Source organism: Chelonia mydas, chromosome 1 (genome assembly GCF_015237465.2).
Source record: "Chelonia mydas isolate rCheMyd1 chromosome 1, rCheMyd1.pri.v2, whole genome shotgun sequence".
NCBI lineage: Eukaryota > Metazoa > Chordata > Testudines > Cheloniidae > Chelonia > Chelonia mydas.
This window is the reverse complement of record NC_057849.1, coordinates 205,560,782-206,134,927: the sequence shown is the minus strand read 5'-3', so window position 1 is coordinate 206,134,927 and position 574,146 is coordinate 205,560,782. Positions and strand designations below refer to the sequence as shown.

At 46.5% G+C, this 574,146-nt stretch overlaps 11 protein-coding genes, 5 long non-coding RNA genes and 2 other non-coding genes across 62 annotated transcripts; 9 read left to right on the top strand and 9 right to left on the bottom strand.

Moving 5' to 3' along the window:
- Nucleotides 1-8,993: 8,993 nt before the first annotated feature.
- Nucleotides 8,994-33,524, top strand: CHD4 (chromodomain helicase DNA binding protein 4). 3 transcript variants are annotated; one of them, XM_043537889.1, is made up of 40 exons: nucleotides 8,994-9,098; nucleotides 10,465-10,616; nucleotides 13,691-13,818; nucleotides 14,030-14,221; nucleotides 14,541-14,659; nucleotides 15,053-15,294; nucleotides 15,369-15,496; nucleotides 15,672-15,807; nucleotides 16,339-16,520; nucleotides 16,685-16,924; nucleotides 18,090-18,293; nucleotides 18,394-18,599; nucleotides 19,035-19,166; nucleotides 19,440-19,536; nucleotides 20,044-20,235; nucleotides 20,338-20,538; nucleotides 21,800-21,937; nucleotides 23,704-23,825; nucleotides 23,955-24,128; nucleotides 24,420-24,561; nucleotides 24,895-25,026; nucleotides 25,128-25,245; nucleotides 25,488-25,612; nucleotides 25,951-26,188; nucleotides 27,057-27,229; nucleotides 27,410-27,590; nucleotides 27,693-27,779; nucleotides 27,946-28,034; nucleotides 28,119-28,252; nucleotides 28,566-28,710; nucleotides 28,954-29,119; nucleotides 29,513-29,622; nucleotides 29,991-30,105; nucleotides 30,341-30,418; nucleotides 30,531-30,668; nucleotides 30,760-30,868; nucleotides 31,167-31,299; nucleotides 32,340-32,535; nucleotides 32,657-32,832; nucleotides 33,002-33,524. In XM_043537889.1, the coding sequence occupies exons 2-40, from the start codon at nucleotides 10,520-10,522 to the stop codon at nucleotides 33,017-33,019; spliced, it is 5,733 nt and encodes a 1,910-aa protein (XP_043393824.1). In that variant the 5' UTR covers nucleotides 8,994-9,098; nucleotides 10,465-10,519; the 3' UTR covers nucleotides 33,020-33,524. The 3 variants fall into 3 exon arrangements, with proteins under 3 accessions (XP_043393824.1, XP_043393787.1, XP_037766605.1); XM_043537852.1 differs by having other exon boundaries at nucleotides 29,982-30,105; XM_037910677.2 differs by having other exon boundaries at nucleotides 29,979-30,105.
- Nucleotides 29,147-29,289, top strand: LOC114019844. Its single transcript, XR_003564833.2, has one exon.
- Nucleotides 33,525-34,958: 1,434 nt separating the features above from the next.
- NOP2 (NOP2 nucleolar protein) lies at nucleotides 34,959-45,204 on the top strand. 6 transcript variants are annotated; one of them, XM_043538044.1, is made up of 17 exons: nucleotides 34,959-35,155; nucleotides 35,744-35,862; nucleotides 36,022-36,067; nucleotides 36,232-36,335; nucleotides 37,928-38,202; nucleotides 38,531-38,574; nucleotides 39,255-39,409; nucleotides 39,799-39,998; nucleotides 42,032-42,121; nucleotides 42,201-42,288; nucleotides 42,390-42,530; nucleotides 42,789-42,928; nucleotides 43,158-43,247; nucleotides 43,961-44,083; nucleotides 44,185-44,282; nucleotides 44,392-44,522; nucleotides 44,672-45,204. In XM_043538044.1, the coding sequence occupies exons 2-17, from the start codon at nucleotides 35,757-35,759 to the stop codon at nucleotides 44,905-44,907; spliced, it is 2,067 nt and encodes a 688-aa protein (XP_043393979.1). In that variant the 5' UTR covers nucleotides 34,959-35,155; nucleotides 35,744-35,756; the 3' UTR covers nucleotides 44,908-45,204. The 6 variants fall into 6 exon arrangements, with proteins under 6 accessions (XP_043393979.1, XP_007061461.1, XP_043394108.1 ...); XM_007061399.4 differs by having other exon boundaries at nucleotides 35,050-35,168; XM_043538173.1 differs by having other exon boundaries at nucleotides 35,116-35,243.
- A 5,482-nt stretch (nucleotides 45,205-50,686) lies between these two features.
- IFFO1 (intermediate filament family orphan 1) lies at nucleotides 50,687-66,813 on the top strand. 7 transcript variants are annotated; one of them, XM_007061389.4, is made up of 10 exons: nucleotides 50,687-51,642; nucleotides 58,849-58,909; nucleotides 58,995-59,090; nucleotides 59,455-59,595; nucleotides 60,078-60,086; nucleotides 60,528-60,688; nucleotides 61,755-61,875; nucleotides 62,826-62,918; nucleotides 63,181-63,311; nucleotides 66,025-66,813. In XM_007061389.4, the coding sequence occupies exons 1-10, from the start codon at nucleotides 50,912-50,914 to the stop codon at nucleotides 66,125-66,127; spliced, it is 1,647 nt and encodes a 548-aa protein (XP_007061451.1). In that variant the 5' UTR covers nucleotides 50,687-50,911; the 3' UTR covers nucleotides 66,128-66,813. The 7 variants fall into 7 exon arrangements, with proteins under 7 accessions (XP_007061451.1, XP_027679619.1, XP_007061449.1 ...); XM_027823818.3 differs by having other exon boundaries at nucleotides 60,504-60,688; XM_007061387.4 differs by having other exon boundaries at nucleotides 50,691-51,642; nucleotides 60,504-60,688; nucleotides 62,823-62,918.
- A 39,017-nt stretch (nucleotides 66,814-105,830) lies between these two features.
- Nucleotides 105,831-111,138, bottom strand: GAPDH (glyceraldehyde-3-phosphate dehydrogenase). The gene is made up of 12 exons (XM_037910599.2): nucleotides 110,931-111,138; nucleotides 110,077-110,120; nucleotides 109,222-109,321; nucleotides 108,746-108,852; nucleotides 108,564-108,654; nucleotides 108,234-108,349; nucleotides 107,984-108,065; nucleotides 107,532-107,683; nucleotides 107,292-107,370; nucleotides 106,881-106,964; nucleotides 106,539-106,636; nucleotides 105,831-106,154 (listed from the first exon to the last, which is right to left on the bottom strand). Exons 2-12 carry the CDS (start codon nucleotides 110,097-110,099, stop codon nucleotides 106,085-106,087), a joined length of 1,002 nt encoding a protein of 333 aa, XP_037766527.1. The 5' UTR covers nucleotides 110,100-110,120; nucleotides 110,931-111,138; the 3' UTR covers nucleotides 105,831-106,084.
- LOC122463745 lies at nucleotides 109,223-127,007 on the top strand. The gene is made up of 3 exons (XR_006287382.1): nucleotides 109,223-109,341; nucleotides 114,692-114,699; nucleotides 126,997-127,007. It is a non-coding gene; the product is annotated as an uncharacterized LOC122463745 (long non-coding RNA).
- Nucleotides 127,008-153,141: 26,134 nt separating this feature from the next.
- NCAPD2 (non-SMC condensin I complex subunit D2) lies at nucleotides 153,142-209,979 on the bottom strand. Of its 11 annotated transcripts, none has more exons than XM_037910523.1 (31): nucleotides 209,769-209,979; nucleotides 207,273-207,348; nucleotides 205,577-205,698; nucleotides 204,941-205,122; nucleotides 204,256-204,395; nucleotides 203,271-203,398; nucleotides 203,066-203,189; nucleotides 202,847-202,994; nucleotides 201,163-201,360; nucleotides 200,827-200,961; nucleotides 200,165-200,249; nucleotides 198,263-198,440; nucleotides 197,825-197,952; nucleotides 197,297-197,497; nucleotides 195,817-195,991; nucleotides 194,108-194,192; nucleotides 193,164-193,297; nucleotides 191,886-192,018; nucleotides 183,033-183,117; nucleotides 182,786-182,947; nucleotides 182,311-182,528; nucleotides 179,925-180,036; nucleotides 179,451-179,574; nucleotides 178,803-178,958; nucleotides 178,374-178,551; nucleotides 173,167-173,261; nucleotides 163,100-163,180; nucleotides 155,338-155,524; nucleotides 154,920-155,061; nucleotides 154,625-154,789; nucleotides 153,142-153,283 (listed from the first exon to the last, which is right to left on the bottom strand). In XM_037910523.1, exons 1-31 carry the CDS (start codon nucleotides 209,977-209,979, stop codon nucleotides 153,201-153,203), a joined length of 4,371 nt encoding a protein of 1,456 aa, XP_037766451.1. In that variant the 3' UTR covers nucleotides 153,142-153,200. The 11 variants fall into 11 exon arrangements, 10 of the variants coding, with proteins under 10 accessions (XP_037766451.1, XP_027679607.2, XP_037766479.1 ...); XM_027823806.2 differs by having other exon boundaries at nucleotides 205,577-205,635; XM_037910551.2 differs by having other exon boundaries at nucleotides 205,577-205,635; nucleotides 209,735-209,777.
- Nucleotides 205,202-205,513, bottom strand: LOC114019845. Its single transcript, XR_003564834.2, has one exon. It is a non-coding gene; the product is annotated as a small nucleolar RNA U85 (small nucleolar RNA).
- MRPL51 (mitochondrial ribosomal protein L51) lies at nucleotides 209,800-211,790 on the top strand. Of its 5 annotated transcripts, none has more exons than XM_007061384.4 (4): nucleotides 209,800-209,934; nucleotides 210,289-210,381; nucleotides 210,498-210,605; nucleotides 210,834-211,157. In XM_007061384.4, exons 2-4 carry the CDS (start codon nucleotides 210,297-210,299, stop codon nucleotides 211,028-211,030), a joined length of 390 nt encoding a protein of 129 aa, XP_007061446.1. In that variant the 5' UTR covers nucleotides 209,800-209,934; nucleotides 210,289-210,296; the 3' UTR covers nucleotides 211,031-211,157. The 5 variants fall into 5 exon arrangements, 4 of the variants coding, with proteins under 4 accessions (XP_007061446.1, XP_043389692.1, XP_043390292.1 ...); XM_043533757.1 differs by having other exon boundaries at nucleotides 209,884-209,921; XM_043534357.1 differs by lacking the exon at nucleotides 209,800-209,934 and adding an exon at nucleotides 209,989-210,104 and having other exon boundaries at nucleotides 210,288-210,381.
- Nucleotides 211,791-217,670: 5,880 nt separating this feature from the next.
- Nucleotides 217,671-220,662, top strand: LOC122462830. Its single transcript, XR_006285696.1, has 2 exons — nucleotides 217,671-218,043; nucleotides 220,147-220,662. It is a non-coding gene; the product is annotated as an uncharacterized LOC122462830 (long non-coding RNA).
- A 4,071-nt stretch (nucleotides 220,663-224,733) lies between these two features.
- Nucleotides 224,734-328,875, top strand: VAMP1 (vesicle associated membrane protein 1). 8 transcript variants are annotated; one of them, XR_006284970.1, is made up of 6 exons: nucleotides 224,734-224,869; nucleotides 227,609-227,738; nucleotides 227,890-228,048; nucleotides 228,977-229,028; nucleotides 237,266-237,410; nucleotides 241,228-241,307. XR_006284970.1 is itself a non-coding variant. In XM_043524814.1 (5 exons), coding segments are annotated over exons 1-5 (423 nt in total). In that variant the 5' UTR covers nucleotides 224,734-224,867; the 3' UTR covers nucleotides 328,835-328,875. The 8 variants fall into 8 exon arrangements, 7 of the variants coding, with proteins under 7 accessions (XP_043380749.1, XP_037766411.1, XP_037766428.1 ...); XM_043524814.1 differs by lacking the exons at nucleotides 237,266-237,410; nucleotides 241,228-241,307 and adding an exon at nucleotides 328,755-328,875; XM_037910483.2 differs by lacking the exon at nucleotides 237,266-237,410 and having other exon boundaries at nucleotides 241,228-242,043.
- On the bottom strand, nucleotides 261,329-270,712 carry SCNN1A (sodium channel epithelial 1 subunit alpha). The gene is made up of 13 exons (XM_007061383.4): nucleotides 270,115-270,712; nucleotides 269,115-269,512; nucleotides 268,521-268,776; nucleotides 267,282-267,469; nucleotides 266,249-266,349; nucleotides 265,633-265,796; nucleotides 264,902-265,000; nucleotides 264,617-264,734; nucleotides 264,258-264,336; nucleotides 263,747-263,804; nucleotides 263,553-263,608; nucleotides 262,330-262,405; nucleotides 261,329-262,115 (listed from the first exon to the last, which is right to left on the bottom strand). The coding sequence occupies exons 1-13, from the start codon at nucleotides 270,121-270,123 to the stop codon at nucleotides 261,789-261,791; spliced, it is 1,929 nt and encodes a 642-aa protein (XP_007061445.2). The 5' UTR covers nucleotides 270,124-270,712; the 3' UTR covers nucleotides 261,329-261,788.
- LOC122462718 lies at nucleotides 286,051-294,097 on the bottom strand. The gene is made up of 3 exons (XR_006285496.1): nucleotides 293,941-294,097; nucleotides 292,501-292,617; nucleotides 286,051-286,070 (listed from the first exon to the last, which is right to left on the bottom strand). It is a non-coding gene; the product is annotated as an uncharacterized LOC122462718 (long non-coding RNA).
- FBXO40 (F-box protein 40) lies at nucleotides 308,914-318,320 on the bottom strand. Its single transcript, XM_037892643.2, has 4 exons — nucleotides 318,309-318,320; nucleotides 317,508-317,537; nucleotides 314,530-316,416; nucleotides 308,914-311,155 (listed from the first exon to the last, which is right to left on the bottom strand). Exons 1-4 carry the CDS (start codon nucleotides 318,318-318,320, stop codon nucleotides 310,958-310,960), a joined length of 2,127 nt encoding a protein of 708 aa, XP_037748571.1. The 3' UTR covers nucleotides 308,914-310,957.
- Nucleotides 328,876-337,785: 8,910 nt separating the features above from the next.
- Nucleotides 337,786-343,248, bottom strand: LOC119565239. The gene is made up of 4 exons (XR_005223874.1): nucleotides 343,139-343,248; nucleotides 338,127-338,234; nucleotides 337,954-338,046; nucleotides 337,786-337,866 (listed from the first exon to the last, which is right to left on the bottom strand). It is a non-coding gene; the product is annotated as an uncharacterized LOC119565239 (long non-coding RNA).
- Nucleotides 343,249-362,618: 19,370 nt separating this feature from the next.
- Nucleotides 362,619-514,804, top strand: KPNA1 (karyopherin subunit alpha 1). 9 transcript variants are annotated; one of them, XM_043521226.1, is made up of 17 exons: nucleotides 362,626-362,746; nucleotides 381,635-381,764; nucleotides 382,830-382,880; nucleotides 384,721-384,862; nucleotides 394,785-394,892; nucleotides 398,201-398,300; nucleotides 407,393-407,487; nucleotides 417,837-417,968; nucleotides 430,921-431,009; nucleotides 448,507-448,644; nucleotides 454,758-454,857; nucleotides 459,339-459,502; nucleotides 463,166-463,244; nucleotides 465,308-465,433; nucleotides 486,334-486,461; nucleotides 498,730-498,908; nucleotides 512,531-514,804. In XM_043521226.1, the coding sequence occupies exons 2-17, from the start codon at nucleotides 381,721-381,723 to the stop codon at nucleotides 512,716-512,718; spliced, it is 1,863 nt and encodes a 620-aa protein (XP_043377161.1). In that variant the 5' UTR covers nucleotides 362,626-362,746; nucleotides 381,635-381,720; the 3' UTR covers nucleotides 512,719-514,804. The 9 variants fall into 9 exon arrangements, 6 of the variants coding, with proteins under 6 accessions (XP_043377887.1, XP_037766380.1, XP_043377161.1 ...); XR_006284144.1 differs by lacking the exons at nucleotides 448,507-448,644; nucleotides 512,531-514,804 and adding exons at nucleotides 500,998-501,190; nucleotides 502,551-503,210 and having other exon boundaries at nucleotides 362,627-362,746; XM_043522704.1 differs by lacking the exon at nucleotides 448,507-448,644 and having other exon boundaries at nucleotides 362,629-362,746.
- On the bottom strand, nucleotides 478,565-480,786 carry LOC122462651. Its single transcript, XR_006285374.1, has 2 exons — nucleotides 480,043-480,786; nucleotides 478,565-479,297 (listed from the first exon to the last, which is right to left on the bottom strand). It is a non-coding gene; the product is annotated as an uncharacterized LOC122462651 (long non-coding RNA).
- A 23,431-nt stretch (nucleotides 514,805-538,235) lies between the features above and the next one.
- On the bottom strand, nucleotides 538,236-571,516 carry FAM162A (family with sequence similarity 162 member A). Of its 3 annotated transcripts, none has more exons than XM_037910430.2 (5): nucleotides 571,300-571,516; nucleotides 562,637-562,768; nucleotides 556,087-556,195; nucleotides 545,643-545,751; nucleotides 538,236-538,491 (listed from the first exon to the last, which is right to left on the bottom strand). In XM_037910430.2, the coding sequence occupies exons 1-5, from the start codon at nucleotides 571,316-571,318 to the stop codon at nucleotides 538,396-538,398; spliced, it is 465 nt and encodes a 154-aa protein (XP_037766358.1). In that variant the 5' UTR covers nucleotides 571,319-571,516; the 3' UTR covers nucleotides 538,236-538,395. The 3 variants fall into 3 exon arrangements, with proteins under 3 accessions (XP_037766358.1, XP_043408175.1, XP_037766365.1); XM_037910437.2 differs by having other exon boundaries at nucleotides 538,451-540,769; nucleotides 571,300-571,503; XM_043552240.1 differs by lacking the exon at nucleotides 571,300-571,516 and having other exon boundaries at nucleotides 562,637-562,787.
- Nucleotides 571,517-574,146: the final 2,630 nt, after the last annotated feature.

Genomic DNA, 574,146 nt, shown 5'->3' with positions numbered 1-574,146 from the left:
AGAAGCACAATAATAAAGATGTGAGCAGATAGTAAACTTCTAGTAAAGCTATAGTGACCCAGCAAACAGTACTTTCAACTATGCTGATGTGAGAAGACAAAATACTACAAGTAATAGCTAAATATAAGGGTTGCAGACCTTTTGTAAGAGGGCAGGGGTGCTGAGCAAGTTATCGATGTATTGCAGTCAGAACAAAGTGCACCCATTTATCAGTGGTAAGAAATGGGGTCTGTGTCACACCTATGCAGGAGGAATGTATGGAATTTATAGAAGATAAGCATATGATAAAGTGCTAGTAAGTCTAAACTATAACTTAGAGCTATCTAGAGCTTTTTTTGTGAAGAACATCACAATAAATTGAAATAAATTAATTAATCTATCCCAAAATCTAAGTGCCTTATAGAACGGATAAGGTTGAAATGTTATGGAGAAGGTGTGTATCAAATAAGCCATATCCCATCACTAAAAGAACAGAACCAAAAGGAAAGTCAGAGAGAAAGAAAAGGAGACAGAGAGCACAGAAAAAGAGAGACAAAGAGTGTGAAAGGGAGAGAGAGAGAGGACAGGCAGAAAGAAAAGATATGAAGACAGAGGGAAAAGGGGATATAAACGGATGATGAACAGTGATGTAGCCTGGCCAGTATCGGAGGGTTTAGTGCTTGGAGTCAGACTCAGCCACTTAGGAAATATCTGAGCTAAGCTGACAAGGGTTCGGCCCACGGGGTCAGGCCTCTGCTGCTGTTATTATGGGATAGCAAGACCTTCTGGGGGGAGGGGAAGGAGAGAAGTATTATGGGATGGTGAGGCCTTCTGTGATGGGGGGAGGGACAGCAATAACTATTATGGGATAGCAAGGCCTTATGTGACCAGACGGGGGCAGGTGGGTGGCAGGGAGTATTATGGGATGGCAAGTCCTTCTACAGCGGGGAGAGTATTATGGGATAATGATGCCCCGTAAGAAGGGGAAGTATTATGGGATGGCAAGGCCTTCTGCAGCTAGTGAGGTATATGTGTGCGAGAGGGAGTAATATTATGGGATGGCACAATTCTCAATGCATGTGACACATGGGAGATTATTATGGGATGTCTCTCTGTACCTACTGCGGGTTGCCTCCCTTTGAAATATTATGGGATGTTGTGGACCGGAGGAGGGAAAGAATTATTATGGGATGTCAATGCAGATGGGCAGGCTATAGCCAGAGCCATGCTCCCTGGCTGTGCGTGTTGGGACCCTCTCTGAGCTGCTGCTGCCTGTCTCTCTCTTCCTGGTTTCATCCTTTCCCTGCCTCACCACTGTCCCTTTATTACGGCTGCCTGCTCCCATCCACCACAGGGCCCCTCTCCCCTGCTCTCCCTCCCGTTTCTCAACAGTCATAACCAATACAGCAGGCATGATATTACGGGATGGCTGCTCCACAGTGTGGGGGTGGGGGTGGTTGCTAAGGAACGTTTCCTGTGGGTGGCTATTATGGGATGGACTTGCCTTTGTGGACTATTATGGGATGTGCCTGGCTCTGCAGGGTGGAACTGCCCAGGAGAGTTGTTCAGGGACCTTAACAGTGCTTCTGGTAAGGGGGAGGGGAGAGAAATGGGAAAGAGAGGGAGACATACATGCAAACACACTGACATATATCTGAGACACACACAGACAAGCAGATAGGCATAGAGAAAGAGACAGACAGTGTTGCCAGCTCAACTGTTCAAAAATCATGGGTCAGGCCCCCAAAAGTCAGGAAACTAAAAAAAAAAGATAATTTTTGAGAGGGGAGACAGGTATTTGTCTTTTGTTTTTGAGGCTTTAAGATGCACTGGGGTTATGTTTTCAAGCTTTTCTCCACAACCATGAAGGCTAGAAACTTACCTAACCAAAAAAACCCCAAACAAACAAAAAACTGAGATTCTCACAATTTGTACCTATTTAGATTATTCCAGAAGCTGAGGCCTTAAGAAAAATGTCAAATATCACAAGACTTGCAATAAAATTGAGAGATCTGGAAACACTGAAAGGCAGATTTCTCTGTGTGTGCGTGTGTGTGTGTGTGTATATATACAAAGAGAGAGAGAAATATACACCCAAGGAGACACACAGGAAGGCTGTCTTTCCCCAAGTCTCATTTAGCAGCAGGACATGTTCAGTTGCTTCAGTTTATGCCATGGAGCATGAGAGCTTTTTGATAGTAGCCAGTTCCTTATGTTTCAGTGAAGGGTGTTACCCCGCCATGCACCTGGTTTGTTATCACCAAAGGTGGGGCATGAGAAAACACCCTCCAGACACCACTGTCTGTTGGAAGCACTTACAAAACTCTGGCAGTTAGTGCCCTGACCTGTGAGCTGGGGCTGGCTCATCAGGAACAGCAGAAATCACTCAAAGTGGGAATGTGTAACCAGCATCCTGGGATTAACCAAAATGACAGGGGACCTTTAGTGCCCATGAGAGGTCAGGACTTCAGATTTACATCTCATCTAACAGACAGCACAGAGAAGTACTGAGGTCTGCAGCTCTGACTCCAATGGGAGCACACCCCCTACTGAGTCATCCATACCACTCCCTGCAACAAACTGTCCCTATAGTTCAAGCTGGATGTAGATTTCTTCATTTCTTGTCTTAATTTGTTGTGTATTGTTATCGATTATTTGTATTATTGTAGCACCTAGTAGATCCAGTAATGAACCGGGATCCTATTGTGCTAGGCGCTGTACAACCACAAACTAAAAGACAGTGTCACTGTTAATCAGCTGTAAGAGGGGCTGCATTTCAATGTATGTCCTCAGTTTAGTATAGGACACAGAGGCAGGTAACACAGAGGCACCATCCTAGTGGTTCAGACAAACAGCCAGCCTCTCTGACTCTGAGGTCACACTGCTTATACCACAAACAGATCCAACTGGTTCACGTCCTGGTGTGCATAACTGCTAGGTCTGCTAATGACATATTTCACTATTTGGAAATAGGACCTTATAATGGAAAGTGTTAAACAACCTTCACTATTGGTCTTGCTGGCAGCTTTGCTGATGATTACATACAATAAATTATGATAAAAGACTGTTAAGGTTGCAAAGTCGAGCATTTGAAAGTTAGGAAAAAACAGAATTAAGCTTGCCTGTACAACTTTAATTCAGCCCCCTTGTGTATATACATTATGATGTAGTCTTAATTACATGATCAGGTACTATTTTTTCCACAGGACCCCCAGCCTCATTCAATGCAGAATGGATAATGCTCACTGAACGGGTAGCTATTTGACATATCCATATCATTCAATATATGGCCTCTGCGTTATTTATTGCCTACCATCCAAAACCTGCACTAAATACAGAATTAATTTCCTCAGTGGCTTTTTTATGGTGCTTATCACCGTAGTTTGAGAGTTCTTTACAAAATTAATGAATTTCTCTTCATAGCACCCATGTGAGGTAAAGTAGTAGTATAATTTCCATTTTACAGCTGAGGGAACAGGTACAGAGAGATTAAGGCCAAAATGATCAAAAGTTTCTGTCAATGTTGGGTGTGCGAAATAAGATATAGGGCTACATATTTGTTTGGATTTTCACAAGGATGGCAAAAGATACCTCTGTGACCCCAAGGCAAGCCCCTTGCCAAATTTCAAATCTCTGGTTGCTAAAGCTTCTCAATGAAATGGTTGTAAGAATTTTTTAACATTGGCAAAAAAACCATACTTTTCCTTAATCACATTTTCTGAAATGGCTGCATGGTGTTTGCTGAACTTTTCATATATACAAAAAGCTTAGCCTGAGGTAGACACCAGGCATACAAAATTTCAGCCCACATGGTCAAAGTTTGGCAGTTATAAGCAAATGAAAAGAGTCTTATAAAGGAAAGTGTCTACCAATCTTAACTACAGGAGTTGCTGCCAGCCATGCCTGTAATATATTTTATAATGATCAGTTAAACATATAACTCAACAAATAATGCATATGGAGTCAGAGGTTACCACTTCATTACCCAACAATGGGGTACAGTCTTTACCACTGTCCTTTTACTGCATATTAGACCCATAGTCGTGCTGGCAAATAGTTTCACAGGGGACATTGTTTGAGTCACAGGATTCTCTGCCTCAACTAGCACATTTTTCCCAGCAATCTCTCCCTCCAAGGCACTCTCTGGTCCACAAGGTGGTTCTTGATTGCACCCTTCTATATTATAAAAAGAAAAGGAGTACTAGTGGCACCTTAGAGACTAACCAATGTATTTGGTTAGTCTCTAAGGTGCCACTAGTACTCCTTTTCTTTTTGCGAATACAGACTAACACGGCTACTACTCTGAAACCTTCTATATTATGTACATGCCTCACTAGAGGTCTTCAAGTATCTCTTGTTCTAGTGGCATCTGTGTCCTGCAGGAATAACCACTTGATATGACCTGAGGTGTTCACATCTTTTCTCCACAAGAGTAGGCAACTGTATTAGTTGCCTCCATGCCCAATGCAAAACAAGGACATTACATAATGTCAGAAATGCCTCCCTGAGAAAAGAAAGGGGGAGGGAGGAGAAGGGACAGGAAGACAGCAACAGAGAAACAAAGAAAATGGGTAATTTCAAATCCCTAGAACCCCTAGCCTAAGGTGGAAACACTGCAGAAAAATAGAAGTGGTGGTAGTAACACTTCAAACTCTACTCGGCAGCATCTGGAGCAGAGGCAAAGCCCCAGAAAAAGCAAGTAGCTATCCTTTTGCATAGTATTAGAGAAGGTGCCTTTGAGATATTTGGTATTTTTGTTTTCACTAGTGGTGAGGCCTTAGAGAGCATAGCAAAGTTTATAGAATACTGTAAAAATGTAGCAATGTTGTGTTCAAGAGACCTAAATTCTGGGATTATAAACAAACAAAGGGAAAATTATAGAACATTTTCTTATTGGTTTTAAAGTAAAAGCAAGTATCTGTGAGTTTGGCCCATAATGAGTTAAATGATCTAGGACAAAATTATCTTCTGTGTTACAAATGAAAGATGAAAAAAGACTCTGACCTCACATTTCAAAAAGAGGTGCTGCACAGTAGAAGCAACAAGAGTTTAACTCTAGGTCATGACAAGAGCCAGTACAATAGAGAAGGAATTGCATGGTTACTGAGAAAATGCTCTGCAAAGGATCAGCACAAGAAAGTTAGAAATCAAAACAGGCTTAGAGAGATTAAATGGGCTTGTGCAAATTTGTTCTATGGTGTGTCTGAGTGGACATCCCAGGAAGCTGCCCGGCATATTAAAAGGTTTTTCACAAGCATGGTGCTAAAAACCACTATGCCAGATTAAGTGTAGGTTGAACCCAGGTGCTAACAAAGGGGACAGAAAATTCCTAGCATGTGAACTGGATATGAGCAGTTTATTCACAGGGATGGAGACCTGTTCCAACTCCAAGCAGGCCTGAACCTACCATGATGGATGATTTGTTAACTAATAATAAAGGATCTTCCTCTCAAGTCAAAATGGACACAGGAGCACAGGCCAATTAGTCCATTTAAGGAAATACCAGGGAACAAATAATTTGCTAAACCAAAGTATGGGTTTTGCATGGTGTCACTACAGGCCAGAGTTAAGGTTTCTGCTGAATGAGAAACTTTGATTTATGAAGAATAATGGGGGGAGAGAGAGAGGATTACCATTAATCATGAAAAATATATTCAAACAATGTCTGTGACAGAGCCTCCCTATCTGTTGCATAACTGTTTGGCCTGTGTTATACCATGGCGGTATATAGCCCTCCCGAGATCATAATCCTAAATGGGAAAGTAGTATACGGTACACAGAGACAGAACTTTGGTAATTGGCCTTCTAGAGATTCTGCCTGTGTTACCTTTAATCACTTGACCACATCTGTAAAGATAAGATTTTTATGGGATATATCTAGAATTTATACAGTAATAACAAACTGTATGTACGGTTTCAGAGTAGCAGCTGTGTTAGTCTGTATCCACAAAAAGAACAGGAGTACTTGTGGCACCTTAGAGACTAACTGTATGTAGACAGTTGACCTGTCTGTTTACCATAGAGCTTCACAGTTCTCCCCAACCAACCACAACCCTAACAGCATTATGGGATGTCAGTGTGTGAAGAGGGAATGGAAAACTTTCTGGGATGTTTACATGTATAGTGTGTGGGAGAGGGAGATTGGATGTACATGTCTAGAATGGGTGATAGAGAGTATTACAGTATATTCATGGATAGAATGGGGGCTGGATAGTATTAGTAGTAATACTAAACATCACTTATTTCTTATGCAGCATTTTTAATCTATAAATCTCAGATAAAGGAAAGACAGTATCATAAGCCCCACTTTACAGAGGGGAAACTGAAGCAATGAGGTGAAGAGATATATTGTGAGTGTGTGTATAGGTGGGTGGAAAGTTATGGTGAGTAGTAAAATAGTATTTTAGGGTGGACAGTCTGGTTTGTATAGTAACGTAAATATTTGCATTGAATGTGGAGTATGGATAGTGTGTGTCGTGTAGATGGATAGTATTTTGGGATGCTGATGTGTACAATGAGAGCGTGAGTAGTATTATGGGATGTCCTCTCATATAGTGGAGCGCAATGGATAGCATTATGGGATGACTGTATTTAACAGGAGGAGGGGGAGTAGTCAGTATTATAGGATGACTGTATAACAAAGACAAGATCATATTATGGGGTGGCTGTGTGTAATAAAGAGGCCCCAGTAGTATCATGAGATATCTGTTTGTAACAAGGGATGGATACTGTTGTGGGACGTTTGTGTATGTAATGAGAGGGGATGGATAACATTATAGAATGTCTATATATAATGGAAAATTGGTAGTATTATGTGATGTCCATGTGTCTACTGGGAGGGATGGACAGTGTAGGATGTCTGTCTTTATAACAGCGTGTTATAAAGTGATAGCGTTATGGAATGTCATGGTAAATTGGGATAGATGATATTATGAGCTGTCAATTAGTATGAGGATTGGAATATGTTATGGGATGTCACTATGTATAATGTGAGACTAAGTATTATTGGATGTGCGTATTATAATTGTGAATATGTATAATTGGGGTGTTTGTATTTTTATGAAATGCCCATGGTCAGTATAAAGTGATGATGAGTATCACGACATGCGTGTGGTCATAATGAGGGATGTATAGTGCTATAAGATGACGATGTCTATAATGAAAAGAATGGATAGTAAGATGGGGAGTCTGTGTATAATTGGGGTATGGATAGTTTTATGGGTGCCTGTAATGGAAGGGTGGATTCTGTTATGGTCTGTGTTTGCATATATAGGGATAGATACTATTTTGGGATTTACATGTTTATAGTAAGGGATTATTAGTTATTGTATTATGGGATGTCTGTATGTACAACAAAGGGGAAGGACAATACTATGGGATGTCCATGTGTATAAAGGGAGGGTTAGATACTATACTAATGTGTGTAATGGGATAGTACGGATATTATTATGGCATGCCCCTGTGCATAATAGAGGAGGAAGGATTGTAATATGGGATGTCTGTATATATAATGGTGTGAATAGTATTATGGGATGTCCACATATACATACACACACAATGAGAAGGACATAATTATAGAATATCTGTGTGTATAAGGAAGGATAAATACTATTGAGGGAAGTCCATGCATATAATGGAGGGGAAATAGATACTATTAAATTTATATCATGAAGATGTATAGCATTAAGGGATGGTCACGTCTATGATCTAGGTGAGGGGGTGGATAATATGTTTGACCTTGATAGGGAGTATCAGAGTTGTTCACATTGATTGCTCTTCTGTATTGTAGGATGCCATTCCTTAATGGGGTGTATCTGTATTATTGGATGCTTGATTCTCTTTTAAAAGCGGGGTGAGCATGGTTATTATGGGATGTCTGTCTAGAGGTAGATTCTAGTGAATATTATGGGCTAACTGCCCGAGTGTGTGTTTGGGGGTGTGTTGATTTTTATGGGATACGTTGAATCTGTATCATCTGGAGGAACAAAGAATCCTGGCAGTCTGTGCCAGAGTATTATGGGATGTGTCGCTGGCCCTGTGCCCCCAGTGATTATTATGGTCTGTGTAGATGGGATGTGGGGGTGGGGTGAATGGTGAGTGTGGCTCATGAGTATTATTATGAGATTTTCTTAGGAGTGATTGGTAGGTAGTACTACAGGATGCTTGTCTCCATGCTTCAGTATTGTGGGCTATTCAGATGGCACCCTGTTCCTTCTGGTCTGTCTGGGTGGAGGGGGGGAAATACATGAATGTGATTATTATGGGCTGCCTGGCTGGAGTGGGGGAGCAGGCAGTCAGTGCAAGTATTGTGGGTTGTGGCTAAGAATTGCTGAGAGTATTATGGGATGCCTGACTGGACAGTGGCTCCTGGCAACTATTATGGGATGCCTGGCTGAAAGGGGAGGATGAGAAGGGTGACTATTATTATGGGATATATGTCTGGGGTATGACTATTATGGGATATTATGGGGGCTGTTATGGAATGTCTCAGTGGGGGAGTTGAAGAGGGAGTAGTGCTTATTATGGGATACCAGATTGGGCAGTGAGTGTGTGGTATTATGGGATATTTTAACAAGGAAGGGGGATTATTGTAGGATGTCTGGGTGAGGGAGGGGGAATGGGGTGGGGAGGAGGGAGTATTATGGGATGCCTGGGGCTGAGAGTGGATGTCAGTGTGTGTGGGAGAATGCAATTATGGGATGTCTCAGTGAGGGAGGGTGATGGTGAGGGACTATTATGGCATGTTTTAGCAAAGGATTAGTATTATGGGATGTTTGAGTGAGGGGTGAGTGTGTGGGGAATATTATGGGATGTTTCTCAGAGGGAAGATTGTATTATGGGATGTTCCTGATGGGAGGGGTGATTATTATGGGATGCTGGGCCGGCCAGTGAGTAGGGAGTTCTGAAGGGAGGGCAAGTATTATGGGATGTCTCAGTTGGGGGGTTGCCAGGGTGATGGGGGCGGACCCATTGCCGAGGTGTCGGGCATATTATGGGCTGGAAGCGGGAGTGGGGAGGGGCCTGGCCGGGCTTTTTCCCCTTTAAGAGGTGGTGCCGGAGCCGGGGCCATTTTCCCTTCAGCGGCAGCAGCGAGAGCGAGGAGCCGGGGGGCGAGCTGGGTGAGGAGAGGGGCAGGGACCGGACACGACCCGCAAATTGCTTCAAAGGGCAGGACGCGGGGGCTGCAACCACTCATGGGGCCGACTCCCGCCCCCGTCCTGTCGCCGCCGCCGCCGAGCCGCCCCCGACCCCGGGAGCTGTCCTGTCCCGGGGGCGCCGACCTCGGCCTGGGCGCCGTGTGTCCCCGCTGGGCACGGGGCAGCCGCGGTGCTCGGGACCCTCCTGACTTGGGGCTGCCTCGCACCAGCGAGCGAGGGGCTCGCGTCCCCTCCTCCCCCCCCCGCCGCCGCCACCACCACCACCACCACCGCCCCCAGGGAACGGCCCCGCTCATGGGGCCGCCCCGCCCGCCGGGACTGGCCGCGCGCCCCAAGCCGCAGCTGCGCCCGCCCCCAGCGAGGGGCACGGGTGGCCGCGTGCTGCTGCTTGGCTCCCCCCGCGCGCGCGCGCGTGTGTGTGTGTGCGGGGGGGGCAGGCTCGCCGGGAGCCCGCGCGGTGCCTGCCACGGGCTCGCCGTGCCTTTGTTTTCTCTGCGTGAAATCGGGGGGCCTCTGTCAGCCTCCCGGGGGCGTGGTGGGGCTCCTTGAACGGGCATCTCTGTACATTGTCCCGTCCTGCCCTGCTGGCTCCGTGAGGGGGGTGGGACGTGAATCCCCCGGGTACTGAAAATGCTTTTTTTTGTGGTGGTGGTGGTGGTGGTCCTAAAAGCACGTCTTGACGATGGGAAATGTTGGGGGGGCTGCGATGCGGGTCCCTCGCACCGCTAGGGGCTTGTCTTCGCTGGAGTTTTTACCTCATGAATTGATCGGCAGCTCAAGGCAGCGAACACTTTCTTTGTAAAGGCGAGTTTGGCTGTTCCCCAAACACTTGTTCCATGCTGCACCCGCTTGTCGCTCAGCCGCGGCTGGCTCCCGAGAGATGTAAACCACCAAAGTCTGGGGACCATCAAGAGTAGCTTTGGCAAGAGTGTTAACTATCTCGAATTAAATTGCGACCAATTGGCTAAAAGTCACAAAACTCCACTTAGCCTTACCCTACAGCACTGGTACCAGTCTGGCATCATATTGCAAGGGTTTGGACACTGTTACCATCAGACTGCCATTTGGTGGCCCTTTGCAGGAAATGAATTCATGGTACAGTTTAATTCCCAGTAGCTACAAAACCACCTTCATCAGGACCCTGAACTAGTGCTCAGTCTCAGCGTTTCCACGCTTCCCTACTCAGCCCTTATGTTGTGGGCTGCACATTTCCAAGTTCACTACAGATGTACATTGGGCAGGATTATTGCATGGGGATGTGGGTTCATGCTGATTATCATAGCTAACTTTTTTTGCGTTTTTATTAACCTACTGGCCTGACTGGCAGGAAGGAGACAAGGTTGCAGAAGCTGTCTGAGCCCAAGTACCCTAATTCGGAGGACATGGCATCGGGCATTGGATCCCCATCACCTTGTTCTGCTGGCAGTGATGATGAGGAGATGGAAATCCTGCTGAATAACAGCATCCCTCAGCACCCAGGTATAGATGGCATTATAGGATGTAAAAGGGAGTGGTAGTGGGTCTGTTCTATCTATTTTATTGAATGGGTGATGCATGTAAAATATGATGTGCAGGGAGTTTTGTTTAGGAGCACAGGTGATTAGAATATTTGGGTCTCTTTACTGTTTCCTTTTTAAAAGCTGTGGTCTGCACACTATAGTGAGGTAGAACTTGTTTTATTCCAAGCTAGTGCAGGCTGTTGGAGGTCCCTAGGGCAGGGAGTCTGGTTTTAATGGGGCATCTGAGTGCCTGCAAGGTATATGTACCATGGCTGGGAGTAGGAAAAGTATGTGAGAGGGCAAGGTGTCTGGCTTCCTCTCATCCATCTGGGAGCTCAGACCTGCTGACAGTCCAGAGGAAACTGCCTTGGGCTATTGCATGACCCACTTTCTGTCTTCACCACACCCTACTCTCCAGGCTTCCCATGGATCATTCTACACTGTTCACCTTAGTCCTATTCTTAACCAGGAGTCTGAAGCCCCTGGGGCCTGTGAGCAGGTTTCAGGGGGTCTGCCAAGCAAGGCTGGCATTAGACTTGCCAGGGCAGAAAGTCCTAGCCCTGCTGTGAGGGGCAGAAGCCCTGGGGCGCTCAGCCCCACCATCCATGGCTGAAGCCAAAGCCTGACTAACTTAACTTTGCGGGGCCCCTTGTGGCATGGGGCCCCAGAAATTGCCCTGCTTGCTACCCCCATAGTGCTGGCCCTGACTTTTATATGCAGACAAATGGTGGTTGTGGCATGGGTGGGCCATGGAGTTTTTACAGCATGTTCGGGGGGGGCTCAGAAGGAAAAAGGTTGAGAATCCCTGCCTTAGTATTTGCCTCTTCAGGCCGCATACCTGGTTTTCACTATAACTGCAGTCTCTGTATGGAGAATGGGGATGAAGTTACAGCTCTGGTGACTAAGCCCTGGGCTACACTGGTGAGGGGGGGGGAGAGGGAGAGAGTCGATGTAAGGTACGCAACTTCAGCTATGAATATAGCGTAGCTGAAGTTGATGTACCTAGACTGACTTACTGCAGTGTCTTCACCGCAGTGAGTCGACTCCGCTTGCGCCTCTCGCGGCACTGGAGTTCTGGAGTTGATGGGAGAGTGCTCAGGGATCGATTTATCGCATCTAGACTAGACACGATAAAACTACCCCCAATATATCGATCGCTACCCGCCGATCCAGTGGGTAGTGTAGACCTACCCTGAGAGTCAGCTCTCAGGTTCTATTCCCAGTTCTATTGCTGACTTGTATGGATGTACAACTCATATTACCACTCTGTAAAATAGGAGTTCTAGAAAGGAGCTCTAGAATCATCCCCCCACACTTAGCCATTTGTGAGTCTGGGGCAGGGAGTCTTTCCAAGGGAAGTCACTTAAGTCAGTGGTTCTCACCCCATGGAAGACCTCTGTGTACCCCAGGGGTACGCATACCCATGATTATGTCAGCTCACCTAGATATTTGCCTAGTTTTACAGCAGGCTACATAAAAATCAGTTATGAACTAAAATTTCATACAGACAAAGACTTGTTTGTGCTGCTGTATATACTATACACTGAAATGTAAGTACAATATTTATATGTCAGCTGATTTATTTTATAGGTATGTGGTAAAATGAGAGAGTCAGGAATTTTTCAGTACTAGTGTGCTATGACACTTTTGTATGTTCATGTCTGATTTTGTAAGCATGTAGTTTTTCAAGTGAGGTGAAACTTAGGGGTCTGATTTGTCTTGTGTACCCCTGAAAGGAGTACAGTAGTCTGGAAAGGTTGAGAGCCACTTACTTAAGTCACTGGGAATTTAAGAGGTTCAGGGAATGTACTGGGTGAAATCGGGGGGGGGGGGGGGGGGGCTGACAAAGCCCTAAATCAGAACTGGTTGGAAGGGAAGGATAGGGGGCCTGTCCTGGTAGATAAGATACAGGCAAATATTGCTTGAAGGGGATATATTTGTGTCCATTGTGAATATGGACCCCATCCTGAGCACATTCCTCTGTGCCCCTTATTCTCCGGGGGCTGCATCTGCTGTGAACTGTGGCTTCTCCCATCCTGCCTTGCTTCTGTGGTCAGGAGGCCATTTTCCCTTGGAGGGAGAATGAGTAACTTTCACTCTGTAATGGGTGGGGTGGCTGGGAGGGAGAGAGGGTGAGTGGTTGGGCTGCTGTGGATCCGGTCACAAAGGAAAGGACTGTCTGGCTGTCCATTCCTCTCTGGGCTTTGTGTGGGAAGGAGGGGGAGAGAACACAGATGGGAGTGTGTTTTTGTGGGTGGGGGAGAGTTGGCATGCATTACAACAGTGAAGGACTGAGCGTGCTGGCTGTGGTGCTGGGAAAGCGATGCTTGTGGGCTGGCTGCTGAGGCAGGGATCTGGTGAGTGAGTTGCCCTGAACAGAAGCTGCTCAGGTGGGAGGGGAAGAACCAGTTGCAGCTGACTGTTTTGTTCCTTGCTTGCCATTGTAGGGCCCCTGTGCTGTAGGGGTTTCTTCTGGGGACTCTGGGATAGAGCCCATGCCCTCATCCCTGATCAGCTGGTTCTCTTGAGCTTTCTGCTACACTCATGCTGCCTATCCCAAAGATCAGCTGGGGGCTTCCTGTCTTCCTTTTTTCCTCCCTTACCAATTGGGGCTGCTCACGTCTGACTGCTGAGTCCTCTGCATGTGGCCAGTATCTCCTAACTCCATTTTTGCTATGCTTGCTGGGCTAAGGAAATTCCTAACCTGTTAAATAACATGTGTGGCTTTGCTTGGAGAAGGAGCAGTGGGCTAACTGGGGTAAATGATGATGTGGGCACTATGAGGGTCTAAAGGCTTTTGATTTCGCCTGCTTCAGTACGGTATGATCAGTCTGTTACTGGACACTGTTAGACAGGGCTAAGACAAATGTGTGGATTTGCACGTGTGCACCAAGGAGTTGAAGAAGCAGTTGAGCTGTATGGGGAGAGGGGTATGCTGTGTAGCAGCACTCTTGGATTGTGTAGTGTGGCCCAAAGGGCATGATGGTGGGGCTTGGATATATATCCATGCTTCCTAATTTTTCTGCTCTCCCCTACCTACACATCCCCCTCCAGAGCCTGAAGAAGAGCCAGAGGAAGAGCTGCTATCAGAGGCTGAAACTCCCAAAATCAAGAAGAAAAAGAAGCCCAAGAAGCTGAAGGAACCAAAAGTGCCCAAACTTAGCAAGCGCCAGAAAAAGGAGGTGAGGAATGGAGGGCTGAGTGTGAGGGAAGATTCTCCCATGGAACAGGCCGTGAAGACTGGGCACATAGGCAGTCATTCCTGTTGCTGCACAGCCTGAGGCAGTGACCCCTGGTTTGAACCCCCTGGAGTGTGCGGGAGGGTGTAGTGAGTACTCCTCTTGGATCTCTTCTCACAGCTGCCTGATCTTCTGTCTTCCCAATTTCCCCCAGCTAGGGGACAGCTCTGGTGAGGGGAATGAGTTTGTGGAGGAAGAAGAGGAGGTGCTGCACTCAGACAGTGAGGGCAGTGACTACACCCCTGGGAGGAAGAAAAAGAAGAAATTAGGGCCCAAGAAGGAAAAGAAAAACAAAGCCAAGCGCAAGGAGGAGGAGGAGGAAGAAGAGGAAGATGATGACTCAAAGGTGAGAGAGTGGGGCGATAGGGCAGCCTATCTCCTAGATCTGACCTGGCGAGACAATCACATTGCCCCCTTACAATGGCACACGGGGGCTGTCCTGCTTGGTCTTCCCTCAGTCCTCTAGACTTGGCCCATATGAGCCATATTCCCAAATTACTTTCCCCTCACCCTTAGACCTTGAGGGGGAATCCCCTGACCCAGAGTTGTCATTTCTCCCCCACACGCCCCCAGACTGATGGGCTTGCCTGCAGTATATAGAGGCTAAACCCCTTTCCATTGTATCTGGTCACCCTGGGACTTGCTGCCCGTCACCTTTTGCACAGGAACCCAAATCATCTGCTCAGCTCCTGGAAGACTGGGGTATGGAGGACATTGATCATATCTTCACAGAGGAGGATTACCGTACTCTCACCAACTACAAGGCTTTCAGCCAGTTTGTCAGGTAAGCTTTGAGCCGATGGGGCTTTTGGGCCTCTGGAACAGAAGGGAAACAGGACAAAATATCCTTGTTCCCAGGACCTCAAAGCATTTTAGACATTAAATGCCCACCTTTTGGTGACAGTTACCACCAGGGAAGGGGGAATGTAGACAGCAGTAAAGTGATTGGTCCCATGGTTTTGCTGTCAGTTGTAAAGCAGGGACACAAGTCCATATTTTCAGGCCCCCTTCTGCTCTAATGTAGACATCATTCTTCTCCTAGAGCTAGAAATATTTCCTCCTCAGGAGGGTGGCAGCAGCTAGTATCCTTGGGGTTAGGCTGGATTGTAGTTCCTGTGATGGGGGGGATCCAGTATCCATGTCCGTTCGGTAACACTCCCTCTTTGCCCCCATACAGGCCACTCATAGCTGCCAAGAACCCTAAGATAGCTGTCTCAAAGATGATGATGGTGCTGGGGGCCAAGTGGCGGGAGTTCAGCACTAACAACCCCTTCAAAGGCAGTTCAGGGGCCTCTGTGGCAGCTGCAGCGGCTGCAGCTGTGGCTGTGGTAGAGAGCATGGTGGCCAATGTGGATGCTGTCCTGCCCCAGCCCCCTGCTGATGTGCCACTACGTAAGGCCAAGACCAAGGAGGGCAAAGGTGAGATGAAAAACCAGGATGAGAGGTGGAATTTGGTAGCTAGAAATCTGTCTCACAATCTCTCTCACTCATAGGGCCTAATGCCCGGCGGAAGCCCAAGGCCAGTCCTCGTGTTCCTGACATCAAGAAACCCAAAACCAAGAAGGTGGCTCCTCTGAAAATCAAACTGGGAGGATTTAGCTCCAAGCGTAAGAGATCATCAGTAAGTGACTCTTCTTCCCTTTTCTCCCCATTATGGGGTACTGATGATGGCAGGAACTTGCAGTTGACCAGCTCCACGCTTCCCAACATGCAATGCATGAGGATGATCCAAGGATGTAGGAGGCTGATAAACCATAGCTGCTTGACTCACCATTCTTTCTTCCTGCATTCCCCAGAGTGAAGATGAGGATCTGGATGTGGAATCAGACTTTGATGATGCTAGCATCAATAGCTACTCTGTTTCAGATGGATCCACTAGCCGCAGCAGCCGCAGCCGCAAGAAACTCAAGGCTGGGAAAAGGAAAAAGAAAGGTATCCAAGTACAGTGCTCCTCTGGGGATGGAGCACAACTAAGGAGATGAGGGGGGAGATGCGAGAATTGTCTGCTGTTAGTGTCTAAGGACTCTAAAGCCCTGGACAGGAGAATTGTTTAGAGAGCTCGGGGTGGATGAACTACTGGAATGGGGTAAGACTGCTGAAAGGGAAGGGAACTTGAGTCTCCCCCACAGTTAGCACTGAAGAGTTTAATTCCTGAGGAAGGGACTGTGAGAAGCAATCCTGCCTTGGGTCCCAAAGGTAGAATAAGACATGAAGGGACCTATGCAATTATTGCAGTTGGCAACAGCTGCTTTGCTGCCCTATCCTGGGTTTCTGTTTCCACTCACCTTGGCTATTGTGGAGCAAGAGCTGCCTGCCCCTGCCTTTTTTCTCTGGATCTGGAGCAATGTGTCTCTCCCTATGTAGCCTTCTGGTGTGGTGGGGTATCCCCACTGCTGCAGGAAGGAATTCTGCCAGTGCCAATGACTTCCAATGATGTGTAACTGTCACCACCACCCTCTCCAGGTGAGGATGACTCCACAGTTCCTGTGGATGGCTATGAGACAGATCACCAGGACTATTGTGAGGTGTGTCAGCAGGGAGGAGAAATCATCCTATGTGACACCTGTCCCCGTGCCTACCACATGGTCTGCCTGGACCCAGACATGGAGAAAGCCCCAGAGGGTAAATGGAGCTGCCCACACTGTGTGAGTACCAGATTTTATATACCCAAGGGAAGAACCATGGAGGAAGGGGGTTCTGTACTTCCTGTTTCTGCAGAAGGCTAAGTTGAAGAGATGGTGGGAGGCTGGAGGCACCAGGAGGGTGGGGGGTTTTCTATGCCCTGGGCTAATTTTCTTCTCTGCTGTAGGAGAAGGAGGGGATCCAGTGGGAGGCAAAGGAGGATAACTCTGAAGGCGAGGAGATCCTGGAGGATGTTGTGGGAGACCCTGAGGAGGAGGATGATCACCACATGGAGTTCTGCCGGGTCTGCAAGGATGGAGGGGAGCTGCTCTGCTGTGATGCCTGTCCCTCTTCCTACCACATTCACTGTCTAAATCCCCCACTGCCAGAGATTCCTAATGGGGAGTGGCTGTGCCCTCGCTGCACTGTGAGTCTCTGCTACCCCCATTTGCCCCACCTCCACAGGGTGTGGTATCCCTCTCCGTCTCAGGGCTGTGTAGTTCCCTCAGGGATGTAACTGCTCTTCTAGCTTGCCCATTTCTTTCTGTCTTTATTTGTTTGGGGCCTCTCTCCTCCAGCCTTACAGTGCCTCATAGCTTATTTAGACTTCAGAAAGGGGCTCTATGGTCATGGATCCCAGTGCTGGGCAGACTTGTGCTACCATGTGCAAAATGGTTCCATCGACATGGCTCCAGGGACCTGAGGCTCCAACTTTCCTGGACCCCTGAACATGTCTGAGAACAAAGGCCATGGTTAAAACTATTCAATCCTAAAGTGTTGTTCATTTAGCTGAGTTCATTATCAATAGGGCACAGGTACTGGAACTAGGGGTGCTACAGCACCCCCAGGCTTGAAGTAGTTTCCATTATATACAGGGTTTACAGTTTGGTTCAATGGTTCTCAGCACCCCCACTATACAAATTGTTCCAGCATCCCTGCAGGGGGGTGTGAATTGGTATCATATGCAGAGGCCTCACATCCCAGAACAGAGCGGGCATAGATGCTTACTGCACAAGATATCACTAAGAAAAGAATTTAAAATGGTGTTGAATGTATATGTGGCTATTGAGGAGATCCACAGTGAGAAGTATACAAGTTCTCCTGCTTCAGTGCATATTCCAACCTCTGACCAATTAGGAAGAAATTTCCTTTATGGGTAGGTTTTTCCATAATTGTCCTCTATCCATCAAGCAGGATACTGGACTAAGTGGACCCTGGGCTGATCCAGTCTAGTAGCTTCTTTTCCGTATAGAATCTATATGGGTTTACATGGCTCTAAGACATCTCCTGCAAGGATCAGCAGGAGGGCCAGACCTGTCCCCTGTCACCTGCCCCAGGAACATTGCACTCTGTTAAGGGCTCCTCCATCCTGGAAGAATGACTAACTAGCAAAAGTTCAGAGACAAGCCACAGATACTCAAGCACCAGAGGCTTTGAGGAGTTTGAGAGCAAAATCCATCTGGCTCGGTGAAGCCATGACTTAGGGGGATGTGTAAATTATTGGTATGTGTCTCAAGGGCACAAATGCTGGTGGGGAGTGGGGGTTGTTTGTATTAAATTCTGACATAACCACCTCTGTCTCCCTTCTCCAGTGCCCATCGCTGAAGGGGAAGGTGCAGAAGATCTTGATCTGGAAGTGGGGCCAGCCCCCGCTGCCCACACCAGTACCCCGACCAACTGATGCAGACCCTAACACTCCCTCCCCCAAGCCCCTGGAGGGCCGGCCTGAGCGGCAGTTCTTCGTCAAATGGCAGGGCATGTCCTATTGGCACTGTTCGTGGGTGTCTGAGCTGCAGGTTAGTGGGCTCTTGGCTTGCCTAAGGGGTGGACTGCTATCTTTGTGTGGTGGGAGGGATGCGTGATGCCACTCTAACCATATGTCTGTCCTGGCTCCAGCTGGAGCTGCACTGCCAAGTGATGTTCCGAAATTACCAACGCAAGAATGATATGGACGAGCCACCCTCAGGGGACTTTGGGGGTGAGGAGGAGAAGAGCCGCAAGCGAAAGAACAAGGACCCCAAGTTTGCTGAGATGGAGGAGCGCTTCTATCGCTATGGGATCAAGCCTGAGTGGATGATGATCCACCGGATCCTCAACCACAGGTGAGGGAGGGAGCAAGGATTTGTCACAGCAAGATCCAGTGGATTCCAGCCTACAGAGATAGTGGGGGGGGCTTTCTCAAGAGTGTCAAGCATGACTAAGGGAATGGAATAGGATCCACTGAATTCTCAGTCATGGGAGGGGAAGACCCATTGTGATAAGATCCATTGAGACCCTAACCACAGTTATCAGTCACAATTGGCAGAAAGAAGGTTGATCATGCACTACAGGTAAAGACAGGGGTTCCTATTATGGTAGGATCAACTGGATCCCCTTCTGTGGGGAAGGGGATTTGATTCCAATTATGCTGGAGGTTATGGACATGGCTGCTTTCTTACTCCATCCCCTTCTGTTTCCCACCTTCCTTCCCCTCTGTGCAAGGGGTGGGCTGGCTGAAGCCTGGTTCCCACACTTGAGATTTATTGTTCTCTCTGCAGTGTGGATAAGAAGGGGAATGTCCACTATCTGATTAAATGGAGGGACCTTCCCTATGACCAGGCTTCCTGGGAGAGTGAGGATGTGGAGGTGCAGGACTATGACCTCTACAAACAGGCCTACTGGAATCACAGGTAAGAGGGTGGTGGGGGGGATCTACCTGAACTTCAGGATTGGTAGGATGAAGGGGATCAAGGAATCATTCTGCCCCTACTGACTCCTTTTTCCATAAAGCAGAGGCCCTGTGCCTGCCTTGCAGTGTGTTTCGGGGTTGGCTCATGTCTTGGCCACTTTGGATGATTTCCTTGTCCTCCTTGCTATTTGCAGCCCCTCCCCATTCGGGGTCTCCTGCAAATTCCATTAAACTCACATAGCCCCACCCACACCCAGAGAATATTTTTGTACAGGGAGCTGATGAGAGGTGAAGAAGGTCGGCCTGGCAAGAAGATAAAGAAGGTGAAGATGCGGAAGCTGGAAAGGCCCCCAGACACACCCACAGTGGATGTAAGTTACTACTCCCTGTTAGGGGGGCAGGTGGGTTCTGGGATGTGTGGGATACCTGCATCTTAAGGGGTAGAGTGTGAAGCATGTTTCTTTCACTCCCACTAGTGATGCCAGCTGGTGCATCTGACTTGTACACATCAGTAAATTACTAAGCTGAAGGCAGAAGGATATTGTCTCCAGAGAGCCCCCCTATTGGGTTAAAGAGGATACAGAACCTTTAAACTCAGTTTTACCTTGCCATTTGGGGAGGGGACTAGCTGGCTTGTCATAGGAAGGGTTCGGTTTCCAAAGTTGAGCTCTTGAGATGGGATCTCATTCAGGCACAGTTGAGACACATGGCATGAGGGATTGAAAGCTTGTTCAGGCACAGTTGAGACAGTGGCAGGACTATAGAGGCACAAGCTGGAGTCTGATGCATAGGAAACAGAAGTCTTGGTGGCTGTGTGGTTTCGTTTTTGTTTTTGTTTTGGTGCAAAGGGACTCAACGTTTTTCTCCTCCTACTATAGCCAACGGTGAAGTATGACCGGCAGCCAGAGTACCTTGATGTAACAGGAGGGACACTGCACCCCTATCAGCTGGAGGGGCTGAACTGGTTGCGCTTCTCCTGGGCCCAGGGCACAGACACGATCTTGGCTGATGAAATGGGGCTGGGCAAGACAGTGCAGACAGCTGTGTTCCTGTACTCTCTGTACAAAGAGGTGAGGAGCAAAAGTGGCTGAGGATACCCACATATCTATGGGAATGCTCTCCTGCGCTGGTGGGATGCAGTTCTGTAACGCTCCTCATGACTCTGTCCCCAGGGCCACTCAAAGGGACCCTTTCTGGTGAGTGCCCCACTCTCCACAATTATCAACTGGGAGCGGGAGTTTGAGATGTGGGCTCCAGACATGTATGTGGTGACCTACGTTGGGGACAAGGACAGCCGGGCCATCATCCGGGAGAATGAGTTCTCCTTTGAGGACAATGCCATACGTGGGGGAAAGAAGGCATCCAGGATGAAGGTAAAGAGCCTTAAATTGATTCCAATTAAGCCCCGGTTACAGCACATTGGCTCACTTCTAAGAGTTGAGAATTCAGGACTTCAGTCTCTAGAAACCTGGTTCTGATCTGGGCCTTACTAAGTGAAAGTGGTTGCTAATTAAGGGCTGGTGGGCAATCCTCTGTGAAATAAATTCTATGTCAGATTCCTGGTAGGACAGGTGCAGCTCATGTTGTAGACGTTTCCACTCCAAGTTCAGTAATAAATAAGGGAGGCTGCGACTAGGGCTTCCTGGATCTGTCACTGGCTTACTGTGTGACGTTAAGCAAGTCCCTTCTCTTTGCTTCCATTTCCCCATCTGTAAAGTGGATGACACTGACCTTACTTTGTAAAGGAATTTGAGATCTATAGCACTAGATAAGAGCAAAGTAGTAAACTCTCACAGAGACTGCAGCTCTGATTCCATGTAGAGCCTTGAAAGGGCCAGTTCCTCATAGTTCCTCTTGATATTTGTGCCACCTGACTAGGGGGCTGAAAATTTCCCCCCTCCCCCCACTTGCTTCCTTTCACTGATAGATAAATAACCTTCCTTACCACAGCTGTTAGTTTCTGTAGCATTCCAGCTTTCCCAGTAAATAACTTTTTGAACATTCTAATTGAAAAGAGCCTTTAAACCGACTGCTTGCTTTGCCAAACCTACAGACAGGCAGCCTGGTCGGGGTGATGTTGCTGCTCAAAGCTTCCACGGCAGTATAGGGAAGCTCGGATTCCTCTGCTTTCACGGAGTGGCAGTGAAATGGGAACCATGTTGACAACTCCTTCTACTCCTTGAAGCTCCGGGCAGCACTAAAACAGTTTCAACTAACTAGAGTTGTATGGCGTGGATTTAGTTCTCTGGCCGTACCATTCTCACCCCTGCCCCGCCAAGTTGTTCTTCAGTAATTGTCCATTTCCCTAGCATTCTCCTTCCCTCTCTTCATCCATTTCTAAACAGTAGACTCTTCTAGAATGAGGTTTGGCAAGTATTCAGCAGCCTCCTTAAACAGTAACTTGTGGAATCCTATGTCTAACTGAACATGGTTGCTAAGGAGGTAAAATCTGTTTGTCCAAGTTGGAACTACCTCAGTGCCTGATATTAACACCTTGACTCTTGAAGCCTTGAATGATAGTGAATGGTCAGGGCAGCCTGATGCAAGGGCAGGACCTGTCCTTGCTGCTTAGGCCTGGGTCTGTACCTATACTTCCCTGTTCCCTTATGACTAATCTCTCATTTTTCCTTGCAGAAGGAAGCATCTGTGAAGTTCCATGTGCTGCTCACCTCCTATGAACTGATCACAATTGACATGGCCATTCTGGGTTCCATTGACTGGGCCTGTCTTATTGTGGATGAAGCTCACCGGCTCAAGAACAATCAATCTAAGGTACAGAAGGAGTTCTGGAGTGATGGCAGGAGGTTGAAGGTGGTGCAATTTATAGGGGTTTTTTAAAGGCCAGACCAGTGTTTTAGCCTAATCTGCATAATACAAGCCAGAGACTGTCAACCAGTAATTCCTGATCATGCCCATAATTCTCAGATGAGCTCCATAATGTCTTAAAAATCCAATCTTGATTTTAAGGACTTCATGTGATAAAAGAATCTGACACTGGGTGGGCAAACTATGGCCTGTGGGCCAAGCAGTTTTAAGCCAGCTCTCAAGCTGCATCACGTGACTCAGCCCCGCTCTGGTCGGGGCTGCACCACGTGAGTCTGCCCCCCTCCAGCCAGGGCACTGGGTCAGGGCCGCACCAGGTGGCTCAGTCCTGCCGAAGTCATAGCATGGCCCCGCTCTGGCTCCTACGCGCTCCAATGGGAGCTGCAGGGGCAGTGCCTGCGGATGGGGCAGCATGCAGAACTGCCTGGCCATGCTTTCTTGTAGAAGCCGGAGAAGGGACATGCCACTGCTTCCGGGAGCCGCTTCAAGTAAGCGCCGCTCAGAGCCTGCACCCCCAGCCTGCACCCCAGCCCTGATCCCCCTCCTGCCCTCCAAACCCCTTGGTTCCAGCCCAGAGCCCACACCCCAACCCCAATTTTGTGAGCATTCATGGCCTGCCATACAATTTCTATTCTCCGATGTGGCCCTTGAGCCAAAAAGTTTGCCCACCCTTGATCTAACACATCCCTTGTAAGTGTTCTTATGGGCTCATTGTTTAAAAACAAGCAAGCCAGGTTGTTCTGTATGAATGATGTTCCCATGATTTCCACCCCACCAAACTCATCTACAAACTTAATCAGCAATTTCATGTTTTCTCCCAGATAATAAAGCTATTAAATAATTCAAAAGAAATTCCCATCAGAGTGACACCCTACTAACTACATTTAGAGATCTATTTTAGACCATTTCTGATCCATTTCAGGTGGACTACATTGACTTGTTATACTTCTAACATTTTAATCAGTGCTATGTAGTACTAAGTGAAAGTATGTTGTGTCAACAGTAACCTTTGTCAGCTAAACTTAATTTCAAAGTATCAAGTCTGTCTGACAACTTTATTTTTCATAGAACCATGTTGACTGGCATAAATACTTGCTTAATTTGAAGTACCATATCAGAATTCCTATGTTTTTTGCCTGGGACTGCTTGTTGGGTTAACCAGTCTCGTTTACTGCTTATACATACTGGCACAACCTTGACTTTTTTCCCCCAGTTCTCTGGAACTTCCCTAGTATTCACAATTCATTAAAAATTGCCAGTAATAGTTAGATCTACTTGGCCAGGGTCTCTTAAACTCTTTGAGAGGGAGGGAGCCCGAAGGAATGTAGGACTCCAGTTCAGGAGGAGGTAGAGCGGACAATATGTCAGTCTGGAGAAGGCTGGTTGGCTGGAAGAGTCTGCAGTTCAGATGCTGCACGTTTCCTTTATGCCTCTTGATTTGTGGGAATTTGCTCAGCAGAGTCTCACCCGGGCGGGTCTGAGGAGTGAGTATTGGGCAATGTGTGAATGAGATCAGCTTCTGTAAAGACACTAGCCAGGAGGTGCAGTATGTAGGACTCTTTCACAAACTGTCCCTGTAATCTAAGATGAACCCTGGCTTGAAGGGTTGATTCTGGAAGGAATATTCGTCTATGGCACAGTATCTTGTGTTGGAAAGGGGGACCTGCAGACTACCTGGATGAGTCCATTGACTCCCTTCCTTTCTTTCTTCCCAGTTTTTCCGGGTGCTGAATGGATATTCCCTCCAGCACAAGCTACTGCTCACAGGAACCCCTCTGCAGAACAACCTGGAGGAACTGTTCCACCTGCTCAACTTCCTGACACCTGAGAGATTCCAGTATGTCTTGTAATGCAGGCCCAGACTGAGTCTGCTTCCTTGTCCCCCTCCCCCACCCTATTTGTCTCCCCATGGACCTGCATCTCCTTCCCTTGTGGCTCCTGCCCTGAGTGCTTGTTTTTCCTGCAGTAACTTGGAAGGCTTCCTGGAAGAGTTTGCAGACATTGCCAAGGAGGATCAGATCAAGAAGCTGCATGACATGTTGGGCCCACATATGCTGAGGCGCCTCAAGGCTGATGTTTTCAAGAACATGCCCTCCAAGACTGAACTCATTGTCCGGGTGGAGCTGAGCCCCATGCAGAAGTGAGCATGGGAGGGTGGAGGAGCTACTTGAGACCAGCTTATGCCTTATCTAGGTCCATATGCTTTGGACATACTGGGTGGGATCAAGAATTCTTGCTGCCGCTGCCAGGGAGGAATAATCTTACATACTCACGTAATAATGACTGACTGTTGGCAGAGTATAGGTAGCGCTAGCAGGGAAGAATTGCCTAGGTAGTGCCAGGAGCTGGACTGATGCTAGCTGGGTGTGCGTGTAGGTGTTATCAGCCCTTTTGTGATGGGGGCTTAGTGACTCAGATTCTCTCTTCACAGGAAATACTATAAATACATTTTGACAAGGAACTTCGAGGCACTGAATGCACGAGGTGGTGGCAACCAGGTCTCCCTGCTCAATGTGGTCATGGATCTGAAGAAATGTTGTAACCACCCCTACCTCTTTCCCGTTGCTGCTATGGTATGTTCTAGCCCTTCAGTCTTCCTCTGAGCAAGGCCCCTTACCATTCACATGGGGTGAGCCTGAACTTCCTGCCCCTTAATTTGGGCTTGAGATGTTTGTAGGCCCTTCCTTTATTTCCCTCTGCAGCCCCTGCCAAGTGACAAGCAGAGGGAGTCTCTCTGAAGGGGCCACAAGAGGTAGGGAGGGGAAGATAGAGAGAAATGGAATGGGAGTGTAGGAGCCAAACTGCAAGATACCAGTTGAACAAAGGATGATAGTGCTGAGCACCATCGTGGTGCGAGAGTCAGAAATTTAAGAGAAAATGTACCTCCTCTTCAATTCCTCCCCCAGGAAGCTCCAAAGATGCCAAATGGGATGTATGATGGTAGTGCCCTGATCCGGGCATCTGGGAAACTGCTGCTGCTCCAGAAGATGTTGAAGAACCTCAAGGAAGGAGGCCACAGGGTGCTCATCTTCTCACAGGTAATGGGGCAGTGCCTCCCAGAGGCTGGGGACCCTGTGTGTGAGAGGGGCAGCAATCCAGTTTGGTATCTTCCTGCTCAGCTTTATCTCCTTGTTCCCAGATGACTAAAATGTTGGATCTTTTGGAGGATTTTCTGGAACATGAAGGGTACAAATATGAGCGGATTGATGGTGGGATCACAGGGAACATGCGCCAGGAGGCCATTGATCGCTTCAATGGTATGGAACCCTATACACCCCACAGAAAATGAGAACCCTCCCTCACCTCACAAATGCTTGAGGCCCCACATCTGCTGCTAACCCTTAGTGCTGATCTGCAGCACATCCTCTCTGCCATTTTTAGGCCTCTGGGTTGACACTGCCTCCATGCATAAGGGGCTGGATGTGATGAGTCTGTGGAGTTGAATCTAATGCGCATGCTCTCCCCCATCCCCTTCGCTCTCCTCCCTCTCCCCCTGAAGCTCCTGGTGCTCAGCAGTTCTGCTTCCTGCTTTCCACTCGAGCTGGGGGGCTCGGTATCAACCTGGCCACAGCAGACACAGTGATTATCTATGATTCAGACTGGAACCCACACAATGACATCCAGGTAAGGCTGTAGGATGGTACTAGAGTCACTAATGGTAATAGGTGACCCTTAAGAATGAGAGGTTGTGAAAGAGAAAGTGGAGGGAGGGGAGAGAAGGAAGTATATATGTAGTCAGGCAGGGGAGGGGGAGACTCCACTGTGAAGAAACAAAGCACTAAGTGGGGAGGGGGCGGCTGGAAGGGATTTGGCAGGGAAGGCTGCTCCCAAAGGGTAACCTGCAGGAAATGGAAGGGGAGAGTGAGAGCCCAGGAAGGTCAGGGTTATGTAAACAAGGTCAGATGGGTGAAGCAGTGTAGTATTTGGTTTTGGGGTTGATTTGAACACATCTTCCCCCTCAGGCTTTCAGCCGTGCACACAGGATCGGACAGAACAAGAAAGTGATGATTTACCGTTTTGTGACACGGGCTTCAGTAGAAGAGCGTATCACTCAGGTGGCCAAGAAGAAGATGATGCTAACACATCTGGTGGTGAGGCCAGGGTTGGGCTCCAAGACAGGCTCCATGTCCAAGCAGGAGCTTGATGACATCTTGAAGTTCGGTACTGAGGAGCTCTTCAAGGATGAGGCCACTGAGGGTGGTGAGTGCCTGGGTGTTGTCTAGGGCAGTGGTTTTCAAACTTTTTTTTTCCCCCCAGGGACCCAGTTGGAGAAAATTGTTGATGCGTAACTGGGGATGAGTGGTTTGGGGTGTGGGAGGTGCTCAGGGGTGGGGCCAGGAATGAGGGGTTCAGGAGGTGGGAGGGGGCTCTGGGCTGGGGCAGGGGGCTGGGGGTGCAGGCTCTGGGCTGGGGCCAGGGATGAGGATGAGGGGTTTGGGGTGCAGGAAGGACTCTGGGTTTTGGGGGGGCTCAGGGCTGGGGCAGGGGGTTGGGGTGTGGACTTACCTCTGGTGGTTCCCAGTCAGCAGTGCAGCCACCAGAAGCGGCCAGCAGCAGGTCCAGCTCCTAGGCAGAGGCACCCAAGCAGCTCCATGCGGCTCTTGCCTACAGGCACCACACTCCCTCCTCCTCCCCTCCAGCTCCCATTGGCTGGTGCTTGGGGCTAGGGCAGTGTGCAGCACCTCGTGGCCTCCTTGCCTAGAAGGTGGACCTGCTGCTGCCCGCTTCCAGGGCACAGTGCAGTGTCAGAACAGGTAGGCACTAGCCTGCCTTAGCTGGGCAGCACCGCTGACACGACTTTTAACATGCTGGTGCTGACCAGAGCTGCTAGGGTCCCTGGATGCTGAGCAAGGTGACCCAGTGCCTTACATGCTGCAACACAATACTGGGTCGCGACCCGAACTTTGATAAACGCTGGTCATGGGGATGCTGCCCAACGGGTGGGGATGCTTTGTCCTCCACTGAATGGCAAGAGGGCTGAATGCTGCCTCATGGAGAGGCCTTCTGTGGCACACTCCCAAAAGGCCCTTGAGTCTCAACACCAACTGACTGTGCTCCTCTCCTTCAGGTGATAGCAAAGAGGGTGAGGACAGCAGTGTCATCCACTACGATGACAAGGCAATCGAGCGACTACTGGACCGAAATCAGGATGAGACTGAAGACACAGAGCTGCAGGGCATGAATGAGTATCTCAGCTCCTTCAAGGTGGCCCAGTACGTGGTACGGGAAGAAGAGATGGGGGTGAGTGTCTTGCTCCTCCTGTTCCAGGGTGCAGGAGTTAAACAGGAACAGATGTGACTAGGATGCGGACATGCATAGGGTTCCGCTGGAAAGTGGTGGGGAGGGGTGAGCAGCAGGTATCTGCTCCGGTGGGGGTTTTGAATGCATGGCTATTATCATATCCCTCTCTCCCTGGAGCAGGAGGAGGAGGAGGTGGAGCGGGAGATCATTAAGCAAGAAGAGTCAGTGGACCCCGATTACTGGGAGAAGTTGCTGCGTCACCACTATGAACAGCAGCAGGAGGACCTGGCTAGGAACCTGGGCAAGGGTAAACGTATCCGCAAGCAGGTCAACTACAATGATGGCTCCCAGGAGGACAGAGGTACAAGAGGGACACCCACAGGGATTTTTTTTTTGTGGGGCTGGGGAGAACAGGACCTGCAAGGATAGGGTCTGTCAGGCTCTCACTTTTTTTCTCCTCCAGATTGGCAGGATGACCAGTCAGATAACCAGTCGGATTATTCAGTGGCTTCTGAGGAAGGAGATGAGGATTTTGATGAGAGATCTGAAGGTAGGTGCCCTAGGAGCCTGGGCAGTATGTCTGGGAGGTGGCAATCGGGACACCTTGGCTTGGGAGCTTGGTGCTCCAGTCCATCTCCATGTAGCATAGGATGCCATGAGTGAACGTTCTCACTGTGGTAGGTTGTAGACCTCTTACCTGCTTGTCTGTCTTCCAGCTGCTCGCCGGCCCAGTCGCAAAGGCCTGAGAAACGACAAAGACAAGCCCCTGCCTCCCCTTCTTGCCCGTGTGGGAGGGAACATTGAAGTAAGTGGTACCCTGGAAAGGGCCTTTCAGTCCATGTGTTTGTGTGCCTGGGGCTCTCACTATACCTGTCCTTCCTTTTTCCAGGTGCTGGGCTTCAATGCCCGCCAGCGCAAGGCCTTCCTTAATGCCATCATGCGCTATGGGATGCCACCCCAGGATGCCTTCACCACCCAGTGGCTTGTCCGGGACCTGCGTGGCAAGTCTGAGAAGGAGTTCAAGTGAGTCTCTGCATTGGGCGAGGGAAGGGAGGAGGCAGCATCTGTGAACCCACTGGGAAAGGGTGAGAATGGTAGCAGAGGGCTCGAGGGGTAAAGGGGGCTGCATGCTGCAGTGGCAAGAAGCCTGTTTGGGGAGGCTGAGGAGGAATAACCAAAGGGGAAACTGAACCAAGGGAAGGGAGCTCAGGAACTGTCTTGGAGTACTTACAGGTCTGAGCCAGGAGCCTGTTGCTTGGGTCACTGGGGACTAGGAGCCGCAGGGCAACTTTTCCCATATATGTTGGACCTTCAGGCTGATCTAATACTGCTACAGGGCCTATGTCTCGCTGTTCATGCGTCACCTATGTGAGCCAGGAGCAGATGGTGCGGAGACCTTCGCAGATGGGGTTCCACGGGAGGGGCTGTCCCGCCAGCATGTCCTCACCCGCATTGGGGTCATGTCACTCATACGCAAAAAGGTGGGTGCTTAGTGGAGCAATGCTGAACTCTCCCTCCACCCCACATCATCCCTTTCTCCTCTTATCACAGAAGCCCTGAGCTCTTGTATGCAGTGGACAAACAAGTGGCTGCTCTCTTCCTCTCCTACCCATCTTTGGGGACTCCCCAGCCTGTGGTGTCTTGAGCGATCCCCATCTACCCTGCTTAGAGAGGCAGCTTAGTGTGATCTCTCCCATGATGTCTTTCTCTGCTTCCCCCACCAGGTGCAGGAATTCGAGCATGTGAATGGGCGCTGGAGTATGCCAGAACTGGCAGAGATAGAGGAGAACAAGAAGCTTTTGCAGCCGGGCTCGCCCTCCCCCAAAACCCCCACACCCTCCACGCCAGGGGACACACAGCCTAACACACCTGCCCCTGCCCTTCCACCTGGTGAGACCCTTCCCCTTGCATAGCCCCGCGTCCTACCCCTGTCAGTGCTGTTCCCCTCACCTGAGCTGTGGTGAGGAGGACCTTAGGGTGGACGCAGATCAACCTGCCTCTCAGGTTAGGAGGGCTGCCCCCAAGAGATGCGCATGCCCTTAAAGGCACGAGAGAACATTGCCTTTCCCTGGGTGGGCTGTGGCCAACAGGCAACTCCTGCATCTGTCCTGTGGGGTCTGAGGGCTTTGGTCCCATTGTGGTTCAAGTTAGGGTGGAGGTCCATTTTGTGGGAGCTAAGGGAAAGGTGCACCAAGTTGCAATGAGGGTCAGCTTACTGATGGTCTCTTTTTTTTTTTTTTTTTTTTCATAAAAATATGCTGGTCTTGGGTGGGGGAGGCACAGAAGAGGGTGTGAAGGTGGAAGAAGGAGCCAGTACTAGGGAGCAAGGGGAGCCCATGGAGTCTGAGAAGGAATCCAACCTAGCTGCTGCTGAAGCAGAGGTCCCAATGGAGGTGAGTTAGTAGCTGTTTTTGTTATACTTTTATAGGTATCTCTTCTTCTGTTGTGCCCATGTTGTTGCCCTGTCCCCTTCTCCTCTCCTTTCTCCACACCCCCACCCTACCCCCCGTGCCTGGGACAGAGCTAGACTCTGGGGATTCCTAGGAAGAATGCATCTTCTTGTTAACACTCTGTAGAAGTATGAAGCAGCCCTATTTTGTTCTCTCCAGCACTCTGTTCTCCCACAGCTACCCTCTGTGGCGCACTCAGATGTCTTTCACCCTGCCTTCAGCTTCCGGTGATGGGTGGGGTTTCATAGGTTTTGTCCATACACTGCTCCTCCTTGAGTGAACAGGCTTTCTCTCATCAGCAGTGTGCCCAGCCTGTGGAGACACCCCCACAAGAGGCGAAGTCCCCAGTGAACCCCCCAGAAGCAGAGGAGAAAAAGCCAGAGGAACCAGAGGTGAAGGAGGAGCCAATGGAAATGGAAAGCAAAGGTATTAGTTGCAGGTTGTTAGAAGCCCAGAACTATGTGCAGGACCCCAGTTGTCTGTACAGCTCTGGAAACATGCTACTATCCTCTTTTGGTCAGGGTGAGGCTTGAAACATAAATGTGAATGGGGATCACATGGCTGTGATTGCGGAAACAGACCATGTTTTAGACTGAACAGTTAAACCCTCTGTAGCTACCAGACTTGATCTCATGGCTTCTATTACTCTTTTCTCATGCAGCTGATGTGGAGAAGATTGAAGATAGAGTGTCTGCTGAGCCCTCTGCTGAACCTCCGACCATCAACCTGGATGAGAAGGGTGAGTGTGGCAGGGTACTGCCAGCCCTCTTAATTCTCCACCTTCTAGAGGGGTACCTCGTGAGTGCACTGTGGTACTCTGTTTTCTCTCTAATGGGTCCTTGTTTCTGCAGAGGAGAAGAAGGAGGATGACAAGAGAGATGTGGTGATGCTGCAGAATGGGGAGATGCTGAAGGACTCTCTTGATGAGAGGCACAAGAAGGCAGTGAAGCAGCGCTTCATGTTCAACATAGCTGATGGTGGCTTCACTGGTATGAGGGGCCTGAGTGCAGCTACACTTATTCTGCCTCCGCTCATCTTAGTGAAATCCCTTTTGACTCTTTCTTTTTTTCCCATTCTCAGAGTTGCATTCTCTATGGCAAAATGAAGAACGAGCAGCAACTGTCACCAAGAAAACCTACGAGATCTGGCACCGGCGCCATGACTACTGGCTCCTGGCTGGGATCATCAAGTATCCTTCCTCTGACAAAACACCCTTTTTTCCTTTCTGGGAATCTGACCCATCCCCATAAAGGGATCTTATCAAGTGGTGGCTGGAATATAGTTAATGGGATAGCCTCATATTTACCCACCCCAACCAAGATCACAGCTCCATTTGGGGATCTTAACAGGAGTTGCTACAATATAGTGAGCAAGATAGTCTCGTCTCTTGTATCACATTGGGTGTGAGGAAGATGGAATCCTCTTTGCTTGGAATATGTGTTCCCTTGTTTTCATTACCTTTGTTTGCCTGAGCTCCTCTATCTCAGTCATGGCTATGCCCGCTGGCAGGACATTCAGAATGATCCACGTTATGCCATCCTCAATGAACCCTTCAAGGGTGAGATGAACAGGGGCAACTTCCTGGAGATCAAGAATAAGTTCCTGGCCAGGAGGTTCAAGGTAGGAGCTGCAGAAAGAAAATTGAAGGCGTCTGCCTATCTGAGACTATTTCTGATGGATAAAGAGAGCATTGCTGTCTTTCATGCTTGCCCACTGTTAGGTTCTCCTGCAATCAGGCAATATATGAAGTGGATTGGGAGTGCTTTGGCATCAAAGGGGTGGGGTTCAGTTTTTTTGTTTGGTTTTTTCCCCTCTTCTTTCTCCACCCTCAAGCTCCTTGGTGTTACAGCCCTCTTAAGGTATGTCTAGGCTAGGTTAAAATAATTTTAAAACATGTTTGACATATTATAGAATCCTAGCGTAGATAGTGCATGCTGTATTCACACTGCTACAGTAGGGTTCTAAAACAAGTTAACCCATGCTTCAATAAAACCATTTTTCTTCTAGTCTAGCCATGCCCTTGAAGACTACACAAGAACTGTTTTTTTTTTTTGTTTTTATTTTGGTTTTGTTAGCATGTTTTGTTTTTCTGATTGAATTACTATGAAAATTGTCCCAGACTGCTCTGCCTACTGAAAAGAGAATAGTGGCCATTTGCCTGCTTAAGAGCACTTGTTCCTGGGGTTTAGGGGGGAAGAGGGAAGGAAGAAATGGCCTGAAGGTCCTTCAAGGAACACCTACTGTGAATGTGTTTGTGTGGTCTGTTTGCTCCTTCAAGGGATAAAGAGGATAAAACCATGAAGGTACCTGAGGGAACAGTCCCTGAAAAAGTGAGCTATAGTTGCATGGAGAAGAGGATGCTTAGGAGATGATTTTGTTCTGGGACAGGACTAGTTCTTTTGTGCATAGTGTCTAGCACAGTGGGCACCTGATCCTTGACTGGCATTTCTAGGCACTACCCCAATATAAATAAGAGCCTGGGAAATGGAGCTAAGGGAAGGAGCTGCAGTAGCTCAAGCCTGAGAAGATGGGGTGGGGATGTTGGCAGAAGGTAAGTCTTAGAATCTGGGGGAGTAGGAAGGTGTGTTTGATAGGCTGCTCTGCAGGAAATAACTGGAGATGGTGTGGCAAGGCTCTCATACATATCCTTTCTCTCTCAGCTGCTGGAGCAGGCACTGGTGATTGAGGAGCAGCTGCGGCGAGCTGCCTATCTGAACATGTCAGAAGATCCATCGCACCCGTCTATGGCCCTCAATACACGTTTTGCTGAGGTGGAGTGTCTGGCAGAGAGCCACCAGCATCTGTCCAAGGAGTCAATGGCTGGGAACAAGCCAGCCAATGCTGTTCTTCACAAAGGTGAGGCAGTAGATCATGCTGAGCAAAGGTGGACTTCTCATGCTGCTATTCCCCCCCCCCGCAATTTCCCCCTGCGCAGGTGCCCCTTCCCCTTCTAAATACACACTCCTTTCTCTTCCAGTTTTGAAGCAGCTGGAGGAGCTTCTGAGTGACATGAAGGCAGATGTGACTCGGCTGCCTGCCACTATTGCCCGCATCCCACCTGTGGCTGTGCGCCTCCAGATGTCTGAGCGTAACATCCTCAGTCGATTGGCCAATCGTAGCAGTGAACCTCCTCCCCCACCACCTCCCCAACAGGTAAGCATCCTCCCCTCCCCTGGCCAGTAGAGATCCCCATCCCTCTTGGAGCTTAATCCACCCCACTCCAATCCAGTCGTTTATCGGAAGGGAGTGGGACCCATGGGGAGTGTCCCAGCTGGACGGGTGCTGTCAGTAAGAGCTCCTAATGCATATTTTCACCCCACAGGTGGCCCAGCAGCAATGAGTCCTCGGCTTGGTACTGCTGACTTTTCGACCAAGCTGAAATGATCCTTCTTCACACGCTACCCTTCCTCTGCCTGACGTTCCTGATCAGGTGCTGTTCCCCTTGTTGGATGTTGCTGCACGGGCCTCCCTGGGGGCGAGGAGACTCCTCCCTCTGCCGCCAGCCTGCACAAGCAAGGAGTGTGCCAGGGCTAGAGGGGGACATGATGGACTCTGTACATAGTGACTGGAGGCCACAGCGCCATGTCCTGTTACACAGAATCCAGGCTGCACTGCTCGCTGCCTCAGCCTGGAGTTCCACGTTTTTTGTTTTAATCTTATTTTGAGTTTGTTTACTGAGACGAGTGTACAGATGAGACCAAGCAAAAGCCAGGACAGAGACACAGCTACCTCCATCAAGATCGTTTTTAATACAAAAACTGACTGGACTTGTCCACTAATAAACAGCTAAAAAAGATGAAAAAAATCTTGATAAAACTGAAAAATAAAGGTTTCCTTGTATTTTATTCTGCTGTCTTTCGTAGCTGTGCCGAGAAGCTGTAGGGAGGAAAGAGCGGGAGCTAAACAAGCAATCTCTGGTGGAGTGCTGCTGCTGCTGCTTTGCCCTTCTAGGGCATGGCGCAGGGTGGGTCCATGGTATCCTGTAGCATGAGCTGCCTTCTGTGCTCCACAAAGACAGAAATATTGTCAGATCCTCATTTGCATGCTGAGATGCTGCTTCCTCCTTTCCAGCCCAATCTGTGATCAGTGCAGATCTGTGTCATTTATATTACTGCTCAGGTAATGAGCTGTCAAAGGCTTGTTACTGGCTTGGGGCCCTTATGTCCCTGATTTCTGTACCTTTACAAACGCTGAGTAGCCAGCGTATGTCTACACTACAATTAAAAACCTGCAGCTGTCCTGTGTCAGCTGACTCAGGTTAAGGGGCTGTTGACTTCCCAACCAAGCTCAAATGATCCTTCTTCACACTCGACCCTTCCTCTGCCTGACATTCCTGATTGGGTGCTGTTCCCCTTGTAGATGATTTGGGCTCTAGGGCACCCCTTGAGCCCCAGGAGCCTGAGTCAGGTGTCTTGTCTTATAGTGTAGACATACCCAAGGTGCTAGTAAGCTATGCCCAGTTTCTGATCTCTGTGGCTAACTGAGTCAGTGCTGCTAGGGCTGCTGCTATCCGCACACGCCTGGCCAGAGCTGCCTGCTTGCTTCTGCTTTTAGCAGGGCCAGACTTTTGGGCTTGATAGCTCCCCACCTTGCCATTTTTGGAGCAGAGGGTGGTAATTACTCTGATCTGGCAAATACATAAGTGCACATTTACCCCCTTCTCCCCCAAAATTCTGGAGCAGCTGTTGAGACAAATCCAGTGTTGCTATCTCTAACTCTGTGTTGTTAATTTCATTGTATGTGATGTTTGGACAGAAGTGAATTCAGCATAATCTCTGCTGTCTAATATTAAACATTTTAGTTCTATAGCCTGTGAAGAAAAATCTGAGATGTACCCCTTAAAGTTTCAGAAGGCAAATAAGTTCCTTTACATTTACAATTTGATACAGTCTCCTGCAGTAGCAGCCTAAGGCATGTTTGAACAAACACAGGGTAAATCTATGCTATAGAACCTCTGCCAGCATAGCTAGAGTATTTTAGCTGTGTCATGTAACTGTAGCTTATGCTGCCATAACTCTGTCGATATAAGCACATCACCTCCCCAAACACGTGGCTAGGTCAATAAACCCTCTGCCCTTGACAGGGCTGGGGTTAGCCTAGCTAGGTCAGCAGTAGGGGTTCTCTAGAGCCCTACCTGACACCTTAACTGCAGGGTAGACCAAGCCTGCAGCTTTTACGGCTGTCTGGCTCGATGCATTATTCTGGAATCGCTGTTGCACTCTAGATTCACACCTACTTTACTCCGAAACAGCCCCCACTGCGCCGAGGGGCTTTGCTCGAGCCTCCCTCCTCGGCTGGGAGAAGAAGAGGGGAGGGGGAATCTTCCCAATCATTGGGTAGGGGAGACAAATCTAGCCAATGGCGGGGTAGCAGGAGGAGAAGCTTCTGGCCAATCCCAGGGCGAGGGAGGAGCCAGGCTGAGCCTGCGTAGAGAGACAGCTTCGCAGGGACCTCCCCAGGAAGTAGCGCTGCGCACGTGGGTCTGGGAGGTAAGTGGTGGGGTTGGGGCTGCTGCACTCGCCCGGGCCTGGTGCTCTGCCTGTGTCCACACTCCTGGAGCCGGGATTCGTGCAGGCCTCCCGGGCGTGGTAACTTGGGGTGAAAGCTCTAACAGAGCTGGGGCCTTTCGGGGGTGAAGTGGGGGAGCCAGCCACAGGCTCCTTGTGCCTGAACTGGGAAAAACTCTGAGGCTGGTCGGGAGGGGTGAGGGTTTGGGGAAGACCCTGAGTTAAGTGGTTTCTGGAAAGGGAGATTTGAGATCCCAGAAACGGGGGACAGGGGGATGGGGTTTAACCAGAGACACCTTAGAACGGGGAGTGTGTTAGATCAGTGGTTCTCAACTTTCACAGACTACCCTGTCAGGAGGCTGATTTGTCTTGCATACCCCCAAGTTTCACCCCTGGTTGAGAACCACCGTGTTAGAGAGACAGAGACCAGCAGCTGGAATAACTGCTGTCCTAAAAGAATCACCCCTGAGGTTGCCATGCCATATGACTAAATGTGTGTGCGTGGGGTCTGTTCTGTTTTCTTTCATCTCATTCTCCTTCCTTCTCTTACCCTACAGGGTGAACAGTACTATGGGGCGCAAACTTGATGTACTTAGGAAGGAGAAACGTGGCCCAGGGCGCAAAGCCCGCAAACAGAAGGGAGCAGAGGTAGAATTAGCCAAATTTCTTCCCCCAGGTAAGCATCTTTGTTTCTGTATCCTTTTCTACGTTTTCTGCACACCCTCCCCACACACAATCGTATCTGTAAGGGCTTCTAAATAAGGACATCATCCTGTTGTTTGTCCTCCTTCTGTTACCAGTTTCTTAATTTTCTGTCATCTTTGTTTGTTTCTAGCTACCGATAACAGTGGAAATAAATTATCCAGCCATGCACGAAAAAGGTGAGTGTACAAATACACAGATTAATTTCTCCTCTAGAGAGGGTAGAATCCAAGGCACTAGTTGCAATCTGGCACACCCAAGTCAGAGTGAGTTGTTATAAACCCTCTTACATCAGAGGGCCTATGTTCATTCATTCTTTGTTCACTTTTCCATGTGTTTTCAGAGCTGCAAAGAGGCGAATGGGGTCAGGAAAAACCCAAGCTAGGAAAAATCTGCTTCAGCTAAAGAAGCAAACAGATGAGGGGAGGATGGATGGCACCAGCGCAGGTATGTGTTTAATGAGTTGACTTCAATCATTTAAAAGCGTTTTCCTAATGAAGAGTTCCGGATGTAAGTTCTTAGCTCGGATTCTTCCCAGTATGTTTTAATGCCATTCTCCTCACTTTCATCCCCAGCTGTGAGCAGAGTAGAGTTTGGCATAGCTTAAGTCCTTTCAAGGAGTGGACATCTCTTTCTGCTGCCCCCAGCTGACCTCCAGGGCGTTGTGGGCATCTTTAGTAGCTAGGGTTTTAAACACATGAATTACACAGGACTAAGAAGCGCCTTGTAATCACCTCAACTTAATTTTGGCTCAAATTAAATTTTGTAAAACCTGGATTTTTAAAACTGCATCTCCTCAGTAACACTGGGAGCACATCAGACTTGTTTTCTGCTTTCTATGCTGGTTCCCCGTAAAATACAGCTTCAAATGCAAAGGTCTCAGTCCTTGACCTCAGGGTGCACTATAACCTGGGATATGCTGAAGGATTTGGGAATTTTTGGGGACTAATCCAAAAGCGTAGAGAGAGATTTTCACAGAATCCAAGAACCACGTAATAATGAGGAGAATGAAGAATTTGTATTTACGGCAGTGCCTAAGAGTATGTCTACGCTGCGGGTGAGCCTCCCAACCCAGGCAGACAGAGTAGTGCTAGCTCTGCTCACTCTTGCTTGCTAAAAATAGCAGTGTAAACATTGCAGCACAGGTGGTGGCTCAGGTTAGCCCCCCAAGTCGGAGCCTGCCCACCCTCCTGGGTCGGAGCTTGGGCGGTGGGTCTGAGTCATTCTCCGTGCTGCAGTGTGTACACTGCTGTTTTCACTTGGGCCTAGGCTGGCAGGCATGCTCCCAACTGAAGTGTAGATATACCCTAAAGGTTCCAACCAAGATCACAACCTCATGGTGCTAAACGCTGTGCAAACATAGAGAAAGGCACTCCCTGATTCAGAGATTACAACCTAAACAGATGAGATGAACAAAAAAATACTGTGACCCCCATTTTACATCTTGGAAATTGAGACAGGTTAAGAGACAGACGGTCTATGGTGATGTCAGGAACTGAACCCAGACCTGCAGAGTCCCAGTTCAGAGCTGCCTTCTACAAGACCATCCTTTCTTTAACCACTGTAAACCTCCCTATTTTTCACTACAAGTATAGGACCCGCTTCTGTGACCTTCCTTCCCTAATACAAACTCATACCACAACATACATTTAAAAAAAAAAAAAATTTTTTTTCCCCTTGGAGAAAGGAAGGAAGAGTTACTACATGTAACCAATGTTAGCTGCTCCACATAATGCATTGTGAAAGGTGCTCTGGTGTTATGCTGGGAGGTGTAGCATAAGAATCTAACTTGGAAATAAGCAAGAGAAATATTGTAACAAATAGAATTTTTAAAAAATTCTGTATTAGACCTGCGAAAAAGGAGTGGGTATCATAAATCCCCATTGACTGTATGTGAGGAAACTGAAGTACAGAGAATTAACTGGCCCTTCTAGCTAGAAGTTAGAATGCAGAATTCCCAGCCCTCTTATTTTGCATTGAACAGGACAAGATGGTTTTGGGGGTTTTTACAAATCATTAACCTTTTCTTCTGCCTATAGCTGCAGAGCAGCCGTCACTACAGAAGGGAGGAAAACACAGGGGGCCAGGGGAAGGAGCCTCTCGGCACTCTCAGCTTGGGTGCAGTAATAGCCGCTCAGTTTCACTAACTCCAGCCAAGAGATCGCAGCCTGCTGGGGATAATGAAGAGGAGCGTTTGGAGTCCAGTGAAAGTGAGGGAGATGGGGATGAACATGCCTGGGAGAGCATGGAGGATGACGAGAGCAATGAGGAGATGATGGATGATTATGGAGCCTCGTCTTCTGAGGAAGAGGAGGTAGGAACTCCTGATTTTCATGTCACAATAAACACTTGAGACTTCCCCAGCTGTGGGTATTGTGGGGCTCAGACACCAGGACCATATCCCTGCAGATGGAGGAGGCCTGGGGTGGGTGGGGGGAGTTGAAAGGCTTTATCCCCATGGGAGAGAAACCTCAAGAGTGGAGATGGGTCCAGGCATAGAATACTTTCTCCTGCCTTCACCTGCTGCTGGTCTGTATGTGCTCTTGTATACAGTGAGTGGGTTTTACAGGGTCAGGAATGGGGGTGGCAGGGAGTTGCCATCTGATGCCATAGTCTCATTAACTCTCCCATGACTCTCTTAGCTGCTGCCCATCGAACAAGCCGCCCGGAAGCAGAAGTCTGGCAGGTGAGGGTTTCAGGAGCTGGAAGCCAGCAGGTTCTCTCCTGGGCTGGGGTGAGGCTGTGCCTTCTATCCCCCCACATTTCTAGCATGCCTAGATTCCAAAGCCAGAAGGGACCACTGTGATCATCTAGTCTGACCCCCCTGAGTTAACACAAGCCATAAAACTTCTCCAAAATAATTCCGAGTGCATGTTCCTTAGACAAACATCCAATCTTAATTTAAAAATTGCAAGTGGTGGAGAATCCACCATAACCCTTACTAAATTGTTCCAGTGACTAATTATTCTCACCATTAAAATGTACTCCTTATTTCCAATCTAGATTTGTCTAGCTTCAACTTCTGGCCATTGGATTGTGTTGTGCCTTTCTCTGCTAGGTTGAAGAGCCCATTATTACATATTTGTTCCCCCTGTAGGTATTTATAGACTGTAATCAAGTCACCCCTTAACTGTCTCTTTGAGTCTATGTATTTAGCTTTAACAGTCACTAGAAGGTAGGTTTTCTAATCCTTGCATCATCCTCATGGCTCTTCTCTGAACCCTCTCCAATTTATCACCATCCTTCTGGAAACGTGGGCACCAGAACTGGACACTTCTCTGTGGCACTTCTCAGCTTACGTGGAGGGAGGGAGAGAATGGGAGGTTCCCATGCTTAAATGCAAGCCCTTCCCTCTCTTGTGCTCAGGGAGGGTCTCAGTGAGGATGACAGTGAAGAAGAAGAGGAGCGGGTGAGTGGCCGAAGCAAGGAGCAGGAGGACAAGGAGGACACAGACCTGCAGCTCAATATGGAGATAGATGAGCAATTTGTGTTACCCAGTGGTGAGGAGATCGAGAGAGAGAATATCCTTCCCTCTGACGTGTGTGTGGCGCACATAAGCTGTATACACGGCACAGATGAGCATCCACACTCTTGCACAGAACCATGTTGGGTTGTACATGTGTGTTGCATAGCAGAGGTGTATTGGTTATGATAGGCTGCACTAGTGTATCATGGGAGCCATACCACCTGCATGTGTTAGATCATGCTTGTGTGTTATTTGCGGGAGGGGGGAATCTAGCACACTCCAGCATAACAGCAGAGGCATTTGTGACACCATATGTGTAGCCTAAAACTCATGCACTAGAGGCACCTGTGCATTGCATGTCATCGTATGCACACAATATTCACATTTGAGCAATGCCCAGGGTCATGTGACTCTCTTTTCTTGATTCCTTAACTGCCTCATTACCTGCTGAGCCACCTGACCTGCACCTCATTCATCAGCGTATCAAGGACAACGTGGAGGTGCTGCAGGACTTCAGGGTGAAGCGGGAGGCGGGGCGCGCCAGGCAGGAGTACCTCGCATTGCTACGCCAGGACCTTGCTGCCTACTATTCCTACAGTGACTTCTTGCTTAAGAAGCTCATGGAGCTCTTCCCTCTCCCTGAGGTATGAACCCCGCCCAGGTCCAGGTATGCTTCTGGATTCACCCAGCCTACATCCACACTGACTGGTGGTCATCCGTCTGCCCACCCCCTTCCCAGATATGGGCCTGAGTTCCTTGCCGCCTTCCCCTGTTCTTTCTCATTTTCTTTCTCTCCTTCCTCCCCTGGAGAATAGCTGTGATACCTGTATTTAAGAAAGGGGGAAGAAAGTGACCTGTGCGATTACAGACCTTGTAGTCTGACCTCAGAAGCATGCAGGGCTTTAGAGCAAATTGTGAAGAAAAGAATAATTAAACTTATGGTGGTAAATCGTCAAAAGTATATAATGCAACATGGGTTTAGCAAAGGCCAGACTAACCCGATTTTTCTCCTTTGAAAAGGTAACTGCTTGCTTCCTTTTTTAAGATAAGGAAAGTGCAGTAGATCTAATATACCTGGGCTTCAGTAACGCATTTGACATGGGACGTTGTTAATTAAATTAGGAAAGATGGGGATCAGTCCAAGCATTGTCAGGCGGATAAGGAACTGGCTAAAGCAGAGAAGGCAACAAGTTGTGCTGAAAGGTGAACTATCAGACTGAAGGAGGGTTTCTGGTGGAGTTCCTCAAGGATTGGTTTTGGGACCTCTCATATATAATATTTTTATTAATGACTTTGACGCAAAAAATAGAGTAATGAAATTTGCTTTTGATAAAGTTGGGAGACGTGGTCAATACGGAGGCGGTTCAGAATATTATACAGGAACAGGATGATCTTAAAAACCGGAGCAACAGAAATGGGATGAAATTTAATAGTACAAAGTGTAAGTTCATGCACTTAGGGTCCAATAAGAATTTCTGCTATAAACTGGGTGCTCATGAGTTGGAAGCAACAGAGGAGAGAGACTGGGTGTGTGGGTCGATCACAGGTGACTGAGCCACCAACATGATGTGGCTGTGAAAAAGGCTAGGATGTGAGGCGAGGCATTTCCTGTAAAGATAGAGAAGTATTAATGCCATTATACAAGGCACTAGTGAGACCTCATTTGGAATGTTGTGTACAGTTCTGGTCACCCATGTTCAAAAAAGATGAATTTAAACAGGGAATGGAGGGCCTGTCTTATGAGAGGAAACTGGAAGAGTTTGGCCTGTTAGCAAAACAAAGGCTGAGGGGATGTGATTGTGCTATACACATACATAGAGGGTAGACACCAGGGAGGGTGAAGAGCTATTTAAGTTAAAGGACAATGTTGGAACAAAAACAAGTGAATATAAACTGGCTATGAACAAATTCAAGCTGGAAATTAGAAGGAGGTTTCTAACTATCAACGGAGTGAGGTTCTGAAACAGATTCTAGAAGTTATGGGGGAAAACGAGTTTGACAAATTTATCAATGGAATTATATAGGTCTCAGCAGTCCTGGGGGTTCCTTCTGGTTCATGTCAGATGTTTCTAAAATCTCATGCTTCAGGATTTGAGCTGGTCACCTGCAGGGGTCAGGAAGCGACACCCTCCCTGGCAACGTATTCTGTTTGTTTTTTTTTCCTCCTTCCTCTGAAGCATCAGAGATGGCCACAGCTGGAGAAGGGGCAGTGGACAGGGTGGGCCAAGGCTCAGAAGTGGCATTGATCATTGTCTCTCTGGTGCTTGGCTGACTGGTTCTTGCTACATGCTTAGGGTCTAACTGATCACCTTATGTGAGTTTGGGAAGGAATTTTCCCCCAGCTCAGATTAGCAGTGACTTAGGGAGAGGGAGGGTGGGTTTGTCTTCCTCTGCAGCATGTGAATGCGGGTCATTTGCCAGGATTATCTGGGTATATCTCCTTTAATTGCTTCTCTGCCGCTGCACAGGCCTCAGGCAGTGGTGCATCTTGGTTCCTCCTGTTCTCTGCCTGTAGCACACAACAGTCTAGTCTCCTGACAGTTGTGATACTTCGCTCTAATTTTGGTTGTTGGGCGTAGCATGCAAGTACTGGGAGGGATTGGCCTGTGATGTACAGAAAGACAGACTAGGTGATCTGGTGGTGCCTTCTGGCCCTAAACTCTGACTCTATCTCCAGCTGGTCAACTTCTTAGAATCTAATGAGGTTCCTCGCCCCATGACGCTTCGTACCAATACACTGAAAACACGGCGACGAGACCTGGCACAGGTGAGCAAAGCATCATGGTCCCTCAACTTCTGTCTCAGTTATGGAGCAAAGATCTCACCTCTCTGTCTTCTTCCTTCAGGCTCTAATTAATCGTGGTGTGAATCTAGACCCCCTGGGGAAGTGGTCGAAAACTGGGCTTGTTGTCTACGACTCCTCTGTGCCCATCGGTGAGAAACTGACCCTCCCTTCACAGGGCTGAGCTGACTGACTCGTTTTTTTGGCTGCTTTTCCTATTCTCATGTCTCTGTTCTCCAACCCCCACCCCAAGGTGCCACCCCTGAGTACCTGGCTGGACACTACATGCTACAAGGAGCTTCCAGCCTTCTCCCTGTCATGGCTCTGGCCCCCCAAGAGAACGAACGTATCCTGGACATGTGCTGTGCCCCAGGAGGCAAGACGAGCTACATAGGTACCTGACTGGAGGGGTGTGGGGGATAAAGGAGAGACCAAGGCTGTGGAGTTTGGGAGGAGAGCCTGGGGGAAAGAGGTCTGTGGGGACACCTGGGGGTAGGGAAATAGGGGGAGCTGGGGGTGGGTTGCCTGGTAGGAGGGAGAGGCAATGAGGGATCCACTGGAGAAGGAGCGGATTTTATTCCTGCTGCTGATTGGGAGGGGCAGGGGCTGCACATTGGGTCTGGGTCTTGATGTAACCTTCATCCCCTGGCAGCTCAGCTGATGAAGAACACAGGCGTGATCCTGGCCAATGACAGCAGTGCTGAGCGGCTGCGCAGTGTGGTGGGGAACCTGCACCGTCTGGGAGTCACCAATGCTGTCTTGAGCCACTGCGATGGACGCCAGTTCCCCAAGGTATGTAGCTGCTGCGTAGTTTCATGCTTGCTGTGTCCATCACAAGGCTTCATGGAATCCAGCTGTGCTCTCCTTGACTGTGTGCAGCGGGTGGGTGACTCACAAGAAAGGAATGCACATGGGGTGGGGGAGAAGGCAATGGGGCATCTCTCTGCCCCCCTTTTCTGTTGTCTTGTTGTCCTGTCAATGGAATTGAGGCCAAGACCTCTGTCTCTCCACCCACCTCTAGGTGCTGGGTGGGTTTGACCGTGTCCTCCTTGATGCTCCCTGCAGTGGCACAGGTGTCATCTCCAAGGACCCTGCTGTCAAAACCAACAAGGTGAGAAGCCTGGGCAGGGGCAGCTCAGGAAAAGGTGGGAAGGAGCTTGGGTGATTTGTGGTGCAGTGCAGGGGTTCTTAACCTTTTTCCTTCTGAGGCCCCCCGCAACATGCTATAAAAACTCCATTGCCCACCTGTGCCACAACAATTCTGTCAGTAGATTAAAAGCCAGAACCAGGCTGGGGTTAGGGGGTAGCAAGGAGAGCGATTGCCCAGAGCCCCACGCCACAAGGGATCCCCCACCAAACTAAGTTGGTTGGGCTTTTGCTTCTGCCCGGGGAGGAAGGGCTCAGGCTTCGGCTTTCTGCCCTGGGCCCCAGTGAATTTAACACTGGCCCTGATCTCTGGTTTATTTTGGCGGACCCCCTGAAACCTGCTTGTGCCCCTGCCCGAGAACTGCTGGTTTAGGGTACAGAGTGAGATGTGAACTTGCCTGCAAGCCATGGAAGAGCAGGGCTTCTGGACTCTTGTCCTTGCACCAAGATGTCTGGACCAGAGAAACCTGAAGAAATTGACCTGTCTCCCTCACACACACTGTCCTGGGACCAAATTTAGGGGTAAAAGCCGAGCTGAGTCCTGCTACCTCACAGCCGGTGGCTCTTGCTCTCATCACATCTCCATTCACAGCAGGCACAGAGGGTGCAGTGTGCTAGACCAGGGGAAGGAGTGGATCAGCATAGCTCAAGTGTTCTAACCCCCTCTGTGTCTCTCAGGATGAGAGGGATGTCCTGCGTTGTGCTCATCTGCAGAAGGAGCTGATTCTCAGTGCTATTGACTCAGTCAATGCTGCCTCAGAGACGGGGGGCTACATAGTGTACTGTACGTGCTCCATCATGGTGAGTTCCCTTTGGGTGCCGGGCAGCTGGCCCATGTGCTGGGGGAGCTCTCATTTGAAGAGTCTCCAGAGAGTCTGTCTCTAATGCTTGGTCTCTGGCAGGTGGAAGAGAATGAGTGGGTTGTGGATTATGCCCTGAAGAAACGCAATGTTCGCTTGGTGCCCACAGGGCTGGACTTTGGCAAGGAAGGATTCACCAGGTGTGTGTTAAGTCTCTGGGGGCTGTGGGGAGGAGGGAAGCTTGCTCTGTTTTTAACCCTCAGACTTCAATAGGGAAACTAATATTTCCTCTCTTCTCTCTCCCCTCAGATTCAAGGACCGTCGCTTCCACCCATCCCTCAAATCCACGCGGCGTTTCTACCCTCACACCCACAACATGGATGGGTTCTTCATCGCCAAGCTCAAGAAATTTTCCAATGCCATCCCCAAAATGCAGAAAGGTAACTGAACTCTAGAGCTGCACTATGCTGCCTTGCTCATGTACCGTGCTGGCTGGTTTGGAGCAGCAGAGAGCTCACCATCCAGGCAGCACTGTTTGCTCACCACAGCATCTTCTGCGCTTTCCTCTCTGACTCATTTCCTCTTCTAGATGAGGAGTCTGCTGTGGAAACAGCAAGTCCAGTGTCTGCTCCAGAAGTAGCTGCAGAGCCACAGCTTAAAAGGAAGAAACTTGAGAGGTTGAAAGTCACCACAGGGCAGAAGAAGCAGCAGCAGCCCCCTTCAAAGGGAGGTTCTGTGCAAAGGCATAAGAGGCCCTCTCCCCAGCGTCTAGGAGCTCGGCCACCTGCCAGGAAGCAGCACAGAGTGCACCGGAATGGACAATAAGAGGGACTGCCTCTCTGGGCTTTGGTGTCTGATTCCATGAGAGTTGCAGGGATGAGGCCTTCTCCTTGAAGGCTGAAGGTCAGGGACTCTCCAGATTCCACCCATGTAGGGTTGTTTTCGTCATCTTGTGCAGATGATTGCTTTAGCAGTGAGTGTCTGGGACAACTATTGCCCCTATAGAAGGAGCATTTTTTGGACTGTCTTCCCTTTATTCTTGAAGTCCAGTGTACTTCCCCCAGCATGGGGTTGGGGTGCTGGATTGATAGATCCTGATTCATTAAAGATTTTATACTTTGATCAAATTCTCTCTCTCTCCCCCTACATGTCTAAGGCAGGAATTTATTTTAGTGCAGTGTAACTGGACCCTGCAGTAAATGTTTAGCTGTAGCCACTTGTTCTTGTGCTGCACTGTGGCCTCTCCCTCTGAACTTGGCTTCCATTGTTCTGTCCTCCCATCACTCTTCCTCACTGCCTCTTTGCTTTCTGTCCTGCCCTTATTCTGACCTTCCCGTTTCCCAATCTTCTGTTGCCCACTCCAGTCACTTCACCCCTCCTTCCCAAACCCTTTCCTTGTGCCCCTTTCTTTCTCTCCTGGGCTAGTGATGGGAACTGCCGTACAGCTTGGTTCATTTGCCTCTTCGCCCATCCTCTGGCTGTTGCGGCTCAGTAAGTGGGGCTAGTAAAGGATGGAAGGGAATTGCTTCTGCTGAAAGGCTACTAACCTTCGTACAAACCCCGGCAACTGCCCTATGCCTAGTACATGTCAGCCCAGCTCCCTGTGCTCTGGAAGCCCTTTCTGCGAGTAGCCCTGCAAATGAGCTCATGCCTGAAAAGGGGAAAGTAGCTAGTTTTTCCCAGTCACAGCAGTGAGCAGGCCTCGTGTTGGAGGCAGTTTTACTAGTAAACTTTCTTCCTCTGCATAGATAAGGCTGCCCAGCCCCCTCTCCTAGATATCTGATGTAAAGTCTTCTTCCTGCATGAGCCTGGTGTACAGGAGCCCTAAGCTTAATTCTCATTGCCGCTGTTGCCTTGCTGTACAGCTTTCGGTGAGTTCCTGCCCTGATTCTCCTTCTCTAACCTTTGGACAGTCCCTCCACTAGCCTAACAGTGGGTGATGAAATCAAATTGATCCATGTCTGAAGTGTCCCCCTCCCATTCTCCACATACTGAGCTTTAAACAAATCAGTCTTCCTTTAGTGCCCTGTGGGATCATCCTCTAGGGCTCCTAGTCCCTAGCGCCTTAAGCGGGGGGGGGGGGGGGGGGGGGGGGGGGGGGGGTTCCAGGACCTTCCTGTGGGGAGATGACCCATTCCCCAACATAATACACCCCCATCAACACTGGTAATTGGGTTATGAGTTCCAGCTTGAGCTCTCCTGGGTTAGGTCCTAGCTGCAGTCAGGCCTGTGTGGATGGCAGGTTTCTGCTGAAGTAGAACAAGATTTTTAGCTCAAACCTTGGCTCTCACCTTTGGTTCCTGAATCTCTTTCTAAATCATAGAGTTGCCCTGGGGGATTCAATCCCACTGCAGTGAGGAATTCAGCTTAAATGTCTAAATCCTGGTCTACACTACACACTCACGTTGGTATAACTGTCACTGAGGGGAGGTGAAAAATCCACATCCCTGAGTGATGCGGTTACACCCTCCTGGCGTAGGGGACCTAACTCCCAGTTTCTCCTATCAACATAGGTACTGCCTCTTTGGGAGGTGGAGTCCTGTGCCAAAGGGAGAAGCTCTCCCTCCCATGTGGGTAGCGTCTTCACTAAGCACTACACTTGTGCCCCTGCAGTGCTGTATGTGTAGACAAGTCCGCAGCACCAGGGCCTGTGAATCTTCTGCACCTAGACCAGGTGAGGCATCTCCTCCAGGATGCTCTTTATCCTTCAGGTGGCATTTCCCTCCCCCCACCCCCATAAAGGTCTGAGACCTCCTGGTTACAGGTGATTCTAAGCCTTTGCCTGCTTGTGTCCTTTTCATGTGTGAGGCTCCTAAAGAATCTTCTGTGCACTGATGGAGCCTCAGACTCTCCTGGCAAGATTAGAGAGAGGGGGATGGTCTTGCCCAGGGTCACAGTTCAGTATAGGATCCAACATTTCTAAGGCCCAGCCTGCTCTGAATTAACCCAGTAGAACTCTATTCCCTTAAAGAGCTGGGAATAAAATGCAGATGTCCTGACTCCACCATGTAACTGAGCTTCTTCCTGCCCAGCTAATTACTGAATTATCTCCCCTCCCAGACTCAAATGTGTACGTGCATTTGCCAGCAGTTCCTGTGCTATTGTCACACATATGATTAAACCTGACAGTTACGAATCCCTTGGTTGTGACTCCAGTTCCTCTTAGAATGCTGAACAACGGAATGAGGTGAGACTGAGCGAAGGGAAAAGGAGCTGAGGAGACCAAAATAGCCACTAAATCTAGTAGAGGATGACTTCCAGATCTCTTGTATAAACTGCTCAAAGGCCAAGATTGGTTTAGAGAAGCAATTTCTTGACACCTTAATTATTTCTTGGAACAGCTAGTGCTCGAACATTGAAGGGACGAGGCAGTTAAAATTTAAGTGACATATAGGGGTTTGTTCAAGGAGTAGCTGTAGTTGAACCATTAAGTAATAGTGACCGCATTATCAATGAGATTTAACATCCCCAGGGGAGGAAAGATCCCAAAGTGAGGGATGGTGATATGGCACTGTAGAAAGGGAGATATTAATAAAATGAAGCTAGTCAAAAAGGCTCTACCATCAAATGTACAAATTAAATTCTTAGGTTAATCAGGGAGGCTATCTAAGCAGCTACCATAAATAGCAGGGTAACCCCTAAATAAGGCAGGATGGCTAAAGGGCAAGGGTCAAAGGTTTATTGAGCCAACCAGGCATCCTTCCAAAAATGGAAATCCAAGCCCTGGAAACCAGCAGAAAGGAGCTGGAACTGCAGCAGGTAGAAGGAAAATACAAATAGCCCAACCCCTCACCAGTGGAGAACATTTTTCAGTGTACGTTAAGCAGGGAGGCAGCCAGGGAATGGGGGGATATGCTGACCTATCAAGAAATACACAGATTAAGGAATGTCAGGATGGCCCTGCCTGGAGTGCCCTCCTGCAGTAGGCCACAGCACTCTGTTTGCTTCCTTCAGAGTCCCCAGGAATAGTCCAAACATTCTTTCTGCGTACAAATAGCCTTGAGGAGTTATTACAACAGCCACCCCCACGCATGTAAACCATAGCCCAAGTCTCATAGCTGTAGTTCAGAGAGCACATTGCATAGAGTCTCAGCATGCCCCAGTTCTCTAGTGCAGCTTGTGTCCCTCCTACACCTCAGCCCCAGGGTTCAGCCCTCTTTGGCTCAAATAGCCTGCAAGCAGTCCCTCTGCTGCTCTTCACCTTTAGCCATCTCGCACATTCTCTGGCCATGATTCTCTAGCTGAGGAAGGCCAGCCAGCCCTTTCACTAGCTTCCTAAGCTTCAGCCCTTTTCAGCCTCCCGCCACTGACTTTCACTCTTGAAAGTCAGCAGGCTAGCCCCTCTCCTGGCTTTCTGAGAAATCCCCCCTTTCCCCAGGAGGGCTTGTAGAGAACTCTGCAGCTTTCCACAGAGACTGCCAGCCCTAGTTCACCAGGTCTCCCTGCTCCTAGGTTCTCCCTGGTCCTTTATTGCCCTGCTCTTTTAATTGTACCTGTTCTGCCTGGCACAGGAGTGGTGGACCTGCGTAATTTACAGGGGCCAGCCATGCTGTGATGAGGACATTGTGGAGATGCATATCATTTCTTTGGCTCAGTCTTTACCGCAGAGGATGTTGCGAGATACCTGCTGTTTTGTGGTAATAACGCTGAGGCTCTGTCAAAAATTAAAGCTGCAAAAGAAAAGATGCTGGAGCAAACTGAAGAATTAACAAGCAACTAGTTAATGAGAGAGGATGGTAGGTTAAAAGAATATTGTTCAGGCTGCAAAGTCAGGAATACATAAGTTAGGAAGTGCCATAATTAAGGTTGCCTGCTTGACTTTAATTCGCATGCCCCCTCCTGACGCGTGTGCGCCTCCCCCCCCCCCCCGCCCCGCCCCGCACTTAGGCAAATGCATTATGGTGCATTAATTATGTGATCACATACTATTATTTCTATAGGATCCCTGGCCTCATTCAGTGCACACGATGGACCTGTTCTGTGTGGTGAAGGAGACTGCTGTTTGTAGGACCCCATGTCTTATTTGTTGCAGAAATTAGGTGTGTGAAGAAGGCAAAGGATTGCAGGAAGAGAAAGGATGGTCTCATGGCAGCTGAATACTGCTCTGCAGAATTCTGTTCTTGCCTTTGTGTGATGCTGGGCAAGTCACAGCAACCAGACTTTTCATAGCTGGTTACTAATTGTGTGCTCCTCACTTTCTGGGTCTCATTTGCAGAAGTGCTGGACTTTGAGCAGTGTAGCTCTAAGTACTCTGAAAAATCAGGTCCTAGGTGTCTCAAATGGGGTACCTAAAATTAGTGGGCATTTCTGATCTTAAACTCTGTGCCTTAGTCTCCTGTCTGTAAAAGGGGGATAAAACCCCTTCATCTCACAGGGCTGTTATAAAGTTTGTGAAGCATTTGGATATATAGTGATGAGAGCTGCAGAAAAGCCCAAGAGGAAATAAATAATTTTTGTCTTCAGAGCAGGGTTTGAACAGCGTGCAGTGAATGAGGCCTGGACCTGTACACGGAGTAAATAAAATATATAATAGCTGCTCATTTAGTGAGCACCCTCCATGCTATGCACTGAATGAGACGGGGGTCCTGTGGGGGGGGGGGAAGCATGTGATCATGTCATTGAAGACTGACTCTCCAGTTTGCAGGTGGAAACTGAGGCACAGGGATTAAGTGACTTGCCCAAGGTCACCCAGCAAGTCAGTGGCAGAGCTGGGTATAGACCCCCCCACTGCCCCCCGGTTCCTCTGAATCCCAGTATAGTAAAGGTAATACTCAAAGAGCATAGTCATGAAGGCAAGACTCAACAGGTGAGTTATAACAGCCATTTTGGGGTGGGAGGTGAAAAGCTGCAGTAACAGCACATCTGATGAAGTGGGCTTCGAACCCATGAAAGCTTATGCCTAAATAAATGTTAGTCTCTAAGGTGCCACAAGGACTCCTCGTTGGTTTTGCTAATACAGACTAACACAGCTGCCACTCTGAAACCCAGCACCGGCATGTCATCCCATAGACAAAATCTCAGCTAATCATCTGCCTAGCCAGCATCAGCTGGCGACTCTCTCTAGGCACCATGGGGGTGGTCTAGATGGAGCTGAAAATGGATAAGCTTGGAGAGGGAGGTTCCCCTAGATTTCAGGGGCAGCAGAGGAGAAAGCATCCAGGGCTTGTAGGAGAATCAGAGCTTTTGTTGGCGAGAAGGCAGGGGCTGGATGTCTCAAAAATTCATAGGACAGCAAGGTAGGGCGGGACTAAACTGTGGAGAGCCTTGGAGGTAAAGGCAGATTATCTAGCTCATCGCTGCCTCCTGCAGGGCCTCTTGCATCTGCTGCTGGCCACTGCCAGGGACAGGATACGAGGCTGGATGGACGAGCGCTAGGCTGCCCCAGTCTGAAAACCAGGGAGTGCCCATGATTCCGCCCCGAGCCCCGCGCGGGCGGTGGAACCCCTCGCCCCAGGGAAAAGCCTGGACCGCTCGCAGGTGGGGCACGTGAATCCCGCGCTCCTGCTCCGGGCCTTGCTCCGACACTCTCCCCCTCCCCTTCCCCTACGCGCAGGCCCCCGCCTACCCCATCCGCGCTTCTGCTGCATTCCCGGACCCCTCCCTCTGCAGCGGAAGCTGCCGCCCTGTCGCCTCCCCGCCTCGGCAGCCGGCTCCCTCCGTCTCTCCTCCCTCGCTCTGCCTGGGATTGCTCCTCGCGCAGCCCCCTCCCCCTAGCCCGCCTCTGCCTGACAGCGGCCCCGCAGCAGCCAGGGTCCTGATTGGCCCCTCGGCCCCCCTCTCCCCTCCCTCGCCCCGCTCCCCTCGCCGCCCGCTCGGACCAGCCGCAGCCATGAACCCGTTATTCGGCCCCAACCTCTTCCTCCTGCAGCAAGAGCAGCAGGGCCTGGCTGAGCCAGAGCCGCTTCCACCAGCGCCCCTGGGGGACTTTTTCGGCGGAGAGCTGGGCCCCGCGTCAGCAGTGCCCCCTTTCCCGGCCCCCCCTGCTGCCATGGCCCTCCGCAATGACCTGGGCTCCAACATCAACGTGCTGAAGACCCTGAACCTGCGGTTCCGCTGCTTCCTGGCCAAGGTGCACGAGCTGGAGCGCAGGAACCGGCAGCTGGAAAAACAGCTGCAGCAGGCGCTGGAGGAGGGGGGCAGCCGTCTGCGGGCTGTCCAGCGCCGGGATCAGGCTGTGCAGACCAGCTTCAGCAGCCCCATTCGCCCACTGGGGCTTGCCCTGGGCAGCCCCCGGCCAGCTGGGCTCTGTGCCCCCTCTAGGGTTTTGGGCTCTCCTAGCTGCCACCTTGGGGTGCCATTCACGTCTTCTTCCCAGCCTCCTCCCTTGTCTGGCAGCCCCTTTTCATCCTCATCCTGCTTCATGCCAGGCACCATCTGGTCCTTCTCGCAGGCCCGTCGGCTGGGCCCAGGACCTGAGACCACCCTGGTTCAGGGGCCGGGGGTCTCGTGGGTTCACCCTGACGGGGTTGGCGTGCAGATCGACACCATCACCCCTGAGATCCGGGCCCTCTACAATGTGTTGGCCAAGGTGAAGAGGGAGCGCGACGAGTACAAACGCAGGTGAGAAAGGGAGCAGGGTGAGTCCAGCACAGGCAGGAGACTAAAGGGAGAATGGGGGCAGGGAGTGAGTGGCAGCCCCAGGGCAACTGGGAGATGTGTCAGTGCAGGCAAGAGAAGGGGGCAGAGAATGGAGTGGTAGGGAGCAGTGGGGTAAATACAGCTAAATGTGAAAAAGTGGAGGGGCTGCAGGGGAGTGTAAGGTAGGGAGGAGGGTGGTGAGTAGGTGACTGCTAGCACAGGTGAGAGATCAGAGGCAGAGGGGTGGGGCAAAGGGACATGGGTGAATGCAGACTGCAAACTCCAAGCACTCAAAATCATGACTCGTTCCAAAAAATCACGAGATCAGGATACAAATCACAAAAACTTTAAAAATGATAAATGCTAGGCTCTTTTCATGTATCTTAAAAAGAAAAGGAGTACTAGTGGCACCTTAGAGACTAACCAATTTATTTGAGCATAAGCTTTCGTGAGCTACAGCTCACTTCATCGGATGCATTCAGTGGAAAATACAGTGAGGAGATTTATATACACACAGAACATGAAAAAATAGGTGTTCTCATACACACTGTTAAGAGAGTGATCACTTAAGATGAGCTATTACCAGCAGGAGAGCGGGAGAGCGGGGGGGAAGAAAACCTTTTGTAGTGATAATCATTTATTTATCTTCTGGTTTTTGAGCATTCATGGTGCATTTAGGTCACATTCTCCAGGTTTTCACCCCAACCATGAGGGCCTGAAACTTTTTTAATGAAAGGTGAGATTCTTCTGAACTAACATGACTCCAGGAGCTAGGACTTTAAGAAAAAAATTGAGTTAGCAACAGTGAGTGAGATGATACAGCATGTAAGGAGATTGGGCTTGCAAGGGAAATAGGGACCAGGGAGGGGGGTTGAGTTGGAGTCAGGGAGTAGATGAAGTTTGGAGGTGAGGGCAAAGAGAGAGAGTCTCCAAGACTGTGGTAGTTCAGTGTCAAAGACCAAGGGACCTTGCTGTGTAGTGGGAATGCTCTGGAGAAATTCTTGATAGGACTATCTGTTGGCCACCCTTTCTCCCTGTCCTTCCTCTCCAAACCTCATATAAGAACATAGTCCTGTAGCATATCTAGTCCAGTATCCTAGCACCAGCTGTTTCAGAGGCAGGTGCAGGAAACCCTGTAGGGGGCAGTGATGGGATAACCTGTCCCAGAGAGAGTTTCCTCGTGACCCCCAAGAGCTAGTGGTTGGCTTGTGCCGAAAGTTCTTGGGTAGTCTTTCGATATCACTGGGAAGTCCTTATTTTACTATAGTTAAGAGGACAACCACACTTCTGTTTAATGTCAAGTTTTAAACTGCTCTAAAATTCACATGTTTAATAAGATCAGCCTGAAAACAAGCAGGTCCCAGTTCAGGGCCTAGGATGGAGTTGGGTGCAAATTTGGGGTAACTTGGCTAAGGGATCCTGGAAACATTAAGTTCTTTCCCCACCTCTCCCACAGCCAAATGACATGTAAATTTTAAAAAAACCAACGTTCTTGTGTTGCTTTTGGAGGATGTTTTAAGCAATGAAAGGGGCAAAACTATGGGCAGTATCCACATAAAACATATAGTTCTGTTAACCCCTAGCTGTCAGGTGCCAAGATCCAAATAATTCAAAAATAATCAGGCTTTCTTTTTGTCTCTGTGGAGGGGGAAGCTGAAGTGCTGTGAGCTACATATGGAACAGGAAGGGGTTGGGGGGACCAGACCGTTCTATGAAATACCTGATACTCAGAGGAAGGTGCTCTTGACTAGGAAACAGAAGCTCAAGAGTTCACGTCTTCTCTTCTATGGACTGCTAATGTTACTCTTCTGTGTGCGTCATACGTGTTATTATTATTATTATGAAGTGTACGCTTAGAGCCCTTTCCTAGGGGCAGGCAGCCACCATTACCCCTTTTTTGCAGATCAATGTCACTGCTATCGGAGCTAGGAATAGAACCCACGTCTCTAATATGGAAAACTCAAGTATCATCCATTCAGCCCTTTGCCTTTTGAAATTAGTATGCTAAAACTGAATTGCCCGGGGCTGTAGTCACACAAGCTGGAATGTCAGTGTAATAGGTGTGGTAATGAAGGGCAGATTGTAGGAAGAAACAAGATGGTCTTGTGGTTAAGGCAATGAAGAGTAGGACCCAGGAGAACGGGTTTCTGTTCTTGAAGCCCCTCCACAGACTGGCTATGTGGTGGTTAGCAGTCACTTAAATTGTGCATCTGGAGCTGGCCATCCTTCTGAGGTATTTTGGAGAACTAGCCACCCCTGAGGCACTAATGGGGACTCAGGAGACCCAGTGTTCAATTCTGAACTTTGCTACAGACTTCCTGAGTTTCCCTAGCCAAGTCACTTTGGCCCAGATCCTCAAAGATACGTAGGGGCCAGTGATTTCAATAGGCGTTAGGTGTATCAAAACCTTTGAGGATCTGGGCTTTAATCTCTGTCTGGTGGTTTCCAAATCTGTAAACTATTTGGGCTCTTCAGGAGTCAGACCAGCCCGTTTTGGCTTGTTCACGGTTCAAGAGTTCGTTTTAGCTGGTTTGATGCTGAAAAACTTCAAAGGCTTTGGAGGGGTCCCATATTCACCCCAGCACTGGGAGGGGCATTGTGTAGGTGATTCTCCGGATACATTGGGAGGACACAGGGGGGTGGTTAGAGATGCTGCAGGTCTGGGGGCCAGTGATGTGCTTGGTGTAACATATTTTTACATTGTTTTGCCAGGAATACCAGGATCGGGAGAAAGAGAAGCCCCACAACCCCTTCCCCACATCGAGAACCTTCTGAGATGCGCAGCTGCAGCTGTGAACCTCCTGTGGTCCTGACTGGGAGTAGGAGGCTGTGGGGCTCCCCTTTTCCCACATCAATGGAAGGGCTTCTGAGATTCCCCATCTCCCATTCCTGGGGGCAAGGGGAGTGCAGAGACCCTTCCCGCTACATGGGCCACAGTCTAAGCCCTGGATACTGGGGATCCCCATCCCCCATGCAGTCTCTAGTTTTCTCAAGGTATCTCCACTACCCGCTTCCTTCCTCTCACTGGGCTTCTAACCCTGCTGGAGGCTAGGAGGAGGTGGGAGCTAATGCCTGAGAGGTGACAACATGTGCCCAAGAAACCTTCCTCATTCCCTGCTGCAAAATTTCCCTTCAGTCATGGCCCCTCACTTTCTCAAAAACAGGGGAAGTTCATATGCAAAAATGTAATGCCATGGAATTAATGTTGCAGGAGCTCAACACGGCCCTGGGCTCCTCATGTCCTCCTGCGATAAGAGTTGAATTCCCTAAACTTCAGTGCTGCAGACCCAGGAAATTCCTGGTTCCCATTGCCATCCCAATAGGGACACAACTACGGTTGTGTTTTGTAGGAAGAGTCACATTAACTTAGTATTTCCTGGTTTTTGAATAGTTTGAGTTTTGGGAATTAAACTCTTGCATTCTGGAGGGGCATAGGGCAGTGCTGAGTATCTGCACCTTGGCCAAAGGAGCCCCAAAGACTGCTGATCCCCCAACAGTGTGATGAGGAAAGTTTCTCTTCAAATGTACAGGACTTTGGAGCAGACCACAGCTTGCAGGGGATCAGGAATATGAAGGGAGGAGAAGAAGCAGCGAAAAGAGACTGGGTGGGGAAAAAACCTGTGTACAGACTGCCAAGGATCATGCAGCTGGGAGCCCAGTCATGTCTGCTCTCTCCCTTTCTCCCACATACATATACGTATTCCCAGACACAAATGATAAGATGTGGTTAAGATGGAGACTCCATATCAGTAATTCAGGATAAACTACATCGCAGCGATGGCGTGATTATCCCCAAATCTTTGTATTACAAACCCAGGAAATCCACAGTTAAGGTTAAACATGTGTCACCCAAACATGTTAAAGTTGGAAATATACAATTTAAAGCATCCAAACAACCTTAACTATGCCCACTAGTGGGCATACAATAACCACATGATGATAATTAAGGCATTTTAGTGTTCGTGGTCCCAGATTGGCTGATATTGATTTTTAAAGACAGATTTTATTTTTTTATGCTGTTTTCCTCATGGTGTCATGAGGCTTGGATGGGGAGGGCTGGGTGTTGTCCTTGGCCTGGGAGGGGATGGGCTGGAAATGCTGGCCTAGTGTTGCCTGATGGGTGGCCAGGCCTATATGGGGCAGAGGATCTCTCAGGTTTTCTGTCTTCCTTCCCTCACATTTTCTGGTCCTCGAGTAGGTTACTGGGATATTGCAGTGCTGGAGTGATGTGTGTGTTACATTGGATACAAGGGAAGGATCTGTGGCTCCCCGTGGGGACTTGGGATGATGAGAAGGGGTTACAGGAGGGAGCTTTGCTCACAGTCCGCAGGAACATCCAGGATGCTGGCTGGAGCCTCTTGGCTGGTCTGGGCTGTGTGGGGGAAGTGGTTCAGGGAGGTTATTATTAGGAATGGTGCATTGCAGATGGGAATGATAGAGTATCTGAGAGGAGGAGAGAAAGAGAGAGAGCCAGGGAAAGAGTAAGCAGGGGGTGAAGGATGGAGAGGGCATACAGAAGTGTTGCTTCCACAAAGTATCACTGTCATTTTCTGACCCAGTGTTGAAATCCCTGTCTGTTCTACACCATAATTATTCAGGGGAGTCACTACTTAAAAGCAGTTTCAGTAATGGGTCACTTTCCTAGTGTAGACAGGGCTAGAGAGACAGGTTGAGTGATGGGAAGAGAGGCAGAAAGCACTGCAAGCCAGATCTGGAGAGAGAAGGAGGGAGAGGAAGAGACACTGAAGTATTTTGTGACAGAGAAACACATTTTCTCCTCAGAGATGGAAACCTTGTTTGATCAGTTCCCATGGAAGGTACATCCTGCCTGTATCTCTGTCCTTCCCTCTGTTGTGTATCTCTTTCTTCTTCCCTCTTTCCTCTTCTTTCCTATCAAGGTAAGAGGAACCCGCATGGACTGTTTTCCTGCAGATGGAGGATGGGCTGCCTGCTTGTTCAGGGCAGTGGTCTGGGGTATATAAAAAAGGCCAGCATGCAACTTTAGGGTGGGATATTTTCTAAGAGTGAGCAATATTGCCAATCCCAGGTATTCCAAAGTCATGAGCCAGATGCCAGAAATCAGGAGACTGGCTTAAAAATCATGAGATAATAAACGTGGGGTTCTTTCTATTTGCCTTTTGGTTTCTGAGCTAGAAATGTGCTATGATAAAAATGAAAGCTGAGACTTTCATGTTATTATACAACTCCAGGGGCTGGGGCTTTAAGAAAAACACCAACTGTTGCAAGAATCATGATAAAATTGCAAGAGTTGGCAACTCATAATGAGTGCCCAGCCCAGTGAGAAAATTCCACTCGCCCAAAGGAAATGGAAGTGGAATAGCAACAACCTCGTACTGCACTGTTCAACACAATAGAGCAGGGGCCAATACAGTGCACCACCAACCAATATGAACTAAACAAGGGAGAGGATACAGTTAATTAGCAAAGTGAAATACAACCCAGCACAACATAACCAAACATGGATCAACACATTGCAATACAGCACAATGTAAAACTGTACCACACAAGCTAATATAGCACAGAATGGCACAACACATGGTGATGAAATATAGCTTAGAGTATTGTAGCCCATTGCAGCACAACGCAACCAGCATAAAACTGCCAGTCATCTTGCAATAATTGCAGCATAGCCAGCGTGCTGCAGAGAAATATAGCTTAATATAGCAGTCTTTTGCAACATAATACAGCCTAAGTATAGTGCAACCAATCGAAACCCAACATAACCAGGGCAGAACAGCTCTTTGCAGCCCAGCTGCAGTGCAGTACAATCCGGTGTAACATAATCCCTGAATAACCAATACAACCTAACATAAAATAGGCCAGTTCAGCACAGCCTATCGCAGTGCAATACACGGGATGATAGCATAGCCCAGGGGTGGGCAAAGTTTTTGGCGCAAGGGCCATGAATGATCATGAAATTGGGGGTTGGACGGCGGGAGGGCTCCCACTGGGGGTGCGGGCTCTGGGGTGGGGCTGGCGAGGGGTTGGAGGTGTTGGAGGGTGCTCCAGGCTGGGACCGAGGGGTTCGGAGGGCAGGAGGGGGATCAGGGTTGGGGCAGGGGGTTGAGGTGTGGGAAGGGTTCAGGGAGGCAGGCTCAGGGCAGTGCTTACCTCATGCAGCTCCCAGAAACAGCAGCATGTCCCCCCTCTGGCTTCTACGCGAAGGTGTGGCCAGATGGTTCTGCACGCTGTCCTGTCCACAGGCGCTGCCCCTGCAGCTCCCATTATTTGCGGTTCCCGGCCAATGGGAGCTGCGAGGGCAGCACTTGGGGCGGGGGCAGCAGGTGGAGCCCTCTGGCTGCCCCTACATGTAGGAGCCGGAGAGGGGACATGCTGCTGCTTCCAGGAGACATGCAGAATGGGGCAAGACCTCGACCCTGCTCCCCAGCTGGAGCACCACAGCAGGGCAAGCCCCGGACCCCACTTCCTGGCAGGAGCTCAAGGGCCAGATTAAAACATCTGGAGGGCCAGATGTGGCCCCCGGGCTGTAGTTTGCCCACCACTGGCATAGCCAGTTATACCACACAGCATAGCCCATCACAACACAGTACAGCCCTGTATAGTGGAGCCCTTTGCAGAGCTCTACTATCCACTGTCCCAGTACAGCCCCATTTAATAACACAGCATATCTCTATATAAATATAACACAAGCACAGCACCTCAGTGCCCAATACAGCCCAACGCCTGTTACTGCCTGTACAGCAAAACCCAGTATAGCCCAGGCTGGAGGCCACTCGCCTGAACTGGCATGGTGGGGAGGGGCAGAGAGGACAATGGGCTAGATCTGCCAATTGATCTAATCTGGTCCTGGGGAGTGTGTTTCAGCTGCTAAATACAGCTTGTGGTTGGTGTCCTGAGGGCCCCGCACTGTGACGTGAAAGACAGTTGGTGAATTCTGAGTGAGATCAGTAGAGTCTGTGGCAGGGACCAGCTCATGGTTGGAAGGCGTGACATGCATCCAACAGCTGTAGCTGTTTGGAAAGGAAGGGCAGCAAATTCCAGAGCAAATTCTCTCCCCCACTCCCAATACTCCTTGTATGACAAGAGTGGATCCCGTAGTGTGCAGTTCAGCAGTGAGGAAGGCAACCTGCAGCTGCCAGTTCTGCCCTCCCCAGCAGAGGGTGCTGTGCAGTAGGCAGGGTGTAATTGGCACATTTGTCTCACTAGGTGGGAAGAGGAGTATACTGTGCGTGTCCAGCTGCAGGACCAAGTGACTGAGCTGCATGAGGTGAGGGGCCCATCCCCACTCCCCCTGCACCCTAGCCTCATTTCCCTGGCACTGATTCCAGTGTTTCCCTTTCCCCCCTGAGCAGGAGGCCCAGGAGGCTGAAGCATGCCAGGAGGAGCTAGCCCTGAAGGTGGAGCAGCTCAAGGCAGAGTTGGTTGTCTTCAAGGGACTGATGAGCAATGTGAGTGCCCCTGTCCACCCAGCATACACACTCAGCCATTAGCCAAGACATTGTGGACCCATCCCATGGCTCGGCAGGCTGATGTGCGTTTTCTCATAGTAATGCCAAACAAGGAATGTCTGTAGAGTGACACAGCAGTGCCCAACCTGAGTGCATGGGGAAAGCCTCCAGCGTGAGCTCCCTCAGCAATGCCCTGACAGTGCCTGGCCCTGATTATAATGCCTCCAGCATGATGATCTCCCTCACCATGCCCAGGAGAATTCTCTGTCAGGACTCTGTGTTAGAGGGTTCCGTGTGCCTTATCTAACTATCCTTTTCCTCTGTCCCCTTGCACCATGTGCTGGGCTGGTTGTCACTGGGTCAGAACCTCACAGAGCTGGATACCAAGATCCAAGAGAAGGCCATGAAAGTGGACATGGATATCTGTCGGCGCATTGACATCACAGCCAAGCTGTGTGACGTGGCACAGCAGCGTAACTGTGAGGACATGATCAAAATGTTTCAGGTGAGATGCACCTGCTGCTGTCCCAAGCGAAACAGCTACCACTGGGGGAAGGAGCTTCCAGCCAAGGGGGAGAGACAAAAGCACTTACATGCCTCTTGCAGAGGAGGGGATCAGTCACTATAAGCCTTGTTCCATGAGTTCACCTGCTCTCCATATTGGGTTACATGTGTTGGGGTGGGGAGCAACAGGCAGAGAGGCAAGAGGAGGAGGCTGAGAGCTGCAGACTTTACTCGAGGCATTAGGAGTACTCACCCAACTCATTATTCAGAGATACTGGGCACTGGGACTCCTGAGTAATAGGGGAGCAGCTGCAGAAGAGGGAGACATGGTGCGAAGTGTCTGTCTCTAACCCCTTCTCTCTCCACCCCCTCTTCTCTCTGTCTCTGCCTTTCTCTCTGTCCCTGTCCCTGTCTCTCTCTCTTTCTCTCTTTCTCGCTCGCTTGCTCTGTCCCTGTCTCACTCTCTCTCCCTTCCCCCTACAGAAGCAGCTGGTTAGTTTCATTCAGTTAAGAATATGTACAATTTAGACACTTTCTGTAAACTAAGGTTTGACTGTAAATATTGACATATTTCACTTAGACTGTCTCTTCTTCCTCTCTCTGCCTTTCCCTTTCCCTCTGTCTCTGGATCTGGGGGTGGGGAGAGTTGAGTTCTTCAATTAAACCACATTCTTCTCATCAGGTTCACAGATTCCATCTTTAGTTGCATAATTTTTAATTTTAAAATATTCTAAAATCACATTTTAGCCATTGCACCATCTTTAACCTGATCATAATAAGCCCCTCTCTCTCGCTCTCTCTTCTTCCTTCTTTCTTTCTTACTTTCCCTATCTTCCTATCCCTATGCCATTCCTTTCCCCTCCATCTCCTCTCAACAACCCGACCTTGGACCCGGCCTTGTTTCTGTAGTCTCTGCACTTGTCTCCCATTAAGGTCCCAGCCACGGCGGGGCGGAAGCGGGAGCGGAAGCTGATCAGTGACGAGGACACTTCACTGTCTGAGAACGATGCCTCCAAAAAGCCTGAAGAGGAGGAAGATGAAGAGACCACAGCCATGAGCATCAATGAGGAGATGCAGAGGATGCTGAACCAGCTGTGAGTGTAACCCAGCCTTTATTTCTGCCCCACACCTGCTGCTGAGACAGGCTGGGACTGGAGTCGCTGTGAGTTCTGTCATAGCCAGCTCTCCTGCCCTGTTCCCTACAGCTCTTTGCCATGCTGGGAGAGGCTGGGACTGGTGTAGCTGAAAACTTCCCCACAGCCAATGGCTCTTCCGTATTCATTACAGCAGTGGTTTTCAAACTTTTTTTCTGGCGACCCAGTTGAAGAAAATTGTTGATGTCCATGACCCAACGGAACTGGGGATGAGTGGTTTAGGGTGTGGGAGGGGCTCTGGGCTGGGGCAGAGGGTTGGGGTGCAGGAGGGGGTCAGGGCTTTGGGCTGGGGGTGCAGGCTCTGGGATGAGGCCAGGAATGAGGGGTTTGGAGTGTAGGAGGGGGTCCGGGTTTGGGGGTAGGGGGAGGCTCAGGGCTGGGGCAGGGAGTTGGGGCACCTGCTTACCTCTGGCGATTCCCAGTCAGCGGCTCAGCCAGGGTACAGAGGCAGGCTTCCCGCCTACCCTGGCACCGCGTACTGCGCTGTGCCCCAGAAGTGGCCAGCAGCAGGTCTGGCTCCTAGGCGGAGGCACACAAGCGGCTCCACAGAGCTCTCACCCTCAGGCACACACTCCCCCATCTCCCATTGGCCGGGAACTGGCCAATGGTAGTGCAGAACTGGTGCTTGAGGTGGGGGCAGCGTGCAGAGTCCTGTGGTCCCCCCACCTAGAAGCCGGACCTGCTTCTGGCCACTTCCAGGGCGCAGCGCCGTGTCAGAACAGGTAGGAATTAGCCTGCCTTAGCCAGGCAACACCGCCGATGGGACTTTTAATGGCCCAGTCGGCGATGCTGACCAGAGCTGCCGTGACCCAGTACCTTCTATTCCGCAGCCCAGTACTGGGTCACAACCCACAGTTTCAAAACCACTGCATTACAGCACCTTCCTGCGGGGAAAGGCCAGGATTGGGAATTCCCCCACAATTAGTATTGAAGCCTCACACTTTGTAGCTCTTCCTACTGGGAGAGTTCCCCTCTCTTTGCTGACATGCGGTTTCCTTGTCCCCAGGAGAGAGTATGATTTTGAGGATGACTGTGACAGTCTCACATGGGAGGAGACAGAGGAAACGCTGCTGCTCTGGGAGGATTTCTCCGGATACGCCATAGCAGCTGCGGAGGTGCAGGGGGAGGTAACACCAGCTTCATGCTCCAGTCATACCCCATCTCCAGCTACCCTTCTCTCTCTGGTACAGTGTGGATCCCTCATTCCTGTTTATGCTAATTCCTACACAAATACTCGCCCATTTCTAATGGATTGGATAGTTCTCCGCTGCTGTGCAGTCTTGAATGTTTGTTACCCCGAAGCTCTCATTCAAACGCCCCTGTCTAGGCCCTACATGGCCTTCCCTCCACCAGTTATCTACACCACCCTGCCCCTGTAAAATGTGCCCAGATCTCTTTTTCAGACTGGCCTAAGGCCTCTTGTCAGAGGTGCTTGCCAAAACCAGCAAGCATAGAAAAATCCTACCCAGCTGGGAAGGTGCCATCTTTAGCTGCTTTCATTCTGTCCCTTAAACCCGCCATTGAGACTATCAGCCCCTTGAGTGAGAAGAAAACTTATTCTGCACCGCCTAAGATGAGGCCTGAAAGTCCAATTGGCCAAGGCCCCTGCATAGCCAGCACTCCAGCTGCTCCCCTTGACCCTAGTGGGTTAACAGTTGTGGGGTCTCGGGGGGGGCTGTTGGCGTTGTGGGGCTGTCTCTTTGCCACAATCCTCAATGTCTCAGGGCAATGCTGTGCTTTTTCAGGACAAAACTTCCCACTGCCAATGGTCCCAGGCTGTCTGTCCCATCCCTGCTGCTAGATGGGAGAGCCCTGGCTGATCAAGTGTCTACAGATGTAGCTGTACTAGTGAATGCAAACATGGAGTCAGGCTGTAGTTGTGGCCTGTTAAATGTGATTTGTGTGAACTGGGAACACACCCACCCTTGTCCTGTGTCACTGTCTGTCTCTGTTCTCTACCCTTTCCTTGCTCCCTCTGGTGCTGCCCGATCTTTCTCTGATCTCTCACGCTGTGCTTTCTGACGTCTGGCAACTGCCCTGTCTCCAAACGTCATGGCACCCTCTTCTCCCCCAGCAGCAGGATGACTGTCTGGAGAAGGTGATTAAGGACACAGAGTCGCTCTTCAAGAGCCGCGAAAAGGAATATCAGGAAACCATCGACCAAATAGAGGTAGGAGAAGGACATAGTGGGGAAGATGGGGGTGGGCAAGGAGATGGGAGATGTAGGGATAGACCCCAGGAGGGACAAGAAAGTTGGTAATTGTGGATGTCGCCCTATGACTGGCTGGTGAAGCTGGGCAGTGTCCCCTGATTGGAGGAGAAGGTAGGCAGTGTCCTCTGGCGGGCTGGCTGGGACAGTATGCAGTGTTCCCATGTGGCACGGATAGTGCCACACCGGCAGGTTCAGCTCCTCATTGCTCCCCCTTGTGCAGCTGGAGCTTGCAACAGCAAAGAATGACATGAATCGGCACCTGCATGAATACATGGAAATGTGCAGCATGAAGCGTGGGCTGGATGTGCAGATGGAGACCTGCCGCCGGCTCATCACCCAGTCTGGAGACAGGTGAGCTCCAGGATAGGGAGGGCCAGGATTTCTGGGTTCCAATCCCAGCTCTGGGAGGGGCATTGGATCTAGTGGCTCAGAGTCAGGGGATGGAGTTAGGACTCTTGGGTTCAATTCAGTTCTGTGCTTTATAGATTTGTTACTGCACTCCTCGCTGTAGTATCTGAATGCCTTCCAGATTAAGCATCATGACCACGTGTTTGTCACGTGTTGTTTGTTCACTCATCCTCTCCCCAGGGAGCAAAGTGTGCACAGTGCAGTGCTTTGGGGGAGGAGGGGGCGGCATTGTTTGTTTTGAATTTACATGTTGCTCTATATCTTATGTTAGAGAAGGTAAAGTCAAAGAAATGCGCCTTGTACTTGGAGAGGAAGGCACTGAGGTTTGTTCCATCTCCCACACAGACAAGGTTCTACTCCCAGCGCTGGGAGAAGAGTGGGAGCTACTAGGGGAACTGGGAACTGAGGCTCCTGGGGTCTGTTCCCAGTTCTCACAGGGGAAATGGGAGCTAGTGCATTGATGGGTGAGGGGCCGGGCTGACTGTCACAACTGGATTGGACTCTGAATGATCAGCTGTAACCGCCTTGCAGACTCCTCACAGGAGTTGAATTTGGTGCCAGGTGCCTATGGCAGATGAATCATGTTCAGCTGTCAGCTTTGACAGATGATGTCACTGTCTAAAGAGAACCTGGAATAGAGCATCACTGATCTGCTGGGACATTCTGCTGGCCTGTGGGAGTATGAAGTCAGTGCAGCTCTGGGCTGAGTCCTGCTGGAATGAGTTCACAGTGTCACGTCCCTCCTCCATATCCCCCTTCGCTGGGTACTGCCAGGATATTGTTCTGAGCAAAGCTCCCCATCATTGGCACCAGCGTTTATTTAGGCTCCATATAACCCCCTTGCCCTCTCAGTGGTGCTCTACAGGACCCATCTAATGTCACGTGTTTACTTCCCAGTGTTAACTGCACCCCTTCTACTACCTGAGGAATCCATCTGGTTATACAGCACCCCCTAGGTATCAGTTATAATTAGGGCTGTCAAGCAATTAAAAAAATTAATCGCAATTAATTGCACTGTTAAACAATAACAGAATACCATTTATTTAAATATTTTTGGATGTTTTCTAGCTTTTCAAATATACTGATTTCAATTACAACACACAATACAGAGTGTACAGTGCTCATTTTATTTTTTATTACAATTATTTGCACTATAAAAAACCAAAAGAAATAGTATTTTTCAATTCACCTAATACAAGTACTGTGCTGCAATCTCTTATCATGCAAGTTGAACTTACAAATGTAGATTTTTTTTTACATAACCACTCAAAAATAAAACAATTTAAAACTTTAGAGCCTACAAGTCCACTCAGTCTTACTTCTTGTTCAGCCAATGCTGAACAAGATAATGCTGTCCGCTTCTTGTTTACAATGTCACCTGAAAGTGAGAACAGGCATTCTCATGGTACTGTTGTAGCAGGCGTTGCAAGATATTTACGTGCCAGATGCGCTAAAGATTCATATGTCCCTTCATGCTTCAACCACCATTCCAGGTGACATGCGTCCATGCTGATGACGGGTTCTGCTCGATAACAATCCAAAGCAGTGTGGACCGACACATGTTCATTTTCATTATCTGTCAGATGCCACCAGCAGAAGGTTGATTTTCTTTTTTGGTGGTTCGGGTTCTGTACTTTTCGCATCAGAGTGTTGCTCTTTTAAGACTTCTGAAAACATGCTCCACACCTCATCCCTCTCAGATTTTGGAAGACACTTCAGATTCTTAAACCTTGGGTTGAGTGCTGTAGCTATCTTTAGAAATCTCACATTGATACCTTCTTTGCCTTTTGTGAATTCTGCGGTGAAAGTGTTCTTAAAATGAACAACGTGCTGGGTCATCATCCGAGACTGCTATAATGTGAAATATATGGCAGAATGCAGGTAAAACAGAGCAGGAAACATACAATGCTCCCCCAAGGAGTTCGGTCACAAATTTAATTAACGCATTTTTTTTTTTTTACGAGCGTCATCAGCATGGAAGCATGTCCTCTGGAGTGGTGGCCGAAGCATGAAGGGGCATATAAATGTTTAGCATATCTGGCATGTAAATACCTTGCAATGCCGGCTACAAAAGTCCCATGCGAATGCCTGTTCTCACTTTCTGGTGACGTTGTAAATAAGAAGAGGGCAGCATTTTCTCCCATAAATGTAAACAAACTTGTTTGTCTTAGCAACTGGCTGAACAAGAAGTAAGACTGAGTGGACTTGCATGCTCTGAAGATTTACGTTGTTTTGTTTTTGAGTGCAGTTATGTGACAAAAAAAAATCTACATTTGTAAGTTGCATTTTCACAACAAAGAGATTGCACTATGGTATTTGTATGAGGTGAATTGAAATACTATTTATTTTATCATTTTTACAGTGCAAATATTTGTAATAAATAATATACACTTTGATTTCAGTTACAACACGGAGTACAAAATATATATGAAAATATAGAAAAAAATCCAAAATGTTTAATACATTTTAATTGGTATTCTATTGTTTAACAGTACAATTAAAACTGCGATTAATCGAGATTAATTTTTTTAGTTAATCACATGAGTTAACTGTGATTAATCGACAGCCCTAGTTATAATAGCTCTGCTTCTCTCCCTCCTCCTTCCTCCCCCAAATCTGGTTGCCCACGTGACCCCTGCCCTTTGTTCTCTTTCAGAAAGTCTCCTGCTTTCACACCACTCTCTAACAGTGAACCGGCCCTGAATGAGGATACCGAGGAGTCCAATCACGACCTCCCAACGGATGCCTCTATCAGATAATTTGAGAGGCCCTGCCCCCTCCTGGCAAGGCAGAGAGAAGGGGTGTCTGAACTGTGGCTGGGAGAGACTGACAGGGACAGGGAGCCACCATCAGAACTCTGTTATCAAATCTCTCCTCATTTGGGGCAGGGGTGGGGAATTTACCCAAAAAGGACATGTTGTAAATGAGAACAGCTAGCTGGAGCTGAGGGCCCTCACACAGGGTCCCCTTCCCTCTCCCCACCTCTGTCTTCCCCTCCCCCACGTGGATCTTACTGGGGTTCAGACAGGGGGGAGCCAACTTTATTATAGCAGCATCCCCTGGGACCTGTCTCCTGGGGACCTCCCAGACCCACCGCATCCGTCCGCTGTCCTGGTATACTTGACCTGTCTCCCTCTGCACCCCCTGTGCTGCTCAGAAGTAGAACTGGAGCTGTGCCCGTCTGCAAACATTGGTGCCAACTGGGCCGAGTGCTGGGCTCTCTCTGTCCTCTGTGCTCAGTGAACACTCACGTGGTCCCTGTGCCACAGCACACAAGGTACCGAGAGCCTGTTCTCTCCTTGGGGATGGGGAAAGGGCCGTTGGCTCCTACCCCCTGCCACCTCCATGCACTTTGCTTTGCTGCGCATCTCTGGTGTGATGACACGTGTATGTGTTTGTGATGGAAATGAGGACTCATTAAATGGGACAATAATGCCCTTTTCTACAGCTGTGTGGGGTTTTATTTATCTGGTGTGGGAGTTGGAGGGCACTGCTGAGAGGAAGCTTCCTGTAGGCAGTCCAGATTGGGCACTGCTGCAGGGAAGAGTCTGTTGTTGCAGCTTCTGCTAGAACATGGTGGGGAAGAGAAGAGGTCTCCATTGTTGGGGTCACACTGCCCTCCAGGGACTGCACTTAGTATTTTGATTGTGGTAGCACTCAAATGTGCTAGGCTCTGTTTTAAAAACAACCAAAAACTAGACATGGTCCCTGCTCTGCTGAGCTTCCATTCTAAGCAAGGACAGGGCTTATGCTGCTCTGACCCTTGCTCAAGGACCTTACTGGAACCTGCGTTACCCTCCCATTTGTCACCCTTCCCCACACTCTCAGCACGTACTGATCCACTGTTGGCAAAGGGAGTTCCTGTAACACTACGCACAGGGACGCTGTCTGCTCTCATCACATACCTGGAATTAACCTGTATGTCCAGTACACTTTAACTGAGAATTCATTCCCTATCTCCTTGCCAACAAACACAAAGTGACATTTGACAGTCAGCAGGACTGACAACTGGCTACAGGATAATGGAAAATACTCTCTCTCTCTCTCACCTGTCATGGGATGGGATGGGATGGGATGGTAGGACTCTTCCAGAGGAAGTAAGACTGGTCTCTCAAGTTCACTGTATGTTGCAGAACATTCTCATTTTGGCTGAATCAGGCTGCACTGAATGATTCACCAATTCAAATCATGATTTAAATTGGCAAGCAGGAAACCTTCATTTCAATCATCCATTTTAATCTTGTTTGTTGTTTAGTTATTTTCCTAAAAAAAGATTGATTCTCATTGATTGGTAACCATTAAAACATTGATTTGCAACTAATTATAGCCTTTACACTAAATTTGGTGCTTCTGTTTGCTAACCAGGAGGACACACTATATCTATATTTATTTAAGCAATTATATGGATTAACAAATTATAAAAATTAAGAATCTGAATAACTATATGTTATGCTAGAAAATGGTGAATGACTTATTTCTTGTTTACTAGAAGATAGTTAATTTTATTACTCATGATTGGAATTCAAAAAAATACACAAAAAATAGCATTTTTTATTAGTCTGATTTTTTACATTTAAAAAAAGAATTGATTCTTCCCCCACCCTCTTTTTAGAAAATGGAACTGGGTGAGGTTGTACGTTTGGTCCATTTGTTTGTCTCTGTGAGGACCATGTGACTGGGAACTTGGGTTTTTGTTCAGCCCCAATGTTTGAAATCTCCAAGTGGTTAATCCCTCCCTATCAGTGAAGGGTAGAGCTGAGTATAACAGGTATGTCAATTTCCTGCAGTATCCTGGATAAACCTTATTGAATTATTTTTAAGCATTTTAGGAGTTAATTATATTAAAAATTATTTGTGTTATTGTGGATTGTGTATAGGGGGCAAACATGCCTAATATAAACCTTGGGAAGTGTTATGCGTGTCAGAGGACTATCTGAAACTATGTCCTTCCTTTCCCAGGAAGTCTGTAGCAGGAGATGTTTGCAGATGTGTACCCCCTCCAGTTATGCAAGAACTCAGCCTTCTGAAGCTTTGCCTTTGTCTGCTGATCACCTGTTACATGAGGACAAGATCAGAGGCTTAGCTGTCTAAAGGAGTGTCTCTCAGATTCATGGAGGTGCTTGTTCTGAGCCAAGGGGGTTATGAACTTGTAACCACACAGAAAAACCCTTGTGGGGTTTGAAGGGCTCTTCACATGCCCTTGCTGGAATGATTTCTGGTAAGCTCATCAGTATGCGTGTATGTTCATTTATTGTTTTTAATATGTTTCTTCTGTAATGCTTTCACCTTAAGACTAAATATGCTTGCTTAGGAAACGCTGTGTGGTACCTTATAACTTGGCAATTACCCTGTTTATAGCCATAAAGAAGAAAAGCTAAGCAGGCCAACAGAGACAATCTGCCTGGCTAGGGAATTCGCAGTGTAGGCAGTGAACTGTGCAGCCTGGAAAATCCCTGGTCAGGAGGGAGAGAGATGTTTCTCTAAATCCAAGAGAGGTGATGGCTGACAGCCAGAATCTTAAGAGACTTTGCTGGACCATAGAGGGGGGAATACAGGTCCAGTTGTCCTGAACAGTGACGCTGAGCAGCAAGACTTTGTATATAAATCAATTGTCAAGGGAGCCTTTGATCAGGAGTGGCAAATGGGAGTTTCAGAGGCACTGTGGGTCCTTCTGTTTAGTTATAGTGCTGCACCCACCTGCTGTGACTTGCCCTTTTATGTGCTATGTTTTCCTTTCTGCTGGAAGGTAGAAGAGAGATCTAGGGTATGACATGCCAGTTGGTAGCCATGTTGGAAGAGAGGATATGTTGTCTGGAAGTGCGAGTTTCAATGGTGCATAGCAGCTGAGAAAATGGAGATCTCTTGGACAATCAGATTCAGAAATCATTGCCATGGACACCACAAGGGAAAGGATCACAGTAAGAAACTGAAGAGAGTATAAAAACTGAGAAGTAGAATGGTGATTTGTGACTAAGAAAGGAAACAGACTGAGAAGCCATTCAACCTGGCTAGAAGGATCCAATTACTCGCAGATACTCAGTGAGTAAACTACTGAGAAACCTGTTTCTGGAGGACCAAAATGGGACACACTTAAAGGGTGTCCTTATGGTATGAAGTAAGCAGCTACCAAGAGAGGTTCTTCAACCATCCTGCGAAAGCAAGCATTGGTGACTCCGTATTAAGAAGGCAATGGACAGAGAATTCAGCCAGGACACAAGGACATCAAGACAGAGTTCTGTCTCCCTGGATACAAGGTGTAACTGCAAGATTAGATGTATCATGAGGTTCTCTGCATGATTATAGCCACAGTTCAGGGCAACTGCATCTGCATTCCCCTTCTATGGTCCACCAAGGGCACCCATGATTAGGCTTTAGGCTCCCCAACCATAACATCTCATGGGCAGAGACACATGTCCCTCTCTCTCTCCTGATTGGGGTATTTCCAGGCTGCACAGCTCTCTGCCTCCACCATGATTTTCCCAGCAAGGTCAGACTTTCTAAGCAGGTCTGCTTTACTTTTCTCCTCCAGTATGGTAAACTGTAATTGACACAGTCAAGTTACCACACTACTCCTTCTAAGCAAGCACATTTATTAATTGGGTAAAAGTATTACAGAGAAAACATATTAAAACAATGAAAGAACTTACACACATGCTAACAAGCTAACTAGAGACCACCCCCTAACTCCAGCAAGGGCTCTGGTCAGTAAACAGCCCTTCAAATCCCACCAAGGGATTTTTTAGTGACTACCATCCATAACTGTTTTGGTTCAGAACCACTACACCCATGAGTCTGTGAGTTGTTATTTGGGCCTTTTAATTCTGGGACTAAGGAATACATAGATAAAGGTTCCCCCCTGACCCCCCCCAAAGGAAGCTTCAAAAGATCAGGTGTGGAGGTGGGCATTTGTATTCCCCTCTTCACAGGTATTTCCTAGGAAACCTCAACTAACCATTCTTGTCTTCACCCATTGTTTAAGAGTCCTTTGAATCTCATAACACTTCCCAACATTTACATTAGTCATTTCTCCTAGACAAGTTACCTACAATCCCACAAGAGTGCATAAACCTTTGCATTTTTAATACAATGAGCACCTAAGATACTTCAACTTAATTCAGTAAGGTTTGTCCAGGATAATGCCTGTCACAATTATAACATTTATAAACAATTATAATCAATGATATGGCATCACATGGAACTACACAGATTATAGAAGACATCAGAGATCTTGGAAGGGAACTGAAGAAGAGAAAAGATGAAGTGGAGATCCTTTCAGTCCCGTGAGTGAGAGAAGGCAGAAACTATTGGAGGTGAACCACTGGCTGAACAACAGGTGTGAATCTGAAGATTTTGGTTGGGTAGAGCATTGGTCAATGCTCCAATGGGAAAGGAGGCTGTACTAATGGCACAACCTGCATCTCATGGGTAGGGGAGACTTGCTGGAGTAGCCAGGAAAATGTTAAACTAGAAATGCAAGAGAAAGGTACTAAGAAGGCAAATACAATTCAAACGCACACTCCGTGTGTCATGAACAAATTGAACCAAAGTAGCAAAGAATGTGAAGAGAAGACATTTTTTCAATTGCTTGTATACCAATGCTACGAGTCTGTGTAAAAAGCAAGAGGACTTGGAAATTTTCATGGATAAAAGGAAATGTGATATATAATTGGCATTACTGAAACCTGGGAGATGATTTGCATGATTAGAATGTTAAAAATGTTGGTTGCAAACTATTTAGGAAGGACAGAGAGGGGGAAAGGTAGTGGGATGGAGGTTGAACTCTATATAAAAGTTTTAGTTTTCGAGTTATTGATAATTCAGAACCACAGGATCTTGAATACATGTGGATCAATGTTCTAACAAACAAACCACAAGAAAAGGATACTGGTGGATACAAACCACCAACTCAAACCAGAGAACAAGATGAGTTTATCTCCAAGCACCTGTCTGTAGTGTGGGAGGGGGGAGTGTGTTATAGGGGACTTCAATTTGTGACACACATGCTGGAGTTCTCATGCAACCAGTAGTAAAACATCCATTAGAGTTTCTAAAAACTATAGATGATACTTTTCTAATGCAAAATTTTATTATGCACACAACACAGGATCCACCTCATTTTAGACCTCATTATGACAACTAAAGATGAATTAATCACTGGACTGAAAGTTGATGGTTGCCTAGGGTGCAGTGATCATAACATGATTAATTCAATATGAACAAAGGACAGTCCTAACCAATAATATATATTCTTGGTGCTTCAAAAGGGCTAATTTCTCAAAGATGAAGAAAATTATGAGAGATATTATGGAGATAAAATACTGGGTATTAAAAAGCCCTGCAATCTAACAGAAAAAGGCATAACAAAAACCAATGGATGGGAAGCTGAAACCAGATAAATTCAAACTAGAAATAAAACAAAAAATACTAGCCATTGGAACAAAGTACCAAGGGCAGAGGTGGCTTCTCCATCTTCAATTCAAGACTGGATCCTTTGCTGTAAGATTTGGTTTAGTCAGACATGAGTATTGGGTTCAATACAGGGATAAGAATAAAATGTAATGGCCTCTGATGTGCAGGTCAGACTAGATAATCTAATTGTCCCTTCTGTCCCTTAAACTGTATGAATCAACACATGTTGTCCATTCAATCTTATTATACATACAGCCTAGAAACAACAACAGTCACCAAGGTAACAGCCAAATGCTCTTAACCCTCCCCTCCATTGAATGTTAATGTTCCTGAGGAATTAATCTTTGTTTTCCACTGTTTGTGATCTTAATCCTGGGCAAAACAATGAAATGGCTGATGCAAGATTTGATTAATAAAGAATTAAAGGAGGGTAATATAAGTAATACCAATTAACATGGGTTGATAGAAAATAGATCCTGTCAAACTAAATATCTTTTTTGATGAGATTACAAGTTTAGTTAATAAAAGTAATACTGCTGATGTAATATCCTTACACTTCTGTAAGGCGTTTGACATGGTACAGCATAATATTTTGATTAAGAAACTAGAATGATACAAAATTAACATAATACAAGTATCAGAGTAGCAGCCTTGTTAGTCTGTATTCGCAAAAAGAAAAGGAGGACTTGTGGCACCTTAGAGACTAACAAATTTATTTGAGCATAAGCTTTCGTGAGCTACAGCTCACTTCATCGGATGCATTCAGTGGAAAATACAGTGGGGAGATTTATATACATAGAGAACATGAAACAATGTGTGTTACCATACGCACTGTAACGAGAGTACAAGTAAATGCACTAAAAACTGACTAACTCATAGGTCTCATGGGGAAAGCATCATCAAATAGGTTTGTGTGGGACCCAAGAACTCATTAATGCCAACTGGCAAGGGAGTTATACATTCTGGTATGTCCAGGCGAGGGAGTCCTGATTCTGGTATGTCCATTCTGATTCATCAAAGAATGTCATGTGAGGTAGTAAATGAAAGTTGGGATCACACTCGTCATTAATATTATTATGAAATATATGTACAAATACTACGTAAGGAGTTTTTAAAATATATATTAGGGCTGTCAAGCGATTAAAAAATAATTAAAATTAATTGTTAAACAACAATAGAATACCATTTATTTTAAATATTTTTTGATGTTTACTACATTTTCAAATATATTAATTTCAGTTACAACACAGAATACAAAGTGTATAGTGTTCACTTAATATTTATTTTTTATTACAAATGTTTGCACTGTAAAAAACAAAACGTATTTTTCAATTCACCTCATACAAGTACTGTAGTACAATCTCTTTATCATTAAAGTAAAATTTACAAATGTAGAATTATGTACAAAAAATAACTGCACTCAAAAATAAAACAATGTCAAACTTTAGAACCTACAAGTCCACTCAGTCCTACTTCAGCCAATCACTCAGACAAACAAGTTTGATTACAATTTGCAGGAGATAATGCTGCCTTCGTCTTGTTTACAATGTCACCTGAAAGTGAGAACAGGCATTCACATGGCACTGTTGTAGTTGGTGTTGCAAGATATTTATGTGCCAGACGCACTAAAGATTCATATGTCCCTTCATGCTTCAACCACCATTCCAGAGGACATGCGTCCATGCTGATGACAGGTTCTGCTCAATAACGATACAAAGCAGTGCAGACTGACGCATGTTCATTTTCATCATCTGAGTCAGCTGCCACCAGCAGAAGGTTGATTTTCTTTTTTGGTGGTTTGGGTTCTGTAGTTTCCACATCAGAGTGTTGCTCTTTAAAACTTCTAAAAGCATGCTCCACACCTCGTCCCTCTCAGATTTTGGAAGGCACTTCAGGTTCTTAAACCTTGGGTCGAGTGAGGTAGCTATTTTTTTAAATCTCACATCGGCATCTTCTTTGCGTTTTGTCAAATCTGCTGTGAAAGTGTTCTTAAAATGAACATGTGCTGAGTAATCATCCAAGACTGCTATAACATGAAATAGATGCAGAATGCAGGTAAAACAGAGCAGGAGACATACCATTCTCCCCCCAAGGATTACAGTCACAAATTTAATTGATGCATTATTTTTTTAACGAGCATCATCAGCATGGACGCATGTCCTCTGGAATGGTGGCCGAAACATGAAGGGGCATACGAATGTTTAGCATATCTGGCGAGCAAAAGGGCCATGCGAATACCTGTTCTCACTTTCAGGTGACACTGTGAATAAGAAGCAGGCAGCGGTATCTCCTGCAATTTGTAACCAACCTTGTTTGTCTGAGTGATTGGCTGACCAAAAAGTAGGACTCAGTGGACTTGTAGGCTCTAAAGTTTTACACCATTTTGTTTTTGAGTGCAGTTATGTAACCAAAAAAATCTGCATTTGTAAGTTACACTTTCACAATAAAGAGATTGCACCACAGTACTTATATGAGGTGAATTGAAAAATGCTATTTCTTTTGTTTATCATTTTTACAGTACATATATTTGAAATAAAATAATAATATAAAGTGAGCACTGTTCACTTTGTATTCTGTGTTATAATTTAAATCAATATTGAAAATGTAGGAAAACATCCAAAAATATTTAATAAATTTCAATTGGTAGTCTATTGTTATAAGTGTGATTAATTGCGATACTTTTTTTTAATCATGATTCATTTTTTTTAGTTAATCGCATGAATTAACTGCGATTAATTGACAGCTCTAATATATATATATATATATATATATATATATATATATATAAAAATATTTTTTAAAGTCTATACCAAGGTTAGGCTGAAAAGCAGGTTTTCCTCCCAACAGGAGGTAAGAAATGTATCTCTGTCAGATATCAATTAAGCATTGTAAGCTAACACAGTGGATGCCCATTTACATACAAAATCAGAAGTTAGCAAAGAGATGTGAAGTTAACAGGGAAGGAGCACCAAGGAAAAATAAACCACAGGTGGTTACCTGGCTCTATGCAAAGACAATTAACTTTGGGGAGTACACGAAGAAAGCAAAGACGACATCCCCTTATCCTGCACCAAGAAAGTAAACGGACAGCACCTTTATTGATGAAAATGGGATCACAGCTAGCCATTGTTGAAACACTACAGAGGGCTTTGGGGGTGAGATTAACCTGTTGGCTTAGTCTCCAGAAAGCATGTTATGATTTTGTTTTATATGTAGCAATGTGTTTCCCTTCTTACTGACTATCTCTTGTGTTTTCGAAAATAAACTTATCCTTGTTTTCACTATAAATATAGCTAAGTGCTGTGATATTAAGCAAGGTGCTGATCCTTGTGTTGAATCAGACAAGCTGGTGAGTACACTCTCTTTGTGAACAGCAGACCTGGTGTATCTGAGTGTTCAGTGGATAAGGGACTGGACACTATGGGGGAATGCTTCATAGGGACCCGGGGACTGGAGTGCACCTATTGTTAACCTGCAAGGCAATGTAAGGGCTGGCATAGTCCAGAGGGGAGTGCTTGGGTGGCTAACAGGCTGGTGGTGTCATAGAAGATTAGGGTTGGAAGAGATCTCAGGAGGTCATGTAGTCCAACCCCCTGCTCAAAACAGGACCAACACCAACTAAATCATCCCAGCCAGGGCTTTGTCAAGCCAGGCCTTAAAAACCTCTAAGGATAGAGATTCCACCACATCCCTAGGTAACCCATTCCAGTGCTTCACCACCCTCTTTGTGAAGTAGTTTTTCCCAATATCCAACCTAGACCTCCCCCACTGCAACTTGAGACCATTGCTCCTTGTTCTGTCATCTGCCACCACTGAGAACAGCCGAGTTCCATCTTCTTTGGAACCCCCTTCAGGTAGTTGAAGGCTGCTATCAAATTCCCCCTCACTCTTCTCTTCTACAGACTACATAAGCCCAGTTCCCTCAGCCTCTCTTCATAAGTCATGAGCCCCAGCCCTCTGATCGTTTTTGTTGCCCTCCGTTGGACTCTCTCCAATTTGTCCACATCCTTTCTGTAGTGGGGGGGCCCAAAACTGGATGCAATACTCCAGATGTGGCCTCACCAGTGCCGAATAGAGGGGAATAATCACTTCTCCTTCTTCGCTTTTTTAAAGATGGGCACTATATTTGCCTTTTTCCAATCATCTGGAACCTCCGTCAATCACCACGAGTTTTCAAAGATAATGGCCAGTGGCTCAGTAATCACATCAGCCAACTCCCACAGCACCCTCGGATGCATTGCATCTGGCCCCATGGACTTGTGCATGTCCAACTTTTCTAAATAGTCTTAACCTGTTATTTGAGGGCTGCTCACCAGTGCAGCAGTCTGGGAACTGACCTTGTCTTTGAAGACCGAGCCAAAAAAAGCATTGAGTACTTCACCTTTTTCCATGTCATTTGTCACTAGGTTGCCTCCGCCATACAGTAAGGATCCCACACTCCCTGACTTCCTTCTTGTTGCTAACATACCTGTAGAAACCCTTCTTGTTACCCTTCACATCCCTTGCTAGCTGCAACTCCAATTGTGCTTTGGCCTCCCTGATTACACCCCCGCATGCTCAAGCAATATCTTTATACTCCTCCCTACTCATCTGTCCAAGTTTCCACTTCTTGTAAACTTCCTTTTTGTGTTTAAGCTCACCAAAGATTTCTCTGTTAAGCCAAGCTGGTCGCCTACCATATTTACTGTTCTTTCTGCATATTGGGATAGTTTGTTCCTGCACACTGAATAAGGCTTCTTTAAAATACAGCCAGCTCTCCTGGACTCCTTTCCCTCTCATTTTAGCCTCCCAGGGGATCCTGCCCATCAGTTCCCTGAGGTTGTCAAAGTCTGCTTTTCTGAAATCCAGTGTCCGTATTCTGCTGCTCTCCTTTCTTCCTTTTGTCGGGATCCTTAACTCAACCATCTCATGGTCACTGCTGCCCAGGTTGCCACCCACTTCTGCTTCCCCTACCAATTCTTTCCTGTTTGTGAGAAGCAGGTCAAGAGAGCATGGCCCCTAGTTGGTTCCTCCAGCACTTGCACCAGGAAGTTGCCCCAACACTCTCCAAAAACTTCCTGGATTGTCTGTACACTGCTGTATTGCTCTCCCAGTAGATATCAGGGTGATTGAAGTCCCCCATGAGCACTAGGGCCTGTAATCTGGAAACTTCTGTTAGTTGTCAGAAGAAAGCCTTATCTATCTCATCCTCCTGGCCTGGTGGTCTATACAGACGTCCACCATGACATTACCCATGTCAGAGTAATGTTACCCAGTTAAGTATAAGCAAGTCTCCATCACAATGGAGACATGGGGGTAACAAGGTGACTCCCAGTCCTGGGTACCCTGAGAACCATCAGAGTGTGTTGCTAATGGGGTCTGGCAGGGATCAGTCCTTGACCCTGCACTATTAACTTGCTTATCAATGACCTGGAAGAAAACATACAACCATCACTGATAAAGTTTGCAGATGACAAAAATAGGGGGATTGTTAAATACTGAAGAGAACTGGTTACTTATGCAAAGTGATCTGGATGGCTTGGTAACCAGGGGGAAAGCAAACAATAAGTGTTTTTAAAAGGGTAAATCTATACATCTAGGAGCAAAGAATGTAGGCCGTACTTACAGGATGGGGGACTCTATCTTGAGAAGCAGATATGCTAAAAAAAAATTTGAGGGTCATGGTGGATAATCAGCTGAACACGAGCTCCCATTTTGATTCTGTGGCCAAAAAGGCTAAGGCAGTGATATGCAGGCTATGTACACAGTACAGCTTATGTCGGTATAAATTGTGTCACTCATAAGTCTCCCCCCTGAGCAACATAAGTTACACTAACCTAAGTGCCGATATAGCTAGTGCCATTGAGAGGGGCTGGCGTAATTAAGCGGACGGGAGAATTCTCTCCCATCAGCTTAGAGCGTCTGCCCTAGCAGACTAACAGCGGTGCCGCTGTAAGCTCCATAGTTAGGGCCCTACCGAATTCATGGCCATGAAAAACACATCACGGACCATGAAGTCTGGTCTCCTCCCATGACATCTGGTCTTTTGTGTGCTTTTTACCCTATACTATACAGATTTCACAGGGAAGACCACCGTTTCTCAAATTGGGGGTCCTGCTCAAAAAGGAGTTGCGGGAGGGTCACGGTTATTTTGGGGGGTGGGGGGTTACAGTACTGCTACCTTTACTTCTGCGCTGCCTTCAGAACTGTCCGGCTGGAGGGTGGCGGTTGCTGACTGAGGGCCCAGCTCTGCAGGCAGGAACGCAGAAGTAAATGTGACTACATTATACCATGCCAGCCTTACTTCTGCACTGCCGCTGGTGATGGCTCTGCCTTCAGAGCTGGGCTCCTGGCCAGCAGCCGCTGCTCTCGAGCTGCCCAAGTCTGAAGGCAGCACCACTGCCAGCAGAAGCAAGGGCAGCAGTACCGCAACCCCCCCTACAATAACCTTGCGACCCCCTCATGACTCCTTTTTGGGTCAGGACCCCTACAATTACAACTCTGTGAAATTTCAGATTTAAATAGCTGAAATCATGAAATTTATTATTTTAAAAATCCTATGACCATGAAATTGGCCAAAATGGACCATGAATTTGATAGGGCCCTATCCATATGTAGCCAGAGCCTCAGACTGAGGCTCCTTTAATGTGTTTCCTGATACTCTTTGCAGCACATGACAGTAAAACACTGTGATTTAATTATTAACCAATCAGGATGCTTTTACTAGGTTATTAACCAATTGTAGTTAACTGTAGTAATAGCAGCCGATGAAGTGAGCTGTAGCTCACGAAAGCTCATGCTCAAATAAATTGGTTAGTCTCTAAGGTGCCACAAGTCCTCCTTTTCTTTTTGTAGTAATAGAATAATACTGGCTCAGTCCTTTTGCTGTGAGAATTTTATATATATATATATATATATAATAAAATTGTAAATGAAACAATGAAGTCACACTACTGTGGCTCTTTTAATGTTGAGGGCTAATTTAGCTCCTGAACCACTGAGGTCTGAGTGTCTCTGGGCTAATGCAAAGCTTGGAGGCATAAAAAGGGGAATCTCAAGTAGGAATATTTGGCACTAGTGCAACTTCTCACTGAGTCCACAGTTCATTAAGCCTATTGATAAATTGGACACGGTTCATAGAATCATAGACTATCAGAGTTGGAAGGGACCTCAGGAGGTCATCTAGTCCAATCCCCTTCTCAAAGCAGGACCAATCCCCAATTTTTGCCCCAGATCCCCAAATGGCCCCCTCAAGGATTGAACTCACAATCCTGCGTTTAGTAGGCCAATGCTCAAACCACTGAGCTATCCCTCCCTGAGACGTTCAGCGAAAAGCCACAAGAATGAATAAAGGATTAGAAAACCTGTCTTAGAGTGATAGACTGCAGGAGTTCAATCTCTGTATTTTAAGGAAGAGACAGTTACAGGGTGGCTTGATTACAAACATTAAGTAGCTACCTGGGGAACAAATATTTAATAATGGGCTCTTTAGTCTAGCAAAGACAGGTGTAATAAGATCCAGTGGCTGGAAGTTGAACTAGACAAAATTCAGACTAGAAAAAAAGGTACAAATGTTTAACAGTGAGGTTAATTAACCACTGGAACAATTTCCAAGGGTCATGCTGGATTTTCCATCACGGGAAATTTTTAAATCAAGACTGGATATTTTTCTAAAAGATCTGCTCTAGTTAAAACAAAATAGTTCAGCGAAGTCCTATGGCCTGTGTTATACAGGAGGTTAGAATATATGATCATAGTGGTTCCTTCTGGTCCTATACTTTTGTGATGCGGCAGGGAGGGGGGAGTGTTGATCTGGGAATGTGGCAGGGGAGTTTCACTGGGAATGGGAGACCTGAGAGCCTGTAACCTGAGCCAGGAGGGGGAGGGGGAAGGTAACACTTCTGCCTGGGAATGTGGACAAAGGCTGCAGGAGAGAGCCTGCTGTGGGGGCGGGGGTTAGTTTCAGTTTGGTGCTGGGTGGTGGAATGCAGGGAACCCCAGGGCTGGGGTCTAAGCTCCCTGCTCTCCCAGAAGGACTTGACTGAGGGGTCCTGGTTGTACCCACAAGCTCTGTTTTAGACTGTGTTCCTGTTGTCCAATAAACCTTCTGTTTTACTGGCTGGCTGAGAGTCTCAGTGAATCCCAGGAAGAGGGGTGCAGGGCCTGGACTCCCCCACACTCCGTGACAACTGGTGTCAGCGGTGGGATCTACTGCACCCCGTGGACGGTGCTTCCTGCAGTAAGTGACTGGGGAGCAGTAAAACGAAGGGGGATTGACGGGGACTAGGCATGCTGAAGATTCAGAGAGAGACGGTTTCAGGGGGCGGTTAACCCCTGGGAGTGTGTGACCAGAGAGAAGGCCTTTTGCAGCAACAGGGTCCCCCGGCGAATTGCAGCGAGTGGTCCCAGGGGTGGAGGAGTCTGCAGCTCGACCCTGGCAAAGAGGTGGTAACCTCAAGAAGGACTGGCACCCTAGGGGTTCTTCCTGGAAACCGTGGAAAGCTGCCCAGGCCTGCGAGGGGCCAGCAGTGAGATGTATGCTAAACGCCTTAAGAGCGACCTGGTGGAGCTGTGCAGGCAGAGGGGGCTGCGCATTGGGAGGTCCACCAAGGAACAGCTGATTGTCCACTTGGAGGAGAGAGATCGCTTGGATGACCCGATCCCTGTCCCTGAGGGAAGCCGCCCGGTGGACGCACTGTGGGCTCTGGTGCCTGACCGGGCTGGGAGGGGACAGACTGCTGCCGAGGACATTCTGAGACCCTTCCTACCTATGCCTAGGGAAGGGGTTGGGGGAAGCCCAGCGAATACCAAGGGCACCCTGACCCCGGCAGCCAGCAGGGGATCCTCCCGGCGGAGCTCCCCGTCCCTGGAGCGGAGGCAGCTGGAATGGGAGAGGGAGATGAAAATGATGGAGCTGGAGGATCATGAAAAGCAACGTCAGCATGAGTGGGAGGAGAAGGAGAGGCAACGTCAACATGAACGGGAGCTGGCCAGGCTGAGGAGCAGTGGGGCCCCGGCTGCGGTGAGTGAGGGGGGACCCAAGGCTGCAAGGAGCTTTGATAAGTGCTTCCTGGCCCAGCGTAAGGAGGGAGAGGACATAGATAGCTTCCTGACTGCCTTTGAGAATACCTGCAAGATGCACAGGGTTGACCCTGCAGACAGGCTCCAGTTTCTCACCCCCTTACTGGACGCCAAAGCCGTGGAGGTGTACAGCCGAATGATGGGGGTGGAGGCAGGGGACTACGAACTGTTCAAACAGGCCCTGCTCCGTGAGTTTGGGCTGGCCCCCGAGATGTACCGGAAAAGGTTCCAGAGTCAGCGTAAAACGCCTGAGGTCACATACCTACAACTGGTCAACCAAATGCAGGGATATGCCCGCAAGTGGACAGCTGGGGCCCAAGCTAAAGAGGACCTGCTTGACATAATTGTACTGGAGCAACTGTATGAACAGTGCCCATCCGACCTTAGGCTATGGTTGGTGGACAAAAAGCTAGAGAACCCACAGCACGCAGGGCAGCTGGCCAACGAGTTTGTGAACAGTCGGTCAGGGGGTAGCAGGGAGGAGTCCCAAAAGAACAGGCCCCCCACGATGCAGAGAGAGAGTCACCATGGGACCTCCCAGCGGGGAAATATGGAGAACCCCCTCCCAAGGGGAACGCCTGGTGTTGGGACCCTCCAACCTGCTCGAGGGGACCAATGTGACCTGAGCTGCTATCACTGTGGCCAGAGAGGCCAATTACGGACCCTGTGCCCCAGGCTCAGGGACAGACTGAGCAGACCCAATCTACCCAGGGTTAACTGGGTAGGGACCCAGCTGGACGAGGGGCAGACTACCCAGGCAAGGGGGGCTGCCAGCTTACCAGCTGTTCAGGAGGGAAGAGTACCCCAGGGCAGCTGCTCCGGAGTGCTGGATGCTCTGGACTCAGGGTTCTCGGTTTACAGGGTGGGCGCTGGGCTGTCCCTGCGGAGCAAGTGCCTTGTTCCCCTGGAGGTGGACGGGAGGAAGGTCAATGGATACTGGGATATGGGCGCGGAGGTGATGCTGGCCCGGCCCGAGGTGGAGGCCCCAGATCGGCTGGTGCCCAACACCTACCTGACCCTGATGGGGGTGGGCGGGACCCTATTCAAGGTGCCCGAGGCAAGGGTACACCTGAAATGGGGGGCCAAGGAGGGCCCCAAGGATGTGGGGGTGCACCACCATTTGACCACTGAGGTTTTGATGGGGGACCCTAAAGGACTGGCCAAGCAACCCCCAGACTGCCCTGGTTGTGACCCGTAGCCAGAACCGGTGAGGGGCACTGCGCCCTGACCTTGGGGAGGGTGCCCCACCGGAGGTGCAGGACCCTACCCTGGTGGGAAGGGAGCACCGAGGGGCATGGCTCAGAGAGGCTGTGGCCTCAGACCCGGTCAATGGGAGGGAACCAGTCCCCATCCCTTCCCCAGCTGCTGAGTTCCAGTCCGAGTTGCAGAAAGATCCCTCCTTGCGGAAGCTCAGGGACCTGGCCGACCTCAGTGTGGTACGGACCATGAGGAGAGGCTGCCAGGAGAGGTTCCTGTGGGAGAAGAGGTTCCTGTACCGAGAATGGGCTCCCCCAAGGGAAGTGGAGTCCTGTGGGATCAGGAGGCAGCTGGTGGTCCCCCAGAAGTATCGCCGCAAGCTACTATACCTGGCCTATGACATCCCCCTCTCAGGGCACCAGGGAATCCGGCGCACCCGGCAGAGGCTGCTACAGAACTTTTACTGACCCGGGGTCTTTACCACTGTCCAGCAGTATTGCCGATCCTGTGACCCCTGTCAGAGGGTGAGGAAGGCCCGGGACAAGGGGAAAGCAGCTTTGAAACTTTTGCCCATCATAGAGGAACCTTTCCAGAAGGTGGCCATGGACATAGTGGGACCTCTCAGCAAGACGACCCGGTCGGGGAAGAAATACATTCTGGTGGTGGTAGATTTTGCCACCCGCTACCCCTAGGCAGTGCCCTTAGCTTCCATTGAAGCAGACACCGTGGCAGATGCGCTCCTGACCATTTACAGCCAAGTGGGGTTCCCCAAGGAAGTCTTGACAGACCAACGATCCAACTTCATGTCGGCCCTGCTCCGGTGCTTATGGGAGAAATGTAGGGTCCGGCACAACTGGGCCTCAGCTTATCACCCCCAGTCCAATGGGCTGGTGGAGAGGTTCAATGGGACGCTAAAGATGATGCTGAAAACCTTTATGAACCAGCACCCGCAGGATTGGGATAAGTACATACCTCATCTGTTGTTCGCGTACAGGGAGGTACCCCAGGAGTCTACCGGGTTCTCGCCTTTCGAACTGTTATATGGAAGGAGGATAAGGGGCCCCCTGGACCTGATAAGAGATGAATGGGAGGGGAAGGCCACTCCCAATGGAGAGTCAGTGGTGCAGTATGTCCTGATCTTCTGAGAGAGACTTGCTGAACTCATGGGCCTGGCCAGGGAGAATCTGGCCAGAGCCCAGAAGAAGCAGAAGGTCTGGTATGACCGAACGGCGCGGTCCCGTGCCTACGCCGCTGGGGATCAGGTGATGGTTCTCATCCCCATGAGAACGAACAAACTACAGGCTGCCGGGGAAGGCCCTTTCAAGGTTGTCAAGCAGCTAAATGAGGTAAACTATGTGGTGGAGCTGTCGAACCAGGTGCACCACCGTCGGGTGTACCATGTGAATATGATGAAGCCATATTATGCCAGGGGGAATGTGGTGTTGGCCGTGTGTGGACATTGGGAGGAGCAGGGAGATGACCCTTTAGTAGATCTATTCCCTGGGACCAGAGCTGGTTTACCCCTGGAAACAATTCCCCTCTCAGATCAGCTAACCCCTACCCAGCAAGCTGAGATCAGGGGGGTGCTACATCCATACCGACAGCTGTTTTCCAACCAGCCTGGACGCAATAATCTGACTGTCCACCGGGTGCAGACAGGGTCGCACCCGCCGATAAGATGCTCCCCCTTCCGAGTCACTGCTCAGTGCCTGGAAAGAGAGGTCCGGAACATGCTGGCTTTGGGGGTGATCCAGCCATCTGCCAGCCCTTGGGCCTCGCCGGTGGTGCTGGTCCCCAAAAAGGACGGGTCGATCCGGTTCCGTGTGGACTATCGGAAGCTCAACGCCATCACTGTATCTGATGCCTACCCCATGCCCAGGCCTGATGAGCTCCTAGACAAGCTGGGAGGAGCTCGATACCTTACCACCATGGACCTTACAAAGGGCTACAGCCAAGTAATCGGCCTTTATCACCCCTCTGGGGCTCTATGAGTTCCTGACCCTGCCTTTCGGCCTCAAGGGACCGCCGGCCACCTTCCAGCTCCTGGTGGATCAGCTACTGAAGGGGATGGAGAGTTTTGCCGTGGCGTATATTGATGACATCTGTGTTTTTAGCCAGACCTGGGAGGACCATGTGTCCCAGGTTAAACAAGTGCTGGACTGACTCCAGGGGGCTGGGCTGACTGTAAAAGCTGAGAAATGCAAGGTGGGGATGGCTGAAGTATCTTGCCTGGGCCATCGGGTGGGGAGCGGCCGCCTAACACTGGAACAAGCTAAGGTGGAGGTGATCAGAGACTGGCCTGCTCCCCACACCAAAAAGCAGGTCCAAGCCTTTATTGGGTTGGCAGGATACTATCGAAGGTTTGTGCCCCGCTTTAGCACCATAGCCACCCCCATCACTGAGCTTGCAAGAAGGGGAAGCCAGACAAGGTGGTCTGGACCGAGCAGTGCCAGGAGGCTTTCCGGGGGCTGAAGGAGGCTTTGGTCAGTGGCCCAGTTCTGGCAAACCAGACTTTGACAAGCCCTTTATGGTGTTCACCAATGCCTCAGGCATGGGACTGGGGGTGGTGTTAATGCAGGAGGATGAAAAGGGGGAGAGACACCCCATCGTGTACCTGAGCAAGAAGTTGCTACCCCGGGAGCAGAACTACGCTACCATCGAGAAGGAATGCCTAGCCATGGTGAGAAACTCACTCAAGAAACTAGAGCCATATCTCTTTGGGCGACACTTCACCGTGTACACCGACCACTCTCCCCTGACCTGGCTGCACCAGATGAAAGGAGCCAACACCAGACGCCTGAGGTGGAGCCTGCTCCTGCAGGATTACGACATGGACGTGGTCCACGTGAAGGGAAGTGCCAACCAGATAGCGGATGCGTTGTCCCGGAGAAGGGGCCCTGAACTTCCCTAGGCCACTGGTCAGAATGACCCCGCTCAGTTCAGTCTCGAAGGGGGGAGAGATGTGACGCAGCAGGGAGGGGGGAGTATTGACCTGGGAATGTGGCAGGGGAGTTTCACTGGGAATGGGAGACCTGAGAGCCTGTAACCTGAGCCAGGAGGGGGAGGGGGAAGGTAACACTTCTGCCTGGGAATGTGGACAAAGGCTGCAGGAGAGAGCCTGCTGGGGGGGCAGGGGTTAGTTTCAGTTTGGTGCTGGGTGGTGGAACGCAGGGAACCCCAGGGCTGGGGTCTAAGCTCCCTCCTCTCCCAGAAAGACTTGACTGAGGGGTCCTGGTTGTATCCACAAGCTCTGTTTTAGACTGTGTTCCTGTTGTCCAATAAACCTTCTGTTTTACTGGCTGGCTGAGAGTCACGGTGAATCCCAAGAAGAGGGGTGCAGGGCCTGGACTTCCCCACACTCCGTGACAACTCTATCTATTATTCCTGCTTAGGAACCTTCACCAGCTACAACAAATGTGTTTGTAATATTAATATTTCTTTCTGACAGCTGTGATGTATAACAAGCTCATTATAAACAATTATTTTTATGTGTGCAGTAAAAGTGTAAGATGAAGAAACTGTGTACAATAAGATTACATGTGGAAATACATTAACTGTGAATGTTATGCTATTTTTGGAGACATTGTTATATTAAGACAGTATGTATATATCCAGCTCACAAATGTAGGCTACAAGCTCATTTTAATTTTCTAGTTTATGGTGTATATATAATTCCGTAGTGTATTCATGTGAGGTGGGTTTATTTTTGGCATTTTTTTTTATGAGTTCTGCATGTTCTCTAAAAATTGCACAAATACTAATGTTTGCATACTATGACTCTGTAAATGATGGCAGGTCATGAACACTGTGCACTGTACACACTGTCTGTTATACAGAACTATTTTGATGTATAAAGGTTAGTTTTAGACAAATACCACTGAGGCTCATTTATCTGAGCAGCATTAACAGAATAGCTGTGTTGATCTCTTGAGTGTCTGTTACTTTGAGTTTTTTTCTATCTGAAAGACACATACATTCTTTCTTACATCATTTCATGGGGAACAGAGTGTGACATTGCACCCCCATATTCATCATAGTGGTATGCTTATGACATGATTATGACATAATTATGATGCATTTTGTACAAGATGTATCATGTGAGGTCTCATTGGAAAAGTTATGATCTGCTGTATATGATTATCCTTTTTGTGTGCATGTATCATTTTTGTATCTGAAGTTATGAACATTGACTATATATCTGTATTTCAAATGTGCTTACTCTGGGTAACACCCACAACCAGACTTTCAGGTACAACAGTGAAGAAGCTAGACAGTGCTAATGGACAGTGGAGCATGAAAGAGCTTAGCCTTCCTGTGAATATTTCAGCCAGCCTATGAGTAATGGCTGCTATGACCCAGCAAGGCATGCAAGGGCATGTGACCAGACCACATGACACTAAACTCCATTTTAGTATCTGTATTTTTACACAAACTGGACTGGGAACTTAGCTTGGAACAAAGGGTTCCCACCATATGGAAAAGCTATATAAGGTGGGGAGTGACATCATCTCTGGGGCTCACTCCCCACACAAGAGAACTCCTGGAAACACCTGAGGAACAAAGACTGAACTGGAGGAAGTGCTGGTCCCAGGCTAAAAGGATTTCTAGCCTCTGTATCATCAGTCAGGGTAATAAATTGCTAATTCAAATCCTATCTATCTAGTATGTTAGGCTTAGTTTGCGTTTTTGTTTATTTGCTATATAATCTGCTTTGATCTGTTTGTTATCACTTATAATCACTTAAAATCTATCTTTCTATAGTTAATAAATTTGTTTTTTGTTTTATCTTAACCAGTGTGTTTTGAGTGAAGTGTCTGGGAAAATCTCAGCTCTGTAAACAAAGGCTGTTGCATATCTTTCCAACATCAAGGGGAAAGCTTACTATATTAATGAGCTTGCATTGTAAGCTGTGTAGTGCAAGACAGTATAATACTGGGTTTATACTCCAACAAGTGTGCAAGGCTGGAAAGCTGGGAAATTGGCCGTTGCCTTTTGTCTGTCCTTGAGTGGCTTAGGTAAAGCACTCAGCAAGCTCAGTTGGATGTGTGGCACCACCTGCTGTCAGTTTGCGTGATAACAGGGCCTTGAGAGGCTGGCTGAATCACCAGCAGAGCAGTGTGAGAGAGACTAACCCAGCTGTATGGTTAGGGGGCAAAGTGGTTCCCACGGCTCCCAGATTGCTCCCCAGGGGTGACAACCTGTCATAGAGAGTTCAGGTTGTCTGGGTGTGAACTTTGTGGTTAAGAAAGGTAGATTTGTTATGGCAATGGAAAGTGACTATTGTCTAGAGCTAGGCAGAACATTTTTGACTAAATGAACTTCTGTGAAGCAGAAACATTTAACAGCCAGATACTTTGTTGGGAAGGAGTTTTGGGTCCAGAGATTGGTGGTCACTTCTGACATACATAGGAGAGAGAGTTGATGCCAATGTAGAACAAAACCTAGAAATTTGTCACAAAATGGAGTTATCATCTGCCAGCCTGTTTCACACAAAATTGTGATTTATTTGAGTTTCCCTGATTAAAATAAATAAAAACTATAGTTTCAATAGGGTTCACACATCATCTCCATATTGGTGCACATAACAAAATTCCTTCCGCATATGGGTGGGAAAAATTAGAGGGAACACTGATCACAGGCCATTACATTTCACCCAGAGACCCATGTATCAAGCTCAAAGATTTTGATTAGGCCAAAGAATTACAGACCTCAGAAGACTAAACTGTTGTGTGCCACAGGCACTGAACTAGAGAGCCTGAATGGCAGGGAATTGACTGGATGAGATATGCCCAGATGAGCCCAGTAAGGAAACCACACCCCATACAGGAAGGCAAAAACTCCCCAAGGTCCCTACCAGTTTGATTCCTTCCTGACCCCCAAAAGAGACAGGACACTGATAGTTTACCTCAGGGATACATTCTTGGTTTACCTGATTCTATCCCTCATATATAGGGGAGGTCCTCTGTGGTCACTTTGCACCAGCTATGCCATGTGACTGGTTGTAAAGGCACCTAGAGTCTTTCCTCTGGTGAGTTGTCCCCACACAACAGCCTCCGATAAGCGCAGGGCTGACAGGGCCAGGCATCTCTACAGCATTCCCTGTCACAGGCTCTGCTCAGGCAAAAAGAAGCATGGAAGAGGCAGAGCCAAGGCAGTGCTGCACGTTAGTGGTGTCCCATTGCTATCACAGCCCTGGGGTGATGGCAGCAGGGAGCACACATTGAGGCAGCAGCCTTCAGCTTGTTGTCATCTGCTCTTGGGACCAGTCAGCAGCCCCCACAGAGCACAGGCACAAATCCTGATCAATTCCTGGACTAATTTAGGAAGGCTGAAGTACTGTTCTCTGCTTTAGCATTCCCATTACTTTTCTCTGCACATAGTCACTAGAACAAAACCAGCGCTTCATGACTTTGGAAAAAGATCTGAAGGCCGGGAAGAGCAGGCGACGCAGCAAAGCTCACAGCTCTTCTCCAATGTCATCTCCAGCACTAGGGCTGGTTCTATGACAAACATGTTATTTTTGACAGAGCACTGGAGCTAAGCTGAAACTGCTTTGCCCTTTGTTGACGTGCCTCTGGTCCCTCAGCTCTGCTCCAGTGCCATCTACAGGAACAACGCTGTCTCCATTTAAACCATGACAAAGGCTGTAAGACAGTAGCCAGTGTTTTGGTTCAGATGTTGAGGTCGTAGTTTGTTAAAGTTGGGATTTTAGTGTGATTGGTTCAAATTTGCATGGGTGCCCCCTTGCGCCAGGTCACAATGTCACTCACTGATATTTGGCCTGGCTGCCCTTCTGTGATTTTCTTACAGCCTTAAACATAATGGTCTAATGACAAAGCTGCATCTGCAGGTGCTTCAGTGACAACAAGTTGAGCCAGCCAGTCCCTCTGTCTAAGGGCTTCATATGATTCTTCTTGTCATTCAGTCCTCTTAATCGCTCTCAGTTTTAGCTCTGTGCTAAACTAATGTCTTTTGGTTTGAGTTACTAGTTTGGTTAGCACAGGTGTTGTATCATTTTCAAGGACTTGCAGGCGGAGAGTAAACTGCTTGAAACATTGTGTCATATCGCTTGTGAAGAAAACTCTGTCACAGTAATGCCTGGTCCTGAAACATTGCGGAATAGTAATTCCATGCTCAAAACCCACAGTCTGTCATCACACAGTGATGCTAACTGAGTCGTTCCCTCGTGTCCCTCCCCCCGTCCCATTTTGTGTTGTTGCAATAGGCAATAGTTTTATTAACCAATGTGAATTCTTTCCTATGTATACATTTTCAGGGGGTCTTCTTGCCATGGTCTTTAAAAGATTTTTTTTTTTTTGAGACTCCTTGTCTGAAAAAAGTGACTTATAAAACACTAATTTAAAAACAACATAATTTTTGCCAAAAGGGCCTTCAAAAATTCAAAATGATAAAGTGTCTAATGCCAAGTACTTTAAAAAAATAGTTAAGACTAGGGCTGTCAAATGATTTAAAAAAATGAAACATCATTAATTGTGCAATTAATCTCATTGTTAATAATAGAATACCATTTATTTAAATATTTTTAGATGTTTTCTACATTTTCAAATATATTGATTTCAATTACAATACAGAATACGTGTGCAGTGTTCACTTTATATTTATTTTTATTACAAATATTTGCACTGTAAAAAAACAAAAAAATAGTATATTTCAATTCACCTCATACAAGTACTGTAGTACAATCTCTTTATCATGAAAGATGAATTACAAATGTAGAATTATGTACAAAAAATAACTGCATTCAAAAATAAAACAATGTCAAACTTTAGAACCTACAAATCCACTCAGTCCTACAAGTCCACTCAGTCCTACTTCAGCCAATCACTCAGACAAACAAGTTTGGTTACAATTTGCAGGAGATACTGCTGCCCGCTTCTTGTTTACAATGTCACCTGAAAGTGAGAACAGGCATTCACATGGCACTGTTGTAGCCGACATCGCATGATATTTACATGCCAGATGCGCTAAAGATTCATATGTCCCTTCATGCTTCAACCACTATTCCAGAGGACATGTGTCCATGCTGATGATGGGTTCTGCTCAATAACGATCCAAAGCAGAGAGGACTGACACATATTCATTTTCATCATCTGAGTCAGCTGCCACCAGCAGAAGGTTGATTTTCTTTTTTGGTGGTTCGGGTTCTGTAGTTTCCACATCAGAGTGTTGCTCTTTTAAGACATCTGAAAGCATGTTCCACACCTCCACCTTCTCAGATTTTGGAAGGCACTTCAGATTCTTAAATCTTGGGTCACGTGCTGTAACTATTGTTAGAAATCTAACATTGGTACCTTCTTTGCGTTTTGTCAAATCTGCTGTGAAAGTGTTCTTAAAATGCACATGTGTTGGGTCATCATCTGAGACTGCTATAACATTAAATATATGGCAGAATGTGGGTAAAACAGAACAGGAGACATACAATTCTTCCTCAAGGAGTTCAGTCACAAATTTAAGTAATGCAATATTTTTTTAAAGAGCATCATCAGCATGGAAGCATGTCCTCTGGAATGGTGGCTGAAGCATGAAGGGGCATATGAATGTTTAGCATATCCGGCACGTAAATACCTTGTAATGCCTGTTACAAGAGTGGCATGTGAACTCCTATTCTGACTTTCAGGTGACATTGTAAACAAGAAGTTGGCAGCATTATCTCCCATAAATGTAAACGAACTTGTTTGTCTGAGCAATTGGCTGAACAAGAACTAGGACGGAGTGGACTTGTAGGCTCTAAAGTTTTACATTGTTTTATTTTTGAGTGCAGTTATGTAAAAAAAAAATCTACATTTGTAAGTTACGCTTTCATGACAAAGAGATTGCATTACAGTACTTTTATGAAGTGAATTGAAAAATACTGGTTCTTTTGTTTATCATTTTTACAGTGCAAATATGTGTTATAAAAAATAATAATATGAAGTGAGCACAGTTCACTTTGTATTCTGTGTTGTAATAGAAATCAATATATTTGAAAATGTAGAAAAACCATCCAAAAATAGTGAATAAATGCCAGTTGATATTCTAGTGTTTAACAGTGCAATAAATCGCAATTAATTTTTTTAATCGCAGTTATTATTTTTTTTAGTTAATCATGTGAGTTAACTGCAATTAATCAGCAGCCCTAGTTAAGACAGAACTAGAAGATTGCAAATGTCTCATTAAAAGGAAAATCCTGGTGCAATCTTCCCTATGGAGGCACCTCTATACTACTGACAAGTTGAAGGCACTCAGAGAAGAGCCACACAAACATTCAGGAGGCAAAGTACAGCAAAGCTGTTAAAAAATCCAAAATATGCCCAGCTCAGCAGGGGGAGGGGAACATCATGGAACTCATCTGCCAAAGGCTATGGGGCATGGGCTTGATCTGTGGGTTGTAGGCCAACCAGCCCTGCTGGCTTCTGAGAATCCCTTTCTTAGGTTCCCAACTCTCCCCATGCACTGTATGGGGAGCTTGGTGCCTAACGCCTCAGCACCCTGTTGCCTTATGGAAGGCTTAGGCCTGAGTCAGGCGCATGGGGTGAGTTGGGCACATAAGGGAGTCTCAGATGCCAGCTAGCTGAGCAGGGAGCCACCTAAATGAGCCAACAGAAAGTGCCCAGGAGTGGGGCAGAGATAGGGCTCAAATTCACAAAGGTAATGAAGCACCTAGGTCCCATTGATCTGGGCCTCGAGGCACCTGGCTCCACTTTGGATGCTCAGCCATGAGCCTTCTCATGGAGTTGGGCACTTAAGCCAGGTCAGAGCGAGAAAGCAGTTAGGACACGCACCTGGGAGGTGGGAGCCCCAGATTCAGCTCCCTGTTCTGCCTAATTTGGGGCGGGGACTTGACCTACCAGCTCACAGGAGAATGCCCTGACCACCAGACTATTGGGTTGAATCAGTTCGACTTATATAAATAATTAAATATTCACTGGAGCAGGGATTTGAATCTGGGTCTTCCATGTTTGTGTGTGTGTGAGGCAAACCACACGCCGGGAGGTGTTCGCAGTGCACACCTGGGGAGCTAGGTAGGGAAATGCCTAGTTTGAAAATCCTGCCAGGGTTTAGCCTTGAGCAAGGGCTCCAATCAGCCAATGAGCTGTGGGGTTGTATCAGGACACATACGGCTTTGTGCATACCAACCAGCAAACATTTAAGTGCCTACAAGGTTACGTGGCAGCTGAGCAGTGGTTTGGCGAACGGCAGTGGTGCCTAAATGCTGGCCTTAGTCCTGGTCCACACAACAAGTTTAGGTCAATGTAAGTCACCCTGCTTCGACCTACTTGTGCTTGTGTCTACACACAAATTTGTCTCCAGCTGCCATAAGTGTTCCATTATGGTGATACAGTAAAATCATCTCCCCAAATGGCCCAGAGCCAAGATTAACCTATTGAGGCCAACCAGTGCACGTGTAGGCACTGCAGCAGCTATCCCACAATGCCCCATTCTCTGCAACAGTGAATGCAGAATTGTGACCTCCACTAGCCAGGAGTCATGGAAACTGGAAGTCAAACCCACCCCCTCCTCCCCTGACATCTGTATATTTTAGAAATGTCTTTTCCTAACCGCCCAGCTTGGTGAGCACACCTAGCAAGCTCTCTCTTGTCATGTGCAACTGAACATGCTGGCTCCATGCACTTGACATATCTTGTCTGGAGTAGCAGGAATCATAGAATAACAGAGTTGGAAGGGACCTCTGGAGGCCATCTAGTCCAACCCCCTGCCCAGAGCAGGACCAGTCCCAACTAAATCATCCCAGCCAGGGCTTTGTCAAACCTGACCTTAAAAACTTCTAAGGAAGAGGATTCCACCACCTCCCTAGGTAACGCACTCCAGTGTTTCACGACCCTCTTAGTGAAAAAGTTTTTCCTAATAGCCAACCTAAACCTCCGCCACTGCAACTTGAGACCATTACTCCTTGTCCTGTCATCTGCTATCACTGAGAATAGTCTAGATCCATCCTCTTTGGATCCACCTTTCAGGAGGGATTAGATCTTATGGGCATGTGGGGAGAAGAGCTGTGCAAGCTCAGTTATGGACCTGCTGAAAAAAGGGTGGCCATCTATGACTAGCTTGCACAAGGAATGCAGGAAAAGGGATATGACGGGGCTCAGCTGTAATGCCATGTGAATATGAAGGGACTGCCCCAGGCATACCACAAGCCAGGAGGCCAACAATCAATCTGGTGCTGCGCCACTGACCTGGCGCTTTTACAATGAGCTGAATGCCTTGCTTAGCAGCAACCCCTCCCCCCCATTCCCCTCCCAGCACACTGCCAACAATTGTGGATGCCTCGGAGGTGCCCAAGACAGAAATCCTGCTGTGAATAGTGAGGTCGGGGGAGAGAAGCAGCATGGAGGCTCCAGCCAGGGCACAAGCCAGGACCTGTTCAAGACCTCGCTATAATCTAGCTAGTCCTGCCAGCCAAGCACAGGTGAGCCTGATGAAGCAGAAGGCACCTCAGGCATGTGTGTGCATGAGTCTTTCCTTATAACATTTAAATGTAAAGATGGCACCCAACCCATCCCCTGGTTAACAAGACACAGGTATCGACTTCTCTTTTCTGTGTTTTACTCCTACAATAAGAGGTTATAACAAACAGAGGCAGAGGTGTTATTGGCTTTTAGTAAATCAGACTATCTGTGTAATCTATTTTCAGTGGCTTATAAATTTGCCAGACTTTAACTGTTCAGACTGAAGTTGTCCATGCCTGAGGTTGAAGAATTTTGAACCACTCCAGCAAAAACAATTCTAACATTTTCAAGAACAAGTGTAGGGAAAAAGAGATCATTTTTCCCATGGTAAAAAAAAATGTGGCTGCTTCTTTTTATTTAAAGACATAAAAGTCCTGGGTTGCCGAAGAGTGCTTTGCGCTAGCTGCATGCAAATCCACAAAAAAAAGTGGCCAACATACAAATATACACAGAAAAAAAAAGTCACCATTTACACCTGGTATCAGTAGAACTTGTTTCACTTGGTCCTTAATTTTCTGACCATTAAAAATATACTGCACATACCTGCAAGCCAGCCACCATCAAATTATCCTTGCAGAGACAGAAGTAGAATCCAGGAATCTTGCTATCTCACCTGCCACTGCTGTTTAGAAAGCAGTTCTGTAACCCATTGGCAATGTGTGTCACAGCTCCACAGAGACAAACTCTGTACTACTATTAGTTAATAGATTCATAACTGCCAAAGCCAGAAGGGACCGCTGTGATCATCTAGGCAGACTGCCTATATAACACAAACCATACACCTCCCCCACAATAATTCCTTTTGAGCTAAAACTTTTTTTTTTAATCTAACCTTGATTTAAAAATTGCCACATCCCTTGGTAAATTGTTCCAATGCTTAATTACTGTTAAACATGTACACCTTATTTCTAGTCAGAATTTGTCTAGCTTCAACTGTCAGCCATTGAATCCTGTTATACCTTTGCTAGATTGAAGAGCCATTATCAAATATTTGTTCCCCATGTAGCTACTTACAGCCTGTGATCAAGTCACCCCCCAGCCTTCTTTTTGTTAAGCTAAATAGATTGAGCTCCTTCAGTCTATCACTATATGGCATGTTTTCTAACCCATTAATCATTCTCTCCAATTTATCAACATCCTTCTTGAATTGTGGGCACCAGAACTGGATACAATATTCCAGCAGCAATTGCACCAGTGCCAAATTTAGAAGTAAAATAACCTCTCTACTCCTACCTGCGATTCCCTTGTTCATGCATTAGTCCTTTTGGCTACAATGTTGTATGGGGACCTCATGCTCAGCTGATTATCCTCTCACTCACAACTCTTTCAGAGTCACTGCTTCCCAGGGTAGTGTCCTCTCTTTTAAGTATGTTCCAGTTGTTCCTTTAGTTTAAGGGATAGAGGTCTGTGCTGTGTATACTGCATAGTGCTGGCTGTACTTGACTGACACTTCCCATTATAATAATCTGTTTTCAGTTGTTCATTAACCATTCAGACTGAAACTTCCTATGCCAGCAATCAGGCACCAGCTGAATTTTTTCTGGAAAGTTTCAAGAAAAATGATTCAGTCATTTCCAAGAACAAAATTAGGGAAAACATGTTTTTGCCCACATTAAAATCATTTCTTCGTTAAAGCCTCTGTGCTTTAGAGTAATGGTGTGAAACTGGAGTTGGAAGCAGTGGGGTCTTTAAGGTTCAGGGTTTTGTTTTTCCGATGAAAAATCACTTGTGTTTGACCAAGTTCTAAGCTGCTGAAAAATCTGTTTGCACATGCTCAGAAGAGACTTATTTGACAGCTAAATTTAAGCAAAGATGCTCTCTGCTTTGGGCATGCTCCATCCCAGGGGACAAGCAGGACTTTCCCTGCAATTGCTCACCCAGTCTCCCAGGGCAGGCAGTTTTCTGAGCCTACACTGCTCCTCCTACATTGGCACTCAGACATCCTGGAGAACAAAGGTAAGCCTTGGGACAAGGCGCCCAGAAGGTTGGGGTAGAGAGAATAGGGAAACTAGCTGGGTAAAGAGCAGGGGTAGAGAGTAAGGTGGGATAAGAAGCCGGAGGGGTTCGGGATAAAGATTGGGAGGAAGACCAAGGCTCAGGCAGGAAGCAGAGACTAACTAGCCAAGGAAAATGGGGCAGGGTAAAGGAGCTGGGGGTTACAATCATAGAAAATTAGGGTTGGAAGAGATCTCAGGAGGTCATCTAGTCCAATCCCCTGCTCAAAGCAGGACCAACACCCACTAAATCATCCCAGCCCGGGCTTTGTCAAGCCGGGCCTTAAAAACCTGTAAGGATGGAGATTCCACCACCTCCCTAGGTAACCCATTCCAGTGCTTCACCACCCTCTTTGTGAAGTAGTTTTTCCTAATATCCAACCTAGACCTCCCCCACTGCTACTTGAGACCATTGCTTCTTGTTCTGTCAAATCCCCCCTCACTCTTCTCTTCTGCAGACGAAATAAGCCCAGTTCCCTCAGCCTCTCCTCGTAAGCCATGTGCCCCAGCCCCCTAATCATTTTTGTTGCCCTCTGCTGGACTCTCTCCAATTTGTCCACATCCCTTCTGTAGTGGGGGGGACCAAAACTGAACATAATACTCCAGATGTGGCCTCACCAGTGCTGAATAGAGGGGAATAATCACTTCCCTCGATCTTCAAAATGGATTCCTTGAGCACCTACTCCATGATTGTGCCAGGGACTGAAGTGAGGCTGATCGGTCTGTAGGTCCCCGGGTTCTCTTTCTTCTTTTTTATAAACATGGGCACTATATTTGCCTTTTTCCAATCATCCAGGACCTCCCCCAGTCACCACGGATTTTCAAAGATAATGGCCAATGGCTCTGCAATCACATCAGCCAACTCCCTCAGCACCCTTGGATGCATTAGATCTGGACCCCTGGACTTGTGCATGTCCAGCTTTTCTAAATAGTCCTTAACCTGTTCTTTCACCACAGAGGGCTGCTCACCTTCTCCCCATGCTGTGTTGCCCAGCGCAGCAGTCTGGGAGCTGACCTTGTCTGTGAAGTCCAAGGCAAAAAAAAACATTGAGTACTTCAGCTTTTTCCACATCATCTGTCACTATGTTGCCTCCCCGATTCAGTAAGGGGCCCACACTTTCCCTGACCACCTTCTTGTTGCTAAACTACCTGTAGAAACCCTTCTTGTTACCCTTCACATCCCTTGCTAGCAGCAACTCTGATTGTGCCTAGGCCTTTCTGATTACACCCCTGCATGCTCTAGCAATATTGTTATACTCCTCTCTAGTCATCTGTCCAAATTTCCACTTCTTGTAAGCTTCCTTTTTGAGTTTAAGCTCACCGAAGATTTCACTGTTAAGCCAAGTTGGTCGCCTGCCATATTTGCTATTCTTTCTGCACTTCAGGCTGGTTTGTTCCTGTGCCTTCAATAAGGCTTCTTTAAAAGACAGTTGTAGGGAAGGAGTAGGACAAGCTAGAAGAAATGAGCAAAAGGGACAATGACTGTTAGAGCATTCTCTCTTCCAAACATCTGGAGGGGAATCTAATATTCCAGAGTCTCTTTATTCCTCCACTGCCACAAACAGCTGTGAAACTTGCTGGCAAACTGTCTTATCCCCCTCCACTGCCAGATAACGGCTTGTTACTGGTATCACTTACCTCACTACCTCAAGTGAAATAATTTTACAAACCACTCCACTGACCCTAATCCTGTTAATGAACCACATGGATAGTAATAAGAAAAGGAGTACTAGTGGCACCTTAGGGTATGTCTACACTATGAAATTAGGTCGAATTTATAGAAGTCGGTTTTGTAGAAAGCGGTTTTATACAGTTGATTGTGTGTGTCCCCACACAAATGCTCTAAATGCATGTAGTCGGCAGAGTGTGTCCACAGTACCGAGGCAACCGTCGACTTCCGGAGCGTTGGCTATCCCACAGTTCCCGCAGTCTCCGCCGTCCATTTGAATTCTGGGTAGAAATCCCAGTGGCTGATGGGGCTAAAACATTGTCGCGGGTGGTTCTGGGTACATATCGTCAGGCCCCGTTCCCTCCCTCCCTCCGTGAAAGCAAGGTCAGACAATTGTTTTGCGCCTTTTTTCTTGAGTTACCTGTGCAGATGCCATACCATGGCACGCATGGAGCCCTCACAGCTAACCATCACCGTATGTCTCCTGGGTGCTGGCAGACGTGGTACTGCATTGCTACACAGCAGCAGTTTATTGCCTTTTGGCAGCAGACAGTGCAGTATGACTGGTAGCCGTCATCGACGTAGTCCTGGGTGCTCTTTTAACTGACCTCGATGAGGTCAGGGGTGCCTGGGCAAACATGGGAGTGACTCAGCCAGGTCATTTACCTTGTTTCGTCTCATGGCGATTCAGTCTCGCACTGTTTTTTAATCTGCAGCTAGCAGAAGATGATGGCTAGTCGTCATACTGCACCGTCTTCTGCAGAGCACCCAGGTGTTGACGATGGCTAGCGGTCGTATTGCACAGTCTGCTGCCAGCAAGATGTATAAAGATAGATGAAGTGGCTCAAAACAAGAAATAGACCAGATTTGTTTTGTATTCATTTTCTCCTCCCTCCCTCCCTCTGTGAAATCAACGGCCTGCTAAACCCAGTTTTGAGTTCTATCCTTGAGGTTTTGAGTTCTATCCTTGAGGGGGCCACTCAGTTTCTCGCAAAACCACCCCCTTTGTTGATTTTAATTCCCTGTAAGCCAACCCTGTAAGCCATGTTGTCAGTCGCCTCTTCCTCCATCAGGGCAATGGCAGACAATCATTCCGTGCCTTTTTTCTGTTCAGATACCATACCATGGCAAGCATGGAGCCCACTCAGATCACTTTGGCAATTAGGAGCACATTAAACACCACACGCATTATCCAACAGTATATGCAGCACCAGAACCTGGCAAAGCGATACCGGGCGAGTAGGCGACGTCAGCGCGGTGACGTGAGTGATGAGGACATGGACACAGACTTCTCTCAAAGCACCGGCCCTGGCAATGTGGGCATCATGTGCTAATGGGGCAGGTTCATGCAGTGGAACGCCGATTCTGGGCTCGGGAAAAAAGCACAGACTGGTGGGACCACATAGTATTGCAGGTCTGGGACTATTCCCAGTGGTTGCGAAACTTTCGCATGCGTAAGGGCACTTTCATGGAACTTTGTGACTTGCTTTCCCCTGCCCTGAGGCGCAAGAATACCAAGATGAGAGCAGCCCTCACAGTTGAGAAGCGAGTGGCAATAGCCCTGTGGAAGCTTGCAATGCCAGACAGCTACCAGTCAGTCGGGAATCAATTTGGAGTGGGCAAATCTACTGTGGGGGCTGCTGTGATGCAAGTAGCCCACGCAATCAAAGATCTGCTGATATCAAGGGTAGTGACCCTGGGAAATGTGCAGGTCATAGTGGATGGCTTTGCTGCAATGGGATTCCCTAACTGTGGTGGGGCCATAGACGGAACCCATATCCCTATCTTGGCACCGGAGCACCAAGCCGGCGAGTACATAAACCGCAAGGGGTACTTTTCAATAGTGCTGCAAGCACTGGTGGATCACAAGGGAAGTTTCACCAACATCAACGTGGGATGGTCGGGAAAGGTACATGACGCTCGCATCTTCAGGAACTCTGGTCTGTTTGAACACCTGCAGGAAGGGACTTTATTCCCAGACCAGAAAATAACCTTTGAGGATGTTGAAATGCCTATAGTTATCCTTGGGGACCCAGCCTACCCCTTAATGCCATGGCTCATGAAGCCATACACAGGCAGCCTGGACAGTAGTCAGGAGCTGTTCAACTACAGGCTGAGCAAGTGCGGAATGGTAGTAGAATGTGCATTTGGATGTTTAAAAGCGCGCTGGCACAGTTTACTGACTTGGTTAGACCTCAGCGAAACCAATATTCCCACTGTTATTACTGCTTGCTGTGCGCTCCACAATATCTGTGAGAGCAAGGGGGAGATGTTTATGGCGGGGTGGGAGGTTGAGGCAAATCGCCTGGCTGCTGGTTACGCACAGCCAGACACCAGGGCGGTTAGAAGAGCACAGAAGGGTACGGTGCGCATCAGAGAAGCTTTGAAAACCAGTTTCATGACTGGACAGGCTACGGTGTGAAAGTTCTGGTTGTTTCTCCTTGATGAAACCCCCCGCCCCTTGGTTCACTCTACTTCCCTGTAAGCTAACCACCCTCCCCTCCTCCCTTCGATCACCAGTTGCAGAGGCAATAAAGTCATTGTTGCTTCATATTCATGCATTCTTTATTCATTCATCTCACAAATAGGGGGATAACTACCAAGGTAGCCCAGGAGGGGTGGTGGAGGAGAGAAGCACCAGGAGGGGTGATGGAGGAGGGAAGGACAAGGCCACACAGCACTTTAAAAGTTTAAAACTTTAAAACTTATTGAATGCCAGCCTTCTGTTGCTTGGGCAATCCTCTGGGGTGGAGTGGCTGGGTGGCCGGAGGCCCCCCCACCACATTCTTGGGCGTCTGGGTGAGGAGGCTATGGAACTTGGGGAGGGGGGGGCAGTTGGTTACACAGGAGCTGTAGCGGTGGTCTGTGCTCCTGCTGCCTTTCCTGCAGCTCAACCATATGCTGGAGCATATTGGTTTGATCCTCCAGCAGCCTCAGCATTGAATCCTGCCTCCTCTCATCATGCTGCCTCCACCTTTCAGCTTCAGCCCTCTCTTCAGCCCACCACTTACTCTCTTCAGCCCACCACCTCTCCTCCTGGTCATTTTGTGCTTTCCTGCACTCTGACATTGTCTGCCTCCACGCATTTGTCTGTGCTCTGTCAGTGTGGGAGGACAGCATGAGATCAGAGAACATTTCATCACGAGTGCGTTTTTTCGCCTTCTAATCTTCGCTAGCCTCTGGGAAGGAGAAGATCCTGTGATCATTGAAACACATGCAGCTGGTGGAGAGAAAAAAAGGGACAATGGTATTTAAAAAGACACATTTTCTAGAACAATGGGTACACTCTTTCACGGTAAACCTTGCTGTTAACATTACATACATAGCACATGTGCTTTCGTTACAAGGTCACATTTTGTCTCCCCCCAGCATGTGGCTAGCCCCGCCCGCCTCCCCGTGGCTAACAGCGGGGAACATTTCTGTTCAGCAACAGGCAAACAGCCCAGCAGGAACGGGCACCTCTGAGTGTCCCCTTAAGAAAAGCACCCTATTTCAACCAGGTGACCATGAATGATATCACTCTCCTGAGGATAACACAGAGAGATAAAGAACGGATGTTGTTTGAACGCCAGCAAACATACACTGCAATGCTTTGCTGTACAATGATTCCTGAGTACGCGCTACTGGCCTGGAGTGGTAAAGTGTCCTACCATGGTGGATGGAATAAGGCTGCCCTCCCCAGAAACCTTTTGCAAAGGCTTTGGGAGTATATCCAGGAGAGCCACGAATGCCAGGGCAAATTAATCATTAAACATGCTTGCTTTTAAACCATGTATAGTATTTTAAAAGGTATACTCACCAGAGGTCCCTTCTCCACCTGGCGGGTCCAGGAGGCAGCCTTGGGTGGGTTCGGGGGGTACTGGCTCCAGGTCCAGGGTGAGAAACAGTTCCTGGCTGTTGGGGAAAATGGTTTCTCCGCTTGCTTGCTGTGAGCTATCTACAACCTCATCATCATCATCTTCCTCATCCCCAAAACCTGCTTCCATGTTGCCTCCATCTCCATTGAAGGAATCAAACAACACGGCTGGGGTAGTGGTGGCTGAACCCCCTAAAATGGCATGCAGCTCATCATAGAAGCAGCATTTTTGGGGCTCGGACCCAGAGCGGCTGTTCACCTCTCTGGTTTTCTGGTAGGCTTGCCTCAGCTCCTTAAGTTTCACGCGGCACTGCTTCTGGTCCCTGTTATGGCCTCTGTCCTTCATGCCCTGGGAGATTTTGACAAATGTTTTGGCATTTCAAAAACTGGAACGGAGTTCTGATAGCACAGATTCCTCTCCCCATACAGCAATCAGATCCCGTACCTCCCGTTCGGTCCATGCTGGAGCTCTTTTGCGGTTCTGGGACTCCATCATGGTCACCTCTGCTGATGAGCTCTGCATGGTCACCTGCAGCTTGCCACGTTGGCCAAACAGGAAACTGAAATTCAAAAGTTCGCGGGCCGTTTCCTGTCTACCTGGCCAGTGCATCTGAGTTGAGAGTCCTATCCAGAGCAGTCACAGTGGAACACTGTGGGATAGCTCCCGGAGGCCAATACTGTCTAATTGCGTCCACAGTACCCCAAATTCGACCCAGCAAGGCTGATTTCAGTGCTAATCCCCTTGTTGGGGGTAGAGTAAGGAAATCGATTTTAAGACCCCTTTAAGTCAAAAAAAAAAGGGCTTCGTCATGTGGACGGGTGCAGGGTTAAATCGATTTAACGCTGCTAAATTCGACCTCAACTCCTAGTGTAGACCAGGGCTTAGAAACTAACCAATTTATTTGAGCATAAGGTTTTGTGAGCTACAGCTCAATTCATCAGATGCATTCAGTGGAAAATACAGTGAGGAGATTTATATACACAAAGAACAAGAAAAAATGGGTGTTATCTGTAAGGAGAGTGATCACTTAAGATGAGCTATTACCAGCAGGAGAGCTGGGGGGAAGAAAACCTTTTGTAGTGATAATCAAGGTGGGCCATTTCCAGCAGTTAACAGTGATCACTCTCCTTACAGTGTGTATGATAACACCCATTTTTTCATGTTCTGTGTGTATATAAATCTCCTCACTGTATTTTTCACTGAATGCATCCGATGAAGTGAGCTGTAGCTCACGAAAGCTTATGTTCAAATAAAGTGGTTAGTCTCTAAGGTGCTACTAGTACTCCTTTTCTTTTTGCGAATACAGATTAACATGGCTGCTACTCTGAAACCATGGATAATAATACTATATCACACAATGAAAGTTTTGTTTCCCTTCTCGCAAGCCTAGGAGAATTGCAACCCCACTTTTCAGTATAGCTGAGTGTGTATCGTTATGCACTCAGATGGTAGGAAATTCCAGAATTGAAGTTACACGTGACCCCCACCCCCACCCACAGCATCAAATCTTTAATTACATGATTAGATACTAATTTTTCCACAGGACCCCAGCCTCAGTCAGTCAGACAATCATGGATGTGTGATGAATTAGACTAGGCTGTAGAACACCTTCCTTTCACAGGGCAGGCAGTTCTTCCCCTCATACGCTTAATTTGAGATCTTGGGCTCTGATCTGCAGAAGTGCTGAGCACTCATTTCTGAGGTCAATAGGCACTGTGCTGGGCACATAGAAAGTGAAAGATAATGTTAAGTACTCTGAAGATTCAAGACTCAGGTGAATGAAATCAGATACTCAAAATTAGTGGATATATTTTGCCTTAAGCTATGCCTCACTAGCCCTTCTTTGCAACATGAGCATAGTAATATACCTCTTAGCTCACATGTGAGCTGTGAAAATAAGTTATGTTTTCAGGGCATGGTTTGGATGGTGGATAGTAAATGAGGCCAGGAGCTACTTGTGTAACTAAGATAAGAGAAATACTATCTAACAGCTCTATATCTAGGTGATCATACAAATTTTAAACTACACTAATACATATGAACAACAGGACCAAATATTACAAAGGCAACTTTTTCTAGTTGGGATGATTGACTTTGCAACATTATAACCAAATAAAGCGACAATACCTAGTTACATGATATACTGTACTCTCCTCCCACCTCACGTCTTACACAGAATGGACAGTGATCGGTGACTGAGCATGAAATATTTAATAGCTGCTTGTTTCCCTTACAGAGGTAGTGCCACATCCTTAATCATACACCATCCAAACCTTACACTGAACATCTTTTATTTTCATGACACCCACAATAGCCAAGTGTGACATTGCACTCTATATGATTTTATAAAAATATGCTAATGAGTGTGAATATAATGTAACTGGAATATGCTTCATGCAAAAAGTCTCTTGTAAGATATCATTACAAAGCTTATAATCTACTGAGTGTAGTCATCCTATCTGTATAAATGTATCACTCTTGTATCTGAAACTAGAAATATGAAGCATAACTCTGAGGTCCTATTGTAGTTATACAAAGTGCGGGCCATTGATGGTGGTTTGGAATCTTAATGGCTTCCATTAACCAGGACAACTGACTGTAGATGGCTGTTTTACTTGTAAATCTTCCTGTATACCTGTGGGCTGGTAAGTGGGTAATGAAGTCTTACAGTGACATGTGACTATGTCACCTGAACTGGAATCCATCTTTAACCTGGTGCTTTTCCATTGAGGAGGGGTGGGAACCCAGAGGGACAAAGGATTCCTGCCTTATGCAAAAGATATATAAGTGGGTGGAACAGAACAAAGGGGCAGCCATCATGAGAAATCCCCTAGCTACCACCTGAGCTGGAACAAGGGCTGTACCAGGGGAAAGGATTGTGCCCAAACTCGGTAGGCATCCAGTCTGTGAAAGAAACTTATTGAAACATCTGAGGATGAGATATTATCTGTATTCAGTTTTATTACTGTACTAGACTTAGACTTGTGTGTTTTATTTTGCTTTGCTTGGTTATTCACTTTGTTTTGTCTGTTATTACTTAGAACCACTTAAATCCTACTTTGTTTTTAATAAAATCACTTTTTACTTATTAACACAGAGTATGTATTAATACCTAGGGGGGTGCAAACAGCTGTGCATCTCTCTCAATCAGTGTTTCAGAGAGCGAACAATTTATGAGTTTACCCTGCATAAGCTTTATACAGGGTAAAACAGATTTGGGGTTTGGCTCCCATTGGGAGTTTAGCATCTGAGTGTTAAAGACAGGATCACTTCTTAAGCTGCTTTCAATTAAGTCTGCAGCTTTGGGGCATGTGGTTCAGACCCTGGATCTGTGTTGGAGCAGACTGGGGTGCCTGGCTCAACCAGACAGGATGCTGGAGTCCCAAGCTGGAAGGGAAAGCAGGGGCAGAAGTAGTCTTGGCACATCAGCTGGCAACCCCAAGGGGGTTTCTGTGATCAAACCTGTCACACAAAGTACTTCACCCCATTAATGAATTTACTTCCCTGCTTTCTAGCAGTATTAAGGCAAGTATTTTAGAAGGCAACTGAGGAAAAAGATGAAGGCTAAATATTTGCATAAGTGCCCAACTTGGCAGACCTAGGGTGATATTTCCCAGAACTGCTAAGTACCCGCCCCTCTGACTTCAGTTAGTTGTTCAATCAACACTTCTGAAAGTCAGGCTTTCGTTGTCAATTGAGATACTGACAAGAACACAATTAGCAGCCACCCCTGAAAGTTAAGGCCCAGCATCACACAAGAACTGTAGTAAAACTTCATTCATATAACCCCACCTCATCTATTGTTCATGTATTCATTCAAGAATGAATGAAGCATAGGGCTTATGGATTAAAAAAGGTACTGTATATGATCATGTAGCTTGAATATCATTAAAAGGCAGATTTAAGGTTCCCTGCATAGTAGGAAGAAAGCCTGAAACATAAACCCTTGTATCAGAGGCCTGGTAGGAGGCAGGGCCTGCTCACAGAATCTGGCAAGAACCGGGCTTATATCGCAAAAATACACATTCCTAAGAAGTGCTAGTCACAAAGTACTCTCAAACACATCCTGATATTAAGGGGTACCAAAACATCCTGATATCAAGGATGGTACAGAAACATTCCTCAAGAATAGCAGGAACACACTCACCTCTCCTAAAAGATAAGGTCAGGCGGACAGTATGTAATAGAAATGTTTTAATTAAACCAACACATTCAAGGTAATGGGTAATAACTAGCTACATCAGGGGCAGTAACTACAGTAGAGGGGGAGTACTAACTTGTTTGCATCTGGATATAAAAATGTATCTCAGAGGGAGTATCTTTGTCTGGCCTAGGGAGGAACGGAAAGTCCCACCATTCACTGAGCTGGTCCATTGTTACAGGCATACATGCATTAGTGGTCTAGTAGTCTGTAGGACACTAGTACTGTGCTTCATTGACAAAACTGGCTGGGTGCTTTCATTGCTTAATGGATCTTGTGATCATTGGGCAGTTTGCTCGAAGTCTACCATGCCAGCTATGTGTACAGGGCTGGGGCAGCCCACAGAGGGAACATCACCCCACCTCCCAAAAAAAAAAATCTAACCACACTCTGCACAACCTTTCTTCTGCCATTTCCCAAGTTTTGACTGCTTGGATTAAACCTTAGTTTTAGTCTTGTATGAAATATTCTTAGTTTACAACAGCTGTATTTCCTGGCCAGTAGCTACCATTTGGGGCGGTGGAAAAGTCCCAGGCTATATCAGTGGCCACAGCAACACATGCTATGAGCCCTTTGTGGTCTCTCCTGACAGACAGAGACAGGAATATTTTAGGATAGCTATTACTTTATTTAAGAAAATGTGGTATAGAAACAGGTGAGCTTCTGTTAGCCTCTCCACCTCCCCCAAGCTTCAGAGACAAAAGTAGAGGAATGGGGAAGACAGATGGAACAGAACTGGCTTCTCACTGCAGGCTGCAGAGCTGAGTGGTGGTGAGGAGTGGATGGGAAGAACAAGGGCCTCCAGTGATCCTTTTCCCCCACACCTCATTCCCCAGGCACAGGCTGATCCATGCACCTGGTTTACTCCTTAGATGCCATGTGAACTAACAAGTCCACAACACGGTTGCTGTATCCAAACTCATTGTCGTACCTGGTGACAGAAGCAGAGAAGGAGCAGTTAGGGGTGGGCAGACCCCTTATGCATTCCCACAAGGAGTCCCCGTCCCTCCGCACCAAGCCCCAGAACAACCTCCCTTCCCCCAGCTGGGAAAGATTGGAGACTGCTGTTGTTCATATAGAGTGAAGTTGACCCCCTAGTATCTGAGGTCTTCCTAGGCAGATACTGCCTCTTTGCCAACCAAATTCTGCTGCCAGCCGCAAAGTGTTCTCCACCTAAAATTCTATCTGGAGGCAATAGAGGGAGAGAATGCAAAGCTTGCCCTTAAGTGCCCCCAAAGTCTCCCATGGACTCCCAACCTATCCCAGAGAAACCACCCTCCAAATCTGGCATCCCCACAGCCTCTCTTCTCCATACCAGGAGACCAGTTTGACAAAGTGATCATTGAGAGCGATGCCAGCAGCCGCATCAAAGATGGATGAGTTGGTCTCGCCATTGAAGTCAGAGGAGACAACCTACAAGTGGGGAGGGAAGAGGGAAAGACTGACAAACACCCCTTTTGTCCTCAACTCCATCCCCCCATCCCACAACGATGTTATTGACACCCTGATCCATGAACACTCCCGGGGGAGGAAAGATTAATGAATATTTGATGTCCCAAAGGGTTGCTTCTCTTTTCCCATCATGTGAGGAGGTATTCACTCCATTTCCCCTCCCCTCCCACCCCCATCATCTGATGAAACAATGGTGAGAGTTTACCTGGTCCTCTGTGTATCCCAGGATGCCCTTCATAGGCCCCTCAGAGGCACTTTTCACCACCTTCTTAATGTCATCATACTTGGCCTGAGAGAGTAACAAACAGAAGTCAGAACATCCCAGGCCCCATGGAGTGGCAGCTGCTTCCCAGGGAAGGTTGCAGCCAGTTTTGAGACTGCACAGCAGAGATGCATAGCTAGGGCCTAGTTATGCCAGGTACTACACCAGACAGGGGCAGCCCCTTGCATAATCTCTTAGAGCCACAACAAGCAAGCAACAAGGGGCTAGTTCCAAATAGGATGGAGACTGCAAAGCAGCTGCTCCCTGCCCCATAGGTTGAGGATCTGACAGAAGCGTTGGGGGTACAGGGAAGTTGCTCCAGGGCCTGCCTGGTCCCCTTCCTGCAATACTCACTGGTTTTTCCAGGCGACAGGTAAGGTCCACGACAGAGACATTGGGAGTTGGAACACGGAAAGCCATTCCGGTGAGCTTCCTGAGAGAGAGAGAGAAATGGATCAGAACAGGCTCCTGCCCCCAATCAGGGCTTCCGCATATCCTACTGGGGAGAGAGCAAAGTGGGCCAGCTGCAGGTTCCTTGCCCCTTCTGATGTCCCTGTGCCCCCAAAGCAAGGGATGCACAGAACTGACACTCACCCATTCAGCTCTGGAATGACCTTGCCCACAGCCTTAGCAGCCCCAGTAGATGCTGGGATGATGTTCTGGGCAGCACCTCTGCCATCACGCCACAGCTTTCCAGAGGGGCCATCCACAGTCTTCTGTGTGGCTGTGATGGCATGGACAGTGGTCTGGAAGTTAAAAGGGGGTGTGGGGGGTTAGAACAGAATCAACATCCACACAGAGCCTCATCGCACTGAACTAAAGTATTCTTCCCCCCAACCCTCCCTTTTCCTCTATTCCAGGCAGCATAGGGAGGCTGTCTCTCCTGCTCTGTGGTTCACAGCCACCATCCCTCTCCACCCAAACCTGTGGACTGGGGAAAGTCTTGGGAGAGAGGCACCCTTCAGAGGTCTGTGGTTTGCCCCGCAAACAGAGCTGGTGTGGGGGGTTTTCAGGAATAAGGGGTTCTGTGCCTCCAGATCACCTACCATGAGACCTTCCACTATGCCATAGTTGTCATTGATGACCTTGGCCAAAGGAGCCAGGCAGTTGGTGGTGCAGGAAGCATTGCTGGAAGAAAAAGAGACAAGAGGCACAGTCAGCCAGAGGCAGTCAGGGCCCACCCCACAGAAGGCAGTCCCTCTGCAGGATCACTCAGCTCCCCCACACAGGCTCACAGGAGAAGGTAATAGTCAGCTCCTGCACCTCAGGTTCAACCCTAATCCCCCCCATCCTCACCTGACAATTTTCAGAGACTTGTCATACTTCTCATGGTTGACACCCATCACAAACATAGGTGCATCGGCTGAGGGGGCAGAGATGACGACACGCTTAGCGCCACCCTTCAGGTGAGCCTGAGGGAGACAGACCAACATTAACAGAGTCCTCTACAGCGCCAGTAAAGCAGCACATTTGGGACACCTTGCCCTCCCCGCCCCCCCAAATCCTACTGCAATACATCTTCAGGCAGGGATAAGTCTGTATATACCCACTTGCACCTGCAGGGGAGGGAGTGATCCCTACACCTTTTTCCTCCCACACCCAAGCCAGATGTGACCCATCACTCACGCCCGCCTTCTCCATGGTGGTGAAGACTCCAGTGGATTCTACAACATACTCTGCTCCGGCATCTCCCCACTTGATGTTAGCAGGATCACGCCTAAAAGGAGACAGACAGTTTAGGGACTGCAGGGTTGTCAAATGCCCTCTCCCATAGCTCCAAAGGAAAGGGGAGGAAGAGTCATACTCACTCCTGGAAAATGGTAATTTGGTTTCCATTTATCACAAGTTTTCCATGTTCAGCCTTGACAGTGCCATGAAAACGACCATGAGTGGAGTCGTATTTGAACATGTAAGCCTAGGGGTAAAAACAGATGGAAGTTGAGTGCTGGCTGCATTCTCAAAGCTCCTCTATTTCAATCCTCAAAACCCACCCATAGCTCTGTTCATGCCCCACAATCCTGATTTATAGCCACGGGACCCAGTGGGTGTAGTTTGCTGCAGCCTATAGTGACCTTGCTCATCTGAGCTTGGCTCAATTGAGAATTCCCTGTCCTATTAATCTGCTCTCTCATCCCCTGGGTTGTTCTTTGGCTTTCACCAGGAAACGATATAATCCATAAGTCAGATAACTTGCATTCCTTCCCCACCCTTGGGGTACTGTGGTAGAGGACCAGCACAGGCCACGCACAGCAAGCTCAAAGTTAGAGATCAGGGTCCCACTCACCATGTAGTTGAGGTCAATGAACGGGTCATTGATTGCTACAATCTGGATTTTGCCAGAGATGAAGGCAGCTCTGGTGACCAGGCGGCCGATACGGCCAAATCTAGGAGAGGAACAGAAGAGGTTGGTGCACACCCCCGCTCAGGAAGGGAACCCCTGTTCTGATGGGGAGCTCAGACTTGGCTTCATTCCAGCGGCTGCCCCAGATTCAGACCCCTGGGATACAAAGGAGACCCCGACGCTCTGCTGCTTCCCAGCCCGGAGGCGCAAAGGCCATGAGGTAGGAGGGGTCCCCAGGGCGCTGCAGCCCTGCAAGGGGCGAGCAGAGATTAACACAGAACCGCAGCCCCCCCGCCACTTGCTCCAGCCCGCGCCCCCAAAGGTCGGGCGCTAAATTTACCCCGGGCCCTGGATCCCGTTACTCCGCGGCGCGGCAGGAAAAGGTCACATTCCCCGGGCCCGGCGGGGACACGCGATACCCTGGCGCCCTTCCCGGGCGGAGACTGGAGCCCGGCGTGCAGCGGCGCTTCCTGCTCGAGGTGACTCACAGCCCCCCTCCCCCCAGCAGCCGCAGGGAGACGTGAATCACCCGGGCTAGGACCGCCCCGCCAAGGGCCCACAGCCACTGTCCAGCCCGGGGGTCAGGCCGCTGCAGGGTGGGGCCGGGCAGGATAGCCGCGGCCCAGGTGACCTTGCCACGCCCTTGGCGCAAGGGGGCAGGGGGTGGCCACGGCGGCTGCCGCCCACGGGCCCCCAGCGCTGGCGGCGCTGCCACAGAAAGAGACCCGTGCCCCTCCCCTCCCCGCCCACACCCTGGGGCCTTACACTGCCCCTAGGGGCAGCCCCGCCGAGACTCACCCGTTAATTCCGACCTTCACCATCGTGTCTCTGCCGCGATGCTCCTGCGGAGAGGGCGGGGGTGAGACACCCTCGAAGGACAGCGGGACCCGCACCCCCCAGCCACGCGCCCGGCCCCAGCCTGTGCCTCCCCCCGCCGGGAGGTGGAGGTCTCCAGCAAACTGGCCCTTAAGCCGCGGCGCCGGGCCGGAGAGCCCCTCCAGGCGGGGACTGGGTGTGCGGGGGTCAGAGCACCGGAGCCCCACGCGTGCGTGCGGGGCGGGACCCAGGCGCCCTGCTGGGGCCTCCAAACCCACTTCCCGCAGAGAGCAACTCGGTCACAGGGCGACTTCCTCCTGCCTTGGCCAGCACCAGCTCCCGCCACGCTCCACTCCCGGCTCCGTTTGCAGCGCATGTCGGGCAGTTACCCTCCCCCCCCCCCCCCCCCCCGCCGCCATCGGGTTTTGTCGCCTGGGCCCCCGTCCCACAGCCCCCCTTGGGACACCAAGTACCGGTAACATAGCTGCTCCCCCCCCCCCCCAGGCCCCTGCTGCGCCTCCATTTTGCTTGCCCCGCCTGAGCACAAAGGAGACTCCGGATTCAGCCAGAGCCTCACGTGCACCTGCCCCTGTAACGTCTCAGCGCCCTCCGACCTAACGCCGGCCCCAGCCCCCTTCCCAGCAGGGCAGCGAGATGCTGCCTGTCCCCAGAATCCAGCCGCCCCAGCTCTTGGCCAGCACGTTCTTTATTCCTCCAGCAGCCCGAGACCCGCACTCCGTCCTCCGCCACCCCAGAGCGGCCAGCCTTGCTGCCCAGGAGCGCAGCGGGAGGCCTCCCCAGTTGCCGGCTCCACATCGTGGTGAGCCCTTTCTTACCTGGGGGCTGCCTCTGACCCGCACGCCTGCAGTAGGGGGAAGGTAAAGGGAGGAAGGCTTGCTGCCCTGGCCTTTATAGATCCCCGTATGGTAATTGCTGGGCCCAGCCTTTTGAGAAAGCGTCAAATCAGAGGCGGAGGGCAGCACAGAGCAGTGTACGTGCAGCCCTAATGCTGCTGGGTTGCGCGCCTCCCTCCTCCCACACCCATTTTTGGCTGTTCTCTTGCACTCCCTATCCTACAAAGGAAAGGCAGGGGGTGGGGGCTCCCCCTCTCTCGCCTCTCGCAAGCCCCACACAGCCAATCACTCACAGATCTCTCCTGTGTCCCCCACTTGCTGTGCAAGGCGGAGGCAGAGGGGGACTCCAGCCCGTGAATCCCGCGCAAGTTTGTGAGACGAGACACAGGCAGTTGGATTCACCAGCTACACTGAGAGGTTTCAGAGTAGCAGCTGTGTTAGTCTGTATCCGCAAAAAGAACAGGAGGACTTGTGGCACCTTAGAGACTAACCCGTTTATTTGAGCATCCTATGAAGTGAGCTCTAGCTCACGAAAGCTTATGCTCAAATTAATGGGTTAGTCTCTAAGGTGCCACAAATCCTCCTGTTCTTTTTACCAGCTACACTGTAACCGCAAACACAGGTACTGCAACGCACCCAGGGCACAGGCCCAGCCATCATGGCTGAGGGGTACTAGGAGAGCTATAGAGGCAGGGGCTGACTGGAATAGAAAGAGGATTGTCGCTATGTTCAGTGCCCAGCACAATGGACCCATGGTCCTGGCTGGGCCCTCTAGGTGCTACTGTAATACAAATAATAATAAGTAGCATGCCCTATGTGTCTGGGAATGGGGGACGCTGGGGCGTGAAATCGCCCGAGGGTTGCAGATTACCCCTAATAGGCATAGTTAGAGCTGTATGTGAGGAGCTGTATTCTATGAATGTAATAGTTGAGTATTATAAACCAGGATTGAAGGGCTATGGCAGGGAGGGGGTTCATCACATTTCTCAATGGGGTTTATTCTGTACCTGCTTGTTTGGCTCCTGTGAACCCCCGCATGAGCCCCTCTGCTGTACAGTGGGCCGGAAAAGGTCAACAGCATGAGGACAGAATCCCACAGGAAGTTGGAGACACAGTGGGGAGAAGAACGTGGGGAGGGGAAGCACACAGGTGTCTGAGGGGATCCCTCTAGGGGGGGAACCTGTTTTCAGGGGCTCTGACATTTTCAAGCAGGGAGAGGGCAAGGGTTCTGGAAGCCCCTCCCGGTCCCCCTCAAAGGCCCTGCATGGGGGATGGGCCCCCTGGGTCTCTCAGTGATGTGAGCCAGGGGTTTGTCTCCACTCAGGCTGAGTTACACCTGGTGCTCCCTTCTATCCCGCTCACCGAAGACTGGCAGGAAAGTAAGTGTATGCACCTCTATCACAAACACTATGGTAATATGGCAAGTGGCCAAGCCCAGCCGCTTCGCTCTGAGTTGGGGGCTGGGTTGGAGTTGCACAACCACCTACCGCCTTTGCCCCCGCCGCTGGAAAGAATAGGGAACAATTGTCACGTGGACTGAGCAATGAAGGGGCTCAGACAAGCTACCAGCTGGAATCAGAGAAATAAATCCCCCAAATCAGCTCCAACCCTCACAGGAGCTTGCCAGGATACTACTATAGGGAGGATCCTACCACCGCGGGCACCTTTCCCTCAGCTCAGCGCTGCTGCAAGGAAGCTGACAGTGCTGCTGGCCCCGAGCCCTCCTGAGCTAAAATTGCCCTGGACTTTCATTGGCTCTGTTCCCCCTGAATTGCTCTAGCCAGACATGCTTAGAATGGGACTGTGTTTCCCAGACGCTGGCTGGCCTGGCATCCCCCACCCTCGGGCCAGGTTCCCATCAGGCTGCGCTCAGCAGCGTGAGTAACATTTTAATAAGGCACTGGGAGGCTCCTACCCGCGGGACGTGACTGCGGACATCCTGCCTACCACCTGACTAGCCTGCTCACATCAGTGGTGTCAGGGCATTTTCATTGGCTGGAGAACAGGCCAGGGCCTGGTAATGACACAATTGTGTGTGTGCGGGGGGGGGGGAGAGCGCCCACAGCACGAACAACTGGTCTTTGGTGGTGCCCTGCCTGGATACAATGCCTGCTGCACATCAGTTCACTGCACCTGCCTAGCCCAAGTTGGGATCCTGCAGCATGAGCTTTCCCACAGCAGCGCCCTGGCTATGCCCAGCCCAAGTTGGGATGCCCGCTATACAGGCTTCATCTCAGCAATGCCCAGCATGGGACAAGAAGCCTGCAGAATAGGCATCCCATTTTAGGATTTAGAGGTGGAGGGTATTTGAAACTACATTTGAAATCCCTTTCATGAGAATGTGTGGGTTATGGAGATGCATATGGCTAGTAAATGAGGAGCAAAATCTTCCCCAGCCCTCATATCAGAACTCAGTCTTCCAGGACTGTGTGGGTCAGCAGAGCAGGATCTGTAGGACGCAGCAGTGGAAAGCACAGATGGGAATGGGTAGCAGAGCAGATACGGGGTGGGGGGTGGGGGGCAGAGACAGGTCACCTGGCTGAGGAGTAATCCAACTCCCCTTATCCAGCTGCTATTCCCAGTGCTAGGAAAGTGGGAGGGAGCTAAGTTTAGCTCCAATTTAAGTTATGACCTTTAATTAAAGGCCACAGGGATGGTTTATACCAGTGCTTCTCAAGCTAACTGATGTGGGGGACTGGCAATTTTTTTTCCCAATGTGCGCGCAGACTGGCAGCCAATGGTGCCGGTCCGCGGACCACCACTTTGAGTAGCACTGGTTTATAGCACAACAGTGAAGAGGAACCAGGGAAGTGGGAACAATTTGGCACTTCTGCCTCACCAGGAGATAGGCTAGATCCTGGGCAAAACTTTATAGAGGAGTGAGGAAGAAGAGGGAACAGAGGACCTTTCTGGGACTACTTGAGCATTTGCACAATCACAAGACCCTGTGTTTGCTGAGTAAACACAAACATTGGGAGGACTCTGTGCAGAAGGGAGAGGGCAAGTAAGACCAACCACCACAACAGCTGCAAACCGCTACACCCCCAAGCCTGCACGCCAGTGGCCAATGAACACTCTCCCCACAGCCAATACTTCTGCCTTGCTCTTCATAGTGTCTCCTGTTGGGGGAAACCAGAATTAGAGTAACTGAGAGATAACCCCCCTTGCCAACACTCCTGCTCCCCTCTACAGCACCTAGTCCTGGTCTTTCCAAACAGGAGGATATACAGGAGGTACATGTGGTTTGGAATATGCCATCTGCTTGTCTCTGTCAAGGCCTCTGGGACTGGAAAGCAGTTTCCTCTGAGGCTGCCAGGAGGGAAGGGTTGAACGTGAAGCTAGTAGACGGGCACAGGGAGATGGAGGGATTTGTTCCCAGTCATCTCCTAATTAGGCTGCCAAGGACCTGCGTATGAGAGTCTAACAAGGGGAATGCACGATCAGCAGCCAGTTCATTAGGAACCTCTCTGGAAGGCTCTGGCTTTTCTGTGACTTTGCTGCTATTGGGAAAGGAAAGGAGGGAAGGCAGATTGATATGTGGGGTTTGGCAAAGGCAAGACAAGGGAATGAGACTTGAATGGCTGTTACATAAGTGTCAGGTCAGGCTGGGACAGCCAGTAGGGTGAACACAACAGAACAGTGTCTACCTGAGGCTAAGAGCGAGAGACAAGAGAGAAAAGGAGTACTTGTGGCACCTTAGAGACTAACCAATTTATTTGAGCATAAGCTTTCGTGAGCTACAGCTCACTTCGTTGGATGAAGTGAGCTGTAGCTCATGAAAGCTTATGCTCAAATAAATTGGTTAGTCTCTAAGGTGCCACAGGTACGCCTTTTCTTTTTGTGAATACAGACTAACATGGCTGTTACTCTGAAACCAGACAAGAGAGAGTGAGAGAGAAAGATTTTATGAGGCTATACAGGGCTGAGAAGTCTTTCCCCAGCAAATAATGTGTCTGGATTCAGCCATTCTTTTAAACTCGTGGTGAGATGGGGAATAATCATGATTAGTACACTGGAAACATTGGAGCCCCTTGACTGAAAAGGGAAACTGGAGCATGAAAGAACATGTCAGTAAACTGACACCAGAAGGTTGCACCATGCCTAGGATGCTGCTGCCACCTGCTGGCAAAGAAACACCAACCAACCCAAATGAAGATTCATGGGGCAGGAGAATAAAAATGGACGTGGGAGGCTCCAAGGGGTTCAGGGGCTTTTTACTTTTAGGTTAGTGGTTCCAGTTGACTCCAGGGCAGGGCACTGGCTGTCTCAGGGGCTTGAGGAGCAGAATACAGGGGTCTTTCACCTCTATAAAAAGAAAAGGAGTACTTGTGGCACCTTAGAGACTAACAAATTTATTTGAGCATGAGCTTTCGTGAGCTACAGCTCACTTCATCGGATGCATTCAGTGGAAAATACAGTGGGGAGATTTATATACACAGAGAACATGAAACAATGGGTGTTACCATACGCACTGTAACAAGAGTGATCACTTAAAGTGAGCTATTACCAGCAGGAGAACGGGGGGGGGGGGAGGGAACCTTTTGCAGTGATAATCAAGGTGGGCCATTTCTAGCAGTTGACAAGAATGTCTCAGGAACAGGGGGGGGAAGGGGGATAAACAAGGGGAAATAGTTTTACTTTGTGTAATGACACATCCACTCCCAGTCTCTATTCAAGCCTAAGTTAATTGTATCCAATTTGCAAATTAATTCCAATTCAGCAGTCTCTCGTTGGAGTCTGTTTTTGAAGTTTTTTTGTTGAAGAATTGCAACTTTTAGGTCTGTAATCGAGTGACCAAAGAGATTGAAGTGTTCTCCAACTGGTTTTTGAATGTTATAATTGTTGACATCTGATTTGTGTCCATTTATTCTTTTACGTAGAGACTGTCCAGTCTGACCAATGTACATGACAGAGGGGCATTGCTGGCACATGATGGCATATATCACAGTGGTAGATGTGCAGGTGAACGAGCTTCTGATAGTGTGGCTGATGTGATTAGGCCCTATGATGGTGTCCCCTGAATAGATATGTGAACACAGTTGGCAAAGGGCTTTGTTGCAAGGATAGGTTCCTGGGTTAGTGGTTCTGTTGTGTGGTGTGTGGTTGCTGGTGAGTATTTGCTTCAGGTTGGGGGGCTGTCTGTAAGCAAGGACTGGCCTGTCTCCCAAGATCTGTGAGAGTGATGGGTCGTCCTTCAGGATAGGTTGTAGATCCTTGATGATGCATTGGAGAGGTTTTAGTTGTGGGCTGAAGGTGATGGCTAGTGGCGTTCTGTTATTTTCTTTGTTGGGCCTGTCCTGTAGTAGGTGACTTCTGGGTACCCTTCTGGCTCTGTCAATTTGTTTCTTCAATACCCACCTGCTGAAGTGTAGTTGTAAGAATGCTTGATAGAGCTCTTGTAGGTGTTTGTCCCTGTCTGAGGGTTGGAGCAAATGCGATTGTATCGTAGAGCTTGGCTGTAGACAATGGATCGTGTGTTGTGGTCAGGATGAAAGCTGGAGGCATGTAGGTAAGCATAGTCGTCAGTAGGTTTCCGGTATAGGGTGGTGTTTATGTGACCATCGCTTATTAGCACAGTAGTGTCCAGGAAATGGATCTCTTGTGTGGACTGGTCCAGGCTGAGGTTGATGGTGGGATGGAAATTGTTGAAATCATGGTGGAATTCCTCAAGAGCTTCTTTTCCATGGGTCCAGATGATGAAGATGTCATCAATGTAGTGCAAGTAGAGTAAGGGCATTAGGGGACGAGAGCTGAGGAAGCGTTGTTCTAAGTCAGCGATAAAAATGTTGGCATACTGTGGGGCCATGCGGGTACCCATAGCAGTGCCGCTGATCTGAAGGTATACATTGTCCCCAAATGTGAAATAGTTATGGGTGAGGACAAAGTCACAAAGTTCAGCGATCAGGTTTGCCGTGACATTATCGGGGATACTGTTCCTGACGGCTTGTAGTCCATCTTTGTGTGGAATGTTGGTGTAGAGGGCTTCTACATCCATAGTGGTCAGGATGGTGTTTTTAGGAAGATCACCGATGGATTGTAGTTTCCTCAGGAAGTCAGTGGTGTCTCGAAGATAGCTGGGAGTGCTGGTAGTATAGGGCCTGAGGAGGGAGTCTACATAGCCAGACAATCCTGCTGTCAGGGTGCCAATGTCTGAGATGATGGGGCGTCCAGGATTGCCAGGTTTATGGATCTTGGGTAGCAGATAGAATACCCCAGGTCGAGGTTCCAGGGGTGTGTCTGTGCGGATTTGTTCTTGTGCTTTTTCAGGGAGTTTCTTGAGCAAATGGTGTAGTTTCTTTTGGTAACCCGCAGTGGGATCAGAGGGTAATGGCTTGTAGAAAGTGGTGTTGGAGAGCTGCCTAGCAGTCTCTTGTTCATATTCCAACCTATTCATGATGACAACAGCACCTCCTTTGTCAGCCTTTTTGATTATGATGTCAGAGTTGTTTCTGAGGCTGTGGATGCCATTGTGTTCTGCACGGCTGAGGTTATGGGGCAAGTGATGCTGCTTTTCCACAATTTCAGCCCGTGCACGTCAGCGGAAGCACTCTATGTAGAAGTCCAGTCTGTTGTTTCGACCTTCAGGAGGAGTCCACCCAGATGAAAGTCACTTCCGATGAAGTGAGCTGTAGCTCACGAAAGCTTAAGCTCAAATAAATTTGTTAGTCTCTAAGGTGCCACAAGTACTCCTTTTCTTTTTGCGAATACAGACTAACATGGCTGCTACTCTGAGCTCTTCAGCCTCTATGGTTCCTCTCACCCTCATTTCTCAACATACCTCTTTTTCACAAATAATATCAGTCAAAAAAGGTCTTTTGCAGAGAAGGTTTTACTACTACTGATGTTGGGCTAATTTAACTCTACAAGACAAATCAATTACACATCTTTTTAATTACCAAATGTGTCCTTAAACACAGAAACTACTACAGAAACTAAAACTTTGTTCATACAGATAAGAGAACAACTGGGGCACGAGGATTTCTGTAAGGTCAGACTTGAGGAGCATGGGCAGAGCTGTAGAGCAGCAGGTGAGGATTGAGGGGTATTGACAGAGGTGCAGGATCGCAGAAGAAGGGGGCACTTTTGGACCAGACTGGGAGGCAATGGCACAATTGTGGGGTTGTTCTGTTCAACCATCTTCACAAGTTACAGCCCCCTTGTCCCAGTTTCCAGTTTGGAGCACAAGACAAAAGGAGTTGAAGGGTTTCAAGTGCATATATACTGGGCACTTTGTTTTGAGTTGTCCCAAATGACAGGCTGAGTGTCTGTAACTCCTGTGCCTAGGGAAAAACAATATATGTCAGCCACACAGCAATCTGGAGCCATCCTGCCATCTGTGCACCACCCCCTCTACTATGATCATACAAATAATAAATAAAAAAAAGACCCACCTCCACAAGGCTCAGCCTCACCACATCTCTCACCCCCATGTCCCATGAAGAGAGAAAGTTAGCTCCACAACCCCTTGTTCCTCTGCTCCCATACCCCACCCCAGCACTCATATGTCCTCAACTCTGGCTCCCACCACATCCTTCATGACCCACTGCCCTTTGGTCCCACCCACCTCCATGCCCCCCATCTCCCATCACTCCTGGTACCCCGTCCCCCCGCAAGACTCCCCTCACCTACCTGTTCCCCTCATTTCAATGCTCGCTCCTTTGTCCCTCTCCAGAGCTAGCATTCAAGGCCACTGACTGTTCCAATCAGATCCAACTTCAGCCCAAAACAGCCTGTGGGTATTGCCTAGTGTGACCTCTCTCCAGATGATGCCCACTTGCGATTGGCCAGGGTCCGATGCCAAAGGGCTACCAAGACAGCATGTGCTCTGGATAGAAGGAGTGGTGGGGCTGAGGGGAGCAACTGAGGTCCAAAAGTGGATCCCTCCCTCATGTTATCTTCAGCCAGCATGGCTTCAGAGTCCAAGAGCAGCAGCTGGGAAAGGAACCTCTAAGAAAAGGAGACAGGAACAGACAGAGACACAGAAAGGAGACAGGGTGAGATCCAGAGTGTCCTATTCCACCCTGATTCACCTCCCTGTCTTCCCTGCTCCCTCCCTTCAGTTCATCCAGGTGATTACCCTGCTTCCTCCCATCAAGCGCTGGAGTGTCACTCCCCATCCACACTAACCCACCCAGCTTCCAGCAGAGCCAGGCTTGAGAAGAATCTGGAGAAAGGGAGAAGAGGAACTAGTACCTCCAATCCAGGAAGATGGCATCTCTCAGGGAACAAGACCTTTGCCCTCTGCCCTTGCACTGACCCAGTGCAAAAACAACAGGATTACAAATAAGGCATTTTAGTGTATGTGGATCCAGATTAGATTAAACTGAGTTTTAAAACACATTAGATTATTTTTCACTTTTCCCCTCCCCTTCTGGCAGCACTATAGGACAAAGGTTGTTCGTGTGACCTGAAATTGCTTGTTTGGCTTTCTTTGAAATTAAGGCTCCCTTAACCTGTTAACTCTTAATTTCCTGAGTTTAACATTTAGTTTTGATAATATTGCAACATCCCTCTCTACCCTAAATTACTGATATATACTCTCAATTTTAACTTCATTTTAATGTGTTTTGTCTCAGATTTCCCTTGTTGGTTGTTAAACTTCATTCATAAACAGTAAAAAACCTCAAAGAATGTTAGCATGCAAATTTCAAATGATCTAAAGATATGAATGACTTTAATTTTAACGGTTAACGCCAGATTCTCCCACACTTTCTAACTGCTTTACCTTACTATTGAGCAGCACAATGCAACTGGAAAATACTGGTCAGCTAAAGTGAGTGTATAGGTGCTTTGTTTTGCCAGAGCCGCGCAAAATATCTGGAGCACATATCCTATTTTCCCCACCTCCGTCCTCCAAAATCCTCATTTCTTGAACCTCCCTACACCTCCTTATGTTACCATGTATGCACTCATGCCCCTCCCAATGTGTCCCCTCTGCTCCTGGCCTACCTGTTCATTGGTTCTCAGGCAATGAGTGGCTTTTGAAAAGATATTTAAGATAATATATGCAGTGTAGTTGTAGGTGTGTCGGTCCAATCAAAGATCTTACCTCTTACCCACTTTGTCTCTCTAATTTAAGACAATGCCTATGGTCATTTTTTGCTATTATTTTTCATACTGAAAGTTTAGCTGTCATGAACCATATCCCATTGTTCTCAGCTGGGCTGAAGTTACAGCTGCCCTGAGTGAAAAGGGTAACCCCACCCCCTGTTTTGTGAGGAGATGGAAACACTCCATTCCACTGTGGAAAAATAAGAAAGGGGGAAGGGGAAAGAGATTTCTCAAAATGGCCACCAACTGAGGGCTCCAGTGGCTTCAGTCTCAGTGAGAAGAATGGGAGACTGGCAGCCATTTTGAAAGAGGGCAGTTCTTCATACTATTCTCTATAGCAAGGGTGGGCAAACTTTTTGGCCTGAGAGCCACATCAGGGAATAGAAATTGTATGACAGGCCATGAATGCTCACAAAATTGGGGTTGGGGGTGTGGGCTCTGGGGTGGGGCTGGGGATGAGGAGTTTGGGGTGTAAGAGAGTGCTCTGGGCTGGGACCGAGGGGTTCAGAGGGCAGGAGGGGAATCAGGGCTGGGGTAGGGGTGCAGGAAGGGGTGCAGGTTCCAGCTGGGAGTGCAGGCTCTGGGGTGGGGCTGGGGATTGAGGGGTTTGGAGAGCAGGCGGGGGGATCAGGTCGGAGGAGGGAGTTGGGGCATAGGGAGAGGCTCAGAGGTGCAGGCTCCGAGTGGTGCTTACCTCAGGTGGCTCCCGGAAGCAGTGGCATGTTCCTTCTCCAGCTCCTATGCTTGGAGCAGCCCCTGACCCTGCTAGAGAGCCGGAGTGGGGCCATGCAGCTGCTTCCAGGAGCTGCGTGGTGTGGCCCCTGACCCTGTGCCCCGGAGTGGGGGCGCCCCGGCTGAAGTGCCGGAGCAGGGCCGAGCAACGTGGTGCAGCCCCAGACCTGGCACCCCTGGCTGGGCTGGAGCGGGGCAAGCCCCAGACCTGCTCCCTGGAGGGAGCTCGCGGGCCTGTGAGGGTCCCATACCAATGCTGCCTGGGCTACGCTGGGGCAATCAGGAGGACCCAGGCCTTGTCCGTCTTTATCTTTTCCGGGATCCTGCTGATTAGAGGGAACAGGGAAGGTGTAGAGAAGCCGGCCTGACCAGGACAGGATAAAGGCATTGGAGATAGCACCCCTCCCCGGAGCCCCCCGGAGCAGAACCGGGGGCATCGCCGGTTCTGCTGAGTCATGAATAGGTCCACCTGGGGAGTTCTGCATCTTCGGAAGAGCCGGCGGGCCACCTCCAGGTGGAGGGACCACTCGTGCTGAGAGGAAAAGTCCCTGTTCAAGCGATCCACCCTCTCGTTCCGGGCGCCCAGTAGGTAGAGGGCTTTCAGGTGGATGTCGTGGGTTATACAGAAGTCCCACAGACTGAGGGCTTCGTGGCACAGGGCAGAGGATCGGGCCCCGCCTTGCCTCTTGATATAGAACATTGAGGCCGTGTTGTCCGTGTGAAAGTAGAATGAATTATATTGAAATTATAATTCATTAAAGAAATGCTACTTGAAGGGTTTGTTGAAATATAGTTGTCAGGAAGAGAAACATTAAGGAGTGTGAGACAATGGGTCCTCAAACTAATTAACTTAGAGCTCCTACTGAGCTAGGAGATTGGTAAACGTTGCAAATAAGATATGTATGTATATTTGTCAGTTTCTGCTTTCTTTTGTCTCTTATGTTAAATTGGCTTTGGCTTATAAATAAGTTATCTTGGGCCTCAGAGAGGGGCTCACATATGGGTGCATTAGCAAGGCGCTTTGCTAATAAACAGAGTGGTCTGACAAATTATGTGAGTCCTGAATCTGACTTTGACATCCATGAGGACCCTGACTACCTTGCCCTCCAGGTGCGAGCAGAAGGCCATACACGCCAGCTGCACCACCCTGAGCTCCTTGATGTTTATATGTAGGGTCAGGACTTGAGCCAGCCACAGGCCTTGGGCCTGAAAGTTCCCCACATGGGCCCCCTAAACCAGGCCCAACGCATTGGACACCAGCTCCAAGGATGGGGCCCTGTCCCTGAACGGAACCCCTTGGAGCGTGTTGTTTGGGGCGGACCACGACCGGTAGGGAGGTGATCACAGAGTCCAGCACGGTGAGGAACTTGTCCATCCTGTCCGTGGCCTGGGAGAACTTCGAGACCAGCCAGAGCTGGAGGGGCCTCATCCTAAGTCTGGCGTGATGGACCACGTACGTGCACGCCGACATGTGACCCAAGAACTGCAGGCAAACCCTGGATGTTGTCATCGGCAACCTTGTGACCAAGTCAATGAGACCTTTCAGGGTCTTGAATCTGTCTGGCGGGAGAGAGGCCCTGGCCAACACTGTGTCCAGGAGCGCCCCGATAAACTCTATGCGTTGGACCAGGACTAACGTGGACTTGGTGTTGTTTGCCAACAGGCCCAAGGTGGTGCACGTGGACAGGAGGAGTGCCACGTGATCCCTCACCTGCGACCGGGAGGTGCCCTTGACAAGCCAATCAGCCAGATAGGGAAATATCTGGACCCCCCGCCTTCTGAGGTAGGCCGCTACCACCAACATTCATTTTGTAAACATCCTGGGGGCAGTGGACAGACCAAATGGGAGGACCGTGAATTGATAATGATTCTGTCCCACTACAAAACGGAGGAAGTGCCTGTGCCCCTCAAACGTGTGGATGTGGAAGTACACATCCAGTAGACCGAGGGCAGCGTACCAGTCCCCGGGATCCAGGGAGGGGATGATGGAGGCCAGGGAAACCATGTGGAACTTGAGTTTCACCATGTACTGGTTCAGACCTCGCAAGTCCAGGATGGGCCTGAGCCCCGCTTTGGCCTTTGGGATAAGGAAATAACGGGAGTAATACCCCTTGCCCACGAACTCCACGGGCACCGCCTCTATCGCTCCTAGTCCTAGGAACTACCCCACCTCCTGCTCTCGCAGAGCTTCGTGCGAGGGGTCCCCCAAGAGGGACAGGGCGGGGAGTGGTTGGGCGGGGAGGAAGTAAACTGGAGGGTGTAACCCCGGGAGATGGTGTTGAGGACCCATCGGTCCAAGGTTAGCCGCGACCAATCCGGGAGGAAAGCACACAACCGGTTGGAGAAGGGGAGCTTCATTGGGGGTGGATCCCTGATGAGGACTGGCAGGGTGCCCCCAAGCATCCCGTCAAAAGCGCCTTTTCCCTGCCTGCTTGCCCTTGGAGGACCCAGGCTGGGGGCAGGCCAAGACTGCCTCTGAGGGCGTCTCTTATAGTCCCGCTGCTGCTTATGGGCGGCCTCATATGCAGGAGGGCGGCCTGGGCAGAAGTCTGCTGCAGCTTGAATTTAGGTTTTGCCAGAGCCTGGACATAGAGGCCCAGAGTCTGGAGGGTCGTGCGGGAGTCTTTCATGCCATGCAACCTTGTATCTGTTTCCGCCGCAAACAGAGCTTTCCCATCAAATGGGAGATCCTGCATGGAAGACTGCGCCTCGCTGGACAGCCCAGAGAGCAGGAACCACGACGCCTGTCTCATGGATACCGCGGAGGTCATGGATCGTGCGGCCATGTCCGCAGTATCTGAGGTTGCCTGCAGGGACACCCTAGCAGCCGCTGCCCCTTCCTCCACTAGCGCCTTGAACTCCTTCCTATCTTGCCCCTGGAGGGAGTCCTCAAAATTGGGCAGGGAGCCCCACAGATTGAATTCGTTCTGGCCCAGGAAAGCCTAATGGTTTGCCACTCATAACGGGAAGCTCGAAGATGAATAAATTTTCCTTCCGAAAGAGTCCCGTCTCCAAGAGTCTTGTTCTTTGGGGTCGGGGCTGGCTGACCCTGCCGTTCCCTGTGGTTGACCGACTCGACCACCAGGAAGTTGGGCGCCGGGTGGGTATACAAGTACTTATGCCCCTTAGTGGGTACAAAGTACTTGCGTTCCGCCTTCTTAGAGATGGGGGGCCAACAAGGCCAGTTGGAAATCTTAGCCACCCCTTCATGGAGAGGCAAGGCCACCCTACCGGTGTCAATGGGGACAGCACGTTAAACAGGGAATCTGAGGGCTCCTCCATCTCCTCTGCCTGGAGGTGGAGGCTTTCTGCCATCCTCTTTAAGAGTTCTTGATGGGCCCTGAAGTCCTCATGCGGGGCGGAGTGGGGCGGGGCCGCAATCGCGTCCTCCAGGCAGGGCGAGGAGGCTGGTGCAGTGCTCTGGGTATTGGCTGGCACCGGAGGGTCCACCACCTGGTCAGACTCCGGGCATTGTGCCGAGGACGTACGTCCCACCGACTCCTTTCTTGGGGGTCTGGGGAGGGAGGCCGACGGTGCTTCCGAAGCTCCGGCCACCAAGCGAGCTCCCACTGGGGCCTGCGCTAGAGGCCATGGTGCCCACTGGTACCATTGGGCTGGCCACGATGCTCAGTGCCACTGCATCTGCTGTGGCACCGGCTGGGTTGGCTGTTCAGGTTGGCTGGCCTGTCCCATCGAAGGATGGCTACAAATGGAGGCCGGGCTGGTGTAATATCTGCTGCTGTTTCTGGACCGGGAGGAGCGGTGGTGCCAGGATCTACGTTGGCCACTGGACCGCAATCTCAACGTGGAGGACTGGTACTGACAGTAACTGCTGCTCTGCGAATGGCCTCAACGGGCAGGCCTGCGACAGCGAGATGCCGGCGATCGACGCCCGGATTTGCGATGTCTTGGCGGAAACTTGGAGCGGGAGTCCGAGCGGGAACGGCGTCGACGACCGTGCCGTGACTGACTGCAGTACCTGCTCCAAGATGAGGACCGTTGGCAATGCCTGCCGCAGTCCCATTGCTATTCGGTCCTTGAGGATGAGCAGTGCCGAGAATCCCGGCTGGACGGAACCCAGCCAGACAGTCTGGTCGGCATCGAGGGCGATCCACATGGACTCTGCCCTGAATGGTCGCTGGGCAGTGAACAGTGTCAGAAACGTTCCCTCAACCAAGACCGGTACCAGGCTGGAGGTGACTGCGGAGATCCCACTTGCCTCTGGAGTGTGGGGCCGACATCGGCAGCGCTCCGGGCACCGGCATGGATATAACGTCCCGGGCCGCCTGGAGGGCTTCAGGCATGGATGGCATCCGGACATCCAGAGAGGCCTGTTCTGAAGGGACCTGGCTACTCCGCTCAACTTGAGTCGGAAGCCTGGGGCCCGGTGTGGATTGAGGACTGCCCGACATGGGCCTAGCCTCTGTCCAAGACTTCCCTCGGTGCCGCTGTGAAGAGGGAGTCTTCCTGGCCCTCTTGGTGTGCCCCGTGGATGGGGAGTGGTGGTGACTGGTAGATGGCACTGGAGGGTCGCCACATACCGACGCTGCGGTGCCGGGTACCGGTTCGGAGCGGCGTGCTGGAGTCGGGGTCAGCACTGACTCCATCAGGATGGCCCGGAGCCTAATGTCCCTTTCTCTTTTGGTCCAAGGCTTAAAAGACTTGCAAATCTTGCACCTTTTGTTGATATGGGTTTCTCCCAAACAGCGCAGTCTGTATGCAGGTCACTTCTTGGCATAGAACGCCTACAAGAGCCACATGACTTAAACCCTGGGGCGTGGGGCATGCCCCGGCCCGGGCTCACTGACTAACTAAACTAACTAAACAGCTAACTAACTACAGGTACTAACACTGAACAAATGAACGTTTCTGGGGACGAGCTACAGCAAAGCTGGAGCAGAGTAGTTCTGACGCACTTTCACTGGTGGCTAGAAGGAACCGAGGGTGGGGGGAGTGCACAGCTCCCCTTATACCGCGCCAGGCAGGTGCCGCTCCAGGGGCCTCGGGGGGCACTCCCCCCCCTTAGGGTACTGCTAGGGGAAAAACTTCTGGCACTGATGCACGTGGCGAGCACACACACCTATTGTGGAATACACATGAGCAATCACTCGAAGAAGAACGAATGGGCTTGTACCACTAGGAGGATCCCATATGGTAATTTCTACATTCCTGGATCCTGTTGTGAACTGAACTGAGACCACGCTCCACAAAGCTTGCTTCACACATAGGACACCAAATGGCTGACCCTTTTCTTTATTACTGACATGGGACTGGATTGAAACCAGTGTCCTAGAGGTGAAAGGCTCTGTGTGTGATGCCCTAACACCCTTCAGCCAGCCAGTCCCCACTCACTGTCTTCCACATAGAGATCCTGGTCCTCCTCTTCTTGGACAGAAGATCTGGGTATCTCAAAGCTGGTAGGCTGGAAGGGTAAGATAATGCCTGAAAGGTATGAAGGAGGGGAATAGCATCTTCCACACATACCTGGCAGGAGTAAAGGGTGGTTTAGTTTCTGGCAGCTGGGATTCTGCGCCTTTCCCATTACCCCCATTTAGAGCCCAGACATGATCTCCATGAGTTGTTCTTGCCACTTTCAAAGCCTCCCTCAGCTCTACCCTGACAGCTCCTAGCTGTAGCTGCCATCCTGGTAAGAACACAGCTTGGACACTGGCAGAGAGAAGAACCAAGAGGAGAAAGAGAGAGTAGGGCCAACACTGGAGCTTCAGCATCTTCAGCTTCTCCCAGGATTTGTGGGAGGTGAAGTAGGGTGGGATATTTAGCATCTGTACTAGCTGCAATCTCTCTCGCTCTCTGGCCATTCCCTTGATAGCCTTAGCTCTGGCTGTCACTTGGCCCCCAATTTCCCACTCAACTACCTCCTGGAGCTCATTAACCTTCCAGCCACTTTGTACATGATGATATAGATCAGGGTGAGCACAGCAACCCCTTCCTCCAAAGAAAAGGGACGAAGATGTTTATTCAGTGTCAGGAAAGACAAATGAGACCACAGCGGCAGCTGGCCAGAAGCTGGTGGTATTTAGATGCTGGCCAGAGTCATGAGCAAGGTGGGCTGGTGTAGCACAGAGTCAGAACTGGAGTCACTTCCTAAGGAGGTAGCAAAAGCGTCAACATGTAACAAAGCTTTTCGGTGTCAGGATGCAGTTAAAGTTATACCATGTGTCAACTCTGGCGGTGGTGGGAGTGTGACTCAAATTCTTCTACTGCCAGTGGCTGTAGCTGCCACTGAGTTCACGGGGTGATAAAGTGAACTTCAGTACTAGTATTTGAAGGTGCAGATTTTGCTGAACTTGTGGGGCTGGGATCATAAATACCAGTTAATGTCCCACAACACATATTTCACTACTGGATGTATAAATTCCAGTGATATTGCTCTGGGGCATAGATCCTGCCGGACTAGAGGGGGCATGGTGGAACAGGAAGCCCAGTGCTAGTGCCCCAAGGGCCATATAGCTGCAGACATTAAACATTTCTAAATCACCAGCACCAGATAACTTGCAGCCATGAGTTTTAAAAGAACTGCCTGATGAGCTCACTGGACAGTTAATGTTGATTAGGAAAGTTCCAGAAGACTGGAAGAAAGCTAATGTTGCATCAATTTTTAAAAAAGATTAAATGAGATGACACAGGTAATTATAAGCGTGTCAGTCTGACATCGATCCCAGACAAGATAATGGAGTGGCTCATATGGGACTAGATTAATAAAGAATTAAAGGAAGTTAATAAAATTAAATAAAAATTAAATTAAAAAATACATAAAAAGTGGAAGTACTCAATGCTTTTTTTGCCTTGGTCTTCACAGACAAGGTCAGCTCCCAGACTGCTGCACTGGGCAGCACAGTATGGAGAGGAGGTGAGCAGCCCTCAGTGGTGAAAGAACAGGTTAAGGACTATTTAGAAAAGCTGGACATGCACAAGTCCATGGGTCCAGATCTAATGCATGCAAGGATGCTGAGGGAGTTGGCTGATGTGATTGCAGAGCCATTGGCCATTATCTTTGAAAACTCATGGTGACCAGGGGAGGTCCCAGATGATTGGAAAAAGGCAAATACAGTGCCCATTTTAAAAAAGGGAAGAAGGAGAATCTGGGGAACTACAGACCAGTTAGCCTCACGTCAGTCCCTGGAAAAATCATGGAGCAGGTCCTCAAGGAATCCATTTTGAAGCACTTGGAGGAGAGGAAGGTGATCAGGAACAGTCAACATGGATTCACCTAGGGCAAGTCATGCCTGACCAGCCTGATTGCCTTCTATGATGAGATAACTGGCTTTGTGGATATGGGGAAAGTGGTGGATGTGATATATCTTGACTTCAGCAAAGCTTTTGATACGGTCTCCCACAATATTCTTCCCAGCAAGTTAAAGAAGTATGAATGGACTATAAGGTGGATAGAAAGCTGGCTAGATCGTCGTGCTAGAAGTAGTGATCAATGGCTCAATGTCTAGTTGGCAGCGGAGTGCCTCGTGGTTGGTCTGGGGCCAGTTTTGTTCAACATCTTCATTAATGAACTGGATGATGAGATGGATTGCACCCTCAGCAAGTTTGTGGATGACACTAAACTGGGGGGAGAGGTAGATATGCTGGAGGAGGGATAGTGTCCAGAGTGACCTCGACAAATTGGAGGATTGAGCCAAAAGAAATCTGATGAGGGTCCAACAAGGACTAGTGCAGAGTCCTACACTTAGGACAGAAGAATCCCATGCACTGCTACAGGCTGGGGACTGAATGGCTAAGCAGAAGTTCTGCAGAAAAGGACCTGGGGATTACAGTGGACAAGAAGCTGGATATGAGTCAACAGTGTGCCCTTGTTGCTAAGAAGGCTAACGGCATATTGGGCTGCATTAGTAGGAGCATTGCCAACAGATTGGGGGAAATGATTATTCCCCTCTATTCAGCACTGGTGAGGCCACATCTGGAGTACTGCATCCAGTTTTGGGGCCCCCCACTACAGAAGGGATGTGAACAAATTGGAGAGAGTCCAGCAGAGAGGAACGAAAATGATTAGGGGCCTGGGGTACATGACTTATGAGGAGAGGCTGAGGGAACTGGTATTATTTCGTCTGCAGAAGAGAAGGGGGGCAGGGATTTGATGGCAGCCTTCAACTACTGAAGGGGGTTCCAAAGAGGATGGAGCTTGGCTGTTCTCAGGGGTGGCAGATGACAGAACAAGGAGCATTGGTCTCAAGTTGCAATGTGGGAGGTCTAGGTTGGATATTAGGAAACACTATTTCACTAGGAGGGTGGTGAAGCACTGGAATGGGTTACCTAGGGAGGTGGTGGAATCTCCTTCCTTAGAGGTTTTTAAGGCCCGGCTTGACAAAGTCCTGGCTGGGATGATTTAGTTGGTGTTGGTCCTGCTTTGAGGAGGGGGTTGGATTAGATGACCTCCTGAGGTCTCTTGCAACCCTAATATTCTATGATTCTATGATTCTTCTAATGCCAATCAACATAGTTTATGGAAAATAGATCCTGTCAAACAACTTGATGTATTTTTTGATGGGATTACAAGTTTGATTGGTAAAGATAAGTGTTGATGTAATATACGTGGCCCAGATCCACAAAGGTACTTAGGTTCCTAAGTCTCAATTTAAGCTCCACTGCAATCCACAAAACTCCTGCTGAACCCGTAGGTGGCTAAATTCAGCCAGTGCCTAAATTTCTGCCTCTGGGCATGTGCACTATTAGGTCCCAGGAAGCCTATCTCCCATGTAAGGCCCAGAGCAATTCATGAACCCGGGACACATTTGGCTGCCTATCTCACGCATGGGATCCAAGCCAGCAAGCGTGCTCAGAGGCTGCCTACCAGCTCGGGTCCCTTTCAGAATCTAGCAGGAGGAGAAGTGGTGGTGGTACCTTGTAACTTTTAGCCCAGTTGTTAGAGTACTCACCTGGGACTCATTCTCTCCCTCTGGCCCATGTTCAAAGATAGAATGTGACTCTGAAGTCGAGTGGTTAGGCACCCACTGACACAGGATCCAGTCCCTCTTCAATTATTTATCCACAGTGCCACAGCTTTGACAGGAGAGACAAAGGGAGCCCTACATCAGGCTATCCCATAGCTCAGATATTAGTGCACATGCCTGAGAGGGGTAGGAGACTCTTGTTCAAATACTTTCTCTACCTGAGGAGGAAACTGAACTGAGGTCTGACCCATCCCAGGTGCGTGCTCTGATCACTGGACTAAGAGTTATAAGGTGGCCACTATCTCCTCTCCCCACTTTTGTGTGAAGCAAGGCCGGCACCTAATTCATTTCACAAGAAACAGCTTAGGCTCCTAAGTTGTCTGACTCCAGGTAGTGGGTTCCCTTGTATAGATTGCTATGCAAAGATATGGCACTTAAGCCCAGGCTGCAGGGAGGTGCCTACCACTGTGAGAGGGGGAGGGCTGAGCAGACACCCCTGGCATTTGCATCTGCCATTGGATAGTTTAGGCAGCTCCTCATTCATCATGCTAGCTTTTGTGGATCACATTTTAAGGCCCCTCTGTCCTCCCATTCATTGTATAGGAGTCTAGATGCCTAACTCAGGCTTTACAGATTACACTGTTGTTCCTGTGATTTTCTTGGCCTCTAAAAGTTATGCACCACAATGCTCAGCATTGCAGTGGCTAAGTCCCTTTGTGGCTATGGGCTTTAAACTTCTGTAAGGCATGTGACTTGGTACTGCATGATATTTTGACTAAAAAACTAGAATACAAAATTAATAGGACACACATTAAATTGATTAAAACCTGGCTAAATGATAGGTCTCAACATTTAATGGTAAATGGGGAATCATCACTGAGTATGTGTTTCTAATGACGTCCTGCAGGGGGCAATTCTTGGCCCTACAAAAAACGGTTACCTACCTTTTCATAACTCTTGTTCTTCAAGATACATTGCTCATGTCCATTCCATTCTAGGTGTGCGCATGCCCACATGCGTGGTCAGAGATTTATGCCTTAGCGACAGCCATGGGGTTGGCAGTGGAGCGCTCTGGAGTGCCACACTCATGTGTTGGTATATTAGGCACCGCCAGCACTATGCCCTCTCAGTTTCTTCTTGCCAGCAACTCCAACAGAGGGGCAGGAGGGCAGGTAATGAAATACCTCAAAGAACAACAGTTACCAAAAGGTAGTGTAAGCAGGGTCTGAATGAATGCTTCCCTGGCAGCTAGCTGGGAAGGGAAGGGACTTTGGATTTGTTTATGTAAATATAGTTTGCTCCTGCTCTGCTTAGATATTCAGCACACAGAGCAGTGTCAAAGTAATCAATTTTGGCTGGTATTGTGCACAAATCACTTTAGTACTGAATACAGGGGTAGTGAAATGCTGTTACCAAAATGTTGTAATTATTGTAGGAATACAGGAAGCAGGACTGTGCTTAACCTGTCCCAAATGAGGGGGTCACTTTCAGCTGAAAGGACCTTGAAAGGACCAGGGGCTCGAATGCTAGAGCCCTGTGAAAGTAAGAGGTGGGTGGACAGATGTCCCAGCCAGGAGGTGTTGACGCTCCCTAGAAGTCCCCACACTGATTTGACTTGTTCCTCCCCACTGTTCAAAGAAAGAACTAAATAGGCTTCATTAGGAGCCTCTTAGTTATTTTAAATGCTCAATCAGAGCTAAAAATCAGTTATGGTGGGACTGTTTCTGCCCTGCCTGCCAAGAGCTAAAAATCACTAAGAGACTGATGTGCAGAGGTCACAGCAGAGGGGCAGGTGGCAGCAGAAGATGACTGACAGTTGGCTGGAGAATGAGAGGTGGCGAGACGCAGCGAACAGCCAGCAGGGCGGCTGGCGGAGAGCTGCAGTGAGCAGCCAGCAGACGGCTGGCAGAGAGGCATGGCGGACGAGTGCCCAGGCAGTGGAGCGAGTAAGGTACCTCCTTACCTCCACCCAGCGTAGGAGGTGAACTTTGCAGATGTACCTGGATCTGCACTGACCAAGGACAGCAACTGTGAGTGGGGTGCAGAACAGGGATGGGTATCCTAAAGGGAATTTTGGGTTGCAGGACTTAAGAACCTGAGGGGGAAAAGGACACTGCCCAACTTACATGAGTAGTGGGTCTTCTGCTGATGGTTTAGGTTTATGAACCCTGTTTGTGGTGTTTTCCCAAATTAATGCCCAGTTACTTCCCTCCTTTTATTAAAAGTTTTTCTGCTACACTCAGACTCTGTGCTTGTGAGTGGGGACGTATTGTCTCTCAGAGGCACCCCGGGGTGGTGTGTAATTTTCCCAGGTTACTGGGTGGGGGCTCAAGCCAGTTCTATGTTGTATCGATGGAAAGGAACCCCTAGATTTTGAACCCGGTCCTAGTTGCTGCTGGCTTTGCCTGGCAGAAAGGTTACACATTAACCGTTTTTTCTTCTTTGAGCAGCGTGCCGAACCGGTGCTGGCAAGGCCACACAGGGGCTATTAGGGTAACCTTTGCCCTGTCCTGTTTGATCTTCACTAGGACTGGCGGGAAGGCATACATCAGAGCCCTTGACGATGGAAGGAGAAATGCATTTGACAGGGAATCCTTGTCTGTCCCCCAGATTGAACAGAACATGTGGCATTTCCTGGTCTGTCTGGATGCGAACAGGGTCCACCTGGGGAGTCCCCCACTTCCGGAAGATTGCACTGACAGGCTCTGAGTGGAGCGACTGCTCGTGGCGAGATCAGAAGGTCCTGCTGAGGCAATCTGCTAATATGTTCCTGGTCCCTGGCAGGTGCGCAGCTACCAGATGAATGGCATGCCACACACAAAAGTCCCAAAGGCAGAAAGCTTCTTGGCAAAGGGCCGATGACCTGGCTCTGCCCTGCCTGTTCATGTAATACAGTGCAGTGGTATTGTTCATCAGGACCTACAACCAAGGAGTCCCTGCCCTTCAGGTTGGGAAAGAAAGCCTGGCAGGCCAGGTGAACCCTCTGAGCTCCCTGACGTTGACATGGAGAACCAGATCATCCCGCAACCAGCGGCCATGGGTACTGAGCTCGCCCAGGTGGGCTCCCCAGCCCAAGTCCAAAGCATCGGAGACCAGGTCAATGATGGGGCCAGGGCCATGAAAGGAACTCCCTCCAACAATGACCTGGGGTCCAACCACCAATCCAATGATGACCGGATGTGATCCGGCACCCTGACTACCCGGTCTAGGTCATCCCTGTTGGGGACGTAGACTGATGCCAGCTACACTTGCAGTGGCCGGAGAAGGAGCCTGGCATGACTGACTACATATGTACATGCGGCCATGTGGTCCAACAACCACAGGCAGGTGTGAGCCACAGTGAGAGGGTGGTTCTTCACATGGGAGATCAGGTCTGACATGGCCTGAAAACGCGCTACCAGAAGGAAGGTTCTGGCTCGTGTGGAGTCGAGAATCGCCCCAATAAACTCTATTCACTGGACCAGACTTAAGGTGGATTTTTTCTCGTTTATTAAGAAACCCAGGTCGTGGCAGATGGAACGCACCAGATCGAGGCTCTCTCTGCACTTGTTCCCGAGACCTGCCCTTGATGAGCCAGTCGGCAAGACACGGGAAGACCTGGACCCCTCAACATCTCAAGTAAGCACCCCCTGGCACCATACATTTTGTTAATACCTTTGGGGCCACTGAGAGGCCAAGGGCAGTGCTGTGAATTGAAAATGGTGTCCGCCCACTATGAAACAGAGGAAACGTCTGTGACCTTGGAATATGGAAATTAGCATCCTTCAAGTCGAGGGCAGAGTATCAGTCCCCCGGATCCAGGAAAGGGATGATGGAGGCCAGGGAGACCATGCAAAACTTCAACTTCCTGAGAGACTTGGTGAGGCGGCACAGGTCCTTACTTTTGCTTTCGGGATTAGGAATTATCAGGAATAGACCCATTTCCCTCCATATCCTGAGGGACTTCCTCCACTGCCTTCAGGTGCAGGAGGTTCTCAACGTCTTGAACAAGGAGTTGCTCGTGAGAAGGGTCCCTGAAGAGGGATGGGGAAGAGGGTGTGTGGGAGGGAGCGGCGGACAAGAATTGCAGAATATAGCCCCAAGATACTATATCCAGCACCCAGCGATCCGACGTGACCCACTCTCAGGCCGAATGGTAGGGAGGCAGACGGTCAAGGAAAGAACCAGGTGGATCCGGGGAGTTGACTGGGGTGTCAATCTCAAGCGCACCTTCAGAATTAGCACTTGTGGCCCCCAGACTGCTTTGCCAGGCCGGGCTGCGCGGGTGAGCAGGAGGAGAAAGGGCGGCGACGACTAAAGCTCGTGTCTCTATCCCTTCTCCTGGCCTGATGAGGCTGCCAAGGCCTTGGTGGCAGGGACGGCTGGAACTGCTTCCGTGCAGGCTGCGGCGTATGCATACCCAGCGAGTGAAGGGTGGCCCGCGTGTCCTTTAACCCACACAGCCTCGCATCCATCTGCTCCGCAAAGTATTCATTCCCATTGAATGGAAGGTCCTGGATTGAGGTCTGCATTTCTTGGGACAGGCCAGTGGTTTGAAGCCAGGTGCTGTGCCTCATGACCACCATTGATGTGACCACCCTAGCCTCCGAGTCTGCCAAATCCCATGCCATTTGGAGAGAGCACCTCACTGCCGTGGTACCCTCCTTCACCAGGGTGCCACATTCCTGGGCCAACCCTTGAGGGAGGGACTCCTTAATTTACGGGACTCTTTCCATAAGTTCAAAATTGTACCTGCCCAAGAGGGCCTGGTGGTTTGCCACCCAGAATTGCAGGCTGGCAGTTGAATAAATTTTCTTCCCGAAAATGTCCAGTCTTTTGGCATCTTTATTTTTGGGAGTTGAACTGGTGAGTCCCTGCTTGTCCTTCACATTGGCCACAGAGACGACCAGCGAGCCTGGAGATGGGTGGGTATAAAGGTATTCGAACCCTTTGGCTGGGATGAAGTACTTCTTTTGGCCCTTTTGGAGGTGGGAGGGATGGACAACAGGGTTTGCCAGAGGGCCTTGGCTATTTTCAGGACCCCGTCATGCACTGGTAGTGCAACACGGGCAGGGGTAGAACCCGAGAGTACATTGAACAAGGTGTCTGCCTGCTCGGCCATCTCCTCCACCTCTAGGCCCAAGTTCTCGGCCACCCCTTGAAGCAGGGCCAGGTGTTCCTTAAAATTGTTCGGCGTGCTGGCCCTCAAGGGTCCTGCTACCACCTTGTCCAGGGATGAGGACGACGATTGTACCGCCGGGGGCAGGCCCCAGGACATCATCTCCCGTGGGGGAAGGAGAGTTTGGGGTGGGCACTGTCTTCTCTCCCCCGACCTCCAAGTGAATTTCATGCACCAAGCTTGGTGCCGCTGGTGCCGTCAACTGTTGCTCTGAGGTGGTGGCAGCTGAGCGGTGTGAAGGGGACATCAGCATCACCGGCATGCCTCATGCACTCCAATAGGGCCACTGCGCTGGCCACTGGCCATGCTGCCAAGGCGGTGCCATTGACATTGATGTGGTCTCTGGTGCCCAGTCATGCCGGTGGAGTCTCAGTGAGGGGCTGAACTGCCCTTCTGTGCCGGAGAAATCCCCTTCAGGTGACCACAAAATCATAGAACATCAGGGTTGGAAGGGACCTCAGGAGATCATTTAGTACAACCCCCTGCTCAAAGCAGGACCAATCCTCAATTTTTGCCTCAGATCCCTAAATGGCCCCCTCAAGGATTGAACTCACAACCCTGGGTCTAGCAGGCCAATGCTCAAACCACTGAGCTATCCCTCCCCCCCATGGCGAGGCTCTCAACGCCTGTGTTTGCCTGCTGACTGTCGCTGCTGGAGACAGGTGCTTGAGTGGGAAGACAAGTGCTGGTGTCGGGGGTACTGGTATCGCGACAGGGAGCACTCCCACGGGGCAGGTGACAGAGATCTGCGCCGGGAGGATAACCGACGGGAGGGCGAACGGTGCTGTTAGGTAACTGGCACCTTCCCCTAGGCGATTCGCACTGAGATGGCAGGGACCGTGAATGCAGTGCCGGTGACCAAGGGCGAGGCCCAGAGGATCTGGGCTGCGATACCACAGATCTGCAATGTGGAGATGGGGAACGCTGCCTAGGCTCCGGGGGATCAGCAGTGCTCCACTGTCCTCTGGGGGGTCTTGGCAGCTGGCTTGCCCTCATACGGAGCCTTTGCTGCTTCCTGCAGCACACATGGTGCCGTCGGCAGTGGTGGAGGCCTCTGCTCTCTCGGCGCTGGCGGAGCTTGGGAAGGCGTCAGTGTCACCACAAGTTTGGGTCCCCTACTGCTCCCGGGAATCGGTGGTGGATCCTTTAAGGGGCTAAGGGCCCTGACTGGGGAGGCACATCCGCGTGGCTCTGACATGGGTCCTTTGCCTAATGGCCTTTCTTACCCGGTGCTGGGGAGCCATGCTTCTTAGTTTTCTTCCTGGGCACCGGTGCCGCGGAGTGGTGCTGGGCAAAGCCCAGTGCCGGGGGTGTGCTATGCAATGGGGTACTAGGAGTTGAGTCCGGCCGGGACGGCTCAGAAGTCAGTTGGAGGGCAGCCTCCACGAGGAGAGTCCTTAAATGAATATCACACTCTTTGTGAGTCCTGGGTTGAAAGTTTTTACAAATATGACACTTGTCCTTCACATGCAATTCCCCCCAGGCACTTGAGGCAGCTGCTGTGGGGGGTCACTTACAGGCATAGGCCTGTTACAGTCTGTGCAGGGCTTAAACCCCGGAGAACGGGGCATGCCCCGCCTGGGGCAAAGTCCCCGATGGGACTCTAACTACACTTAACACTAATTACTATAAACCACTAATTTACAAGGCTCTAAAGCTCAAAGTTAGAAGAGACGAAACTGCTAGCCCAGGGGTGGCCAACCTGTGGCTCTGGAGCTGCATGCAGCTCTTCAGAGGTTAATATGTGGTTCCTTGCATAGGCGCTGACTCCGGGGCTGGAGCTACAGATGCTAGCTTTCCAATGTGCCGGGGGGTGCTCACTGCTCAACCCCCTGCTCTGCCCCAGGCCCTGACCCTACTCCACCCCTTCCCCCAAGGCCCCTGCCCCTTCCCCCAAGCCTGCCATGCCCTTGTTCCTCCCCCTCCCCCACAGAGCCTCCTGTGCATGCAAAACAGCTGATTGTGGCAGGTGCTGATTGGCGGGGCTGCTGGCAGGCAGGAGGCACTGGGGGCTGGAGCTGATTGGGGGCAGCTGACGTATTACTGTGGCTCTTTGGCACTGTACATTGGTAAATTCTGGCTCCTTCTCAGGCTCAGGCTGGCCACCCCTGGGCTAGCCCTTGCTGTGCAAGGAAAGGCATGCCAACTAATCACCATGGGCAGTAAGAAGGAACTGAGAGGGCGTAGGGCTGGCACCACCTGATATACCAACGCATGAGCGTGGCACTCAAGGGGGCGCCACAGCAAACCCTACGGGTACCGCTAAGGCAAAAATCTCCAACGCCCAGGCACATGGGCATGTGCACACCTAGAATGTAATCAACATGAGCAAGCACTCGAAGAAAAACATTTAATGTTTTTATCAATGCCCTGGAAGAAAACATAAAATCATCACTGATAAAGGCTGCAGGTGACACAGAAACTGGGGCAGTGGTAAATAATGAAGAGGACAGGTCAATGCTATAGAGCAAACTTGATCCTTGGTAAGCTGGGTGCAAAGCAAACAATGAGTTTTGATACAGCTAAATGTAAATGTAGGAACAAAGAATGTAGGCCCTACTTATATGCTGAGGGACTCTCTGCTGGGACTGAAAAAGATTTGGGGGCCATGGTGGATAGTCAGCTGAACAAGTGCTCCCAGTGTGATGCTGTGGCCAAAAGGGCTAATGCAATCCTTGAATGCGTAAACAGCGGAATCTTGAGGAATAGAGAGGTTACTTTACCTTTGTATTTGTGGAATACTACTGGAATACCGTGTCTAGTTCTGGTGTACACAATTCAAGGATGTTAATAAATTGGACAGGGTTTAAAGAAGAGCTATGAGAATATGATTAAAGGATTGGAAAACGTGGCTTATAGCGATAAACTCAAGGAGCTTAGCCTAGTTAGCTTACTAAAGAGGTTAAGGGGTGACTTGATTATAGTCTACAAGGGCAACAAATATTTGATAATGGGCTCATCAATCTAGCAAAGGTATAACAAGATCCAATGCCTGAAAAAGTTGATAGACAAAATTCAGACTGGAAATAAGGCATAACAGTGAGGGTAATTAACCATTGGAACATCAAGGGTGGTGGTAGATTCTCCATCACAGGCCATTTTAAAATCCAGATTGGATGTTTTTCTAAAAGCTATGCATTAGGAATTGTTTTGGGGAAGTTCTAAGGCTTGTGTTATATGGGAGAATGGACTAGATTATCACAACATTCCTTCTGGCCTTGGAATCTATGAATGTTCCTTTGAGCTAGTGTTCAGCATGCAACATCTGCAGGAACCAGGCTGTTTCCAGAGGAACAAGCATAGCAAGAGTCTCAACTAGGAAAGCACTAGGTCAAGCTGTCACTTTCTCAAGCTCAGACACACAATGCAGGAGACAGCAAGAGGTAGATTCCTATCTCCTAAATCAGCAGCCTCACTCTCCCCTCATTTGTTTATTTTCCCCCATTTTATTATAGTTTCTCACCATCTGAATGTGGCAATGAGATCATTGTTTGGAGACCAGGGCGCAGAAGTCAGCCAGGGGGCGGGTGGGCATGCGTGCGTGAAGACAGAAACTAATCAGCAGAGCCAGTATGGAAAAATGAGACCCAGTACAAGAACAGCAGCCACACTGTGAAACAGTACTGAAGGGCAGCATAGAGCTGTGTGAGGTTAATAGTACCTCTGTCTTGCCTTAATCTAATTGCTCAATGCTGAAATAATTGACACAGAAGTTGAAAGAAACAATCCATTCTAACATCCGCTATTTGCTTCTTTTGTTGAGGACATCAGTGAAATAATACCTGGAGACTTGTGCTGCAGCTATTAGCCCTAGTTCAAATATTTGCCCTGCACTGCCTCAGATTGTCTTCCCTTCTCACAATTATACCTCAATGGTTGATACAGCTTCTAGGGCTCCTTCTCAGCCCAAAGAGCCAGGAAATGCCTATCCACTTCATTGCATCCATTCTTCCCCATACACATTCCATGAAAAATTATCATGGGGGCTTTTGTCCGCAGCACTGAAGTGAGGTTTTTTTTGGGCAGGTTGTGTGAGTGACTGAGTGAGTGAAGTGCAGTAGGAATTTTGTCCTGGGAGCAGCTTACTTTGTCACTCAGCACCAGAGACTTTGCCAAGCCACAACTGATTTAATTTAATTTTTCTACAATGCAAAAGTACCACCTGAAGGCACAAGACACAGCACCAGGTTGCAGGGATCCAGCTGAAGAGGGAAACATTCAGAACATGGGGCATTACTGTAAGTAATGCAGCTGGGGAAATGTTTGATTTGAGTCATAGTAAAGCTTTAGAAAAGGCCCAGATGTTTTGGTGATTGAGCATCTGAAAATAGATGCAGCCACATTTTCAGAAGGGGCCACCATTTCTTGGGTACTTAACTTGGAACTTTCAGGGCTCTCACAATAGGATCCAAATATTGAGGTAGTCAAGGATAGTGAACACTTGAAAGTATTAAGCTAAGCACCTTGTGAAAGCCTAAACCAAGATGGCCAGCACCAGGCCAGACCACAAGAACGCCCCAGGATCCTAGGTGAGAACCATTGGTGCTGACTCCGTGGGTGCTCCACATACTCAGAGAACCTGCTTGAATACAAGGGAAAAAACCCCTCCAGCTGCACCCCCTTAGTTGTCACCTACCACCCTACATTGGAAACTGTACAGGATATAGTAATGGGTTGGATCACAGAAAACCCCTTGGGAACTGCCAACTGATGTGCTGGGTCTACCTCTAAAACTGTTTTCCCTGGTAGTTTGGGACTTCAGAACCCTGCCTTATCTAAGCCAGATACACTAGCCTGCTACTAAACACAGACCCAGGTCTGAACCATGTCCCCCAACAACTGCAGGCTTAACTGAAAACAGCTTAAGAAGTGCTCCTGTATCCAACACTCAGATGCCCAGCACCCAATGGGGTCCAAACCCCAAATAAATCAGTTTTATCCTGTATAAAGTGTATACAGGATGATCTCAAATTGTTCGCCCTCTATAACACTGATAGAGAGATATGCACAGCTGTTTGCTCCCCCAGGTATTAATATATACTCTGGGTTAATTAATAAGTAAAAAGTGATTTTATTAAATACAAAAAGTAGGATTTAAGTGGTTCCAAATAATAACAGACAGAACAAAGTGAATTACCAAGCAAAATAAAACAAAACACGCAAGTTTAAACCTAATACAGTAAGAAAGTGATTACAGATGAAATTCACCCTCAGAGATGTTCCAGTAAGTTTCTTTTACAGACTAGCTTCGTTCTAGTCTGGGTCCAGCAATCACTCACACCCCTGTGGTTACTGTCCTTTGTTCCAGTTTCTTTCAGGTATCCTTTGGGGTAGAGAGGCTCTCTTGAGCCAGCTGAAGACCAAATGGAGGGGTTTCCAGGGGCTTAAATAGACTTCCTCTTGTGGGTGGACACCCCTCCTTCCCACTGTGTAGAATCCCACCTCCACGATGGAGTTTTGGAGTCACATGGGCAAGTCACATGTCCATGCACGACTCAGTTCCTTACAAGTGGCAGCCATTGTTTACATGCTCCCTTGAACATCCTCAGGCAGACTTCTTATGTGGATTGGAGTTTTCCACAATCCATTGTCCGTTAAGTGCCCAATCCAGAAACACTTAACTTGCAAATCTCTTTCTAAAGAAGCTGACCAAATGCCTTACTAAGGCTACTTAAAATCAAACAAGTACACAGTCAATATTCATAATTTTGAATACAAAAATGATACATGCAAACAAATAGGATGAATAGATACAGTAGATCATAACCTTTGCAGAGATATGTTACATGGCATATGTAGCATAAAACGTATTTAGTTATGTCATATATACATTCATAAGCATATTTCCATAAAACATTACGGGGTGCAACGTCCCAGTATGATGTGGAATTGAGAGGTGGTGCCATAAGCCTGTAGGCGAGGTGAAACAATTGTACAGTACACAAAACGAGCAAGTGTACTTTTTTGCACAGTTCCTGAAACACTATAACATGACTACAGTTCTTACTAGAAGATAAAATGTGTAAGATATCTTTTATTGGATCAACTTCTCTCGGAAAGAGAGACAAGCTTTTGAGCTATACAGAGCTCTTCCTCAGGTCTGAGAAAGGCACTCAGTGTCACAGCTAAATACAAGGTCTAACCTAGCGGTTCTCAAACTTCACTGCACTGTGACCCCCTTCTGACAACAAAAATTACTACATGACCTCAGGAGGGGGACTGAAGCCTGAGCCCACCTGAGCCCTACTGCCCTGGGTGGGGGGCCAATTCCAAATCCTGGTGGGGCCAAAACTGAAGCTCAAGGGCTTCTACCCCAGACGGGAGCTTGTAACCTGAACCCCACCACCCAGGGCTGAAGCCCTCAGGCTTTGGCCCTGTGCCCGAGCAAGTCTAATGCTAGCCCTGGTGACCCTATTAAAACGGGGTCCCAACCCACAGTTTGAGAACTGCTGGTCTAACAGCTAGTTTAGCATAAGTAGTTAGCACATATTCTAATGGGACCATTCAAGGCGAAGTGGCCCCTTAACACCCCTGTAGTAAAAAAAGGGGCTTAGTGGGTTACTGATTGTTGTGATTGGGCTGTCAAGCTATTAAAAAAAATAACTGATTAATCACAGTTTTAATCACACTGTTAAACAAGAATAGAATACCATTTAAATATTTTGGATTTTTTCTACATTTTCAAATATATTGATTTCAATTACAAAACAAAATACACACTGCTCACTTTATATTATTTATTACAAATATTTGCATTGTAAAAAACAAACAAAAGAAATAGCATTTCAATTCATCTCACACAAGTACTGTAAAGGCTGGTGCAGGGAGGCTGACCTCGCCAGGCCCCTGTTCTCTATGCCTCCTGGAACAAGTGGCCAGCCGGAGGCAATAGGGCATGACGCAGGGGTGGTCCCTAGATCGAGGGGCCGGCTGGAGGCAATGGGCTGCAGCAGGGTCAGGATCCCCACCTCTTTGCCAGAGCCAGGAGCCACTTCCTCTTCTCTCCTCTCCCTCCGGTGGAGGATTGGGTTACAGCACCTGACTGGACAGTCCACAGCCAATGCCTCCCTCCCCATCCAGAGGTATGCAATTTAGAGTTAAAATTAACACTTTTTTTTATTTTCAGTTGATTGCAGCTGTTAACTGCAATTAAATGACAGCCCTAGTCTAAATTATCTGAAACAAAGATCCTGGAGTCATTGTGGATAGTTCTCTGAAAACATCCACTCAATGTGCAGCGGCAGACAAAAAAGCTAACAATGTTGGGAATCATGAGGAAAGACAACAAAACAGAATATCATATTGCTTCTATATAAATCCATGGTGCGCCCACACCTTCAATACAGCGTGCAGTTCTAGTCACCCCATCTCAAAAAAGATTAGAATTGGAAAAGATACAGAGAAGAGCAACAAAAATGACGAGGGTATTGAACAGGTTCTGTATGAGGAGAGATTAAAATGACTGGGACTTTTCATGATAAACCTGTATAAAATCTTGACTGGTGTGGAGAAAGTGAAGGAGGAAATATTTACCCTTCCACATAACACAATTAGCAGGGGTCACCTAATCAGATTAATAGCAACAGGTTTAAAACCAACAAAAAAGGAAGTACTTCACACAAAAGTCAACCTGTGGAACTCATTGCCACAGGATGTTGTGAATGGCAAAACTGTAACAGGGTTCAAAAAAGAACCAGATAAATTCATGAAGAATAGATTTGGCTATTAGCCAAGGTCAGGGATACAACCCCGTACTCTGAGTGTTCCTAGCCTATGTTTGTCAGAAGCTGGGAGTGGACGACAGCATGGATCACTTGATGCTTGCCTGTTCTGTTCGTGCCCTCTGAAACACCTGGCATTGGACACTGTCAGAAGACAGGATACTGGGGTAGGTGGACCATTGGTCTGATCCATTATGGATGTTACGTTCTTAAGTACACAATGTAATGTGGCCTAGTAGAGAAAGGCAGAACTTGACGGTGGTTTGTGGTCTGAAAGTGACCTGTCTTATTAAATTGTTCATGGTCTTGAATCTTTCCATAGGGAGGTAGGCCCTAGCCGAGATCAAATCTATGATTGCTTCTATAAAAATCGTTAGATCTTGCAAGAGTCAAAATGCAATTTTCTTTGTTGATGCAGATTCTCAAGGTTGTAATTTGATGGAACAAGAACAATCGCCAACTGCACCTCCTGACAGGAGTCATTCATCCACATATGGAAAGACTGTGTAGCCTGGATGTGATGGGCTAGGTCACAGAAACCCTTTTGGGACTGCCACCTGATGTGCCTAGACTACCTCTGAGCCGGTTTTCCCTGCCAGCTTGGGACTTCAGTTCCTTGCCTGATTGAGCCAGACACACTTGCCTGCTGCAAAAACAGATCCAAGACTGAACCATGTCCCCCACAAGTTGCAGGCTTAACTGAAAACAGCTTAAGAAGTGCTCCTGTCTCCAGCACTCAGATACCCAACGCCCAATGGGGTCCAATCCCCAAATAAATCCGTTTTACTCTGCATAAAGCTTATCCAGGGTAAACTCATAAATTGTTCGCTCTCTATAACACAGAGAGAGCTATGCACAGCTGTTTGCTCCCCCAGGAATTAATACTTACTCTGGGTTAATTAGTAAGTAAAAAGTGATTTTATTAAATACAAAAAGGAGGATTTAAGTGGTTCCAAGTAATAACAGACAGAACAAAGTGAATTACCAAGCAAAACAAAATAAAACACGCAAGTCTAAGCCTAATACAGTAAGAAAACGGAATACAGATAAAATCTCACCCTCAGAGATGTTTCAATAAGCTTCTTTCACAGACTGGATGCCTTCTTAGTCTGGACACAATCCTTTCCCGTGGTACAATCCGTGTTCCAGCTCAGGTGGTAGCTAGAGGATTTCTCATGACTGCCACCCCCATAATCTCTTTTGCATAAGGCAGGAATCCTTTTTCCCCTCTCTCAGTTCCCACCCCTCCTTCTAAATGGAAAAGCACCGGGTTAAAGATGGATTCCAGTTCAGATGACATGATCACATGTCACTGTAAGGCTTCATTACCCGCTTGCCAGCACACACATATACAGGAAGACTTACAAGTAAACAGAGACATCTAGAGTCAATTGTCCTAGTTGACTAGAGCCATCAAGATTCCAAACCACCATTAATGGCCCACACTTTGCATTATTACAATAGGACCTCAGAGTTATGCTTCATATTTCTAGTTTCAGATAAAAGAGTGATACATTTATACAAATAGGATGACCACACTCAGTAGAGTTACATTATATTCACTTATTAGCATATTTTCATAAATTCATATGGAGTGCAATGTCATGCTGGACATCTCATTTAGGCTGCCACCACTAAGAAAGCTCTGGGTGCCGTCGCTAACCCAAATGGGAGTACTTTTAACTGGTAGTGTTCTTGTCCTACCAGAAACAGAACTTTTTGTGGGATGGATGAACATCGACATTAGAATAAGCATCTTTTATGTCAAGAGCTGCAAACCACATTCCCTCATGGAGGGAGGGGATTATTGATGCCAGCATAACCATATGGAATTTTGATTTGCAAGTAAAAATGTTCAGTTGCTCAAGGTCAAGAGTTTCCATCCTCCAGTTTTCTTGGGACTAAAATACGGGGAGTAGAACCCTTTTCCTTGGTGCTGATGTGGCAATCATTCTATGGGTTGTTTTAACAATTGGGCCTACAAATTTATCCTAGTTGTGAGCTCAACTGTGGAAAGTGCATGAAAATTAATAACATGTCACAATAATCTATAACAAGTGTTGATTGGAAAAGGTATAAAACAGAGACAAATACTGAATTAGCCCAAACACTAAAGCCTACGGATATAATTCAAGGGCTGTGTTATGATCAGGAACCCTAGAAATCCACTTGCTGCAGAAAAAATGGAATTTGTGTTTTTACAGAGAATCTTTAATTTTTACATTTTGTGGAAAAAAAAAAAACCCATTCACTACATTTTATTGAAAGTACCAGTGTCACTTATTCAATGTGCGCACCACCCTCTTGTGGTTGATTTTTGAATGCTTTAAATTTACAGTGGAACCCCCTTTTGCCAATCTAATTGGGACCGGAGCCACATAGAATAATTAAAAACAAGGAGAATGGGCAAAGAGCTTTCTATGACTTATTTTAAGATTGTGGGAGGGGGGCCCTGACTGACAGTTTGGTTAATACAGAAAGCTGGAAAAATGGAGGCTCGGGGGTCTGATGAGATCCCCAAGGTGCAGCCTGGGACCACTGTGCCCCCTTAACTCTCCACCTCCACCTCCGCCTTAACTCTCCACCCTGGGCTGTCTCTCACAATGCTTTGCTAGTGGCAAGCAGCAAGCCCCTCCATGCACTGTTATCACTCAGCACAACCGCATGCAGAGCCCCACGCCCAGCTAGACCGCATGAATGCTCCCAAAGTTACTCATGAATCACACAGAGTAAGGTATCAGCCAAATTCCCCCAGCTCCCAACCTTGTACTTCAGGAATATACCATCTTGCACTGCTCAAGACGAGCAGTGCAAGTTAATTAGTTCACCACTTCATCAATGGAAAGTGGATATACACCAGCCTTTGCAAACCTGAGCCAATTTACCAAAACTTCAGGCAAACTCACTGGTAAAGATAAACAGTTAAACAAATTTATTGACTACAAAAGATAGATTTTAAGTGATTATAAGTGGTAGGCAAAAAGTCAGTTACCAAAAATAAAATATAAGCACGCAGTCTAAACTCTCAACCCTATTAGACTGGGCAACATCTAGATTAAGCAGTTTCTCTCACCCCACTGGATATTGCAGCCCTTAATATACAGGTTTGTTCCTTAAATCTGGGCCAGTCTCCTTTGTTGGAGTCTTCTGAGTATCTTTGTTGCTTGCAGCATGGGTGGGGGCAGGCCTGGCCTGTGTTCTATGCCAGTGCTTCTCAAACTATCTGATGTGGAGGACCAGCAATTTTCCCCCCCAACGTGTGTGCAGATCACCAGCTGATGGCTCGCAGATGGGCACCGGTCCGCAGACCACCACTTTGAGTAGCACTGTTCTATGTTATATCCTAAGTCCATGTGCTTGGAGAACACAAGTCCAGGCATATCTGGTGGGCATTGCTGAGTCCCCAAGCAAGGTTGAGCAATTCCCTGGGTGTGGCCTTATGCAGGTGAGTCAATGAATTGTAGCTACCTTGCTGGACAATCATATAATCATAGGACTGGAAGGGACCCTGAGAGGTCATCTAGTCCAGTTCCCTGCACTCAAGGTAGGACTAAGTATTTCTAGACCATCCAACCTGCTTTTAAAAATCCCCAATGATGGAGATTCCACAACCTCCCTAAGCAATGTATTCCAGGGCTTAACCACCCTGACAGTTGGGAAGTTTTTTCCTAATGTCCAACCTAAACCTCCCTTGCTGCAATTTAAGCCCATTGTGTCCTGTCCTATCCTCAGAGGTTAACAATAATTTTTCTCCCTCCTCCTTATAACAACCTTTTATGTACTTGAAAACTGTTATGTCCCCTCTCAGTCTTCTCTTCTCCACACTAAACAAACCCAATTGTTTCAGTCTTCCCTCATAGGTCACGTTTTCTAGACCTTTAATCATTTTAGTTGCTCTTCTCTGGACTTTCTCCAATTTGTCCATGACTTTCCTGAAATGTGGCGCCCGGAACTGGACACAATACTCCAGTTGAGGCCTAATCAGCACAGAGTAGAGCAGAATAATTACTTCTCATGTCTTGCTTACAATACTCCTGCTAATACATCCCAGAATGATGTTTGCTTTTTTTTTTTTTTGGGCAACAGGGTACACTGTTGACTCATATTTAGCTTGTGGTCCACTATGACCCCAGATCCTTTCTGCAGTACTCCTTCCTAGGCAGCCATTCCCATTTTGTATGTGTGCAATTGATTGTTCCTTCCTAAGTGGAGTACTTTGCATTTGTCCTTATTGAATTTCATCCTATTTACTTCAGACTATTTCTCCAGTTTGTCCAGCTCATTTTGAATTTTAATCCTATCCTCCAAAGCACTTGCAACCCCTCCCAGCTTGGTATCATCCGCAAACTTTATGTGTACTCTCTATGCCATTATCTAAATCATTGATGAAGATTTTGAACAGAACCGGACTCAGAACCAATCCCTGAGGGACCCCACTCGTTATGCCCTTCCAGCTTGGCTGTGAACCACTGATAACTACTCTCTGGGAATGATTTTCCAACCAGTTATACACCCACCTTATAGTAGCTCCATCTAGGTTGTATTTCCCTAGTTTGTTTATGAGAAGGTCACGTGAGACAATATCAAAACCCTTACTAAAGTCAAGACATACCACATCTATCTCTTCCCCCCTATCCACAAGGCTTGTTACCCTATCAAAGAAAGCTATCAGGTTAGTTTGACACGATTTGTTCTTGACAAATGGCTGTTGATGGGTTGTTTGACACCCGACCGGGCATTAGTTACTTTCCTTGACATTGTTTCTGGAGAACTAGTATCCAGGCGCTTCCCAAACCCACAGCACATTTTAATGACTATCATACAGCACATTCTCATAACCTTATATGTATGGATTATATACATATTTAGATGGAACCTTTCCCATGATACCTCACATGGTATGCTTTATATGCAAGGTCACAATTATATATCAATGAGGAATATGGGGGTTACATGGCGTTCCCCCATGGTATAGAATGTCACAGGGGGTATCAATAAAACATTGTGTTCAACTGATACCTATATATATTGTGGCTAGGGAAACTTCAGCATTTTATTTTATTTGCAGAAAATCATGGATTTTTTTTTAAATCAGAATTTTTTTTTTAAATCACAGAAAATAGGATCCCTGGTTATGATCATACTTGCTAAATAAAAATATTGGATCAAAAATTAATAAGCCAAAATTGGTGTTGGACATTAGGCCTAATTAGTGGACAAACTAATGAGGGGATGGGCTATTCCACCCACCATTCCCAGGTCCTTAAAGAAAGACATGGGTGTGTGTGTGTGTGGGGGAAATTGGCTACTAAAGCAAGCTTCACCATCATGGTTGCCACCCCCACTGTATCCTGGGACCACAGGCCTTGATCATTTGAGAGATTTTCTGACCAGGCAGGGCCAGAGAATTGGATTCAGGTGACATTGCCACTTCTACTGGCTCCAGCTGAATCCTAAACACTACCTGGGATGAAATATTAACAGCAGCTCCAGCCCATTTCAACTAACTACTCTTCTCCCCAAAAGGCCAGTTGTTACCATCTAAGACTGTCAAACGTGCAGGGTGTGTGTGTGTGTGTGTGTGTGTGATTTCCTTCTAAAACTCCCTCCAGCTATAGGGAAAGGGAACAAGGGATGTTGTTAAAACGAAAGCTGTATTTAATACTTTACATTTCAAATACATCAACTGTTTTTCCTTTTCTTTTAAATAAAAAGTTAAAAGGATTTTTAATGGTGTGCATGCCATGGTACTAAGCAGATGAAGGTCTCTGTATACAAAACCCTGAATTTTGTTTAACGGTGTTTAGTAGTCAACAGTAACTGGGTTATATTAACACCTGTATTAATTTAGATGGAATAAGGTGAGCCAAAACAGGCCCCTCGGAGGAGAGGCTCTCCATGTAAGAATAGTCCTTGAAGAGGGACTGTGACAGGGGGCACTCACCTCTTGAGCATCTCCTGCTGCTGCATCTGTTACTGCAGGCCTTTTCTTGCCCCAGGTGTCCCCTTGTAGGTTGTCAACATCGCCTGGCAGGTCTTCAGTGGCTCAGCCCTCCAGCCAAGTCACAGTCAGAATAAACCCCTTCCAAGGTAGAAAAAATCCAACAAAAAACTATCTGACCTCACAGGTCTTGAGACCTGTCTCTGGACCCTTTAAATTCAAGCCTTGTCCCCTTTGTGGGGCTTAGACCACTTTGCCAGAGGCGGGGACCCTGACCCACTCACTACTCCAGCCTCCAACCCAGGGACCTTATAAACAGCAGTTATTTACTGCTGCCTTCAACTAGCAGCTGCTACTTCCCTAGGCCTCTTCCCACATGACCCTTTTATCTTTATCCCTTATCTTGAGCTTCAAGCTCTCAGGTCCCCTTTCTCCCAGCTTAAATAAACGCAGACAGTCAAGCTCCTATGTCCAGAGAGGAACACCCTTCCTTCCCCCTCTGGTCCAAGCCTAGAGCTGACCTGCTCAGGCACTGCAGCTCCTTTTATCTGAGCCTGCTTGGGCTCCGATTGGCTTCTTCCACGAGGCCTCTGCTGCTCCTTCCTGGGGAAGGGTGTAGTAGGACCACAAGGCCTCTAGCAGGGGGCCACAAAGTGCCAGGTTTACCCCATTACAGGGGCCAAGAAGGGTTTGAGGTGGCCAGGGGAGGAAAAGGACTCTACAGAGTAGCTGCAGTGGATAATCTCTAGTACCCATTTGCCTAAGCAATTTCCCCCAATTGTGGATGAAGAGGGTAGGGTGGCCACTAAAGATTGGAGGGGGTGGGAAGCAAGGCAGTAGTGGATGGTATCAATAGGTGAAGGCAATTCTTGATCGGCCTGTCAAAAATAACCCATGGATGATGGATGAGGCTGAGTAGTTGCAGCAGAGAGAATTGCATATCTAGGTCTTCGTACCTTCTGGCATTTTTTGAATGAGCACTAGTGGTAGAATGGTTGGGGAGACCGTCTTGGCCTGTACACCCGTGTATGGTATTCTCTGTTTGGGGTGTAAAATACCCACAGCGTGGACTGCTGTTCTTTTAATGGAGTATAGAGATTATTCAGTCCTCATTAAATAAATTAGACTCACTGAAAGACAAGTCTTTATGATATCTCGCACCTCCTGGAGAACCCCAAGGAGTGCAGCCACCTCATGACTATTTCTGTGGCTATCCTTCTAGTTGCAGTGTCAAACTACAACCACTGCAGCTTGAAGGGACATTTTAGCTTCCAGGTTGCTTTCCTCAATGAGGGCCTGGAATTACACTGTTTTCTGAAGGGAGTTTGTCCTTGAAGTCCAAAGTCTTCAAGTAATTGTTGAAATCATTTTGCGAAAAAAGCTCGGTAGTTACCAATGTGGGACTGAAGACTTGCAGAAGAAACCGCCCCAATTCTGTTTCATTTCAAAACAAATTGAATTTTTTTCAGCCTCATCTGGTGAGGAAGATGGAACACCCATCCTCTCTTCCACAGACTCTGATGGAGCCAGTAGGTGTTCCCTGGGAAAGATATGGTGGGACTCATGGACAGCTCCGGGATGTCTACCGTAGAGATCCCTTGGGCCACAATAGGGCCACTGAAGAGTCAACCACTTGAGGGGAACTGCATGGCATCAGATGGTGGACAGATCCCAAATCTGGATTGTCTGGAGGGTGAAGGATTGTCTGGAGCCTCCGAGTTCTGTTAAGGCTGGCTCTTTTTTGACCGGCAGAGCTGTTGGTGCCTGTGGGTGAAGACTCCTGCCTAAAAACTGAAGGAGGGGAATGCTCCTTTCCCCTGGAGGTAGCTTCCTCCTCTGGTGTCTCAATCTCGCTCAGGAGGGTTGGACCTGAAGGAAAAGGAGACTGGAGGATAAGAAAGCGTGAAGATATCCTTTGGTTAGGTGCAAAATTTGGTTCACGTGGGAGTCAGACATTCCAGTAGTCAGGACCAACGGATCCAGCACATTCATGGCCATAGTGGACATCAAGTCTTTACGGTGATGGCTTGGTACCATCAAAGAGTCTACTAAGGAGCTCATACATGGTGTCACTGAGTGACTCTCCTACAGTTTAGGAATCAGTGCAGATGTTGAAAATGGCAGCTCCTCGCTCCTTCACCCCTTGCCCTCATGACAGGAAGCTTTAAGTGAACTTAAGTTTTTAGGACCCATGTGCAAGGACATACCGGACTTGGACAGAGTCAGGGAGGGATCCCTTTTCATAGATATTTAGAGCAGACGGGATCATTATGATCATCTAGTCTGACCTCCTGCACAACGCAGGCCACAGAATTTCACCCACCACTCCTGCAAAAAAACCTTTCACCTATGTCTGAGCTATTGAAGTCCTCAAATCATGGTTTAAAGACTTCAAGGAGCAGAGAATCCTCCAGCAAGCGACCCGTGCCCCATGCTACAGAGGAAGGCGAAAAACCTCCAGGGCCTCTTCCAATCTGCCCTGGAGGAAAATTCCTTCCCAACTCCAAATATGGCAATCAGCTAAACCCTGAGCATATTGGCAAGATTCACCAGCCAGATACTACAGAAAATTCTTTCCTGGGTAACTCAGATCCCACCCCATCTAATATCCCATCATAGGCCATTGGGCCTATTTACCATGAATATTTAATTACCAAAACCATGTTATCCCATCATACCATCTCCTCCATAAACTTATTGAGTTTAATCTTAAAGCCAGATAGATCTTTTGCCCCCACTGCTTCCCTTGCAAGGCTATTCCAAAACTTCACTCCTCTGATGGTTAGAAACCTTCGTCTAATTTCAAGTCTAAACCTCCTGGTGGCCAGTTTATATCCATTTGTTCTTGTGTCCACATTGGTACTGAGCTTAAATAATTCCTCTCCCTCTCCGGTATTTATCCCTCTGATATATTTATAGAGAGGGATCATATCTCCCCTCAACCTTCTTTTAGTTAGGCTAAACAAGCCAAGCTCCTTGAGTCTCCTTTCATAAGACAAGTTTTCCATTCCTCGGATCATCCTAGTAGCCCTTCTCTGTATCTGTTCCAGTTTGAATTCATCCTTCTTAAACATGGGAGAGCAGGACTGCACACAGTATTCCAGGTGAGGTCTCACCAGTGCCTTGTATAACGGTACTAAAACCTCCTTATCCCTACTGGAAATACCTCTCCTGATGCATCCCAAGACCACATTAGCTTTTTTCACAGCCATATCACATTGGCAGCTCATAGTCAACCTGTGATCAACCAATACTCCAAGGTCCTTCTCCTCCTGTACTAATTTTACTACTAAATTTACTCTACTAAAGTTACTTCTAATTGATGCATCCCCAGCTTATAACTAAAATTCTTGTTATTAATCCCTAAATGCATGACCTTACACTTCTCACTATTAAATTTCATCCTATTACTATTACTCCAGTTTACAAGGTCATCCAGATCCTCCTGTAGGATATCCCTGTCCTTCTCTAAATTGGCAATACCTCCCAGCTTTGTATCATCCGCAAACTTTATTAGCACACTCCCACTTTTTGTGCCGAGGTCAGTAATAAAAAGATTAAATAAGATTGGTCCCAAAACCGATCCTTGAGGAACTCCACTGGTAACCTCCCTCCAGCCTGACAGTTCACCTTTCAGTAGGACCCGTTGTCCCCCCTTTAACCAATTCCTTATCCACCTTTCAATTTTCCTACTGATCCTCATCTTATCCAATTTAACTAATAATTCCCCATGTGGCACGGTATCAAACGCCTTACTAAAATCTAGGTAAAATTAGATCCACTGCGTTTCCTTTCTTTGGAAACAGACGTGGAAGGAGATCTGTCCTCCTGCTTGTGTGTGCCCCTTATCCAGGGCTTCTGATGAGAGTAATTCCTTGGGTTTAGCAGCTCTAGCTTCTATTCCTGAGTTTTGGCTTGAAGGAGCACAGCTTATCAGTTGAGGTTGATGTACCATGGTGTGGAAGAGGGAGTCTCACTGGCCCGGTTCTGACTGAGGTCTCAGCCTTCTCCATATGTTTTCTTAGCTGGAATTCTTGAGCCTTGCAGGTTCGTGGGGGAAACAAATGGCAAATGCTGCACTTAGCTGAGATATGCGCCTGTCTCAGACTATAGAGACTGCACTAGTGCTCATTGCTCACACAGAAGGAGCGGGGACAGGAGACAGTTCTTAAGCCCTGGAACTCTGGGCATAGTCTTTGTCCACAGGGAGGGAAAGACAAATTTAGTTATACTAATTATACTATACTAAAATACTAAAAGCTATTTACATGTTTGCAGGTTTGTTAAGACAAAAAGAAACGCAGAGAAATCAGGCCATGCAGTGGTAAAAAGGAACTGGAGAGACATCAGTCCACACCACCTGTTATACTCTTGGATTTAGAGCACAGGGAGAACAACTGCACAGGCAGAGACCAACAAACACAGCTTGCTAGAATCTCTGATCTCAGGCATATAGTACACATGCATTCCCACATCTGGAATACAGATAGGGACCGCACTCTGAGAAGAGCTGTATGTTCTAAAAGTTTATGACAAGGGAGATGCAGCATGCCATCTGCAATGCGATGTATGACCCTGCAAACTGAGCTCCTGTAAATCTCAGCTCTGCCATTTCCTCATTTACATGGTCAAAAGGCTACATGGTTGGTTTAACACAGAAGACAGCAGAGGAAATAAAACCAGTTTTATTTCTTATTAATAACTAAGACACATTTGTGAGATATTTTGTCACAGAGCATGGCAAGCAGAAGTTCGGGAAATGGGAGTCACTTTGCTTGGGGTTTCATCCTCTATCAATTCGGCACAGAGTTCAAAGAGGAAGGAAGCAGAGTATCAGTCACTAAGGAGACAGTATACCCAGAGTATCAGAGGACATAAGCAAGGGGCCAAGGCTACTGATAACCCATAATATAATCTGCAGCCCCCTGCAGCGAGGGGGCGTGGCCTCCTTCCCAGATGGACAACTGCCACTGCCCCCTGGTGGGCAGAGCCAGGATACCCATGCCTGCCTCACCGGAAGCAGAGGGCAGGGGAGGAGGGGGACAGGAACCCAAAGTATAAAAGGCAGGCCCCTCCAGCTCAGTTGGAGGAGCAACTGCAGGAGGATGTCACTCATCCGTTGCTAGAGGTCAGTCCCGACAGCAACCGCTGCAGCTCCCAAGATCTAGAGGGAATGCCAGAGCTGTGTTGCTGACTGACAGCCGTCCAGAGTGTTGCGGCCAGATTTCCCTGCTGACCCAGTGGCAGGGCCCTGGGCTTGGATGCAGTGGAGTCAGTGGGTGGGCCCGTGTCCCCCTACCCCAGCCACCTCACCCGTGGCGGCAGCCTCCCCACCATAGGCCAAGAGGCCTGCATTTTTCAGCGGTCCGCCCTGTTTGAAGGCCTGGGCCTATAGACTTTGCTGCCCAGTCCTGTCTGAGGGCTTGGGCATAGAGACTCATTGTTCTGCCCTGACCCCAGACCAGAGACTCCTGACTTTTCTGCCCTGCCCAAGGGCTGGGGCTTATAGACATTACTGCTCTACCCCGCTGAGTGACAGAGACCCCAGTGCTAATTCCGCCCTGAACTGTGCCTGCTCTGAGGCCTTGTAGCAAAAGGTCATGGCCTCCCTTCCAGACGGACAGCTGTGAATGCCTTACACCCCCAAGAGATGATGGGACTATTTGGGACTGGGAACCTAGGAGGAACATGCAAAGAATGCCTGAGAAGAACTTTATTATTAGAGCTGAGTGAATAATTGATTTTTCAGTTCGATGGTCTTAATGGAAAAACCCATAAAAAATTCAGTTTGTATTGAACTGAACAGAATTTTTGTTTTTCTTGATGAAACAAAAATTTTAAAAAATGGCCAGGATGAAGAGAGTGTTGACATTTTCAAAGCGAAATATTTTGAAAGTGTCAATTCAAAGTATGCCAACATTTGACATTTCCACTTCCCCCCCTCAGCTGAAACTATTTGCCAAATTTGGCCCAAATTCGAAAAATAATTTGAGGTTCCAAAAAAAAAAAAAAAAAAAAAAAAAAAAAAAGCCAGCTCTCATTACAACATGGGCCTTAGCAGCGGCAGCAACAACCCGCAAGATTCTGTTAAAGGGCAGTCCAGGCTTCTTCCCCCACACCTCATAGCCTTCTAGCATGCGCAGAGTCCTTACCATCCTCAGGGCTGTTCTCCTCATCACTAGAGAAGATGATAGCAGGTTTCTGAGATGAATGGCGCTGTGTGGCACCCTGGCAACGCCTGGGCACATGGGGTTGAGGTGTGATGAAAGAAGAGTCTGCATCTCCGTTGGCTATGCTCATGGGACGGCGGCAGGAGCCTGCAAGAGAAGCAGAGAGATGAGGGGCCAGGCTTCCTGAAAGGGGTGAGAAACCCACAGCTGCTCTGCCTGGATTGTAGGATAGGAGGGACAAAGAGGCCAGGACTGTGCTGCCTTAGGAAGAACATACCAGCTACTTGTCTCTTCTTTCCTGGTTTTAGCAGGGGAGTCTTGCCTCCCTCCTGGCATAGAAGCTCCTTGGGAACCTCTGTAGAATCCATACCATGGTTGTGGCAGGCATGGAGTTTCTGCTCCATCTCCTCAATCAGAGCCTAATACAGTGAGACAGAAGCTGATAAGTGGGGAGGGGGGTAGGGATTCCATGCTGCAGCCCAGATTCCCCCCGAACCCCTCAGCAAGCTCAGGAAACCCACCTTGGGAATTCCCTACATCTTAAGCTTTGTGATCCTTCATCATGGCCTAGAAGCAGCTATCTAGTCTTCCAGCTCATCCTGACTTTGGCCATTCCCATACCTACAGTACTAGTCTGGGATAGCTTGGAAGGAGAAGTACTCTTCCAATCTCGGAATTAGTTATCAGATTCTCACCTTGATCTCCGGTTTGGTGACCGACCTGCGGAGTCGGCCCAGTGCAGCTAGGAAACAGTTATAGACAGCCAGGTCATGGAGCTTGTCAGCAAAACAATCAAAATTATCTTGCATCTTGCGGAGGCCTCGTTCAGAGAGAGGAAGCAAAGTGAGACAGTGAGAAAGGTCTCGATACTGACGCTCTGTTCTGGGGAAAACAAAGATTGTCTTCAGCTTCAGAGCGAAAGAGCACCTACTAAGCAGAGTTGCTCTATAACAGGTGTAATCTTATAAAAATCAGTTAAATTCTATGAATCCTATACATTCAGTTAAAGGGCAGAAGGAACCATTAGATCACCTCGCCCAGTGGTTTTCAACCTGTGGTCTGTGCACCCCTGGGAGTCCACAGGCTTTGACTAAGATTTCCAAAGTAGTCTGCTCCTCCATTTGAAATTTTTTTAAGGGTCCGCAAATGAAAAAAGGTTGAAAACCACTGATTTTGTCTGACCTCCTGTACATCACAGCCTATTACGTTTCACCTAGTTATTCATGTTGAGCCCAATAGCTTGCTTGACTAAAGACATCCAGTCTTGATCTGAAGGTATCAGGAAATGCAGAACAGAAAGATTACTTATCTTACAGTAACTGTGGTTTGAGATGTTGTAGTCCGTGTGGATACCTCATGCACCCGAGCTCAGAATCTTTTTTAAGTAGTAGTGTCAGTCAGAGCTCTGGATACAGCCAAAGCAGGTAGCTTCTTCCCTTGTGTAAAGTGTCATTTTGGGAAGAACGCAGATAAGCTGATTGAGTTTCACTTAAATCAAACTACTTTGGGAATTAATCTCATAGGAGGTTTGAGTACTATCTTGTCCTTGTAAAACTAGGTATATATAGGCGTTTAGATCCGAGTGCCTGAGAGCACATTCACTTTTGGCCAAGGTGATGGCCACCAAAAAGATCAGTGTGGGTGATATGGTGGATGCAGCACTGAGCGGAGCTCAAAAGATAAAACTTTCATACAGTGCCCTAGGAAGATGATATTGAGATCATGAATTTCAACAGGAGTTTGAATTTGTGGGTGATTCTTCCCCAGACAATAATGTGGTTGTTACTTCAGCTTCATCCCCCTCTGATAATGCTATCAAATTCCACTACAAACTTTGAAATTGCTTTCACTAGCTTTGGAAAAAGCCACTCATCGGATTTTCAACATTTTAGAATGTTAGAGACAAGATTGGAGAGGTAATATTTTATTGGAACAACTTCTTTTTTGATAGTTGTTTCGGGTTTCTTGATGATCTCCAGGTAGGTTTTCCTTTCAGGGCGTGGGAGCATCTGATTTCTTTTTTGAGGTGGTTCCTTCTGGAATATCTTAGAAAATTGTTGGTTTCCCGCTGGCTTCTCTGAGTAAGAGTGGCCAATTATCAAGCAGCAATGTTGAGAGATCAATTTCACCTTTTGGAGAAGATTTCATTTTTCACCAGAAATCTTTCAGAGGATTGATGGAAATTAATGTCCTCAATAGAAAAAGTCAGAATGTTGAAATACATGCACTTAGAGTGCCTTCTGATATTTCAGACACTGCTTCCAGATTGATTGCTTCCTCAATACCGCTCTATAGGTGTGCATGGTTAAGATCTTTGTTGTTACCTATAGAGACCGTCTAGAATACAAGACTTTCCTTTTGAAGGGGATGGTCTCTTCAGTGCTAAACCTTATGAAGTTTTAGAAAAAAATGGAAGACAGTCTTCCACTAATCTCAGTCTGCTACAATCTTTTAGAAGGAAATCTGCTCCTATGTTCAGATACCATGTTCACTGGACTTCAACACTCTTCTGACAACAAAAATTATTACACGATCCCAGGAGGGGAGACTGAAGCCTGAACCCGCCCAAACTCTGCCTCCCTGGGTGGGGGTGCAAAGTCAAAGCCCAAGCGCTTCAGCCCCAGGCAGGGGGCCTGTAACTTGAGCCCCACCACCCAGGGCTAAAGCCCTCAGACTTTGGCTGCGGCCCCAGGTGGTGGGGCTCAGGCTTCGGCCTTGGGCCCCAGCAAGTCTAAGCCAGCCCTGGCAACCCTATTAAAATGGGGTCCCGACCCAGTTTGAGAACCACTGCCATAGGCAGTACTGTCCACCCTCTTCTTCCTCTTCCTGTTATGACCAAAAAAACAAATACCAGTAGTAGCAACAATCCTCTCCTCAGTCGAGGAAGAGAGCCTTCAAACCTCAGATCAGAACAAAGAGTTCTTCAGCTAAGTCTTCATTGCCTAATATCCCACCACAGGTTTGACAGGAAAATTGAGGGCTGCAAAACAATCAGAGGTCTACCCACATATTTGGAGACTGCCTGTCATTTCTACAATGTATGGAAGACTATCACCTTGGACAGATGGGTCTTAGACACAATAAAGATTTGAACTGGATAGTTAAACCTTCCCTTCCTCCACACAACCCCCCACTCCTCAACTCCCTTTTTCACAAGAGGGTACTTAGGACATAAATACAGACTATTACAAGCAACAGCAATAGAGGAAGTTCCATTAAGTTTCAGAAACATGGGATTTTCCTCATTTTCTTATGCCAAAGGACATGTATCTTAGACTGATTGTAGATCTCAGGAATCCAAACAGATACATCTGAAAGTTCTAATTCGGATTGCTAATTCTTGTATCACTTATCCCCTCCCTTTCTACTTTGGATGGATTCACTGCTCTCGATCTCAAGGATGCTTACTCCCGTATTTCTACAATACCATCTCAATGCAAATATCTTCATTTCACTCTTGGTCAGGACTATTTTCAATGTAAGTCTTTCCCACTGTGCTCAGAATTTTTACCAAATGCCTTTCTGTGGTAGCAACATATCTGAGCAGATTTTGTTTTGTTTTCTTCTTCCCATATTTAGATGATTGGCTCCTAAAAGCTTCTTCTGAAGAGGAAATGAGAAACACCATTCAGTTCACTTGTTCCCTGTTCAAGAATTTGAGCCTTCTAATAAACAAGAAGTCTATTGTCACCATCTCAGAGAATCTCCTTCACTGGTGAAATCTCTGAGAAATGTTTATGAAGTTGCACTCCAGCATTCAGAGATTACTTCCAAAACCCTCTCAAAGTGGGTCATGACCCCATTTTAATGAGGCCTAGTAAAGTCCCCCCAACATATGTGACTAAGAATGAGGCCACTTCAAACACTGGGTATCAATGAATTCCAAACTCAGTATGGGTGGTGTGTTCAAAATATTCAAATACTGGAGTGAGGATTCTCTAACATGGTGGCTGAGATCAGAGAATGTTCTCAAAAGGAGGTTCTATCCTCCTACTGTAATAGTTACATCAGATGTGTCCTCCAACCAACTTTGGAACCATCACAGCAATTTATTAATTTGAGGCCTTTGGAATCACCAAGAATCCCATTTGCACATAAATGTGTTAAAACAACTGAGGGCCATCTGTCTAGCTCTCAAGTTGTTCCTCCTACAAGTAAAGAATTCAGTTGTTCAAGTTGCCATGGATAATATGTCAGCAATGTATTATGTGACGGAGCTTATTTTAACTTTGCAAGGAGGCAATAAAGCTATGGGACTGGTGTATTCTACACAGCATTTATTAGTGGGAGATCACAACAAGATTGTGGATTGGCTGAGCAGAGATTCCATGCAGCTGTATGAGTGGTCACTGAAGGATTCAGTGATTCAGGTTATTTTCAGCTTTTTGGGCTGCTGAAATATCAGTCTTTTTGTCACCAGATTAGATACCAAATATCCTTGTCTTTGTTCAAGAGAGGGCTCAGACAGTCAGTTTGTATCTGAGTTGTTGTAGCAACCTTGTTGGTCCCAAGATATTAGAAAGAAGGTGGATGAGGTATTATCTTTTATTGGACCAACTTCTAAAGACAAGGTGGTTCTTAGACCTCACCCCAGATTTCTTTCTAAAGTAATTTCTGACTTTCATGTTAATATTGTGACAGGGTCAGGCCAGATGGCTACAGGAGAGTGATAGAAGGTAGATATATTAGCCCCAGATTAAGCAGATCCCTGTTCCAGATCAATCAGGAAGTTGCTGGAACCAATTAAGGAAGGTTAATTAGGACACCTGGAACCAATTAAGAAGTTACCAGAATCAATTAGGACTAATCAGGGCACCTGGTTTTAAAAAAGGACTTCACTTCAGTAGGTGAGGTGTGTGTGTGTGGAGCTGGAAGCAAGAGGCACGCAAGAAGCTGAGAGTGAGGTGGTGTACTGCTGGAGGATTGAGGAGTACAAGCGTTATCAGCCATCAGGAGGAAGGTCCTGTGGTGAGGATAAAGAAGGAGTTGGGAGGAGGCCATGGGGAAGTAGCCCAGGGAGTTGCAGCTGTCATGCAGCTGTTACAAGAGACACTATAGACAGCTGCAATCCACAGGGCCCTGGGCTGGAACCTGGAGTATATTGTGATCTAGCAGGCAAAGCTGGTCACTGACCTCAGAATCAGAGGATGATGTGGAGTAGTCCTCCAGAAAGGGAGGTGCTCTCCAGTAGATGTAGAAGATACTGGACAATTTGGTACCAGAACACTGGCACTAAAGAGAGTTGGTCCCAACAATCTTGAAGGAATGAGCAGTGAAATCTGTACTGAGGATATGGAGATCTCTTTATTGGCTAGGTATGCTTCCCCCGTCAATAGTGCTGGAGAGGCTGCTGGTACCAGGGGGTTTGAAGCATGGATAGTTAATACTATGATATTACAAGTAGAATCTGACGCCATAGAAGACATCGCTGAAACAGATTGCTGTAGTAACACAATCTACAAAGTTGTCGATACAGCTAGTGGCTGTCTGGATGAGCTCAGTACCAATGAAGTCAATATCACTGATTTTGTGCTGGGAGAGACCTGGGGTAAGCCTTTTCCCACAGGGCCATGACCAGAAATCAATATTGAAGCTCAGGGACCTCTTGCAAAATTTTGATGTCAGAAGGCCTGGAATTTTTACAAGCCTGAACAGCAGGACTGGAGGCGGTGATCTGCACCGCTAGTCCATGTGATGTTTAAGCTCCCATATGAGGTCTGACCTAAGGCTTGACAATAAAGAGGATGAAGCTGCAGGGACTGACCTTGAGGCTCCTCGATCTTTAGAAGCATCCAATGGTGAGAAGCCAGGATCAGAGTCAGTATGAATGGATTATTCAATTAGAGGTGCCATGAGGCAGGACTCCCTAGCCCACTGCGTCTTTTTTGAAAATGACCAACAGGTGTCAATCTAGGTAACCCTCCCCTAGGCAAAATAAACACCAGGTGTACCCATCTTTTAACATAATAGAACTTTTTTTTTTTAAAAATGTTTCCCGATTTGTGATCTGTCATTATTACAGGATAAGCACCGACGTACCCCCCCAAAATTATCCAAACTAGGAAGAAAATTAACAGAAATACTAACACTACATTAAACAGCACTGCTAACTATCACTAACCACTTTAAAATATTTTACAAATAATGCACAGTGAGGAACAAGAGTGAGAATGCGCTGACTCTTAGCAATGGGCAGCGAGAAGGAACTGGGGCACAATTGGGGCAGCTCTGCCCTTTGTGATGTGCCCCCACCAACAGTGGAATATTTTTCTAGATGATCACTTGAAGAACCATTGTGGCCAGAGTTGGGGTTAATGTGTCCTTCTGGTCAAGACGGAGGAGTGCCTCCAGAACTCTCTTCATGCTCACACGGCTCTTCCTTGGGTTCAGGCATGAGAGACCTGGCCACTGATGTTACTGGCAATAGAGACCAATTACTTTTTCCTCCACATTTACAATATGGATCTGCTTCTAAACATATGGAAGCGTGGACCCTAGTAAAGTTAGCAGGGCCAAGAAAATGAGTTATAAGGTTACTGACCAGGTTGTAGTAGACCAACCTATTATCAGTTGTGCAGATGCTTGGTACAGGGCGCTTCCAGAATTTGAGAGTCCCACTCCTGACCTGAGAGGAGAGGGATCCCTACTTGATGTAAGAGAAGAGTTGAAGCTAGGAGATGGTGATTAAGGACACACCTCCTGGAACAGTCATGCTGATGCAGAGATCGTGTCAAGGATCCTGGTGCTGGTTCTGGATAAGTGTTTTAATGTTCTCTTCTCCCCACTCAAATCTTGGTGCCTACTTGCTAGGGTACTGCTAGATGGCCTTCTTGGCTCCTGCCGCCTCAGGATTAGGCACAACTTTCACAGACTGCTCAAGTAAATGTAATAGAACCTTACATCTCCGGATTTTTAGGTGCAGAAGGCAGATCAAACATGTACTGGGGATATGTCCTTTCCCAAGGCAGAAAAGGCATCTGCTATGCCCATCATTCAAGGGCATAAGACCATTGCATGGTGGACAGTATTCTTGTCAGCAAGTTAAAGAAGTATGGGCTGGATGAATGCACTATAAGGTGGGTAGAAAGTTGGCTAGACTGTCGGGCTCAACGGGTAGTGATCAATGGCTCCATGTCTAGTTGGCAGCCGGTGTCAAGTGGAGTACCCAAGGGGTCGGTCCTGGGGCAGGTTTTGTTTAATATCTTAATAATGATCTGGAAGATGGTGTGGATTGCACTCTCAGCAAATTTGCAGATGATACTAAACTGGGAGGAGTGGTAGATACGCTGGAGGGCAGGGATAGGATACAGAGGGACCTAGACAAATTGGAGGATTGGGCCAAAAGAAATCTAATGAGGTTCAACAAGGACAAGTGCAGGGTCCTGCACTTAGGACGGAAGAACCCAATGCACAGCTACAGACTAGGGACCGAATGGCTAGGCAGCAGTTCTGCGGAAAAGGACCTTGGGGTTACAGTGGATGAGAAGCTGGATATGAGTCAGCAGTGTGCCCTTGTTGCCAAGAAGGCCAATGGCATTTTGGGATGTATAACGAGGGGCATAGCGAGCAGATCGAGGGATGTGATCGTTCCCCTCTATTCGACATTGGTGAGGTCTCATCTGGAGTACTGTGTCCAGTTTTGGGCCCCACACTACAAGAAGGACGTGGATAAATTGGAGAGAGTCCAGCGAAGGGCAACAAAAATGATTAGGGGTCTGGAACACATGACTTATGAGGAGAGGCTGAGGGAACTGGGATTGTTTAGTCTGCGGAAGAGAAGAATGAGGGGGGATTTGATAGCTGCTTTCAACTACCTGAGAGGTGGTTCCAGAGAGGATGGTTCTAGACTATTCTCAGTGGTAGAAGAGGACAGGACAAGGAGTAATGGTCTCAAGTTGCAGTGCGGGAGGTTTAGGTTGGATATTAGGAAAAACTTTTTCACTAAGAGGGTGGTGAAACACTGGAATGCGTTACCTAGGGAGGTGGTAGAATCTCCTTCCTTGGAAGTTTTTAAGGTCAGGCTTGACAAAGCCTTGGCTGGGATGATTTGATTGGGGATTGGTCCTGCTTTGACCAGGGGGTTGGACTAGATGACCTCCTGAGGTCCCTTCCAACCCTGATATTCTATGATTCTATGACAGGATTTAAATTTTGACAGTTTGGAATCTGCTATGGCCTTCTGCAGTCAGGCCCTGCTGAAGTCATGTACCTTCCCCACCAATGACAGAGTGATAACAGCAAACAGCTTTATAAGTCTCAACTGTCCTTAATTTTTTTTGTTTTAAAAGGAGGTGGGGAAAGGAAGATCCCAACCTAGAACAGGGTCTGCAGAACTATCATGCCATATGGGCAGCACAATGGGAGCCTGATGCCATCCTCATGGGAGCAGGCTCACTCTCTGGTAATCAGGGAACTTGCACTATTCTCCTTGTCCTAGAAAGTTAGAGTGCAACCCACCTGGCAGTCCGGAATCGCTGGCACAGCTTTTCCACCAGGCTCTCTGTCTGCTTGTCCTTTGTGATATAAGAGAAAAGCTGTCTGTAGGGAAAAAAGGATTAGGGAGGATGAGCGCAAAGAGAATTCCCACTTCTCCACACAGAGCTGCAAAATGGGGTCTTTTGGGATATTGCAGAGCTGAGTGAAGGAGGAAAAGAAGCTGCAAGCACAGCTCAGTACTAATCATATTTTCCTAGGCAGTAGCACTGTGAATTTGGGTAACTGTCATAGCTTCCATTGCAATAAGAATTCAGACAAAACTTTGTTATAATTAAGATTGTGGCCCATAACACTGGTCTGTGTACCCTGTACCCCTCCTGAGTGAATTTAAGAACTCAAACCAGAAGTGCAGAGTTAAGGATACATGCCAAAAACCTGCAAACAGACCCCATTTTATGGCAATTCCTGCAGCACTGCATCCCATATATTGTAAGAGCATTACATTAAAAAACCAGTTAAAAAAAGCACCAAATTTAAAGGTAAAGCTTTCTAAGAAGATTAACTCTAACACCATTGGGGCACCAGCAACTCCTTGTTCTTTTGGTTGTGGGGAATATTTGCTTTCTGATCTGTGTGAATGACAGGAAAATAATTTGAAGAAAATCCCAAATGAATATGGCAGCTGGAAGCAAAGCATCAGCTCATCATTGCTAAATTAATCCATTAGCCAGCAGCAGTTACTCTCTGGATCAGTATTGCTTCACAGACCATACAGAGATCCAAATGGAGCATATGAAGAGGAGTCCTCATTACGAGTTGTGCTGGACATATGGAAAGAGGCAGGTAATGTTGAGGATCAAGATGTTGAGAGTTTCGTTGTTCTTCTCTTTTGAGGAAAGTACTGCCTTCAACTCTGCTATTCTCTGTTTTCCAAAGTTTACTGGTTTTTATTGTAACCAATGTTGTGATATTGGGAACCAATTCAACCTTACTGTAAATTAGTCTTTACATAAAAGGGAGTGATGGGGTGGACTAGGCCCAGAGACCCCCTTATGGAGGTCCCAGGGTCTTTCCACACCTCTACTACTCCTTTCCTGGGACAGGAGTCTCCAAGCAGCCTACAGTGACTGAAAGTGAAGCAGCCAATCAGGGACAAATAAAGAGGAGCTGCAGAGCCAGAGACATTCAGTTCCTTGCTGGAGCCAGAGGAGTGGAGTTGGTGCTCCTGGCTGGCCAAAGGGAACCGCAGCACTGTGGACAGCTCAAAGAGCTCCTGACTGTCTGGTGGGCCTGAACATAAAAGAGCCCTGAGATAAGGGTGAAGCTTTGGTGAAGGCTAGGGCCACAGAGAAGTGGTACAGGGAACTGAAAGCAGTTTTGTTAAAGGGACACAGCGGTGCATGGCTGCTATTCTTAGGGTCCCTGTACCTGGAGTAGTGGGTGGGCCTCGGTCCCCCTCCCCCATAAGTAGGGCCCTACCAAATTCATGGTCCCTTTTGGTCAATTTCAGTCATGGGATTTTAAAATTTTCATGATTTCAGCCTGTTTAAATCTGAAATTTCATGGTGTTATTATAGGGGCTTGACCCAAAAAGAAGGGGGGGGGGGTTGCAAGGTCAGCAATTGCAGTACAGCTACTCTTACTTCTGTGCTGCTGATGGCAGCAGCGTTGCCTTCAGAACTGGGCAGCTGAAGAGCAGCAGCGGCTAGCCAGGAGTCCAACTCTGAAGGCAGAGCCACCGTCAGCAGCAGCGCAGAAGGAAGGATGGCATGGTATTGCCACCCTTACTCTGCAGAGCTGGGCCCTCAGTCAGCAGCTGCAATTCTCCAGCTGTCCAGCTCTGAACGCAGCAGAAGTCAGGGAGGCATGGTATGGTATTGCCACCCTGACTTCTGCACTGCTGCTGGTGAGGTGCTGCCTTCAGAGCTGAGCTCCCGGCCAGCAGCTGCCACTCTCCAGCTGCCCAGTTCCGAAGGCAGTGCAGAAGTACGGGTGGCAATACTGTGACTCCCCACAAAAATAACCTTGTGATCCCCCTGCAACTCCTTTTTGGGTCAGGACCCCCAATTTGAGAAATGCTGTCTCCCCCATGAAATCTGTATAGTATATGGTAAAAGCATGCAGAAGGTCAGATTTCACGATCAATGATGTGTTTTTCATGGACATGAATTTAGTAGGGCCCTACCCATAAGCCACTGGGGAAGTGGCCTACAGTCAGACAGCAATAAACCCCCAGAAAGGAAACTGAACTGTTAATGGACCCAACTGGCAATCAGGGGCGAGAACAGACCAAGAGGGCAAAACCATTGGGGAGGAAGCCTGGGGGTACAGCCCGATAACAGGGCCGGGACTGTTTAAAGACTGCAAATGCACCTGACCAGAAGGGCCTGTAGCCTTTCTCCACAGCTTAGAGCAGAGCTGCACAGAAAAAACTTCTCACTGTGGTACAGAGGCAGCAAGACTAGGTCTGAAACATATACAGGGAGCAATTTGGGTGCCACCAATTGATCAGCTGTGTGTGATCTTGTAGGCATAGCTAACAGCCAGGATCTCCACCCCAGCCCCAGCACAGGTGTAGTGTGTGTGGTGGGTCAGCTGGGAGTAGGGAACAGAGGGGCTGCATTGAGGAGAAAGAGCAGTCTGGGAGCCACTGAACAAAGCTCTCTGGTATCTTGGCTGCTTCACTCAGCCCATTGTCCACCTCAGCTACTATAGACCTGCCAAGTGCTACTCATCTCACATTTACTTTTGATGTCACACTCTCCCTTACACATAGGTGAAGGGAGAGCAAAATATAGGAGCGGGGTGCCGATGGCTGCTCCTTACCCCACTGCCAGCCTTGAACAGTTTTATCCTCCACCCTTCCCACCAAAAAGGTGGAAGGAAAGACGGGAGCAGCCACTCCACAGCTCAGCTCTGGTAAGCCCAGGCCACAGGGAGAGGAACTTCAGAATCAATAACCCCCTGAACCTTCAAAGTTGGCTGCTGCTAAGGGCTCAACTATGCCCATCCCAGTTTCCTCAACTCATACACTGTTCCTAGCTTCCCCAACTATTGCTATAGCCACCCTAGCTGTATCCACCCCCCTGTATCTCTGCCTCCCCCCTAACTCTCCAGTCCTGTTCCCTCCATAACTGCAGTCACCTTATGCATGAGCCTTTGGCTGGTGGGGGGAGGGGGAGAGACTGGTTCCAAGTGACTGCCCTCTCTGGGATGAGTTTGTATTTTGAGCTCTCAGGAAGGAAGACCGTTAGAAGTGTCTGGACCTTTTTAAATACACAGAAATGGTAGCATCACCTACAGTGAAGGTTGCTCAAGACTTCCAATTATAAAGAACTTGTTTTCAGTCACTTATTTGCCAAGCTGTTCAAGCTGAAGTTTCCATGACGACTGTGTCTCAGGTGGTTTGGGGGAATTTTTCCAGCCAAATGCATTTCCCCACCATGTTTAAAAAAATAAAATAAAATAAAAATAAATGTTACAACTGCATGAGAGCACTCCAGCAAAGATGATCCCCCTCTAGTGGCTGCTTCCTCTAGAAAGTGACTACCTAATATTGTTATCAGTTACTCAGTTAGCTCAAGCGATTGAGGTCTGTACAGTGGATCTAAAGCTTCCAATACTGCTTGTGTCCCATGTAGGTATCAATATGATGCCACATAACGACATTTGTTTCTTCAATTTGCTTTTTTAAAAGCCTAAAAGATATCAAAAAATGACATTAAAAGAAAATTAAAGTTACAAAGTCAAGCACTCAAAAGTTAAGAAATGCCACATTGAAGGTTTTCTATACAATATAAATCTGGGCCCCTTGTGCATATGCATGATACAGTCTTTAATTACATGTGCATATACTATACTATAATTACATGACTAGACACTTATCCACAGGACCCCTGCCTCATTCAGTGGACAGTGACCAGAGAATGAATCATGGATGTGTGATGAATGAGACTTGGCTGTAGAACTCCTTCCTTTCACAGGGCAAACAGTTCCTTTTTTTCAGGTGCCTAATTTGAGATGCTGAGGTCTGATTTGCAGCAGTGCTGAGCATTCACAACTGAAAATGAAGTCAATGAGAACACAGAAAATGCTATATGGTAACTCCTCGCTTAACATTGTAGTTATGTTCCTGGAAAATGCTACTTTACATGAAATGATGTTAAGCAAATCCAATTTTCCCATAAGAATAAATGCAAATGGGGGGTGGGGTGGGGTTAGGTTCAGGTTCCAGGGAAATTTTTTTCAGCAGACAAGACAATTTTATATTCACACACACGCACAGTCTTAAACAATTTAATACTGTACACAGCAATGATGATTGTGAAGCTTGGTTGAGGTGGTGGAGTCCAAGGGTGGAAGAGGGTAGGATATTTTCCAGGGAATGCCTTACTACTAAATGATGAACTAGCACTTGGCTGAGCCCTCAAGGGTTAAGATGTTGTTAATGTAGCCTCACACTCTACAAGGCAGCACGAATAGAGGGAGAAGAGACAGCATGGCAGAGAGAGAGAGAGAGAGTGTGTGTGTGTGGGGGGGGGGGGTGCATTGCCCTTTTAAGTACGCTGACCCCACTAAGTACACTGCCTTTTTAAGTAGATTAGCAAGTTGAAACAGCAGCTGCTGACCGCAAGCTCCCTCCGTCCTGAGCCCTGTCATGTCCCCCTCCCCACACTCTGAAAATGGGGTACGGGGGGGACACACCCTGACATTAGTACCCCTCTTTCCCCCACACACAGCAAGCAGGAGGCTCCCAGGAGCAGCTCCAAGGCAGAGAGCAGGAGCTGTGCACAGCAGTGCGGGGGGAGGGACAGCTGAACTGTCCATCAATTGATAGCCTGCTAGGCAGCTGCCGCAAAGGGAATTTAGGGGAGCTGATGAGGGGCTGCCAGTCCACCCTGGCTCCAAGCCCTGACCAGCTAGATCCAATGGGCTGCTCTTTCTGCAAGCAGTGGACAAAGCAGCTAGCTGCCAAACAACGTTATAAGGGAGCATTGCGCAACTTTAAACGACCATGTTCTCTAATTGATCAGCAACGTAACAATGTTAACCGGGTTGACGGTAAGTGAGGAGTTACTGTATAATACTATGTATTCTGAAAAGAATCAGGTCATAAGCACCTCAAAAGCAGGCCTACAAAATTGGGATATTTGACCTTACTCTATGCACGTGTTTCTCATTTTCAAAACAGAAGTAATACCACCTCACCTCAGAGGAGTTTTGTGAAGCTCATTCAGTGAGCACTATCCACCCTGAATACTGAATGAAGCAGGGGAATCTGTAGAAAAAAATAGTATGATTGTAATTAAAAAGACTATCATAATACTTCAACATAAGGGGGCCAAATTAATGTTGCACAGGGAACCTTATTTCTAGCACTTCTTAACTTCTGCAGGTTTGACTTTGTAACCTTAATGTTCTTTTTAACATAGTATTTTTGACATCTGTATACTGGCCGAGAAAGATTAGGACTCCTGCCATGCTCTAATCTCTCCCAAGCTTAGAGAAAGCAGACAATTTACAGCATAGTTCCAAATGGAGAGTTTACAGCTTTGGTATTTCACTTTTCACAACTAGATCATTCCAGTTAAGCAGATTATATGAAAAAACAAAAGGCAGGAAGGAGACAAAGTGGCAAAAAAGTTAAATTTTGGGAACAGTGGAAAACATCCATTTTTAGGGTGCTGTAACAGCTTGCATTTTTGCAGGGGTTAGGGTTAAGAGAACTAGACCCATCAGTTATTAGGAGAGCACCCAGTCATCTAAAATACCCACCAGCAGAGAACTATTACAGATAAAATAATTTCGTTCTACTTTCCTAAAGTCAGAAAGTATGTTGTCTTCAAAATATAGTTAATTTCTTGTTCAGAGCATGAGGATAGATTTCCCCTTTAAAAAAACCTGAACGCTAATTTTGCTTTCATCCCAGATGTTCCTTTTGTTTCCAGGATGGGGCATATTTGTGGCCCTTATTATAGATAAATTTTTCCATTCTTAGGCTAAGATTATCACAGAAAATCTTCAAGTAAAGGCTTCCCTGTGTTAATAATGCAAAATAATTATTGCAAAAAGTGAGAGCTAGCATGATGCCCCTCTAAGACTCAAATGGTGAATATTATTCATCTATAAATAGATTACTTTGGATACCTTACTGCACTTTCCAGTGTCCACTGTGTGTGAAGCCCTTCGTCCACAAGGTGGGGTATTTGGGGAACTCCCCAAAAAGCAAATGCAGCTCTGGGGCATGATTGGGATTCAGTAGCCATAAGTCAAATACGAACTGAAAAACTTTAGAGTTTTCCTCAAACATGGTCTGCAGTAGGTAAGCCTGCTCAAGACTGCCTGCTGCTATGAACACCCATCATATCTGGCTATGGCACTCTTACAGAAGAAATATTAGGACTCAGAAACCATCCTCAAGCCACTTTCACACAAAAGGCCCAGCTTCCTGCAAGACAAAACCAGCTTCCTCCAGAAACTCTGGAACATTAACAACCTTCCTCAGAATTCAATCCTTGCCACTATGGATGTCATCTCCCTCTACACCAGAGGTGGGCAAACTACGGCCCGTGGGACCGTCCTGCCCGGCCCTTGAGCTCCTGGCCAGGGAGGCTAGCCCCCAGCTTTTCTTCTGCTGTCCCCTCTCTCAGCTCACCGTGCCGCCAGCACTCTGGCCCACCGCTCCTGGTGGGTGGTGCGACTGGCTCCGGCTGGGCTGCGAGCTCCTGCTGCTCTGAGTGGCATGGTAAGGGGTCGGGTGCGGGGGTGGGGTGGATAAGAGGCTGGGAGTCCCAGGGGGCAGTCAGGAGACAGGGGTGGTTGGATGGGACAGAGGAGGAGCACAGTCAGGGGACAGGGGGAAGTTGGATAGGGGGTGGGGTCCTGGGAGGAGGCGGTCAGAGGACAAGGAGCAAGGGGGGTTGGAAGTGGGGTGGGGCAGATGGGGGGGGTGGGCCAGGCTGTTTGGGGAGGCACAACCTTCCCTACCCAGCCCTCCATACAGTTTCGCAACCCCAATGTGGCCCTTGGGCCAAAAAGTTTGCCCACCCCTGCTCTACACCAACACCCCTCATTGCTGCCTGCCTCAAATATCTACAGGACAATAGACAACACTCAGATCTAACTCATTCATTTCATTCTCACCCATAACAATTTTATGCTCAAACATTTTGTCCAAAACAGGGGCACAGCTAAGGGTACTAGGATGGCTCCCCAGCGTGCCAACTCGTCACAGGCCATCATGAGGAAGAATTTCTGGACAAATGCTTCATGAAACCAATGATATATCTTAAGTGTATCAATGATATTTTCATCCTCTGGACAGACAACCTAATCTCCTTCAGATTTCCACCATAACTTCAACAACCACCACCTGTCCATTATATTCTCTGGAACTAGCATCAACTTCCTAGACACCATTAGCAGCTTCAACAATGGAACCTTACAGACAAGAAACCCACACCTACCTTCATAGATCCAGTAACCACTCCAAGAATTCTTACACAGCCAGGTACTCAGACCACAGAATATGCTCCGAGGAGAAAGTCCAGGATACACACCTTAACACAATTAAAACCACCTTCACCAAACAAGGACATGCCACCAGAGAAGTAGACTGCATCACAGACCGTGCCACCCAAATACTCTGAGAGAACCTGCTTGAATACAAGGGAAAAAGCCTCCAGCTGCACCTCCTTAGTTGTCACCAGCACCCTACACTGGAAACTGTACAGGGTATAGTGACGGGTTGGATCACAGAAGACCCCTTGGGAACTGCCAACTGATGTGCTGGGACTACCTCTAAGCCTGCTTTCCCTGGCAGCCCAGGACTTCAGAACCCTGCCTTGTTTGAGCCAGACACACTAGCCTGCTACAAACAGACCCAGGTCTGAACCACGTCCCCCAACAACTGCAGTCTTAACTGAAAACAGCTTAAGAAGTGCTCCTGTATCCAACACTCAGATGTCCAGCTCCCAATGGGGTCCAAACCCCAAATAAATCCATTTTACCCTGTATTACGCTTATACAGGATAAACTCAAATTGTTCGCCCTCTATAACACTGATAGAGAGATATGCACAGCTGTTTGCTCCCCCAGGTATTAATATATACTCTGGGTTAATTAATAAGTAAAAAAGTGATTTTATTAAATACAAAAAGTAGGATTTAAGTGGTTCCAAGTAGTAACAGACAGAACAAAGTCAATTACCAAGCAAAATAAAACAAAACATGCAAGTCTAAACCTAATACAGTAAGAAAGTGATTACAGATGAAACCTCACCCTCAGATGTTCCAGTACGTTTTCTTTTCTTTTTTTTTTTTTTTTTTTTTTGACAGACTAGCCTCTTTCTAGTCTGGGTCCAGCAATCACTCACACCCCTGTGGTAACTGTCCTTTGTTCCAGTTTCTTTCAGGTACCCTTTGGGGGTGGAGAGGCTATCTCTTGAGCCAGCTGAAGACCAAATGGAGGGGTCTCCCAGGGGCTTAAATAGACTCTCTCTTGTGGGTGGAGACCCCTTCCTCTCTCCTATGCAGAATCCAGCTCCAATATGGAGTTTTGGAGTCACATGTCCATGCATGACTCAGTTCCTTACAAGTGGCAGCCATTGCTTACATGCTACCTTGAACGTCTCCAGGTAGACTTCTTATGTGGATTGGAGTCTTCCAAGGTTCCCTTGTCAAGTGTTTCTTGATTGGGAACTTAACTTGCAAATTCCTTTCTTAAGAAGCTGACCAAATGCCTTACTAAGGCTACTTAAAATCAAAACAAGTACAGAGCCAATATTCATAACTTCGAATACATGATACGCATACAAATAATTTAAACTCCTAATAACTTTGCTAAACAAACCCAGACCTAATAAAGACACTAGATTTATGGCTCATTACAACAATTTAAAGCCACTATCCTTCCTTTTTTGTCCTACGATTGCATAAGTGTTAATGGGCCACTTGACATACATTCTACGGGACCATTCAAGATGAACTACTTATGCTAAATAATTTGTTCCATCTTATATTTAGCTGTGACACTCTAAAGACGTGTCGACACTAGAGAGCTTACAACAGCACTGCTGTACCGATGCAGCTGCACCACTGTAAGATCTCCCGTATAGCTGCTCTATGCCAACGGAAGTGAGCTCTCCTGTCAACATAATTAAACCACCCTCAATGAGTAGTGGTAGGAGACACTCTCCAGCCCAACATAGCGCTGTCCACACTGGCGCTTCTGTTGGTGTAACATATTGCTCAAGAGGTGTTCCCCCCCACTCCTGAGTGACACAAAATATACCAACAAAAGTGCTAGTATGCAACACTGCCTTAGTATCCTTCCCAGACCTGAAGACCACCTCTATGCGGCTTGAATGGTCTCTTTCACCAAGAAATGTTGGTCCAATAAAATATATCACGTCACCTATCTTCTCCACAGCTATGAAGGCAGAACTCATGGGAGCTTCAAGAGCCAGGTCATTCCCCTTCTATCAGCCAGTGACAAGTATATCCCCATATTGAAGAACTTTTCTAATGGATGTGTGGACCTTATGATAAAAAACAGGCTTCTAGAAGAATCCCAGCTGCAACTCTAAGTACAGAGTTACTTCAACAAAATCCCAACAGCACCGTGGCCAGAACACAACTCTTTAGGAAAATGCTGTATGCTTCTGGGGGTGTTTGTCCATGTTACCACATAGCTCTGGAAAAGAACATTATCTGAGAAGAGCTGGGGGAATCTCACTATAGCGTCCCTCACCCATATCTGGCTACAAAGCAGGTGGAGGTGGGTCTGTGTACACATACACGCGCACATGTCTCTTGAAGGCTGCACAGCCAAAGCCAGAGAAACAGATGAACAACTACTAGAGGGAGCATTCAAGACTAGTACAGGAAATACACCTACAGATTTCCTGCCATTTTTACTGCAGTTCCTATTTCAACTGCTCATTATGAAACATGTCAACAGTTCTGATCAGACAGTGACTGGAAGGTATATTATATACCACTGCAATTTCTCCTTTTCTCTAGACCTTTGTACATGTTGCATACCAAGATATACATAATATTAACACAACATCCATTTCCCCAGAATACCTCATAATGGTATGGAAGGACTCTTCCTCCACGCCACAGTCTGGGTCTGAGAGGCGGCTGATAATATCCGGAAGCAAGTTGTAGATGGCATTACCCTGCATAGGAAAAAAAAAAAAAAATGATCACATGGCATATACTAACAAAGGAATGACTGCACAGTTCGGGCCAAGCTAGAGAACAGAGCTTCCAACTGAAATGGCCCTTCACCAGCGCCAGTGATTTTTGGCATGGTTGTGTCCATCAGCTTCTGGAGGTGGGTCTGTGTACATGTACATGCACACACACTTCTTCGAGGCTGCACAGCCAAAGCTAGAGAAACAGATGAACTACTACTAGAGAGAGCATTCAAGACTAGCACAAGAAATACCCTTACAGATTTACTGATGGCCTAAAGCCAGGATCAAAAGAGGTTTTGAGGATGGAAGCAAAGGAAATGACACCCCTCTTCTGGGATCGAGGACTTCAAGGAGTTGACACTGGAGTCTCAGAGTCAGCACCAAACTTTCCCCACTTTTCCTTTAGTAGATGATGTAAGGGAAGCATAAATATTGGAAAAGGTTTTTTTCCTATACACTGAGCCTTGCGAACCCTCTTACTTTGGGGGAAACCTTAGCAGGGGAAGCAGAGTCGTGAGTTATTCCCTGCTGGCCTGGCAAAGCTTGATACGCTTTCAGGATAAGCTTATCAGTGTCTTTGGTGTCGGGCAATTTGGATTCAGAATATTTGAGGAGGCTGTGTCACTGTCACTCAGCCCAGGAGAATCTATGCAAAGCTTTATTTTTCTGGCAGGAAAGCTCAAGGAGAACTGAGGAATCCTAGGGATCATTTGTGTCCATAATTGGGGGCTTAATTCCCATAGGCCCCCATAGTGGAGGTGGAGGAAACAGTTTGCCAGTCAGGCTCCCTCAAGTAGAATTCCCAGAATAATTATAAAGGAATAGTTCAGTAACTAGTGTAATAGCACAAACAGCATCTAATTCAGGAACGAGTTTCTAGGCAGGCTAGGAACCCCAGAGGGACAGACCTGACCAGGAAAGTAAAGGCTTGAGGCCTAAGATCTGGAGGGAGTGCACTCAGATACCACAGAAGGGGGTCAGAAGTGCAGCTAGCCCTGGACCCATGATAATGGTGGTACTAGTGGGATGAATGTGACAGTGGTCATTTACAGTAAGTGACAGTGGTAAAAACAAGGAAAAAAAGCAAGAGAAAAAGTAGCTTATGTTCTTTTGGGGAAGAGAATAAGAAAAGATGGTCAGGAAAATCAAATATGAACAGCTCACAAAAAAGAAGCAAGTGGAGTTATGCAAAGAAAGGGGCTCGACAATAAACTGAAAAAAGGCATTGCTGGTCAGTCTGCAGTATCTGGAGGAAAAACTCGGGACCAGAACTGTGTGAAAACAGAAAATGACTCAGTTCTCCAGTGGAAACAGGAGAGTCCAAGGAAGAAGTTCCCAGTGGAAGGCTCGGGGGAGTGATCAGAGCAGCAGCTGGGCCCCATCCCAACTGGGCTTCCTAAAAATCAATCTTTGGAGTGGGAAAAGCTGCAGAGAGAGAGAGAAACTGGAGTATCAGAGGCTTGCTGATTGTGAGGAGGAGAGAACTGAATAGGAAAAAGCATGCCAGCTGGAAGTGAAACTGCTATGAGGAACACAAACGGCAGTGCCAGCATGAACTAGAGCTCGAGAGATTAAAGGGACCAAAAATCTAGTGAACTGATAAGTTATAGAACACAGACCACCAACTCTGGAGAGAGCATATATGCTCAATTGTTGTCCCTCCCAGCAGCAGGGGATTATAGGCACTTATCTCACTGCCTTTGAGAAGAGTTGTGATTTGAACCAGGCTCTACCATGTGAATCAATTCCATTTTCTTACCCTGTTACAAAAGGCACAAAAGCCTACCGCCACATAGACAATTTAAAGCAGCCTTGAATTTGAACAGTCTCCAGAAGATTCCAGAAAAAGGATTTCAAAGGGCGAGAAGGGGTTCAGAAGCAAAAGGGAGCACCTTGTATGGAGGAAACAAATCAGCTGAGGGAGTGGGAAGGTGGAGAGGGAGGGAGGCAGGGAGAGAGATTACCTCCATGCAGACTGCAACTAGCACTCAAACACCTACAGTCAACTTCCCTGCACAAGCAGGTCTGCTGACAGTTGTGGCACAGAAGCAGCTAATTGGGGTTGTGAGCCAATTCCAGAGCTAGTATAGGAGGTGCCAAAATACCAAACAAACAGTTTCAGCTGCTTCATTAGCCTATGTTGGCACTGTAACCCAGTAGTTGGATGCCAGACCAGAGAATTCTTTCTGCATGTGAAAGTAAAGGAGACAGGGCTGAACAGGGAGCCTGAGGCCTGGAGAACAATCAATCAGTGAGAACACAGAAAGCAGGAATCCTGGACCCATTTAGGAACCCCTTGACTATCTTAGAGGTAGGGGAAAACCTTAATTTACAGGGTAAGAGGTTATGCCCAGGAGGAGGCTACCAAGCAAGTTGAGAGAATGTGAGCTTCCGAATGGAGAGTTAATGACTAAACATAGGACTTCCCAACAGTAGCACTGACCCACTAGGGAATCTTGGGAATCACATTTAATGGGGCTGAAAGCAAGTCTGAAGAGGTAGGCTCTCAAGACTGGCATCCTTTATAGTACTAGATATAGGGTTTTCAGAGCAGTTTGTCTTCTGGATCCAGATTCAAAGTAGTGAGCACTTGAGCCAGCAAGTGAAGCTCCCAAACAAAGAACTGAAACTTCCTTGGCACACTCAGTAGATAGAGTTTTTCTAACTAGGCCCTGTTCAGCAAGGAAACCTTCAGTTAAAGGAGGTCTGAACAGTGGTTCAACTCAAAGAGCTGCTGTCCCAGCTCATGTCTGAGAGAAGCCAGTCAGGAACTCCTCTCTCTCTTCTTCAAACATCTTGGGGACACAGGGAAAGCCAAAGGGCACATACAGAGAAGTAGGTGTGGGCACCAAGAGAAGTATGCAAGTGGAAGGTACCCCTCCTTTGGATGAGTGGTTAAAGTGTACATGTGTCTGACCACATAGTGTGTGGAACTGGCTGAGAAGATATTACTGATCTTTGAAAACTCATGGCAATCGGGGGAAGTCCCGGACAACTGGAAAAAGGATAATGTAGTGCCCATCTCTAAAAAAGGGAAGAAGGAAGATCCTGGGAACTACAGGCCAGTCAGCCTCACCTCAGTCCCTGGAAAAATCATGGAGCAGGTCCTCAAGGAATCAATTCTGAAGCACTTAGAGGAGAGGAAAGGGATCAGGAACAGTCAGCATGGATTCACCAAGGGCAAGTCATGCCTGACTAATCTAATTGCCTTCTATGACAAGATAACTGGCTCTGTGGATGAGGGAAAAGCAGTGGACGTGGTGTTCCTTGACTTTAGCAAAGCTTTTGACAGTCTCCCACAGTATTCCTGCCAGCAAGTTAAAGAAGTATGGGCTGGATGAATGGACTATAAGGTGGATAGAAAGCTGGCTAGATTGTCGGGCTCAACGGATAATGATCAATGGCTCCATGTCTAGTTGGTAGCCGGTATCAAGTGGAGTGCCCCAAGGGTCGGTCCTCGGGCTGGTTTTGTTCAATATCTTCATAAATGATCTGGAGGATGGTGTGGATTGCACCCTCAGCAAGTTTGCAGATGACACTAAACTAGGAGGAGAGGTAGATACGCTGGAGGGTAGGGATAAGATACAAAGGGCCCCAGACAAATTAGAGGATTGGGCCAAAAGAAATCTGATGAGGTTCAACAAGGACAAGTGCAGAGTCCTGCACTTAGGATGGAAGAATCCCATGCACCGCTACAGACTAGGGACCAAATGGCTAGGCAGCAGTTCTGCAGAAAAGGACCTAGGGGTTACAGTGAACAAGAAGCTGGATATGAGTCAACAGTGTGCCCTTGTTGCCAAGAAGGCCAATGGCATTTTGGGATGTATAAGTAGGGGCACTGCCAGCAGATTGAGGGACGTGATCGTTCCCCTCTATTTGAATTGGTGAGGCCTCATCTGGAGTACTGTGTCCAGTTTTGGGCCCCACACTGCAAGAAGGATGTGGAAAAATTGGAAAACATCCAGCGGAAGACAACAAAAATGATTAGGGGACTGGAACACATGACTTATGAGGAGAGGCTGAGAGAACTGGGATTGTTTAGTCTGCGGAAGAGAAGAATGAGGGGGGATTGGACAGCTGCTTTCAACTACCTGAAAGGGGGTTCCAAAGAGGATGAATCTAGACTGTTCTCAGTGGTAGCAGATGACAGAACAAGGAGTAATGGTCTCAAGTTGCAGTGGGGGAGGTTTAGGTTGGATATTCGGAAAAACTTTTTCACTAGGAGGGTGGTGAAACACTGGAATGCATTACTTAGAGAGGTGGTAGAATCTCCTTCTTTTGAGGTTAAGGTCAGGCTTGAGAAAGCCCTGGCTGGGATGATTTAGTTGGGGCTTGGTCCTGCTTTGAGCAGGGGGTTGGACTAGATGACCTCCTGAGGTCCCTTCCAACCCTGATATTCTATGATCTGTGGAAATTCTGCTTCTTTTCAGGCTTGGTTCTGGCACACAAGGTGGAGCATAAGACCACATGAGCCGAATTAGCAATGCATCTGGCCTGGCAGGGTTTGCCAGGCAAGCTGGTTAGTCTGCTGGAGCTCCAGCATTGCTGTGCCCTGTAAATGTGGTGGGTAGAAGTCTGCTCTGAGTGACAGCCACCAAGGTTGCTTAAGTGTCAAAGGCTAGATACTAGAGCACACAGTAGTATGTTTGAAGAGGGAAGGAGAACAAGTGAGCACACAGGCAGAGATGAGGCACAGGGCTGGTGGCAGCAGTTACATGCTGTGGTGACAAAGCCTTTAAGATTCAAAGGCCAGAATGGACCATTGTGATCATCCAGCCTGATCTCCTGAAGAACACAGGCCATATAGAGTCAATGTACTCTGCAGCGGATGGATAGTCACTTTCAACAATATCAGGATTGGGGCAAGGATGGTTCTGAGCGTGTCCTTCTAGATTATTACAGTCACTAGACAGCATGAGAGCGGGTCCAGGACAGACACTGTCTCCTTGGCCATGTGCAAGACAGCTTGGAAATCAGCACCCTTCTCTAGAGCTCCTCACTCTTCGCTTAGATCCCCAGTCCCAACAACCTCCTCTCCATCTCCACACCTCCTCACTGGGATCCTCCCTAGAATCCCTTGCCATCCCTCACCTTGTTGGAAAGTTCGCTGAAAAAATTCCGAGCCAGACGCACAATTTCCTCTTCAGGGTCAATGAGCAGAGCAGCCATCTCACTCACTTGCCCCTTTACTTTCACCATGTCTTTGAGAATCAGGTGCGTCATCACCAACCCAGCTGTCTGCCTCACACCTTGACAGGGGTCCCGCAGCCTAAGAGAAAGATTCAGTTACACAGGGAACCAACAGGCCATCTGGCTCCCTCCCAAAGAACCAAGTCTCCTATTTGTTCAGGCTTCCCTGCCACAACCCTTAGCACTCAAAATTCCCTCATCTGCACAGATCTCCAGCCTATCTCCTCAAACCTGGGTTACTGTAGCTCCCTCACCTTCCTAAGAGGCATTCTCCCCCCCAATCAGCTGTTCTAAACTCTCCACTCCCAGAGGTGAGAGAGGAGGTTTTACCTGGCATACAGATGGGGGGTCCAGGGCTCCACCAGATTGGGGAAGCGGATAGCTAGATCTCCTGCTGCAATCATGAGGTTGGACCTCACAACAGGTAGGGTGGATTTCTCCAGCATGGTAAACAGGAGGCGCAAGTGAGAGTCACAGAATTCAGTGCTGAGGGGAGACAGGGTGGGGACACAGAAGACAAAAGCAAGACTCGATTTTTAGAGCTTCAGTGAGAACAGAGCCAAGGGCATGCTCATCGTACTTTCTCTAGAGAAGGGTGCTATGACATGGGGACAAAGTCACTTTTGACAGATGTCTATACTACCCACTGGATCAGCTGGCAGCGATAGATACAGCGGGGGTCGATTTATCGTGTCTAGTCTAGACACAATGAATCGACCCCCGAGCACTCTCCCCTCGACTCCTGTACTCCACTGGCACGAGAGGTACAGGTGGAGTTGATGGGGGGAGTGTCAGCAGTCGACTCACCGCAGTGAAGACACCGCGGTGAGTAGCTCTAAGTACATTGATCTAAGTTACGCAACTTCAGCTATGTGAATAACGTAGCTGAAATCAATTTCCCACCCCCCCCCAGCGTAGACCAGGCCTAAGAGGTTAGGCTGGGGAGAAGAGGATTATGGCCAGAAGGCTGGACATTACCTGACCATGCAGAGTTTACCAAGGGCCAGCGCTGCAGCAGCTGAGAGTGCTGGATCATTGTAGAGCCCAGGGTTATTGCAGATCTTGAGCACCAGGGGAATAAAGGCAGAGAGCAGCTGCTTTTCTGCAGTGGGGAGAAACAAACACTGTCAGTTCTGAGAGAGCATACCCCAAAATGTATCTCATTTCAAAGGAGATCACATAGTTAGTCACAAATTACTGAAGAGTCCACACAGATTTGGTGTCCCCTCACTTTTGTAGTTGGGCAAGTGCCATTAGAAATTCAGAATCATGAAACTGAGGTCATAAGAAATTCACATGAAAAGGAAATTTCCACAGCATTTTAAGTTTCCTGAAGGAATAATTTATGTGCCTCATGCTGGTTCTCTCACACATTGTGTCCATTCTTTAGGGCATGGCAGATAAAGAGGTATGGACTGGAGGGGAACACTCCCATGTGGGGGCCACACTCACCATCCAGCAGCTCTGTGTCACAGATGTTGCGGATAACTTCTGCCTCAGTGTCATCAGCTGAGGCACCTACTAGGCCCAGATCCTCCTCCATGGTGGTCTCATTCTCAATGCTCTGTGCAGAGGGAAATAAGAAGTTATTGAACAAAAGTTACAGAAAAGACTTTGCATCATACTAGCACCTTCCATCACAAGGTCCTTCCCTCCAGGATGGGATGTGGGCACTCTAACAGCAACACGATAAAAGCTTACAAGATCAAACAAAGGAAGAATTCAACCTATTTGCCCCCTCTAGTTTGAACAGAATTATGAAAACGGGGCAGAGGTCTGTCAGTTTGTATTTTGTGGTATGGCAACATTGATGAGGGATTTAAAGAAGCAAGTCCATGCGACCTCTGATCAGCCAAGACAAACTGGGCTACAACCAGCATGAGGGCCTGATCTAACACCTATAAGCAACAATGGATATGCAAATCCAAAAGGCCAATTACTTTGATTGATGAGGAACTTATAAAAACAGAAGATCAAAATGGTCTTGCTCTATATGGAGGACACTGTTTACCATTTCCTCCAGATGGTACTCTGGCATAAACACTCAAAGAAATGTCAATGTAACCTGACAATAAACTAGAAACACTTGGGAACTGGATAAGCAGAGTGCATGAGGGATAAAGAGAAGAGTTTTCTGGACACAGCAGAGTGGAGGCTTCTGATCAGGAGGAAAACTGTATATACGTTTTGCAACTTAAACTAGCAGAAGTCTCCCTCACTGGGCTTTGCAAAATATTAGAGTAGGTATGATATATGATCTGTTTTTGTTATACTACCATTTTCTCTATTTTTAATATAGCTTGTTTAAGAAAACTACTCTTGTATGTGTAATTTCACAGGCTGTTCCAAAGGAAGAAGAATCCCACAACCTCAGAGAGGCTCCAGAAACTCCTTCAACCTTCAGCACCTCTCCCATCACTTAGTCTTGGTCAGACAAGGCACAAACAAAAGACCTGTCACTGAAGTTCATTGCAAAAGGTTATGTCAGGTGAACACAGAAAAGAAGCCAAAAGGCCAAAGGTGCTGGGGAGTGCCAGTGCCAGGAATTACATGGGACAGAAAGAAGAGGGGAGCATGGTCAGGACATCTGGGTTCATTCTCTTTCTCCCCGGCATCCTAAACTCAAGGGCATCAGGGGATCTTTAGGGAACATGAGAGGACACGACCTCAATTGTCTCTGATCTGAAACATGTAACAATGCCCCCAGCACTTTGCTTGAGCACTGGATCAGTACTCTTCAGAGGGAGAGAAAGTCTTAAGTGTTGTACAAGGAGGATAAAAACTGAAAATTCAACTTTTAAAAATTAAATACAGGTTCATTTTGAATAAATATTTAAATTAAATATGAAAATATGACCACTTATGTTAAGACCTAGTGTTACTATAATACATTAAAATCATTTAATTTAAAAATTCAAAATAATACTGAGCAGTATAAGTTTGCTGCCAAGTTTAAAAGTAAGTCAAATCACTGAACCAGAGGAAGTCACTCACTAAGCATCTGGAACAAGTTTGTTGAAATGCTAAACTAAATTCTGAAAGCAATAGCCTCTTCAGAGAGAATATTTTTTCATTTCAGTTTATTCAACAAGTTCAGTTCAATGACTAGTTCATTCGAAGTTAAGAAGCCAATGGGAGCTGAAAAAGTAGGAAACCTAGTTTTTCCTTTCCAGTCTATGAATAAGAACTAGGTGAGGAGGAGGAGGAGATCTACAAATTCTAAAATCTTGAGGAACATGGTGAACAGAAACAATTACCTCAATTCACTAACTACAGATATTTCATTTGTTTAATAATCAGTTAATTTTAATTGCAAAACACCTTTTTTCCCCAAAAATTTTTCATATGTATTCAGTATATTTAAAGTAGATTTAACTAATAGAAAAATCATTTAAAAATGCTATTTTTGTGCATTTAATTAAGTTTAAATTTCCAGCCAAACAGAGCTTGACACAAATCACAAGTAAAAAAATTTAGTAAATAAGAAATACTAAAATCACCGTATTCTAACATAATGTATCCTCCTGGATAGCAAAAAAAGCACTAAATTTAGTGTGAAGGCTATATCAACGTGTTTTAATGGTTACCACCAACCAATGATAATCAGCCTCTCTTTAGGAAAAGAACTAAAAAGTTCATATACAAAACAAGATTAAAAATCAATAGTTTAATCCAAGGTTTCCTGCTTGCTGATTTAAACTGTGATTAGAATCAGTGATTTAAATCAATCCACGCTGGTCTTGCACACCACTCCTTACAGAACAGTTCTCCCTAGAAACTTGCTGGGGCAGCGACTGAGGAGGAATGGGCTATGCATAGGAAGGAGCTCAATTCTCACCTTGGCACTCTGCTCTTTGGTGCTGTTGGCAACATGTTTCTTGGCCTCCTGCTCCTCCCCAAGGACACGGCGCCTACGAAGCTCTGCACTCACTGCCCGCTCCAGATGCACAACCTGCTGTAAGGCCACATTTCCCACGAGGGAGAGCAGATGTGTCAGCAGGAAGGTAGGGAGAGTGTTGGCACCACCAGGGACACTGCTTGGAGAAGTCCCTGGTTCTGATGAGTGGAAAAGGAAGGAGTCAAAATTCATAGAACTTCTTCTCTGGACTTACATTCTGTTAATCATCAGCAAGTCTCAATGACTCTGCACCCCACCTCTATACCTTTGGATGTTCAGCTCACTGCACCCTCATTCCCTTCCAATCCAGCTTCTTCTGGAGCCACTTCACCATGCCTCCCCCACCTACCTACCCCAGGGGCAGCTGGTTGCAATGCTGCAGGCTATGGGAACAGACCTCCTCCATCCACCTCACCTGCTCCCACCCCTTGTGGCTCCTGAAGCCTCTCCAGAGCCTGTTGGCTACAACACTGCAGGATTTGGGCACATATCTCCTCAGGCCCTTCTGCTAACTGGTAGATGAGGTTCACTGCTGACTCCATGAAGGGGATCCAGAGTGTGCTTGGCTGGGCAAAGCCTGGTGAGTACAAAAGAGAACCACATGTTACACAGGCCAGACATATCAACACCTACCCCATGCCCTGTAGCTTCCTTGACCTCACCTGTGGTCACAGCCTCACTCAGACGTCCAAAGAGCAGGTGTGTCTGCGGCAGCCGGAAAGGAGCATGGTTCTTCCCCTCAGCTGGCTGCAGAGAGAAGCCCAGACAGATGGGTAACCTTAGCTAACTCACAACCTTCTCCATCTGTGTTCCTGAGGGGCTCTTTCTTTTCCACACTCATACTACTAGATACAAATGTGTTATACTGATGGTAGAGCCATCCAGAATGTTTGGGGGGAGCCATTCTAGAATCATTTGAGATCCCAAGCAATGCAGAACAAAAAGTGGTTCCTGCCCCTTTCTGAAGTTACAATGGTCAGACTGCATCATACAGAAAGACTGCAGCTATAGGCCAACAAAGGAAGCTTCCAAGCCAAGATGAGCAAACCTACTTTTGAGCTTGTTCTAGCAGTTATTCCCTTGGAATACCACTTGATCCTGCTTTCCAACCAGGTGAACAAGGGTACAAGACCGGTAAATGATGAAAATACTCTAATGCTATTATATCAATCAACAGAATGCCTTCACCTGAAGTACTGTGACCAGTGCAGGTCATCTTATTAAAAGGATATAGTAGACCCTCCCCCTTGCCATTTTGGGGGCTTAAGAGAAGCAGTTTCCACAATCAGCAGCACAGAAGCTGGACAAGTAAAGCCAAATGCCCATTCTGTATGCATGGAACCTGGAGCTGGAGGAGAGGAATTACTCCTGGGCTGGGAGTCTGACATACTTGGACAACCAATCATGGCCAGAATAGCATGGGCACATCTGGAGCTGCCTAGATGCTGAATTCACAAAAGCATGTTGTTTGGGGTGTGGAAAGTAAGAAAATCAGTTTCCAGCAGTGGGAGATATAGCCTCAGTTGGCTAGAATACTATCCCTACAGTCACAATCCAGGTCTGGAGTATCAACGAGGGAGGGAGGGAGAGAGGGAGGAAGAGCTGCTATGAGCATTCAACCATCTGCAGCCCTAGTTCCTTCCATAAAGCCGAGCTGCTGAGAGAAGCTGTGTGCTGTGGCAGAGAAGTAGCCAACTGGAGCTGTGAGGCTAATATAGGGAGGAAAGTTTGGCACTAAAACACTCAGTTTCTCAAGGCTTCGTTTGTGGCATTGGTAACCCAGTCAGTCTCCAGAGCAGAGAATTCTATTGCGCATGAAAAAGTAGGTAGATCAAGTATTTCTATTCACACTTTAACGTATGAACAAGTAAGTTAAAAAGACAACCTATTTTAAAAGATAAAAAGCTCATTGCCCCACTATATCGGGGCCAAGGGTTCAGATATCCCTATTGATATACAAGTGTTCAACTGTTTCTGAATGCATCCGATGAAGCGAGCTGTAGCTCACAAAAGCTTATGCTCAAATAAATTGGTTAGTCTAAGGTGCCACAAGTCCTCCTTTTCTTTTTGCGAATACAGACTAACACGGCTGCTACTCTGAAACCTGTTTTTGAATACTAGTTTTAAAAGATTAAAAACCCCTCTCCCCTAAGAACTTAAGTAGAGATAAGGAATTTATATTTCAGGACATAGGCCAACTTATAATGGAGGTTAGAGAAAGCAGCTTTCCCTGTGGATGGACCACGTCTCTCAATTAATGTTACTTACTTGTAATTGGAGTTCAAGATTAGGGATGTAAAAGGTTAACCAGTAAGCATTAGGCTTACTGGTTAACCAACTGTAAGCGTTAACACCCGGTGCCCCCGTGCTGGGCTGGAGCGGCCCCCCCCAAGCTCCGGCCAGGCTGGAGCAGCCCTGGCGCTACCAAGCCTGCTGGAGCTACCTCGGTTAACCGATATAATTTTAAGCGCTTAACTGGTTACATTTTTTAACAGATATTAACATCCCTATTCAAGATGACTACATATTTACACTTATGGGCAATGTGTTGACCAGGGCTGTTTATTGGTGGAGATTTCTCTATACAGTACCTGTTGGTGTACACATGCACCACCACCCTTCCACCACCACTCCCCTCAGCATTCATAAACATTCCAAGGTCAGAGGAACTGCTGCTAACTTGTAATATTCAAGGATACTATCTGGAAATAGTTTGAAAAGACACATGCTAACCCATATGATTCTTAACATGAACAACCCAAAAGACTGCCTAAAAATCTTTATTTCTATTTAAATAATATGCTAGAACTCTTCTAGCATCTGAGATATCTAAAGCAGATTCCCCTGTATTAGCACGTGGCTTCTGAAAGAACACTGATAAATTTACTGTCCTATGTGAAACTCAGGTGCTATTTTTGGTAAAAAACCTGGGATCAGGTCTAAAAACCATCTTATTTTTATAAAAAAATAGATAAAAGGTGGAACTGCCATCAATGCAGGCAATTAGCTCACCCTTTTTGGCTGATGTTATAAACAATCAAACACAATCTTAATAGATAAATAAGGAACACTATCAAGTGCTCAAGAGAGGTCTTCATATGCATAGATAAAACCAAAGTAAGATTGCATGCAGGAACTGGGTCCCTGAAGGGGGATACAAACTAGATAACTGCTTTAGAAATCTTTTAATCGTATCATGCACAAACAATCTACCATCAAAAGAAGACAAACAAAGCTGCCAAGCACACTCTTAGAGAAACTAGATAACCCATCAGACTTTAGATACAATTTTTATTCCTTACGTTTTGGAATAGTTGATGTAACTGGTGACCTAGGCTTGGTCTACATTACTGGGAAAAGTCGATCTAAGCTACGCAATTTGAGATACATGAATAGAGTAACTCAAGTCAGTGTAGCTTAGATCTACTTAATGCGAGATCCACACTACATGATGTCAATGGGAGCTGCTTTCCCATCGACTCCCATACTCCACTGGATCGAAAAGAGTAAGGGGAGAGCGATCTGCCACCGATGTGTTAATCACCAGGTGTCAATCCCCTGGTAAATGTAGACAAGCCCTAAGATTTTTCCCCACCTCCAAAAGACAAATCTAGCTCATTTCAAGTGATAACATTTTCTTGTACAATGTTTTCTAGAGTAAAGCGATACACTGTGAAACAACAAGGAACAGGATATTAGTCAGAGTCCAATAGTCGAGGCCTGTTACATGAACAGACTGGAAATCCAGATGAAGAATTCTACATGCTACTTAGACAACAGATCCGGAGACAAGTAGTTTGTACATCTCCCCTGACAGCAGGTCTGTATACCATTGCTGATCCCTACCAGGCTGATGTGACCAGGATCAGCCTCCTCTTGTCCAGTCTTATCTTCCTCACTACCTTCTGAATTAATGTAAAGGAGGGAAAGTATACAAAAGGCCCTCTCCCCAATGCATTAGAAAAGTGTCTGAGATGGGCTGACTGTCGTTGTGTGCTCTTGGGCAAAAAAAAAAAAAAAAAAAAAAAAGACTTTTTTAAACACACAAGCAGGTTCAACAAAGGTCCATGACAAGCTAACCCCAACTGGAGAAGATCTCTATAAGCTGGGCCTTCAATAACCTCTTGTGCATCTGAGAGCTTTCCCTCAGCTGAGCCCAATCTGCCAACACACTCTCCTGTTAAATGCAGAGCCATCAGACAGATGTCTTGTGGTATGCCCCAGCCCCACAGACTGGTTGCCTCAGCACGCAGAGCTGAATCAGCACCTCTGCTTGACATAACCCAGCCATTGTATTGTCCATCACTACCTGCATAACTTTCCCCCTTAGATGAGGAGGAAAAGAAGATTTGAGAGCTAGATGAATTGCCCACACTTCTAAAACATTTATGGGCAGATTCTTTTCTTGGAACAGGTAGTGATCTCAAACTGTCAGAGGGCCCAGTGAGTTCTCCATTCATTGTCTGACGCATCAGAGGTTATTGTGACCAACAGCAAGAGAGGACTGAACAGAACTCCCTTCGAAACATCAGTTCTGTTCATCCACCACACCAAAGAATCTAAAATGTGCTGTGGCATGGTGACTAGCATATGAAGTTTATCCAAATTTGGTTTGTAAATTCGAGCCAACCAATTTTGCACTGGACTCAGACGTTCAAACCGAATGACATAAATAGTCACTGCCGTATGACCCATCAGACCCAAAGTGAAAATATCTGGGTTTGAGAACTACCAATCTTCAGACATCTTTCCTTTGAAAAGAAAACCTGTCCTGCTACAGAGTTCACCACTGATCCTATAAAGATGATTCTCTGAGTTGGACAGAGAATAGACTTCTTGACATTTATAAGCAGTCCTAAATCTGAAAAGAGAAGTTTTAAACCGAATGTGAGTCAACAGATCTGTGCGCAAAGCCTACTTTACCAGCCAATCATTTTAATATATGGGTAAGCAAAGACACCCTCTTTTCTAAGATATACCACTACCTCTGAAAGGCACTTTGCAAGGACCCGTAGCACCAGAGAGAAAAAACACTAGGACCTCATACTGAAGAGGTCGGTCCCATGACAAAACAGAGGTACTTCTGACGACTGAGCTGAATAGAAATATGAATCCTAGAGAGCTTTGAACCAATCCATGCTTGAGAGTGAGGGAACGATCAAGGTTAGGCTTAACATTTGAGACCGAAACTTGCAGATGAATGTGTTCAGCTCCTTTATGTCCAACACAGGGCAGAAAGCCCCATCTTTTTTCGGCATCAGGAAATAATTTGAATCCCATAGATCTTTGGGAACTTCATTTATAGCTCCTATTAGGAGCAATCCCTGAATTTCTGACAGAAGAACAACTTTGTGAGATGGTTCCCTGAAAAGGGGAGGGTTAGAGGAATTGAAAGGAGATCGTGTTTTGAACTGTATTGCATAATCCTTTCCCATTATTTTTATTTGTTCAATGAAATAAGCTTCCAATTGCTTGCAAAATGGTCTGGCCTGTCTCCAAACAAAGGGTAGAAAGTATCTAGTATCCACAGCCAATGAAGATCTTAACCATACATGTCTACGGGTGGCAGCAGAAGCTAAAGCCCTAGCCACAGAGCCAGAAGTAGTATCAAAAGCAGCCATGAGGACTTGTTTTGCCACATTCTGAGTTTAAGAGGATAGCATTAGCAAATTTCCTCTGATCCTCTGGTAATTCTAAAACAAAAACAGCCATTTTTCCCCCCTACAGGTGAAACTGGTAGTGGGACATTACCATTGGTAATTGGCTACTCTTTTCTCTTCATCACTGAATATTACTTTCCTCTGAAAGGTAACAATGTCTTCCCTTCTCTCTCAGCAACAGTATGGACTTGACCAGACCTAAATCTGTTACTTGCTGTTGAAACCATCAAAGAATGTTGCATAGGGTACATATGGAAATACGAAACTGCTCATGAGGGAGCTGATAGTTTGTCTGCCTTAGAGATGGACTGGCAGGAAGCAGGAGCAGCCCAAACTGCTTTAGCAGGTTGAAAAAGTCTATCCAAAATAAGCAGACATCATACTTCTCAAAGGTGCTCCTAAAATGTCAAATACTGGATATGATGTCTCTTCAATAACAGAAGGCAAGTTCAAAGTAGATGCCATTCAATCTACCAATTCATGGAATTGTAATTCATCCTCTGAAGGAGACAAAGCAGAAACAATGCTCATATTTTCTACAGAATACAACTCTGGTGGATTTGCAACTGGAGCCAGATGTTCCAGGAGAGGAACCAATTTCTCTTCTTCCTCAGAGGATGTATCTGGCACTATTGTTTGGGCTGCAGGTGGATCTGAGGACATTGGATCTGAAAAGATCACTTTGACTGGATCCTTTTCAGCTAGAGCCTCATCACCCAACCCATACTGTAGATAATCCAAAAAACCCCAACACACCTCTTCAGGTGGGGCCCAGTAAGGCCATGTTGCCCAGGACTGTCAGTCTCTCCAATAATCTGGAAACATATCTATAAAATAAGGATATACAAACTGTCCATAAGGTTACAGGAAAACAGTTCTAGGTGGAACAAATAGACTGCTCAGGTCTTCTAAATCCATCTTGATCCTCTTGTAACTTTAGGTCTGATTTCAGAGCCGCAATGGATCTTACCAGGGATAATAGCACTTTGGGGCAGGGAGGGGCATAGAAGAGAAATGAAAGGTAAAAAAGATCTGTCTGGTGACCCAGCAGGAGTCTTAGGAGAAGGAAGAGGAGACAGACTGTTCTGGGGAAAAATTCAAAATATCCTCTCCTACCCGCTTCTCAAGAGTAGGGGATTTAGATCTTGCAACCATCAAGGTCCTTCTCTTCCCATCCCCAAGTGATCTCTCACTCATACCAGATGAATGATCAGATGCAGCACAGTGAAACGTCCTCTTTGGAGACAACATCAGTACTGGGGTTAATAAAAACATATGCGTCACTGGATCTGGGGAAAGTTTTCTGTCTGTAATCCTGGACTTGAACGTAGATTGCGGAACTACGTCAGCTCTTATAGCCACAACTGAAGAAAACATTTGAATCTTAAAGATCCAACAAACCTGATCCACAGGATCTGGCACTGTTAACATTGGCCATTTTCTACCTAGCCTCCTTCTTCGGAATGGAAATTAGTCAGGACAGCTTTAATATAGGTTCCTTAGCTGCAGTCTGAACAGATGATGCCTTAGCAGCTTTCACAGAAGGATTCGTGTCACACTCACCATAGGTGGCACCTTCTTCAGGCTGCTCTGGGGAATAGCTCTCTTCCAGGTCCAACGCCTCCCCTTGTGGTCTCTCAAGCCATCATCTTCTCTCTCTCTGTGGCTCCTCTCTCACTCCAGAACCTGCAGCTTCCTCCTTGTAACTTGGCCCGCTGGCCAAGTCACTGTGGGGTTTTCCCCTTCTGGTCTAGTTTCACTGAACCTGCTGTCCAGGCACTGCCATTCTGTCAGTGGCTGGTAGGGGAATCCAGGCATGCCCACTGCTCTGGGTTCCAACCCAAGAACCCTACAATATGCAGCCACGGTCTGTGCAGTCCCCAGCCTTGCTGCTCTCTCTCTGCTCTGCTTCCTACCCACTTCTCACATGCTCTCTTCTCCACCATTCTCTTTTCTGGGTACACTCTTCCCTCAGGCCAGGCTCCCAAGGTCCTCCTCTTTCCCTGGGTTCCTTCCTTTCCCCTCTAATGCAGAGTGGCTGCAGACTTCTTCACTGCCTCCATTTCTGTTGCCAGCTTCCTGGCTTTATACTAGCCCAGCCCACACTTGCTCAGCTGAGCTTCATCTTCCAGTCAGGGGTTTCTTCTCCAGTCTCAGCCCCTCATTTGTGGCCTATCATACTAATGGGCCCTTTCCTAGCTTCCTCTCTCTTTCAGGGCTGGTGTGGATTTCAACACCCCATCACAATTTTTATGAAGCAACTCCAGAATGTGGAACTTTAACGAAATCAGACAAAAAGGATCCCCAGCCACTTCTTAGCCTCTCCTTATGTGTGCTGCATGTGAAGAGCCAACAGATGGACCACCAAGAAGAGTGGCCTTCTCTGAGACATCTCACAGGGCCATCAGATGCCAGGAAGACCACTGGGCAGGAAGCAAAATCTCTTGAAGTCTGCTTTTTTTCAGATCTGCCATCCCACAGAACCCAACCAAAAAAAAAAAATCTAACCACTCTAACACTACAACTGACAAGGCACTAAGGTAGGAAAAAACCCTGGATACGAAGGTTCGGAGCAATTCACTTCCGTCTGGTGCTTGCAGTTGGGAAGGAATTGAGATGGTGAAGGGTGCAGTGCCCCTTTATATAGCCTTGAACTCAGAATGTTCGCAGACAGAGGAGATGGGCAGGAGGGAGTGCATGTGGGCTCCAATAGGCATTGCTTGGAGAAGGTTCCACTATTAGGCAGCATTGGTCAGCACATTACCCACAAATGGGAATATACAGAGCTACATGAAGAATCCCGATTTATCCTGCTAGTTTATGAAAGTAAACGTCCACAGATCCATACTATAGGTTTCATCCATTACTGACAAGGCTAGTCATACCCCTTTTCTGTTTACACCAGTGTCTGAATGAGACTTCCTTGTAGAGGACAGCCCCTATTCACAATTTCAAGGGATTATCTTTTCTTTTTCAAGTGTTTGTTTTCAAAGTTCAAGCAGCCAGTCTGAGCCTGTTGGGTCTGAAAGCAAAACAAGGTCTTAAGTCCTAAGATAGATTCCGTAGGACAGAATATCAGTAAACTGGATGTTAGACTGCTTGGATCTGAAAAAAATCCAAGGCCTCCTGGGTCAGCAAAGGGTGCTCAATATCACTAAAGCCCTTTCTAAACCTTTTGGATGGCCTTATGGCCAGGACAGAGCAAAAACACATTCAACAACCTGGATGGCCATGTCTGAGACAGGCTCTCCTATTGTATCATCTTCTCCTGGAAGGGTACTAGATAGCAATCTGGGAGGCTTTGTATTGGTCTGGGGAGCAAAAAGCTCTATTGTGTCCCAATTCTTGAATCTAGGGCTGCAGACACCTATGAGCGATCACTTCACTTGCTGTATTCTCTGGGGACTGAGCCAGTCCACTGCACTGCTTGACCTTCAATTTACATGTAAAACTTTAAATGCGATTCTTCCACCAATATAAACAAAGATCTGAACCTGATGCTATGAGAATTTAGGACAGATGGTTTGAAGAAAGACTCCCCAGCTGGTCAAGCTGGCCTCCATCTCAATTACCACTCTGGAAGCTCACTGATGGGAAAACAATTGGAGAATCTGCTGTCCTAGTTTCCACCAAATGAAGTTAGCCTTATCTTGTCAGTAATGGACAGAAATGGTTCCACTTACATCTTCCAGTCTACATTGTGGAGGCATCATATGGATGTGTGGACCTAGACTTGATAAACCTATTTTCCTATGAATTAGAGGTTCATGGATAGATGATCTAACAATGGCAGCCCATCTAAGATGCTCAACATTTCTGGTTTTGGGGAGCTCACTTGCAAAGTACTAGCCTTACCTTGTTGCTGCTGGCAAGTTTGGAAATGGCACTGCACACTTCTTGGGCGAGGCGATAGTCTTCAATTACCTTCTCATCTAGCCCAGTCTTCACCAGAACATCCAGGTTACTGCCCACAATCTCTGGCTTTCCCCTGAGTGGCAGTGGTTAGGGGGAAATACATGTGATTAGGTAGGGTTGCTCTTGAAAGCTTACATCAAATATGTGAAAACGGCCAAAGTTTACTTTGTGCCCCAGGGAAGAGGAGGGACTTGAGCCTGAGGAAACAGCTGCCAAGTGACCTAGCTGAGACAGTAAACCAAATTCCAGGGAGGTGGGTATTACACATGCTCTGGTGGGGGGCCAGCAGCATTGAAACTAAGTAAACTGGACAATACATCGCTATAGCTGAAACAATGCTGCAAACCTCTTCTCCCCCTCAAGAAGAGAAGATTTTTGGGGTAATGAAGGGAGAAGAGGCAGCAGCTGACATCATTTTTACAGGAGGAGAACAGAGTCCAGCGGCTCAGGGTAGTTCTGCTCCCTCCTCCCCTCCTGTGGAAAAAAAAATGGGTCAGTCTGCTTCGCAAATGCTGCTGAAAGTTACCCTAGGGCTGCACAGCAGTAATATCTTTGAGGATCTATACTTAACACTTGTGACATGATGGCTGCAGCCCCACAGGTGAAGAGTGCACCACATGGACCTCACTGGGGATTCTCCCATCTCTAACATCAAGAGTTCTGGAAACACCCTCTAGGTGGATCATGGACTGATGCAGTAGGGGATGTGAGGACCAGTGGAGGCAGGTGTGTGCTCTCATGGGTCATTAAGTTGGGAGATAAAGAACTGAAATCCCCATGTCCCAAAATGTAAAGCCATCTCCTCCCCTGACCAAAGTGGGGATGGAAAGATACATCTCATCTGCAACGCCAAAGTCTTCAAATACCCCTATTCAGTAGCTTCCCCCATCTGTAGAATGCAGCTGTAACTAGGTACCCAGAAGTGTAGTATAATATACCATAAAAAAGGGAAGGTAGCCTAGCTTAGACCACAGGGAATTCAGTATCAAGTTAACGACCTAGAGAACCTGGGGCTGGTGGGACACAGTATTTCCATGTCTAATTCAAGTATTCATTTCTGAATGATCCATCTCTGCAGAAATCAGGGACCTTGCCACAGAATCTAGAGCCAGATGCTGCAGTCCACAAAGGCGTTGTATGTAATCAACTCTGGGAAGACTCCTTGCTTTCATGGAATCAGTACTGATACAGAAAGACCTGAACTATGTATGGGCTTACCGTGCCATCATCCCCAGCAGCATGACAGCAGCATGGCGCTCCAGTGACAAACACTGTGATTTCTCAGTGAACTGCTCCCAGAGCAGGTGGACCACAAGTGGCTTTATTTCATCTTTCTGCACAAACTCTGAAATCTGGAGAGGAAGGGGACAACATTAACTAGGGATGCAAGAATACAGCAAGTGGGACATGTTTCACACCCTCATGAGGGGATCTTATTGGGATAGCTAGATTACTGTGATGTGATGGGGTATACAAACCCTACACTGGACAACAAGGGAGCTTCCCAAATGACCACAAACTAAAGGCCCCTCCCTGAGGGAAGGGAGAGACAGATTCTGATACACACTAAGGGTATGTATATACTACCTGCTGGATCAGCGGGCAGTGATCGATCCAGCGGGGGTCGATTTATCGCATCTAGTCTAGACGCGATAAATTGTCCCCCAAGTGCTCTTCCATCAAGTCCTGTACTCCACCGCCTCAAGAGGCGCAGGCGGAGTCAACGGGGGAGTGGCAGCAGTCGACTCACCACAGTGAGTAGATCTAAATAAGTCGACTTCAGCTACGTTATTGACGTAGCTGAAGTTGCGTAACTTAGATCAACCCCTCCCCCCCCCCCCCCCCCCAGCGCGTAGACCAGGCCTAAGAGGGAATTATTCCTGTCTATTTCTTATTAACTCAGTTTATTTGAGTTAATTCCACTTACTTTTTGTTCATGAACTACCCAGGAAGAAGAGACATTAAAGCGGCCTGGCCAGAGGGCCAAGGAAGAGGCAGGTCACCACAGAGGCAGAGTAGCCTTTGGCAGCAGCAGGGAGAACACTGCTATGCCAAGCCCAGCCACAAGGAGGCACCAGCAGCAAGTCAAACCCTTCACAGTGAGTAAAACAAAGGTTCAAAATATTGGACAGAATCTGATACAGGGTGGGACTAGTACTTACTATTTCCCCTAAGCACTGAATGGTCCCTAGTGATGCATCTACCATGAGGAGGGAAAGAGACTGCACCAGACTCTCCGCCCTGGCCCTATACAGGAGATAAGCAAACAAAAGGCAATTTACATGCAACTACCTCCCAGATCCAAATCCCACACACAGCAAACCAGTCTGTGAAATGTAGTGTGCATGTACTCCCTTCCCCCAGCAGGATACATAAACATCTGGGAATAGGGCAGTTGTTCCCAGACTGGGGTTCGTGAACCCCTGGGGGTTCTCGGGAAAAAGTTTCCTAATGGTGGACAGAGCTGTCCCTAGGGCAGGTGCGGAGCCAGCAGCCCAGAACTCCTGGACTTCCAAGCGTATCTATCACACTGAGGAGATTTAAACTTCAAGACTCCTTATAAGAAATGGAAAGGGAGGTGGATATTTTTTGCTGTTTTTAAAATGATGAAGAACAAGTTTAAGCTTTGTTGTAATGTGCATTGTTTGCCTGGACTGCTCAAGACCTGAATGCTTGCGAAGGAGGGACTCTGAGTCGGCTTCTTAAATACCTTTATGCTGTTTCACATCTGATACTCCTTGATGAAACATAGGAGCCTTGTTTTATATCAGACTTATTCGAAGTGATACAAACTACGAAAGTGAGATCTTGGAAGAGTGTTGCCATTTTCATAATGTAAATAAATTACACTTTCACCACAAAGACTGCGCGACAGTACTTGTATGAGGAGAATTCAAAAATACTATTTTTTTTTTAATCATTTTTACAGTGCAAATATTTGTAATCAAAAACAAACACTGATTTCAGTTACAACACAATACAATATATATGAAAATGTAGAAAAACATTCAAATATTTAATAAATTTCAATTGGTATTCTATTGTTTAACAGTGGGATTAAAACTGCGATTAATCACGATTAATTTTTTTTTGAGTTAATTGCGTGAGTTAACTGCGATTAATTGGCAGCCCTAGTTGTAATTGAAGCCAACATATTTGAAAATGTAGAAAACATCCAAAAAATATTTAAATAAATGGTATTCTATTATTGTTTAACAGTGCAAACCTTTACAGAGGCAACGGACCTTTAATATCTGAACTGCGCAGGACAGGGCTAATACAATTTAACATCAGCTCAGCCAGGCAGTCAAAAGGAAGATTTAGACCTAGAGCTGGATTCTCACCACACTGTCAGTGAAGTCTCACTACTATGGTATGGTGCAATACAAGCAGAGACAGGGTTGAAGAAAAGGGATATAAAGTGTTTTACCTCTATAGGTACTGGTATCAATACGGCCCCAGGACAAGAAACTAGCGAGCTCAGAAAAGCTACCTGTGTAGTGCAGAACACACGTTTTCAGGATTGGGAGTGGGTTGGGAACATCTGGCAAGTAGTAACCAATGCTGGTGGAAGCCAGTGTGTGACTAGAGTGTTGTTGACTGGCTGCTGGACCAGGGCTGCAGCTATATACAGACACAGGGTGTGACATTGGCCCACCTTGATAGCTCCAAATAGCAAAGCATTGCAAGGCACTCAAGGTTGCAGGGCAGGCAATGACAACCCCTCAGTGGTCTGGATTCCACCCCGGAACTTCATTAAGCCACCCCACACCCTGCAGCTCATCACCCACTAGTATTACAGCTCAGTATGAATTTGACCACTGTCCACACTCCATTTCCAACAGCACCTCCTGATTTGGGGGTTCCATACCTTTCTGAGTCCCCGCTGGGGCTCAGATAGAGCCTCCTGTAGGCGCTTAGCACGGTTTCTCTAATACCTGGCTCCTTAGACCATATAAGAGGAAGCATCCTTTGAACTCCACGCAGTGCCTGGGGGACACCAAACTGCGAGACTGTCACAAAGAACTCAATGGCCTCCTGCACCACTGGGGGGAGTAGAGAGAGAAGTCAGTTCAGCTTTACACAATCCCAGCCAGAGACATCATTAAGAAATAAATCATGCACCCATTGTTCTTCCAGCAAACTCATAACACACATACAAAAGACACCCCCTTCTCTCCCCATACACACTATTGTCCCCTCCCCATGGAGCAGAGAGGTGGCTGCCACAGCGCTTTCAGCAGTGTCCAAACAGTGGCCCAAAAAGATGTCAACTCCCCCCCACCCAAAACAAAAACCAACAAACCCTGTATTTGATTATGAATTGAGAACATGTTTCCAGAGCCATGCCTGCAATTTTTGAACAAAAGCATTTTGAAACAGATCACTTGCTACGAAAAAAAAAGTGATTTAAAGAAGCTGCCATTTCTTCCCTACTGCAGCTACTCAGCAGCATGCCTGCCAGCCACACACTGTTATACCATTTTCTTGTACAACTGATCCAATTGCTCCATAGCCTCTTTCATACCAGGCTACAGGAGCCCCAGGAAGAATACAATAAGAGCTTGACTGGCTCCATCAGAGATTGGGGAGCAAAGATGGTTCCTGTGGCCCCCTGCTGCTGGCCACCAAACCAGAAGAAAGGGGGGGGGCCGGGGGGGGGGGGGGAAGAGAAGAGGATAATTTAAGGAAAGAGAAGCTGCAAATCAAGTATTTACAGCTTTCTGATTCTCCTCCCCACCTCTTACACAGGTTTGCAGCATCCTGAGGTCTGTTCCAACTTGAACCAGCTGGCTATTGCTCCCAGAGGCCATACACCAGCTGTGATTAGCCACAGCATAGCATGGACCACCAACCACTCTCCTTGCTCTTCAGCATACCTGGGAACCGTGCAGTGTGGCAACATAGAAGCTAGCTATGCTGGCTCTTTGTGTATATCAGGGAAATACCCAACAAGAGAGCTGCAGGGGGTGTCCACTACTTGAACACCACCCAAGCAGAAAAGAAGAACAGAGCAGAGAATCTGCCCCAAAAAACTGATTGCGACCACCTGACATTTTGAAATATCTTCAGCCCTCAGGCTGAATCCTCTACATTTATCTAAAAAGCTGGTTGAGGCTTTTAGATACCAGAGGAAGCCCTTCTCTCCCCCCCACAAGACTGCACTTTCCCCAAGATAACCCTCTTGACTGGTACTGTGAGCCTAGTATAAATAAGGTAGGCAAACCCCCAAGGCACCTGTCCAGCCTACTCCAGTCCCGGCCTCTCCCACATAACCAAAACAGAGCTCTCATACACCAAGGACCCAGGAAATCTTAATGGGTAGAATGATCTGTGTCTACCCCACCTACCAGAGACAGAGCTTTCATACATCATCCTGCTGACTATGCTCAAGGCTTCAGTGATTTTCATAGAGAAGCTGTGGGCATCTTGCAGATATTGCACCAGCATCTCCTGCTTAACCAGCTCAGGTGGTGGCTGCTGCTCTATTACAGGGTCTTCATCCCCACTGCTATGCAAAGGATGTTGGATATGGTTTTCCAGGTGGGAATCTACACAGCAAAAATAATGATCCATAAACAATGCTGCGGGCCATGAGAAACTGCTCTTTGACCTCTCTCCCTTCACCCCTGGTGACCTAAACCAAGAGCCCCTCTCCGAACACCACAATCTAACATCAGCTCAGCCAGGTAGTCAAAAGGGAGATTTAGACCTAGAGCTGGATTCTCACCCCACTGTCAGTGAAGTCTCACTACTCTGGTATGGTGCAATACAAGCAAAGACAGGGCTGAAGAAAAGGGATCTAAAGTGTTTCACCTCTATAGTATTGGAATCAATATGGCCCCAGGACAAGAAACTAGCAGGCTCAAAAAAGCTACCTGTGTAGAGTGTCCTCAGAATGCCCAGGATCATGGTTTCCTTGTCACCCTCCAACCCTGAACTGCTGGTGAAGGGCTCCGTCCCCTGGAAGTGGCACACAGCCATCTGTGTTAGACGGATAGCATCCCTGGACAGAGAGGATACACAATAAGAAATCATCCACTAGGTGGGGAGAGCACGTCAGTGAAGAAATCCACCACTCAGCTTCGTCCCTGGACCTGTGGGACAGTGGCTTCTGTCAGCACTTCCAGCCTAGTGTATAGAGCAAAGCTCTTTCCACACAAGCCTTCAATCTCCCACATGGTGTTACCCCTTTCCCAGGGCTCAGGCCTCACCTAACGATATGATTACAGATGGAAGTTCCTAGGGTAACCCTCTTCCCCAGAGTGAAGGCCCCACCCACTCAACTGGGGCCCATTGGAGGGTCCCCCACTCACTTGTAATTTAGCTTCCTCAGCAACTGGATGATACGCTCAGCCGTATTCAGTGCAGTCTCCTCAACCTCTAATGTTTCTTCCTCCTCGTCTCCTTGCAATGGGTGAAGGAGCTGATGTATGGTGGCCCTAAGCTCTGGCTGCATGGCCTCCCACTCCTCCTCTGGGGTAATTAGTGCAGCTAGGAAAAGAGGGCAGAGGAAGGGAATGATACAGATATCCAGACCCATTATCCTAAAGTGAGGGAAACAGCTTAGACTGAGATGGGGTTGGGGTCCTGCATTCCCCTCTCTAGATCCCCAAGGCTAGATCCACTCCCTTTGCTTACCCCTCCTAATCCTCCCTCTCCCTACGGAAAGCTTCTGATGGTCTGGGCCATGGTCTAAGGCAGTGGTTCTTAACCTGGGGTGCATGCACCCCCTGGGGGTACAAGATGCCTTTTCTGGGGGTGTGAGACATGCCAGGTTTTTTTTAGAAGGTAAATCATTGAAAACACAAATGAAGCACAGGCACGTAAGTACAACTACTTTGTTTGATCAAACCTATGTATTACATTTAACAATTACTGTAATATACAAACAAAAAATATATCTAGGTTTAAAGAACTGACCTACTTCAATGATTTTTGATAAGGGGTGCAAGAACATATTTTGAGAACCAAAGGGGTGCAGGCTGCAGTAAAGGTTAAGAACCACTGCTCTAAGGCCACAGAATGTCAAATGGATAAGAGATTGGGGCAAGGCCAGTGGTGAGCTGGAGCTGGTTCACTAGAACCAGTTGTTAAATTTAGAAGCCCTTTTAGAACCAGTTGTTCCGCGGGGGACAACCAGTTCTAAAAGGGCTTCTAAATTTAACCGGCCAAAAGTGGCACCTTAGGCGCCGACTCCATGGGTGCTCCAGCCCTGGAGTACCCAAGGGGAAAATTTGGTGGGTGCAGAGAACCCATCGGCAGCTCCTCGCCCCCAGCTCACCTCCGCTCCGCCTCTGAAGGCACTGCCCTGCTCTGCTTCTCTGCCCCCTTCCCTCCCCCAGGCTTCCCGCGAATCAGCTGTTCGCATGGGAAGCAGGCGGCAGCTTCACACTCAGGCCCAGGGAGGTGGAGACGGTGGGGGGGTTGCAGTGCACACGCAGGGGAACCACTCCCCGCCCCAGTTCACCTCCACTACCCTCGGCCTGAGTGGGAAGCCGGGGGGAAGCCTGGGAGGGCTGAGAAGCAGGCGGCGAACAGTTGATTCATGGGAAGCCGGGTGGGGGCGCGGAGAAGCAGAGCAGGGCAGCGTGTTCAGGGGAGGAGGCGGAGCAGAGGTGAGCCGGGGCCGGGTGTGGAGCTGCTTGTGGGTGCTCTGCACCCACCAAATTTTCCCCATGGGTGCTGCAGCCCCGGAGCACCCCTGGAGTCGGCGCCTAAGGCACCACTTTTGATGTGATCAGTGGGGGAACGGCCACTCCCCCTGCTCCCCCCCAGCTACGCTCCCCCGCCCCTAGGAGCCAGAGGGACCTGCCAGATGCTTCCTGGGAGCTGCCCCACCTAAGCACTGACGGGACTCCCCACCTCACCCCTCGGCAGGTCCTTAGGGTCAAGGTGGGCACCCACTACGGTGGCCCATGAGACCCTCCTGCCCGGTTCTGGGGGCACTCAGGGGACAGGGGCAGATGGGGCAGGGGGCTGTCAAGGAATGCGGGGGGTTGGATGGGGCAGGAGTCCCGGGGGGCAGGGGTGGGCAACAACCCCCCTGTGGGGTGAGGAGGGAACCGGTTAAGATTTTGGCAGCTCATCACAGGGCAAGGCCAACAGGTTGAGTATGGATGCAAGACAGGAGGTAGAATGAGAAGGGCACAGGAACTCCTGCTGGGAGAGCACAGGATATCCGCTAGGATGGAGATTAGCCAGTTGAAAGAGATTACCAGCTGTTGCTGTACGTTTGTCCCTCATTTCTTGCAGCTTCTGCATCTCTTTCTTGAGTGGCTCAGCCAAATCAGTGCAGCTTAGCTGGGGATGTGAGGGGAGAATGGGAATGTTTCACTTTCTATCCTCCATCTTCTTAAATCTTAGGATCCTCCTTGCTCCCCCACAGCCTGCTTTCAGCTCCCACTTGAAATACCCCAGGTCCGTAGAAGACACCTGCTTTTGGAAGCTGGAGTAGCTGGTTCTAGTCCACTTCCCAGAACAGGGGCTGCAGTAGGTTGCCAATCTGTGAAGCTAGGCAGTTTGGGACAAAGTCTAAGTGAAGGGTGTGCAACAGCATGAACCTCATGACCTAGAGGGGGTGCAGTGGAGCAAGATCCCGAAGTCTGAACCAAGATCCTAAAGAAGAATCCCCACCACAGGCTCAAATCAAACTGGAGCAGGTTTTTAGCAGAGTTAAGAGGCATACACCATGCCCCTGCATACATGCAAGCTGCATGAAAGGATGGAAAGCCCAGATATTAGGGCACCTGGATCAGAGGAAAAACAAGGAAGCCTCCAAACTTGAGCCTGAGCCACAACCAAAGACTGGTGACCACTCTCCCTGGGGGCTCCTGCCCCAGGGAAGGCACAGAAATTCTAGCATGTTACAAAGGGTTACCTTGCAGGAGAAGGGGTTGTTTGAGAGAAATGCAGCCAGCAACTGGATGGCATTCTTAGCCACTGTTACTGATCTGTCTTGGAGACGGCCCACAGCCAGAGACACCACAGCCTGGAACCGAGCCAAGGGCAGGGCCTGCAGCAAAGAGCAGATTGAAGAGGTTACCCAGAGGCCCTGGAGAAATTAGATGCAATCTTTCATTCCTCACTCTGGGAAGGCTCTTTGCAGCCAAGTTTCCTCAGAGCCCAGCAAGAGGCCTGATGTTCTCCCTTAACCATCCTTGCATAGGAGAGCAGTTTGAGGCCAACCCCCCAGTCTCCTCACGCAGAGGTTCACCTTCTGCTGGACAATCCGCGTGAAGAGCTGCAGCACACGGCTGCGCACAAACCCATTGACATCACATAAATGGGCCTGCAGTGTATCCAGGAACTGGTCCCGAGTACTCCTCGCAGCTTCCTCTAGCTGATCTCCATTCAGCACCTGCAGCAACATCTCTGCCATGGCTGTCAGGATGGCATTTCTCATCACATAGCTCTGAAGAGAGAAAATGACTTCATTATACTGGGAGCGAAGGGAGGGCATATTCCTGAAGCCCCTATCCAACCAGGACTCATGCTAAGGCAGCAAGAATGGTCCAGTGCTTACGGCACCTAGCCTGGGATTTGGGAAACCCAAATTCAATTCCCTGCTCCACCACAGAATTTCTGTGTGACAACAAGCAAGTGTGGCTGAGCCCAGGAGGCTGTGTCTCCCAGCCCTCCTATGCACCTAGGTCCACAGCACCCAATCCGTGGCATGAGTATCATTTGTGGACTTTGAGAATGACTTAAGAAAATTTGTATTTGGTTATGAGTTGAAGGTAAGCCACACCCTGCAGTTTAAATAAAAGCAAATCCGGCTCCTTATTATGGGGAGCACCACTTCCCTTGCAGCCCCAAAACAGCTGCTGTTCTTTTCCTGATGCATTTTCTCAGCAGCTCCTCTATTGGCCAAATGCTGAATCGTAATGAGGAAAGACAGACGTTCTGGCTGCTCTATTGGCCAGGGTTGGCAATTTCCCAGAAAAAACTAGTTTAGGACAAGATGCTGTAAATACCATCTTAAGCCCAGGTTAAACTGGGAAAAATAATTGCATCAGCATCCAACAAGTACAAAACAAATCTTTTCAAACTTTGGATACATCCATTCAAAAAACTGAGGAATAGGCTTGGTCAATCCACTACGTCAAAGCTGGTCTTCTGCTACAGAATGCTGTATGGCCAAATGGACTTGGGTGGTAGTCTGCAATTCTGCATGCTTCTGATTCCTTAATGCTTCAACCCTGCATTACTGTCAATTCCACATAATCAAATGTTTTCAACTTTTGTTCATATAAATATTTAAAACTGAAATGAGTCATAACATGTATAACTTCCTTTAGAAAATACTAAACCAGAATGTATAGACATTCTGATGTTCGATATTATAATTACATATGAGTATTGTGCCCACTGAAGTTTCACTTTTTATTTGTACAAACCTAAATTAGTTTACAAATCTACTGCCATATGTAACCACAACTTGAATATGTAACTAAAGCTAAGAGGAATGTGGCACGCATTAATGAAACAGTTTTTAAAATAGAAAATGCCTTAAGCTGGTACTAACTACTTTGTCCTGTGGTGGTACAAACCATTTTACCTGGTAAAACCACCTCTGGCAAATATCCACGGCATCCCTGCTATTGGCTGCTTCCTTGCCAGGCTGTAGGAGCCCCATGGAGAGCAGCATCTCTCTGCTGTTGGATATTACCTATGCTGGGAGAATTTCCAGCATGGTACTTTCTGTACCATGTGGTTCTGGCTCTGTTCGCATCACCGGAGCATGAAGGGAGTGGAGCAAGGCAGAGAATCAGCCCCAGAATATTGATTGCAACCCCTTGATCTTTGTGAAATACGCTTCAGGCCAAAAGATTTGACACCACTATGCTACACATTCATTTCCCTGGAGATGCTGTGCTTTGCCCCTTTCCAAGCAGTACCTCTCCATCCAAGTGATGCAGCAGGACACTCATGTTTGACAGCACTATCGCTGGGATTTGTTCAGCCAGTTCTGTGAGAAAGGCAGCATAACCCTTCACTCCGGAAGCATCTCGAGTCAGATCTTGTGGACATTTCTGGCCAATCTCCCTGCACAAAGGAAGAGTCAGTGTCCAAGGCTGCTGGGGATGGAGGGGGCATGGGTTTGGAGGGTTTCTCACCTCAGCAACTCTCCCACCATGCTCTTCATGCCATACTCTGTGGCCCACAGGCTCACAGCCCCCGCAAACACTGGGGCTACATGTTCAAAGTGCTGCAGCATCTGTGTGATCTTCAGAGTTGCACCTGCCAAACCAGAGGAGGGGAAAAAGGGTCAGAGGATACACGAGGGGGTCCCACATCAGGAAGGGGAGATGACAGACTCACTGAGCATGTGGTCATAGTGAGTCAGAGCCACAGCAAGTAGATGCATTACTGCCTCCCGCATGGCCCGATGCTTCTGGTGGCTGATGCTGGGCTTCTCCAGAATGCGGTAACAGCTGCCAGTCACTAAGCTAAAAGGAAAATAGGGAGAGAAGGAGACCTGACACTAACCTGACAACCCCATCAAAGAGATCTGAACTGGCAGAGCCTCTAAGTTTCCACCTCCTCACCCCGGGACAGAACAGGGCAGAGAGCTGTTGCTCAGGCTCCAACTTCCCAATGTCCTAAGCAATGAGGAAGGCCCTGGGTAAATAATTTCATGGACTGCATAAAAAATCATGAAATTAGCCCAATGCCATGGTTTTTCCAACAGAAGGGAGATGCTTCTACCTATCTATGGAGGCTGTAGCTGTTCATCATGGGCTAGCGGGTCAGTTCCATCCTGGGGAGCAGGGGCAGGCAGAGGTATAAACACATGGCACCAGGTGGTCTGGCTCAGTCCAGCCCAATTCATTCCACCCTAGGCCATCATTGCTACTTCTTGTCTAGCCAGCAGGGAAAGGGGGTGGCACTGAGAACACCTCTCTCATGTTGGAAAAAAAAAATCACAGCAGTTTGAAAAGGGTGGGAGAAGGGGGAGAGAGACTCAGGAGCCATGCCTGTCCCAGGAAATTCAAACATTTACCCATGACACTGCAGTGAATTGAACAAAAAAGATTTTTCTCAGGGCCTTAGCAGTGAGGTGTCCATGCTCATAGATCCCTCAGCACTGGGAATGGTTCCCAAACTTTTCCCTTGGTTCAGTCTTACCCTGATCTCCCTACTCCCCTGAGGTTCACATCGTATAGATTGTCTTTGAATGAGGTGGAACAAACTGATTTACCTATTCCTCTTCCAAGTCAGCCCTTCCAAGTCTCCCACATATAGCTCACCCCCTGCAGCCATTCCATCCTGCTTTCCTCTTCCCAGCATTCACTTCAACCTTTACCTGATGAATTCCTCCTCCACCACCAAACCACACCACAGTCGACGGAGGTTCAGTTGCAGCAGCTGTGTCAGCAGCTGTATGAGTGGCTGCCTCTCCTCCTCCCAGCAGAAGCCTGAGCCCGTGGTGCGGTTTTTCTTGCTCTGAGGAGATTATGGGTATTTACATCAGGCAGCATTCCCTTTTAAAACTGGAGGCAACACTCAAGCTTTACAGTAATGAAACCCTTGCCTCAAACCTGCCAGGAACCAAAGGGCTACACCAAATGGAAGCTTTCCTCTAATATGCAGCGGGGGGGGGCGGGGGGGAAGGGAAGAGAAGAATGCATGTGCTTGGGAGGAAGTGCTGGTATACTGGAACTGCAACAAAGGCAGACACAGAAGTGGGAGGCAGCATAGAGAACAGCCTGGGCACTTAGATATCAGGGGAGCATTACATGCTATGTGATGTCCTGTCTCCTGAAGCTGCTGCCCATAAGCAATTCTTAGAGGTGCATGTACCACAACCTGGCTTTCCTCATGTCATATTGGCCTGCCCAGTATCCATATGGGAAATTCCAGCTATGCCACTGAACTGATATTGCAGTTCTCTGAGGGGACATCAGTGAGGATGAACAAAGTTGAATGGAGTCCAGTAAGTTTATGCATCTCCATTTTCATAAAATCCACCCCCAATCCCGCATACATACCTTCCCACTGGGATCTAGCCCTGCCAAGCCACTCTTGCAGGAGTCTATTTCAAAGGCCTCCACTAGATGAGTCAGTACATAGCAGTTCATTTTAAGAGCATTGAGGTGAATGGTGCGGTCTGAAGGGCTCAGGTCAAGATTATCCAAGATGGAGGAGAGGTCACTGGAGTGACGGGACACCACTGCAGGGAGGTGAGAAGGCATAAGCATCACTACCCATACACACCCAAGCACCCACTTCCCTTATAAGAAATTCACAGCAGCCATCAGATTACCAAAGAACTGTGCTCATGCCTCACCAGCCATAATTTGGGCTACACCCGGTGACCCAGGACCCAGAGATGCTAAGTTTACCCTGTCCCCACATCCTGCCCAGCTCCTAGGACCACTTGCTAGGGGCAGGCATATCTCCTGCCAGGAATGAAATGGAAAATGGGACTTCCTGTCGGTCTGCCCTTACAGCGAACGCACACGACTCTGCACTGCCTGCCAAGATTACAGACCTGTATCGGGGATGGGTGAGGGTGCAGCCCGGCCAATGGGGTCACATTTGCCTTCATATCATCATAAAGCTGCAGGGAAGAAGCAAACATCTCACCATTCCCTCCACAAGGGGAGAAGGGTCCTCATACCCACCTTTCCCCATCAGCTCCAGGGCATCCTCCTTGACTGCAGCATTTACGGATCGGAAATGGCTGTGAGGCAGACAACAGATGACAAAATACAGGATGACCACTGGCACTAGGTCTAGTTCAAGGCTGTAACACAAGAGTCTTCAGAAGCAACTCTAGACTTGTCTTCTAAACCCAGTCCTCTCCCAACCTGCCCACATTTGTGACTAGAGGGCTCAATTTATAAGAAGGTTCAAATCGGTTCTGCAGAGAGTTTCCCTGGAGAATTTGGAGACAAAAGAACTCATCTAACTGATTTTAACTCATTGATGGGTTTACCTGCAATTTCTCAGAAAATTCGGTACTCAAAACGTATGTGCTAGAGTTTTGGGAGGATACACTATATTCCTCCTCACGTAACGGACTGAGCACCTACATTAAGAGGAAAACTCTTACTATAGTGCATCAGCACCTCCAAAACAGGCCTCTACACGTACACAAAGATTTCATAGAACATTTAAAAATGTTATAAACAAAATATAAACAAAAGAATGGATCTAGGTGAGCGATCAGAATTTATTGCTTATTGAATAAGCTTATAAGCAAATACCACTTCACTTCTTAGTACCAAACACTTAGCTATGGTCTGGAAATGCAAATTATTTGAACTAGTGAGAGTCTGATATTGTAAGAACACAAAAAGTTACAAAACACAAAGGCAATGCAAGAAGTTATAATATGGTAACTAAGGCCTTGTCTAGTTTTTGCCAAGCATAGGATACCATTATATACCCCTTATTGACATAGCTATGCCAGCAAAAGTTTTGCAGACCTAGATTAGTACAAATCAAGAGATGTTTTCCCACTACAAACTATGCAAACTGCAAAATAAGCTGACAAGCAATTTTCACTCCAGCCTTAAGACTGAATTCACATAAATAGCATTGGGTAATGGTTTGTGTAACAACCAGCCACCCAGAAAAACCAAATTATCCTGTAATAAAAAACTCAAGACAGCTGTAACACACGCGCACACACACATCAAAAGGTGTCAGTTTTGTCCTGATGTTGAAGGGGGGGAAAAAAGGAGAGAGAGAGAGAGAGACAGAGACAAAATGGCCTACCTAAAATATTGGTGAGATAGGAAATCTGTCTCCTGCCCAGCTGTAACATTCCCTTTCCTCCAGGAACTCCCAATTCCCAGCAGTGAGGTGTCTATGCTCATAGATCCCTCAGCACTGGGAATGGTTCCCAAATTTCTCCCTTGGTTCAGCTTAACACCCTCTCCTTCCCGAGATAGCATTTGCAGTAACCAGTTAAACAGTCAATGTTTATGTTATCACATTACTAACTAGTATCCCAGTGGGATAACCATAGGGTGGGGATGGGTTTATGCCACTCACAGCATCAGGCCCCACTGCACTCAGGAAGACGAGGCATCTATAAACGGACCTGGCCAGGGGCTCAGAACCCTGTGGACGAGAAGTTTGCAGGGACAGGGGTGTCCAGCTCAGTCAGATGGGTACAATTGTGCTGTGCGGGCCCAGCAGTGCTTAACTGACCTAGCCCCATCTGGATACCTCTGCAGACACACCCAGGACTCTGTTCTCCTGAACCCTTGGTAGGAGCAAGAGCAGCAGTGCCCACTACCACTGATCATCATCCCTGAAACCCATGACCAAGCCACTCCCCCTCACCCCCGCAGGTCGGGGTATACTCACTGGAGCAGACTGTAGAGGGTGTCAAAGTGCTGCAGGATGGCCAGTGGCCCCTGCACCCGGAATGCCTCCCGGAATTCTGAAAAGACGGGGAGACACAATTAACACAATATTGCCAACTGCAAGGGATCAAAAATCATGAAACAAATGCTGAAAAGTCATGAGATTGGCCCCACAAAATCATGAGATTTAAAAAAACAAAAGCTATTAAACTTTTTTTTTAGCCTCTTGATTTTTTAACTCCCCTCCACTCTTTTGGCTATATGTAATAATTTCAGGATGAAAAGACAATCTTCAATGGACAGAAAATGGACACCCCTCTCTGGCAGCTCAGATGGAGACTCCACTTATCCTCTCCTCACCCCTAAGACGTGGGAACAGACATCCATTGTCTATTACTGTCTGGACTCCTCTGCTTACCTGCCTCACTGCCTGAAGTGTCCTCCCCCCAACCCCTTCCCTGGATCCAACAGGATCAGGTCTCTGACTCGCTGGCTCCCCTGGGGCTTCTCTTCTGCTTGGATGTCAAGTAGAGGAGAAGTCCCAAGACAGTGGGAGAAGGTAAGTGTTGTTGCAGAGCTCAGGGCCCCAGATCCAGTATCAGCATTTTCCCAACTCCCCGCTCTACTGACTTCTGCTGCCCCAGAACACTATCTCATTACTACAGGACCATCCATGAAGCACAGATGCCAGTCCTCCCTAATTTTCAGTAATCCTCTCAATTTTTTACATGTATTTACTAGGGCTGTCAATTAATTGCAGTTAAGTCATGCAATTAACTCAAAAAAAAAAAAAAACACAATTAATCGCAGTTTTAATCGCACTGGTGAATCCCAATTGAAATTTATTAACTATTTCGGATGTTTTTATACATTTTCAAATATATTGACTTCAATTATAATACAGAATACAAAATATACAGTGCTCACTTTATATTATTTTGATTACAAATATTTGCACTGTAAAAAAAAAACCAAGAGAAATAGTATTTTTCAATTCACCTCATACAAGTTCTGTAGTGCAATCTCTTTATCCTAAAAGTGCAACTTACAAATGTAGATTTTTTTTTTTTTTTGTTACATAACTGCACTCAAAAAACAAAACGGAGTAAAACTCTGAGCCTACAACTCAACTTAGTCCTACTTCTTGTTTAGCCAACAGCTAAGACAAACAAGTTTGTTTATATTTATGGGAGATAATGCTGCCTGCTTCTTATTTACAATGTCACCTAAAAGCGACAACAGGTGTTTGCATGGCACTTTTGTAGCCGGCTTTGCAAGGTACTTACGTGCCAAATATGCTAAACATTTGTATGCCCCTTCATGCTCTGGCCACCATTCCAGAGGACATGCATGCATGCTGATGACACTTGTAAAAAAAAGTGTCAATTAAATTTGTGACTGAACTCCTTGGGGGAGAACTGTATGCCTCCTGCTCTGTTTTACGCACATTTTACCATATATATAATGTTATAACAGTCTCCAATGATGACCCAGCACATGTTGTTCATTTTAAGAACACTTTCACTGCAGATTTCTCAAAATGCAAAGAAGGTACCAATGTGAGATTTCTAAAGATAGCTACAGCACCTGATCCAAGGTTTAAGAATCTGAAGGGCCTTCCAAAAATCTGAGAGGGCTGACGCGTGGAGCACGCTTTCAGAAGTCTTAAAAGAGCAACACCCTGATGCAGAAACTACAGAACCTGAACCACCCAAAAAAGAAAATCAACTTTTGCTGGTGGCATCTGACTCACATAATGAAAATGAACATGCGTCCGTCCGCTCTGCTTTGGATCGTTATCTAGCAGAACCCGTCATCAGCGAGGGCGCGTTGTTTTCGCTGATACCGACTAATACGGCTACCCCCCTGAAACCTATCACAAACAGTTGGAGAGCGCAGCCAACTTTCCCAAAGGCAGCCTCACTCCCACACGCCGGCAGACCGTCGGGAGATGGCGCCCATTTTGCTGGCTTCAGCCCCATTGACAGCAAAGGGAGATGGCGGCCATTTTGAATAAGGGAGAATCCGTTTTCATGAGACCAGGAAAAACACTCCCAAAATTGCCAGTCACAATCATAACGTGAGAGGCGGCACCGCTATTAACCGCACAGCCCGGGGCGGGGGGGAGGGAGAAGAGCCGCGCCTCTTACCCGCCAGCTGCACAGCAACCTGGGCTAGAGACAGCACCTCCTGCACCACGTACTGCGCCGGGCCCCCGCTCCGGAGCAGATCGCCCGGGGACAGGGGCAGGTGGAACTCCCAGGGGAGCGGCGGCGGCATCTCCCGGCTACCCAGGAACAGGGCGGCGGCGGCGGCGGCGGCGCCTTGCCTCCCTACCCCAAGAGCCTCCTCCAAACGGTCAAACCGCGCGGTGCCCAGGCAAACACTATAACCACCAGCTTCCGCCTATCAGCGCCCGCGGAAAACCAGGGAGCCAATCACGGCACAGACCGCTTTGCTCACCTCCATCCAATTACCCACTTGCAAGCCCTCTCACCTCCGAACGGTCGAGTTCCCGCCAACTCCGCCCGCATTCGAATTACAACCGCCTCCTTGTTACCGGCGCCAATCAGAGAGCGGTTGGAACCCAACAACCAATCACACCCCAGAGTCTCCTTCCACCTCTCAGATCTCGGCCGCCCAACGCCTGGTCCGTGGCGCTGGTAAGGCGGGGGCGGGGGGTTTGAATCTTTCGAGCCCGGGCTCATAGTCAGGGAGGGGCGTTGGGGGACAGCAGCTACCGTTGCTTTGGTCTGGACCCGTGGCCAGGGACATCGGGGTGCGCCAGGACAGGCCGCGCGGGGAGCGGTGCATTGTGGGAAGCAGCGGCCAGTCAAGATGGCTGTGTCTGGGCGGGGCTTGGGCTGCCCCTAAGTCCCTCGCTCCAGTCGGGCCTGCCCGGTTTGTGCCCCGTGGTTCCTGGGGGAAGGGAGCGGGGAGCGCATGCCCGGTCGTCCCGCCCTTGCTGCGCGGGCTCTGTCGGGGCCGCTCCGGTGACCGGGGCTCTGTCTTTGCAGGGTGGACAATGGGGCCTCTGCTGCAGCTGGCAAGATGGGGCCTCTTGGGCCGTAGCCTGTCTCTGGTCCAGGCCGCGAGGAGCCTCCACTGTGGTGAGCGGGGCACGCACCCTGACATTGTATTGCCCTCCCGGCCAGGCAAGGGCGACCTGCAGGGTCAGGCCCTTCTACTTTTAATGTAGTTCTTCAGCTATCTTCTCCGTTTCAAGGGGTCTCCAGCTGGATCCATGTGAAGTTGCCTCCTGAACCTAAAGAGGTTGATCGCTGGACAGAGAAACGAGCCTTATTTGGGGTCTATGACAATATAGGAATTCTAGGTAAGTGACCAAGTGTGGGTCTGAAGATATCACGGGAGAAGGGAAAATAACTGGAACTCCAAATCAGGGGGTCAGGAGAGTAGAGGTTAGTCCTACTCTGGAGCTGGGGAAAATGTAATGGTGTCAGAATGAATTGAAGTTGATGAGACCTGGGGCTAACATTTCTGCTACCCTGGGTTTGTTTTTCTGTTACTTGCATCTGTTTCACACTTACCCCTTCCTCCTCAGGAGACTTCCACATTCACCCCAAGGACTTGATCACAGGGCCCAGGTGGCTGCAAGGCTGGAGGGGAAATGAGCTACAAAGATGCATCCGCAAGAAGCAAATTGTAGGACACCGAATGTTTGAACAGGATTACAAGAACCTTAACAAAAGGATCAGGTTCCTGTACAGACGCTTCAACCGCACTGGAAAGCACCGCTAGGAGCAGACCTGTGAGAGCTAGCCATGTGCATCCTGGAAGGAATGGCATCCTGGGTCTAACAGGTTTAACACCTGGAGCTGTGCACAGAATGGGGTGTTGTAAAATCATAATAAACTGAAAAGGAGTACTTGTGGCACCTTTTCTTTTTGCGAATACAGACTAACACGGCTGTTACTCTGAAACCTATAATAAACTGAGTTTCTCTTCCACAACCACCTTCTACTTCTGGTCTCTCTTGAAGCTCAGTTCCAACCCACAGACCCTTCTGCTTGTCCAGTCCTGAGCTCCCTTTGCACACCTTTGCTGATTCCTCCTCCACCACCACCCTTAAATTTATCTTCTTCCTGCTTCCCTTAGTTTGGCTCCCCATCTTCCTCTATTGCAACCCCTCCCTATAGTATCTGGTTTCCAGCTTCATAGTTTGTCACACCAACCTTAATATTGAAATGACACAAAACATTAAATGTTTTCAATTACCAGACACAAGCGCTCAGACAACCTTAATTCCATTTTATAATTCTCCCAGAGAGTTGCAAGTCTGTCTTGTATTCTTCTTTTCCACTGATTCCCCATCTGCTACAGCTCACAGTTTAGTCATCTGTCTGTCCTTCAGAACCCTCCAATGAATTGTGACTTGAGTAATGCTGAAGTTACCTTAACAGCCGAGAATTGAAGTTGCATTGAAATTTGTCTTTAAAGGATGATTAATCCTTTTAATACACACTACTTCCTGTGTTTAATCTCTATATTTAATATACACCCTGAACAGGTAAATTTTCTTAGCTAAAGGTTACTAATGTAACTTAAGCAGGTCAAGTTTAGAGAAACCCTTTTTGAAATTTTCCCTGAAGTCAGGTTGTCATCAGGCTCTTGTAGGAACAGCCCTGCTGGATCAGAGCTGGGGTCAAGAGTGCTGTCTCATAGAGGGGCCAGCACCAGATCCTTCAGAGGCAGGTGCAAGAAACCTGGTGTAGGCAGATCTGTGGTACTCTGCCCCCCATTAGTTCACATCCTGATTTCTCACAGTTAGAGATGGGCTGAAACCAAGTGTAAGATTTAATAGCCCTTCCAAAAAAATTATTAATGATAACTAGATATTATTCAGTGCCTCTCTGAATGTTGCTAAATTCCCATCCCCACTCTACTTTGGTGCATCATCTAGTAGCTGTGTGGGGAGTTACAAGGGGAAATGAGAGAGACAAGGTGGATGAGTTTATATCTTTTATTGAACCAAATTCTGGGATTGACATAGCTACAACACTGCGTACAGTAAGGGGATGTGAGGCAGACTTGTGGTGGGAGAGGGAAAGAGGGTTGTGGACACAGTTGCCAACTTTCACATGGTAAATAAGTACCCTGATTTTCACAGTAAACTAAAAATGAAGCTAATCTCATTTCAAAACAAGCCAATCCCTAAGAACCCCAACGCTCTATGTGACTAGATCCCCTAGCGTGCAGTCTGGGACTGGTGGGCCTGCTGTGCACCCCTGACTCTCTCCCCCTGCTTCTCCCCCTTTCCTCTGCTTGCCAGGAGCTGATCAGAAAAAAAGAAGCATAAAGCTACAAGCCAAAAACTAGCTAACAAGCAACTCACAAGCTAATTAAGCCAAAAACAAGCCCAATTTCTGTAGTTTTTTTGCGGGTTTAGCATGTCTGGTTGTGGATGGGGTCTTGGGCTAGTGGATGCCAGTTCTTCTGTAATGAAGCATCAGCAGTTCATTGGCTTCACTGAAATTTCTGCCATAGGGAGCCCCTGATGTACCAAAGCCTCACTGGAGACACAGAGCTGAATGAGGAGTTCTGTGGTGTCCCAGGAGGAGCAGTGTTGCATTGAGATGTTATTGCATCAAGAGTTAGCCTCGGTAAGGAAGTTGTGACAGAAGAACTGAGTTCATTTCCCTCCTTCCTCCAGTTGTGGGGATAGCAGTTGTGACTGGAGAATTGAAACTGGAGTAGCAGTGCTCTCTTGGAGGAAGTTTTAGCTGGTGTCCTGGCAGAGAGCAGTAGTTTCCATTCTGATCCAGTGGGAGGCAGGAGTTGGAAACGGTTGCTGCTTGGTTTGTACCCCAGCATGGAACACTGCTGAGCCCTTTGTCTGCAGAGGGACATAATGGAAGAATTCTGGCCCCTAGGAGAGTCAGCAATAGGTCTCTAGTCAGGTGACAGAGGGCTGTCTCCTTAGACCTGGCTACAACTTTGGCTCTTACTCTACCTTGTGTACCTTCATGCCTTGATGGAAGAGCTTGAAAGCACTGCTCCTATGGAGGCTACAAACCCTATCAGAGTGCTCCAGAGGTTATGTCTACACTGCGGACTTTACACTGTGCCACTGTAAGGTCTCCTGTGTAGCCGCTCTATGCCAGCAGGAGAGAGCTGTCCTGCCAACATAGCACTGTCCATACCAGCACTTTTGTCAGTGAAACTTACGTCAGTGAGGGGTGTGTGTGTGTTTTTTCACACCCCTGGTGGACAAAAGTGCTAGTGTAGACAAAGCTTTAGAGTTTCTGACCATTGCTGCTGCTTCAGCCTATAAGGCATATGCTTGAGCTATCAAATTCTGCTATACAAAATATGGCTCCAGCAGCAATGTATTGACTGCTCAGCCTACCTGCAGCCACCCACTTTTTGCTTCCCCAAATCTCCTGTATTCCTTCTATTCCACACCTCTTGTCTCTTTGCTTTCCCTTTCTAATCCTATCAGTTTCTCCTAACTTGTTTCCCAAACTTTTAAACCTCATTTTATTAGTAGTTCATATCCTGTCATTCTAATAAAGGATGGTGTGTTTGTGGGTCAAGCTATGAACATGCTACATCTGCTCTTAACCTGTGCCGGGATATAGAAAGAACCTCTCCTTTTCCCTTGATGGGATGGGGTAGATTGTACCTCAGCTCAGGTTTAATCTTGAGAATCTTTGGAGGACTGGTGGTAGAAAACACCTGTGCTACATGCACACTAATCATGGGTGTTCCCAGGGCTGTTGCAGAGGCACTGGGATCTTTTTCCAGATACGATGGTTGATTGTTAGGAACTGAGCTAACTGGCTTCATCATCTACAAGATGAATGCAAGTACTTCCAGGGGCTTATTCATTAAATCTGTATCATCTGGAGGCATCCTAGTTATGGTTCCATCTTGATTTCCACTCTGATGGGACCTTAGCCCTGTAAACACACCAAACAATTCTTGAATAAATTGAATGTTAGTGAAACAGCATTAGTGAATCTTTTAAAGGGAATGGGTAAAATAAAGGACATATCTCCTCCCAAAACATAACTGCTTTCAGTACTGTGACACAACTCAGGGTTTTCTGATTTTTTTTCACAATCTCTACACAACAGATAAAATTTGTTAGTAGTAGATGGAACTGCAAGGTGGCATGGCAAAGAGAATCATAGGAGTAGAGGGGACCTCGAGAGGTCATCTAGTCCAGTCCCATGCACTCATGGCAGGACTAAGTATTATCTAGACTGGGGGTTGGGACCCCTCAGGGGGTCGTGAGGTTATTACATGGGGAGGCTATCAGCCTCCACCCCAAACCCCGCTTCACCTCCAGCATTTATAATAGTGTTAAATATAAAAAAGTGTTTTTAATTTATAAGGGGGGATCGCATGCCCTTGGTGAATCCATGCTGACTGTTCCTGATCACTTTCCTCTCCTCTAAGTGCTTCAGAATTGATTCCTTGAGGACCTGCTCCATGATTTTTCCAGGGACTGAGGTGAGGCTGACTGGCCTGTAGTTCCCAGGATCCTCTTTCTTCCCTTTTTCAAAGATGGGCACTACATTAGCCTTTTCCCAATCGTCTGGGACCTCCCTGATCGCCATGAGTTTTCAAAGATAATGGCCAGTGACTCTGCAATCACATCAGCCAACTCCCTCAGCACCCTCGGATGCATTGCATCCGGTCTCATGCACTTGTGCATGTCCAACTTTTCTAAATAGTCTTAACCTGTTCTTTGAGGGCTGCTCACCTCCTCCCCATACCGTGCTGCCCAGTTCAGCAGTCTGGGAACTGACCTGTCTGTGAAGACTGAGACAAAAAAAGCATTGAGTACTTCAGCTTTTTCCACATCATCTGTCTAGGTTGCCTCTCCATTCAGTAAGGATCCCACTTTCCCTGACCTCCTTCTTGTTGCTAACATATCTGTAGAAACCCTTCTTGTTACCCTTCCCATCCCTTGCTAGCTGCAACTCCAATTGTGCTTTGGCCTTCCTGATTTCACTCCTGCCTGCCCGAGCAATATTTTTATACTCTTCCCTGGTCATTTGTCCAATCTTCCACTTCTTGCAAGCTTCTTTTTTGTGTTTAAAGAAAGGAAGGAAGTTTCCATTGTTTGGCACATACAGCTGATCTGAAGTGCCACGCAGTGCTAGGTTTTGGGTAGCAAGCATTCTCACAATGGCAATGAGCCTTTTCAGAACATTTTGCCAGTCAAGAGACTCTGATGCAATCTTCTCTTGATGCTGATCATCGATGGTGGCCTTTAACCTTAGTCTCATCTCAAGCTCTTTCCACCTATGAACTGCTCTCTGGTGATTTGGTGCCTTCTCATGGCACGCCAGATTTCTAGCCAGATTTTTCCAGTCCTTTGTTCCTGTAGAACCCAATGTGGCTGGAATGTTAGACTGGAAGAGTTTGCAACAAAAACAGTATGCAGCATTCTAGGTTTTTGAGTACATAAGCCATGGCCTCTCCACTTTGTCACCATTGGGGATTTCACGCCAGTAATGTGTTGGATGGAAACTTCTATTTTCATTGTCTTTGGGGAACATAAAGTTTTTCACTTGCTGTGGCCCATGCAGTACAAGGAAGTCCCTCAGGCTACTGCTTAAGTGGGTCCACAGTCCTGGATCATCTAGACTTAAGGAACTAAACTCAGCACCAGCTGTTTCTTGTGCCTCCACCACACTCTTCTCTGATCTACACTTTTCTTCAGGAATGTGCATGGTTACATCCATTTGAGATGGAGATATGGATGCTGCAGTAGCTGCCAGGTCACCTGCACTCTGACTAATTGGAAGATCAGGCATCTCCTCACCACTCACATACTCACTGGGGCCAGAAGGCTCACCATGAACATTTGTGTCTATGTATCTCAGGAGAGCTCCTTCCTGCTTACTTCCTTTGCTTTTTTTCTTTTTCTGAATGCTGCCCCAGAGGGGCGTTTTCTTCTTTCATTCATGACAGCTGTTCTGTGCCAGCTATAGTGGCTCTCAACACTCTGCTGAAGGGGACAAATAAGCAGGCTGGTAGCAGGGCCTCAGTGTCTTAAGGGCCTAATTGGCTCCTACTACAGTTGACTGCCTATTCTCCTCAGGTGGGTTCAGGGAAGCAGCAGGAAACAGGAAGCGCCCTGAGAAGCTGGTATTAATCAGTCCAGGCTCCTGGGGGTGCTAGAGAGGTACCTAAGAAGCTCCTCCCCTCTCCCTCTCTCCCTGCAGCTCCTGCTGCTTTCTGTTATTCCCTCTCACCTTTTCTGCTGCTTGCCTGTTATGTCTCTTGTGCCCTCCTTCCTCCAGCACAGCACTCCACCATCTCTGTGCATCTAGAGCAGAGAGAATACATATGCACCAGCAGCAGACACAATTTTGTACACTCTGAGTCCAAGTGCCTCACCCCACCCCCCCAGTCTGGCACATGAGGCAGCCACCTCAGTTCGCCTCATGGTAAGGCCAGTCCTGTTTCCAGGTACAGAAGTTAAGCTGACTGGTCTGTAATTCCCTGGGTTGTCCTTATTTCCCTTTTTATAGGTTGGCACTATATATGCCCTTTTCCAGTCTTCTGGAATCTCTCCCATCCTCCAGGACTTTTCAAAAATAATCACTAATGGCTCAAATATCTCCTCAGTCAGCTCCTTGAGTATTCTAGGATGGATTTCCACAGGCCCTGGTGACTTGAAGGCATCTAACTTGTCTAAGTAATTTTTAACTTGTTCTTTCCCTATTTTAGCCTCTGATCCTACCTCATTTTCACAAGTAATCACTATGTTAGACGTCCATTTGTCACCAACTTTCTTGGTGAAAACCAACAAGGAGTCCGGTGGCACTTAAAGACAAACAAGTTTCATGTTCTCTGTGTATATAAAATCTCCCCACTATATTTTCCACTGTATGCACCCGATGAAGTGAGCTGTAGCTCACAAAAGCTTATGCTCTAATAAATTGGTTAGTCTCTAAGGTGCCACAAGTACTCCTTTTCTTTTTACGGATATGGACTAACACGGCTGCTACTGTTAAGGAAAAGTTAGCACATGTGACTCCATTTTGGTTTGGGGCCCACCATTGTCTACAAGCAAGCACATCATGCACCAGGAGGAGTGTTCCTTAGACACTGCATCCCTGTGAAAATCCTCCTCCTTGTCTCCAGCCTGCCTTGACTCCCAGTGTCTGTTTTTTGTCAGTCTCTAACTCCCTATCTCCTGGCCTTTGATGTGAGGCCTCCCATCCTGATAATAAAAGTTACTGATGCATGGCTTTAGGACCATGCTGTGTAATTAACATACTGGTTTAGCACGAGGAATGCACCAAGCAGGGATAGGTGGTAGATAAGAAAAGGGTTTATTTATTGGCTAAGGTTTCCGATGCACGAGGGCAACATGCTTTGCTAAAAAGTATAAAACCTTTGTATAATCTGTATTCAGGGTCCCCTCCTGGCTAGCAGGGGGGCACCACGCTCGAGCGTAATAAACTTGGTGTTTTTTGGGAACTCTGCAGTTGTGGACTTTGTTTATGTGCCTCAGCCTAGATTCGAACTGTGCGTGACCTATCAGGTATAATTTGCCGCATTTGTGTGCGTGACCTATCAGGTGTAATTCGCAGCATTTGTGTGCGTGACCTATCAGGTGTAATTCGTAGCATTTGTGTGCGTGTCCTACCAGGTATAATTCGCAGCAGTTGTGTGCGTGTCCTATCAGGTAAAATTTGTAACAGTTTTGGTGACCCAGATGGGACTCTAGGCTCGCCCCAACAAGCGAGACTACACTCCTCCTCTCGGACAGCTCCAGCCGGCACAGGGTGAGTTCACCTTTGAGAACTCCGAGGGGGGGGGGGGGTGTGAGCCGTCGCTTAGGCGATAAGGTGGCACATTTGGTGTCCTTTTGGTAGCCCATTATGGGTTCTGGGCAGAGTGTAAGTAAGGGGACCCCTTTGGCTGAAATTCTCGAGAACTGGGGGAATATTTCTGGTACCCATGGGTTAGATTAAAAAAAAAAAAAAAAGCTGTAATCTTGTGCGAGGTTAAGTGGCCAGCACTAACAACTCAAACATCTTTTGAATGGCCACTGGATGGTTCCTTTGCTGGGGAAAAATTAACAGCGCTTAGGAAAAGGCTGGAGAACAAAGCTCCAGCCCAGATGGATTATTGGTATGTATGGGACAACTGGGCTTATGCGCATGCGAAAGGACGTCCTCGTTCCTCCTCCTTTTCTTATTCATCTCAGGGGTCTCCAGCCCCGCTCTGTGCTATGCCTGCTTCTGCTCCTCCTCCGGCTTACCCTCGGCTTTCTGACTTATGCCCGTCACCTCCTTGCTTGCCAATTAGCCGTGCTTTCTGTCCAGGTGACAAGCCTCATGGGGGGAGGACTCGGGTAGCCCTTGTAAGTGAGAATATTTAAAAAAAGAGACCAGGAGGGCTGGGGGCTAGTTAAGATGCCCACCCTCCTTGTTAATTTGGTAGTGAAACAAAGCTGGTGCTTATGGAAGGGACAGTTTAGAGAGAAAAACAGGATCGGGCCCAAGCGGGCAGGCAACAGATAGAGAGATTGAAAAACAGGTTGGAAAAAGGTCATAGTGGAAAAAGAGGAGTAAATAATTACAGGAATGGAAAACGTAAATCCCGGAATAATACTTGGAATGGTAAAATCTAAGTTAATTGGGTGTCGTTTTGGGAAATAAGCAAGTAATTTCAGAAAGGAAAGTAAGAAGTTAACTCTGTAGTTGCTGGAAAGAAGTAAGCAGTTGAACTTTGTGAAATACTGGAAAGAAAAAGAATTCTTGGTTTCTTTGCAGCCATTTTGGAAAAAATGGGCCCTTTTCCAAAGAAATGCAATTATACAGTGCTACTTAATTAATATCTTATTAGGCTCCAAGGGGCTACAGTAGGTGGTGTCTTCCTTTTCAGGTCGCTGTGTGTTTAACATCAGGAGTTAAAAATAAAAGGCAATCAAAAGTCTGGTAAAGTTTATTGTGCCCTTTTTAAAGTAAGAATCTTTAAGCAGTGGATCCAAAAGTAAGCCGGAAAGCATTTGTTTTAATGTAAATTACCTAACTGATAAGGTAGAAGTCACTAAAACCTGGGCTGCCTATGAAACAAATACAAAAAATATGTGTAATTCCTCTGTTTTGCCTGCAATTAACAAGGGCATTTGTATAAAAAGGAAATATTTTAAGCAATGACTGACTGTCCAGAAGGGGTAGATCTATGTTCTTTTTGTCTTTCAGAAAATCAGAGAAAACTGATGCCAGCTAAAAAGCAATTCAACATCTCATGAATTTACTGGCACAATAGGCATTCTGTTCTGTGTTCTATGTGTCCTGTCTTGTGGTGTTTGTCTTATGGCCAGAATTGCTTTGTTTAATTTTTCATAGGACAGTTTAGTTTAAAACTAAATAGAAGGGTTAAATCAAAATGCAGATACTTGTTTTATTCAACTTGGAATACAAAGTGTTTGGATAATATCAAAAAAATGTGATATACTAAAGTTTAATACATTTGCTTAAGTAAAAAAAAAAAAAAAATTTCATTGGCCAGATCTTTTAATTGAAAAAAATTGTTGTTAAAATTCGCACACCAACAGTCTTTGGAAGCAATGACATGAAAGGTTAACCCATTCCCCATATTATACATGAGATCCTTCTGGCTACCTCACATTTCTAGCCAGAGGGCTGGGGAGGAAGAAAAGCTATTGGACACCAGAGGTTGTACCAAGTGGACTCCTCAAAAGTGGGTGTGCTTGTCCTGGCTTGTTGCTCCACAGCTCTGTAATAAAGTCATTTTCCTAGAAGGGTGTATGTGGCATACATTAAACAATAAGACTAAAGTGCTGTTTAATGGGCAATGTACACGTGTTCATTTTTGAACAAAGGTGTGTGAGTGAAAAGTAAATGTTTCCTTTGCAGGTTAATAAAAGCCAAGAAGGGGAAAAGAAATAAAATGGAGGACAAGCTAATTCAACGCTGTAGCTGGCAGGCTCGGTCCAAAGATAAGACGCTGGCCTGCCCAAGGACACTACTCACAGCTAGAATTTGGCTAACAGCCAAGAAAGAGGGGGGCTTGAATGTGCCCAAGCAGCTGTGAGATCTGTAACACACTGCCAGACATTAATGAAATGTGTTAGGTCTCTGTATTTACAGGTGAAAGGAGTCCTGCTTCAAGAATCCTGAGCAAACCTGCCATTTGTTAAAACCAAGTAACTGGGTCCATCAACAAAAGACTACTCTGGCCCCATGCTGGAAAGGCCCTTATTAAGTCCTGCTAACTACCAACACCGCTGTGAACTGCCAAGAACTGACTGCCTGAACCCATGTTTCTTACTGCAAAAAGACCCCTCCACCTCAAGATGACTTCACTTCGACTACTGATCAGCCTGTCCCTCCTTCTGGTTTTTTTTTTTTCTTTCCTCCTTTTGGACAGCAGGGAAAAGGACAAGGTGAAGTGCTAGTAACCTCTCCCTTGTCCACTGACAGAGCTAACCTGCATTCAGTATTTGCTAAAGAAACCAAAGCACTACAGGGTGACGTGCTAGTAACCTCTCCCCTGTATAATGCAAAACCGTGACTGTTCCAGGAGAGAAGAAGAAACGCCTGCTCTGCTGAAACCACCAAGATCCAAGGATTCCTGACTGCAAAAGACACTGAAAATTGGCCTTGGTGGCAAAGACGGAGCATTGTACATTGGCAGGGAGGCAGTTGCGGGATGTATTCTTGGGAATGTGCAGTGAAGTGGTGGGGTGGGTTTATTCCAGGGGCTGGAATCTGTGCTTGTGGGCAAGTATAAATACCAAAAACGCCTTACAGCCACGAACATTACTCCCACCATCTGCCACCACTCCTTTGCAGGTAAAGGTTCCTGGATCCATCATAGCTATGTTAAGTTGGCGCTGGGACCCCCACCTGACCCTGACAAGCCATTGGACGAGCCACTTCGCAAATGAACACCACGACCAACCCATGGACTAAGCTTTCCAGCTATTGGGATCTTTATAGCCCACCAGGACTTCTTGTGTTCCTGTTTTTCGGACTTACATTGGTAGTGTTGTTTTTTGTATGGTATAAAGGAGGATGCCGACATTGGTATCGTTTGCCTGGGGGGTTCCTCTCCCTATTCCCAAGTCCAGTACAAGGATGGGAGGGCAATAGCTTCTTGAATTTAACCCACGCTATCAAACAGGGTGTAAATCGAACGCAGTGTTGGATTTGTATTATACCCCCACATATTTGGGTCAGGGGGTCCTGTTGGTAGGGGTACCTATCCCCCTTAATTGAACACTCCAAACTAAGCTATGAGCAAACACTACATTTAACTGGAATGTTACAATCCAAATATGGTCTATTGATATGGTGGCCCAGGGTAATTATGCTTTATGTGTGTCACGACGTAAGGGCATAGAAAATACAGTTTTTGTAGGAAATTTTGTGGGGTGTAAGGACACCACCCAAATCAGCTCTAGTGCGGGAGGCCCCTCCACCTACTCCAGGACCCCATGGCCAGTCCCCGAGGGGTCTGGCTGGTATTGGTTATGCAATCACACAGCCTATAAGGTTCTCCCAGCAGGATGGTGTGGTACATGTACCTTAGGGGCTATAGTACCCGCCGGACAGTACACCAGAACCTGACCCGGGGAGAGATCCGCAATCTAGTATGGAGGGACCGACGAAGTATTCCTTTAAACCTCCTTTCTCAACAGCCCAAAGGCTTTCACTCCTTTGTGCGTTGGTTTCTGCCATGGTTGGGAGTAAGTGAGCTGAAAAAAGCTATAGTTAACATTTCAGCTGCTTTGGAACTAATGGCAAATGCTACTGCAAATGCTCTATCTGCCCTTCAAATTGAAGTAACTCAGCTATCCCAAACTACATTGCAAAACCATCTAGCCCTGGATTATCTTCTTGCAAACCAGGGCGGGGTTTGTGCTCTGGTCAACTCAAGCTGTTGTGTATTTGTAAATCAGCACCGTAGGGTGGAAACTGACATCCACATCCTCCAGCAACAGGCAGCCCTATTCCACCACATCAGCCTTGACACTACCAGCGCCGGATTCCAGGAGGTCCGGATTCCAGGTCCGGGTGTGGGGACATGGGGACGGTGTATTTTGTGTTTACTTTTTTTGACTGTTATTGTTTTTGCGTTATTTTTTGTATGCCTACAATGCTGCAGTATGTGCTGTTGGCAGTTGCTAACCCTGCAGCGTGGTTACTCAGCCCCGATATAGCTTACTGACGTACAAAAAAAAGAGGGAGGACTGTTAAGGAAAAGTTAGCACATGTGACTCCATTTTGGTTTGGGGCCCACCATTGTCTACAAGCAAGTACATCATGCACCAGGAGGAGTGTTCCTTAGACACTGCATCCCTGTGAAAATCCTCCTCCTTGTCTCCAGCCTGCCTTGACTCCCAGTATCTGTTTTTTGTCAATCTCTAACTCCCTATCTCCTGGCTTTTGATGTGAGGCCTCCTATCCTGATAATAAAAGTTACTGATGCATGGCTTTAGGACCATGCTGTGTAATTAACATACTGGTTTAGCACGAGGAATGCACCAAGCAGGGATAGGTGATAGATAAGAAAAGGGTTTGTTTATTGGCTAAGGTTTCCGATGCACGAGGGCAACATGCTTTGCTAAAAAGTATATAACCTTTGTATAATCTGTATTCGGGGTCCCCTCCTGGCTAGCAGGGGGGCACCACGCTCGAGCGTAATAAACTTGGTGTTTTTTGGGAACTCTGCAGTTGTGGACTTTGTTTATGTAAACTTGGTGTTTTTTGGGAACTCTGCAGTTGTGGACTTTGTTTATGTGCCTCAGCTTAGATTCGAACTGTGCGTGACCTATCAGGTATAATTCGCAGCATTTGTGTGCGTGACCTATCAGGTGTAATTCGCAGCAGTTGTGTGCGTGACCTACCAGGTATAATTTGTAACACTACTCTGAAACAAGTCATTAAGCACTTCTGCTATTTCCACATTTGCTGTTATTCCCCCCCCCCCCCCTTTGAGTAATGGGCCTACCCTGTCCTTGGTCTTCCTCTTGCTTCTAATGTATTTGTAGAATGTTTTCTTGTTATCCTTTATGTCTCTAGCTAGTTTGATCTTTTTTTTGTGCCTTTCCAATTTTCTCCCTACATACTTGTGTTATTTTTATATATTCATCCTTTGTAATTTGACCATTTCCATGCTTTGTAGGACTCTTGATTTTTAGATCATTGAAGATCTGGCTAAGCCAGAGTAATCTCTTGCCATAATTCCAATCTTTCTTCCACAGTGGGATAGTTTGCTCTTGTGCCCTTAATAATGTCTCTTTGAAAAACTACCAGCTGTCTTCAGTTATTTTTCCTCTTAGACATGCTTCCTATGGGATCTTACCTACAAACTCCCTGAGTTTGCTAAAATTTGCTTTCTTGAAATCCGTTGTCTTTATTTTGCTGTTGTCGCTCCTACCATTTCTTAGGCTCATGAACTGTACCATTTCATGATCACTTTCACTCAAGCTGCTTTCCACTTTCCTATTCAAAACCAGGTCCACCCTATCTGTCGAAATCAAATCTAGAACAGCCTCTCCCCTCCTAGCTGTCTTCACCTTCTGAAATAAATAGCTGATCTCTATAGAGTAGGAGAGGCAAATGAATCAACACACTGGAGCCCTGCACCAGGAATCACAGCTAATGCTTGGGAGAGGAAGAGTGTGTGGCAGAAGTCTGGCTAGTGTCACCTGCCGCTGTGGAGTCTCTCTGAGTCACGAAGTGGGGGGTCGGTCGATAGATAGGCTATGTCAGTATTCCGCATTGGGGGGGTGGGGCGACAGGCCTTAGCCCCAGCTTCTCTCAGGGCTGTGAGCTTTGCTGTGGTGGCGTCGGTACGCCAGGCTGTGATGCCGCGGCGATTATTGTTTTCAGTCTGATGCGGCCACACGCCACTGTTATGATGACGTCTTGCTGCAGTTGATGATCTCGGCCGCAGCTCGGCCCTGCAATGACTGCGTCTGCTCCCGGCTGGATTTTCTGCGCTTCTTTTTCTAGTTTACAGGGTCCTCTTCTTTCCCGTGTAAACACCCATCATCCGGCTCCGGCTCCCGCTGCGCAGCTTTCTCTGAATTCAGGGCGTGGGGACTGGAGGGGTTGCCTCGCCACGCCCATGCCAACCCTCGGCGGGAGGCGGGGGGTTAATCGCCCTTTAAAAGTGGTGGGCGTGGCCCGAACGTGCGGCGGCGCGAGGCCAGAGGAGGGCAGGGTGGGCGGTCTGGGGAACGGGCAGCGAACGTTCTGAGTGGGCCGGAACGGAGGCTGCGGGTTGGAGCGGCGCCAGGCGGCGGTTGGGGGAGCTGGGGTGGAGCTGTTGGGTTGTGCGGACCGAGGGGGAGCGGCCGGACTCACAGGGTGCCGAGGCTGGCGCTGAGGGAAGCGCTGGGCCGCCGGTGTGAAGGGACGGTTGCAGACAGCAGGGGGCGTGGCCGTGTGCTCTGGCGGCGTTGATTTGGCCAGGGTGGGCGTGGTCAAATATCGCCAGACTATAAAGGGGAGGCGGGCGGGGGCGGGGCGGCGCGACAGCCGAAAGTCCAGGCAGGCGGAGGAGCGGAGCCGGGGTAGACGCGGAGCTCTGAGTGCGCGTCCTCAGCCCGGCGCAGCGCCGAGCCATGTGAGTATGGGGGGCGCGGCGCTGGGGCGGGCGCAGAGCCGCGCTCCCCAGGGTGCTGGCGCCGAGTGGCGCATTGTAGCAGCTGTGGCTCCGCGGCCCCTGAGCGGGGATTGGGCGCTGCCCCGTGCGAAGTGATGGCAGCGGCCCCGATCTCTGCTGCAGTCTCGCCCGGGGCTGAGCGGCCTGCAGGGAGGGGAGGCTCCTCTGGCCCGCAGGATGGACCCGCCATCTCCCTGGGACAAGGGGCTGCCTGCGTGCCACCACCGGCCGCCTCTCCCCGGCAGCCTCAGGACTGCCCCCCCCCTTCAATTGGTGGGAATCTCGGCTGGCACGGCATGGCCCTTCCTGCACCTCTGCCTGGGTCCCATCAACGTCTGTGGCCAGACCCGCCCTGCACAGCGGCCTCTGCACTTCTCCAGCCAGTGCTCGCGCCAGCCTGCCCTGCTCTGCCCGGCCAGCAGCAGCAGCTCGTGTGTCGTGTCTCGCCCCCAGCAACCTTCCCCTGGTCCCCGCCCAAGGGCTCAGAGGCCGGGGCTCTCTTGCTGTGCAGGTGTCCTAGGCAGAGGCTCCACCATGGAGTCCCATGTTCTAGGGAACAGCCTGGGGATCCTGCTTCGTGCACCGCTGCCCATGAGTGGTGTCTGTCAGGCAAGGCACTAGGTGGGTCTGGCTCCATGCGGCTGAAAGTAAGAGGTGCGTATGAGGGGAAGGGCGGGGGTAGTGTCTCTTTGCCCAGGTTGTAATGGCGTTTGGAATGGGCTTGCCTCCCCCTGTAGAGGATTGTCTAGGATTGGGAGGTGGCTTGTCTGCCCTGTGAGGCCCAGGGAGCTGCTCTGAGAGTGCCCCCCTCGTCCCCCCCCCCCCCCAAAAGAAAAATCTGCAGGCTCTAGTTGTCCCTGCTCAAGTGGTGGGGTGGTGCTGGTTAGTTTCTTGGATGATGTGGGAGGGGAAAGTTTGTCGTGGTCCTGTGCGATGAATGCTTCAAGCAGCTGCAGTCCCCGGATTGGCTCCCTAGACAGGGAAATGCAGCCTTGATTCCTAAATGGCAGAAATCAGTTAAAGATGACTGTGGGGGCAGCAAGATACTTGTGTTGTCCAGCTGGGCAGATCTCAACAGCCTGCCTTGTGATTCCAGTCCTGCATGCACATGTGCAGGTTTACTGCTAGATTCAATTCCCTTCCCTCGCTTCTGTTTCTTTTCTTTAAAGTTGGCCCTTATTTGTTGTTGCCTGGCATTAGGCAGCTATGTGCCATAGAATCATAGAAATGCAGGTCAGGAAGGGATCTTGAGGTCAAGTTAAGCCCCCTACACTGGGGCTGGGACAAGTAAACATAAGTCAGGTCCAACCTGTTTTTAAAAACCTCCAGTGATGGGGGATTCCACAACCTCACTTGAAAGCCTATTCTGGATATCTCGCCTGACTCTCCCTTACTGCAGAGGAAGCCCGTTATTACTTTTCCTACCTCAGTGGACATGGAGAACAATTGATCACAATTCTCTAACATCCCTTAACGTATTGTTATCAGGTTCCCTCTCACTAGTCTTCTCAAGACTAAACATACCCATTTTTTTAACCTTTCCACATAGGTAAAGTTTTTTAAACCTTGCCTTTTTTCTTGCTCTCCTTTGTATTCTCTCCAGTTTGTCCACATCTTGTGCCCAGAATTGGACACAGGACTCCAGCTGAGGCCTCATCAGTGCTGAGCAGAGTGGGACAATTACCTCCTGTGTCTTACATAAAACACTCCTGTTGCTAATGTCGTTCTGTGATATATTCTTTTTTGCAACTGCATCACGTTGTTGACTCATTTTCAATTTGTGATCAATTATAACTCCTAGATCCTTTTCAGCAGTACTACCACCTAGCCCAGGGGTGGCCAACCTGAGCCTGAGAAGGAGCCAGAATTTACCAATGTACATGGCCAAAGAGCCATAGGAATACGTCAGCAGCCCCCCATCAACTCCAGCGCCTGCCAGCAGCCCTGCCAGTCAGTGCCTGCTGCAATCAGCTGTTTCACATGCGCAGGAGGCTCTGTGGGGGAGGGGGAAGAGTGAGGGCATGGCAGGCTTGGGGGAAGGGGCAGGGGCCTTGAGGGAAGGGGTGGAGTAGGGTCAGGGCCTGGGGCAGAGCAGGGGGTTGAGCAGTGAGCACCCCCTGGCACACTGGAAAGTTAGCGTCTGTAGCTCCAGCCCTGGAGTCAGCACCTGTGCAAGGAACTGCATATTAACCTCTGAAGAGTTGCATGTGGCTCCAGAGCCACAGGTTGGCCATTCCTGACCTAGTTAGTTATTCCCTATCTTGTAGTTGTGCATTTGGAGTTGTGAACTATGTCTACTACATCACGCTTGTTTAGTGAATTTCATCTTGTTGAATTCAAGCTAGTTATCCAATTTGTTACGGTCACTTTCAATTCTAAACTTATTTTCCAAAGTGCTTGCCACTCCTCCCAGCTTGGTATCATCCATACATTTTATAAGCATAATTTCAATGCCATTATCCAAATCATTAATGAAAATATTCAGAAGTTCTGGACCCAGGATTGACAACCTCCCCCCACATGGAAACCCACTACATATCCTCTCCCAGTTTGAGATCCTGTATCTGTTCTTGAGCTTTTTCCTGGCTTTTCAGTTTGGGACTTGACTTCTGAGTTCTGTGTTTCTCTTAAATCTGAGGTTCATAGATGGACCCATATTACTCTGTTTCCTCTGTTGGGTATGTCTCCTTGTCTCATCAGGTCTGATCCAGCTCAGCAATCTGCTCCTGGGGCCCCAGAAGGGGGTGCTCTTGGTGGGGGTCCCCCTGGGCCTCCCCCCAACATGAGTAGTAACCTTCGGCTGCAGCAGTCCCAGGCCCAGATGGAGGAGGTAAGTCTCATGAGCTTGGTCTCTTACTACTAATTTGTATTCTCATAGTGTCTAGGACTAGTGTGATGGACTAGAATCCCGTTCTTGCTTTTTTGCCTCCATCTGTGCCAGTGGTAACACATTCTGCTTTTTTTTCCTTCTTGTTTTGCAGGTGGTGAGCATAATGAGTGTGAATGTGGAGAAAGTGCTGGATCGAGACATCAGGCTGACCGAGATGGATGGCAAGGCAGAGGCACTTGAGGCTGGTGCCTCAGTGTTTAAAACTAGTGCAGGAAAGCTAAAGAGGAAGTACTGGTGGAAGAACTGTAAGGTGAGCCTCCCAACCTTCCAATGAGGCCAGATCTGAAGTTGTTCCATGTCTCCCTTGGCTGCATCCAGAGGCCATGGGTCGGGGGGGGGCGCGGCACATGCAGGGTCACATGCCTCCCCAGATTGCTCAGTCACATGATGCAGCAGGGCCCCTCCCTGTAGAGCAGCTGAGCCAGCAAGCCAGGCATGGAGAGGCAGAGGCAGGAGTTGGAGAAAAAGTTGGGAGCTGCTCTGAAGCACTGCTGGTTTCCCTGGGGTGGGGTGGGGTGGTGTATGACTTGAGTCTTTCTGAGGTTGTGACCCTCCCTCTCTTCTACCTCCTCCCCCTGCTCCTTGTCAGCAGGCACAAGTAGTCTGTGACTGCATCAAAGTGAAGCTGGGGTTATAAGACAGTTGAACTTTGTACAGTTAGGGTTGTGGTTTCAGCATGAAGCTGCCCCAAGTCCTCTTTGGAAGGCAAGGTGCACAGGAAGGAGAATGACCTGGATCTCTTTGTACCCTCCCTGAGGGGTTGTGGAGTGCAGCCTTCCACTAGATCCCTGCTGCTTCCTCACTGCTCTGCATGAGAGGCCTTGGACTGATTGCGGGGGTGGGGAGAAGATTAGAGATTGGAATCAATTGGGTCAGCATCGCATCCATGCCCTAGGATTTGAGGAAAACTTGCTGTGCTGCTAATTAGGATTTGCTGCTCCTCCTTCTTTGGAGATTCCTGATCCAACCTGGACATTCATCTCTTGGCTGTTGAAGCAGGTTTGTGACACTGGGGGCTGGAAAGAGGAAATGTTGTTTTGCACCAGGCCGTCCTGTATGGAAGGACTGGAACTCTGAGCTTTCTTGTCTCTAGGGTGTGGATGAGATGCTTTGGCAGTACTCCACCCCCATAATAACCTCTTCTGAGAGTATTAACCCTTCACAATCTTTCTTCCCAGATGATGATCATGCTTGGAGTGATCTGTGCCATTGTGATGGTGGCGATTGTACGTAAGTACCATATGGAATCTGAATGGAGGGTCAGGGAGCCCCCAACTCTTGGAAAATGCCACCTTCTCCCTTTTGGTTAAGGGACTGAAGGTCTGAGAGTACCCTGCATGTTCAAATGGTAGCTTCTGCCTGCTGGTTAAGGGAAAAGATACCTTCCCAATGCCTGGTGAAGGATGGAGTATCTGGGAAACTCCACAGGGAAATGGTATGTTAAAAATAGCGCATAAAGGACCCAGTCTGAGAGCTCTTTCTCCTTGAGGTAAATGGGACCTTCCCCCTACTGGGACAGAGGAGTTCTTCTCCCAAGTGTGAAAGGCATGGGAGTGGAAGGGTTGGGAAGCCCCTACCCTGGCTGGGGGTTTGTAGGCCTCAGTTGCCTACTGTGGGGCCTTGGTGTAACTTGCCCTCTTGTTCTCTTCTCTTCTCTTTTCCTTCTGTTGCATTCTGTCTCCAGTTTACTTTTGTACTTGAGAACATAGCCCCTCAGTCTGCAGTCCACCTTCCCCTTTTCCTGTTTCCTTGTCCACGCTCCCACCTCCACGTGGCTGCTTCATCTTCAGTTCTTTTGTTGGTTTTGTTTGTCTTCTGTGTAAGATTCTGAAGCAACTCTCTTCTGGACCTAGGTTTAACCCCTTCAATACCTGCTGCAGCCCCAGCAAGGGACAGCTCAATTTGGGGGAAGATGTTGCTCCCACTCTTACTTTTGAGGTTAATTTTTTTTAAATCTGAATTTGATTGTGGCATGGCTTAGATGTCACCTTCATCATAGCTGTACCTAAAGGGTGTACTTCAGCAATGTGAGCTTCCTCAAAGCAGTTCCCTGGCTGTGATGAGCCCAGAAGGAGGACTCCAGTGTGAAATTGATTAGAGGAGAGCCTCACCTCAGAGGAGAGCATCTGATCTCAGCTCTTGTAGAGTTTCCCTTTAACTGCTGAAGTCTAAACTAGTTTATGGTGGTCACTTAGCCTTCAGCTCCCCACAGATAGTGATGGGTTGTGCCTTGCTCTTGTTGCAGCAGCTCTCTGTTTCACAGGAATGCAACAAGAAGGGTTGGTGATCCTTTTTCCTATGCCACAAGGACAACAGCAGTGGCTATATCAGGGGTTGGTATTCCTGTAACAGATACAGACTTGTCAGAATGTCACCCTAGTTAGCTACTGGCATGCACCTTATTCTGAGGAAGTCCAGGGCATGGAGGGAACAGGACTGGTAGAGGGAGTGAGTAGGAATTCTGGATTTTTCTTGCTTCATCAAGCTGTGTACCTCATTCTGTTGCATGAAGGGAGACATGGGTTGGGGGGTCCCAGGTGTGGGGAGTCTCTGTTGCTTAAATAGTCAGCTGAGCAACTGCATCCTGTGTGTTTCTGGGCAAGTCCCCATCTTCTGCTCTGATCTTTCTCCAAAGCCTCATTCTCTGAAGGAGATACAAAAAATGGTAGTAAAGTAGAGCTCTGCCCTGAGAAAGAGCTTTGGGAAAAGGTCTTGAGAACTCTGTATTCAGCATCTCTTGGATCTCAGCAAATCTGCCTGGTTCATAAACTTAAAACTCTTGCTATATGCTGGTGCTACAAACTCTAGTTTAGACTTTTGAGTCTATACTGGGCTCTCTTCAGAGTTTGTCATCTAGTCCAGCTCTGGGAAGGTGGGGAGTTGGGAGCAGGTAAAACTGTATAACCTTCTGTGGGTAAGTCACATCTCTTCAGAGATGGGAAAATGGAGGCACAAAAGAGCTACACAGCTGCTCTGAGTCCTTGAAGTGTGAGGTGAATTCTGTGGATGAAATGAGCTGCACAGTTTCTGTGCAAGTCCCTACAGAACCTCTTGTGAGTATTTTGTTCTCAAACAGAATCACTGAGGGAAGAGTGTAGGGAGAAGAAGCAATGCTCCTTGTATTCTAGACCAAAAGGAAGGGTTCCTCAGTTCAGGGAGCCCTGGCTATGAATTAGAATGCACTGGGACTTACGTGCAGGGGCCAATGATCCTGGAAAGGAGGATGCCATCTGTGGGGTTTCATGGGTGTGAGGTAGACTGAATGTTGATAAAGAAAGAAAAGACTCTGTTGCAATAGGACATTCTGGGAAGGGTATGGGTTTTGCTTGCTCACCTCCATGAACCAGCATTTCATTTGCGCTGAGTCCATATGCCTGTAATTCCCCATCTCTCCCCATCTTGGGGAGGGCAAAACCGAAGATCTGGAGTGAAGTGGCCCTCGTTCTGAGTGCTTCCCACTATCCTCTGTCGAATTGAGCTGTGGAGATGGATGGACAGAAGTACATCTGCTGAAGAGGAGCTAGGGCCTGATTGTACTGATGCCATAATTTGGGGGGAGGGCAAGCAAGATGATGCAGGGCTCCCAAGCCAGCAGGTATTGCTCAGATTTTCTTGGACAAGCCCCCTCCCCCATCCCTCCTGTTCTTCTGGGGCTGAGGCCTCTGGGCTGTTTCTTTTATTTATCTTCCTGTTGGTGTTTTGTATGTTGTGCCCCTCTTTGTGGTTCTTTGTGTGCAGGCAAAAAATATTCCCCCACCCCTGTTCTTCTGAACATAAAGCAAGGGACTTGCTTCCCTGGCCACATGGCTTCAGTGGCTGTCTCACACATGTGATTTGTGTCATTTCTCTATAAACACAACTGTAACCTTCTCCTTGGGCATGGATAGCACCCAGCTCATGTACTTTGAACTCTCTCTGCTAATAAACACAATTCTACTCCCTTACTTGTCTGCTTGGTCTACATATAGGTGGGGAAGGGTGGCCCTGGACTACTGGTGGGGCTGAGGGAGCGGGGGCTGACTCCTTTGTATCTAGCCTGAACTGCTCCAGCAGGTGGGAGGGGGGGAAGGTAGTACACCTTCTGCAATTCCAGGCCTTGTCTCTAGGGCAGTGGTTCCACTCCGGATCTTAAGTGCATAGCTGGTTCTCAGTCATTCTATTTTACTGATCTCAAATATGCCCTTGGGAAGAAAGATGACAACCCTAAACCCTGTTACTATCTGTGTCAGGAACTTGGGTTAGTAATTGGTGCTTGTCCCATAGAATGTAATAAAGAGCCTGACCCACCTGGCTTTTCTGCTCTCCACCATCAAGCAGTGTCTTGTGTCCAAGAGGAAGAACATTAGGTAGGAGTGGTAACTTGTCAGAGGGCGGACAGTTGTTCATAATGAGGGTGGGAGGAAGATGCATGCTCTGCCTCACTGAACACAGACTTTACTAAGGCTGAAAGTAGTAGAGTCCAGTGCTGTTTAAACTGTGTTGCAACTGGGAGGTTATTAGAGAAGGTTCAGAGGCAGTGTAGGAATGAGGTGCTCAAAGGAGATGTCCATAAACAGAAGAACACTGAAAGACTTCAAGTTTGAATTTAAAGGAGACACTCCCATTTATCAGATGGGGTAGTTAGTGGGTGCAATATGTAGGGAAGGGAGTCAGAGGAAAAACACAACTAGAGAAGAGGGGATTGAGAGCTACAGCTCCCTAAGACAGGCAGGAGGTAATTCCCTTTGAAGAAGAGTTGTTAAGGAAACACACCCATCAGGAGAAAGGGGGCATGGTGGTGCTCTGTATCTCTAGTTCCTAAACTGTGGGCTGTGACAGAGTCCTAGGTGTTCTGCTGGGGTGAAGTTCAACGGGGCATTGTCTGCCCCCCTAAACTGTGGAGTGCCTGCCCCTGCCCCCCCCAGTTGTGGAGTGGGGGCTGGCAATGGTCCCCTGCTGAAGGAGCCTGGAGCCCCTGGTGGGCAGCAGAGGGTGAAGTGGAGCTGCCAAAGGGTGGGTGGAAAGTGAGGACAAGGAGCTGGCCCTGAGAGGCAGCTGCTCCCAGGATGATTTCGAGAAGGCCAGATGGTCTGTACCTGTTTCTGGTCTGAGCTGCTGCACTTGGCAATCCGTGGCTGTTGGGGGGACCCTCTGGACTACTGGCCTTGCAGGGGGGGCCCCCAGGGCTGGGTCTCGGTGGTGCCGCTTTGTTTCCATATGCACAATGCCAAAATCGTGACCATCCAATATTGGCTGTACTGAGCACCTGACTTTGCCTGGTACTGGTGGCCCCTGAGCCTTTCTGTCCCTTCTGGGTAGGGTGTGCCTGTTAGGGATCAGGGCAGGGCTGCTGGGTGACAAGCTTGGGTACTTAATGGGCTGCTGAGGTGGAAGGTGTTAGCAGGGACTGGCTGTGGCACTGGCCCTGGTCCCTGCTGTGGTGAGGGGCTGCTCATGCCTTGACTGTCACATGTTAATAGTGGGCTGCAGTGCCTATTGCAGCTGCACAGGTGGGCCTTAGGAGATAGAGCATTTTCCTCTTTCTCATGGGAAACCCTGAAAATTAAATTCCTACACTGGCAGGTAGGAAGAAGGAAGTGGTGGGGAATAAAATTGTAACGTATGATACCCTATGAGAAATGAGGCGGCTCACATTTCTACCTTCATATCAGAGCTGGTATCCTCCCAGAGAAAGCCATTTCTACAGGGTACTGCATGCAGGAGGCATTCTGCAAACAGGGAGGGAAAAACAAGAATTAAAGTTACAGCTTGTCTGACAAACCTTCCCATCCTGTAAAGTGGTTTAACGGGCCGGGGGAGAAGGTGGAGGGGGGAAGGAGGTCATTTCTTGCTTTCCAGCTTCCTATGGTATTTCCTTTAATTTCTGCCATTGATGGCCACAGTTCTCTGATGTACAACAGAGGAAAGCATGCAGTCAGCGATGTACTGAAACTGTATCACATATAGTTGGTGATGCCTGCAAAGACATGGTGATAGTGCAGGTGCAGCCACATGCATCATCATGTACACTTAGACTCTCCCAAAGGCACTGGCATGTAGGCTGTGGCCTTGAACACAGCATTATATATGCTTGGAGACCTCAACAAAGATACAGTAATTAAGGCTGTGAGTTTGTCAAGGAAGTCATGGGTTCCATGACTTTCCAGGGCCTCCGTGACTTCTGCAATGGCGGGTGCGGCTGGCCTGGGGGCTTTCTGAGCAGCTTGTACAGCTGGCCCAGGGACTGCCCAGGCTGCTGCTGTGGCAGTCCTGGGCCACTATGTCCCCCTCGCCCAGCAGGAGTTTAGGTGTGGGAGGGGGCTCAAGGCTGGGGATTGGGGCACGAGACGGGGTGAGGGCTCTGGGTGGCACTTACCTCGGGGCTCTCTTGAAGTGGTGACATGTCCCTCACTCAGCTCCTAGGCAGTGCTCTGTGCACTGCCTCCACCTGCAGGCGCCTCCCCTGCAGCTCCCATTGGCTGCAGTTCCTGGCCAGTGGGAGTTGCGGAGCCGGGGCGGAGGAAGCGCACAGAGCCCCCTAGCTGCACCTCCACTTAGGAGCTGAGGGATTTCGCCGCTTCCAGGGAGCCTTGTAGAGCCAGGCAGGGAGTCTGCCAGCCCTGCCAAACCCCCACCCCAGCACCAGTGGGGGTCCCAGGCTGTGTACCCCCACTTACCCCCCTTTCCCTCAGCAGCTGCGGAGGTCCTGGGCTGCCCCCCTGAGCACCCCTGGGCTGCCCCCTCCCCCCCCAAGATTCAGTCAAGGGTGTATAGTACAAGTCATGAACAGGTCACGGGCTGTGAATTTTTGTTTACTGCCTGTGACCTGTCCATGACTTTTACTAAAAATACCCATGACTAAAATGTAGCATTAACAATAATGTATGCAAGATGTCCAGATGCCCACAAAGTGACACTGACAGGCATTTACTCATTAAGATATCCATGAAGGCAGAGTAGCATTAATTAAAAGTCAAACATAGGTTCAGCTGTCCACAAAAAAGGTAGATACTCAAATTGACTGTCACACATACTTTGAACCAATTCTATAATGAAAAGAAAGTGAATTCACTTCAGAAGAACGAGAGACTTTGTAAGACTATTTGTGTCATACATGCAAAGACAGAGGGACTCAGAGTGGTAATGATAGTCACATGCATTCACAGAAATGCATGTCACTGATGCTTTATTAGCATGCTATCTAATGCTGCCAAAGTGTAAAAGAGACAGACATCTTTTGTATGTCTGTCAGAGGCAAGTACAGTTGCCCAGAACAGGGTTTCATGCCGTTTGGGGTTCCCTCTGCTTAGTCCATTTGTCATGTATCTTGTCATTTATGTCCTGATGCAGTGACAAGTGGTTTTATAACATAATGGCATCTCTGATGTTGCTCTCCTGTCTCCCAGCATTGGGCACCATGTTGCACATCGTCAGAAACAGACAGAGACACTCCTATCCTAATGGCAGGGCAGTGCCATTATAGTTAAGGATGTTTCATGACCTCAGTTGAAAGGTTGACCTTTCTAAGTCCTCTAAAATCAATATGTTTAGTTGGATTCCTTTGAAATTTGGTGTGCCACTGAAGGCTACAGGGTAGAGTTAGAGACCCAAATTTGGGATCACTTGAGCTATAGGTTGGGGGGAAAAAAAACTGAACAGCCTTTTTCAAAACATTCTAGGGGTGTTTTTTTTGTTTGGTGTTCTTTGTGTGTGTGTGTGTGTGCGCGCGCTCAGACCTGCAGATTAAACTGTTGATGTGATGTCAGTCAAAATGGTCTCACTCTGTTGAGTTTTACCCAAACTAAATTTTGGGGGGACCAAATGTGAAAACAGTATTTCAGAAAATGGTCAATTTTTTTTACAGTGTGACTGTGCCATTACAGAAAAGTGTCAGGAGTGTTTCCATTCCCACCATTTTATATGCTTTAAAGCTTGACTCTCTTGTAAGTGCTCTCAAACCTGTACAGTTACTCAGCTTGATTTGAAATGTGGTGTGCCTCTAAATATGGGGTTACTTGGCCAAGAGATGCCCAAGTTACAGGGCCCCCTTCCAAAAAATGGTTTCCTTCTGTTGCCTTGTGCTATTAAACTGAGAGAGATTAACGACTGGATGAACCATGTCTTGTTGAGATTGATGACTGTGAACTCACCCTTCAGTTACTGTAACTAAGAATAAATTTATCACAAGCGCCTGCCTACCTATGACACAAGAGTTTTGGACTGAGTGGCTGGAGCTTGCTACAGTTTGTGAATTATAGGTAATAATTTTATTTTGGAGGGGAAATTAGACATGTGAATGCTTCCTGGGAGGGAAGAGTTATTAGTGGGTAGAGGGAGGAATTGGGAGAGAGGAGTTTGGTGCTACAGTGAGAGTAGTGGGTGTATGGGGATGGATTCTAGGTCAGAGAAGTGTGGGAATTAGAGGGAGGTGGGAGTGGGACACTAGGAAGGGGGAATGTGGGGCTGAGTGGCAGCAGGACTGGGGGACAGCTAGGGGTAGGGGCACCTGGCAGCCCTACATTCTCCCTTTCCGTGTGTGTTCCCAGGTCTGGGGGGGCTCTTGCTCCTTTAGGGGAGTCTGAGGACATGGCTACACTGGAAACTTCAAAGCGCTGTTGTGTGAATGCCCCCATGGCAGCGCTTTGAAGTACGAGTGTGGTCGCGCGTGAGCACTGGGAGAGAGCTCTCCCAGCGATCCTGGTAATCCACCTCCACGAGGGGGTTAGCTCTGAGTGCTGGGAGCCTGACTACACTAGCGCTTTAGAGCCCTCAGACTTGCTGCACTCGGGGTGATTTTTTCACACCCCTGAGCCAGCAAGTTAGAGCGCTATAAAATGTAAGTATAGACAAGCCCTGAGTCTCCCTCCCTGCCCCCTCATGTGAGCTGGGATATGAGGGATCTTGCATCTCTGGTGGTGTTTGATCCCCTCTTACTGCCTCCCAGGTGTGTGCCAGGATCTGGGGGGCCTATGGCCATCTATAGTGCTTGGATGTGTCATCCCGTCCCATGTGAGCTGGGTTGTGGGTGGCTTGCCCTTTTGGGAGGATCATAAGCCCCCTTTCTGCTCCCCTGTAAGCTAGGATCTGGGGAAGTCCTGCCGCTTTTGATGGGAAGCCGAGAACAAGTATACTTCATGGATATTACACGCTCTAATCTAAAGTACTCATGAGGGCATTGGGAACCCCCACTGAGATGGATGGAGCAGTTCACATGCTATTGTTTCAGGCTGGGGTGTTCTTAATCAGCTGGGATCATCACATTGAGAAGAATGGGCCACTTCACACCTTTCAGAGCCTCCTATACTATAGATGGATGTGTAGAGGAGCTTTTTTCCTCCATTGTTCCTCTATCCTTCCTGTTTAAAGGAGGACACTTCTAAGAACTTGTCTTCATTTACAGTGCTGCACCGTGTACTCCTGGGGGAATTCTGCACCAATGTGCGTGTGCATAATTAATGGACCATGCATATTTAAAAAATTTTTTGCAGAAAATAGCTTCTGCTGGAAAGTTGCTGCAGATCTGCCTTTTGCCCACCAGAGGGTGCTGTTGTGCTAGAACATAGTCGCTGTTCCCAGCCAGCTAGGGAAGAGAGAGAGCCTGCAGTGCCTTCTTCACAGCGCCTGTCGGCCCAGGTCAGGAGACGGGTCTATGGGGAGACAGACAGCATGGGGCTGCTGGGAGTTCAGATGGGGTCATAAGGGCTAGTGGGGGGAGAACAGATTGGGGCAGGGGCTGAATGGGAGTGGAGGTGCAGAGGCACAGGGAGAGGGAGGTGCAGGGTCACATGAGGATTGGGGAGGGGTGCAAGGCCACACGAGGGAAGGGAATGGCTGAGTAGGGGCACAGACTAATGGTGGGAGGGGGTGCAGGGACACATAGGGATGAGGGGGTTGGGGGTGCAGGGCTAGATGGGGAAGGGGGATGGCAGAGTGGGGGCACAGAGACACAGGGATGGGGGAGGGGGTGCAGGAAAACAGGGATGGGGGAGTGAGTGTCAGAGTGGGGGTGGAGGGACATATGGGATGCAGGGACACATGGGGACAGGGGCAGATGTGCGTGACTGAATGGGAGAAGCTGAGAGTCAACCATGGTCTGAATGGGGGAATCTCTCTTAACAATCCGTCCCGCCCCCTAAAAAAACCTGTCCGATATTTTTCCCACCCATACCCAACAACCTTCCAAGTTCATACCCAGGCTTCTTCCCTGTAATTACTTCCCTCTCCCTCAGCTCCTCTGTTACCCCTCACTCCCCCAAGAACTTTTGCATTGGTTCTGAGGGATGCAGGAAATACGGTTCTGTATTGTAGTTTAAATGAATTATTACTAAGAGTTCTGTATTAATATGCCTAGTAAGGAATCTATTTGACAAAAAATAGATTGAATCTTTTTTGTTGTCTGTATTGTTACAGACATACTTGCTGACAGGTATTTTGAAATAAATTACCAAACTAATTGAAACTGGTGTGATTACATTGTGTTATTTTGACAAAATATGCAGCATTTTAAAATATTGTGCACAGATTTTTATTTTTTTTGGCGCAGAATTCTCCCAGTTAATCCACCTCCCTGAAAGGCGGTAGCTATGTTGCAGGAGAAGCCCTCCCGCCAACATAGCGCTGCCTACTTGGGGTGTTAGGTTGGTATAACTATGTCGGTCAGGCGGGTGGATTTTTCACACGCTTGAGTGATGTAATTATACTGATATAGATATGTAGTGTAGACCTGGCCTAAGTGCTCTAAAATATCTGTGCTTCAAAGATTTTCTTGAAATTTGCAGCCCTTCATAGGAGTTAAGAGTAGGACCCAGAGATAGAAGCCCTGGAAAAAATAGCAGTTTTTCAGAAAGTTTTTAGGTGGGGTTTTTGTGTGTATGCAGAATTAGAGATCAAACTACTGCTGTGATGCACGTCAAAAATGGTCTCAATCGGTCAATTTTTGTGCGAGGTAGTGCCACCCACTGAGTCTTTGAGGGACCCAAATTGTGAATGGTATTTAAAAACACTTTCACGTTTTTGCTTGCGTAGATGTGTAATCTGGGAGGATTACAGTGTGTGCATGTGCCAATAAAGAAAAAGAATGAGAGAGGGTTTCTGTTCATCCACTTTATGCTTGCCTGGATAATATGAGGGAATGGTGCCAATTCCGTTGCCCCATGAATGCCCTGCCACTGATGTTTCTAGTCTGAACCTTTTTACCCTTGTGCAATAAAAATTTAATAACTCACATTGTTTGCTACAAGTTGTCTATTTTTACAGTATAACATGCATTTGTTTTATGGGGAGGTTTATTGTGAACACAGCAAACTAGTCAGTATCCAGTCTAACGAAAATGTCTGTTCTATTGGGTGTGGAGGAGCTAGAGACAGAAGTCTCTGTATGTGGGAAGGTATCAGTGGGGAGGGCCAAGGAGAAAGGTTGGGGCTGCAAAGGGGACTGGAAATTAGGACGGGTGGTAGGTAAACCTTGGACTGGTTGCTTGAGATAATCAGTATTTTTCTAGCCCCTGTGGGAAGGAGGGGGGCAAATGGCTACTTCATTCTCGCATAGTCTGTTGGTTTGACGACGTTTTCGTGCTATCTCTTTTTGAGGATTATTATGGAGTGACTCTGAAATCCAAAGCGTGATGCGCATGCTTGTGAGCAGATTAGGCACACAAAGTCATTGGTGAGCGTCTTGGTAGCTATAGCAGTAGCATGATGGTTTTCTCTTGCAGCTAACAGTTGATGATTTCTGTCCTCATCAAAGGCTTGGAGAGCTCGGAGTGTTGTATGTTGCCTTGCTGATCTATTTGACGGAGCCTTCTCGAGATCATCTATTGCACCAAAGTGTATGCTGTTCTTAATGCTGTCCTTGTAGTGCTGTCTGGCGCGGCCTTGATTCCGGTGTCCTTGTGCCAATTCTCCATAGAAAATTTTTCTGGGGAGTCGATGTTCAGGCATCCTAATGATTTGTGCAACCCAACGTAGTTGGGCTTTTATCACCATCGCCTTCATGCTTGTGGCATTTGACTTTTGGAGAACCTCCAGGCTGGTAATTTTGTCTTGCCAGCAGATCCCCATAATGGTGCACAGACACCGCATATGGAAGGCCTCTAGCTGTTTGATATGCCATTTGTATGGTGTCCAGGTCTCATAGCCATAGAGGAGAGATGTGAGCGCACAAGCCTTGTAAAGTTTTATTTTTCTTGAGAGGGTTGTGTTATGAGATTTCAGGACTTTCTTGTGTAGCTTTCCTAGTGACTGAGAAGCTCTCTGTATCCTGTTTGTGATCTCTTTGTCAAGAGATCCATCACTGGAAATGTTGCTGCCAAGATAGGTAAAATTGTCAACTTGCTTTAGTTGGATTCCACTAATTGATATGCTAACGGGATATGGCATGGAGTAGTGAAGATGATTGATGCAACGCCACATTTTTCTCCAGGCTGATTGTTTTGGGGCGCTTCAGCGAAGCGATCTGCAATGCACTGGAGATCTCCCTCTGTGTGTGCTAAGAGGGCACAATCATCTGCAAAGTGTGCTTCTCTTATTAGTAGTTCTGTTGTTTTTGTTTCTGCTTTAAGCCTTATAAGATTGAAGACTGAGACGTCATGTCTGTACCTGATGTATATGCCTCTGTTGAGCCTGTCTGTAGCATGGTTGAGAACTTGAGTGAAGAAGAGGTTGAACAGTACAGGAGCAAGGACACCGCCTTGTTTGACTCCATTTGAAATGGGAAAGGAGTCAGTGAATCCACACTGAGCCTCAGGTAGATTGGCTTCCGAGACAGTTTAGGAGGACACGAGCAAAGATTTTTCTAGTGACAGTGATAGGAGAGAGATCCCATGGTAGTTATCACAAACCATTTTGCTGCCTTTATTTTTAAATAAAGGAATAATTGTGGCATCTTTGAACTCTTGTGGCATTTCTTCATTGTCCCAGATGTCAGTAAGGATCTTCTGGAGTGTTGTTGACATCTTTGGACCAGGAGATTTATATATTTCTGCTGGTATTCCATCTCTGCCTGAGGACTTTCCTGAGGTCATCATACTGATTGCCTTTTCTGTTTCTTCAAGTGAGTGTGGTGAATCAAGGTGGTGCTGAATAGGCTTTTGGAGGTATCTGGTTAATAGCACTTGTTTCAATTGAGGATGGTCTGTTCAGTAGTTGGCTGAAGTGTTCAACCCATCTCTGTTCTATGCCATGTTTGTCTTTGATGACTGTCCAGCCATCATGAGTGAACCTGTGCTCACCTTTGAAGGTCCATAGACTAGCTTGAAAGAATCAAATAACTTGTTTCATTTGTTTCTGCATGCATTTGAGTGTTTTCTGCTACCTTCTCCCACCATTTATCGTGTATTGAGTGTAGCTGTCTCCGTGTGTTGCTTTGCAGGTGTTTGAATCTGTCTCTCTTTGGGGTGGACTGAATATTATTTTGCCAGTTTTGGAAAGCCTCTTTTTTTTTTTCTTTCAAGAGTACTGTGATTTCCTCCTCATTTTCATCAAACCAGTCGCCGTGAGCCCTTTTCTTCTGTCTGAGGATGTCAGTTGCAGGTTTTTGTACTTGTGACACTCTGTACCTTGGGGGAACACCCTGCACCCCCATGTCCATCCTTATAATATGATTGTGTGGTATCCAGTGCAAAGTTTGTGATGTTGGGTGTCTTCGGAAGGCTCATAATGCACTGAGCATAGTTATTATAGTAGTGTAATAGGTTGTAATTTCATGTACTTATGACACTGAAAACATGTCCTTGTGGCTTAAAACAAGCCTAGGCAAAGCTTTCCAGGAGCAGAGGGGCAGTTCCCATACATGCCTTGATGAGGTGTGACAAGCCCAGCCCAGCCTCACAGGAGCAAAGGACACTGGCCTAGGCAGCAACAAGGGATCTGTTGGACTCTCGAGTGAGTCGCTCCCCTTCCCTTGGTCAGTTTGGGACTACGATGAGATAATGCTCACCTGATTCTGAAGGGGCGGTGGGGCAAAACCAAGAGGGAAGAAAGAACGTGATAAAAGGGAGAGACGTTTGCCATGTTCTCTCTCTCTTCCACCTCCATCTACTGACACCACCACCACACGACTGAAGCGCTGATCAAAGGGGAGAGCCTGGCTGAAGGGCAACCAGCCAGCCTGTGGTGAGAAGCATCTAAGTTTGTAAGGGCACTGAAAGTGTTAAGATCAGTTTAGAATGCGTTTTGCTTTTATTTCATTTGACCAAATCTGACTGTGCTTTGACTTGTAATCACTTAAAATCTATCTTTGTAGTTAATAAATTTGTTTATTCTACCTGAAGCAGTACATTTGGTTTGAAGTGTGTCAGAGACTCCCCTTGGGATAACAAGCTTGGTACATATCAATTTCTTTGTTAAATTGACGAACTCATATAAGTTTGCAATGTCCAGAAGGCATAACTGGACACTGCAAGATGGAGGTTCCTAGGGTTGTGTCTGAGACTGGAGATATTGGCTAGTGCCATTCGGTTGCACAATCCAAGCAGTGGCTGACCAAAGGTCCTCACTCATGTAGCTAGGAGCAGCTTACATGCTAGAAGCTGTGCATGAACAATGCGGGAGTGGGGGTTCTCACAACAGAGCAAGGTAAGGCTGGCTCCCAGAGTCGAAGATTGAAGTGACCTAGCAGATTACCGCTCCAGATAACACCAGGGGGACGTCACAGTACTGTGTCTCTGAATTCCTCCCATGAAACAAGGTTATCACCAAGGTTGGTTTCTAGTGCACTTTGTAGCTTGTCTCGATAGGATGCATGATTTAATTCAGCAATATCTGGGGATGTCTTGATTGTTTTTGGCATTTGAGGCGTGTGGCTACAATGCGTACATTTAGTATTGACCTAATCATTCTATGATCCATCCAGCATTCTGCTCCATCCACGCATGGCTCTGGTGATCCAGCCATCCTTTATGTCACATTGTCGGACAATGATGTAATCTATTAGATGCCATTGTTTGGGGTGCATCCATGTAGTTTTATATTTGTCTGCCTGTCTGAAGATGGTATTTGTAACTGTTAGGCTATGTTCTGCACACTTGCTTAGGAGTAGGAATTCATTTTTCGAATGCCATTTTTTCCAATGACATTTTGCCAGTTGTTATCTTTACCTACTTGTGCATTGAAATCTCCTACGATGATTAGTTTATCACTTTGAGGTGCTGACTTGATGATAGAGTCAAGATCAGAGTAGAACCATTCCTTAGCATCATTAGGGCTTGTTAAGGTGGGCGCATGCACTGATGATGGTAGCAAATCACGACTTATTTAGCAGTAGCCTGAGTTTCATGAGTCTTTCATTGATACCTGTTGGAAAGACTTCAAGACATTGCAAGAGTTTGGTCTTGATGACAATTCCCACTCCATGAATTGTGGTTCTTTTCCCTTCCAAAAGAAGGGGTAGTCCCCAGCTGGTTCTGTAATAAAGCCCTTGTCTGCCAATCTGGTTTCACTGAGCACTGCAATGTCAATATCAGACCAGGCTAGCTCTTTTGAAAGGAGAGCTGTTCTTTCAAATTGAGAAGTATCATCTTTGTCTATCATAGTCCTGATGTTTCACGCTGCAATCTTTTGTGCTTTTTTAGTTATCTTTGGTTTTTGACCACGCTCAGGATGATCCACCAACTTGCAGTAAGCTGATTTGGATCTGGCTTGGATCTGAGCTGGATCTGATTTGGGCAGGCAATGTTTGAGGCAACTTTTCTAGCCCCTTTCCTTACAAAGGGAGAGCAGTGCAATCCTAAAAAGGGTTGCTCTGTCGCCTGGCATGTTGCTGAGCTTCCCTGCTGCCCTTGGGTTAGGGATGGGCCACCAGTGTCCCGGGCCACCTGTATGCAGGCTTGTGGCTACAACGGCCAGTAACTTCACCAGTCGCTTTGCCACTACCCCATCGCCACAGGACTCTTTAAGAGAGATGTGCATGAATGTATGTGTGAGGTTGATTAAAATGGGAGAGTCGTTGCACTGGGACAATCCCATTCTCTCGGCGGCTGAAGCTTGGCCCAGTGGCATAAAGGCTGTTACTACTGGAGGCTTCTTTAGCTGTAGTGTGTCAGAGTAGCAGCCGTGTTAGTCTGTATTCCCACTGAATGCATCCGATGAAGTGAGCTGTAGCTCACAAAAGCTTATGCTCAAATAAATGTTAGTCTCTAAGGTGCCACAAGTCCTCCTTTTCTTTTAGTTGTAGTGGATAGCCATGACTTCTATAGTGCCCCATCATGCCTTCCACAATGTGTTGCTGTGCTGCTTTTCAAGCTGTTGGACCAATATACGGTCTCTTCCTCCTTGGTTACCAGAACGGTCTTTGTATGCTTGAGAAGACAATCCTTAAATCACCATCAGTTTCCACACTTCCTGTTACCCTCACCTGGTTTAGCCCACCTGCCAAGGTGGCTTACCAGGGTGTGGCCACTGTCGCATACTTACTGCTATATGGAGTCATGGGTGAGAGCTGGGTGTACAGTGAGGACCAGAGAGGAAAAGAACCACTCAAGGAGTGTGGCATTATTTTGGGGGTAATTAATGTGGAGTTTCCAAAGAGACACTGTGGAGGTTTGGAACTGAAAGCTCAGGTATCTTGACTCCTGAGGGAAAAGAACTGTGTAAGCTGCCAGGGTTGCTAATGTGGATTCTAGATTATTCTTGGCTCATGAGGTGGCAAAAGTTGGCATGAGAGCAAGGAGTAAACCAAGACAGACCCTGCTCACTCCTGGATGCTGACCTTGCTGCTGAACCCAGCGACGCCCTGCCTGCCAGGGAACTCGCTCCTGCCATGGACCTGCCAGAGGCCACCTACCTAGAGGGGGCAGAGAACACCCTGCTGTTCCAGGTACACCCTGAGGGGAGGGGAGGAAGTGGTCCAGGGGCAGCCGACCTTGGTCTGCCTGCAGCTTTTGCGTGAGGCACAACCAGCGTGTTGTGATCAGGATCCCTGCTGACCCAGTGGCGGACCACTCTGCCACTGTTAGGGCACTAGGTTGGGGTCCAGTGGAGTAGGGTGGGCCAGGACCCCACCTGCCACCCCATCCGTGGGGTGGCAGCCTCCCTCGCCAGGCCCAGTGGCCTGCATGTGTCGATTGTCCCCTGGAGCTAGGACGCCCAACCCCTGGGGTTTCCTCAGACTCTGCTACAAGAGCTCAGAACTAATTGACTTCTGGGTGTGCTCTGCCTCTGAACCAAGAGGCCAGAGCTAGTTGACTACTGGGTGTGCCCTTCTCTACATTGAGCGACCAGGACTAATTGACTGCTGGCTTGCTCTGTCTCTGCACTGAGAGACCAGGGCTGATTGACTCCTGGGCTTGCTCTGGCCTTACAACTAGAGCCCAGAACTAAATGACTGCGGGTCTTGTTCTGTCTCTGTCTCCAGAGGCCAGAGGAAATTGACCACTGTGTGTGCTCCTCCCTTGGCTGAAGGGCCCAGGGATACTAGTTGCCTATATGGGCTCTGAGCCCTGCTGTGATACCAATAAAATAAAAACCAGCAGGATCTTATTAAAGGGGAAAAGGCAAAATACCACATTTATTGTGAACACAGAAAGAATCATACTAAGCAGTCAGTTATAGCTATAATGTTCCATTCAATCTCATATTTATTCTCACACACACACACGTTCTGCAAGGTTGTTATCATAGTTACCAACCTTGGAGTTGCTCATGCCAAGCCACTGGCCAGGTGGCCTGGACATGAGGAGGGAGCAGGGCCTTATCAGATGCTCATCTGATGCTTCTGGAAGTTGGTTTGCAGAATCAGACCCCAAAGTTCTCACTTTCTAGAGTCCATTTTTATAGGAATTTCTTCCTATGCCAGTCTATGGGAATTGCTTCATCATGCTGTTGCTGAATCAATCAGCAGATGGCACATTCCTGACGGCTCCGTGCTGCCAGATGTTATCTTGTTCTTTGGTTCTCCCATTCTTGAGGCTGTTGGGTGGATTCCAGTCTGCCCTCCAGGGGGTCCTCTGGTTATTTCCACTTGACGCCTTCTTCAGCCGATGGACACTGGATTCTTAGGCTGGCAGCTCCTTGATCATTCAGTTATTATCCACACCAACCATCCATCCACATACATCCTCTATCTCTGTTTTAATCACAATTGTTAACAAAGTGAGATGAATACAACAAAAGGCCGGGGAGTCTCTGGGTGCTGTTTCTGTTGTTACAGAGTATTGCTTTGAGTCTCTCTGTGTGTGAGTAGTTTTTGTTACAAAGAGTTGCTTTGAGAACAGACTCTGTCTTAGAATGTGCTAACACAATTAACAGCTTGCAAGTTTCACACATAGAGGGAGAGAAACAGTACCAAAAACCAAGAGACCTCTTAATTAGTAAAAAGAAAAGGAGTACTTGTGGCACCTTAGAGACTAACGAGTTTATTTGAGCATAAGCTTTCGTGAGCTACAGCTCACTTCATCGGATGCATACTGTGGAAAATACAGAAGATGTTTGTTTTTATACACACAAATCATGAAAAAATGGGTGTTTCTGTATTTTCCACAGTATGCATCCGATGAAGTGAGCTGTAGCTCACAAAAGCTTATGCTCAAATAAATTGGTTAGTCTCTAAGGTGCCACAAGTACTCCTTTTCTTTTTGTGAATACAGACTAACATGGCTGTTACTCTGAAACCTCTTAATTAGTAATACCCTGGAATTTAAACTATGGGGAATCAAACTCATTTGTGATTTTAATACAGAACTTCTTTAATATGATCCAACATAATCCCTCTTTTGACACTAAGATTTATAATCGTCAGTGTCACTTTCTGTGTAGCCTATTCAAGAGAACGTACTGTGAGGCAAATTGAGTGTGTGATTCCAATTCATCGCACATACATGATCCTAGTGATGTATCTTTACTACAAGGTTCTGGGGCAACAGGCAAGGAGAGGCACACCCACTTTTGAGGAGTCCATTTGGTAGAACCTCTAGTGTCCAATAGCTTCCCTCCCTCCCCAGCCCACTGGCTCGAGGTCCAGGGTAGCCAGAAGAATCCCATGTGTAATATGGGGAGTGGGCTAACCTTCAATACCTTTGCCTCCAGGGACTGTAGGTGTGCAATTTTGACAACAATTTCTCCCATTAACAAGTCTGGTTTTACAATACTGGAAACGTATTGCATCCATTCATATTGATAAGTGTCAGACAATGATCTCATTCTTTGTTTTAACAAATGCATCAAACACTCAATATTTTCCAATATGACCCAGAACATTTCGTTTTCCAAAGTAGCTAGGGCAAGTACCCGCATTTCAGTGCATCCCATAGCTATGGCTGTGTAGCTTCCTATTTCTAATTTTTTCTTATGCATAAGCCATGTGGTAGTATTAAGCCATTGCCAAAGATTCCATCAGGCTTTTAGGTTACCCAGACCAATTTGGACCAAGTCTACATTGGCATGTACTTGTTTTTGTATCGGGCTGTCCTGTAGCTGGGACAGAGAGCTTAATTTATTTTTAATTACTGCAGGTCTTCAGTACTTTTTTTTTTTTTAAACACACAACAGTGTTAGCAACAAGACAAAACATAGAACACAAAACACAATTTCTATTGTGACAGTAGATTCATGGTATTGGGTTGCTCTTCAGCTGTCATCAGCTTTTCCTGATTTTTCTAAAAGACAAAAAGAACATGTTTCTACCCCTTTTTGGGGTGGCAGATTATTGCTTAAAATATTTCTTTTACAAATACCCTTGCTGATTGCAGGCAAAACAGAGGAATTACCCCCATATTTTCCTGTTTTTGTTCTATAGGCAGGCCAGGTTTCAATGGCTTCTGTCTTGTAAGGGTTATGGGGAAATTATCCCACTGTTTTAGTCATTAAATCCATGAGGTGGGGTACCTCAGTTTCCCTTCTTATACAGCAGACCAAGTTTATAATGTGTTTCCTTCTGTGTTAAGCTTTAAGTTTATTTACAGGTAATAACTGAGAAGCATCATTACCATATGACCTTAAAGGATTTTTCCAAAAATCATACGCACTATACATTGCTACAGGGGTACTTAATATCATTAAATTTATTAAAGTTATCTTGTTATACCATGCCTTTTATTTAGACAATTTGTTTGCTGACCAGGTGAGTCCTTTATCTGAAGCTCCTTTGTGCTGCTAGTTCTTTCCTTCCTTTATCATTTAGGTAATTTGCATTTTCACAGACGCTTCCTGCTTTTGGATTTAAAGCCATCAGTAGCTCAGAGACTCCATCTTAAAAGGGACACAATCAACTTTCACCAGAGTTTTGATTACTTTTAACTTCTGCTTCCAAAACACACAGCAATCTGAAAAAGAAAACCCAACCTATTGTGGCTCCCTTTGGAGCCCTAATAGCATTTTAATTAAGTAGCATGGTATGTTTGCATTTCTTTTGCCCCTTCTACAATATACCCTGCACATGTTCTGGGGCAAATGCACTTTCCTTCCATAGTTTAACTTCTATAACATTATCCATATCCATTTTTACATAAGGTGTAACTATTTCTTTTTTTTTTTTTTTTTGCTTACAGAGTTTTCATGTACCTTTATCAAAGTGACAGTCTGATTACTCAGAGCCATTTTAAGACTCAGTGTTTCTAACATTGCTTCTTTTTGTTTTATGCACCTCACCACTGCTGTTGCTTCAGAGGGGCACTGTCTTTTTTAATTTCATATTTATTTATTTATTTTATTTATTTTTTTTCCTACAGCTCTCATCTGCTATTTTGTTACAAAAGCAAACAAACAAAAAGCAAACAAACAAAAAGAATCCAGAATTTTTTTTCTATTCTCCTGATTTTGACTGCCCTGCTGCAGCCACAACTTAAAAACATTTTACATTTTGTAAAGCATTGAGTTACCTTTAAGGGTAAAATGCCAGATCCCAAAGCTAAACAACACTAATCACCTGTGTCTAGCAAAAAGGTCTGTCAGTTTTGCAACTTTGAATTAAAGAGTCAAATTTTTAGTGGCATTAGTTAAAACAAAACCAATTGGTCCTTAGAACTTTACATATTTACACACACACAGATAGATACATACACATTTTCTTTTCCTTAACATCCCTTCCACACGGCTCTGTTTTTTTACATCTTACATTCCCTTTATATATTTGAGGCAGTTAAGTTCCAATAGAACCCCCTTATGTTCTTTTAGCAAATTTGACTAAATTGTCCAGTCAAATGATTTTAATCCGTTTATTTTTGTCTGGCTAATTTACAGACATTCCTTTGGAAAAGGGCCCATTTTTCCTTCAGAATGGCTGCAAAAAAAGCAAGAATGCTCTTTCTCTAACACTTTTCCTGTTTAACATTTTCACAAAGTTTAGCCGCTTAATTCCCTCCAGCCTCTGCAGAGTTAACTTTTTCACTCTCTTTTCTCTTTGTAAATATTCCTGGGGGTGCTGTACATAGGACCTTCTCCCCCTTCACCTGCTGTAATGACTGCTACCTCTTTAGAGGCAAAGCCCAATTTTTGTCTCAGACTCTTAATTAGTGATTCACAACTACTATGATTTCCAGGTGCTCTGTCCTGCTTCAAGCTTAATTTCTTTACCATACCTTGGAGCACATGATTCTCTCTTTCAATTTTCTCAGAGGCTTTAACTTGGTCTGCCAGGAATCTTTCTCTCTTTTTGCATTCCTGGAGTGCCTCTTTCACTATTTTCAGCTGACTTTGGGTATTTGTAGCCAGCACCTTCCAATTGTCTGCTCCCTTTTCCGTTTGTGCCTTTTCCTCTTTACATGAAGACAAGCAGAGGTAAGAATCCTTACATGTCTCCCACAACAACCAAATTGCTGCTGCATCTCTTTTGGCAGCACTAGAAGGTTTGTATGTGAGGATATACTGAGCCAATCTATCCTCTAGGTCCGAAATAGTGCAGACATCAGCTAGGGCTTGTTTAGTCCAAGGACTGTGCCCAAATTTTTGAAGGATTTGTTTAAAATGTGTAATTTTTTTTAAACAAAAGGTGAGGTTGGAGTTCCTTCTGACTCCATTCCTCCCTCTGGTACTGGCTTACCCTGTTTTCTTTTAAACATCTTAACATGGCTATCTCAATCTCTTTGTCACTCCTGGTATTACTTAGCAAGTGACACAGCCTAGATTCTGAAATCATAGCTTATCAAATTTCCTCGTCACACCTGGCACAGGTCAGCGAGTGACACAGCCTAGATTCTCTGAACCTGCTACTCCTTATTCCAAGTGAGTAGCTTAGCCTGATCCTTAGGCCTTCTTGCTGCCCCTGATACCTCAGTGAACAATAGGACTTAGGTTTAGTAATTGTAGCTTAATCTATACGCGGTCCCCTGCTACCTTCCCGGAGGCCAGCAGGTCCCCTGCTACCTTCCCGGAGGCCAGCAGGTCCCCTGCTACCTTCCCGGAGGCCAGCAGGTCCCCTGCTACCTTCCCGGAGGCCAGCAGGTCCCCTGCTACCTTCCCGGAGGCCAGCAGGTCCCCTGCTACCTTCCCGGAGGCCAGCAGGTCCCCTGCTACCTTCCCGGAGGCCAGCAGGTCCCCTGCTACCTTCCCGGAGGCCAGCAGGTCCCCTGCTACCTTCCCGGAGGCCAGCAGGTCCCCTGCTACCTTCCCGGAGGCCAGCAGGTCCCCTGCTACCTTCCCGGAGGCCAGCAGGTCCCCTGCTACCTTCCCGGAGGCCAGCAGGTCCCCTGCTACCTTCCCGGAGGCCAGCAGGTCCCCTGCTACCTTCCCGGAGGCCAGCAGGTCCCCTGCTACCTTCCCGGAGGCCAGCAGGTCCCCTGCTACCTTCCCGGAGGCCAGCAGGTCCCCTGCTACCTTCCCGGAGGCCAGCAGGTCCCCTGCTACCTTCCCGGAGGCCAGCAGGTCCCCTGCTACCTTCCCGGAGGCCAGCAGGTCCCCTGCTACCTTCCCGGAGGCCAGCAGGTCCCCTGCTACCTTCCCGGAGGCCAGCAGGTCCCCTGCTACCTTCCCGGAGGCCAGCAGGTCCCCTGCTACCTTCCCGGAGGCCAGCAGGTCCCCTGCTACCTTCCCGGAGGCCAGCAGGTCCCCTGCTACCTTCCCGGAGGCCAGCAGGTCCCCTGCTACCTTCCCGGAGGCCAGCAGGTCCCCTGCTACCTTCCCGGAGGCCAGCAGGTCCCCTGCTACCTTCCCGGAGGCCAGCAGGTCCCCTGCTACCTTCCCGGAGGCCAGCAGGTCCCCTGCTACCTTCCCGGAGGCCAGCAGGTCCCCTGCTACCTTCCCGGAGGCCAGCAGGTCCCCTGCTACCTTCCCGGAGGCCAGCAGGTCCCCTGCTACCTTCCCGGAGGCCAGCAGGTCCCCTGCTACCTTCCCGGAGGCCAGCAGGTCCCCTGCTACCTTCCCGGAGGCCAGCAGGTCCCCTGCTACCTTCCCGGAGGCCAGCAGGTCCCCTGCTACCTTCCCGGAGGCCAGCAGGTCCCCTGCTACCTTCCCGGAGGCCAGCAGGTCCCCTGCTACCTTCCCGGAGGCCAGCAGGTCCCCTGCTACCTTCCCGGAGGCCAGCAGGTCCCCTGCTACCTTCCCGGAGGCCAGCAGGTCCCCTGCTACCTTCCCGGAGGCCAGCAGGTCCCCTGCTACCTTCCCGGAGGCCAGCAGGTCCCCTGCTACCTTCCCGGAGGCCAGCAGGTCCCCTGCTACCTTCCCGGAGGCCAGCAGGTCCCCTGCTACCTTCCCGGAGGCCAGCAGGTCCCCTGCTACCTTCCCGGAGGCCAGCAGGTCCCCTGCTACCTTCCCGGAGGCCAGCAGGTCCCCTGCTACCTTCCCGGAGGCCAGCAGGTCCCCTGCTACCTTCCCGGAGGCCAGCAGGTCCCCTGCTACCTTCCCGGAGGCCAGCAGGTCCCCTGCTACCTTCCCGGAGGCCAGCAGGTCCCCTGCTACCTTCCCGGAGGCCAGCAGGTCCCCTGCTACCTTCCCGGAGGCCAGCAGGTCCCCTGCTACCTTCCCGGAGGCCAGCAGGTCCCCTGCTACCTTCCCGGAGGCCAGCAGGTCCCCTGCTACCTTCCCGGAGGCCAGCAGGTCCCCTGCTACCTTCCCGGAGGCCAGCAGGTCCCCTGCTACCTTCCCGGAGGCCAGCAGGTCCCCTGCTACCTTCCCGGAGGCCAGCAGGTCCCCTGCTACCTTCCCGGAGGCCAGCAGGTCCCCTGCTACCTTCCCGGAGGCCAGCAGGTCCCCTGCTACCTTCCCGGAGGCCAGCAGGTCCCCTGCTACCTTCCCGGAGGCCAGCAGGTCCCCTGCTACCTTCCCGGAGGCCAGCAGGTCCCCTGCTACCTTCCCGGAGGCCAGCAGGTCCCCTGCTACCTTCCCGGAGGCCAGCAGGTCCCCTGCTACCTTCCCGGAGGCCAGCAGGTCCCCTGCTACCTTCCCGGAGGCCAGCAGGTCCCCTGCTACCTTCCCGGAGGCCAGCAGGTCCCCTGCTACCTTCCCGGAGGCCAGCAGGTCTGGTTAACCCGATAGAAATGCCTAGCTCAGTAGAGCTGGCGGTGTGCACACCAATATTTACAATAACTGAGGTATTTTACCAGTATTCCCCCTTTTGCAATTCTCCACCAAAATGTTATACCAATAAAATAAAAGCCAGCAGGATCTTATTAAAGGGGAAAAGGCAAAATACCACATTTATTGTGAACACAGAAAGAATCATAGTAAGCAGTTAGTTATATCTATAACATTCAATTCAATCTCATATTTATTCACACATTCATTCATATACACACACACACACACACACACACACACAGGTTCTGCAAGGTTGTTATCATAGTTACCAATCTTGGTGTTGCTCATGCCAAGCCACTGGCCAGGTGGTCTGGACATGAGGAGGGAGCAGGGCCTTATCTGATGCTCCTGGAAGTTGGTTTGCAGAATCTGACCCCAAAGTTCTCACTTTCTAGAGTCCATTTTTATAGGAATTTCTTCCTATGCCAGTCTATGAGAATTGCTTCATCATGCTGTTGCTGAATCAATCAGCAGATGGCACATTCCTGACGGCTCCGTGCTGCCAGATGTTATCTTGTTCTTTGGTTCTCCCATTCTTGAGGCTGTTGGGTGGATTCCAGTCTGCCCTCCAGGGGGTCCTCTGGTTATTTCCACTTGACGCTTTCTTCAGCCGATGGACACTGGATTCTTAGGCTGGCAGCTCCCTGATCATTCAGTTATTATCCACACCAACCATCCATCCATATACATCCTCTATCTCTGTTTTAATCACAATTGTTAACAAAGCGAGATGAATACAACAAAAGGCCGGGGAGTCTCTGGGTGCTGTTTCTGTTGTTACAGAGTATTGCTTTGAGTCTCTCTGCGTGTGAGTAGTTGTTGTTGCAAACAATTGCTTTGAGAACAGACTCTGTCTTAGAATGTGCTAACACAATTAGCAGCTTGCAAGTTTCACACAAGAGGGAGAGAAACAGTACCAAAAACCAAGAGACCTCTTAATTAGTAATACCTTGGAATTTAAACTATGGGGAATCAAACTCATTTGTGATTTTAATACAGAACTTCTTTAATATGATCCAACACTGCCACAAGGGCCCAGAGACCATAGACTAAGCTGTGCACGGCTTCTGCATGCAGGGCTCGAGGGGTATAAGCGCTTGGCTGCTTGGCGTGTTAGCCCGGTTGGGACACTACGCCTAACTCTAATTCCCCTGACACTAGGCAGCGGTCTGACAACTTAGTGAGGCGGTGTGGCCTCCCTCCGACCCAGAGCGGCAGGGACAACAGTGCCACCACTACAGTAGTTTATTTGCAATGTTTTTATCCCTCCACCAATACATATCAGCGTCTCCATGCCTTCACACACTGTATCTCAACTTTCAAAGCTCTTCTTTAAAATAGGGGGGAGGGTAAGGTGTAACTATTGAGAGGACACCCTTTGTCACGCTCGCCTAACCTTCTGTTTCTCAAACACTCCTTGTTGGCTCATCTCCTGTTTGTCACAAAGTGTTAAATTGTCTCATCCCACACAAAGAGGAGGAATTTTGATCTAGAAAATTAAATAAGATGCTTCAGGCTGTGCTAAGTAGTTGCTGCTCTTAACAATTTCAAAATAATAAAATACAAATAAATTAGAATAGTTCAGATATTATGTCATAATCTGATAAGACTCAACGTGATAGGACACCTCTTATTATGTACTGCTACTAGTGACACTCAAACTGATCCTCAGCTCCTACCACCATGAGATAGGCAGGAGAGGATTGTTATCCTTACTTGACAGAGGGAGAAACTAAGGCTGAGAAAGGTGAAGTGACTTGTCTTAAGTCACACAGCCAGTCAGTCACAAACCAACATCAAGACATGCCTATTTATTATTGGGAGTAGCTCCCTATTGCTACTTTTACTTAATCATTGGGTACCCACTTCAGTAATACTACAGCACACATTAAGACAATGCTGTGGGCCATAATCCATGTGCCTAGAGTTTGTGTCCATTTGCTTTTGCTTCAGTCTGTCACCCTCTCTATCCCTAGAGCAGGTTGAGTGGATTTTTTTATGTTAGAGGTAGTTGGCAATGTTTCAGTGAAATGATTTTTTTTTTTGTCAGAAAATGCCAGTTCATTGAGACCAAAACTTTTTGTGTGAACATAGCCGTTTTGACAGAACTTTCATAAGGAAGGCAGTTCTTTGAGTGCTTGCTCATGTCGATTCCAAGCAGGTGTGCGCGCGCTGTGTGCACAGTTGTCAGAAGTTTTTTTCCCCTACCTGTACCCATCTGCTCGGGTGTGGAGCCCCCGGGAGTCATGCCTTCATGGCAGTGTATATAGATCCCTGCCAATCCACCACCTCTTCCTTCTTACCGCCAGTGACAGTCATTGGAGCAGCTCTCTTCTCTTGCTTTGGCAAACAATCCCCTAGTGGATTTTCCCTTGTATCTGTAAATAAACTTAAATAAAGTTTTCATTAGTCCATAGTTAGTTAAGATAAGTTTTAGTTGGAGGTTTCCCCCCATCACCGCGTTCTCCCCCTCCCAGGGACCAGGGCATGCCTTGGTCTCAGGGATTCAAACCGTGCGGGTCCTGTCTGAAGCCTATCCCAAAGGGAGACCCACATGACTGCTGTTTGAAGTGTTTGGGGGAAGCCCATCAGACTGAGAAGTGCAAAATCTTCAGAGACTTCCATCCAAGGACTATGAAGGAGAGGGACTTTAGGCTAAAATTGCTCCTCATGGAGGTAGTCTTTCGTCCCCAGCCAGCACTTCGGTGTGGAGCACACCAGCCTCCATAAGAGAGGCTGTGGCGCCAATAAAGCACTCAGACTCCAGAGACCATTGGCAGCACCACTCCCCAGCACCAAAGACCTCCTCTGGTGTGAGTGCCCGGCACCACTCCCATTCACCAGTGCTGCGCAAGAAGAAGACTGACAGAGGTCACTCTCCCACTAGAGCAGCAGAGCAAGGAGGCACTGAGACACCCTGCTCTAACTCCTACTCAGCTGGCACCATCAACTCCAATCTCACAGGGAGGTCCATCGAGTCCAGTTCTTGTGGAATCCCCAGTGTAGGAGTGTCCAATGGAGGAGTTGGACCTTCCCTCCACTCTGGATCCCTTTGAGGTGGCCAGGGACCTTACAGCAATGGCAGAACAACTGGCGCCACAAAGAGGCACCATGCCTTCTAAGGGCAAGCCGGCAATGATGCGGCTCCACTCCCACACACCATCTCGCTCCTCTGTCGCCGAGGTCGGACTCAGAGGTGTACGTGTCTAGGCGGAGCTGGCACTGCTCTTGGCACCGTTCCCGGCACAGCTCCAAACAGGAGGGGCAGCCATTGCCTATGATGCCATGGCCACTCCAGTGGCAGGCACTGGCTCAATGGCCCTTCTGGACCCCACAGGCCTACCACCAAGCCCAAGGGCTAGGGTCCAGATAGTTGTAAGATGTGTCCAAGGCATGGGCCTCTCCATCATGATCTGTAGCCCAGGAACCTCCTCGAGGCCACGAGATCGACACCGAGCCCACAGCAGGAACTGGCACCGGGGCCGGCACGGGGCCAGAAGCCGGCATCACTCCCAGCACTGCACAAGACGCATTGGCGCAGGGGAATCTCCACGAGCCGGAAGGACAGGAGGACCCAGTACCCCCGCGGGCATCCTTCTTATCCTCCCCTAATGAGGCAGGGGCAGGCACATCTACCACACTGCCAACCTTGAACGACAGAGCCCATCAGGAGTTACTCAGAAGTGTGGCTCAGAATTTGGGCATGCAGGCGGAAGAGACTGAACCCATGGTCAATGTTCTGGTGCCTAAAGGTCCCTCGGGGGTAGATTTGCTCCTCATTAAGACCCTCCAGAACACTACTAAAGCATTGTGGTAAACACCCGCCTCTCTTCCCTCCATGACCAAATAGGTGGAGAGGAAGTATTTTGTGCCTTCAAAAGGGTATGAGCATGTCAAGGTTCCTCCCCCACTCTGAACGCTAGGGTACAGATGTGGGGACCTGCATGAAAACCTCCTAAGCTTATCTTTACCAGCTTAGGTGAAAAAGTTCCCCAAGGTACAAAATATTCCACCCTTTGTCCTTGGATTGGTCGCTACCACCACCAAACAAATACTGGTTACTGGGGAAGAGCTGATTGGAAACGTCTTTCCCCCCAAATACTTCCCAAAACCTTGCACTCCACTTCCTGGACAAGGTTTGGTAAAAAAGCCTCACCAATTTGCCTAGGTGACTACAGACGCAGACCCTTGGATCTTAAGAACAATGAACAATCCTCCCAACACTTGCACCCCCCCCTTTCCTGGGAAATGTTGGATAAAAAGCCTCACCAATTTGCATAGATGACCACAGACCCAAACCCTTGGATCTGAGAACAATGAAAAAGCATTCAGTTTTCTTACAAGAAGACTTTTAATAGCAATAGGAGTAAATAGAAGTAAAGAAATCCCCTCTGTAAAATCAGGATAGTAGATACCTTACAGGGTAATTAGATTCAAAACATAGAGAATCCCTCTAGGCAAGAACTTAAGTTACAAAAAGGATACACAGACAGAAATAGTTATTCTATTCAGCACAATTCTTTTCTCAGCCATTTAAAGAAATCATAATCTAACACGTACCTAGCTAGATTACTTACTAAAAGTTCTAAGACTCCATTCCTGGTCTATCCCCGGCAAAGGCAGCATAAAGACAGACACACAGACCCTTTGTTTCTCTCCCTCCTCCCAACTTTTGAAAGTATCTTGTCTCCTCATTGGTCATTTTGGTCAGGTGCCAGTGAGGTTACCTTTAGCTTCTTAACCCTTTATAGGTGAGAGGAGTTTTCCTCTGGCCAGGAGGGATTTTTAAGGGGTTTACCCTTCCCGTTATATTTATGACAGAGTACCTTTTCACTCACTCTCATCCGGCCACATTGGTTGTGGCAGCTGCCAATGAAAAGGAAAGGCAAGGGCAACTGGAACCGACTCCCATGTCCAAGGAGGCGAAGAAACTGGATCTCTTCAGTAGGAAGGTGTATTCTACCAGGGTGGGGGTCCAGCTTTGCATCACCAACCAACAGGCGGGCCTCGGCCGCTACAACTTTAACTCCTAGAACACATCCAAATTCAAGGAGCTGCTTCTGGCTCACTCTCGTTCAGAGTTTGCTGCCATTCTCGAGCAAGGCAAGGTCATTGCAAGGACCTCCTGACAGGCTGAACCGAGACCACCTAGACAAGTTGGTCATACTCACTCCTCCAGTTATCGAGTCCCTCCTGTGGTGGCTTGACTTGCAAGTGATGTGTGCGGGAGTGCCCTTCTCTGGGCCCCAACATTCGCTGTCTCTAGTAACAGATGCATCGGCAATGGGTTGGGGGGGGTGCACCTAGGAAGATTCAGGACCTAAGGTCTGTGGTCCCAAGCAGAACTTTCGCTGCACATCAACGTCAGGGAACTACGTGCGGTTGGCTTGCTTGCCAGACATTTCAAACACATCTGAGTCCTACCAAGTTCATGGCCATAAAAAACACATCACGGACCGTGAAATCTGGTCTCCCCCCATGAAATCTGTATAGTATAGGATAAAGGCATACGAAAGACCAGATTTCATGGGGAGACCAGTGTTTCTGAAATTGGGGGTCCTGGCCGAAAAGGGAGTTGAAGCGGGGGGGTCACAGTATTATTTTAGGGGGGTTGCGGTATTGCCACCCTTACTTCTGCGCTGCCTTCACAGCTGGCTGGCCGGAGAGCAGTGGCTGTTGGCCAGGCACCCAGCTCTGAAGGCAGCACCCCACCAGCAGCAGCGCAGAAGGGTGGCAATACCATACCATGCCACTCTTAGTTCTGTGCTGCCGCTGAAGGCGGCTCTGCTATCAGAGCTGGGCTCCCAGCCAGCAGCCACTGCTCTCCAGCTCTGAAGGCAGCGCCGCCACCAGCAGCAGTGCAGAAGTAAGGGTAGCAGTACCGTGACCCACCCTCCCAGACTATGAAATTGACCAAAATGGACCATGAATTTGGCAGGGCCCTATATATCAGTATTGACAGACAATACAACAGCGAAGTTCTTTATAGACAGACAGGATGGTGCTCGCTCTTCTCCCCATGCCAGGAAGCCCTCAAGCTGTGGGACTTTTGCATTGCCCACTCGATACATCTGGCAGCATCGTACCTTCCGGGCTCTCAGAACAAACTGGACAACCATCTCAGCAGGTCCTTTCACAACCACGAGTGGTCCCTCTTTCCGGATGTCGTGATCAACATCTTCCAAAGGTGGGGATTTCCCCAGATAAACCTGTTCGCAACACGGCACAACAGGAAGTGTCAGCAGTTCTGTTCCTTCCTGAATCACAGCCCGGGCTCGTTCGCAGACTCCTTTCCCCTCCCTTGGAAGGGGCACCTGCTGCATGCATTCCTGCCCTTTCCTCTTATGTACAAGGTCATGCTGAAAGCCCAAAGAGAGGGAGCACCAGCATGGCCATGACAACACTGGTTCACCATACTTCTAGACGTGTCGGTGGACATGCCTATAGCACTGCCCCTGGTCCCAGACTTGATAACGCAGGACCACAGCTGTCTCCAGCATCCCAGTCTAGAGTTTCTCCACTTCGCAGCATGGAAACTCCATGGCTAAACCCTTTGGAGCTCACATGCTCAGAATCTGTTAGGAAGGTTCTCCTTGGCAGCCGGAAACCATCCACTCGAGCCACTTATTTGGCTAAGTGGAAGAGATTCTTGATTTGGTCACTGCAAAAGGACACTCCATAGTGTCCAAGTCCCTTTATCCTGGACTATTTACTGCACCTGAAACATCAAGGCCTGGCGGTGTCGTCAATAAAGGTGCACCTGGCCGCCATCTCAGCTTTCCATCCAGGTTCTGCCAGCTGGTCAGTATTCGCTAACCCCATGGTTGGCGACTTCCTCAAGGGACTAGATAGATTGTACCCTCAAGTTAGACAGCCAATCCCCCCCCTCCCCCCCAATTGGGATCTCAACCTGATGCTCTCAAGGCTGATGGACCCTCCTTTTGAGCCCCTAGCAACATACTCTCTCCTTTGCCTTTTCTGGAAAGCGGTGTTCCTCATGGCGATAACATCAGCCAGGAGAGTATCTGAGCTTAAGGCCTTGACATCTGAGCCCTCTTATACTGTTTTTTATAAGGACACAGTACAGTTGCGGCCACACCTGGTTTTCCTCCCAAAGGTCGTTTCGCAATTCCACGTGAATCAGGACATATTTCTTCCAGTGTTCTTCCCTAAGCCGCATTCTGGTAACCGGGAATGGATGCTCCGCTCCCTGGATGTCAGACAAGCATTAGCTTTTACATTGAGCAGACAAAGCTGTTTTGAAAATCAACACAGCTCTTCATTGCAATTGCTGTGTGAATGAGGGGGTTTCCGGTGTCATCCCAAAGGACCTCTTCATGGATCACGGCCTGTATCAGGAGGTGCTACGACCTAGCAAAGATACCTGCCTCAGCACTAACAGTGCACTCCAGAAGAGTGGAGGCTTCCTTAAGTGTGTTCCTGGCACAGATCCCCATTCAAGACATTTGCAGGGCAGTGACGTGGTCATTGATACACACCTTTACATCGAACTATGCCATTACTCGGCAGGCTAGAGACAAAGCCACATTTGGCAGGGCGGTGCTGCAGTCTGCGACTCAGTGAACTCTGACCCCTCCTCCTTGGGACTGCTTGGGAGTCACCTACTTGGAATCAATATGAGCAAGCACTTGAAGAAAACACTGTTACCTACCTCTTGTAGCTGTTGTTCTTCGAGATGTGTTGCTCAAATCCATTCCAATACCCGCCCTTCTACCCCTCTGTCAGAGCACTGTGGCAAGAAGGAACTGAAGAGGCGGTGGGTCGGCAGGGACCTATATACACCGCCATGAAGGCACGACTCCAGGGGCCTCCACAGCCGACTCGTTGGGTACCGCTAGGGGAAAAACCTTTCAATGACTATGCACGTGGCGCACGGACAGCTACTTGGAATGGACATGAGCAACACATCTCAAAGAATAAGAGTTACGAGAGGTAGGTAATCTTTTTTTTTTTTTCCCTCAGGGCCAGGATGAAAGAGAACAAGCCACCCCAAAATAGCCAATAGCCCAGGCTAGAGACAATCTGTCTCTGGCCCCTTGAATATTTAATCATTTATACCAGGTAGAACAGCTCCAACAGCAGACTGTGAGCAAAAGAGACTGTAACCTGGTGGTTAGGGCTGGGCTCTGAATCAGGCCCAGTAGGGACTTGAAGCTGGGTCTCACATTCCATGGAAGTGCTCTAACCTCTGGGCAATTGGCTGTTCTGGGCAGTTTGCTTTCTCTTGTGTTTTGGGTTTTTAAAATTTTTTTAATTCCAAAGGTCTCATTTTTGTTCTGAAGGGGCATGAAAACAAATTTAAAAATCTTGACGTTTTTCACAAAGCAGGTAACAGAGCCAGCCCTACCCCCATGCAGTGGGTATTCTGTGGTTGAACAGATAAGGGATGGGTGGATCAGAGCTGTGGCGGACCTGCACAGTTCTGATTCTGTGCTGCAGCAGCTCAGAGGGGCCACTAAAGCAATGTCACAGTTTAGGGCAGCTCTGCAGGCTCTGCATCACTGAGGCTACTTTGGCCCCCACAGCTCCTGATTATGGAAGATATAAGCCAGTTGAGACGAATTTAGCCCTGAGTGTTCAGAAAAGAGCTGAGAGGCTGAATGGAGAGTTAGAGTGAGGCATGTGTTATGTTGCAAAGAAGAGTCTTTGTATTGGCCTAAGAATCATAGAATATCAGGGTTGGAAGGGACCTCAGGAGATCATCTAGTCCAACCCCCTGTTCAAAGCAGGACCAATCCCCAATTTTTGCCCCCGATCCCTAAATGGCCCCCTCAAGGATTGAACTCACAACCCTGGGTTTAGCAGGCCAATGCTCAAACGACTGAGCTATCCCTCCCCCCAAGAGTTGCAGGTAGCCTGTGGAAATCTTGAGAATATTCCAGACCTCATACCAGGATTAGGATCCATGCAGGAACCCCCCACCCCCAAGCAACCCAGAGTTGGGAAGCAGTATCTAGTCTCCTGCACAGTCCTACAGAGGGTGAGGCATTTGTGCACGCTAGTACCCCCGTGGGTTCTATACACCTCACCCCTGTCTGCTGTCAGGCATACACAGACGAGCCTAATTTTTCCTGGTCACACACCAAAGCCTTTTTCATTAGTTTTTATTCTCAAACAGTTACAGACCAGAGTGGCCACATTCTTGGGTGCAGAGAAGTGTGTGTGTATATGTGGAAGGGGGCCGAGACAATATCCCCCACATATGCTGTCTCTTCCCATCAGTGGTGACTCTACAGCAAATGTGGCTAAGGGCATTGTCATCTGTATTGTGGGAGAGGACTGCAGGGTTTACCAACAGCAGGGAATATAAACGAACATCCCCCTCACCCCCCAACACTGCAGTCACCTGCCTCCCGACAGAGTGTCATGATTGAGGTGATGGAAGCTCTGCGTCAGCATGATAGAAATGCAGCTGAGCTGCAAGTGCTGTAGCACTAAACAGGAAATCAGTCCCTGCTCCAAACTGCTTCATGTCCCACACCACAGATTATATAGTTGGGTCTGAAGACATGCAACTCCTCCACCTCAGTGTGCTACCCCACCACAATAGTCACTCCAGTCCAATCTCAGCATCCCTGTCCCGCCCATGCAGTTCCAGGCTGTTGTTGGAGGGCAGCGTAGTCACCACAGCCTCGACAGTGAAGCCATGTGGAGCACTGGGGCCAGAGGGCTCGGGCTGGAAGGCAGTGTTGTCGTGAGCACCTGGGGTTGGCACAGTGGAGGCCGGTAGCTGACAGGAGCGGAGCCACCGGAAGGAAAGAATGAAGGTGATGGCAATAAAATCCAAAATCAGCTCAGCAAGCTCCACCACAGAAAGAACAGAAGAACCAAACCAGAGACTCCACTGATTCCCCAGCTGGGAGAGCAGCGTCACCACCTGCAAGAGAGAGATGGGGGTAGTGAGAATTGTGTCTGCATGGGGATGCTTGTATTCCCACTTGCTGCCATGATCACCCACTGAAAGCATCCACAGCTGGGGCTTTATTCCCATCTCCAGTCCTGCCACAGGAGGAGAAATGTAGAAGTCAGGGATGTTCCTGGAAGGCAGAGGATCATAAGGGGGAGGGGCAGCTGGAAGATGAGGTATATACCGTGAAGGCAGGAGACTCCCCATTGGTTTTATACTTCCATTCCTCAAAAAATATGTTCACTTTGGCCACTCCATTCCTGTTAATAAGAGAAAGATATGAGTGACTCTAATCCTGCAACCCCTGTATTGGAGCATACGCTCCTTATCCTGCATGTACGCCAAACCTTTAATCCACCAAACCTGCAGTTCCCCCATCTGGCAGCCCACTTAACACTCAAACCTGCAGTCTGCCCAAAATCCAGTGCAGCTGGGCATACCTACAGCATTCCTCTGAGATTCCTGTGTGATATCCCAGATTTAGGATCCCTCAAACCTATGACACCCACAAACTCCCACCCAACCCCCAAGCTTTTATCACTCCCACACACTTCAGTGCAGGGGCGTGTGCAGGAATTTAAATTTGACTCCTTTTGGGGGGGCACAGAAGCTCACTCTCCCCAGCCCCATCTCCGGGGCTGCGACATGGAGAGAGAACTCCTTCCCCCACCCCTGGGGCTGTGGCTCTCTCCTGCGGGGGGAGTACTGTGTCCCTCGGGGATTATTAGGGGGGCCTGTGCTCCTGCTTGCCCCCTACCCCTTGTGCATGCTCCTCCTTTGGTACAACAGCTCCAAACTTACTACTGCACCAAACTCACATAATCTCCCAAACTTTTAGAATACCTCCACATTTTCAGTTTGATTCCCCAAATTCACAATCCCTGCCCAAGGCTTCACCTCATTACATCAGTCCCTTGTCCAGGGATCCTCCCAATCGTTCTGTCAATCTCTAGACCTGGCCCCCTAAACCACTCACCAAATCTCAAATTACCACTGGATCAAGTCCATTGGTCTGGTTCCAGGCCCCTGACAACACTCCTACCCCATTACTAGGCAAGACTGTGGGCCTGGTCCCAGGCTCCTGAAACCTTTTGTCTTCCCCCTCACTAGGTCTGTCTCTAGGTCTAGCCCTGGGCCCCCAAATTTCCACCTATCTCCATGACCGGGTAAGTCAGGCTCTCCTGTCTCCCCATCACTGGGTCATTCTTCCTGTCTGGCCCTGCACTCCTGGACCCCTGCTTCTCTCCCTCCCTGATTTGATCTCTGTGCTTGGTCCCAGGCCCCTGATCACCCCCATTCCTCCATTTCTACCCATCATTGGTTCATCTGGGCGCAGGCCTCAACTCCCTGACCCCACTATCACTGAGTCCCATCCCTGGTCCTGAGCCCCAGTTCTGGAGGTCTCACCTCTTGGATGTGATATTGTACTTATTCTGTCGGGACAGCATATGAAACACCCAATCCTGAAAGAAAAGCACAAAAAGCATTATAGATGTACACCACTCTGTGATCCCAGCCTCCCCTTGTTGAGGGTTAATAAATGGTGGGACAGGTCTGCAGCCTGGGTAGGGTGGGATTACCACAAGAAACAATATCCTTACCTCGGAAACAGAGGAAGGCCAGTGGGAGTGTCCAGCTGACAGCTGATATTCAGTCACCCTGGAGGAAGACAGATCTATTCTTAACAGGAAGGGCTATTGGATCCACTAGGTCCAGTCTCAGCACAGCAACCTCAACAACAGGGAACTTTCTCCAGATCTAGCACTTCTGCCCTACTCCTTACAGGGCTGCCTCCTGAACGTAGCCAGACTGCAGTATCCAGGAGCTCTCCCCCCAGCCAGCATTTTTGCCCTACTAACTTTGCTTCCTGCTGGGAGAGACCAGATTGAAGTATCTATCTGGATGTTTAGTTGATCAAACACTATTTGCCCCACATAATTGAATACTTGGTTTGGCAAATCAAATTCTCAGCCATTCAGTCAGCTCTCGGGATGAGACACACATAGGACTGGAAGTGATCTACTGGGTCAAGTCCAGTCCGCTGAGATCTCAGGCAACTATGCCATATAATGGTGTTCATAAAACCCTAGTTTTTATCCCGCTGAGACTTACTCGCAAGGTTTCCGACATTTGCTGAAACAGCCCAGAATGTTGGATTTGAATTCGACCTGGAGTTTGTAATAACAGTGACCTGAGTAGGGGAGAGAGAAAAGCAAAGTGAGCTCACCCTATGTGTACAGGGAAGAGTATCTCTGGGGAATGTACATGGGTGTTGCAGACCCAGAATAAGGTAGCTTCCTTGGAGGGGCTGGGAGCTCCAAAGAAGGAATCCTTTGGAGGACTTAAACAGGAGAGTTGGGGAGCTGATAGCAGGGGATAATGGGAGTCTCAGTGTTCGGGGGTTGGAATGGGTAGGTTCAGGAAGGCTTGGGGGTTCATTATGTAATTCCTTCTGCGCCATCAGCACTTACCCCATGCTGTATGCTTAGTGTAGTCACAATACTCCGCTCCAGAGGGTAAGGGATAGAAGTAATATGCACAGCCGCAGCGTTCTACCATACTGATCTGGAAACAGGAACGAATGCAGACCTGGGAGGCATGAGAGAAGGGGAGAGCTCAGCAAGGGAATCCTCACATCCCAGCATAACCAGGCCCAGAAAAAAGATGAGAGATCCACTCATGGCAGGGAATGGCTGAGATTGTTTCCCAAGGAGGGCGGGGACAGGTCTGGGATAGGACCAGTGGTGACGGATTACCTGCTCAGTGTAATGGGATGGGTACAGGTTCTGTACTTGCACATCACTGCCATCTTCAGTGCAGTCACTGTAGCTGCCCCCAAGACGCATTGTTGTCTCCTGTCAACAAACAGCAGTTTGTCAGTCTTAAGAGTCAGAGAATTTAAGGCCAGACAGGACCACCAGATCACCCAGTCTGACTGCCTGCATGTGACAGGCCACTAACGCCCCCCAGCACCCACACACTAAGCCCAACACCTGAAATTGTACCAAGGTATTACAGCCCTCAGGAGAATGAGCTATTATGTGCCTCAGGCAGATAGCTGGGACTGAGGTGCACCAATGCCCGAAGCCCTACAATGGCAGGGAATTGATGAAGGGACACATACCTATGCTCCTGGTGCCTCCCCCTTCTGCCTGCTGCCCTGTAGTGCCATCCACCCGCAATCAATAACAGATACGATGGTAATAACCTCCCACTCCTCACTCCCATCTCATGTCACCAACTCCTCCTTGCTATCCCCCTTTTCCAGCCCTTCACTGATTAGTAATAGCTTCCAAGGTAATGTCCTCCCCCTCAGTCCCTCCCTCTGTTGCCACCCTCTAGGGTTAACTTTTCTGCTCCCCACATCCTAGTTCCACGGCAACCCTTCTGCTCCCTACTGACCAATCTTGTGCTGACGCAAGTCTTCATGCAGGTGCACAGTGAAGCCCATGCCACCTCTTCCCTCATTCTACCTCCCCCCTCATACCTTTCTCATGCTGATGGAGGTCTCCATACCCGGACGCACATTGAAGCCCCCATCGTCCATGAAGGCTGGTTCATTCTGCTCATGGACCATCACCCGGGCTCCTGTCACTGTGGATAGCAGTGGGATATAGTCGTTCTGCTCTGTGCGCACTAGCAGAGAGAGGCCTGTAGAGATTTCAGAGAGTGAGGAGGGATCAGGGCCAGTCACTGGGGTGGGGGGACAGCAGAGAGATCACAACTGGGCTAGTGGGGGAGGAGGCAGAGTGTGGGGGCATCACAGCTGAGCCAGAAAAGAAAAGGGGATCAGGGCTGGGCCTGAGTTGAGCAGAATGTAAGGGGGTTAGGCCTGGGGGGAGGCAAAGAGTTGGGAATCAGGGCTGGAGGTGGCAGAGAACTGGGATTGCAAAGCCAGGCCTGGAGAAAGCAGAATTTGGGGAGGCCTGAACTTTTGGCACTCCAAACTCACATGGGTCATGTTGGGGGATGCAATCCACCATCACACAGGGGAATAAGCAGAGCAGGATCTTGGTGCTCACAGTTCTCTCCCACCCCCAAAACCCTCATATTCTAGATATACACCTGAATGGGTTCTCCCCACCTGCTACAGGGACCCTCACCATTATTGATCCCAGGCAGGGATGATGTCCACAGGCTGCTATTGCCATCATTGAATGTGTAGCAGTTCCCATAAATAGGGTGATGGAAATGGGTGTAATTCCTGGGAGAGAAATGGAAATATTCAGATTAGGGCATCCAGGCATGTGGGGAAAAATCCCCAAGAGATGATGAGGGACAGGGTATTCTAAAAGGAACCATTCTTTGTACCACCCTATGGAGAGGAACTGAGAGCAATACAGAAGAGTAGTGTCTGTAGTGTAAACAAGCCCTGAGAAATGGGTCAGAGCAAGGTTATTTAGCAAGGTGCTAAAAATGACTTCTGAAGCTGAAGAGCTGTTAGATTCCTCACGTTGCTAACTCTGGAGGACCAAAACTGGTGTTAGCAGCAGTGGGATATTTTTATAAAATCTCCTTAATATAGGCCTGGCTTTAAATTCTCCCGCCTCTTCTCCATCCTCTTGGATAAGATATTAATTTGATTGCCCCTTTGGGATCATTTGAATGTAGACTATAACACCGGGAACTGGCTTGTTTCTTACTATTCTTTCTACAGCAGCTGCCCCTCCTTCCTCTTCTTGTAAGGGTATGTGTCTGTGGGCTTTGGTACACACAAACATTGTACCACTTTTAATTACATCAGTATAGTTAAAGTAATACAACCCCCTACTGTGGACTCAGTTACACCAGTATAAAGATCACTTTATACAGTATAACTGCACCCACACTAGTGTATGTACCTGAATCACAATTTCAGTTATCTGAAACAGAGGGAAAAGAGCACAGGAACTATCTTATGGCACTTAGGGGTCAGTGAACCTGAGGAGCCAAAACCCCAAGGGCAGGACCCAGAGCCAATCACTTGAGATTATGGGATCCAGGAGCCTCAGGAATTGAACAAGGGAGAATACCCCAGGCTTGGGCCCTGGCAGTGAGTGTAACTGTTCTCCAGCAGTAGTGTCTTGGCTTCTCCTTGTACCCAGCAAGGAATGCAGAGGTTGTTAAGATGGGATATTGGAGCCTCTCAGCACTCACGCCTTGTCACAGGGAACCTCATTGAAGCGGCAAGCGTAGATGAAGTTCTCAAAATTGGACTCATCCAGGGCCTTTGTGTTAGGCATCCGTGCCAGAATGTTGATGTAGTGGAAACTGTACCACTCACGCACAGCATCTACACCTGATGAATACGTCTGATGAAAACAATCCTCATTGGTCTCGTTGCACTGCAAGAGAAACATCAGTCGTCTCAAGGAACACAAGTCCATGAGGAGGGATGAGGGGGTATACTTGACCTCCCCCCGCCCCCCCGAACATGGACAGGAAATAAATTCAGATTATACTTGACAAGTGCAGCTAACAGACATAAGGGGAACCCCTCCCCCGCAACCCCAGATCCTCAATGGGAGGGAAACTCCTGGGCAGGGGGAATGATCAAGAGACTGAGGAAGCAGCAAACCACAGTGAAGTTATTGCAATGAGCTGTGCAAAAAATGAGATTGTGGAGTATACACAGCAGCTTTCAATTCTGGAACAGGGAGTCCCTCTCTGGGGGTGTACTTACACCTTGGTATAAACTTAAAATTTAGATCAAACTAACTACATCACTCAGATGTGCGAAAAATTCAAACCCTAAGTGCTGTAGTTAAATTCACCTAGCCCCGGTGTACACATGGCTAGGTTGAGGGAAGAACTCTTCTATTGACGTAGCTACTATCACTCGGGGAGGGAAACTACCTACATTGACAGAAAAAACCCTTCCATCGATGTAGGAAGCATCTACACTACGGTCCTACAGCAGCACAGCTGCAGTTGTGCCATGGAGCGCCTGTAGTGTAGACATGCCCTAGCCTAGACTAGAGTTTTTGCTCCTGCTGGAATTCTAGTTAATTGATTGATGGTTGAGTATGCTCTAGAGCAGTGCTACTCAAAGTGGTGGTCCGCAGACCGGTGCCAGCCCACGAGCCATCGGCTGCCGGTCTGCGCGCACATTGGAAAAAAAAATTGCCAGCCCCCACATCAGATAGCTTGAGAAGCACTGCTCAGGAGAATGGATGGAGAAGGGGGACAGTCCTTCCCTAGATCCCTTAGGGAGAGGCTGGGACTTGAAAGGCTTTTTTCAGCTCTTAACAACTTTCATTAGTAGCAGCAACAACAACTTCACCAGATTTCCAGACAGTGGAGGGTGGAGCCGACACTGGTTCGAGAGGATCTAATGAGAGATTAGGAGCTAGGCAAAGTCTGTAGAGTACAGGAGAGAGAGGGATCTATTCTCACCAGGATGAAGCCAATTTTCCAGTCACTTTTGTCCACTGGAGGACTGTTCCCCTTCAGGCTTGCTGGTTCATCACGCTTGTGTCTCCTCAGTGGGTGGCGCTGGACATGGTGGGACAGGCTCCTTGGGCTACGTTTCCGGGTGGACTGGGCTGCCCAGTTGCTTTGTACCAGAGACATGTTGTAGTTATACAGGTCCATTAGTGTCTGATGGGTGATACGATCCAGTTCATCCAGCTCCTTCTGGACAGCACTGTATCTGTGAGATGGAGAGAGTGGACTCCAGAGTTAGGGCTTATCTCTATTAGGGAATTTCCCACTATAGCTATACTTACACTATAATATTTATTTGCCTATAACTAGACAGGTATAAGTCCCCATGTGGGAATAAAAGTGACTTTATTCAGATATAATTACTCTGCTTCCAAACTGTAGTGGAATAGTTAGTCCAGTATAGCTATGTAGGGAAATTTACCCATGTAAACAAGCCCTTAGTATCTCAGTATCACCTGTAGGGGCACTGGGTATTTCTCCTGATCCAGTAGGAGTACAATACACAATATATATACCTGTAGGCCCTGGGAGTTTGTCTCATACCTGTAGGGGTTGAGAGTGCACAGTGTGACAGCAGGGAAGGTCAGCTTGTCTGAGTTGAGGTTAAGGTTCAGGTTGACAGGGAAGCTGAAGTACTGCCTGTAGAGGATCCCAAATTGCCAGTACATTAGGCCAAAGGTGAGGAAGAAGAGCACAGACCAGAAGGCTGTCTTCATTTTGTTCCTCTTGGAGCAGACTAAGCGGATGGCTCCATGGATGGTTGTGTTGTTACAGAAGAACTGGAAGAGTTCATGGTATGACTTGTGGAACTCAATGAGGCCCTGACACTCCTTCTCCAACTTCTCTGCCACTTCCTCCTCCTTCTGCTGCTTCTCTGCTTCCTGTTCACATCTCCTCAGCCTCTCCCGCACTGGCACCTTCTCTGCCTTCACAGCTACAACCTATGACACAATAAGCTTGGAATCAGGCAATATATAGATATCAGTTAAGTCTACCGTGACCCACCTAACTCAGGAAGCCTTTGCCTGCTGGGACCCTTCAGCCCCTCCACATCCCATCATCCTCCACATTCAAGCTGTTCCACACACACACCCGATGCTCTCCCACACCCTGTCCCCTCCACACACACCCCCATTCTCCCCCATGCCCTGTCCCCTCCACACACACACCCATTCTCCCTCATGCCCTCACCCCTCCCCCATGCCCTGGCCCGTTTACACACTCCTGCTATCCTCCCTCACAATCCGGTCCCTCTACACACACACTATCCTCCCCCATATCCCAGCCCTTCCACACACATACACACACCTCTATCCTCCCCCATGCCCAAGAGTCTCCACACACACACCCTATCCTCCCCCACACCTCAGCCCTTCCCCACACACTCCCCCATCTCTCCCCCGTCCCAGTCTCTCCATACACGCACCCAGACCCCCTCCCTCCTTTACCCCAGCATCCACTCTGTAGAAACCCCACTGCACCCTTCTTCAGAGGGTGGTGTTTAAAAGCAAGGTTAGAAGCAACTGAGTAGAAAGACACTAACTTGATGCATGTTAGCGTATGATTCTGTTTCCACTGAGCTATGTGGACTCCACTCTCCTTGGAAATGAGGGTCTCCCTTTGGTGTTGTCCCCCTGTGGACGTTTCTCTCTCCTAAGCGAGATCTGTGCTTTGCTGTGCCCTGGTCTCAGACTCCCGGCTCTGCCTCCTGGCAGCTGCTTTGCCTTGGTGGTTAGGATTAGACTGGTTTCTTTCCAGCTCAATCTGGCAACCTGTCCTGCTCCTGCCCTCCCAGCCGCTCCCCGCCTCCGCAGCTCTGGGGGAAAAGAAAAGCCTCATTAACATCTCAATATCTCGGTTCCTAGAGAAAAGGGAGATGGGCCGGGGTAGGGGAGAGCAAGGGGTGGAAAAGGGCAGGCTGAGAGGGTACAGGCGAGGGGGCCAGGAGAGGAAGGGGGGACAAACAGACACTAGTAAAGCCCCAGGAGTGGCCCGTGTTGACTGAGGACCACTGTAGAAAAAATAATTTTGTGGTCTGGGGCTTTCACTGGGGGCTTGGGGCGGCAGCAGCTCTGATCAGCAAAGAGAGGATTCAGGTACACAAGTGTGCAGCCTCAGGGGCCTCTGTCTGCTGAAACAACAGGGTGGGGCTTTGAAATAGCTGAGCCGTTTTAAGTCAAGGACACAAGCACCCCACCCATCCTTCTGACTCCCTGGGCTGCAGTCTCAGAGCAAACTGGTACTGACACCCAAGAGCCAGCTGGCAACCTCGCTTGCACCTCCCCCACTCCCTGCAGAAGGGTGGAGGAAGAGGTAAGCAGTGCTGGCTGCTCCCAGGTAGGGCTGCAGACTGCTCCGAGAGCATTACATTATGTCCCTCCCCCCACCCCTTCTCCTGAGCTGGGAACACAATGTCCCAGCAAGAGGAGAAAGGTAGAAAAAAATGTTGGCAGCAGTGTCTCAAGGACATGGGGACAAGTCAAGGTAATGCAACAGTAACAGCAGCTACCTGAGCTGGGCACACTCTCCTGTACCCCACCAGGCTGGGCCAAGGCCTTGGCTCAGGGCAGGTACTGTAGGGATCTCCCCAGTTACCAATTTCCAGGCCATTCCAGGGGTCTGGGCTCCTAGCCTGTCCCTTTAGAGCTCTCAACCATCTTCAGTGCTCTTCAACCCCAGGAGGACGTAACCTGTGGGAGCTAGCAGCATTGAAGGAGGGACTCTTAAGCCCCAGGAACCCAACACTGCCTGTCATTCAACACAGGACTGTGAGGCAGTAGTATTCTAATAAACACCTTAGCTGAGACTAGAGCATTGTGCTAGACACTGTAAAAACACTTAAGAAGTACTTGAAGAGATTACAGCTAAAGTAGAAAAGGCAGAATTATTATCCCCATTTTGCAGATGGGGAACTGAGGCACAGAGAGATTAAATCTGTGCCCAAGGTCACACAGGGAGTTTGTAGCAGCCCTAGGACCTAATCTAAATCCTAGTGCAATGTTTTAACCACAAAAACATCTTTCCTCTCAAAAATCATTGCCTTCTAGTCCCAGCTGTGGGAAGGGATTGGCATCTACTGGGCTATCAGCAAGGAGATTTGGAGTTCAGACTCCCAGGCTATGTCTACACTGCGTGCCTTACAGTGACACAGCTGTGCTGCTACAACCATGTCTCTGTAAAGTACGCAGTGTAGCTGCTAGAACGAGGAGTACTTGTGGCACCTTAGAGACTAACAAATGTATTTGAGCATAAGCTTTCATGGGCTAAAGCCCACTTCATCAGATGCATGCAGTGGAAAATACAGTAGGAAGAGATATATATATACAGAGAACATGAAAAAATGGGGGTTGCCATACCAACTCTTAACGAGACCAATCAATTAAGGTGGGTTATAATCTTCCTACTGTATTTTCCACTACATGCATCTGATGAAGTGGGCTTTAGCCCACAAAAGCTTATGCTCAAATTCATTTGTTAGTCTCTAAGGTGCCACAGGTACTCCTTGTTCTTTCCGCTGATACAGACTAACATGGCTACCACTCTGAAACTTGTCACAGTATAGCCACTGTTTGTCATCAGGAGAGAGCTCTCCCACCAACAAAATAAAACCACCCTCAACGAGGGGCGGTAGCATCTCCTGCTGACAAAGCACTGTCCATACTGGCGCTTTTCATTGGTAAAACTTTTGTTAGGCAGGGGTGTGTTTTTTCGCATGAAAAAGTTTTACCTATGAAAGTGCAGTGTAGACATAGCCCTAGATACTATTTGCAGCTCTGAAAGTTTTTTCAGTATATTCCAAGGTGTGAATTTAAACTTATGTAGTTATGTTGGTATAACTCTTGGTGTTGACACTGTTATTCTGCTGCGTGTTTTTCAATTTAGTTTTTGTTATTTGGGAAGGATTAAAGCTATATTGGAAAACGTCGCTCGTACACCATGAGTGTGTCCACTCCAGGGAAAGGCGATGGGAGCACTACATCTGTATAACTATATTGGTATAATCAGTAAACCTTTCACATATAGACAAGCCTTAACTCACTGTGGCTTTGATCAAGTCCCTCACTCTCCTTGTATCTCAGTTTCCCCATCTATCTAATCCTCTCTTCCCAGGAAGCTGTGAGGGTTAACGAGTTACTGTGTGTGTCTCACTAGGAGTGCTGTCACTAGGAGGACTGGGAATAATAATGGTCATCGCAAAGCTCACCAGGTTTTGGGATACAAAAAATTATTCGTGCAGGAAACTTCAAGTACTATGGAATTCCTTCCTTTAGTGTAAATAACTTTCTATAATCCCAGTTTAATGATTCTGTATTTCTGATGTATTCCACTTTTATTCCAACAACAAAAGTGAAGGGACATCAAATTTGTGTTGAAAGGAGGTTGTTTTGAAATGATAATGAGTAGCGTCCCTTGACGCTACTCACCCACTTGCTGAAGTGAAGAAACAGATTGACAGAGCCAGAAGAGTACCCAGAAGTCACCTACTACAGGACAGGCCCAACAAAGGAAGTAACAGAATGCCACTAGCCATCACCTTCAGCCCCCAACTAAAACCTCTCCAGCACATCATTAAGGATCTACAACCTATCCTGAAGGACGATCCCTCACTCTCACAGATCTTGGGAGACAGGCCAGTCCTCGCTTACAGACAGCCCCCCAACCTGAAGCAAATACTCACCAGCAACAACACACCACACAACAAAAACACTAACCCGGGAACCTATCCTTGCAACAAAGCCCGTTGCCAACTCTGTCCACATATCTATTCAAGGGACACCATCATAGGACCTAACCACATCAGCCACGTCATCAGGGGCTCGTTCACCTGCACATCTACCAATGTGATATATGTCATCATGTGCCAGCAACGCCCCTCTGCCATGTACATTGGCCAAACCGGACAGTCTCTACGTAAAAGAATAAATGGACACATATCAGACGTCAAGAATTATAACATTCAAAAACCAGTCGGAGAACACTTCAGCCTCCCTGGACACTCAATTACAGACCTAAAAGTTGCAATTATTCAACAAAAACACTTCAAAAACAGACTCCAGTGAGAAACTGCAGAATTGGAATTAATTTGCAAACTGGACACCATTAAATTAGGCTTGAATAAAGACTGGGAGTGGATGAGTCATTACACAAACAAAAAACTATTTCCCCATGCTAATTTTCTCCCTACTGTTACTCACACCTTCTTGTCAACTGTTTGAAATGGGCCATCCTGATTGTCACTACAAAAGTTTTTTTTTCTCCTGCTGATAATAGCCCACCTGAATCGATTACTTTCGTTAGAGCTGGTATGGCAACCCCCATTTTTTCATGTTCTCTGTATATATATATATCTTCCTACTGTATTTTCCATTGCATGCATCTGACGAAGTGGGTTTTAGCCCACAAAAGCTTATGCTCAATAAATTTGTTAGTCTTTAAGGTGCCACAAGTACTCCTCATTCTTTTTCCTTGAAATGAAGGACATTTAAGAGGTATGACGGTAAGGGCTGGGCCTTTGTGTACTTAGTGCTGCTGAAAGGTGTTGGCTTGACAATGCTGGTAAATGAAATCCTCTGTTAATCTATAGGGAAGCAGCAGGGTATGACTTCCTTTAGAGGGAAAAAGGGATAGTTCAGCCTCCATTATCCGTGCAGTTCTTGGCCTTGATGATGAGTCTGCCAAAATCATCTCATGTGGGGCAACCTAACATCTTTTAGATTAAATGCTTCAAACCTTCATTTACAGAGTTGAGGTTATCCAGTGATGCCTTTGAAAACCAGGAAATAGCTAAGGCAGTGTAAACTTAAACTTCCGAAAACCAGGAAATACATAGATAGTGTCTTCTATGATAGCAAGGTACTGGACCCACAATGACCCAGAAAGTCCCTTCCAGTTTTGTATTCCTGTGTTACACACTGGTGCAACCTTAACTCCGTCTTTCTGGAGCTGGCAATAGCCAATGGGAATTCTCTGTGTGCACTCCAGCTACATTCTCTGAGTTAGCTCTCGCTGTATATAATGGAAGGATTCATTGGATTAGCTTGGCAGTGCTATGATAGTGTTATGAGGATATCTGTGGGGAGCTCCTGCTCCGGTGGAGGGGGGTTCTGAGTCCTCCCCAGGGGCATGTGATCAAAGGAAAGAGGTGCAAGTGTACCTTGAGAGATTCAGACTGCTTCATTTAAGCACTGTGTTGTATAGGTTGTCGCAGTAGCCATTCACGGGGTTCTTCTTGCCATGGGGATTGTCAGCAGTGAGGTGGGATATGAGAGTGGAGTGTCAGAGAGCTTATTGATGTGACTGAAAATAGAGTATTAGATGGAATTGTGTCCATAGGGTGAAGGGGTTGTAAAATTTAGCAAGTAGGGGGTTATTTCTATGGAGTGGGCTCAGAGTTTGAGAGTACAGCAGGTTTAGATAGCTCCTGCACAGTAAATAAAAATTTTACCTTAGCAGAGAAAAATCATATATTCTGTCGTACAGTGGTCATGTGCCCTCAGTGTTCTGCACTTCTGCAAGGTCAGAGTGCTAGTATGTGTTTTGTGGGCATTTTGGGGCAGTGCTCAGAAAGGGCAGAGTTAAGGTTGTGTTGGCATTTACCTTAACACTGTGTTTCTTAGTTTTCAGCAGTTTGTTTGCATTACCATAATTCTTTATTTCCTGGTTTTCAGAGGCTTAGGTTTAGCCACTATCCATGTTCTGGAAGGGCACGAGGCACCACTTATCTCTGTGTTGTTGAAGTTTTGGGGAATTTATTTTCCTTGGTTTAAAAAGAAATATTTCTCAGTACCCCTGTGTACCAGAGCCCAGCTCTACCTCTGGATCATTGGCAAAGATTATGCTACAGAATTCTTTGGCTGCACATAGGTTCCTTCACTCTCTCTGCATCATTTCCTTGTCTCCTTTCTTTCTGCTGGTCCAGCACAGCCTGGTTCTCCCTCCTCTCATGGATGGAGAGGCAGAAATCAACTGGGCCCTGTTGGTTGAGGCGCTCAGGAGTGGATGCAGGAACAGTGTAGAGACTAGCATAAAGTTAGTAAGGATCTTTTTAAAAAGAGAAATTGGGGGATGAGGACATGAGAGGAAGGGTGATCCAGTGGTTAGGACCTAGGAGATCTAGGTTCAATTTCCTGCTCCATAACTGATCTCCTGTGTGACCTTGGCCAAGTCCCCTAGTCTCTCCAAGAGGGTTAGATCCAGAAATGTATGTAGGCACTTAATTTCTATTGATTTCAATGGAAGTTAGGAGCCTAAATACCCTTGTGGATCTGACCCCATGTCCCAGTTCCACATCTGAAAAAATGGGGGTAATAAATACTTCCCTACCTCACAGGAGCATTGTGAGCATAAATACACTGACACTCAGATCCAGGTCCACAAAGGGATTTAGGCACTGCATCATTCACTATGATGGCACCTAAAAAATCACAGTAACGACACGGCAATACACAAAGCTTGAATTAAGCAGGTTGGATAAATAACTAGAGTCATGGGATCAGGGGCACTGCACCATGGTCTTTCACCTCCCAGGTGGGTGCCATAACCACTGGACTATAGAGTCATTCTCATTGTCCCAATGACTTTTTAAATACTTATATACTGTAGAACAGCTTCAACAGGAGAGCTTGAGACCTCTCCATCTCAGAGTATCCTGTAGCTCAGTGGTTAGAACACGCTCTTGAGAAGTACGAGATACTTGCTCAAATCTTTCTCCATCCTTAGGCAGAGGAGGGAATTGAGCCTGGGTCTCCCACATAACAGGTGAGTGTGCTAACCACTGGGCTTTGTCACCTACCTGTTAGGCACATTCCATTCTAGAGAGCTGCATGTTTTCTTTAATAACATTTTTAATATTGGTTCCTCAAAGGGGCAGTGGGTGCCATGCACTAGCTGAACTAAATGTTGAGTGACTGAGATCAGTTGCGGGAGGTTTGAGTCAAGGTTTGAGCCCCAGGGATGTGCAAAAAAGTAACACTGTTGATTTTGTAAAATGCTAAGGTTTTTTTCAGGAAGCTGTATCTTAGGAACCCCGTGCTCAAATGACTCCAAATTTGGAACACTAACCTGACCCCTTGCCCCCATAAAGCACAACAAATTTCAAAATATTCTAAGCATGCAGCTTGTACAGCACTTAGAAAAGTTGCTCTTTAAACAGAAAGGGCTTCTCAACCTGAACCAAAGTAGATTTGGCACTCTATTGTAATGGGAACACTTTTAATTCCAGTTTTGCTGGACTGGATTCAAACTGATGACCAGCTGGTGAACGTTTCAGTAGCTCATAACCAATGCACTGAGATATCCAGTTCCTTGCATCCAGAAATTAAGCTGGAAGGATGTTTATTAAATCAAGTTCTGACTTGATTGAAGTTTACCCAGCCATTTTCCAGTCTCTGGACATGAAGGTCTTGTCTTCACTGCAAAGGTAACTTGAGTTCTCACTCCAGTGTTGTCCCTAACCCGAGTCTGATCTACACGTGCAACCATCTCACTTAAGGGTGATGGTGCTTTTCACTTGAAATGGCAGGGCTGGGTAGGCTAAAGCTCAGGTGTTGCTAAAACTCAAGCAGTTAACATGACCACTCTGCAATGTGGATGTCGGCTAACACCACTGGAGTGCTCTTAGTCTTCCAATGCCTTCCCACATTTCCCCCTGGGCCACATTTTCTTGCTGTCTACATACTAGCCAAAGTTACCTATTAATTCACATAGCACAGTTTAGTATTTGACTCCACATTCCTACGTGGGTTACAGACTGCAATAGCACTCTGTTGCAGGGTGACTGGCCCCTTTAAGAGGGAGGGAGGTGTCCAGTGCACCTGTGATTCATCAGCTGCCGCCAGATAGGGCTTGAGTTGAAAGAGAGCATCTAGGCCCTAGAGGGGAGGAGACTGAGTGAAGTGGAAAAGGGCTCAGGGCTAAAAGACCAGTAGAGGAGCTAGCTTGTTGATCTTCCTGACCTGAAGAGCAAATGCTGGGAGGCTGAAAGGGGCTGACTTGTTGGAATGTGTGTTTGATAGAGGAGTCATGAGTAGGGCTCCGTGTTTGTCTTGGAGGCTGCAGAAGTCACGAATTCCAAGACTTCCTGCAACTTCCTTGACTTCTGCAGCTGCCAGTGTGGCTGACTCCAGTGCCACCCAAGCAGCTGGCCTCTGAGCCAGCTGCTCAGGCGTCCCTGGGGACAGCCACAACTGCCGCTGCTGGAGCGGCTCTGCAGCCTGCTGCTCGGGTGGCCCCACAGCCAGCCACACCAGCTGCTGCTGGAGCTGCCCCAGCCCCGGGGCCAGCCATACCAGCCGCTGCTCAGGCAACCCTGGGCAGCTGGCCCTGGGGATCACCTGAGCAGTGGACCCAGGGATGGCCGGCACAGTGGCTCCCCTACAGCGGTGGCTGGAGCAGCCACTGGTCCCCTGGGGCTCCCCCACTCCTCTGGCTGCTGGTGCTGTGGGCTCCCCTAACCCCCCACCCCGCCCCGCCCCCCTCCCCACAGTCATATACTCATAGGACTAGGAAAGGACCTCGAGAGGTCATCTAGTTCAGTCCCCTGCACTCATGGCAGGACTAAGTATTATCTAGACAATCCCTGACAGTCCCTCACCTAAGATTCAATCAGGGGTATTTATAGTATAAGTCATGGACAGGTCACAGGCCGTGATTTTTTGTTTCTTGCCTTTGATCTGTCCATGACTTTTACTAAACATACCCATGATTAAATAGTAGCCTTAGTCATGAGACTGGTCACTCCCAGTTGGATGGCCTGGAGATTGAGGTCCTGGAACAAGGGCAGAAAGGAACTGGGAACAGAGTGCTGGTGGACTCATGGCTGGATGACGTGGGAATGATGTCCCTGGACAGGGGACTGGAGAATTGCTGTAGTTGTATGTTTTACTGTGGGAACTGGGAGGATAATTTTACCATGAGGGTTCTACAGACTATTGTACATGTACATAAATAAATTATGCCCAGAGGTGGGACTTTTTATCAGATGGTGAGAAATACTGTGCTCTTTATGGCTGGATTGAGGGGAAACTGAGGCAGGTGCACTTGTCTTGTTGTGGCTTGCCCCAGGTTTGGGCCACCTTGTGATATACTCCTATTTTGGTATAGCACTATGCCCAGAAGAAAAGGCCTCCAGAAGGTCATTTTCCCAGCATGATGCCAGCTGGCCAGATGTTGACACCTGGGTTTTGATGGATCTCTGGTGTGAGGCCAGGAACTATGTCGTCAGGACCATGTATGGGTTGTGCCCCCAGAAGTGCTAACCCTAGCTAGAAGCTGGGACTGAACAACGGGGGGAGGAGGGCACTTGATACATTTCCCTATTCTGTGTACTCCTTTGAAGCATCTGGCACCGGTCACTGTCAGAAAACAGGATCTTGGGCTAGATGGACTATTGCTCTGAGCCAGAATGGCCATTCTTATGTCCTCATGTTCTTATCAAGCATGGGATGTGTCCCCAGAAGTCCTAGCCCCTCACATGAGTAACAGCACCCTGGACTTGAAAATGATTTTACTGTGTCCACACTCAGGAGGTCCCATTCAAGTGAATTGTGCAATGGAGAGAAGCCCACAGTCAAAACTTCCCACACACTGATCTCACTCTCCTTCAAACACACTCTGCAACCAAGCTTACCATCCTAAGCTTGAAGAAACAGCCTGTGACACAGTGGCCTATTGGTGCCAACTGGCTCCCTGGGGTTCACTGTTCTTTACAAGCAACTCCTGTCTCAGACCAGATAAACCCAGGACACCTAACATACCACTTTCATGGTATTTAACTATGAAGGGTAGCGTGTGAGGCCTCTGCTGAAAGCTTGTAACTTATCAATACTCATAATCATTGTGAGATGTGTGTACGGGTGATATTTAAGGGGTAATGCCACTATTTTGAAAATTATGCCCTTATGGTCTTGGAGGGAAAGTGAGTCACCAGGCAATAATACATAGGAGCTGGAACTAGGGGTGTGTGGGGTGCTGTAGCACGCCCTGGCTTGAAGTAGTTTCCGTTATATACAGGGTTTACAGTTTGGTTCAATGACTCTCAGCACCCCCACTATACAAATCGTTCCAGCACCTCTGCAGTAATATGTCTTGGTGATGGCCCATCACGCAGAAAGGAGTTGTCACCCTGTCCCCTGCTTATGTAATGTAATTCTCAATTGTCTGCCTTTACACCAATCCAGAAAAGTCAATGGAAAACCATCAAAGACAAACTATAAACAGTGAAACCACTTGGGAAGTGAAAAGGAACAATATGATAGTGAGAGGATCACCCTGTCTGTGAATAAAGGTGACAGACTGATTCAGTAGATCACAGAGTGGAGAAAGACACTATGTAGCTATTCACTGCCTTGATGAGCGGGGTTGCTTCATGAAATTCAACTATTAACCAGGGACTGGAATGCTGCTAGCTGTGGAGATCCCCAGACTGTTTGTTTGCTGACAGGGTTCTGAAGTGCTTGAAGGCACCTAGGCTTGATCTACACTTACAACTTATATTGGCATAGCTATGTTGGTCAGAGTTGTGACCTCACTGACTGACATAGAGATGCCAACAAAACCCGCAGTGTAAACTCAGCTACGCTGACAGAAGAATGCTTCTATCAATATTGTGTAAGCCTGTAAGGGACATATACAACAGTTATGGCTTGAATAATTAATAACTACTGATTCTTTCTGGCCCTCAAAAATTGGAAAATATATCCACCGGCAACCTACTGACCACTATTCCTACCTACATGCCTCCAGCTTTCATCCACTCCACACCACATGATCCATTGTCTACAGCCAAGCTCTACGATACAACCGTATTTGCTCCAACCCCTCAGACAGAGACAAACACCTACAAGATCTCTATCAAGCATTCTTACAACTACAATACCCACCTGCTGAAGTGAAGAAACAGATTGACAGAGCCAGAAGAGTACCCAGAAGTTACCTACTACAGGACAGGCCCAACAAAGAAAATAACAGAACGCCACTAGCCATCACCTTCAGCCCCCAACTAAAACCCCTCCAACGCATCATCAAGGATCTACAACCTATCCTGAAGGACGACCCATCACTCTCACAGATCTTGGGAGACAGGCCAGTCCTTGCTTACAGACAGCCCCCCAACCTGAAGCAAATACTCACCAGCAACCACACACCACACAGCAGAACCACTAACCCAGGAACCTATCCTTGCAACAAAGCCCGTTGCCAACTGTGTCCACATATCTATTCAGGGGACACCATCATAGGGCCTAATCACATCAGCCACCCTATCAGAGGCTCGTTCACCTGCACATCTACCAATGTGATATATGCCATCATGTGCCAGCAATGCCCCTCTGCCATGTACATTAGTCAGACTGGACAGTCTATGTAAAAGAATAAATGGACACAAATCAGACGTCAAGAATTATAACATTCAAAAACCAGTTGGAGAACACTTCAGTCTCTTTGGTCACTCGATTACAGACCTAAAAGTTGCAATTCTTCAACAAAAAAACTTCAGAAACAGATTCCAATGAGAGACTGCTGAATTGGAATTAATTTGCAAACTGGACACCATTAACTTAGGCTTGAATAGAGACTGGGAGTGGATGGGTCATTACACAAAGTAAAACTATTTCCCCATGTTTATTCCCCCCCTCCACCCTCTACTGTTCCTCAGACGTTCTTGTTAACTGCTGGAAATGGCCCACCTTGATTATCACTACAAAAGGTTTCCGCCCCGCCCCGCTCTCCTGCTGGTAATAGCTCACCTTAAGTGATCATTCTGGTTACAGTGTGTATGGTAACACCCATTGTTTCATGTTCTCAATATATATAAATCTCCCCACTGTATTTTCCACTGAATGCATCCGATGAAGTGAGCTGTAGCTCACGAAAGCTTATGCTCAAATAAATTTGTTAGTCTCTAAGGTGCCACAAGTCCTCCTTTTCTTTTTGCAAATACAGACTAACACGGCTGCTACTCTGAAACATATCCACTGCTGTTTGTGCCAAAATAGGATCCACTCAGGAAGTCAAGACAATAAGAAAATGGGTCACATCATGTGAGACATTTTGTCTAAGGACCCAGAGATCAGCCAAGGTTGGGAGTTGCTCTCTCCAGTAATAGAAACTAAAATGGCTAAATGAGAGTATTGTTAATCACATCACATACACAAGAATCTCTCATAATTTGCATATAGATAGACTCTCTTTTTCCCTCCCAGTCTAGCTAAAAAGAACTACAAGTTACCAAGGAAAGGTGACATCCAGCTTTGCTATGCAAACATTGCATAGTGTTCCTTATGAGTGGATCAAGAGATGGGTGAGGAAGCTGCAAGTTAAGCGAATTAAAAAAGTAAGTTTGAAGGTCAAACTGGGCAAACTACCTGTTACACCAAGAAATCTAAACCACATGTTTTCACCCCAAATTGTAAGATATATATTGTTTTCCTTGTAAATCAAAAATACCGTGGATAATCTGTCTTTCATCCCAAATTAGAAGCTGCATATTTGTTTGCCTTGTGAGTCAGATCTACATCCTTCTGTATGTGAATACCGCTTGTTCTGTTGGAAGGCCTAAATAATGTGAAATGCTTACGTACAATCAATGAATGTATAGAGTACGTCCTCCAAATTTACAGGTTTCAGAGTAACAACCATGTTAGTCTGTATTCGCAAAAAGAAAAGGAGTACTTGTGGCTAACCAATTTATTTGAGCATAAGCTTTCGTGAGCTACAGCTCACTTCATCCGATGAAGTGAGCTGTAGCTCACGAAAGCTTATGCTCAAATAAATTGGTTAGTCTCTAAGGTGCCACAAGTACTCCTCCAAATTTAGAAGACCATAAGAGATTTTATTGGTTTCATAACAAACAATTGTTGCACTCCAGAAGTAATAGGTATTTCCTGGTACAAGGAAGAAGGAATGTTGAAAGATATAAACCAGGGTGTAACTTTGAAATATGAAGAAAAATTACTTGAAACCAGTGATCCCAACTGATATTAGGGGCTAATAATGAAATACAGTCCTTGAAATGACTCTCATGAAAAAAGCCTCTGATGAGAAAAAGAACTGAAGATATTTGCTGTACACCACCTGCTGGATACCAATGGAAGCAGCAGACAAACAGAGCTGAAATCTGAACAATCACTTGGCACGTGTCCAGTAGAAATCAGAGGCTGGCCCCTTACAATGAGACCTGAAATTAGGGTACTGTATATAAAACCGAGTTCACCATGTGCAACTGGAGAGCTGATTGTCACTGAACTTAACAAGAAAGCACAGCCTCCTAAGTGTGACAGATTCCTGGACCAGCCATGTGAAAAGGACTCTCCCCCATCCCAGTGTTAAGAGGATAAGAAGTGGTAAGATCTTATTTCAAATATTGTATTTCCCCTTCTATTATTTAATATAAATAAATATAGGTTCTTCTTTGAGTAGCGTCCCCATGAGTACTCCACTTCAAGTGCCCATGTGCCCTTGATGGGAGATTTTCAGTAGCAGCCCCCTACACATGTGCCATACACATCCTTGTACCCCTTATTGAGGTATATAGGGCTGCATGGGTAAGCTGTCCTCAGTTCCTTCTCAACCACCTTTGGCCTACACAACCTGCCTGCTTCACTTTTATCTAGTTGTAGTTTAGATGATCTTAGTTGTAATTAGTTTAGTAGATTTGTTTGTTTGTTCCTTCCCCTCTGAGGGATTGTTCTGGACTTTATTATCTGGGGTATGCTGGGATCCCCAGGCTTTAAGCATTGTCTTTCCTACCAGGAGCCATTTCCTGACGGACATTCTCAGTGTTTGCAGTGTTTGGGAGACACCCATGTACTGACCAAGTGTAAGACCTGCTCCTCATTCAAGAGCAGATTTTGTAAAAACAGGGAAATAAAGTTCAAACTGTTGATGAGTGATCAAGCCCTACAACAGGCTTCCAAACCAGGCTCCAAGAACTCCCTTGTACACTGGGCTGTGAGCACATTTAGTGCCCTGCCTGCATCAGGATCCTGGTCACTGAGACCCTTGAGGGATGGAATGGCTGGTACCCTGTCCACCTTCAGGTCGCAATAACTGAAAGCCTTGGGAGATGCAGCACCTATAGCCATACCCATGGTACCAAGAGCCCCGTGCATTAAGTCTGCGTGTACCAATAAAAGGAGCAGGAGAGTTAGATCTCCTTCCAAGAAGTCTTTGTCACTGACTGCGAAGAAGGTTCTGGAGACCTCAGGTCCCAAAGGGAATACTATCAAGGTTCTGAGTCAGTCCGGTAACGAGAAAATGTCTCAGGTTTCCTCTAAGAGCCATGCTTCTTCTAAATAAGACTCGGTACTGAAGAGCCCTTCTGCTTCAAGCACTCATGTCAATATGAGCAGAAATTCCTCTTCAAAAAGGTCGGCAGCATCAGATTAATCAGTAGCCTCTGTACCTATATTGGTGCCCCGGATCACTACATTGGTACCATCTGAGTCAGTCTGGATGTACTTACTCAAATCATTTAGTCTCTGCTGCACTGGCACATTCTGGATAGGTCCGTACCTCGGTACCGACACAGCTCTCCACAGGATTGCAGCCAGCTCCCATTTATATGGCAGTACCATTGGTGTTTAGATATTCAAAGGTTCTTGTTGTGTCGGATCAGCCAGAGTCTCCATTACTTACTGGTACTGGATAGCTCTCCATACCAAAATCTTCTGGGTCACTGACTCTGAGTTTTTCACTGAGACCTCCTTCGACCCAGACGTCAGCCATCCAGGGTGAACACTTATCTTTCCCCACAGAATATGTTGACAATGAGTCTTCTTATAGTATTGTGATTCAGGGGTCTCCTGTCTATTCTGCAGGACACCATTCTACCTATTCTGAGATAATGGAAGACAGATAAATTTGTCCCCCAGCTATCTGGGATGACCAAGAGCAGATGCCTCCTCCTTTGCCATCTGGGCTCTCCACCCTCCCTTCCCCCCAGTGGTCTTATTGGGACTCCTGGGCCTTGCACCGCCAACAGTTCCTGAAGGCGGTAAGCCATTCCTACAGGGAATATAGGAAGATCCATTATCACAAACCCTCATTCCCACCTCCCCAGCCAGAGCTGGTAGTGGAGACCTTTGAGGAATATGAGGCAAGGGCTCACTTCACACAAATATTTCTTTGTCATCGCTGGGTGAGGCTGTAAATGCCTCCACTGCCTTTCATGTCAGATGACTTTAGACAATTCCAGGAGCTGATGACGCGCGTTGCTGATACATTTCAAATCCTTTTAGAAAAGGCCCAGGACTCCTCGACATTTTACATACTTCAGCTTCTGCATGAGTGGCCATTCCTGTAAATGAGGCTTTACTAGAGCCTGCTAAGACCATTTGGCAGAGTCTAGGTGGGGGAGAGGTGGGCAAACTATGGCCCGCAGGCCACATCCGGCCCGCGGTACCATCCTGCCCGGCCCCTGAGCTCCTGGCTGGGGAGGCTAGCCCGGGCTCCTCCCCCTCTGTCCCCCTCCCCCACAGCCACGCCACCGCGCAGGCAGCGGGACTGCGAGCTCCTGCCGCTCTGAGCGGCATGGTAAGGGGGTGGTGGAAGTGCGCGCGCAGGGCGGTGGGGGGGTTGGGTAGGGGGTCCCGGGGGGCAGTCAGGGGACAGGGAGCAGTTGGATGGGGCGGAGGTTGTGTGTGGGGGGGTCAGGGAACGGGGGGGGGGTTGGATAGGTCGTGGGAGTCCTGGGGGGCCTGTTGGCGGGGTGGATAGGGGCCGGGGGGCAGCCAGGGGACAGGGAGCAGGGCAGGTTGGATAGGTTGGGGGCTCTGAGGGGGGAAGTCAGGGGTTGGGAAGTGGGAGGGGGAAGATAGGGGGCAGGAGCCAGGCTGTTTGGGAGGCACAGCCTTCCCTACCCGGCCCTCCATACTGTTTCGCACCCCAATGTGGCCTTCGGGCCAAACAGTTTGCCCACCCCTGAGCTAGGGCATCTCCTGCTTGAAAACATGCTGACAAAAAGTATTATGGTCTGGCCAAGGATCTGGAGTTTTTATTTTCACACCTGTCACCCAATTCTCTGGTTGTAGAAGCAGCCAGAGTATGGTAGACAGCACAGTACAAAACTTATCCCTTTCAGCAAGGACCAGAAGCAACTCCATCTCTTCAGTCTCAAGAGTTACTTCTCTGCAATGTTGCAATTCAGAATAGCAAACCACCAAGTGGTCAGGTCAAAGTATGACTATCTGAATTACAATAAATTCAGCACCTTTATTGAGCATTTGCCAGAGGAACACTGCAGACAATTTAAGGGCAACTCTTAGTGAGAACATCATTACAGGGCTCCTTAGATGCAGCCAATACTACAGTCTGGTCCATTTCCACTGTGATCATGATGTGATGAGCATCTTGGCTCCAGCTGTCCAGCTTCCCAAGGGAAGTGCAGAGAGCTGTTGAGGACCTCTCTTTTGATGTCACAAGTTGTACCTTAGTCAAATGATGAGTCGCTTCACACTTTGAAGGACTCGAGGGCTACACTTAGCTCCCTCGGGATTTATACCCCTGCGAATAAAGGAAAATTTAGCAGGTCTCAAACAGCTCAGAAATCTCGCTTGTTCCATTTCTTGAATTTCACAATTGTCACAGATACTTCATCCCAGCCATCCACATCGTCTAAATCAGTGTTTTTCAAACTGTGGGTTGAGACCCAGTACTGGGTCGTGGAATGTCAGGCACTGGGTCGCAGCAGCTCTGGTCAGCATCGCCGACCGGGCTGTTCAAAGTCCCGTCGGCGGTGCTGCCCGGCTAAGGCAGGCTAGTCCCTACCTGTTCCGACACCGCACTGCGCCCTGGAAGTGGCCAGCAGCAGGTCTGGCTCCTAAGCGGGGGGGCTCCGGGGCTCCGTGTGCTGTCTCCGCCCCGAGCACCGGCTCCGCACACCCATTTGCCAGGAACCAGCCAATGGGAGCTGGGGGGTAGTGGTGCCTGCGGGTGAGAGCTGTGTGGAGCTGGTTGTGCGCCTCAGCCGAGGAGTCAGACCTGCTGCTGCTGCTTCCGGGGAGCAGCGTGATCCTCGGTGCCAGGATAGGCAGGAAGCCTGCCTTAGCACCCCCACTGACTGGGAGCCGCCCGAGGTAAGCCCGCGCCCCAAACCCACACCCCAATCCCCTGCCCCAGCCCTGAGCCCCCCAAACCCAAAGCCCCTTCCTGCACCCCAAACCCATCATCCCTGGCCCCACCCCAGAGCCTGCACCCCCAGCCCAGAGCCCTGACCCCCTCCCACACCCTAACCCTCTATCCAGCCCTGAGCCCTCCCACACCCCAAACCCTTCATCCCCAGCTCCATTGGGTCACGGGCATCAACAATTTTCTTCAACTGGGTCACCAGAAAAAATGTTTGAAAATCACTGGTCTAAATGCCAGTCCTGATAGCTTTGTTGAGGGCTGAACCATCTGCTCCACAGGAATCTACTGATGCACTATCCCTCCAATCTCCCTTTGGATACCGTCTTTCCCATTTCCAACGGGCATGGGAGAGAATAGCCTCTGCCAAATGGGTTTTGGAGGTCATAACATCCAGTTATTCCATTCATTTCACTTCCATCCCTGCCTCTTATCCACTCTCTCATCTCTTTTCAGGGACCCATCTCATGATCAGTTGCTGAGACAGGAAGTTGCCTCTCTTCTGCTTTTAGGGGGCATAGAACCAGTTCCAGTGCAGCAAAAGGGAAAGGGTTTCTATCCTAACTAATTTCTGGTCCCCAAAAAGAATGGAGGATGGAGACTAATAGTAGATCTCAGATATCTAAGCAACTATGCGAAACAGCAGATATTCAGGCTGATGACCCTTGAGCTATAATTCCCTCCCTAGGTTCTGGAGATTTGTTTGTGGCTCTCGCCGTTCAGGATGTGTATTTCTATGTCATAATTTTTCCTTCTTTACGAGAGATTGCTTTGTTTTACAGTTGACCACGATCACTTTCAGTACTGCGTGCTCCCTTTTGGCATCTCCTGTGCCCCAAGGATATTCTCACAGATCATGACTGTCATAGTTGCCCACCTATGTCAGCTAGGGATAATTGTCTTCCCTTATCTTGACAATTAACTATTCAGAGGTCAATCTTACCAGAAGTCCTATTGGCAGTACAAGCAACAAGATCTCTGTTTCACAATTTAGGCCTCCAACTCAATCTCAAAAAGTTTGCTTTGACTCAAATTTCATAGGAACTTCTCTGGATGCTGTGACAGCCAAGGTTTACCTGCCTACAAGTAGGTTTGTGAGCCTAAGAAATCTAATTTTAAGGATTCCGATAAATCCTCAAATCTTGGCAAGAAACTGTCTTTGAGTGCTATGTCATAAGGCAGCGTGTATCTTCATAACCCAACTCACCAGATTACATCTTCAGTTCTTCCAGGGAGATTCAGGACAGTTTATGTACCAAACAAGCACAATCTGGAAAAGCAGGTGTCTGTTCCATGTGGAGTTCTGGAGTCATTCAGTCAGCAGAAGGACCCCTCCAGAATTTGTTCAAGCCCTTCCCACCATCACTATGAGTTCTGTCAAGGTGCACTTGGCAGCTATAACAGCTTTTCATTCACCTGTTGAAGGCTTTTCATTTTTTTCCCACCCCATAATCTCAAGATTCTTCAGAGGACTGATGAATCTTTTCCCACAGATTAGAGAACCTACTCAAATATGAGACTTGAACTCTTTCCTTAATTGCCTTAGGAAACAACCCTTTTGAGTCATTAGCTACGTGTTCATTGCTGCATCAGCTGTCCATGAAAACAGCTTTCTTGGGAGCCATCACTTCTGCCAGAAGGGTTGGAGAACTGGGGGCTTTAATGGCAGATTCCCCCATTTAAAATGTTTTTCAAGGAAAAAATCTCACATCCTAAATTTATGCTTAAGGTATCTTCTGAATTTCATATTAACCAGACCATTCATCTTCCAGTTTTTGCCCCCCAAACCATATTAGACTAGGCAGGAAGCTGTCTTGTTACCAGATGTGCCCGTTACTTTGGGGTATGCTCATTTATTAGGGTTACTCTTCTGGGGGGACAGGGGGTGTTCTGTAATTCTATTAATGTACCGCTTATGTCACTTGTGTGTTCATATGGCGCTCTACTCCTTCCTTCTGCAAGTCCCCTCCCAATGGAGCTATCTTGCAGGACCTAGGTTCCCCAGGACTGGGTTCCTCCAGCCCTAGGACTAGATGAACACGCGTACACACACACCACTAACAGAGCAAGTCTGAGCAGACCGGGTCAATCAGTGCTCTCAAGCTGATCCCCTCATGTGTCCCTGTAGTCAATGAGCTGGGTTAAGCAGCACCTTCAAGCTGTCACCCTTATGTGCCCCTGGTCTCAATAGGCTGGGCTGAGCAGCACTTTCAGCTGCACCCCCCCTGATATGCCACAGGTTTAACACGTCCCTATCCCCACTTTCACGTCACAATTGTCCTGGTAGTAACCCACTTGATGAGCAAACCCCACAGGATTTTTGGGTGCTACAGGGATCTTTAGCTTATGTAAAAGAAGCGCTGCTGCAGAGTAAATGGGGGAAGAAATACAAAAAAGTAAAGTTCAGAGAGAGAGAAAGAAGCTTAACCATAAAAGTTGTTTATTGAATAATAGTGGTAACTATACAAGGAGAGCTAAACAAACATAACAGTTACATTATTAAAGATTAATACCTGAGGTAGAAAAGAAAACAGAGAGAGAGAGAAAGAGGGGGATCTCACCCACTCCATGAAGCTTGAACTGGTCGGGGTTCCCAGGTGATGGTGGTAGCTCAGGGTCCTGAGTGCTGGAGACAGGCAGAGCCCCCAGCACCATCAGTCAGGAGATGGAGTCCCAGTGAAACTGATGCAGAGTTTGGATCCATGCATCAGGACACTGACTGGAGGGTGAGCAGGGATTTTTGTAGAGAAAATACAATGGTTCAAGGGAGAACACTAGATTTTGTTTATAGGTAAACTGATGACTTAAGGGTTTTCTTTAGGCTAGACAATAGGAGCTGATCACTCTTGGCTATGGGTGGTGTTTTCTTCCAAGGAGCTCACAATACAGCTAGGCTGCTTCAGCATTTTGGATATCAATCAAGGATTTATTACTAGAATTGGTCTGATAATTGCTGAGCTGGGTGTGTGCAGGCATAGGTTCATTAACATCTGGAGCAGAGATTCCCATGATGCTGTGCTTCCCTGCTTTTCTGGTCCCAGAGTTCAGTGCGGTTCTCTGTTCTTCATTCTTTATGCTAATCCCTGTCCCATCTTTCATGCAGATGAGGCTAGGGGAGTTGTCTCTGTTCTTCATTCTGTATGCTAATGGAGCTGTCTTAATCTTGTCACCCTTGTCAGGGTGGGGGGTCTAGGTGTGTCTCCCAGTGCCCTTCACTGCTCTCTGCAAGGCTTTTCTCTGATCGGTTTTGGTTCAAGCAGAGACTGGTGGTGGTGGGGTGTCTTTCATGAGTCAGAAAGGCTAGATACTGCGCCCTGGTTCCCCAAAAACACAGAGCTGATTGGTATCAGTCTTTCATAACTTGGATGTAAGAAGGGTGTTAACCTTCTATCTAGACAGAACCAAACAATTCAGAAAGTCTCCCAGACTCTTGATTTCAATTGCTAACAGATTCAAAGGATCCACAATCTCCACCCAAAGACTCTTGAGGTGGATCTCTGGGTTTATCATCTTGTGTTATGAGTCTGCCAACACTCAACCTCCTTCTAGAGTGTTAGATCGAGATCTTGTAGAATGGGCTACTTCTATGGCACTACTCAAGAATCTTCCATCATGGAAACCTGTAGAGCTGCAACCTAGACTTCAGTACATAGTTTCTCTAAGCACTGAGCTTTGGTTTATGCCTCTAGATCAGATGCTTCAGTTTTCAGTGCAATTCTGTCTTCATATTACGCTCTGCTCTGAAGCTCCCTCCTCCCTGTGGGCATACTGTTCAGGTGTCACGTGAAGGGGGGTGCCCATAGGGACACTACACAAAGAAGAAGGAGAGGTTGCATGGCACGTGCAATAACTGGAGTTCTTTGAGATGTGTGTCCCTATAGGTGCTCCACTACCCACCCTCTGCTTTGAAGTTTCCTCTGCAGGGCTTTTCTGTACAGAAGGAAGTGAGGGTGAATCGCCTGTGCATCCCTATATAGCCTCAGTACGGGGCATGAGGATGTGTAGGGCCACACAGGCACCACCATTGAAACTCTCTGATCAAAGGTGCATGGGGGTACATGAGCACCTGAAGTGGAGCACATAGGGACACACATCTTGAAAAACTGCAATTATTGCACAAGGTGAGTAACCTTTCCATAGGCGCTGACTCTGTGGGTGCTCCAGGGCTGAAGCACCCACAGAAAAAAATTAGTGGGTGCTCAGCACCCAACAGCAGCCAGCTCTCCCCTCCCCCGAGCGCCTCCCATCTGCCCCGCTGATCAACTCCTCTCGTCACATGCGTCTGACGAAGTGGGTATTCACCCACGAAAGCTTATGCTCCAATATGTCTAAGTCTATAAGGTTCGACAGGACTCTGCCTTCTTTGTGTAGTGTCCCTATAGGTACACCCTCTTTATCTTACCTCCCTTGTCTTGCTAAGTCTACACTTTCTAGTGAGACTTCAGGTAACCACATTTTAGATTTTAACTCCCTTATCAGTCCAAGCAAGTTGGCCTAATAGAGATTGTAAACAATAACTTTAAGAGATTGCTTTTGATATTCTAAACATGTGCCTTTTGGATCAATCCATTCAAACACTCTTAAAAGTGCTTTACAGACAAGTGCACCTTTGGCAGCATGATAAATGTGTTAGGTATTAAAGAATTAAGAATGGGTGATCATAAGTAAATGTAATAAGAACTCTTGGTAATTTGTATTGTTCCTTGGTATAACTTCTGAGTCTTAACTCTAGTCTGTGAAAATTGCCTGCCAGACTTCTCTTATGTGATTACACTACTCCCCTGTTTGTACATCCAAGAATGTCATTAGTTCTTTTTGCTACAGCATCACATTGGGAGATCGTGTTCCATTGTTTGTCCCCTATGACTTCTAAAATCCAGGATACATTCCCCCTCTCCATAAGTATGACTTGCATTTTTTCTTCCTGTAGATATAACTTTTTATTTAGCTGTATTAAAACACATTTTGTTTGAATGGGTCCATCTTACCAAGTGATCCAGGTTGCTCTGCGTGACTGCCCTGTCCTCATCATAATTTACAACTCTGGCAATTTTTAGCGACGCATTTTATCAGTGATGAATTTATATTTACTTCCTGATCATTGATGAAAATATTGAACAGCATCAAGCTTAATATTGATCCCTGTGGAACCCCAGTAGAAGCATTCCAATTCAATGACGATTCCCCATTGACAACTACGTTTTGAAATCTGTCAGCTAGTTCTTAATCCATTGAATGTGTGCTCTATTGATGTTGTATAGTACTAATTTTTTAATCAAAATGCCATGCAGTACTAAGTAAAACACCTTACAAAAGTCTAAATCTGTTACATCTACACAGTTTCCTTTTTCAATCAAACTTGTAATCTCATGAAAGAATGAAATTGGGTTTGTCAGACAAGACCTTTTTTCCAGTAAAGCCAAAGACATTAATTATACTCCTATCCTTTCGTTTTTTTACCAACTTAATCCCATGTCAACTTTTCCATTATTTTGACCAGAATTGATGTCAGGCTAGCCTGTGTCATAGGATGCTGCCCTCCAGTATGCCACCCTGTCACCCCTCATGGTCCTGCAACTGGGGTAATTGACAGAACCACTCATCATCATGCTCGGGTTCTTTCAGTTACCCCAACTAGCTTTGTTCAAAACATGCAACCCCTTTGTGGTATCTGAATTATTACGACTTTCTGCAAAGTGTAACTCACTTCATTTGTTGCCCCAGTTCTTGCCCACTCTGGGTCCACATAAGAGTCCGGGTCAGTTTTCTTTCCCCTGTTCAAGAGACACCCTGCTCCCTTGGGCTGTACCTTCAAATGTCACTCTATCAAAACAGGAGTCCCCAGCTCTCCTCCTTGGAATTGCATTGTAGGACCGTAGCCAGTTTCTTCTTCAGGTGGCTCTGTGACAATCAGGCTCCAGGCACCCTGAGGTTTAAACCCCCAAAATTAGTAGTTGAACCAACTGATTGTATACTGTATTATTGTACTATAAAAGTATATCGAGTAAGGTCTTTTATGAAAGATTGTAATGTTATAAACTGGATGGTCATTATGAGCTATGTATATAGACTGTGGTTATGAATTTGTCTTTATGCATACAGAAAACTTTGCTGATAACCTTTACTGCAACTTCAACTATACTGTACTGCAGAGAGGAACATTTCCCAAGCCCAGTGCGTACACAAAACTGGCTCCAATTAACTATCCATTGTGCAGTCCAGGAAAAGACAATGATGGGCCAGTAGAGTTAATTGGAAAACACTGAGCCATCAAGTCAAAAGGGAATTTCTCCCACTCTGAATAGTGAGTGGTCACCATGCAGCAGCAGAGAAAGAGGGGAGGGCGGGGGGGAGAGAGGAAAAAGCCTTTTTAAAAGGAGGTTTGAAACTGGGGTTTTCACCCAGAAACTTAGGGACAGTCTCTGGGCAAGAAGTTGCCTATGAATGCTGGGTCCAACCGTGTGGCTAGGTGGTACGCTGGGAAACTGTTCAAAGGCAATAGGTAACTTGTGTTAGACAAGGGATTTTTATCTAGTATGGAGGTGTAAAGCCTGAGGTTGTGTCTTTATGTTTATTTTCTGTGTAACTTATAGGTATTTGCTTTCCCTTCCTATGTCATCTTTGAATCTGTGGGTTTGCTATTAAATAAACCTTTTTTATTATATAAACCTTTTTAATTTTTATCCCAAGCAGGTCTCCGGTGTGCAGTCTGTGAATGGCAAAGTGAACTGAATACTGGGTGCCTGGGTTCATGGCACTGGGGGTGACACACCTGATGGGAACAGTCCAAGTGTCTGGTAATTAAGAACTCAGGGAGGACAGATTTGGGGAGACTGGGAACTGGAGGGGCTGCTGGTGTCACAAGTAGTGACTTAGCTGATGAGAACCAAGGTGAGACCTTATACTTGTGGGCTGGCTGCTGGCATGAGGGCTCTGAACTATAGCTGCCCGGCACCAAGACCCCCCAAAGTTACAGGTAGGGTTGTCAACTGTCTAATTGAGCAAACCGAAAGACCCCTGTTCCACCACCTTCACTCACTTTCACCAGGCTGGGGCAGGGGGTTGGGGTGAAGGAGGGGGTGTGGGATTGGGCTCTGGGAGGGAGTTTGGGTGTGGGGAGTGGGCTCTGGGGTGGCGGTTGGGAGGGGGTTGGGGTTGGGGTGCAGACTCTGGGAGGGAGTTTGGGAGCAGGCTTTAGGCTGGGGCAGGGGGTTGGGGTCCAGGAGGGGATCAGGGGGTCAGCACTTACCTTTGGCAGGTCCCGAAAGCAACTGGCACATCCCTCTGGCAGCAGCTCCTAGGCAGGGCCAGGGGGTCTCTGGTCACCACTCACTGCAGGCACCACCCCCGCAGCTCCCATTGGCCACAGTTCCCGGCCAATGGGAGCTGTGGAGTCGTTGCTCAGGATGGGGTCAACATGCGGAGACCCTCTGTCCCTCCTTCCCCTGCAGGGGCTGCAGGGATGGTGCTGGCCGCTTCCGGGAGCGGCACAGAGCCAAGGCAAGTAAGGGAGCCTGCCTTAGCTCTGCTGCTGCGCCAGACTGTTAGTGCCAAAAATCTCCTGGTTTAGCTGAAGTAGCCTCCGTGAGATAGAGCATGATTCCAGGAGACTCCCAGCAAAAGTGGGAGGGTTGGCAACCCTAGTTACAGGGCAGTTGGTGACAGAACCTCTTATTAGTCTCCCAAAGGTGACAGAGGCTCCTTTTCTCCAGTTAGTCCTCAGAGGGTTCAGCAGGCAGCTTCTCCTGCTGTGGTGGGTGTCTGCCCCTGATATAAGGGAGGAGGCAACATATATGCTGGTCCCCTTCCTTAAACCTCCTCCCAATTGGTTGGGTGAGGGGAACCTTGCCATGCCCTCTCTGCAAGGCTCCTGGCCTCAGGCCTTAAAGAAACAGTGATGGGATTTCCTCCCCAGCACCATAAGTGCTTTTAAGTTATCATCTCTTTTCCCCATTCTAGTTCTCAGTGACCTGGTGTTTCTGCACCCACTGTCACACAGCTCTTATCCTCAGCTAACTGACGTATCCCCAACAGTTGGATATGGGACACTAGATGCGGAGGGTTAGGACTGGGGCAAGTAGGGCTCCCTTTGCTAGGGTTGGGGTTGTAGCAGGTATGGTACCCTAATTTAGGGTTAGGTTTAGGGGAGAAAGGGCAACCAATGCTAGGCTTAGGGTTGGGGCAGGTGGGGCCCTCTTAGGATTCAGGTTAGGAGAGTTGGAGCACGCTTGTTCATGTTAGGTTTGTAGCAGATATGTCCCACTAACAGTTAGGGCACCTAGAGCCCCCTAGTTAGGGTTAAGGTTGTTGCAGGAAGGGCCTGCTGACTTTGGGTTAGGATGAGAGGATGTAGGGCACCCTGTTCTAGGCTTGGGGTTGTGGGAGGTAGGGCCCCATGATTTAGCATTAGGGTTAGGGGAGGTAGGGCACCTGGTGCTAGGGTTAGGGTTGTGGGAGGTAGCCACTCTTTGTCATGGATCCACATGTCCCGTGCTCTGGAACAGCTCTGCAACCATCCCTGGGAGGATCTCCTCAGCGTGCCACACCCTGTTAGGGTCTCACTCGTTCACTCAGCTTCACCACCTCCTTGGACCGAACCTTGGAGCCTTCAGCACCCCTGCTTCACAATCTGAGCTCCCTTCAGCAAGTCCACCTGAGATGGGCACCTGAGGGAGACTAATACCCCCAAAGAAAGCAATGCGCCCCCACATTCAGCATCTGCCGTGGCACTCAGCCACATTGTAATAACATGAGGGTTTATCAGGTATCTGGAAAACAGCACAGAAAGTCCTTGGTGCGCAGTGAGAAAAGAAAGTGACAGCAAGTCCATTCTGGTTAGTCACAGCCCCAGCCAAGCTGTGTGTCCCCCCTTGACTCTCACTTGGTCTCTGAGTCCTCTTTGTTCAACTTCCCAGGGCAGTTTCACTTGGCCCCTCCTCAGTCCTTTCTTGTCTAGCTGGTCAAATGCGCCTGGCTGCCTATGGTGGGGTGGGCCATTCATGATTGTTAGTTGCTAGGTACCAAATGTCCCAGTGATTGGATTTGCCATTGTCTTCAGGGACTCACCATTGACCTGGGCCCCAAACCTAAGACAGCTCACTCCTGTATCTCTGGGCCTTTGCAGAGAGTTAACAGCCCTTTTCCACCCCAGGTGACAATGCAGCATTGGGGAAACTGAGGCACGCACAATATTCATACAAAATATTTACAGAAAATTCCCATTCCGTCACACACCCTTGCTAGGGTTAGGGTTATGGCAGGTAGGGGCCCCTGACTTTGGGTTTGGTTTCTGGGCAGGGGTCCTGGAACTGGGAGGGTCAGGGGTGCTCTGGTCCCCATCCACTTTTAAAAGTGGTAGGGGCATAGTTTGGTGGGCAGGGAACCGCATTCCCCCCCAAACTGCAAGCCTGTAATATTTTGTATGAATGCTGTGCATGCCTCAATTTCTCCTATGTGCTGCATTGTTAACTAGATGGTGGGGAAAGGCTGTTTGCTCTTGGGCAGGCTATGACAAAGGTGTGAATGGCACCCAGTTGCCTTGGCTTTCGGGCCCAGGTCAATGGAGGGTCCATGAAGACAATGGCAAATTCAATCACCGGGACATTTGGTACCTAGCAACTAATGACCATGAATGGCCCATCCTGCCACAGGAAGCCAGCTAAGTTTGACCAGCTGGGAACAAAGGACTGAGGAGGGGCCGGTGTCACTCACCTGGGAATTTGGACAAAGGGGCACAGAGGGACAGAGGAGGGAGCCAAAGGTGGACACCACTTGGCTGGAGTTCTGGACTAACCAGAATGGACCATGTTGTAACTTTCTTTTCTTTATGCTAACCAAGGACTTTCTATGCTGTGTTCCAGACATTTAATAAGCCCTTCTGCTTTTACAACGCTGGCTGAGACTCACTGCAGATGGTGAAGGTTGGGGTGGGGGCATTGCTCCCTTAGGTGCCCATCTCAGGTGGACTTGCTGAAGGGAGCTCAGGATGTGTAGCAGGGTTGCTGGTGGCTTAGAGGTTCGGTGCAAGGAGGTGGTGAAGCTAAATGGCTTACCCTAGTGAACGAATGTGACCGTACAGGCTCTGGCACACTGAAGGGATCCTCCCAAGAACCGTTCTTAAGCTGTTCTAGAGCATCAGACCTGTGGATCCATGACACATGGCAGCTGAGGATGGTTCCTGAATGCACCAAGAGGATGGTTAGCTGCTGAATGTACCATGAGTATTTTGCAGTAAGTGACTGGCAGCGGTAAAACTAGGGTAGTTAAAGGAAGCAGCAAGAACATGGCATATAACCAATTTCCTATGAAGCACATTGCAAGCCTGTGCAGAGAAGAAGGGCTAAGCATTGAGAAGCTCAACAAAGAGCAACTGATTGGCCAGCTGGACAGAGATGACTAGTCCAAGAAGCAGGTTTTAACCCCAAATGGGGAGTCAAGAAGGTTCAAGAACAGCAGAGGCAGCAGCAGGGCATCCACAAGATCCTGTTCCCCATCCAGCAGGAGGGTCTTCGCGACCTGGCTCCCAATCGACAGATTTGAAGCAATGGGACTTGGAGATGAGAGCGAAGGAGCTAGAGGACTATTAAAAGCAGCAAAAACACATGGAAGAATAGCAGGAGAGCAGAAAAAGCATGAACTGGAGATGGAGAAGCTATGGGGCAAGAGGACCCACCAAGGGGTAAGTGGGGAAAGACCCAGCATGCTAATTCCACAAGGAACCTAGTTACCAAATTGCTACCCTAGTTTAAGGAGGGGGAATATAGATGCCTACCTCACTGCCTTTGATAAGGCTTGCAATTTGAACCAGGTTGACTTTGTCGACTAGCTTCTCTGTCTCATCCCCTTATGTGATCTCAAAGTCAGAGGCTTACAGCCAGATGAATGGAATTGATAGCAGAGACTATGAGTTATTCAAAAAGGCTTTACTGCTTACATTGAAGCTGACCCCTGAGGCTTATAGGAAAAGGTTTCAGGGGGTGCAAAAGACTTGGGGTGTGAGCTATATGGAACTCACCTTGGTGATAGATGAATATTTCCAGAGATGGCATAAGGGAGCTAAGGTCACTACCCTGGAGGATTTGTGTAACTGGGTTGGGTCGGAGAAACTTTATGAAATCTGTCCTCAGGACCTTAAAATGTGGTTAGTGGACAGGAAGCCCATGGATTTGCATAGTGCAGGCTGGTTGGCTGATGAATTTGTGGACAGCAGATTCTGGTATGAAAAGAGACCCAAAAGGGACTGGCCTAAGCATGGGGCTGGGGAAAGAAACCCACTCCATGGTGGCATCCCAGAAGTGGAACTTAGGGAAACCCAAAGCTGTTCAGTGGGACTCAGAGAGCTGAGATGTAATATCTGCAGATGGATGGAACGTAAATGAGCAGAATGCCCAAGGCTTGCTGAAATAAGGTTTGTCCGGGACAGAGAGGCTGTGTCATACACTGTCCAACCAGGAAGGCAGCCTGTAACTCAGGCTCTAGAGTGAACTACATGACTGAACTTTCAGAGGAAAGCAGTCACATAGCTCAGGGACACCAGCGCTGGTGACTAAAGGTATGTCTACACAGCAAAGAAAAACTCATGGCTGGCCCACACCTGCCAACTCCAGCTTGTGGGGCTTGGGCTGCGAGGCTGTTGCACTACTGTGTAGACCGAGCTGCAGCTTGAGCTCTGGCACCCTCCCACCCCGCAGGGTTCTAGAGCCTGGGCTCCACCCCAAGTTCGGAAGTCTACACAGCAATGAAACAGCCCCACAGCCTGAGCCTCATGAGCATGAGTCAGCTGACACAGGCCAGCCGTGGGTGTCTTGCCCAGAGGGGTTCCAACTCCAGGCATCAATATACATGTCCTGTTGAACTCAGACACATCTGATCCCCAGGGGAGTGGAAGGTTAATGGGAAGATATTCATGGGGTGGAGAGTTTCTGGTAGAGAGAGAATCCTTGTCAGGTCTTGTGTGGTACAACCCCATCAAATGCTGAAGGGCTGTGTAACTTGGGTAAAAGTTCCAAATTTGAAGCCATTTGCCCCGCTTATGTCTCAGATCCCTGTGCAGAAACAGGAGGGAGCAGGGTGGCTGGTAGTTGGGGTTCTCCAGGACATTAGCTTTGATGTCCTTTTGGGAAATAACTGTGTCACGTTAAAGAGACAAGGTGGGTGAGGCGATATCTTTAATTGGACCAACTCCTGTTGGTGAGGGTCCCATCTTGTCTGTCTAATATCCTGGGACGGACATGGCTACAACTGCACTGCATGTGTCACTTTAAGACAGGATCCAGTCCCTGGGCCTGAAACAGCCAAGGATTTGAATGCAGGAAACTAGCAGGCTGAGAATGCAGGTGTCAGTGAACATGCAAATAGGCAGGCTGGCAGGGAGGAGGAGGGTTTCCCATGGCTACTAACAAGGCTGGTAACAGCACAGGACACCTGGCTGTAACCAGACACCTGTAGCTGAATGGGATGGAGGGATGGTCCCTGCCCATCTCCACACAGGAGATGACTCACAGTGTCTTTGATACTGTCATAAAGGCAGTCAGTGCTCACTGCCTACACCCTCACTGGGAAAGCAAAGGCAGAGCTGAGCACAGTGGTAGCTGACCCCAGCTGAGCATTGGGAGACAGTGACACTGGCAGGGCAGGATGATTGCCAAACATGCTTGCCTTGTCCAGTGGTGAGATAGGCCCAGAGGAAGGTGAAGCAGCTGGAAGGTTGCTGCTTGTAACAGACACACCTGGTCAGAGTGGTATGGTGTGTTTTCTTCACCGAGACCCCCAATCATGACCCTCCAGGAAGAGGGGCTGGGAGGTGACTGTGTCCTGGGGTTGAGGGCAACAGATTGTCCCCAGGCTGGGAGATAGGCTCCTTGCATGTACACAGCACTGGGGTTAGGACACAACTACAGAGGGGGCCTGCCAATGTGCAGGAGCACCCTGCATCCCTTGCCAGGTGTTGGGATACCAGAGCCCCAGAGATGTGACTGGGTTAAAAACCAGTGCTCACCCAACCACTCCCTGTTCCAACCAAGGGTAAGGACACCCTAGGCTACAGCTAAGATGGCTGACACATGGAGGAATGTGGGGTCACTGTGCTCCTCACTCCCTGGGCACACAGAGGGGAGAAGGAAGTGACAGGACCCCAGCCCAGTTTCAAACCCAAAGGTTTTGAGGTGGCAAAAGGGCTGAGAGCTCTTCATGGGCACCCTGCGAGTGCCATCGAACAGACCAATCCTAAGGGAAGATGTGAAACTGCTCTGAGCTGGGTAGTGGAAACAATAAGTGCCATAGATTAGTAGGGTGCTAAACGGATCATGGATGTGCCTTATAGAACAACCACCAAGGAACTTGGAAAGATGCTGTGGCACCTATGGGTAACATTGGTGGCTTCCAACTTCCCCAGGTCACTGGGTAAAGTGACCCCTCTCAATTCAGTCTCAAGGGGGAAGAGATGTGATGGGGGAAGTGATGTGATGTAGTGGGAATTTTCTGTAGTACTTTATGAATACTGTGGGTGCCTCAGTTTCCCCTATGTGCTGCATGGTTAGCTAGGTGATTGGAAAAGGCTGTTTATGCTTGGGCAGGCTACGACAAAGGAGTGAATGGCACCTAGTTGCCTCAGGTTTGGGGTCCAGGTTAATGGAGGTTCCATGAAGACAATGGCAAACAAATCACTGGGGCATTTGGTACCTAGCAACTGATGACATGAATGGCACACCCCTCTGCAGGAAGCCAGCCGAGTTTGACCAGATAGACAACAAAAAACTGAGGAGGGGCCAGGTATGACTCACCTGGGAATTGGGACAGAGGGGCATAGAGGGACAGAGGGGAAGCCAAGGGGGGTCTAATCAGAGGGGCTCTGGGCTAATCAGAATGGACCATGCTGTAACTTTCCGGTCTGTATGCTAACCAAGGACTTTCTATGCTGCGTTCCAGACATCTGATAAACCCTACTGCTTTTACAACACTGGCTGAGAGTCATTGCAGATTGAGAAGGTCACGGGTGTCATGTATTGCTCCCCTTGGGGGTACTGGTCTCCCTCAGATGCCCATCTCAGGTGGGCTTGCTGAAGGGAGCTCAGGATGTGAAGCAGAAGTGCTGGAGTCTCGGTCCAAGGAGGTGGTGAAGCTGAGTGCCTTAGCTAGTGAAAGAGTGAGACCTAAGGGGGTCTGGCACACTGAAGAGGTCCTCCCAGGGACTGTTCCAAAGTTGTCATAGAGTACCGGACTTATGGATCCATGACAACAGTCCCCCGACCAAAGACTAGGGTTGTGGCAGGTAGGGTCCCCTAACTTAGGGTTAGGGGAGGTAGTGAATCCATTACTATGATTAGGGCTATGGCAGGTAGGGTTCCCTCAATTAGGGATAAGGTTGGGTTAAGAAGGGCCCTCTATACTAGGGTTACAGTTGGGGAAGGCAGAGCTCCATCACATAAGGTTGGGGTTAGGAGAGGTAGAGCATCTGGTGCTAGGGTGAAGGTTGTGGCAAAAAGGGCCCCTGACTTAGGTTTAGGAAGGATCTGCTGTTCTAGGGTTAGGGTTGGGGGCAGGTAGGGCCCCTTGACTTAGGGTTAGGGGAGCTAAGGTACCTGGTGCCAGGGGTAGTGTTGTTGCAGATGTTGCCCCCTGACCTAGGGTACAGGTTTTTGCAGTTAGGTCTTCTAGTCCAAACATTAAGATATACAGAGAATACCCAGTGGCCTCATTTCACGTACAGTTGTAAGCATGTACAAGATGGCTAACATGCTGGCTCCATCTAGAGTTCTGTTTGAGATTTAAGGTTGCCAACATATTAAGCAGGGTCCAATTAAAATATTCAGGCTGTGGATCTCCCTGTGGATAATAGGCTATTGTCCTAGATTTTTGATGGGTTTTTTTTTACACCTACCATAGTTACAAGTTCCTGAATTAATCGGCTCTTGAAGTCCTGTGCATCCACTTGGGTTGCCCATAATGCACACAGTAGTTTTCCCAAGGAGTTTTAGAAATAGTAGCAGGCTTTTAGGTCTGTAGTGGGGAAAAGCCTGTGCCTACCTTGTGAAATGATCAGTTACAACTAATACAAGTATTTCTGCTATTGGATTCAGTTGTGAGAAAATCCATATCAACTAAATCCACCCGGCCTTCACTGTGAAGATGAAACAGTGGAACAGCTCTTGTGGGTAGAATCTTCCACTGTGTATACTGGGCACAGGTCTTACAATACTGCTCCCCATCAATCTTCATCCATCGCCAGCAGAATCTGGCTCATACATGCCCATAGGTCTTATCCAACCCAAGATGCCCGAGGTCGTCATGTTTCATTTTAATACAACATTGTGAAATTGTTGAGGTAAAACGAATTGCTTTTTGACGTATTGTTTGGGCTGGTACTAATTCTATAAAAAAGTCAGTACTCCAGGGAAAGTCGCCAAGATTAATTTCTTTATAAAGCTGTGAGGTGGCTTCAGGATTCCCACCTATCCAACATTAGCATTGGGATACTGAGGATCTCCTTTACTGTTGACAATATCAGGTGCCTGGGACACCAGGTGAGTGTTGCCTGCTCCCGAGTAGCTCAGGAAGGAAAGGGGAATTGGATTACATTTTGGAGGCACCGCTGGACTCCCTCTGCCACCCCAACTTCTGCAGCAAGAAAGCATTCATATCTAATTTTGATGTGATTGAAGTTCTGATTATTCGTCTGAGCCCTACTGGACTTTAAAAGAGCATTGTAAGCTAATTGTTCTATGTAAACCCAACCAAGCCCTTATACCGGCTAAGGTGCCCATAGACACTGAGGATGCTACTATCTATCTGGAATTGGGAACCGTGAAAATCGTCAGGAATACTGTAATTTACAGATGGTGAGATGACCCCCCAACAAACAGAGTGTCTATATTTGTGAGAGTAGCTAATGACTTTGATGCACAATGTATTCCCAAGGAAGTTGGTACTCTGGGTGAAATTGGCCTCTGGCATGTGTTTCTGGCTGGCGGTTACCCAAAGGAGGAGACTACACTAGCTGGGACCCGACTTTACAGCTAAATTGAACGCTTTGTTGAAACAGAAGGCAAGACATAACGAGAAGATATAAAACCCATCGTTACACTAACATCTACTCCCTCAACTGCTACTAATGAGGTCTGATAACTGCACTAGGACAATTGGTAGAATGCAATAGTTGGTCACCCTATGAGAGAGTTGGGGACCATAAACTCTTCTCTGGGATAAAACCTACCCCTTTTGGGAGTGACTGGGATCCACCCCAACATCCGTGAGGCCTAGAAACTCTTTTCGGGAGGAGCATCCCCACCTCTGATGAAGATGCTGATAGACGAGGCACTGTATGGTATACACAGAGAAGGACCATCGCTTAACTCCCTGGAGGTGTTTGTCAAGTAACTGGGATCCCTAAGTTCCCCCTTTGCCCTATAGATCAGCTGTTCCTAGGAAATAGTCCCAGAGGAAATCTATTTCTGCATTAAAAAAAATAGGACAAATATTTTTTTGAAAAAATTCAATGTGTACACTATCAAAAATTAAAAAGAAAAAGATAACTGATACTTTTTTTGCAAAAGATAGAAGAACTGTTTGAAAAAATAACTTTTGGAATAAAAATAAATGTATATATATTTAGATATAAAATTGATTTCTGTTAGAAGTCATAAGACGAAAGTATTTTTTGAAAAAAAAATAGAAAAAGAAATTCTTTATAAAAACTGAAAAACAAATCAAAATTTTTTTGAAACAATACTTTCTGCATTAAAAACAAATTTTATTTTTAAAAAAATTGTGCAAAAAAAGAATAATTTATATTTTAGTCATGTAAAAGAAAAAAATATTTTCTGGCATGTTAAAAATATATATTTTTTCCATCATATAAAAATTCCATCAGTTAAAAAAAATTCCATCCTATAAAACAAAATTTTTTTGTGGTGTATTAAAAAAAAATTCCTCCTTGTGTTAAAAATGTTTTTCTGATCATGTTAAAAATAATATTCTGTCATGTTAAAAAAATCTTCTGTAGTTAAAGAATTTTTCCTCCATAATTTTTCTTTTACATAATATTTCCCCCTCATGTGAAGAAAAAGATTTTTTTCTCTTATTCTAAAAAAAAAAAAAACTTTCTCCCTCATGCAAAAATATTTTCCCCTCATGTACAAGGTGAACAAATTTTTCCTTCATATTAAAAAATATATATTTTTCTCTCTCTCAAGTTAAAAAAATTAAATGTCCATCCAAAAAAATTACACTCCTCCGCCCCCCTCTCCCCACTCGCGTTCGGCCCCAGTCCCCCCTTTGCTCAGCCTCCTCCCTACTTGCTCCATGGGTTTCCTCCTTGCGCCCCCACCCCCCACTTGTTCCCCCAGCTCAGCTGCTGCTCCCGGGGAGCGGGGGAGGGGGGGAAGGGGTGTGGAAGGAAGGGGGGAGGGACACAGTGGGGGAGGGGAGACATAGAATAAGAGACTCAACTGTTTTTAGAGGATGGGGGATTGCATCTGCCTGGTGACCAGTTTCTCATGAGAATGGGGCTACCTGGGGATTTGGTTCCTTCATCTCTGGGGATATAGAGTCTGGTACATAAAGATGGCACCACCATGTTGCCTCAATGGGACTTTTTGCCTTCTTGGTTCTGTGAGGGGGTAGTAGTGTTGTTAAAGTAGCCTTTATTTTACTGCCAGGATTAATGTCTAGCTGCAGCAGCCACTCCTCTTGGCAGGTCTTATTTATTGCCTGTGGTGCTTACTGCTGTTGAAACAACAAACACAGGAAGCTCAAGCTTTGTTTGTGTGAAGAAGTGAAAATGAGGTGGCAGCTTTTGCAGTCTGATTCCAGTCATTTTCTTCCTGTCAGGGTGCAAATGCCAGCTGAGACTGAGGCCTGACACCTTGTTTTCTTGTGTGAAGAAAGGAGGCCAGAGATCTGTTAGTCTCTAAAGTGCCACAAGGACTCCTTGGTTCTTTTGGCTGATACAGACTAACATGGCTACCCCCTGAAAAGAGATTTCTCAATTAGCTTTAACTGCTGCTTGCCATTATATGTTCCCCAGGATCAATGAGATGTGGGGGGCACTTGAAAAGGCCATTTTGCAGGATGCCTGCATGTCAGCTATCACCGTATCAAAAAATCTGTGACTGGCATAATTTATTCCCAAATTTAGTGCTTTTAATTAGGTACCTTCTGCATGTCCAGTCTTCACAAACACAGTCTGGCACACAGGGGAAAACATGCTCCATTTTCTTTAGAAAGAAATTGCAGAAAAACGGAGTTTTCTTCAAATGTCATTTTCTTGGTTTCAGGGATTTGGCTAGAAGGGGGTGCGCATGCGGTGAGCTGGGGGGGAGTGAGCAGGGATGGGGAGGAAAGTGAGGAGGGAGACATGCATGGCGGGAGAGCAGGCCAAGTGGGGAGGGGGAGGGGTCTGGGCGGAGTGGGGTGGAGTGTGGGCAGGGCCATGGGCAGAAGGGGCAAGTCGGGGAGCTAGCCTCCCCAAGTGAAAGCTTCACCCATCGCCCATGCATGGGAGCAAGGCCATGGGGATAATTGCTGATGAGTGAGATCACAAGGACAGTGCAGAGGAGAAGCATGAGACCAGACTGCTGATTCAAGATTTGTTTAGCACTCTGGACCATGACCAGGAGACCCTGAAGGATTCAAATGGAGGGTTCTACAGAGACTAGTTACAGATAAGTTGTATGTAAGAATGTTTAAGGGATTGGAGTAAAAGCAGTAGAAGAACACCAGCCCCATACATGAGCATGGTTTCAGAGTAGTAGCCGTGTTAGTCTGTATCCGCAAAAAGAAAAGGAGTATTTGTGGCACCTTAGAGACTAACAAATTTATTTGAGCATAAGCTTTCGTGAGCTACAGCTCACTTCATCGGACGCATTCAGTAGAAAATACAGTGGGGAGATTTATATACACAGAGAACATGAAACAATGGGTGTTACCATACATACTGTAACGAGAGTGATCAGGTAAGGTGAGCTATTACCAGCAGGAGAGCTGGGGGGGGGGAGGGAGCGGGGAACCTTTTGTAGTGATAATCGAGGTGGGCCATTTACATGCCTCCAGCTTTCATCCAGACCACACCACACGATCCATTGTCTACAGCCAAGCTCTATGATACAACCGCATTTGCTCCAACCCCTCAGACAGAGACAAACACCTACAAGATCTCTATCAAGCATTCTTACAACTACAATACCCACCTGCTGAAGTGAAGAAACAGATTGACAGAGCCAGAAGAGTACCCAGAAGTTACCTACTACAGGACAGGCCCAACAAAGAAGATAACAGAACGCCACTAGCCATCACCTTCAGCCCCCAACTAAAACCTCTCCAAAGCATCATCAAGGATCTACAACCTATCCTAAAGGATGACCCATCACTCTTACAGATCTTGGGAGACAGGCCAGTCCTTGCTTACAGACAGCCCCCCAACCTGAAGCAAATACTCACCAGTAGCCACACACCACACAACAGAACCACTAACCCAGGAACCTATCCTTGCAACAAAGCCCGTTGCCAACTCTGTCCACATATCTATTCAGGGCCTAATCACATCAGCCACACTATCAGAGGGTCGTTCACCTGCACATCTACCAATGTGATATATGCCATCATGTGCCAGCAATGCCCCTCTTCCATGTACAGTGGCCAAACTGGACAGTCTCTACGTAACAGAATAAATGGACACAAATCAGACATCAAGAATTATAACATTCAAAAACCAGTTGGAGAACACTTCAATCCCTTTGGTCACTCGATTACAGACCTAAAAGTGGCAATTCTTCAACAAAAAAACTTCAAAAACAGACTCCAACGAGAGACTGCTGAATTGGAATTAATTTTCAAACTGGATACAATTAACTTAGGCTTGAATAAAGACTGGGAGTGGATGTGTCATTACACAAAGTAAAACTATTTCCCCATGTTTATTTCCCCCACCCCCCGCTGTTCCTCAGACTTTCTTGTCAACTGCTGGAAATGGCCCACTTTAATTATCACTACAAAAGGTCCCCCCGCCCCCCTCTCTCCTGCTGGTAATAGCTCACCTTATCTGATCACTCTAGTTACAGTGTGTATGGTAACACCCATTGTTTCATATTCTCTGTGTATATAAATCTCCCCACTGTATTTTCCACTGAATGCATCCGATGAAGTGAGCTGTAGCTCACAAAAGCTTATGCTCAAATAAATTTGTTAATCTCTAAGGTGCCACAAGTACTCCTTTTCTTTTTGTGGATACATTTGCATGTGGTCAAAAATGATCTCTAAGAGCCCCGGAAAGGATGGGAGGGAACTTCCTGAGGGATGCAGACTGCTTATTGAAGAAATTAGGAGGAGGGACTAAAGGAGAGTCACTAACATGGGGCATGGTGGGGGTGTGGAAACCTGTCTAAATTATATGGTGATGGAAGGTGTTGAGCCTATACTACTCACTCATCCACACCCACTTTTTTCTCCCAACCTCATCTCCATTCAAATTACCTCTCCCAAGCCCTCCTACTCACACACCCCTTTCCTGAATTCTGTCCCCACCTGCCTCTCTCCAGTCCATCCTCACCCATTTAGCTTTTCTGTACCCAGTCACTTACCTTTCCTGACTTCAATCCCCTCCACCTTTCCTGATCCTCCCCACTCCCTCCCTGACCTCTCTGACTTCTGTCCTTTCACCTTTCCTAAATCCCATTACTTCACATCTACCAATTCCCATTCCCTGATGAGAAGAAACTTCTGTCAACGCGTCATGGTAACTACCTCTGTCTCCCCTCCCCTCCATGGCAAACTTCAGGAGTTCCCAGTCGGGTCTCAAGTCTTCTGTCATTACCCGTCTCTGGGTAGAGACCCTTGTCTGCAGGGGTTTTAAGGCTGCATGGCTCCCTGTCTTACATTGTGATATCCCCAGCAAGTCAGTCTGCCTAAAGGTCAGTGCTTATGCTTTACTTTCTCTCTAAGGGCTATGAACAGTGTGGCCTTGTCTATACTTAAAACTTAAGTAGACCTTGCTACATCACTCGGGGGTGTGAAAAATTCATACCCCTCAGAGATGTAGTTAAGCTGATCTAAGCCCTATCGATCTAGCTACCACCTCTCAGAGAAGTGGATTTACTACAGCAAAGGGAAACACCTGTCTGTCGCTGCAGAGAGTGTCTACCCTAGATGTTACTGTGGCAGAGCTGCAGTGCCATAGCAGTAGCTGCTGTAGCATCTGTAGTGTAGATATAGCCTATATTGCAGTGGTTCCCAAACTGTGGGTCACAGTGGAGTAGCGCTATCAGCAGATGGGGTTGTGGCCGTCCTGAGTATGCAGAGGAGGCCATGACATCCTCCACACAGCATGACATCACACACACCATATGTGTGAGGTCAAGCCACACAGAGGATGCTATTTTGCTCTGTAAAATGGTGCTGTCCATACAGTGTGACCTTGCATGCAGCATACATGTGCGAGTTCATGCTGCACAGAGGATGCCATTTCGTAAAGCAAAATGGCATCTTCTATGTGATGTAACTATGCCCAGATGGTGCATGCAAGGTCACATAGAATGGAGGATGTCATTTTTAATGGCATCTTCCATGCTATCGGCAATCATGGGAAGCAATACATCTGAAGATCTGAAGATGGGGTCATGCAGGGAAAATGTTTCCAGCACTTACAGAGAAAACATACATAAAACAAGAAAAGAACCAACATACACACTAAAAGCTTACCAGAGGTCATCCTCAGGGCTCTGGTAAAGGTCAGTCTATCAAACCCCATAGCTGGGTTTGCCCCCTTGGTTACAAATTCATGTCAATTTTTAGATCCGGCCCCAGAACCCCACTTGGACAGTTCAGCTGTTTCTTTATACAGGTTGGGCCTTTGGTCACCAGTCTCCGGGAACAGGTAATCACTAGTTGACGGCTCTCTCCTCAGGGGGTAGCTTGAAAAGGCAGAATTTTGCATAACTGTGGTGGTTGAATTTATATTAACCACTTCTAGCTTACACCTCTCAGAAAGGTGGGTTTGTTACAGCAACGGAAAAAACCCTCTTCTGTTGTTGTAGCAAATATCTATACTGGACGCCACAGTGGCACAGATGCAGCGCCGTGGCTGTGCCGCTGTAGCGCCTGAACCATAGCCAAAGCCTGCATGGCCAGCGGCTACAAATCACCACACAGCGCTTTCCAAGCAAGCACATTTATTGTTAAGGTAAAAAGCATTACAGAGAAAACATATACAAAAGAATAAAAGTACCTACATGCATATAAATAACTTATTAGTGGTCACCCTAATTCCAGTTGGGGGTTCTGATAGTCAGTCTCGCAAACCTCACAGCTGGATTTGCCCCCTTGGTTACATGTTCATGTCGGTTTTTAGATCAGGCACCAGAATCCCAACTGGAAGGTTCAGCTGCTTCTGTATACAGCTTGGGCCTTTGATCTCCAGTCTCCGAGAACAGGCAATCACCAATTGATGGCCCGCTCCTCAGGGCATAGTTTGAAAGGACTAGGTTTTTGCATAACTCCTGTAATGGAATTTATATTAACCACTCCCCAGGGATTCCTCAGGAAACCCACTTAACACTTATTGTTCCAAAAGTCCATGCTTGTCTCATGCGTTTAAATATATTCCTTATACTTCCCAGGTCTCACCTAAGCCATAGTTTCAGTGTAGGGTACTGGGACTGACACATAGTCTGTCAGTCAAGACCCAGAGTAGAATGTGACTTTTATTCTTTGGAAATAAAACAGGCAACTAAAATGGGGCCAGGCCATGAAATTCAAGTATGAGATCTGGATCCAAATGTCCTCAGTATTAGAGAAGGTTTGGATTCAGTCTTCCAATTTGAGCTCCTCTATAGCAGACAAGTTGTTTTACAAAAGCAACAGGTGCCCAGCTTCTCCTAGCCAACCCCCTCGGTATCCGTCTTTAAAATGTATCCATGTTGTGCTCACTAAGATAAATAGGTCAGGATCTAGCTCAGACGATTTCAGTGAAGCTTTTATCAGAGGCTTCCAGGTTAGACCAGCTCAGCATATCTCTTCTGATTAATTAAATCCTAGCTAGTGCCTGGTCACCAGTTAACAGGGACAACATCCTGCAGCATCAAATGAAGGGAAGGGAAAGGGACCACTGTCAAGATGTTCTCTTCTCTAATTCATACCCTGAACTGCCAAAATTAAAAATGTTGCCCTTTCTCTCCAGTCTGATTCCAGGACCTGCTTTCACGGACAGAATAAAGGAAGAGTCAAGATGATAGGTATGGAGTGGGGGTGAAACTGATGTCATAATCTCTCTTTCTATGTAAAGAGAGCTAGCGGAGCAATTTTCTCTGGACTTGACGCAAGCAGACCAGAGCTGAAATAATACCAACATCATTGGGACAGGTACTAATTGTAAAATAGGCCAGATCCTCAGCTGGTATAAACTGACTTTCATGGTGCTATTCCACTTTGCATCAGCTGGCCAATGAGAATTGTTTAGAAGTTTGAGCATAGAAGCCAGGAATATTTCTGACTCACTGCATGACATTGAAAACAGTGTCATTTAGGGCAAATTTGTTAAAAAATGGTCTTTAATTTTGGCTGTCATTTTTGACAAAGAATTTTTTTATTTGAACTGTTTCAACCATCTCTACTTTAAGCATGCACTTAAATGCGGTCCAGAATGGGGATACTTTCATGAATCAGGGCCTAAAGTCCTTTTCCCTCAAATACCAGTTTGTTACTGTTTGATGCATTCCTGTCTCCTTGGTAAAATATCTATATAGCTGTAATTCATCCACCAATTTGGGGCTTGTTCTCCTGTGCCTATGCACACCAGTACCCTTGCTATCTCCACATCTGTCAGTTTTCAAGTAACCTAGCAAATGCACACTCTAGGAATTTCTCTGTGTGCTAGTAGTCGTCGATGATTCTGCTTACTGACAGGGATAAGATTCATCCAAACTAGGTACTCTAGCTGCTCTTTCCTCCCTCAGGGAAAAAGTATGGTGACAGTAGCTTTTCCCTGATTTCCAGATTGCCAGGCTGCCTGCTATAAACCAGTACTCTTATCATTGCTTTTTCCAGGTGGCTCTATTTATGAGCAGGCATGAAACACAAAAAATAAACAGAAAGCCTGTCAGCTGAATAAAGTACTGATTTTTTTTTTTTTTAGTATTGCTAAAATACTGAAGGAAAATGATGCAACATATTCCAAACAGAACAGCAAAAGGTTGATTTTGTGTTTCCAAAGGGAATTTTCTTATGGGGTGCCCACATAATAATCTCTACAACTGGGGGAGGAAGCTGGGAGGATTTATTCAGGATCCATGCCTGAAGGTTGAGACCAAGCTATCTTGAGCCCGCTTTCGGGGTCCACACATGCTGGCAAGCAAGAATGGATCCTTCTTGTGCTCTACATCGTAGAACGGACAGATCTTCAGGTGTTCAGACATGGAGGGAACATCACCGAACTGCCAGTTGTTAACAGGGGAGAACAGGCTGCTGAACTGCCAGATCTAGTATGTGGGAGTAAAGGAGAGAATACTAGAACGTTAATTAAAATGCAAAGAGGTTTTACAAACACATCGATGTTCTGATATTAAAATGGACTGTCATTACTCTTAATTGATTGGACTGACTAGTGGAGTCATGATAGCATAGGATTGGTGTAACAGTGGAAAATCAGGTCCTATGTCTTTATATACACTGTCTTATAACATCTCTCTCTTTGTGTAAATACATACTTATGTATACCAAACCAAAAGTATATTAAAATGGAGTAAGGTTGAGAGTGCACATGAATAACTTATAGGTAAAAAACATTCGACCAATGTTATAATTATAAACCAAGCATTATAAACCAAAACCAAGCATTATAAATCTAGGAACTTCAGAGTTAAAGTTATGTGTAACAGAAATCCAAATATTAGAAGTATTAGCCAATACATATATGATAGTAGTCGTATACACCATATTACTAGGTATTATGCATAGGGCTCCATGTCTGTCACGGAGGTCGTGGAATCACCGATTCTGTGACTTCCTGCGACCTCCAGAAGTTCTGCAGCGGCCAGTGTGGCTGATTCCAGAACCGCCCAAGCAGCTGGCCCTGGGGACAGCCACGCCAGCCGTTGCTGGAGCAGCTCTGCAGCCAGCTGCTCAGGTGGCCCCGCAGTCAGCTGCACCAGCCGCTGCTGGAGTGGCCTGGGGCTAGCTGCACCGGCTGCTGCTCTGGCAGCCCCGGGCAGCTGGCCCCGGATCGCCCGAGCAGCAGCCAGTGCAGCTGGCCCCGGAAGCTGCCTGAGCAGCAGTCCTGGGGGTGCCAGGAGCAGCTGCAGCTTGGTGGCTCCTGGCCACGATCCCAAGGCAGCCGGAGCAGAGTCACAACACAGCAGTATGGAAATTCTGGGACAGTGCTAAATTCTTAGCTGCCCATAGGAAGCACCAGAGAATGAATTGTAATTTAAAGCAGGTTCCAGCCTGCCTAAATTATACTAGGGCTGTTTTGGCTCCTGCTCAGCCTAGAACTGGAAGGGAGGAAAGGTGGTTTAAACGTTCACCCTCTTTCCCTATATTTGTTAGTGAAGTGCTGGTGAAATGTACCAGACTGACAACTCTGTAAACTTATGTCCTCTGTCAACAGTCCAAGAGAAGCAGAACAGCGGCAGTGTGAGATCCCATCCCCAAACCTTGTGTTCCTTCACCAATCTCCCTCACTTCTCACCTGGAGGAGTGAGAGAGGCATTCCATTAATAGACTGACAGATTTTAAGTCCAAAAGGGACCACTGTGATCATCTAGTCTGGCCTGCATTACCATAAAATTTCACACAGTAATTTCTGCATAAAGCCCATAAATTGTGATTTAAAGATTTCAAATGATCAAGCAGAATCCACCACATCACTGAGTAAGTTCTTCCACTGGTTGATTCCCAGCAATTAAAATGTTGTAACTTATTCCTAACCTAATTCCAATTTGCATTTGGCTAGCTTCAATTTCCAGCTGTTCAATTTTGTTATGCTAGATTAAAAAGCCCTCAGCTCTTACATATCTTCTCCCCATATAGGTACTTGTTATAGACAATGATCAAGTCACCTCTTAACCTTAACAGACTGAGCTCCCTATGCCTCTCACTGAAAGTCAGATCTTAAAACATTTTTGTGGTTCTTCGCTAAACCCTCACCCATTTTTGGTGTCCTTTTTGAAGCACAGACACCAGGCATGGACACAGTACTACTGGAAACAATGTGGTGGTCCCCTGCCTGCCATATACATAGGTAATATAACATCCCTATTTCTACTCGAGATTTCCTTTTTTATACATCCAAAGTTCACATTAGATTTTTGGCCAGAGCTTTAAACTGAGAGCTTATGTTCATTTGGTTATCTACTTTTACCCCTAAGTCCTTTTCAGAGTCACTGCTTTTCAAGATACAGTCCTCCATCCTGTGTGACACACACTCTTTGTCTCTGCGTGTATGACCTTGTATATGTAGTCATATTAAAGAGCTTGTCTGCACAATGTGTTAATGTGCACCAGGGGGGCATAAATTCTAATGTGCACCAGTTTGCACACTGACTGGCTCATGTGGACCCTGTTGGGACACACTAAAGTCCTCTAGGGCACACTGATGTAATCCCATTTCAAACAGTAATACATTAACGCACATGAGAGAACTTTTAGTGCACACCAGCAGGAGCAAAAGACATATCTGGCTTCAAGACTAAGCTTGATAAGTTTATGGAGGAGATGGTATGATGGGATAGCCTAATTTTGGCAATTAATTGATCTTTGACTATTAGCGATAAATACGCCCAATGGCCTGTGATGGGATGTTAGGTGGGGTGGGATCTGAGTTACCACAGAGTATTCTTTCCTGGGTGTCTGGATGGTGAGTCTTGCCCACATGCTCAGGGTTTAGCTGATCGCCATATTTGGGGTCAGGAAGGAATTTTCCTCCAGGGCAGATTGGCAGAGGCCCTGGGGGGGTTTCGCCTTCCTCTGCAATGTGGGGCACGGGTCACTTCCTGGAGGATTCTCTGCACCTCAAAGTCTTTAAACCACGATTTGAGGACTTCAGTGGCTCAGACATAGGTTAGGGGTTTGTTACAGGAGTGGGTGGGTGAGATTCTGTGGCCTGTGTTGTGCAGGGGGTCAGACTGGATGATCATAATGGTCCCTTCTGACCTTAAAGTCTATGATTGTATGATTCACACTGGCCAGTTAGTATGCAACAAGCTGGTGCCCATTAGAATTTCCATCCCAGCTGGTGCGCTCTAACATACCATGTAGACAAGCCCAAAGTCTCCCAAAACCATTCAGTCCTTGACTTCTTGTGAGAGTAACAGCAAAATCAGTGTCAGTTGTGATGATGAATGTGTAATACTGACACCCACTGACTGAGAGCTGGAGTGAGACCTGTCAACACATTTCACTTAGACCACCAAAAGTCGCCAGCAGATGTAAGTAATTTTCAGTCATTACCAACCTGGGCTAGTTTTAAACTTAGAGGTAAAGGGCTTCCTATCCCATGCCTGATACCTTAAGCAGCCAAGTCCCAATAAAGCAAATTTTCATGAATACCCTGTAAATTACCAATCAGTGAAAACATTAGGAGTTGATGTGAAAATCTGGGCTCCCTTCACAGTCACAGTTACTTGCAAGTATTTCACTTTTGCCTTACAAAATAGGATGTGGTAGTTTCAGGCTATCTTTAAGCACTGTACAGAACCCAAAAGAGATACAAGTCCAATTTCTAAAAAGTTCTGTGTGTGACCTTTAAGTGTCAGGAAAGCTCAGTTCACATCAAACAGAGTCAAGTCTTGTGTTATATTTTTAATTCGATGATCCTGCAAATACCTTTTGTTTTCCAAACACCACTGTCACTTGCCTTTTTGCGAGCTCTCCATGAAGTACCTCCATGGGAATATCTTTTTTTCTCCCACAGCAGGAGGACCATCCCTCTCTCTTGAAGTAGAGTGGCACAGATATCCCTCATCAGTACAGACACTTGGGACAGCTGAGACAAGCTGAAGCTGTCCAAGAACCCAGCAATATACTGTAAAAGTTCCAATGGAAGGCTGCTCAAGGATTCTTTACTTTTTCCTTGATTACTTGTTGTAAAATTGCATTTCTGTGTTTCAGAGAGCACAGGGTCAACTTCTGGTTTAATAGCAAATGTATCAAGATGCTGGCTGTAGATAATCTTTGCTTTATGACTAGCAGGGTAGAAGCGGTTTTGAACAAAAGTACATCCCAAGTAGGCAAGTGGACAACGATGTTGGAACCATCCATTTAGAGAGGACTGGATATCAGCATGAACATTCTTGAAATGTGAAGGAAACTCATCCCTCCTGAAGAAGTGATTGCAAGTGAATGTGAAGGCTGAGCAGCTTTTGTTATGTCTTCTAGTCACACACTCAGTATGAAGCTCTACATGGAGTTCTGGTGGGCTTTTTATATCCAGAACATCCGCTAGAACAGCTCTAGAGGAGAAGGGTTCCACCTGAAAGCTGTATGTCTGTGTCCCAAAATCCATGAACAGTCCATCAATATTCTTTGCTTCTGAGATCTCATGACCTTTCAGTTCCTTTTCCAGTGCACACAATAGTGTACTTCTGGCTGTATCTGATTTAGGAAATTCCTCAAGGCTTATTTGCAAATCTGAAGTATCCACTGACTTGTCCATCATTGCTATCTTGTATGCCAAGGAATCTCGAAGTTGTGCTCTTTTGCCATGATAGCTAACTGGCACTCTGAAGGTGCATACAGTCTTCACCTCATGAGCCTCCAAACTCCCATACACAAAGTCTTTCTCTCTTGGTGTACAAGCAGCTAGCTGACCAAAATGGATGAGCATTCTCCCATGATGCACCAGGTACATGTTATAATCCCCTACGTTAACTTCTTTCTTCAATCTCTCCAGGATCCCATCTTGCCAAGGAGCCAGACCTGTCTTTTCTGCACCTGTAATCACTTGATTATTTTTGTTTTCTTTTGGCTCTTCCACAATAGCTGCTTCCTTTGTCTTCTCCTTGGGGTTGCCATCACAAAGAATCTGTCCTGTTTTCTTGTAGCAATCTCCTTCCTTTTTTTCCGAGTTTGCTGAAACATCTGTTGCCTTCAATGCTGAAAGCTCTTTGCTAAACATGTTCTCCCAGGCTTTGTAACTTACTAGATCCATCCCCTTCTTATCCTTTGCCAAATCCTCACGCTCCTGTTGGGTAAGCTCAGCAACTTGGCCATCAGCTTCTATAGAATCACATGCTATTCCCCCAACGGCTCCTTCTTCCAAACCTGCTATTGGCTCTTCCGTGTTATCATCTTCTCTCCATTCTGGAAATAGCTCAACCATTTTCAGAGTTCTAAAAAGAATCTTCTGATCTCTGAGGGCTAGGGCTGTATCTAGATACTGCTCATTATGTGGCTCCTTCATAATGTTCTTATGTAGAATGGTTTCTGAGTCTACATTTGGCCAGCGATTCCATTCCATAGAGCAGTGGACAACACTGGCTGGACAGACCTGAAGGTGCTTTGCCAGCTTAAAACGGGCCATGGAGAAAGGGCAGCCGTAAACTGAGTTGAGGCATGAGACCTGCTCTAGGGGACATAAGAGTTGGTGTTCTTCCTGTTTACACATATGAAAGGCAGCCCCACAGCGTGAATGGCAGTTGATCACTAGGCAGGAGATGGTGAGCTCGACTGGGGCTTGGCATTGCCGGTTGAAACATTTCTCACAGTGCTTGTGCTGTCCAGGACTGGTTTTCTGATCCCTGCCCTATGAACATCATAGATAAGAGAAGACAAAAAGAAAATACAGTTATTGCCTAAAACAGCATATTGACCACAGGTGGAAGTTGCTTGACTCCTACATGCCAAGTCTAAAATGTCGTTCTAGTCTGAAAAGTGATTACATAAAAATGACACCTGCTTACATATCAGAGCTGGTCCTTGTGTGTATCAGAGTCATATCTGTTAATAATGGTGATGTAAATAAGCCATTACTGCTCTTTACTCTTCTTAGTCCAGCAGAGCAGCACAGCTCTGAAAGAGTGAGTCGGATTCCAGTCCTCCTTGTGCATCAGTAACAGAGTTTTTTATTAAATTCCAATCAACTGGAGGTAAGGTGTGAGAAAGTTCACAGTACACATTTGAGCTCTACAATAAATCTTCCAGCGAAACAAAGGAAGGCCATATTTGACATTTCCGATATGGCTAATCATGGCTGCTTTCGCTCAGGCTTGCTTTATTTTTTAGAACTTACAAACACCAAGCAGGTTACTAGGCTACCAGTTTTGTATTAAATGAACTGCTTACCTACCTTTCTTTTATGATTGTGGTTTCAATTAATCTCTTAGCTGTAAATTAAATGAGTTTAGTCATATAAAAATAATTATTTGTATTTGTGTAAGACCTTTCCAAAACAGTTTTCAAAGTGTCTTGCAAACAATTAATGGAGCATGAAAATAATTCTGGGAGTCACCTATTATTATGCCCTTTTACAGATGGGGCAACTGAAGCACAAAGATTAATGCCAAGCACAAACAGGCTCCATGGATGTCAATGACTTGTCCCAAGGAAGTTGCTGAGACAGGAAGAGAATGCAGGACTTTCCCTGCTCTAGCCACAAGACCACATTTCAACCTGGTTCAGCCCCATATTTCATTTGTGGAGGGAAAAAGCCAATGATCAGAAGGAACTGTAGTTAAATCTATAAACAGTTCCCTTTCTCCTTTTCCTTTGATATACAACAAAAAAAGATACAAAGTGGGGGGACCTTTTATGTTGTCAGGATGAAGAAAAGGATATGGACAATTTTACTGGTAGAGTCTTACAAGGAAATCACACGTCCTTCCCAAAAGCACTTACCATAATTCCAGCAGACCGTCTTGTTTGTCTCTGAGGAAAAAATGTAAATAATTAGTCAAATAATGAAGACTTCTGGGTTTCAGTAAACTAAAAAATACAATGGTGATAGTGCCCCTCAAGAGTAGTGCTAGCCTTTTGGCTGCCCAGGGTGGAAAATGTTTTCAGCATCCAGAAACTGAACCATAATAAACAAACAAACAAACAAATAAATAAATAAAAATTATGAAAACTGAGCAGCACAGAGGTCCAATGCCCCCTGGAAATAGGGGCTATGGGCAACCACGGTGGTTGATCACCCATACAACCAGTGCTGGTGCTGAGATGTTAGTGTTTTGCATTGCTATGCAAGAAACTCAAGTTCTACCATCCTATCCCCAAGAACAGCAAGATGCCTCACAGAAAGTAAGCTCAGGCCCTGTGGGAAGAAATGATACATAATGCTTCTTCGCCCACATTCTTTGAATCCTGTAGTTTGTGTCCTTCCCCATGAAGAAGTGACATTTTCACAATTAGTAAGAGGGAATCAGTAATACTACTAAGGGAAGGAAATTGATCTAGATAGGACACTACTTGGTGGGATCTGTATTCACTACAATACATACATCTACAGTAAAATTTGTCATACATTGGTCCCTCAACACCTCTTCAGCTTAGATTCTCAGCTCTCATGGAATCTGCAGCACTGAACTAGCCTGTTGTCTCTGGCAGTGACCAATACCTGTTGATGCAGAGAAGTGAAACCAACACTGCATGCTAGGAGAAAAAATTCCTTTCTGACCTTCTGCCTTGTAATCAACTTACATTCTGAATCATTAGTCTTGTTTACCTAATCTGTATCAGCACACAGGGAAAGAGCCAGTTTTAGCAGATTTATAAATTTATGTATAGCTTATTAATATCTTTTCAGTCCTACAAAAGTGAAGACAAAATATTTCCCTCATTGGCAGATGTCACGGAGCCAATGGCCCTTCAGGAGAATTAGGGCCTAACTAGCCCATGACAACCCTGTGGGCTACAACTGGAAGCCATCAGGTGCTCCAGGTGGTGCCCCTTTAGCTAATTAGTAATGGAGCAGCTGAGCTAGAAGGAGAGGCAGCTAGAACAGTATAAAGGAAAGGTTGCTGAGAAAGGAAAGAGAAAGGAGCCCTGTTTGGAGAAGTGTTGTAGCTACTGCAGGCTGGAAGCGAGCCATTATGTAAGCGGGGGAATGGTCCTGCTATTGTGGGGAACTTTCCTGGCTTATGCACTACCCTGGTGAAATGGGCTAGCAAAAGGATCTGAGTCCTTGCTCCCACTTCCTTTACCCAGAGGCCTGCCTGACCTCAAGGGTTCCCCTTCTAATCTCCTGTGTGGCAGAGTCCTCATAACCCCAACAAGGCTGGGCCCAGGATTCCTAGTAGGCTTGTTCCCCATCCTTGTTGTGGTCACTTAGGGCAAGGGCTAGGGTGTCTCCACTCCGGGGTGCTCTCTCTGCACTGGATGCTTCCCTGACCAACTGATCATTACATAAGTTCAAAGTAAATACAATTTATTAAACAGCAATCAATTAAAAAAAATAAGGAAAAAATGGGAAAGGTTAAAGGAAAACACACAACCCTGCCATAGGTGCTGGAACTAGGAGTGCGGGGGCTGCTGCAGCACTCCCTGGCTGGAAGTGGTTTCCATTACATACAGGGTTTACAGTTAGGTTCAATGGCTCTCAGCGCCCCCCACTTTGTGGGCACAGTAGAATCACAACCAGTGTCTCCGGAATGTAAGGAAGTTCAGTCTGTTCCTCACAAGTCCCAGGCCTCCTTCTCAGGCCCTGGCTGTGCTGCAGGGATGCTGCAGGTCGGACACTTGCTCTGGCAGTGGCCACACGCTCTCAGGCTCTAGGGGGCAGGACCTTTCTTTCCAGTGTCACCCTTGCCCCGTCGCGGTTACGATCCCCTTCCAAGTCTGGCCTGCTTGGCATCTTGGCTGGGGGCAACTCCCTGCGCTGGGCCCGTTGCCCTGTGTCCCCCTCGCTCTCCCCAGCTGCTCACCGCACCCGGCTTTGGACTGCTCCAGCTCCTGCCTCAGCACTGCTGCTGCTCTGCCTCCAGCGCAGCTCCCTGGGCTGCTCCTCTGGCCCCTCTGGCTCTGGTTGCTGCAGCTCTTCTCCCAGCACTGACCCGCTCCCTGGGCTGCTTCCTTGGCTCTCTCTGGCTGGCATGGTTCTGCTCCCCAGCTCATCTCCGGCTCCTGCTCTCTCCTTAGCTTGGACCCCCTCTGTTCCAGACAATTCCAGCTCACACAGCAGACAGGACCCCCCTGGCTTCCTGACTCTATCATTAGCCTGCCACCCTGTCAATCAGGCTGACCTGGAGCATTGGCCTCCACCGTTGGTAATGATTTCCCATCAACCCTTCCCCTTTCTTTTGGTACTGGGAGCTAGCCAACCAAACCCCCTCCCGCCCCCCGCCACTGAATTTTAGTCAGGGGCCAACAGTCCCCTTACACATAGGAAGCAGGGTAGGCTGCTGTGGGGTCAAGCCCTGAAGGAGGACTTGGAGCTGACAGTGAGAACCCCAAGAGAATTGTCAAGATCCCTGGAAAATGGAGACAGTGGCAGAGCTCTTCTCACTAGCCTCTGGGAAGAGAGCTGGCATAAGCCTCCAGACCAGAGTCCTACAGGTGGAAACTGGCTTTGGGGAAGGGAACAAGAAAGATAGAGAGAGATCTGGTAAAGAAACCCCAGGGGACCAGAGTAGACTCCTGTGGAGGAAGCCCTGAGTTAGGGCCCATGATGGATAGAAGAAACCCACAGGGAGCAGGTTAGTCTCCTGGGGGAGAAGCCCTGGGATAGAGCTTGTAAGTGGGAACAGGGAGACCCCCAGAGGTAAACTGCCAGAGTCCCTGGAGGAGGGAGGCAGTATGGGGAATCCTGCTGTGAAAGAACTAGCCATTAGTTTGGCCTGAGAGGGGCTGAAAAAGAATCATCACTTTGGATTTGTTAGGATTTTTGTTTGGACCTTTTTGTTACCCTGAAAGGGGACTGAACTTGGCTGGAGGGCTGAGCCCCAGAAAACATGGTGAGAGAGAGATGGCCTCCAGGAGGTGCCAGAGACAAGGGCTCCTTGCAACATCACAGCCTGACACAAGAGGGTACTACAGGTGGTGCGCAGACCACTTTACAGCAGATTATTCTGTAATTGTCCATTATGGAGTTTCCTTCACCTTCCTTGGAAGCATCTGGTACTGGAACAGGTGGACCACTGGTCTGATCCAGTTTGGCAGTTCCTATATTCACATACTATAGAAGATGAGATCTTTCTTTCTTGGAATTTAGTTTTATCTACATTTGAAGTACTCACAGGAGCAAGAGACACCAACCCATTTATTTCTCACTGGCAGCAGCACTGCTGTGCTAATTCTTGTCGTATTTCACTGCAACTGTAATCTCTGAAAATAGTCTCAGCCATGACTTGCATAAGGTCACAGGAGGACTGGTGTTGTTATACACCAATAAAAACAAACATATGAACAATGCTTTCCACTGGGAGACTAAATCCAAGACAAATAATTGATAGATACATATATAACTGAATGGGGACCAAAGCACATAAGCATCTATGTCAGTAATAACCTATGCAGGTCTCATCCTGTCCCCCACCAACACAGAAAGTTCTTTTTGGAACATTTCTGGGCCTGATCTTGCTCTTACTTATACTAGGGCAAATCAGAACTCCATCAAAGACACTGGTGTGAAAAATTGATGTAAGATGTTTTCATTAGAAGAAGTGGAACTGAATCAGATCTATGTTTTAATTTGGGCCCATCCCTAATTTTTGTGCTTTTCTATCAGAAAAATTATTTTACATATCTTTCAGTGAATATCAATTTTTTTCAATTTACAAAACAAAAGAGGATTTTTTTTTATAATTTAGCCACAAACTCCACCAGGGACTTTCAAGATGTTTTTTCTCCCTGTCCTTGGAGATCATTTTATTAGTAATAAGAAGCTCCATATGCAGACGTTAGCTGATGATGTTGTTGCTGATACCCAAGGCACAATAGATCTCAGCTCATTCTCCAGTAGCTATATCAGCTCTGAAATGCTAACAGGAGATAAAACTTTTTTTGTCAGTAAAGTCCGAAGATAAAATTCTAAGGCAAACACAAAGCACCAACCCAGGAACCAAACCCTGCAACAAACCCCGGTGCCAACTCTGTCCACATATCTATTCAAGGGACACCATCAGAGGACCTAACCACATCAGCCACACCATCAGGGGCTTGTTCACCGGCACATCTACCAATGTGATATATGCCATCATGTGCCAGCAATGCCCCTCTGCCATGTACATTGGCCAAACTGAACAGTCTCTATGCAAAAAAATAAATGGACACACATCTGACATCAGGAATCATAACATTCAAAAACCAGTAGGAGAACACTTCAACCTCCCTGGTCACTCGATAACAGACCTAAAAGTGGCAATTCAACAAAAAAACTTCAAAAACAGCATGAAACTACAGAGCTGGAATTAATTTGCAGACTGGACACCATCAGATTAGGCCTGAATAAAGACTGGGAGTGGCTGAGTCATTACAAAACCTAAACCTAATTTCCCCAAACTAATTTCCCCCTCCTGCTACTCACACTTTCTTCTCAACTGTCTGAAATGGGCCACTCTCATTACCACTTCAGAAGTTATTTTTCCTCCCTTGGTATCCTGCTGTTAATTGAATTGTCTCCTTTTGTTGCTGCCAGAAATTTTGGGTTCAGTTAAAGGTTCTGGAGAGGAGTGTTCTCTTTAATGTTATAGACCCTTTTGCCCCATACACCAGCTTCCATCCCTGTTTCTGTTCCTCTTTATTCCTCTCCTTTGACTCCTGTTCTTCCTTGGTTCCTATTTCCTATCCCCAGCTTTTGTCCATGTTACCATAGCCCCTATTATCCATTCCCCTCAACTTATGCCCTGGTTCCCTTCTATTACTTCTAGCCCCACCTCTGTTCCTCACTTCTGGTTAGAGACAGGCTCTGTGCTCCTTGTCTTCCATGCTGCTTGGGCATTGCCAGGGCACTGAAAGCACAGAAGGGGTAGGTCTCAGTTCAGGTGCCTGAGTAGTAAAGACCTCCGTATGTTCCACCACCATATAAATTGACATGTTTCCATGCCCCCTTTTTGGTTTATGTCCTGTCCTCGGATCTCATTTCTGGACATTTACACATTTGATGTGGTGACCATTTTGAAAATGTTTTTTTTATTTTTTAATAGGAAACATTAGGACTGCTTGGGTGTTTTTCACATTTCGAGACATTTTAAAGGTTAGAATAAAAGACTTTTTTTTCAGGCTTTTTACACATTTTTAAATAGTTTAGCAAACAGAAATAAAGTGTAAAGAAAAATATGTTAACAGGCCTTTTTAGAGAAAAATATTTTTATACAGTGTAACGATGCTGGTTCTGACGGGACCCAACTGCGAGTGCCAATTCAGGACAAATTGCTTAAAGCAGGGCAGTTACAGCCCAAGGCTGGGGTTTCTAGGCACACCAAGGCAAACCAAACCAGCCAGACAGAGAAGACTTTGGTTTTACCCCACTGGCTAACCACAAGTCACACAAACAATTCCCTTAGACACTCCAGTTTCCCAGTATCACCACCAGTGCCACTCGTTATGGGGACAAATGGTTGTGAAAACCAATACCCCAGTAAAAGAAGAAAGGTTCTTTCGGTCCCAAAGGACCAAGCCCCAGACCCAGGTCAATATACAAATCCGATCTTACCCACAAATCACACTGTTGCCAATCCTTTAGAATCTAAAATCTAAAGGTTTATTCATAAAAGGAAAAAGATATAGATGAGAGCAAGAATTGGTTAAATGGAATCAATTACATACAGTAATGGCAAAGTTCTTGGTTCAGGCTTGTAGCAGTGATCGAATAAACTGCAGGTTCAAATCAAGTCACTGGAGTACATCCACAGCTGGGATGGGTCATCAGTCCTTGGGTCAAAGCTTCAGTGTAGCAAAGTTCCTCCAGAGGTAAGAAGCAGGATTGAAGACCAGATGGAGGAGCTGCACCAGCTTTTTATATTCTCTTGCCATGTGGTCTTTCTTTCTTTGTCCCAAGGACAAGCTGTCCATCACATGGCATGGAAAAACCTCAGAGTTCTGTCCATAGGCATGTCCCTGCATACCTTGCTAAGTCACAAGGCGTGTCTGCCTTCTCTCAATGGGTCAATTGTATAGCTGATGGTCCTTAATGGGCCATCAAGCAGGCTAGGCAGAGCTGACACCAACTTGTCTGGGGCGTCACCCAGAAGCATAGCACAAGTTTGAAATACAGACAGTACAGAGCCAATACTTATATCTTTAAATACAAAATTGATACATGCAAACAGATAGCATAAACATAACCAGCAAACCATAACCTTGTCTTAGACACCTTATTTGACCCCCTTTATAAAAGATTTGGTGCCACTACAGGACCTTGGTTGCAACAATGTTCTATACGATCCCAGTTCAAGTCAATAACGTCACCATACAGTTTTTGAAATAAAGGCTTTAAATTAGTTATAGAACATGTATTTTTAGAAAAAATAAAGTTGGGTTGGGTTGAACAGAGCACAAAGTGAGAGAGGCTGTAGAACAGCCGAGAAAAGCAAAAGCCTTTCAGCCTGTTACAGAAAGAGACAGAAAATAAAGTGAGAGAGGCTGCAGAGAGTTTTAAAATTACAGGAAAGGAAGAAAAGCCTGTGTCCCTGACCAAGCGCCAGAGACAAGAGAAAATCAGTTTACCCCTTTAGCTGCCCTAGTCAAATGCTAGTAATTTCAGGACAGTCAGCCTTGGACAAGCCACACCTCTTGCCTGAGTCAATCAGAAGCTATTCTTTAGACATGTTTCAAAACTGAATTTTTCTGAACCAATTACAATGCACCAAGGGGTGTGGCTATGGACCATTGGCCCGTTTAAAAAAAATGCATCTCTTTAAAGCAGTGGTTCCCAAACTTGTTCCACCGCTTGTGCAGGGAAAGCCCCTGCCGGGCCAGGCCGGTTTGTTTACCTGCCGTGTCTGCAGGTTTGGCTGATCGCGGCTCCCAGTGGCCCCAATTTGATGCTCCAGGCCAATGGGAGCTGCTGGAAGTGGCGCGGGCCGAGGGACGTACTGGCTGCCACTTCCAGCAGCTCCCATTGGCCTGGAGCAGCGAACCGCAGCCAGTGGGAGCCGCGATCGGCCGAACCTGCAGATGCGGCAGGTAAACAAACTGGCCTGGCCCGGCAGGGGCTCTCCCTGCACAAGCGGTGGAACAAGTTTGGGAGCCACTGCTTTAAATTAATGAATGAAAAGACTGACACTGTACATAACAGAAGTTTTTGTAGAAAGATACTAGCCTTTTAAAAAAAAGTGTTAAAGTTTTGCCTAAAAGAAAACTGCTCTAAAACTTATTACTTGTAAACTGTAAAGAAAGCTTTAAATACTTAATAGAATATGTTCACCCAGGGTAACTTAAAAGAAAAAAACCTGCTTATGTGAAACAGTTGATAACACTTTTTACCAGAGATAAGAAGGCTATTTCTTCCCCACACTCTTTCTTTCCTAAATTTTTAAACATCTAAATGCTGTTAAACCAGGTAAAGTTTTTGTCATAAACATACAACTAAGGGTAACATAAAATCCCTCCTTTACCTTTAGGGGTTAAGAAGCTCAAATAACCTGGTTGGCACCTGACCAAAAGGACCAATAAGGGAAGAAGATCCTTTCAAATCTGTTGGGGGAGGTTTTGTTTGTGCTCTCTTTGTTCTCTCTCAGGACAGAGAGAGGGATCAGGCAGGCAAAAACCCTCTCCTAAAACCCTACCTGAAATAAGCACCTAGAATTACAAAAATTGTAAGGTTTCAGAGTAGCAGCCGTGTTAGTCTGTATCCTCAAAAAGAAAATCCGATGAAGTGAGCTGTAGCTCACAAAAGCTTATGCTCAAATAAATTTGTTAGTCTCTAAATGCCAAAAATTGTACGTAAAGGCAAGGAAATGTGTAAGATTATCTTTTGTTTCAGCATTAGATTATCTTTTGTTTCAGCTTGTGAATTTTCCCTATGCTAAGAGGGAGGTTTATTCCTGTTTTTGTAACTTTGAAGTTGAGCCTAGAGGGGAATCCTCTGTGTTTTAAATCTTTTTATTACCCTGTAAAATTACCTTCCATCCAGAGGTGCTTCTTTTACTTGTTTCTTTATAATAAAGTTCTTCTTTTAAGAACCTGATTGGGTTTTAGTGTCCTAAAAACCCAAGGATCTGGTCTGTGCTCACTTAGTTAACCTATTGGTTGGTATATTATTCTCAAGCCTCCCCAGGAAAGGGGGTGAAGGGGCTTGGGGGGATATTTTAGGGAAAGAGGAACTCCCAGTGGTCCTTTTCCTGAATCTTTGTCTAAATCACTTGGTGGTGGCAGCATCCAAGGATAAGGAAAGGATTTTTGCCTTGTGGAAGTTTTTAACCTACGCTGGTAGAAATAAGCTTAGGGGGTATTTCATGTGGGTCCCCACATCTGTACCCCAGAGTTCAGAGTGAGGAGGGAACCCTGACAGTTTTAACAAACTTTTAAAAGTTTAACGTGGAAAAAAACTGCATTGGTCATTTTTGACTGAGATGAAAAATCCTGCGACATGACATAAAGATCTGTCTTTATAATCTAAGGGATGTTTTGTGGAGATTTAGCAGAAAAAATATTTAAGGTACACTACCCTAGCCTTTCAAAAATAGTGTTTGCTTATTTTTAAAATGATGCATCTTAACAGTAGGACTGGAAGGGATCTCGAGAGGTCATCTAGTCCAGTCCCCTGCACTCATGGCAGGACTAAGTATTATCTAGACCAGTGGTTCTCAAAGCCGGTCCACCACTTGTTCAGGGAAAGCCCCTGGCGCACCGGACCAGTTTGTTTACCTGCCGCGTCCACAGGTTCTGCCGACCGCAGCTCCCACTGGCCACAGTTCGCTGCTCCAGGCCAATGGGGGCTGCTGGAAGGGCCGCCAGCACGTCCCTTGGCCCGCGCCACTTCCCGCAGCCCCTATGGGCCTGGAGCGGCGAACTGTGGCCAGTGGGAGCCGCGATCAGCCAAACCTGTGGACGCAGCAGGTAAACAAACTGGTCCGGCGCGCCAGGGGCTTTCCTTGCACAAGCGGCGGATCGGCTTTGAGAACCACTGATCTAGACCATCCCTGACTGGTGTTTGTCTAACCTGCTCTTAAAAATCTCCAGCGATGACGATTCCACAACCTCCCTATGCAATTTATTCCAGTGTTTAACCACCCTGATAGTTAGGAAGTTTTTCCTGATGTCCAACCTAAACTGTCCTTGTTGCAATTTAAGCTTATTGCTTCTTGTCCCATTCTCAGAGGTTAAGGAGGACAATTTTTCTCCCTCCTCCTTATAACAACCTTTCAACAACAATCAAACAAAAATTGTTCAACTTGTAAATTGTAAAGAAAGCTTTATATACTAAAGCATAATATAGAAATCCTCCCCTGAGGGGGCTTACAATAATTTTTTTTTAAAGCAGTGGGGGAAATTTTGCTGTCTGGAGTGGCTTACGACTATGAATGCCTATCTCAGGGCAGGCTGTCAAAAACAGGGCAGATACCCCAAACTGGTAGTCTGTTCTTTAATTAGATTTCACCAAGCCAATAACAAAAGTGAACTCTTGGATCTACTCTATCAGTCTCACCTTAGAGTCACAGACAAAGTAAAACTATTTCCCCATGTTTATCCCCCTCCCCACCCTCCACTGTTCTTCAGATGTTCTTGTCAACTGCTGGAAATGGCCCACCTTGATTATCACTACAAAAGGTTTCCCCCCCCACACCCCCGCTCTCCTGCTGGTAATAGCTCACCTTACCTGATCACTCTCATTACAGTGTGTACGGTAACACCCATTGTTTCATGCGCTCTGTGTGTATAAATCTCCCCACTGTATTTTCCACTGAATGTATCCAATGAAGTGGAGCTGTAGCTCATGAAAGCTTATGCTCAAATAAATGTGTTAGTCTCTAAGGTGCCACAAGTCCTCCTTTTCTTTGCATGTAGCATTTTCAAGGTGTAATAGGGCCATTAACCAATCCTTTGTATTATGATTTACCTTGATCGCCCATCTGATTTTGATAGTCTTTCTGGATGGGGAGGGGGATGATTCCCATGCTTGAGCTCACAAATTCAGAGCAAACATTTTCAAAGCAAAATTTACATATTTTCTTATAGCTTGGAATACCACCATTATAAGTGAGATTAATGCATGCAGCAACTTACAAACCATAGAGTCCAAACACTAAATACATTCTTATAAGACTATTTTGAGCAAAACTAACATCCAGGTGAACTGGGCAGGTCTCTAGCTATGAATCTGTTAGTTCTTAGCTAATGCCTGCAGTCTTGGCAAAAGCTGGCACCTGGTCTGTCAGTGTCACAGTTACGATAGATAACCCACATTTACATATGTCTTCCAAAAAAAAAAGTAAAATTTAAAAAGACAAAAGCCACATGTCAGCATGAAGGATTGAATGCCGCTGGTAAGGAGAGAGATGAGCATGTGTTTCCACAGTTCCTCTTGCTTTTTTCAAAAACTGTTCACTTTTGCAACAACATTTTTATTAGAAATAAAACTATATTAGCATGCTTTTATATTGGATCTACACATGACACTAAGGAAGCAGCATTTTGCCACAAAAAGGCACCCATTTTTCATGAAGCTATACTTTTGTAACTGCATGAAGATGTAAGCTAAAGACTTACCCAGCTTACCCTGGTTATCAGAAGAAACATATCCCCCACACTCTCTCCCCACCTTTTTGTAAAAAACCTGTGAACTTTTGCAACACAAGAATTTTTTTAAAATAAATCTATGGTTTTAAACATCACACTAAGAAAGAAGCATTTTGTAACACAGAGGCATTCTTTGGTTTCAAGTCAGAGAATTTTTAGTGATTTTTTTTTGAACAAATGAATAGCAGTTTCATTTACAAATATGTGCATTATCTGAAAACCCACAGATGCCCAACTATGAGACAGAGCCCAGCATCGTCACCAGGAGTTGGAGTTTTCAGACCAAAAAACAATCAGCTTCACTGATGTGAGGTCTTTTGAAAAGCATTTAGACATGAGTATTAAAGTAGTGTATCGTGAAAGACTGACACTGTACATAACAGAAGTTTTTGTAGACATATACTAGCCTTTTTTTTAAAAAAAAAGTTTTATTTGCTTTTTAAACTTTTGCCTTTTTTTATATAACAGGTCAGGAATGGTGCCCGAAAATCCTGTTTGTTTGGAACATGACAGACATTACAGCATCCAAAATATCAAAGCCTTTATAGGAGCACTGTATTTGTGTGAGTACTGGCATGCCTGTAAAACCACTGGTGTACATGTATTAGTGAAGAATGCCTTGAAGTGTATGGGGAAAGAATGAGATGTCCCAGCTGTAAACTGTTTTGCAGGTTGAATGCCTGTTTAGAAAGACGCAGAGCTCTGTCAGCAGACAGTAAAATTGACTGAAACTAGAAGTCTTTTTGATAAGTATGGTTTCTATGATGTTAAAAGTCATAGGTGCAAAAGCAAGAAGTGCTCCCAGTGTTATCAGAAGACAGACAGCATAGATAGCCATGAATGTTATATGTGTAACAATTGTTCTCCAGAACAGGGGGAGGATTATGTCTTTTATGACTTTGAATGAATGCAAGAATGGGATACACGTGCCAAATTATGTCCTCACCGTGCATTTAGATAAAGAATCCAGCGGGGAATTTAAAGGGGATGAATGTGTCAGCAAGTTTGTTCAAACTTTTGTAGACAAACGTTTTAAGGATTTGACTTTTATTGCTCATAATGCTAAAGGTTACAACAGTTGTTTCATACTTAGACAACTGATTAAGGGAAAAATGACCTTCAGCACTGTCATGCAGGATAGAAAACTGTGTGACGGGGGGGACTTAGAAATCAGATTTATAGATTCTTTAAATTTTCTGCCCATGAACCTCAGCAAGTTACCTAAGGCTCTGGCATTCGAAGGAGTCAAGGGGTACTTTCAACATTTTTTTAACACCACTGAAAATCAGAAATATGTGGGCCCTTTGTGCAGGGTAGAACACTTTGTGGGTAGAACACATGATGTCTGGGGAGAGCGAGAGAGAAATTTCTGAACTGGTACCAACACAATCACCAGAATGAATTTGATCTCCAGAAAGAACTGAGCTATTATTGCCAGAAAGAGGTTGACATTTCGTGAGAGGCTTGTGACCAGTTCAGAAAAAAAGTCATGAAAATGACAAGGATGCAACTTGTTAACAACTTGAGGTAGGACAGTGAGGAGGTGGTGACTACGTGTACAGACCTCTTTAAATACATTACAGTAGAGTCAATATGCATGGCCATGTTCTGGTTTAATTTTTTAAAACTGAGAACCCTTTTGCCACCATAAGCAGCACAAGAGATATTCCACGCCTGCCATTCAATAACTGATGTAAATGGCCCACATAGATTTCATAGTAGCAGCCATGTTAGTCTGTATTCGCAAAAAGAACAGGAGGACTTGTGGCACCTTAGAGACTAACAAATTTATTTGAGCATAAGCTTTCGTGAGCTACAGCTCACTTCATCGGATGCATTCAGTGGAAAATACAGTGGGGAGATTTATATACATAGAGAACATGAAACAATGGGTGTTACCATACACACTGTAAGGAGAGTGATCACTTAAGGTGAGCTATTACCAGCAGGAGAGCGGGGGTGGGGGGGAAACTTTTGTAGTGATAATCAAGGTGGGCCATTTCCAGCAGTTGACAAGAACGTCTGAGGAACAGTGCGGGGTGGGGAGGGGGATAAACATGGGGAAATAGTTTTACTTTGTGTAGTGACCCATCCACTCCCAGTCTCTATTCAAGCCTAAGTTAATTGTATCCAGTTTGCAAATTAAAGCAAATACTCACCAGCAACCACACACCACACAACAGAACCACTAACCCAGGAACCTATCCTTGCAACAAAGCCCATTGCCAACTCTGTCCGCATATCTATTCAGGGGACACCATCATAGGGCCTAATCACATCAGCCACACTATCAGAGGCTCGTTCACCTGCACATCTACCAATGTGATATATGCCATCATGTGCCAGCAATGCCCCTCTGCCATGTACATTGGTCAGACTGGACAGTCTCTACGTAAAAGAATATATGGACACAAATCAGACGTCAAGAATTATAACATTCAAAAACCAGTTGGAGAACACTTCAATCTCTCTGGTCACTCGATTAAAGACCTAAAAGTGGCAATACTTCAACAAAAAAACTTCAAAAACAGACTCCAACGAGAGACTGCTGAATTGGAATTAATTTTCAAACTGGATACAATTAACTTAGGCTTGAATAGAGACTGGGAATGGATGGGTCATTACAGAAAGTAAAATTATTTCCCCATGTTTATCCCCCTCCCCACCCCCTACTGTTCTTCAGATGTTCTTGTCAACTGCTGGAAATGGCCCACCTTGATTATCACTACAAAAGGTTTCCGCCCCGCCCCACTCTCCTGCTGGTAATAGCTCACCTTAAGTGATCATTCTGGTTACAATGTGTATGGTAACACCCATTGTTTCATGTTCTCTATGTATATAAATCTCCCCACTGTATTTTCCACAGTATGCATCCGATGAAATGAGCTGTAGCTCACGAAAGCTTATGCTCAAATAAATTTGTTAGTCTCTAAGGTGCCACAAGTACTCCTTTTCTTTTGGCCCACATAGAGAACATCCATATCCAGCATGTTTTGCAGGGTGGGGAATTTAAAGTAGGGTCCTATTTTTTAGATCGTTATGGTGTCATAGCTGGTAATGGCTGCTTTTTTCACACTGTCCCAACTACTGCTGGGAGAATGACTGCAACCCGCTGCTTAATGCAACATATGGACAGTTGTACAGTTGAACCCTCATTAAGTCCTAATTTCTTAGAAATCAGGAGTATGAGGTGAGGATGATATGGAACATGGATGGAAAGCCTTGTTAACGAGTAATAATCAGGTGGGGGATTTATTACTTTGAAAAAAAACATGTCACAGCCTTTGGTTCCTAGACACACCTTTTACAGAGGTAGAACAAACACTATCTGTCTGTATTACAAACTGTAGCCCAGGAAGCATATTCATTACTATGATTTTACCAGCTTCTGCCCTTTTGTTAACAATATTAAGAAGTACCCCATGGGGCACCCTGTCATCGTATGGGAGGATCTGGGGGATCTCACACCATTGGTGTGATGTTCCCCTCTGGTGTTATCTGGACCTGTGATCTGCTAGGTCACTCCAATCCTTGACTCTGGGAGCCAGCCTTACCCTGCTCTGCTCTGAGAACCCCCACTCCTGGGCTGTTCACGCACAGCCTCTGGCATGTAAGCTGCTCCTTGGATTGTGCAACCGAATGACGCTAGCCAATACCTCTGGTCCCAGACACAACCCTAGGAACCTCCGTCTTGCAGTGTCCAGTTATGCCTACTGGACGCTGCAAGCTTATATGAGTTCCTCAATTTAACAAAGAACTTGATCTGTACCAGGCTTATTATTGCAAGGGGAGTCTCTGACACACTTCAAACCAAATGCACTGCTTCCGGTGGAATAAACAAACAGATTTATTAAGTATAAAGATAGATTTTAAGTGATTATAAGTCAAAATATAACAAGTCAGATTTGGTCAAATGAAATAAAAGCAAAATGCATTCTAAGCTGATCTTAACACTTTCAATGCCCTTACAAACTTAGATGCGTCTCACCACAGGCTGGCTGGTTGCTCTTCAGCCAGGCTCTCCCCTTTGATCAGTGCTTCAATTGCTTGGTGTGGTGTCTCTAGATGTAGGTAGAAGAGAGAGGTAGAGCATGGCAAACGTCTCTCCCTTTTATCATTTTCCTTCTCCCCTCTTGGCTTTGCCCCTCCCACTTCAAAGTCAGGTGAGCATTACCACATCGCAGTCTCAAACTGACCAAAGGAAGGGGGGTGACTCACTCAAGAGTCCAACAGATCCTTTTGTTGTTGCCTTTTGTTGCTGCCAGAGGGTGGACTCTGAGATGGGGCTGGGGATGAGGGGCTCAGGGCTGGAGCAGAGGGTTGGGTGCAGGGGGTGAGGGCTGTGGCTGGGAGTGCGGGTTTTGTGGTGGGGCCAGGGATGAAGGGTTTGAGGTGCAGGAGGGTGCTCCAGGGTTACAGCGGGGAGAGAGGACTCCCTCCAGCTCTCTCTCCCTGCAGCAGTACCTGGGATGGGGCGTGGGGAGGTGCCTCTCCCCACCTCAGCAGCTCGAGGGCTAGGGCTGCAGAATAGGTGCCCCTTCCCCAGCCCCAGCAAGTCTGGGACGTGCCTGTATCTGGACCGTGCCTCTCTGGCCGTGCCTGGGGCTGGGCTGCTCTGGCTGTGCCTGAGGCCAGGCCACTCCAGCTCGGCTGCACCTGGGTCTGAGCCACAGCGCCCCGGCCACAGCTGGGTTGGCCATGGCAGGTCCGGGCCGCAGCTGAGTTGGGGCTGGCAGAGTGGTGCCCCGGCCACAGTAGGTCTGGGCTGCCCTGGCTGCAGCAGGTTGGGGGCCAGGCTAGCTTGGGGCCAGGGTAGAGGGCACCCCTCCTGTAGCCGGTCCCCGTTTGGTTCCCTGAGCCCCTGCGTGGTGCTAAATAGGCTGTTGCACAGCTGTGCAGCTTACAGGGAACTTAGGTGTTGTCTGTACTATGATACTGATTCTGTGATTTTTGTGAGTAAAGAAGGGGAGTGGAACCCACGCGTAGGGGATTATTTAGGTGATCTGACTGGCAAGATACCACCAGATGAACACATTGTGGAATCTGTATCTGCAGGGCCTAAAACATACAGATACACACTCGCCGGAGGTAAGTCCTGTACAAAAGTAAAAGGGAGCACACTGAACTTGGGGAATATTGGGAAAATTAATTTGGGGAGTTTAAAGCTCTCATCCAGGGCTACTGTTTGAACCCTGAAGGGGAGGACCTAAAAGAGCTTGTGATACAGCAGCATGGGATTCTGGGGGTGAAAAAATACTGGTTGATAGAGACAAGAATTCTTTAAAATACCCAGAAAGTCATTTACGATAAAAGAACCCTGAAGGCAGATTTACAACCTTGCCATATTGATGTAAGATACTCCCATACTTCCCCCCTCTTCCACCCAGGCTAGGAGGTAAACTCTGCAGATGAACTTCTGAACTCTTGGGGCTGCACTGACCAAGGCATTGATTATTATGCAGAATCACATCGAATTTGTCCATCCTTTTTCCTTTTTGCTTTGTGGCCCTTCAAAAAATTGTTAGAAAATAGTAATAGGCAGTTTTGCGTGCCTGAAATACTGTGAGGTATTAAGAGTTGTTGGCAACAGTTGTATAAAGAGTTGTTACATGTATTTCCATATATCACATTTTTGTAAGGTTTACCTGATACTTTTAAGAATGAATGCTTATTTCCTAGTGTAACCCTTCTGCCTGTTAGAGTTGGCAGCAACAAGGGCCGGGTTCAGTATCTAGGGGTTCCATTTTAATAACACAATGCAAAACCGGCTCAAGCCCCCACCCAGTGACCGGGGACAATTACATACCACCCCCGTGGGTGCCTCTAAGAGTCAATACTTCCCCTCTTGCAAGCACAGAGTCTGAGTGTAGCAAAAGCCTTTTAATAAAGAAAGGAAGCAATGCGGCATTCTGTTGGGGAAACATCACAAACAGGATTCATAACACAAACCATGAGCAAAAGACCCACCCCCAAGTAAGTTTGGCAGTGTCCTTTTCCGCTCAGGGTCTTAAGTCCAGCAACCCAACAGTCACCCCACCCACAGTTTCTGTCCTTGGTCAGTGTAGCCCCAAGAGTTCAGAAGTTCATCTGCAGAGTTTACCTCCTAGCCTGGGTGGAAGAGGGGGGAAGTATGGGGGCATCTTACATGCTCTGCTGCTCGGGTCGAGAGCCAATTGCCATGCCTCTCTGTGGGGTTCTGCTGCAGTCTTCACCACCAGCTGTGCCTCTCCGCCAGCTGTCCTCCTGGACGCTCCTCTCCACTAGCCATCCTGCTAGCTGCTCACCAATACGTCTTCAGCCCCCCCCAACTTAACACAGAACTCAGTGATTTCAGCTCTCAGTAACTTCAGCTCTTTAACAACAAGGAGTCCGGTGGCACCTTAAAGACTAACAGATTTATTTGGGCATAAGCTTTCATGGGCTAGAACCACTTAATTGGATGCATGGAGTGAAAATTACAGATGTAGGCATTATTATACTTTCATTCCATGCATCCAATGAAGGGTATTCTAACCCACAAAAGCTTATGCCCAAATAAATCTGTTAGTCTTTAAGGTGCCGCCGGACTCCTTGTTCTTTTTGTGGATACAGACTAACACAGCTACCCCCGATAGTCAGCTCTTTAGCAATTTCAGCTGGTAACAGGAGGGCTCCAGTGCTGGCACACTTAGAACCCCTAGCCCAAAGTAGGTCTAACGCTTAGACCTAGGAATCAGAAATTTCAGCTCTGCAGCACATAACCAGACTCCCAATGGAGTCAAAATTAGCTCTGCTATTACACAGTAGAAAGAGGAGGGGGGTCAAAGTGGTATTTAGGACCCTAGACACAGACCCAACCTCTCTCAGTTCACTGGGCTTTGGAACTCATGTCCCTTGCCTAGCAAGTTCTAGGTGGTTGAGGGCGAGTCCATCCGTCATAAAATGCCAAGTACAGTTCTATTGTCCTTGATTCACATAACCAGGATAACAACACTTTATTACTCCTGCCCCAATAACAAAGAGACTGGGGATCCCACAGCAGCCAAAGTGACCATTTGGGCAAGCAGTCCCATCATGCTAGGCATGGTGGGTGTGCCCATGCAAACAAGATCAGCCCCTGAAGTCCTTTTCTACAACTCACCACCAGATGTCAGCGTAGAGCTCATTCTGACTCTGCTTACACTAGTAATAAAGTGAACACGGTGATTATAGATATCCTGTTGGAATCTGCTTCCGAAAGCAATGAAATCAAGAAAGCTTTTACAAAATACATAAGCCACAGGAACCTGAATATTATGTACATTGTGCAAAATGTGTTTTTCCAGGGAAAAGAGAGCCGTACAATTAATTGAAATATAAAATACATGGTTCTATTAAAAAACCCACTAAATAAACAGCAAATTGCCATGTTGGCATGTCAAATGTACCATGGGTAAGACACATTCTTTTCGGAGGCTTTTAAGGATGCTACTAAAAAACCCTAAGGGGACCTATTGGTGGATTTAAATGCTTCAACCGTCAAATCCTACAGTTTGAAAATAGGCCTTCACCCTCCCGAGTAGCCCTGTGTAAACATTTTGAAAACAGCACATAAAAAGTCGTATTTTTTACCAAGCCCCGACCATTTTAAGAACGGCCATATGCCTTAAAAGTATGTTTAGCCATGTGCGGAGAAAGCTGGCACTTTTAAAACTGCTTATCAAAGCCAGACTGTCAATCTTCAAACTCACACCATGAAAGACAGGTCTGGTCCTGCTGAAACGTGTTTGGGGCACCTCTGGACATGCCTGGCTTTTTCCCTTTTGCAAACTCCACCACCCTGTGGTCATTTTCGGGTAAGTCATCTGTATCCAATTTTAAAATCTGATCAACAGGTAACCCCTTATTATATTTCTTTAAAAATATATACACAATGACAACCACCAGTTACCATGAAGGGGTCTTGTAGGTGTTTCTGGTGAAACACAATATTATCAGAGTTATAATTCCAAAAAAAGTCATGGTAGTTTTAGGAAAGAAGCTACTGTCTGGGGAAAATCCATAGGAGTCAAAAAAACTTGCCTGGCCTGTGTTTTGGTACATAGAGAGTCAGCTAGTGTTTCCCTGGTAAGTTGTGAGTATGTGTGTTCATAGGCGCCACGGGGAAAAATTAGTGGGTGCTCTGCACCCACCGGCAGCCAAGCTTCCGGCCCCGCCCCCCGTCCCACCTCACCTCCTCCTCCTTCACCTCTTCCCCTGAGCGTGCTGCGTCCCAGCACTTGCTGCCGCCAAACAGCTGTAGCAAGCTCCGGGAGGGAGGGGGGAGAAGCGGGGACACAGCGCGCTCAGGGGAGGAGGTGGGGAAGAGGCGGAGCCGGGGCGGGGATTTGGGGAAGGAGTCGAATAGGGGCAGGAAAGGGGAGGAGTTGGGGTGGGAACTTTGGGGAAGGGGTTGGAATGGGGGCGGGAGGGGGCGGGGCAGGGGTGGAGTCACGGCGGGGCCGGAGGCAGAGGGGGGTTGAGCAGAAGTCGGCGCCTATGTGTGTGTTAACATATGTGTGCATTAACAATCAGCCCCATGGGTCTGGTGGCCATAGAACCCTTCAGGAGTAGGTTTCTAGGAAAAACATCTAAAAATGAAGCATCCTTTGGTAAAATATGTGCTAACTGCACAGTGTTCATACTCACATATACAGTCGAACATCAAAAATACAAACACCAGAGTTATGGACTGACCAGTCAACCTGACACCAAGTGAAACTGGAAGTAACCAATCAGGCAGCAGCAGAGACACCCCCCGCCCCACTCCCAAAAGCAAATACTGTACTGTGCCTGTATTTCATCTTAAAGGTAGGCACATCTACCTTTGTAGATAGGGATAGGCTGCCTGTCCCCACCCGCGATCCCCATCCCCACTCATGGGGCAGCCACGTACAGTAAGACGCTGGAGCCGGAGCCAGCTAGCAGAGCTGTGGTCTGCACAACTTTCACCCCTCCCATTTCAGGATGGACACATCACACACACACTCAGACACACACACGATTTTCAGTCGTCAAGTTAAGACCCTGCAGCTGTTTGTAGCCTGAGGCCATGAATATATTTAGGATCCGTGCCACATGCAACGTAGAATTAATGCATATCATCTGATTTAATGTTTCTACTTGCCCCTACAACATACAATCATGGTGGTGTTGACTGGGTTTGTCTAGCACACAGGCTTCACAGTTATCAAAGAGCTGACCCTTCCAACAGTGGAAAATGGTTTTTACTATAACAGCCCTATGTAACGTCATCTTTAAAGATCTGTTGGCCAGACTCCTTACTTTTTACAGTCTTTTTTCCAAAGACTTGCTTCATGCAAAGCCAGCACGTGAATATGAGGTTTATTCTTCTCAAAGGCTGATTCTCTTTGTCTGCTTCATCCTCTGAAGATGTCTGTCAAAAGCAAAGAAAAAAAATAGGTTTCAGCTTTTTTGTTGTGGTAATTTAAAAGTAAAACAGGCAAAAAAATGTCACTCATGTTACCTCTACCACTCTGTTGTCTGTTTTTGAATTATCATCATCCCCAGAAGCCCTGCTGCCGGGCACTGCCTGGGTCTTCATATTATCTGTCTTCGATTCCTGTTATTAAAAACAAACATATACATGTATTTAAACCCTTATAATTATAAATCAATTACTTTTTAAAAATGTTCTAAGCTGTTTTACCTCATCATGCACTTCTGGCTTAGGTAGTTTTGCATCTGGAGGCAATTCGCTACACACTCAAGCCATGGTCCTGTGTGGACCTGGTTTGGTTATCTGTCAAAAAACAAAAAAGCACATTTTAAACTCGTTGTAATAATTTTTTGAGAACCTTAAAAAAAACTTGGTTGTGTTACCGTAATAACATCGCCATCTGCCCATGAATCATCGGTTACTGCTTTCCTATCCTCTCACAATCTCACCACTGCCATGTGCATGTATATAAGCTCTTCTTCTTTCCTCTCCTATAAAAAATATAAATATATTTAACCTCTTATAATTTTGCAACAATTTGTTATACTATATTATAGAATGCCTTACCTCTCTCCCTGACACTGCCTGTTCCATAGCTGGCAACAGATCTCTCCGCACCCTGTCCTGAAGTACTTTTACATCTTTTTCCCCATTTACAACCAGTGATGGCCCCATGGAATCTCCCTGTTTCTTCAGGTCAATATCTGGATGGAACATGGAGTTCAGTATTGGTGATGTCTCTTCAGCAAAATAAGTGTGAATGGGTTGTCTCTTCTGAACACATGCTAGTGCATCCAAAGGCAATTCAGGCTTCTTGGAGGCTGTAGGTGTCTTGTAAAAGGCCATGATCACAACCTATAAGCTCCCAGCTTAAAAGCTCTTGCAAAAAAGTATATTTTTAAAAATGGTTCAGGAAAATGCAATTCTAGGACATGTCTAAAGAATAGCTTCTGATTGGCTCAGGCAAGAGGTGTGGCTTGTCCAAGGCTGCCTTTCCTGGAGTTACTGGCATTTGACTAGTTGCAGCTGAAGGCATAAGCTACTTTTCACTTCTTTCTGCCGCTTGGTCAGTGACACAGGCTTTTCTTCCTCTCCTGTTTTAAAACTTTCTCTGCAGCCTCTCTCCTTTCTCTCTCTCTCTCTCTCTTATTGTAATAGGCTGAAAGGCTTTTGGTTTTCTCAGCTGTTCTACAGCCTCTCTTACTTTGTGTCTTGTTTAATCCAACCCCACTTTATTTTCTCTACAAACGCATGTTCTGTTACTAATATTTAATGCCTTTATTTCAAAAACATACCATTATTTTTCAGACTTTATTTCAAAACAACCTAAATCCATAACAATTATTATTTCTAAAAATACATGTTTTATTACTAATATTTAATGTCTTTATTTCAAAAACTGCATAAAAAGTATTTTATCTGTAAAAAGGCCTATTAACATATTTATGTCTTAATACTTTATTCCTCTGTTTACTAAACTTTATTTAAAGTGTGTAAAAAGCCCATTTTCTTCTGAAAAAAAAAATCTTTTTTCTTCTAACCTTTAAAATGTTTCTAAATATGAAAAAACCCACACTCAAGCAGTTCTAATGTTCTCTATAAAAAATAAAAAAAGCTTCAAAATGGCCACTGCATCAAATGTGTATATGTCCAAAAATGAGACCAGAGGGTGAGACATAACCCAAAAAGCGGACATGGAAACCTGTCAGAATGTATATGGTGATGAAAGGTATAGAGGTCTTTACTACTTATCTGGCACCACAACAGACCCCCTAGCTTGCAAGGACCAGTTGCAGAAAAAGTCCTGGTCAGCCCCAGTAACCCATGGGATACAACATGCTCAGTCGCTATGTCGGACTATCACATGTGCAGCACATTAGGAGCTTTGTGGGAATAGAGTATGCTCAGTGTAGATAGAATCTTTGGCAAATAATGCTCCCAAACTCTAACAAACCCCTGAGGGCTGGTCTACATTACAAAGTTAGGTTGACTTAATTACATTGCTCAGGACTGTGAAAAATTTTGTCCTGTGAAACGTAGTTAAGCCGACTTAATCCCCAGTGTAGACACCACTAGATTGATGGAAGAATTCTTCTGTTGACCAAGCTACAGCCTCTTGGACAGGCGGATTTACTATAGCAACGGAAGACACCCTTCTGTCTCTACAGTACATGTCTACACTACCGCTGCATCTGTGCCACTGTAGCGTTTCTAGTGTAGACATACCCCCAGTGTGTGCAAACTGCTTTTTTTCCAGAGGCTTATAACTTGACCAAGTTTCGGCAGATTTTATAGGGATGACAGAAGGCACACCTCTGATATCAGGGTGACGCCCTCTGTCAAATTTAAAATTCCTGTTCTACCGCATTCAGGGACTTGAGCTTCTCAACAAAACAGCAAAAAGAATTTTTTATTAACATTTATATGAATCTAACAAGAACATCACCAAGAATTTTTTAACCTTGTTCTAGGGAAGGGCTGACTGGGTTTGGCTGAAACAAAAAAAAAACAAAAACAAAAACAAACTTAGCCTAAGCCAGATACCAACATGGAAAAGTTTGATCCAAACAGTTAAAGTTTGGCAAAGTTATTAACAACTTAAGAAGGTCTTATAATGGAGAGTGCACTGTTAACCAACCCTAACTATAGGTGGTGCTACTGGCTTTGCCTATATTTATTATGTTACCTTTAGAATAACAATTGAAGTTGGGCTAAAAATGTGAGGCTTTGCATTATGGATATAGAAATGTCTCCCAAACAAAAAAACTAAAATGGATAAATCGTATGAACAGCTTGCTCCAGGGCATCACAAAGCTACTCCTACAGAGGAGCCAGCCAGAGTCTCTACCTGATAGGACTAGAAGCAGCCAAAGCAGGGATTGCTGCTTTGTGAGGAAGGGGTAAAATGGGCCCAGCCGGTGCCATCCATCCCCAAAACACCCTCCTGGACTCAGAACTGTGCGGGGGAGACCTCCCTTTCCACTGTGGGGGCACTAGGACCCAGGCAGTGCCTCCCTTCCCCAGCACCATGTGAGCTGCAAAGAGGGGTCAACCAAAGACTCTGTCCTGTAGGGGCAGTAGCAGCCAAAGCAGAGACTTTTGGTCCCCTGGACATTCCAGTCAAAACTGCAGAATGTTCTGACTTTCTCTGTCCTGTGCTGATTGGCTGTTTGCTCCAGCCCTCCCCTTGGGTCTGTTCACCTCAGCTTCACTCCACATCTTTCCCTCTTACTCTCCCCTCCCTTTCCTTTCAGCTGACCCCTTCTGAAGTAAAATCACCCCATCCCCCTAAAAATCATGGAAGTGACATGATTTTTGCTGCCATCACATTGCTCACTCTGCTTGTGTGTTATACCCTTCTCCCATTCTGTGTCTGCCTTGTCTGTTTAAATACTATTGTCTTATTGTTTCTTTGTACTCCATCATCAGTCAGTGTCCATCTGTTTTCTCTTGTCTTACACTTAGACTTTAAGTGCTTTGGGACAGGGTCTGTCTTTTTGTTCTATATGTACAGAGCATAGCACAATGGCATGACAGTAATATAAATAAATAATAATAACATTCCTGATGCTTCTCCAGCTCCTCATGTATCTGGATGTTTTCTAAAATTCCTTTTGCAAAACCTTTTGAAAATTACAATGCTTGAAACTCCAACGGACCCTTCACCCGTCTGCTTCTGCAACTTCATATGAAAATTCGAATTTAGAGAGGGTTTGGGGTTTTTTAAAATCTCAGTTATTGTTGTAACTCCAGAGTAACTCTACTGACTTAAACTGAGCTAATCTCAATTTACACCAAGGTAACTGAATTCAGAATCTGACCCTTTAGAAAGGAAAAGTGTTTTGCCATACACAGCTGTTCCACTATCCAGCACTGTTCAAGAAATGGTGCAATTGTTCTGATCCCTTAAAAATATTCAAAATTTGTACAGATCATGAGAAAAAAACAATAAAACTTAAGACAAATATTTTCAGAAGTGTTCACTGATACTGGGTGCCTCTATAATGTGCAATCCAACTTGAGACATCTTATACCTGATTTTCAGAGGTGATAAGAAATCAAGCACAAGGGGCTAGATTCACAAAGGGATGCCTAAATCCAACATTTAGGCACCACTGAGATCCTCAACCCCCCTGCTCAGCTGCCACCTAAAACTTGGAGGCACCTAAATTCCCTAGGTGTCACTATTTCTGTGATAAAGTCCCCTAGGTGCCTAAACTTCCACAGGTGGTTCTCAGAATATGCTTACTGGTTCAGGACCCACACTAAAGATGGCTTGAGGCAGCCAGAGCAGGAATATTGGCAACAAAGTGTGTGTCCCAGAATACCCAAAAGCTCAGGTTTACGATGCTCACCCAGGACATGGGAGACCTGTTTTCAAATCCCTGCTCTGTCTGGTTTGGAGCAGGGACTTAATGGGTCCCTGGAACCCACCCAGGTGAGTGCCCTAACCACCAGGCTCCTGGGGGTAGATCTCTCTCCTCTGTTGCAGCTGTTCCACTTTGTGTTAAAGAGTTAAAATATTCATTGGGCCAAAGAGAAAGAGACTGACTCAATATCCAGATGGCTAGGGCACTCAGGTGGGCCATGGGAGACTTAAGTCCTTGCTCCAATGAATTATTTAATTATTTATACAAAGTGGAACAGCTTGAACAGGAGAGACTGAGAATAACCTGGTGGCTAGGGCCTGGGGATATAGGGGACCCAAGTTCAAGTCTCTGCTCCAAATCAGATAAAGCAAGTATTTGAAAACGGGTTTCCTACATCCCAGGTGAGTACTCTAACCACCAGGCTATTGGCTATGAGAGCAAGGAAATCTCTCTCTGTTTATTCTTGAGAAAGAGATTGCCTGGCTTAGGTGCCTATCTCCAGGAGAGGGTTCTTGGTTGTGAATCCTGAGCAGAGGTAGGCACCCAAAGACCTATGTTGTGTCTAACCCTGATAAGGCCTAACCCCTCTCCTCAGCATTTTCTACTGGCTATCTGAGGTAGCTACCCACTCAGCTTGCTGGCTGCTGTGAACCCCATTCTTAAGCACCTAACTCTCCCCATACACTGTGTAGGGAGCCTGCACCCCTCATGCAGGGCAAGAAGTCCACTAGCCAGCAAGTTACCTAAAAGTTAGGCACTGCACCACTGAGCTTTGCAGTATCTAAGTCTTTGTGGATCTAGCCCAAGGTACCTCACATTAAGCATCCAAAAACTGGGACACCAAGCATTAGTGAACACTTTTGAAACATTTGGCTCTGAGAGTTTTTTTTGTTTTTCTTTTTTTAACTCTAGTCACTGAGATTGTTTTGTAGATTTCAACCTTGATTTAGGCTTGGCTGTGTAGATATTAGCATAAGCTTTGATTAATAAAAAAACAAGACTGTTTCCTATTTGTAAAGTCTTACCTTGATCATACAGTCGCTGTGATTGTATCCAAGACACTTGTTCTCTTGGTTTTTCTCAGCTGGGTTGAAGTGAGGTGATTAGGGATAAGTAGAAGGCGAGAATGGGGGACGAAAGAGCAAGCCCAAGTAGAAAGGTATATCAAGTGATTTTGGATGTTAAAAATAAAACCAGCACACTGAGCAATGTGACCACATGGCTCAGCTTACAGAGCTGTCCTTCCACTGTATTTATTAACAGTGTCATTGCTGGAGTGATATTTAATAAAGAAAACAGGAGAAGAGCTGACTCATTTCTTCAGTACTGGGTGCTTAGAGAAATGGACAATAACTTTCTCGGAGTTTCCTAAAATACTGTACTGTAACTGTTTCATGTTTCCTGGAATTCTTCAATGAAGATCCCTACTCCTACATCTTTAGAACTTGAATTCTTACTTCCCATATGATACTGTGCCTTTTACTGGCCTAGTTATCACTATATCCTCTGATCCTATTGCTGTGAACTCCAGTAATAGACACTAAAGGGCTTGTCTACACTACACAGTTTTGTCGACGCAAGTTACGCCAACAATCAAAAACCGGTATAATTACATCCCTTATGCATGTTCACACAATGCTCCTTCTGTCAGCAGAGCACGTCCACAGTTGGTACTCTAGCATTGACAGTGAGTGCAGTGCATTGTGGGTAGCTATTCCAGAGTGCTACTTGCCACCTTCTGCCGCTAGGAGTTGTGGGAAGGCAGAGTGGATGACAGTGCATCATGGGTGCAGGATCAATGTCCCATGATGCAGTTTTTTCCATCCCATCATTCCATGGGCTTCCGACTGCATTTCATGGCATTTTTCAGTAAGCCATCTCTGTCTGAAAGGATGGATCCTGCACGGCTCTCTATTGTTGTGGTCTCTGTTATGAACACATTGTGGATGGTCATGCAGTATATCATGAACTCCGAATCTGCACTGGAATCAGAGTTGCCTGCTCTGCTGTGAGTCATGGAAAGAAACAACACCAGATTACTTCTGGTATTCACAGAGCAACTGAACATGGTGGATTGTCAGTTCTGGGCTCAGGAAACAAGCACTAACTGGTGGGATCACATTGTTATCCAGGTCTGGGATTACAAGGAGTGGCTACAGAACTTTCAGATGTGGAAAGCCACCTTCCTGGAACTGTGTACGGAGCTTGCCCCAGCACTGTGGTGCAAGGACACCAAAATGAGAGCTGCCCTCTCAGTGGAGAAGCGCATGGCGATTGTAGTGTGGAACCTGTGACTCAAGACTGCTACCGGTTGGTCACAAATCAGTTTGGAGTCCAGAAGTCCATGGCTGGGGCTGCGTTAACACAAGTGTGCAGGGGCATTAATTGCATCCTGCTATGAAGAACTGTGACTTTTGTCAATGTGCATGAAATAGTGGATGACTTTGTGGCAATGGGATTCCCTAACCGCAGAGGGGCAATAGATGACATGCATATTCCAATTTTGGCCCTGGACCATCTTGCAACAGAGTACACCATTAGAAAAGGGTACTACTCCATGGTATTGCAGGTGCTTGTGGATCACTGTGGGTGTTTCACTGACACCAATGCAGGGTGATCCAGGAAGGAGCATATGACACTCATTTTCAGGAACTCTGGCCTATACAAAAAGCTGCAAGCAGGGACTTTCTTTCCAGACCAGAAGATTTCAGTGGGGGATGCTGAAATCCTCATAGTGATCCTGGGAGACCCAGTATACGCCTTACTCCCATGGCTCATGAAGCCTTACATGGGAAACCTGGACAGAAGCAAGGAATACTTCAACAATAGCCTGAGTAGGTGCAGAATGACCACAGGATGTGTTTTTGGCAGATTAAAAACATGCTGGCACTGCCTTTATGGCAGGTTAGACCTAAATGAGGAAAATATTCTCAGGTCATAGCAGCCTGCTGTGCACTCCATAATATTTGTGAGGCTCAGGGTGAAAAGTTTCCCCGAGGGTGGAGCTCAGAGGTGGATCGCCTGGCAGCTGATTTTGAGCAACCAGATACCAGGGCTATTAAAGAGGCACAGTGGGGGGCTATTTGAATCAGGGAAGCTTTGAGGCAACATTTTGACAATGTGCACCAGGAATGTGCCATGCTTTGTTAACTTGCCCCCTTGCAAGAAAATTGTGATTATTCCTGACTGGGATTTATAGTCAGGAAATGATCAAATTGCCACTATGTATTACTACCAGCAGCAACCACCATTTATAGGAGACAAATAAGTTGGTTATCTTAAACTGTTTTTATTCAGTTCCAATTAACAACACATACAAAAGGCTTGGTAGGAAGGGAGATAAGAGTGCAGGGCAGCGTAGGCTCTCATAGCTGTGTTTAAGTTTAGCTATCATTTTGGAAACTATCCAAAGGGTTGGAGTGAATGGGGTACCAAGACATTCCAGGAAGTTGCAAGGAATATGTGGGAGGAGTTTGGGGAGAGAATGTAAAGCAGTTCTGAATTGACTGAGGTGGGGGGGATACAAGCAGGTATGTGTTCTGCCTGGAGCATAATTAGGGACTTCAGCTTCTGTGCATCCACTCCTGGTCCTTTACAATAGAGGTTCTCAACCTTTTTCTTTTTGAGCCCCCCCCCCAGCATGCTATAAAAACTTCGTGGCTCACCTGTGTCACAACAACTGTTTTTCTGCATATAAAAAAGTCAGGGCCCATGTTAAGGGGTAGCAAGTACGGCAATTGCCCAGGCTCCATGCCACAGGGGGCTCCGAGAAGCTAAGTTGCTCAGGCTTTGGCTTCAGCCCCAGGTGGCAGGGCTTGGGACTCTGTGCTTCAGCCCCATGTGGTGAGGCTTTGGCTTTCTGCCCTGGGCCCCAGCAACTCTAATGCCGGCCCTGCTCACGGCCCCCCAGGGGGCTGCATACCCACCATTGCTTTATTATTCACTCCTTGCTCTCCTTTCTGCCCTGCCTGTCTATTTTAAATTTTTCCTTCTGGGTCTCTCTCCACTCAGTGTTCTCTTTTTTCAGCCTCTGAGAATTGGAACACCTCTTGGAACACGTCCTTCTTGCTCCACCTTGGTTGCTTTCTTATCTGGCAGAGGTGCTCTGCCAGTGTTTAGGGGGTTCCCCCAAAGGCCACATCTGCAGAAATGCAAGAAACAATAAACAGAAGCATGATTGTTAGTTCACACACAGCATTGAATCATTAAAGTAAAATATACCTTTTCTGACATACAAATCACTTTCTCACTGTCCTTTGGCAAGCACACATCTTGGCGAACACCCTAAACATGGGGAGTTCAGCCCCAGGGGGAGGATGGTTGTGTGCTCAAGATGGGGCAAAGTGTCTAAGGTTTTTTTTTAAAGGGGATCAGTGAAGGCGATTAAGGACAATAATAGAAATTCCTCCACCATTTTCCACAGGTGGGGGGTCATTGAAGCTGATATATCACTCCTGAAGGGAAACAAGGATGCAAGGGTGCATCTCCTGCATGAATGTAGCTTCTGACCTGGTCCCTATGCTGCTCACCTGTGTGCTGCTTGCATAAGTGATTGCCAATTGGCACAGGAAAGTTTCCTACAATGGGTGAAGGAACAAAGCAGCTCTGCCAAGGACCCTTCGGCAGAGGATTTGTGAGTACCTCCAGGAAAGTTTCATAGAGCTCTCTCTGGAGGACTCCTGTTAGGGGGCTTATTCCTTCACCCACTTACTTCTCTGGTCCTTCTCGTATGAAGAGAGAGCAACAATACCCGAAGTCCAAAGGTGCAAACAATTCGATGTTTATTGGGGTGAACTTCCAGCAAGCATGATTCCAGTTTCCTTCCTTAGTGTCCCCCTTCCCAGCTCTGACACCACAGAGCCTTACCTGTGTCCCTGTTCCCATTCCCCCCCTTAGCAAAACATGATTCCAATTTCCCCACCCCCATTCCCATTCCCTGTTCCTGTTCCCATTCCCATTCCCCTCCCCACTCACTCACTTCCTGATTGACTGCAGACTATATAGTAAAACTTGAGTTCTGCTTAGCTATACCTTAACCAATCATTTTACTGAAATTTAATTAACCAATCCTTACATATTGTAACATGATTATTTAACCAATTATATCGCACCACCTTAATTGGTTTACACCCAGCAAAATTAATTATACAGCAGACAGGAACAATCACAGAACCAGACAGAGATTATACAGACAAACAATAGGGAAATGGGGACTACAGTGATAGAACAACAAAGAAATGAGGATTTCACATCCCAGCTATTGATAAGTGAGTTCTTGCCAGACAGGATGCTATCAAACTAAGTTTCCTTTTACATCTTCTAGGCACTTCCCTTTCTCTGGAGGCGATAGGCATTGTCAGGACAGGATTGTATTCCTAACAGCCCAACAGCACCTTATTTCAATGTGACTAGTTTGGAATGTGAGGATGTGACCGTTCGCTTCCCAGCTTATGGCTGCCTCTGTTGCTTAGCCAAAGGCCTTAGCCTAAGAACAGGGCCTCAGACTGTCACAGTAAGAGAAGGACCTTACACCGGCAGACAGTGATTTTGATTCTTTCTTTTATACCTCTATAACTAGCTAAGTGATAAGAATACACCTAAATTCTTAGTATAGGCCTTTACAGACAGGCCTGAATATCTATATCCTAACAACTCCCGTTAAATCTCAGTGTGCATCAACACACTGTTCTCCCACACTGCTTAGCTGCACAGAGGAATGTGAAGCACACGCAAACACAGTTAGTCTTGTACATTTCTATCCTTTCACCCACTTCTAGAATATACAGAGCAGAGGACAGCTTTACCTCATATAACCGAGTAGCATCAACTCAAAAAGATCGCTTACCAGGGCTCCTCTCTCCTGCATCATGTGTGCCAGAGATGTACTGCTGGGTCTGGCTAGACCTCTCTCAAGTGGAAAAGAGGTCCTGACTGGCCATGTCACCAGACGACCCTGCCGTGTGCTCCACATCGTCCTCATACTCAACCTCCTTGTCCACGACTTCATCCTCAGGGTTGAGTCCACTGTCTGCCATCTCCAGCCCCACCGAAGTATCCACAGGGCTCTTGGTGGTAGAGGTGGTGTTGCTGTCGAGGATTGTGTCCAGCTCTTTATAGAAGTGGCAGGTCTTCAGTGCAACACCAAAGCAATGGTTTGCCTCCCTTGCCTTCTGGTATGCCTGCCTCAGCTCCTTTATCTTTGCATGCTACTGATGTGTGTCCTGTTCATAGCCCTTATCCAACATGCCATGAGAAATCTGACCATAGGTACTGAAGTTCCTATGGCTGGAGTGGAGCTGGGATTGCACAGCCCCCTCTCCCCACAGTGCTAGCAGACCCAACTCAGGTGTGCTCCAAGTTTGGTGCATGGAGCTGCCATGGTCAGCTGGGAAGATGCGATGTGAACTGTCCATGCCAAGCAAACAGGAAGTGGAATTACAAAAATTCCTGGGCCTTTAAAGGGGGAGGGGCAGATGCCTCTGTACCTGGGTGCAGGGCAGCGGAGTTTGAATTGCTGACCACTATGGTCAGGATGGGCATTGTGGGACTGCTCCTGGAGGCCATTTACAGCAATATAACCAAGCACAGCATCTATACTACCACTTTGCCAGAAAAAGCTCTACGCCTCTCGTCAAGGTGGTTTTATTTTGTTGGGAAAGCTGGAGAGTTTTGTCAGAAGGAGCATTGAAGTGTGTACAACTCCACTGTTTTTTGATGAAACCTGACTTTTGTTGACAAAACTGAGTAGTGCAGACAAGGCCTAATAGTGATTGTTTGTGTCTGATCCACTGCAGACTAGTCTTATCTCTGCCCTGAAGAGAGCCCTCCTATTCCTAGAAGGGAGATGCCACATTGGTGGTGAACCAGAAACATTCCGTTAAAATCCAGGCAAAGAAGGCCTATATACCTATTTTCAAAAACCAAGTGTTACTGTTAAAACTGGCTTAGCAAAACAAATAGTTAATAGATAGGTGCCAATAGATGATGCCCATAAAGATGCAGTATTATTTCTGGGTTTTGTATGATGAATACAACTTCTTGTGCCCAGGACTGCAAAAGGAATAAAGAAACAAGAACCAGGCAACTTTTCTCTAAAGTTCATAAGTGTCGCATGAAACTGCACAAAACCGTGAGGCATTTTAACTGTCCTGTCCATGGGTCAGATCCTTGTAGGTTTCACGCAGGCAAAACTCCCACTAAATCAGTCTTAGTTTGCCTGAGTAAACACTGCAGGATCAGATTCTGTATCTTGAGTTTGTGTGTTCTCTGTTCTGTATAGTATACTTTACTTATTCATACAGTTAGACTGTAAGATCTTTCAGGTATGGATATATCATATATGATATGACAGCACACACACCATGTTATGGATCACCATTGCACAGCTGACTAATTTTGTGCAGCTCCATGTGCCATTATTTGCGAATGTATAAATAAGTGCAGGAAATAATACATATGTTTGCAAATAATTTGCATATGGCTACAAACTTCATCCTAAGGTCCATACACCTTGTCCTAGGCAGCAACAAGAGTAAGTCCTGGAGCTGCACAAACCTTGGTAGCTATGGGAGGTGGGTGGGTGCTAACGAGTGTCTGGGGAGTTAGTGTGTGCTGGGAAACTTTGTTTGTGGGAGTGTCTGGATGATAGATAGGTGTGGCTGGGGGGCTACTGGAAGGACTACATGGGTGGAGGTGGCTGTGGGAAGTTGGACAAAAGGTAATGGAAGTTCATTTTGTGGGGGTGTCAAAGAGGAAGATGGGGATGACTTTGTGGGAGATTGAGGGGGTGTTTTGGAAGAGATGGAGGCAGTTGAGTGGGGTGATAGGCAGCTAGGAGTTAGGAGAAAGCCTTGTGCCAGTACTAGGCCCCCCACCTCACTTTTTGTCTATTGCCTCCTGTCAAGGTTCCTTCCCCACTCTGAACTCTAGGGTACAGATGTGGGGACCTGGATGAAAACCTCCTAAGCTTACTTTTACCAGCTTAGGTTAAAACTTCCCCAAGGTACAAACTGTTTTACCCTTTTGCCCCTGGACTTCCACTACCACCACCAAACTTTCCAAACTGGGTTCCTGAAAAAACGTAGTTTGGAAACATGTTTCCCTCCAAAATCCTCCCAACCCTTGCACCCCACTTCCTGGGGAAGGTTTGGTAAAAATCCTCACCAATTTGCATAGGTGACCACAGACCCAAACCCTTGGATCTTAGAACAATGAAAAAGCATTCAGTTTCCTTACAAGAAGGCTTTTAATAGAAGTAAAAAAAAGAATCACCTCTGTAAAATCAGGATGGTGAATACCTTACAGGGTAATTAGATTCAAAACATAGAGAATCCCTCTAGGCAAAACCTTAAGTTACAAAAAAGACACACAGACAGGAATATTCATTCTATTCAGCTCAGCTATTTTCTCAGCCATTTAAAGAAATCAGAATCTAACACATATCTAGCTAGATTACTTACTAAGTTCTAAGACTCCATTCCTGTTCTGTCCCCGGCAAAAGCATCATACAGACAGACCCAGACCCTTTGTTTTTCTCCCTCCTCCCAGCTTTTGAAAGTATCTTGTCTCCTCATTGGTCATTTTGGTCAGGTGCCAGCAAGGTTACCTTTAGCTTTTTAACCCTTTACAGGTGAGAGGGTTTTTCCTCTGGCCAGGAGGGATTTTAAAGGGGTTTACCCTTCCCTTTATATTTATGACACCTCCACTGCTTGCTTTTCCAGCAGGGGAAGCAATGAAACAGAGGCCACTTGTCCGTCTACTCAGCAGGCACCACAGTGGCTTCTGGTGGTTTCTGCAGTCCAGTTGAATGTATTCAGTGTGGTCTGCTGGAATGCATAAGGGATGGGCTGCATGCATGAATGTCACATGAAATGAGTGACATTTGGCAAGTCTGCCAGTGGCTAGGAGAGTTAAGATTGTAAATTGGTTTCTAGTACTGTTATGCTGGGAGCCACCAGGTGACGCTATTATATACAGTCTTACAAGTTCTTTTTCTTAAAGTGCAAGTAGCGTACAGTCTTTGAAAAAAATGTATAGGGCACTCCCCTATAGTTAAGGTTGAGAAGCCCTTTCTGTTTAAAGGACAACTCCTCTAAGCACTCTAAAATCCATACTGTTATTCAAATTGCCTTGAAATTTGGATTGCTGCATGGGCTAAAGTTAGTGAAAAAAACAGACACCTGACTGACATAGCTATGCCAACCTAACTTTTATGTGTAGACCAAGCCTCAGTGTTTGAGCATAGTGCAAGTACAGGTACCATCTGTCCATTACAGTGAAAAGGCAGAGTATGAGTACATGCGTTATGCGTGTTGTGGAGCATTGCTCAAACAGGGGTAGAGTTAAGATTGCATGGGCCTTAGCTTAACTGTGCCTTTCCTAGTTTCAGAAGTTTGAATTTTGCTGAACTCAACATTCTGAAAGGGTACAAGCTATCACCAGGCACTCTTAACTCTGTGTTAATGAAGTTTTTTGCCATTTAATTAATTTTGTGAAGCAGATTCATTTGGGAAAACCTATTGCAAAACAGCAGAAGCTCTCGTATACTGTTTTTTCATTTTTCTCTGTAGTAAAACATTTAGCAGATATTTCCATTCTTATCCTCTGTTATACACAATTCCTTAACTATGGCTGTGGTGTTACCACTCCGTTATAATGTTGTAAGTAGTAAGTTGACAGATATGGAACCAGTAGATAGCACTCATGAAGATTCAGTATTGTTCTTGGGTTTGGTAGAACCAATAACATTTCTTGTTATTGTGCATGGCAAATCATTTCTTGTTTGCAGAACATAGTGCCAGAAGTAAAAGTATTCTTACTGCTTTATTTCTTCTTTGTAGCTGACCAGAGGCATTGAGGGCTAGTTTCACAAAGATATTTAGGCATTATAACTAAAATACAGAAAATATAAAGTAAAAACGCAGTTGCAGAAAAATCCAAAGGTGTTACAGAAAAGTATGGTAACAATGTACAAAGGTTATTTAGAGACTGAAAAATCTCAGAGATGGGATGGAGACATATTACACTGGCCTCAAATGAACAGTGACATTCAGGAAGCTGTTAAGGCTTGTTGCATGTGCCAAACATACAGGCCAAATTGAGCAAAACTGCTCATGTTGGTGGCAAAGAAAAAAATTAGCCCCTATAGCAAAGTAGGCATAGATTGATTTACATTGACTGATTATGTGTTTGTCCAAAACTATTATTCTCACTTCCCTAAAATAGCTTTATCAGGAGATACTACAGCTAATCTATTTTTGCTACACATAGCATACCTGACATAGCAATGGGTGACAATAGGCCACAATTTAGTGGGCATGAATTAAAGCATTTTGCAATGAAGTACAGGTTCAGGCATGTAATTGTTAGTCTCCATTATCCCCAGTCCAAGCAGCTGATGGAAAACTGTGTGAAAATAATGAAGTATCTACTAAAAAAGGCTGCAGAGTTAGACTCTGATCTGTATTTAGCACAGTAGAATTACAGAATGGACAACCCCATACACAGTTGGTGCACCTGCTGACATTTTCTTCAGCAGACAACTGAAAATAAGAATACCAGCAGTGTTAGAAACTGATGTCACAGTCACCGGGGACTTCCAGATGTATAAAGGGACAGACAAGACAAACAATAAAATAAAATAATAATAATACGATTTGGTGTCCTGCGAGCTGCCACTACTTCATGAAAATGATGCTGTGTGTGTCTATGATGGGAAACAAACAGCAGTAGTATTAGAAAAGATAGCCCTGTGGTCATTAGAGGTTATCATTCCCAGATTGACACAGGCAAAGAAGGAACAGGTGACAAATCCCAGAATGGAGGGAGCTACGGGGCACTGAGTCAGCTGTTTTGCCGGAGCCAGTCTCAGACAAGCAACAATTACATGACATTGAGATAACTGAGTCCGAGGACATGGAATAATGAGAAGAAGTAGATTTGCCACCTCCTGACAGCAGTAGTGCTGATGCTCCTGAGGAGCCCCACAGATCCAAATGACAGTGCAAGGCACCTCAAAAACAAATTGAATATTTTTAGTAAGCTTAGCTATTAGGTTGGTAATAAGTATTTGTGTGTGTTATATTAATTTTTTTGTTATTAAATTTTGTGTTGGAAGGCAAGATGTGATATTGGGGACTGTGGCTTTAAGAGCTGAGCTTTCCAGACAGGGAGTCTGGGCAAGGTGCTGCGAAGCTCTTGCTGCTATATACAGCCAGCTGGACTCTGACTCAGGATAAAGAAGTGTTCTTGCAAGCAACTTAAGTGCTGTGTGATAATAACTGAATACCACAGGACATGAGTTATTCCCAGAGATTCTCAGCTTTAATTATTTTTTTTAAAAAAAGTTTCTAGCCCCTTGTGATTGTCGAGAAAAGCTTGAATATGTGACTCCTAAGCATGCCAACATCAAAAGGCAAATAAAGAAATGCCAAAATTTAATTTTTAAATCTCGTTTTAAGGCAATATCATGATTTTTTGAGGGCTTGACTCATGATTTTTGAACGCTGGGGTTTGCTATACTCCTGCATGCAAGCTACTACCCCTCACACATTTCTGCAGACCTTAATGTCAGGTGATCGGCTGGACTACAGAAATGACCTGCAATTGTAGTTCATGGCCACCAGAGGCCGCTGTGTTTCCCGCAGAGCAGGCAGCCCACTAGTCTCCAGATTGCTCATTTTTGGTTTAAAACAACTTTTTGTTTAGAAATTTAAGCAAATTATAGTAAAAAATTAAAAATGATATAAAGTCAAAATCTAACCAAAATATTTCAATCAACTTGAATTAAAAAAGTTTTTGGATTGTTAGTTTGTGAAATTTTTCAAGATTTTGACTTTAGTCTCAGTTCAGACGAGGACAATTTTTCAAAATCTCAAATATTTTCCTGAGATGGGAAAACCATTTCCTACCCAGTTACACTCCAGGCCGACCCAGCCAGCAACGAACCCACCCCTGGACACTCCGGTCCACCAGCAATCCCAGCAACCCGGAGCTCCCATCCAGCTGCCTCTATAGCCTTGCCCCCATGTGCATCTTCTCCTGGACACTATCTCCAAACCCAGCCATCCCTAGCCTCTCCCCAAAGCTATCCAGCTACCCCTGGACATCCCCACAAACCTAGGCACCCTCCAGCTGCCCCTCTGGACATGTGTACAATCCCAGCCTCTAACCATGCCCCTCTTCTCCCTTAGACACGCCTACAAAACAGTTCCTCCCCCAACTATCTCATGATTACCCTACAAACCTAGCTTTCCTGCAGCAATCCCCCCAGATATCCACACACTCAGCCCCTCTGATAGCCACCAGCTATTTCCAGTTTCCACTCCCCCCAAACCCAACTCCCTCAATTACTCCCCTGGATACTCTTGCAAACCCATCTTCCCTCACCTTTCACCCAACTTCCCCCAGCCAAAGAACATGAGTCAGACCTTAAAATATCATAAGATTGGTTTATAAATCCTGAGAATTTTTTAAAATGTGCGTGTTTTTCATTTGACTTCTCCTTTTTGAATCTTTAAAGTTCATGTTTTCTAGCTTTTCTCTAAAACCATGAGGGCTAGAAACTTTTTTTAAATGAAAGCTGAGATTTTCCTATGGTTCAGGAACTGAGGCTATAAGAAAAAAAAAGCAAGACTTGTGATAAAATCATGAGAGACAGCAACACTATATGTGTAGTCCCATTAAATTCATGCATCCGATGAAGTGAGCTGTAGCTCATGAAAGCTTATGCTCAGATAAATTGGTTAGTCTCTAAGGTGCCACAAGTCCTCCTGTTCTTTTTGCAGAAACAGACTAACACGGCTGCTACTCTGAAACCTGTCATTAAATTCAATGGGACTACTCAGGTATATGTTTTTGGAGGGCTGGGGCTTTCTCATTCTACCTACACAACTGTTGATATAGACAAGCTACGCAGGTATAAATTTTTGTATTAAAGCTAATGTTAAAAATATATAATACACAGGTTAAGGAAAGAGTGTCTGTAACTCTGGGTAGAAGGCTTAAATTATGCAAAAGTACAAAGTTTCGTTTAAAAATCATACAATACATATAGTACATAATCTGCAATAACCCAAATTTAGATTTATACATTTAATGATACAGTTTAGATATTAGCATCCAAATACTTGGGTACATCACTAATAAAAGTTTATACTAGGAGTTGCTTGTGGAAAGCAAATATTGCCATGAGTGTAGATTGTCCCTCAGTAATTGAGCATTTAGGATACGTTGTCCCTCAGTTGATACAATCCATCAGAGAAGCATTCCAGTTACTTTCCAACTTTGCTTCTCAACAGCACTCCAGCTCATCTCTTCTGGTACTGCTGATGTCCAGTGATGCGTTGTAAATAGATGTCCCTCGACCACCTGATGTGATATAAACAAGTCCAGGCAGTGTCCTGTATCCAACCGTCTTCTCAACATTTCACCAAAAGGGGTCATGTGGGGTCTCTGCTGAAAGCTAAGAGCTAGCTGGTTATCATGGTTCTTGTGGGATGTTTGTGTGGGAAACAATTTGAGAGTTTTGGAACATGTACAATATTGTGTTCCAAAACTGTTGGAGGTAAAACATGTCACGTGAGGCAGGGTGAATCTCAGCTGATTCAATCAACACTGAGAACAACTGACATACTTTGACCAATTCCAGTCCTGTGTTTATAATCTGGACCAGATGCAGGCTCAAGCATTTACAAAGACAAAAGAACCCCAGGAAACGACTGAATAGGGGACCCCCAGGTTTAGGGTTTAGGGAGCCTGCAACCTGAGCCCCGCTGCCCAGGGCTGAAGCCCTCAGGCTTTGGCTTTGGCCCTGGGCAGTGGGGCTCGGGTTTTGGCCCTGGGCCCCAGCAAGTCTAAGCCAGCCCTGGCGACCTCATTAAAAGTGGGTCGCGACCCACTTTGGGGTACAGTTTGAGAACCGCTGGCTCAGACAATTAAGAAGATACCCTCATGTCTAATACATATAGCTCACCCTATGTATTTGCAGTGCTTTTCAACTTGGCTGGCTGTGACCCTTTTTCATAAGACAAGACGCTGTTAGCTTGCCTCCTCTGTGACAGATCCAGTGTGTACGTCCACATCCCCAAACTATCCACTGTCTTCACTCATAAACAGGATCCCCTCCTGCTGTTTATTTCTTCCTGTAAATTGCCTTTCTTGAAGATTTCATAATCTCTTGATTAGCAATTGGCTTAGTATGTACACAGGCATCCACTGTGCAGCATATCATACACAAATCGCCAGACATGGAGATACATGTCTGTTACCTCCTGGTCACTTGCCTTAAGCCCCAGACCTTAAGAACATAATTTTCAGTACAGGTACATAACTTTTTAAATATTATCCATACATATATTTCACAGTGATCATGATGACTAGTGGGCTACTGGATCTCAAAAGAGACCTCACATGCCACAGTTCGGTGAAATATTATACAGCTATTTGATCCAGGGGATTCCTGTAAAACTCTATGCATCCCCTGTTGCACCAGTTGGCACCAAGGGGTTGCTGGGTCACAGTAGGTCTCTTTCAATCTTCTTAAGATGTTCCACTTTGTATAAATAATTACATCATCATTGGGCCACAGAAAGCAAGAGGTTGACACAATAGCCCAGTAGATAGGGCCCACACCTGTGATGTGGGACACACAAGTTCAAGTCTCTACCTCAAATTAGGCAGAGCAGGGACTTGAAAACAGGGCTCCCACATCCCAGGAGAGCACCTGCCAATGGTTACAGTTAATATAAAAAGATAAAAAATATTTTGTACCATCCTGGTGTCTTAAAACAAAATCCCATGTAATCCTGTGAGCGCCTTGCTAAATCGATAATAGGGGTTGAGTATATGCTGCCCTAGACAACCTGTGATAATAGCCTTAATTACTTTCTACAGAGTCTCATCCTGAGCAGCAGCTCTGGCAATCACCGTCCACATTTCATCTGAGACGGGACAGTTTTTAAAAAAAGAAATGAGATTGACGTGTACAAAAATCCAGCTTTGGACTTTCTACCCCTGATTTTAGTCAAATGCTTTAGAGAATGTCTGCAAGCACCAAATCTCTCCCAGGTTTGTATTCAATTTGCAAATCATACATTTGTAGATGCAAAAATAATCAGTGTATTCTTGGGCTGGTGATGTTTTCCAGGCTTCTTTTGGCAATGGCAGTAAGTGATTGTGACCGAATGCATGCTCCCGAATGCAGGGAACTGATGGGCAAGATCCCCTGGGAGAATAACATGAGGGGGAAAGGAGTCCAGGAGAGCTGGCTGTATTTTAAAGAATCCTTATTGACGTTACAGGGGCAAACCATCCCGATGTGTAGAAAGAATAGTAAATATGGCAGGCGGCCAGCTTGGCTTAACAGTGAAATCCTTGCTGATCTTAAACACAAAAAAGAAGCTTACAAGAAGAGGAAGATTGGACAAATGACCAGGGAGGAGTATAAAAATATTGCTCGGGCGTGCAGGAGTGAAATCAGGAAGGCCAAATCACACCTGGAGTTGCAGCTAGCAAGAGATGTCAAGAGTAACAAGAAGGGTTTCTTCAGGTATGTTGGCAACAAGAAGAAAGTCAAGGAAAGTGTGGGCCCCTTACTGAATGAGGGAGGCAACCTAGTGACAGAGGATGTGGAAAAAGCTAATGTACTCAAAGCTTTTTTTGCCTCTGTCTTCACGAACAAGGTCAGCTCCCAGACTACTGCACTGGGCAGCACAGCATGGGGAGGAGGTGACCAGCCCTCTGTGGAGAAAGAAGTGGTTTGGGACTATTTAGAAAAGCTGGACGTGCACAAGTCCATGGGGCCGGATGCGTTGCATCCGAGAGTGCTAAAGGAGTTGGTGGATGTGATTGCAGAGCCATTGGCCATTATCTTTGAAAACTCATGGCGATCGGGGGAAGTCCCAGATGACTGGAAAAAGGCTAATGTAGTGCCCATCTTTAAAAAAGGGAAGAAGGAGGTATCCTGGGAACTACAGGCCAGTCAGCCTCACCTCAGTCTCCGGAAAAATCATGGAGCAGGTCCTCAAGGAATCAATTCTGAAGCACTTAGACGAGAGGAAAGTGATGAGGAACAGTCAGCATGGATTCACCAAGGGCAAGTCATGCCTGACTAATCTAATTTCCTTCTATGACGAGATAACTGGTTCTGTGGATGAAGGGAAAGCAGTGGACGTGGTGTTCCTTGACTTTAGCAAAGCTTTTGACACTGTCTTCCACAGTATTCTTGTCAGCAAGTGAAAGAAATATGGGCTGGATGAATGCACTATAAGGTGGGTAGAAAATTGGCTAGATTGTCGGGCTCAACGGGTAGTGATCAATGGCTCCATGTCTAGTTGGCAGCCAGTATCAAGCGGAGTGCCCCAAGAGTCAGTCCTGGGGCCGGTTTTGTTCAATATCTTCATTAATGATCTGGAGGATGGTGTGGATTGCACTCTCAGCAAGTTTGCAGACGACACTAAACTGGGAGGAGTGGTAGATAAGCTGGAGGGTAGGGATAGGATACAGAGGGACCTAGACAAATTGGAGGATTGGGCCAAAAGAAATCTGATGAGGTTCTCAGAAGGAGAAGTGCAGAGTCCTGCACTTAGGACGGAAGAATCTAATGCACCACTACAGACTAGGGACCGAATGGCTAGGCGGCAGTTCTGCAGAAAAGGACCTAGGGGTTACAGTGGACGAGAAGCTGGATATGAGTCAACAGTGTGCCCTTGTTGCCAAGAAGGCCAATGGCATTTTGGGGTGTATAAGAAGGGGCATTGCCAGCAGATCGAGGGACGTGATCATTCCCCTCTATTCGACATTGGTGAGGCCTCATCTGGAGTACTGTGTCCAGTTTTGGGCCCCACACTACAAGAAGGATGTGGAAAAATTGGAGAGAGTCCAGCGGAGGGCAACAAAAATGATTAGGGGACTGGAACACATGACTTACGAGGAGAGGCTGAGGGAACTGGGATTGTTTAGTCTACAGAAGAGAAGAATGAGGGGAGATCTGATAGCTGCTTTCAACTACCTGAAAGGGGGTTCCAAAGAGGATGGATCTAGACTGCTCTCAGTGGTAGCGGATGACAGGACAAGGAGTTATGGTCTCAAGTTGCAGTGGGGGAGATTTAGGTTGGATATTAGGAAAAACTTTTTCACTAGGAGGGTGGTGAAACACTGGAATGCGTTACCTAGGGAGGTGGTGGAATCTCCTTCCTTGGAAGTTTTTAAGGTCAGGCTTGACAAAGCCCTGGCTGGGATGATTTAATTGGGGATCGGTCCTGCTTTGAGCAGGGGGTTGGACTAGATGACCTCCTGAGGTCCCTTCCAACCCTGATATTCTATGATTCTATGAATGCATGCATGTAGTCACACCCAACATACTATTGCAATAATTGTTGTGCAAAATATGCCTTTTGAGGTATCATTTGAAAACTAACAACTTGCTGGTCAATAATATTATGGTGAAATTGATGGGATGTGTAAGGGTTAAGCAAAGCCCTGAGTAACTGCTAGCATGGTATTACGGGTCCATTGTGGCATGGCTGGGGCTGGGTTCTGGCCGGTGTGGTGCTGCACAGTCAGGGGTTAACGGTTAAGGTTGGTTAACCAGTAAGCCTAATGTTTACCGGTTAACATTTTACATCCCTACTGGAAACGTGTGGTAAAGATCTTACCTTCAACTAAGTCTAGCTTGTTAAGTTTTAGCTACTAGGAAGCGTTTTATCTTTATTTCTCTTGTAAACATTTGTCTTTAATTCCACATACTTGTACCCACTTAAAACCTCTCTCTTTGTAGTTACATAAATTTATTCTATTTTAATCTACACAAATCCAGTGCTATGTTTAAATTAAACTGTTTGGTAACTCCATTTAAAGTAGCAGACTGTTGAATATTGACCAAGAGCAACAGACCTTTAATATCTGAACTGTCCGGAGAGGGCTGGACATTGCAGAACACGTTTTTAAGGAAATCCAGGACAGATAGTGTTTTGGGGTCACCCTGCAAGTAGTAACCAAGGATGTTGGAAGCCAGAATGTGACTGGAGTGTTGCTGGCAAGTGCAGATATACACAGAGATACAGGGTGTTACCTGCATGCTTTCAGGCTGTTTATGAGTGATCCAGGTTGTGAGCTACAACAGCAAAGCATTGTGAGGCACCCCAGGTTGCAGGACAGGTAGTGACTCAATCCCTCACTAGCCAAGATTGCATCACGGAATGTGACAGTGGTTTATGGTCAGTTTCAGACAATACAGGCCTCCTATAAATAAATAACAGAAACTTTTTACACTCATGCACTAAGGCCAAAGCCGCCTCCTCTATTTGAGTGTATTGACGGTCAGTTTTAGTTAGCACGGTGATGTGTAAGCCACTGGCTTCCAGTAGTGACCATATATTTGTAAGACGGCTGCACCAATACTCTCCTTAGTGTCATCCATGGACAACTTCATCCAGGAGAGGAAGGTGATCAGGAACAGTCAACATGGATTCATCAAGGGCAAGTCTGATTGCCTTCTATGATGAGATAACTGGCTCTGTGGATATGGGGAAAGCGATGTGATATATCTTGACTTTAGCAAAGCTTTTGTTATGGTCTCCCACAGTATTCTTGCCAGCAAGTTAAAGAAGTATGGATTGGATGACTGGACTATAAGGTGGATAGAAAGCTGGCTAGATCGTCGGGCCCAACGGGTAGTGATCAATGGCTTGATGTCTAATTTGCAGCTGGTATCAAGTGGAGTGCCCCAGTGGCTGGTCCTGGGGCCTGTTTTGTTCAACATCTTCATTAATGATCTGGATGATGGGATGCATTACATCTCAGCAAGTTTGCGGATGACACTAAGCTAGAAGGAGAGGAGATATACTGGAGGGTAGCAATAGGGTCCAGAGTGACCTAGACAAATTGGGAGATTGGCACAAAAGGAATCTGATGAGGTTCAACAAGGACAAGTGCAGAGTCCTGCACTTGGGATGGAAGAAACCCATGCACTGCTACAGGTTGGGGACTGACTGGCTAAGCAGCAGTTCTGCAGAAAAGGACCTGGGGATTACAGTGGACAAGAAGCTGGATATGAGTCAACAGTGTGCCCTTGTTACCAAGAAGGCTAATGGCATATTGGGCTGCATTAGTAGGAGCGTTGCCAGAGGATCAAGGGAAGTGATTATTCCCCTCTATTTTGCACTGGTGAGGCCACATCTGGAGTATTGCCTCCAGTTTTAGCCCCCCCCCCGCACACTACTACAGAAAGGATGTGGACAAATTGGAGAGAATCCAGCGAAGGGCAACAAAAATGATTGGGGGCTAGGACACTTGACTTGTGAGGAAAGGCTGAGGGAACTGGGCTTATTTAGTCTGCAGAACAGAAGAGTGAGAGAATTTGATAGCAGCCTTCAACTACCTAAAGGGGGGTTCCAAAGAGGATGGAGCTCAGCTGTTCTCAGTGGTGGCAGATGACAGAACAAGAAGCAATGGTCTCAAGTTGTAGTGGGTGTGGTCTAGGTTGGATATTAGGAAAAAGTATTTCACTAGGACAGTGGTGAAGCACTGGAATGAGTTACCTAGGGAGGTGGTGGAATCTCCATCCTTGGAGGTTTTTAAGTCCCGGCTTGGCAATGCCCTGGCAGGGATGATTTAGTTGGGGTTGGTCCTGCTTTGAGCAGGGGGTTGGACTAGATGTCCTCCTGAGGTCTCTTGCAACTCTAATCGTTTATGATTCTAAGCCTCCCGGTCCAGACTGTAGTTTGTGGAGGATGGGGCTGCGCCGACACTGTGGGCATGATAAAGAAGGAAAATACTGCAAGAAAAAAGATATGCAGGTATGGGGAGCTCAAAATTGGGGTGCAGCAAAAAGAGCACAGGGAGCTGCACTCCCTGTGGCAAATAACATAAGCCAAGACAATGCCCTTCATATAGGAACAGATGCAAAAAACTTATGGGTTACATTTCTATTGAAGAGTTTGCACAGCCCAGCACAGCACGCATGGCCTAGACAAAGAGTCTGACCATAGCACCACTAGCTCAGAAGTCTTCATAAGAGCAATAGGCAGTTCTTCAGCAGATGATGTAGAAGCTGAAAGAAACTGAGGAATTTATTGAGTTTAAGTTGGACACAGGTGCCAGTCAACATGGTGCCAGAAACTGAAAAAAAGCTACAGCTAGTACACAGTAAATGGGTGAAAGTCAGGGCTTACTGTGGCGAGCTTATCCCCACTAATGAGAGCATCTGAATTAAGTGTAATGGTAAACAACAAATTAGAATAGATACAACTGTAGTACCAGGGAAAAGAGTAACCATTACTGGAATAAAAGCATGTGAAGCACTTGGCTTCCACTAGAGCAGGCGCGTGTCAACTACAGGCCGCAGGCGCGTTGCATTCTGGGAAGCTAGTTGTCTGGGCCCTGGACATTCCGTGCGGCCGCCTTTATGCGGGGTTGGCTGATACCCGAGCTACGCGCCAGCCGGCCAGGGGACTCCCCACCCGGAAGGACTCCATCCCCCAGGGGGCCGTGCGGCGGGGCCGGAAACTACGCGTAGGGAGGGCAGGACACCCGCGCGCAGGCGCAGTGAACGCGGCTGCGGCCAGCTCGGGGCGGCGAGAGGGGCGCCCGCGCGCGCCTCGGGCCCGAAAGGAGAGACCGCGGGCTGGGCTGGGCCGTGCCGGGCCGAGCCGAAGGTACTTGAGCGGGGACCCGGCGTCGCGGTTGCGACCCGCTGTCGGGGCTGGACCGGCGCGTGAGGGGATCCCGGGGCGTGGCAGCCGTTGGGCGAGGCAGGGAAGAGCCGGGGGGCGGTGGGGCCGGAGTGCTGCGGGCAGGTTGGGGCAGGGGCCCTGGAGCAATTTGTGTAGTGAGAGCTTTCGAATCAAACAGTGAACCCTGCATGGGATGGGACCCACTTCGCCCCCGGGACCCCTAGTTCCAGCACCTATGGGCGGGGCGGGGCGGGGCGAGGGGGGATAAAGGGAATGGCTCCACCCAGTGTTGCAACGGGGTCATGCTGTGATGGCCCCCAGGGAACCAGCCGCTAAAGACTGGGTAGGCTGTGGGTGCTGAACTTATGCCCCTTTCAGGTACAGCGTGCGCTAGTAATGGTTCTGTCAGGTGGGATGTGTGTATGGTGCCATAATAAATGGGGGAGACCTGGCATTGTTGGGTAGACAATAGTTGAGGTTGCAGCAATATTCTATGGTACAGTTTGTGTTTAGCTGCCATATAACTTTGGCTTGGGAAACTGTTAAGGACATAACATTGCCAGATTTATATTTAATTTTGATGAGAAGACTTGCTAAATTTGAACAAGGTTGCTTTAACTACTTTTCAGTTACAGGCCATTAGATGTTTTTACCATAGGATTGGATACTGAAAGATGGGTTTCAATTCCTTGCTGCCATTTAATTCCAAAATTCCAGTTTTTCACTTTCAGATTGTTTAGTTTAACTTTGAAAAGCTGAATTATTTTGATGAAAGTGAAGGAAATTGACTAAATGCTTTTTCAAATTAAAACTTGCAACTTTTTTTTAAATGGAATATGTAAAAAAAAAAAAATGTTTTGGTCCATATATCTGGTGACATGTTCAAACTCTACTTTCTAGATTGGTAAGGAAAAATAGCCACTATAACTGTCTCACGTTAGTGTGGTTTTGAGGATCACACACACATCCGATGAAGTGAGCTATAGCTCACGAAAGCTTATGCTCAAATTTGTTAGTCTCTAAGGTGCCACAAGTACTCCTTTTTCTTTTTGCGAATACAGACTAACACGGCTGCTACTCTGACACCTAGCAAAGGAGTCCACCACAGTCATAATTTACGTTTCAAAGTTAAGTTTGAGTTTCTGTTTCAGAGCTCACCATAAAGACAAGGTTGCACGGAGAATATTAAGTACAACTGATAGAGTGCATTGAATGAATGCAGGAACTCTAAGATGAAAAGATAAGTGTATGCCATAGAATGGAAATATTTGGCTCAATATTCTGCAGATTTCACAGCTGGTACAGGAGGATTGGGGTCAATAGTCTCCCTTACTTTCTTTGCTCAAACTTCAGTTTCCTGGCAACTTTCATAATGAGCAGTATTTCTCTTGATTTGGTCATTATTGTTAATAATGCGAAGCACCTTAGGAAGTTAAACAATGAGAGGATGCAGTAGCAGGGCCCATAATACCACTGAAGAAGGCTCGAGTTGAGTATCTCCTGAGGGGTGGCTATCTTCATTCTTGCCATATCTTTTTCACAAAGATTCAGCAATAGCTTCATTTTCTAGTGGAAAGCAACAGCTGTCTCTGGGGATTAAGGAGAGCATCTGTTTTCTATTTATTTAGACCTCCTAACAATTGTTTTTCTTATTCCAGCAAATTATCTCTCTTACCAACCCTGTTTAATATGAAAAGCCTTTTCTTTCCACTAACTATCTACATGTCTTCCATTTGTATTTTGTTGTTACTGCTCTCGTTGTAGATATATTCATGCTCAACCATGCATATTAACTGGTGTCTGCTACAGACCACCAAATCACGGTTGGGAACCAGGATAACTGCCTCTTTATGTACCTATCTGTAATGTGCAGGAAATAAAAACTGTCTGATTATGGGGGTCTTGAATTTGAGTGGCATATGGTGGAGTCTCATGCTGCCAGTACTAGCATATCTTTGGAGTTTCTAAACATAGATGACAATTTCCTAACTCAAAAAGCGTTGCAGCCAACAGCGGGGAATTCTTTATTAGACCTTGTCTTAACAGATAAAGATGAACTGATCACAGAATTAAAAATTGTTGTTAGCTTAGGTACAAATGATCATGACTTGATCACATTTATAATGCGCAAGCAGAATGAAGTCCAGAGTTGGTGCTTTAATAGGGCCAATTTCAGGAAGCTGAGAACAAATATGAGCTAAATCAGCTGGGAGGAAGAATTTAATCAGAAACATTTAAATGATAATTGGGAATCATTTAAGAACACCTTACTAGATGCCCCAAAAAATACAATCCCACAATTGAGGAAGGCAGTGCTGGTTAAAAAACCAATCTGATATAGAATGGAAGTGAAGGCCATAATACAAAAATTATATATAACAAATGGAAGACAGGGGAAGCTGATAGTAATGACTATAACAGATAGTTAGGAATTGTAGAAAATTGACAAGGGATGCAAGGAGAAACCTATGGCCAGCAGAGTTAAGGACAATAAGGAGTATTTAAAATATATTAGGAACAAAAACTATCGTGAGGATGGTGTTGGTCCATTACTAGATGTAAAAGGTAGAATTATCAATAGTAATGTGGAAAAGGCAGAAGTGCTCAATAAAAAGTTCTGTTCTATATTTGGGGAAAAACAGAAGATATCATTACCATCTGATGAGACTATAACACTGTCCATTCCACTAGTATCTTTGGGGGGTGTTAAACTTACATATTTTTAAATCAGAGGGTCCAAATAACTTCCATCCAAAAGTTTTAAAAGAGCTGGGTGAGGAGCTTGCTGGACTGTTAATGTTGATTTTCATAAGAACATAAGAATGGCCATACTGGGTCAGAACAGTGGTCCATCTAGCCCAGTATCCTGGCTTTTGACAGCAGCTGGTGCCAGATGATTCAGAGGGAAAGAACAGAGCAGAGTAATTCTTGACTGATCTATCCCCTGTTGTCTAGTCCCAGCTTCTGGCAGCCAGAGGTTTAGGGAGACGCAGAGCATAGGGTTGAGTCCCTGACCATCTTGGCTAATAGCCGTTGACTGATGTAGCCTACAGGAACTTATCTAATTCTTTTTTCAACTCAGTTATAGTTTTGACCCTCATGCCATCCCCTGACAATGAGTTACACAGATTGAGTGTGCACTGTGTGAAGAAGTCCTTCCTTATGTTTGTTTTAAACCTGCTGTCTAATTATTTAATTGGATGACCCCTGGCTCTTGAGTTATATGAAGGGGTAAATAACACTTCCCTGTTCACTTTCTCCACACCATTCATGGTTTTATAGACCTCTATTATATTTGCCGTTAGTTTCCTCTTTTCTAAGCTGAATAGTCCCAGGCTTTTTAATATCTCAGATGGAAGCTGTTCCATACCACTAATCCTTTTTGTTGCCCTTCTCTGTACTTTTCCCCATTCTTATATATTTTGAGATGGGGTGACCAGAACTGCATGCAGTATTCAAGGTGTGGGTGTACGATGGATTTATATAGTAGCACTATGGTATTTTCTGTCTTCTTATCTATCCCTTTCCTGATGCTCCCTTGCATTCTGTTAGCTTTGACCATTGCTGTCCGTGGAGCAGATATTTTAGTGAACTCTGCGCAGTGATTCCAAGATCTGTGTTGAGGGTAACAGCTAGTTTAGACCCCATCGTTTTGTGTGTATGGTTGGGATTATGTTTTCCAATATGCATTACTTATCCAATATACATTACAGCAGGGGTGGGCAAACTTTTTGGCCCGAGGGCCACATCGGGGTTGCAAAATGGTATGGAGGCTCGGGTAGGGAAGTCTGTGCCTCCTCCTGGCCCCCGCCCCCTATCAGCCCCGTCCCACTTCTCGCCCCCTGACTGCCCCCCTCAGAACTCCCGACCCATCCAACCACCCTGCTCCTTGTCCCCTGACCGCCCCCTCCTGGGACCCCCGTCCCTAACTGCCCCCCAGGAACCCACCCCCATCCAACCCCTCCTGGGACCCCCCAACCCCCTGGGACTCCACTCCCTATCCTCCCTGTCTCCTGACCGCCCCCATCCCAAACCTCCCCCCCATCTGACCACCCCCTGACTGCCTCCTGGGACCTTCTGCCCCTTATCCAACTCCCCCACCCCGCTCAGAGCGGCTGGACAGGCTTATTGGAAAGCCTGGGAGGGGGGCAGGTGCAAGCCTCGGTGCCTGCGTGGCGGCGTGGCTGTGGGGGAGGGGGGACAGCAGGGGAGGGGCCGGGGGCTCAGAGGCCGGGCAGGACGGTCCCGCAGGCCATAGTTTGCCCACCTCTGCATTACATTGAATTTCATGTGCCATTTAGTTGCCCAGTCATCAGGTTGAGCGAGATCTCTTCGTAACTCTTTGGAGTCAGATTTGGACTTGACTATCTTGAGTAACTTTGTATTATCTGCATATTTTGCTACCTCATTATTCACCCACTTTTCCAGATCATTTATGAATACGTTGAACAGCATGAGACCCAGTACAGATCCTTAGAGGACAGTAAGTCTTGAAGCATTGGGGAAGTTCCAGAAGACTGAAAGAAAGCTAATATTATGCCAGATTTTAAAAAAGGGTAAATGGAACGAGCCAGGTAATTATAGGTCTGTCAGCCTGATATCATTCCCATGCAAGATAATGGAGCAGCTGATAAGGGACTTGATTAGTAAAGAATAAAAGGAGGGTAATATAGATAATGCAAATAAACATGGGTTTATGGAAAATAGTTTGACATCATCCAGCTTGATATCTTTGTTTTTGGTTGCTAAAAATAATAGCATTGAGGTAATAGACTTCTGTATGGCGTTTGACTTGGTACCACGTGACATTTTGATTAAAAAAACTAGATTGATATAAAATTAACATGGCACACATTAAGTGGATTGAAAACTGGCTAACTAATAGGTCTCAAAATATAATTATAAACAGGGAATGGTCATCAAGCAGTTGTATTTCCGGTGGGATCCTGCAGGCTCTGTTCTTGGCCCTAACATTTTTTTATCAATGACCTGGAAGAAAACATAAAATCGTACTGATAAAGTTTGTAGATGACACACAAATTGGGGGAGGGGTAAATAATGAAGGGGACAGGTTACTGATTCAGACTGATCTGGATTGCATGGTGTACTGGGTGCAAGCTAAAATATGTGTTTGAATATGGCTAAAATGTAAATGTATATACCTAGGAACAAAGAATGTAGGCTGTACTTACAGGATTGGGGAACATTATCCTGGGAATCAGTGACTCTGAAAAGGGTTTTGGTGGATAATCAGCTGAACATGAGCTCCCAGTGAGACACTGGTCAAAAGAGCTAATGTGATCCTAGACTGCTCAAATAGGGAAATCTCAAGTAGGAGTACAGAGGTTATTTTACTTCTATATTTGGCACTCATGAAACAGTGCTGGAATACTGTGTCCAGTTCTGTTGTCAACATTTCAAGAAGGATGTTGATAAATTGGAGAGGGTTCAGCGAAGTGCCCTGAGAATGATTAAAGAATTAGAAAATGTCTTATAGTGATAGACTAAGGAGCTCAAATCTATTTAGCTTAATAAAGAGAGGGATAAGGGGTGACTTGATTACTTTCTATAAGAACCTGCATGAGTAACAAATATTTAACTATGGGCAAAATTTCTCGACACTTTAAATGACTGCTTCTTGAAGCAGCTGGTACAGGAACCCACAAGGGGAGAGGCAATTCTCGATTTAGTCCTCAGTGGATCGCAGGATCTGGGCCAAGAGGTAACTATAACAGGACCACTTGGAAATAGTGACCATAATATAACAACATTTACCATTCCTGTGGTGGGAAGAACACCTCAGCAGCCCAACACTGTGGCATTTAATTTCAGAAAGGGGAACTATGCAAAAATGAGTAGGTTAGTTAAACAGAAATTAAAAGGTACAGTGACGAGAGTGAAATCCCTGCAAGCTGCATGGACACTTTTCAAAGACACCATAATAGAGGCCCAATGTATACCCTATGTATATCCTAAATTAAATAACACAGTAAAAGAACTGAAAAAGAACCACCGTGGCTTAACAACCATGTAAAAGAAGCAGTGAGAGATAAAAAGGCATCTTTTAAAAAGTGAAAGTCAAATTCTAGTGAGGTAAATAGAAAGGAGCATAAACACTGCCAAATTAAGTGTAAAAATGTAATAAGAAAAGCCAAAAAGGAGTTTGAAGAACAGATACCTTCTGAGTTTTTGGCTAATAACAAAATGTTTTTTAAATACATCAGAAGCAGGAAGCCTGCTAAACAACCAGTGGGGCCCCTAGATGATTGAGATACAATAGGAGCACTTAAAGACAATAAAGTCATTGCAGAGAAACTTAAATGAATTATTTGCTTTAGTCTTCACAGCTGAGGATGTTAGGGAGATTCCCAAACCTGAGCTGTCCATTGTAGGTGACAAATCTGAGGAATTGTCACAGATTGAAGTGTCGTTAGAGGAGGTTTTGGAATTAGTTGAGAAACTTAACAGTAACAAGTCACCGGGACCAGATGGCATTCACCCAAGAGTTCTGAAAGAACTCAAATGTGAAATTGTGGAACTATTAACTATGGTTTGTAACCTGTCCTTTAAATCAGCTTCTGTACCCAATGACTGGAAGATAGCTAATGTAACGCCAATATTTAAAAAGGGCTCTAGAGGTGACCTGGCAATTACAGACCGGTAAGTCTAATGTCAGTACCGGGCAAATTAGTTGAAACAATAGTAAAGAATAAAATTGTCAGACACATAGAAGAACGTAAATAGTTGCGCAAAAGTCAGCATGGTTTCTGTAAAGGGAAATCATGTCTTACTAATCTATTAGAGTTCTTTGAAGGGGTCAACAAACATGTGGACAAGGGGGATCCAGTGGACATAGTGTATTTAGATTTCCAGAAAGCCTTTGACAAGGTCCGTCACCAAAGGCTCTTATGTAAATTAAGTTGTCATGGGATAAGAGGGAAGATCCTTTCATGGATTGAGAACTGGTTAAAAGACTGGAAACAAAGGGTAGGAATAAATGGTAAATTTTCAGAATTGAGAGGGGTGTTCCGGAAGGGTCAGTCCTAGGACCAATTCTATTCAACTTATTCATAAATGATCTGGAGAAAAGGGTAAACAGTGAAGTGGCAAAGTTTGCAGATGATACTAAACTGCTCAAGATAGTTAAGACCAAAGTAGACTGAAGAACTTCAAAAAGATCTCACAAAACTAAGTGATTGGGCAACAAAATGACAAAGGAAATTTAGTGTGGATAATGTAAAGTAATGCACATTGGAAAAAATAACCCCAACTATACATACAATACGATGGGGGTTAACTTAGCTACAACTAATCAGGAAAGAGATCTTGGAGTCATCATGGATAGTTCTCTGAAGACGTTCATGCAGTGCGCAGCAGTAGTCAAAAAAAGCGACCAGGATGTTAGGAATCATTAAAAAAGTGATAGATAATAAGACGGAGAATATCTTATTGCCCTTCTATAAATCCATGGTACGCCCACATCTTGAATACTGCGTACAGATGTGGTCTCATCTCAAAAAAGATATACTGGCATTAGAAAAGGTTCAGAGAAGGGCAACTAAAATGATGAGGGGTTTGGAACGGGTCCCATATGAGGAGAGATTAAAGAGGCTAGGACTTTTCAGCTTGGAAAAAAGGAGACTAAGGGGGGATATGATAGAGGTATATAAAATCATGAGTGGTGTGGAGAAAGTGAATAAGGAAAAGTTATTGACTTGGCCCCTAGATCTTATATTATGGGAACACCAAATGAAATTAACGGGCAGCAGGTTTAAAACAAGTACAAGGAAGTTCTTCTTCACACAGCGCATAGTCAACCTGTGGAATTCCTTGCCTGAGGAGATTGTGAAGGCTAGGATTATAACAGGGTTTAAAAGAGAGCTAGATAAATTCATGGAGGTTAAGTCCATTAATGGCTATTAGCCAGGATGGGTAAATAATGGTGTCCCTAGCTTCTGTTTGTCAGAGGGTGGAAATGGATGGCAGGAGAGAGATCACTTGATCATTACCTGTTAGGTTTACTTCCTCTGGGGCACCTGGCATTGGCCACTGTTGGCAGACAGGATCCTGGGCTGGATGGACCTTTGGTCTGACCCAGTATGGCCGTTCTTATGGCTCTTCAGTCTAGCAGAGAAAGGTATAACAGGATCAAATGGCTGGAAGTTGAAGTTAGACCAATTCAGACAGGGAATAAGGCATACATTAACAGTGAAGGTAATTAGCCATTGGAACAATTTTCCAAAGGTTGTGGTAGATTCTCCATCAGTAACAATTTTTAAATCAAGATTGGGTGTTCTTCTGAAAGCTCTGTTCGACGAATGATTTTTAGGAAGTCCCATTGCTTTTGTTATACAAGAGGTAAGACTAGATGATTACAGTGGTCCTTTCTGGCCTTGGAATCTTTGAGCTCTGTTGTTTTTTCTTAGATAACTAAGGGATTGTCTACACTGGCCCACTGTTCAGACTATTTGGAGTGTGAATTATAGAATCATAGAATATTAGTGTTGGCAGGGACCTCAGGAGGTCATCTAGTCCAGCCCCCTTCTCAAAGCGATGCACGTTAAACTGGCAGCCCACACCAAACTGTTGCACTGTAACTTCCCTGGGTGCAAGCTGCAGGTATGATCAAAAAGGTTCCTAGTTTGTGTTAATGTAGTCCTTGGTAAAAAGCTTAGTTAACACGGAGATAAGGATGCCTGGTGATAGCTCATGCCCTTCCAGAATGTCAAGTTCAGCAAAACTCAGACTCCTGAAAACCAGGAAATACAGAGTGAAGGTAAAAGCCCATACAGTCTTAACTCTCCCTTCTTTGAGTGGTGCCCCACAATGCCTATATCACACACTCTGGCATTCTGCCTTTTCACTGAAATGGACAGGTGCCACCTGCATTAGGTCTGTGCTCAAACACTAAGCCTACTTCCCCCACAGAATACCACACTTGTAAAATTTAATAACCACTTCATACCCTTTATGACTTCTTCATATTTGCACCCAGATTACCACTTAGCCCTTTGCTATCCCCTGCTCATCGTTAAATCCACAGACTTCTCTCATATCATACCTCTCTACTGACAATACCCATTTCAAGATGACTCCAATGCACTGCTACTGACACAACCCACACAATTCCATATTGAAATTACCCAGACTGGAACCTCGAGATATACAAGCACTTCTTTCTTTTCATAACATGCTGAGGGGGCAGGGGAAGGGGCGGGGAGGGAGAGCCTTGGACCCAGATTCCCTCATAACACAATCACAGCTCTTCCAAGCTGCTTCAACTTCTCTATCATTCAATACAGCTACACTTAACACAATGAATGTAGCTGGAATGCATGCAGATATTTCCGAGTGGATATTGCCAGCTCCAGGATGGGTAAGTTAAGATTGTGTGGGTGTTTACTTTAACACTGTATTTCCTGTTTTTCAGAAGTCTTTTATGCTGAATTTGGTGTTCTGAAAGGACGTGCACTATCACTGGGCAACCTTAACTCTGCATTAATGAAGCTTTTTCTATTTAATGTAAATAGCTAAGCCCTCAACTAGGATACTGTGTGCAGTTCTAGTTGCCCCAGCTGTGAGAGATGTAATAGAAATAGAAGTGGTTCCAGAGACAGATGAGTAGTGACTGATGAGATTGAGACTGGTTAGAAGGAAGGCTAGTTAAAAGGAATATGATAAAGGAATATAAAATTTGGTGGCCATGTTTACTCTTTGTCAAAATACAAGAAAAAGGTGGAATTCAATGGAATTGAGAAGCAACACATTTAAAATTGAGAGAAAGGGAAATACTTCTTTACATAATTAATAATTTATTTATAGAACTTGGAGTCACAAGGGAGGGAGACCAAGCACCTTGTAAGATTCAAATAATAGGATTAGACATTTATTCAGAATAAGATTGTCATGGATTCCGTGACTTTCAGAGACGTCCGTGACATTTTCTGCTTCAGGCCTGGGGTGAAGGGACTGGAGCTGTCAGCCATCAAGGACCCTGGAGCTGTCTGGTGGTGGTGGGGGCTTGAGGCATGGCGGGAGTGCTGACCCCTTCTTTCCTCTCTTCCCCGGCTCAGGCTTCTGTCATCCCTCGTCAGCCCCTTTTCCCCCATTATTTTTAGTAAAAGTCAGACAGGTCATGGTTTCCATGAATTTTTGTTTGTCTGTGACTTTTACCTAAAAGTAACTGTGACAAAGTCTTATCTTTAGCATTTATAGGGAAGTTTATACAGAGAGATAAATATAAACAATGTTTTTAAGTAAGCCCTGAATGCAAGGAGATTTTGCTGACTTCTAACTGCTAAGAGTTCTTCTATGAGCAGGTTATTTTATAATTCTTTCCCTTTCCTCTGAAACACCTGGTACTGGCCAGTACCAGAGACAAGATATTGACTAGGTGGACCGCTGGTGAGTCCTGATATTGGAATTCCTATGTTCCTGTTATCAAACACTGGTTAGGTGTTTCAGTCAACAGTCAGTGCTACTCCTTTTAGTGGCTTATTGCTACATCAGTGAATATACTTCCTGAATTTTTTTTCCATTCACAAAAGCTCAGCCTAAAGCTGAGACACTGGCTATAGCTGGTGGAGTAAGCAGGCTGTAGTTGGGTATGGATACACAATGCATCGCTTCTGAAACAGCTTCTTGTCACTGCATAAAACCTTTCGAATTCAAGAGATTGGGAGCTTCCCAGATTCATGAATTCCAGGGCCAGAGGGGACCACTGTGGTCATATAGTCTGACCTGTATAACACGGGCGATGGAACTTCTCCAAAATAATTCCTAGAGCATATCTTTCAGATTTAGAAATTGCCACCAATGGAGAATCCACCACGACACTTTGTGAATTGTTCCAATGGTTAATTACTCTCACTTTTAAATATTTAAGCCCTCTTATTTCCAGTGTATTTCTGAATTTGTCTAGCTTTACCTTTCAGCCACTGGATTGTGTTCTACTGTTCTTTGCTAGGAAGGCAGCATATCATCCCGTTGTCCACCTCTCCGTTGCAGAATGTTCTTTCAATTCTTCTGAGTATTGAATCTTCAACAAGGATTTTCTGTCTTCCTTGGATAGTTGGAGAACTCTTTGTGGACAAGCTTGATTTTCTTACAAATTGGGCTGAGCTGCCATCCATGTATGTGCCCTGTACATCCCTCCGTTCCCTTGGACCTGCTGGATCTTGAGAGGTATCTTCTAGCGTTTCCACATTGAATACTTGGTATTGATTTGAAACTTCTACATGTGTGGAATTCCTTCTAGTCCTCTTCTTTTTGGTAGCCACAGCTTGTCCATCGTCTTCTGTCTCCAACTGGGTAGAAAGCTGCTGTGACTTCCTGTCTCTGGTGGTTACAAACCACCAGGCCTCTGTCTAACTTCCTCTCTCTCTGATTTCTAGGTGGTCAGCTCCATTCTTCCTTGTACTGGGGGTACTGGTTTTTCCCCAACCTGGCTGTCGTAGGAACTCCTCAGGTTGATTCTCAGTAGCATGTCAACTTGCCCCTCCAATCCAAGAATCTTGGCCTCCAGCACATCCACCAGCTTGCAGTTCAGACATACGAAATCCTTTCTGTCTTCAGGCAGGAAAGAAAACATGGCGCATCCATTGCAGGTTACCCCCACTGGCCTTTTTGATATCTCACACAGTGCTGAACCTGGAAGGAAAGCACCACTCGTCAAGTCCCACTACTTTCAAGCACAGAGTCTGCTGCTGCACCCTCTGAAACTCCTATTAGCTGCCTCTGTTCACAACTCTCTTTCTCCATGCCTCTACCTACATGTACGCTGGTAACAGATACCTTCATGCAGAAATGGAGTGATGCATCTTTTTCCACTAAAAAAATCAAGAGGGTTGGTCTCCCCAAAAGGCCTGCCTACACAAATATTTTAGAGCTCAGAGCCATATGCCTGGTGTGCAGGGCTTTCCTACACTTTCTTGATGTCTCAACAATGAAGTTACTGACAGACAACATCACAGTGATACACTACATCAGCAGGTGGGAGCAAGATCTTTGGCTTCTTTGCAGATGGGAATACATCAGTGGGAGTGGTGCATCTGACATCTCATGACACCAGTAGTTTGCCACCTTCCCAGTTTCCAGGTTACCCTAAAAGATTACATCAAGAAGGATTTTTCCAAAAACCACATGGGGTCTCTCAAAGACTCAGTTTTGCAGCTGTTGTTTTATGTGTAGGGACTACCAAAAGTAGAACTTCTTGCACATGTCACAACAACTATCAGACATTCTGCTCTAGAGGGGGCACAGTGCCAGGTTCCCTGATGGACACAGTCCTTATCCCATGGAGCTGATTAATGTGTCCTATCCACTTATATCTTGCTACCCAGAGTACTAAGGGAATTGAGACAAGATACAGGTTGCATGATCATGGTTTGACATTCAGATCTGCTGAATCTCAGTGCAACCATTGACCACCTTACCCATTCTATCTGACAGAGTCTCCCAGATCCTGCACCCAGACCCCAAATCCCTGCACCTGACATCCTGGATTGTATGAATCCCACTCAGAGAGTTATTAGCTGAGGTTCAGAACATTCTCCTCCAGACAGGAAACCTTTGATCAGACTTATCTACAGAGCTAAATGGAGAAGAAGTTCACTATCTGGACATTTCAGCCCATTTTCTCCACTGGCAGCATCATCCTCAGCAGTTATAGCCTATATTTTCTAGCCCTGAAGCAGTGGGGATTTTCCGTCAGTTCAATAAGAGTCCACCTGGCAGCAGTATCTGCAAATCACCCTCTTATTCAGGGCCAAACTTTTTTTTTTTTTTTTTTAACCTTCCAGTGGCAAAATTCATGAAGGGACCCCTCCCCCAATTAGGGAGCCCCTTCGTTTCTGGAACCTTAATATAATTCTAGTTGGATTGATGGGACTTCTGGGAGCTCTTGCTCCCTTAATCACTTATCAATTAAAAAAAATTTTTTTGTTAGCCATTAAATCAACTAGGAGAGAGTAATGGATTTACAGAGGCACTGTGTCCTGGCAGTGAGGCATACTGGTTGGAGTGGAGATTGAAGTTGGATATAGGGTCAGGACTGGGCCAAGGGTGGTACTTGAATTGAGATCTGGTATCAGAGCTGATCAGAGTCTGTAAACAAACCAGAATAAGTACACGGCTGGAGTCTAGGTGCAAGCCAGGGGTCAAAGCTTGGTGGTCAGAGTCTAGGGACAAGCCATGTCGCTGGAGTCCAGATACAGGCCAAAGGTTGAAGCTGGGTAGTCCGAGGGTCCGGGGAGGGTCAGGAAGTGGAAGCAAGGCTGGAGCTTGTCAGTAACAGTACTGGAGTGAGGTCAGAGTAGGGCAAGGACAAGACTGGAACAGGGCTCAGGCAAGACTGGGACAGGAACAGGAATGGGATCAAGAGCAGGCTGGGAGTCTCGAGAGTCTGATAGGTTGCAAGGAGAGTTCAGCGAGGTAGTGCTGTTGCACAGACTGATCTGCAGCTCTGGCAGGATTGGGGAGATACCTGAGCCTGGGGGTCATCTGACCCAGTTTCGGCTCAGGGTTAGGCTGCTGCCACATGCATGCAGGCTCTGTTGGAGGGGTAAGTCAGTGCAGCTGGGTTGTTGCTGCATGTTTGAGTGATGATTCATTGCAGCTTTGTTGGAGGGGCACCTGTGTGAGCAGTACTGGTTTGGATGAGGGTTTGCCTGGCACAGCTTTTAATGTGCTGAACTCTTCTGAAAAGGCAGGCATGTGGCCTCAAGAACTCTGAGATTGGGGCTTGGGGCTCCAGTACTCCTGTTTTCCCACCATGAGGTCCTATAGCGAGTCCAGCTTATTTCAGCCTCCTGTGGAGACTATCTTCTTAGGGAGGAATGCCACCCAGTAAGTATTTGCAGTGCCAGAGGGCAGCCTTTTCAAAGCAAGTAGCATTCATTAGTCACCTGGAATATACTGCATGAGAAAGCCCTTAGTTTAGCATGGAATAGACATGCTTAAATCAAGTCCATATTGGTAGAAGTAATGGTTTTGCTATGCCTTGAGTTTGAGGTCCATCTGTACTCTTTCTGTCCCTGTCTCTCTCTGCTTATCTTCTCAGCAGCACACTTGAAACACAGTCTGTTCACACTCTTGGGCCTTTGTTCTTCAAACTCAGCCATGCTGTATTCACATGTCCAGCCTGTTTGGGCTTCTCTGTAGTTGAGTGTTAATGGCTTGGTCCTCGGCCCTTTCATTGTTGACACAAGGTCTTCTGTACGTGTATATAGACTCAGCTGGTTCTTGTTAAGCTGTTTGGGTTAGAACCAGACAGTTTGTGACTCAAACCCTTAGCCCGTACCTTCGGGAAAGATAATAGCTTTCCTACCAACAAGTAGCAATACAAAATTGGTAGGGACCCTGAGTTATTTATTTATCTCATAAAATATTACAGTTACCATGTTCATCATAAAGGATAGGTGAAATGCAAGCTCTCATGGTTGGTTCCACATACCTGGTGTTTCACAAGGACAGTGTTACTTTTGGACCTTATCCAAAGTCCTGCTTCAGTTTGTTTCAGAATTTCATATAAATCAGTCCAGTCTCCTCCTGGTTTGCTCTTCCAATCCATATTCTAATCTGGGGGAAGTGAAGCTTCACATGGCAGATGTAGTAAGAGCTTTATCATTTTATTTAGATAACCTAGGTGCATTCCTGAAATATTTTATGCTATTTGTAGTATTTGCCAAAAGACTTAAGGGAAAACATATTTCCTCTCAGAGGTTATCCAAATGGGTTTCTGATTGCATAAATTCTTATTAGCTGGCCAAGAAAGGTCTCCCTGGTCATATTAAAGAATGCATTTCAATATGGCTGGGCAGCTTCTGCTGTCTGTTTGGTCTCCCTGGTCATATTAAAGAATGCATTTCAATATGGCTGGGCAGCTTCTGCTGTCTGTTTGGATAAAATCCCCCTACCTGTAATATGTAAAACAGCTACATGGAGCTTGATCCACACAATTAGCACTCTCTATTCCCTAGTGCAGGCTTCCAGATTGGATGCTAATTTTGATAGGGCAGCCCTGTGATCACTATTCAAGTAGGACATCTCTTACTTACCTCTGAGCAATTAGACAACTGCTTATTAGTCACCAAGAGTGGAATCTGTGTGGACAGTATATTTCAAAGATTCAGTTACTATAGAGTAAGTATCCTTTCTTTTCTGTCAGCACTGCCAACTACAGTGCTCTGGGTGAACTTGATTCAAGCAGATGAAGACTTCTTTGACAGTGTGGTTTGGAAATTATTGCCACCGAAGTTGTAAAGGGGGGAGGTTCAGTGGAAAAGAAACAGGAAAGAGTAGAAACTAAAGAACAGACATTTGTGACCTACAGAGGAAAGAGAACCAGGGGACATTCAGCCTGGCTGGTAGTATCTAATCGCTACCAGGCATTTAGCGAGGCACTTAAAATGTCTCTGAATGTTCATGCAGAGGAACGGAACAGTGAGTTGTTACTGGGGACACTGTGTGAGAGTAGCTGCTTGCTTTGTACTACAGGGATTTGCAAGAGCGTTTTCTCAACCATTTAAAGAAGTCCCGTAGTCCTTATCAGCATATGAAGTGGCCAGAGAGTTCAGTAAGGGATGCAAGGACAGCAGGATGGTGTGCTACCCCCCCAGTGAAGACCCAAGATGTAACTGCAAGATTGGATGGGATTCTTAAGTCAGCTGGCAAGTCTCCATTGATTCGTAGAGTTTTTAAGACTGAAAAGGATCATTAGATCATCTTGTTTGATGTCCTGTGTATCTCAGGCCATTTAATTTGATTGTTACTCCTGTATTGAGCCCAATCATTTGTTTTGTTAAAGCATACTCCAGAAAGGCATATTTTTCGTTTGAAGACATCAAGAGCTGGATAATCCACTATTTGGGTAGTTTGTTCCGTGATTAATCACCCTCACTGTTTGAAATTAGGCATAAATTTTTAATTTGAATCTGTCTGGCTTTAGCTTCCAACCATATTATGCTTTTTTGTGCTAGATTAAGGAGCCTTTTTAGTTATCAGTATTTTCTCCCTATGCAGGTACTCATACACAGTAATGAAATCATCTGTTGATTTTTTTGAGAAGTTAAATAGAGTTTAACTTTAAGACTTTTTCTCTACCCTAGCATAACTTTTGTGGCTCTTTTGAGAGATTCCAAGCGCAGAAGGGACCGTTGTGATCTTTTTGTCCAATTTCTTGTATAACACAGGCCATAGACCTTCCCAAACTAATTTGTTTTGAATTAGAGCATATCTTAAATGAATACTGGATTTCTTTTAATTGCCAGTGGTGGAAAATACACTGTAACATGGGGTAAATTGTTACAATTAATTACACTCACTTTTTAAAGAATTTACACTTTATATTCAGTCTGAATTTGTCTAGCTTCAACTTCCAGCCATAGTACCTTTATCTGTTACATTGAAGAGACCATTATCAAATATTTATTCCCCAGGTAGGTACTTGTAGACCAGGGGTGGGCAAACTACGGGCCAGATCCGGCCCCTCAGGGCTTTGGATCTGGCCCGCGGGATTGCCCCCCGTGATGCCGCAGGCTCTGCGCCGCTCTCAGAAGCGGCCGGCACCACGTCCCTGGGGCCCCGGACGGGGTGCGGGTGGCGGAAGGCTCTGTGTGTTGCCCCTGCCTCCAGGCACCGTCCCCCACAGCTCCCGTTGGCCAGGAATGGGGAACCGCGGCCAATGGGAGCTTTGGGGGAGGTACCTGGAGGTGTGGAAAGGGCAGCGCGTGGAGCCCTGTGGCCCCCCCCACCCTCCCACAGGGGCTGCGCAGGGATGTGGTTCCGGCCGCTTCCCAGAGCGGTGCGGCGTGGGGCAGGGCAGGCAGGCAGGAAGCTTGCCCTGGCCCCCGGTGTGCGCCGCTGCCACCCCGGAGCCGCTTTAGGTAAGCGGCGCCAGGCCGGGGTCCGAACCCCTCCCACCCCCTGCCCCCCAGCTCCCTGCCCTAAGCCCCCTGCCTGCACCTCGCACCCGTCCAGCACCCCAACCCTCTGCCCTGAGTCCTGTGCACCCCAACTCCCTGCCCAGAGTCCCCGCCACACTGGTCCTGCACCCCAACCTCCTTCCCTGAGCCCCCTCATAAACCCCCCCGCACCCCTTCTCTGCTCCAATCCCTTGCCCTGAGCCCGTTCCTGCACACTGCACCCCCTCCCACACCCCGCACGCCCTCCCGCACCCCAACCCCCTGGCCCGGCACTGCATACAATTTCCCCACCCAGATGTGGCTCTCGGCCCAAAAAGTTTGCCCACCTCTGTTATAGACTATGATCAAATCACTCTTTAACCTTCTCTTGGTTAAGTTAAATCAGCAGTTTTCTACTTTTTTTTAATTTGTGGACCCCCTAAAAATTTTAGTTGGAGGTGTGGACCCCTTTGGAAATCTTAGACATAGTCTGTGGACCTCAGATTGAAAACCACTGTTCTTTGGTAACAACAACCTTTCACAGACCCCTTAGACATAGTCTACAGACCCCCAGAGGTCTGCAGACCACAGATTGAAAGCCACTGAGCTAAATAGACTGAGCTCCTTGAGTCTGTTACTATATATGGTATGCTTTCTAATCCTTTAATCATTTTTATGGCTCTTTTTTGCACCAAAACTTGACTTTGGTGGGGCTCAAACCCACAACCTTTGAATTGCCCTGATTTCTCTAGAGTTCCAGGGCACGATTCATTATGCTACAGAGACAAGTACTCTGTGTCAGAATTTGCCAGCATGGAAATTTCAAAGATTTGTTTTAATTCACATGGAGAATTTATTTACAAAATTGGTGAAGGAAAGAAATGTTTGTTTCTTGTGATACAATACCCTTGCAATGTAGTTTTTTTTTTTTTTTAAGAAAAGCATTTAAAAGTTTTATTCATATTTTTAAGACTTCAACATTTTGTATGGAAACAATGTTGAAGTTTCTGAATGATCTGTTTGTGGAACTTTTATTTTAAAAAATAAAATTCCCTGAGGAATGTGAGCAGAGTGAGCTGGGAGTCTAGTCATTAATGGTAATAAATTCAGGTCTTATGCTAAATTCAGTCCAATTTATGAGTGACTGTCTAGTAACTGGGCTTCTGATTCGGGCTGTGGCCACTAAGCCTAGTCACCCCTGCTCCAGCCAGTAGACCAGCCTCCTGCTGTGACCATTAGGCATAACTACCCATGACCTGGTCCTTAACAGAAGCCACTTCTGGTCTCTGGAATTTATTTAGTATCATTACCAAAAATATTACCAGGTGTTTTTCACTAGAGCCCCTTAAGTTACTGAGAGCTGCCTTAGTCTATTTTTAATCAAGTTATGTTAACATCCTCATTGTTAATTGAAACATCCAAAGGTGAGAGTAGACTTACTACTGGCTGGATAATATTTGTCATGTGCTGAAGTGGAAAATGAACTTGTCTTGCACAGGGATGGGAGATTTTGAGAACCTACACATCACATTATACTCTTATTTCTTCATTTTAATTCAGTCAACATAAGATCACTCCACAGCCTGCAATATCTGTGCTTGTGAAACTTTTTGGATTTTGGGAACATATTTGCCACAACAGATTAGGCCACTGGACAATAACTGGCGCTTCAGAGAAGGTTTATAAGCTCCCTGTAATAAGGGCCAGTGTACTGTGTAACATGAGAACTAAATTCAGCAGCAAAGCCACCTGAATTCTGCAGTACAGTGCTGTTGAAATCTGTGGCATACTGGAAATTTTACATCTGTATGAGATGCATACACATATTCAGTGAGAATTCTATGTTTACCATCTCAAGATTTTAAGTGAAATGTTAGAAGAGAGAACAGCAATGCAGATATAAGATCTGATTCACAGCACAATTTTTTAAATGGAGTCTCTCCACTGACATCAGGATTTTGGATCAGGCTCAGTAACCCCACAGTTCAGCAAATATATATGAAACTCCAATAAACAGTGACCACCGCCAGACTGATGTCATTACTGTTGGTCTTCTCTGTTACCCAAGAAGAGAATATGTATGTGTGCTTTGATATCATAAACGGTAAACTTCAAAGCTACTCACTGGTGTATTTTAGTGAAATACAGCTTTATTTCTTCCTAGCTTCTTTCCTACAAACTGTATCCCCAAAACTTTAGAGTGTAACAGCCGATTGAGAGAAGGGAAAGAGATGAAATTCAGTTGAAATTTGAAAAGTTGGAGAATTAATGAAATGGAGAGAAATGGGAAAGCTACCCTAGAGTGCAAGGTTTATAGAAGAGAAGGCATTTGTGCTGTGAGTGGGGAGATTGTGTAGAGAGACAGATGTGACAGAGAAATTAATGTAAGTTTTGTGTAGTTAGCTGGGGCAAGTCCTTCAGTTTTTAAAAAGGAGGGAGGACAAACTAAGCCAGAGAATTTCAAATAAACTAGCAACTGACTAGGGGCTGTGCTCCTCTTGACCTGCTGCCTACAAACAGGGAAACATTGACAGGGGAAGTAGAAGTGGGTGGCAACCTAGGCAGCAGTGACCATGAGATGGTTGAGTTCAGGATCCTCACAAAAGGAAGAGGAGAGAGTAGCAAAATACGGACCCTGGACTTCAGAAAAACAGACTTAGTCTCCCTTAGGGAACTGATGGGTAGGATTCCCTGGGTAGCTAATATGAGGGGGCAAAGAGTCCAGGAGAGCTGGCTGTATTTTAAAGAAGCCTTATTGAGGGCTCAGGAACAAACCATCCCGAAGTGCAGCAAGAATAACAAATATGGCAGGTGACCAGCTTGGCTTAACAGTGAAATCTTCAGTGAGCTTAAACTCAAAAAGGAAGCTTACAAGAAGTGGAAATTTGGACCGATGATTAGGGAGGAGTATAAAAATATTGCTAGAGCATGCAGGGATGTAATCAGGAAGACCAAGGCACAATTGGAGTTGCAGCTAGCAAGGGATGTGAAGGGTAACAAGAAGGGTTTCTACAGGTATGTTAGCAACAAGAAGAAGGTCAAGGAAAGTGTGGGCCCCTTACTTAATGGGGGAGGCAACATAGTGACCGATGATATGGAAAAAGCTGAAGTACTCAGTGCTTTATTTGCCTTGGTCTTCACAGACAAGGTCAGCTCTCACACTGCTGCACTGGGCAACACAGTATGGGGAGGAGGTGAGTAGCCCTCAGTGGTGAAAGAACAGGTTAAGGACTATTTAGAAAAGCTGGACATGCACAAGTCCATAGGTCCAGATCTAATGCATCCAAGGATGCTGAGGGAGTTGGCTGACGTGATTGTAGAGCCATTGGCCATTATCTTTGAAAATCTGTGGTGATCGGGGGAGGTCCCGGACGATTGGAAAAAGGCAAATATAGTGCCCATATTTAAAAAAGGGAAGAAAGAGAACCCAGGGAACTACAGACCGATCAGTCTCACTTCGGTCCCCGGCAAAATCATGGAGCAGGTCCTCAAGGAATCCATTTTGAAACACTTGGAGGAGAGGAAGGTGATCAGGAACAGTCAGCATGGATTCACCAAGGGCAAGTCGTGCCTGACCAACCTGATTGCCTTCTACGATGAGATAACTGGTTCTGTGGATATGGGGAAAGCGGTAGTTGTGATATATCTTGACTTTAGCAAAGCTTTTGATACAGTCTCTCACAGTATTCTTGACAGAAAGTGAAAAAAGTGTGGATTGGATGAATGGTCTAGATGGATAGGTGGATAGAAGGCTGGCTAGATTGTCAGGCTCAACGGGTAGTGATCAATGGCTCGATGTCTAGTTGGCAGCCGGTATCAAGCGGAGTGGCCCAAGGGTCGGTCCTGGGTCTGGTTTTGTTCAACATCTTTATTAATGATTTGGATGATGGGATGAATTGCACCCTCAGCAAGCTCACAGATGACACTAAGCTAGGGGGAGAGGTAGATAAGCTGGAGGGTAGGGATAGGGTCCAGAGTGACCTAGACAAATTGGAGGATTGGGCCAAAAGAAATCTGATGAGGTTTAGCAAGGACAAGTGCAGAGTCCTACACTTAGAAAGGAAGAATCCCTTCCACTGCTACCGGCTGGGAACCAACTGGCTAAGTGGCAGTTCTGCAGAAAAGGAGCTGGGGATTACAGTGGACGAGAAGCTGGATATGGATATTGCAGTCAGCAGTGTGCCGTCGTTGCCAAGAAGGCCAATGGCATATTGGACTGTATTAGTAGGAGCATGGCCAGCAGATCATAGGAAGTGATTATTCCCTTCTATTAGTCACTGGAGTATTGCGTCTAGTTTTGGTCCCCCCACTACAGAAGGGACGTGGACAAATAGGAGAGAGTCCAGCAGAGGGCAACGAAAATGATCAGGGGGCTGGGGCACATGACTTACAAGGAGAGGCTGAGGGAACTGGGGTTGTTTAGTCTGCAGAAGAGAAGAGTGAGGGGGGATTTAATAGCAGCCTTCAGCTACCTGAAGGGGGGTTCCAAAGAGGATGGAGCTCAGCTGTTCTCAGTGGTGGCAGATGACAGAACAAGAAGCAATGGTCTCAAGTTGCAGTGGGGCAGGTCTCGGTTGGATATGAGGAAACACTATTTCACTGGTGTTGGTGAAATAGGATGGTGAAGCGCTGGAATGGGTTACCTAGGGAGGTGGTGGAATCTCCATCCTTCGAAGTTTTTAAGGTCAGGCTTGACAAAGCCCTGTCTGGGATGATTAAGTTGGGGTTGGTCCTGCTTTGAGCAGGGGGTTGGACTAGATGACCTTCTGTATTTTAATGTTAGCCTGAAGTATTTCAAGCATCCCCTGTACTGGTACTTTTATGCTGTTGTGAGAGTGACATATGAAGTGCATGCAAGTCCTGTGACCTATTTCTGCCTTCACTTAATAGTCTCTTCTTCTCCCAGAAATACTAGTCAGGGTGGGGACAGTGCCTGGAGGCATAACTAGCTACAGCTGTAATAAAGGTAGAACTGGAAGCGGTTTGTTCCTGAAGAGAAATCTATTGTTATGATCCACCTATTTTTAATTGCAGTATTCTAGAAATCATGACAACCTCAGGAAAAGATAACTTCCGATTGAAGAGCTACAAGAACAAGTCTTTAAATCCTGATGAAATGCGTCGTAGGCGAGAGGAAGAGGGCCTTCAGCTGCGGAAGCAGAAAAGGGAGGAACAGGTACTGCAGAAGTTTTCTCTTGTAACTATAGCCAGTCCACAAAAGAAGGCTTTTCTTGAAAATGTCTGCCCCCCTGTCCTGATAAGTTTATGCATGCTAGTATACTGTTGATTACAGAGCAGACTTCTTTGACAGTGGAAACAAGTTGTCCTGGTGCCTGGTTGCTCCTTGATCTACTGAAATCACATGTGTGTGCTAGAGCCCTGGTTCTACTATGATTATGATGATGTAAGTTCACACACTAACCCTGCTTATTAGACTGATATGTTGAATAGGGAGTTTAAAGTTTTTTATGTCCCCAATTGATTGAGAATCAAGAGAGATGCTGAAAACAACCACTGGACTAGTGGTTTCCTGTTATCTCAGGAGAAGGCAGCCTGGGAGCAGGGACAGTATTGAGAACCTTTTCTTACCAGGAGCAGTATGTTGAGTAGTACCAGAGGTCTTTATCCTTGGGATCTTGCTTGGTGTAGTTGGCCGACCCTCAGCTTTAGGTCAGCCATTGTATCTTTAAGTCTCTTGTCTCTGGGTCCACTATAGGAGCTCCAATTCCTGTGCAATCTTACTGTCCTCGGTGGGAGTTTAGCTTACTTCAGGGGTCTTTTCAGAGCCCAGTTTGCAATCCTTTTGCCTCTAGTCCCTGATGACTTCCCTGCTCCTGGTCCCACTCTCACCAACTGACTCCAGTAATAGACCCATAATCTCTGGCTGAGTTACTGAAGTCCTCAGATCATGATTTAAAGACTTCACATTGCAGAGAATTTACCAGTTACTCTAGTTCAAATGAGCAAGTGACCCATGCTGCAGAGGAAGGTGAAAAACCCACATAGTCTCTGCCAATCTAACCTGAGGGAAAATTCCTTCCTGACCCCACATATGGCGATCAGTTAGACCCTGAGTATGCAGTGAAATCCAGCTGCCGGACACCTGGGAAAGAATTCACCGTAGTAACTCAGAGCCCTCCCCATCTGGTGTCCCATCTCCAGCCATTGGAGGTATTTGCTATTAGCAGTCCCAGATGGACCACATGCCATTGTAGGCAGTCTCATCATACAGTTATTAATTAAGTTTTTTGCCTCCACTGCTTGGCTGGGGAGGCTGTTCCAGAACTTCACTCCTCTCATGGTTAGAAATCATCATCTAATTACAAGCCTAAATTTGTTGATGGCCAGTTTATGTCCATTCGTTCTTGTGCCAACATTGGCCCTAATTTAAATAACTCCTCTCCCTCCCTGGTGTTTATCCCTCTGATTATTTATAGACAGTAATCATATCCCCCCAGCCTTTGTTTGGTTAGGCTAAACAATCCTAGCTCCTTAAGTCTCCTCTTGTAAGGTAGGTTCTCCACTCCTTTGACCATCCTAGTAGCCCTTTTTTGCACCTGTTGGACAAACTGGAAACTTTGAGATGGATTATGTTTAAAGCCAAATGAAACTGCACTTTGGGTGATTGAGATTTTTGGAGCTAGGTTGAGGGCTGAAAGTAGCACATTGGATTTGTAATATCAGGTCAGGTCATCAATCCATTAAGACCAGAGAAAGGATACTGGAAGTGCCAATATCAGATGCTTCAGAGAAAAGTGTGGTTGGGGTAGGAATCCATGCAAATGCACCTAGTTGATTTGTATTCATGCGAGATTGGGAAGAGGAAATCTTTCCTGACCTCTACATCATGACATTGATCACTTCATTTATAGATTAGGACATATCACTAAAGATGTTAAATCAGAAAACAAATGCACTCCTCTTAAAAACCCAGTCCGCACCTTTGACTCTGATCTCTTTAGTGATTAGCCAACCTGTGGCAGTCAAACACTGTGTAGTATAATTTCTTTTTGATCCTAAACGGATTGTCTGCTGAAGTCACTTCATGACCACTTGTTCTTGTATTAATAAATATTGGGTAACACAGTAGTGCAGCGGTGCTGGCACATTTTGCTATAATAGTTTTTCAGGTTCTTTTAGAAAATTCCAAGAAAATTCCATTTCTGAGGGGTTCACAATTGAAATGTAAAAATTTCTGCTGGGCCAAAACTTATCTCAAAGCCTTCACCCAAGAAAAGTCTAACCCAGTGTTAACCTGCACAGAATTCTTCCCCATAAATCTTAAGAGCAAAGTGGTGTTACACATTTCTATACTATTAAGGTGTTTTCCCCATTTTTTTCACCCAGGGATATATCAGTAAACAAAAATAAATATCTTTATTGATCTCTGAAACATTTTTGTTCTCCTAGAATTTTCCTATTTATTAAAATCCAGTGTGGTATGTTTTTCCGACATTAATGAAAATCCTTTGTGTTACTAACATCTTAGGCCTGGTCTACCCTACAAATATAGGTCAATGTGGGGCAGCTTATGTCGACCTAGTTGAGCATACGTCTACATTTAAATTTGGCTCCCACCAACTTAAGTGCCATTTTTGAAACTCATTTTCCTGATTGCCCGTCTTGATGAGCACATCTACCAGCTCTCCATTGCTGAATGCAACTGCCCAGCTGACTATGGAGCAGACAGGAGATATTGGATCTCCCTGGGCCTGTGGGTAGAAGAGGCTGTGCAGGCACTGCTTCTAACCAGCCGTAGAAACTGCGACAACCCGAGCAATCTGCTCATAGAGATGCAGGAGAAGGGATATGACAGGGACCAGCAGCAACACTGTGTGAAAGCTGAGGAGCTGCAGCAGGTGTACCAGAAGGCCAGGGGTACTGATACGGCGCCGAGCTGCAGACCTACTGCTTTTACGCAGAACCACATGCCATACTTGGTGGAAATCACACCACCACCTGCCACAGCACTCTGGATAGTTCCAAGGAGCCCAAGTCACCAGCCTCTTCTGTGAACAGCAGTGAGGAGGTGGTGAACAAGGAAGAGGAGTATGTTGGACAGGTGACCAGGCAATCCAGCTGTGCAGTGAGCCAGTACCTCTTTTTACTCCACTGCAGTCTAACCAGTCTTGCCAGATGAGCATGGGTGAACCTATGCAGGTGAAGGAACCTCAGGTGAGCGTGTCGTTTAATTTTAAATTACAGGGATGGCACCCCCAAAGTAGCAGGACACTCTTGAGTTATTAATTTACTCATGGTAGAAGAGGTGGTGTTACAGCCAAGACAGATAGAGTTGCTATCTCCTTTTCATTCCCTTCTGGAGTTAGGTGGGGTGTGGGAGGAGGGCTGCAGAGCAATTTGTTTATGTTCATGGGGATGTTCGAATCCTTCTGAGAGATCTTGACGAAACTTTTATGGAGGTACTCTGCAATCCTCTGCCGAAGGTTTCTAGGGATGGCAGCCTTATTTCTTCCTCTGCAGTAGGACGCTTTCCCATGCTAGTCAGTGATAATTGTAGCAGGCACCGTTGCAATACACAGCCCAGCAGCATATAGTCCTGGGCTGCTTTGTGACACCCACCGCAGCTGTTCTCTTTCTGCCTTTGTTACTCTCAGGAGTGAAATCTGCTAAAATGACCACCACCTGTTGAAAACAGTGCCAGTATTCAGTGGCATTGCCCTATACTTAAGTCTCTTCCTTTTCAGTTTAAACTGATTTTTACCAAAAATTTTCCAGGTTTTACAAAAAGTATTATTCTTTTTTTTTTTCTGATTTTTTTCACCCTACTTTTGTATCATTCAAATACATAAAAAAACCCTTTTTATTAGGAAAATACAATACATTGCATGAGATCTATGTATTACGATAATCATAGAATATCAGGGTTGGAAGGGACTCAGGAGGTCATCTAGTCCAACCCCCTGCTTAAAGAAGGACCAATCCCCAGCTAAAGCCAGGGCTTTGTCAAGCCTGACCTTAAAAACCTCAAAGGAAGGAGATTCTACCATCTCCCTAGGTAACGCATTCCAGTGGTTCACCACCCTCCTGGTGAAAAAGTTTTTCCTACTGTCCAACCTAAACCTCCCCCACTGCAACTTGAGACCATTAGTCTGTCTATTAGTCTGTATGTGTATTAGTCTGTGTGTATGCAAAGTTGCCTGTTGAAGTAAGGCTATGTATTAGTCTAGAAGCTACACACAATAAACAATCAGGCACGCGCACAAGTTCTGAAGTGCATGTGCATCTGAACGTACTGATGAATTTCATGCCCAGGTACACATTTCAAGCTGTGAGCAGCTTTAAACCATAACTGTTTAAAGATTTGACACCCTAAAATGGGAAGAAAATGAAAATCTGTATCCAAATATATTTCAGAACACAAGGAAGCATTTGAAAGTTTAAAAGGATGGAGTGTATGCGCTGCAAATGGTGTGGCCCAGTTATTAAAAATAAATATTTATAGACTAATAGTTCTAACTCTACAATAGTAAACTATTTATTCAGATGAAAAGTTTTTAGATTAGAGATATATTGTTTTCTTAAACTCAGAAGTGGCATTGTGTTTTGAGTCGGGCTGTCAAGTGATTAAAAAAATTAATCGCGATTAATCGAGCGATTAAACAAATTAATCGCATGATTAAACAATAATAGAATACCATTTATTTAAATATTTTTGGATGTTTTCTACATTTTCTAATATATTTATTTGTTACAACACAGAATAAAAAATGTGTGGTGCTCACTTTATATTTATTTTTGATTACAAATATAAAGTGCTGTAAAAAACAAAAAGAAATAGTATTTTTTCAATTCCCCCATTACAAGTACTGTAGTGCAGTCTCTTTATCGTGAAAGTTGAACTTACAGATGTAGAATTATGTACAAAAAAGCCTGCACTCAAAAACAAAACAATATAAAACTTTAGAGCCTACAAGCCCACTGTCATAGCTGCCATCACAAGATATTTACGTGCCAGATGCGCTAAAGATTCATATGTCCCTTCATGCTTCAACCACCATTCCAGAGGACGTGCTTCCATGCTGATGACGGGCTCTGCTCGATAACGATTCAAAACAGTGCAGACTGATGCATGTTCATTTTCATCACCTGAGATGCCACCAGCAGAAGATTGATTTTCTTTTTTGCTGGTTTGGGTCCTGTAGTTTCTGCATCAGAGTGTTGCTCTTTTAACACATCTGAAAGCATGCGCCACATCTTGTCCCTCTCAGATTTTGGAAGGCCCTTTGGCTTCTTAAACCTTGGGTCGAGTGCTGTATCTATCCTTAGAAATGTCACTTTGGTACCTTCTTTGTGTTTTGTCATATCTGCACTGAAAGTGTTCTTAAAATGAACAGCATGTGCTGGGTCATCATCTGAGACTGCTATAACATGAAATATATGGCAGAATGCAGGTAAAACAGAGCAGGAGACATACAATTCTCCACCAATTAATTCAATCAAGTGACATTGTGAATAAGAAGCAGGCAGCATTATCTCCTGTAAATGTAAACAAACTTGTTGTCTTAATGGTTGGCTGAACAAGAAGTAGGACTAAGTGGATTTGTAGGCTCTAAAGTTTTACCCAGTTTTGTTTTTGAGTGCAGTTATGTAACAAACAAAATATACATTTGTAAGTTGCATTTTCATGGTAGAGATTGCACTACCGTACTTGTATGAGGTGAATTGAAAAATACTATTTCTTTTATCATTTTTACAGTGCAAATATTTGTAACCAAAAATAATAAGTGAGCACTATATACTTTGTATTCTGTGCTGTAATTGAAGTCAATATATTAAAATGTAGAAAAACATCCAAGAATATTTAATAAATTTCAATTGGGATTCTATTGTTTAACAGTTTGACTAAAACTGCGATTAATTGCGATTAATTTTTTTGAGTTAATCGTATGCATTAAACTGCGAGTAATCGACAACCCTAGTTTTGAGTTCTGTTTTAGTTCTGCAGCAAACCACAGTGGTGATTGAAATTGAAAGCATTAATCTACTGAATATTTTCCCCGTCTTTTCGTCCACCAAAATAAACCCTGATATTTACCCAGGAAAATTAATGTTTTTTTAACTGATTTTCACCTGTTTTTGTTGTTGTGGTAATAAACACTGATAAATTCCTGGGAAAAATAAAATAAAATAAAAACTGAAAGTGAAGGGCCCGACCTATACTTCTAGAATCATGCAACTGAGCAATTCCTTCCCCATTTTCCCAACCCCCAGCGGGCCATACTAACTGTGACTGGTGCTGTGGCTGGCACTGTGGACAGGCAGCCCCAAGCAGAAGTGAGAATGTAGTTTAGTCCTTAAAACTTTACCGGAGGAAGGGGATTGACTTCAGCATTTTTGAGTTTCACTTTCCATAGTGAGTACACTGACAATAGTACCTCTGTGTTTTATCTGCAGGTGCTGCCATTGCAGTCCTCATGGTCTGTCTCTGCACACCCACGGAATGCCTGAGGAGGAGAAAGAAGAGGACTCGGGATGACATGTTCCAGGAGATCCTGCAAGCCAGTGCTGCAATGGACAATGAGCACAGGGCCTACAGGATGAACACTGGGGACAACCTGGAGAAGGAAAGAGCGGAGAGGAGAAAGGTGCAGGAAAAGGAGAAGGAGATTCATCAGGATATAATAGAGATTCTCAGGCAGCAAACACAGATACTGAAGACTTTGGTGGACTTGCAGGTTCAACAATCCCATGCTTGCCTCCCTCTGCAGCCCATTGAGAACTCAATATCAGAACCTCCCATGCCCGCCTTCCCCCCCCCGCCCCAACATTCCATATGACATTAGGCGCTGCTGCACTACGGCTCCCCCGCCCCAGGGGACATTAAAGACAATCACAGCTTCTCATACACTGACCTGTGAAAGCCATGATTGCTGTAGGTGTAGCTGAGATGGACAAGAATGTTCTTTCCCCTTCATTAATTCTGTTCTCTTAGTTTATTAGGTTTTCTATTAAGTTTTTGATTTATGTGTTTTTAAATTACCTGAGGTTTGTTTTTGGTTTTATTTTCACTGATTTTGTTACAGAATAAAATTATTTGAAACATAATTCGTCTTTATTAGTTCACAACATATGCTGGCTGGTGCTCAGCTGTTCTGAAAATGACTACCTGTTTCTGCACAGTGTCACACAACTCAAAATAATTCACAAACAAAATTAATAGGTGCTTTGACAATGTTATATGCCTACGTGTACAGCAATCAACACAATTCATACCAGGCTGCAAAAAAGAGCATGGCCAGATAGAGCACACAACAACTTACGCTACTGTCGCCCACTATTAAAATGGTCTTTCAAAGACTGCCTGAGCCGTATGGCTCCACATTGAGCTCTACTAGTAGTCCTTGTATCTGGCTGTTCAAATTCAGCAGAGAGCTGCTCCACTTCCACCTGGGTGGAAACTTTCCCCCTTTGCTTCACAAATATTATGCAGAACCCAGCAATCAGCTGGGGATATTTTTCTCATTGAGGTCCAGTCTTGTGAATAAACAATGCCAGTGTCCCTTCAAATGACCAAAGGTACATTCAACTGTCCTTTTGCATTTGCTGAGCCAGTAGTAAAGTATTCCTTGGTGGTGTTGAGATGGTTGGATCATTTCAGCATTGCCAATGGTAACCTGCTGATTAGGAAGAAAAGTCCTTGCTTGCAGCTTTTGAACAGTCCTTTGTTCTTAAAGATGTGAGCGTTGTGCATCTTCCCTGACCAGCTCACATTGATGTCGGTGACGCATTCCTTGGGATCCACCAGAACTTGCATAACCATAGAAAAGTGACCCTTTCTGCTGATGTACTCTGGCAAGGTGGGCTGGTGGCGGAATTAGGGATATGCATGTCATCTATTGATCCACCTCCGTTTGGGAACTCCATTGCTGCAAATCCATCCACTATATCCTGCATGTCGCTGAGAGTCACAGTCCTGTATAGTAGGAGATGATTAATGGCCCTGCACACTTGCGTGACAAAGGCCCCCCACAGTGGATTTCCCGACTCCAAATTTATTCTCGACTGACCAGTAGCAATCTGGCGTTGCAAGTTTCCATAGTGCTATCATCACTCACTTCTCCGATGTCAGTGCAGCTCTCATTTTGGTGTCCCTGCTCTGGAGGGCTGGGGCGAGTTTGGCACACCAATCTAGGAATGTAGATTGCCACCACTGCTCGTCATCCCAAACCTGCGGTATGATGCAATCCTGCCAGCCAGTGTGTTTCTTGGGCCCAGAAGTGGTGCACCACCATCTGCAGCTGCTCTGTGAATTCGACGCGCAACTTTGAGTTGGTTCTTGCGATGGCCTACAACAATCTGTCCTCCAAGGAATTGTCATGTTCCCTGTGGCTCTTCTTGAGACTCTGCAAATACTACAGCATTGTGCACCTTGTGCTTGCAGCACTCCTGACAGCGGTGCAGAGCTGTGCAGGTTCCATGCTTCTGTTGGAGGTGGGAGACAGCAAGGACGGTCACGTGGGATTGTGGGATTTTAAAAAAGGTGCAAAAATTATGGGATACAGATGACATTATAGGTTGGAGACCGTTGCAAACTGGGAAGCTGACCATATACTCCTGGTCACCCCTGCACGACTTGTTTCAGCCCCATCATGCATTGCCAAAACTTCCCAAAAGATAGTGCTGTGGATGCTGGCGAATTGTATGCTGGGATACCTACCCATGGTGCACCACATTACATCAATAAAAGTGATCCTGGTTAGTACAAGCACCGCTGACACAAGGCACCAAGTATGCATGTGCACAAGAGATGTACTAACTGTGGCAACCGTATGTTTGACATAAGTTTGTAATGTAGACAAGGCCTTAGATTAGTCAGATGAATAAAAGTTTAGAATGTAATCTGCTCATCATAATGTGCTTATTTTCTTTTGCATTTGACTTTGTTTCTGGTCCGTTTCTGATGGGAACAGTTTGTTCTTTTCTGTTACAGTCATGCTGTTGGGTTTGCGTTTCTAGCGCCTTCAGGGGAAGAGTTTTTTTTAATTTAAATGAAAATGTGTTTAGACTTTTCTTACTAGGTTTTGTTAAATCCTTTTTAATCTACTACTAACCTTTGGTTTTAAATTGAGTTTGACTCTTTCCTCTAGTGACTTACTTGATTCCAGCGTTCCTTTGAAACCACAACTTTTAGCATATATATTTGTCTCAGTTCCTGAGTTAATTGCACCTCTGTCCCCCTTATGATCTCCATGAGGGCATCCCTGTTAGTCTCGGGTCTGTAGTTTTTATCTTTCTTGGGCCAGAATCCCATGATCCTCTCCTTCCAGACTGGAGTTTAGGCTGCAGACTCTTGCAAGTAACTGTGATCACTTCAGCAGATCTGACTTCAGTTCAGCATTTGCAGTTGTGTTCTCCCAGGGGCAATAACCAACCAGCTGTCCTAAATCAAAGAACTATTTATTCAGAACAAAAGCATTTTAGAGAAAACATCTTAAAAACAAACAGATTATGTGCATGCCTTGTTTACTAGATGACAATCCATCTTCCACATGGAGATTCTGGGAGATTTAAAGTGCTCCAGGTCTTTTCCACAGGGCCTGCCTTTCTTGGTCACAGTCTCATGTTAGTTCTTGTCTCAAGGGTGAGTGAACAAGTCCTCTGGTCAGGGCTGATATTTTATGAAGGTTCTAATCCATTGTCTGTTAAGGCCAGGTCACGTTAATCTGTGTGTTGTTTCCACCGGGGGGCGGGTGAAGCTTCATAAGGCTTGTTACTTGCATTGATTCAGCGTTTAAGTTTTACATTAATTACCCCTTAGTGCTTTTAGTTCCTGTAGAAAGCATCCTTGAGCTCATCCATTGAACCAGGAATACAATTAGTGGCAAGCCCATAAAAGTACATATATCATTTATAAATTTAACATAATGTCTTTGGATATTCTAGTGTTCCCTAGCATCTGTCACATCTCAATATAATAGTCTTGAAATATTCCATGTGCACCTGTCGCAACTTGTTTCTGCACAGCAATTAGGCGATCATGGGTGTCGGAGCTATTGCAGCCTACTGTGCTATTCTGAACGTAAGCTAGCCTTGGATTCTGTACTGCTGATACTAACTTCAAGTCTTTTCCTCTTTAGTTATTTAAGCGCAGAAATGTTGCTACAGCTGAGGAAGAAGCAGAGGAGGAAGTGATGTCAGATGGAGGTTTTCATGAAGCTCAGCTGAACAACATGGAGATGACTTCTGTAAGTGAGCATAATGCTTTCAGAATCTCTGCATACATCTTCTCTCTGGGTGTGTTTGTGTATGTGTGTAAATAAAATGGTTGGTAGGTAGGTGGATCGTGGTAGATAGTGCCATAGGCAGGATTGCCACCTTACAATGTATGGACTAATCCCAAAGAGTTTATATTCTAAAATGGACAGATACAACATACATGGTAATGGATCAGATTGCTCTGTAGAAACATGGTGGAAAGAGTGTGGGTTTGATTGGTTAGTTTTCTGAGAAAACTCTAGGTAAAATGTGCTGTCTGAAACAACTCTTCATGGATTTTGTTCTTGAGGCTGAGTGATGCAGAGAAACTTGCCAATATGTAGTAGTAGTAGGAAGGAGGCCTGAAACTTAAGCCCTTGTATCAGAGGCCTGGTATTAGACCTGAGGCCTGGACTAAAGTAAAGTGAAAAGAACAGGAGTACTTGTGGCACATTAGAGACTAACAAATTTATTTGAGCATAAGCTTTCGTGGGCTACACTTCATTGGATGCATGCAGTGGAAAATACAGGAGGATGATTTTAGATACACAGAGAACATGAAACAATGGCTGTTACCATGCACGTTATAACGAGAGTGATCAGTTAAGGTGAGCTATTACCAGCAGGAGAGGAGAAGAAAAAAAGAAACAAACCTTTTGTAGTGATAATCAAGATGGGCCATTTCCAGCAGTTGACAAGAACGTGTGAGGAACAGTGTGGGGGGGGAATAAACATGGGGAAATAGTTTTAGTTTGTGTAATGGCACATCCACTCCCAGTCTCTATTCATGCCTAAGTTAATTGTATCCAGTTTGCAAATTAATTCCAATTCAGCAGTCTCTCGTTGGAGTCTGTTTTTGAAGTTTTTTTGTTGTAATATTGTGACTTTTAGGTCTGTAATTGAGTGACCAGAGAGATTGAAGTGTTCTCCGACTGGTTTTTGAATGTTATAATTCTTGACGTCTGATTTGAGTCCATTTATTCTTTTACGTAGAACTGTCTGGTTTGGCTAATGTACATGGAAGAGGGGCATTGCTGGCACATGATGGCATATATCACATTGGTAGATGAGCAGGTGAACGAGCCTCTGATAAGTGCGGCTGATGTGATTAGACCCTATGATGGTGTCCCCTGAATAGATATGTGGGCACAGTTGCTGTCTGTAGGCAAGCCCCCAACCTGAAGCGAATACTCACCAGCAACCACATACCACACAACAGAACCACTAACCCAGGAACCTATCCTTGCAACAAAGCCCGTTGCCAACTCTGTCCACATAGCTATTCAGGGGACACCATCACAGGGCCTAATCACATCAGCCACACTATCAGAGGCTCGTTCACCTGCACATCTACCAATGTGATATATGCCATCGTGTGCCAGCAATGCCCCTCTGCCATGTACATTGGGCAAACTGGGACAGTCTCTATGTAAAAGAATAAATAGATACAAATCAGATGTCAAGAATTATAACATTCATAAACCAGTCGGAGAACACTCCAATCTCTCTGATCACTTGATTTCTGATCTCAAAGTGACTATCCTTCAACAAAAAAAACTTCAAAAACAGACTCCGAGAGACTGCTGAATTGGAATTAATTTGCAAATTGGATACAATTAACTTAGGCTTGAATAGAGACAGGGAATGGTTGATTCATTATAAAAAGTAACCTATTTCCCCTTGTTTATTTGTTTATTCCTTTCCGCCGCGCCCCCCCACCTCTCCCGTTCCTCAGACGTTCTTGTTAAACCCTGGATTTGTGCTGGAAATGGCCCACCTTGATTATCATACACATTGTAAGGAGAGTGATCACTTTAGATAAGCTATTACCAGCAGGAGAGTGGGGTGGGGGGAGAGAAAACCTTTTGTAGTGATAAACACCCATTTTTTCATGGTCTGTGTGTATAAAAACATCTTCTGTATTTTCCACAGTATGCATCCAATGAAGTGAGCTGTAGCTCATGAAAACTTATACTCAAATAAATTGGTTAGTCTCTAAGGTGCCACAAGTACTCCTTTTCTTTTTGAGAAGAGTCACTGATTTTCACCAAAATCACTAGGGATCTGCCCACTGATGTTTAGAACGTTCCCTGACATTTTGGAATTCAGTGGTTGTAGTTTCAAAAGTTACTGCATTACATACAGAGAAATGCCATTGAAATGAGTGTGCAGATTTGCTTTGCTCTGCCAAAAACTCATTAATGGAGTCACCTGCATGGTTCAGTGGATCCATAACGGGATATAGAGACTCACATAAGCTAGCTCTCCTAAAATGTATCCCGTGTCAGTAGTGACAGAAAGCTGTAACCATTTGTTCTAAAGCTTATGTGAAATGAACCAGGAGTAAAGCATGGGAGGGTGTGTCAGTCTAAATAGGTGCTAATTTTAAAAACTACAATTGCAAATATCTCAAATTAGCATCCATAACAATCTCAGAGAGAGAGGGGACTGTTGAAATTTAACTCTCCTCTTCTCCTAAATTACCCATCTTGCAAAATATAGACCAGTAATTCTTCACTATTGGAAGTGAAAGTGCAGAGAAAGCTCAGGTATTTTTATCAGTTTCATCTATCTCCCTCTTAGAGTAGGATTCTATGACATGGTGGTCAGAAGATCTGAGCCCTTTCTACACTACTCCTTCCATCTCTGGACCTGCATGTGTGGTGAACTATGCATCCATTTTTTTCTTGCGGTAGACAAAGTCTCCAGGTCAAAGTTGAAGGACACTGATCAGAGTAGTGTGGGAAAGCTAGGACTGCTGCTGTGATGTTCATGCTCAGGAATTCAGTCATCAGGGTTGTCTGTCTTTCACCAGAACTAAAACCATTTTTACTTTTTTAAAATTACAGGTTGTGTGAATTGTGGTGCTACAAAAATGGCTTGAAGCAAACATAACAGACAGGTCTAGACAATAACTTACCCTAGCCAACAGAAGCTGGTCCCTCATACTCTCAAACACCCATATATCAGTAATTTTACTATTTCAATCCTCAGCTTCCTTCTCCTGATAAGAGACTGCCAATTATATGGTGGTTTTGTGATGTGGAAAATGTCTGCTAATTTTGCTCATATAGTTGAAAATAAAATTTGGATTCTGGAGATGAAAGGTTCACAAATAGGCACGCTACCATCTAAAGCCTTTTGAATGATCACACTAACAGTCAATAATATAACTTTTGTTGGCTAGCTTCTTACATAGTAATAAACTCAATAGCACAGTTTGGCAAATGTTATTCTAATCTTTTCCCTCTGAATTCAATCCAAAATTTACTAGTTTCTTTTCCCTGTGTAATCCCAGAGTGCTGTCATCACCTCTGATATGATTGAGATGATTTTCTCCAATAGCCCAGAGCAGCAGCTTTCAGCCACTCAGAAATTCCGGAAGCTACTTTCAAAAGGTGAGTACTGAAGCTACTTAGAGTTGTAATGTTGAGGTGGGGGGACATGTTTTATATTCCAGCTAGTATCATAGAAGATGAGGGTTGGAAGAGACCTCAAAGCAGGACCAACCCCAAGTAATCATCCCAGCTAGGGCTTTGTCAAGCTGGGCCTTAAAAACCTCTGAGGATGGAGATTCCACCATCTCCCTAGGTAACCCATTCTAGTGCTTCACCATCCTCCTGGTGAAATAGTGTTTCCTAATATCCAACCTAAACCTCCCCCACCGCAACTTGAGACCATTGCTCCTTGTTCTGTCATCTGCTACCACTGAGAACAGCCTATCTCCATCCTCTTTGGGAACCACCCTCACCCCCCTCCTTCAGTTAGTTGAAGGCTGCTATCAAATCCCCCCCTCACTCACTTTTCTAGTAACGGGGTAGTGAACTCTCTTTGTGACATGAGATATCTTCAAACCCCTGCCAGTCTCACTACATATTCTAGCATCAGGGCAGTAATTCCTTCACAACATGTATAGGAACTTTCCTGAACATGCTTATTCAAAAACAACCACCCTACATCTTGAGCAAATGCCTCTGCAGATTCCCATATGATCATGCCCATCAGGGAGTGCTGGTTTAGAGCCTTTTAGAAAGCATTGATTATTAAGACTACTTGAATGCCCCAGCTCAGAACCAAATTTTCAGTGTGATAGGTAAAAAGTCTCTGTGGGCCTGATCGTTTCTGACTTGCTGCTGTCTCGTCTGGTTTGGAATCTATAATCCTCCACCATCCTCCTTTTTTTTTTTTTTTTTTAATTTGTTGTGCTTGTTCTTTATTATTTTAAAAGAAAGGTTTGGGGTTTTTATTTCTAGTTCCTCCTTGTGTGGCTTGCTCTGTTTCATGGCATTACTGTTATGGATCCTCACTGTAACCAGTGTTGTGTGCTTTTTTGGAAACTAACCCACTTCAGGGCCACAGTCAGCTTCATAGCTACTGATACCCTCCACCTGAGAGGCTAATCATTCATTTATTATTGTGGTAGCACCTAGAAGTTCTGATTAGGCCATTAGACTAGGCACATGTGACAGAACAATCCCTGATCCAAAGAGTTTATAATCTAAGGGTATGTCTACTCTACGAAATTAGGTCGATTTTATAGAAGTCGATTTTTAAAAATCGATTTTATAGTCGATTGCGTATGTCCACACTTAAGCACATTAAGTTGGCAGTGCGTCCTCACTACCGTGGCTAGCATTGACATACGGAGCGGTGCACTGTGGGTAGCTATCCCACAGTTCCCGCAGTCTCCGCCGCCCATTGGAATTCTGGGTTAAGCTCCCAATGCCTGAAGGGGCAAAAACATTGTCGCGGGTGGTTTTGGGTACATGTCATCAGTCACCCCTCCCTCCGTGAAAGCAACGGCAGACAATTGTTTCGCGCCTTTTTTCCGTGCAGATGCCATACCACGGCAAGCATGGAGCCCGCTCAGCTTAGCATCACTGCTGCTGTTGTGTCCTGGGTGCTGCTGTCAGCAGACGGTGCAGTACGACTGCTAACCGTCCTCATCCACCACTTCCACTGCAACTCTGCTCTCCTGCTCTTGTAAATGAGCTCAGTCTCAATAGCAAATTTCTCCACGTTGTTGTCATTCACCGCTTCCACTGCAACTCTGTTCTCCTGCTCTCCTGGTGCCATGAATGCACCTTGCAGGTCCTCTCGTCGTTCTGTATAAATATCTATTCTCGTGGCATCTGTCATCCACCGCTTCTGCTGCAGCTCTGCTCTCCTGCAGATGCCATATCACTGCAAGCATGGAGCCTGCTCAGCTCACCACTGCTGTTGTGAGCATTGTAAACATCTCACAGATTATCCTGGAGTATATGCAGAATCGGGCTAAGAGAGGCCAGCACAAGGATGATTGTGAGGAGGACATGGATGCAGACGTTTCTGAAAGCACGGGCTGTGGCCGTTGGGTCATCATGGTGGCAGTGGGGCTGGTTGATACAGTGGAATGCTGATTCTGGGCCTGGCAAACAAGCACAGACTGGTGGGACCGCATAGTCTTGCAGGTATGGGATAATTATCCCAGTGGCTGTGAAACTTTCGCATGTGTAAGGCCACTTCCCTGGATCTCTGTGAGTTGCATTCCCCTGCCCTGAAGCGCTGGAATACCAAAATGAGTGCTGCCCTGACAGTTGAGAAGCCAGTGGAGATAGCCCTGTGGAAGCTTGCTACGCCTGACTGCTACCAGTCAGTCAAGAATCAATTTGGAGTGGGCAAATCTACTGTGGGGGCTGCTGTGATTCAAGTAGCCAATGCAATCACTGATGTTCTGTTATCAAGGGTAGTGACTCTGGGAAATGTGCAGGTCAGGGTGGATGGCTTTGCTGCAATGGGTTTTCCTAACAGTGGTGGGGCGAAAGACGGAACGCATATCCCTATCTTGGCACTGGACCAGCTTGCCAACCAGTACGTAAACCACAAGGAGTACTTCTCAATGGTGCTGCAAACACTGGTGGATCACCAGGGACGTTTCACAGACATCAGCGTGGGATGGCCAGGAAAGGTGCATGACGCCCGCATCTTTAGGAACTCTGGGCTGTTTGAGCGGCGGCAAGAAGGGACTTACTTCCCAGACCAGAAAATTACCGTTGGGGATGTTGAAATGCTAATAGTTATCCTGGGGGACCCAGCCTACCCCTTGCTCCCATGGCTCATGAAGCTGTACACAGGCAGCCTGGACAGCAGTAAGGAGCAGTTCAACTATAGGCTGAGCAAGTGCAGAATGGTGGTAAAATGTGCCTTTGGACGTTTAAAAGCTATTCGCTGACTAGGTCAGACCTCAGTGCAACCAATATTCCCATTGTTATTGCTGCTTGCTGTGTGCTCCATGATATCTGTGAAAGTAATGGAGAGACATTTATGGCGGGGTGGGAGGTTGAGGCAAATTGCCTGGCGGCCGATTTTGAGCAGCCAGACACCAGGGCAATTAGAAGAGCACAGGTAGGCGCACTACGCATCAGAAAGGCTTTGAAAACCAGTTTCATGACTGGTCAGGCTATGGTGTGACAGTTGTGTGTTTCTCCTTGATGCAAACCAGCCCCCTTTGTTGATTTTAATTCCCTGTAAGCCAGCCATCCTTCCCCCTTTGAAATAAAGTAACTATCATTTTGAAACCATGCATTTTTTTTTAATTGATTAAAAAAAAATGCATGGTTTCAAAAAAGTGAGATAACTAACAAGGTAGCCCGGGTGGGGTGGGGGAAGAGGGAAGGACAAGGCCACACTACAAATCAAAACTGTTTGAATGACAGCCTTCTGTTGCTTGGACCATCCTCTGGAGTGGTGTGGCTGGGTGCCCGGAGCCTCCTCCCCTGCGTTCTTGGGCATCTGGGAGAGGAGGATATGGAACTTGGGGAGGAGGTCAGGCGGTTGTACAATGGATGCAGTGGGGGGTCTGTGCTCTTGTTGGCTTTCCTTCAGCTGCACCAGACGCTTCATCATGTCCGTTTGCTCCCCCATTAGCCTTAGCATCGCCTCCTGCCTCCGCTCCTTGCGCTGCTGCCTCTGCTCTTCGTGCTCACTTAATGCTATTCCTAGCCTCTAACACTCCATGCATTCAGCTGTGCCCTATCAGTGTGGGAGGACTGCATGAGCTCGGAAAACGTGTCATTGCGAGTGCGTTGTTTTTGCCTTCTAATCTGCGATAACCTCAGGGATGGAGATGATAGGGGGAGTCTAGAAACATTTGCACATGGGAGGAGATAAAAAGGGAGATAAAATTTAAGATGATACATTTCTGAGAATAAAAGGGAGACTCTTTCACAATGAATCAAGCAATTCACAGCTAACAGCACATGTGCTTGCACATTTTACCTATTATATTGAGCGCCTGCCGGTATGGTGCCACATCACACACGGCTGGGAAACAGGATTCGGTTTCCATGCAGCCATGATAAGGCAAAAGGTACGCGGGGTTGGCTTCTTCCACCTTCATAACATGTGGGAATGGTTTCAAACTGCAGCGCCATCCTTTCCCATAGCAAGCAATGCCAGTTGGGTTTCACATTTAAAAGGAGGGGCTGTGGTTTTCGGGTGGATGTGCAGCACACACCTCCCCCCACCCCACCGTGTGACTATTCTCTGGGATGATCCCTTTTAGCCAAGTGCAAACTACCCAGCATGAACGGGGTCCTTTTACTATTCCCTTACAAAAATTCCCCTATTTCAACCAGGTGACCATGAATGATATCACACTTGTGAGGCTAACACAAAGATATAGACCGAATGTTGCTTGAATGCGACCAAAACCCAGGACCATTCGCTGCCATGCTTTATGCTGCAATGATTCTAGAATACTTTTAGGGTACTTCCAGGAGAGCTTCATGGAGATGTCCCTGGAGGATTCCCGCTCCATTCCTAGACATGCGAACAGACTTTTCCAGTAGATGTACTGGCTGCAAATGCATCCCAATTCTTCAGAGAAAATCAAACATTAAACACTATTGCTTTTAAACCTTGTACTGTAGTTACAAATGTGCACTCACCAGAGGTGCCTTCTCCAGCTTCAGGGTCAGGGATCCTGCCTTGGGAGGACATTGGCTCCAGGGTGATGAAAAGGTCCTGGCTGCCGGGGAGAAAGGAGTCACCGCTTGCCTGCTGCGCATTCTCATTCTCCTCTTCCTCCTCCTCCATGTTGCTTGAGACTCCCCCTTTGCAAGTGTCCACAGACAGCGGTGGGGTAGTGGTTGGATCCTCTCCTAGAATGCCATGCAGCTGATCATAGAAGCGGCACGTATGGGGCTTTGATCCGGAGCCACTGTTTGCCTCCTTTGTCTTTTGGTAGGCTTGCCTCAGCTCCTTAACTTTCACGCGGCACTGCTGAGTGTCCCTGTTGTAACCTCTCTCCAACATGCCCTGTGAGATTTTGGCAAGTATGTTTGCATTTCTTCTTTTTGATCGGAGTCCGGCCTGCACAGATGCTTCTCCCCATTCAGCAATCAGATCCAGTTTCTCCCTTTTGGTCCATGCTGGAGCTCGTTTGCAATTCTGGGAGGACTGCATGTTCACCTGTGCTGCTGAGTTCTCCAAGTTTGACCAAACAGAAATGAAATTCAAAAGTTCCCAGGGCTTTTCGTGTTTACCTGGCTAGTGCATCGGAGTTCAAAGTGCTGTCCAGACCGGTCAAATTGGAGCACTCTGGGATGGATCCCGGAGGCGCATACTGTCGATTTGTGTCCGCACTACCCCAAATTCGACCCAGCAAGGTTGATTTTAGCACTGCTCCCTTTGCTGGAGAGGAGTACAGAAATCGATTTTAAGAGCCGTTTAAGTCGACGGAATGGGGTTGGTTGTGTGGACGCATTCACTTTAAAATCGACCTAACCCCGTAGTGTAGACCAGGTCTTAGAGAATAAGTGAATAAAATAAAGAAATAGAGGTAGTTGGGGAGGCAAGATAAAAAGTGAAACAATGACATTTAATTACAATATTCACTTATGGTGGTTTTGGGGGCCGTATGGATATCCTAGAATCATAGGTTTTTAGGAGAAGAGGGAACTATTGTGATCGTCTGTTGCAATCTAGATTGACCTCTTGTATAACATAGGCCATATAATTTCACTTTGTAATTTCTGTGTTAAACTCAATGTCCTCTATTTGAATTAGAGCCTGTCTTTTAGAAAGACATATTTTCTTGATTTAAATATTTCAAATAGAGAATTGTAAATGGTTTCACTTAATCTGCACCTTCTTCCCAGTTTGAGTTTGCCAAGCTTTAAGGTCTAACCATTGATTCTTGTTATGCCTTTGTCAGGTAGATTAAAGATCCCTCAACTCTCAGATATTTTCTCCTCAATTATAGTCCATAATGATGTCACTTCTTACATTTCTTCAATAGACTAGGTAGCGGTCACTGATGGAGCTGTCTAAGAGATACCATAGACAACACAGGTTTTGGGGATGTTTTGTAACTATTGGGAAAGTCTGAACTTGGCACAAGAATTGAAGTGCTGGTTTTGATTATAGTTCTGTTGGTTTTCAGCATAGAGTGTACTCTCAGCTTTGATGTCTTTTTTCACGTAGAGGCTTTGGCATGTGCCAAATTGGCTCTGGCTGTAAATCCAAATGAGACTGCTCTCGTTCTTCTCTCAGGGGTTAGAGTAATAGATCATCATCTGTCCTGAATTGTCCAGTCTCCCAACACTTCTCTGCATTCTTCTCTAGTCAGAGTATATGCTTCATCAGATTGGAGGGCTCAGATCCAAAAGTCTGCAGGAAGTGACCCTCCACTCTGTAAAATGGAGTCAGAGGTTTATTCTCTTGATTTGCATTAGCTGGATATCTGTTTTGAGAGAGCAGTCCTGAAACATTCAGCACTACTTGCCCCTCCTCCTGGGGTTCATTCTTTAATTAGTCTCCCAGAGAGGGGGAATGACAGACATTTCTTAAGGGACACAGAGAAGGATTACTTACAGTGGAACTGATGGCTATTACCATTAGAGATTCACAGAGCCCACCTTCTTTGGAATCCTGTTTTGGAGCTTCAAGTAGGTGGAAATTGTCAACAGTCAATGATACAGAAAAGGCAGAAATATTCATTGAACTTTTCTGTTCCATCAGTAACTAGGGAGGATGCTGAACAGCAACTGCTAAAGTCAAACATCTCTGAATCAACAGAACTGGATAACTTGCAGCAAAGAATATTTAAAAAATTGGCTGAGAAGTTCACTGAACCACTAATGTTGTTTTAAAACAAATTTTAGAGTACTGGGAAAGTTATATGCACATAAGAACGGCCATACTGGGTCAGACAAAGGTCCACCTAGCCCAGTATCCTGTCTTCCAACAGTGGCTAGTGCCAGGTGCCCTAGAGGGAATGAACAGATAATCAAGTCATCTATTGCCTATCACCCATTCCCAGCATATGGCAAACAGGCTAGGGACATCATCCCTGTCCATCCTGGCTAATAGCCATTGATGGACCTATTCTCTCTGAATTTATCTAGTTCTTTTTTGAACCCTGTTATAGTCTTGTTATAGTTCCAGAGGACTTGAAAGAGTTAACATTGTACAATATTTCAAAAGGGTAAAAAGGATGATATCAGTAACTATGATCTGGGGAAAAATCATGGAAAGGCTGATACGGAATTCGGTCAGTGCATTCTATACCAGGGAGGTATGGTAACATCATTAAAACTAGATAGATTGATATTATGGAAAATAGGTTTTGTCAAACAAACTTTTTTAATAAGATTATAAATATGGTTGATAAAGGTAACTGACATAATATACATTCCTTTTGGTATGGCATTTGGCATTGTTCCACATGACATTCTAATTTAAAAAAATAAATTATGAAAGCTCAGTGTAGCCTATATTAAATAGATTCAAAAAGTGGTTAACTAATAGATTTCAAAGAAATTGTAGAATGGGAATAATCATCCTATGTGGCTATTTCTAGAGGGATGCCCCAGGGATATATTTTTATGCAGTGCTATTCAATATCTTTATCAATGATTTGGAAGAAAATAAAATCATTGCTGGTAAAATTTGTACATGACAAAAACTGATGGAATGGTATATGATAGGGACAGATTAGTTCTACGCACCAATTTAGATCACTTGGTAAAGTGGGCTGATTTGAACAACATGCATTTAAGCACTGCCAAAAGAATCTGGGAATAAAGAATGGAGATCACCCTTAGAAGATGAGAGGTGGTATCCTGGAATACAGTGACACTGAAAAGGACTTGGGGATAATGGTAGATAACCAGTTGAACATGAGCTGATATTATACTGTATCTACGAGGGCAAACATGATCCTTGGATATGTAAGAAGTAGAATGTCAAGTAGAAGTAGGGAAGTGTTATTACCTCTGTACATGTTGATAGACTATTGCTATAGAATAGTCTGTCTGCTTCTGGTGTCAGCACTGCGAAATGGATGTTGAAAAATTGGAAAAGATTCAGAAGGTGCTACAGGAATGATTTGAGATCTGGAATACCTGCCTTATCGTGAGAGACTTAAGAAACTTGGTCTATTTTAGTTTATCCAAGAGAAAGTTATTGACTTGACTATGGGCTAAAAGTGCCTCATGGAGAAGAGATTTTTCATAGTAGATGGCTCTTTATGCATTTTCTGCTAAATGAATGAGCTCTAATGGTTGAAAACTAAAGCTAGACAAATGTATCATAGAATCATATCATAGAATATCAGGGTTGGAAGGGACCTCAGGAGGTCATCTAGTCCTCAAAGCAGGACCGATCCCCGATTAAATCATCCCAGCCAGGGCTTTGTCAAGCCTGACCTTAAAAACTTCTAAGGAAGGAGATTCCACCACCTCCCTAGGTAACCCATTCCAGTGTTTCACCACCCTCCTAGTGAAAAAGTCTAGAAATTTAGCCTAGAAATAAGGTGCAACATTTCAATTGAGGGTAATCAAACGTTGGAACAACTTTCTTATGGGTGTGGTGGATATCTTGAATCACTTGAAGTCTTTAAATCAAAAGACCAGATCTTTTCTAAAAGATAAACTAAAGGGCAAAAAAGTTATGCTCTTGACGCAGAAATTCCTGTGGGAAGTTTTATGGCCTCTATTATTCAGGAAGTCAAACTCATTGATTGTAATGGTCCCTTGTGGCCTATAATCTATGACTATTAAATGAAGAGGAGATGGTTTGGGCTGTTTTATACTCACAACAACGAACAACAAACCTTCGGACCTAGGCGATGCTTGTGTGGCCCAAACATGCTGCTTTTTGGAAAATTGTAAGACAGCTGCTCCACGTGCACCTGTGTCAAAATGACTCTGCAGAGATAGTAGCCTTTCTTTTTCATAAATGAGCCTGTTGGTTTTATGAATCAGCTTCTTTTCCTGTGTGTGTGTTCGTTCTCCCCCACTCATCCCCAGAATCATGGTGCTGGAATCAACGTTCTATGGCTGGAATCCATTTTCCTTGTCCTTGTTATGGGCAAAGTAATGTTGGTGTAAAATGTAATTTTGTTTGACCAAGAGAAAAATTAACATAATGGGATTTTGATGTAGTCACTTGGGAATTTCCGTGCAAAGAGATTCTTGTACTTAATTTCACATTCTATTTTAAACAGAGCCTAATCCACCAATAGATGAAGTGATCAGCACACCAGGAGTGGTGGCCAGGTTTGTGGAGTTCCTCAAACGAAAAGAAAATTGTACATTACAGGTGCACAATATTTTCCCCCCCTCTATTTTATGAATGGAGTTGGTGATCATGAAAATTAATGTCGGGATGTTAGTAGCTAAAACAGGTAGACATTAAGCAAGCTACCACCTTCCTCCCAGGTTATGACAATGAAACTGAATCTTAACTCAAAGGACTCCTGCGATTTCAGTTTTAGACCTCTGAGAAGAAGCTGAGTACGTCATATCATAGTATGGTGGCTAGGATGGGACCACGACATTGACTTTCTTCTATATCAGAAGCAGGATTTGAATGCCAGCCTGGAAAGGTGAAATACCAGTGAACTATCCCACATTGTCTTGTTTGTCCTTCATGTGATTGCACATGTCCATTCCACTTCAGGTATGTGCATGCCCAGTGCACCAGAGTTTCTTTGGCATGACCTGTCAAGGTGATGCATGCATCATCTGCTGCCTTGTGTTGCTGCATAATCGTATACAGTGCTGAGCCATCCTAGATCCCCCTGAGTTCCTTCTTGCCACCTGTGATCAGTAGTTGGAGCATGTCAGGTCAGATTGCTTCCGCAAGTTTTTGTCCCTTACATGGAGTGTCTTACCTTTCTGTAAATAGTTAATTGTACTTGTTAGTTAAATTAATATAAATTTTTTTTCTTTATTTTCTTTTGGCATTGGTTCACTATTGTTACGGGGTGCCAGAGCCCAGTACCAAGATATGCCTTGGTCTCCAGTGTTTAAACCTTGTGCTGTCTGCAAAAAGTTGAAGCTGGTGAGCGACCCTCATTTAGAGACTGCTGCCAAATTTGCAGAGACTTTAAGCCCTGGATGAACAAAGACAGAGGCAAGATTACATAAGGATGAGGAGAGACTGCATACCTTGGATGCTAGAAGAGTGTTGACTTTTTACTTAGAATGAGGTCTTTCAGATCTTCATCGCAGTTGTTTGTGACCGTTGCAGACAAGATGAAAGGCTTTACAGTCTCAATACAGAGGATTTCATCCTGCATTACGTATGTGCTTTGATATTGCTGATATACCCCCTCCAAGCAGAGTGGCAGTGCCCGCTACAAAATCTCAAGCAGCTTCTGGAGCTTTTTTTGGCCCAAGTGCCTATAGCAGATATTAGTAGAGTTGCAACTTGGTCATCGGTACATACCTTTACAACTCATTATGCTATATCTCAGCAGTCCAGAGATGTTGCCAAGTTCAGATGAGTAGTTCTTCAATTCTCGTTCAGGTAGACTTTGAAACCTACCTTTGGATTGAACTGCTTATGAGTCACCTGAAGTGGAATGGCATGTGCAATCACATGAAGAAGACAACACAGTTACTGACCTGTTCTGTAGCTGTTGCTCTTCGAGATGTGTTGCACATGTCCATTCCACAACCTACCCTCTTTCACCTCTATATCAGTGTGTGTCCAGTAAGAAGGACCTGGGGAGACAGGGTCTGTGGTGGCTCTACCTGTTATACCATTGTGTAGCAGCATGAGGCAGCAGAGTGTGCATGCGCCATCCCGAAAGGTATCACTGATGGGGAAAAGTCGGTCTCTGATTAACTGGATGTGTGCACACCTGAAGTGGAATGGACATGTGCAACACATCTCGAAGAACAACAGTTACAGAGTAGGTTAGTAACCGCTTTTATGCCAATCCAGAGTGAAAAATTTAGACCTGAATACAGATAACTTCCAGGGTGATAAAGGTAGGAAATCTGTAACTTGAATTGGTTTTGGAAATGTGATTATGGTTTAGAATAGAAGTTAATCTCTTTGTCACAAGCCAATCCCTTGGGAATTCCTTTCACTTTCACTTTGGTTCATTGTAGCTAGAATTTTTTCCTGGCCAGTAGAAAATAGAGGGAAAGGAAGGCCTAACCATACCAAATCTACACAGATTAATGGTAGTTTAATTAAATAAGTGGGGTAGAATAAATGTTCTTTCAAAATTCATAAAATAACAGGTACTTTGTCAGTGCAGTGTGCTGGTTAAATGCTGCCTATGGAGTTCTTCAATACAGGCCAGGGTTTCTTTCCTGTGAAATGGAAGGGTGTGATATATTATGATCTCTTCACACAATACTCTTGCACTCGGTGGCCTCCACTCTAATGGGAAACACTGCTTCTTCTTTGAGTAGTGTCCCTATGGATGCTCTGCTGTAGGTGTATCTGCATCCCTCCGCTGCTGATTGGAGAATTTTGGTAGCCGTGTCCATTTGACCTGTGCATGTGCTGTGTGCTCCCCCCCCGCTTTGTCGTCTGCCATGAGGCTAACCAGAGTTGCCCATGTGAACCCTTCTCAGTTCCTTCTCGACTGCCCGTGGCTAGAGATGGAGCTTTAGCTGTCTGTTAGTGGATCATTACATTCTATAGAATTGCTAATTGTTTAATCTTTTAGAGCTCCCTTTTCTGTTTTCACTCCTTTATCTTTTATTTATTTATATAGCTAAAAGAAACCCTTTATGTTAAACTTTTGTTTTTCTTTGCCCTCCCTCCTTTCATGGACAGGGTATGCCTGGTTCACTGGGCTTCAAGAAGTGACTCATTTTGCAAAGAATCTATCCCAGTGACTGACTGACATTCAGAGTGCGTCTGCTGCCTGAGAGAGAACCACATCCCACAGAAGTGTGGTTTTTGCCAACAATTGAAACCCAGATCCAGAAGGGATAGAGAACTGAAACTCAAGGTTCTCCTAATGGAAGTGGCCCTCCAACCACACTCGAAGCTGCGCTAAGATTCTGGATGGTGAGAATCCTCACCACAGCCCTCTGTATCTAAGGGAGGTGAGCTTAAAGTGTCAACCATGAGCCACTCTCAAAGGCCTCTATGAAAAGGGCTGTGAGTCCCCACAGCGAGCCCTGACCGAGCCGAAAAGTATCTCTGGCTCCCTCGATATCATCGGTACCAACAGCATTGAAGTCATCTAAATCTGGTACCAAGAGCTCACCCAGTACTACCCTGACAGAACATGTTGGGCTATCTAAGGACCCGACGGGCACTGGCAAAGAATTATTAGTACTGCGTGGGTGAAAGAAAACTAGAGAATCCATCCTAGGGAAGGCTCCTTCAGTGCAGACATCAATGTCACTACCGTTGTCAGCATTCCAGGCACCAGCGGACCATGCGATCAGGATGGCATCACCAACTCCTTCGTTGCATATGTCTCAGTACTGCCAAACCCTACCGGTACCGATGACTGCAGCACTGTTGGACTTCTGGCATGTGACAGACCTTTCAGCGTCTGACAAACTGGATTCACCTGTGCTTGGTACCAGGGCCCTGCTGCCGAGTCCACCCAGAGCTCCAGACTTGCCAGTGACATCATGCCATGCACCCTCGTTTTTGAGTGCTGAGTCAGACAGTGAACAAGAGGACAATCTCCCACCGCTCCTCTCATCTACCATACACTACCCATTTGCAGCATGGAACTCAGCTGTACCACCCTTCTGACCCCAGGCCTCCTTGGTATGGGCTGCTATGTTACCAATCTCTGGGGCTCTTCTAGGGTTGCCAACCCTTCCAGTTTTGCTGGGAGTCTTCTGGAATCAGGCCCTATCTCCTGGAGGCTACTGAAGCCGAACTGGGAGATTTTAGGTACTAAAAGGCCAGCAGTGCAGGGGAGCTAAGGCAGGCTCCCTGCTTGCCCTGGCCCTGTGCTGCTCCTAGAAGGGGCTGGCACGTCCCTGTGGCCCCTGGAGGAGGCCAGGGGGCTTCATAGGGTTGGAAGGAACCTCAGGAGATCATCAAGTCCAGCCCCCTGCTCAAAGCAGGACCAATCCCCAATTTTTGCCCTAGATCCCTAAATGACCCCCTCAAGGATTGAACTCACAACCCTGGGTTTAGCAGGCCAATGCTCAAACCACTGAGCCATTCCCGCCCCGAGTGCTGACTCTGCAGCTCCCATTAGTTGGGAATTGCGGCTAATGGGACCTACGGGGGGCGACGCTTGTGGGAGCAGCATGGGGCCAGGGCAGGCAGGGAGCCTGCCTTAGCCCTGTTGTGCTGCCGCCTGAGCTAAGCGCCTCCAGGCCGGAGCCTGCACCCTGCAGCCCCTTCTGCACCCCTACCCCAGCCCAGAGCCCCCTCCTGCACCCAAACTCCCTCCCCAAGCCTGCACCCCCCGCCCCTACCAACACTCCAAGCCCCTTGGGCCCAGCATGGTGAAAGTGAGGTGAGGGTGGGGGAGAGCGAGCGACAGAAGGAGGGGAGTGGGGCCTTGGGGAAGGGGGAGTGGCAGGGGTGTTTTGGGTTTGTGTAATTAGAGAGTTGGCAACCCTAGGCCCTTCCCACCTTCTCAGTGGCCTTACTGGGACTCTTGGCAGGCGTGTAGACACCGTGCCTCCTGTGGCTCTAGCCTGGCCTATCAAGAGCCCATGAGACCCCTCCTTCGGCTGCTGTGTCGAGGATGTCCGAGCTCCCTGAAGAGTTAGGAGAGGAACAAGAGGCTGAAGTCGAGGAGATTACCAGCCAGACCAACTTCTCATCTTCATCGCCAGATGAGAGAGTGATGACCCCTCCTCTGTCGTTGGCAGGTGACTTCAAGCTTTTCCAGGAGCTAGCTCAGAGGGTGGCAGATGCATTACAACTACCATTACAAGAGGTGACACCATAAGCCTATTGGACATTCTACACTCCTCTGCATTGTTCAGAGTAGCCCTCTGTATTAACAAGGCCTTCTTGGACCCTGCAAAACTCATATGGCAGACCCCAGCATCGGTCCTGCCAACACGCAAGCAGGACAATAAAAATTACTATGCGCCAGCAGAAGATACGGACTTTCTCTTCTCTCAGGTGCACGCCCCCATCCCTCCCAATTTGATTATTGTGGATGTGGTGAATTCAAGAGGCTGTCAGAATCACCTGAAATCCACCTTTTGTGACTGGGACTGGAAGAACCGTAATCTTTTTGAGAGAAAAATATATTTGGCGATGGTAATTCCAATGTTAGAAAAAGGAGACTGGTTCACGGCCTCGACTTCCAAGATGCTTATTTCCACGTTTCGATCATACTGTGTCACAGAAGTTATTTCAGATTCACACTAGGCCAGGACCACTACCAGTACAAGGTACTCCCTTTTGGCCTCTCATCGGCCCCAAGAGTGTTCTCCAAGGTCCTCTCTGTGGTGGCAGCCCACCTGTACTCCAAGGCATTATGATCTACCTTACCTGGATGATTGTCTCCTCAGGGCGCATTCCTTTGTCGAAGCCCAGCAAGTTATCCATACCACACTGGATCTATTCAAGAATCTGGGCCTGCAGGTCCATGCACAAAAATCAACATTAATACCAATACAGAGACTAGAATTCGTAGGAACTGATCTCGACTCTGAGCGAGAGCGCTCCTCCCACAACACAGATTCCTCAGTGTCTCCACGCTTATAGAGACAGTGCAATCCAGCCGTTAAATATTGGCCAGACATTGCCTTCAGCTTCTGGGGCACATAGCCATGAGCACATCAGTGATAATTCATGTGCCCCCCCCCCCCCCCCCCCGGCCCCCCAACTCATTAATTTTCCAACCTTTTATCCCAAACCTCACCAGGATAATAGGCAAGCCATGTTCCATATGCTCAACGTAAGGAGAGCCTTGGCGTTTTAGTTGGACAGGACAAGAGTTTTTAGAAAATCTCCAAGTCTCTTCCTTTCCATCATGGACAGGTCTAGAAGCACAGCGATTTCAGCTCAATGACTCTCTAAATGGGTCTTGGACTGTATCAAACTCTATCAGATTCACAATTTAGCACTCCCATCTACAATCTGCACACATTCTACGAGATGGGTTTCCTCATCCGTTGCCTTCTCCACGGGTATCCCTATATCAGAAATTTGCAGAGCTGCACATACATTTTGCAGAATACTATGACATCCTGGGGGAATCTGGTGCAGATGCATCATCCATCACAGACTCGACTCCAAACCCCCAGCCTCCAGTGGGGGATATTGCTTGGGAGTCACCTACAGTGAAGCATTCATAGAGACACTACTTGAAGAGAAGAAGTTACTCACTCTGTGCAGTAACAGTGGTTCTTTGAGATGTGTGTCCCTATGGGTGCTCTGAGTCACCTTCCTCCCCTCTACTTCGGAGTTCTCATCCATACAGTACAATCTGTAGTAGAGACGGAACTGAGGAGCATTCGCCTGCACAATGCTAGTTAGCCTCGTGGCCGACCACAAGGGGGAGGCAGTGCATGCACGGGCTGAACAGACACTGCTACTAACATTCTCCAATCAGCAGTGCAGGGACGCAGATACACCTACAATGGAGCATCCATAGGGGGACACATCTTGAAGAACCATCATTACTGCACAAGGTAAATAACTTCTTCATATTGGAATTTGTAATCTCCATGGACCACTCTTCTGTATGTAAGATGAGAATAGGTGAAATAGTGCTCCATTATGCGTAGATGGCAGTTCTCCAGGTCCTGACACGCTGTCAATGCAGTCCTAAATTGGGCAAAATTTTGTCTCCCCTACTATGTAAGTTACATCACCTGTGATTAAATCTATATTGAGAATTGAAGGGCAAAATGCAAACTAAGTTAAGCCTATAAATGTGTCAAACATCCCATGAACCAAGCTGTAGAGGGCAGAGATAGGTTTTTTTCCCTGTGAAGCATCAGGTGCTCCATGATCTATTACACCTGGGTTATTCCTCCTCCTCTTCTAAGCAGGGAGCTCTTTTCTCTCCCCCCCCCCCCCCCCCCCCCAAAATCTTTCAGCTACTTGGGACAGCTTTGCAGAATCTCCAAGCCAGTAGCTCCTTGCTACTCAGTGTCCCCGCCAAGGTGAAACCTGGCAACAAGGGCTGACTCAAACAGCAGCAACTGAGCAGGCAAGCCTTGAGTTGCTTGGAGTGGAAATTAAGTAGCAGGAGCTTGTTTTTTTTCAAAATGCCATCTGGGATGAATTATGGTATCCAGGAGTTGTAACCCATCATGCAGGATGCCCTATCGATTTCAGCCTGCCATAGTAATCAGGTGTGTTGCCCCAGATGCTCCAGAAAGGGTATGTCTACACAGCAAAGAAAAACCCATAGCTGGCCTGTGAGCCAGCTGACGTGAGCTGTGGGGCTGTTTCTCTGCTGTGTGGAATTCCAGGCTCGGGCTGGAGCCCAAGTTCTTGGACCCTCCCATCCCGCAGGGTTCCAGAGCTCGGGTTCCAGTCAAAGCCCAGAGGTCTACACAGCAGAGAAACAGCCCTGTAGCCCAAGGCCAAGTTGTCTGGCATGGGCCAACCATGGGTCTTTTTTTGTTGTGTAGACATACCCAAAGATCCTTAGCTAGTCCTTGTTGGTATCTTGAACACTCTCCTCCTTGCTCTGAAATGGAAACCACAGTTTAAAAGAAACAAAAAAAAACCCCACACTCGAATGGCTCCATTCCCCATATTTAGTACCAGTTACCATTACATCAGGGCAGGCTGAGGGTTATGTGCACAGATATTTGTTCCCCTGACATCTCCTTCAGAAGTGGGTTTGTGCAGCATGGTCTAGCCTGCTTTTTCTCCATATTTCAGTCACTCCTTTCACTGGTTTTGACTCATTGAGTCAGCAGAGCGGTCTGTCCTATAGTGCCAGCTTGCTGGTGACAGTTAACCCTCTATTCCCCAGGCACCCTAATAGGGATGTATCTGTGTGGCCTAGTCCTCCATTTTACGATTGCTTTCGCTGTTTTTTATTTTTCATAATATGCAGCAAAGTGACCTAGCGCACACTTCTAACCTGTCAGTGCCAATAGATCTAAAAAAAGAAAAGGAGTACTTGTAGCACCTTAGAGACTAACAACTTTATGCTCAAATAAATTTGTTAGTCTCTAGGGTGCCACAAGTACTCCTTTTCTTTTTGTGGATACAGACTAACACGGCTGCTACTCTGAAATAGATCTTCTGTTTTCTGTTTGGCCTCTCATAGGTCAGTGTAGTCTAACCTAGACTGCCTTCTTACCACACCTACTGATTGCTTTTCTTACCAATCAGCCTGCCCCCCACTGTCAGCCTGCCATGTGCCAGTAGACCACCAAAACAGTTGAACTCTTCAGGTTGAGGTGCATCTCCTTCCACTTTCACTTCATGCCAGATCAGCCTACCCTGCGACCTTATTGAATCTGACAGTAGCTTTCATCAAGTGCTATTGCTGAGTGTCTAGTTCTTATACTATCAACCTGAGTGCTTCAGTGGACAAGTCAAAGGACGACGATTCTGCACTAAAATGTCAGCATCAAGGGAGGAGAGTGCACCATTTTGTTGCAAGATGTAAAACTAATTCAGCAAAGTTTTAAAGCACACACAGCATTACTTCACGAGTTTCCAATATGAATGCTCATGCCCAACTCTGGTCTTCATCATTGGTATCATCTCCTACATTTTTAAAGGTGTTTTTTTTTTTTTTTTTTTTTTTGCGAGGGGTAGGGGGATGGTCTGAGGGGGAGCATTCCTGTTTCTTCTGGAGGCAAATCATAGGCTGGGACACTAGTAATAGATGTAGCTGCCTATGTATCAAATTCTTTTCTATAAAAATGTGGAAAATCTTGGGATTCCCTCATACTGGGTTGTGGCTTTGCTGTGAGTCTTTTCAATTTTTTTCTACAATAAGTGAATAAGTAAAAGTACTTTTTGCTAGAAGATGGCTTAATCATTCATAATGTTTATTAGTCAGCCCATATAACTTCTTCTCAGTTTGTGTATTTGGTGGTGGAGTTGGAGAGGCTATCAGTGCTGTGAACAGCTCCACCCGATGGCTGTACGTTGTAAAGCTAGAGGGTGGGGTGTGTGTGTTTGTTTTTTAAAAAAGAGGAGAGTCTGTGCTTGGAAGATGAGGAAAAATAATCCAGTTGTAATAGATCATGGAGCACCAGGTGCCCACTTCAGAGAAGAAAAATTACAGGAACGTAAGTAAATTTTAATCTTAACTGTCTCTTTTTAAAGAAATTCTCCTCCCCTGTTCTGTGAACTCTCCTTGTTACTTCCTAGTTCAAGGAACATATCTATTGCAGTCTGACATCACAAATACCAGAAGCCTTGTTGCAGCCTATCCTGTTTGTCTTGTCACAAAACAACGCACATTTATTTTAAAAAGTTGCAAATGCAAATTATTAACATAAAGTTAAAATTTGCAGTTTGAAAACAAACCTTCCTCTTACCTGCTGTGCCCTGATTTTATCCCCTTAAGGTTCTGTGTATGCCTTTACTATATTTGATTTAATCATTAATTCCTATGTGCAGGTTAGTGACGATTGCAGGATAGATATGTAGTCCTGAAGCCATGAATAGTAGTCTTGGCAAGCAAATTAACCTTTTAAAGGGATATAGTTGGATAAAGAATAATTTATATATTTAAAAATTCATTACTAATGTTAAAATTGGAACAATTTATAACTTCTAGTTTACTGTTTCCCTCTTTGCATTTCAACTTTAATTCTTTGGTTGTACTGTAAGTTGGTTTCTAGATAATCTTATTTTGACTCTCACATGCTAGCATATTTTAGCAATATTTGGCTTTTCATATGCCTTTGGAAATCCAGTCAAATTATGGTGGGTGGGATGTTTCTATTGACACTTAAAATAAACATTTCTGATAAAATATATTTTACGAAACCATACATTTTAACTTAAATAATGACATTGTTTTTATTTAAAATATTTGTAATTTTTAAATCATTATGTGGATTTTGTTAAGTCAAGATCTTAATTTAACTAAAAGTGTGTGTCTGTGATTAAATAAATACATCATGCACTAATAAATCCTAACAGTGATACAGAACACAGGAGTAACTAAAGAAATATTATGCTCCTTATTGTAGAGTAATATCAGGTCATAATTAGAAGGAAACACCATGGAAAGAGGTTAGGAAAATCTTAATATTCATTCCTAATGGATTCTAAAATGACACCCCTTTCTTTCATGTCCCAATAAGCTTGTGTCAAGCAGACTATTTATCCATCTCTGGTTCTGAGTGCATGTTCCGGTAGACAGCTGACCAGTGCATTGGACAGGGAGACTTGAGAGGCTCTGAGAATTATCCCTGTGTGAAAACTCGTATATAAGGATTCCACTCTTGCATATAGGTTTCTCTGGCAAAGAGGAAAGGGAATGGAACAAAGTAAAAGCTTCTGTGGAACTCCATAACAAAAATAAATGGTGGCTGAGATGCCATGGAAAATTTAATATTGTTTCTGTACGTTGTATCTCATATTAATAACTTTAAATTACTTTCCTATTCTTTAAAATGTTTGCAGATTTAGCCCAGTTAATTTGTTTAGTTACACCATAATTTTCTGTAATGTTCTTTTTTTATAGAAGATGTTTATACTTCCTGCTACTTGTGTATGCTGCTGAATGCTCTTAGTGAATGTTGCACCTGTATTTCATGTTCTAGTTTGAAGCTGCTTGGGTGCTGACAAACATTGCCTCTGGAAATTCCCTTCAAACTCGGATTGTGATTCAAGCAGGAGCTGTCCCTATCTTCATAGAGCTTCTCAGCTCAGAGTTTGAAGATGTACAGGAGCAGGTAAAAAACAAGAGTGATATCTTTGTGTCTTCCTAGGCAAGGGAGCAGGAGCTAACCTAGCAAGAAAATCAGATGCTTCTGGAGGGAGGAATGAACTGGGAGGAGAGCTTTGTATAATTGCCTGTATCTGTGGTAGATGTGGTAACTTGCTAGCATATGCAGTTGTAACTGCCCCCTCTTACTTTTTCAAAATGGTATGTTTGACAGTCATATACCTGTTGTCAATGAGTGAATGTATGTCATCTATAAAAATGGATAACTCTTTCCTACCTTCCACGGAGGTTATATTGCTTTGTTTATATTTAAATCGGTACTTTAGAAATGTACAGTTTTGGTCATTGTTTTTCTCCTGTAGGAATGAGTAACATTAACCAATGTTTGCTGTGTATCTATTATATGTCTTAGGAGAAAACGTTGTGAAACAGAATACAACTTTAAGGAGCTAGTAGTGCTCTTTGTAGGATGAGACTAAAATGGAATAATTCAGTATTCAATCTTTATTCTGTATGTGATAGTTAAGTATTCTGCAGACTAAATTAATATATTTAAAGTCTATAAAGGGCCATTATGATGATCTAACTTGATTTCATGCATAAAGTCGGCCAAAAATTTCACTCAGTTATTTCTGCACAAGCCCATAACTTGTGTTTTGAGCCAGAGCATATATTTTAGAAAGACATCCAATCTTGATTTGAAGACTTCAGGTCGTGGCAAATCCACCACATATCTTGATAGGTTGTGCCATGGGTTAATTACTCTATTTTAAAAATGTGCACCTTTATCCATAGTCTGAATTTATCAAACTTCAGCTCCCAGACATTGGATGTTGTAACTTTGTCTTCTCAATTAAAGAGTCTTCTATCTTCCCATGTAGCTACTTATAGATAGTGATCAAGTAACCTCTTAACCATCTCTTGAGTAAGCTATATAGATCAGACTTCCCTAACCCTTTCACTATAGGGTATGTTTTCCCACCCTCAAATAATTTGTCCCTTTTCTGAACCTTTTCTAATTTTTAAAAAATCTTTGTGATTTGAGGCCACAAGATCTGGACACCATTGCAGTAATGGTCTCTAACCAATGCTGTATACAGAGGTGATACCACTTCCCTTCTTATACTTGATATTTCTTTGCTTATTATATCCAAGAATTTAAGTAAACCTTTTAGCTACAGTATCTCACTGGGAGCTCACATTCAGCTGATTATCTACCATGGCCCATTGTTCTTTTCAGAGTGACAGTTTTACAGGATACAGTTCTCCATTCTATATGTGTGACCTACTTTCTGTGTTCCTAGATGTATGACACTGCATTTGGCTGTATTTAAAATGTATGTTCAAATGAGCCCATTTTGTCAAGTGATACAGATCACTTCGTATAACTGACCTGTTCTTATTATAGATGGTGTTGGTAGTACTGCATATAATTAAGGTTGCCTAACATTTTCCATTAGAAGACCCTGTTTCCAGTTGCTTACAGCTTTGCCAGACTTAAGCTGTGCTAAAAAAAATTTCATGCTAGAAGGCTATCTCCAGCTGAATTATTCTGGAAAGTTTCAGGTAAAACAATGTAGCTGATTCAGAGAACAAGATTAGGGAAAATGTTATGTTAAAAATCCTTATAACCATTTCATTGAAAAACTCCCGTGCCTCCTATTTTTTGAGCAGCCACTGGAAATTTGTCAGGGAGTCTGCCCTAATGTCAGGCCTATGCCTTCTGCTGTCCTTGTGAAAATCCACCCAAATTTGGCTAAGTTGTAAGCCTTTGAAAATCAGTTTGCACATACTCAGAGGTTTGTTAAAGGCTAATGGCATTATTTTCCAAAATTCCATCTTCACTAGCATGCGCCACCCCCACAGAGCAGTTTAGCATACTACAACCCCTGTAGGCTGAGCAGCACCTTCCCTGCAATTGTTACTTGTGGTATTGAACACAGGAACTCAGACTAGGGAGATTGTCTCCAGTGCTTTCAGTGCCACCCCAGCTGACACTCAGGCACCATGGAGGAAGAGAAATCAGCCCGATTCATATGCAGCGAGATGAGTGGGGGTGATAGATGAGCAGAGGGGGACTGGGCAGGAGTTTGAGGAGTGTAGGGAGTACAGGGAGCAGAGAATGTGACAGAAGCTGTTGGGGAAGTGGTGTTAGAGCAGAGGTATGGGGCAAAATGATTTATAGCCACTAGAGCAAACACCCATCCAGGGGGAGAGAGAGCTCAGTGGTTTGAGCATTGGCCTGCTAAACCCAGGGTTGTGAGTTCAATCCTTGAAGGGGCCATTTAGGGATCTCGGGCAAAAATTGGGGATTGGTCCTGCTTTGAGCAGGGGGTTGGACTAGATGACCTCCTGAGATCCCTTCCAACCCTGATATTCTATGAACTTGGAATTGAACCAGGATTCTTGAGTTTCTACATTTCTCTGAACATAAAAAACAGCCCTACTGGATCAGACCAAGGGTCCATTTAGCCCAGTATCCTGCCTTTAAACAGTGGTCATTGCCAGATGCTTCAAAGAGAGAGAACAGAACAGGGCAATTATCGAGTGATCCATCCCAAGCATCTGGCAATCAGAGGCTTAGGGATACCCAGAGCACAAGGTTGCATCCGTGACCATCTTGGCTAATAGGCATTGATGGACCTATCCTTCCTGTACTTAGCTCATTCTGTTTTGAATCCAGTTATAGTTTTGACCTTCACAACATCCCCTGGCAATGAGTTCCACACGCTGACTGTGTATTACGTAAAAAAGTATCATAGAATCATAGAATATCAGGGTTGGAAGGGACCTCAGGAGGTCATCTAGTCCAACCCCCTGCTCAAAGCAGGACCAAAGTACACCAGACCCTCGCTAGAATGCACGTCTATATAGCGCAAATTCGCATATAATGCGGTTGCAGCCATGGATCCCAAATTTAATTACTTTAATTGCAATTCATTTTAACGCGGTCCCCGCGCATGGATCCCAAATCCCGCGTTCTAGTGAGGGTCCGGTGTATTTCCTTCTGTTTGATTTAAACCTGCTACTTATTAATTTAATTGGATGACCCCTGGTTCGTGTATTATGTGAAGGGGTAAATGACACTTCCCTATTCACTTCCACACGGTCCATAATTGTATAGACTGCTATCATATCCTCCTTAGTCATCTCTTCTATAAATTGAACAATCTCAATCTATTTAATCTCTCCTCATATGGAAGCTGTTCCATACCCTTAATCGTTTTTGTTCCTCTTCTCTGTACTTTTTCCAATTCTAATATATCTTTTTTTGAGATGAGGTAACCAGAACCACACGCAGTATTCAAGATGTGGGTGTACCATGAATGTATATAGTGTCATAATATTTTCTGTTTTATTATCTATCCCTTCCTAATGGTTCTAACTTTGTAAGGTTTTTTTGAATGCTGCTGCACATTGATGGATGTTTTCAGAGAATTATCCACAATGGCTGCAACATGTCTTTTTTTGAGTGGTAACAGCTAACTTAGACCCCACCACTTTATATGTATAGTTGGGATTGTTTTCCAATGTGCATTATTTTGCATTTATCCACATTGAATTTCATCTACCGTTTTGTTGTCCAGTCACCCAGTTTTGTGAAATCCCTTTGTAACTCTTCACAGTCTGCTTTGGATTTAGCTATCTTGAGAAATTTTACGACATTTGCAAACTTTGCCACCTCACTATTTACCGTTTTTTCCAGATCATTTTTGAGTCTGTTGAACAGCACAGGTCCCAGTACAGATCCCTGGGGGACACCACTATTTACCTCTTTCCATTCTGGAATTGAATGACAAGGGATGGAGCTTATGTTATACAATGTTGTTAGCAAGTATCTGTGAGACCCATTGGTAAAGCCTCTCATATCCGTCTCTTGTGGCTGGTGAGAACAGCCTACTAGTGTTACCACTTATTCTGTTAGCTCTAATGATACAGATCTGTGCTGTGGGTCTAAATGTCCTAACCCTGCTGATGACCTGTGCAGAAGTAGTCATGTTTCAGCATAGTGGAACTTTTGGTGGGGGGTTTCAGTTTACTAAAAAAAAGAACAAAAAAACCCCCCTCCCAGCCTACCCCACACACTACCAACCAAAAACTGGACACCACATTCCAGTAATAGCTGCACTAGTGCCAAATACAGAGGTAATATAATCTTTCTACTCAAGATTCACCTATTTACACGTCCAAGCAATGTATTTGCCTTTTTGGCTACAGCTCTTCCAAATCATTGACTGTTAAATAGTGTTGAATGAAGAGCCGATCTCTGAGGGACCCCACTAAGGGTATGTCTACACTAAGAAATTAGGTTGATTTTATAGAAGTCGATTTTTAGAAATCGATTTTATACAATCGATTGTGTATGTCCCACTAAGCGCATTAAGTCAGAAGAGTGCGTCCTCACCACTGTGGTTAGCATCGACTCACGGAGCGGTGCACTGTGGGAAGCTATCCCACGGTTCCCGCAGTCTCCGCTACCCATTGGAATTCTGGGTTAAGCTCCCAGTGCCTAATGGGACAAAAACATTGTCACGTGTTGTTTTGGGTACATGTTGTCAGTCTCCCCTCGCTCCCTCGGTGAAAGCAACGGCAGACAATCATTTCATGCCTTTTTTTCTGGGTTACGCATGCAGATGTCATAGCACGGCAAGCATGAAGCTCACTAAGCTCACCGGTGCTGTTGCGAGCATTGTAAATGCCTCGTGTGTTGTACTGCAGTATGTACAGAACCTGGCTAAGAGACGGCAGCATGAGGATGATTGTGATGAGGACATGGACACAGATGTTCCTGAAAGCATGGGTTGTGGCAGTTGGGACATCATGGTGGCAGGGGGGCTGGTTGATACAGTATCTCCAGGAGAGCTTCATGGAGATGTCCCTGGAGGATTCCCACTCCATCCCCAGACATGTTAACAGACTTTTCCAATAGCTGTACTGGCCGCGAATGCGTCCCAATTCTTCAGGGCAAATCAAACATTAAACACTATTGCTTTTAAACCCTGTACTGTAGTTACAAATGTGCACTCACCAGAGGTGCCTTCTCCACCTTCAGGGTCGGGGATCCCACCTTGGGAGGGTATTGGCTCCAGGATGGTGAAAAGGTCCTGGCTGCCAGGGAGAACAGATTAATCGCTTGCCTGCTGCACATTCTCCTCCTCCTCCTCCTCCTTCTCCTCTTCCTCATCCACTAAATCCTCCTCTGTGTTGCGTGAGACTCCCCGCTTGCAGGTGTCCACGGACAGTAGTGGGGTAGTAGTAGGATCCCCCCCTAGAATGCCATGCAGCTGATCATAGAAGTGGCATCTGTGGGACGCTGACCCAGAGCAACCGTTTGCCTCCTTTGTCTTTTGATAGGTTTGCCTGAGCTCCTTGACTTTCACACGGCACCGCTGTGTCCCCCTGTTGTAGCCTCTGTCCATCATGCCCTGTGCGATTTTTGGCATATATATTAGTATTTCTTCTTTTTGATCTGAGTTCTGCCTACGCAGATTCTTCTTCCCATAGAGCAATCAGATCCATTGTCTCCCGTTCGCTCCATGCTGGAGTTCGTTTGCGATTCTGGGGCGTACTGCATGGTCACCTGTGCTGCTGAGCTCGCCACACTGAGCAAACAGGAAATTAAATTCAAAAGTTCCCAGGGCTTTTCCTGTGTACCTGGCTAGTGCATCGGATTTGAAAGTGCTGTCCAGACTGGTCAAATGGGAGCACTCTGGGATGGATCACAGAGGCGCATACTGTCGATTTGCGTCCACACTACCCCAAATTCGACCCAGCAAGGTCGATTTTAGCGCTACTCCCCTTGCTGGGGAGGACTACAGAAGTTGATTTTAGGAGCCCTTTAGGTCGATGGAACGAGGTTGCTTGTGTAGACGCATTCATTATTATATCGACCTAACATGGCTAAATTCGACCTAACCCTGTAGTGTAGACCAGGGCAGCACACATGCTTGTAGATGATTTCCCAGTTACAGTAACATTTTGAAACCTATCAGTTAGCTAGTTTTCATCCACACTGATTTTGTATTATTCTAGTTTTTTAATCAGAATGCTATGTGGTACCAAGTCAGCTGTCTTACAAAGCTCTGTTGCATGGATACCAGGGTGGATTTGATTTAAATTAGTGATTTAAATCATGATTCAAATCAGTTCAGTCATGAAGACTTGATTTAATCATGGATTTGTACACACGTGCATTCTTGGTTGTTATAACCTTAATACATATTCTTCACAACTAAGAGATAAATGTAGGTTTCATTTTTAGAAGTTACACACTATACATTTTCAGTGATTTATTTTGAAAATTTTGCAGATTAGTTTTACAGCTATATCAGAAAATGAATGGTTGTTTGGTTATTTGATTTACCAAGGGTAATTAAAGCAGTTATTTATGAAGTCATTGGGAGGTGAACTATCTCCAATTCAACAGGTTAATCATTAATATTTGGAGGATTTTCTTGCCATGCTGTATTAGGAGGAGAACATCACCAGACAGACATTTAAAATGTTTTATTTAACTAAAACAACAACATTATGTATTCTGGATTTTTTTCTTCAACAGCAAACATGTAGTGTTTTAACAAAACAAGCATATGAATTTTTGAATGTAGTTAAACATTCAAGATTTTTAAAATCAAGTTTGTTTCTGTTAAATTGTTTTTAACTAAGATAGTTAAATGAAAAAAGAAAAGGAGTACTTGTGGCACCTTAGAGACTAACCAATTTATTTGAGCATAAGCTTTCATGAGCTACAGCTCACTTCATCGGATGCATACTGTGGAAAGTATAGAAGATCTTTTTATACACACAAAGCATGAAAAAATGGGTGTTTACCACTACAAAAGGTTTTCTCTCCCACCACCCCACTCTCCTGCTGGTAATAGCTTATCTAAAGTGATCACTCTCCTTACAATGTGTATGATAATCAAGTTGGGTCATTTCCAGCACAAATCCAGGTTGTCTCCCCCCCACACACACACACAACCCCACTCTCCTGTTGGTAATAGCTTACCTAAAGTGATCACTCTCCTTACAATGTGTATGATAATCAAGGTGGGCCATTTCCAGCACAATTCCAGGGTTTAACAAGAACGTCTGCGAATACAGACTAACACGGCTGTTACTCTGAAACCTGTCATAGTTAAATGAAATATTTTTTTTAAAAAACAAAAATTAATTCGACTGGCAGCCAGGTCAACATGAGAAACTTAAAATATTGGCTTCTCCAGCTAACTCAGTTGTCTTCACCTTTGTTTTCCTGTTTGTTTAAAATCTGGAAAAGAAAAACAAGCTTTCCTGCTTTTTTATGTCCCAAACGATTTTTCAATTTGGAATGAATTAGTCCAAAGGAAGAAAATATTCTTACAACACCAGCAGAAGAAGCTACTTCTGTTAAAAGTGAGATTATCACTTCAACAGTCTCTCTGAATCCAAGTGCTTAAGTGACTTCCACAAGTTCACTGATGCGATTTTCTTTAAAACATCATCAGCAAACATATATATTTCTTGAATAGTTCGTATTCCCAAACTGGGTCTCTTTTAAGGCCTGCTGCCGTTATAGGTTTTCCCTTCTATTGAGAGAATGGTATGGTAGATCTCAAATTAATGAAGGCTGCACTCGGAATGACCTCAAGACTTCTGGAATATGCTGCTCACAGTTTCACTTTTTTTTTCTACTGCTGTCCCTCCCTTCTCACATTTATCTCCAGATTTCTTCTCCTTGTCCAGATCTATTCCGCCCCCAACAATCTTCTATTCATTGTACTTTTTGAAACTTTGCACTTTTAGAGAGAGGTAAGGGACTGACTCTGTGTACACAAATTTGCAGAGGGACAATAGGGTTGAGGTCTGTTATTTCTCACCTCTGTACGTTGTTTATTTATTTAAAAATATTTTTGCTGTTAACAAGCATGTTATGTTATCTCTGGAGACACAAATCCACAGTTTGAGAACTGCAAAACTAAGCATCTCTGATGGTATCTTCTAGACTGAGCACTGAGTCCCACTGGGTAGATAGAAAGATTAACCTAAATAATCTATACAGAAGCCCCTGGAATTCCATAAAATTGGATTCCTAATCCCTGAACTATTGGAACTCATTTACAAAACTTTTCTTAAACATTACATGAATATATTGTCTGATACTATGAAATTAAAATTTATAATCCCTATTCCATGATATCTTTCAGCTATAATGTATCTTAATTAAAATATCTTTAGAAAGGTTTTTTCCTCAAAAAGCATTTTATCAAAAAAATCAGTTTTTTAGGTTTTTTTTGGTTTTGGGTTTTTTTTAAAAAAATCTTCAATTTTTTTATCCACCCTGATGGACACTATTACCTTTATCAATCAGACTGGTAATCTCATCAGAAAAGTTATCAAGTTAATTCCATAAGCCCATGTTTTTAGTACTGCGATGAATTCCTCTTTATCTGTCAAGATGACATCTAATATAGAAATCACCTTGTTGGATGCAACATTTCTTGACTTAGAAAACTGTTATCTGTACTGTTTAGAAATTCCAAGGAGCCTTCAGTACTGGGAGCATGAGACCTCCAGCATATGCCACTTCAACTGAAGTCCCCCATGATAATGCAGTTTCTTTTCCTACACATTATACAGCAGCTTAAGGAGCTGGTAACCCTATTCTCTAGTGAGATTTGGTGGTCTGTAGGTGACACCTACTGGTACACCATCTTGCACTTTATCTGTTAAAACATTGATTCATAAACATTGAAGACCATCCTCTTCTGAGTTGTCAGTGACTTGGAAACAGGTAATGCCGTTTTTGGCATAGAGTGCCACTCCTGCTTCCAATTTTGCCCACTCAATCCTTCCTAAATAATATCCTAATGTGTGAATCCTCCTACCAGGTTTCAGTAATACCAGCTAGATTAAATGTAATGTTCATAAGTGAACATTTCCAATTCCTCTTGTTTGTTCTCCTCCTAACATTGGTGTATAGGCAATTAAAGAACTACTTCTCTTCACGTTCTTTGGTTTCTTGATTAATTTTGTACTCAACATCTTTATTTTGTGCTAAACAAGTGCTCATATATTCCCACTTTTCACCCTCCCCTTTTGTTATGAAGGTTCTGACACATCAACTACTTCTGTTCTGGGCAGAGCAAACATTCCTTTCTCTATCTGCACTGCCCATCACATGGGAGAAAGTGGATTAAGCAGAGTGGAACACCCAGAAGTGTCCTCATATGTTTGTCAATTTGATGGGCTGGTGATCTGGAAACGGCAGTAATGTGTCCTGCGGCTTTTCCTTGTGTCAGGACCTAGGATGTAAGGTGGAGAATGACCTCGTGCAAAGTTGGACAATCTCTCTGCTATATGCCTTCCAGCTTTTGTATGGTTGTGGGGAGCAGTGGAAAAGACAGGAACAAGAGATGTCAGGAATATTGTTATAGCATCTTCACATAGGAAGGCTGTGACTCTCAAACCTGATGAATCTAGCATTGGACCTTCAAGTGTATGTGTCTCACAGAGGAGGTATGCTATTGCAAAATCCAGTCCTCCATCCAGGACCAGAATGATTCAAAATGGATACTTGGATGATGTGATTATCACTCTTGTGGTCTCTAAAAAGAAGATAACAAATAGAACTTATTCTGTTGGACGAAGCAAAGTCCATGGTTTAACTACCATATTTAACAAGTGAATCATAGCCTTGAATTCCTCCAGTAGAGCCTTAATGTTGGATGTGTAAGCATTTCCAAGCAAAATGTCAAGTTTTTGCAGTGTAATATTATCAGTATGTTCAAGAAAAGGAAGTTGGGTACAAATCCCATCGTTAAATTTTTTCTTGGGGAAGCAACCCTTATTCCAACCCCACAAGATCATAGAACACAACATTGGAACCTCATTGTTATTGTTCATTAGTATAGCAGCAGCATCTAGGAGCCCCTATCGTGGAATGGACACTGGAACCATTGTGCTAGGCACTGTACAAATGCAGAACATTCTGCTTCTTACAGCCCTACCCATATTGAACCCTTGCAAAAGATGACCTTATACTTCCTGTCCATTAAAGTAGACCTCCCAATAGCTACTATTTCCAGTGAAATGAGTTTATGAAGTTGGGAGCTTTCTTGGATGAGACCTAATATTGTGCTTTTAATTTAGACAAGTAGACCTCACAACTGTCATAGCATCATTCCCAAAGTAAATTTAAAAAAAAAAAATAGCCAGTCCTTGGGAGTATTGATAATCTCAGGACAGAGAAGTCACATCTCTTTTTTTGACCACACGGAATCAGAAATATAGAGCTGGAAGAGACCTCGAGATCATCTAGTCCATCCACCCATACTGAGGCAGGATTAAATATGTCTAGAGCATCCCAGAAAGGTGTTTGTCTAAAAACCTCCAGTGGTGGGGATTCCACAGCTTTCTTAGGTAATCTGTGCTAGTGCTTAACTATCCATATAATTAATAAATTATTCCTAATATTTATCCTGAATCTTCCTAGCTGCAAACTAAGCCGATTGCTTCTCATCCTACCGTTGGTAGATATGGAGAACATTGATCACTAACCATCCTCTTTATGTATTTGAAAACTATGCCCCCCTCCACCTTTTCCTCTCTAAACTAAATGTGACCTGTGCTTTCAGACTTTCCTCAGAAGTCATATTTTCCAAACCTCTTATTTTTGTTCTCTTCTGGACTGTCTCTAATTTGTTCACATTTTTCTTAACATGTGGTGCTCAGAACTGGGGCACAGTACTCCAGCTGAGGTCTCATCAGTGCTGAGTAGAGCAAAACAATTACCCCTTCTGCCTTACCTTCAACATTCTTGTTAATACATCCTAGAATGACATTCACCTTTTTCTCCTCAGTCTCATACTGTTCAAATATATTCAATTTGTGATGAACTGTAACTCAGATCTTTCTCTTTAGTACGACTGCCTAGCCAGTTGTTTCCCAGTTTGTATTTTTGTATTTGATTTTTTTTCTTCCTAAGTGTAATAATTTGCACTTCTCTTTATTGAATTTCAACATATTAATTTCAGATCATTTCTCCACTTTATCAAAATCATGTAGAATTCTAATGCAGTCCTTCAGAGTGGTTGCAACTCCTTCCAGTTTGGGTGTCATCCTCAAATTTTATAAGCATACTCTACAGTCCAATATCCAAGTCATTAATGAAAGTATTGAATAGTACTGAACCTGGAACAGACCCCTGTGGCACCCCACTTGATACATCCGCCAAGCTTCAGAGTGAACCATTGATAACCTCTCTTTGGGCATGGCCTTTCAACGAGTTGTGCACCCACCTTATAGTCATTTTGTCTAGGCCATATTTCCTAGTTTGCTTATGAAGATGTCACATGGGACAGTTTCTAAAGACTCACTGCATTTTAGATATATCATGTCCGCTTCTTCCCCCGCAGATCCACTAGGATGCTTACCCTGTCGAAGAAGGAGATTAGGTTAGATCATTATGATTTGTTCTTGAGAAATCTCTGAGCTATTACTCCAGGACTGAACAAATTGTTTAATAATTTGTTCAAGGATCTTTTCAAGTATCAAGTTAGGCTGACTGGTCTATAATTCCTCAGGTCCCCTTTTCCGCCTTTTTTGATGATAGGTATTATGTTGTCCTTTCTCCAGTCCTCTGGGATCTCACCCATTCTCCATGACTTTCAAAAATACTCTCTAATGGTTCAGAGATTGCTTGGGCTAATTTAAGTACTAGGGTGAATTTCATGAGGTCCTGCTGACTTGAATACATCTAACTTATCTAAGTATTCTTTAACCTGTTCTTTCCCTATTGGTAATATTGTTTTAAGCATCTGGTCTCAATTGACTTTTTAGTGAAAGCTGAAGTGTAAAAGGAACACTTCAGCCTTCTCTGTGTCATCCATTATTTGTTCTCCTGCTCTAAGTAATGGACCTACACTTTCCTACATTGCTCTCTTACTTCTAATGTATTTATAGAACCTGTTCTTATGTCCCTTGCTTGTCGTAATTCATTTAGTGCTTTTGCCTTGCTGTTTTTGTCTGTTCTTTTATACCTTAGCAATTTGGTCTTGTTTCCATTTTGTGCGTGATTCGTTTTTGATTTTTAGTTCCTTAAAAAGAGTACCTGACACAGCCATATTGGTGACTTACTACTCTTCCCACCTTTCCTCCAGATCAGGTTAGTTTGCCGTTGTGCCTTTAATATTGTATTTTTAGAAACTGCCTGCTCTCTGGAACTCCCATTTCCCTAAGATTTCCTTCCCTTGGAATCATAATTGTGAGTTCCTTGAGTGTGTTGAAGTCTGCTTTTTTGAAGTCTCTCTTTACTTTGCAGCTCTCACTCCTGCCGTTCCTTAGAATCAGGAACGCTATAATTTCATTGTCACTTTCACCCAAGTTGCTTTCCACCTTCAGATTCGCAAGAGTTCCCTCCCTATTAGTCAGAATCAAATCTAAAATAGCCACCCCCATAGTTACATCCTCCAGCTTCTGAAACAAAAAGTTGTCCCCAATACATTCTAACAACTTGTTGGACTGTCTGTCCTGATTTGCCTACCATATATGTCCAATGTGCAGCTTGTAGGCAATATTTCGGTTCTGCCTGACCTGGCTTTCCTTCCAAGAGTATATGCCAAGGGACTTATAAATTTCTTGAGGCTTGGGCTCTGAATATTGGCTTGGCTATGCTATGCTTGATTCTTTTCTCCCACTGTTCCTAATGTGGTTGTGTAGAGAATGCATCCCCTTGTAATTTTCAGGAAATGCTAATATTGTTTTGGCCCTTGTTAGTGAGAACATCCCTTTGTTGGTATTTCCAGATGAGCCAGGCTGTATATCCATACCTCACAACTGGAATATATTTCCCCTCTGTAAGTTAGCTAGGATGTCAGCATTAACACAGAATATCTTACTCCTACACATACACTATAAAGGAAAACCTTGCTTGAGTAAAAAAAATAAAAGCAGATATTTTGTTTGTTCTTTCTTCACAGGCAGTATGGGCACTTGGCAATATTGCTGGAGACAGTACCATGTGCAGAGACTACGTGTTGGACTGCAACATCCTACCCACTCTATTGCAGTAAGTCTGTTTTGGTTTACTTTGTATCTTGCTCAAGATACTGGCAATAGTACTGAAGGACATACATTGACCAGACATGACAAGACAACCCAGACAATTATATATAATATGTGGTATGTGTAACCTTGCAGCTACACATAGTAAGTTTAGACCTTGATATAGGTAGACATAATTTGAAGTTTAATTCTATATAGGTTTATTTTTAAAGAAAAAATGTATTTAAATAAAACCATTTCATTTTAAGTAAAAAAATCAGATTTTATTTAAAAAAAATTTTTTTTATCCATCTTGGTACCAGAGTTTAGGTCCAGCTTCTGTGAATGTTCTTGTGTGTCTTCCCTGTTGGACAGCAGTTCTTTTTACAGTGGATTGCAGGAATGAGATTTGGAACTGAATTGTATTTGATGGGCAGCCAGTGCAGAGACCAGAGCATGAGCTGATGTGTGTTGCTAAACACATGCTGCTGTATTTTCTACCAGTTGAAGCTTTTTTCCGATCTCCCTCTCCAGAGAGGGGACAGAATGCCTCTACTAGACTCACCCCTCTCAAAGTCTTAAGGTGGAGTCCCATACCAGTGCTATGTTACTGAAATCCAGGTCAGTACAAACTGTCCCTTCTCAGTCCAAGAACAGCACTGCATCCAGTACTTCTAGGAAGATGTCATCTTCTGCACCAGTCATTCTGGTACCAAGCATTTCGGCACCAGGAGTCATGGCACTGAATGACCTCACACAAAGATCCATAGCACCAACATTCATCTCAGTGCTGTTGGAGTCAGTGGTTTGGGTAGTACATACCCACACATGGGTACTGGATTATGCCTAAGACACCAGGATTCAAGCTCTGTGCCTCTTGCCCATGTTCGTTCTCTGTCAGTGACAAGCACCAACACTGCCTTTACTGCTTAGAAGAAGTCCACATTTCATCCAGGTGCAGTATCTGCCAGTCCTTCCCAAGCTGTACCTGAAAAGGCAGGGTTCTCTGCCTCAAGAAACACCTCATGGAAGATGCCATGGGGCCTCAGTTGGACCCAGGCCAGGGAAGCGCCCTGTACATCAGCCTGAGAAAGCCAGGAGTGCACCTCCGGCTCCAGAGATAGAGTCCAGCTCTGGTGGTACCACTGCTATGGACCCCATGCCAGTGCCTAGTTGGGAGGCAAGGAAGAATGCACGTAAGCACGGTAGTAAGTCTTCCTCCAAACTGAAGAAGGATGATGCGCCTTCTACATGTTCCAGCCATGGAGGGGCAGAGTGTTCCAAGGTGCACAAGCACGACAAAAAATCCTGCAGACCACCGGATCCACCAGTATCGAGTCCCGCACGCCATCAGTGTTGGCCTCCCTTAAGACAAGGATCCTTCGGTTCTGGGACAGTCCTCTGCTTCGGTGCTGGCTCCAGCTATGGAATGGGTATTGTTAATGCTGAGGCAATTGGAGAATGCACCAGAACCACATGAGCAGTTCATCCTAGGGGAACAGAGATGTCCACGCCTTCCCCTGCCATCTGCACCTAGGGAGGTCCGATCTCCTATCCAGGACTTGCGTCAGTCAGGCCACACTTTCACTTGTCCTCCTGTGGTTCGCACGGTTCCGACAGTACTGCCACTGGAACCGGGATCCGAGCTCTTGTCATCGGAGCATTCTGATGGTGCGCAAGGGCTGCCTGTTCCCTAGTGACAGTATGAGTACCTGAAAGGACTGCCAGCGGCATGGCAGTATCTTCCCCCTCCAGCAGTAGGGAAGTCGCTGGTTGCCCTTTCCATGGGATCCTCCGCAACATCAGCCAGTTCCATCTTGTTGGCCCGAGTGGGGATCCTGGCCCCAGCACCCACTCTTGTAACCCACCCGTTTGTCAAGGAAGGCTTTACTCCTTGTCCCCACTTAGGGCACCATTGAGTAGGCTCTCCAAACTGGTTGTGGAGGGTGAACCACTCAGTCTTTTTCCGATGGTATTACCGGAGAAGAGCGTTTCCCATTGTCCTCTCCAGATGCTTCAGTAACTTCAACTTTCCCCTTACTCCCAGATGACTTTCAGCAATTCCAAGAACTCTTGCGAAGGGTGGCGAATGAGCTTCATGGTCTAATGGAGGAGGTACAAGACAAACAGCATCAGCTCCTGGATAGCCTTCATTTCTTGGTACCATCAGGGTTGCTATTCTCCAACCAGCTTGAACAGTTTGACATACCCTGGCCACTTACACGTCTACCCCCCAAGGGGGCAGAGAAGAGATACTACGTACCAGGTGCGGGTCAGAGTTTCTTTTCTCACACCGCCACCCAGTTCCCTCATGGTGCAGGCAGCAACGGAACGGTCCAGACAGCAACACCTGCACTCCACTCCGACAGATAAGGAGGGCAAACGCTTAGACCTTCTGGGACGTAAGGTCTTCTCTTCAGCAAGATTCCTATTTTGTATTTCAAACTACCAGGTCTTACTGGCCAGTATGACTTCCTTAACTACGGCAAATTGGAGGACTTTACTGAAAAGCTGCCTCACAAGATCAATCACGTTTCCAGTCTATCCTGGAGGGGGGCAAGCTGATGGCTAGAACGGCCCTACAGTTGGCCATGGAAGCTGTGGATACCTCATCATGCTTGATGGCCGCTGAAATTGTCATGTGGAGGGAATTGTGGCTACACTCATTTGGTTTCCCCAGAGAAGTGCAGAATATCATTGAGGACCCCCCTTTCGATTAGTTGCACCTGTTTATTCAGAAGACCAACGATTTCCTCCACTCCCCCAAGGATTCCAGAGCCACACTTTGATTGCTGGATATCTATACTATTCCGCTGCACCCAAGTGGAAATTCTACCGCCTGCCACCTACACAGTGATTCAGGACTCCTCAGTTCTTCCACTAGAGGGCTTACGAACCTTCTCATAAGCGCCAGAAGACCCAATGATCCTGCCCTCTGGGATCCCTTTGCAATTTTCATCATCTCGTGTTGAAACCTCTCAGAAACGATATTTGAGTGCCATTAGAGAGCAGTCAACTGCTGTGCCTATTGCCATGCAACCGACCCACCCCCTTCAGGGGTTGTCTCATACTCTTCTTACCAGCCTGGAGTGAAATAACAATGGACAGGTTTGTCCTGGATGTCATCCACCATGCTATTTCATCCACATCCCCCGCCCTGATCCCTTTTCAGGGACCACTGTCATGAGAAGTAGACTCCCTACCACAAAGGGGAGCTATAGAGCACATTCCTCCAAACTGTCAGGGCACTGGGTTCTATTTTACCTACTTCCTGGTACCCAAGAAGAAGGGCAGGTAGAGACCAATCCTGAATCTCCGTTGCCTCAACTGCTTCATCCACAAGCCCAAATTTTGTATGGTCACCTTAGCAGCCATCATACTGTCGCTAGAGAAGGGCATGTGGTTTACAGCTCTTGATATGCAGGACCGACCCTTGGGGCACGCTACTTGATACCGGCTGCCAACTAGACATGGAGCCATGAGTGCACAAAGCCTTTCAGGAAGTCAAACCAGCTGTTTGTAGCGGTGGCGGACCAGATGAAGGGACATCCTCACAGTGCATCTCTTTTTGGATTACAGGCTGTATCCATACCTGCTATGACCTTGCCAAGGTTCCAGCCCTGGTTATAACGGCCCACTTGACAAGGGCTCAAGCCTCTTCCACCTCTTTCCTGGCCCAGATGCCCATACAAGAGATCTGCAGAGCAGCTACCTGATCCTCCGTGCACACCTTTGCCATCCCTTGCACACCTTTGCCACACACCCACTGTGCCATCACACAGCATGCTAGAGATGATGCAGCTCTCAGTAGAGCAGTGCTCCAGTCAGTGATTCCTTAACTCTGACCCCACCCCCGTGGGAGAGCTTGGAAGTCACCTAATTGGAATTGATGTGAACAATCACTCGAAAAAGAAAAGACGGTTACTCACCTTCTTGTAACTTGTTCTTCAAGAGGTTTTCAGGTCCATTCCAATACTTACCCTCTGTTGGAAGTAGCCAGCAAGAAGGAACCGAAGGGGGGTCGGGTCGGCAGGGTCTCATGTTGAGCGCCATGAGGGCACCACTCCAGTGGGCTCCCTGGCCGATCTGACAGGAGCTGCTAAGGGAAAAAGTTTCCGACGACCGTGCATGCGACGTGCGCACAACTAATTGGAATGGACATGAACAACACCTCTCAAAGAACAACAATTACAAGAAGGTGAGTAACTGTCTTTTTCTTTTCCAAACCTCTCACCTCAGTAGATGAGTTGAGCCTTCACTTTCTCGATGTCCACAGGACCTTGGCCTTCTGCCCGCAAAGGACGAGACCAATCAGGAAGTCCCCTAGATTGTTTATCGCTATAGCTGAGAGGATTAAGGGGCAGGCCATCTCCACACAGAATCTCCACGTGGGTTTCAGGGTGCATTATGCTGTGCTATCAGTTGTTGGGACTGACTCCACCCCTTGGGGTGAGAGCCCATTCCACAAGAGCCCAGACGTTGACTGCTGCCACCCTCCACAATGTGCTGCTTCCAGGCATGTAGGGCAAGGTTCAGTTCATACCTTCACTGCACACTACACCTTGGTGCAGGACTCTGCAACATGCCTCATTTGGTGCAGCTGCCCTCCGCTCAACTATTCCATCCTCTTCCTCTCACCTTCTTCCAAATTAGATACTACTTGTTAATCACCCTCAGTGGAATACAATAGGGACTATTACTCGAAGAAGATGAAGAGGAGGTTACTTACCTGTAACTGGAGGTTCTTTGAGATGTGTGGTCTATATCTGTATTTCACTTCCCACCCTCCTTCCACTCTGTTTTGGATCTGTTCAATTTGTGGTGGAGAAGGAACTGGAGATGCGGTTGGTCTGCCTTGGACAAAACCATGAGACAAAGCAAGAATGCATACATAGACCAATGGACACTACTACTACTTTCAAATTATCAGGCTCTGGACACATGGCACGTGTGCATAAACCCTCAGTGGACTACAGATAGGGACCACACATCTTGAAGAACCTCCAGCTACAGTTAAGTAACCTTCTCATCTCAAAGGAGAAAAGGGGTTGGAGATCCATCCTCTGTCTCAGTTGTCTTAATACCTACATCCCTCACTTCTTCATATTCCTTATGGATACCCTTGCTACTGAATAGGGTCCCCTCCCTGAATTCCATTGACTGGTTCCCGGCTCTTCACCTTCAGACCCAGCCTACTTTTACATCTCAATATATCCCGCCACAGTAAGTATCTGAAGTTTCTCACAGGGACATCAGACTACCAACAGAACCCTACTCTTCGGCTTGTTCATGGCTCCACAGGTGTTCATCAAAGTCATTATTATGGTGGCCACCCATCTAAGACAGGGGTGGGCAAACTACGGCCCGTGGGCCACATCCAGCCCACGGGACCATCCTGGCTAGCCCCTGGCCCCTCCCCCGCTGTCACCCTCCCTCGCAGCCATACAGGCAGTGTGGCTAGCGCCCACCCACCTCCCAGGCTTTCAAATAAGCCTGTCCTGCCTCTCTGAGTGGCATGGTAAGGGTAAGGGGACAGGGGGAGGGCAGGAAGTCCTGGGGGGTAGTCAGGGGACAGGGAGCAGGGGGGGTTGGATAGGGATGGGGTCCCGGGGTTCGGGGGGACAGGGAGCAGGAGGGGTTGGATAGGGGTGTGGGGTCCCAGGGTTTGGGGGGGACAGGGAGCAGGGGGGTTGGATAGGTTGTGGGGTCCTGGGGGGGGCAGTTAGGGGCGGGGGGTCCTGGGAGGGGGTGGTCAGGGGACAAGGAGCAAAGGGGGTTGGATGGGTCAGGAGTTCTGAGGGGGGGCAGTCAGGGCACGGATAGTGGGCGGGGGCCAGGCTGTTTGAGGAGGCACAGCCTTCCCTACCTGGCCCTCCATACTGTTTTGCAACCCCGATGTGGCCCTCGGTCCAAAAAGTTTGCCCACCCCCTGATCTAAGAAGACAAGGAATCCAGTGAATCCCTGCTTAGATGATTGGCTAGCTTGGGGGAATATTTCCCTCCAGCCCTCACCCTCCAGCAAGTGACTGACTCACTTCAGAGGATACTAAGCCTCTTTGCCATGCTGGGACTCAGGATCAGCAGGGGAAAATCCACACAGACTCTGGCTCAAAATATAGAGTTTATCATGGGGCTATTAGATTCCAGCTTGGCAAGAGTGTAACTCCTTCAAGAGAGATTTCAAATTATGTTCTGTCTCATCAACTAACTCCAGACTCATCCCAGCACACTGGTGAGGTCCTGCCTCAGACATTTGAGCACATATCAAAATGCAACATATGCCACCCAGCATGTCAGCCTTCACCTTCAACAGCCCTTGCAAGGGTGATTGAGATTAGTGTATCTACTAAACAGGAACAGCATGAACAGGGTGGTCATGATTTTTTAAAGTCCTATTCTCAATAGATTGGTGGACAGATCTAACCCAGGTGCACAGCAGAGTATCTTTTTTTTCGTGCTTCTACCAGCAAAGACTCTATTTATGGATGCATCCACCTAGGGGTAGGGAGCACATTTCAACCACCTGAAGATTCAAGAGAAGTGGTCTCCCCAGGAGGTTATCCTACACATAAACATTCAGGAACTCAAGGCTATCTGACTAGCATGTAGAACTTTGCTCTTCCAGGATGTAATGATGTGAGAGTTTATGGACAACTCCACATCAGTGCACTACATCAACAGGCAAGGGGGAGCCAGATCCCTCTCTCCTGAGCCAGGAAGCTGTGCATCTCTGGGATTAGTCATGTCACTCTGCTAGCTATACACCTTCCCAGCCTCCAGAACATGCTGGTGCCTCAAGTCAGCAGAGACTTATCCAAGAGGCTCGAGTGGTCCCTTTAGATTTCAGTCCTCAAAGAGTTAGCAGCAAATGACAGTTCCTGCATGAGGACCTGTTTGTGGCCAATCACAACAAGAAGTGTTGTGTTCCAGAGGTGGCATGAGCTTGGGCTCCTTCTCAGACGCCTTTCTTATCCATGGGCTCCTGCTTTGATGTATACCTTTTCAAGGATACCCATAGTACGCTGAGTCTTGAGGAAACCAAAGCAGGATATGGGGTGAGTTATGATAGCCCCAGCGTGGGCCAGACAGTTTTGGTACTAGTCCCTTGTGAACCTGTCAATACAATGACTCGTCATCTTGCTGGTCCTACCAGATCTGGTCTTGCAGAATAGCAGACAGATTCTGCAACCAGATGTGATGTCCTTTGCACCTGACAGCCTGAATTCTGGCTGACTGACATCTACAGAAAGAAGTTTCTCTGCTGAGGTTTAAACCTCTCTCTCCTATGCAAGAAGCTTTCAGCCAGCCTGACATTGAGAGCCAAGTGGAGAGATTTTCTCTAGGCAATGCAGTGCCAGCTTTTGCTTGTAGCAGCCCTGATTCCTGCTATTCTAGACTATTTAGTTTCTCCAAAACAATCAGGCCGGGTCCTTAGTTGGATACCTCACAGCAATATCTGTAAATCATTCTGTACAAACCTATACTGTTGTCTTGCAGTCCGCAGTGATGAGATTCCTTCAGGTGCTCATGTGTTTTCCTGCTAGCCCAAGAACCACTCTCCCTCTCTCCTGGTGTTCACTGAACTGATAGGTCCTCCCTTTGAGCCACTGGCTACATGTTCTATTTACCACCTGTTGATGGCCTTTTTGGTGGCCATCATATCAGCTAGCAGGATAGGGATCCCCAGGGCCTCATCATGGGCCCTCCGTACACTCTCTTTCATGAGGACAAAGTCACATTCTCAGGCCTCACCTGAAGCTTCTGCCTAAGGTGGTTTCTGACTTCCACATCAATGAGTTGATTCACTCCTGGTTTTCTTCTCCAAATTGCATTCCACTCCCAGGAAAAATTTCACATGTAGGATGTCATGGGAGCATAGTAATTTTACTTGCCTAGGACTAAGGTATTCAGAGGTACACCTAGGCTTTTGTGGAAAGGGTTAAGGGATAACTTCTGTTGTCTTAGGGTATGTCTACAGTATGAAATTAGGTCAATTTTATACAAGTCAATTTTTAGAAATTGATTTTATACAGTTCATTATGTATGTCCCCACTAAGTGCATTAAGCTGGCGGAGTGCCTCCTCAATACCATGGCTATCATCGACTTACGGAGCGGTGCACTGTGGGTAGCTATCCCACAGTTCCTGCAGTTTCTGCTGCCCATTGGAATTCTGGGTTAAGATCCCAATGCCTGATGGGGCAAAAACATTGTCGTGGGTGGTTTTGTTACATGTCAGTCGCCCCTCCCTCCCTCTCTCCGTGAAAGCAACAGCAGAAAATCGTTTTGTGCCTTTTTTCGTGGGTTACCCATGCAGATGCCATACCACGGCAAGCATGGAGCCCGCTCAGCTCACCACTGCTGTTATGAGTATTGTAAACGCCTTGTGCGTTATCCTGGAGTATGTGCAGAACCAGGCTCAGCGACGCCAGCATGAGGACGATTGTGATGAGGACATGGACACAGGCGTTTCTGAAAGCATGGGCTGTGGCAATTGGGACATCATGGTGGCAGGGGGGGCTGGTTGATACAGTGGAACGCCAATTCTGAGCCTGGCAAACAAGCACAGACTGGTGGGACCGCATAGTCTTGCAGGTATGGGATGATTCCCAGTGGCTGTGAAACTTTCGCATGTGTAAGGCCACTTTCCTGGAACTCTGTGAGATGCTTTTCCCCGCCCTGAAGTGCAGGAATACCAAGATGAGAGCTGCCATGACAGTTGAGAAGCAAGTGGCAATAGACCTGTGGAAGCTTGCAACGCCTGACTGCTACCAGTCAGTCAAGAATCAATTTGGAGTGGGCAAGTCTACTGTGGGGACTGCTGTGATTGAAATAGCCAGTGCAATAACTGATGGTCTATTATCAAGAGTAGTGACTCTGGGAAATATGCGGGTCATAATGGATGGCTTTGCTGCAGTGGGGTTCCCTAACTGTGGTGGGGCGATAGACGGAACGCATATGCCTATTTTGGCACCGGACCATCTTGCCGACCAGTACGTAAACCACAAGGAGTACTTCTCAATGGTGCTGCAAGCACTGGTGGATCACAAGGGACGTTTCACCGACAACAACGTGGGATGGCCAGGAAAGGTGCATGATGCTCGCATCTTTAGGAACTGCAGGCTGTTTGAGTAGCTGCAAGAAGGGACTTACTTCCCAGACCAGAAAATTACCGTTGGGGATGTTGAAATGCCAATAGTTATCCTGGGGGACCCAGCCTACCCCTTGCTCCCATGGCTCATGAAGCCGTACACAGGCAGCCTGGACAGTAGTAAGGAGCAGTTCAACTATAGGCTGAGCAAGTGCAGAATGGTGGTAGAATGTTCCTTTGGACGTTTAAAAGCTTTCTGGCACTTTTGCTGACTAGGTTATACCTCAGTGCAACCAACATTCCCATTGTTATTGCTGCTTGCTGTGTGCTCCATAATATCTGTGAGAGTAAGGGAGAGATGTTTATAGCAGGGTGGGAGGTTAAGACAAATCGCCTGATGGCCGATTTTGAGCAGCCAGACACCAGGGCGATTAGAAGAGCACAGCTAGGTGTGCTGCGCATCAGAAAGGCTTTGAAAACCAGTTTAATTGCTTGCCAGGCTATCGTGTGACAGCTGTGTGTGTTTCTCCTTGCTACAAACCCACCCCCTTTGTTGATTTTGATTCCCTTAAGCCAACCACCCTCTCCCCTTCGATCACAGCTGGCAAAGGAAATAAAGTCACTATTGTTTTGAAACCATGCATTCTTTCTTAATTTAAAAAAAAAAAGGGGGGGGAAATAATTGATAAGGTAGCCCAGGTGGAGTGGCGGAGTAGGGATTTAATGCTTTCCTGGCCTCTGCCACTGAATGCTTCCATGCATTCAGCTTTGCCCTATCAGTGTGTGAGGACTGCATGAGCTCGGAAAACATGTCATCGTGAGTGCTTTTTTTTCTCCATCTAATCTGCGATAACCTCAGGGACGGAGATGGGGGTGGGGGGCATAGAAACATTTGCACCTGGGGGGAGATAAAAAGGGAGAGTAAAATTTAAGATGATACATTTCTGAGAACAAAAGGGAGACACTTTCACAGTGAATCAAGCAATTCACAGCAGACAGCACACATGCTTTAGGTACAAGGTCGCATTTTACCTTTTATATTGAGCGCCTGCCGGTATGGTGACACATCACAAAGGGCTGGGCAACAGAATTCGGTTTCCAGGCAGCCATGGTAAGCCTTTTGGTATGCAGGGTTGGCTTCTTCCACCTTCATAACATGTGGGAATGTTTTCAAACTATAGCGCCATCCTTTCCCATAGCAAGCAATTTCGGTTGGGTTTGCCATTTAAAAGGAGGGGCTGTGGTTTTCGGGTGGATGTGCAGCAGACACCTCCCCGCATCCCATCATGTGGCTGTTCTCTAGGATGATCCCTTCACCCCTCCCCATGCCGTGTGGCTATTCTCCAGGATGATCCCTTTTAGCCAAGTGCAAACAATCCAGCATGAACAGGGTCCTTTTACTGTTCCCTTACAAAAATTCCCCTATTTCAACCAGGTGACCATGAATGATATCACTCTCCTGAGGCTAACACAGAAAGATATAGACTGAATGTTGCTTGAATGGGACCAAAACCCAGGACCATTCGCTGCCATGCTTTGTGCTGCAATGATTCCAGACTACTTGCTACTGGCTTGGCGTGGTAAAGTGGAGGACGAAATAAGGCAGCGCTCCCCAGAAACCTGCAAAGGCTTTCAGAGTACCTCCAGGAAAGCTTCATGGAGATGTTTCTGGAGGATTCCCGCTCCATCCCCAGACATGTTAGCAGAGTTTTCCAGAAGCTGTACTGGCCGCGAATGCATCCCAATTCTTCAGGGCAAATCAAACATTAAACACTATTGCTTTTAAACCCTGTACTGTAGTTACAAATCTGCACTCACCAGAGCTGCCGGCTCTGGCTTCAGGGTCGGGGATCCCACCTTGGGAGGGTATTGGCTCCAGGATGATGAAAAGGTCCTGGCTGCCAGGGAGAACGGATTCACCGCCTGCTTGCTGCACTTTGTGTTCCTCATCCACTAAATCCTCCTCCATGTTGTGTGAGACTCCCCCCTTGCAGGTGTCCGCGGACGGTAGTGGTAGGGGTCCCCCCTAGAATGCCATGCAGCTGATCATAGAAGCGGCATCTATGGGGCTCTGACCCGGAGCGACCGTTTGCCTCTTTGTCTTTTGGTAGGCTTGCCTGAGCTCCTTAACTTTCACGCGGCACTGCTGTGTGTCCCTGTTGTAGCCTCTCTCCATAAGAACATAAGAATGGCCATACTGGGTCAGACCAAAGGTCCATCCAGCCCAGTGTTTTGTCTACCAACAGTGGCCAATGAAAGGTGCCCCAGAGGGAGTAAACCTAACAGGTAATGATCAAGTGATCTCTCTCCTGCCATCCATCTCCACCCTCTGACAAACAGAGGCTAGGGACACCATTCCTTACCCATCCTGGCTAATAGTCATTAATGGACTTAACCTCCATGACTTTATTCAGTTCTCTTTTAAACCCTGTTATAGACCTAGCCTTCACAACCTCCTCATGCAAGGAGTTCCACAGGTTGACTGTGCGCTGAGTGAAGAAGAACTTCCTTTTATTTGTTTTAAACCTGCTGCCCATTAAATTCATTTGATGGCCCCTAGTTCTTATATTACGGGAACAAGTCAATAACTTTTCCTTATTCACTTTCTCCACACCACTCATGATTTTATATATCTCTTTCATATTCCCCCCTTAGTCTTCATAGAATCATAGAATATCAGGGTTGGAAGGGACCTCAGGAGGTCATCTAGTCCAACTTCCTGCTCAAAGCAGGACCAATCCCCAATTAAATCATCCCAGCCAGGGCTTTGTCAAGCCTGACCTTAAAAACTTCTAAGGAAGGAGATTCTACCACCTCTCTAGGTAACGCATTCCAGTGTTTCACCACCCTCCTACTGAAAAAGTTTTTCCTGATATCCAACCTAAACCTCCCCCACTGCAACTTGAGACCATTACTCCTTGTCCTGTCATCCTCTACCACTGAGAATAGTCTAGAACCATCCTCTTTGGAACCACCTATCAGGTAGTTGAAAGCAGCTATCAAATCCCCCCTCATTCTTCTCTTCTGCAGACTAAACAATCCCAGTTCCCTCAGCCTCTCCTCATAAGTCATGTGTTCCAGACCCCTAATCATTTTTGTTGCCCTTCGCTGGACTCTCTCCAATTTTTCCATATCCTTCTTGTAGTGTGGGGCCCAAAACTGGACACAGTACTCCAGATGAGGCCTCACCAATGTCGAATAGAGGGGAACGATCACGTCCCTCGATCTGCTGGCTATGCCCCTACTTATACATCCCAAAATGCCATTGGCCTTCTTGGCAACAAGGGCACACTGTTGACTCATATCCAGCTTCTCGTCCACTGTCACCCCTAGGTCCTTTTCCGCAGAACTGCTGCCTAGCCATTCGGTCCCTAGTCTGTAGCGGTGCATTGGATTCTTCCGTCCTAAGTGCAGGACCCTGCACTTATCCTTATTGAACCTCATCAGATTTCTTTTGGCCCAATCCTCCAATTTATCTAGGTCCCTCTGTATCCTATCCCTGCCCTCCAGCATATCTACCACTCCTCCTAGTTTAGTATCATCCGCAAATTTTCTGAGAGTGCAATCCACACCATCCTCCAGATCATTTATGAAGATATTGAACAAAACCGGCCCCAGGACCGACCCTTGGGGCACTCCACTTGATACCAGCTGCCATCCAGACATGGAGCCATTGATCACTACCCACTGAGCCCGACAATCTAGCCAACTTTCTACCCACCTTATAGTGCATTCATCCAGCCCGTACTTCTTTAACTTGCTGACAAGAATACTGTGGGAGACCGTGTCAAAAGCTTTGCTAAAGTCAAGAAACAATACATCCACTGCTTTCCCTTCATCCACAGAACCAGTAATCTCATCATAGAAGGCGATTAGATTAGTCAGGCATGACCTTCCCTTGGTGAATCCATGCTGACTGTTCCTGATCACTTTCCTCTTGTGTAAGTGCTTCAGGATTGATTCCTTGAGGACCTGCTCCATGATTTTTCCGGGGACTGAGGTGAGGCTGACTGGCCTGTAGTTCCCAGGATCCTCCTCCTTCCCTTTTTTAAAGATTGGCACTACATTAGCCTTTTTCCAGTCGTCCGGGACTTCCCCCGATCCCCATGAGTTTTCAAAGATAATGGCCAATGGCTCTGCAATCACATCCGCCAATTCCTTTAGCACTCTCAGATGCAACGCATCCGGCCCCATGGACTTGTGCTCGTCCAGCTTTTCTAAATAGTCCCTAACTACTTCTTTCTCCACAGAGGGCTGGCCATCTACTCCCCATGCTGTGTTGCCCAGCGCAGCAGTCTGGGAGCTGACCTTGTTCGTAAAGACAGAGGCAAAAAAAGCATTGAGTACATTAGCTTTTCCACATCCTTTGTCACTAGGTTGCCTCCCTCATTCAGTAAGGGGCCCACACTTTCCTTGGCTTTCTTCTTGTTGCCAACATACCTGAAGAAACCCTTCTTGTTACTCTTAACATCTCTTGCTAGCTGCAGCTCCAGGTGCAATTTGGCCCTCCTGATTTCATTCCTACATGCCCGAGCAACATTTTTATATTCTTCCCTTTTTCAAGCTGAAAAGTCCTAGCCTGTTTAACCTCTCCTCATATGGGACCCGTTCCAAATCCCTCATCATTTTAGTTGCCCTTCTCTGAACCTTTTCTAATGCCAGTATATCTTTTCTGAGATGAGGAGAACACATCTGTACACAGTATTCAAGATGTGGGCGTGCCATGGATTTATAGAAGGGCAATAAGATATTCTCCGTCTTATTTTCTATCCCTTCTTTAACGATTCCTAACATCCCATTTGCTTTTTTGACTGCCGCTGCACACTGCGAGGATGTCTTCAGAGAACTATCCATGATGACTCCATGATCTTTCTCCTGATTAATTGTAGTTAAGTTAGCCCCCATCATATTGTGTGTATAGGTGGGGTTATTTTTTCCAATGTGCATTACTTTACATTTATCCACATTAAATTTCATTTGCCATTTTGTTGCCCAATCACTTAGTTTTGTGAGATGTTTTTGAAGTTCTTCACAGTCTGCTTTGGTGTTAACTATCTTTAGCCATTTAATATCATCGGCAAACTTTGCCACCTCACTGTTTACCCCTTTCTCCAGATCATTTATGAATAAGTTGAATAGAATTGGTCCTAGGACTGACCCTTGGGGAACACCACTAGTTAGTTACCCCTCTCCATTCTGAAAATTTACCATTTATTCCTACCCTTTGTTCCCTGTCTTTTAACCAGTTCTCAGTCCATGAAAGGATCTTCCCTCTTATCCCGTGACAACTTAATTTACGTAAGAGCCTTTGGTGACGGACCTTGTCAGAGGCTTTCTGGAAATCTAAGTGCACTATGTCCACTGGATCCCCCTTGTCCACTTGTTTGTTTGACCCCTTCAAAGAACTCTAATAGATTAGTAAGACATGATTTCCCTTTACAGAAACCATGCTGACTTTTGCACAACAATTTATGTTCTTCTATGTGTGTCACAATTTTATTCTTTACTGTTGTTTCAGCTAATTTGCCCGGTACTGACGTTAGACTTACCGGTCTGTAATTCCCAGGATCACCTCTAGAGCCCTTCTTAAATATTGGCGTTACATTAGCTATCTTCCAGTCATTGGGTACAGTAGCTGATTTAAAGGACAGGTTACAAACCATAGTTAATAGTTCCGCAATTTCACATTTGAGTTCTTTCAGAACTCGTGGGTGAATGCCATCTGGTCCTGGTGACTTGTTACTGTTAAGTTTCTCAATTAATTCCAAAACCACCTCTAGTGACACTTCAATCTGTGACAATTCCTCAGATTTGTCACCTACAATGGACGGCTCAGGTTTTGGAATCTCCCTAACATCCTTCATCATGCCCTGTGCGATTTTGGCATATATATTAGCATTTCTTCTTTTTGATCAGAGTCTGGCCTGGACAGATTCTTGTCCCCATACAGCAGTCAGATCCAGTATCTCCCTTTCGGTCCATTCTGGAGCTCGTTTGCAATTCTTGGGGTCTGCATGGTCACCTGTGCTGCTGAGTTCGCCACGCTGACCAAACAGGAAATGTAATTCAAAATTTCTTGGAGCTTTTCCTGTGTACCTAGCTAGTGCATCGGAGTTGAAAGTGCTGTCCAGAGCGGTCACATTGGAGCACTCTAGTATAGCTCCCGGAGGCTAATGCTGTTGAATTGCATCTATCCTACCCCAAATTCGACCCAGCAAGGTCAATTTTAACACTACTCCCCTCGGCTGGGAGGAGTACAGAAGTTGATTTTGAGAGCCCTTTAGGTCGACAGAACGGGGTTGGTTGTGTAGACGCATTCATTTTAAAATCGACCTAACACGACTAAATTCGACCTAATCTTGCAGCGTAGACCAGGGCTTAGACTATCCAAGTGTGTCTTGGACTGTCACTGTTTTATCTAAGAAAAATCCACCTGAACAGGTTAAAGCTCCTTCTACAGGCTCAGGCAGCCTGTATGGCCCATGTGGATAACATTCCCATATCAGAGTTGTGTAGAACAGATCAACACCTTTTAACATTTATTGTTCTCTGATGCAAGAATGCATGTTGGACGCTTTTTTTTGTAAGGCATTCCTATACTCACTCTTCACGTAGGCCTCCTGTGGCCTGCCTCCTACTAGTAGGGAAACTCTGTTTTAGTCACCAAGAGCAGAATATATGAACAATAAATAAATAAAAACTAACAGTTACTTACCTTGCAGTAATTAGTTCCCTGAGATGCTTTAAAAGAGCTGGCTGAGGCACTTGCTGGGCCGTTAATGTTGATTTTCAGTAAGTCTCTGAGCTCTGGAGAAGTTCCAGAAGTATAGAAGAAAGCTAATTTTGTGTCAGTTTTTAAAATGGTACATGGTAAATTATAGGCCTGTTAGCCTGATGTTGAAAGCTGGCTGTATTTTAAAGAAGCGGCACAGGAACAAACCATCCCGATGTGCAGAAAGAATAGCAAATATGGCGGGTGACCAGCTGGGCTTAACAGTGGAATCTTCGGTGAGCTTAAACGTAAAAAGGAAGCTTACAAGAAGAGGAAACTTACTGAGATGACTAGGGAGGAGTATAAAAATATTGCTCGAGCATGCAGGGCTGTAATCAAGAAGGCAAAAACACAACTGGCGTTGCAGCTAGCAAGGAATGTGAAGGGTAAGAAGGGTTTCTACAGGTATGTTAGCAAGAAGAAAAAGGTCAGGGAAAGTGTGGGACCCTTACTGAATGGGGGAGGCAGCCTAGAGACAGATGATGTGGAAAAAGCTGAAGTACTCAATGCTTTTTTTTTTTGCCTTGGTCTTCACAGACAAGGTCAGATCCCACACTGCTGTCCTGGGCAGCACAGTATGGGGAGGAGATGAGCAGCCCTCAGTGGTGAAAGAACAAGTTAAGGACTGTCATAAATATAGAGAGAAGGGTAGCATAAAATCCCTCCTTGGCAGCTATACTAAATTGCCTTACCTGTAAGGGGTTAAGTAGTTCAAATAACCTAGTCGGCACCTGACCAGAAGGACCAATGAGAAAAGAAGATACTTTCAAATCTGCAGGGGGGTGGGGGGAAAGGTTTTGTTTGTGCTCTGTTTGTTGTTCCCTCTCCGGATGGAGGAGAAGTCAAGCAGGTACAACATCTCCTGAAAATATACTTGGAATAATCCATCTAAATTCACACAAATTGTAAGTAGGGCAAGGAAATGAGTTAGGTTATCTTTTGTTTTAGCTTGTGAATTTTCCTGTGCTACAGAGAGAGTTTTATTCCTGTTTTTGTAACTGTGAAGCTGAGCCGAGTGGGGAATCCTCTGTGTTTTAAATCTTTTTATTACCTTGTAAAGTTACCTTCCATCCTGATTTTGCAGATGTGATTTTTATTTTTTTCTTTCTAAATAAAGTTTTTCTTTTAAGAACCTGATTGATTTCAGTGTCCTGAAGACAAAGCGTCTGGTCTGTGCTTACATTGTTAAGGCAACTGGTTGGTAGTTTATTCTCAAGCCTCCCCAGGAAAGGGCGTGAAGGGGCTTGGGGGGATATTTTGCAGGGATAGGGATTCCAAGTGACGCTTCCCTAAATTTTTGTGTAAATCACTTGGTTGGTGGTGGCAGCAATACTGTCCAAGGACAAGGAAAGGAATTTGTGCCTTGGAAGTTTTAACCTAAGCTGGTAGAATATAAGCTTAGGGGGTCTTTCATGTTGGTCCCCACATCTGCACGCCAGAGTTCAGAGTTTGTGTGGGAAAACCTGACAAGGACTATTTAGAAAAGCTGGACATGCACAAGTCCACGGGTCCAGATCTAATGCATCAGAGGGTATTGAGGGAATTGGCTGATATGATTGCAGATTACCTCTGAAAGGCCATTACCTTTGAAAACTCGTGGCAATCAGGGGAGGTCCTGGACGATTGGAAAAAGGCTAATATAGTGCCCATTTTTAAAAAAGGGAAGGAGGAGAACCCAGGAAGCTACAGCCACACCTCAGTCTCTGGAAAAATCATGGAGCAGATCCTCAAAGAAACCGTTTTGAAGTACTTGGAGGAGAGGAAGGTGATCAGGAACAGTCAACATGGATTCACCACAGGCAAGTCATGTCTGACCAACCTGATTGCCTTCTATGATGAGATAAGAGGCTCTGTGGATATGGGGAAAGCGGTGGACGTGATATATCTTGACTTTAGTAAAGCTTTTGATATGGTCTCCCACAGTATTCTTGCCAGCAAGTTTAAAAAGTATGGATTGGATGAATGGACTATAAGGTGGATAGAAAGCTGGCTAGATTGTCGGGCTCAGTGGGTAGTGATCAACAGCTCGATGTCTAATTGGCAGCTGGTATAAAGCGGAGTGCCCCAGGGGTCCGCCCTGGGGCCGGTTTTGTTCAACGTCTTTATTAATGATCTGGATGATGGGATTAATTGCACCCTCAGCAACTTCGCAGATGACACTAAGCTGGGGGGAGGGGTAGATATGCTGGAGGGTTAGAGATAAGGTCCAGAGTGACCTAGACAAATTGGAGGATTGGGCCAAAAGAAATCTGATGAGGTTCAACAAGGACTAGTGCAGAGTCCTGCACTTAGGACAGAAGAATCCCATGTACAGCTACAGGCTGGGGACCGACTGGCTAAGCAGCAGTTCTGCAGAAAAGGAGCTGAGGATTACAGTGGATGAGAAGCTGAATATGAGTAAGCAGTGTGCCCTTGTTGCAAGATGGCTAATGGCATATTGGACTGTATTAGTAGGAGCATGGCCAGCAGATCGTGGGAAGTGATTATTCCCCTCTATTCGGCACTGGTGAGGCCACATCTGGAGTATTGTGTCAGTTTTGGTCCCCCCATGTCATGTTATTGACTTGAACTGGGACCATATAGAACATGGTTGCAACCAAGGTCCTGTAGCAGCACCAAATCTTGTATAAAGGGGGTCAAATAAGGTGTCTAAGACAAGATTATGGTTTGCTGGTTATGATTATGTGATCTGTATGCATGTATCATTTTTGTATTTAAAGATATAAGTATTGGCTCTATACTGTCTGTATTTCAAACGTGTACTATGCTTCTGGGTGACACCCCAGACAAGTTGGTGTCAGCTCTGCCTAGCCTGCTTGATGGCCCATTAAGGACCATCAGCTATACAATTGACTCATTGAGAGAAGGCAGACACGCCTTGTGACTTAGCAAGGTATGCAGGGACATGCCTATGGACAGAACTCTGAGGTTTTTCCATGCCATGTGATGGACAGCTTGTCTTTGGAACAAAGAAAGAAAGACCACATGGCAAGAGAATATAAAAAGCTGCTGCAGCTCCTCCATCTTGTCTTCAGTCCTGCTTCTTACCTCTGGAACTTTGCTACACTGAAGCTTTGAACCAATGACTGATGACCCATCCCAACTGTGGATGTACTCCAGAGACTTGATTTGAACCTCCAGTTTATTCGATCACTGCTGCAACGCTGAACCAAGAACTTTGCCATTACTGTATGTAATTGATTCCATTTAACCAATTCTTGCTCTCATCTATATCTTTTTCCTTTTATGAATAAACCTTTAGATTTTAGATTCTAAAGGATTGACAACAGCATGATTTGTGGGTAAGATCTGATTTGTATATTGACCTGGGTCTGGGGCTTGATCCTTTGGGATCGGGAGAACCTTTTTTCTTTTATTGGGGTATTGGTTTTCATAACCATTTGTCCCCATAACGAGTGGCACTGGTGGTGATACTGGGAAACTGGAGTGTCTAAGGGAATTGTTTGTGTGACTTGTGGTTAGCCAGTGGGGTAAAACCAAAGTCTTCTCTGTCTGGCTGGTTTGGTTTGCCTGAGAGGTGGAAAAACCCCAGCCTTGGGCTGTAACTGCTCTGCTTTAAGCAATTTGTCCTGAATTGGCACTCTCAGTTGGGTCCCACCAGAACCAGCATCTTTACACCCCACTACAGAGGGGATGTGGACAAATTGGAGAGAGTCCAGCAGAGGACAATGAAAATGATTCAGGGCTGGGGCACATGACTTATGAGGAGAGGCTGAGGGAACTGGGGTTATTTAGTCTGCAGAAGAGACTAGTGAGGGGGGGATTTGATAACAGCCTTCAACTACCTGAAGTGGGGTTCTCAAGTTGCAGTGGGGGAGGTCTAGGTTGGATATTAGGACACACTATTTCACTAGGAGGGTGGAGAAGCACTGGAATGGGTTACCTAGGGAGGTGGTGGAATCTCCATCCTTTGTGGTTTTTAAGATCAGGCTTGACAAAGCCCTGGCTGGGATGATTTAGTTGGGGGTTGGTCCTTCTTTGAGCTGTGGGTTTGACTAGATGACTTCCTGAGGTCTCTTCCAACTGTAATCTTCCATGATTCTATCCCAAGCAAGATAATGGAGTGGCCGATAAGGGACTTGATTAATAAGGAATTAATGGCATGTGATGTAATGCAAATCACCACGGGTTTATGGGAAATGGATCTTTTGCAACGAACTTGATATCTTTTTTTGATGAGATTACAAAATTGGTTGATAAAGGTAATAGTGTTGATGTAATCTACTTAAACATTGTAAGGCTTTTGACTTGGTACCACACTACATTTTGATTTAAAATCTTGAACACTATAAAATTAACATGGCACACATTAAATGGATTAAAAACTGGCTAACTGATAGATCTCAAAATGTTTGCAGTGTTGTTGTAGCCATGTTGGTCTCTTTCACTAATGGAAGTTGGTCCAATAAAAGATGATATCTCACCATCCAAGTCTCAAAATGTAATTATAAATGGGGAGTTGTTATCAAGGAGATGTTTCCAATGGAGTCCCACCAGACTCAGTTCTTGTCCCTTTGCTATTTAACATGTTTTGTCAATGACCTGGAAGAAAACATAAAATCATCACTGATAAAATTTTCAGATGATCCAAAACTGAAGGAGTGGAAAATAATGAAGAGGACAGATCAATGATTCAGAGCATTGTGGATCACTTGGTAAACTGGGCACAAGCAGTATACGTTTTAATACAGCAAAGCGAGAATGGTTAAAGGATTAGAAAATGTGCTTTATATGATAGACTGAGTTCTTTCAGTCTATTTTGCATAAGAAAGATAAGGTTAAGGGGTGACATATTTACAGACTATACATCTACGTGGGGAACAGATATTTAATAATGATCTCTCTAATCTAGCAGAGAAAGGTATAACATGATCCAATGGCTGGAAGCTGAAGCTAGACAAATTCAGACTGAAAATTAGGTGTAAATTTTTAACAGTGAGAACAGTTTACCAAGGATCATGATGGATTCTCCATCACTGACTATTTTTAAATCAAGTTTGGACGTTTTTCTAAAAGATCTGCTCTAGGAATTATTTTGGGGCAGTTCTATGGCCTGTGTTATACAGGAGGTCAGACTAGATGATCACAGTGGTCCCTTCGGGCCTTGGAATCTGTGAATCTATATGTTGTCCACACAGATTCCACAAACTGCCTTCCATACCAGCTAACAGGAGTCCTGCTTCTAATCTATGGAATTCTTATAGGTGAAGGAACAGAGTGCAGATTCCAATCACCCCGCTCTAAATTGTCCTCTACTATGGGGAACAAGAGGGCACTCAGGCCACATGCATGATCTAAATATAGACTGCTGTTCTAAAGAATCAGATCTTCCTTGCGTGGGGCATATGCACACCAAGAGTGGAATGACCTCACATCTCAAAAAACCACATTTACTATTCTTTTGTATTTGAGAGAGCCTAGGCCAAGCCACATATGTTAGAATTATAGACTTTAAGGTCAGAAGGGACCATTATGATCATCTAGTGTGACCTCCTGCACAACACAGGCCACAAAATCTCACCCACCCACTCCTGTAACAAACCTCTAACCTATGTCTGAGCCATTGAAGTTCTCAAATTGTGGGTTAAAGACTTCGAGGTGCAGAGAATCCTCTAGCAAGTGACCCGTACCCCACGCTGCAGAGGAAGGCTAAAAACCGCCAGGGCCTCTGCCAAACTGCCCTGGAGGAAAATTCCTTCTCGACCCCAAATATGGCGATCAGCTAAACCCTGAGCATGTGGGCAAGACTCACCAGCCAGATACCCAGGAAAGAATTCTCTGTAGTAATTCAGATCCCACCCCATCTAACATCCCATCACAGGCCATTGGGCATATCTACCGCTAATAGTTGAAGGTCAATTAATTGCCAAAATTAAGCTGTCCCATTATATCATCCCTTCCATAAACTTATCAAGCTTAGTCTTGAAGCCAGATATGTCTTTTGTCCCCACTGCTTCCCTTGGAAGGCTGTTCCAGAACTTCACTCCTCTGGTGGTTAGAAACCTTTGTCTAATTTCAAGTCTAAACTTTCTGATGGCCAGTTTATATCCAATTGTTCTTGTGTCCACATTGGTACTGAGCTTAAATAATTCTTCTCCCTCCCTGGTATTTATCCCTCTGATATATTTATAGAGAGCAATCATATCTCCCCATAGCCTTCTTTTGGTTAGGTTAAAGAAGCCAAGCTCTTTGAGTCTCCTTTCATAAAACAGGTTTTCCATTCCACGGATCGTCCTAGTAGCCCTTCTCTGTACCTGTTCGTTTGAATTCATCTTTCTTAAACATGGGAGACCAGAACTGCACACAGTATTCCAGATGAGGTCTCACCAGTGCCTTATATAACGGTACTAACACCTCCTTATCTCTACTGGAAATACCTCGCCTGATGCATCCCAAGACCATGTTAGCTTTTTTCACGGCCATATCACATTGGCGACTCATAGTCATCCTGTGATCAACCAATACTCCGAGGTCCTTCTCCTCTGTTACTTCCAAGTGATGTGTCCCCAGTTTATAATAAAAATTCTTATTAATCCCTAAATGCATGACCTTGCACTTTTCACTATTAAATTTTATCCTATTGCTATTACTCAAGTTTACAAGGTCATCCAGATCTTCCTGTATGATATCCCTGTCCTTCTCTGTATTGGCAATACTTCCCAGCTTTGTGTCATCTGCAGACTTTATTAGCACATTCCCGCTTTTTGTGCCAAGGTCAGTAATAAAAAGATTGGTCCCAAAACCGATCCCTGGGGAACTCCACTAGTAATCTCCTTCCAGCCTGACAGTTCACCTTTCAGTGGGACCCATTGTAGTCTCCCCTTTTAACCAGTTCCTTATCCACCTTTCAATTTTCATATTGATCCCCATCTTTTCCAGTTTAGCTAATAATTCCCCATGTGGAACCATATCAAATGCCTTACTGAAATCGAGGTGAATTAGATCCACTGCATTTCCTTTGTCTAAAAAGATCTGTTACCTTCTCAAAGAAGGAGATCAGGTTAGTTTTACACAATCTACCTTTTGTAAAACAATGTTGTATTTTATCCCAATTAGCATTGACCTCAATGTCCTTAACTACTTTCTCCTTGAAAATTTTTTCCAAGACCTCTTTGTAAAGGAAACACATTGTTCTCCTCCCCCAGCTAATCATTACTCATAAGGATTTAGTTACAATGAATAATGCTGATAGATTAAAAGTGAAACTTTGGCACAACAATGACTTGTTTAATTAAAACAGATTCCACTTTCATAAAGATCCTGTTTGTCAAAGTAGCGGTTCAGTTGCAGTTCCTGTTCTTTGTGAAATTTTTTAGCTGGCTCAAGCTCTGTCAAAGATCTGTTTTCATGAAACTGTTCAGCCAGTTAAAGAGCATAGTAGTTGTTACTTTCACGAAGACCAGGATTGGTATGTAATTGTTCATATTATTTTAGGAGTGGTAGAGCTATTGAGCCAGCAGAACTGTTTCATGAAGAACTAGATCTTTGACACAATTGATGTTGCATTTTTTTGAAATATCCTTTTCGCTATAAGACCATTAAGTCAGTTGAGGAGCAGAGCTCCTAAACCAATTGAAAACTTTCATGGAGATCCTGATCTTTAGCAAAATTGCAGTTATTTTTCAAACATCATCTTTGGCACAGCACAAATGCCACTGGACTAGCAAAATCCACAGGGAGGGGCTCTGCAGGCAGGGAGCATGTGTATGATTCTTATTTCACCAGTGACACATGTTTAATGTAAACTTTCTAAGCTGGACTTTGGGCCACCTTAAATGCTTCATGCACCTGAAATAACAGTACTATAGTGTGCTTTGTTCTTGGACTGAGTTTACAAGTAAAGACCTTGACTGTTTTGTTTTGTTTTTTTTGTTTTGTTTTTAATGTTCAGATTACTTTCAAAACAGAATCGTCTCACCATGACCCGAAATGCTGTGTGGGCTCTATCAAACCTCTGCAGAGGGAAGAATCCTCCTCCAGATTTTGCCAAGGTAAGAAATGTGTTAAATCAAGGATTTGAGAAGTAGTGAGATGATGTCCATGAATAAGGAAGAAAGAAAGGCATTGTGGTGTTTAGTGCGAAGCAGCAGAAACGTTTGGGACTTTCAAAATTTCTCTTTGAACAGACTTCTTACAAATCAGGCTTGTTTTTGAGTGTGCTTGGTGCTGTTGAAATGTGTATAGATTGACAGCTTTGGAAGTAAAGTTCTTGATTCATAGAATCAGGTAGAGCATATAGTCAGCTGCAGTGCAGGCGATCAGCATGTTATCTCAAGTGCTTATATACGAATGCACAAAGCCTTGGAAACAAGCAGGGAGAACTGGAGGTCCTGGTGATGTCAAGGAATTGACGTGATTGGAATAACAGAGACTTGGTGGGATAACTCACATGACTGGAATACTGTCATGGATGGATATAAGCTGTTCAGGAAGGACAGGCAGGGCAGAAAAGGTGGGGGAGTAGCACTGTAGGTAAGGGAGCAGTATGACTGCTCAGAGCTCCGGTACGAAACTGCAGAAAAACCTGAGTGTCTCTGGATTAAGTTTAGAAGTGTGAGCAACAAGAGTGATGTAGTGGTGGGAGTCTGCTATAGACCTCCGGACCAGGGGGATAAGGTGGATGAGGCTTTCTTCCGGCAACTCACGGAAGCTACTAGATCGCACGCCCTGGTTCTCATGGGTGACTTTAATCTTCCTGATATCTGCTGGGAGAGCAATACAGCGGTACATAGACAATCCAGGAAGTTTTTGGAAAGCGTAGGGGACAATTTCCTGGTGCAAGTGCTAGAGGAGCCAACTGGGGGGGAGGTTTTCTTGACCTGCTGCTCACAAACCGGGAAGAATTAGTGGGGGAAGCAAAAGTGGATGGGAATCTGGGAGGCAGTGACCATGAGTTGGTTGAGTTCAGGATCCTGACACAGGGAAGAAAGGTAAGCAGCAGAATACGGACCCTGGACTTCAGGAAAGCAGACTTCGACTCCCTCAGGGAACTGATGGGTAGGATCCCCTGGGGGACTAACATGAAGGGGAAAGGAGTCCAGGAGAGCTGGCTGTATTTCAAGGAATCCCTGTTGAGGTTACAGGGACAAACCATCCCGATGAGTCGAAAGAATAGTAAATATGGCAGGCGACCAGCTTGGCTTAACGGTGAAATCCTAGCGGATCTTAAACATAAAAAAGAAGCTTACAAGAAGTGGAAGGTTGGACATATGACCAGGGAAGAGTATAAAAATATTGCTCGGGCATGTAGGAATGAAATCAGGAGGGCCAAATCACACCTGGAGCTGCAGCTAGCAAGAGATGTCAAGAGTAACAAGAAGGGTTTCTTCAGGTATGTTGGCAACAAGAAGAAAGCCAAGGAAAGTGTGGGCCCCTTACTGAATGAGGGAGGCAACCTAGTGACAGAGGATGTGGAAAAAGCTAATGTACTCAATGCTTTTTTTGCCTCTGTCTTCACTAACAAGGTCAGCTCCCAGACTGCTGCGCTGGGCATCACAACATGGGGAGTAGATGGCCAGCCCTCTGTGGAGAAAGAAGTAGTTAGGGACTATTTAGAAAAGCTGGACGTGCACAAGTCCATGGGGCCGGACGAGTTGCATCCGAGAGTGCTAAAGGAATTGGCGGCTGTGATTGCAGAGCCATTGGCCATTATCTTTGAAAACTCGTGGCGAACGGGGGAAGTCCCAGATGACTGGAAAAAGGCTAATGTAGTGCCAATCTTTAAAAAAGGGAAGAAGGAGGATCCTGGGAACTACAGGCCAGTCAGCCTCACCTCGGTCCCCGGAAAAATCATGGAGCAGGTCCTCAAAGAATCAATTCTGAAGCACTTACACGAGAGGAAAGTGATCAGGAACAGTCAGCATGGATTCACCAAGGGAAGGTCATGCCTGACTAATCTAATCGCCGCCTTTGATGAGATTACTGGTACTGTGGATGAAGGGAAAGCAGTGGATGTATTGTTTCTTAACTTTAGCAAAGCTTTTGACACGGTCTCCCACAGTATTCTTGTCAGCAAGTTAAAGTAGTACGGGCTGGATGAATGCACTATAAGGTGGGTAGAAAGTTGGCTAGATTGTCGGGCTCAACGGGTAGTGATCAATGGCTCCATGTCTAGTTGGCAGCCGGTGTCAAGTGGAGTGCCCCAGGGGTCGATCCTGGGGCCGGTTTTGTTCAATATCTTCATAAATGATCTGGAGGATGGTGTGGATTGCACTCTCAGCAAATTTGTGGATGATACTAAACTAGGAGGAGCGGTAGATACGCTGGAGGGCAGGGAAAGGATACAGAGGGACCTAGACAAATTGGAGGATTGGGCCAAAAGAAATCTGATGAGGTTCAATAAGGATAAGTGCAGGGTACTGCACTTAGGACGGAAGAATCCAATGCACCGCTACAGACTAGGGACCGAATGGCTAGGCAGCAGTTCTGCGGAAAAGGACCTAGGGGTTACAGTGGACGAGAAGCTGGATATGAGTCAGCAGTGTGCCCTTGTTGCCAAGAAGGCCAATGGCATTTTGGGATGTATAAGTAGGGGCATAACGAGCAGATCGAGGGACGTGATCGTTCCCCTCTATTCGACATTGGTGAGGCCTCATCTGGAGTACTGTGTCCAGTTTTGGGCCCCATATTACAAGAAGGATGTGGATAAATTGGAGAGAGTCCAGCGAAGGGCAACAAAAATGATTAGGGGTCTGGAACACATGACTTATGAGGAGAGGCTGAGGGAACTGGGATTGTTTAGTCTGCAGAAGAGAAGAATGAGGGGGGATTTGATAACTGCTTTCAACTACCTGAGAGGTGGTTCCAGAGCGGATGGTTCTAGACTATTCTCAGTGGTAAAAGAGGACAGGACAAGGAGTAATGGTCTCAAGTTGCAGTGGGGGAGGTTTAGGTTGGATATTAGGAAAAACTTTTTCAGTAGGAGGGGTGGTGAAACACTGGATTGCGTTACCTAGGGAGGTGGTAGAATCTCCTTCCTTAGAAGTTTTTAAGGTCAGGCTTGACAAAGCCCTGGCTGGGATGATTTAATTGGGGATTGGTCCTGCGTTGAGCAGGGGGTTGGACTAGATGACCTCCTGAGGTCCCTTCCAACCTTGATATTCTATGATTCTATAAGTTTCTCCCATATGTACTGTCCTTGCCAGTATGTCTCACCTCTAACATGGACACCACCTCTAGAAAAGAGAGGGAGTTCATTTTTCATGATTCAGTTACTCTTTGCCCTCTTGCTGAGACTATCAACAAGCGGGAGAGTGAATTAGCACCAACTGAAATGGTGGGGGTTTTTTTGTGATGTGGAGAGCTCTCCACAAGGAACTAAAATGGTACCTCCAAGTCCACCTCTTAGATAACTGATAGAGGTGGGGTTTTTGAATGGTTAGTATTTTTCAGAGAAAGGTATTTTATGAAAAAATCAATTTCCAAACCAGTCCTGCTAACCTAGTACATGGAATGAAGACTTGCTATCTTCTGGAGATCAGTTATTTTTACTTAATGTACAGAAGAATGTTCGTTCTTCCACAGAGAGTTTGGGTACCTTTCCATGATTTGTGCATTCTCCTGACAGAACTCTGCCTCACTTGTAACCGTCAGTTCTGTGGAGCCTGACTGCAACTCTCAAATTCCTTAAACTCGAGTCAAGCTTCTCAAGCAGAGCACCAATTATATGAGTGTCTGATGTATATTGGGGGGGTGGGGGGTGTTGATGATGGAGTGAGAAGTATTGAACAAACTGTCTGCAATCCTACCCATTATGTCTTCAATACTGTGTCATACCTATTTGCACTGAGCAAAGTCTGGCCTTTTCTATGCACTCATAGTAATAAGTGGTATGTGCACAGCATGCATCTAGTTTGAAACAGGAGGAGCAATCAATACTGGCAGGGCTTCATAGGGCACTGCCACAAGTGATACAGGCAGGATGGTTGCCGAGTTGCTTAGTCTAACATCAGGAAGTTGTGGGGTTCTGCATGGATGTATTTAAGACCTCTCTCTAATGCCACACTGCTTTGAGCTCATGTCATTTTACTTATGGTCACTCAAACTGGCCCAGGTCTGAAAGCGGGTGGGACACTTATACTAGTCTGGTGACTTTGCTGCTGGATAGTCCAGGGCCTGACAAAGCATTACGGGGCACTATCGATAATAGCTGCAACTTGTGCAGAGCCGGAAACCATATAATTGATTCTGAATGTCACACTGCTCCCAGTTTCTCCCGTGGTGATATTTGCTGCTGCATGTCTGACCATGTCTGCACTTCTGAGGTTGAAGCAGAATTCACTCCTGCTTCCCCATGAAGATTGGACACTGCATGGAAGTATTGATTTAGGTTCTCCACGTTTTCCAGAATGAGTACCTGCATATTCTACTGCTCAGTAGTCAAAAACAATACTTGCTTTTAGAATACTTCTCCCAGCTGTCTTGGCCCTTTGAATTCAACTATTCATACATCTGCTTTTTCTACTTAATGTAGGTTGCACCTTGTCTGAGTGTGCTGTCCTGGTTGCTCTTTGTCAATGACACAGATGTGCTAGCTGATGCCTGCTGGGCCCTGTCATATTTGTCTGATGGACCTAATGATAAAATCCAAGCTGTGATTGATGCAGGAGTGTGCAGAAGACTTGTTGAGCTGCTGATGTAAGAACTTCACTTTTAACAAGCGTATTACTCACTGTTACCTCTTTACACTTTCCTCACAGCTCAGCTTCCTACAATAGTAAGGTTAGGTAGAATTTCTGGAACAGTAGGGTTAAACAGTCATTTTCCTGGCTTAAAGCCAGCTTGTTCACCTATTGTACAGTCCCTGCTCTTCTCAAAGGCTGCTGCAGAAGAGCCGTCAATAGCAAGTGGGTGAACTTGAGGACTACAGACCAAGAGCAATTCTCAGACTTTGTTGCTACTTTCTTGTGCAAGAAATTGGGGCATGGGAGAATTGAGGGGATTAGGATTTGAAATCGGCTTCAGAACAAAGGGGTTAAAAATTGGGATCAACATTTTCAATCCTTGGTGCCCAAAGTTAGACTTCTAAATCATGTTCTTCAGACCCCTAAGTAAAAGTAGACTGATTTTTTCTGAAATGCAGACTCCCTGCAGCTCCCTTTGGCTTTAATGGGAGTTGTGGGTGATGAGTAATTGTATACATTTTGACTTTTTATTTTGGTACTTATATATGGACTTAGGAGCCTGGTATTAGGCATCCAAGTTGACAAATTTATGCTGAAATTTTCAGAAAAACATTTAGTCTTTCATACTGAAACAGTTTAAATAGTTTCTAGGGTATAAACAATATCTTTAAAAAAAGAACTTGATTTTGAAAAATAGCTTTTTAAGGTTCCGTTAAAACTGAAATTTGGTACAACAGTTTATTTTATACTGAAGTTACAAAAATGGGACTTAAGCCAATTCAGTCCATACTCATGTTAGTCTATTCTCTAACCTTCAAGACATGACTGCATTAATACAAATCCCTACAAAATGTGTAAAGAGAGAGAATGTACAACTCTCTTGCTAAAATGGCTAGAGGATAACCCAGTAATAAACAGAACCTAATAATCACTTATTAAGAATGCAATATGAGAGAAAATGACTGAAAAAGTTGCTACTTACTATTTTCTTTTTAATGTCTTATAATTAGAGGAAATGGCACCATTTCTACTTTTGCTCAGTTTGATCTTCAATAAAATGGTACCATTGATCAATCATAAATATAAAAAATAGTCTGTGAAACATCTGGAAAAACAAGTATAACTTGTTCCTTAAGAATGATCTAAAAGTTGACAAGGTAACCTCATTTCCAGTCATGGTTCATGCCAAAATTGAACTGAACCAATAGTGTGCCTTTAAAAAGGAACATGTGGTTCAGGAAAAGAAACAAAGCAAAATCTCCTCTGATGGAAGCAACAGATGCATTAAACTTAGGGTAAAGAATAATTAATTGTAAGCTGCTTAAAAATGTTCTTGCTGCAGCTCTCACCTATTCTTAAACTTTTCTCAAATATGCATGATATGTTTTCGATTCACTTCTCCATAAATACATAGATGTGGTAGTTGGTAAAACCCTGATTTAAATACTTTAAATTAGTTTCCTGACTTTTATATCGAGCAGACACACAAAATGGCCAGGAATAACGGCAGACAGCTCAGCCTATGGAAGTGTAATATTAGACTAGTTTCATTCTTTCATAGAAAGGATATTGATTTTGCATATCAGAGAGTCTTATACAATTAAGCTCTTAGGAATTATAAAATATTTCCTAGAATTTTCTCCATCCTATTAAGGGCCATATCACCATCCTCTAATGATGGAATCACTAAAGAATGAGAGAAGAGATACAGAAATTTGAGAATTAATCAAACTTTATCAGAATTAACAATTTCAGGTGATTTAGATGCAGATAATTTCCTAAGGTCCCTGCCACTCCAACAGATATTGTATTAATAGGAGGACATTTTGCTTGCCAGAATGTGGTCCACTCGAAGATATAGTCATGAGTCATTTATTTTTTGTGTATTCTGAGTAATTTGTCTGGTGTTAAGGGGAAGAGGGAAATTCAGTTTCCTATTAAAAGAAAATTCCAATTTACGCTCAGTGACTAATAAAGGCAGAAATAAAACCCTCCTAACAATTAAAAAAAAAAAAAAATTCTAAGGAACTAGTGACCAAAAATTTTGTGTACTGAAGTTGCCCTTAGAGATTAGATTTTTTTTTTGTAATTAGTTTATTTTGTGCATTTGGCAGCAGTTTGCGTGCAGTCAGTTTCACTGTTTCCCTTTTATAGCTAGTAAGTTATTTTCCATGCTGTGAGTATTTCATACAGCAACAAAGGAGAGAAAAATACTGTAAATAATGAGGAAAAAAACTGACTGGAGGACTTGGGGTCAGGTATAATATCTGAAACTAGAATCATAGAATCGTAGGACTGGAAGGGACCTCAAGAGGTCACTTAGTCCAGTGCCCTGCACTCATGGCAGAATTAAAGTATTATCTAAACCATCGCTGAAAGGTGTTTGTTTAACTTGCTCTTAAAAATCTCCAATAATGGAGATTCTACAAACTCTCTGGGCAATTTATTCCACCTGGACAGTAGGGAAGTCTTTCCTAATGTCTAACCTAAACCGCCCTTGCTGCAATTTAAGCCAAAAGCTTCTTGTCCTATCCTCAGAGGTTAAGGAGAATATTTTTTTTGCCCCCTCCTCCTTGTAACAACCTTTTATGTATTGAAAACTGTTAGCATTTCCCCTCTCAATCTTCTCTTCTCCAGCCTAAACAAACCCATTTTTCAGTCTTTCCTCATAGGTCATGTTTTCTAGACCTCTAATCATTTTTGTTGCTCTCCTCTGGACTTTCTCCAGTTTGTCTTCATCTTTCCTGAAATGTGGCACCCAGAACTGGACACAGTACTCCAGTTGAGTGGAGTGAATCAGCGTGGAGTAGAGCAGAAGAATTACTACTTGTCTTGCTTACAACACTTCTGCTAATACATCCCAGAATTATGTTTACTTTTTTTGTAACAGTGTTACACTATTGACTCATATTATATAAGTACTTTAATTACACTTTTAAAATTAACTAGATTTCTGATGACTGATTTTCAGAGGTTCTGAGCAGCTCCTATCCATTAAAACTGTGGATGTTCAGCACTTCTGAAAATCAGTTCAAAAGCTAACAGGGTTCCTTTAAGATTTTCACCCTAAATTTTTGAGACAAGATGAAATCAAATTTCTAAACGTAATAGTCCTTATCAGTTTATCTGGAAATTTCCTTTTGGTTTCGATAAAGTTGTCAAGGAAAAATACCGCTACCAGAGTGAATTATTCTTCACCAAATTTATATGTATTAGATTTTAACCTCTGAGAGCTATGTTTCATCATCATATGTCTACATTGTAATGGATTAGACAGCAATCGCCAAGAACCTAAAGTTAGGTTCCCAAGTCAAGGAGAGGAGCCTGGGTGCTTGGTGTTCTTTGAAAACCAGGCCACTTTTTCAGGTGCCTTTAGAGTTTAGAATTAATAGTCTAAATTGAGGCACTTACTTTTTAACATCATGGCCAATGTGTTGTTTGTTGTGTTTTGTTTAAAGCCTGTGCTCTAGTTAAGTGTTAGACATTTAAAAGCTATTAGTTTCAAATCAAAATGCATTTTAGCTTGTCTCTAACTCTAAAACAAATTCAGTAATTTCAGTCAAACTTGGCAGGAGAATTCTCCTAGGGCTAGCAAGGTGGCAGTGGGTCCTGACTAAAGGGTGGAGGTGCAGATACTTTTGGGCTGCTTAGTCTAAGTCTTTGCTTTGAATTGTAGGCACTGTGACTACAAAGTGGTATCTCCTGCCTTACGAGCAGTTGGGAACATTGTGACAGGGGATGATATCCAGACACAGGTATGGCCTCTGCTGCTACTGTCTTGTAATACCATCTTTCTTTCTCTTAGTTAGCAGGGGTAATTTATATACTCACAAGCCTCTGTTTTCCCTTTATTAAAAACTGTCATTTTTGGAACTCAAAAAGGGAACTGATCGCAGCAGAACACGTTTTTCAAGGTCTCACACAAACCTCCATCACTGCATTCAGTCCTGACCATGCTGTTCCAATCCTGGGTTCCCATATAGGTATGCAGATACTGGTCAGTCTTGACCTGCAACACCCTCTGAGTATTCCTGTTTTAGTATTCCCAAGCAAAAACTACCTGTTATGCTGAATTTTGTGGTGGTTCTATGATGTGGCCTAATGTCCTCCAAGTTCTAGGTTGAAAGCACTAAATTCCTTTTTCTTTGTGATCTGTGCCAAAGCTGAAACCCAGGTTCCTAACCAAGTGATTAGTTCATTAGTTCACTGATGACATATTGTGTATGAGAATACATCATTTTTGATACATCTTCTTCAGTCTCATAACACTGAGTTTGGGTAGGAAGACCACTTAATAGCAACCAGAAACACTCTGCTTCAGTTTAACAGAAGTAGTGCTTGAGACAGTTGAGTAATCTTTATAATTGTTACAGTGCATTATTTATATCTTATATCTGAGGGTTATGTTAACATTGTTGTATTTAACAACCAGCTTCTTTCGTATATAATTCAGTCACAGAAATCTGTTCTGTGGGGGAATCATGGTGTTCACAAATGGAATCCAGGAATCAGGTGTAGTATGGCATCAGGCCTCACAGGCTGTGACAGTGAGGCAAGGAACGAGAGAGCCAAAGAAATGCAGAGCCTGTCTGTTTAAGGAGTCTCAGTGCAAAAAGAAAACCAATAAAAAAAACAAACAAAACCTCCTTCATGTTCATTGGGGCCACATTTGGATCCAGGACCTCATATTGTGCTAGGTGCTGTATAAATACAGTAACTTCTCACTTAGTCATCCCGGTTAACGTTGTTTCGTTGTTACGTTGCTGATCAATTAGAGAACATGCTCGTTTAAAGTTGTGCGATGCTTCCTTATAACATTGTTTGGCAGCCACCTGCTTTGTCCACTGCTTGCAGAAAAAGCAGCCCATTGCAGCTAGCTGGTGGGGGCTTGGAACCAGGGGGGACCGGCAGCCCCCCCATCAGCTCCCTGCTCCCCTAAATTCTCTGTGCGGCAGATACCCAGCAGGCTGTCAATTGCTGGCACTTCAGCTGTCCCTTCCACCACTGCCATGTGCTGTTCCTGCCCTCTCCCCGAGCCTCTGCTTGCTGAGAAGGGGGGGCTAATGTCAGGGAGTCCCTCTCCCCCCTGCTCCTGCACCCCGCTTCCCCATCTTCCATAGAGCAGGGGACAAACACAACAGGGCTCAGGAGGGAGGGAGCTTCCTGGCAGCAGCTGCGTCTCAGCTTGCTGATCTACTTAACACGCACGCACTACGCACGCACACACACACACACTGTGTGTCTCTCTGTCTGCCATGCTGTCTCCCCTCCCTCCTTTCGTCCTGCCTTCATTCCCTGGGAAATACCCCACCCTCTGACTTCATCACCTCAATCAAGCTTCACAATCATCATCGCTGTGTACCACTATTAAATTATTTGTTTAAAACTTACACTGTGTTTGTGTGTGTATATAGTCTTTTGTCTGGTGAAAAACATTTCCCTGGAACCTAACCCCCCCATTTACATTAATTCTTATGGGGAAATTGGATTTGCTTAACATAGTTTTGCTTAAAGTTGCATTTTTCAGGAACATAACTACAATCTTAAGTGAGGCGTTACCGTACATATTGAACACATGGTCCCCGCACTGAATCACTTAATTTTTCTGTGCATCAGTTTCTCTGTCCATAAAATGAGGACAACACTTAACAAGGGGATTAATTACTATTTTGTGAAACATTTTGGAAACATCTGGTGAAAAGTGCTAGATAAATGTTAGTAATTGTCTTTTCCTTTTAGAGATTACCTGTTTCAAATGGCTGTCTATTCTAGACACAGTCTAAGCGTGCTCTCTCTCGCTCTCTCTTTTTCTCTTCAGGTAATTCTGAATTGCTCAGCTCTGCAGAGTTTATTGCACTTGCTGAGCAGCCCTAAGGAGTCTATCAAAAAGGAGGCATGTTGGACAATATCCAACATTACAGCTGGAAACAGAGCCCAGATCCAGGTAACCTACCCAGCTATGTTCCTTTTGTGATCTTTGGCCCACAGTCTAGGAGTTTATTTCATCAACAATCAGGTGGCATTGCTCTTATAGTTTATATGAGTAGAAGTAGGCTCATGACCACCCTGTATTTGTGGAAGGCTTTAACAATGCTGCCATCTCTGCTATAGAATTTGTTAGCTTAAACCATTTAAAACTTTTTTTTTCAAATTCAAACACTTGAGACGGGAGGAAAAGTTATGCCAGAAGAAAGCAAAATGCTATTAAATGCAAGAAAACAACATGGCTACAATCAATCTAGGAGAAAGCCCGATCAGCAAACAAAACAAAAAACACCAATCCCCTGTGATCTCATTCCCTCAATACCCAGTGTGTATAGATACTCCCAAGCAAATGTATATAATAAATTTGAGATGAACAGCCAAATTTTAGTTAAACACACAAACACTTCTTTACTTCACCACCTTATCTGGAAATCCACTCTCTCAAATACTTCCTTAATTTCTTCTTGTCTGCATTCCCTCAAAATTCATACCAATGACCATTGTACCTCATTTTGGCCTATCCAGCTCAACTAAAATCAAAATAATTTTTTACCAAGATATTGAAAAGCACTGACCCTCAAGCTGAGGATAGTCCCCTCCCTGAGTCTCTCAACCTTTATTACCATACTGTCTTCAGTGCTATTGTGTAGGAACAAATGTCATTTAAAGGTCATGTCTACACTACAGAGCCTGTGCTGGCAAAGCTATATCCGCATAGCTGTGCTGGTATAGGCCCCCCCGAATGTGATTGCAGCATATACCAAGAGGAGGATAAGTCCTGCTGGTATAATACCACCTTCTCAAATAACATCAGCTATGGTGACAGATGCACTCTTCTGTCAGTATAGTTGTGTTTACGCTGGTGATTCTGGTGGCTTTGAGCCTGGGGTTAGGGCTGGCCCTCAGGAAGAACTCTCCAGAATTGTCTGCCTCCAGTCTGCACTTGTAACAGACTGCAGGTCTCACTTCGGATTTAAAAAATATTTTAAACTAAACATCTCAAGTTTCCTCATTGGCTTTGAGGTTTTTGTCTCAAAACTGCCTGTGACAGATGGCAATATTCTGCAGTATCCTGAATAAACTGTATTGAATTAGGTTTAATACCTCTGGGGTCTATTGTATTAAAAATACAATTGTTTGTGTTGTTGTAGGATTGTATGCAACTTTTCTAGGGACATGACTAATGTAAATGTTAGGAATGTCAGAGGACTGTTTGGGACAATATGTGTGAAGTGGGTTTCCTAGGAGGTACTTGGGAGGCCTTTTGAAGCTATACCCTGAGGAGAAGAACCCATTATATACTGATTACCTGCTCCTGGAAACTCCAGATCAGAGATCCCTGAACTGTATAAAGGTGGACTAAACTTTTCATGAGTATGCTAGTTCTGAGCTGAATCTGTTCTGGACTCTCCATCCTTAGAGGATTTTAAGGCCTGGCTTGACAAAACCTGGCTGGGATGATTTAGTTGGTGTTGGTCCTGCTTTGAGCAGGGGGTTGGACTAGATGACCTCCGAAGGTCTCTTTCAACCCAAATCTTCTATGATTCTATGGACTTGTTGACCACAAAAGCGACCCCCTTTTGTGCTTGAAAGACTCACCTGGAAGAGCACATGTTGGAGGCAATTGGGGTGATCTCTGGTAAGTTTATTAGTATGCGTGTAGGTTTTTATTATTTTAATGTGTTTTCTCTAATGGTTTTTACCTTAAGAATAAAATAGACTTGCATAGGAAGTGCTGGGTGGTAATTTATAACTGTTGGCAATTACGCTGTGTACCATCTCTGAAGGGAGAAGCAAACAGGCCTGTTTAGGCAGACTATCTTTTGCTGGGAATAACAAAGAGAAGGCAGGGAACTGTTCAGCCTGGGAATGCTCAATCAGAAGAGAGAGAGATGTGGGTCTCAACCCATGAGAGGTGGCAGCCAGGGGAGCCTGAGAGTGGGTGCCCTTGCTGAACCACTAAGGGGAAATAAAGGTGTAGTTGCCCTCAAAAGAAAGTGGGGGAGGAGAAATACCTTTCTTTCCAAGGATGGTTTGCAGGACAGCACTTTCAGCTTCTCCCCATCAGAAATGGCAGACAGCAGGTGGTGGTATGTGGATGAGGTCCATGCTGAGACAGTTGAGCAGGCTGCATGGAAGCTCCCTCCTCTGAGACCAGGCCAGAAGCCTGCTATGGCTTCTGTAGTCAGATCAGCTGAAGGAGTATTCCCGCCAAACCTACAGAGGAGAATAAGATCACTTAGACTAAATATGGATGCAGTAGCTTGAGTCCTGAGAGTTTTGGCTGCAGTTTCCTATTGCACAGTTCTGTAGTCAATAAGGAGCCCATTGTGAGCATCAGCAAAATAAAAAAACCCTACATAAAATCATAGAATATCAGGGTTGGAAGGGACCTCAGGAGATCATCTAGTCCAACCCCCCTGCTCAAAGCAGGACCAATCCCCAATTTTTGACCCAGATCCCTAAATGGCCCCCTCAAGGGTTGAACTCACAACCCTGGGTTTAGCAGGCCAATGCTCAAACCACTGAGCTATCGCTGCACCCCTGTTTTAAACTAGATTTCCCAAGCAACATTTTCAGGACTGGTGCTTTACCTGAGTCCAGTTTGCTGTACATTCAAAATTACCAAAGATACATTTTAGGGGCCTGTGGCTCCGCCTGAAGAAATTGGAATTGCAAGCTAAAATCTGATATCTTTCTCAGTATTTTGTTGATAAGCTCTTTGAGGAGAGCATGTAGACAAAGCAGACACTGAGGCTTTAGACAAGAGAATAAGTCTGTCCTTCCAGTGAGAGAGAATCTTCAGACTCTCTTATCTCGGCAGGTGTTTGAAGCCACTGTTCCTCCAGGTTCTAGCACAGAGATTACATGGTAAGAGGATGCCATTGCTGCTTTTCCTGGTAACAGGAAGAGCAAGAGTCTGATTCTCTGGAAAACCATCCAACCCCAAAAGCTTCTTTTGTTTGGGGTTTCCGAAGTCTGAGCAGATTTCCTCTCCCCTCCCCCCATGAGGGGCACTTCATGGTGGGCCCTCACCTGAAAATAAACCACTTCAGGTACTTGAGATAACTAACGAAGCCTATTCAGTAAAACTAGCTCATTGTCCCAGGGACAAGTTTACCTTTTCCCCAAATGACAGGTTTCAAAGTAGCAGCCGTGTTAGTCTGTATCCGCAAGGAGAAAAGGAGTACTGGTGGCACCTTAGAGACTAATAAAGTTATTTGAGCATAAGCTTTCGTTAGCTACAGCTCACTTCATCGAATGCATTCAGTGGAAAATACAGTGGGGAAATTTATATACACAGAGAACATGAAATAATGGGTGTTACCATACACACTGTAAGGAGAGTGATCAGGTAAGGTGAGCTATTACCAGCAGGAGGGTGGGGTGGGGGCAGAAACCTTTTGTAGTGATAATCAAGGTGGGCCATTTCCAGCAGTTGACAAGAACGTCTGAGGAACAGCGGGGGGAAGGGGGGAATAAACATGGGGAAATAGTTTTACTTTGTGTAATGACCCATCCACTCCCAGTCTTTATTCAAGCCTAAGTTAATTGTATCCAGTTTGCAAATTAATTCCAATTCAGCAGTCTCTCGGAATCTGTTTCTGAAGTTTTTTTGTTGAAGAATTGCCACTTTTAGGTCTGTAATTCAAAAACCAGTCGGAGAACACTTCAATCTCTTTGGTCACTCTATTACAGACCTAAAAGTGGCAATTCTTCAACAAAAAACAGACTCCAACGAGAGACTGCTGAATTGGAATTAATTTGCAAACTGGATACAATTAGCTTAGGCTAGCTGAGTGTAAGGGAAGCTGAGTGTAAGGAACCACCATCACTTACTTTAAGAAGATGATAAACACCTTCCTAGCATCTCTGAGGAAACATACAAATAATGTCTATGTATCACTTGAGTTTAGATGTTGTTACAGGGAGTGCACATCAGGACAAAGGACATTCTAGTGTTTTTACATGATGGTCTGAGCATGGGAAAGACAAGTCAGTGACTGCAGTCATACTGCATTATAAGAAACCCGTGAGAATCTCTCATAACTGTCACGTATCAGAATCCTGAGGTTCGTCACACATATCTGTCCTCTAGCAATATGCAGATTCTTAATCTACATATCCTAATATCCACCTTTCAGCTTCACAGTTAGCAGATCTCTTCCTCTTCTCAATGAAAACATCATGCACAGTCAACATCTTTGTCCTAGACAGTTTTGGCATGCTCTCAGTGAATTCTCAGTTATATGTTCTGTCAAACATGGTAGTTCTTTGAACTAGCTAGGCCTCTATTTCCAAGGCACCCTAATCTTCCGCATATAATAGGAAGTGGTAGTGCTGCCCTTCTGCTTGAATTCAAACATCCTGAAGAAGTAGAAATGCATATGTTGGATGTGAACAGAGCCTGCAGAAGAATAAAGGTGTATATAGCAGTGGTATTCAAAGTCTCAGGCACAGATCTTCTCATTACTATGCACTCTGCAAAAAGCAGCAATTGAGGCGGGTGGGGGATGTTGCAGAGTGATCACATACATTTTATAAGGAGGTCTGTAAGGCTACTTCAGGTTCTTCCATATCCACACTTCCTCTGATGCTATAACATAAACATCCTCACACTTGGTGATGCAGTGTTTGGTAGAAGGGTGTTAAGGCAAAGGATGCCACCATAACCTTTAAGTTCCTTTTCAGTTCTACAGGTATAAATTGAATCCTCCCTCCTTCCATAGAGATGACTTTTACTACTTTCACATCCCACTGTGAAGACTGTCTTATGTAGAGGAAACCGAGAAAGCAAAAGTTCTGTCTTACCTGTGAATCTTCATGCTAAGACCTTCTGTCAGTCTGAACCTTCCTCGGAGGATTGCATTATGTCCAGAATGTGAAGGGTTTTTTGGTTGGTTGATTTGGTTTGTTGTTTTTGGCTTTTGCTCACTTGTTATATTTGAAAAGGAAGTGTGTTTCTTTACCAAATCCCTAAACTTCATGTCAATGCTTTGCTGCAAATGCTTTCAGTCGTGTAGCACTTTTATTATAGTAAACATTTTTTAGCTTTGGAAGCTGTCATTCTGGAGAGATCTTCCCAAGGGGCAGCCATAGGCCAGGCTCCAAGCAAAGATCTAGTCTGCCTCTGGTTGTCATGGAGACAGGAAATACCCCATTGTGAAGGCTGTCCTAAAATCAAAAGTCAGAGATAAGACAATTCTCCCTTTTCCAGCTTGATTTAAATAGCTCTCACAACTTGTGGTGAGTTAAAATTATTCCATTTCTGGGATTTGGTTTTATTCACAAAAGGAACTCAGTGAAACACAAAATCCATTCCAGACCTCCTCCTCGTCACCCCCCAAGTTTACCTGCTCGAATGCTTCCTTCCACAGGACTGCTCAGCCTACACTGTGGGTCCAACCTGGAGCCACTCCGACCTCACTTTATATCCAGATATGATAATGAGCCAACTTCACTATTTACAAAACTCACATAACTCTTTCCTAGCAAGAATACCTGCTTTTAGAGATGGGGGTTTCAGGCCAACACTGCTGACCTGATTTTTAAAGAGAGGATTATAAAAGTGTCCCTGTTCATTTTATTTGTTCTTAATGGGATTTGACTCTTGGGCAAACTTTGCAAAAAATTCATCCTGGGCAAAAACCAGGCCTAGAAATTTTTAGGCTAAAAAAAGAATTTTTCACAAAGTCGAGTAACTGAATGCACGTTTGTTGTGCTGGAGATCTTTATTACCAGTGTACCAGGTTAAACTGCACTGGTACAAATTTGCATGTGGTTTAACAGGTGGCTAATATCTCAAGTATGAACAAGGCCTTAGAAACATTTAGGCACCCCTTAATTAAACTTTTGCTAGCACTATAGGAATAATCCCTCTCTTAATGCAAAACAGGATATTTTAGTAATCTTCTCTGCTGTTGCACACTGAGTAGAGAATTAAATGTATCAGTAAACCCAACATCCAGCAGCTATACCTCAACCATATTAATTAACAAACAAAAACTACATTTAGTGACAGTTAAGAAGACATCAGAACACATCCCATCCATCCAAATTCTTTAAAGCATGGAAATATGAAGTTAAGAGGAAAGACTCCTGCATTCATGTCCACTTTCATGTTGCCTACAACACTGTCAGTAACACACTCCAAAGACTTTCACATCCCAGCTCGACAAGATACCAGAAATCAATACATACACCAACTTCATCAAACTAACACTATCAAAAAACCTTAACATTGACTTCATCATTATTAAGGTAAATAACTTCCAAATGTGACAGTCACATGTACCTGTATGTTTAATTGATATAACAGCATATGAGGTCACAGTTAAGTCTTATGCTGGAGATGGGAAGTGAATGCCTTTTGGAGTGTTCTGATGTGTTATCAACAGTATTGTAGGCAATATGAAGATGGAAAGGAATGCAAGAATTTTTCCCTGTTTTATTTCCATACTTTTGAAGTTTTCAGTGGATGGGGTGTGTCCAGATGCAACCTTATCTGTCATTAAGCATAGTTTGTGTTTGTTACTTTCTTAATTTTTATGCAGCTTTAGGTGTACCTCAGTGGATAGCTCCCCAGAGTCAGGGAGAAGGGAAGCTGCACCTGCCTGGGAATCAGAAGGAGAAACTGCGCTGCTGAAGTCAATCCTGACTGTCGACCCTTCTGAAGGGTATGAGAGGCTATAACATGCCTCGATAAGTGTTTCTATAAACTTTTATTCCCATTTAAAAATTATGGAAAGTAAGTATGCCAAGAGCAACCCTACTATATTTAGCAGTGATGACATAACCTGTCAATCTGTCATCACACACATCCCAAAACACACCATAGCTTCTTATTGGACTTCTGGAAACTGGATACAGCTAGGTGTGGCTGCAGCAGCAGAGTACCTGCATTACACCAGCAGGTCTACCTACTCTGTTCCACCTTCCTCAAGTTGTTCCATCCCTGCCACCATGAACGCATACCTGTCAACCCTCAGAATTTAAAAGCACAATTTTTTAAGTTGTGCTAAAGAACAAGGCTATCAATCCAAGAGTAATAACAGACTCATTTTCTAAATTGGGTATGGGGGGGCCCACAGCGGGAGCAACACAACCTACAATTTGACCCGTGGGTTACACAAGTAAAATGTGTAACAAATGACTGAAATGTGAGAAGCGTGTATTTTGGGGATTCTTGCACTATAGTTTACAGATAATCAATATAATAAGATTCCATGAATGTCACACTGTGTCACACTGACAACTATTATGTCTATAGAGTCCATGTGAAGCATGGAAACAGCTACAAGAATTTTTGGGGGCTCTTTCTGTTCAGAATATCACCAGGTTGAATCATCACTAGGTTTTATGCTCTATTACCATCCCAATTTTAAGTTCTCAGCCATTTTGACTTCACAAATTATACTTTTACAGTGTACAGTTACAGTAAGGCATGTTATATCTGTGCTATGCCAAGAGTCCTAGACCATGTTGGTATCAGAGATAACTCAACCAATCACTGCTCTTACTCTATAGCTAATTTGCATACAGCAGTTTCGTTGGTTGTATGAGGGAGACTGTACAGATGATTGATTACTTAACCGAACTGCCACACCTATAACGGCCACCCACACAAATCAACACATCTTCCATTGCAGCGCCCCCCCCGCCCCCTCCTGCCCTGAAAGAAATCAGCACAACCACCCACACAACAAGCAGATACAATAATCCCAAACACACTTTAGCCTCCCAGGGCAGCACGCCCCTTATTCACCACCCGTGGAATTCAATATAAATTTCTCAGCACAACCTCGCTGCCAGCACCAGACACAACTCAACACCTCTCCCAGCGCAACACACACATACTTGCCAACCATCACTCATACTTACCATGAAATCACAGATGTGAGTGGCAAAGCCATGGGTCATCATTAGTCACAGTTAAGTACAAAACCTGTGTGAGATCTTCTCACTGTGTGAATCACATGCAACCATAACATACCCCACATAGGCAAGTACCAGGGTTTGAATCTCTTTACTTTCTATTCCCTAGCATAGATTCTTACTAGTTGAACTACACGAGTAGCTTGTATTGCTAACTCCTTTGTAGACAGCCAATGGAGCATTTGATATATACTTCCTCAGTGGGTTACACAACTTTTTCTAGTCAGTGGTAGAATACTGATGATCAGGAATCCTGGACTGTATTCCTGGCTCCTGGACAGGAGCGTGGTTTAATGTGGTTTGAAATGTGGCATCTAAAACTGGTTAATTCTGTCTGAAAGGCAGTGCAGTGGTGTCATTTATCATGTTTACAGGTCTGGGTTCTATTCCTGGCCGCCTGTAGTGATCTCGCATAAGTTTTTTAGTAATTTACTTTTTAAAATGGATTGGGGTTCATGGGTTTAGTGAATAATAAGGTGTCAAGACCAGGATGTGGGCAATCTGACCTAGTGGTCGGAGCAGGAGTCAGGCCGGATCCAATATCAGGAGGTCAGAGTCTGAGACAGGCCAGAGGGCAAACCAAGGTCAGGAGGCAGGCAAGGTCAGGTTACCAGGAGATCAGCAACAGTCAGTAGGAGCAGGTATTGCAAGGGAAGCAGTCTGAAGCAGGGAGAACAGAGTTGTGTGGACAACTTCGTGTTTCTCTTCTGGGTTTATATTAGGGCTATTGATTAATCGCAGTTAACTCGCGATTAACTCAAAAAAATTTAATCGCGATTAAAAAAATTGCAATTAATCGCAGTTTTAATCACACTGATAAACAGTAGAATGCCAGTTGAAATTTATTAAATATTTTGGATGTTTGCCTACATTTTCAAATATATTGACTTCAATTACAACACAGAATACAGAGTAGACATGCTCACTTTATATAGTTATTTATTACAAATATTTGCACTGTAAAAATGGCAAACAAAAGAAATGCTATTTTTCAATTCAGCTCATACAAGTACTGTAGTGCAATCTCTTTATCGTGAAAATGCAACTTGCAAATGTAGATATTTTTTGTTACATAACTGCGCTCAAAAACAAAACAACATAAAACATTAGAGCCTACAAGTCCACTCAGTCTTACTTCTAGTTCAGCCAATCGCTAAGACAAACAAGTTTGTTTACATTTATGGGAGGTAATGCTGCCCGCTTCTTATTTACAATGTCACCTGAAAGTGAGAACAGGCGTTCGCATGGCACTTTTGTAGCCAGCACTGCAAGATATTTACGTGCCAGATATGCTAAACATTCTCATGCCCTTTAAAGCTGGGAACCTGCAGAAAATGTACATATCTCAGTGCTTGTACAAACATCCTCTAGGAAGCACCCCGAAAAGCTTGGTCCCACATCGCTATGAGAGTACCCCTTGGGGAGGGGGTGATGTCAGGGCCTGAAGGTCTTGAACTCTGGTTGATAGGACTCTTTGGCGCCAATAAGCTCCAACCTGCCACCCAGTGACCTGCTAACTGTTGTCAGAATAGAGGACCCCAGTCCCAAAATCCAATTGGCAGAATACTGGGGATCATGATTGGTTCACAGCTTCTATATAAACTAGGGCTGTCAAGCAATTCATTTTTTTAATTGCACCATTAAACAATAATAGAATACTATTTATTTAAATAGTTTTGGATATTTTCTACATTTAAAAATATATTGATCTCAGTTACAACACAGAATACAAAATGTAGAGTGCTCACTTGATATTTACTTTGGATTACAAATATTTGCACTGTAAAAAACAAAAGTAATAGTATTTTTCAGTTCACCTAATACAAGTATTGTAGTGCAATCTCTTTATCATGAAAGCTGAACTTAAAAATGTGGCATTATATACAAAAAACCTGCATTCAAAAATAAAACAATGTAAAACTTTAGAGCCTACAAGTCCACTCAGTCCTACTTCTTGTTCAGCCAATTGCTCAGACAAACAAGTTTGTTTACATTTGCAGGAGATTATGCTGCCCGCTTATTTACAATATCACCTGAAAGTGAGAACAGGCATTTGCATGGCACTGTTGTAGCCGGCATCGCAAGATATTTATGTGCCAGATGCCCTAAAGATTCATATGTCCCTTCATGCTTCAACCACCATTCCAGAGGGCATGCTGATGATGTGCATTAAAAAAAATAATGCATTAATTAAATGTGTGGCTTAACTCCTTGGGGGAGAATTCATAGAATCATAGAATATCAGGGTTGGATATTCAACTCAGGAGGTCATCTAGTCCAACCCCCTGCTCAAAGCAGGACCAATCCTCAACTAAATCATCCCAGCCAGGGCTTTGTCAAGGCTGACCTTAAAAACTTCTAAGAAAGGCGATTCCACCACCTCCCTAGGTAACGCATTCCAGTGCTTCACCACCCTCCTAGTGAAAAAGTTTTCCTAATATCCAACCTAAACCTCCCCCACTGCAACTTGAGACCATTACTCCTTGTTCTCTCATCTGCTACCACTGAGAACAGTCTAGATCCATCCTCTTTGAACCCCCTTTCAGGTAGTTGAAAGCAGCTATCAAATCTCCCCTCATTCTTCTCTTCCGCAGACTAAACAATCCCAGTTCTCTCAGCCTCTCCTCATAAGTCATGTGTTCCAGTCCCCTAATCATTTTTGTTATTGCATGTCTCCTACTCTGTTTTACCCACATTCTGCCATATATTTCGTGTTATAGCTGTCTTGGATGATGACCAGCACATGTTGTTTGTTTTAAGAACACCTTCACTGCAGATTTGACAAAATGCAAAGAAGGTACCAATGTGAGATGTCTAAAGAGAACTACACCACTCGACCCAAGGTTTAAGAATCTGAAGTGCCTTCCAAAATCTGAGAGTGACAAGGTGTAGAGCAAGAGTCTTAAACACGCGGGCCGCATGTGGCCTGCGGGATTATTTTCTGTGGCCCGCCAGCTCCCCATGGCCCCCCCACACCCCCCAGCATTTACCTAGAGCGGCTCTGGCCTGGCACGCACCGGGACCAGGGCAGGCTCCCTCCCAGCCCTGCCCCCGTGCTACTCCGGGAAGCGGCCGGGACCTGGGGGAGTGGGGGCACATGGGTCTGTATGTTGCCCTGGCCGCTCCTCCAGGTACATCCCCCAAAGCTCCCGTTGGCCGAGGTTCCCCGTTCCCGGCCAATGGGAGCTTCGGGGGTGGTACCTGGAGGAGCGGCCAGGGCAACACATAGAACCCTGTGCCCCCCCCTTCCCCAGGTCCCGGCTGCTTCCCGGAGCAGCGCGGGGGCAGGGTAGGCAGGCAGGGAGCCTGCCCTGCCACCGATGTGGGCCAGGCTGGACCTGCCCGTCCCCCGGAACCCCTCCTGCAGCCGAACCCCCTGCCCTGAGCCTCCTGCTGTACCCCACACCCCTCCTGCACCCCAGCCCCCTGCCCTGAGCCCCCTGCCCTGAGCCCTTTGCTGCACCTGCACACCTGCACCCTGACCCCCTGCCCCACCCTGTACCCCAACCCCCTGTCCTGAGCCCCCTGCACACCCTGGGGGCAGGGAGGGGGTGGAGTTGGGGTGGGGATTTCAGGGAAGGGGCGGGAAGAGGCGGACTGGGGGCGGGGGCAGGGCAGCGTGCGGGGGTGGTCAGTGGTGCGGCCCTCAGGCCAATGTATTAGTCCTCATGTGGCCCTCGTGGTCATTTGAGTTTGAGACCCCTGGTGTAGAGCATGCTTTGAGAAGTCTTAAAAGAGCAATACCCCGATGCGGAAACGACAAAACCCGAACCACCAAAAAAGAAAATCAACTTTCTGCTGGTGGCATCTGACTTGGATGATGAAAGTGAACCAAAGTCAGTCCACACTGCTTTGGATGGTTATCGAGCAGAACCCATGATCAGCATGGATGTACTGGGGCATGTACATTTTCTGCAGGTTCCCAGTTGCGCTCCTCAGACCATATGCCACATTTATGTTTAGAGTACAGGATTTTGTGAGCCACACATTCCTCATGGCCCTGTACCAGTACCGTGTAAAAATGGCTGTGTCCTGTGAGGGAAGGAGTCAGGTTAGCAGGAAATCGGAGCCCGAGACAGGCCAGAGGGCAAACCAGAAGTCAGGAAGAAGGCAGGGTCACGTTACCAGGAGATCAGCAGTAAGAGCAGGTATCACGGAGGAAGCGGTCTGAAGCAGGGAGACCCCAGTTGTATGGACAACTTTGTGTTCCTGTGATGGGTTTATATAGAAGCTGTGAACCAATAAGAACCCCAACATTTTGCCAACCAGATTCCAGGGCTGGGGTCCTCGGTCAGAGTTCATCTCCTATTCTGATGAAAATTTTGAAGATTACTGGGTGGCAGGTTGGAACTTACTGCCAAAAAGGGCTGAGCCTGCAGGGTTCAAGACCTGCAGTTCCTTACATAAGGGTAATGAAGTGCCTGGACAGATAAATAGCAATTAGAAGAGCGGAGATATGAACTCCTGTTCTCCTCTTTCCCAGCTCAAGAAAAGCTAAGCTTCTGTCTTGTTCAGCCTGTTCCTGTTTCTCAGTGGTGGCAGAGGATTTGCACCATGGCAGATATGTCATCATACGTGATCGGTTTGGCTTCGTGCACATATTTTCTGTTTTTTTCTAAAAGTTTATTAAATGCTCTATAGACACATGCTCCTCATGTGCTGGTTTCAAGTATATCAATTATATATAGGTGGCAACAATGAGGACAAAGATAAGTGAGACAATCCATTGAAAAATTGCCAGAAAGGGTGATTTTTGAACTCTTATTATTCTGCCAATCCATTTTTATCAAATCACCATGAAAAATTCAAATCATTTTGATTTAATTTTTGCTGTGTCAATGACTTTCTTACAAAATCAAGAGTTTAAAACTCTTGTTAAACTTAAATCTGTATGCGACTTTACCTTTGATTCATATGAGAGAGACTAAGTGGGTGAGGTAATATCTTTTATTTTAATATCTTTTATATTCCCTCACCCACCTTTTGTCTCTTATATCCTGGGATCGACACAGCTACAATACTGCATTTGAATCATATAGAAAGACACCATTGATGTGGTTGATTTAATATATCCTCTCTACACACATCATACAGCATTTGAAAGCTTATGTCTACTTTAAGATGAGGTATGGTGTAGATCCTTTATCATACAAACAGAAATAAACAATGACCTCATGAACATATTAAAATGACTGCTTTGAAATTTATTTGTATTTATTTCTGTAAGTTTAATGTCTGTGTATTATTTCAAGACCTAAAATTGGGTTTCTGTCATCTCAGAGCATCACAACAATATAAGGGATAAAACAAAATCTAATAATTTTGTACAGATATATACATAATGTAATAAGCACTGGTGACATTGCTAGTCAACATCATTATAATCAACTTGTTCATCAAAATGATCTTTGTCGAGAGTGCGTGGGTTACCACGGTCTTCATTGTCTTGGCATGTACACAGTTCTGTGCAGGGAAAATAGTGTGAACTACAGACACAGTTGATTGTGTAGTGACCTCTTCCTGGTACAGGCACAAATAAGGGCTTGTTGAAGCTCAGGTGCCTATGGGCCCTTCAAGAATGCCAGAAGTAGTTCATCATCCACATTTTGTCATCCATATTATAATTGTGACTCAATATCTAGTTAATTTATGTGCAAAGGCAACCAGATCTTTGTTTACCAAGATGCTCTTTTGACCTGCTCTTCAGAACTGTCCTCACATGGTGGGAGTTTGTCCAATGATTTGCCCTTTTTAATGACTAGATTGAGGCACAAGCAATGTGTGGGTCCTCCTTTTCTTTCCTGCTCTGGTCATACAGCACTGCTACCAACTTCCATGCTGCAGAAATTGCAGCTTTTATGTCACTCTCCCCCAACTGGGCAAGATCTCTGAAACAGTAAGCTCCCTTTGTTTTGGCAACATTAAACACAGATTTTTTTTTTTCCCCCAGTACCAAAAAGTCATTACACAGAATCACATCCAGTTAATGCATGGTTTTCACAAAATTGTGAAGAGACCTCTTTTTAGGAGGTCAACTTCAGGGTAGGCCCTTAATCTGGGAGTCAGCTACTTGGAAAATTAACTTAACCCCTGTATAGATAGTGCTAGGTCGATGGGAGAATTCTCCCATTAACCTCACTAACACCCCTGTTGCTATAGGTAGCATCTTCACTGAAGTGCTATTGTGGCTCAACTGTAGCAGTGCAGCTGCACCACTGCAGCATTTTAAGTGTAGACAAGCCTAAGTCTTTAAACTTAAATGGTTAACAGGGAAGGGTCTTTAAGAAGAAAAGTTCCTTGAAAAGGTGGTGGTTTCTGAGTTTGGGAAAGAAGTTAACTCATAAATATAAATCATATTAAAATGGCATTTTATATTAGTAAGTAGTTACAGCAAGGTCATTTGATTCTATATTTCTGCATATAGCTCTTGTGACAAAATGGCCAATGTTGGTATGGTGGATCCCCCACTTTTCTTGGCAGGGGAGCTAGGACGCCACCCCTTGCCCCGCTCTTGGGGCGCTGAGGGCCCTGCTAGTAGCCAGGGAAGGTGGTAGAGGAGGGAAGCAGGGAAGGGGTCTGGGTTTGCACCTCACTCTGAGCCCCAGCCCCTCTCAACCCGTGCGAGTTTCTTACCCTCTTCCCCCTTGGGTAGGGTTACCCTTGGTCCTTGACGCTGGGAGAGGGAGTCTCTGCCTTCCCTCCCTTCCTCTCTGATCTTTCAATTCTCAGCAACACACCTCCAAACTCCAGTCCTCTCTCCTTGCACCACCTTGTCTGCCTGAAGCAGGGGTTTTTATTAGGTTCCTGACAGGTCCTTAATTGGCTACAGGTGCTCCAATTAATCTGTAGTAACCTTCCCTAGTTGACCGGGAACCATGCCTTAATTAGGCTAGGGCTTATATATCTCCCCTCAACCACTCACTCACAGGCCGAGTCCTTGAGGAGCGGGGTCCTCCCTTTGTCCTGCAGGTGAGCCATGCTCGCCTTGCTTCTGAAGGAGTGGGACCTCCGTGACATTCAGAACTGGCATCCCATCTCACTCCTCAGCACAGACTATAAGATTGTAGTGAAGGCCATCTCGCTGCGGCTGGGGTCCGTGCTGGTGGATGTGGTCCACCCCAACCAGACCTACACTGTCCTGGGCCATACCATCTTTGACAATCTGTACTTGGTCCAGGATCTCTTGAAGTTCAGGTGTGGGGATGGTCTGTCATTTGCCCTTCTGTCCCTGGATCAGGAGAAAGCATTCGACAGGGTGGACCATGGGTATCTCTTGGGCACTCTGCGGGCATTCGGTTTTGGGCCCCAGTTTGTGGGTTCTCTCCAGGTACTATACGCCTCTGGAGTATCTGGTCAGGCTCAGCTTCGGGCTCAGGGTGCATCGGGGGTGTCTACTGTCAGGCCACCTGTATGCTCCTTCAGTGGAGTCCTTCCTGTCTTCTCCGTCAGAGGTTCATGGGGTTGGTCCTCTGTGAGCCAGAGTTGTGGCTGGTCCTGTTGGCATATGCCAACGACATGCTCCTCATGGTCCAGGACCCGGGCGATCTGGTGCAGGTGGAGGCCTACCAGGCCATCTACTCAGCGGCCTCCTCCGCCCGGGTCAACTGGGTCAAGAGCTCTGGCCTGGTGGTTGGGGACGGGTGGCAGGCAAGCTCCCTCCCACCTGTGCTTCAAGCCATCCGGTGGAGCGCGGGTCCACTGTTCTATCTTGGCATTTAACTTTCTGCCATGTATCCTTCTCCACTGGAGAACTGGCTGGGGTTGGAGGGCAGGGTGTCTGAGTGGCTGCGAAGGTGGACAGGACTACTCTGGTGCCTCTCCCTGATGGGGAGGGGACTGGTGTTCAACCAGCTAGTCCTGTTCATGCTCGGGCACCTGCTCAACACCCTGGTCCCAGCCCTGGGTTTCCTGGATGATATCCGGAAGCTGGTTCTGGAGTTCTTTTGGCCAGGGCTGCACTGGGTCTCTGCAGGGGCTCTCCATCTCCCCCTGGAGGAGGGAGGACAGGGCCTGACATGCTTGCGCACTCAGGTCCATGTCTTCCACCTCCGGCCCTGCAGAGACCCCTCTATGGTGCAGGTAGTCCGGCTTGGAGCACTTTGGCGCATACCTTCCTGCGCCACTTCCAAGGGCTCCCATGTGACTTGCAGCTCCTTTATCTCCATGGGAAAAGTCTTCCGCAAGACCTCTCCGGGCTGCCAGTCTTCTACCAGGACCTCCTCCTGACCTGGAAGCTGGTTTCGGCGACCAGGTCAGTGGCAGCTACCAAGGAGGCGGATCTCCTCGTGGAGCCCCTGCTACACAATCCCCAACTTCGTGTGCAGGTGGCGGGGTCCCCCTCAATGCAACAGAGGTTGGTCCTGGTAGAAGTCACCAGAGTCCGAGACTTCCTGGACTACGACTAGGGAGACTGGGTGGATCATCCCCGGACGCTTGCTCAGCGCATGGGGCTCTCCACCCTTCGTACTCCACAGCACGTACTTCAGAAGGTGAGGGCAGCCTTACTGCCCACTGCTCAGGTTTATCTTGACCAGGTCCTGCGGAAGGGTTCTCCCTGCCCACCCTACACTCCAGGCCCTCCGGACCTTTTCATCGGGCACCTGCCCCGTGAGACACCCCTTCCGCCCCCCAACCTGTCCCACCCGTACACCACGAGCCGGCTGCACGATTTGCAGCTGGTTCGCTTCCGGACTGTGCCGAGGAAACATCTTTACACGCTCATGCTTCACATCCTTCATTTCCTCACCCTTGTGTCCCGCCCCAATATGAAGTGGCAGGACCTATTGCCACCTGTTGAGGGTGGGCCAATGTATATTCTGCCCCAGTCCCAAGGCCCGCCTGGGATATTAGTTGGTGGCTCCTCCACAGAGGCGTGAGCATGGGTGTGTACTTGATGTGGTTCACCCCTGTTCCTGACGCCTGCCCCTTTTGCAGCGTGAGGGAGACCCTGGTGCATGTATACCTGGCTCCTCCTGACCATCCTTTTAAGTTTCTGGCTGCATTTTTCCCCTCACCTTTTCATATACTCACACCATATCCATGGCCCCACAAAGTCACGGGACCTCCTTGTCAGCCTCTTCCTAGTGCTGGTCAAAGTAGCCATCTATAAGGCCAGGGAGAGGAGGTTCACTAAGCGGGTTTCCTGTGACTGTGGGGCCTATTTCCGATCCTGCCTTCACTCACATATCCAGGCAGAGTTCCTCTGGGTGGCGTCCGATGGCTCCCTTGACACCTTCGAGGAGCAGTGAGCGCTGTCCGGGGTTCTCTGCTCGGTGTCCCCTTCAGGTTCTCTTTGTTTGACCCTTTGACTTTCACACCTGCCCCTGTTAAATAATTATGGGGGGGGCAACGAAAAATGTGAGTTCCTGGACCTTGTGAATCCTCCCCTAAGGCTGGGGGAGGGCCCTTTAGCAATGGGCAGGCGCAATTGGCCGGAACCCAATAGGACCACTCTCCCACTACTCCCTGGACCTGCTGTATCACACTGTTCACGTAGCAATATCATCAGGGAACGGTCACATAAAATGCTTGCATTTAAATACAGCATATTCACAAATAACTTAAAAGCTTGTTCTATTTTAAATATTTGGAGAATAAAGAGAAGTTCACCTTTAAATGGAATCATGAGCTAATAACTTCTATCAAACATTTCCCAACTATCAGTTTTCTCAAAGTATTCATTCTTTTTATGACTGTTTATAAAAAGTTAATTTTAATAAAAATTTCTAGGAATATTTGTTAGTGAGATGTGTTTTTAAACAAAACTAAGGTTCTCTTTACAGAGAGGAGGGAAGGGGATGGAGAGTTTAGAAAGCGATAGAGGCCCTTAGCTTATGTTTTATGGCTTTGGTAATGTATCCGACACACCGCTCCTTTTTGGGTTAACTTAAATAAAAAATAAATCTTTGCCTTATGTTTTAGAAAGAAATCTGCATATGAAAAAATATTTTAAGATGTTTTCTTGAAATAGAGATTGTGTGCCTGGCAAACTGGAAGTCTTTAAACAAGGAAAATGTGTCCTGGTTTTTAAGACTTTTTTTTTTTTAATAAACTAGATTGCTCCTATATGTATACCTTATTATTTGTAGTAATTACCTTAAAAGTTTGCAGTTAAAGACTCCTATCAAATATTCTGTGAAAGGTACAAATTACAGTTATTTATATGTATTTTTTTTAATATACTGTATATGTTAGAAGCAAAACTGAAGTTGTAAAGTTGCATTCCAGGGTCTGTGTAAATAGATTTGGAGGTCACAAATAGAGATTTTTTTTTTTTCCTAGAGAGTTTTCATCTTTGATACTTTCAAAGCCTTGGGTATATGCCTGCAACTCAAGATATGTCTGGGTATGTCTACACTTCAAACTTATTATAATTCTCAGCTCAAGGAGACACTTGCACTAGCTCTGATTGATCTAGTTCACTAAAAATAAAGTGTAGCCACGGAGATGCCCTGAGTCTCATGGTCCCACGGTCTCCAACAGGATTGAAGTGTAGACATACCCTCAGTGACAGAAGAAGGATTCCTAAGAATTTCTTTCATTAGTTTACACCCTTTTACATCACAGAAGCAACCCAAAAAAAAGCATATGAGCCGGCATGGTTTGAACATACTTTCAATCAACGTAATTGAAAGTATCATAAAATTCAGTGAAGGCAAATTTATAATGTATAAGACTATAATAATGTTACTAACCGTTTTTGCATCAATATTGATTCAAAACATTTTCAAGAATGTTGCTATTCGCTTCACGAAAAGAGCAATGGTATCATGGGCAGAGAGATCTTACAGTGAGATCTGCAGGACCACTGTATGGTCTTCCATCCCCATTCTCTCCTTTACAGATGCAGAGTTTGGCAGAAGGTGTTATGGAATGTGGTGCCCTAGTAACCCTTAAGTTCTTTTTCTATTTCTGCATGGTTAAATTGAATCCTTCCTCCATCCCAATAGATGATTTTACTGCTTTCCGCTATCCACTATGAAGGCTAACAGATGTGGCGAGGATGGAGAATGAAAAATATCAGTCTTTCTTTGTGAATTTTTTTTCTAGAATCTTTTGTCAGGCTCCCTTTTATGACTGCGTTTGTCCAGAGTTTTTCTGATTATTGCTCACATGTTAAGTACTTTTGAAAGGGAATTGTGTGTTCCTAGAGGAAATATTTAAATTTCTTGTCAAGGCCATACTGCAAATGGTTTCAGTTGAATAGGACTTTATAACATGTATGCGGTTAGTATTTTTCTTCTTTGAAAATTATCCTTTTAGAGTGTTCTTCCTGAGGGACATTCCTAAGCCATGCTCAGAGTCAAAGATCTGGTCTGCCTCCAGCTGTTGTAGAGATGGGGAACATCCCCACTGGGAAGACTCTCTGACATGAAGGATTCCAGACAGAAAAGTCAGAGCCAAGGCTGAGTTTTTCCATCCCTCAGCAATCCACTGGATTTGGGTGTGCTTAGTTTAAAAAAAAAAAAAAAAGTTGAGTAGAATTCCAGGTTTAGTTTGTAGGGTTAGGTGGAAATAGTCTCTGAATATGTGTATGGAATGAAGCAAGGGCTCCTGCCTCAATGATTGGTCATGCTGTGTTGGATTCCTAGAAAATTCCAAGCAAAAAATAATAAAAAAAAATGCTGTGCTTCCACTGTGAAGCATCTTGAGGTGGAAAATGCTGGAGTTATGGTGTAACAATTCTGCTCCCTTTTTGAATATGTATTATGATAGCCTTTACATGGTTTCTTACCATTGTTACTCCAGGACCACTGATTGCCTCATTCAGTGCACAGGTTGGATGGTAAATGAAGCAGTGTTCCACCCGACCCGTGACTCATTTGCTACAGGGGATGGCTGGTGAAAAGTGAGTGAGATATGATGCCTCATATTAAACAAACGGTAAAAATAAATAGAGAGGTCTGAAGAAGAGCTCGAAAGCTTGTCTTTCACCAACAGAAGTTGGTCCAATAAAACATATTGCCTCACAAACCTTGTCTCTCCAACACAGGGACCAACACAGGTAAAAAATAAATATTGAACAAGCTGCCCCATTCACTGAGTACCATGCATCCAGTGCACTGAATATAGCTTTTTTTTCTTCTTTTTTTAATGCAGTATTAAACATGTTGGGATCCCCTGTACGTAGATCTCTGAAAAGGAATTAGGTTTGTCTGAGATTATTTGTCTTTCACAATTCCATGCATACTTACATTTTTAGATGGTAGTTTTGCAGATGAATCCTAAGTTGCTGCTCTCATTTAAAAATCTATACATAAGTGTTTCAGAGACTTGTCCTAATGCTTGAGGTTAAACCAGTTTCATTTGTCAATTAATGCAAAAGGCTTTTTTCCCAGGGAAAATTACCTGAACTTTGAATTATTTACAAAATATATGGGTGACCAAAGTTAGTTTGATGTGTTAAACAGTTGACCATCATAATGGATAAGTATTGCTTTGCCTTTCAATCATGAGAGAATCTATTGATATATATACACTCCTTTTGTGTGGGTTTTTCGTCTAGCGATACGTTTTCTCTATGCTCTATTGTCTCACCCTATGGCAATTTTGTGTGACACAGAGATATTATTCTTTCTCCTGTATTTTTTTGGTATAATGACTTTACAGTTGAATGGCTTGCCACCTGGAATAATAATGTACTATACAATACTCCATTGCTAATAAGGCCTGATTCAGTAATACATCAGGTACCATAGTTATTTCAGTTGCATTGGTTTTGAAAAGCTGGTAGAATGAGCATAGATTTGAACGATAACTGGGGTTATGAATGTAAGGTTGAAGATTGCTGATTGACCCTTAAGAAGGCATCTTGCATTGTTTACTGCATTGTACTGAGCTTTGGAAGTAGATGTCTCAGGGCAAGAAAGTTGTATTTCTATTTGTAGTTGACACACTTAACTTGTGTGTCATTTCCTTTTGCAGACTGTCATAGATGCCCACATTTTCCCAGCCCTCATAAATATTTTACAAACTGCTGAATTTCGGACAAGGAAAGAAGCTGCTTGGGCAATAACAAATGCAACATCTGGTGGCTCTGCTGAGCAGATCAAGTAAGTAGCAGTGAAAATTGCTCTGAACGTTTAAATGGATGTAATGTTTATGTGAAAGGTACCATACTAAGAGCCCTGGACCTGTAAAGCCTTTGTTGAGAACAGACAGTTGAAGTGCCCAGTTTCCCTGTGTGATCTGTTTCCAATGTATCTCACTCCTCTGGAGTGGTCAGAGGCCACTTCTGGAGTTGAATTCAGTTATGAATGGTCCATTCAATCCTTGGCCTTGGCTGAGAGTCACCCATGAGAGAACCAGTTGTGAGGCTGGTGCTTGTAACAGAAATATCTCTCCTTTCACCTAGCTCATTTCACACAGTCCATCACAATCTGAATGTAACAACTTTCAATAAACCTGCACTAGACTCATAACTGGTGAACTGGAGAAGAATGGTTCAAAGGCCCATTTCCAACCCCCTGAGCCTGCCAATCCCTGGTACATTGTTCTTCCTGGTTTATGTACATGAACAAACCCTGCTCAAATGCAATCTCGGTTTCTACATTTTTAAAGCTGAGTTGGTGGAGGCCCACATAGATGATACTTTATCCAAGTGAGTCAGTATCTTACCTAGTGTGGCAGAGCTCTGACCTTGTCCCTGTGGGTCCCGTGCTTCCAGGCGGTTTATGCTAGCTTCAGAGGCTTACTGCAACTCTCCACATAGCCCTTCTCTCTCTGGGGCCAGGGATACAGTCTGCTGAGCCCTTTTCATCATAAGCCAACAAGGAGGTTGGTGAGAGAACTCCTACAGTCTCTGTTGCTCCTACGGCCTCATGCTAAAACAGTTTAGCCTCCTGTCCTGAAAGGGGCTTGTTTTCCCCTCCTAGGAGGTGTTTCTATAGTGGTGGGTTGGGGGGAACCCGGACCCACCCTCTACTCCGGGTTCCGGCCCAGGGACCCTAATGGTAGCAACTGTTGGCAGCCAACCTTTCACTGCCAGAGTTGCTACATTTCCCTGGGCCACTTCCCCACAGCTCTCCTGATTCTCCCTTCTTCACCCTTACCTTAGGGCTCCCTTGCCTATGACTTGAGGGTGTCTTCATTAACCAGCCCTTCAGCCAAACTTCCTCTCCCTTGGCTCTCCTCTGCCTGACTGGAGTGAGCCCTTTTATAGTATCAGAGGGGCCTTCATTAGAGTCAGGTGGTCACATTAGCTTAATGGCCTCACCTGACTCTTTGCAGATTAATTGGAGTCAGGTGTTCTCATTAGCCTGGAGCAGCCCCTTCTCTGGTCAGTCAGGGGACAGAAAACTGTTAATCCAGTGGCCAGTATATTTGCTTCTACCAGACTCCTGTACCCCACTAGTCTGGAGGGAGACTGCTGCTCCTGCTGGCCTTGGGCCCTTGCTGCTGCTGCCACTACTGCCCCTGCCCCTGCTCCAGCTGCTCCCCTGGCCGGGCCGGACACCATCTCCCCTACCTGGCTGCTGGCCAGCTGCTAGATTCCCCCACCCTTGGGTGCTGCTGCTGCTTCGTTTCCAACTACAGCCCCTTGGGGGGGGCTGCTGGCCCGCTCCCCAGAGGGGGGGAGTGAGGGACCCCTGCCCCAGCCGTTGCTGCTACCGCTGCTGTGAAGACCACCACCACCACCATCAACACCACCTGTGAGGGGTCCTCTCTGCCTGCCTGGCCACCGAGCTGCTGCCTGGGGCTGCTGCTGCTGCTGCCTGAGAGCTGCCGGACCCCGAAGGAGGAGGGGACAAGGCCATCTGCTGCTGGGGGAGCGCACACGGACTCCGAAGACCACTGTGGAGGGGGCCAGAAAAGCTGAGTGACTTTTGGACTGTGCTCTTGTGGTGGGGGTGCTGACTGTGTGTGCAGGGACTCAGGGGGTGTGGTGTGGAGCCTGCCCCCTAGTCCATCAGTGTGTCCCCCCCACCACCGCCACCACCACCGTCGGCGCTGCCCCCTCCACCACCCCCAGCGGACACTCACCATCTGCCTCAAGCTCCTGCTTCTGGGACTCCGCTGCTTGTTGGGCCTGCTGCCCCCTTTCACCACCTTTGGGGCCTGCAGCGGCAGCCAGCCCGCATTGACTTTTTTTTTTTCTTTTTTTTGCAAGCGCACGTGGGCGCACGTGCCCCCCGCCCCATCCTGGACTAACCCCCTTCCACAGCCCCCAGCCTTGTCCCTGGCTCCCTGCCCCCTTTTTCCCCTAGCAGCCTTTTTGCCCTCCCCTTTACCCCAGCACCTGGCTGACTTCAGTTTGTTTGCCTGCCCCGCCCTTCTCCCTCTGCAGCCCTTGCATGTTTGCCCCGCCCTTGCCTCTGAAGTCAGCCCCTAGGTTCCGTGTCCTGCTTCCAGCCTGGCTCCTCCCCCCCCCCCCCATGTGATAGCCCTACCCCAATTGGCCCCTTATTCAGTGCGCCCATGTCCGCGCCCATGCGCTTGTGCCCTTCCCCTGTTTGAGTTTGCCCCGACCTCACTACACTCCCCAAATGTTGTTATGACCCCCCTCCCCTAGTGCAACTGGAGGAGCCGGTTTTCTACCCCGAGTCGGTGACTGTCCCCCACAAGCCCTTGGAAACCCCCCTGTCCAGCCCATCCCCTTTGGTGCCCTCCTCCCCTGCCTGCAGCCTAGCGGGGAGGAGTGGTTCACCTGCTTCCCCTTTCCCCTTCTCTTCCCGGTGTCCTTCCCTCCCTCCCTGATCATTATGGCGGGGGATACGACTGGTGGGGCCCCTCCAGCAGCCCCTGATACCCCTCCCCCACCTGCCCCTCCGTCACCCCCCCGAGCCTCTACCTCAGCCGCCGCTACCAAACCATCTGGCACCACCCCCGCCGGGGCGCTGGCAGCGGCGGGCACCGGGGTGACCTCCGTTGCTGCCACGTCCCTCCCCCCCTTAGATTTTGGGGGAGCCCCCCCAGCCGGCGGGAAGGGCCGGGGTAGGAAGAAGGGGAAGGGCCCTGCCAAAAAGTCCAGGCCCTCCATGGCAGGGGCTGCCCCCACTGCCGCGGCCCCGCCACCGGCCGCAGCCTCCCACCCCGCTGCTCCTTCCGCCAGCTCTGCGGGTGTTCCTCCCCCGGCCCCCAGGGCGTACGCCCAGGTGGCGGCAGCCCCCGCGCCCACCGTTACATCATCTCTCCCCCCCGCCGCCTCCGCTACCATCTATAGCGGCCGGGGCCCCTTTCCCACCATGACCAGGAAGCACGGCGTCCGTTGCCTCCTGGTGCCCGCCTCGCCTCACGTGGAGACCTACGTGCGGGCGTTGGCGAGGGTGGTGGGGCCCACAGCCATTGTGGCGGCCTCCAAAATGTACGGGAAGGTGGTCTTCTTCCTGGCATCGGAGGCCGCCGCCCAGGAGGCGGTGGAGAAGGGCCTGGCGGTGGGAGGCGTGTTCGTCCCCCTCGAGCCGCTGGACGACCTGGGCGTCCGCCTGGTCCTGACTTCCGTCCCTCCCTTCCTTCCTAATGCCGCCCTGTTACCTGCCCTCTCTACCCTGGGGAAGCCCATCTCGGTTTTAAGCCCTCTCCCCTTGGGCTGCAAGGACCCCGCCCTCCGTCACGTCCTCTCGTTCCGCCGGCAAGTGCAGCTGCAACTGCCGCCGGCGGCGCGTGACGGAGAGGTGCTTGAGGGGTCCTTTTTGATCCCCTACCAGGGGGCCCAATACCGGGTGCATTATTCCACAGGGGAGGCCCGGTGCTACCTCTGCCGGGCGACAGGGCACGTCCGGAGGGACTGCCCTTTGGCCCGGCAAGGAGAGGCATCCGGGACCCCCGAGCCCCAGCAGGGCGCTGGCCCCGTCATCGCCAGCGCCCCTGGCTGCCCGGCGCCCGAAGCCACCCCTCCTCCCATCCAGTCCATCACTGCTCCCGCTCGGGCCCAAGGGGCACTGCCCCCAGCACGCCCAGACGAGTGGGAGAGCCCCGCCTCTGCTGCCTGCAACTCGGCGGGGCCCCTAGAGGAGGGTGCGGCAGGGATGCCGCCTAGCGTGGGAGAGGGCCCGCCCCAGGGGGACTCTTCCCTCCCTTTTTCCGCCCCACCGCTGCCTCCCACGGTCCCTGAGCCATCATCCTTGCCCCCTGACCCGACCCCTGCTAGCCAACCCCCCGATGATGCCATAGAGGGCTGGGCCCTAGTCCAGGGGAAGCGGGGCAAGCGGAAGGCTCGAGCTCAGCTCCTTTCCACCGATGCGGAAGCCCCCCGGAAGACCAGAAGGGGGGGCGCCGATGCCGAGCCTTCTGCCTTGCCCGCGGGCGTATACCATCCCCTGGCGCCGGCTGGGGAAGACGTGGCAGCACGGGAGGGCAGTACCGTCCCTCCCTTAGAGTCCCTTCCCCCCAAGGACCCCGATGTAGCCCCACCTGCCCCATTACCATCCACAAGCCCCGTGAGCCTCGGGGCGAGTGTCGCCTCGGGCACTAGCGGGGAGATCTCCGGGGTGGCGGAAGGAGAGCTCCCCTCCATTTATGAGGAGATCGAGGCCCTGGGTCTGACCCCAGTCACCCAGGGGGAGGACGACCCTCTGCTAGCGGGCCTCGATCTGAGCGACCTCACCCCGGCCCCGCCTTCCCCATGTCCCCTTCCCCTAACCGCTACCTTTGCTCCCGCCTCCGAGGGTTCCCAGGGCTCCTCCATCTGCCCGGCCGTGGGTGGCACCATGCTGTTAGCTGCCGAGTCCACCGAGGCGACCGCTGGTGCACTGCGGCTGGGACCCGAGCCCTACGAGTTGCCCCTCGAGGGCGTGGGGCGACCGATCTCTTCCCTGGGCGAGGACCCCGCTGACGGTGCTGGGACTATTATGCCAGCCGTGGTGCCAGAGCCCAGCATCATAGAGGGTCCCCTGCCCCACCCCCACCCCCCAGAGCCTGATCGAGAGGGGCCTTTTTCCAAGGGCTTGGCTCCTGGGGCCCTGGATCCCACCTTTGCCCCTCTCCCTGGCTCTGCATCCGACCCTTGCCTTGCCCTCACTCCGGATCCCTGCCCTGCCCCTGATGTCAACCCCGCCCCTGTTCCCCCCACTTCCCATGCTATCATTGCCGCCCCTGGGGCCGTCATCGCCTCGCTCCTAGAGGATAGCCCCCAGGGAGCGGCTTCTGTATTCCCCAGTCCCGACTCACTAGGGGCTGCCACCTTCCCTCCGCCGCCCCCACTCGAGCCAGGGTTTGAGGGGGGCTGCGTGGCGCCAGCCCATCAGGCGCCACGTCGGGGGTCTGCCCCTTGTCTACCCGTTTCGGTGGGCCACGGGGCTGTGTCAGTAATCCCTCCGGAGGACAGCCGGGGGCTAGTGGCCCCGGCCCCCCATACGCTGCGGGAGGAGATGCGGGAGTTCCTCGAGGACGTCCGGGGCTCCCGTAATAAGGTGCAGCTCGCCCTGCAGCGATGGGGGGATTTCCATCTCATCCTCCGGGCCGCGAGGGCCCTCATGGGGGAGGGTAAAAGGACCGGGAAGCAGGCTGCCACGACTTACCAGCGGGTCCGCCTCTTCCGTGACTCCCTAATTACCTACGGGGTAGGTCATGGATTGTTGTGCGGCCCGTTAGGAACCGCGAGAGTCCCTGCCGGTGAGGATCCCCCCCAGCCCTCCTCATGGAACCCCTTACCATCGTCACGTTAAACACCCGGGGCTGTAGGATGGGTCTCCGCAGGTGCCAGGTGCTCTCCTTCCTTCGGGAGGGGGGGTACTCTGTGATTTTCCTGCAGGAGACCCATACGGATCCGGCCGCCGAAGCTAGCTGGCGGCTGGAATGGGGGGACAGGGTCTACTTTAGCCATCTCACAGTTCGTACGGCTGGAGTGGCGACCCTGTTCTCCCCCGACCTACGGCCCGAGGTGCTGGGGGTCGCCGAGGCTGTGCCGGGCCGCCTGCTGCACCTCCGGGTCCGTTTGGAGAGGCTCGTGGTCAATCTTGTCAACATCTATGCCCTGACATCGGGCCCAGAGCGGCTACGTTTCTTTCAGCAGGTGTCCGCCTTCCTCGGCATTTTGGATCCTCACGAGTGTCTGGTCCTGGGCGGGGACTTCAATACAACCCTCGAGGAGCGGGACCGCTCGGGGACCGAGCAGTGCCCGGCCGCCGCGGACGTCCTCCGGGAGATAGTGGACCATCACTCCCTGGTGGACGTCTGGCGCGACCACCACCCGGACGACGCCTCGACGTTCACCTTTGTCCAGGTGGAGGCCCGTCGGTCGCGCTACTCCCGGTTGGACCGCATCTATTTATCACGTTTCCATCTCTCACAGGCCCACTCCTCCAGCATCCGGCCGGCCCCATTCTCCGATCATCACCTGGCTACCGTGACGGTCTCTCTCTGTGCAGAGAGGCCGGGGCCGGCCTATTGGCATTTTAATAACAGCTTGTTGGAGGATGTGGGCTTCGTGGTGTCCTTCCGGGAGTTCTGGTTGGCCTGGCGAGGGCAGCGGCGTGCCTTTCCCTCGGCGCGGCGGTGGTGGGACCTAGGGAAGGTGCGCGCCCGGCTCTTCTGCCGTAACTACACCCGGGGCGCCAGCCGACGGAGAGATGCGGCGATAGGGCAGTTGGAGCGGGAGGTCTTAGAGCTGGAGAGGCGTCTGGCCGCCAGCCCCGAGGATCCATCCCTCTGCGGAGCGTGCCGGGAGAAGCGGGAGGAGCTCCGGGCCCTCGAGGACCATCGGGCCCGGGGTGCTTTTGTTCGATCCCGCATCCGCCTCCTTCGGGAGATGGATCGCGGCTCCCGCTTCTTCTACGCCCTGGAGAAAAGGAGGGGGGCCAAGAAGCACATCACTTGCCTCCTCGCAGAGGACGGCACCCCCCTCACGGATCCGGTGGAGATGTGCGGGAGGGCCAGAGCCTTCTACGCAGGCCTTTTCTCCCCGGATCCGACCGATCCTAATGCTTGCAGAGTGCTCTGGGACGAACTCCCGACGGTCAGCGCGGGTGACCGAGACCGGCTAGAGCTGCCTCTCACTCTGGCCGAGTTCTCGGAAGCCCTCCGCCGCATGCCCACCAATAAATCTCCGGGCATGGACGGGCTGACCGTGGAGTTCTACCGCGCATTCTGGGACGTTCTCGGCCCAGACTTAGTTACCGTCTGGGCCGAGTCTTTGCAGAGCGGGGTCCTCCCTCTTTCGTGCAGGCGAGCCGTGCTCGCCTTATTGCCAAAGAAGGGGGACCTCCGCGATTTACGAAATTGGCGTCCCGTCTCGCTCCTCAGCATGGACTACAAGGTCGTAGCGAAAGCCATCTCGCTGCGGCTAGGGTCCGTGCTGGCGGACGTGATCCACCCAGACCAGACCTACACCGTCCCGGGCCGCACCATCTTCGACAACCTGTATCTGGTCCGGGACCTTTTGGAACTCGGGTGTAGGGACGGTCTGTCGTTCGCCCTCCTGTCCCTGGATCAGGAGAAGGCGTTCGACAGGGTGGATCACGGGTATCTCCTGGGCACTCTGCGAGCGTTTGGCTTGGGTCCCCAGTTTGTGGGTTTTCTCCGGGTGCTGTACGCCTCCGCAGAGTGTCTGGTCAGGCTCAACTGGACCCTGACCGAACCGGTCAGCTTCGGGCGAGGAGTACGGCAGGGGTGCCCCCTCTCGGGTCAGCTGTACGCTCTGGCGATAGAGCCCTTCCTCTGTCTCCTCCGCAGGAGGTTGACGGGGTTGGCGCTACGGGAGCCGGAGCTGCGGCTGGTCCTGTCGGCATACGCCGACGATGTACTCCTCGTGGTCCAGGACCCGGGCGACTTAGCGCGGGTGGAGGCTTGCCAGGCTGTGTACTCGGCAGCCTCCTCCGCCCGGGTCAACTGGGTCAAGAGCTCTGGCTTGGTGGTAGGGGACTGGCAGCAGGCGAGCTCCCTCCCACCCGCGCTTCAAGCCATCCGGTGGAGCGCGGGTCCGCTGCTCTATCTCGGCGTTTACCTTTCCGCCACGCATCCGTCTCCGCAGGAGAACTGGCAAGGTTTAGAGGGCAGGGTGGTAGAGCGGCTCCGGAGGTGGACGGGACTGCTCCGGTGTCTGTCCTTTCGAGGGCGGGCACTGGTGCTCAACCAACTAGTCCTGTCCATGCTCTGGTACCGGCTCAACACCCTGGTCCCGGCCCCGGATTTCCTGGCCAACCTCCGGAAATTGATTCTGGAGTTCTTCTGGTCAGGACTGCACTGGGTCTCTGCAGGGGTTCTCCATCTGCCCCTGGAGGAGGGAGGGCAGGGCCTGACGTGTCTCCGCACTCAGGTCCATGTCTTCCACCTCCAAGCCCTGCAGAGGCTCCTTTATGGTGCAGGTAGTCCGGCGTGGAGCATATTGGCGCACGCCTTCCTGCGCCGCCTCCGAGGGCTCCGATATGACCGGCAGCTCCTTTATCTCCATCCGAGGGGTCTTCCGCGAGACCTCTCCGGGCTGCCGGTCTTCTACCAGGACCTCCTCCGGACCTGGAAACTGTTTGCAGCGACCAGGTCCGTGGCGGCCTCCGTGGGGGAAGATCTCCTCGCGGAGCCCCTGCTACATAACCCCTACCTCCGTGTGCAGGCGGCGGAGTCCCCCTCGGTGCGCCAGAGGTTGGTCCTGGCAGAAGTCACCAAAGTCAGAGACCTCCTGGACTACGACCGGGGAGACTGGCTGGATCCCCTGACGCTCGCTCAGCGCATGGGGCTCTCCAGACCTCGTACTGCCCTGCGCGTACTTCACGAGGTGAGGGCCGCTTTGCCGCCCGCTGCTCGGGTTTACCTCGACCGGGTCCTGCGAGAGGGCGCGCCCCGCCCACCCTCCACCCCAGGCCCTCCGGACCTTTTCATCGGGCCCCTGCCCCGTGGACCCGACCGACCCCCCCGCCCCTTCACCGTGAGCCGGCTGCACGAGCTGCAGCCGGTCCGGTTCCAGACCGCGCCAAAACAACATCTCTACACGCTCGTGCTCCACACCCTTCATGTCCTCACCCTCGCGTCCCGCCCTGACACAAAGTGGCGGGACCTCCTGCCACCTCTAGAGGGTGAGGAGCCCCGGTGGGCCAGCCTCTATTCCACCTTAGTCCCGCGGCCCGCCGGGGATATCAGTTGGCGGCTCCTCCACGGGGCCGTGAGCACGGGTGTGTACTTGGCGCGGTTTACCCCAATCCCGGACACCTGCCCCTTTTGCGGCGTGAGGGAAACCCTGGCGCACGTCTATCTGGAGTGCGCCAGGTTGCAGCCCCTATTCCGGCTCCTCACCGATATTTTATTAAAGTTTTGGTTGCACTTTTCTCCTCACCTTCTTATCTACGCACTCCCTGTCCGTGGCCCCACTAAGTCGCGGGACCTCCTGGTCAACCTCCTCCTGGCCCTGGCTAAAGTGGCCATCTATAAAACCAGGGTGAGGAGGTTGGCCGATGGAGTCTCCTGCGACTGCGGGGCCTATTTCCGATCCTCCGTCCGTTCACGCCTCCAGGCAGAGTTCCTCTGGGCGGCGTCCACCGACTCCCTTGAGGCCTTTGAGGAGCAGTGGGCGCTGTCTGGGGTTCTCTGCTCAGTGTCCCCGTCCGGTTCCCTTCTTTTGACCCTTTGACCGCACTCCCGTCCCTGTTTTTCATTAGTTGTCCCCCGTAATTTTTTGGCCTCCAGGTCCTGTGGATCTCCCCCTTAGGCTGCGGGGGGATCCTTTAGCGGTGGGCGAGCTTTGCCCGCCCACTTCCTGGATCCCAATAGGGCTACTCTGCTGTAACTGCGGGGCCTGTTTCCGATCCTCCGTCCGTTCATGCCTCCAGGCAGAGTTCCTCTGGGCGGCGTCCACCGACTCCCTTGAGGCCTTTGAGGAGCGGTGGGCGCTGTCTGGGGTTCTCTGCTCGGTGTCCCCGTCCGGTTCCCTTCTTTTGACCCTTTGACCGCACTCCCGTCCCTGTTTTTCATTAGTTGTCCCCCGTAATTTTTTGGCCTCCAGGTCCTGTGGATCTCCCCCTTAGGCTGGGGGGGGATCCTTTAGCGGTGGGCGAGCTTTGCCCGCCCACTTACTGGATCCCAATAGGGCTACTCTGCTGTAACTGCGGGGCCTGTTTCCGATCCTCCGTCCGTTCATGCCTCCAGGCAGAGTTCCTCTGGGCGGCGTCCACCGACTCCCTTGAGGCCTTTGAGGAGCGGTGGGCGCTGTCTGGGGTTCTCTGCTCGGTGTCCCCGTCCGGTTCCCTTCTTTTGACCCTTTGACCGCACTCCCGTCCCTGTTTTTCATTAGTTGTCCCCCGTAATTTTTTGGCTTCCAGGTCCTGTGGATCTCCCCCTTAGGCTGGGGGGGGATCCTTTAGCGGTGGGCGAGCTTTGCCCGCCCACTTCCTGGATCCCAATAGGGCTACTCTGCTGTAACTGCGGGGCCTATTTCCGATCCTCCGTCCGTTCATGCCTCCAGGCAGAGTTCCTCTGGGCGGCGTCCACCGACTCCCTTGAGGCCTTTGAGGAGCGGTGGGCGCTGTCTGGGGTTCTCTGCTCGGTGTCCCCGTCCGGTTCCCTTCTTTTGACCCTTTGACCGCACTCCCGTCCCTGTTTTTCATTAGTTGTCCCCCGTAATTTTTTGGCCTCCAGGTCCTGTGGATCTCCCCCTTAGGCTGCGGGGGGATCCTTTAGCGGTGGGCGAGCTTTGCCCGCCCACTTCCTGGATCCCAATAGGGCTACTCTGCTGTAACTGCGGGGCCTATTTCCGATCCTCCGTCCGTTCATGCCTCCAGGCAGAGTTCCTCTGGGCGGCGTCCACCGACTCCCTTGAGGCCTTTGAGGAGCGGTGGGCGCTGTCTGGGGTTCTCTGCTCGGTGTCCCCGTCCGGTTCCCTTCTTTTGACCCTTTGACCGCACTCCCGTCCCTGTTTTTCATTAGTTGTCCCCCGTAATTTTTTGGCCTCCAGGTCCTGTGGATCTCCCCCTTAGGCTGCGGGGGGATCCTTTAGCGGTGGGCGAGCTTTGCCCGCCCACTTCCTGGATCCCAATAGGGCTACTCTGCTGTAACTGCGGGGCCTGTTTCCGATCCTCCGTCCGTTCATGCCTCCAGGCAGAGTTCCTCTGGGCGGCGTCCACCGACTCCCTTGAGGCCTTTGAGGAGCGGTGGGCGCTGTCTGGGGTTCTCTGCTCGGTGTCCCCGTCCGGTTCCCTTCTTTTGACCCTTTGACCGCACTCCCGTCCCTGTTTTTCATTAGTTGTCCCCCGTAATTTTTTGGCCTCCAGGTCCTGTGGATCTCCCCCTTAGGCTGGGGGGGGATCCTTTAGCGGTGGGCGAGCTTTGCCCGCCCACTTACTGGATCCCAATAGGGCTACTCTGCTGTAACTGCGGGGCCTGTTTCCGATCCTCCGTCCGTTCATGCCTCCAGGCAGAGTTCCTCTGGGCGGCGTCCACCGACTCCCTTGAGGCCTTTGAGGAGCGGTGGGCGCTGTCTGGGGTTCTCTGCTCGGTGTCCCCGTCCGGTTCCCTTCTTTTGACCCTTTGACCGCACTCCCGTCCCTGTTTTTCATTAGTTGTCCCCCGTAATTTTTTGGCTTCCAGGTCCTGTGGATCTCCCCCTTAGGCTGGGGGGGGATCCTTTAGCGGTGGGCGAGCTTTGCCCGCCCACTTCCTGGATCCCAATAGGGCTACTCTGCTGTAACTGCGGGGCCTATTTCCGATCCTCCGTCCGTTCATGCCTCCAGGCAGAGTTCCTCTGGGCGGCGTCCACCGACTCCCTTGAGGCCTTTGAGGAGCGGTGGGCGCTGTCTGGGGTTCTCTGCTCGGTGTCCCCGTCCGGTTCCCTTCTTTTGACCCTTTGACCGCACTCCCGTCCCTGTTTTTCATTAGTTGTCCCCCGTAATTTTTTGGCCTCCAGGTCCTGTGGATCTCCCCCTTAGGCTGCGGGGGGATCCTTTAGCGGTGGGCGAGCTTTGCCCGCCCACTTCCTGGATCCCAATAGGGCTACTCTGCTGTAACTGCGGGGCCTATTTCCGATCCTCCGTCCGTTCATGCCTCCAGGCAGAGTTCCTCTGGGCGGCGTCCACCGACTCCCTTGAGGCCTTTGAGGAGCGGTGGGCGCTGTCTGGGGTTCTCTGCTCGGTGTCCCCGTCCGGTTCCCTTCTTTTGACCCTTTGACCGCACTCCCGTCCCTGTTGTTCATTAGTTGTCCCTCGTAATTATTTGGTTTCCCAGGTCTTGTGGATCCCCCCCTTAGGCTGGGGAGGGATCCTTTAGCAGTGGGCGAACTTCGCCTGCCCACTTCCTGGATCCCAATAAGGCTACTCTGCTGTACCCAACTGGCCTGGGTCTGTCACACTAGTTGTTTTGTTCTCAGTCCTCTACACTAAACACTGGACAGTACGGCCTCATAAATTACACAGGTTACCTTAATCCAAACGATTGACCATGTTTGTGTATGGTGTTTTTCAGATACTTAGTAGAACTGGGATGTATCAAACCGCTTTGTGACCTCCTTACAGTAATGGACTCAAAGATTGTGCAGGTGGCACTGAATGGGCTGGAGAATATCCTGAGACTTGGAGAGCAGGAAGCCAAGCGCAGTGGCACTGGCATTAATCCCTACTGCGCTCTTATTGAAGAAGCATACGGTAAGAGCATAATCTCTGTAGAGGATAGGTGTTAGATGGCAGTAATCAGGAGCCCTTTGGGTATTCAGCAGCCCGGGAGCTGTGCTTTTGAGTACTTCATTATCATCACTTGTCGTAACCCCCTGAAAAAGAACTTTTCCTAGGCAAGTGTCCATCCATCATTGTGCTCCAACTCCTGGTTTAGCTCTGCCCACAGACAGCTTGGAGGAAGTTGTGACATAGCCATGGTACAGCCTATACTAATGAGTAGCTTGTCACTCCTGCCTTCTTACCTTGGGTGCCCATTACACCTCTTTGCTGCTGTAGCTTCCAGTCTGGACTGATCATAAACAGCATCCAGCATGTAAGTCACTCCCAGCTGTGCCTGTGTGTGAGCTGCAGCCAGCCAGCCCCACCTTGGCTCTTACCAGTCTTGGGTATAGTACAGGGTGACCGCAACTCACTCCCAATCTTAGATTTCCCCCCAGAAATATATGTCCTGTACTGTCCAGCCCACTCCTAGACAATACAAGTACATTAAATCCGTTACTTCTTGAAGATAATAATATGCCAGTTTATTATTCCAAATAGTTCATCAGACACTTCAATTTAATCACGCTAGATTAGATAAAACAGTAAAATAAGTTTAACTACAAAGAGAGAGATTTGAAGTGAATACAAGTAATGAGGCATATGTCAGAAATGGTTACAAGAAAAATAAGGGTAAAACAAAACTATTGCCTAACTTAACAAATGGTTAAATTCAAAGCAAGATTTTTCTCACCACATGCTCTCTCAGCAGTCTTACAGGCCAAACTTCATAGATCAGGACCCCTTCTTGAAAGAGAGAAGGGGGTCCCTTGGGTCATTGATTCCTCCTGGTTATAGTGTCAGTCCCCCTCTTGGAAAACATTTTCAGCTGAGATTCAGAAGACTGTGTGTCTATGTGTAAGGATATTCCCTGCAAGTTTTCCCCTGTTTGAACTCCCTTCCTGCTTGATGACTCTTGATGATTTACTGCTTAAATGCAAATTAAGCAGAACACACCTTCTTTTGTTTGAGGCAGGCCTGTTTGCCAACCTTAGTTTGGAATATGTGTTAATAACATTGTACAGGGAAATCCTATAACTTCATATACACTGTTGCCACACGTTTTATCAGGACAATATTGACCAGCAAATTATGAGTTTTCAGGTGATACCTTACAAGACCTATATTATACAAAGATTATTACAATAGTGTGTAGGGTGTGGACACAGATACATTCTGTCACAGCGGTATATGCACATTAACTTTTTACTCTGTTTGTGCCAATTATGGGTACATCTATACAGCACACTAAGTTAGATCTCAGACGTAGATTTGAAGCCAAGCCCCCCTTCCATCCACCCAGAAATTAGTTTGGCTTGAGTCAATAACCCCTCTTGACTCAGTCCAGTGGACACTGCTGGGGAGGAGAGGGGGAGGTCAGAGCCTGAATCCCACTGTGATGTGGTTCAGAGCCCAAGCATTTTGCAGTGTGGATGCAGCTCAGGTCTGGGTCACCAGACTTGTATCTGGAGAGTTTGCCAACACTATCCCTGAATCACCTGGGGCTGTGCTTCCGAGCCCTTCAATTCAGAAGCATCTTCCTGGTTTAAAAACAGCTGCTCGATGTTTAACCCTTCATTTCCATGTGGACTGCTCGCCTGGAAACAACAAACACAGTCAGAACTCGTGTATTTGCTGTGGCCAGCAGCAAGATGAAGTCCTGCATCAAGTGAGTGGCTAGCTGGCCAGAGGAACGCAGACGGATTCTAGTTAAACTCTGACGTGAGGCAAGCAAGACATTTGACTTCAGTAAGAGCATGAAAAATAACCATGTATAAAAATAATATACGAGCGACTGGCAGCATTGGAGATCGACTGGACAGCAGATCAATGCAGAGGGTGGATCAAGAGGCTGAGACAGACTACCAGAAAGTCAAGAATGCTAATGACAATTCTAGGACTCCTTGTCTTCCTGTCTCTTTTACAAGGAATTTGGCCATGTACTGGGAACTGCTCTGAGCCCCAGTGGTGCATGACACTGCTGAGTGACAATGGCGACCTTATAACCCCCATGTTACAGGCACCACCTGAGGAGAACAAGCTGCCAGATAAAGAGCAAGAAGTCACACTGGAGCTGAGACCGGTAACCAAAGAAGCCATGGTGCTGGAGCAGCTACAGCATATTGTGTGTCCGTACTCAGAAGACCTTTTCGGGGACAGCCCTATGGAGCAGTACCCTGCAGAACTGGTATCAGAACAAGTGCCGGAGCCTGGTAAGTTTCTGCTGCCATGTTTGTTTTTATTAGTATATGATAGGGAAGGATTTCCAGCTTATGAGTCTATTAAATTATTAATACAACCCAGGATTTCTGTGCATTTCAATCAGGATGGGACCCATGCCGTTCCACTTAGGGCCCACCCCCCACGTTCTCCACTGCCACATTGGAGTCAAAATGGACACAGTAAAAGGAGGAAAAATTACACAACCAGTTATGAAATTTTTACTAGTTACTCGCTGATTGGTGTATGTATATGGGTTGGTGCTCCACAATTCACAGCCTCACAAACCCCTCCCATGTAATACAGCACATCTTATAAATCGGCCGTGCACAAACTATTCCCAAATGCCTGTGAATTGATTCCCAGAAAACTGGGCTGTTATGAGTCCAACCAAAACTGTGGTGTGTGTTTGGTCCATTGCGGACTTTAACGCATGAGTCTAAACTACAGCAGAGTCGTGTCAGTCTTAGGATTCCCAAGATGAATGGCAGCGAGTTGGGTGTTTGCATGGATACAGGGTGCTAACAAGGAGGCTGTACCGCATCTTCATGCAAATTCAGTGTCTTGTTGATTTTTATCACTAATTTTCACCATTTCTGGCTGGTGATGAAAGTAGACTTCTCACGGAATAGGAACTCCAGACAGTCTGTTGCATTCCAGGACAGGGCATACTTATTAGGTCCCGCTTTATAAGTTATGAGCCCCCTCTCTCTCCATTCTGCAATGTAGTATTCATAGAATCTCAGAGTTGGAAGGGACCTCAGGAGGTCATCTAGTCCAACCCCCTGCTCAAAGCAGGACCAGTCCCCAGTGTTTGCCCCAGATCCCTAAATGGCCCCCTCAGGGATTGAACTCACAACCCTGGGTTTAGCAGGCCAATGCTCAAACCACTGAGCTATCCTTCCCCCCCAAGTCACTAGATGCTGAAATAGTTTCTTAGTACAGATGGCTATCGTGACCTCCAGAGCTTGCCCTGCCTGACAGGATTGAACAATCATTGCTTATAACTAGAGCACTCATAAGTCGTCTCTCGCCCCACACCCCAACTTCCCCTCATAGACTCCACCGTCCTCCCGCAAAAAAGGGGGACAGAGAAGTAATTAGAATTGAGTTTTGTATGTGTGTCTTAACATGATGTCTTCTGGTTTTCATTGCTGTTCCAAAGGATTTCTGAAGTGGACAGTGTTTTGTGTAAATAGAGTAGAATACAGCCCATTGATTTAAAAGTATGCATCTTTTGACCATGAATGAAAGTAGTAGTTGTTCCTTTAATAAACTGTGAAATGTATTTTTTTTTTTTTTTTTACCATGCTCAGAAAATAATGTTCTGTCTTTCTCCTTTCAATGCCACAGGGATAACACATGGCACCAGGAGCCTGGGTCTGCAGACCATCCATAGCAGGGGAAGAGAAAAAGAGCCCAAGATGAGCGGATCGGAGACCTGCTCAATAAAAATGAATTAGCACATCCAGGTCCAGGAGACCCAGCTCGACTACCAAAAAGATAAAGATGCTTGCAGGGTGGAAAGACAGAGAGAGAGGCTGCACAGCGCAAGGAAAGCATAGCAGACAGATTCATGAAGCATGATGGCCTGTTGAGGAAGGAAGATAGCGCACAGCAGAATTAGCTGTTCAAGTACTTACTGTAGCTGATGGCTACCAGACTGCAGGCTCCAATACCAACCAGTGTCTTCTGCTCCAGACCCACAGCCTGAGTCCCCTTACCACTATCGATCCCTCCAGAGCACCCATCCTTTAGACAATTCAGGGGGTGCCTGGAGCATGTCACAGGCAAGCACTGGCACATGGAACAGACATATGCACCCCGTGCACTCATCCTCTCCTGTCCAGGTGCAGCTTGCACATCCAAAATGTGCCAGAAAGGCCAACATGGATCTTTCGAGTGGGTTTTTTGTGGTCAAAGTTAGATTATACTATTGTGCTGCACACCATAATGGCAGCTGGTCTGCATTACTGATTGTTGCAACATTTAAATAAACTGTGTGAAATAAAATGTTGGATTGTGTAGAGCACAGCAAGCCACAATAACACAGACTGTATTAGTGACATTGGCGCCCAGATTATTTTGAAGGCAGCACCAATGGGATGTAAATCTGCCAAATGCACATTCTACCACCATCCTACGGCAACTGACTGTGCATTTGAACCTTTTTTTGCCAGATCCTCTGAAATTAGGGCGGGTTTTACACGGTACGGCAACAAAGGGTAAGCAAGGTTCCCTAGAATAATCATGGGGACAGTAATTTTATTTATAACAATAAGAAAAGGAGGACTTGTGGCACCTTAGAGACTAACCAATTTATTTGAGCATAAGCTTTCGTGAGCTACAGCTCACTTCATCGTGCATGCAGTGGAAATGCTCAGATAAATTGGTTAGTCTCTAAAGTGCCACAAGTCCTCCTCTTCTTTTTGCGAATACAGACTAAACACGGCTGCTACTCTGAAACCTGTCATTTATAACAATGTATTTGGTGGGAGTAATGCCCTATTTTCTCAATTAAGGTAAAGTCCCGATCTCTGGAACACCCTGGCATCATGCACCCTGCTAGTGCATCCCATGTTAATGTCCATGAATCTGCCCCTGTGGTCAACCTGCATAATGGTGGAGTAGTGTTCTTTGCAGTGGGCAAACTATAGGCACATAGAATATCAGGGTTGGAAGGGACCTCAGGAGGTCATCTAGTCCAACCCCCTGCTCAAAGCAGGACCAATCCCCAATTTTTGCCCCAGATCCCTAAATGGCCCCCTCAAGGATTGAGCTCACAACCCTGGGTTTAGCAGGCCAGTGCTCAAACCACTGAGCTATCCCTCCCCGATCTCATCAGGGCCCCAGCAGTTTGAAAACCCCATTTTCTGAAAACCAGCAATTATTTCAGGAATGTTTCTTATGCCCACCACCCTTGGGTAAATCACACTCCTAATGGACTCTCAACAATCCCCAGAGTTGATTTGCCAACTGCAAACTGATTAGCCATGAACCTGGAGCAGTCTAGGGTAGTCAGCTTCCAGATGGCTATAGTGACCTGCTTCTGGTGTAGCATGGCTGTCCGTATGTGGGTGTCCTCGTGCTGGAGGGCAGGAACAAGCTGATCACAAACCTCCAGGAATGTCCGTTTCTTCATGCGAAAGTTCTGGACCCACTGCTGATCATCCCCATCTGTATGACAATGTGACCCCACCAGTCTGTGCTGGTGGCTCTTCTCCAGAAGTGCCAGTCTACGCAGAGGGAATCTGCACCTAAGGCAACAGCAGACATGAGCAGCATCAGCTGGTTTGAAACTGGCATGTCAGTATCCTCCCCCGAGAGGTGCCTCCCACAGTTCAAAAACTGCCACTGAAATGTCCATCAGCATCTTGCAGATGCTTTGCCTGTGTCCCGAAATAGGACTGAGAGCATGAGATAGAGAAGTTCTTCCACCTGGGTGGGATCCATGATGGCTCCTGGCTGCAAGAAGAGTGCAGACACAAAATGGCTTGTCTGGATGCGTTCCTCAGCTAAAACTACCCAAAACACTCCCAGCCAACTCTCGCAGGATGGGCAGACAAGTTCTTTCACAACCCCTTATAGAGAAAACCACGGAACAGCGTAGGCTGATGAGGGCACAGGAACTTGGGGATACAATAGTATATGCCTACAGAAGCTGAAGTTTTGAGTTAGGTCATGTAGTGCAGTATGGATGCTCCAGCACAGTTGTGAGGCCCGAATGTGAACGCTCAAGCACGGGCTTGGAAACATGAGCCCACAAGTCTGGGTCCCACAGATCTGGGCTTCATGTCCTGCGTAGACATACCCTATGAGTTTTCTTGGTGGCACTCAACAGCAATATTTTTCCTTCATAAGCAGATGCAGTTCAGGATCTCTGCTCCCGTTATTTAATCCTACAGTTACAGGGCCTCTTTCATTCGTTCTAACCTCCTCCTTCTCCCACTTCTGGTCTGTGGAATCCAGGCAGGAAACAACTCCCTGTCTTGTTTGTAGCATAGCTTATGATCTGCTGCTCTTATTGGGGGTTCCTGGCGGGTGCTGATACCACTCGATCCTGGGGCTGTAATAACAGCTCCGTAGATTCAGTGTGGCTTAGTCTCTGCCACCCTTCAGCTGTCTTCCTTATTGGGGCATCCTGGTACCTTCTAGCTCAGGTCCAGCCATCTCTTGTCTGCAGCTGATTCCTCACCCCCTGGGCCAAGGTGAGAGATATTCTGGGGTCTGACTGTCTCCTAGAGTTGTGGGAGGGCAGGGATGGGGGAGGGCTTGTAAATTATCTGGCCTTTAATACCAGCTCTTTGCTTCTGGGTCCTTCCATACACCCTCCTTTTCCACAAAAACAATGAGGAGTCCGGTCCATACACCCTCATTTTCCATGTGCCCTCATTCAGGCAGTGCCAGATATTCTAGTTTTCTTCCTATTCCCTCAGGCTCACAGGGACAGTGGGGTATTACCGTGTGCCTGCTAACCTCAGTGTCAGATTTAAGGGGTTTTCATACTTCGATGAGGTCCCTAATTCCAAGCCTTTTTCATCAGTTGCATGAAGTCAAGGTCTCTTCCATCCAGCCTTCTGCTCTGACTTGGTGCATTCTACAGTGTCTGCCTTGAATCTCCTTCCCCTTTAGATTCCTTTGTACTCCCTAACAGGACGTCTAAAACATCCTCCACAACATTGAAATGCCAGCACTCCAAAGGGGCAAAGGCGTTGTCCTCAGGATGGAGAACTCACCCCACTCCTCTGAGTCTGATACTAGTGATACTAGTGATGCTAGGCTTTGATCCTAATGACCTGAGGGGGCTGATGGACAGGGTGCAAAGCACCGTAGATAGCTTGGAGGATGCATGAAACGCTACTGTGCTTCCTGGAAAAGGGCCCTCTCTTTCTGTCTGGAACACAGTCACTTCCTGTATGTGATTTTTTTTTAGCCTATTCTCTTTTCTGAGGCTCTTTGAAAATAATATGGGCACACTCACAATAGCTGTCAGTGAGGGAAAAAGGATCCATATTTTCCAGTATTTAGCCAATATTTAGTATTCCTGGAAGCCTACCAGGTGACATAAATGAGTAGTTTTGGTGCCTCAAGTTCCAGACAGTATGTTGGGAGAAATGTTCCCTGACCTTTTACTCTACTGGGCAATCCATTTCCTTACCAGCTAGGGCTTAGTACTATTTCCATCTGACAAGTTTGGAGTTGCCTCCATTGGGTTTCTGGACTGTCAAAATTGGGTTCAGAGAATTTGGACCATTCTAATTGAACCAGATTGATCACAAATGGTTCTGTATATTCACACTAATTGTGTTAATCCAACGTTAAGGGCGTCTGCAGGTTTGTTTTGTCTCCACATTAGTACTGTTCTAATTGGTTTCCAGTGCAGTGCCTGTCTTTTAGTTCCTGGCAAGTCTCTGAGAAGCTGACTGCCGTCTGTGTATTGCTGGCATTTTAGTTCATGCTGTTTCCCTGTCTCTTAGCATTAAATGCTGAATCCCATAGGTGAGCAATTTGAAGTTGAAGGAGTTTATGCCCATCAGGACAGTCTGGATGAAGCCCAAGAGAAACAGTTGAACACATCACAGTACAGTCCCACTTATCCCTGCCATATTTCTGAGACTGAACAGCAGGATTCCATAGCCAGCTATATTAAATGTTATGAAGAGGTCCAGCTATATGATTTTGCATATCTGGCCCTTATCCTCTTCAATCTGCCATCACCAGTATCTTTTTCTGCCTGAGGCCTAATTGGTAATGGTCCAGGATACTAATAACATGTAAGTGAAGTTGGAGGCAATCTTTGCTGAGCTTCCCAGCTTGCTTATTAGTAGTGCTTAGGTACTATGGTGATGGACTCTATAAAATGCTAAGATAAATGATACTGGGATATTAAACACTGAATGATAGCTGAAGAGCTCAGTTGTGTTGAGCAATAATTTCTTAAACAATAGCTGGATTGTGGTCTGCTTAGGGAAAGGCTGTATTCAGAGAGGGAAGGTATCATCTTCTAGAATTGTAGAAATATAGGGCTGAAAGGGAACTTGACAAATCATCAAGTCTAGCCCCCTGCAGTGAGACAGGACCAAGTAAACCTAGACCATTCCTGACAGATTATTATCTAACCTGTACTTAAAAACCTCCAGTGATGGGGATTCCACAGCCTGTTCCAGAGCTTAACTACCCTTATAGTTAGAAAGTATTTCCCAATATCTAACCTAAATCTCCCTTCCTGCAGATTAACCCCATTGCTGCTTCTCCTACCTTCAGTGGACATGGAGAATAGCTGATTCCCATCCTCTCTTTAACAGCCCTCAACGTATCTGAAGACTGTTATCAGGTCCCCACTCAGTCTTCTTTTATCAACTAAGTGTGCCCAGGTTTTTTAGCCTTTCTCCAGAGGCCAAGTTTTCTAACCCTTTTATCATTTTGTTGCTCTCCAATTTGTCCACATTTCTCTTAAAGTTTGGTACCCAAAACTGGACACAGTTGGAGTCTCCTCTCCTAGTCAATGTATGAGAGTCATTTTGTTTCAGTGTATCTTTTGTATGAATGTAAACCAATGAGGGCTCCGCAGATGTATCCGCTCATCAGGCAGAGATGGCCGCACAGGTGTGCCACAGTCTGCTTTCTTTGCTCACGCTTCTCTTTGGCTTTTTCTGTTCTGCTATTCTTGATGGCTTTGACTGCAGACCAACAGCTCTACCCACCATCCTGATCTGGCAGCAGTTTCTCATGTGTTTGGATTAACTTGGGCACCTTTTAGATGGACTTTGAGAGTGTCCTTATATTGTTTTTACATTGGCCTTCCAGTATACGAGAAGCTGGATATGAGTCAACAGTGTGACCTTGTTGCCAAAAAGCTAACAGCATTTTGGGCTGTATAAGTAGGAGCATTGCCAGCAGATCAAGGGACATGATCATTTCCCTCTATTGGGCATTGGTGAGGCCTCATCTGGAGTACTGTGTCCAGTTTTGGGGCCCACACTACAAAGAGGATGTGGCAAAATTGCGAAGAGTCCAGCGGAGGGCACCAAAAATTATTGGGGGCTGGACCACGTGATCTATGAGGTGAGGCTGAGGGAACTGGGATTATTTAGTCTGCAGAACAGAAGAATGAGGGGGGATTTGATAACTGCGTTCATCTACCTGAAAGGGGATTCCAAAGAGGATGGATGTAGACTGTTCTCAGTGGTGGCAGATGAGAGAACAAGGAGTAATGGTCTCAAGTTGCAGTGGGGGAGGTTTAGGTTGGATATTAGGAAAAACTTTTTCACTAGGAGGGTGGTGAAGCACTGGAATGCGTTACCTAGGGAGGTGGTCGAATCTCCTTCCTTTGAGGTTTTTAAGATCAGGCTTGACACAGCCCTGTCTGGGATGATTTAGTTGGGGATTAGTCCTGCTTTGAGCAGGGGGTTGGACTAGATGACCTCCTGAGATCTCTTCTAACCCTGATATTCTATGATTCTGTAAGTGCTCCCTTTTTCAGCTGTCCATAAAATATGGCTTTGGTGATCACATATCATCCATACGTACAAGGTGACCAGCCTAGCGAAGCTACTCCTGTATGATTAGTTACTCAACACTAATCATGCAGTAGTGGTCCAGGACTTCGATGTTTGGTATCCTGTTCTGCCCGCTTGATGTTACAGATAAGATGCAGACAGCGCTTCTGAAAATGCTGTAGTGGCTTCCAGACTACCAAGCCTGATTTTGTCATGCCTCTGTGTGCAATGCACATTTTTAATACTGCCCTGGGGAAGAAAAGGAGTACTTGTGGCACCTTAGAGACTAACCAATTTATTTGAGCATAAGCTTTCGTGAGCTACAGCTCACTTCATCGGATGCATTCAGTGGAAAATACAGTGAGGAGATTTATATACACACAGAACATGAAAAAATGGATGTTTATCATGCACACTGTAAGGAGAGTGATCACTTAAGATGAGCTATTACAGCAGGAGAGTGGGGCCGGGGGGGGAGAAAACCCTTTGTAGTGATAATCAAGGTGGGCCATTTCCAGCAGTTAACAAGAACGTCTGAGGAACAGTGGGGTGGGAGGGGGGAAATAAACGAGGGGAAATAGTTTTACTTTGTGTAATGACTCAGCCACTCCCAGTCTCTATTCAAGCCTAAGTTAATTGTATCCAATTTGCAAATTAATTCCAATTCAGCAGTCTCTCGTTGGAGTCTGTTTTTGAAGTCTTTTTGTTGAAGAATTGCCACTTTTAGGTCAGAAATCGAGTGACCAATGAGAGACTGCTGAATTGGAATTAGTGGAAAAGCAGCATCACTTGCCCCATAACCTCAGCCGTGCGGAACACAATGCCATCCACAGCCTCAGAAACAACTCTGACATCATAATCAAAAAGGCTGACAAAGGAGGTGCTGTTGTCATCATGAATAGGTCGGAATATGAACAAGAGGCTGCTCGGCAGCTTTCCAGCACCGCTTTCTACAAGCCATTACCCTCTGATCCCACTGAGGGTTACCAAAAGAAACTACAGCATTTGCTCAAGAAACTCCCTGAAAAAGCACAAGAACAAATCCGCACAGACACACCCCTGGAACCCCGACCTGGGGTATTCTATCTGCTACCGAAGATCCATAAACCTGGAAATCCTGGGCGCCCCATCATCTCAGGCATTGGCACCCTGACAGCAGGATTGTCTGGCTATGTAGACTCCCTCCTCAGGCCCTACACTACCAGTACTCCCAGCTATCTTCAAGACACCACTGACTTCCTGAGGAAACTACAATCTATCGGTGATCTTCCTGAAAACACCATCGTGGCCACTATGGATGTAGAAGCCCTCTACACCAACATTCCACACAAAGATGGACTACAAGCCGTCAGGAACACTGTCCCCGATAATGTCACGGCAAACCTGTGGCTGAACTTTGTGACTTTGTCCTCACCCATAACTATTTCACATTTGGTGACAATGTATACCTTCAAATCAGCGGCACTGCTATGGGTACCCCCATGGCCCCACAGTATGCCAACATTTTTATGGCTGACTTAGAACAACGCTTTCTCAGCTCTCGTCCCCTAATGCTCCTACTCTACTTGTGCTATATTGATGACATCATCATCATCTGGACCCATGGAAAAGAAGCCCTTGAGGAATTCCACCATGATTTCAACAATTTCCATCCCACCATCAACCTCAGCCTGGACCACTCCACACAAGAGATCCACTTCCTGGACACTACGGTGCTAATAAGCGATGGTCACATAAACACAACCCTATACCGGAAACCTACTGACCGCTATTCCTACCTACATGCCTCCAGGTTTCACCCAGACCACACCACACGATCCATTGTCTACAGCCAAGCTCTACGATACAACCGCATTTGCTCCAACCCCTCAGACGGAGACAAACGCCTACAAGATCTCTATCAAGCATTCTTACAACTACAATACCCACCTGCTGAAGTGAAGAAACAGATTGACAGAGCCAGAAGAGTACCGAGAAGTCACCTACTACAGGACAGGCCCAACAAAGAAAATAACAGAACGCCACTAGCCGTCACCTTCAGCCCCCGACTAAAACCTCTCCAACGCATCATCAAGGATCTACAACCTATCCTGAAGGACGACGCATCACTCTCACAGATCTTGGGAGACAGGCCAGTCCTTGCCTACAGACAGCCCCCCAACCTGAAGCAAATACTCACCAGCAACCACACACCACACAACGGAACCACTAACCCAGGAACCTATCCTTGCAACAAAGCTCGTTGCCAACTCTGTCCACGTATCTATTCAGGGGACACCATCATAGGGCCTAATCACATCAGCCACCCTATCAGAGGCTCGTTCACCTGCACATCTACCAATGTGATATATGCCATCATGTGCCAGCAATGCCCCCCTGCCATGTACATTGGTCAAACTGGACAGTCTCTACATAAAAGAATAAATGGACACAAATCAGACATCAAGAATTATAACATTCATAAACCAGTCGGAGAACACTTCAGTCTCTCTGGTCACTCGATTTCTGACCTAAAAGTGGCAATTCTTCAACAAAAAGACTTCAAAAACAGACTCCAACGAGAGACTGCTGAATTGGAATTAATTTGTAAATTGGATACAATTAACTTAGGCTTGAATAGAGACTGGGAGTGGTAGAGTCATTACACAAAGTAAAACTATTTCCCCTTGTTCCTCCCCCCCCCCCCCCCCCCCCCCCCCCCCCCACTGTTCCTCAGACGTTCTTGTTAACTGCTGGAAATGGCCCACCTTGATTATCACTACAGAGGGCTCCCCCCCACTCTCCTGCTGGTAATAGCTCATCTGAAGTGATCACTCTCCTTACAGTGTGCGTGATAAACACCCATTTTTTTCATGTTCTGTGTGTATATAAATCTCATTGTATTTTCCACTGAATGCATCCGATGAAGTGAGCTGTAGCTCACGAAAGCTTATGCTCAAATAAATTTGTTAGTCTCTAAGGTGCCACAAGTCCTCCTTTTCTTTTTGCCCTGGGGAACTGTTTCTCTGCTTAGCTGCTTTCCCAACTTGCCCAGTTCCTGGGGAAGAGCAGCTAATCAGACCTACTGCACAAAACAGCCAGAGTTTTCCTCTGGAACCAATACCATTCTCACAGGAGAGGAGAAGGGAGCAGAAAGAGCCCAGCAGTTCTGCTCCCTTCTCCCCACTCTCCTCCTGTGAATGATGGCACAGCTCCTCTGTTCCTCTACTGGCCTTGGAAGTGGGAGAAAGGGATCACCACTGCAGTCCTTCCACGCCTGGGAGAGGGAAGTGAAGTACCCAGGAGCTGCAGGAGGAGCAGAGGTGGGGCTGTTTGGGGCAGAACTGATGAGTGCGGAAATGGAGGGAGCGGAATTGATGTGGGGATAGCACTGATTTGGGGGTTGGTTAACATAATTAATTGCTGAGCTGGAGGACAGGCAGATGAGAAGGTGACAGACCCACACACACACTTTTTTTCAGACCACTTTAAACACTGTTTGCTGTAGTTCAGCTGCATTATACATGCAGAGTAATGGGTCCAGCACACAGAAGCACTGTGTGAACACTACTACAGCAAGCATACCCCCGACATAGTCTAATCATGAAAATGTTTCCAGGCTTTGCTATTCAAACCCTCAGAGCTTCAGTTCTTGATTTGGTTGTGCAATGGGAGACAAAGAACTTGTGTAACGGAACCTGGTCTTTTTGGTTGTCGTGGGAGAGAGAAGAGCTTCTGCGATAGAGCTCTTTCTGGAGGTGCGGAAGCTTGTTATCTATAGCAGGTGGGATGGGGAGAACATATCTGTCTGCCGTGGACTGATCTTTGCTTTTTGTTTGCTTCTTTCCCATATAGGCCTGGATAAGATTGAATTCTTGCAGAGCCATGAGAACCAGGATATCTATCAGAAGGCCTTTGATCTGATTGAGCACTACTTTGGGTCAGAGGACGAGGACAGCAGTATTGCCCCACAAGTGGATCTCAGCCAGCAACAGTACATCTTCCAGCAGTGTGAGGCTCCCATGGAGGGTTTCCAGCTCTGAGGTGCCCCATCCTATCTGTTCCTCCACCCAGACAGTCCTCATGTAAAGCCTTGAGTCACCGTTGGAGTGATTTCAATGTTTTCCATAACCCCTTACTGTCCCCATCTACCTGAGTTCCCTTCCCATATTCTTCCCTGGGTGCCTCCTTGGATGCCTTTGTGAGGTGTGTTCAGTCCTGGCACAAAATGTATCAGATTGATTACTTTGCTTAATGTGCCAGCCTGGGCCATTGGTATATGGAACACTTCACAGATATTGGAGTAAACTCTCTGTCCCCTGCAACTACAGCCTCCAGTGGACATGCTTTCTAGTTACTAGGTACATTGAACACAACTGAACCTGTCCCATTACAAAACAGCTCCCAAATTGGTCTTTACAGGCCACTTTGGAGATCTGGACTCTATCATTCTTTCCTTTCAACCCGAAAAGGACTTGTGAGTAGGTCAGTCTTATCACCTCCCTAAAAGCGACTTTTGTAACTGGCTTCTAAAATGGAGAAACTACCACACTGCCCAGTCCCTAATACAATGTGGCCTCTGTTAAAGTTGAACCCTTCCTCACTTCATTCTCCTGACTCTGGTCCTCACTAGCTTAGTGACAGATGATATATCTCTACCCACTCATCCACCCTTTACATTATTCTATGCAGCTTAACTTGAACTGGTTTCTGTTCCGTAAATTACCATTTGATGTAAAATCTTAGTGTGCTAAACTGTCAGCGTGAGGAGGACTCTGTAGTGATAGCTCTCCTTACTACTTTCAGTCTCATGAAGTAGAGCTTCCTGTTTAATGCCCCTACCAGCCAACTGATAAAATAGAAACATCCTGATCAGGGTCTGTTTAACAAGTATACTGTGATACTACTTCCCATCTTTCCATTTTCCCCTCACTACTCTCACGGCCCCAGATGAATTAGCATGGAATAAATGGTTCCTATAGGCCACATTTGTAAGGCATTGCTGAGGGCCTGACAGCTATAATTTACACCTATAGTCAGCCCTTCTGCTAGCAGCATGTTTTTGACTCCGCAGCCTGTTTGGATCGCAAGCATCTAATGCAAAGGTGGCAATTCAATTTCTGAATGTAATGGATTCTTTGGGCTACCTACTCCTTCCTGCATTGGGCTACATTCTCTCAAGCCATTTGGGACCTTTGGAATACACATTTTCCCTAGGGTAAATGTTTCCAAAGTTGCTCCTACTGCAGTGTCATGCAGCTGTGGTAAATCCTACTGGCAGAACTGTCTACAAGATCCTTCTTATGGCTTCATTCAATGACAAGCCCCTGCAAGAGCTTCAACCACTCACAGGATACTGGTTTAAAAAAAGCATTTATCAAACTGCTGAAAGGCCTAAGCATCAGCTCTGTGTGACCCCTTCTTTAAACATAGTCTTCATTTGAGCCTGTGCTTTAGGATGGAAACTGACCTGTGTGGGCATTGAAGAAAGCCACCTGTTGCCTCCCTTTCTAATCCAGTCAGTCTCCACTTTCCCTGTTACTTTCTCTAGTGCTGCTTTGTACTCAAGGAACATTTAGTTTACTGCACTTGACCTGTAAATTGACTTCAATTCTTTGTAATTTTAGAGGTTAAATTAGGTGATTAATTTAAAAACAAAACAAAAAACCCCTGTGTTGCATTTACATCATATGATAAATTACTGTTTCTCTTTCTTGAAGGGTAACTTGAACTGTTTCTCTTTCTAGAAGCACTGATTAGTAGCAAAATCTTGTTTTGTCATTTGGATTTTTTGTGCTAGATTTTAAGTGTAAATTACCAATAACATCATCTCTATAGAATTTGTTTAAAATCATGTACTTTTTTTGGATGGTATGAAAATGCTACATATTTTGTAAACAAATCTAGGCAAAGTGTGTGTGTGTGTGTATATATATATATATTGTGTATATATAGATGTATTATTCTGTATGTATATACACACACACACACACAGTGTGTTTTCTCCCCCAGGCTAATGAAAACAATGTGGTGCATTGTTGTATATCCTCGCCCTCCCCCCCACCACCACCCTAAGGAAATAATTACAGTTGCCTCTAAATAAGTGAATTAAAACAAAGTCCATTTAAACTGAGTGGCTTGCCTTTCTATGTAAGGAACTTGGCTGGTGTTTCTGTTACTTATGCCAGTGGGTATGTGAATTCAGAGCAGAAAGGGATCCATTTTTAATGGGCAGCAACATAGTCTAGTGCATGGAGGAGGGGACTGAGAGTCAGGACTCTTGAGTTCTGTTCCCAGTTCTATCATCTAGTATGTGTCGCCTTGAGGAAGTTACTTTACCTGTTTGCACCTCTCTTTATCTATCTGTAAACGGAGGTACTCACGTTTGAGATCCTCATCCGAGTACCTTCCTCAGCCTATGATCTTATTTAAGCTCTGCCTAACCCTTTGGCCTTGCCACTATTGCTCACCTTCTAACAGTATCAGTGCTTTAAGCTGGGCATTAGCCCCATTTCACAGAAGGGAGAATGCAGGGCTGCCAGATGTCACACATCTGGTAACTTTGTCCTCATCCCTGCAGCTCAGCCTGTCACACACTTGGTTGAGCTATAGGCAGGAGCTGCATTTCCTCCTCTAGCCACTAAAAGCTGCTGTGGAACCTGGCAGGAAACTAGGCCCCTGCTTGATCCGAGCAGGGAAGGAGCAGCAAAGGCGACGATGGTTGTGGTGGGTGGTTGGCAGGGACCGAAAGTGAGGGGGACTCAAAACTACCCACAAGCTTCAGCCAGCATCTGATCTCTTTGCTGGAGCACGGGCCCTCCAGCTTGCATCTTTTTAAGACCTTCTCTGCAATTTGATCTGTTCCAGGACCAGCACAGGGGCCCATCAGTGCCATCTGGAGTGGGTTTTCTGGGGGGACCCCATGCCAGTCTTTCCCTCTCAAATGCCTGGGACCTGGAAGGATGGTACACTCTGGCTGTATTTGTGGCCATAGGCACAGGGCTCCTAGATTGAGGCAGCATGGTTCAAGCCTCTAGTTCTTCCACCTCATATAGCTCTGGAAGACACCCGCTACCTTCAGCCAGACTGGGCTATGGGACATGTGCTGTGGATGATTATTTTACTTCTTAAGGTAATTGTGACCCTGAGCCTTGTTATGGAGCAACCAAAGAGCAAGATGGATATGAAACAGCATTCTGTAGATGATCTGTGCTCCCCTCAGTCAGTCTTGATTTAGAGTTGTAGGCCCAGATAAGGGGTTTTGTTGGGGTGTATTGAGGGGGCCTCCAATCAGCCAAACCAAGTATCTAGGCCAGAAACCCACTTTCCAGCTCTTAACCATGGGTTGTTGAATAACACTGTCCTGGAAGCCATCACAGTAGGAGAGAGGCTATATTGTTTGGAGACCACATCTGGAAACATAGATTCCTTCACTACCCCCATGAGAAACATGGAGTTTACTTTACCTGTGCTGATGCTCAGGTGCCTACAAAAACAACACTAAATCAGCAACAGTTCAGAGGAGGAGCATAAGGACAGCCCTACGGCCCAGCCCTTGTTTGAAACTCTAGAACCCAACCAGGACTAGAACAATGTAAATATAAAATGGCAACATCTTCTACATTAACATTAATTGTTTGTAAACTAAAATTGGCTTTGCATTATTTTTGTCAGATACAAGAAAACGTATTGGTATGACTACTTGTGTTTCAGCAAAACAATAAAATAAACTTTATACCTTCAGCTAAAGGTCAGCACCTTGGTTTTACATTAAGCTATGATGATTAAATATTGATTGTACATAGAACATCAAATCAAATTCATTTATCATGTCTTAAGGGTAAACTATTTTAGACACTTTTATTGCAGGGTTGCCTAAAACAGAAACAAAGTAAAACCCTTAAAGCCAGGTTGCAGCACACCCACAATTTCTTGTCAGATCATTGAATTATTGCTCTGTAGGTGGTGTTCCCTTAATGGTAGATTGAAACTATGAACCATTGGGGCCTGAAGATTCAGGCCACATGTTTTTGCCCTTTTTGGCTTTCGAATGTATTTCTTTACTCCTCCCTGACGAGGGGAGTAGCGCTAAAAATCTACCTTGCTGGGTCGAATTTGGGGTAGTGCAGACGCAAATCGACAGTATTGGCCTCCAGGAGCTATCCCAGAGTGCTCCTTTGGGACTGCTCTGGACAGCACTTTGAACTCCGATGCACTAGCCAGGTACACAGGAAGAGCCCCGGGAACTTTTGAATTTCATTTCCTGTTTGGTCAGTGCAGCGAACTCAGCAGCACGGGTAACCTTGAGTCCCCCCAGAATCGTAATGCGTAAAACGTTTCTACGCTAAACCTATCATCTCCATCCCTGAGGTTATCGCAGAAAACAGAGAAGTCTGCTTCTTGCCAGGGGCTAAGATTCGCGATGTGATGGAGAGACTGCCGAGACTCATCAAGCCCTCGGATCACTACCCCTTCCTGCTTCTCCACGTGGGCACCAATGATACTGCCAAGAATGACCTTGAGCGGATCACTGTGGACTACGTGGCTCTGGGAAGAAGGATAAAGGAGTTTGAGGCGCAAGTGGTGTTCTCGTCCATCCTCCCTGTGGAAGGAAAAGGCCGAGGTAGGGACCGTCGAATCGTGGAAGTCAACGAATGGCTACGCAGGTGGTGTCGGAGAGAAGGCTTTGGATTCTTTGACCATGGGATGGTGTTCCATGAAGGAGGAGTGCTGGGCAGAGTCGGGCTCCACCTAACAAAGAGAGGGAAGAACATCTTTGCGAGCAGGCTGGCTAACCTAGTGAGGAGGGCTTTAAACTAGGTTCACCGGGGGAAGGAGACCAAAGCCCTGAGGTAAGTGGGAAAGCGGGATACCGGGAGGAAGCACAGGCAGGAACGTCTGTGAGGGGAGGGCTCCTACCTCATACTGAGAATGAGGGGCGATCAGCAGGTTATCTCAAGTGCCTATATACAAATGCACAAAGCCTTGGAAACAAGCAGGGAGAACTGGAGGTCCTGGTGATGTCAAGGAATTATGACGTGATTGGAATAACAGAGACTTGGTGGGATAACTCACATGACTGGAGTACTGTCATGGATGGTTATAAACTGTTCAGAAAGGACAGGCAGGGCAGAAAAGGTGGGGGAGTAGCACTGTATGTAAGGGAGCAGTATGACTGCTCAGAGCACCGGTATGAAACTGCAGAAAAATCTGAGTGTCTCTGGATTAAGTTTAGAAGCGTGAGCAACAAGGGTGATGTAGTGGTGGGAGTCTGCTATAGACCACCGGACCAGGGGGATGAGGTGGATGAGGCTTTCTTCCGGCAACTCGCAGAAGCTACTAGATCGCACGCCCTGGTTCTCATGGGCGACTTTAATCTTCCCGATATCTGCTGGGAGAGCAATACAGCGGTGCATAGACAATCCAGGAAGTTTTTGGAAAGCGTAGGGGACAATTTCCTGGTGCAAGTGCTAGAGGAGCCAACTGAGGGGGAGCTTTTCTTGACCTGCTGCTCACAAACCGGGAAGAATTAATGGGGGAAGCAAAAGTGGATGGGAATCTGGGAGGCAGTGACCATGAGTTGGTTGAGTTCAGGATCCTGACACAGGGAAGAAAGGTAAGCAGCAGAATACGGACCCTGGACTTCAGGAAAGCAGACTTCGACTCCCTCAGGGAACTGATGGGTAGGATCCCCTGGGGGACTAACATGAAGGGGAAAGGAGTCCAGGAGAGCTGGCTGTATTTCAAGGAATCCCTATTGAGGTTACAGGGACAAACCATCCCGATGTGTCGAAAGAATAGTAAATATGGCAGGCGACCAGCTTGGCTTAACGGTGAAATCCTTGCGGATCTTAAACACAAAAAAGAAGCTTACAACAAGTGGAAGATTGGACAAATGACCAGGGAAGAGTATGAAAATATTGCTCGGGCATGTAGGAATGAAATCAGGAGGGCCAAATCACACCTGGAGCTGCAGCTAGCAAGAGATGTCAAGAGTAACAAGAAGGGTTTCTTCAGGTATGTTGGCAACAAGAAGAAAGCCAAGGAAAGTATGGGCCCCTTACTGAATGAGGGAGGCAACCTAATGACAGAGGATGTGGAAAAAGCTAATGTACTCAATGCTTTTTTTGCCTCTGTCTTCACGAACAAGGTCAGCTCCCAGACTGCTGCGCTGGGCATCACAGCATGGGGAGTAGGTGGCCAGCCCTCTGTGGAGGAAGAGGTGGTTAGGGACTATTTAGAAAAGCTGGATGTGCACAAGTCCATGGGGCCGGACGAGTTGCATCCGAGAGTGCTAAAGGAATTGGTGGCTGTGATTGCAGCGCGATTGGCCATTATCTTTGAAAACTCATGGCGAACGGGGGAAGTCCCGGATGACAGGAAAAAGGCTAATGTAGTGCCAATCTTTAAAAAAGGGAAGAAGGAGGATCCTGGGAACTACAGGCCAGTCAGTCTCACCTCAGTCCCCGGAAAAATCATGGAGCAGGTCCTCAAGGAATCAATCCTGAAGCACTTACACGAGAGGAAAGTGATCAGGAACAGTCAGCATGGATTCACCAAGGGAAGGTCATGCCTGACTAATCTAATCGCCTTCTATGATGAGATTATTGGTTCTGTGGATGAAGGGAAAGCAGTGGATGTATTGTTTCTTGACTTTAGCAAAGCTTTTGACATGGTCTCCCACAGTATTCTTGTCAGCAAGTTAATGAAGTATGGGCTGGATGAATGCACTATAAGGTGGGTAGAAAGTTGGCTAGATTGTCGGGCTCAGTGGGTAGTGATCAATGGCTCCATGTCTGGATGGCAGCTGGTATCAAGTGGAGTGCCCCAAGGGTCAGTCCTGGGGCCGGTTTTGTTCAATATCTTCATAAATGATCTGGAGGATGGTGTGGATTGCACTCTCAGCAAATTTGCGGATGATACTAAACTAGGAGGAGTGGTAGATACGCTGGAGGGCAGGGATAGGATACAGAGGGACCTAGACAAATTGGAGGGTTGGGCCAAAACAAATCTGATGAGGTTCAACAAGGATAAGTGCAGGGTCCTGCACTTAGGACGGAAGAACCCAATGCACCGCTACAGACTAGGGACCGAATGGCTTAGGCAGCAGTTCTGCAGAAAAGGACCTAGGGGTGACAGTGGACGAGAAGCTGGATATGAGTCAACAGTGTGCCCTTGTTGCCAAGAAGGCCAGTGGCATTTTGGGATGTATAAGTAGGGGCACTGCCAGCAGATCGAGGGATGTGATCGTTCCTGTCTGTTTGACATTGGTGAGGCCTCATCTGGAGTACTGTGTCCAGTTTTGGGCCCCGCACTACAAGAAGGATTTGGACAAATTGGAGCGAGTCCAGCGAAGGGCAACAAAAATGATTAGGGGTCTGGAACACATGACTTATGAGGAGAGGCTGAGGGAACTGGGACTGTTTAGTCTGCAGAAGAGAAGAATGAGGGGGGATTTGATAGCTGCTTTCAACTACCTGAGAGGTGGTTCCAGAGAGGATGGTTCTAGACTATTCTCAGTGGTAGAAGAGGACAGGACAAGGAGTAATGGTCTCAAGTTGCAGTGGGGGAGGTTTAGGTTGGATATTAGGAAAAACTTTTTCACTAGGAGGGTGGTGAAACACTGGAATGCGTTACCTAGGGAGGTGGTAGAATCTCCTTCCTTAGAAGTTTTTAAGGTCAGGCTTGACAAAGCCCTGGCTGGGATGATTTAATTGGGGATTGGTCCTGCTTTGAGCAGGAAGTTGGACTAGATGACCTCCTGAGGTCCCTTCCAACCCTGATATTCTATGATTAGAAAGTGAAAAAAATGCACTCGCAATGACATGTTTTCTGAGCTCATGCAGTCCTCCTGCACTGATAGGGCACAGCTTAATGCATGGAGGCATTCAGTGGCAGAGGCCAGGAAAGAATTCAGTGAGCGCGAAGAGCGGAGGCAGGACATGATGCTGAAGCTAATGGGGGAGCAAACAGACATAATGAAGTGCCTGTTGCAGGAGCAAACAGACATGATGAAGCGTCTGTTGGAGCTGCAGGAAAGCCAACAAGAGCACAGACCCCCCACTGCATCCACTGTATAACCGCCTACCCTCCTCCCCATGTTCCATAGCCTCCTCACCCAGACGCCCAAGAATGCAGGGGGTGGGGAGGCTCCAGGCACCCAGCCACTCCACTCCAGAAGGCTGTCATTCAAACAGTTTGATTTTTAGTCTGTTTACAATAAGTAATGTGGCCTTGTCCTTCCCTCCTCCCCAACCCCACCTGGCTACCTTGTCCATTATCTAATTTTTTTTTTAAATTAAGAAAGAAAGAATGCATGGTTTCAAAACAATAGTGACTTTATTTCGAAGGGGGATGGTGGTTGGCTTACAGGGAATTAAAATCAACAAAGGGAGCAGGTTTGCATCAAGGAGAAACACACACAACTGTCACACCAAAGCCTGGCCAGTCATGAAACTGGTTTTCAAAGCCTCTCTGATGCACAGCGTGCCTTGCTGTGCTCTTCTAATCGCCCTGGTGTCTGGCTGCTCAAAATTGGACACCAGGAGATTTTCCTCAACCTCCCACCCCACCATAAACGTCTCCCCCTTACTCTCACTAGGGACTAGGGACTAGGGACCGAATGGCTAGGCAGCAGTTCTGCGGAAAAGGACCTAGGGGTGACAGTGGACGAGAAGCTGGATATGAGTCAGCAGTGTGCCCTTGTTGCCAAGAAGGCCAATGGCATTTTGGGATGTATAAGTAGGGGCATAGCGAGCAGATCGAGGGACGTGATCGTTCCCCTCTATTCGACACTGGTGAGGCCTCATCTGGAGTACTGTGTCCAGTTTTGGGCCCCACACTACAAGAAGGATGTGGATAAATTGGAGAGAGTCCAGCGAAGGGCAACAAAAATGATTAGGGGTCTAGAGCACATGACTTATGAGGAGAGGCTGAGGGAGCTGGGATTGTTTAGTCTGCAGAAGAGAAGAATGAGGGGGGATTTGATAGCTGCTTTCAACTACCTGAAAGGGGGTTCCAAAGAGGATGGCTCTAGACTGTTCTCAATGGTAGCAGATGACAGAACGAGGAGTAATGGTCTCAAGTTGCAATGGGGGAGGTTTAGATTGGATATTAGGAAAAACTTTTTCACTAAGAGGGTGGTGAAACACTGGAATGCGTTACCTAGGGAGGTGGTAGAATCTCCTTCCTTACAGGTTTTTAAGGTCAGGCTTGACAAAGCCCTGGCTGGGATGATTTAACTGGGACTTGGTCCTGCTTTGAGCAGGGGGTTGGACTAGATGACCTTCTGGGGTCCCTTCCAACCCTGATATTCTATGATTCTATGATTCTATGATTCTCACAGATATTGTAGAGCACACAGCAAGCAGCAATATCAATGGGAATGTTGGTTGCGCTGAGGTCTGACCTAGTCAGCAAACGGCGCTAGCGAGCTTTTAATTGTCCAAAGGCACATTCTACCACCATCCTGCACTTGCTCAGCCTATAGTTGATTTTGGAATTGGGGAGCTCGTGTGGGGGAAGATTTTGGAATTGGGGAGCTCCTGGTGGCCTGCAATCATCATCTCCTACAGAGTCACGACCAAACATCAGGCAATCTCCGGAAAGCACTGGGTGCAATGGTTTGGGGACGGGAAGTTCTCAGAGGTTTCAGCAGACAAGCTGATGGGTCTGATGGCTTTTAGGCAGCATTTCAACCACTCCACGTTTAATAAGCTGGTCTCCTATTGACGAGCCGTACACAATGACCTGGAGGTTGCTAGGAGCCGGGCAGGGAAGACGTTCACAGAGCCCCCAGCCAAGCGGCTAAAGACTATCTTCTGCAACAACAGCAAGGAGCAAATGGTTTCTGAAGTCATAAACAACAACAGGAGCCTTGAAGACAGTTGTTTATCGTGCGGGATTAAAAACCCAGCCACATTCCACCCGCTGTTTGAGGGGGGGCCTTTGCCAGACTTGCAGGGATCGATTCCTGGAGCTCTTCTACATGTACAACGAGGACGGGTACCAGTCCCACTGCACCGTCTGCTGCGAAGACAAGGAGCTGCTGCTGTGTAGCAATGCCAGCTGCTGCAGGTGCTTCTGTGTCGAATGCTTGGAGGTCCTGGTAGGGCAAGGTACCTCAGCCAAGGCAAAAGAGCAAGAGCCCTGGAGCTGTTACATGTGTCAACCACAGAAGTGCTATGGGGTGTTACAGCGCCAACCAGACTGGAATGTATGGCTTCAAGACTTCTTCACCAGCAACAAAGGACAGGAATATGATGCACCTAAAATGTAAAAAGGCCCGCACATTTCCCAGAGTCACTACCCTTGATAACAGAACGTCAATGATTACATTGGCTTCTTGGATCACAGCAGCCCCCACAGTAGACTTGTCCAGAATAGAAGTGGTGACAGTGAGCTGAGCGGGCTCCATGGTATGGCGTCTGCACAGGTAACCCAGGAAAAAAGGTGCGAAACGATTGTCTGCCGTTGCTTTCATGGAGGGAGGGGCGACTGACGACATGTACCCAAAACCACCCGCGACAATGTTTTTGCCCCATCAGGCATTAGGAGCTTAACCCAGAATTCCAATGGGCAGCAGAGACTGCGGGAACTGTGGGATAGCTACCCACAGTGCACCGCTCCGTAAGTCAATGCTAGTCATGGTAGTGAGGACGCACTTCGCTGACTTAATGCACTTAGTGGGGACATACGCAATCGACTGTATAAAATCCATTTCTAAAAATCGACTTCTATAAAATCGACCTAACTTCGTAGTGTAGACATACCCTAAGTCTTGTGCCCCAGAATTGGAATCTACAAATTTGATCTGATCAGACTCCATAAGTACTTTGAATCCTTCGAACCTAGCAAAGCGTGTAGTTCAGAGCTTACTGCTACCTTTTGCCCCTTAAATATATCTGCAAGTTGAACCTTACCTTTCATTGATTTCTGCTCCAAGGAATACAAAATCCTTTTCCCTAAGGTAAAGCAACAGTCCCTTTGGAAGTAATCAGATACACTTCATATAGCAAGGAAATGTTACTTCTTACGCCCTTTACTTTGTTTTTCATATTCATCTACTTTAAGTTTGTGTTAATTAGCCACCATTTAACCATAAGAGAGCCCACTACTCTCTCTCCACGAGCTTTAGCCAAACTCATTCCACCCTTTTCAACTGTGGCTTGCAAGCTAAGACCACATAACGAATCATTTAAATTACCCACACATGGATCACCCTCATATATCTAATCCACTGGATTTATTTGCCTACATGCTTCCAAATCAGAACTAAATAATCCTCTGTGTTGTTCATATCTTCACAATGGGCACACTTGGCAGGGGTAACCATCTTAATATGTAGGACCTTCCCACATTATGAACTATTTGGAGCAAGTAAATATTTCCAGGCTCAATATAAGGTATGCTGACAATACATGCACTCTCTAATTTTCCCTTATTAACATAAATGGGTGTCACATCTTCTACCCTGGAGGTTACACCTATTGCTTAAGGCCTATTTTCTTGGTATTATCTTTATTTACTGTTTACTTTATCATCTCAGCCGATACCCAATATGATGGTATTCAGTTGCTTTTTACATGTTTAATGCTGGTGCTGATTTGTCTCGTTAAATTCTCTGTTATACTTTTGATTTTCTCCATTTGGGTCCTCTTGGGTAAATAACCGTTGAGTCATTTTATGAGCAGTGTTACTTAATGCAATATGGAACCTCTATCAGATTCTATTCTCCAGGGCCAGAGGTGCCGACTTTCTAATGTGCTGGAGGTGCTTCCCCCTGGCTGCGCCTCTGGCCCCGCCGCCACTCCACCCCTTGCCCAAGACCCCACCCCTGCCCCAGTTCTTCCCCCCCCCGCTTCTTTCCTGAGCGCACCCCAGCTGCCTCCTTTCCCCCTCCTCCCCAGCACCTACCACATGCTGCTGAACAGTTGATCGCCAGTGCACAGGAGGTGCTGGGAGGGCTTGGGAGGCACTGATCGCTGGGGCTGCCAGTGGGCGGGAGGCACTGGGGGAGGAGCTGCTCAGGGGGGCTGCTGGTGAATGCTGAGCAACACCTTTTTTTTAGCACCCATGGAGTCGGCGCCTATGTCGAGGGCAATCTCTACCTGGTAAAAACATTATTCACCAAAAGAAATGTGATGACAATAGTTTCACTGGGGGCTGCAAAGCACTCCACCCATTTTGTAAAATGACAAATCACAACTCATAAATATTTGTTTTCCTATTTGGATGTTGGCACAGGTCCAATCCAATCCACCTTGTTGGGGTACATTAAGAACAACTGAATATTAAAGCCCTAAAATTGAGGCACGCTTCAAAACGGAACACAGGAAAATTTGTAATGACTTTTTTCGTAAGAGAGGCAAGGTGGGTAAGGTAATATCTTTTACTGGACCAGCTTCTGTTGGTGAATGGGATGAGCTTTTGAGCTACACAGAGCTCTTCTTCAGGTCAGCTGTTTTTTTTTTTGTAATGATTCACAAATAAAACTGGACTTTGAATGAAAAAGGCCTTTGACAAACCTATGTTTGCAGAAGATAAAAACAATGTTGACATTAAACAATCCTAGCATGCTCTCCAAAACCCTCCTTAATAGATTAAAGGGTAGAACAGAATAGCATAATGTGATGGGGTGTATACCCCACACCAGCCCCAATAGGGTTAACAAAGGCCTGAGAGGCCAATTAGATTACCTGTTGTCACCTGAAAGAGAGAGGGCCAACCTCAATTGAAAGTGAAGCCCAGCTGGAAATGGGCTGGGACAGCACTGTAAAGCCAGGAGACAGAATGACCTGCAGTGGAAGGAGGATACAGTCACTCCCTGAGAGAAGGGAGGCCACCGGGAACAAGGAGGAAGTCTAGGGGACGAGTAAGCGCTGGGATCCTACCCTTTCATAAGGAGTTTGGCAAGAAGCTAGGAGGGGTGAAGCAGCCATAGGGAGCAGAGTAAGCTCCAGTAATAAATCAAAACAAGCAAGATGATAGGCTGAGTAGGAAGGAGCCAACAACAGGACTGGGACTGAGCAGACCTGGATTGCTGATTGTGGGATCCCTGCGCAGGAACCTGGTGTGTTGGATGGGCCTGGGTTTCCCTGCCACCCACTGGTATAGTGGCACAGACCACCTAGCTGGGACAGAACACTGGCTGGAGACAGCATTTGGACAGTTGTCCTGTTTGACTTTGTAACTCCAGAAAGGGTGGGATAAATGGTGATCCAGCCAGAGAACCAGAAGTACAGAGCAAGCAATGAGCACCAAGGGGGCACCTGATGCAGTGAGAGCTACCTTCCCAGACCAAGACACAAGCAGGCATGCTAGTGGTGAGTGGGAACCCTGTTACCCATTCATATACCGAAACAAAAATGAAGGGTTGCTAATGGTAAGACTGAAAGCGTTGTTAGTTCTATTTTAATGGTTTGTAATTATGGATAGTGAATGAGTTTAGGTGAGGTAACACTTAGGCCAAGACCTTGCCTGGCTTGAGTGCATGCTTGGAAATTCTTCTTTGATATAAATTGCTGATTGGTTTAAAATAATATTGTTATTGGCACGATGAGTAATGTGTCACATTGGAGGATGAGTGAGAGGTACATCAGTATGTAATGATAAATATAAAATCCCTTCTTTCTGGGAATGCGCAGGAATGGGGTAACATAAAACAACATGATTCAGAAACTCCAAAACCAGCAAGAAAAGTGCAGAAGTTGGGTAATGAGGCTTGTGCATGCATAATGTACAGTTTACATAAAAAAGAAAGGGGTGTTGTGCTAAAATCTGATTGGATAAACATTACTTAATCTGTAATTTAAAAATATATAAAAGACCCAAATGAAGATGGCCCAAATTAAAGAAACACCAGACCAGAAACCAAAGGATGGGACTGAAGGATCAGAGGAGATGACGATCGTCAAGAATTGTAGGAGGACTTGCTTGTGCCCTGGAATGTGATAACTTGGGCCATTTACCAATTCCATCTTATCTGTGGTTATTGTCTGCCATAAATGTATGTTCAGATATTAAAAGTGACAGTAATTCTATCTGAAGTTGTATAAATAAAGGCAAAAACTGATTAAGCCTAAATTGGGTGGACAAAGCACTGAGATTCAAGCAGTAGGAAGTAGAAGTATTGGATACAAATGGTTACATATAAAACAAAATCCTAACACATATTCTAGAGCCTAGACTTAATTAACAAGATACTCTCATGTATTGTAGAATATTGCTCACCCAAAATCCTAGCAGTTCTTTACAGCCAGGATGGCTGTGATCCTCTGTTCATGAGACAAGTACATTGTTAGCTTGATTCCCAGATGAAGAATTTGTTGTGTTTCTTTGCCACCCCCACCCTCCAGTTATATTAGTTCCAACCTTTGTCTTATTCATAAACAGGATGCCCCTGCTGTTTGTTTCATCCCGTGGATTTCCTTTTTTTTAGATTTCACAATCTTTCATTTTGCAACTGACTTAGTATGCAGATAAAATACAATGTGAGGCATACAATACCCAAATGGCCAGACAGAGAGAATAGGCATCTGTTACCTCCTGCCTGAAAGGAACATTTCTGAGTTTTGTCATCTAGTAAGAACATAATTTTCCATATAGATACACAACTGCTTAAATATTACCCATCCAGCCATCCATACATTTTGCAGTGATTATGAGGATCAATGAGCTACTGTGTCTCAGTGCAGACCTCACATGCCACCCTTTGATGAACTCTTATGCATATTTCTGACCCAGAGGATCCCTGCAAAACCCTGTGCATCTTGTGCTCTCTGTCCATTGGCATGAAGGGGTCCATGAGTCACATTCTCTCCTTCCTTTTTCAACACATTAATTTGAGAGTCCAAATTAATGTACTCAGAGTTTCTTTTGGCCAGTCCTTCCTGTGCCACCTTCAAAATCTCCTTCATAAAAGCCAGTTCCTCACCCTTTTCTCTCCACATCCTTCCTAGTTCTGTTTGAAACATACCTACTCTTCCTCTCAACTTACAATTCTTTAATACACTGTCCAGTTCCTGAGAAAAAGATGGTAACTGATCTCTATGCATCAGGCTGATGAACAAGTATTAGCTGCCAAACCTTGCACAAACAGCAATCAACTGTTTCTCCTTTTTACACAACCAGTACTTTTGCAAATGTGCATAATTACTCTCAAACAAATATAACTTTTGTTTATGTGCAAACCATACCTCAACAGAATCTGCATCTCTGGGAACACTCTCATATACACTGAGGACAAAATTTCCAACTCCTTCTCCAACAAATCCCTGTTTGTCCTATCACCCCTTATAGTATCTAATTCAGGTGGAACAGCCTCAGAACTAAAACTGCATGAACAATTTGAATAATCTTTTAAAGGGGTTACACCTGATGGTAAAGAAATCATATCCCTCTGGAGCTGCAGGGGGAATTCCATCACTTACTTTGCTCTTTTGAGAGGTCTTATCTTGAAAAGACCCTGGATTACAAATATTACAGACCTCAAGAAAGCAAACAGGGTGCAACAACATTCAAAATCAAAACACCAGGGGGAAAAACCCACAGGTCATAAATAAAAAGGTGAAGAGGAAATAAAACAATTTAAATAAGGAAATCTTAAAAAGTGTCAAACAAAATGAAAATAAATCCTTGTAGCACTGACAGGAAAGAGAGTGTGTCACTCTTTGAATTCCTAATAATTTTCAACCTTTGTTTTTTCAAGCCAATTCTAAAATCATCCATCTGTTCTGTTTGCTAAGCAAACCAACTGCCAAGTATATATTAAATCTTTAAGCCCTCCCAGGGACACCAAAAATGTATTAATTTAGATGAAATTATATAGGTCCACATTGTTAAAGGTGTTAACATGACTCTGAAACTGTTCAACATTAAATAGTTTTAAACAAGGTTCAGGGTTTGGTATCCAGAGACCTTGGTTTGTTAGTTTCATTGCAAACTTTAGGAACTTATTAACTAAGATACACAAAAAGAAGTTAAAACAAGCTATAATGCAGTTTAAAAGTGAAATTAATTATGCAAAACAAACTATCAAAACCAAAGTCCCTTTTGAAGAGAGGATATCACAGTCCCTTATTTAGAAACTTCCAGGTCTGTGGGGAGGGGCTGATCCTCATCTTTGTTCACATCTATGCCATGGTGCCAGGCCCAGAGTGGGTATGGTTCTATCTGCAGATGTCTACTTTCCTCAGCACCTTGGATCCTCACGAGTGCCTTGTCCTGAGTGGGGACTTTACCACTGTCCTGGACATGCGGGACTGCATTGGGAAAGAGAAGTGCCAGGCTACCACAAATGTCGTCCAGGGGATTGTTGACCATCACTCCCTGGTGGATGTCTGCCATTACTATCATCCAGACAATTCTATCACTTTTACTTATGTCCAGGTGGAGTACACTTGGTTGTGCCACTCCCAGCTGGACTGCTTTTATGTTCCCAGTTTTAGCATCTTATAGGCCCACTCCTTCAGTAGAAGGCCTGCGCCATTCTCGGACCACCACTTGGTGGCCATTATGGTCTCATTGACACCTGAGAGGCAGGACTGGCCTACTGGCATTTCAGTAACAGCCTTTTGGACAGGGGCTTCACGGCATCCTTCCATGAGTTCAGGCGGGGGTAGAGGCAGCCCTCCTGCTGTAACTATACTTGGGGCAGTCAACAGAAGGGCGTATCATAGAAAATGAGGGTTGGAAGGGACCTCAGGAGGCCATCTAGTCCAACCCCCTCCTCAAAGCAGGGCCAATCCCCAATTTTTGCCCCAGATCCCTAAATGGCCCCTTCAAGGATTGAACTCACATCCTTGGGTTTAGCAGGCCAATGCTCAAACCACTGAGCTATCCCTCCACCCCTCTTAAGGATCCAGTAGAGAAGTGGGAAAGGGCCAGGACTTTCTACAACAGCCACTTCACCCTGGATCTGACTGATAATGATCTTTGTGGGGTCCTGTGGAATGAATTCTCTACAGTCAGCATGAGTGACCAAGATTGGCTAGAGAACTTTCTCATGCTGGTTGAGTTCTCAGAAGCTCTCCTTCTGATGGCCACTAACAAATCTCTGGGTATTGATGGGCTGAGTGTGGCGTTCTAACAAATGTTCTTGGACGTCGTCAGCCTGGACTTCACCACCATCTAGGCTGAGTCCTTGGGGAACAGAGTGCTCCCCCTGGCATGCAGGCAGGCTGTACTTGCTTTAGTGCTCAAAAAGGGGAACCTCTGCAACCTAAGAAATTGGCACCTAGTATCGCTCCTCAGCATGGACTAGAGAACTAGACTGTTAGGGTTGGAAGAGACTTCAGGAGGTCATCTAGTCCAATCCCCTGCTCAAAGCAGGACCAATCCCAACTAAATCATCCCAGACAGGGCTTTGTCAAGCCGGGCCTTAAAAACCTCTAAGGATGGAGATTCCATCACCTCCCTAGGTAACCCATTCCAGTGCTTCACCACCCTCCTAGTGAAATAGTGTTTCCTGATATCCAACCTAGACCTCCCCCACTGCAACTTGAGACCATTACTCCTTGTTCTCTCATCTGCCACCACTGAGAACAGCCAAGCTCCATCCTCTTTGGAACCACCTTTCAGGTAGTTGAAGGCTGCTACCAAAACTCCCCTCACTCTTCTGTTCTGCAGACTAAATAATCCCAGTTCCCTCAGCCTCTCCTTGTAAGTCATGTGCCCCAGCCCCCTAATAATTTTCGTTGCCCTCCGCTGGACTCTCTCCAATTTGTCCACATCCCTTCTGTAGTGGGGGGACCAAAACTGGATGCAATACTCCAGGTGTGGCCTCACCACTGCCGAATAAAGGGGAATAATCACTTTCCTCGATCTGCAAGCATTTTGGGCTGTATACATAGGAGCATTGCCAGCAGATCGAGGGACGTGATCATTCTCCGCTATTCGGCATTGGTGAGGCCTCATCTGGAGTACTGTGTCCAGTTTTGGGCCCCACACTATAAGAAGGATGTGGAAAAATTCAAAAGAGACCAGCAGAGGGCAACAAAAATTATTAGGGGGCTGGAGCACATGACTTGTGAGGAGAGGCTGAGGGAACTGGGATTATTTAGTCTGCGGAAGAGAAGAATGAGGGGGGATTCAATAGCTGCTTTCAACTACCTGAGAGGTGGTTCCAAAGAGGATGGATCTAGACTGTTCTCAGTGGTACCAGATAACAGAATAAAGAGTAATGGTCTCAAGTTGCAGTGGGGGAGGTTTAGGTTGGATATTAGGAAAAGCTTTTTCACTAGGAGGGTGGTGAAGCACTGGAATGGGTTACCTAGGGAGGTGATGGAATCTCCTTCCTTCGAGGTTTTTAAGGTCCTGCTTGACAAAGCCCTGTCTGGGATGATTTAGTTGGGGATTAGTCCTGCTTTGAGCAGGAGGTTGGACTAGATGACCTCCTGAGGTCCCTTCCAACCCTGATATTCTATGATTCTATTCTAATACAGCTCAATATGCCGTTGGCCTTCTTGGCAACAAGGGCACACTGCTGACTCATATCCAGCTTCTCATCCACTGTAATCCCCAGGTCCTTTTCTGCAGAACTGCTGCTTAGCCAGTCGGTCCCCAGCCTGTAGCGGTGCATGGAATTCTTCCTTCCTAAGTGCAGGACTCTGCACTTGTCCTTGTTGAACGTTATCAGATTTCTTTTGGCCCAATCCTCCAATTTGTCTAGGTCACTCTGGACCCTATCCTTACCCTCCAGCATATCTACCTCTCCCCCGAATTTAGTGTCAGCTGCGAACTTGCTGAGGGTGCAATTAATCCCATCATCCAGATCATTAATAAAGATGTTGAACAAAACCAGTCCCAGGACCGACCCCGAGGCTCTCTGCTTGATACCGGCTGCCAACTAGACATCGAGCCGTTTTCATAGTAAAAGCCATCTCACTGTGGCTGGGGAGCCACCCTGATCAGACCTACGCTGTCCCAGGCAGGACCATATTCAAGAATCTGCCTGTCAGTCCCAGGATCTTCTCCATATGGCATGTAAAGATAGTCTGTCATTTGCCATCCTGTACTTGTATGAGGAGAAGCATCTGACAGGGTGGATCACGGGTATCTCCTGGGCATTCTGCAGGTGTTCAGCTTCAGTGTCTGCTTTATGGGGTTTCTCCAGGTGCTGCATGCCTCTGCAGTGTCTGATCGAGCTTAACTGGGCCTTGACCAAACCTATCACCCTCAGTCGAGAGGAGCGTGCAGGCTGCTCACTGTCTGGCCAGTTGTATGCCACTGCCATCAATCCCTTCCTCTGTCTCCTCCGGAAGAGGATGAGAGGGTTGGTGCGTTGAGAGCCAGACTTGCAGGTGGTCCTGTTGGCATATGCCAATGATATGCACCTTGTGGCTCAGGACCTGGGAGTTCTAGTGTGGGCAGAGACTTGCCAAGCCATCTATTTGGCAGCCTCCTCTGCTTGAGTCAACTGGGTCAAGAGCTCTGGCTTGATGGGGATGGATGGGAAGTGGGCTCCCTCCCATCCATGCTCCATGCCAATCTGGGACAGTACCTTTCTGCCAGTGAATCCTCCCTGTGGGACAATTGGATTGATCTGGGGACCAGGGTGTCTGACCAGCTGCACGAGAGGCTTGTGTGATGATGCATAGAAAAGGTATGTACAGACAACCATGATGCTGCCTTGCATGTATTAGCTATTAGAATATTGCTCAGGGAAGCTGAAGGGGAGGACTGAGCTCTGGTGGAGTGAGCTGTTATCCTTGATGGGGGAGAGACTTTAGCAGAGTCTGACACAGGCAGGAATCCAGTGAGAGATTCTCTGAGATGGCACAAGTTAACTCATAGCTCTTTCAGCAAAGGCTCTTGGGGAAGATCTAAAGAAACTAGTGTGGTCCAAATAAAATGTGAGAGCTCTACAAGTGCCTCCTTATCCTTAGACAAATGGGGTTTCAGGAAAAAGCCAGAAAGTTATAGGTTTGGCTTTGATGGAAGGTTGACATTACCTTAGGCGTAAACTTAGGATGTGGCCGAAGGAACAGCTTGTCCTTATGAAAGCCATGAAAAGAGGATCAGCAAGAACAGCTTGAAGTTTTGAAACCCCCACGGAAGAGACTGCCACTAAAAACGCCCTCTTCATAGACAGACAGTGAAGCTGTAGACATGGTCTCAAAAGGGGGACCTATGACTCAACACCGAACAAAAGTTAAATCCCATACAAGCACCAAAGCAGATACAGGAGAGTAAGTGTTAACTAGACATTTCAAAAATCTAGAAACAAGCAGATGAGAGAAGATGGCACCTGTTGGCAGATGTAATGCTAAAACAGAAGCCAGGTGAACTCACAGAACTATTTGAGAGCCCTGATTATTTAAAATATAGGAGTAGTCCAACACCACCTATAGTTTCAGTGTGATGGGGTGATAATTTGTGGGATTATGCCCATAGAGAAAAAATCTCTTCCACTTTCATTTGCATGTGGACTCCTTCTGCTACTCACCAAGATGGCTTGGACCTCTTGGGAGCACAGTTTCTCATGAGTGTTCAACCAGCAATCATCCATGCAGTAAGGTGGAGACTTGAGGTTTGGATGAAGAGATTTGTCCTGGTTCTGTGACAGAAGATCTGCCACTAATGGTAAAGTTATCAATGAACAGATGGAGAGGTGATGTAGAGCTGTGAGTCAATATTATCTTGGCAATGCTGGTGCTATGAGGAGAAATAATACTTTGTCCTGTTTCAGCTTCCTGAGACCTCTGGGAATGAGATGAATTAGAGGGAATACATACAGGAGCTAATTAGAACAGGGAAGAAGAAATGCATCTGTGATGGAACCTGGACTGTAGCCAGCCCTGGAGCAAAATCTCATGCATTTGTTGCTTAGGATGACTGCAAACAAATCAACTTTCAGGCACCCAGCATCAGAAAATCTGGAGGAGGATGTCCTTCCTGATTGACCCCTGGTTATGGTCTGTGAAAGCTCTGCAGAGGAAATCCACTAGTGTATTTCTGAAGGTGAATAGCCTTCAGGGAAATGTGGTGAATACACAGATTCCAAAGGAGGACAGCTTCTCAGCACAGCTGAGTCGATCTTGCATCTCCCTGTTAGTTCAGGTAGAAGGTGGCTGTAATGTTGTCTATGGGAAGTCGCACCTACTGGTTTACAATGGAGGGCATAAATAACGCACAGCCCCAGTGAACAGCTCTGAGTTCCAACATGTTTATATGGAGGGAAACCTCCTGAGGTGACCAAAGAGCTTGTGTTTGAAGATGACTGAGATGATAGAGGCTTCTGTTACCAAAGTCCAGGTCAGTTCTGGGGACAATCCTTGGGTCTAACCACCAATCCAGATAGTGAAGCACCCGGGCAGATATGCAAATCCGCAAGTCCAGAAGATGCCTGAGAGAACAATGCACCAAATGAAGCCACGCTTACATATAGCAAAGATGAAGTCTGGCATGAGGCATTACAGACATCCACAAGGCCTTATGGCAGTAGTTCTCAACTCTGGTCCACCGCTTGTTCAGGGAAAGCCCCTGGTGCGCCGGGCTGGTTTGTTTACCTGCTGCGTCTGCAGGTTTGGCTCCCACTGGCCCCGGTTCGCCGCTCCAGGCCAATGGGGGCTGCAGAAAGCGGCACGGGCTGAGGGATGTGCTGGCAGCCCTTCCCGCAGCCCCTATTAGCCTGGAGTGGCCAGTGGGAGCCGCGATCGGCTGAACCTGTGGACGCGGCAGGTAAACAAACCGGCTCGGCGCGCTAGGGGCTTTCCCTGAACAAGTGGTGGACCAGAGTTGAGAACCACTGCCTTATGGCCTAGGAGCTGCAGATATGTACACACTGTCATTATAGGGCTGGATCTGAGGCCATTGGAAAGGGCAGCTATGGTTTGATACCCTTTTACTAGGAGATAAGCCATGGCTGTTGTGAAATCAAAGTCTGCCTCTATAAAAGGTGTTGAGTGGGTTGTAATTGAGACTTCTCCAATTTAGTTTCAGGCAGAGACAAGAGAATACCTATCTTATGACCACGACACTGTCTTGGATCTGGTCTCTCAAAGCTGCCCATACCAGCCAATCATCCAGGTAAAGGAAAATATAAATGTCCAAATGGGAGGTGGGCTTCCAGCACTGACATACACTTGGTGAAGACCCTCAGGGCTTATGACAAACCAAAAGGGAACACTGTATAGGGTGCATACAACAAATAGAAGGTATTTCCTGTGGGAGGGATGTATTGTGACATGGAATTATGCATCTTGTAAAGGCGAGGGCAGCGCACCAATCTCCAGGTAAGGAATGACAGAAGCAAGGATGACCATCCTGAGCTTGGTCTTTTTGATGAATTGGTTCAGCTTTCTTAAATCTAGAATAGGATGGAGGCCCCCCCAGATTTTTTCAGAATCAGGAAGTATCAGGAATAGAAGACTTTCCCTCTGTGCTGGTGAGGAAATTCCTCTATTCCTCCCAATTACAGAAGAGACCGTAGCTCTTGAAATAACACTGTCTCATAAGAGGTGTCCCTGAAGAGGAATGGGGAAGGTGGGTTGGGAAGAGGAAGGAAAAGGAATTGGACAACACATTTCTCCTTTAGTGAGTACCCACTTGTTTAATATGATGTTTTGTCAAGCATGGAAAAAAGAGGGATAGGCATGATCCAAAAAGAGAATATATTGTTGGTACATTGTCCTTCATCAAAAGTCAAAATGACTGCTTTGAAGTCATAAACATCTGATGAGAATGCTTCAATCAAACACAGCTGGTGATGTCCAGGATGTCTTGACCTCTCCTTAGGGGGATAGTGAGGTCTGTATTGGAAAGAGGAGCTACAGTGATACTGCCACCTAAAATTGCTTTCTTTTCATAACTGGGGTGTAAAACCCCTAAAGAATGAAGTGTTGCACAAGAATCGTAACATGTGAATGGCATCATCTATTTTTTCAGAAAATAATATAGAATGGTCTAAGTCCTCTATTGTGGTCTGCAGCAACTTTCGGATGCCAGAAGCTTGCAACCAGGAAGAATGCTGCATGGAGACTGCAGGGGCCACAGAACTAGTGACAGTATCACCCACATCTATTACAGCCTGGAGGGATATTCCCGCTTTAAGATGGCCCTCAGACACCAAAATAAAAAGCCGGTCTTAAAATTCCTCGGGTAGTTTATCAGCAAACTTGAATATAGCAGAGAAATTAATAAAATTGTATTTAGATAAAAGAACCGATAGTTGACAACTCTCATTTGGAGTGTGGCAGTAAAGTTTACAGCCATAGAGTCTAGCTTCCTAAACTTCTTATCATTTGGAGTGGATTTAGGATGGGTTTGGCAAGAGTGCTCATTAGCAGCTGCTGCTGCCAGAGAATCAGGAACTGGACTAGTAAAGAAATGCTTGAAAACTTGCTGGGGAGCCTGATACCACCTAACCACTCACTCAGCATTTGGGGGTTGTGACACTGCTCCCCATAGTCGTCTTAGTAACATTATTATAATATGGTTATGGCATAATTATGATGCATTTTGTGCCAGATAATTCATGTGAGGTGTCATTGGAAAAGTTATGATTTGCTGAATATGACTATCATGTTTGTATGCATGTATCATTTTTGTATATGAAGTTATAAATACTATGTTTCTGTACTTCAAATGTAGCTACACCTGGGTAACGCCCACTAGACAAGATGCTTTCAGTCTAGATAGCTAATTTGGAAGGGCCTATTCAGGGCAATGAGCCATTAGGGAAAACAATGGGCCTTATGAGAAACTTATCTCCCACTTGGTGAGCCTTCCTGAGAATGCTACAGACAGCCTTTCAGTAATGGCTGCTATGACTCTACAGGGACATGTGATCAGACCACATGATGCTGGACTCCATCTTGGGATGTGAGTATTTTTCCACAAACCGGTCTGGGAACCAAGTTTTGAAACAAAGGGTTCCCTCCCTGTGCTAAAGCTATATAAGGCAGGGAGTGACCTCATCCATGGTTCTTCACTCCTCCCATAAGAAGACTCCTGGAAACACCTGAGGAACAAAGATTGAACTGGGGGAAGTGTTGGATCCAGGGTAAAGGGATTTCTAGCCTGTGTATGAAACACCTGGGGATTCCAAGCTGCAAAGCAAGTGTAGTTTGCCCCTTAAGCATTGGTAGCCTGCCCGTACCATCAGTTAGGGTGAGAATCTGCTATTCATAGCCAATCTGTTTAGTATATTAAGCTTAGTTTGCATTTTGTGTTTGCTAGGTAATCTGCTTTGCTATCACTTAAAATCTCTCTTTTGTAGTTAATAAACTTGTTTTTGTTTTAATCCAAACCAGTGAGCTTTGACTGGAGTGCTTGGGGAAAATCTCTGCTTGGTTCCCACAAGTGTGCATGGTCCTCGTCACATTGAGAGGGGGCAGACAGGGTGTTAAACCCATATACTGGCCAGATTTGAGCAGGGCAGGACGGTACTGCTCTGGGGTCCTAGGCTGGGAGTTAGAGAGCCTGTGTGTAACCGCAGCTGGGTGTGTCCCTACCTGTGTGAATGCTGGTGAAAGTGCAAGCTTGGAGGGCTGTGCAGCTTGTCACAGCAACAGTGTGACACACAACCAGGCTGGTGGGTCAGAGGGCTCAGTGGTACTCCAGTCCAGGTGGTACCCCAGGGGGAGCCCATCACAGGGGTGTCAGACCAGAGTCTGCCCAAGAGGCTTCTCTAATAGGAAAGAAAACCTTTCCTGGATCAGGAGTTTGTAGAATAGCCAGGAGGGTGTGGCAGCAGCTGGGCTTTATTTCACACAGCTGCTCTCTCACTTTCACCTTAAGGCAGTTGGTATTTTCCTCCTTCCCACAGGGGGTCCCTTGGCCTGGCATTGTATTTCAAGCAGTCTCTCTGCAGCTTGCCTTACGGCAGTCAGTATCTCCTTCCTTCAGACCGGAGAGCCCCAGCATGCCTGCTTAGAGCTGGGGTTTAGGCCAACTCCAGGGCTTTAGCCAGCTTCTTCTTCAGCTGGCCTACTTTCCCCTCCCCCTCCCCCCCATTAGCCCTGTTAGGAGGGTTCAGCAGGCAGCCAGTTCTATTGCCAGTGTGTGCCCTACTATGAGGGAGGAGAGCGCTTATAGGCAAGTCCCCCTCTGGAAGTTGATCCCCATGGTCTGGGAGAGGGGAGTCAGGCTTGGAGGCAGCTTCCTAGTGATTAGGAAAGAGTGGGTGGGTGCCACAGCATGGTATCCAAGCAGTAAAGAAATAAACTAAATAATCCAAGCTCTGTCCCCAAGTCTGTTGTAGCTTCACAGTGACAGCTCGGCACCTGAAGTCTCTGAACACCAACATTCACTGTGGGATGAAAAATTTCCTCTTGAACTTTCAGAGGAACAGATGGAACAGACAGATTATAGGAAAGAATCTCTGCCTGTAAGAGATGAAAACCTATTTCTTTACTTGGTTATGACACTAGGGGAGGAGAGTAAATCAAGTCCATCCTAGAAGGATATGGCAGTATTGCTACAATGAGGAAACAGAAGCACTGAACATTCTGTATGAAAAGCAACTACAGCATCTGCTCAGTTTTAGCACTTTCCTTGTTCTTTTAAGCTGTTCAAAATAGGCATTCTGGTGATAGCCCAATAAAAAAGTCAAGACAGATTTTTAGTATTACTACAAAATAATTTATTTGTCTTTTCCTAAAGCGTAACAGCAGAGGATTATAACATAAAAGCAAAACACATGAAGATCTACCACTCGCTCATCAATGAAGAAAGCATTTGTATGTTTTGTATCCTCCTTCCCAGGTCTCCTCCCTCTCCTAGGGTTTGGCAGATGCACTCTGAGCAACCTCATCTCTCCAGCGAGCTTTTCTTTCCATGTTTTGGGTTGTAAGGGATTCATGCCTTCCGACAGCCTACAATAGTATGATAAAGGGAGAGCAAACATGTTACTTATGGTACTGTAGAGATGAAGTTTGAACAAGCAATGAACAAACCATCTGGTAGTCTGAGCTATACCTCTGAAGAATGCTCCCTTACAGAGATACAGCTCTCATGCCTAGATACTCTTTTGTAATATGCCAGCTTTAATGCTAGGAAGAGCTAGAGGGTTAAAATAAACTCTGAAGGCACAAAATCCTGGAATTCTTTTGGTTTAAGTTAGTTATTTCCTTAGGGCTGAATTAAGCCAATATACTGATGGCTCTGGCAGATGCTTTCCCTTTTTCTGTTCAATGGTAATAAACTTCTTTCTTCGTTGAAAGCCAGGAGAATTCGGAAATAAAGTAAAGGTAGATAGACCATATTCTAGTAGCAACTGCTGCTACAGTTAAGAACAGCTTCCATTCTAATCCCCCTTCCCACTCACTCATAACTCTCCCAAATGTTCACCTCTAGGGTTGAAACTGCCTTTGGTTGGTGTAAGCATATCTGAACCACTGTTCTTAGGGATCTTTTAATTGCTTAACTAAAGAAGCTGACCTGAAAGCTGAATTTTAATTTTTGGAGAGTTTTACTGAGTATTGTTAACAGAAGCAACTAATACTATAGAACAGTGGTCGTCAATTATTTTTTGTCAAGGTCCAAATTTCTTGGTAATGGTATAGTCAAGGTCCAGACCGACCCCCCCCATACCCAGCTCCCCTGCCCTCCCCTCGCCCCCATGATTGCTCTCCCAAGCTTCCCCATCACCTGCCAGCTCCCTGCCCAGAAAGTAAGGTGACCTTATTTGCCTAAACTGAAAATGGGATCCATGGGGCTGACCTGAGCTCCCTAGCATTGCTGATTGCCCCCCTCCCCCAGAAAACATTCTTCCATGCCCCCAACTGAGTCAAGTAACAGAGATGGGGGGAAGGAGGAGGGGGAGAGGAATGGGTATGGGCTGGGATCTGGTCAGCAAAGCAGGGTGCGTGTATGTGAGTACTTCTGAGCTTGGAGCCAGAAGGTGAAGCTGCTGGACTATTATCCAGCTAGCTATGTGATGCCCCTTTGGGGGCTGGGACAGCAGAGGGGTAGGAAGGAGGTTCTGGGTGGCAGGAACCAGCAAGAAGACTCCAGAGAGAAGCCCTGGGGAGACGTGGGGAGGACAGGATGCGGCACAGGTAGGTGACTGGAGGTGGACTGGGGAGGGAAAGAGGCCAGTGGGGGCAGGGCAGCTGGAGAGGGCTCTGGGGATGAGAGATTGGGAGGACATGAGGCCAGCGTGGGGGGCTCTGGGGACTGTTCATGGGTGGGGGAAGCATGAGGTTGGGGAGGGTGGGCTTCGGGGACTGCTTGGGGGTGGCGGGAGGGTGTGCTCCAATCGATCTCCAGCCACACACACACACGGCTCTGCATGGCTTCAGCCCCAGCTCGGCTTCAGCCCGAGTGCAGAGACGACATGTAGTTTGGGGGGAGGAAGAGCTCAGCCAGCCACTCTGCTGCACGGACACACAGCTGCCGGGGCATGATGTCTCCTCACTTCTGGGCATATCCTCCAGAGGCATCCGGAGCAATCGCGGGGGGAGGGGAATTGCGACCCCTGCATGCCCTGTCCGTGCATCACCTCTGCCCCCACAGTCCACTGAAAAGCACCTGGCGATACAGGTTTGGGTCACAGTCCACCTACTGCCTCCCTTGGTAGGGGCTATAAAATGAATATTGAACTATGATTTAGCTAACAAGCTAGAAAATTGGTGAAAACAAACATTTAGGTGTTCAGAATTAAATCTCACAACCACGATAGTGAGTATAAGTGTTATTTTCTATTGTGGGAAGGTGACTTTGGTTAGATTTTTGAAAAAGAGCCCCTCAGAATAGGGCCTTACTTGTGCCAATTGGTTATCAACTCCAGTGTTGCTAACATGGTGCGGGGAGTCAAAGCAAAAGTCAAAGATAATTTGGTCAGCTACTTCCATGCCAATTCACCAAGGTCTCCATCCTGATAGATCTATTAACCTACTTACCAATGAAGGATATTAGTTCCAGGATCTGACTAACACTCCTAACTATGTAAAACTACATTTATGAAGACTGTATAGATTGAGTGCTGTTTAAGAGGCTTGAATGTTGGTCTGCTTTATGTCTGTATGCACCTAGAAGTTGAAAGGCAGCATGAATCCTTTAAATATGGTAGACACAGGTAGTGTCCTACAATCTTAGTTAACAGGAACTTATTCAGTTTAAAAGCTACTTTACCTCAATCTTGATTTGAACCTGTTACAAAACAAGAACACCCACTGTAACTCTGACAATCTTTAAATCACAACAGCACATATACTTCCTTATTAATTAGGTACCCAGTTTCAGGAAGTGGTAAATTAACTGATTTGAGTAGTCACCCAATAAAAAGAGAGAGAGAGAGAGAGAGAGAGAGAGTGTGTGTGTGTGTGAGTGTGTGTGTTTGTTTTTTCAGCTCAGTTTCTATTCACAGCAATCACAGGTAAGTGAAGAACAGCCATAACTACAGTGCTTTCTGGTGCCATAGTAGGCAACCCTGGAAAAGAGACGCACATAAAAGTGCCTATCTGAGACAGATACTTGATGTCACCAGGAGGACTTCCAGCTGGCCAGTCGAGGACCTCAGTCTTCTCCTTTCCTGGTGACTTTGGGGTTTGGGAAGTGATGTGCTGAAGGAAACAAGCAGTTTTATCCTATTTCTGCTGGGTGATCCAACTTAGTTCATCTTCTTGGAGGTCCTGCTGTGGACCAGTCAGATGGTGACCACTATTTCTTCCAAAGATTGAAAATATCCAACCAAAATAAGAATCCCCCTCTCTCACCATCCAGTCAGGGATCAAGACACCACCTTTTGAGTTCTTGCAACTGGAGCTGGAATTTTCTAGTATTTTTGTTCAACGCATCTTGTCAGACCAGCTTGTATATGACAAGTTAGGGCATAGCTTTTGATACAACCATCTTGGGACAGACCCTGAACTCGGACTGGTTTGCTTTGGTCATCATCTTACTGCCACCAGTCGCTTCCCGTGAGTCCCTTTGTGGTGCATCCTTTGTCCATCTTTGCAGTTGTGCTTGCTCAAGTTTCAGTTTCTCCATCAACACTCTGCTAGCTGCTGAAGTATCTAGTTTAGCGTTTGTATAAATTATACGAAGTCCCTCCATATTCTCTGATGCTCTTTAAACTTGTCTCACAGTACATTTTACAATGTACTCACACATTCCAAAGCCAGAAAGGACCATTGCGATCATCTAGTCTTTCTGAGTAATACAAGCCATAGAACTGCCCCAAAATAATTCCTAGAGCAGAACTTCCAATCTTAATTTTAAAATAGGCAGTGATGGAGAATCCACCACGATCCTTAGTAAATACCAACACTGGACACTTCACAAGTACTCCACAGAACTGCTAAGTTCACTGAATATTTTCATATATCCAATAGATTAGTAAGTGGGACTGGTTTACGAATACTTCCGAAAGCCAAAACTAATTAAATTTTGGATCACACCCCAACTAGTCCTACTTCCCAGACTGTGGAGCTTGTCCCCTCATGAATGTAGGCTGCAAGCTACTCAGGGCAGGGAATGGCTTTTAGTGTGATTTTGCACACTCAATGGGGATCTGATCAACTGAGCCCTGTAGGTTCCATAATTAATAATAATGATAATACACTCTGATATTTTCTCTCAGACTATTTCATCAGTGCTGCTCTGAAATAACAGCTTAGGAATAACATTAATGTCAATAACAAATGTGTATGATGCTCGTGGATCCAGTAGAGACCCATCCAAAGCATTCTGGGTAATGGGAACATTTCTGACAGAATGATCAAAAGGAGGGAAGCGATTATTCTCCTCTATTCAGCACTGGTGAGGCCACATCTGGAGTACTGTGTCCAGTTTTGGGCCCCCCACTACAAAAAGGATGTGGACAAATTGGAGACAGTCCAGCGGAGGGCAACGAAAATGATTAGGGGGCTGGGGCACATGACTTATGAGGAGAGGCTGAGGGAACTGGGCTTATTTAGGCTGCAGAAGAGAAGAGTGTGGGGGGATTTGATAGCAGCCTTCAACTACCTGAAGGGGGGCTCCAAAGAGGATGGAGCTAGGCTGTTCTCAGTGGTGACAGATGACAGAACACGGAGCAATGATTTCAAGTTGCAGTGGAGGAGGTCTTGGTTGGATACTAGGAAAAACTATTTCACTAGGAGGGCAGTGAAGCACTGGAATTGGGTTACCTAGGGAGGTGATGGAATCTCCAACCTTAGAGGTTTTTAAGGCCTGGCTTGACAAAGCCCTGTCTGGGATGATTTAGTTGGGGTTGGTCCTGCTTTGAGCAGGGGCGTTGGACTAGATGACCTCCTGAGGTCTCTTCCAACCATAATCTTCTATGATAAGTTTATTAAAAAACATGAGTAACTAAAATATCAGCTGTTTTTAGAAATAAAAACCTCAACATTTTGGCATACATCCATAATATGATTTTGCATGTTGTCTGCACTGCAAATCATGAAGCCCCTATGTATAAAACATCTGAGTGACAGGAGACCTACAGAAACAGCTTACTATACACTTTAGTTTTCAGCTCTGAGAGAAAAAAAAAAAAGACCTTAGTGACCGAATTAAAGGGAAGACAGAAATATCTACATTTCCTTCAACAATTGTTTGTTTCTATTTAAAGATCAGGCTGGGGGCGGGGGGGGGGAGCTTTGCCAGGACTGTTGATGGCAAATATTTGGGGGCAGATCCTCAGCGAGTGTAAATTGTCATTGCATCACTGCAGCAACTTACTAAGGGTTGTGGTGGATTCTGCATCATTGACAATTTTTAAATCAAGACTGGATGTGTTTTCTAGAGGTTATGCTCTAGGAATTATTTTGGGGAAGTTTTATGGCCTGTGTTACTCAGGAGGTCAGACTAGGTGATCACAATGGCCCCTTGCAGACTTGGAACCTATGAAACCGCAGTCACGTTCCCCCCAGTGTTGTCTCTGTTAAGCTACATAAATTGAGTTCTTTGAGTCTATCACTAACCTATATGGCATCATTTTTAATCCTGTAATCATTCTCTTGAATCAATGAAGTCAATTCAAGAACGATTGTCCTCCAGCAGGCCAGAAAAGCTATGTAAGTTTACCACTTCTGTTCTCTTTGTTATCACAACAATGGTGGGATGCTGGGACATGTAGCTGAGCTGAGTCCGTGCACTATTAATCAAAGTTACACTTCTGATTATTCCACTCTGTGATCAAGTGTCATTATAAAAAACATACTATTTGGTTTAAGGTCCTTTTATTTACTGCCGGGGGGGGGGGGGGGAGGAGGGAGGGAGGGAGGGAGGGAGGAAAGAGGTGTGAGTGTCTGGGCCGGGGAGGTGGTACGGGGGTGGGTGTGCGGGTCTGTCTGTCTGCCCCCGCCCCCACCCGGGGTCTGGTGGGGAAGGGGCAGAGAAGCAGGAACTGGGTTCACAGGGATTTCTTTAAACTCTCCTGGAGAAATTTATTTCTGTGTCTGCATTGTTACATGTTACACACATACTTGCTGACAGGTATTTTGAAATAAATTACCAAAATAATTGATATTAGCGTGATTATATAGTGTTATTTTGACAAATAAAATTTGCAGAATTTTAAAAATTCTGCATACAAGTATTTTAATTTTCCGGTGCAGAAATCCCCCGGAGTAAAGTTTACAATATTTTGCCCAAAGCTCTATCTTACAGTCAATGTCCCTTTTATACATACAACTTCATTTAATCATAATATTAGATTCCAGCAAGTTCCCTATGTTTTCACTATTGCACATGGCATCATCATATATCATCTTACTGTCTGCTATTAATTTATTTTGTTTTAATACATTCATTCCCAGACAGGGAAAGAGTGGAAGTCTTTGGTTGCAGGGCTCTTGTTAAAGGCTGCAGTGATTGTATGTTTCCTCTGATACTTGCTGTTAGACCTTAAGGTATATTTTTTTGTTTTCCTCTCAGTCCTCTGTCTTAACTTTTCTAAGCAGCCTTGATGCCTGGGCAATTCTTAAACAGTATTAACTCATAACTTTGGGGGTTTACTGCACTGGTCTCTGCCAGAAAGTGAATTTGTTTTTGGAAAGTCTAAGGAAAATCCCTTCAGTCATTTGTTAGTTTAGAGAAGTTGAAAAAAACAAACACTTTACCCAATATGCAAAGGTGTTGTACACCTTTTAATTTCAAGGTGGAGGATACCTCAGACACAGCTGAACTTTGACATTTTACAGTATCAATAGTCTTCACTAAGAATGGGACTTGATATCTATAATTTTAATTACGGTTTTCTCCAAACTTAGCAACACCTGCAAATGGTATCCTGAGCATGCACAGTAGAATATTCTATTCTGGTGTTGTGCACGTCAGTGAGAATGCACATGCTGGACCATCTTAGGAGCAAGACCCTTTCCCCATATACAGCAACTTAAATTTGGGCCTTTCTACTCTGTGACCAGGCCCCACATCCTCCCTAAATAGTATTATTTGAATGTAGGATTAAATCAAGTGTCCCAGGTTGTCTATGTTTCCTCCCAAAATACAATGGACCCTCCAGAGAAATTTGAAGAGATGATCAACCTAATCACTGCAGCATCTAAATGACTGAGAGGGGAAACACCACCGCCCTCTTCTGCCTCATTTATCTATTGGGAGGGTCCTCATCCCTAAACTCCTCTCAGGATGACTTATTGGAGGTACCTGAGAACACACCGCAGTACCTCTTATTATGGACCCACCACCAGGAAATGACAGGCATCCTCAAATCCCAGTGAAGTTGTAACAATAGAAGTTGCACAGCATCTCACCTCCTATGTATGCACTTCCAGGAATGCTACCTCAGCAAAGTATACACATGAAGGGATAAAGTAGAACTGTGCACATTCCCACAGAGGCAGAACTGCTGCATTTGTAAGAAATGTAGCTCTCGGTCTCTCCTGGGACGGCACATTTTGGTGCTGGGTGAGTTTTGGGGGAGTCGTAGAGTGTTCATTTTAATTTTTGTTTATTGCTTTAAGTAGTATTTGTTGTTACTTCATTACGGATCTTAAGAGAGATCTGAGGATTGTGTGATAAGGTTCAGCTCCAGTCAACTATCCAATACTGTACTCACCCGCTTTCCTTCAATGACCATCATGATGCATCCCAGTATTGTCAGGGCAATCATCAGGTAGCTGATCTTCACACGCAATTTATTTCGCGCCGCATCGATCAGCTCAAACCTCATGAAGCAAAGGGAGGCCAAAATCATTATCAGAGACCTTAGCTTCTAATCTATTGATATCTCTTGTCATGCTGATAAACAAGAATCCATACAATCTACTGTCAAGAAACTAGCATTTGTATCATGCCTTTCACCAGCACCTCCCAAAGCACTTACAACAGAGAGAGGTAGCTTGCCCAAGACCACAGAATGAATCATTGGCAAAGTTGAGAACAGAACCCAGATTTCCTGACACTCCGTCCGTTGCTCTAATCACTAGACAATGCTGCATTTTCAGATCACTGGAATAGCGAATCCCTTTTGTTCTGCCTGACAGTCAAATCTTGTCTTCAGTAAGGGGGAAAGAAGTGTTTTCTTACCACTAGCTTCCCCCAGTGCTTACCGCAACCTGCTAATCCATGTAAAAACTACAAACCGCCTTCTCCACATTAGGATTTTACCATGTTAACCCATGGTAGACCACCTTTTTTCTAGTTTGGGCACATCCTGAAAGTTTTCAGGGTAAAAAGCAAGATTAAACTGTGAAAGAGTTGAGCTTTTGGGGATGGGGATGCACCAAAACTGGTTTATATATTTTTTTCCATTGGGCTTCAACACTCTGCACCATATATTAAACTTTTCAGCAAGATGGCTTCCTCCAGCACTGGGTTTGGAAATGCTAGCTGCAATTAGAAACATTTTTATAATATAGATTTCATGTCAGCTGTCTCCAATACGTTCACCAGCAATTTATGCCCCTGGGAAAATTTGAGCAGCTCTTGGTAGAAGTCTAAAACTTCACTTCCTACTGTCTTCTGGAACAGTTCTCAAGAGGGTTTAACTGAAGATGGAGAATTATTTATACCATACAAGTGTTGCCCTGTAGAGACTTTCTTGCAAATTTTAGTACATCTTATCTAGATACACTCAACATCTGCAGCTATATCACTTGCTTCTGGACATTTGCAGCCTGGCCTACTGTTAACTCTTAAGGAGGTACAGTTCCCTACAAGGCCAGTCATCTTGATCTTCCAAATGCCCTCCATGGAGGGCAAAGAAGAAGAATTAAAGGATTTGTGTTGTAAATACTTCAAATATCAACAATGAGTCAATGGTCTCAGGTTGGGCTAAACATTAAAGATCATACAACTAAAATTTAGTATTTCAGTTACAGTGGACCCCTACAAAAGTGAGCAGTGTTGGGATTAAGGATACAGATGCTAAATAGGCCTCTGTGGTACAAAATTTGTAGGCGAGTTTTCTATAAACAGAGACATACAGAATTTAATAGAGACAATAATCTTTTAAAAACTAACCTATAGAGTTCAGAAAATGATATCCCTCTAATAGAATTCTAATACTCCAGAAGAGAGTTTTTTGTTTTTTTTAAAGTGTCATACTGGAGAAGTTACAGATGAGTGGAAGAAAGCAAATGTCATGCCAAAAAACGGTAAATGGCATGAACCAGATAGATATAGGCCTGTTAGCCTGACATCAATCCCAGCCAAAATAATGGAACAGCTGATCTGAGACAGTCAAAAAACTAAAGGATGGTAATGTATTTAATGCCAACAAACATGGTTGACCATGGCAGAAAGGTTTTGTCAAATTAACTTTGTAATTTTTTAAGATTACAAATTTGGCTGATGAAGGTAACTGTGCTGATGATGTATATTTGGACTTCTGTAAGGCATTTGACTGCCTGACTTTCTGATTTTAAAAATTTGGCATAACAGCCAGTTTTCAATCCATTAAAAATATGCTATATTTATTTTCTAACCAATAGTGAGGAATCATCAATTGCAAGTGTTTCTAGCGTGGTCCCACAGTGATCAGATTCATAGACCTTAAGGTCTACCACCAGATCATTTAGTCTGAATTTCTTTACCACAGGCTATTAAATTTCACCCAGTTACTCCTGTATTGAGCCCTGTACCTTGTGTTTGGTTAAAGCATATCTTCCAGAAATGCAACCAGTCTTGATATGAGGACATCAAGAGATGGAGAATCCGCTGCTACCCTCCGTTTGTTCAGGTGGTTAATCAACCTCACTGTTAAAAGTACGTGCCTTACTTCTGATTTGAATTTGTCTGGCCTCTGCTTCCAGACAGTGGTTCTTGTTCTGCTTTTCTCGACTACTATAAAGAGACCTTTAATACCCAGTATTTTTCCCCCTGTGGTGGATGCTTGAGTCACTGCTATTTAATAGGTTTTAGGAGTGACCTGGAAGGAAATATAAAATCAGTGCTGATAAGGTATGCAGACAGCAAGATTCTGGGATGGTAAATAATGATAACGGCAGGTCACTTAAACGGAACAATCTGGATCCACAAGTACACTGGGCCAAAACAAAGAGCATGAATTTTAATACCTAAATATATTTCTGAACAAAGAATGTACCCCTTACTTTCTGGATGGGATATTTATCTTAGGATTGGTCTATACTTTAAAGTTAGGTTGGTATCGCTATGTCACTCAAAGGTGTGGGGAAAAAAACAAAACAAAAAACCCACAACCTCGCTTTTCAGCTATGCCGACAAAATCCCCTGCGTTGGTTCAACTATGTCAACAGAAGAAGGCTTTGATCAGTGTAGCTAACGTAGTTTGGGCAGGTGGTGTTCCTACACAGACAGGAAAGGGAAAAAAAAAAAAAAAAAAAAACGTCTGTGTAGGCTGCACCTACAGTAGGGGGTTGTGCTGGCTCAGTTATGCCCACACAGCTATGCCACTACAGACTCCACAGTGTAGACATACCTTTGAAAAGCAGTGACTCAGAAAAAGACTCAGTGGAATAGGGAGGTTACCTCTGTATAGAACACTAGTACGAGACCACCACTGGAACACTGTATCTAGTTTTGGTGTCCACACTTAAAAAAAAAAAAAAAAAAGTTTAAAAATTGGAGTTCAGAGAAGAGCCACAAGAAGGAACTGAGGAGTGGAAAATCTGCCTTGCACTGAGAGATGTAAGGAACTCTATTAGAATTCTTTGAAGGTATCAACAAGCATGTGGACAAGGGTGATCCAGTTGATATAGCGAACTTCAATATATATAGTATACCCCCAACATGACACTACAACATTAGAAAAATGAAGACACCACATTTTTTGAGCATCAATTGTTTTCTCCAATTTGACTCAATATTTCCACAGAAATTCTATCTTGGCACAAATTCATGCCTGTGGAATTTCAGGTGGATTGGTTTAAATGTAGCAAAGTCTAGCTTATACTGGTAGCCTTGATTCTGCCTTAGCTCTAGAGAGATGGCGTACGACAGTTAACAGTCCATCCGCAATATGATTTTATATTACCAACTGCTCTCGTGAAATTTTTAGGATTGGAGAATTCAGAGACTAATCAGTTATGCCATAGCAGAGCCTCTGCATGGCACAATCCCCACTGTGATTTTAATCACTCTCATCAGGTAATAAATAAGATTAAACTGGCAGAGCGTCAGCAAAACATTCCACTACTCTGCTGCATATTCCTAGGTACGAGGCTCTTCAGTTCTTCAGCTGTCTTAAAACAGGAAAGAGTAGTCAAGACCTCCAATCAGCTAAGCATTTCTGTACCACTCTGTTCTGCTACTAATACACAGATGAGCAGATAGTCCTATAGGACAAGGGCAAGAGTCAATGGAGATAACACCAAATATGAGCCCCAGGAGGATACAGGATGGGTTGCAGAGGATTGCAAGGAACAATAGGAATCGAGAGGACTTGCAGCCAGATGAAACAGGGGATAGACTGGAGAATCGCACCATTGCCAGGAAAAGGCAGGTCTATGTGGTTGGGGACTCATTACTGAGAAAAACAGACAGGCCTGTAACAAGAGCTGATCCAGAGAACAGAAGGGTGTGCTGTCTGCTGGGTGCTAAGATACGGGATGTGTACCTGAGGCTGAAGAGGATCCTAAGGGGGAGCGGGAAAGAATCCACTGATTATCCTTCATGTGGGAACAAATGATACGGCTAGATTCTCACTGGAACATATCAAGGGAGACTATGCCAGGCTGGGGAAGACGCTTAAGGAAATTGAGGCTCAGGTGATCTTCAGTGGGATTCTGCCAGTTCCTAGAGAAGGGCAACAAAGGTGTGACAAGATTATGATGCTCAACAGATGGCTCAGGCACTGGTGCTGTAAGAAGGGCTTTGGGATGTATGCTCACTGGGAAGCATTCATGGACAGAGGACTGTTCTCGCGGGATGGACTTCACCTGAGTAAGGAGGGAAATAGACTTCTAGGATGGCACAACTGATCAAGAGAGCTTTAAACTAGGAATTCGGGGGAGATGGTTGGGAGATGTCTACGTAATCTCCACACCGTATTTTCTCTTTGAGAGGGAAGAAAATGAAGTAAGAAAGGATACAGCCGTGGGTAGAATGGACATAAGGCGGAAGGGCAGTGTACATACCAATCCAATAGGTAATATTGGCGGTAGAATGTCTGTGCCAAATTGGGTAAAGAATGTGAGCGAAACCAAACAGCAAAAATTAAGATGTTTGTACACTAATGCAAGGAGCCTAGGTAACAAAATGGAGGAACTAGATCTACTGGTGCAGGAAGTGAAACCAGATATTACAGGGATAACAGAAACATAGTGGAATAGTAGTCACCACTGGACTACAGGTACTGAAGGGTATGTGCTGTTTAGGAAAGACAGAAATAAAGGCAAAGGTGGTAGAGTAGCATTGTATATCAATGATGAGGTAGACTGCAAAGAAATAAGAAGTGATGGAATGAATAAGACAGAGTCTGTCTGGGCAAAAATCACAGTGGGGAAGAAAACTACTAGAGCCTGCCCAGGGATAGTGCTTGGGGTGTACTATAGACCGCCAGGATCCAATTTGGACATGGACAGAGACCTCTTTAATGTTTTTAAAGAAGTAAATACTAATGGGAATTGTATGATCATGGGAGACTTTAACTTCCCAGATATAGACTGAAAGACAAGTGCAAGTAATAATAATAGGGCTCAGATTTTCCTAGATACGATAGCTGATGGATTCCTTCACCAAGTAGTTCCTGAACCGACAAGAGGGGATGCCATTTTAGATTTGGTTTTGGTGAGCAGTGAGGACCTCATAGAAGAAATGGTTGTTGGGGCAACCTTGGTTCGAGCGATCATGAGCGAATTCAGTTCAAACTAAATGGAAGGATAAACAAAAACAGATCTGTGACTATGGTTTTTGATTTCAAAAAGGCTAACTAAAAAAAATTAAGGAAATTAGTTAGGGAAGCGGATTGGACTGAAAAACTTGTGGATCTAAAGGCGGGAGGAGGCCTGGAATTACTTCAAGTCAAAGTTGCAGAAATTATCAGAAGCCGGCATCCCAAGAAAGGAGAAAAAATTCATAGGCAGGAGTTGTAGACCAAGCTGGATGAGCAAGCATCTCAGAGAGGTGATTAAGAAAAAGCAGAAAGCCTACAAGGAGCGGAAGATGGGAGGGATCAGCAAGGAAAGCTACCTTACCGAGGTCAGAACATGTAGGGATAAAGTGAGAAAGGTCAAAAGCCATGTAGAGTTGGACTTTGCAAAGGGAATTAAAAGCTATAGTAAAAGGTTCTTTAGCCATATAAATAAGAAGAAAACAAACAAAGAAGAAGTGGGGCTGCTAAACACTGAGGATGGAGTGGAGGATAAGGATAATCTAGGCATGGCCCAATATCTAAACAAAATACTTTAATGAGGCTAATGAGGAGCTCAGGTATAATGGTAGGACGACAAATGGAAATGAGAATACGGAGGATATGGGAACCGGTAGATATTACCACATCCGAGGTAGAAGCCAAACTCGAACAGCTTAATGAGACTAAATCGGGGGGCCCAGATAATCTTCATCCAAGAATATTAAAGGAACTGGCACATGAAATTGCAAGCCCATTCGCAAGAATTTTAATCAGTCTGTAAACTCAGGGGTTGAACCGTATGACTGGAGAATTGCTAACATAATTCCTATTTTTAAGAAAGGGGAAAAACGTGATCCGGGTAACTACAGGCCTGTTAGTCTGACATCTGTAGTGAGCAAGGTCTTGGAAAAAATTTTGAAGGAGAAAGTAATTAAGTTTCAGAGTAGCAGCCGTGGTAGTCTATTCGCAAAAAGAAAAGGAGTACTTGTGGCACCTTAGAGACGAACCAATTTATTTGAGCATAAGCTTTCGTGAGCTACAGCTCACTTCATCGGATGCATAAAGTGGAAAGTACAGTGAGGAGATTTTATATACACAGAGACCATGAAAAAATATACATTGTATGGAGAGTGATCACTTAACATGAGGTATTACCAGCAGGAGAGTGGGGTGGGGGGAGAGAGAAAACCTTTTGAAGTGATAATCAAGATGGTCCATTTCCAGCACATTTCCAGGAGTTAACAAGAACGTCTGAGGAACGGGGGAGGGGGAGGGGCAGGGGGGAATAAACAAGGGGAAATAGTTTCACTTAGTATAATGACTCAACCACTCCCAGTCTCTATTCAAACTTAAGTTAATTGTATCCAATTTGCAAATTAATTCCAATCCAGTCTCATATAGTTAAAGACATTGAGGTCAAATGTAATTGGGACAAAATACAACATGGCTTTACAAAAGGTAGATTGTGTCAAACCAACCTGATGTCCTTCTTTGAGAAGGTAACAGATTTTTTAGACAAAGGAAACGCAGTGGATCTAATTTACCTCAATTTCAGTAAGGCATTTGATACGGTTCCACATGGGGAATTAGCAGCTAAACTGGAAAAGATGAGGATCAATATGAAAATTGAAAGGTGGATAAGGAACTGGTTAAAGGGGAGACTACAGCGGGTCACAATGAAAGGTGAACTGTCAGGCTGGAAGGAGGTTACTAGTGGAGTTCCTCAAGGATCAGTTTTGGGACCAATCTTATTTAATCTATTACTGACCTTGGCACAAAAAGCGGGAACGTGCTAATAAAGTTTACAGATGACACAAAGCTGGGAGGTATTGCCAATACAGAGAAGGACTGGGATATCATACAGGAAGATCTGGATGACCTTGTAAACTTGAGTAATAGTAATAGGATGAAATTTAATAGTGAAAAGTGCAAGGTCATGCATTTAGGGATTAATAACAAGGAATTGCTGTTATAAACTGGGGACACATCACTTGGAAGTAACAGAGGAGGAGAAGGACCTCGGAGTATTGGTTGATCACAGGATGACTATGAGCCATCAATGTGATATGGCCGTGAAAAAAGCTAACGCGGTCTTGGGATGCATCAGGCGAGGTATTTCCAGTAGAGATAAGGAGGTGTTAGTACCGCTCTACAAGGCACTGGTGAGACCTCATCTGGAATACTGTGTGCAGTTCTGGTCTCCCATGTTTAAGAAAGATGAATTCAAACTGGAACAGGTACAGAGAAGGGCTACTAGGATGATCCGAGGAATGGAAAACCTGTCTTATGAAAGGAGACTCGAAGACCTTGGCTTGTTTAGCCTAACCAAAAGAAGGCTGAGAGGAGATATGATTGCTATCTATAAATATATCAGAGATATAAATACCACGGAGGGAGAAGAATTATTTAAGCTCAGTATCAATGTGGACACAAGAACGAATGGATATAAACTGGCCATCAGAAAGTTTAGACTTGAAATTAGACGAAGGTTTCTAACCATCAGAGGAGTGAAGTTCTGGAACAGCCTTCCAAGGGAAGTAGTGAGGGCAAAAGACATACCTGGCTTCAACACTAAACTTGGTAAGTTTATGGAGGAGATGATATGATGGGATAGCCTAATTTTGCCAATTAATTGATCTTCAACTATTAGCGGTAGATATGCCCAATGGCCTGTGATGGGATGTTAGATGGGGTGGGATCTGAGTTACTACAGAGAATTCTTTCCTGGGTGGCTGGCTGGTGAGTCTTGCCCACATGCTCAGGGTTTAGCTGATCGCCATATTTGGGGTTGGGAAAGAATTTTCCTCCAGGGCAGATTGGCAGAAGCCCTGGGGGTTTTTCACCTTCCTCTGCAGCGTGGGGCATGGGTCACCTGCTGGAGGATTCTCTGCACCTTGAAGTCTTTAAACCACGATTTGAGGACTTCAATAGTTCAGACATATGTTATGGGTTTGTTACCGGAGTTGGTGGGTGAGATTCTGTGGTCTGCGTTGTGCAGGAGGTCAGACTAGATGATCATAATGGTCCCTTGTGACCTTAAAATGTATGATTCTATGCTTACCAATAAAGCTATTTACCACTTAGATTCAGTGCTGATCTGCACCTTAAAAAGATAAGAATTATAGAGGATGTTCTGTCTCTGCATCATGTATTTACACAGGATGGACCATGTTTTAGAGGGAATCCCCAGATGTACTTATCTTCCTTGTGACATTCTATACCTTGAGGGAGTGTCCTGGAACCCCCATATTCCCCATTTGTATATAATCGTGATCTTACCTATAAAGCATGCCTTGTAAGGTATCAGGGGAAAGGTTATGATCTGCTGAAAGTCATTACTCTATCCATATATGTATATCATTAACACACATGAAGTTATGAGAATTGTGTTGTATGGTTCTCACTAAAACGGGGGTGGGCAAACTATCTGGCCCGCCAGCCGATTTAATCCGGCCCTTGAGTCCCCGCTTCAGCCAGGGGGTGGGGTCGGGGGTCGCTCGGCACGTGCATGCCACCACTCCACACGACTCCCGCAAGCAGCGGCATGTCCCCTGTCTGGCTCCTACATTTACGGGCAGCCAGGGGGCTCTGCGTACTGCCCTCGCCCCAAGCACCGCTCTCGCAGCTTCCACTGGCCAGGAACTGCAGATTTCCAGGAGCAGCTTGAGGTAAGTGCTGCCCGGAGCTTGAACCCCTGAGCCCACCCCCAACCCCAGCCCTGATCCCCCTCCTGCCCTCCAAACCCCTCGATCCCAGCCTGGAGCACCCTCCTGAACTGCACACCCCTCATCCCCAACCCCATCCCAGAGCCTGGACCCCCAGCCGGAGCCCTCACCCCCTCCTGCACCCCAAACCCAATTTTGTAAGCATTCATGGCCCGCCATACAATTTCCATACCCAGATGTAGCCCTCAGGTCAAAAAGCTAAAACATGCTGTAAGTTTGGGAATCAGCCAGATATTAGCTCCCCAGAGGCAACCACAAGGAAAGTAACCAACACCCTGGTGGAGTATCAATCAGCCCATCAACAACCATTGTCCAGCAAGGGAGCTACAATGTAATGGCTCGCCTGCATAAGGCCACACCAGGGGAATTGCTCAACCTTGCCTGGAGACTCAGCAACGGTTGGTGTATATCCACTTTCCATTGATGAAGCGGTGAAGCACTTAATAAATCTGCATTACTCGTCTTGAGCAGTGCAAGATGGTATATTCCTGAAATACAGTGCTGGGAGGATTTGGCTCTGGTGCCTTTCTCTGTATGATTCATGAGTGGCTCTGGGAGCATTCATGCAATCTAGCTAGGCATGGGGCTCCACATGTTGTTATGCTGAGTGATAACAGCACCTGGATGGGTTTTCTGCTGGTCACTAGCAAGGCATTGTGAGAGACAGCCCAGGCTGGAGAGAGTTCAGGGGGGCACAGTGGTCCCACAGGCCCTGTTACATTCCCAAAATGGTGCAAAGTTTAATTCACGTGGGGTTCACTTTTACAAAAGGATTTTAAACAGACATTGTCAACATAACACATTTAAAAAAGAAAAGTCCTTATCTACATTATTAACGCCAGGTGTAATTATTCAAAGAGGTTTTTTTAAGTACGATTTACATTTCATCCTGCCTGGACAGAGAGTCTAAAATGGTCAGTTTACTTTCTGGTTCTCACAGACGAGCACAGGGTTTGCACTGAGGCTAGACTTGCTGCAGAGAAATTTTGACAACGTTTTATTTTCATTAGAGGCCTAATCTACTATTTGCTTAGTTTAAATCCCAAGGGAGATATAATTGATAATTGATTATAATTGATAATATAATTATTATTTATGATCATATGGTTTATATTAGGAGTCTCGTTTCAATAATTATTGAATGATGTACTTTTCATGAAACAAATATAAAACACTTTTCATGGACATTTAAAAAAATCAGGAAAATATTTTTATTCATACTAAGGTTTGCAAAAGGTTTTAAAAAAAATTAGGACAAAAATAGCTGGTTCAGGGTCTCCTTCATTGAAATGACTGCTACTTATTCGTCTTCCTTTTGGGAGAATCACGAGGGAGCTAACTGCATGCTCTCTACATCAGGATATGGAGATCACAGCAGTGTTAGATTTCAATCATATCATGTTCCTGACGTCACACCTCTGCAGAACCGATACTCAGTCCTGTATACTTGTTTCTCGGTAGGCATACATTAGTGTACTTATAATTTCAGGATTGGCACTTACGAGACAGTCTCTGGTATATCATCTACTTTTTTGAAACGGCCTGCCCACAGCAGAACCTTCTTTTCCCAGTCTGAGGGCTTGTGTCCTGGCACTTTGAAGGTGGAATGCCCTATAGCAAATATGGAAGAGAAGATACAATATACAGAATAATCATAGCTTAATGAAACTGTCAGGGTGAGTAACACAAATCTGCAGGCATGAGCTCTGCTGTAACTAAAGAGGGAGCAGAAATATCACATGAGCGCTCCTAGAGAAGCTGTAAGGGCATGTGGAACTGAACCAAGTTTAAGGCGACAGAACTTTACCCAGGGCCCCATGTACTCCACAATTCTGAAGGCACAGAATGTGCCTCAGAACCCACAGCTTTCACAGAATCATTCCCCAGAATCAAAGTATTAATTTAAAAAAAAAATATTGTGGGGCTGGTTCTCCACTGCCTTGCAGCTTTTATCATAATTTACACCTGTAGAAAGTGTGTATTAGCTATGTTACAATAGGATAGTATTTCCTAAACCGCTGAGCATGAATCATAGAAGATTAGGGTTGGAAGAGACCTCGGGAGGTCAACTAGTCCAACCCCTCTGCTCAAAGCAGGGCCAACCCCAACTAAATCATCCCAGACAGGGCTTTGTCAAGCCAAAAACCTTTAAGGATGGAGATTCCACCACCTCCCTAGGTAACCCATTCCAGCGCTTCACCACCCTCCTTGTGAAATAGTTTTTCCTATTATTCAACCTAGACATCCCCCACTACAACCTGAGACCATTGCTCAGTGGTGTCATCTGCCACCACTGAGAACAGCTTAGCTCCATCCTCTTTGGAACCCCCCTTCGGGTAGTTGAAGGCTGCTGTCAAATCCCCCCCTCACTCTTCTCTTCTGCAGCCTAAATAAGCCCAGTTCCCTCAGCCTCTCCTCATAAGTCATGTGCCCCAGCCTCCTAATAATTTTTGTTGCCCTCTGCTGGACTCTCTCCAATTTGTTCACATCCTTTCTGTAGTTGTGGGGGGGAGCAAAACTGGGACACAATACTCCAGATGTGGCCTCACCAGTGCCGAATAGAAGGGAATAATCACTTCCCTCGATCTGCTGGCAATGCTCCTACTAATGCAGCCCATTATGCCATTAGCCTTTTTGGCAACAAGGGCACATGATTGACTCATGTCCAGCTTCTTGTCCACTGTAATCCCAAGTCCATTTCTGCAGAACTGCTGCTTAGCCAGTCGGTCCCCAGCCTGTAACAGTGCATGGAATTCTTCTGTCCTAAGTGTAGGACTCTGCACTTGCCCTTGTTGAACCTCATCAGATTTCTTTTAGCCCAATACTCCAATCTGGCTAGGTCACTCTGGACCCTATCCCTACCCTCCAGCGTATCTACCTCTCCCCACAGCTTAGTGCCATCTGCAAATTTGCTGAGGGTGCAATCCATCCCATCATCTGGATCTTTAATGAAGTTGTTGAACAAAACCAGCCCAAGGACAGACCCCTGGGGCACTCCGCTTGATACCAGCTGCCAACTAGGCATCGAGCCATTGATCACTACCTGTTGAGCCCGACCATCTAGCCAGTAGAAATATCCACCTTATAGTCCATTCATCCACTCCATACTTTTTTAACTTGCTGGCAAGAATACTGTGGGAGACCGTATCAAAAGCTTTGCTAAAGTCAAGATATATCATGTTCACCGCTTTCCCCATATTCACAGAGCCAGTTATCTCATCATAGAAGGCAATCAGGTTGGGCAGGCATGCCTTGCCCTTGGTGAATCCATGTTGAAGGACTAGCTCCAGAGATTCAACTTTCATTAAAATAAAAGTAAGTCTCCAGTTGCTATGGTTGAGAAGAAAACCTTTTAAAATGTGATTCAAATGTAGCCACTGCAGAAAAGTCAGCCTCAGTTTGTAGAGAACCTCAGACGTGAACCGCTTTACTCGTTTTAACGGGTGCTCACATGCCAATGACAACAATTTAGAAGCCAACATTTGGTTAACTATTTCACTGTTTTTCCAAACATGTAAGGAGAGGAAGTATGTTCTGAACGGCCTACCAATGTTTTCAATTTAGCAACATATGGTGGGAGTGAAGAGGATGAGATTGGTTACGTTCTCCTGAAGGTAGGCTCAGCTTTCAAGAGTCTGAGAAATACTGCACTACTGTAACATACTGGCTAAGTGTCATGTACCACCATTCTAACCTGGTGGCATTTCACATCTACTTTGCACAGCTAGAAATTACTACAAAAGAACGTGAAAAAGTAGAAAATAGGTCTTATGTTTCTAGCCCTCACATTTGTGAGGACAACCTTGGAAACATGAACCAGGAATAACTAATGCCTTTTGTCATCCTTTGTCAGCAAGCAGCCACAAAATATTACCTAAGACCTGTGAGCTGCCCACGTTTATCTCAATGAGTTGCTAACTATGAAACCTAAATATAAACTATTTTATCACCAACAATGTCACTGCTAATCATTGTAACAAGAACATTAGAGGGATGGAAACATACCACAGCTACGAACTACCCAAGGTGGATTAACAATTTTTTAAATGATTATTTAAATTGAATTTTTTAAAATGTAAATTAAATAAAGTTTATAAAAAAGTAACCTATTTAAAATTAACATAAGTTGCCAATTTCAGATTTAAGGTTTAAACTTATTATAATCTATTACAATTATTTGAAGTAGCTACCAAAACATTAAGCAGTACATGTTTGCTGCCGAAGTTTTAAAGTCAGCCCATTGAACTAGTGTGGAACTCAATGCCTAAGCAGCGGGAAACAGAGTTTGTTGAAGTGCTAACCCAGCTTTTGAGAGCAATAACCTCTTCTGCAGGAGCAGTGAGAATATTTTCATTTCACTCAACTAGTTCAGTTCAATGATTAGTTCATTCAAAGGTAAGAAACAAGTTGAGAGATGAAAAAGCAGGAAAGCTCGTTTTTCCTCTTCCAATCTTTGAATAAAAACTAGGTGTGAGGATGAAATCTACTAGTTTTAAAATCTCAAAGGACATGGTGACCAGAAACAAATTAGTTCAATTTACTAACTATAGATAAAATTATCTACCTATCTAAACTATGTAATAGATTTACTGAACATTTAAGTAAAAAAACCAAAACAAAACCAAAAAAAGCATTCCATGTCCTGGAAACCTAAGAAAAAAAAGTTTAAGGTAGTCTTTTAGTTATTAAATAAAAGGTAAAATGATGTTTTGTGCATTTTAACTGAATCTGAATTTCCATCCAAACAGAGCTTGACATAGAATCACAAATAAAAATTAACCTAATAAATAAGAAATGTAACATAAAAAAAAGTTAAAATTAAAAATTAAACAAACAGAAGTTAAGCTAATTGCTTAAATAAATGTGAACAGCTCTAGTGTAGCCTCCTGACTAACAAAAAGAAGCACCAAATGTAATGCAAAGAGTAGATCTGGTTGCAAATCAGCATGTTGTAATGGTTACCAACCAATAAGAATCAACATTTCATTAGGGAAATATGTTAATGCAATGTTAAAAAATGTTAATGCAAAACATGATTAAAATTTATTATTTCAATCAGGTTTTCTGCTTGGTGATTTAAATCATGATTAAGATTGGTGATTTAAATTGCTTTGATCTAAATCAATCCATCCTGAAACTCACTCTCTCTTGTCTTAGGAGGATATTTAATATTGATATCAGCAGCTATACTGATTATTTTTGTATTTAATTAAAATCCTCATTTTAAAAATGTTAAATGAAACTGCTACAGAATTTCCTGTCTGCGTCACAGTTTGCGATGGAGCATAAGCCTTTATCTTACCTGGCGATGTAAAGAGCTCTTCTTAAGAATACTGTAGGTCTCAGGACCATATGCCAAACCAGTGAAGTTGACGAGAACTTTGTCGTTGACTTCAATGGGCACAGGATCAGACCCTCAATGCCTCTCTCTTCCAAACTCATTCTCCCGGTCCATACACAAGCAAAGGGGGGCAATTTACGCTTTGTTTTCAACACAAATGTGGCTAATGCCTCATATTTAAGAATGCTTTTTTACTAGGGCTGTCAATTAATCGCAGTTAATTCACGCGATTAACTAAAAAAAAATTAATCGTGATTAATCGCACTGCTAAACAATAGAATACCAATTGAAATGTATTAAATATTTTTGGATATTTTTCTACATTTTCAAATATATTGATTTCCGATACAACATAAAATACAAAGTGTACAGTGCACATTTTTATTACGAATATTTGCACATTTTTATTACGAATATTTGCACTGTAAAAATGATAAATAGTATTTTTCAATTCACGTCATATAAATACTGTGGTGCAATCTCTTTATCGTGAAAGTGCAACTTACAAATGTAGTTTTTTTGTTACATAACTGCACTCAAAAACAAAACTAAGTCCACTCAGTCCTACTTCTTGTTCAGCCAATTGCTAAGACAAACAAGTTTGTTTACATTTACAGGACATAATGCTGCCTGCCTCTTACTGTGTCACCTGAAAGTGAGAACAGGCGTTTGCATGGCACTTTTGTAGCTGGCACTGCAAGGTATTTACGTGCCAGATATGCTAAACATTCGTATGCCCCTGCATGCTTCGGCCACCATTCCAGAGGACACGCTTCCATGCTGATGACGCATGTTTTTTTTTTTTTTTTTTTAAAAGTGTTAATTAAATTTGTGATTGAATTCGCTGGTGGAGAACGGTATGTCTCCTGCTCTGTTTTACCCGCATTCTGCCATATATTTCATGTTATAGCAGTCTCGGATGATGACCCAGCATATGTTGTTCGTTTTAAGAACACTTTCACTGCAGATTTGACAAAACGCAAAGAAGATACCAATGTGAGATTTCTAAAGATAGCTACAGCACTTGACCCAAGGTTTAAGAATCTGAAGTACCTTCCAAAATCTGAGAGGGACGAGGTGTGGAGCATGCTTTCAGAAGTCTTAAAAGAGCAACAGTCTGATGCGGAAATGACAGAATTGAACCACCAAAAGAGAAAATTAACCTTCTGCTGGTGGCATCTGACTCAGATGATGAAAATGAACATGTGTTAGTCCGCACTGTTTTGGTTCGTTATCGAACAGAACCCGTCATTGGCATGGATGCATGTCCTCTGGAAGGGTGGTTGAAGCATGAAGGGACATATGAATTTTTAGTGCATCTGGCACATAAATATCTTGTGACACCGGCTACAACAGTGGCATGCAAACACCTATTGTCACTTTCAGGTGACACTGTAAACAAGAAGTCGGCAGCAAATGTAAACAAACTTGTTTGTCTGAGCGATTGGCTGAACAAGAAGTAGGACTGAATGGACCTGTAGGCTCTAAAGTTTTACATTGTTTTATTTTTGAGTGCAGTTATTTTTTGTACATAATTCTACATTTGTAAGTTCAACTTTCATGATAAAGAGACTGCACTACAGTACTTGTATAAAGTGAATTGGAAAATACTATTTCTTTTGTTTTTTACTGTGCAAATATCTGTAATAAAAACTATATAAAGTGAGCACTGTACACTTTGTATTCTGTGTAGTAACTGAAATAAATATATTAGAAAATGTAGAAAACATCCAAAGATATTTAAATAAATGGCATTGTATTAATAGTGCGATTAATCACACAATTAATTTTTTTAATCACTTGACAGGCCTACTTTTTACCCATTGGCACCGACAGTCAAACCAATAATTGGTCTGTTACACAGAGGGTCCGGTATAGATTATCACTGTTCATTCTAATCTTAAAGATAAAATCGGATACCAGACCTATCACTGACTTGAAAGGAAAAGGAATCCCGTCTCAAAGGATGAACTAGGTCAGTGGCAAACTCAAAATGATCCTGCAGTGCAGAGGCAGCATACTTCTAGTGGATCACTGCCCTGCTGTGGGAAGGGCTCTGCTAAGGAATTCTCAACACTATCACAACACTCACAAATATAAAAACAGACTGATTGTGGGAAGGAAGTGATTAGTTACAGAATGCAACTGGGAGATTCTGAATGCATAAACTATCAAACAAGAACTTCTCTTAACCTACTAAGAAAAGAAGGCTGTCCCTAAAAAGAAAAAGCTTTCCTTTGATTAGTAATACAGACAGTCTTGGATTTGACATCTAAGTTCTGTCTTTTGAGTGAGAGAGAAAACTTAAGTCCTTTTCAAAAGAGCAGAGCCTTGTATTTGACTAAATTCTTACTCAGGACATTCTGGCTACCTAAATACCTGCTAAAGTTTTCATTGTGCAAGAAATTTTTCACTTTCTGAACCAACTTGTTGGCTGACATTGCTATGCGCTTTTGAACTACCATGTTCCTTCCCAGAGATAGCTCCATTTCAGAGTGATAATGATCCCTATGTATAGTCCGTACGCTTGGTTGACAAAAACCATATTGTGAAGAGTATGCTTTAGAATGAATGTGCTATATATACGTAAGACGTTTGATCTATGTTCTTGATTTAATGATTATTTAGCAGTTCTTTACACTTGTTCCTCAGCCTGGTAGCTACTCTAATAGTAACACTGATACCTTTGAATCTCAGAGCAAAAAGCTTACCCCCTACTTCAGGCTTTTGTTTGCTCCCCTCCTGTGATTTACTGCAAAAACCTCTCTTGATCTTCAGATCCATTCGTTTAGTTGGTCTCAGAATTGAGGGAACATTCCTTTCCAGCATCTTAGTAGCTCTGCCTAGAAATCAGAAGAAAGGGGCGGTAATGGGCTGAACAGAATCCAAAAGGTAACTCAAAAATTTTCAAAGCAATCCGAGTAACCATGCAGATTTTAGAGTACTTAGAAGAGTTGAGCTTTAAACAGAAAACTGTTCTAAACTTTAATTACAGTAGACCTGGTTATCCATTACATTGAGATAAATTTTTTTAAAATATATGAACACATATGCAAGCACGTGTTTATACGAGGAAATTAGAAAAAAGTAAAAACCTAATGCGTAAGGTGGGACAGACCTCTGGACTTATAACAGAGACTGACAGAAAAAAAGAAAGTTTGATATCTCAACACTTCACCTGATCTTGACCATACTCTTCCATGCTGCAGTTTTATGTAAGCACTTTCCTAAACACTGACCCTGTAGGTATCATGATTACACGCCGTTAGTGCTTTCAGATGCCTCACTTTCAATCCAGGCAATGCCACTTAAAGGAAGTGCACCAGGTTTTCACCAGGCTTGTCATACTCCAAAACTAAGGGTATGTCTACACTACGGAATTAGGTCAAATTTATAGAAGTCCATTTTTTAGGAAGTGATTTTATACAGTCGATTGTGTGTGTCCCCACTAAGCGCATTAAGTCGGCGGGGTGCGTCCACAGTACCATGGCTAGCGTCGACTTTTGGAGGGTTGCACTGTGGGTAGCTATTCCACAGTTCCCACAGTCGCTGCCGCCCATTGAAATTCTGGGTTAAGCTCCCAATGCCTGATAGGGCAAAAACATTGTCGCGGGTGGTTTTGGGTATATGTCGTCAGTCGCCCCTCCCTCCGTGAAAGCAACGGCAGACAATCGTTTCACGCCTTTTCTCCGTGCGGATGCCATACTGCTTTCAGCAGACGGTGCAGTAGGACTGCTAACCGTCGTCATCGAACCACCGCTTCCGCTGCAACTCTGCTCTCCTGGTGCCATGAATTCACCTCGCAGCTCCTCTATATGACTGTTGCCATCCACCGCTTCCGCTGCAACTCTGCTCTCCTGCTCTTGTCTCGCCATACCACGGCAAGCGTGCAGCCCGCTCAGCTCACCAACACCGCTGCTGTTGTGTCCTGGTGCTGCTGGCAGCAGACGGTGCAGTAGGTCTGCAAAACTGGTCATCCAATCACCACTTCCTCTCCAACTCTGCTCTCCTACTTGTTGTCTCGATAGTGAATTTCTCCATGTTGGCTGTCATGGGCTCCCACTTCCGCTGCAACTCTGCTCTCCTGAATCCACCTCACAGGTCCTCTCGTCGTTCTCTATAAATATCTATTCTCGTGGCATCTGTCGTCAGCCACCGCTTCCACTGCAACTCTGCTCTCTTGCAGACGCCATATCACGGCAAGCATGGAGCTCGCTCAGATCACCGCGGCAGTTATGAGCATTGTAAACATCTCGCGCATTATCCTGCAGTATGTTCAGAACCAGAACCTGCAAAGGCAGGCAAGGAGGCGACAGCAGCAGAGTGACAAGAGTGATGAGGACATGGACACAGACTTCTCTCAAAGTACGGGTCCCCGACAATTTGGACATCCTGGTGGCAATGGGGCAGGCTCATGCCATGGAACGCTGATTCTGGGCCCAGGAGACAAGCACAGACTGGTGGGACCACATAGTGTTGCAGGTCTGGGATGATTCCCAATGGCTGCGAAACTTTCGCATGCGTAAGGGCACTTTCATGGAACTTTGTGACTTGCTTTCCCCTGAGGTGCAAGAATACCAAGATGAGAGCAGCCCTCACAGTTCACAGGTCAGTGGCAATAGCCCTGTGGAAGCTTGCAATGCCAGACAGCTTCCGGTCAGTTGGGAATCAATTTGGAGTGGGCAAATCTACTGTGGGGGCTGCTGTGATCCAAGTAGCCAACGCAATCACTGAGCTGCTGCTATCAAGGGTAGTGACTCTGGGAAATGTATAAGTCATAGTGGATGGCTTTGCTGCAATGGGATTCTAACTGTGGTGGGCGATAGACGGAACACATATCCTTATCTTGGGACTGGACCACCTTGGCAACCAGTACATAAACCGCAAGGGGTACTTTTCAATGGTGCTGCAAGCACTGGTGGATCACAAGGGACGTTTCACCAACATCAACATGGGATGGCCAGGAAAGGTACATGACTATCGCATCTTCAGGAACTCTGGTCTGTCTGGACAGCTGCAGCAAGGGACTTACTTTCCAGACCAGAAAATAACCATTGGGGAAGTTGAAATGCCAATAGTTATCCTTGGGGACCCAACATACCCCTTAATGCCATGGCTCATGAAGCCATACAGAGGCACCCTGGACAGTAGTCAGCAGCTGTTCAACTATAGGCTGAGCAAGTGCAGAATGGTGGTAGAATGTGCATTTGGACATTTAAAAGTGCGCTGGCAAAGTTTACTGACTTGGTTAGACCTCAGCGAAACCAATATTCCCATTGTTATTACTGCTTGCTGTGTGCGCCACAATATCTGTGAGAGTAAGGGGGAGACATTTATGGCAGGGTGGGAGGTTGAGGCAAATCGCCTCGCTGCTGACTATGCACAGCCAGACACCAGGGCGATAAGAAGAGCACAGCAGGGTGCGCTGCGCATCAGAGAAGCTTTGAAAACTGGCCAGGCTATGGTGTGACAGTTCTGTTTGTTTCTCCTTGATCAAAACCCGCCCCCTTGGTTCACTCTACTTCCCTGTAAGCCAACTGACCTTCCGCCTTCGATCACTGCTTGCAGAGGCAATAAAATAATTGTTGTTTCAAATTCATGCATTATTAATTTGTCACACAAATAGGGGGATAACTGCCAAGGTAGCCTGGGAGGGGTGGGGGAGGATGGAAGCACCAGGTGGGGTGCTAGAGGAGGGAAGGACAAGGCCACACTGCACTTCAAAACTTATTGAATGCCAGCCTTCTGTTGCTTGGACAGTCCTCTGGGGTGAAGTGCTTGGGTGCCCGGAGGGCTTCCCCCCCGCGTTCTTGGGGGTCTGGGTGAGGAGGCTATGGAACTTGTGGGAGGAGGGCAGGTAGTTACATAGGGGCTGCAGCTGTGGTCTGTGCTCCTGCTGCCTTTCCTGCAGCTCAGCCATATGCCACAGCATATCAGTTTGATCCTCCAGTAGGCTCAGCATTGCATCCTACTTCCTCTCATCACGCTGCCACCACCTCTCCTCTTGTTCCCGCCTCCTGTCCTCGCGTTCATTTTGTGCTTTCCTGGACTCTGACATTGCTTGCCTCCACGCATTTTGCTGAGCTCTTTCAATGCGGAAGGACTGCATGAGCTCAGAGAGCATTTCATCTCGAGTGCGTTTTTTTTCGCCTTATCTGTGCTAGCCTCTGGGACGGAGATGATAGGGGGAGTGTTCAAACATTTGAGCTGCATACAGTTCTAGGGGTGCTCCTACCACTGCCCCACCCCTGTACGTGTACTCCTGCAAGGGGGGAGTCTCATGCAACAGGGATGACGACTTAGGGGACGAGGAAGATGAGGAGGAGGGTGAAACTGTTCTCCCAGACAGCCAAGAACTGTTTATCATCCTGGATCCAATACCCTCCCAACCCTCCCAAGGCGGGCTCCCAGACCTTGAAGGCGGAGAAGGCACCTCTGGTTTGTAAAATTTGTAGATTTTCCTTTGTAAATATAATACATGGTTTAAAAGCAAGCGTCTTTAATGATTAATTTGCCCTGAAGACTTGGGATGCATTCGCGGCCAGTACAGCTACTGGAAAAGTCTGTTAACGTGTCTGGGGATGGAGCGGAAATCCTCCAGGGACATCTCAATGAAGCTCTTCTGGAGGTACTCCCAAAGCCTTTGCAAAAGGTTTCTGGGTAGGGCAGCCTTATTCCGTCCTCCATGTAGGACACTTTACCACGCCAGGCCAGTAGCACATAGTCTGGAATCATTTCATAACAAAGCATGGCAGCATATGGTCCCGGTGTTCGCTTGCATTCAAGCAACATCTGTTCTTTATCTCTCTGTGTTATCCTCAGAAGAGTGATATTATTCATGGTCACCTGGTTGAAATAGCGGAATTTAATTAAGGAGACATTCAGAGCTGGCCGTTCGCCTGTGGCTGAAAAGAAATCCTCCCTGCTGTTAGCCACACAGTGGGGGGAGGGGTGAAGCGATCATCCAGAGAATTGGGGGGGGGGGGGGTCTGGGGGGGGGGGGTTAAGCTGTGCTGCACGTTAACCCGAAAACTGCAGCCCCTCCTTTTAAATGGTCAACCCATTTTAAATGGCCAACCCAATGGGTGCTTGGTATGGGAAATGAGGGCGCTGCTGTTTGAAAACATTCCCACATGTTATGAAGGTTAAAGAAGCCAAAAGACTGTGGCTTACCACGGCTGCCTGCAAGCTGAATTCTGTTGCCTGGCCCTGCGTGTATGATCTCTCACACCAAACTGCAGGCCCTCAATATAAGAGGCAAAATGCGACCTTGTACCGAAACCACATGTACTATATAATGCTAACAGCTTGGTTCACCGTGAAAGAGTCTACCCATTGTTCTCTAAAATGTGTCTTTTTAAACACTTTTCAGTTATACTCCCCCCCCCCCCCTTTTTGTCTCATCTCCCTCTTTGAATACAAGTGAAGTGGCTTTCCCCCTCCCGCCCCCGGAATGCTTGTGGGATGATTGGGCTGGTTGAACAGCTGGAAGATCAGAAGAGCTCCCAGGTAGACAAGGTGTCTGGCACTCTAATTAGGCAGCAGTCACACACCTAATGCACCGACCCTGCGTGGACACTGGCCGAGGTGGAGTGTGACCAACCAGATGCGGCCAAGTCATCTGTAGTCGCAGGCCATGAGGAGCAGGTCCTTAAAAGGGGAAGGGGCCATGTGCTCAGGAGTGCACTCACAAGCTTGTATCTCCCATGAAGGCCCTTCGCCTGGACTGTCTGGCCACTGGTTCGCTGCATTGCATTCCATCGTGCCTCGGGAAGACTTACCTTCATCACACCATCCATCTCTGCGCTGTGGGACACTTACCTTGAAGAATCCTGACATCTCCAGTGCTGTGCCTGTCCTGGGAGCGTGAGTATGCGAGTGTGACCCCCCTACCGCCGCAACAGCGGCATCATAATAAAACAATATAAATGTAACCCTGGGTTGGTTTCCAGGGAAATTGAGGTAACAGAGAGTGCTGTCCAGAGCCGTCACAATGGAGCACTCTGGGATAGCTCCCGGAGGCCAATACTGTCGAATTGCATTCACACTACCCAAACTCGACCCGGCGATGTCCATTTCAGCGCTTATCCCCTCGTTGGGGAGGAGTACAAAAATTGATTTTAAGAGACCTTTAAGTCAACAAAAATGGCTTCATTGTGTGGACGGATGCAGGGTTAAAAGGATCTAACGCTGCTAAATTCGACCTAAACTCGTAGCGTAGACCAGGGCCAAGTCAGAAACTTGAGGCAGAGGTAGCAATAGGAAAGCAGAAGTTTACAGTATTGAGACAGCTGCCTTATTGTGTAACAGAAGAAAATTCACATCTACAAAAAATAGGAATTATTTTGGGGAAGTTCTATGGCCTGTGCTATACAGAAGGTCAGAGCAGATGATCACAGTGGTTGCTTCCAGCCTTAGAATCTATAAACTGTTAGAAAAGTTATAATGGAGGAAAATTCAGGCACTAAAAATCCGTTGCAAGGGCACCTTTAAAAAAAAAAGTTAGGCTTAGTCCCTTTTTACTCCTTATGCTGGATTAGCAAATAGGGTTTTTTCCCCAGTTTTTTATTTTAAACCTTAGAATTACCTGGAATGTTAAGTCTAAACTTCCCTGGTTTTGCTGTAAGATCTCTGGGAGAACTCGGGAGTGTTTATTGTGACTCCTTAAGTAAAAGGGTAAGGGTGCTGATTCTTTAAAAAAGGCTTTGTTGACCCAAAATGTTAGTCACTAAAGTTAAACAAGTGTTAAGGGGGAGGAAGAAGAAACCAAACCCCCTCCAAAAATTTAAGTGTAACCATCAAAAAATATAAGGCAGCATAACTTTCATTCTCTTGGCTCTTGTGATGTCTTGGCTCTTTCACTAGTCCTCTAGACATAACCCCTTCCAGCCATGACAGAACCTGAACATCTAAATGTTAAAAAACAAGCAGAAAAAACCCTCAAAACTTTAAAAACAAAACAAAACAAAAAAAAAAAAACACAACAAAACCTTTGAAGCCTTCATAAAGAAGCAAAAAAGGACATAAAGGACTTGCAAAGAAGGAATGGGTTTAAGGCCAATGTGCCTGGAATTTTAGCTCACATTGCTGTACTCTAGGAGATAGGACATGCCACCCTGTTCAGTGTTGCCAAGCCTCACAGTATTTGGTATTTTTCTTAAAACCCCAACATGTGGAGTCATGTGATTACATGAAATCTCAGCTTTCACATAAAAAAGGTAAATTTTTAGCCCTGGTGGTTACAGAGAGCTTGAAAATTATGACCCAAGTATACCCTGAAAGTTCAAAAACTAGAAAGCAAATAAGAAACCAAAATGTATTTTCATCTCATGATTTTAAGTAAATCTCATTATTTCTGAGGGTTAATTCTTAATTTATTGAATGCTTTGGTTTGACAATATTGCGTTTGAACAAAGCAGAAATGAAAGCTGCAGTAACATTAACTCTCTAGCTTTTGATCTTTAAAGTATGCAATCACAGCGTGAAATTTGTGTATTGTTGTTCGGAAACTTTAGTGAAGGTCCTATAGATAAAAGCTTCATACACTGGGGAGGAAGAATAGTCTTGTGGTTAAGGCACTGGACTAGGACTTAGATGTGAGAATATGACTGGGCGCAAAACCCATTTCAGTTTAAGCCTGATGCCATGGATTTGCCAGCAACTGAAACTGAACAGCTCATTGAAATTTCCTGTGATCAAACTTATGCCCAACTTTCTCTCCCCTAGTTCTGGTTCACTGCCAAGAATGAATATCCTGCACTCTCAACATGCAGCAACATGCGCCTTGATACTGACAGTGCCATTTGCCAGCACAAATTTGTGTGAAGCTGAATTCAGCACACTTCTGTCCATCAAGTTTTGGTATCAATCTACCATTGGTGTCACATCGGAGATTAGATGTGCAATTTCTATCACACGGCTGGACTTCAAGAAGCTATGTCGCAATACGCAAGTGCATGTGTCACATTAGAGGGCACTAAACATACTTAATGTGTTAATTTGTTGGTAACTAAGTTGTTTTGTTGCTGCCTGGGGTTACAGGAAACAGTAGGGCAGGTCTGTGCCAGGAAATTAGGTCAGTATAACTTCCTTGCTCATGGGTGTGAAAAATCCATATCTGAGTGACACAGTTAAACCTACCTAACCCTTGACGTAGACAGCACTAGGTTAACGGGAGAATTCTCCTGTGGACCTAGCTGCCCTCTCTCAGAGAGGTGAAATACCTACACCTACAGGTGAAACCTTCCTATCTTTAAATGTAGCGTCTTCCCTGCAGGGATGCAACTGTGCTGCTGCAGTGTTTTAAATATAGGCAACCCCATTTTGCAACTAAGGGCTTATGCAGCCAAAAAGTTAGGGACCCCGATCTATGCCACAAATCAAGAGAATAATAAGCTGTTAGTAGGATGATCTTTTGTTGCAGTCATCAAAATAGGAGGACTGGTGAAAAAGATGAATAGATTTTTACCTCTGAAGAATGCAGGTCACATTTTCACTTCCTGTCCTTTTCATTAACCACATTGAGATTTTAAATGTTACACTGAAGCACACACTACAAAATATTTTATTACTAGCAGGAAAGTTTTAAAAATTACTATTAATTAATTCCAGGGTTTCACCACTTCCCATGACTGAGATTTAGGGCAGGTCTAACATTATTTGACACTTTAGAAGTGGCTAGGGACAATGGGCCAGGGAGTCAGAATCTGGGGTAGGGCAGGGTGGGGGAGGAAGTGGTGCAACATTTGCTAGACAAAAAGAAAAGGAGTACTTGTGGCACCTTAGAGACTAACCAATTTATCTGAGCATAAGCTTTCGTGAGCTAGAGCTCACTTCATCGGATGCATACTGTGTTAGACAGTATGCATCCGATGAAGTGAGCTCTAGCTCACGAAAGCTTATGCTCAAATAAACTGGTTAGTCTCTAAGGTGCCACAAGTCCTCCTTTTCTATTTGCTAGACTATGCATCAAGGAAACAAATTAAGGAAGAGCGGTGAAACCCCATGGAATGAAGCTAGATAGAGAAGATGAAAGGGACGTTACTTGTCTCCACCACTCTCTGATCTGAAGTAGACTTGGCAAAGTTGGCTTTTCAGACCCTAGTTCAAGGGAGCCCCCGTCCTGACTAGAACATGGGCCCATGAAGTCTGAACGCCTGAACCTGAGTTTGACAGGCGCAGTGAGGCAATGACGACTGGAACTAAGAGAGCAATCTGCGGTCTCGAGCCCGGCTTTCCCCGCACGCCCAAGAGCCACGCGCTGGTCCCACCGCCCGCCGAGGCCCCCGCGCTGCACGTGCCGCTCCCCCACGCCACCGCACGGCTCCCCACCGGATCAGCTTGCTGCCCCCCTTCGCCGCCCGCCGTCACTCACCGGCGGCGGCGGCCCACATGGCGCTGGCTCCGGGCGCGTCCAACCTCCGTCCCCGCGGGGTCGAGTCTCTCGGGCGGTGCCAGGCTGGGGCGGAGCCTCTCGCACGTCACTACCCAGCCGCGACTCCGAGCGACGGGCCGCGGGAAGGGTCAGCCCGCGCCGAGCCCCTCCGGGGCCGCTCTGCGGCTCTGCGCCCGCTGAGCGAGCATGCGCCGTAGCAGCCCTGGCGCGGCCCGCCCCCGTGCGGGGCGGAGTCTGAGCTGGGGGCGCGGTGGGAGCGCAGGGGAGTCAAGCCGCTGGAGGCGGAGGCCGGACAGGGGCCAAATCGGGTGCAGGGAGGAGGAGTAGTGTTGCCCACTGCCTCACCACACCTACCCAAATACCCTTCCCCGCCCCTTCCCCTAGGCCCCGCCCCTTCCCCTAGGCCCCGCCCCACTCGCTCCATTGCCCCGCCTTCTGTCACTTGCTCTCCCTCCCCCACCCTCACTCACTTTCACCAGGCTGGGGGGTGAGGGGTGCAGGCCCTGGGAGGGAGTTTGGATATGGGAGGGAGTTTGGTGTGGGCTCCGGCCAGGAAGCGTTTACCTCCGGCGGCTCCCGGGCAGCGGCGCAGCAGGGCTAAGTCCGGCTCCCTGCCTGCCCTGGCCCCACACCGCTCCCAGAAGCAGCCGGCATGTCCCTGCTGCCCCGGGGAGCGGGAGGATGACTCCGTGCGCTGCCTGTGCCCACAAGCAGCGCCCCCGCAGCTCCCATTGGCCTCACTTCCCAGCCAATGGGAGCTGTGGAGTCAGCACTCGGGGCGGGGGCAGTGCGCTGAGACCCCCTGACCCCGTCCCAGGGGCCGCAGGGACATGCTGGGGGCTTCTGGGAGTGGCGTAGGGCCAGGGCAGGTAGGGACCCTGACTTAGCTCTGCTGCGTCACTGGACTTATAGCAACCTAAAATCTCCCAGTCTGGCTTCGGTGGCCTCCAGGAGATAGGGCCTGATTCTGTGAGACTTTTGGCGAACCCCGGGAGGGTTGGCAATCCTAGGAAGGAGCTGGGAGAGAGGCGGCGGTAGTGGCAGAGGGGATAAAACTTTCCACAGGTGGGGTGAACCATTGTCAGGGGAGCTGAGAGCCTTTGAACCAAACTGTAAACCCTGTATATGGTGATGGTACAATGTGTTGGGTCACAGAGACCCCCTTGGTACTGTTATCTGATGTGCTGAAACTACCTCTGAGCCTGTTTTCCCTGTCAGCTTGGGACTCCAGAACCCTGCCTTTTTCAGCCAGACACGCTAGTCTGCTGCAACACAGACCCAGGTCTGGTCCACGCCCCCCAAAGCTGCAGTCTAAACAAAAAATGCTCAGCAAGTACTCCTGTCTCCAACACCCAGACACCCAGTTCCCAATGGGATCCAAACCCCAAATAAATCCATTTTACTCTGTGTAAAGTTTATACAGGGTAAACTCATAAATTGTCAGCCCTCTATAACACTGATAGAGAAATATGCACAGCTGTTTCCTCCCCCAGGTATTAATCACTTACTCTGGGTTTACTAATAAACAAAAGTGATTTTATTACATATAAAAAGTAGGATTTAAGTGGTTTCAAGTAATAACAGACAGAACAAAGTAAGTTACCAAGCAAAATAAAACAAAACATGCAAGCCTAAGCCTAATACATTTAAGAAACTGAATACAGGTAAATCTCACCCTCAGAGATGTTCCAATAAGCTTCTTTCACAGACTAGACTCCTGCTTAGTCTGGGCCCAAACTTTTCCCCGGTACAGTTCTTGTTAGTTCCAGCTCAGGTGGTAACTCGGGGATTTTTCATGACTGGCAGCCCTCTTTGTTGTGTTCCACCCCCTTTTTATAGCTTTGGCACAAGGCAGGAATCTTTTGTCTCTCTGGGTCCCCAACCCTCCTTCTAAATGGAAAAGCACCAGGTATAAGGTGGATTCCAGTTCAGGTGACATGATCACATGTCCTGTGAGACCCCAGGCCTCCATTCTTTCCAGCCTGACTCACAAGAACACAGGAAGGCTGACAAGTAAACAGAGCCATTTACAACCAATTGTCCTAGTTAATGGGAGCTATCAAGATTCCAAGCCACCATTGATGGCCCACACTTTGCATAGTTACAGTAGGACTTCAGAGTTATACTTCATATTTCTAGCTTCAGATACAAGAATGATACATTCATAAAAATGGGATGAACACACTCAGTAAATTAGAAGCTTTGTAATGGTACCTTACAAGAGACCTTTTGCATAAAGCATATTCCAGTTACATTATATTTACACTCATAAGCATATTTCCTTAAAAAATATGGAGTGCAACATCACAGGTGGGAACCACTTCAAGCCAGGGGGTGCGGTAGCACCCCTAGTTCCAGCCCTTTGGCTATAGGTACTGGTTACAGAAACAGCGTGCAGGTGGCAGAGGGACTTTGATTTCCCCCCTCTCAGGAGGGTACATCTCAGCATCTGCTTTCCAGGGCTGGGTTTGTAAATGCACCATGTCCTGGTTTTCTTCACTATCTGAAATGAGAGATTGTGCTGGTAATAGAGATGGAATTTGGTGAGATATTTTACATGCACCTCCTACAAAAGTATATAATTGCCATAAGTGGTTTTTGCATCTGCGGACCATTTTCTGGATAGTGGATTGCATGCGTATACAACTGCGCAGGTCTCCTGGTGGCACCTGTCCCATGGCATCTGGCTCAGGCAGCCCGGGGGAGGGGCAGGGCATACAGTGCACTCAGGGCCAGCGGCCAGCAGCAAGTGGCTGGGGCTGGGGTGGAGGCCAGGGTTGGGGCTGTCTAGCACCGGCTCACTGTGCTGCTTCCTATCCAGCGGCT

Excerpts from the sequence above, each read along its gene's own strand:
- GAPDH (XM_037910599.2), bottom strand. The coding sequence starts at position 110,099 with ATGGTGAAGGTCGGAATTAACGG. Across the intron at positions 108,853-109,221 it reads TCATTGACCTCAACTACATG|GCTTACATGTTCAAATACGA; the intron begins GTGAGTGGGACC and ends TTTTACCCCTAG. Across the intron at positions 107,684-107,983 it reads GCATAGTGGAAGGTCTCATG|ACCACTGTCCATGCCATCAC; the intron begins GTAGGTGATCTG and ends TTTAACTTCCAG.
- MRPL51 (XM_007061384.4), top strand. The coding sequence starts at position 210,297 with ATGGGGCCTCTGCTGCAGCTGGCAAGATGGGGCCTCTTGGGCCGTAGC. Across the intron at positions 210,382-210,497 it reads CGCGAGGAGCCTCCACTGTG|GGGTCTCCAGCTGGATCCAT; the intron begins GTGAGCGGGGCA and ends CTCCGTTTCAAG. Across the intron at positions 210,606-210,833 it reads TGACAATATAGGAATTCTAG|GAGACTTCCACATTCACCCC; the intron begins GTAAGTGACCAA and ends CTTCCTCCTCAG.
- VAMP1 (XM_037910483.2), top strand. Across the intron at positions 227,739-227,889 it reads CCCAGGCCCAGATGGAGGAG|GTGGTGAGCATAATGAGTGT; the intron begins GTAAGTCTCATG and ends CTTGTTTTGCAG. Across the intron at positions 228,049-228,976 it reads ACTGGTGGAAGAACTGTAAG|ATGATGATCATGCTTGGAGT; the intron begins GTGAGCCTCCCA and ends CTTTCTTCCCAG.
- IFFO1 (XM_007061387.4), top strand. The coding sequence starts at position 50,912 with ATGAACCCGTTATTCGGCCCCAACCTCTTCCTCCTGCAGCAAGAGCAG. Across the intron at positions 58,910-58,994 it reads AAGTGACTGAGCTGCATGAG|GAGGCCCAGGAGGCTGAAGC; the intron begins GTGAGGGGCCCA and ends CCCCCTGAGCAG. Across the intron at positions 60,689-61,754 it reads CAGAGGATGCTGAACCAGCT|GAGAGAGTATGATTTTGAGG; the intron begins GTGAGTGTAACC and ends CCTTGTCCCCAG.
- SCNN1A (XM_007061383.4), bottom strand. Across the intron at positions 262,406-263,552 it reads TACAATATCACATCCAAGAG|GAATGGAGTGGCCAAAGTGA; the intron begins GTGAGACCTCCA and ends TCTTATTAACAG. Across the intron at positions 262,116-262,329 it reads GGGAGTCTCCTGCCTTCACG|GTGGTGACGCTGCTCTCCCA; the intron begins GTATATACCTCA and ends TCTCTCTTGCAG.
- NOP2 (XM_043538044.1), top strand. The coding sequence starts at position 35,757 with ATGGGGCGCAAACTTGATGTACTTAGGAAGGAGAAACGTGGCCCAGGG. Across the intron at positions 35,863-36,021 it reads AGCCAAATTTCTTCCCCCAG|CTACCGATAACAGTGGAAAT; the intron begins GTAAGCATCTTT and ends GTTTGTTTCTAG. Across the intron at positions 42,531-42,788 it reads AGGCAAGACGAGCTACATAG|CTCAGCTGATGAAGAACACA; the intron begins GTACCTGACTGG and ends ATCCCCTGGCAG.
- FBXO40 (XM_037892643.2), bottom strand. Across the intron at positions 316,417-317,507 it reads GACGGTCTGCTGGAATTATG|GGCAGGGATCAGAAAACCAG; the intron begins GTAAGTGCTTTT and ends TGATGTTCATAG. Across the intron at positions 311,156-314,529 it reads CATGGAGAGCTCGCAAAAAG|ATCTGGCAGTTCAGCAGCCT; the intron begins GCAAGTGACAGT and ends CCCACATACTAG.
- FAM162A (XM_037910430.2), bottom strand. Across the intron at positions 556,196-562,636 it reads ACAAAAGCCTGAAGTAGGGG|GGCATTCCACCTTCAAAGTG; the intron begins GTAAGCTTTTTG and ends TATTTGCTATAG. Across the intron at positions 538,492-545,642 it reads TGGTCATTGAAGGAAAGCGG|GCTGTCGGAAGGCATGAATC; the intron begins GTGAGTACAGTA and ends ATACTATTGTAG.
- NCAPD2 (XM_037910523.1), bottom strand. The coding sequence starts at position 209,979 with ATGAGCCCGGGCTCGAAAGATTCAAACCCCCCGCCCCCGCCTTACCAG. Across the intron at positions 207,349-209,768 it reads GGGAACTCGACCGTTCGGAG|AATTCCGGGAGGCATTCCGG; the intron begins GTGAGAGGGCTT and ends CCGTCTTTTCAG. Across the intron at positions 178,552-178,802 it reads ACCCCCCATCTGTATGCCAG|GCTGCGGGACCCCTGTCAAG; the intron begins GTAAAACCTCCT and ends TCTTTCTCTTAG.
- CHD4 (XM_037910677.2), top strand. The coding sequence starts at position 10,520 with ATGGCATCGGGCATTGGATCCCCATCACCTTGTTCTGCTGGCAGTGAT. Across the intron at positions 20,539-21,799 it reads AGAAGGCATCCAGGATGAAG|AAGGAAGCATCTGTGAAGTT; the intron begins GTAAAGAGCCTT and ends TTTTCCTTGCAG. Across the intron at positions 28,711-28,953 it reads TGTCACTCATACGCAAAAAG|GTGCAGGAATTCGAGCATGT; the intron begins GTGGGTGCTTAG and ends TTCCCCCACCAG.
- KPNA1 (XM_043521226.1), top strand. The coding sequence starts at position 381,721 with ATGTCATTACTGTTGGTCTTCTCTGTTACCCAAGAAGAGAATAT. Across the intron at positions 384,863-394,784 it reads AGCAGAAAAGGGAGGAACAG|TTATTTAAGCGCAGAAATGT; the intron begins GTACTGCAGAAG and ends TTTCCTCTTTAG. Across the intron at positions 465,434-486,333 it reads GAAACAGAGCCCAGATCCAG|ACTGTCATAGATGCCCACAT; the intron begins GTAACCTACCCA and ends TTCCTTTTGCAG.